This window comes from Mesocricetus auratus, unplaced genomic scaffold (genome assembly GCF_017639785.1).
Source record: "Mesocricetus auratus isolate SY011 unplaced genomic scaffold, BCM_Maur_2.0 Super-Scaffold_100011, whole genome shotgun sequence".
Taxonomy (NCBI): domain Eukaryota; kingdom Metazoa; phylum Chordata; class Mammalia; order Rodentia; family Cricetidae; genus Mesocricetus; species Mesocricetus auratus.
In genome coordinates, this window is record NW_024429195.1 from 40178340 (window position 1) to 40715237 (window position 536898).

Here is a 536898-nt window from a genome sequence, read left to right on the forward strand (position 1 = left end):
AAGCAATGTATAGGACATGGAGAAGGCAACTTGACCAAGAAAATGAAGAACATGTCCAATAGTTCTATTCTGAAAAAGTCTCTGGTAGCTACAAAAGTGTTGAGAGTAACAGAGGCTAGAAGGGTGCCTTGAGGCTTTCCTCGTAGATTATTAGGTTTGTAGTGATATAAGCAATTAGCTAACCATTGCAGTATGCTTGCTTCATGTAGAGGGAGAGGCTCCTGCCCTGGAAGCCTTCAGTCACATACTTGGTGTCTTGTGTCACTGCATGCAAAGCTAACAGTGAATCTGAAGTCTTAGCTCATGTGAGAAATCCTCTAAATAAACTACCAATTGTTCAAAATCACTCAGGAGTCATCATTATCCTTTAGTTGATTACATGCTATTATTTAACAAATATAGAAAATAATCCCTTCATTTTAAAAAATCTTATCCCCTGCAAGAAGTAATAAAATAGCAAAAACTTTAATTTCATCTATGGGCTTCTTTAAAGTATACATCTTGGAAACAATGTTTATGAAAACAGTGATTCCCATGGCAGTAATATTCACTGGAGATAGCAAGAGTGAGGACAGATTGGTTGTAGTAGGGAAGACTCTTGGAGCAAAATCATTTTTCTACACTGAACAGTGGGAGATAAAAGCAATCAAGATGTAAACAGGAAATTGTAAACAAATGCCATCCCTCTCTTCCCATGACTAAACAGTCTGTACAAAACACCTAGGTATCAAAGGTTTTATATATGTACACAGCCAACATAATATCAAAATATACTTTATTCTGGACCTCTTTCAGATCTGATTCAAATTACAGTTGTCAAAGCAATACAATGCAAAGGGGAAACTGCAACAACACACACATAAAAAATGTGCCTGGAAAGGGTCAAAGGGTCATTGGGGACAAATCACCATGATGTGGAACCAAAATACATAGTAAGTGTCATTGACATGGTCCAGGAGAGACAGACATCTGTATCAGTCTTCCTTACACAATCATCATGAAAACTGAACAATAAAGTTCTTTAACATGTACAAAAACTGTCATGGGCTGGTTTACACTTTACAACAGCTTTAAGGTAACTGAGGAACTAAAGAAAGGATGCAGACATCATCACCCAGTGCTAAGGTATGCTCACAGAATTAGACCCAAAGGATTTGCCAAACCCAAATGAAAACATTCTACATAGTGACAATGTCAAAGTTAGGAGAGAAAACCATTTCTGTATTTAAGGATGGCAGAGAAACACAATGAAGTCTACCTGTCTGTAATGAGATGAAAAAGTACACCAGATACAACACGCAGAAACTGTTTCCTCCAACTTATCCAGAAATTTCAAAGAAAACTCGACACAGCTTGCTAGATTAAAAAAAAAAAAAAAAAAGCCTAGTTATTCACCCTGCTTCAACGCTGTCACAGAAGGGCAGAAATAAAGAAAGCTATGGACACCTCAGAACTGCTAGAGAAGACATCAGATTCTAAATGACTGGATTAAAAATGTGAGCACTCCCTTTTCCCCCTCTTCTACACTCAACTAGAGTCATGTATTAAACAACTGGTATTAAACATGACAGACACTTCAGAGCTATTACTGGAAGGAGTAGTTCACACCTTCCCTCCTGACTGACTTCAAACAAATGGAGGGAATCGAAAACAAACAGAAAACCACCCCCAGGGTCTCTGTAGGCTGGCTGCTAGCCCCCAAATGCTGGCTTTTGCTTGTGTGCCACGATGTTGGTCCACGGAGGAAGGATTTCTGCAGCAACTGTGTAAGTACCACTCTTAGCTCGTGGGAATCCAGCTTTTGTGGAAACATGCAATGCACTTACGAAAACATAAATGGTCTTTAAAAGAGCAAGACAGCACTGTCTGAGATGGTTTTCCTATGCATCTGGTCAAACTGGTCATGTCTGCTTACAGAAGCCTGGTCATCTCTGATTCCTTTCACCAGCAGAATGCCCAGTCCTCCATGAGCCTCTGATCCTCATTCATAGTCTACATTACTCTTTTTTAACAAAATCATTCTACATAAACAGATAGCTCCTTAAAAATAGTACTCTCTCATTAAATCTGATTCGACAGAAATAATCTTAAGGAAAAAAGGAGTGCTTTATAAGTGAAAAGTATAAATCTTTGGCCTGTCTCTTGACATTTTTATGTCAAAAAGCAAAAAACCTTCATGTGATTCAATCTATTGATTCCTTTTTGCACCATAATTTGTTTTTTTTTTATACCACAAAAGGAGGCACTTTCAGTATCTGTAAAAGGTGTTTAATCCTAAAACATACTCACCTAGAGGATAACTCATGAAAACAGAATTTGCTATACTCTAAGATCTATTATTCCACTTACCACTCCTAAAGACATTTGAAAGTGAATAATATTACCTGATCATGGAAAACGGGAATGGGGCAAATCTCCATCTCCAGGGGTCTCCCCCATGGAGAGCAGAGACTCCTTCATAAGGGCAGCAGCTGCTCCCTCTATTCTACTTTAATCAAAGAGTATTCATTTAAGTCTCCTTATTCTCTTTCCTTATGATTAAGTTGCTTACAGTAGAGTATAAAACAATGATCTAAATGAACACCATAGAAAGACTACTGAGCTCCATGTATCTTCAGGGTAAGCTCTCAAAAAAAGACAAGAGGGAAAGTAAGAACCCCAAGACAGAACTTCACATGCTGTGAAACATGGTCTCCCGCGATCAACTGACTGCTCGCTCTGGTGGAGACATGTGCAGTGTCTGTGGAGCAGCATTGTGGCACGTCAGCAGGCTGCGGGGACAGTGAGAACAGCAGCAAAGCACACAGTCCTACGCTCATGAAGAACCGGCCTGCACAGGAAGACCTGAGGCTTCAGAACAGCAAAGCTCTGCACTCATGCTCTGTTAGACATTCTATCACAGCTAGGTGCTAAAGTAAAATAGCCAAAGAATTAGGAAAAGAAATCAAACCAACAAACACACCCAACAGGAAGCAAGACAATATCATAAAAAGTCAGCTGTTACTATGGCAGCTGTATTGCAGGTTTGTGACTGTCTTTGAATCAGCTGGGAAGAATGTCAATGACTGTATGCAAATGAATAAAGTCCATATCAAAATACAAAAGCACTATCAGCAATCACCTCTGACTATCAGGGTTAGATTCAGTGCAACTGACAAATGCATTGCTGAAGGAAATGCAGTTTAGGCATACTCAAAACTTTTGTGTCTATTCCTGGGAGCACATTTATAAATTATTGCACAGATTTTTTTTATTTTTATATATATATTTTTTAAACAGCAACAACAGAGGCCAACAGATGTGACCCTCTCGCAGTAAAAGCAGAATGTCAAGTGCCAGACACTCAGCACTGTAGATTTCCTACAGAACCCCAGAGCAGTGAGCTCTAAATATCTCAGTGTGATCCAATCCTAAAAACTCCTGGCACAGGCCATAAATGACTGCCTCTCTGGATTTAAGTTTTAAAACTATTATTACAGTATCATAGTCCCCACTAACAATGGGGAGATATAACAACGTAGAGTGAAATTTAAGTGTATTCATCTTCTTTACCAAAAGCAAATGCCACCCTACCTTAGTGAAGCCAAGACTTGCATCAATCAATGCTGTTTTATAAAGAGCAAAGCAGCAGATACCAAGCATTGCAGCTGCAGGGCTGGGTTAGAGTCAGTTAGACAGAACACAGGGTGGGACTCAGGAGTCAAAGGCCTCAAAATAACTATGGACACAAATAGTGTTATAAATTTGCTACGCACTTTCTTAATAAAAATGTAAAGATATAAATTTGACAACTGTTCTCTTCAGAACCGACATGCCTTGGTTCTGTTAATCTCGACTGTCCTGTTAACCACCTTCACAAACATGGCCTCTGGTGAATATTTGGAGGTTTATTTTACTTTTAGCTGAGCACAAGAAGAGATTGGATTGGATACCTATATCTTTAAAAACAAACTTGATATAAACAGAGTAAAAGACATGATGTAGTAGTGATTACCAGAAAGCAGCAGCTTAGATCTATGTTGCTTGACCAAGTGCAGCCTTGAAGCCACAGACTCGGGCACAGTGGCACAGCAGCCACACTTGTCCCTAAATCCTCAGTCATTGCTACTCAAAAAACACCTCGAAGCAAGCCTTTAAAAGTTCTTTTAAAAACTAAGGTAGCAAGCATTTTGCCATGTGATGGCAGTGTTATATGCTGTAATTTTGCTTTGTAAAAAGAAAAATAACATGAGAGATTTTTAATACTGGAATCTGGTTACATTACATATTTAAGCTTCTATAGAGAATGATGGACACTTTGAGAAGCTAATCCTTATCCAGAAACATTTTAATCTCTTAAGAAACAAGTAAAAACAGACAAATGGTAAAATAAAAATTAAAAAAAAAAGCCCCAAACTACATTGCCCCTTCTCACAATAGTGCACATTTTAACCATAATTTAGCTATGGCTACGAAACATAGGAAAGTTTTTTTTAATGTCTCTTCTTTTTATGTTATTAAGAAAAAAAATTGTGCCCTTCTATTCTTAAATTGGCAGAAATACGTCCCCAAGAAGAAACTATTTTACTTAAGCCATTTCACACACACACACACACACACACACACACACACACAAAGAAAAAACAAACAAACAAAAAAGATAACGTAATACCCTTTGCTGATGTGTCTTAGAGAGTAGCATGACAAATGTCATGTGGTTTCTTTAATTCCAACTCCCTCCACAATGTGCACCAACTGAATATATGCTCTGGGAGCCATAAAATGTACCAAACACCTACTTTTTCCAAAGAATGCAGTAAAATATTTTTTAAGATTTTTTTTGTTTGTTTAAAAGGTGAGGAAAAGTAAAAGAATATGATTCACTCCCTTATTTCATGCATCCGTAATCTAAACCAAAACAAACTTGAAAGCAAGAACGAACTACTGCCGCGAGTTTTTGATAAGTCCACGTTCTCTGTACATACAAACTGCACACTACTGAAGGGGAAAAAGAATATAATCCATGGTGTCTGCTGATTTAAAGGGGAGAAACAAGACTGTCGTTAATATCCAAAACTGGTACATGTGTGGTTTGCTCTTATAACACATTTCCCATCTCTTCTGCTTTTCATATCCAAACATCTAAACGCTACTTAGGGGGCACAGCAGGTTAGATCCCAGCACTTGGTGAGCAGAATTCACAAGCTGGGATGAGACTGTCTGTCATCTTCAAGGTACAGCTGTGTTCATATACACTGCATGTATATATTTCTCTTAGATTTGGCTGTAGTGGACTGGCCATGGTTCAAGTGGGACTATAGCAGTATGTGGGTCAGGGATAGTCTTGTGGCTATGTACACATTCATAGTCGGTCCATGGCTTCCAACTAGTAACGCTATTTCCGAAGGTCTAAGACACAAACCTGTAAGAGATTACAACAGTTAGCCAGAATGCAGAAACCTACCTTACATTTCAAGGTTAACTTGTGTATAGATCACAGTGTAATTTACAATCTGTTTCTAAGCTGAATATTCATAAAATCAAAGCAACAAATCATAGAAAAAGCCTTAACTGAATGGAATCAGATCACTAAGCTATGCAGTGAACTCCCACAAGCTACAGTAACTATAGAAATTGTGCTATAATTTTTTAGGAATTTTTATAGTTTTACTCAATACCCCTGGGACTCTGTAGCTTCTGCTTTACAACAGAGGCAGCCACACTACCATTTTAAACAACACCTACTAAACAGCATCCCAGAAGCCTCAGTGTCAAATATCTCCCTGAAGAAATCAGTCTCAATTCTATGACCTCAACACTCCTTCCACAGAAAGGAGATCTGGGGAAAGAGGCTTCAAAAATGTCAATCCACGAGACATGATAGTTCAAGTACATCAAATTTCACAAATGGAGATTTACACTGAAAGCTACTTATTACTTGGTTATGAAGACTCTGATAAGTCATGCTGTTTTATTTTATTTAAAGGCAATGATATATCCAGCACATGTAGCTAAGGGAGTGGTAGAGGGATGATGTCAATAGCTTCTTTAAATTGTTTTATTTTGCAAAGAATGTGACCGTGTATCCAACATGCACCCTTCTCTCTAAAATTCATGAGTATACTCACTGAACCATCTGATGCACTGGCTCCAACTTTGTCTCCTGCTGCATTCCAACAAACTTCAAAAATCCCACCTGTTCCCCTGTAACTGTGAACTAAAGCACCTGTCTGAAAATATGAAAAACAGAACCCAAAGAATTGTTACAGAAGTCAAAAGAGCAAGATAAGAAAATAATGCAAAAGAGAGGCTCATGATACCACCATCACCCCCCCCCCCCCATCTAAACAGCTAATGGATGCTGAGAGAGGAAAAGCCATTTTCTCCAGTGGTGTAGTCCTTGTCCATGCTCCTATAAGTAACTATTTAGATTTACAGTCTTCTCCAAACCCCAAATGCCATTAAAGGAGGATAAGAACTAAATAGGAAAAGGAAAGGAGTCAGTGGGAGTGTGACAAAAAGGCGCTGGGGAGGAGGGCTGATCAAAATACATTGCATCATGTATAAGTACCTCATAATGAAACCTATGTACAGTTACCATGGGGTAATTTTAAAAGGGAAAAGAGGAAGAGAGAAAAAGAGTGGGGGGGAGAGGAGAGAAACCCATTTAGGAGACTAGTATAGTATAATTATTATAGTAATTAGTATGAATTTAGAATAAAGTAATTTAAAAACAGTGCATGATGGGCTCAAGATAAACTGTCAAAGACAATAGAACTTGTGAATAGATTGGGCCTGAGAATGAGTCAAAATATAAAAACATATTGTGATGCAATATTTCTAGCAATCAGAGGTGGGACTTGGTTTCAAATAAAAATACAGGCAGGTTCTGAGCACCCAGAAGTGTGCTATGGTACCCTTTCACAGAAGTGATCAGACTATTCTCAAGGGATGGTTCCAGTACAAACTGCTTTTCTAGTGTTGGTGACCATTGCCCACTGGGTGAAACATTCAATACAGAATATGAAGTATACTTGCTACTGAGGGATGTATGTATTTTGCCCAAAAAGAAAAAAAAAAGGCATCACAAAGATGAAATATAAAAAGTAAGAAAGACACTGTGTTCATGCTGTCTATAGTATGTCTCCTTGAGTAGTATAAGGGGGCCAGATATAGTCCAAGGAAGGTAAAGGAAGAAAAGATGTACATATTTTTTGTCAATGGATGTTCCAGGAGTTCTTAAAAATGTCCAGGAATGTTAATAACCCATTCTCTTAGCTCAATTCCAAGTATAGCGATTTTATTCCTCACCAAGAACAAAAGTTCGGCTGCCATTGAAGAACCAAAATCAGACTAGAAATGTACTCTTCTGTGGAGCCACAGGGCAGAGGGCAGAGGCTGTGCAGTGGCAGCTGGACACTGCAGAGGGGCTTTGCTCTGACACCCTGTAGCTCAGGGATGACCTGAGGATTTCCTCTGCCACACCCTCACACATCTGGACCACCACGATCCTAACACACATACCCGAACACCTTTGCTTTGACTTCCTCTTCAAATTCAGCCCAACACTGTGTTCAAACCACAGATGCAGTGTGATCAGAGAAAGTTGTTTGAAATTTGACTGTTTTGAGCCCTTTTACCTTTTAAACTTGAATGAAATGACAGGTGGCATCTGTGGATAGGAACAGGCTCTGCTGTCCTCCTGTGGGGTTATTCCTTTGTGTTGTTCATAGTGTGTCTCCTAAGTGTACAGGTGGGGCCTGGGTCTTGTTCCAGCATACAGGTGAGATGATGTGACCTACTAACCCTCACGGTCACAGTTCTGCCTGTGGCCATGTTTGGATTCATTATTGTCCTGCTTCAACTTAGAGATAAATTGGCAGATGTTCTTAATGTATGTAGGTAGGTAGTTTGGGCAGGTGGACGGCTATTTGTTTTAACCCCACATTTATCCATCTGCTGTAGGTTAGCAGGTCAACAGGGTGTGCCTTCTATGCCTCAGTCACTTTCCATCTTTCTGGCTTCTCTATTGTTTTCTCAGTAACCATGTTACTTACGGCTATTGTACTCAGCCTTTCATCAGTCTCAAACCATGGAAATTTAGGAAAGAGGGAAAACAGAATATTTTTATTTTAAACCAGGAACATGCTTCTAATCTCAGCACTAGGAAGGGGAGGCTGGATGAGTTAAAAGCCAGTCCAACAAAGCGAGACCTCTCAAAAAACCAAAACCACCAATAATCCAGTTGAAAAAGGAAAGGACATGATCATAAAGGAGCTTCAACTACATAGGAAGTAACTCCAAGAACTGACAGAGGAGATTACATGAAATGAATGTTTCTGTACAGCAATGGAAATACTCAGCAAAGTAGACACAGAAATGGGAATGGGAGAAAATCGGTGCTAACCATACTTCAGATAGAAAGATATAGAGGATACATTTTAAAAATTAAGCACCACATAAATAACTCATCCAGTCAACTGAATAACTAACTGACAAAAGAGACAAACATGGGCAATAAATGTTTTCCTAAATTCTTCATCATCAGAAAAAGGTGAACTAAAACTAGTTTGAGTTTCCAATTTCCTTAGTCAGAATGGCTATCATGAAGAAAAAAAAGTGTCAACATGCTGGCAGTCCAAACTAGTCCAACAACTACAGAAATCAAAGGGCAAAGAGCAGAACATGCAGGTGTGGCACGAATGCACACCGAAAGAACTTAGTCAACAACCAGAGAGACACATGCACAGCCATGTTTATTGCTGTGCTATTCAAGAACAAGAAATGAAACCAGCCTGGATGTTTATCAACAGATGAATGAGAGAGAAAAGGAAAGCATGTATACAAATAGAATTTTATAGGAAAATGGGTGGAAATGGCAACTATTGTTAAGCAACATATGACAGACTCAGAAAGACAGATGTAACATGTTTACTTTCATTTTTATTTATGTAGGTGGAGTACACGTCATGAACTAGTAATATCACAGATGGGGTTCTGAGAAGGGATTAAAGAGGTCTTAATGGGGGGAAGAGGGCAACGAAACCCACGTGACATGAAGATGGAATGGCGGCTGGGTGGAGGTGAAGGTAGGGCTGGGTGGAAGGATAAGAGAGGGGAGTGGGAAACACCCTCAACAAAAACAAAGTATGCATAAAGCGGCACAACGAAACCCTTTAGCTTCAATGCCAGTTTTTAAAGAAAACTTAAAACGAATCGTTGAAAATACTCAGAAGCCAGCCTACACACCCTTAAGCGTGTACGGAGACACTCAGTTTCATTCCACACTGAGATGTCATCCTCTACCTAGAAGCTGGACCTATGCTGAGTATAACCTACAAGAGACGTGGTGCTCTGTGTGATAAGCAGCTCGGTAAGGATGAAGGAGAAGCCACTAACAATAGTTCCTGTGGGGCAGGAGTGCAGAGATGGCCAGAGTGCCTCAGGGCAGACCTTCCAAAGTCATAGGATGTAGAACTTAATGGAAACACTCAAATGTGATGCTTTGTACCAAGTACCTCATGAAATTAACTACAATGTAAATCTACTACAGAAAGGGTTGCTGATAGTGTATTAGTATGTCAGACACCAACAAAGACCTGAGGGACGCAGAGGGTGGAGTACGGGGCCCAGAAGCTCATACACTGAAAGGTTGTAAATGTGAAAGCAACATGCTGGCTTCTGTTCTGGGGAGGCTCTTGACGTTACCACCCCTGAAAAGGGAGCAGACTTAAATCTGGTTCAGTCATGAACTCTTGTCTTTTTACCTCAACAAATGTCAAGTGCCTCGTAAGCGTCTTCACTTTATATCTACTATTTGGCTCAAGAATAAAAAAGACAAGAGATCTAATTCTAAATTATGATTTGCAATAAAAATGCAACTTTCAATCAGTGTTAATTTAGCTATCAAGTGCCCCAAAAGTACTCTTAGGTTTTAAAAGCTACGTATTAAAGTGATGTCATATGAGAAATAACCAATATATAAGTAAACAGGTAAATGCTTCTAACCAACTAAGTATAGTTGACTATCTGAATTACTGGGACATACCTGTGTGTTCCAGATGTGCACACACTTGTCAAAAGAACCACTTGCCAGATACCTGCCATCAGGACTGAAAGCCACACTGTACACAGGCTCTTGGTGTTTTGTTAAAGTATGGATGCAAATCCCTCGGTCTACATCCCATAACCTAACTGTAGAATCAAAGGATGCACTGAAAATGGAAGGGAAAACAGTTTTATAAGTAATCAATATTCTCTTGGCCTTGCCCCCAGTCTCCCACATTCTGCCAATCCTTAAGAGTTAGCAGATTACACTGTTAAAATCTAAATATAATAGTAACTGGAAGGGAAACAGGAAAAGCTGAAGGCCCCTGGCTCCTGCCCAGTCACTGTGCTCCCAATAGTCCCAGTTACCGATCCATGACTCTGAATATCAAACTGACTGTATTTTGTGATTCATATATCTTATCTCTTTAAAAAACAAAAATATGTGGATACAAAGCATTTATTATTATCCTATGCCCCAATGATCTGTATGTTTTGGTGAAATAGGGTCTCACTTTAAAGCACAAGCTGCTTACTATGTTAGGCACTCAGGCCTAAGTAAGTGCTGGATTACAAACACAAGCCAAGCCCAATTATTGGGTTTTACTCATTAGATTAAAAAAACGGGACACTACATCCTGAAATATTATTGTTAAAAATCCCATGTTTAAAGGTTCCCATTGAAATATATTCCCCTCAATTATGCTCCCTGTTTTCTGCCATATTTTCCCAAAATTTGTATTCTTGAGAGACTCAATAGGAAAAGTGAAACAGACACATCACCTTGCTAGCATAAGGTTGGCATTTGGATTATTTGTCCCTGGTCCTGTTGGACTCCATTTAATAGTATAAATTTCTTTATTATGTGCTTGCAAATCATGGACACAGTTATCTTGCTTCATACTCCAAATCTACCAAAAGAAAAAAAAAAAGGGGTGGTGGTGGTAATTTTTCCATACAACAAATACATTTAAAAAGTACTACCTTTCCAGTACAAAATGAGTCATATAACCAAACATTAAGGGAATGACTACTAAGAAATTTAAAAGCAGATGAATATATTTAACAGTACTCCATAAAAATGCATTAAATTTTTCAAATACTCCTTATTCAAAATTTGAAGGCTGAATTAATTCACTGCAGTTGTTCTAAGGTTGTTTTCAATAACTGTAAACTGCACAAATCTTAACATTAGATAGAAGTCCTTGGACTAGGGTTACAGTAACTCAGTGGTAGAACACTTGTGTGAGCAGCCGACTGCGCGCAGGCGCGCAGGCGCGCAGGCGCGCACGCACGCGCGCGCGCACACACACACAAACACATACACACACACCAAAACCTGGAATTCCAATAAAATGCAGTAAACAACTAAGAGAACACCACCACAGTGCTTTGTAGCCTAAATGCATACAGTTGATACATTTTTACATTTTTCTTTGGTCTTTTCAACAGCACTTGCAAGCGTGACATACCCTGATGCACCCCCCCCTCGCAGTTCTCTTTCCATTTTCTACACACTTTGGTCATCTTCTAGACCTAGGGATTCTGTTGTTGAGGTTTATCTTCCTATAACCTGCTATTCATTACACACCACCCATTCTACTTCTGCTTTGAAATCCTCTATGACCCAAAATTCTTTGTAGTGTTAAAGAAAAGCTCCATCTATAGCTTGAGGTGTCTAATTCCAGGCTGTTCAGCTTGCAATTCAATCCACGATACAATCTTCTCTGGATATTGGCCTTCTTTGCATGAGTAAAAACGCAAAGACAAAACAATTAAGCTAAAGCCAGGTGTGGGTGGCGCACGCCTTTAACCCCAGCACTTGGGAGGCAGAGGCAGGCAGATCTCTGTGAGTTCAAGGCTAATGCAGGGGCATAGGCCTACACCCAGTGCTTGGGAAGATGTAAAGATCTCAAATTCAAGACCAGCATAGTTTATACAGTGAGATTTTGACTCAAGAAAATAAAGAATAACGATGCAGCTCAGCATTGGCATGCTTTCTTAGCATACCCAAGTTCTCCATGTGACCCTTGAGGTGAAGGGAATGAAAGGAATACTTAGCTTGTACATTGTATAAAAAGTGATTTTTCCCTGCATATCTATCCTATGTGTAAGGGTTGTCACTACAGTCTCTGATACTGCAAGACTGAGGATAAAATGTTTTCAGGAAAGCATGTGTAGCATGAGGAGGCACATCCAGTCATTCTAGAGATTAGCATGAGGCTACTCTTTACCTCATATTTATGTTTTTACTAACTGTGGTATGAAAGGTATTAAGTTTTGCTTTTAGTCATATCACATTGTGTTCTCAGATAGCTAATGCCCTGTCTCAACTTGACTGGGTCATGGAGAATTTAGATATTTGGCTAAGTTTTATTTACGCATGTTTGTCAATTAGACAGAACAGAGCACACTACATTCTCATGTAGATAGCAACCATTGTCTCTTTTAGCTTCCCTGCTTATCTGAAATATGGGCCTTACCGGAATGCCCTGGCACTCCAGATTCTCAGTCCTTAGGCTTCAAGTTTAGACCCACGTAGCTGGCTGCTGGGGTTTGAATGAGAATGGCCCCCATAGGTTTAGAAATTTAAATGCTTGGTCCCTAGTTGATAGGACTATTTGGGAAGGATTAGGAAGTGGGGCCTTGATGGACAATGTGTATCACCAGAGGTGATACACATTTAGCATTCTCATTCTCTCTCTCTCTCTCTCTCTCTCTCTCTCTCTCTCTCTCTCTCTCTCTCTCTCTCTCTCTCTCTCTCTCTCTCTCTGCATCATGGTTGTTGACATAAGCCAGTGTCATGCTTGCCTGCCACATGTTCCTTGCCATAACGGTCAAGGACTCACCCTCTGAAACTGCTAAGCCCAATAAACTCCTTCTATAGGTTGTCACCGACATGGTATCTTAGCACAGCAATAGAAAAGTAACTAAGACATTGATTTTCCTGGGTATGCAGTTTAAAGACAGCAGAGAATAAAAGTCTCAGCCTCCATGATTGTGTGAACAGATTTTCATTAAGTCTTTTAATGTATTGCTCCTAATTAATGTATGCTCCTAATTACCTCCTTCCTAGTAAGGACCATGACAAGCACAGCAGCATAATATACATGGTATGCCTTTTAATAGAATTTACTATATTCAAAAATGCGAGTATTTCAGGGGGAAATTAACCATCATAAAACTAGAAAAGTCTTCATTTAGGTTTAACATATCAAAAGGACATTTTTAAAAGCCTTAAGTCAGATGTGGTAGGTAGTACACACTTTTGATTCCAGCATTCAGGAAGCAGACTCTGATGTTTAAGGCCAGCCTAGTTTACACAGTTGAGTTAAAAAACAACCAGGGCTACATACACAGTGAGACCTTGATTTAAAAGAAAGAAAGAACGAAAGAACGAAAGAACGAAAGAAAGAAAGAAAGAAAGAAAGAAAGAAAGAAAGAAAGAAAGAAAGAAAGAAAGAAAGAAGGAAAGAAAGAAAACAACCCACCTTAAACTGCCCAGCCACACATGGATCACCACCCTAAAGCACCCACTACCTGAATTACCTTCAAGGTCATGTCATCTGAACACGAGGCCAGGAGATTGCCAGTTGGGTCCCATTTGATAGCGTTTACTTCATTCTAAAAACGGCAGTAAATATTTATATTTTCATTTTACAGGACAGGATGCTATTTGTATTTAATATGCACACTCAAACCTATTCTGAAACATTACTTGCTCAAAATAACCATTTTACAGGAGGGAAAAGACTTACCGTGTGTCCCTGGAATGTTTTGATAGGTCTGTCTTGTCCTAATTTGCAGACATGAATGCACATGTCTGTACTACAGGACGCAAAGGTGTTGTTGCTCTGCCAGTCAACATCCAGTGCTGGGGCTGGAAAAGAACACAGGTTAGACCTGCATTGTGGACACATGTAAGAAACACAGGATAGACCTGCATTGTGGACACATGTAAGGAACACAGGTTAGGCTCACATTGCGCACACGTGTAAGGAACACAGGTTAGACCTGCATTGTGGACACATGTAAGGAACACAGGTTAGGCTCACATTGTGCACACTTGTGTCACACAGGAGCTTTACCTCTGAATCATGGCTAGACATTAAGAATTCTAGCCTTGACACATTTGATATTCATTTTTTAATTTTTAATGTGCACTTGTGTTTTATCAGCATGTCTGTCTGTCTGTGTGAGGACGTTAGATAGCCCAGAACTGGCGATAAACAATTGTGAGCTGTCATATGGGTGCTGGGAATTGAATCCAGGTTCCCTGGAAGATTGGCCAATGCTCTTAACCGCTGAGCCATCTCAGAGCCTACTTTATACTTAAGATACAAAGAAATTTAAAAAGATAAAGTTATCTAAGTATCAAAAATGCCAATAACTTTCAGCTGTGTGATCACTGTGCTCAATAATTCAGTTTTGTGCACTGAGTCTTGACTTGTCTTTTGTACATCCAATAAAAGTCAAGCTTCGTGATAAATTCTTTCTATTTCTATTTTATTTACTGGTGCATATACGATGGACAGAAACTTTGGCTCTATCTCTGCTTTTGTTTTAGCCAAGAGAGTCACTGGTGACTCTGGGGTAGCACCCATTTCTAAATTTCACTTAGTACTTAAGAGATGGTTCCAGGGCCAAGCAAGGAGCTGCTTGTCGATGAATACTACAGACTATAACTCAGATAAACAATGCGTCAGAGCCATTCCCATTGTTAACTACTCCACCAAAACAAGGACACTTCACATAATTAGCAAATAAATTTTGTTCTAAATAATTTTTGCAAAATTCCTTCTTAAGAAAAGTCAAGTGACTCAAAACTATTAAACTTAATAGTGGAAAAGTTGGCTGGGATTTAGTGTGTAGCTTGATTTTAGCTCAGAGAGGATTACAGATTTCTTTTCTTTCCCCTGTAATAACTAGCAATGACTCTGTAATTAGCTTCAGAGATCAAGGCAAGGGTTGCATAACTGGGTTAAGTGTGAACACATCAAGAACCCCGTCTTCACACTCCAGACAGCTATGGTGAAGGGGTTTCCATGGGAAATAATTGCCTCAATATGATACAATTCCTATGGTCTGCCAAATTACTAAAAGCTACTTTCTGAATCCTGATAGTCTACCAACCCCGCTTAGAGATAAGAAGAAACAGGAAGATGAAGGATGTTTCTCCCATCTGCATTGCATGGAAATTTCTTAGACCCATCTTGTACTTCAGTCTCACACTTGGCTAGGTATGACTTCCAGGGGTTGCCATCTGTGTCAGCCAGTGGCTGTGGCCACCCTGCTCTGCAGCACAGCAGTCCTGTTCTCTTCGGTCTGCCCTCAGGTTCACCCTGAACCACAAGGCTAACTCTCACAAGCTGCTCTCCAGTGCTCTGAACATGCTCGTCACAGAGGAGCAGAGGAGTAAGGAGTCCAAGGTCAGGAGAAAACGCACTGCTGTTTCCACTCAGCCTGGGTTTCTTTATGGCCCCTGCTGTTGCTGGGCAGCCTCCTCTCAGTGGTTCAGATTCCCACTGGACTGGCAGCACCTTCCATCTCCCTGCAGTCTCTTTCTTGCAGTTTCTCTTCTCTGGGTGACTTCACTGGCCCTAATCATCCCTCTTTCCAACATGGCCACAAATCATTTCCTTTTGCTGAAGTCTCTTTCTTGGATTTCCAACTACAGACCGTCTTCCTGCCAAGATCTTGATTTAGTAACCATTGTAGTATTAACATGAAATATTCTTTAAGATGCTACTTAAAATTACTTCTTTAATAAAAAAAAACAATTCTAATATTAAGAACTAGGAAAAAAAGGAGGCTGGAATTTTTTAATTATTTAACCATACCAAAAAAAAAAAAAGGTATGAAGGCAGTCAAATAACTGGCGTGACCTATGAGAGCCTGAGGTGCCGGCAAACAAGAGAGGAGGCTGACAAATAGTAGCTGCACCAAGGAGGTCATACGTTGGGTTTGGGGGAAAAGGCAAACTGTATAACTGAGAAATTCAGCTAGGAATGCTGACATGAGAGTTGTAAGCAAAATGCCTGCCATGTGCCTGGCTCTGAAACCCCACAGATCCAGGGAACCCAGGGAAACAGCAGGGAGCAGGCATTCCTAACATGGGCCAAGGAAGTGTAAGCTTTTTAGGGCTACAAACCTAACTCAATATGTGAAAAGTCTGCTTATTATTATGGTTACATTTAACAAATTACAAGGAAGCTAAGAAAAGCTAAGTAGTTTTCCCAGTATGATACTTTTATCATACAGTTTAAAAAATTTTAGAGCTAAAGTGAAAAACTCTCTTCTGTCATGATTTATTTTCAGTAATCTACATAGACTCCACGGTTTTTTTGTAAAGAATAGGCCTATGACGAAAAAGGTACATTTATTTCTTACTAGTATTTTTCTTTTTTGAAAAAGTTTGTTCTTTGACAACTCACTGGCATTTGTAATGGCCTTATTGAGATGCAATTCACCAATTTTAAACATTTCAGCAAATGGTGCTCACAGTATTTCATTTTTTAAAAAATTTGTGACCAACATATTGTGGTGGTTGGATGGCGCCCATAGGGTCAGATATTCGAATGCTTAGTCACCAGGAAGTGGAGTTCTTTGAAAGGGTTAGAAGGGTGAGGAGGTGCACCCTTGTTGGAGGGAGTGTGTACTGGGGTGGGCTTTGAGGTGTCAGAAGCCAGTGCCAGGCTCAGCTTCTCTCTTGGCTGACAGAATGTGATACAGATCTAAGCTACTTCTCCAGTACCACATCTGCCTGCTACCACTCTCCCTACCATAACAATAACTGACTAAACCTCTGAACCGTAAGCAAGGCCCCAATTCAATGCTTTATTTCTAAAAGCTGCCTTGATCATGGTCTTTGCAGCAATAAAACACTGACTAAGACATACATACAATAAGTTTTAACTAGTCCTAAATATATAATTTTGTATTGCTTATATTCACTGTTATGCAACTATCTCCCTACTTCTAAATACTCCATCACTGAGCACTAACACCTCATCCTGACACCTGACTGCAGTTCCAGGTAACCTCTCAAATGGTTACCTGGAACTCAGTGCTGGCTGACTACCAGTATCTCAAAGAAATAAGGTCGGGTAGTGAGTGGTAAAAGGCAACAGCACCTGGCCTCCTCCTCCTCTGGCCTCCGTACAAGCACACACACCCTCACAGGCACATGTGCAAATGCACACACACACAGACAAGTGAAGAGGAGGTGGGGGTGAGGGTGCGGACTGTTGTGTGTTTTCCAGCAGTTGGGAGATTGCAGTGTGTCTCTCAAAATCGGATAGCAGTGAAGGGTAAAAACACCAAGGTTAACACTAAACACTAACAAACTGGCCTAAATGTTTATAAGAACAATGAAACCAAATTAGTAATCAATAGTTGACAGATCTCTAGGAACGTCCCAAATATGTAGGAACTAAGCAAAATAATTTAAATAGTCCACAGATTCAAAGAAATAAAAATTCAATCAGAAAGTTATTCTGGGGGGAAAGGAAAGCACATTTTGAAAAATACAGGCTGCATGGAGCAAGCCTAGAATTCCAATGCAGAAGGCTAAGGCAGAGTTATCTCAAGCTCCAGACTAGCCTGTGCTACACGGTGACAGTCTGTCTAAAAAGTAACAATCAGGAAATATACTAACTATGGAAGTCATCAACATTAAGAACACTCAACTGGGTGTGGAGTCACATGCCTATAAGCTAGGGTGCTGAGTCAGAGATTAGCAGTCACCTTAACTGCACAGTGAGTCCCCGATTCTAAAACAAAACATGACAAAAAACACAGAGGAACCACAGATAAAGAGAAAGTGTTTGCTACGCACTTAACAGGTGACCAGTGTGAAGAAATAGAAATAACAAAGCACCAGCGGTGGGAGGGCGGGATGGCTCAGCAGATAAAGTCCCTTTTATTTGAGAAATCACGAAGATGAGCTTCTCTATGTCCAGAGCCTACACATAGAGTCAGACATAGCAGTGTGTACCTGCAATCCACACACTGGGGAAGTAAGGACTGGAAGGTTCCTGGAACTTGTTGGCCAGCAATGATGAGACCTTGCCTCAAAAAATATGTGCAAAGTAATAGAGGAAGACTCCTGACTACTCTTGGCCTCCACATACACCTGTACCCCATCCCCCCCCCATTTTAGTTTCTTAGAAAAACAGGCAAACTCAAATCGCAGTAAGATGTCATCACCAACAATCAAACTGGATAAAATTAAAAAGTATGGTTACACACTCACTAAGACCTGGAAAGGATAGAGACACTGGATTACCTACTGCTGGGTGACAATAAATTGCTTTAGAAGTCAATTTCAATTTCTTAGCAATGCAGTCATTTTACTACTAGTTACTCTAAAAAGATTTTGAATGTTTATATTTGTTGTATTTGCAATAAGTCCAAACTGTGAACACTATTTTACTTCAACAGTAGGTAAACACACTATATAGGCCACCCAAAGGAACTTTGACAGCAACAGAAAGTACTATGTGTTTGTTAGAGAACGGGAGAATAATTATGAAGAATGAAAGAGGCCCGAGTCCTCCAAATAAAATGTACCTGTGATTCTATATGTATAACATAAACTAATCTTTGGTGATAAAGACTATCAGTGACTGCCTGGGAAATGACATTGCAGAGGGGCAGGAGGGAAGCATGATGGTAACTGGCATACTTATATCTTTAGTGTGATTATGATTTCACTGGTGTAAACATATCTAATAATTCCAAGGCAAATGTATCCAGTCCATTATATGTCAGCTATTTCTCAGCAGAACTTTGCTCAAGTATAAAATTCTTATATTGAAAAATTTCAGTTCCTATCCTCCCTCTTCATCCCCTGACCCCTCTCCGGTTCCTGTTTCCTTGTGTTTTGGTTCCTATCTGAAAAGGTATTCTATCTCTTAGCCCAGTATCTCATAACACACATGTATCATACATACATGAAGCAGGAACAAATGGACAGAGGCTTATTCTATCCCTCAGAGGGCTCTGGTCAGAAGTCTAAGAGAAAACACTGAGGAATCCCTCAGATGGGTGCCGTTCATTACACTGTAGCTAAGCACGCATACGCTCCCCACCTCTAATTTCCTATTCCTCCCAGGACGTATGAGGAAACATGAGACCAGCCAGAGACCAGAGAATAGTCTACCCAGTCTAGAAGCCAGGGTCAAAGAGAAGCAGAACAGATACACGGGGTGCTATATAAATACATACTAGTGTGCTAAGGTCTGATAAGAGTTAAAATACCTGGTGCTTAACACCATGTCTGCAAACCAGATCATACCAAAAAATCATTTTGTTTCTAGTTGGCTTGTTTGGTCACAGCTACACTTGTAGCTCTTTGTAAGTGGCTGTTCATTACTAAAGACATAAGGATGATAACCACAACCACCTGCTCAGCTTCTAGTATAGAAGCCTCAAAGCAGCAACTATTGTCAGGTAATGCCAAAACTACTGCTCTGATTGTCTTCATGCATCTTGTTGCACTCAATATTACTTAGTTACTGAAATCAAGAAGTGAATTGAGAAGCCAGACTTAATGGTACACACCTATAACCCCAGTACTCTAGAAGCTGAAGAAGGGAGACTGCTTTGAGTCTGAAGCCAGTCTGGGATACATAGCAAGATTTTGCTCCTCCTGAACTTCTCAAATGACAGAGCTAGTCAGTGAGAACAGGTACAGTGGCTCCAGGCAGACACTGACTGCACTGAGCTACATGCCCATACATGAGTAAACATCACACAGGAAGAAACCCACAAGTGAGAAAGCCTGTCTTTCATTGCACAGACATAGGAGACCTGCCCTAGACACATCAATCTAAAATGCACAAGACGATGAAACGTAAACCTGTAACAGTTGAATTTATCCTCACACAAGCCATTTTTCTTATCCTTGCAATAGATAAATAGCTATCAAGAGCCCTCATTTATATATAGTGAAAAGAAGGCTTAAAAGGTTAAGTGACCAGAGAGCTAGTCAAGTGGAGAATAGACAGCCATGGCCAGACCATCCAATTCTACAGCACCACCCCAACCATACCACTCGGGTGCTTCCTTAACAGGACATTTCACAGAAAACCTGCTGATCCTCCAAAAAGAACTATCTGAGGGCTGAAACGCCTCCTGAGAGGACTGGTACCAAGAATGCTGTGACAGTCAAGGTCCTGAATGAATTCCATGAGGCCAACACTCTAATTAGAGAAACAGAAGAGAGTTTCAGCTTCCATGTCTATTGTCAAGATTTACCTGAATGGAAAGGGAACTGCTGCTTGGCTTCGCCAGTGTGTGCATCCCAAATAATGGTAGTCTGAGATTAAAAGGAAAAGAAAAATTAATTTCTCTGACGTTAAAGAGTGTGTGAATGCAAGAATGGATGCCTGACTGCATTAAGGCAGAATGAAACTCAACAGTGACCTTCATCTTCAGGGTTTTTATTCCTTACAGCACAAGGGCATTCACACTCAGGTCAGGGGAAATGATCATGATGCAGTTTAACTTTTTTTGTGGTAAGTTTTCACCAACTTACTTGCAGTAACAACTATGGTTTATCAACAAAGTGCCTGGCATTGTGTTAGACTGTGTAACAGGTTCTATTGCAATCCCGAAATACTGAAACATTTCTCCTTTCCTGAAGCTTACATGAACAAAAAAAAGAAAGAAAATGGATGTTTCCATTTTTGATACCACTTAAGGCAGGTCCTAAAGCTACTTATCAGAAAGACAGTACTGGCTCTTTTCCTCCTCCCTAGAAACCTTCAGCCCTCTGTGAAAACTACTCATCAGAACTGTGAATCTAAGCCAGTTTATGTCCCCTTCCCCAACACCACCCAACTAATTAATAGCCTGTTCTTTGCCTGATCAAAAAGGCCTTAACCCTTTGATTATTTAGGGAGGTATGGTAGAGAAGGCTTGGAGGAGGAGGAGCCAGTTCCAATCAGTTTCTGGTCACTGCCTAGAGCACAGGAGGACATGCATGGCCCACGGAGTTACTCCAGAGCTACAGTCACCATGGAGATAAACTGGCAAAGCACAAAGTGCTGAATGACGACATTCATTAGGTTCAAATCCCAGCAAAATGAAGTGTGGTCATAAACAAAGGAGATGATGCATAGATTAAGGAAAACAAGTGAGACAACAAGAAATTATTTCTATTACCGTCAAAAATTCATACATAAATGCACTGAAGTCTAAGTGATTATCAGGAAAGAAAAAAAAAACACTTTCAAATATAGTGTAATAAGCTTAGCTAAATGTTCATTTACCTTATCTACTCCAGCACTTAGGATGAAATTTCCTTTCTTATTCCATTTTAAAGCAAATATAGGGCCTTTATGCTGCCCCAAGGTACTGGCAAGGTTACCTAAAGTTAAAAAAACAAACAAACCACAAAAACCTTTAAAATCACTTCAAACTTTATAACTTAGAACATCAATAAAGTTAGAAAAATACATACCATCTTTAGTCCATATTCTGGCAAATCCATCATATGACCCAGTTGCTAGAAGTGTACCTTCACTCTGCCAGAGAAATACATTTTGCTCACTACACAATTAAGACTATTTAATCACTGTGAACATGCCCCAGGCACAATGGACTCTTATCTATGTGTGCCACCAAAAGCTCGCAAAACCCCTTTCCCTGATGAAGCCAATGTTCTTGAAAGGCCCACCCCAGATCTGAGCATTAGCCATAACTGCTGTGGAGTAGAACTGACAAGAACCCTCTGCAGAACATTATCACAGACGCCCGTGAATGAGGATGGAGGCAGGTTGTGGACTAGAAGGACATCAAAATGACACTGTGAAAAATGGTTTTATAAGAAGTAAAATTTTCAATCAGGACTTAGGAATTTGGAGCCAGGTTGACTGTATAGTTAAGAGAGCACTCACATTCCAATCTAGAGAAGTGACATCCTTGTTGCTGGGAACATCCTGTCCTCCTTCCCGTATGCAATGCCTAAGCACCAGCTGCGTGGGACCACTTGTGCTGTTTTCACTAAGATTCCATATTCTTGCTGTGGAGTCTCCAGACCTTCAAAGTTCAAAAATAGGTTTAAGTCGTCATGACATTCTCCAGCATTCCACAACTCAGGCCGTACTTTTAGCATGTGAGTAAGAAGCGGACTACCAGGCATAAACATTTCTAATATTTTCTTATTCTACATTTTCGAGTTCCCACCAAGTAATTCTAAAGTTACTTCACAAGAAATACTAATTTACTAAGGTAAAATGACCAGAAGCAGGCAACAAGCTTCTGGAAAGTGAAATATATACAAAATACGCAGCAGTCCATTCAGTAAGGTAGCCTTAAATGACACTGTAGAGCTGGGTATGGTGCAGAAGGCCTATTAATCCCAGGACTCAGGAGGGTCAACAGTTCAAAACTAGCCTCACCTAAACAGTAAATCCTGTCTAAACGCAAACAAAATACCCAACATCTACAAGCTCCTTTGAAAAACCTACCCTGATGCCAGGAGATCACTAACAGGGTTCCAGGCACAGATGAAAACCTCAGATTCATGGCCCCGTAGAACGACAGCTTTGTTGGGAGGGATTTCAACATCCCCATCTACTTCCATCAAGTCGGTGTGATTATCTGCATCATGAGAAGCAACAATCTCTGTAAGAGGTAATCACAATTCTAGTACTAGTCCTAAGCATCTGAGTGTTTATGTACACAGACGTGGATACGGAAGGTGGCAAGGGAGAAAGAGGAGTGAAAGAAGTGAACCTCAGTATGGCTGAAATGATAATGTGGCTGAGTTAAACCATCTATAACAATATTATTCTGAGTTTCTGCCAGTAGGGGTTGCTGATATCGTTCATATAACATGAGAGTCGCCTTTATTCCTCAATGTCATAGCCTTACTTATGTTTAACAGAGAACATTAGAAATTTTACTTAGAAATCAAATGCAGATTCAGAATTCTAAGAGTAGAAAAAGGGTTCAGACACACCTAAAAAGGAACATATAGTGAACTTTGCTTTTTGGAACCTTAGGTATAAAATCTAAGCTGTGTGATCTAAGTTGGGCATAGAGGTAATATTTCAGCTCTAAGGATGGAAGAGACTAGTAAGGCCAAGTGTTTCCTGAGAATCTCTAAACATTCTTAGCTCACTTGTGATGTTATGTGCTCCATTCTCCTCCCCATTTGCTGTGTTCTCTCCATTTTTTGCAGATCCTTGCTGGTTGGTGGCTGCGGCGGCGGCTGCAGCGGCGGCTGCATGCTGTTGTGCAAGCTTGTCTCTGTAGGCTTGTTGTCTTGTTTGGACTACATCGGGCATAACAGCATCTATCAGGGACAGAGACTCAATGGGTCGGCCATCAAATAAGGTGCCATCCTGAGATTGGAAAACCGGGAAAGAAAAATGAGATGTAGCCTTGAGGGTGACATGCATTCCACTAACAGAATTAAGAGATTCACTTTGAGGAAAACCTGGTAATTTTCTGAATTTGAGCAGGAAGGAGGGAAGAGAATAAGAATGACCCTGAATGAGGCAGATGCAAATGGCCCACTACTCTTCACTTAGATTCTGTTAAACTCTGCACAAAGACAAATGCAATACAAGAGGCCACTCATAAAAGCACTTAAACAGATAATAAAATGCAAATGTATCAAATTCAGGTAATGAAGGCTGTCAGTAAAAAACGTCAACCAATAAGAGTAGCTCATACAACAAGGAGGCAGTGTCTCCATCCATACTCTGAATCCTGGTTTTGGAATAAATAAGTGCACCTGTACTGAACTGAGGCAAGTCTTTTTCTTGTAGGTTTTCCTTAAACATTACAGGGTAACAATCACATCATATAGGTGATCTAGATGTGTGTAATTTGGTCTAAGTCTACAGCACTGTAGATGGTGCTATCTGTGACAATGAGGGGACCCATCCTTGAGGAATGGACACTTTAAACAGCTAAAATTCTTCCACTTACTTTTTTGAGAGAAGGGGCAGGGGAGGAATGTGTTCACTTTTCAAGTAAAAAATACAGTGAACCCCTCAACGTTCTGGAAATACATTAAACTTTCTGGCTAGAGCAAGGTTTTGCACACTTTTAGGAAAGACTAGGCAGTGTGTGCTTTGAAGACCCTAAGATCATTGTCACAGCACCTCATGTTCCTAGTATCCACCCATACAGTCCAAATGTGAATGAGTCTTCCTGTGTAATAAAGCTGATCTATAGAATCAGGGAGCAGGTAAGATTGCCTCAGCCCTAGCAGCATGCCAACACCTGAAACAAACCCACTACTTACACATGAACCTCACACATGTAGCTCTGAGCATCAAGAGTGGGCATCCATTATAAATAACTGGCTTCCATAAACAGGGTACATTACACCAACAATGGCTTTCCAACTGCTTGCCATCAATTTGTTCCCAGTACTATACAGCAAAACTCCTTATGTGTTAAAAATTATTTTGTTGTGCTTACTTAAAGCACAACCACACACACACACACACACACACACACACACACATACCAACTCTGCTCCCCCCCCCCACCTTAAGGAATAATCTAGATCCTGGACACTGTGTAGAAGCCCATATGCACAGCCAGTACAACCTGACTGATACATTAGGAATAATAACTTTATTTTGTCTGAAGTCGAGTCAGATATTGAATAAACAAAGACATTTAAGAGTCAGAATCAGTGTCTCAAATGAAACTTGTCTGCCTTACCTCGTTTATGCTAACTTCTGCCTCTACATACTGTAGGCCTTTCTGGATGATGGAGATCAATGCAGCAGGTGGGACAAGGGCGCCATTTATATTGGATTGACTTATATGGCTCTCTATACCAAAGGTAAACGCGGAATGAGAAAATCCTAAAAGCAAAAGAAAAGACCCGAGAGTTTACTTTCCTAGTAACTCCACATTAAATTACAAATGTGAAAAAAACTTTATAATCTTTCATAACACACCATCACTTGAAATTGTAAATGGGCAGCTAAAGTAAAATATGAGTTTAAAACAATGACTCAATGTCACGCAAGTAACTTTCTGGCATCTATTGGGTTACATGGCACCAGTTTTTCTTTTCTACTTTTTCTCTTTTTTTCTTAATTTAAAAAATTATTTTTCATTTTACATTATCAACCTCAGTTCCCCTTCCTTCCCCCCCACTTCCTTCCTTCCTAGCCCCATCCACTTGATAGTGGGGGTAAGGCCTTCCTTCCTTGGGGAGTCAACAAAGTCTGGCACACCAAACTGAGGAGACAAGACCAAGCCCCTCCCCCCCGTATCAGGATTGAGCAAGGCATCCCACCATAGGGAGTGGAAGCAGTTTTTCTAATGGCTAACACAGCTTTCCTGAAGAAAATACATCAAATGTAAACACTGAAAAGCCTTGAGAAACAATGGACCTAAACTGCCTCATGAGACAAACTGAAATCAAGATGTATGTGGCAGGTCTTATTTTTGTGGTACATTTAAAATTTTAGAGACAAACTGTCAAACACCTTCATTGTTTTGTGGCTTTAAAAAAAAACTTAATGAAGTACAAACTATAAGATAATAAAAACAAGGCAAAATGATAACAGACTTGGGTTGGAGATGTGGCTCAGTGCTTGCCTAGCATGCATGAAGTCCTGGACTCAAACCCAGCACTGATAAAATTGTGCACAGTGGTGCACGCCTGTATTGCTAGCACGCAGAAGCTGGAGGCAGGAAGCTCAGAGTTCAAGGTTATCTTTAGCAAACCTGGACTGTGTGAGACTGTTTCCAAAAGAAATAAAAAGCCAAATTATAACATTTGAGTTTTTATGTAAAATTATTTTTATATTTACTGACTGTTTTAAAAAGTTATTTTGCAATTTAGTAATAACTCATCTAAACAAGCACTTAGAAAAGAACTACAAAATGGAAATGCAGTTTCTAGGTAGGTCTCCTTTGACAATTAGTTCCAGCACTCAGGAAGCAGAGATTCATTACACAACAGATTCCAGGACAGCCAGGGGCTGGCTACAAAGGCCATCTCAAAAATTACATAATTTAAAAAAATACTTCAGAGCATGAAACTCACATACCAGTCTCTTTACATTAACTTCATATTATGGTGAAAGTCTAGTCCAGATAACAAAGGGAAGTTCCAGTAACGGACAGGATGGCTATTCTCTGTGAAATCCCATCACAGTCTACTAAGTTTAAAAGGCTGTACACATCCAAACAGCATGTGGCCAGGAAAGGCTCATGGTGGACAGAGTACACCTGGCTGGGTTCTCCTCAAAGATTTTACTTCTGCTAGCCACGCCTACCTTAATGGTGGGTGCGGGAAACAAGCATTTTTCTAAGACCTTGGTTTTAACTTCATGACTTCCCCTGCAGACTAACTTGTGATTAAGCACGTAAAGAGTTTTGTGTTTTATCTGAGATCACAAACATGGCTGAAGCAAACATGACTGTGAGACAGGAGAGGAAGGCACCATTCTGAAATATCCATCAGGAATCCCAAGTTCCAGAATCTGGGTAGGTAGCTTCCAGTTCACCAAAACAGAAAGGCAAGCCTAGCCTTGTTTTATCTGAGATCACAAACATGGCTGAAGCAAACGTGACTGTGAGACAGGAGAGGAAGGCACCATTCTGAAATATCCATCAGGAATCCCAAGTTCCAGAATCTGGGTAGGTAGCTTCCAGTTCACCAAAACAGAAAGGCAAGCCTAGCCTAAGTCCTGGAAGTATTAGGAGAGAGGACTGGAGACGAGGCAATGAAGTTGGGAGGTTGGGGATTTCTATATAAATGACAGTCCCCAAATAAGTTCTTCAACAAGTCAAAAATGGGATGGGGGCAACCACTTAGAAGACTTTGAAATAGAATATGTCATTATGGAAAACACATTAGATCTTTATTGCATTGTATTATGAATTAAGGCTGGGGACAGTCACAGGACACAGTAAGGACTCAAATCCATCCTGCATCCTGCTTCTCTTGAAAAGTCAAAATATGTCAGCAAGATTACACTTGAGAACAGTGACTGAGCAGTCATCATTGCTCAGTTGTTCCTTAGGGACTGAGAAAGAGGAACAGGCACATTATAAAACACTAGGAGTTAATATTCACGATCATAAACTGAGTAAAACCTGTTTTCTCTACATTCTTCTTGAATACAACATTACTCAGAATTACCAGATTCCAGATCATGTCTGTTACTGGCCTGTCCTTGCGGTTTTGACAGGATACGTCACTAAGAGCACCACAAGTGCGTAGTCACTATGTTCCCTTTTAAAAGGGTCCTGCCCACCTCCCATCCTTCTCTCTTTCTCTATTTCTTTCTGTCCCTCTCTCTGTCTGTTACCCTTTCACCCCCCAACACACACCTCTTTCCTCTCTCCTGCTGCTCCTGTCCACAGAGACCAGTCTACCCCTTCCTCTTTCCTCCTTTACAATCCTTTTCCTCGATACAAAACCCCTCCCTTTGAAATCTGTCACATGGCATCTTTCTCTCCCGAGATGCTTTTTTAAAACTACAACACTGCCCAGCTTTCTTCCAGCTTAAGTTTAATGAGATGCTTTTTTAGAACTACAACACTGCCCAGCTTTCTTCCAGCTTAAGTTTAATGATCTGCCCATGAATGCAACTGCATTTAAACAGGAAAGCTGAGCATGGCTAGCACTTGTTTCTCCAGACCATCTCAAGCCACTGCAAATGTGCTGAGTAATCTCAAGCAGTAAGGGGACAACCTTGAGCAGTTGCTGGCTGGCTCTCCTCTCTATCCTGCTACCCACAGGGAAGGAAGACCCATGTGTACACATCTCATCATACAGATACTCAACTGGAATGGCTTCTCTAGCTTTACTCACACATGGTAGCTCAGTGTTGGTCTCATTTCCTAGCACCATGAGGCCAGTACACTAACTCCCACTTCCCCTTCGGCCTCTCATAGTCAACCATCAAGTCAAACCATCCTACCTGCACACTCTTGAGATGCTCTCCCTGCATTTGTCCTTGTCTTCTAGGACCCCACCCTCTGATCAGACAGTTCCTACACTAAGTCCTTCCTCCCTCCTCCTTTCAGCTAGCTGACTAATCAACTTAAAATCATCAACATCACTTCACAACCACTATTGGTAATCCTCTTGGCCTTCATGATAAAGACTTATATAGTACAGACAAAGCTATTTCTGAAACTTAGTCCTACCATTCTCCACAGGTCTCACTGCCCCAACTCCACTGGGCAGCTCCTCTCCCAGTATACACACTAAGTCTGTAAGATGTCAAATAGTATCCAGCATCTCCACCCTTGCCTCTAAGCCTGACAGTCCTGTCTCCCTCACCTATCAGTTTCTCCTGTGATCTTACAACTTACACATGTACATGAATACTAAACTCAACAGTCTATACTGACTATTCCATGTGTAAGTCAAGGAAACAGTTTAAATACAACAATCCTTTAATTATGGGAAACTAGTAAATTACCTGTTTAATTATCTGTTAAATCAGAATGCTATTCCATCATAACACATTTTGTCATGTGTAAAAATCTGTCACTCCAAGAAAGCCAGTCTTTGTTAAAAGACAACTAAAACTCGAACCAGGTTTATGCTCTCCTTAAATTCCCATTCATTTGATGAAAATGCTCTTTCAGGGACAACCTTAGATTCACACAGGGGCAAAGGGAACCACTTAAATCTTATGCAAAGTTGAAATCTGGCTTATTAAAAACAGCAGCCTTTCTTTTCACAAGTAGGCAGCACTCATAATGCATGCTAGGGTAACTAGAGAGGGGGTAGAGGAGCTCCTCAGGAGGGCTGAGGGAGAGACCAGAAAGTCACAGGAACACAGTGGCAGTGTGTGTTTATGTGTATGTGTGTGCCTCAGTCCTGTTTTTCTACACTGCTTGGCTAACAAGTGCTTTCCAGGACAAGCTGGTCTCTAAGAGGAGAATGAACTGCTCTCCAGAGCCTGGCAACTTTACTTTCCAAGCACAAAAAAATGATTTTTTTTAAGAAAGAAAAAATTGGTTCTTAAATATCATGTTATGGTATAGGGCGCTTGGAAAAGCAAACTAACTTCTCCCCCACCACCCCTTAAGGCAAAGCTTAAATGAATACAGCAGTGTCCTAGTAGGGAGATGAAGCTTATTTAGTCAAAGCCCTGTTTAAGTTTCAGACCAGTAATGCCCAGGAAGTGCATTTTGTTCACACTACCCACACTCCTTTAGCTGTGTCTTCTACACTTTTAGAAAAGATTCTGTATAGCTACAGATAGCACTCACACACACAGTTCTGTTCCCTCAATTTTGTTTTTAAAAATTAAGTTCAGAGCCAGGAGGTGGTGGTGCATGCCTTTAATCCCAGCACGCGGGAGGCAGAGGCAGGCGGATCTCTGTGAGTTCAAGGCCAGCCTGGTCTACAAAATGAGTTCCAGGACAGGCTCCAAAGCAATACAGAGAAACTCTGTCTCGAAAAACAAAAAACACACAAAACTACGTTCAGGACTGAAGAGTAAGCTTCATGCTAGGACACATATACACAAGGGTCTGGCTTGTTTGATCCCTAGCATTCTCCACACCCTCAGGCAGACAAAGCACATGCCTACAAACTAGTTTAGAGTTTGTATAACTATTAAACCCTCTGAACTATTTACCCAAGATCACATTGAGCCAGGGAGTCATTTGTGCCTAAGCCTGACACCTGGACTTTCCCAATGTTCACTTTTATAAAAGACTCTTACCTTGTATTTCTGTATATATGACTTTTGCCATATTTTCCTCTTTAGGAAAATTTCCCTCAAATGTGTGTGTGTGTGTGTGTGTGTGTGCGCGTGCTCACGCACATATGCATAATAGAAGGAAGAGAGAAAGAAATTTAAAGGTATTTCTTATGACCATTATACTGTTTTCCAAAAAACTATGTAAATACATAAAGCCACTATGGATGCATATATGCTTCTTCATACTTCTGCCACACTGTCAAAAGTAACAAAACACACAGAAAAAGAAAAATGGTAAGACTAACAATGTGCAAGTACTCTGGCAACTATTCTAGTGGACTTTTATCTTTAAAAGTATCATTATAAACCTTGTCGCACCCCCCCAAAAGTATCATTATAAATGAGAAATAGAAACTTCCTATTCTATACAAAATAGTCCTTCCACTCAGTCATCTTCTCATTTAAAAGCAGACAAACAAAACAACAAAAAGGAAAACTGAGGCTAGACACACTCTAAGCTCTCCTCTGTCCTGTTCTGGATAGAGGTGAATTCCTGATTGCCAGTTTAACCTAAGGAGTGAGGTTTGACTCGGGAAAAGGAAGCTTATCTATCTAATTACCTTTTATATGAGTCACCAGAAAGTGCACTGTCATTTGATGACTGACATGTTATTAACACTATTGAGGTTAACAGTAAATGGTGAAAGGAGATATATGAATGAACTGTAACTGGTGGTACAGAAGCTTAATGTAGAACATCTTCCAACTGTCCTGGACCTATTATAATCACCTTTTCTAAGTTGAAAACTGTAACACTGGGTTTTGATAGATGATCTTGTGACTAAAACACAGGCCCAGTATTTCTGTGCCTGACTTCAGATTCTAGAACATCCGTATGCCTGTAATGAGACTGTCTCATGGGAAGGAGACCCATATTTAAAGAAATTCATTAATGGTACCTGTTACAGAAAATCTAGATGCATTCTTTGTAACATTATAGTTAGTGTGGCCTATATTTTAACTGAGTCCAATCAACATGAACTCAGATGAGAAATTTTCTACTTGCATTAAATTAGTTATTACCTGATAGTTGATTTTGAAGCATTTTGGATATCAGATTTTTTGATTAGGTGTTAACTTTCTACATCATTTGGATAAGCACTGTATCACAAAGTGGTATGCCCTATATCTAGAAGACTTGATACGTTTTGAAGAGGTTACAAGTGTCGGAGATGAGGTACAGGAGTGATGTCAGGGAGATTGTGTGCACCATGAGTCTCAGCTTTAAACCTATGGGGGATTTCTTCCTAAGACTTTCCGATATCATAATCTAGTGTTTCCCCGGCATTAGTAGTACTAAATGCATTTGAATTTTTACAATTTCTACTTAGTTCATGACTTTTAAGAGCTAAGTTCACCATCAACAGAGATGTGTGAGCTCTTGAACATGTGATGGCATTCAAATCTGTGAAGAGTTCCCCAATCAAACACACAAAGGTAGCAAAATGAAATTTTATCTTGTTGTGCCCCCCCCCCCGGTTTCTCTGTGTAGCCTTGGCTATGCTGGAACTCACTCTGTAGACTACTAGGCTGGCCTCAAACCCAGAGATGCACCTGCCTCTCCCTCCTGAGTGCTGGGTTTAAAAGTATGCACCGCCACCACCCAACTGAAATTTTATCTTCTAAAACGAAGCAGCTAGAAGAACAAATACCAGAAAGTTCCTAAGATATTAACTGGGAAAAATCTATTTAACAGCCCCGCCCAACAAACAAAACTGAATGTGAGTGGTAGGAAAGACTCAAACCAGGTCAGCTCTAGTGAATACTGTACCTGGTTTAACTACATGACTCATGGCCCACTGGGTACTACTGTACAGGGTGCCAGGTAAGTCAATAGGGCAATCAAATTCATACCCTGGGGCAAACACTAACTAGAAAAGGCACAGTGGTTCAAATCAATCCTTACTTACATATAACAAATACTTCACATTTTTAAGTTATCTCAAAAGGAAGAAGAAATTATTTCCTAAGAGGTATTTGCTGCATTGGGATGGCTTCCTAAAAATGCTGAATGGTAAGGACCCTAGCAAGTTTCTTATCATGAACTTAATTGAGACAAATTTGAGAAGCACAAAGTTATAACACTTAATAAAAACCCAATGATAAATAATATTTTTGTCTTCATCAGTTTGGAAAGGCAAGCCCAACTGAATATTTAAAAGCTATTACGATTCCATCCCTTTCAACAAACAAACCATCTCCGAAGCTAGTCATCTGGAGGCAAATCATGTTTTCTAGTGTTAATAATAGTGTAAAATATTTTAAGACTAAAAATAGCTTCATTCCTTCTAGATATGGCATCAGAGTCTAGTCAACATTAAACATGGTATTCAGGGAATGGATGTTACAAGACCTTGATGAAAAATATTACTTTTAAGCCAATTATTTATAAAAACAGAACCAAAACTTCTTAAGGTATTTCTAGCATGAGAGCCAGGAACGAGACACTTAATGTAGTCTAGTCACTTCACAGACTAGTTCTCCACACACCTTTGCCATGGCCTCCTTTCTATCTCCTGAACTCACTTATTTCAAAGGGGACACAGTAAGGAGTAAGAAGGCTTTGTGCATGTGTGTGTGTGTGGGGGGGTAGATATTTCATGACAAAAAGTTATGACTCAAGCAACTTATATTGCTTAAATATTTAACTGATTGCGATAAGCACCCCTGAAATTGATGGTGCAGATAAAACTGAATCCCATGGTTTCAGAGATGATCACAATCATGTACCATTAGATGCCAGAACCAAGATTGAGCTCCCTGAACACAAGATAAGTGTCCAGTCTACAGCCAAAGGAGTTTGTTGTGGCTGGGATTCTCAGTTACAGTGGTTTGACCTAAACAGCTGCCTTCAATACACCAAATGAGACTATATCTATCTCCACCCAGCAGCCCTTCACATTGCTTTCTGCCTGTCTGTCCAAAGGCTTCAAAACTCGGCCTGACAGGCGACAGTCAGATTTAAGAGGAGAAAGTCATGGTGTCCCACAACAAACCCTTTTCGGGGTGGACAAGTATTGTATAACAACTTGTAAACACATTCACAGGCTATGTGGAACAGTTGTGAGGGCCACTATTTTGTCACTTTATTAGTCATCTTAAACAATGTCTGGAAATCTCCTAGTGAATCTGCCTTCCCTCTCAGTTTAAACAAATCCCAAGGTGTTATTCTCTAGTCTCTGAGCTCTTTCCTTCCCTGATCTTTCTCATCAGACATCATCTTCTCAGCTACTCAAAGAGGGAGAGTAGTAAATTTTTTTTTTGCCCAATCCAGCAACATCTTCACTTGTAGTGTTACTTCTATCTTATGATTAGATCTCTTTATCTAGAAAACTTGATCAATAACATCTCAATATTAACTGCAAAACACATTCAATGATGTATATTAATAATCATGCTAATATATTAATTAGAATTCTGATCAGAATATATTTAATAAATTGGGATTAATACTTCCAAAAATATTCTGAAAAATAATTGTTAATTTAGATTGTAAGATTCTAAAGGTAAGTAGGAAAATTAACTGTGCACATGTGATATATATTACAAGGTGATGATATCTAAGTTCTTACTGAACATATACAAAGTCACTTCATAACACCTTACTTATTAAAAATGACCTGTGAACATTGAAAGACAAACTGCTAGTTGTATGTATTTGCCTGAAATTATCCCAACATATTTGAAAGAGTCAGAGAGTTAAACCATGCAGCAAACACAGCTTTAAAGTGGCAGTCCAGAAATCAAAAAACAAACAAAGCTCAACAGTTTGGACTGGTACAAATTTCAAATGCATAAAAAATTATTTTAAGAATATTAAAAGAATTTGAGGCCTATTACTTTACAGCAGTACTCACCTGACTCTTGCAAGTACCTATATACCAAGAAGTTGACCTCATCACTGCTTATACTCATCTTTATTCCCACTTAAACCATGAGGTCACAACACAGGATATAACCCTAAAAATAAAACAAAGTTAATTATTTTCTCAGTAAAATTATATTAAAAACAAATGCAAACATTTGATTTTATTAAATAATGTTAAACTAAGGTTCTTCATTGCTTGCAGTATCAACATAGTTACTTCCATCGGTAGTAAAATGATTTACACATTTAACATAGCTAGTATAATTTTTCTATAGGGTAGCATTGTTTCAAAAAGAAAAGATTCACAAAGGCCTTCAACACTGCATATAATATAAAACTTACTCCCTTTAGACTTCTTAACTAGCAAAGGGGGGAGGGGGAGGTGCAAGATTTAAGGTTCCAGAACATGAGTCACTGAAAAAAAGGCACAATTTTAAAGCACTGAGCAGGGAGGTGCGTCAGCTGTCTCCTCTGACTGTGATGTCTATACACCTGGTAGATTGGCTCTCTCAGAATCTCTTAACACAGTGTTCAAAGTCTTACGATCTGGGTATGTGTACAATCATGACACTGCCACACAGTTCTTAGAATGTCACATTTTCTTTGTGGATGGCAGCGGGGGAGATGGGTAGGGCAAGAAGCACACTAGGACATGACCTAAGTAGACATAATCATAAACCTATGCTCACAATTTAAGAAGTGGTCAGAACTTCTCATAAGAGCCAGACAGTAAACATTTGAGGTTCTGCCAGGCATATAGTCTGTCACAACTACTCAGTGTTACCATGTGGTGCAAATAATAGTAAATGCAAACAAAAGGACATGGCTGTGCTCCAATAAAACTTTATTTGTAGATACTGAAGCTTATATTTTACAGTAATTATTATGTGTTAAATATTAGTGCCCCCCCCAGGCCCAAACACACTTTTTAAAACAAAAGGAAAACAAACAAAACCTGTCTTTGAGATTTTGGTCCTTTGAGAGAGGTGCTGGGTTGGATTTGACCCCCTGTTTTAAAAACCTATGCTGGCATTTACTCAGAATAAAGGCGCATCAAACATGTGAGCTTGTGCTAACTGCTACCATGGCTCTTGTACGCATGGCCCTTCCTATCACACCAGGTGGATGTGGAGGTGAAGGGACGCCCTGGCAGACAAGCATGCTCCACAGTAACTGCACCATGTTCGTCGTGCTTCACAGAAAGAAGTGCCAATGGACTTGGTTGAGGAGAAATGCATTTCCACTTACTGGTGGGACTATGTGTGGATTAGATGTGCTAACAGAAACAGTACCGAAAGGGATGCTGTAGCACTTAGAAGTGAACCTGTTGGAGGTGCCACAAACCTCAGCAGGCCTCAGAGACCTGACAAACACAGGTTGTGGCCACATCCCACAACCTTCCTGGTTTGTGGGATAAAGTCACTTAATTCATTGCAACTTGGACATCATTGACTACAGACAAGTAAGTTAGAGCAGTGTGCCTAGAAGGCACAGGATATAAAATATGGTTGACTCACAGGCGCCATCCACAGCACAGTGAAGAGGATCTAGTCCTTAAATTCTTTTCTTTTGAGTATAGCTAAATTGCCTTCGTTATAATGGCATACATACTTCTTTCCATTAATTTGGAATAGTAAAGAAAAGGGGAAGGGGGTAATTTCCATTTACAGAGCACATGCTAGAGAATAGGTAAAGGACCAGGTTAAATACATGCTGATTTTCCTTTTCAGTATTATTTTCCTCGCTTCAATATGGAAAGACCATTCCTGTAGACAGGGATATGTGCTCAAATACTCAAACACTAATTTCTGATGACTATTAGAAGTACAGGACACAATGAGTGACACTTGGCTCTAGGTGGTCTTTCTGCTAATCCCAAGCCCTGACCCATATCATCATTGGTATGAATAGTGGAAGCTATAACAACAGTTTACACACAATGTTATTTTAACAAATGGCAGCACATCCTCAAAGGCACCAAGAACATGTCACACAGGCAACGAAATCCCTACTGACCAAGAGCTCAGAATACACAGCATCCTCTACTAGCACAATCCTGATTGGGATGAGCTCTTAAACCCATAAGCAGTCATCATTCATCCATGTCCATGTTGCCATATGAAGTGCTATGCTAAGCTGACTTTGCGAAGCCAAGATACACCGTGGCAACTAACAGTGCCCTTTAACATGATGGGCTTACTATACCTTTCAACTCCAAAGTCAAAATCGCATAACTAGGAACAACAGTTTGTGTACAAGTGCAAAGAAACTGAGCCACCTGGCATGTGACTGTAATGGAGAAAGGGTCTCTCAAGGTTTGCAAGTTCAAATAAAGCTATATGGATCTTACTTGGTTGGTTCCCTTTTAAGAGACACACCAGGGATACATGGGCACAGAGGAGCTTCAGAAGCATCAACCCTATCAGCCTGTGGGCAGAGGAGAGCCTCAGAAGACACTGACCATAATGGTCTCTTGACTTTGCATAACCAGGGATCCTGAGGGTGGGTTTCTTTTGGTCACTCAGTCAGTGGGATGTGTTATAGTACAATTGTTTGGTTTTGTTGTTTTGGGGTAAGGCTTAGCTATGGGTCTCCTATTATCAATCCCCTGAGCTCCTGACCATGTTTCTACATCCCAAGTGTCAATGACACTTGACGGGTGCAGGACCACATGTGGTTTCATCACTGAAAAGTCTGAAACTCTATGTAATCACCCTTTGATGCCTGTAAATTTAACATCTGAATTCACAGAGCTCTGTGAACATACCATGCCCTTCAGGAATTACTCAAGAGGAACAGATGAACTCAGTACATTAGCACTTACTATCTTCTGCCAGTCAGTGCCCTACTCTTACCCCAATAAAACAGCACTAAACACTGGAACAGCACTGAAAGTACTCTACTCTCAATTTCCCACCTCATTGAAAATGATGAAAACCTCCCCAAGGTTAAGGTAATACCATTTTGTGTACATAAAGTATACATAGAAGGAAGGAAAGCTTTGAGACATTTTTCACATCTTCAAAACCAAGTAATTTCTAGGATTTTAAGGCTTAAATAATATCCTGTTTATGAAAGCACATTTGTAAACTATACAGCAAAGAAAACATGAAGATCTTAATGTGATTAGATAATCTTAGGAAGGAAACCCTCTGAATGAGACACATGTTCTGGGTTGTTTGATAACCAAAAATAAATTTAAATCCCAGTCTAACAAAATCAAGTCAATTCTTTTACTTCCAGGTTTGTTTTGTTTTGTTTTGTTTTTTTGGACACAGTCTATGTAGCCCCAGCTGGCCTCTAACTCACAGAGATCCACCTGCCTCTGCTTTCAAGGTTCCAGGATTAAAGGTGCGATGCATGCCAAATCCATTAAATTCTTAAAGTCATCAATTGACAATAGTTCACTTGCTTTGTTTGTGTGTATCAACACTATGGTTTGTGTACATATAGTGTAAGGATGGCTGGTGGTAACCTATCTAATACATCAAAACAATAACTCCTAAATTGGGGAAACAGCTCAGTGGTCAAAAATACTTGTCCCAGGAGCAGGGTCTAGATCCCCAGCGCCCACATGAAAGCTGGACATTATTACAGCATGAGTTCCTAACTCAGCGTCTTGGGAGCTGGAAACAAACACAGTCAACAACAGCAAGGCTGTAGATGAGGACTGACCTGCACGCACAGTGGCACATGGTCCCTAACATACACAAGTACATTTGACACAACTAGGGAGATTTTAAAAAAAACAAGAAATCTGGCTCCTCAATTAAGAATAAATGCTATTTAAATTGTATTTTCAATCATAAGACTCATCCTATGAAATTCCACTAAAATGGGAAAAAATGCTTTAAAAGAAGTCACTGGACCTACATCTCCTATTTTTGGCAAGGCTTATTTAATACTTTACATATAATGCTCTAGTGCAGACAGCCTACAGTACATCCACATGTAACAGAAACAAATGCAAGAAAGCAAAGAGGAAAAGCAGAAGAGAAGAGAGTTATGAATTGAAGTTGCCACTCTCTTCTGACATACAATTATCTTCAGTTAAGTCTCCAAAGAGTACACTTGGCAAGATGTTCGCTTACACAAAAGGGTATTTTGTTTTTGTGTTTATAGTCCCCATCATTTAATACTAGAGAATACTAGATTGGAATTCCAAATTAGCCATTCCAAAGGGTCTTACTTAGCAATGAATTTAGCAGAACTGACAGCCAGAATTTATACTCATATTGAAAAGACCTGTGGTGAACAACTTCATAGTTCAGATGTTGTCTGTTAACTTCCAAAACATACAAAAAAGAAAAGGGACTGTTTACGAAAGTATCTAAAATCCTTTTAGAGTGGATAGTATACAAGACCTCATTAACTAAGGGTTGAATAACTGAGTCAACTCTAGTTCAAACACATAGATGAGGGCACTGAAGGGTGAGACATGAAATCCAGTAGAAAGAGAGCAGGTCCCATGATACATTTTCTCAGGAAACCAACTACAGGATTCAAGGTAAACAAACCACTTTCTCACTGACAAAGAACACTGAGACAGCCCTGTATGGGAAGTAAAGCCAGGACTAGCGTGTGAAAGCTCATGGCATGGAGTACTAGCACAACAACCTAACCTGAACCCACACTCTCCAAAGACTGGCCAACCAGCAAAACAGGCAAGCACTGTGCTCAGCTCAGGCACTCAGGAAGAAGAGAGAACACCATGCTTGAACAAACCAAGATTATAAAGTTTTTGAAACCATTACCAGAATAAGGAGGTGAGTCAGCAAAGCTAAGACTACACATTGTTGTACTTAAAATTATTCAAACAGCAAGAGTGAAAATTTGTACCAGATGGTCCTGTAGCAAACAGGTAATATAATAGACAGAGACTAGTATCCAGTTCTTAAAAAAAGAAAACTGTAAAGAAGGAATCAGCATTGACCCTAACAGACAATGTGAGCTGATTCAAGTCCAATGATGCGGGCTTAAGGTGCAGTTAGTGTTTAGCAAGAGACAGTACACAGACCTTGAAAAGTGGGGGGAAAAACCCACAGAAGAATCAAGGCAAACACACAAAACAAAAACCCACTCCATAACCACCCCAGGCAAGACAGGGTCCAGGCCTGGTAGTATCCTGCCAGAGAGGTTACACAATCTCTAGTTGAATGAGGACAAGTATCCTGTTGGAAGATGCATCCTCTCCACTTCATAGAAAATGTTTCACCTTTACAGTTGCTAAAGGTACTCACAGCTTCAAGTCAAATACAATAAACACACAGTGTGTGCATGGAAAATGTGATCAACTTTTAACTCAGTGTAGCACTGGGTCTTCAGAGAAGGCCTACAGAATTTATAGTGTCCTGAGGGCAAACTTCCTTTCATACAATGTTACTTTTTCTCACAAGCTGACATTTGGAGGCTTTCTAGCAATGATGAGCTTCCCACTTCACAGGTTGGAACAGGTGTTATGAGTTTCCATCACTTTGCATGACAACAGAACCAAATGAAAAGATTCCCCTGAAGAGTTAAACTATTAACTTCTTAACACCAGTATGATCTTTAGTGTCCCAGGTAACAAAACACCAAGCTCACATGGGCCTTTGCTGCTAGGGTTGACTTGGCTGCATCCGCATTAGTTTACACTTCAAAACCAGAATGGTTTTCAATTGGCAGCATCCCACAGGTATTTCTTACAAATGAATGAGGCAAAGAAAATATCAGTGATTTGTTGGCAAAGATTAAGCTTAAGCTTTTAAATGAAAAGCTTATGGTTTTGGAAACAGCGTTATAACTTTGCTAATGTTCCGGTGCCTAATCTTAGTGCGGATACTGGTGAATTAATTAATGGCTCTGATATTTTGATAATGTATCACAGGCTTATGAAAGGTTTTCCTAACTTAATCTTTTTTCAAATGGCCAGTAAGAAATTTACAAATTTATGCATGAATCTCTATTATATTAAAAAGTTTGAGAAAGGGCCAGGTAGATCTCTGTGTATTTTGAGGCTACCCTGGTTTACACAGCAAGTCCAGGCTGCATAGTGAAACCCAGTCTTGAAAAATATAAAAAAAAAAAACAAGTTTGAGAAAGGTTGGTATATTTCAACATTAAAGAAATACAAAAGGGGTCAAAGAGCTCAGCAGTTCCTAGAACTTTACCAGAGGACCCAGCCCTGGATAGGGGAGGAGTTTCAGAGGCTCAGATGCTCTGGCCTCTTCTGAAATATATCCCCACACACATGTAACTAAAAATAACAACAAATCAAACATATACAAGTTTCACTGATATAATTTCAGAGAGAGTGTCACAGTAAACCCTTAAAAGAACTGTTCATTTGCTGAGATTTAATCTAGTAATACAAGAAGACTATGAAATTTATTCCAAAAATAAATTCTGGTTTTAATTTAGAAACTTTCCAGATCTTTTTGCACAGCCAGGGTTCCCCATATGTTTCAACTGCAGCAACACATCTTTACCCCCAAATTCATAACAGATGTGAGTACCCAGCTGTGGATCAAGCCAGAGATTAAAGGATTCACAAAAACAGTAAACAATGCCGATGTAAATGCTTTTCTTAGAAAACACTTATTTCATAAAACACATGATTTGTATTACTATGCTATTATTAAAATGTGAGTTATAAACTTTTACATTTTTAACATCTGATGCAGTAAATACCAATACTACATATAACCCACACCCGGAAGGAAGGAAGGAAGGAAGGAAGGAAGGAAGGAAGGAAGGAAGGAAGGAAGGAAGGAAGGAAGGAAGGGAGGGAGGGAGGGAGGGAGGGAGGGAGGGAGGGAGGGAGGAAGGAAGGAAGGAAGGAAGAGAGCCCTTTTCCGCTAATAAACTCAGGATGTAACAGGACTGTGGATGCCTGAGAACTGCTTGTGTAAAACTCAATTTCTTCTTAGCAATACCAGTTATCTCTGTCAAAGTCAGTTTTCTGAGAAGGGAAAGTACCTCACTAGGCCACAAGAATTGCTCAGATTATAACCTGACCTAAATCTTTCATTTACCATAATAGATACTAAATTAAAAAACATGTCAGTATGCAAAAGATCTAGTTTTTTTTTTGTAAATATATGGCATGTAACTGGTCCATCAAAAAAAATGATATTTTTTTCCTAAGGCCACACCTCTATATATGGAGTTCTCTATAGACATTCACATAACAACTGAGTTATATTGAAAATTGGTGTTAAGTCATCATGCATTCCACAAATATTTTACTGATTTATGCATGGCATACCTGTCACTGTCCTATATTAATACAGAAAATCATTAGTATTAAAAACAAAGAGGGAGGCGAGAGAAATGGCTCAGCAGTTAAGAGGCCTTCTTGCTCTTACAGGGGACAGCAATTCAATTCCAAGCATCCACATGGCAACTTACAAACATCCATAATGCCAGTGGCAGGGGATCTGGCACCGTCCTCTGGACTCCTCATGCACAGACATACACATGGCACACACACAAACATTCAGGCAAAACATTCATACATGCAAAAAAATAAAGAATAAATCTGAGGTCAGTCTTGGTAGCACATGCCTTTAATCCCAGCAATCAGGTGGCACAGGCAGGTTGATCTCTGAGGTCAAGGTCAGCTTGGTCTACAAAGTGAGTTCAGGTGAGCCAAGGATTTGTAGAGACCCTGGCCCCAAATAAATAAATTTTAAAGTTTTTTTTTCTTTACTAAAGGGAAAACTGAGGAGAAAATATGACAAATCACAATATGTTCATGATCATGACACTGCAAACTACTACTCTACGTGCTAACTAAAAATTAATCAAAGGAAGGGCACACATTAGAAAAAGCAGCAGCAATCACTCTAGACTGCATCCCATCCTAGTGAGCTGGGTGGAGAAGCCAGCTTTTCTGCTGCTGAGGTCCAGTTACCCAGATTCATTAGCAATCTCCCTGCGGCTGCCAACTTCCAGCTGCTCTCTCCCATAGGCTTTACTTCCCAGAGATCATGTACAAGGCTACAAAGGACTATGGTTTTCTTTATGATACATATACTTAGAAATACACACACACACACACACACACACACACACACACACACACACACACACACACACACACACACACACACACACACACACCTGGGCACTGCAGAATCACATTTACCATACACCACACCTGGCAGCAGCACAGAAATAAAGGGAAAGGTACTGGCTGAACAACCTTTGAAATACTTTTTAGCCAGTTCTAATAAGTTACAGGTGGTACAATTTCTACATGTACCATTGTATACTGTAAAAATGTCAGCAAAGAGGTAAAAAAAAAACAGAGGCATAAGTGTCTGACAAGGTCACACATGTGCACTGCTAGTGGTAACTCTGAAAACGGGATGAATTAGGAAATACTAATTAAAAATCCCTATGCAAAAACTATTATCACCCCAAAACCACTGGGAAGCCTCAGCAGAGAAAGGACTGTAAGCTGAGCTCTCTCACCTCCATCCAAGCTACTAACCCCATCTTTCAGTACTGAAGAAACACTCTACCTTTAGAACTGCCTCCTCCCCAACTCCCCAGAACACTAGCAGTATTCTAAGAATATCATGTGCACACACAAACACTAAGTTTGGGTATATACCCCAATAAAAAGTCTGCAAAACACAATGATTCCAGAAGCAGCCTTTCAATAGAGAAGTACTCAATTGGCAGCAGCTTCTGAATGGCCAGGACCAAGTAGACAGAACAGTCACAGTGACTACAACTCAAAACTCAAGCACAAAGGTGGGCTGGGCCTGTCAGGAGTCATCACAGTCCTCCAGATGTTCCGCTCCACTCAGAGCAGAAAGCTTCCGTCTCTGTAATCTCCATGGGACCAGCATCTACTCTTCTCTATGTTTTAACCTCCAATTTTGCTACTAATCAATGAGATAAGTATAATGGGGTTCAGTTCAATTTCCAACTTGGAAAGAACTAAGCACAGTGGTTAGGAAGGTATGATCTCCAACTGAGCAGACAGCCTCTTTCTTAGTGGTTCTTGTTTAGCAACTAAAACTTTCCACTGTCACTCAACAACATAAATTACCCTCAAAACTACTACTAATGAATTAAAAAGATAAAACAAACAAGAAATCGGGTTAAATGTGTAATAAAGGAAATTCTTCGGTAAGACATTATCTTTTTGTGGTACAGCACTGTACTCAGTAAGCTATTTCTGTTTGCAGAGTACACAGCAATAAACTAGAGACTTCAAGATGTAGGAAGAGCTGGCCAGATTATCCTGCATACCACCCATATCCTACTAGCCTCCTCCCTTAAGATCTTCCTTCTTCCTCCCCACCAATGGTTCCTTTCTAGTTTCCTGATTCTAAAAGTACAGGTGATATGAAGGGGAAGGAGATTCATAGGAAGGGAGGCTTAAGTGGCAAGAAGAATGGGGAGGCAGTGTAGAGAAGGGAACAGAGGGAAAATTAACACCAAGGATATTAGAAAAGACCACATGGAAACCTACACATCACCTTCTCAAGAGCTCACACCTCAGTATAACAATAGATTTCAACATGATAACCTAGGGGAACATCTTACAAGTCAGTGTCAGTATCACTGAAAGGAACATAACCAGAAGGGTTACACCATGTTAGTATACTGTAAAGACAACATCTATGTTCAAAGAATCTCTAGTCACCATTTTCCAGAAATGTCAGAAATAGTGCAACACATTAAACAATACTGCAGACAAAGTTACCCAACTGCATCTTGACCTTTTGGATATGATCAAGTAAAGATACTTGAGAACATTAGTGTACAAATGAATCAATTTCTTTTAATGGTAAGTGGGAAGGAGTTTTAAAGTTTTAGCAGCCTTGCAGATGGTCACCCTAGCATGTGCATGGTCTGACTATGATGTTTAACATCTAATGAAAATTATTTTAAAAACAAACAAACAAAAAAACAATAAAATTCAGTCATGAACCGTGAAGTAGCCTTTATTTGAATTCCGGTTAAAAACAGACATCTTGGTCAGAAACATTCCTGATTTAACCATAACTATTAAAAAATGCTACCCCTCTTTGATACTTCTTCAAGTATCATATATACATGGAGCAGGATACATTCCTCTGTGCCCCAAAGTAGCACTGTATTGGTCTTCTAAGAAATAGTTCTGAAAACTAACTAGGAAACTGATGCTTCCTTCTCAGAGCTTTTGATAAGCACAGCCACTTTAACTACTGTCTCATTTGTTTGTAAAGCAGATCAAGAGTGCAGTCTACACACCCACACTCCTGCTTTATGAATCAACACTATTTTTTACTCACCTTCCACCGCATATCCTTTCAGACACACTGAATTAGAAGCATTTGAAAGGCAGTCTGTACTTAACCCAACAGCACACCTAGTTTATCTGGCTCTGGGCTGAGTTGGAAAGGGGGATACACTTGGTCCTTCACAAAGAAGTCTACCCACAGGAGGTGGCTCAATACCCACAGCCACAGCTTTTAAAGCCCTCAGGCTCTAGAGCAGTGGTTCTAACCTCCCCAAAGCTCCAAACCTTTAATACAGTTCCTTAAGTCACGCTGACCCCCAACCATAACATTATTTTGCTGCTACTTTACAACTGTAATTCTGTTACTGTTATGATCGTAATATAAATATTCTTGGAGACAAAAGTTTGTCTAAGGGGTTGTAACCCACAAGTTGTAAACGGGTGCTCTAGAGGAGGACGATACACAACTATTTGTATGTGTGTACCTGTTCTTCCCTTGATCTCTTTTAAGGAAAACTGCAGTGACAGATTTCCAGATATAAGGTTTCACTCACTATCTCAATCTCAACTGTTAATCTGTACACCAACAGGTTAAATTTTACGAAGGCTACTACTGTATGCAGATAGGCAATGAATGCCAAACTTATAATGTATTTATAAATATGTGTTGTAAAGCTCTGTGGGCCCCTGTGATATGAGACACCATTCAAAACAATAACGTAGCCTCCATTGTTAAACATCAATGGCTCAGTATACACTAAAATGTGAAGGTTGACATAATGGCTTTCAGTGACATACAAATGGATGGGGGTGAGGAAGCCCAACTCTGATCCCAGAACTTGAGAAGTAGATTTCAGTATCATTAGCTACACTGTGAACTTAAGAGTGAGTGAGACCCTGCCTTAAAACAGCAGCAGGAAACCAAAGCAACAACAGGTACAGAGCTGCACGTAACAGTACATGCTGTAATCCCGGGCCAAGGCATCTAAGAAAGGAATTAAAGAATAATACAATAGGGATTTAAAAATCTCAATTCATATTATGTAAGAGATTTCATAAAATATTGGTCTGATGGTGATACTTAGGAAGTTTCAAAGGAAACATGGACACACAAGCAAGTATGGCAGTTTTCAGCACAGGGGATCTAAGCATCCATTGAGATACACTTAACCAAGGTGTTACTGGGACACCTTGGCACTGTGGACTAAGTAGGATCCGCCTTCATTTGCTACTCAATCCAGAGCAAGTACATGAAGGGCTTTCTCCCCCACACTCCTTCAGTGATCTCTTCCCTCGGACCTAGGCTTCTGGAGCTCCTGCCCTCTGTCTCAACTACAGTTTGCAGCTCTCCTGCTTCTCCTGCCTTACTTAGGCCTCACCTACATGCATCAGCTGCCGGACTCTGAGGCTCTGGAGTGCTCCTTCATGTTTTGTCACTTGCAGATGGCTTGTTAGACTTCTTGTCCCCCATAACCCAATAAGCCAATCCCTGCTCACCCCACCACACACAGAGATGTTAGTATGTTCACTGATAAAGTCCCCAGAGATGTGTCCCTTTTGTGCACAAGTAGTATTGTTTTCTGATCAAAGAACTCAAACAGATGTGAGCTCACTCAACTTGAAATAGTCCTTCAGCGACCTCGAGAGCCACAAGACACTGTGGTGTCTATCAAATCAGAAAGACCTCGAGAACCTCATGACATTGTAGTGTCTATCAAATCAGAAAGCAATCAAGTAACCCGAAACTTGAGCCAACTCAAGGTCAAGTGAGCATCAACATAGGAGGGGCAAACAGCATCTTGCAACATAAACATTCTCCTCCCCGTGATCACAGACTGTTCTCTTGCCAAGTATGCTATGTTTTTGGCTGATAATTCTTGGCTTTCTGGTATCCCATCCACTCACACAAACTGCTCTCTTATCACTTCTCAGAGCGTAGCCAAAGTCATGTACCTGTTTTTAATTCGATTCATGAAGTTAAGTTCATGACCCTGTCAATATCTCCAGCTATAGCTGCGGTGCCTAGTCAGACCACGGGGGCTGAAGATAAGCAACTGCCACACTGAAAGCTTTCTCTTAAACACAATGATCAAATCTAAAAAGCTTTAGTGCTAAAATCAAACTTTTAAAATAACCAAAACTAAGCCGGGCAGTGGTGGCGCAGGCCTCTAATCCTAGCACTCACAAGACAGAGGCAGGCAAATCTCTGAGTTCAAGGTCAGCCTGGTGTACAAAGCTACACAGAGAAACACTGTCTCAATAAAACAAAACACCCAAAACTAAAGATTTGTGGGTAGTGTATAGCATACAGTGAGGAAGTGCAGGGAGCCAGCTTTGGACCACCACTGTAAAGAGGTTAGCCTTTATGATTAATTAAAATTGGAAAACAAGCTGAAAATGGTGAGAGGCAGTTGATGAAGAAAAAAGCACACTTTGTGTGCTCATTTAATTATTTATTTATCTGTTTATTTATTTTTTGCTCATTTAAGTTTTAAAATGTATTCTGTTTAAAAGCTCATTCTGCGTGTAATGTTAGTTCAATCAAGTAAAACATCCAGCTGTGGCAGGAGTGATGGTGCATGTCTTTAATCCCAGCATTCAGGAGACAGAGGCAGGTGAATTCAAAGCCACCCTAGTCTACATAGTGAGTTCCTAGACAACCAGAGCTACATAGAGAGACCTGTTCTCAAAAACAAGCAAGCATACATCAAGCTGTATGGTGTGAGAGGGTCTCAGATTAGTCAGGTGGTCTCTGCACAGGCCGAAGTTTGCTCATGTAAAAAATGAGGGTAATAAACTAAGACAGAGCACTTCTCCTTTTCAAGTAAACCACATTCAGCAAGGGTTCAAAAATTAGCAGGAAAATTTACAGATACAACCACTGCTAAGTTTGAAATAACCTTCATCTCAGTAGACAGTAATGTCCATTCCATCTCCCTCACTGTTGATCTTGCATTCTTCTTATATACTGATGCTAGCAATGTGTACACAGGAAAAGAAAGCACAGCATGTCCAGGCGGAAGGCACCCTCGGGGTCTTGGGATGAACTAACAGGAAAATTACTGTCATCCCAAAGAGACCCTCTGTATGACCTGAAAGGATTCTTCCCCTGGCCACCCAATGCCAGTCAGACCTGTACCTCCAGCATCACACAATTAGAGCCAGTGCTAACTAGAACTTAAAACTGTCACAAATTCAGTTGTTGCATGAGAAATGCAATGACAAGATGTTCAATTAAGTAACTGATTTTTTGTTAATATTTGATAAATTGACAACTAGCCTCTAATATTTTCTTTATTTATTTATGTATTGTGTATACAGTCTTCTTTCTGCATGCCAGCAGAGAGCACCAGATCTCATTCAAGGTGGTTGTGAGCCACCATGTGGTTGCTGGGAATTGAACTCAGGACCTCTGGAAGAGCAGTCAGTGTTCTTAACCGCTGAGCCATCTCTCCAGCCCGACCTCTGATATTTCTTAATGATGCTACTTTCCTATCATAACTTTTTTGGCTAGATCTCAAAAAAAAACTCTTCCCTTCCGCCTTTCATTCTTTCTTCCCTTTTGGGTGATGTACAGAACCTTTTCTTTCTGCTCAAAGACATTATACTTCTGAGGGCAAAACACCTTAAGGATGCTTGAGGTTTGCTCCAGCTCTAGTGGTTTTCTACCTTCTGTTTCCTCAAAGTAACTGACTGTTTACATCCAACTCACAGTCTAGGATCTAACAAATTTAACTATGGTTTAAACTGAAGATGGGTCAACTGCCCATCTCATTGCTCAGATGCCAGGTTCTTATCTGGTAAACTCAAAACTCTAGAGGTATGAGAACTAACAAGTTTAACGTTATAGCAGGATTCTATCACAATGCACCCAGGACATATTATAGAGGACATCAACAAAAATCAAGCATTTAGTGCAAAGAAAACTTGTTAGCAAGGGACTGCTTACAAGAGGCTGGACTGGGGTTGGGGCAGAGAGAGGGCTACAGAGGTGAACATGGTCATGGTATACCTTCTAGATGCATGGAGAGGAATAAAAGCATTGTGATGGAAATGAAACTGTGACCCTAGGATAGAATTCTCTCCAACAAAACTATCACTTACACTGAGTACATTTTCAACTATACTCTGCGATTATGACTTAGCCTTGCACACTGACTAAATGCCATCACATTTAATAGCATTATTAGGTCTCCAGTTCATCAAGATCTACTTCAGCATCTTTTCCACCTGTCTTCCCTCTCCCATGACCACTTCATAGACTCAACTTTAAGATATGATCTATTTTTATGCTGTGTCCACATAAGTATGCATGTGTGTGCACAAGAGTGCATGTAGCCTCAGGAGTCATTCCTTCCCTTGCACATTCTTTGAGACAAAAGCTCTTTGTTGGCTTCTGAACATGCCAGGGTAAGTGGTTCATGAGCCCTCAGGGAGTCATCTGTCTCCACCTCCATCTCTCACTAAGGAGTGGTGGGATTTTCATTTGGGTTCTACAGATCCAAGCTCAGGCTCTCAGTTAAGTCATTTTCCCAGCCCAAGACCTTTAATAATAAAAATAAGCAGGCTGGATTGTGAGCAATATTGTCTCTATGAAGTGTAAGGCAGCTCCTATACACACTGAGGATAACCAATGGCTCCTTTAGGTCAAATACCACCCTGGAAGAAGTTACCCATACAGAGATCAGCAGACTAATACATTTTTGGCATTTAATAACTAGTTGATGTATGACTAACACACCATTTGATCACTCCTGGCTAAATTCTCACTTTAGGGGAGGTTGTTGAATAAACCCAGGGTCACATCCACGCTAGGCAAGTGCTCTGCCACTGAACTGCAATCCCAACCCCATGCCTCCCACTGCAAGAGTAAAGCACACTTTTTTTGGGGGGGGGTCTACTTCCACAGTCTAAAGACCAAAACACTTGGCAGGGATAAACAGTTTGTCAGACCAAAACAAACAGCTGGAGTACAGCACAATGCAGTCTCTGCTCTAACAGCTATAACAGCTGGAAAGGATGTCCTTTAATTTACTGAAATGTATTTGGGGAGAAAGACAGACAAAAGTAGCACAAATGTGACCAATTGAGTAAAAGTTGTTAGTCAGGCATGGTGATCATACTTTGGAGATGAATGGTGTTCATGCTATGAAGATGAATGTAAGATCAAAAGTCCAGGGCCAGCCTTGCTTATATATAGCAAATTAGAAGATAATCTGGGCACATCAGAATCTCTGCTTTTTTTAAGGTTCTCAGAAGAGATAATTTCATGTCATTTTGTTGTGGTATATTTGACCAAACTGTGAAACTTGAGACTGTGTTAATAAAAATCAACCTTGGGTCAGGAGGTGCAGTCAGCAAGTTGACAGGAATTAGCCATAGAAAGTATGGAGGAGTCAAGAAGATGGATAGAGAGATGCACAGGAAAGACAGGAAGAGACTCAGAGCGTTGACAATCTTTTTGGTTTGGGATAGCTCTCTTGCTAGGTATCCAGCCAAAATAAAAGGTCAGCTAGCTGCTTCTCAGTCTCTCTGAGATCCTGAGTCTTTATCGGTAAATAGAATGATAGTGACTTAGTTAAAAACTACGTTTGGCAGCCGCAGCAGAGCTGGTACTGGCAGGATTGGAAATCCCACCAAGCCATGGCCTCAACAGCAGGTCACTTACTCCAAGGCCATGGGGCCACACATGGTAGTTAAAGCATCAGTAGATTCAGGTGCAGCCACTAAACAACACCTAGAACCCAATGTGGGGCACCAAATATAACAGGTCTTTCTTTGGACCACCAGCTCCTGAATAATGACACAAAGACTTTTAATGTTGACAGCTTGACCTTAGCTTAGACTTGTTCCGCACTAGCTCTGATAACTTAAATTAACCCATTTATATCAATCCCCTTTCTGCTACATAACTTGTTACCGCTCCTCAGTACAGTACATCTGACTTCATCCAAGTCTAGCTGGTGAATCCCCCATGCCTCAGATTCCTCCCAGAGTTCCTACCTCTGCCTACAAGCCCTGCATAACCTCTCCTGCTTATCTCTTTATTAAACAAATCAGAAGACCACTTAGGCAAGTGAGGTAAAACAGCAACAATCTTTACACAGTGTGATTAAATATCCTGCAACATCATTCCCTTAAGAGAATTGTTTCGTCTCTTTTTTACTGGAAATGTGTTTCAGAACCAGGGAAGGAAAAACATAATAGAAACAGGTGATAGAATTAAGTAAATCTCATCTCAATTACAAACTGTATTTGAATAGCAATATTTGATAGTAATAATTTTGAACTTCATCAAAAAATTTTCATCTTTATAGAAAATAGTATTATTTCATCTTTCATTCCCATCCATACTACATATACATACACGTACACACGTACACACATACATACATACATACATACATACATACATACATACATACATACAAAAATCATTCTACCATGATAGCTTTCTTGAGAGAACAAAAAAATCGGGCAACACATTATTGTGTAGCAGTGTGCCTGTCAGTCACAGCTCTACAAAGGAGCCATGCAAATCCAAATGAACTGTAATTATTTGCCTCAATGCACTTGAACTATTATCTGAAATGCAGACTTATGTATAACATGTGTTCATGTCTGTGTGTGTGTGTGTATGTGTGTGTGTATGTATGTATGTATATGGGAATGCAAGCAGCAGCCTGGGGTCAAAGGTCAGAGTCTTTCTTAAGTGTTCTCCAGATTACTTTTTAAGGCAAAGTTTCTCACTAAGCCTAAAAGCTCAACAATTTGGCTGGAATGTTTGGCCAGTGACAACCAGGATCTTACCAGTCTCCATCACCTCATACAGAGTTACAGAAGTGTGTACCTGTGACCACCTTTGTATGACTTCTGGAATCCAAATCCATGCCCTCACACTGGTATAACAAACACTTTAGCCACTGACTCTCTGCTGGCTCCCTAAAATGTAGACTATGTAGAGTCTTGTTATCTCCACCTTAATAATTTCAAAGTAAAAATTCATATAGTACATCCTTCTTGAAAAAACTATTTATAAGCGATAATTTGGTCAAGTGAGACAGTAAGTAGAAAACAAAAAGCACTTTAAAGACCTCACCTGAGTCTAAGCCTTGGGTCCCATCCACTTGCCATGTGTGTTTCAAACAAGATCTTAGTCTTTCTTTTGTCACTCTGAAGTACAGTAAGCAGCACCTCTAGCCTGCCAAGGAGACTACAATTCCTAGTTGGCCTAAAAGAGTAGATGGTAGCACGCCATACATACACTTTATTTCTGTCTTATAAAAAATTTAGTTTGTAAATAAAGTACAGTAAGAGACTAAAAACTGTCAACACATCACTATGGTCCAGCAATAGCCAAGTTGGTGGGCATACAGTTTGAATACAAGGACAAAAATCTTTCACTTTCTTGGTAGATTAGACAACCCAAGATTTCAAATAACCTAAAACTTACAAAATGTTCATTTCTGCAATTTTCCACTTAGTATTTTCAGGTTGTAAGTGACTAGCTTCACTTAATTCTTGAAATTAGAAAGTCGGATAAAAAGGAATAACTAAACAAACTACTTAGGCAAGTGTGTTTTGTCTTCTCACTCTTATTGTTATTTACAGCTCTGCATTTTTTCTATATCCCAAGTAGTTTGGAGCTAGGAGCAAAGACAGAAGAGTGTCACTAATGAATTATTTGCACTATCAGCAAATTGATAGCAATTGGGATAACTGAATAAGACTATTACTAACAAAGGAATCTGACTTAGACACCTCCCCCTCCTAGACTTTATTTTATGTAACATTTAGGAAAAATTTCAGACGTAAAGAAATGAAATGCTTGCAAAGCTACCGATTGAACTACCATTTCATTGTATTTATTACCAAAAGTGTGAGAGTCATGTGCAAGCACATACTCTAAACGAAGCTTTCAGACGCATCCTAGGGGCTGAACTGACAGTCCTGTCCTGCTGTTAGAGCTGCACTGTAGGGACACAGCAGTGTGGTCTGGAATCTCTCCAGCACTCTAGGCTGGAGGGAGTTATCATCACCAGAGCTCAGAGCAGAGTCTGGTAACTTCGCCTCTTTGTGGGTCTACCCACACCTCCTCCTTCCTCGTGTATGACTCCATCAAAGTTTGTAAGTTCTCAGCACCTTTCCAACTCCTCTGCCAATAGGAACCTGCTCCTGGGCTAAGGTCCCACTTGCTCTGGCTCCTGCTGGTTTGGGCTTGTCCCACAGGTACTCAGTGTTCATTTTCTCATGGGTTGTCCAGAAACTGCAGCTTCACTTGTGTGAGCTCTTCTGTGTAGGAATCACTACTCATTTTCCCTAGTTAAAACCTTCTACTATCTATAAAACACATGCTGTGATGCCACAAATGGCATATCTTTATATTATACCCTTAATGTTTTGATTAAGTTATTTTCGATTTAAGAAAAGATACAGGGCCTGCTGGCACACAGCTGCAACTTTAATACCTAGAAGGTTGACGCAGGAGGATTGATACAAATCTAAGCCAAGCCTGAGCCAGAGATGAGTTCCACCCCAGTCTAGCCTGGATTACATTGTAAAACCCCTGACTCGAACCTATTCCTTACTCAGGGGGTTAAAAAAAAAAAAAAAAAAAACAAGAGGCCAAGCTAAATCAGGAAATATTGTCACTAGAAATTGGAAAGTATGAGAAAATACCCAGATCAGAGAGTTGTTGATGTGGCTCCTGTGACTCTGTATAAACCAGTACAAGTTCACCCTAAGATGTACACAGAAACATCAATCAAAACATGATTTCTTTAAACCCTGAGGAACACCTCAGAGGACCAACATAGCCAGGAGGCTCCAAGGACTAGTGGACATGACTCACTGCCAGCAGCTCAGACTGAACCTAGATTCTAAGCCTAAGTATCTTTATTACCTATTGTAATTTCTGAAATTAAAGACAAAATTTAAATTCCCATTGTCCAGAGATAATGGGACTCCAAACAAAAGGGAGTAAGAGACATCAGTAACAGACGGTAAGCCTGAGAAGAAATCATGAGGATTTATCATCAGAGAGGCCCTAGGCAAGAAGGAGTCAGCTTCAGAGGCATGAACACCAAAGAGCCAAATGGAAATTTCCAGACGGAAGGAAAACATCATAGACAATATAATGTGCAAAAAAGAGAGCAAAGAGAATAACAGAATTTCCTAAGAAATTACAACAATGTAAGACAAAAATGTTTTAAAGATCATTAAAAATAAAGTTACACTTAAAAAGGAAACAGGTTTTTTTTTGTTTTTTTTTTGTTTGTTTGTTTTTTGGTTTTTCGAGACAGGGTTTCTCTGTGGCTTTGGAGGCTGTCCTGGAACTCGCTTGGTAGTCCAGGCTGGTCTCGAACTCACAGAGATCCGCCTGCCTCTGCCTCCCGAGTGCTGGGATTAAAGGCGTGCGCCACCACCGCCCGGCTGCAAAAAAACAGTTCTAAAAGAAGCTTTTTCTGAAATAACATTCTTTAACTCTCATTAACAGTAGGGCAGATTCGGAGACCTCTCTAGGGCATATTGTCATCTCTGGCATCCCCATTCCTTGACCCTGAAGCCCCATTCAGTGATCACCAAGAATCTTGTGCAAACTTTGCAGCCCTAAGCTAGATAATATTCATGTAGCTCCCTCCACCTAACAAGACCTGGAACACCACCACTCCAGGAAAAAAACAAAAACAAAACCATAAGCCACACGAAAATTTTAATAGAATTTGTTTCAACAATATGCCCTTGAAGTAATCATCTCTTACACAAAAGATTCCCACCTCAACCATATTTTCCCTGTCTGTACTTCTTTTCCTCACAATCAACAGTGGGTGACTAGAAGACACTTAGTCAAAGTTTTAAATTGTTTCATTATATTACAGCTACAGTTGTTCTTGCTTCATTATTATTGTCATAAATCAAGAGCCTGTTGGGCATAATTCACAAATTAAACATTATTATGGTATATACATGTAGGAAAACAATATACACAGAGCATGTACAATCCGTGCTCAGGAGTCCAATGAAGGAACACGCCCCATTTCCAGATTTTTAAGTTACTTAGCATTTTTAAATTAAATATTTTCCTTAAAAACAAAACAAGTTTGTCTGCCACTTTACAAAACCAGCATAATCCTTAACAACAAATTTGTTTTATACCTGCTGATAAGTGTAGTCTCCACCCCTCATGAAGGAAACTTTCTTTGTAACAAATGGGGATCATTACAGAAAATCACACCCAATCAAAACGCAGAGCTGTGGAAGCCCAGTCCCAAATGACCCAAGGCTCAAGGATTACTGAGGAAGAGGGGGAAGAAAGAGCAAGAGGAACCCAACAGAGTTTGCTGACAGAGTGCTTTCTTAAGAATCTAGAACTGCATCCATAAAGTCTCACCAACATGACTGCCTAACATGAACAAAACAAGGATGACAGCAATGGACATGCCAAAGCAGACAGAGAAAGTTCAGGAGGCCTCAATTCTACACAAAAAAAGCTACTCCTAAGGATGCTGAGTGGGATAAATAGTCTTCTCCGTGGAGAAGCAGAACAACTGGTTATCCATTATCAAATGGCCAGTCCTGAAAACATGCATATAAGTAACAGACTAAGCAGATTGTATTTATGCATTTATAAATGCGAACGAAAACACGAACACACACACACTTACTTGCAACAACAATTAATAAAAAAGCCTTGAATGTGAAAGATAACAAATAAGAGTATATTTTAGGGTTGGGGAAGTAAAAAGAAGGGAAGAAATAATGTGATTATAATCTCAAAAGGTAAAAGAAAATATTAAAAATAAAATAATGTTGTCAACACAGTGTGCATTGTATCTCTCTAGCATATACAGTGACTACTCATTATCAGTGTGCAACTGCTGCTGACGCCACGACCAGCATCAGAGCAGGTCTACAGAGTAAGAGGGCATCAACAAGCCTCAATGAGGTAGCTATCTGCCTAACTCTACGGTGGTGGCAGTAACACTGGTGTGTATCCTTGTCATGTGACATGAAGATAGATTAAAAAGAAAAACCTAGTTCTGAAATAAATCTCCAACCCTAATATGTGGCTAGAGCTCACAGTTTTTTAAATGGTTGATAAATACCAGGTGTGTTGCTTTAAAATCGATGTAATAACAAGTATTTTAATCCCAGCACCCAGGAGGAAGAGGCCAGGTAGGATGACATAGTAAGACTTGATCTCAAACGCCACCATCAACAACAACAAAAACTTTTTAGATGCCTGCTATGGTGACATACTAACACTTGAAAAGGCAGAGGCAAGATGATCAGCAATCCAATACCAATCTCTTCTGCATCATGAGATTGAAACTAAAGCTTGGATAACATGAAACCCTGTCTCCAAAAACTTAAAACAAAAGCATGACTTCAACTAACCAAAAATGAAAATTAACTAGAATCAGCCTTCTTTTCTTCAAGAATCACACTGTATGGCTAAAGATACTCAGACTGAGGGTCAAACGATGGGAACAACCTGTCAAGAGAACAAAACTACAAACAGGCTGCACAGCTGATAAAGTTGTTCTGTCCAAAATTAGTCAGAGAAAGACCACTTACACTTAATAAAGGGAACAATCATCAAAATGTAACAACTGTAAACATCCACCAACCATTACAGCTCCCAATCTCATAAAAAAAAAAAACCTCACCAGAGAACAGAAAAGGTAAGTCCTAATGTAAGAGTGGGGAATTTCATGTCCTAAATTCATCTTAGATGGGGGAAACCAACTAAAAATCAGTAGTTAAACTATAGCACAAATTGGGCACAACTGAAGCCTATAGCACAGTGATCCAACAGAAACAAAACACACATTCTCAACAGCCAAGGAAAACTCCTAAAACTGACCACATTCCAGGCCACAATCCAAGTATTACCAAATGCAAAAGAATCAAAATAACCTCTCTTATCTACCAGATCAACATGCAACAAAAATAGAAATCAAATGCTAGAAAGCTGAAGCAACTACAGGAATACATGGAGACTGAACAATATATCCTTACACGACCAAAATGAAAATCTCAGCACCCATGAAAACCTCAGCTAAGAAAACAGTTCCTAGAGCCTCATAAACCAGGACAAGTGGGGCTCAGCTAAGGCAGTTCTAAGAGAAAAGTTTATAGCTCTGAGTGCTTACATAAAGAAAAAAGAAAAGAAAGAGGGAATGGGGAAGGGGGAAGGGGGAAGGAAAGGAAGACAGAGACAAACCATAAAATAATCTAATAATGCATCCTACTGCCCTAGAAAAACAAGAGTAATAAAAGATCAAGGCAGAAATTACTGAAGCTGAGACTAAAAATAAACAATGCATACAATCAGTAGGTTAGCTCTTTGAAAAAAATAAGTCAGAATAACAAACCCTAGCCTAACTGGCTAGAAGAAAAAAAAAATCAGAAGACTCAAATTAGTAAGATTAGCAGTGAAAGGGGGAGGTTACTACAGACTTCAATTTAGTAAGTCAGTCATTAAGGAATTCTGTAAAAATCTATATACTCTAAAAAAAATCTACACAGAATGTAGATATTCCTAGGCCATGGGTGACCTACTAGAATTAAGATAAAAGCAGCCAGATAGCAGTGTCATTGAAGCACTAATTTAAAAGCTTCTCAACAAAGAAAAGTCCACATCCAGATGGATTCACTGGAAAATTCTACCAACTTTTTGATATTTTTATACTTACTTGCTGTGGAAAGAAGGGATTGTCACATCTTGCATATGAAGTTCAAACACTTCCTACCATATAGGCTTCTCAAACTCACTCTATAACAGTGTTACATTGATACCCACACTAGATAAGGACACAAAGGCAAGCTAGAGACAATTGCACCGATGAACACATGTCAAAACTCTCATAAAATTCTTATGAATCAAATTCAAGAATACATTAAGATCACATGCCATGACCAAGCTGATTTTATCCTAGAAATGCAAGGTTGGTTAAACATAAAACAGAACTTTAAGTGTAACTCAGCACGTAAATAGTTAAGGACAACACCCCTTCCTAATAAAAAGCCCAGAAGCAGAAGAAACATAACAACATATAAAAGGTTATATGCAACAAACCTATGGTCAACTATACTATGGGAGAAAAAGCTGCTTGCTTTTGGAATGAGACAAGGGACCCTATTCTCTCTACTCTTATTCAACATGGTTCTAGAGAGACAGACACAGACGCAAGCTCCTTGAGGTCTTACCTAGGTTGCTCTTTTTTTTTTTTTTTTTTGGTTTTTCAAGACAGGGTTTCTCTGTATTGTTTTGGAGACTATCGGTCCAGCCCAGCCTCGAACTCACAGAGATCCGCCTGCCTCTGCCTCCCGAGTGCTGGGATTAAAGGCGTGCGCCACCACCGCCCGACCCTAGGTTGCTCTTTTAGGATGACCAATAGTGGTGTGCAGTACCTGGACGTGTCATACACCTGTGCTGAGCAGATGGGCAATTCAGCACAAAGCATGGGGTGTGGTGGCTGCAATAGGGGTTTCTCTGCCGCCAGTCAGTTGGGAAATGCTGAGCAGAACTGCCTGCCTTTCTCAATGGTCTCATAACCCCCCCCAAAAAAACACTACTCTTCAAAAGACACCCAGTATTCAAAGACTATGTTTTTCTTTCTAGCTCATCTGTACCTGCCCACCAGAACTTTCTGGATGTATTTGAAAACAAATGGCTTTAATTAAAGGTTCAATTCTACAGGAATCAAACCTAGTAGAGCCACCCTCATGGTTCTGGCTTGCAGGAGTCTTGTTAAATGAAATTAGATTTTGCATGCTGTGGAATGACTGCAGAATGAACACAAACTCAAGAATTGCTCTTGAAACACTTAGAGAAAAAGATGTGCAGTCTTAGTATCTTGACATCTGGCAGAGATGCCAATCAGAAGCACAGTGACAGTCTCATCTGATTAAAAAGTGCACTTCAAAATGCCCATTGTACATATGTATACCTACTTCAAAGTTTATTTAAACATGTGTATGGGTGATTTGTGTGACAAGTGTGTGCCCAGTATCCAAGGAGGCCAGAAGAGGTTGTGAAATCCCCCAGAACTGTTGTGAATCACCTTGTGGATACTGGGAACTGAACCCAAGTCTTCTGGAAGAGCAGCAAGGGCTCTTAATCACCTAACTATCTACCTCTTCAGGCCCTATACCTACATTTTTAAAAACTATACAAACACAGTGTATACTTTATATGGTTTGTTTTCTTTTTAAAGCACTTACAGGGAAAGAAAAAGACAAAAATATAACATACCACGAAGTGGTACCAATGTCTAATCTAAAAACAAAAAATAATCAAAATTTAAATTCATATACTAGAAGTAAAGCAAACATAGCCAACCAAATGCCAAGTCAGGGCATGGGGCTCACACAAGGATTGCCTAAATACTTCAACAAGTGTGAGTATCACATCTGTCATCCCAGCACTAAGAAGCTCCTCATGATGTCAGCTCAGGCTGGTGACACAGTGAGGCCAAGGCCACCAACATGAATTTCAGAGTGAGACACCTCCCCCAACACACACACACACAATTTGAAAACACATTAAACATAATGGTAAAGCACTGGGGTGGGGGGAGAAGAAAAACAAGCACAGCACTCAACTGTTTCCAGATCAGAGGGGCACTAGGCCAGCTGTGCATACATAGCACCATGAACAGTCAGGAGGGCCAGGGAGGTACACTGCAACCTCAGCATTTAAGAGTCTGAGAAGGGAAAACTGAATTGAAGGCCAGCATGACATACATACATGAGACTGTCTCAAAGAACCAAATTCTATGTTAACTATACTTAATTACATGTCATTTTATTATAGAATTGTTTTATTATTCACTATTAAATATTAAAATGCTGGATAAAATTAATATGGTCCTTAACAATAATTACATTATATAGTTACATTATTAATAAGCAACCAGTATAGCGATTAGTATAGTTAACATATGATTAATATGACTACTAATATGTAACATACTGGTGACTTTTTTCCTTATGGTATGTTTATTTTTAAATATTTGTAATTTGTTACATATATGCATAAGCACAAAAATAACCAAGTTTATGTAAACATGATTAACAGGTATTTTTCATAATGAAAATACTGGCAAAGGATTTGTATTTTAAAAATAAAAGGCTAAATTTGTATCAGAAATATCACACAGCTTCCCTAACCAGAATCAACCCATCAAACACTGTGGTCTCAGTTCAATTTTGTCTGTAAAACAACCAGGAGTTCTTAAGAGACAGAGTTGACTTGGGGAACAGGGACAGAAGATGATGTTAGTAAAATATTGTTATCAGATAGCATGGGCTCTACCAAGGTCTACTTCAAAGACTGCAAAGCAACTTGAAAAGGCTCCTTTTGCCAAGAAAATCTCACATCTATAAGAATAAAACCACAAAGCAACAAATATGTCAAATGTTCAAATCCACAAGCTCACAATAACATTTCAACAAACCCTGCCTACCTTCTAGGACCATAGAAAACAAGTCAGTATTTGAAAACCAGTGAGGAAAGAAAGAACCTAACCCTGAGTCCATCTTTCAAACATAGGATAGTGAGTGAGGGCCTGGTAGAGGTTTTCTTTACAGAAACACTACAGGCTAGAACATTAATGTTTGTGCGCACTCATGGAATAATGAACTTGGAATGTAGACCATGATCACCAATGATTATTCTCAACTATTAGATGCTTATTTGGGGATGAACTAGTAAAGTTTACCAATAATTCTGCTTCAGTACCCTTCGAGATAATGAGAAGTGACAGCAAAATTAGATTAAACCTTTTGACCTAGCTGCTGATTTGCAGAAAATACAAGAGAAAAAAATGAATATTTCCTTAAAGAGATACAAGTAACAAAACAGGGAAACTTTACGGATAGAAAGGGACAGTTAAGTAAGCTGCAGACTTACTTAAGTAAATCGGTATCTTCCTGTTTTATGAAAACATACTTAAGAAAAGTTCAAGAAACTTAAATGGCTATTAAAGGTTGTCAACATCTCACATCTATTAGATAACCAACATCTAGAACACAGTGTGGAAATTCTCAAAAAAGTAAAACGAAAATACCAAAAGCCTGTTCTGAATTCCAAAAAGAACTTAAAATCTAAAACCAGGATCTCAGGTAACTCTACCAAGGAAAAACCAAAAGAGAAACAATTCAAATGTCCACAAAGCAAAGCAATAAGCAGAGAGAGGTAATACACTACATGCACAAAATGGTGTGCTAGTCAACCTCTGGAAAGCAGGAAGCAGCCCAGGCATGGTGATGCATGTTTTAATCCCAGCACTCAGGAGGCAGATGCATGCAGTCAGAATGTGTGAGTTCAAGACTAGCCTGGTCTGCATAGTTTGCACCAGGCCTGCCAGAGCTAAATGATACCAAAAACCAAAAACCAAAAACCAAAAAAAAAAGAGGGAGGGAGGGAGAGAATAGTGCCATCAGATACAATATGATGGACTTTAAGACACCATATACAGAAAATGAAAGAGGACAATCAGAAAGAGACAAGTTTTGTTAGAATGTTGCTTCCAGGAGGGCTCTAAAGTACTCAAATTCAGAGAAAATGGAAACGAAAGAGCTACAGATGGACTGCTATGAACAATCAGCCACATTAACAATGGTGAAGTGGTGAAGAAAGAACCTGTTGTGTGGTTTCAAGTATAAATATATACTTATATTCCTTCTCCCACCCAAAGAAATCACTGCCAATTTAAGGCAGAAGAATGGTACTGTGATTAATAGTTGTCTTTAACTTCTAATATTGACATGTTTAGGAATAAAACGCGTGTGTTAGTGAGCACAATAATCAGGGGCAGGGAAAAGCAGGCAATTGGTCAGAGGGAAGATCTGTAACAAAGGCCATAAGTAGGAAAGACAGTTGACTTTACTCTCTAATATATGTTTAAAACATTTCTTAAAAAGTCAAAATAAATCCCAGCACTCGGATCTCTGTGAGAATTCCAGAAAGAATATAAACAACTTGCCCAGGAAAATGCTGTAGGTCCTGGTCATGTGAAGTACATTTTAAGAGGCTAGGCAATTCAAATACAAAAGCAGTAATGGAATCTGCATGGTGGCAGACTCCAAAGGATAGAGGGTCTTGGGAAAGAGACAGCAGCCTATTGAAGACTCCACAAGTAAAGACTCCAACACCCAGATTGAGAAATTCAAACAAAACAAGCAGGCCTCCTCCAAGCAAAAGCTCATACCTCAGGCAGGGAGCTCATACCTCAGGCAGGGAGCAGAAGGAACAGGGGGACAGGAAGGAAATGACCAGGTTCTTTCCCTAGTGAGAATCTAGAAGGATGATGAGGTGGCCCAGAAGGTAAGGGCACACTTCACGAAACCACAGAGATAGAAAAGTGGTTCCTGGGTCACCCTGTGGAGGAAAATGGTTAGAAATTGCCAGTAAATGAGAGAAGGCTGGTAAATGGCTACTGGGGGAGTGTGGAGGGGGGGGTCCTTTCTCTTCAGAAGTGTAGTTACTGATCAGCTGTCGCTACTCCAGCAAAAACACTACAAACCACACCAAGATTTACCATGGTTAAGCCCATGGTTAATATGGTAGCACATGCCTTCAATCCCAGGAATCAGGAGGCAAAGACAGAGGCAGGCTGATCTCTCTGAGTTCTAGGCCAGCCAAAGCCAAGCAGTAAGAACCTGTCTCAAAAAAAGAAAAAGACAAGCCTGCCCTCTCCAAAAGGGGTAGGGGCTAGGAAGAACGGAGATTCCAGAGGGAGTAGGAGGGGTTAAGGAAGGGGAATGAAGAATATGTCAAAATGCATTACACACATAAACTGAATTGTCAAAGAATAATTTTTATAATTAAACAACATTTCTAAGCTAAGACACATGAGGCAAGGGAAGGAACCCTTGCTCTTAACCAGTGTGCAAGCACCTTGTAGAATCTCTGTTGTCACTACTTTTAGTCACCCTACTCAGTCATTCTGGTTCTTGCTAACTTCTAATCCCTTTTACTTCAGGCTAATTCTCGTCAACTCTATAAACCTTAGTTTCTATAGTTCCATGATTTAATGTTGAAACTGGAATTTGATAAAGCAAATATTAATAATAATAATAACAATAATTCTTGGTAATGTGCTATGAAAATGTTTTTATGTAGAAGATTCACACAGAAGAGGTAGTTGCTCAGTTGAATTCAGAGAGTATCCAATGTAAACTGAGTTCAAAGTCCTGGGTTCGGTGTCAAAGACCAGAAAAAACATTCACTCTACTATTTACTTATCCCCCAAACATAAAACTCAGAATAATTATTCTGAGTTCTCATTTGTGAAATCACTTAGCCTAAAGTTTGAATAAGACTTAGGAATCTAATATAACTGTACTACCAAATTTTCACAAGTCACCAAACACTGACAAAAGTCAGAAAGCCCTGGTACATTCAGAAGTGCAGTCATTATTACATGAAAACTGAGATTTATAATCCAAAATGAAAGACTTCTAAACCTTTCTAAAGAGGTTTAGACCCTGCCTAGACCCTGCCCCAAATTATGTGACAGACTTTGATGATCCCCCCCCAACAGGAGGCCTTACCTTCCCTGGCTAGGGGATGGAGGGTGGGATGGGGGGGTTGGTGGGGGACAGGAGGGAGAGTGAACTGGGAATGGTATATAAAATAAGATTGTTTTTAATTTAAATAAAAAGAGGTAAAATTGTCTCTCCCTAAAGTTATTAACTAAATAAAAAAAATGCAAAATCTTGTATATTTAACTGCATGTTAACTAACAACATCAGGATAAGCAAAGTGCCCTAAAACTAACCAAAATGATGGACAAATATAAAAGAATGATTACTAACGATACCATATTTTTAACAAGGTGTGGCCTTGTTGAAGAAGATGCATCACTCTGAGGTTTCAAAAGACTACACCACTCCCCATTAGCTCTCTCTGACTTATGACTGCTGTTTCTTGGCCACTGCTCCAGCCCCACGCCTGCCTGCCTGCCACCATCCTCCCTGCCTCGCTGATTGTAAACTCTGACCCTGTGAAACCGTAAATACATGCTTTCTCCTTGGTAATTTGTCTTGGTCACGGTATCTCATCACAGCAATAAAAAAGTAAGACACTCCATAAAACTAGAGGAAAACGAGAATCTTCAAAGTAGGGTTCCTTTTGCTAAAAATTCTAAGTCATCTCAGATGGTTGAGAAATGTCTATTTCTCAAAAGCCTCTTTAAAACATAAGCACAGCTATCAATCACTGACATGGGACAGAAGGAAGAGGGAGGCATCTTACCATTGGCAGTGCATTGATGTGAGGATATACAACTGGATATCTGACCACCAAACACAAGGTGCTGAGGCTGAGAAAAAGGAAAACAGTTTCAGTGTCCCCAAATTCAATTTACGATTTCCCACAACAAACTCTGTATGTTCAAAATATTCACTTTGGCATCCACCACAGAGACTCGCCCCAGTGTGGCTATGTCAAGAACAACAGCAAATGCTGAATACCTACATTCCTGAAAGGATAATGCAGTCAGCATCCGAGAAAGATCATGCATGACCCCCAATTCAGCTCAATCTCAGAGAGCATAATTACACTAGGGTTCAGCAGACAGTTCATCAGACACAACCATGACCATGAGCCATGGTCATGCATTCTATATATAGTTCGATTCATGAGAAACATATTTAACTGGTTTTGAAATTATTTCAATCACAACATGGCAGGTATTAATCTCAGACAAAAAGGACTCTACCTATGCTTTTCTCAATGAGTGAATCACAGCACATCATATCCATGGAACTTCTGCAACATGAAAGCTAATGTTTCATATGACACATCTAAAGGTAACACTCAGGATCTAAGAGCTGACATTGATCATCAGTGCAAAGTAGATTAGCAGGCACCAAGTTGGTGCCACAAGAACAGGGTAGCCTCAGTGGTATGCTTGGAATATGTCCCACAGCAGAAATTCTAGTTTAAGCACATCAATAATAGAGATCACTAATCAATACCTGAATAACCATAAACCCCTCAGGTCCCTGTAGGTTTGTTCCTCCGGTTTTACTTCTCACTGAGCAAGCACCCAGATATCCTGGCGCATGACCATGCTTCCTAGAGACCCAGGAATTCAAGTTAACGTAAGACACCACACAATGAGTTACAGAAGGGTATGCCAACGTACATCTCTCTACTGGCCTCCAGTTCTTTGAGCTAGCTATGTTATGGAAATACAGCTAGAAGATATTTTAATGTGAAACTGGGTTTAGGTATGATGAGCTAGAACACACTGGAAAACATTCTTTTTCTTTTTCTTTTTTTTTTTTTTTTTTTTTTTGGTTTTGTTTTGTTTTTCGAGGCAGGGTTTCTCTGTATTGTTTTGGAGGCTGTCCTGGAACTCCCTCTGTAGACCAGGCTGGCCTCAAACTCACAGAGATCCGCCTGCCTCTGCCTCTGTGTGTCACCAACGCCCAGCTGGGAAACATTCTTATACACAAACGACTGAGTCCCAACAAAACCTAGCTACCAAACTCTGCTTACCTTAAGGTTACTCACAATTAACACCGTTAACTTTATTATATATAGCAAACTGTGAACTTTTTAAAAGTCTTTTTTTAATTATTTGTGTATGCATGTGTATGTCTGTGAGCCTGTTATGTATGTTGCTGCCTTCAGGAACCAGAAGAGGGCACTGGATTCCCTGGAGTTGACATCACAGAAACCTTCCTTGAGCTGCCAGTGTGGGTGGTGGAAAAAGAAACCCTCTTACCAGCTGAGCTATCTCCCTCAACCAGATTTTATTAAGTCTCAGCTATCTATTAGCAGAGTGTTGCTCCTATCAGGGAAAAAAAAAGTTTTGCTTTGCCATACATGCTTTCTATTTATTTACATACAATTAGCATATTGCTAAGTTATGTGTATTTCAAAATACACATTAGTAAAAGAGTTAAGAGAAACTGCACACAAATTTTTCTAACTGTTGCTTTAACATTGTGACATTTTTATATGTTTTCTTAATCAATGGCTTTTTTTTTCATCATTAAGAAATATTTTAAGTCAGACACTGGTGATGCATGCCTGGAAACCCAGCACTTTCGAGGCATAAGCAAGGAGATCTCTGTAAGTTTGAGACCAGCCTGGTCTACAGACTGAGTTCCAGGACAGCCAGAGTTTTATGTATTAATGATACCCTGCCTCAATTAAAAAAAAAAAAGTTAAGGCACAGCTTTCTCTTAGACTGAGAGTCAGTATCAAAAGGAATGTCTGCATCAGGCCTTTTTTGAAAATCTTTTAATTTCAGATATCTACACTGATTAGATCATACAAAGCAGGTGGGTGTTTTCGTTTTCTAAGTACAGCTCTATCAGCCTGCCCTGTTCTTGTTTCAATATGCAGGGTTATTTTTTGTTGTTGTTAAGAATCTTCTTGTAAAATCAGCTAAAAATAGATACTATAATCCAAAAATCCACCTAAGTAAACAAATGATGCCATGGTCATCACTGAAATCCATGGAGACTCTGGAAAATAAAATGACAAAAAGGGAGAGTAGTGTATTCTCCACGCCACCACCCCACAGCACTGTGATCTATTATTATAAATGGCTCTTCCATCTGGACAGCTGCAGTGCAGACCAGAACCCTTTGTCTTGTCACCTAAGATGAGCATCAACATGCTAATGAGCATTTCCACCTACGGACACCTCGATCTTGTGCACCTAGCCACACATATGAAATACCACACATTACATAGGGAAAGTACTGAACCAGCTCATTCAAGTTGGTTTCCTTCTCTCTAGGGCTCTTTTCCTTTCTTGGAGTCAGTGAGAATTTTCCTCAACACCCCCCATTGATATATTTCATAGAAGTTCTACTAATTATCTGTCCTCAATAGTCCTTTCGTTTTTTATTTAACTTTCCTTTATGCTATAGCTCTTTAAAGTAAATACCACTTAAGTAAATATCTGGTTCTACAACATCAAGCACAAGCTATCTTTACTAAACAGCAGGGTATGAGAGAGAGCTGTGTGCAGACAATTCGACCTAAACGGAAATCTTAGAAATACTGAGAGAGCCACACTACTCTCCAGTTCAGGTGTTTCCTGAGACAAGTCAACACATTTACCTGTGACCAATCAGCTGCTATGTGGCACATTTTAAAAGCAAATCACGGGAAAGGAAAATTCAACCTTGTAAGACACAGATACAAACCTGCAAGGAAATTATGACCATTACAGGTGTACCTTAATCACAGGAAAATGAAATTAAACCAAGACAAGTAATTCAAGTTGTAATGATGCTGCACCTTGTACATCTGCATTTTAATTCTGGAGAAGAGAAATGGTCTTACTCTGCAGCCCAGATGGCTTCTAATGTGCAATCCTCCAGCTCTATGCACTGTGACCTTCTTTACAATTGTGGTTCTAATGCCAACTTCTCTTCTCCCTTTGCCTTCAGATCTCTGCAGTCTGTAACCACCAGGACACTGACATTCTAGTACTGGGGTGCCCTCTGCAAAGGTTCTGCCCTCAAATCTAGCCCAATCTTCCCTTTCCTCCAGGTTTCAACTCCCATCATACTGGGAGAAGGGGGCTCAGCAAACCTCTCTTTGCATGGCTGTCTAGAATGAGTTCCCAGCAGTTTCTGCAGACCAAGGCCCATTTGCTCATCTTGCTATTCTTCTATAAAACTAAGAATAGCACCTAGAAAATATGTAGCTCTTGGGATCAAAGGTTACAATAGCACAGACCACTGAGGAGTGCTCGTGAGTAAGAGAACTGAAGCACAGATCAGCCAGAAGGAGTGAAGAGGAAATGGCTGCCTGCTATTCTGATGAAGACAGACTTTTCACACCACTTCCAGGAGGTGGCAGGGATAGGCTAACATTTCTCTAACAGAAAACTCAAGTGCACCTCATGAATATTATTACAAAGCTAACGTGAACTGCTAAATTTAAGTTCATTTATTCTCCAAACAAAATAGTTTGCCTTTTTAAAAACTATTATCAACATTTTACCTAAAGTGAATGAAGCATTAATGTAATGTTAGAAAAGGTCTTTAGCATAGACATTGGACTAAGTGAACATCATCCAAGCAATTCCACCAACACATAATTAAGCTTTTCTTACATGTTAAAAAAAATCTGTGAAATGACAAACTGTATCTTGACTGGTTTCTAACAATAAATTTATTGAACTCATAGGACATCTTTGAAAAAGCAGTAGAAAATCTGGCTTCTCCCCCATGAAAAGTGCAAAACACAGCAAACACTTACTTTACAGGGAGCAACATAAAGTCCAGTTGCCTGTGACAAGTACAAGAAAAGGCATCTGTGTACTTAACGAACAAGAGAACAATTTTGTGTGCAGAATTTGGAAGTAGCATTTAGAATTGATTGTGTTAATTAAGATTTTTATTACGTGAATGTAGCCTAGCATATACAGCTGAGGTTCAATATCAAGTCATAAATAAAAAAGGGAAGATTTTATTAAATGAATTTCTGGGGGAAAATGTCACAGAACTCCAAGTGAATCCCCTAATGCATGATTTGCAGGATGATAAATGGACTAACTCCAAATAGGGTGACTTTTAAAGGTAGCTATGTATGCAAATCACAGTTTCAATTGGTCTTTCCTCATTCCTTGATTTTACAAAAAAATTATTCATTACCTTCCTCAGCAAGGCAGCCCCTAACAACCATACAGTATGAAGAAGAAAGCCTTTGAAACACTGTACACTTCCTGAGATGATAGTCACGCACACACATACAAAAGTATGTGCTTGGCAGACACCAAAGGATGAGGTGTGGTAGCTCCCCCTGCAGGAAGATCTTGATGAAGCAGCCTGGGCTTGGTATATATTTTTTGCTTTCCATTATTTTTCAAGTTGCTTGGAGAAACTGGAGCCAAAAAGTATGACCTTAATTTTCTAACACTGAGCAATTTTCAAGACCACATATCCACACAAAGATGCCTAACCACTCACTGGTGCATGATGCATTTGGACTTTTCATTAAACATAAAAATAAACCACTGAGCAAGGATAAAGCAAAGAGTTATCAAGTATTTCAAAATTTGACTGCTCAAATTCAACTACAGCAAAGTTCCTAAATTAAAGTGTAGTCTACTGTGAGTCTTCCTTCCAGCTTTTGGGAGGTGGGGAAGCAGAAAGATCAGGAGTTCAAGGCTGACCTACGCTACATGAGACACTGTCAAAAACAAAATTAACAAGGTCAAACTTACTTTAAGTTTAGGTTTTATAAATTTTAGATGTTATCAAAAAATCTGACATGAAAATATCTGAAGACTCGTGTAAAAATGTTCATTACTTTTTTAAATGTGTGAGTACATCACTATTGTTCATATACAACAAATTGCTCATCTCTTCTCCATTAAATTAGTGATACAGCTTACAATGCCTAAGAAATACCACAGATCTGATACAGTTTTCGTGGTGACACAAAGTCAATATGGACTATGCCTTCAAAATAAGTCAATAAATAAACAAACAATAGGTTAGGGAATAAACAGCTGGAAAGGGGAAGCTAAGGAGACTGACTATACATGTATCTAAAAGCTGACAGGAGAAATAACACCTCTGCTGCCTAAAAAACTTCGGGTACACTGGCTTGGGAAGTAGAGGAGTTGACAACTTCCCTACTACATCATACTCTTCCAAAATGTTGGATAGCTGAGCTATAGTATCAAGACTCTAAACAGCTAAAGAGACTACAACAGTGCAACACAGGTAAGCAACTTACTTTGAAAAGAAAAGAAAAAAGCACATCCAAGAATGCTCTATGACTGATAATTGGTATGAAAACACCTCCCCAGACTTACATCTACACCTCCCTGGGTCTTCATTTGTGGCAATATCTTACTTGTACAAATAAAGCTTGTCTGGGGGGGTCAGAGAATGAGCTTACCACTAGCTAACCACAGAGATCTGGATGTCTGTACAGACAAACAGGAAGTGATGTAGCTGGGCAGAAACAGGATATAATCAGGGAGAAACAGGAAATCGCTCTCTTGTCTGCTGAGACACTAAAGCTGGTTTGCTTCTCTCTGATCTCTTAGCATTTCCCTCTATATCTGACTCTGGCTTTTTATTATCTAGACCAATTAAGAACTCCATTTACACTCACTAGGTAATGTCTCTAGGGCAGCAGTACTCAACCTGTGAGTTGCAACTACTTTGGAAGTTGAATATCATAGTAGCAAAATTAGTTATAAAGTAGCAACTAAATAATTTTATGGTTGGAGTCACCTCAACAAGAGGAACTGTCCAAAGGGTTGCAGCATGAGGAAGGTTGAGAACCACTCCTCTAGGGTAAGACCTGGACGTCACTTCAGCTCCAAAGCCTCTCCAACTGACTCTGGAGGAGTGGTGAATCACTGGCTGTAAGGCTGAGACGCAGAACCATGTTATTCTAATTATTATCCTGCTGAAAGTGGTGCAGAGGGATGGCTGCTTTTAGTATTAGACTGCAGAGTAAGTGGTGCTGAGTACTAAAGAGAACTACACCAAGAGTGAACTGCCAGATATACTCATCTCATTTCAAGACTAATGATGAGGAACCAGAAAAACCCAGTGTCTTTCCAAAAATCAAGTACAAAGGAGTATAATAAGGACCTCACAGAGAGGCTACAGAAGAGCACAAAACCAATAAGCTACCATGAAGATATTTTTTAACAAGAGCCATAAAGGGAAACACAACATGAACTGTTTTAACCTGAGCTTCTGTAATGAGTAACTTTTTAGCAGAAGTTAAGGGAAGGTGCCCCTACTCAGTGGGGCAGAAAGTGCTCCCTGTCTGGGAGGCTTGGGAGATGCACAAGGGTGCTCACCTCAGCAGGACACGCAGCAGAGACAAGGTAGGAAGACGTTAAAGTCAATGGGGCTTTTTAAGGACAGACTCTAATGACAGGGAGCAGAAGCCCCTCTGCCTTAACGCTAATAGCCCTGCCCTGGCCTCTGAGGAGCACTATGGTCCTGGGAAATGGCTCCACTGTGCCCTGTGTGCAGGCAATCTGGCCTGAAGTCCATGTAAACACTTTGGGCTAGTGTTAACTCCAACTCCACCCTGAAAAATCATACCAGAAATGTGAATGTTCACAAAATGGTTTTTTTTCTGTTTCAGGCACTCTAATTTCTTTCTCTGAAATATCTGTAGAAACTTTCCATTTCCTACATATTATAAAGCTGCAATTCCTAAGAGAGACAGCATATATTATAGAGTATCATAGATGTTACCAAATGCTAATGAGAAATACAAATCAGAACTGTTTTTGTTAATTGTTCATAATATGTTCAATTTTAAATTGTATTATTAGTGTGTACATGATATGGGTATGTCAAGGGTATATGCCCACTCATGCTATGGTATATGTGTGGAAGTTAAAATAACAACTTTTAGGAGTTGGCTCTCCCTTCCAGTGTGGGCTACCAGAACTCAACTCAGGCTGTCAAGAATCCCATTTACTACCTGAGTCATTTACATAGTTCATAAAGATTTCCAATTTTTTTCCCAAAACGTGCTACTGTGAATCAGGAAAAGGTAACTGAAAGAGAATAAATAGGCAGTCACATCCATAGACTGACACTTATACCTGTCATCATTACTTTAAAAATATTTCATTGGTAAAATTAAGACAGCCAAAGCTCTTCTGAATCTGGAACAACCCCATCCATGGCCTTGATCACCTTCTGTGGGAGGTCCCCCAACTGTGTCCCAATATTCATTAGAAGACGATGAAGAGAAGGAAGGGAGACCTGCTTGAGAATGTGAGACTCTGAGATCCCAGGGAGACTGGCTGAATTTCTTTTGATGGTAAATTCTCTGGAATATGTAAGTACCTCAGTCACTCCTACAACACAACTGAGAGATGGGGGCAGGACTCAAGACAGGTGACCAGAAGGACAAGGACGAGGAGGACGAGGACCAGGAGGAGGAGGAGGAGGAGGAGGAAGAGGAGGAGGAGAGATTCTGGAAATGAGCCAATATTCTCCCAGACAGTGTATGTACACGTGTACACACAAACACACACACACACACACACTCCATAGGGGTGATGAAGGTCTGTGAACCATCAGCTTTAAAGAACTACTCCACTGACATGGAGTCAACTATCAACACACACTCTGCATAAGCCACAGCTAGCATGCACTACAGAGAAGGGCATGGGCAGGACAGGCTGGCAGAGCAGCCCCAGATGTGAGCCCCACGGTTACTGTCCTTACACCCATGCCTACAGCCACTGTGAACTTGCGAACCTAGCCTTTAACGGTTGAGCCATCACTCCAGCCAGCCACTGTGAACTTGTAACCTCACGGGTGTAATAAGAGAGCAGGAACTTACAGGAGTGCAGAAGTTACCATGGTTTAGCAACCATAAGCTTTTGGCTAGAGACTGTACAGTATTAAGAACATTTGTTCTTGCAGAGTACCAGAGTTCAATTGCCAATATCCACACTGGGCATCTGACAATGCTTGTAAATCTAGCTCCACGATGATCTAGTATATATGCATTATATCATTTAAATATCAGGCAAGTATTACAATATCTCTGTACCAGTTTCAAGACCAAGTTCAGTGAGGCTCAGAGAAGATCCCAGACCAAGATCACATAGTGGATAGGCAGAGGAGGTCAGATCATCCACTCTGACCTAAAATGATTGCACTATTGCTTTATCAAGGGAAGGAGAGCTGTGACCTTATTGTCCCAGGTAGAACTGAGTCAGAGAGGATCTTGCACTCTTCAGCAGAAACCACAGGACTGACTCACCTCCTACAATATATTCAGCCCTTTGCCATTCACCCTGCCCAGCCTTCTGGATACTTCTGAGCTTCTATTTTATACAGCATTTCATTTCTGAAATACTGTTGCCTTAACTGTTTAAAAACAAAAACCAAATGACTGACACACATAGAAATCAGGGAATTCGTGCCAAAGTTTGGTTTAATTTATACAATCTGAATTCCTAAAGAAATTGTGGTTTTTAGAATACATAATCCTTTCTTTTCAAGTTTACCAGTAAGACTTGAAAAGCACTATTCATATTCAAATATGTGGCTATGCATTCCTTAACATTTCACTTTGCTATAACCCACCCCCCATTTGATGTTTCTATCAATACATTTGAAAGGTGCCTTGATTTATAACTGTCTTTGTTCTGTTATCATGAACACTTCCTGCAACTGTTACCACAATGGAACATTGTAACTCTTATAGGTCTTCAGAGTAATGTATCTTTTACCTCTGTAGAGTGAGAGCTGTGCAGACAGTTACCCAGCCTTGGAGAAACATCCAACTTTTCCTGTCTGCTAGGCCACCAACCAATCTTTATCAGTGCCCTTCAAAACATCTCAGGGTGCCTCACTTCTGGAGCCCTGACAGAAAGTCTAAAGGCCAAATGATTTTTACGAGGCATTCCTCCAAAAATGTGTAATGGGTTATCACTGGTATATGGAAATCAAGTTTTCTTTTTTAATTTTGAAGCAAAACAGTCAACAGTGGGTTTCTTGTTTATGATAATGCTTACAACAGTTCAGGTGCTATTATTAATGTAATCTCAATTCTGTTCAAAGCAAAAGCAAAGTATGTGCAAATAGTTCCCCTGCTCTTCCTTGCTGATACAGGCCCAAGTAGGAGTCTGCTGGAGGGGATGCTGGACACACTGTCAGCACTGGTCAATTTTCAACCAATATAACCGCACTAAGAATCAAAACTTAGAACTGCCTCTCAACTTGCTTCAAAGTGTCATTACTTGAAGTAAATAAGGTATCTTTTCCCCCCTTAGTTATTTCCCAAAGCATCTCACACTTACCAGTGTATAAATTTAATTCATCTCTCACCCCAGACTTAATATAGCTTTTCCCTCTCCTGCCTCCTACAGCTAAGCAAGCCCCAATCGCCTTGCTACTACTTCCATGTGCTTCTCCATGTGTGTCTCTAGTTGGACATGCTGCATCCCTTGGCTAACTTGTTAGGTGACCCACACTGTACCCAAGCTTGCCACCATTGTAGCTAGTCATTTTATGCTTCTCTCCTCTACTGAAAGATGTCACCGGAGACATGCTACTGCTGAGAACATACGCTCCTATATCCTCCACTGAAGGGTTAGTAGTTTAAATGACATCATCTCCTCAGGTGTTAAAAAAGGGGGGGGGGAGACAATGGTGATAATACTGAGGGATGTCTTAACACCTTCACACAAAAAAATGAAAAGATTAAGATAAACTCTACAAATGCAAACAGTATCTTAATTTTACAAAGCTAGAAGTATATTTCTGTAAGAAATGATAGCTATGCCCATTTAACAAATAACCACCCTTAGCTCTGAAATATTGTATCACCTGAACTTACATTATCATAACAGGCCTCCACATCTTAAACGCACCATATCGTACAAGTTCATGCTACAAAAATAATAACCATTATTCTTCAAAGGCACTTCCGATATTTTGCTCTTGTGGTTCTTTGGCTTAATTCTGACTTCAGGTCAGAGCAGAAGAACTGTTAAGTCAGTGGAAAGCTCAAACAACACCAACCGCCTCAGGTCACTGGGAAGGCAAGGTCCTGCTGGGCCCCTGGAACGCTGCAAACTTATTTTTAGAGTCAGGCTTTCTAATCAACTGTGTTTCATTGCTTTTGGTTTTTTAGGGTGGGAGGAGGGTTTTTAGGGTTAGGGGAGGGTACCATGCATAGACGTCAGAGGACAATGAGCAGCAGTTTTGTCCTTCTTCCATGTGGGTTGTAGGGACTCGTCTGAGCCATTTGCCAGTGCACACAGAGTGCATGCACACCACAGTCTTGCAGGTCCCCAACTAGGTCAGAATGCTCAACTCCCTGGCACTGTAGCAAGTCAATATAAGCTATTCATTCTGAGTAAGAAGGGAACCCAGGAGCAGCAAGTATCCTGAACACCTGAGCCATCTCTCCAACCACCTCTGTTCCCCACAGTTAAGGGAATGGCTTGAAAGGCCACTTCAAGAAACCAGGCAGCTGAGAACAGTTGGGTCTTCCTCCACTGTGAATTTCTGGTCCCAAAAATCCTGGAGAGACAGACATTCTTGCTGGGCAGTGTGATGCACCTCAGGAGCTTACGCCAAAACTCATCTCCATTTCATTGTCAGCCAGATCCCCTGGTGACGACTACCACAGGGAGTTCACATGAAGACAATCACATCCCTGGTCCTCCTCCAGCTCCTCCTCCTCTGCAACTCTGGGTATCTCAACATTTTATATCTTTGTGCCAATGCCAGGTTGTTTCACCTGTGTGCCTTTCTTGAGATAATTTTTTTGTATGCACATGTAGGCATATGGGGGAGGGTGTGAGAAAACAACTTTCAGGAGTCGGTTCTCTCCTTCTGCCCTGGGCACTGGTATGGAGCTCAAGTCATCAAGCTTGCATATGAAGTCGAGTACTTGCTGAAACGTATCACCAGCCCAAGTCCACCATTCTTCACAAACTACTAGGAAGTCAAGAGAAAAATCTGTTGTTCTCTCCCAGTGCAGAATGGAAGCTCTGTCCATGGAGAGTCAAACAAATGGAAAGGTTGGAGTATTGCCTACTTTCAGAGGCTCACAGTGAGATCCAAATATCTGAGCAAGTATGTAGTAGGACCCGGAAACTGGGATGTGCTTAATACATGCCAGTCATGTCTTTATCCTAGATTTTGTGTGTGGTGAAATACTGGTTGGTCCATCCTTTCTACAACCACTAATGTGATGCAGTAAGGCACCAGTCACACACACTAATGTGCATGTACAGGTTACTAAAAACAAAAATGGGACTTTGTTTTTAAACACAGTTATAAGCATTCTGAAAATCTCAATATAAATGGCAAGATGGGTCACTACAATGGCCCCAAAATTAAGGAGGCTCACCTGACCCTGGAGTTCAAAGCCAGCTTGGTAATACACTGAGACATCAAAAACAAAAACAAAACCCTAAGACTTCTTTTAAATGATCATGGGTACTGAATTAACCAAACAACCTTTAAAACAAAACAAAATAAATCCTTCAGTCTAACATTATTCAACAGTATTTTTATTTCCTGGCTTCCAAACACTAATAAGCAAATAAAATTTCTGTATAGGCACTGGAGAGATAACGCAAAGGCTTAGCGCATCTGTTGCTCTTGTGGAAGACCCAGGTTTGATTTGCAGCACCCACATGGTAGTTCACAACCATTCAAAACTCCAGTTATAGGGGATCCGATGCCTTCTTCTAGCCTCTGATGCAGCAGGTATGCATGTGGTAGATCTACAAACACGCAGGCAAAACACTCATAAAGTAAAACAAATAAATCTTTTTTTAAAATTATTTTTAAATTACTACCTGAATCAGCAAGACTGAATTCCTGACAGATTATTTTCATGTTAACAAATAGCAGGTAAACTTAATAAGCTTCTACAGTGCCTTTTTCATAGCCACTCAGAATTTTTCAATGATGCTTTCATTTTAGTCTTGATAGTCACCCAGAGTATTCTGAATACTGCCTATTCCTTCATCAACACATGACATAGAAATAATTTTAAAACAGGAACCAACTTGTGGATTGTCACTTAAGGCTGCGCCTTCTATCTGTAAGCACTCATTAATCTAGATGCTGGCCCCAGGGAAACTAAATATACATCCAAGCTCTGAGTGTGCATCTTCACCAGCAACAAAGGTGTTAACAAACTCATCCGGTCTGACTTCAAATTCCTCCAGTGGAGAGACTACTCAAATTTGAAAGAAAGCTGAAAGTCTCACCGGGAACGCTAACAAACTCCACTTTACACACCACTGGGAAAGAAGCATAGGGCAAAATTGGCTGTTTCTTTCACAAGACAGAGGAGCAGAGTGAAGGGTAGAAGTTCAACACCAGCGGAGTGCCAACCAAAAGCCAATAGGCATTCTGACCCATCAACTTGCTGCATATCTTTGCTATGCAAAGCAAGCAAACTGAAACCAGGAACCTAAGGCCAATGGTCATCTATATACTTCTTAATAGTGTGTCAACTATGACTTGCCCCCACTCTCTTACTAGCTTATACATTATTACAAGCCAGAAACTCAGGGAGTATTTGTAGAAGAGTAAATTAATGACTGCCCTAACTCAGGCAGTAAGAAAGTGGCTACATTCCAGCCAATAAATACGTAAGAGCCCAGCTTCTGAGACTTCAAAATTACTTCATTTCTTCAGTCTGTGTCTACACCCAACAGTCACTCATTCATTTGGCAAAAGTTCACTGAAATGCTGGAGCAGTGGTACATGCTTACAATCCCAGCATTTAGCAGGCTGAGGCAAGAGGATCAGGAACTCAGAACAGCCTTGAACATAGCAAGACTCAGCCTCAAAAACAGGAAAAGAAAAAGGGGAAAGAGAAGGCTCCTCACTGCTTCCTTCCATGGGTTTGTTACTTCTATTTAGTCCTGGGTACTGAATTTTTTCCAGATCACCCTGCACCAACAATTTTGTACTTTTCCCTGAATACAGAATCTAATAACTCAAATTTATCCAATAAGGTATTTACTTTTATTAAAACTACATACCTAAACAAGATTAAACATTTCATTGTTTAAAAAGAAAAGCCTTTAAAAAGGAGGTTGAAAACCAGTTGGGGCTTCGAAAAGGAATCTTTTTGCAATTCTTCTTCTCAGGCTGTCTATCACATTGTGCTGTGGAATACCACGGTGGCCTGTTGACTCACCAGTAGCTAGCTGTTTACTGAGTGAGGACAAGAGGCCATACAAGATGTTATTTGCTAACAAGAGAAGTAAGAAACACTGGAGGTCTCCTTTAGTGAAAGACAACTGAATACACACATAGTCCATGTAGAGTATCTCTGGGTACACTGCCAGCAGAGAGAGCAACTCCACAGGCCAGCTTGAAAAAGTAGGAACAACTCAGTAGCATCCAAATAATCAAGCTGGATTTTTGCTTGTTTAGTTGGTCGGCTGACTGGTTTCTCCAGACAGAATTTTAATTTTTTCAGACTGGTCTTGAATTCACTATGTAGCCCAGTGTGACCTTGAACTCATGGCAATGCTCCTGCCTTGGCCACCCAAGTGCTGGGATAACAGGTATGAGCTGACAATCAAGGAGAGAGAGAGGGAAACTTCAGCAGTTCCACGTGTGAATACTCAACAACAAAACATGGTGCTCTTAATGAAAATTTTCCCATAGTCTCGGGCATTACGCCAACCCCTGCTCCCCAGTTGTCGGTGCTGTCTGAGTTAGGGAGCAGCCTTTCCAGAAGCTCATCGCCGCAGAGCAGGCTTTGGGTTAATGCCTTACCCCGCTTGCAATTCACTGTCTCCAGTGCGTGGTTGAGATGCCAGCTCTCAGCTGTCCTGCTCCTGCCACCTTGAGTGCCACTTCCTACCATTCTCCTCCACCATCTACAACTACAAGAAGACCAAATAAACTCTCTCTTCCTTAGGTCGCCATATTTCAGCAGAGCAACAGAAAGGTAATACACCAAATAATTCTATTCCAGAAACTCAACCACCCATGCTTAGCTATGTTCTCTCCTGTCTCTAACTAGTGTCTTGATTCCTATTTAATTGTGGCCCTATTTGTTGTGATGGCTATTTTTGGTCATCTGGAGTTAACTAAAATCCAAATAAATGGCTGGGCACACCTATGAGGGATTTTCTTTCTTAATTAAATCATTTGAAGTGGGAGAAGCACTTTTAATCCAGATCTTTGAGGTGGGAAGATTCACCCTTAATCTGAGACAAGCTTTCTGCAGGCAACCTATATAAAAAGATACTGGAAGAAGGAGGCTTGCTCTCTCTTTGCCTGCTTGCTCTAACTGACTTGCTTTCACTAGCATTAGAGCTTACTTCTTGGGATTTCAGCACACACTGAAGACTAACTGAACCATCCTGCCTGGTGAACTGAACAACCACTGGATCTTGTACCTTCCACTTGTAAGGATTCAGGCATTATGCTGGCCTGTCCCTGTAACCTGACAGAATGCACTCAGGTAGTACCCTGGTCAGTCCAGGGTTCCATGACTGCTAGTCTTCATGCAGGTGCAAAGGACCCCTTTAAAACAAAGATCTCTGCACACTTATGCTCTCTTTCTCCACCCCACCCCAAGGCAGACAGGACTTTTCTTGTCTTCCTCTTCTCTTCTGTCTTCTCTCTGTCTCTGTGTCTCTTTACCTCTTTTCTTTCCTTCTCCACCCCTTTCCTTTATAATAAAACCTCTCTTAAGTTCTGTCTGCCTGGCATGTTTATCCCTCAGCCTCAATCAACCTCACCTGTCATGGAATCCACCAAGGTTCCCCATGCACTTTATCGTAACACCACTAGTAGACAGTCATTGCTGGACTAGCTGGGCCATAGTCTGTAAAGGCATTCTAATAAACTGATGGATCATACATACATACATACATACATACATACATACATACATACATACATTCTATAAGTTCTGTTCCTCTAGAGCAGTGATTCTCATTCTGTGGGTTGCATGCCCTTTCTGGGTCAAACAACCCTTTCATATGGGTCACCTATCAGATGTGCTGCATATCAGATATTTACATTACAATTCTTAACAATAGCAAAACTACAGTTATGAAGTAGCAACAAAAATAATGGTGGGGGTGGTCACCACAACGTGATAAGCTATATCAAAGGGCCGAAGCATTAGGAAGGTTGAGAACCACTGCTCTAACACATCTATAAATAATTGGTAGGATAAATGGTTAGCAAAAGGGAGCACAGCAGCCCTGCAGTCTAAGTCCTACGAGGAAGAGCTACCGGTGCTCTGTCTTTGTTTCCATAGATTGTGCAAACTGCTCTGAAATGGCAAGGGTACTTACTGTGCTGTGCCACTGGCTTAAATATGGCTAGCCAACAATACCATTGTCTACCACTGTGAAGTTCATTTAATACTTACCTCCAAGACTGCTTGCTTCTCATTGCTCCAGAATCAATATCATACCTAGGTTGTGAGTCTCCAGATACTCCATACCCACTACAGGGCACACAAGCATGTCTGACGAACTCTTTGGCATCTGCATTTCAGCCTGAGCCATTTTCTTCAAAGTTGTTTACTAGTGTTATCACTTATCATTACCTTCCACATACTTTGGGATTTGTTACATCAAATACAACAAATAAGAGAACAGGGATGTAGCCTCTCAAGCAGAAAGCCCTTTGGGGTGGGTGTCCTAAGACAACAGTCTACAAGCTATCTCCCCACAGCACTATATATATGGTGAATATAGAGCAAGAGCCATCTCATCAACCTTTATGAAATACCTAAGAGACAGGTTCCTATTTCACTAACCCTAAGTGTCATGCCTAATAATAAGATCCTGGTGCAAAGCATAGAACAGATAGCCTTAAAGTGTTGTTACCTCTTGTGGAACGGAATATTTGTTTAGTATGATAGATGTGTTGCTGTTTTACCTTGCCTGTCTAATAAAAAGCTCAACAGCCAGGTAGCCAGGTAGCCACCAGTCAGTCAGCCAGCCAGGCTCGCACAGACAGACACAAAGCAAGCAGAGAAGCAGGATGGCTAGTAGGACTGTATGTAGATGAGGTAAATGAGCAGATTAAAAGAAATGGGCTAATTTAAGTTAAAGGGAGAGGGAGCTGGCTAGAAACAAAGCTAAGCAGTTCTAACTAACAGAATATGTGTCATGATTTGGTGGCTGGTGATGCCTGCTACAATTACCAATTTCCAACATGCACCACCAACCTGGTTCCTATGTCCAATGTTGGCTTCTTTGTTTCAATATTCCTAGTCTGATGACATTTCCCTTTCTCTCTACTATCTGTACCCTGAATTCCTCCAAGGTCAATTTTCAAAACTCAGGTAACCCAGTTAAGAGCTACAAACCATGTCCTGCTGGTGGTACTCTGCTCCTTAAACAAATGCTTCATGTTCCACACTCTGCTTTTCTAAACGCTAAGATTATCTCCCATATTAATCTCATCCTGACTCTCCACATCACGTTTATCCAAAGGAACACACTTCAGATCATAGGCCACACACAGGCCTGCTTTCCTATTCACACTCTTCTCTAAACGTTTAAGTGACGCTAGACTCTCTGTATACTTTAACCAACAGCAATATAGCACAGCATCCTTGTATACTGTGTCACCTCAGGAGACAGAAACTTAGCCATATTGTATGAACTCATCTAAGATGCTATATAATCTGACCTACATCAATACAATTATTCATTAACAGCTACCTACCCCAAAGAGCTAAGATACTCAGTCATGTTCTTAACACTAAACTGTCTTCTGAGAACAAGCTTTCAAGACTTCTGGCTCAGAATTCTTTGCATTCTAACTTGTGGCTTCAGCCATGCGTTCCCATATATATGTTAATTAAATCCACTAAAATGAACCTAACTCTAAGTAACAATCAGTCAAAGATTCTTCACAAGGAACAGTCTTCACAATCACCAAAGTCATGATAATCAAGAACACTTGAGAAGCTGATCAACTACAGACCAGGTGCAGGGCTGTTGCTGTGTGGCTCAGTGACGCCCCCAGCACCAGAGAGTGAGAAAGAAGGGGAGACAGGGAGAGGGAGTGGAGGGATAGGAAAGGTGGATACTGGGGAAGAAGGGAGGGGGAGGGGGAGGGGCAGGGAGAGGGGCAGGGAGGGAGGGAAGGGGGATTTAATATATTTGGTGCTAAGTGGTAGACACATGAAAATGTTTTATCTCTTATATACTTTCAAATTTTGTGCAGTAAACATTTTACAATAAAACCATTCCTTGAAGAAAATCGCTAAAAGTCAATCTCTTCCTTCCCTTCCATAGTCATCCTCCAGAAATCAGCCCAATTTAAATTCATGCATCCTTCAAGTACTGGCTCCATTCGAAAGTGCACTTACTACCTTTTCAGCCAGATACACACATTAATGTGGGAAAGGGTCTGTCTTATCTGGTGATTAACATAAACTGCATGGTCCAAAAGATCAACTAGCACCTTTCATCCCTGGCTATGAATCTGGCTCTCTTTGGCGCCTGAAAAATCAAACTCCCACAACAGGTATGTGAAAACCTCATGGAAAGCAAGACTGCCATAGTATCTTAGTGTAGATTTCTATTGCTGTGAAGAGACAACCATTATGATAACAACTCATAAGGAAAAATATTTAATTGGGTCTGGCTTACACTTCAGAGTTTAGTCCATTATTGTCATGGTGGGAAGCAAGGTGGCATGCAGACATGATGCTGGGGAGGAACTGAGAGTTCTACATCCACATTAGGAGGCAGCAGGAAAAGAGAATGAGCCGCTCACTGGTCCTGGCTTGAACCTTTGAAATATGTAAGCCCACCCACAGTGACATACTTCCTCCAACAGGACACACCTACTCCAACAAGGTCACCTCTCCCAAGAGTGCCACTCCCTAGGAGCCTAAAGGGACCATTTTCATTCAAACCACCCTTTACATCTGACATACCTTTTGCTTTCATAAGTGGTTTAGTGTTTGTACTGAAATTGCAAAAATCCATGGAAACAACAACAAAGAGGCATCAATCATCAATCACTAGAAACCTAAAATTACAAGCCCCAGAGACAAGCTTGAAGAAAAGAGAATAAAGAAAAACTCTCACCCCCAATCCTATAATATATAGAAACGGACTATAATCCCAGTGTTTCGACTGCAGGGAAGTTAAAATCATGGAGTGTTTAGAAATCTACAGGGCTATTAAGAAAACATATTTTCTGCTACTGAAGATGTACTTAAAGGTTTGTACTGTACTGAGTTCAGCATACCAAAACACAGCCTGGACACCACAGTCAAAGCTGCTCAGATACAGCCAACAGAGGTACAAGAATTAAAATACTTCCTCTTGATGGTCTAAGTCTGATATAAATTCTAAGCCTGTATCTAGACTTCTAGGAATACAGATAAAATTTTTACCACTGGTTTAAGTAACAGGGACGCTGACACTGCTGAGCTAAGAAGGTTCAAGATCAGCAAAGTAGCATTCAAACCCCCAACATACCATGAGAGTGGTCTAGTGTCAAGTTTGGTCTTGCACTCATCTTAACTCTGATGTACTTGAACAAGATCTCTTATCTAAATACTGTTACCAGTGTGGCCACAATGAAGTCACGGGTGGAAATTCAACTTCCCTGTAGTATTGTTACAGGTGTGGAAAAACAGCTATTTGATCAATGGCTTCTGGCAGAAAGGGCTTATGAGGAAGCTGCAAGAGGCAAGCCATTCTTTTCTTTTGTTTGTTTTGTTTTGCAAGACAAGGTTTCTCTGTATAACAGTTCCAGCTGTCCTGGAACTCACTCTGCAGACCACTGGACTTGAACTCACAGAGATCCACCTGCCTCTGCCTCCCGAGCCTTGGGAAAATACCTAAAACTCAACAAGACAGATTTTAACCAACAAATGAAAGACTACTCCACAAAGCTTTTCCTACTTAAAGGGGATATGGATCAACAGTAGACTGCTTGTTGCAGAAAGCCTTGGGGTCAATCTCCAGCAAAAACAAGGAGGAAAAAGACTACTCAAAAAAACCACCACTTTGAATTAATATTTATGTGTGTGTGTGAGAGAGAGGGAGAGGAGAGAGAGAGAGAACACTTATTTTAAGAAATACAGTACTCACAAGTTCAAGCTTTACAGCTAAATTCAAATTCTCAACTACTACGCCTGAAAGCTGGGCATTTACACTCAGTCCACTCAACCAGTATCATCAAAAGAACAACAGGGTTGAGGAGATATATGGTTCAGGTTGGACCTGTACTCATCTGGATCCCATAGAAACCCTGCAAAAAGTGGGATATAGTGGTGTATGCCTACAGTCCTAGGAATGGCAAGGTACAAGGCAGATGCCAGGGGCTGCTGGCCAGAAGTACCTGGAAAACCAGATTACTTTAATCATGGAAAAGGCATGGGCTCTGACACCAACCTCCAGGATGACACATAACAAAGCTAAGCAAATGATATATTCTACCACAGTCCAGTCACTTGAGACAAAACCTCTCACTTTCCCTGATCTCATTTCACTACATGACACACCTTAGGAAAGGATGAGCCTTGAGGGGAAAAAGCTCAACAAATGTTGGTGTCACCTAGAAGGAAACCAGAAACTCTCAACACACAGCCTAGCAAGCCAGCGTTAGGCATCTGGGCTAATACACAACCCTTTCTGTGCTGACCAAAAGTTACTTGAGTCTGCCTTACTAGACAGCTATAATCAACTATCTATCTCTTCTCTGGGATTAACCGATAGCTTCTTAATTGAGGTTCAGGAACTATACAAAGCAAGATTGCCTCTCCTGAAACTCCTGGGAAGTCTGTCTTTTTCACAGTCTCACTCTTGGGATGAACACTTCAGTTCTGATGTCTGAATGTAACAACTATAAAAACCTACTTTCTGCCAGGCAGTGGTGGCACACCCCTTTAATCCCAGCACTCAAGAGACAGAGGCAGAGGCAAGCGGATCTCTGTAAGTTTGAGACCAGCCTGGTCTATAAGAGCAAATTCCAGGACAACCTCCAAAGTCACAGAGAAATCCTGTCTCCAGCCCCCCCGCCCACCAAAAAGACCTAGTTTCTGGGAGAAAAAAAACGAAACCCAATGTGTTCCAGTCTGTTTCCTTCTCAGTGGCTGACCACACAACAGGTGGTTAGTAAGCTGTCCTCAGTACTTACTGCTGATCCTCTTCATGTGGACAATGAGATGGTAGGAAACCTTAAGATAGATCCACTAAAGTGCTGCTATGTTACTTAAGTTACTAGAAAATTTATGAAAAATTGAACTAGAGGCAGAGGAAGTACTGCCTGGTACCTATACTCCCAGTCCTCAGGATTCTGAGGTACGAAGATGCACTTCAGGACAGCCTAAGCTAGAAAGCAAGATTTGGTCTCAAAGAACAGTGTTCATGAGAGCCTGTGGTAAAGGTGGCTGAGAGACAACACTGTGACAGAAGCAAACAAGTCAACTTCATATGCACAAACAATCATTGCAGCCTGAGCCAGAGGCAAAAAAAAAAAAAAAAAAAAAAAGATCAGAGGGACAAGCCATCTTTATGAACTGGAACAGGCAGTGTTGCTTAAATAGCATTAAACCCAACAACAACAAAAAGACTACTCAGCTTTGCCCTGATAGATCTGAGCACAAGAGATCCAGACTCACCAGGACAACAAAGTTGTTACTGGATTTTGTTCCTTAAGCACAAGCCAAGGGTCTGTCAGCTGTGCACTGAGCATTCATATCAGCTCAACTACACTTCAGAATTCTCTACTTACTTCATTCCTAAGTCAATACCAAACACTCACCAACCAGAGAAGGAAAGGAAGAATGCCTTCGAGTGCCTACTAACTGCTTCATCTATAGTAACAAGAAGCTTCCGTTTTATTTATTGGACAAACAACTTACCTGCTTCAATATATAAAAAGAACCAAATGGAAGATGAAACCTAACATATGAGAAATTGCTGCCTTATTCACTGTAATGTTCTGAACCCCAGGAAGGTACTAGCAGCAAGACTCCATCCTTTCCAATATTTTAGTGTGGGCAGAAGGCTCAAACTTTTGTTTTTTAAGAAGCATCTCTTATAAGAAAGATGTCAGGCTAGAGAGATGGCTTAGCCGCTAAAGGCTAGGCTTACAACCAAAAATATAAGATGTCATTCCTTTGCAATAAGAAACAAATTTGTTTTTAAAAAACCAAAAGCTTATACAATGAGGGTTTTCCCAATGTTGTCTGCTCCAATTGGCATGTTACTACTGACATGCCCAAGAGAGGCCTTGGGTCCATCCTCGATGATTCCCATAGTTGGAAATACCCTCCTACTCCTTTGAGTTTCACTAAACTTCTCACCTTTAAGCATTTTGAGATGTTGAACAGAAATCTATGTACCCCAGTGTCTTAGGGCTCCAAGTTCAACCTTGTCAGCTGCAACACTGAAAAGTGTGCATACCATTACTGTAATGTATCCTTGATTACATCCCAGAGCAACAACAACAACAAAATGACAGGACTTAGCAGAGAAATAAACTAAATAAAACCCTTTCCATATGGCTGTACTTAACATTAAATTATAAGAGCACCAGAATGGGTGGTTCAAAACCTCGATTTAGCAAGTACAACAAATTTTTTCTGTGGTTAAATTAACCTACAGTTCTCTTAAAAAATGAATTTGTGTAAAATAACAGTTCAAGATTAATGTGTCATTCACAAAATATGATACAATAAAAATCTCTGGACAGGGCTTGGAACTTTAATCTGATCACTCAAGAACTAGAGATGGGTAGATTTCACGCACACGCACGCACTATTACCTAATTAAAATAAGTAAGTACCCCTGTGGAAGTAGACAGGACAGTATATGTCTTTAATTTCAGCACATGGGAAGAAGGCACAGACAACCAAGAATTCAAGGCCAGACTGAGTTTAAACAGTTACTTTTCAGGCCAGCCAGGCTACAGCCCTGTCTCAAAACATAGACAAACCCCTCTTGGCTGTGGTCTGTGTCTCAACATACAGCTGCCCGAGTACCACAGAGGTTGTTTGTGTGCCCCAGATCCCACAAATTCCCTTCTGAACGGAATCATTCTTCCATCCATGGAATAGCCAGCATCACAGAAAGCACAAAAGATTTAGGAGCCCTGAATGTTTAAAATCATTTGCGATATCGAGCATTACAATCACTCTGTGACATTGTAAGTAACTTTAAACCTTATCTGCCTGTCTGCCCATTGGAGACTGTGAAAGGACAGTAAGTAAAGGGCCTATCTACTATTTACAGTTCTTAAAATACTTCAAACATTTTTTACATTTTTGTTTTGTGTGTATCTGTGTGATATGACACAGGTGAGCGTGGAGGTCAGAGGGCAACTTATGGGAGTCAGCTCTCCTTTCACTATGTGGTCATCAGGCTTGCCAGCAGGCACCTTTGCCTGCCCGGTCATCTCACCAGCCCTTATTATCTTTCGTGCTCCAGCCCAGCAATGAAGAAATAGATGTGTAAAACTCACCTGAAACTGACTCCTTAAAATCACTTTAAGGAGCTTTGAAAGTATGGTTTAGTGATATTTCAGATGGTAGTATAGTGCTGCAAAAATGACCAAGATTAAAATCAAGCCAATTGTCCTAAATTAGTGGCAATTGTTCATGACATCTATAAAGCTATCAAAACACTGAAAATTGTTACAAATATAAAAACAAAAAATGTGAAATGAATATTCATTTAGTAGTACTTAAAACACACAATTGTAAGTTAGTCTGTAATTCAATCAAGTACTTTGAAAATCCATGTGTCCATGATGCAGATTCACTATCTTCTGTCCAACTTAGGCAGTGGACACCACTTTCTGCAACCAGCTCCACATACTTTATCCTTTATGCATCTAGTGCTTTCTGCACCTTTGAACCATCACTCTGTGACTGTGTGTGTCTGTGTGTGTGGCCAGCCTGGTGGTCTAACATAACAATTTCCAGGCTAGCCAAAGATGCACAGTGAAACCCTATTTTTTTTCCTTTTAAAAGGAGGGGAGGGTGGGTGACTAATGAAAACTATTATTACAACTCTTACCTTATTTACATAAAGAGAGAACCATAAGAGGGCACAGCAAATAAATCATTTTCTGAACATAAGAATGGCAAAAGTTTAAACATAAATGGTATTTAATCTTCCTGATAAGAGAAGGCAAATAACGATTTCACTAAGGGGATGGGTATATAGCTCAGTTGGCAGTACTTACCAGGTGCACATTGAGTTTGATCTGAAGGACCATATAAACAGAGCATGTCTATAACCTCAACCCTCAGGATGTGGGGGGGCAGGAGGACCAAAAATTCACTGATTTCCTTGGCTGTATAAGGAATTCCAGACAAGCCCCCAAGCCAGACCTCATCCTAAGACGGAAGATGGGGGACAGATTTCACTAAGAACTTTTGATGTAATTTACATCATTCTTGGGTGTAGAGCTGAGCAAAATGAGTCACAGGTCAAGTCTTCGTGCTTCAGGGTCATTGCAAGTAAGAAATGGGACAGGATGTAAGCCAGAGGCTGGGAGTAGAACAGCACTCATGTGAAAGTTGTCTTCTTTGTGTATGATCCAAGCTTCACCTTCCAGTTCGGTAAACATCAGGATTACAAGTACACTCTACTCGCATGTGGAGTGCCAATCACAGAACCTCCAAGGAGAAAGCGCCAGACAGTCCAACTCAAAAGCATATATTTATTAAAATTTCACTGAATTTACCCTCCTAAACGTGCCCACACTCACCAAAATAATTTGTTCCCAATGTCATATTATCAAAATGAAGGAAATAACTTGCACAACAATATGGGCCTGGCAATATAACATATTTAGTCAAAAAATAAAAATAAAATAGTTTTCATTTGTACTTATGGGCCTGATGCTAATATACTGTTAAGCTAAAGAGGGAAAGGTTGACAGGAAAAACTGTGTATAATAAGTATTTTTTAAGGCTACAAGTCATGAAAGACAATATTAAGGTAATTATTTTTCTAGCTTGAACCCAGTCACATATTATTTTTGTTTCTGTTGTGGACAAGCACATAAAAATATCTCTGATAGTGAAAATGTAAAATCCAGTGTGGAGTTCTATAGTTTCAATATGACTGTTCTAACTGCATAGAAACTCACTGAGACATGTAGACTTTGTCTGGCTAATCTCTTGAAGTGTTTTTGTTTTGTTTTTCAAGTTCCTTACAATTAAACTTGAATTGAAAACAAACAAGTTGAAGGAGCATTTTCACACTCTTGTATACAACACCATCACCCCTGCAAGGACTCTCAAGAACTAAGAACACTGCTGGCTGCCAGGAAAAAACCCAAGTCCCAGGGAACTGGAAGGTCCCTTTGCTGCAGATACTTTTTTACATTTTTCACGTGAACCATAAAAAATACTCGAATGTTCTAAATAGCTAAGCATAATACTAGTGACCTTCAGGAGAAGCAGACACATAAAGAGATGGTCAAAACCTCAGCTCATCAGAAGGTGTCTAAAAACCATCTGAAGCAAGGCTTCAGAGAACAAGCTGCACAGAACCCTTCAGCCTATGAGGAACAACCCCCCTACCCCCACCCCTGCCCCCATCCCAGCAAGGAATCTTAAGACTACTTGATGTGAGGGACTGTAAAGAGATGGCAGACCTTAAAGCATGAGTATATAAGGAAGCAAAGAACACACAGGCACCATGTTTGTTACTCCAGAATCAGCAAGCATAAAGGGAAGACTATTTCCACAGATGCTCAAAGGTCACAGTAGCTAAGAGAAGTGTAAGAACAACTTGTATCTGAAGCCACATCTGCCCTTGCCAGTAATTACTAGCCATGGCCTTAAGCTTCCCACACACAGAGCTTCACAGGCACAATACCCAATACCGCCCAGCGTCACACTGCATTTATAAAAGAGGGACATGACTACCAACCACTCTGGGTGTCTGGGGGGGTGCAGAGCACACACACACACAGGCAGGCACAGCTCACCTGTATGGAAGGAAAGGAGCACTCAAACAGTAGTTGCTATTTTTAGTAGGTACCCAACCTGATGATAAATATTAAAATAGAATTTCTTTGGTGGTATTTTTGTTTGTTTTGCTTTTCTGATGGGAATTGATGGGCTCTAATTCACCATGTAATATAGGTTGTGTTCAACCTTGCATTCAACCTTCACAACATTCTTTTTACAGCAGCCACTTTGGAGAATATTTTGTATGTATAACTCTTCCTCCAAGACAACCAGCAACACATAAGTGTAACTACATTTGTCTAAACACAAAGACCCTGAAGGGAGAATCAAAGACGATTCCACCATGAGGAGACAGACCCTCCCTCCACCATTACTGAGCCACTCTTCACCACTGCGCCTGACTGCACGCAGAATCAGACATTCTACCATAACTACCACCCCAAGTGATAAGGACACTTTCAGTTCTTCTGAATAGCTGTCACCAAACTTTAAGAAATTTGGATAATTCCTGGCATCTTCCAATACAAGCAAGATTCCTTGTTTGGAGGCCAGTGCTGTTTACTATGATCAGACTACACACACACACACACACACACACACACACACACACACACACACACACACACACACACACACACACACACACACACACACGGCAGGGGTTATTTTCCACTGGGCTTGGTTACATAGCTGCATGGGCAGCACAGCACAGAAGGCACCATTGGACTACACTGTAAGCTCTCTGAGGCTGCAGGTACCTGTGAACACAATGGGTCAAGCCAGAGACAGGTGGCTGCTCAAGAGGGAGGCAGCCAGGGCTAAGGTGTGCCATGCTTCAAGCTAACCACACAGCATCCATTCCCAGCCATCCGCCTCAGTGAAAGGGCTGTCATTCAGACTGTGATGTTTTTAACTAACTGCTGTTAATGGAACAAAACAAAATTGGAAGTACTTAATTGTAACTTAAAGTAATAAATAAAACATAATGTAATACTTTTTAGTAAAACTCCAAAGCCATGGGGAATAAAGAATGTAACCAGAAATAAAGTACAAGCATATGACTGAGGGCCAAATCCAAGCAAGTGACTTCCAGGGTACAAGATGATCAAAACAAAGACAGGCTCCAAGATGAGAAAACCCAGATGTCACAAGAGTAGCATTCAAGGAACAAATGCAGGGAATTAAACCAAGCCAGAAAGGTGAAGTAGGTTATAGACATGTTTAAGGATTTCAATTAATGAAGGCACCAGCCCCCTATTTTAGCAGCCATGACAGGCTAACATGTGCTCACCTGACCTTGTCCTTCCTGTCCTAGTCACTAGGAGGTCAGATATCCTCCTGGCAAGGAACCAATCAGAAGTTAGCTGGTGGGGCTTTGCTTTACACCAGCTCTGGGTGTACTTTAAGGACAAGTGCACAACAGTGATGTGCAGAGCATAGCAACCGCCCTGGGAGGACCTATAGGTCATAACAACCAGTTGACCAATCAACATAGAGAAGGTCATCCAAACTTGGAAGTGCACCAATCCTGAGACTGTTGCATACCCCTAGAAACTCCCCTTACGCTGTCCTATAAGAAGATGCCTGCCTCATGGTTTCTCAGGGTCTTCCTCCAGCCAGCTGCTGTGATGAATGAATGCATGGCCCGAGCTAATGAGGTTAGCTTGTTAAATGACTACAATAAAAACTCTTTGCTTCTGCATCAAAATGGGTCTCTTGGTGATTTGGGGGTTCTGAATTTGGGCATGACACTAAGACCATATCTTTGTTTCAGTTCTTGCTGCCTCTACATTCACATTTGTTCCCTCCTTCCAGAATTTATAGTCCCTCCACAGTCAATGTCCTATGGAATAAATCACATAAACTCACAGTTTAAAATACATGAATCCAAACTTTCTGTGTCTACATTCTTCGGTCTGCCTCCACTCACACATAGGTTCAGGATACATATCTTATAGTTCCACACAGCTCCCAAAGCTCTTTTCGCCTTCCACACCCACATCCCATGTGAGCTCAACAAACATGGGATGAGACAGCTCTCTGGAGTGCAAATTTTAAACAGTAATTCAGTACTCAAGATCTGTGGTTTCCAGACCTCTGATTTTACTTTGAAGGAACTATATATAGCTTCAACTGCAGTCTTGGAATTAGATCATACTGTCCCTTGCTCTGCTGGCAAAAACATCAAACAGACTGTCAAGGTAAATAACTGAAGGACTCAGCCAGCCACTGACCTACAATCTGGTCTCTGTTCCTTAGGTTTTCTTTAATTCAATGAACTAGTGTGTCCTTCCTCTTTTTCTTCCATTAACTACTCTGTTGCGAGAGAGAGAGAGAGAGAGAGAGAGAGAGAGAGAGAGAGAGAGAGAGAGAGAGAGAGACAGAGAGACAGAGAGACAGAGAGACAGAGAGACAGAGAGACAGAGAGACAGAGAGACAGAGAGAGAGACAGAGAGAGAGACAGAGAGAGAGACAGAGAGAGAGACAGAGAGAGAGACAGAGAGAGAGACAGAGAGAGACAGAGAGAGAGAGAGACAGAGACAGAGAGAGAGACACAGAGACAGAGAGAGAGAGAGACAGAGACAGAGAGAGACAGAGACAGAGACACAGAGAGAGAGACACAGAGACAGAGACAGAGAGAGAGACAGAGAGAGACAGAGAGAGACAGAGACAGAGACAGAGACAGAGAGAGACAGAGAGACAGAGACAGAGAGAGACAGAGACAGAGACAGAGACAGAGACAGAGTGTCAGTCTAAAACACTAAGTGTAACAGAGGCCAGTGGAAGCCACAGCCCAGCAGGAAGCCCAGAGCAGGCTGAGAGCAGGATGGCCTCCTGGGAGACAAGGCATTTTGCAATGGCAAAATGGTAGGCATGAAGGCCTAACAATGCTGCTGCTGCTGAGAACACACAGACTTCAGGCCCTAAGAAGACTGTGTTCTAGAGCACATGATAATTAGCCATGAAGCCACAAAGGGAAATGCATCAGCTATGGCTACACCTATCTCCTGGCGGTGACCCACTCCATTTTTCCTTAAGTACCCATGGACTTGTGAGCTGGAGGCAACCAGAAAGAGAGCACATCTTCAATTCTCACCCTGATTTTCCTTATATTTCTAATTCAGGAACATTCTTCTCACACTACACAGTAAATTTATCTGTATAATTCTATAGAAGAAAAAAAAATGACATCCCGAAAGAAAAGATTCATGCTTAAAAGACAGTGTCTACTAGCTGGAATATAACAAAATGAACAATAACAGACAAGTTGTGATTATTAAATACATCATTCCAAATACATCTCAGCACTTTATATGTAGTTCTGTATTCCTGGAAATTTAGCTGTGTTTATGAGTGTGTAAATATATTATTTCCAATTTATGGATGCAAAAAGAGACAAGGAAATTACTTAAGACCACTAATCTAGAACCTCACATTCTCTAGCCTCCAACTTGTTCTACCTTCCTATTACCCCAAGACTCATTCTGTTATTCAAACTGCATAGCTCAACCAATTGGTACACATCATAAAATAAACTTAATGAGCACACATCGGGAGTAGAGGGAGTCTTGCTGCGCAGCTCAGAGTTCTCAAATCCTAGCATTACAAACATGAAGCACTATACCCAGCCAAGTCAGATCCCTTTTTAAACAAAATAGAAAATGAGTGTATCACATAAAAGCAAATACTTTTTCATGAACTCTAATTTCTATTTTATACACATATATGTACAGAGCAGCACATTTGAAATCTCAAAGTCACGGGCATTGGCACTGTCTTTTACTCTTTAAGCCTTGCCTGAGGATTGTGCCTTTGTGTGTGCAAGGCAGGCAGGCATGCTGCCTTTCATTCAGACATAGACAGACAGCCCTGTTTACTAGTGTGCTCTAACGCACTACAGTCTTCCCAATTTTCAACAAAAACTCATTTTGAAACACAGATTTTACAATCCTAACATGCTAACTGCAGGCATTAAATAAGGAAGGAGGCAGGCAAGCACTTTCTAAGGTGTCAAGTAAAAGGCATTGTACTCAGAGCCCTCTGCCCACCAACTCCAAGCTTTTCTGTACCTATAGATGTACAATCCCTAAATTGTGCAGATCACAGCATACAAAGCAGTTCACATGTTTATCACACAGCAAAAACAGAAGGGCAGATCTGAAATTTCAAGTGAGCTATCAGGAATGACTAGAATCAGTCACAAGCAATGCTGCAGATGTGTGTGTGCGTTGTATCACTTTCCTATAGATCAATTAATAAGCTTGTCAAAAGAAATCAAGAGAAATACTCCATCTATGACAGTTTAACGATGGATGTGTGGATGTGTGGATGGATGGATGGATGGATGGATGGATGGATGGATGGATGGATGGATGGATGGATAGATAGATAGATAGATAGATAGATAGATAGATAGATAGATAGATAGATAGATAGATAGATAGAAAGAAAAATATACCTGGGCAAGAAGGTGGAAGTCATCTACAATAAAAACTTTAAGACCTGAAGAAGGAAACCGAAGAGTAAGAGTACTGAAAGACTTTCCATGCTCACAGACTGGCAGAGTTAATATTGTGAAAAGATACCGTCAAAATAGGGTTTCCAGATCCAATGCTTGCCCTATCAAAATTGTAATGCCTTTTCACAAAACTAATAAAAAAGTATATGAAAAAACATAATACTCCAAAGAACCAAAGCAATCTAAACACAAATAATGCTACTGTAAAGCCAGGAAGGATGACAGTACATTGGTAATCCCAACACTTGAATTGATGAGGCAGGAGCATCACGGTTAGTTTGAGAGCAGCCTGGGCTACATAGTAACGTCAAACCAACCTGGTTAAAAGTAAGACCACCCCTGTCACAACAATCAACCTGGGGCTGGAGAGAGTCCACCAGATGAGAGCTGGCTGTTCTTCCAGAGAACCTGGGCTCATTACCCAGCACCCACACGGCAGCTCACAGCTGTAACGCCAGTTCCTGTGAATTCAATGCACTCTTCTGGCCCCTATGGGCACTGCATACACATAGTATGCAGACAACACACACACACACACACACACACACACACACACACACACACACACCAAGAAATCTTAAAAGAAAGAAACCAACCAAAATGGTCAAAAACAATGCTAAATGTATTATAATACCTGATCTCAAATTATTTTATACTGGCATAGACACCATGCATGGTACCATCACAAAACCAGATATGTATAATGTACTAAAACAGAGAACCAAAAATACACCCCACACCTACAGCTATCAAATTTTTGACAAAAGTATAAAAAACATACATGGAAAAAAGCCTCTCCAAAGAAATGGTGCTGAGAAACTGGATATTCACATAAAAAAGACCCCTACCTCTCACATTACACAAAAATCACTTCATAATGGCTCATAGAACTTAATATAAGACCTGAAACAGTGAAACTAGTGTGTCCTTCCTCTTTTTCTTCCATTAACTACTCTGTTGAGAGAGAGAGAGAGAGAGAGAGAGAGAGAGAGAGAGAGAGAGAGAGAGAGAGAGAGAGACAGAGAGACAGAGAGACAGAGAGACAGAGAGACAGAGAGACAGAGACAGAGAGACAGAGAGACAGAGAGACAGAGAGACAGAGAGACAGAGAGACAGAGAGAGAGTCAGTCTAAAACACTAAGTGTAACAGAGGCCACAGAGAGAGAGAATGTGAAGAACTGGGTAGGGTGGGAAATCAATGGCAACTATACACTAGACAAAGCCTAATGTCTCAGTACATCAACGAAACAAAACTAATGCCCAGACTAATACTGAGTAGACATGCTCTCAACAGCAGGACTCAGCAGTTCAGCGTCCTTGCTGTTGTTCCTGAGGACCTGTGTGCAGTACCCAGCACCCATAGGGCAGCTCATAGCTGCCTATGACTATAGTCCCAGGGGACCCATCATCTATCTTCCTCAGGTCTCCAGGGACAGGAGCACTGCCCGCACACAGTTTAGACACACACAGGCAAACCCCATACACATAATATAACAATAACATATACACTTTTTAAAAAATACAATGACTAAATATTTAAAATAATATGTTCAACAACCTTAGCCATTTCAGAAATAATACAATAGTGCTCTGATATTTCAATGTTCCATGGGCAAAATGGCTAACACGAAGAGAACAGTCACAAAGACATGCTGATGTGGGGGACAGTAACCCATCCAGTGCTGGCAGAAAAATAAGCAAATGTAGCCACTATGGAAATCACAGAGCTCAGGTTTGTCATAATAATAAAAAAAAGTCAACTACACCTGACCCAGAGATAACCTTTCTGAGCATATTGTGGAAAAGTAGACTTACAAATACAGAGATTTACACAGTAGACTTACATATCACAGAGCTGTTCCCAAGAGATATGGAGACCAGCCTGGTCTACTGAGCAAGTTCCAGGACAGGCTCCAAAACAATACAGAGAAACCCTGTATCAAAAAACCAAAAAAAAAAAAAGAAAAAAAGAAAAGAAAAAGAAAGAGAGAGATGGAACCAGCCTAGATATCTCATATACTGATAAACACATGAAGAAAATGTGGTTTATTCAGCCTCACAGAAAACCAAAATCATGACATTTACAGAAAAACAGATGGATTCTGCAATAGTGTTCAACACAATCAGACTCAGAAAGTCACCGACCTACCACATTTTTCTCCCATATGCAGACTCTAGATTTTAGTCTTTTTACACACATATGGGGGGAGGGGTGCTAGAAAGCAGTGCATCAAAGACAAGAAATCTTGAGGAGGAAGGCACATGAATGCAAGCCCCAAAAGCAGAAAAAAAGCCAACTGAAAGGATGGGAAAAGACCAAGAACAAAGTATGAATGAGAAACATAATGAACCCTACTACTTTGCACACTAACTTTAAAACCCAAGTGATAAGCCAGAAACACGGCTCAGCAGCAAAAGCTGTCAAGGCGGAAGCCCTAGGAGAACCAACTCCAAAGTTGTTGCCTGACCTTACAAATGGGCCACAATACACACACACACACACACACACACACACACACACACACAATTAAACTAAATAAAAACTAAAGGTGTCTTAGGGTTATCACTGCCGCGATGAAGCACCATGATCAAAAGCAACTCTTGGAGGAAAGGGTTATCTGGTTCACACTTACACATCACTCTTCATGTTTGAGGGAAGTCAAGACAGGAACCCAAACAGAACATGAACCCGGAGGGAAGAACTAATACACAGACCATGGAGGGTGCTGCTTACTGGCCTGTTCCTAACGGCTTGCTCAGCCTGCTTCCTCATAGAACCCAGGACCACCTGCCCAGAGCTGGCACCACCCACAATGGACTGGGCCCTCCCCCCATCAATCACTAAATAAGAAAATGTCCTATAGGCCTCTCTGTAGCCCAATATTAAAGACACGTTTTCTCAGTTGAGGTTCCCACCTCTGACACATGTGTCATGTTGACATAAAACTAACCCTCAGAGAAGGTGAAATGACTTTCTTTCAGATCACAAAAAAGCAAGATAATTAATAACCAGTAGGCCTGCAAAATAAAAGAAATGTTCTTGTAAGACAAAATACACACCAGATGAATCCATTTGCCTATGCAATGTAAAGAGTCATGAAGAAACGGTAGCTGTAAGAAAGTAATACACTGTGGTTAGGTAACCCCCCCCTTTTTTTTTTTTTTTTGGTTTTTTTGAGACAGGGTTTCTCTGTAGGTTTGGAGGCTGTCTTGGAATTCTCTTTGAAGACCAGGCTGGCCTCGAATTCACAGCAATCTGCCTGCCTCTGCCTCCTGAGTGCTGGGACTAAAGGCGTGCGCTACCAATGCCCGGGTGGGTAACCCCTCTTAAGTATCACTTGTACCCAAGACCTGTGCCATAGAGCCTAAAGGAGGTAGAATTTTTCTATTAATCCAAAGCAGAGATTGAAACAAGCTGAATAAGCAAGACTATTCCACGTGCATCATACATAAACCAGATCTCACATATAATCAAAATACTGAAACCGAATCAAGAGGAAAACACAAACACACAGACCATGCCACCTCTACTCAAGAGAAAGCTGAAGAGACAGCAGAAATATCAGATAGGGCAAACTGTCAAAGCACAGAATATTAGCAAGGTAAAAATGTAACAATAACAAAACAGTAAATTTTCATAAACCTACTCATATTACTTCAAAATAAATGAGACAAAAACAAAGTTTCTTTCATAAAGAACGAGAACCTGTGTTCTCAATGGCTGAGGGATTTGAGTATCTGATTCTCAGTAGTTACTAAAGAGGGACAGAAAAAGCAGGCAAGGCTAAATGAATGACTTGAATATTATCAAACAGACATGGGAACAGTGAAATTAAGTCAGCAAACAGCAGCTGAGAGATCTCAGGAAACTAAAATAATCAGAAGCTGAATAATGCACCTTAAAAAGTCAATTATTGCAAGAAAATATTGGGCTGGGTTGTATAGGCTTATAATCCCAGGGACACAAGGCCAGGAGACGTTCAAGTTCCAGGCCAAACTGGGCTATATGGTAAGACCCTATCTGGGGAGGGGGGATGGAGGGTAGAGGTGATCAGTTGGTAGAGTGCTTGCTTGGCATGCACAAAACCCTGAGTTGCATCCCCGGTATTTGATAAACCAGGATTATGGTGCATACCTGTAATCTCAATAATGGAGATTCATAGAGGCAAAAGATCAGAACATTTGTTTCACAGTAAGTTCAAGGCCAGCCTAGGCTACACAAAGCCATGTCCCAAAAAACAAAGCCAAAACAAACAAGGAAAACAAAAAACAGGTGATGTCCTTAATGTATAGCAAGAAACACTCAAACTTAGAAAGGTCTCAAACAATGAAATCAATCCTCCCTTTCAAAACATTAAAGCAAATTAGACTGATAGAAAGAATACATTTCAAACTTCATGGCATTAATTTAAACTAAGAATATCCAGTAGGTCAGGGAACAGTGGGTAAAAGTACTTTTCACAGTAGCCTGAAGACTGGGTTCTTCTTCCAGAACCCAGGAAAAGAGCCAGATGCAGTGGTGAGCGTCTATAAGCCCAGCATTCCTATGGTGACACGAATGACAGAGACAGGACAATAATCAATCAGAAGCTCATAGGCCACATGGAGTAAGTATGCAGTGCAGAAAAATTCTGAGTAATTCTGCCTCAACAATGTGGAAGACAAGGAACATTCCTGAAAGTGGCCCTCTGACCTCCATACCTAACATTGTGGCAAGCATGTACCCACAATCACATGTATGAACAGAGACAAAATAATAAACATTTATGAGAGAGAGAGAGAGAGATCTGCTGATTATAGTGGTGCATGCCAGGAAAGAAGGGAAGAAAACATTTGTGAACAATACAATCTATCAGAGGCAATTAACTCCTCCTCATCTGCAAGCAGAAGCTATCACAAGAGCAAACAGCCAGGTGGGTAAGCAGGATGGTACTTCTCCAACCTTCCCAACTGAAATTCTGTGGCACAAATCTCAGCTACCTGGTCAGGGTGCCCACTATTTGGCATATTATTTTAAATGGAGAACACATTTTAGGTTCTAAATAGTCAACCCATACACAAAGTCAGCAAAATGCATATGAGAGCTTGCTATAACTGTTTAAAGCTAAAGAGTGGATTGTAGATCACTGCCATGGGCAGCCATGGCTCCTGGCATGATCGACTGTCTAAAAACCATCTATTACCATTTCAAACCAGAGCAAACTGCTGCTCTCAATGAGGAACTGGAATGAATATAACTACTCTCCTATCCCACACAAGAGAATGGAGATTTAGGGCTGGCAGTGGTGCTATGTGTCTGTGATCTTAGTAATCATACAGCAAAGGCAGAAAAGCAGTGAGTGTGAGGCAAGTCTAGGCGTCATTGTGAGTGAGTCGCTCCCTCACAAAGGCTTCAGATGGCTAGGTGGATCATGACACCACGTGCAATTACTTTGCAATTCTCTACAATTGCTTAACTAATACAGGGAAAGCTACTCACAGTCTCATCACTGCTTGAAAGCAGGCATTGTCAAACTGTGGTCATGGCCATATCCAAACTGCATTTCTATGTCCTCCAAGCTGAGAATGGCTTTACATTTTTAAGTGACAAGGGAACATATAAATATGAAAATAGTATGAACTTCAATTTTAGTCTCTATCATAAATAAAATTTTGGGGACAGAGCCACATCTATTCTCAAACTGATGGGCTTGGAATAGGGTAAAGGGAGTTTTGGTTACATGGAGAGAATGAATCAAATTTTTTCATTATTTTATCTCCATTTGAAACTCAAGACACAAGCCCAAATAACTTATGAAAAGGCTCTGGACTTGTACTATGGGAGTATGGATCCGCCACACAGCGTTTTAAACACATTCCTTTCCTGGAAACAAGAATTGTTTCTTTAGTAAAATGGAAAAGCAAAACATAACTTTTAAAACTTCCTAGGACCAGGATATCAAAAGTAATTTAAGTATGTCCTAAACTTTACGTTAAAATAAGGCAACCATGTGAAGAACAGCTGGCTCACTGGGGTATGTAAAATCAAAGCTAGAACTAATCACATCTAGTTATGAAAGCTTTTGTTTTGTTGGTTTTTAAAGAAAGAGTCTTGTGTATCCCAGGTTAGACTTTTGACATACCTAAGGCTGGCCTTGAACTCCTGATCTTCCTATTTCCACCTTCCAGGTTCAGGGAACACAGGCATGCACCCCCACTTGCAGCTATGAGGTAATTTTAAGCACTGATGCCTCAATATGGCTTATTTCACCAGCATGCAGAAACAGCAGCATTGGGGAGCATTGCTATCGTGTTCTGCTGCACCAAACAGGTTTCAGCTGCTATGACCTTCAGAACAACTTTTCACTGCTCAAGGATACAAGATTCCCACTATACACTGCATTTGTCCTAAAATCTGTTACAGTTAATTCCAAATTGCTTCAAATAGGTAACAATGTGAGGGAAATTCAGGAATAAATCCAATATAATTACAGTGAATTAATATTTGTTTGAGCTAGCTGTGCTGAAGACCTACAAAGCTGCCACCTGCCGCCACCCTCTGTCCTGTCTTCAGAGCCTTCCCTTCAATACTACCTTCACTCCTTGAACCGTACTCCAGTCTTCTCCAGACCTGCACAATATGAACCATTCTGCCCTCTCTCTGTCTGTCTCTGTGTCTCTGTGTCTCTCTGTCTCTTTCTCTCTCTCTGCCTCTCTGTCTGTCTGTCTGTCTCTCTCTCTGTCTCTCTCTCTCTCTCTCTCTCTCTCTCTCCTCAGACATGCACGCACACACACCACACATAAACTGTGTTCTCCTTTCTCAATGGCCTGGAGACTGAAGCAAGGAACTCACTCATGCTAGGCAAATACTCTTTAAGCTACATACCCAACTTCTTTATTTTCTACCCAACAACAGATTATGTGGGCAACATTCTTATGAGTTTGCCTGTCTGACATGCCGCTCACTATCCTTTGGTCTAGCCCTAAGTGAAGGAGTACCACTTCCGGCTCCCTCTCTGCCTTTCTGTTTTCCATCCAGCTTTCTTAAAAGTTTCTGGAGCTCATGCCCATCTCCACTCACATGCTGGCAACAGGCCAAGGGCTGCTCTGTAACGATGCCATTCACCCCAAAAAAAAAAATCTTTTACAACCTCAGAAGCAGTGCACTGACCAGTCCTGGGCCCCTTGTGTGGTAAATGGCAAGGCCAAGATTTCCTGTAATCTAGAATTACATCAACCTTTTTTCAAAATAATTCAGAGAATCAATTAAGAATAGCAGCATAAGAACTAAGTTAATTAAAGCTACTGCATAAGAACTGGGGTTACAGCCCAGTGGGCAGACTTGCTTCCTGGCAAGTCCAAAGCCCTGGCTCCATCTCCAGCACCCCATAACCCAAGGATGCTGGTACACAGCTATAATGCAAGCACTCTGAGATAGAGGCAGGAGGACCAGAACTTCAAGGTCACTTTTAGGCACAAGTGTAAGACAAGCCTGGACTAAAACACCTTGTCTCATACACACCACCACCATGGGATAGTGCATGACACAATCGGTCAGAGCAGCTATGGAGATGCAGAGCACGCACTGCTTAAGACCAGAGAACAAGATCCCATTCAGGCAGAGGAGCTATCGCCGTCGTGGGACAATTCTAAATCCGAATTATGCCTGTTTCTAAAGGTACTAACTGTAGGAGGCAGCTCAGTAGCAGAAGGCAGTGACAAGCCTGAAGATGGATCATGTGATCAGAGAAAGGCTGCAGAGCTACAGACAACCCTGGCTGCGAACTCTACAGAACAGTACACAGACACTGCCAATCCTAAAAACATACAAACCTGGGAACCAGTCTAATTTCCTGGACTAACTTTCTTGCTGTGTTAACACTCTGACCCAAAGCAGCTTAGGCAAGGAAAGGGTATATTGGGATTACACTTCTAGGTCACATTACATCACTGAGGGAGGTCAGGAAAGGAAATCAAAGCAGAAATCATAAAGGAATGCTGCTTGTTGGCTTACCCACACATGCATGCTTAGCTTTCTTATATAGCCCAAGACAACATGCCTAGGGTCAGTTAGGTTGTATTATTAAGGCTAACTAGAACACCTCCTGAAAGTAGTACTATACAAGCAAGTATTCTTCTATAAACAAGTAAACACAAGTCAAGAATAGGTTCATCCATTCTATGATTATAGCAATCTAAACTACTAATACCTCTTCCCACCTCCAAATTCAAACCATAGAAAAGACAATGTCTCTGACATCACTAGAATTCGAGGGACTTGGGGCTAGGGGGTGTAGTTCCATTAGTGAAGTCACACCCCTAGCAGGTACAAGGCCTGGGAGGTGGAGGCAGGAGAATCAGAACATCATGGTAGCTTTAGCTACACAGAAAAGCAGAGGCAGAGGCTACGAGATCCTGTGTTTAAAAACAAGCAAAAGTATCCTCAGTGGGGCACTGCCTCATACTTGTATCATAAGTCCATGTCACGGCCACTCTGCACCCTGGGAAACAGTGAATTTCCAGATCACACTGAGCCAAAGAATGAGGCAAAACACCAAAGGAGAGTGTTTTAGATATCCTGCTCTCAAATTCAAATTCAAATTGCATTTATCTTTGGTTTTTCAGACAGATTTTTTTTTCATTATGTAGCACAGGCTGGCCTTGAAGCAATCTTCCTGCCTCAGGGGAGAAAAAAAACAGCTCACTTTTCATCCAGAGTGAACAAACAAGCTTCTTGAAACACAGAAATGGTAAGTAATGCTCACTTTAGTAAAATTGCAGTACACATTTTATAAAAAGACATCAATTTAAAATACAAGTACATCTAACACTCCATTACAATGACTGCATAGTTTTAAAAAATGCTAAGAAAATACAAATAGTTTAATGCATGATGGCAAGTCTGGTCACAGTAGCTGCTTGCTAACCCCAGGGCAAAAATTCCCATAACATTTCCAGCAGCACTGTCTCTCGTAAAGCATGGACAGCATCCCTTGTCAATAGTAGGGACACATGAAGGGTGACCCCACAGACACCCTCCACCGTTGCTAAGCATGAGAGGTGCTAGCTCCAGAAGGTCAAGCAACACTCCACCAGTCACACAGCGCGTCTACAGGTGCAGCATGTCAGTCTGCTCAGGTCTGAGAAACAAACCAGTCGGGCCCCCATGTTTCAAGACACTAACCACGTACCTGCTAGTTTCAGAAACATCAGTATACTGACCTGATAAAAGTTGTGAAATCTCTACCAATAGATGGAGTTCATAAATACGTTACTGTCTCACCCTCACAGATTAAATGTAATGTAAAGCATGGCTAAAGAGGAAGCTCTGCATGTACCACTGGATATAATCTTAACGGGAGAAAGGGGAAAGAACAGAAGGGGCAGGTGAAATCCAGAGTGCTGCTTCTCGGAGACCTCCAGGCCAGAGAGCAACTGGAAACTGGCTTTGCTGCGTCAGGCCCCGCGCCATAAGCATTATGCCCAGACTTCAGAAGAGGACTCAGTCCAGAATCACCTCCACTGGGTCCCTCCTCCCTCTTTCCCCTTCTACTTCTAACTTTAGGACACGTCCCAGCACTCAGGGTTTTAGTGATGCATTCCCATAAATTCACCTTTTTCATCAAGCTCACATAAAACATGTCTAAAGACCTAAGACATTTTCTAGAATACAAAAAAGTATATACTGAGCACTAAGCAAGCAAACACAAGATTGAAGATAATATAAACACCAGCAACACCAGTGTTTGCTCTCCCGCAGCTTCTTCATGTACACCAAGTGTCAAGTAAGAGTAACTCCATTTTTCTTTATGGATTTTTTAGGGCAGTGGCTGCCATCACTCTGTATGAAAACTTGACTTCTTCCTCCCTTCACCTACTACATGCTAAGATTACAGACATATGCCACCATGCCATCTGATAATTCCATTTCTCAATTAGTAAAATACAAGTAAAAGATTAACTCAACAGTGCCAAGAAAAACCCCACAAAGGAAAATCTGGTAAAAGAGTAACAGCAGAGTTATCCCCCAGTGCAGCACAGATATTTAATGTGAATATCTAGAAGGCAATAAACAGTTTAGCTACATAAATGAATGGAGTTTATTGGTATTTTTGCCTTCTCTATATGACATGCAAAGTACAGTTATTGACAAGATAATCTGATTTCTTTAAGCTTAGGGGAGTAACACTATAGAGAAGATTAATCTGGGGGAGAATGTATTATTTTGACTTCATAACACATTCATTAACTGTAGGATACCATCTGAAGATATTTATCTTATAATTGCTGTTGGGTGACCAGTGACAGAATGTTCAGACAATAGTGAGAACTTGACCTGAACCAACAGTAGGCCTTTCAAAGTCACAGACACAGATTTGAGTGGCTCAGGGACTACAGAATCTGAAGCATTTGTCAAGATTCCTAAGCCTAGAATGGAAAAAACAGGGAAGGTCTTCAAATCAAAGGAACCTTAAGGGCCTCCAGCCAGTGGGATTTCTCCCCAAATTCATTTAAGAAGCATTCCCAACTAGCATGCTCTACCGCACTGGCAGTTCCAAGTGGGCACTTCAATCATCCATGCTTTCTCTCTCACATATGTACAAGGGTAGCATGCAATAGAAAATGCTAAATTAAGCCTGGCACAGTGACACATACTTGTGACCCCAGTAGTTGGCAGCTAGTTGAGACTTGTCTGAGCTACTTGGAGATACCCAGCCTAAAAAGATACCAAGGAAAAGGAGAAAATGCTAAATTTAAAAGTATAAAGACCCTACACAAATGGTATGAAAAGTGTTTAAGCCCTGTAAGAAACTTCCTTCTTGTTTTATGAAGTTCTGTAAAATAATCAAACTGGCACAGCACTAGATTCGCTATGGTCATCTCAAACTAGAGGACTGCCAAATGGATGCTGCACAGTCAGAAGAGACAAAACAGAATCCTAACAGCGACCAAAGTTTTCTGCAAGCTGCTGTGATTTTTGACAGAGGATTAAAAAGACAATAAGCTATCTTAACTTCTGTAATTCATTAAAAAAAAACAACTGTAAATTGTTGCAAGTCCCATTCTCAATTAAGAATCACACACTATGGTCAATGAGACGACGGCCCAGCAGGTAGGGGCACTTGCTGCCAAGCCTGGTGACTTACGTTCCATCCATGATAAAAAGCTCTCAGACCTCCACAACTACAGTGGCATGCACATCCTGAAATATATAATCTCTTAAAGTATTTTTAAAGAATGAAAAGCAGTCTTTTTAAAACATTCAAAGAAACATGTACCAACTATAAGCAAATGAAATTTCACATCATTTGTCATGAAAGGAATTCAAAGTCAGTACGTACACACACACACACACACACACACACACACACACACACACACAGCTGAAAATACTAAGTGTGAATCAAAGCATGGAGCAGCCAGAGAGCTCCAATACTGACAGCTGCTATGCAGGTTGGTACACCTTGAGGGCCCCTTGGCAGCTATTCACTCAAGTTTAACAGATTATGTCTATAGTCCATCAGTTCCATGCCTAATCTGTAATATCCAGTAGTTTCACTCAGAACAGCCAAAAGCAGAAATCCAAAATATCATTTCTACCAAGGACAACACCAAAGAGTGCATGATAGCATGCAAACACGCAGATACCAAGAATCTTTGCAGGACTATGGTCAGAAGTACTAAGGTCATGCAGCTCCTGAAAGCAATACCAAAAACAGAGCTCAAGTCCCTGGAAAACAATTTTCTCTTTCTCAACCCTATAAAGTCACATGACTGATGCTTTCCTGTACCATCCTTAAGATGAGTAAAGTTGATCTTTGATCAAGTGATACAAAAGCAAGTCTGTGCTGGCTAACCAATGGTGCAGCAATTGTTCAAGGCATTTGTCATTAAGAGGAACACCAATTGCTTAAGTGCACCAAGGGGGTAGTCACCCTACCCAAGATGCCACTATCATAGAAAAATATCAACTGTCCCCATGTTAAGAGACTTCATGGGAATCCTGGCTAGTACCAGTCAGTTCAGTCCATGCAAGTTAGCAGGCTGTTATGGCTCTGTGCTGTGAGCCCCCTTTCCACTCCAGGTCATCTTGCACACTGTGCCCAAGAAGCTCTTGACATTGACAAGCACTGATGGTAAATGGCACCACAGGCTACATGACCATCTTGGGCAATGTCACCACAGCCAGGCTAATGTTATCTCCAAGGTCTCCCTGGAAGACATAGAGGATGCTGCTTACCTAGTCTCCCCCTAAGAACACATGGATCATCTTATAAAACCCACAGGAGCCAGACCCGGTAGTGCATTCTTGTAATGCCAACATACATACAGGAGGTAGAGGCAGACTGACATTAAATTCAAGTCAGCTTGGGCCACATGAGATGTTGTCTGTAAAAAAATTAATAATCAACAACAAATCATCTCTGGGTAGTGGACCCAAGCTCCAACTAGGGCTTTTATCCAAGATAAAGCAAAGCATAGCTTAGGCAGGAAGGCATTCCTGTATGAGGCAGCTACCTCCCTGAAGCTCTTTAACACTCAGACTAATTTGACTACTATGGTCCACAGTAGTGAAGTCAAAGGGAAAATAAAGACAGGCGAAAAGAAAAGAACACAACAGATCTGGAAAGAGAGAAGTGCGGAGAGGGGACATTGCTGATGCAGCACAGTAATACAGCAAAGCCCAGCCACCTAGCAAACTTATGGAGGGCTGCTTTTGAACAGCCTGGGCAACTTTAAAATAATGAGCCGAAGAGTTGCACACATAACCCGTGGGGAGCACAAGTCTAGTGTTGCTAGTGTGGGAGGAAAGGAGCCCTGCTAAGGCGGCAATGCAGTCTTCATCTGTTGGTCACAATACTAGCAAGAAACACATTTTAAAAAAGCACTCATGGGCACCTGATGGGGGCCGGTAGCACTGGTTCACTGATTCTGAGACCAATACTAGATGTGGTTCTCGTGCGTGGGCCTCGAGGAAGGCTGAGATTACAGACATGAGCCCCCATGCTTGGTTGGTCATACTCACATAACAGCAAGTGGAAAGGAACTGCGTTAGGTGCAGAGGGAAAACTGGCTAGGCATGTGGCCTGAGGGAATGAGGGTAAAGAAACCCAAACTAGAGCAGGTCTTGGGTAAGGTCTACTCAGATAAAGCTGTCAGAACCCATCAAAGCTATACAATTACCGTGATCACTTAATAAAGCATGCACATATGTGTGGCCACCAGTCCTTCCTACTGCTCTTGGGCTCCCAGGCTGACAGCCAGGAGACAAGACAAAAAGAAAAAGAAAAAAGCTTTAATATTACCGAATTGCTCAGTGCCCAGTCTTAAGTATTTTGTTATAACAGAAAATAGAGTAAGACAGCTCCAAAACAAATAAAATATGTATACATAAATCCAAACTACACTCAAGATGTAAACAAGCAAAGCACACTAAAGTCAAAGAACCAAGTAAATGGGATGTTCCTATGTCTACATACAGAAACAATCAATACTGTCAAGACACCATCACTTCCCAAATTGAAAAAAAAAAAGTAATTCAATCCCAGTCAAAATCCTGACAAGCTCGTTTGTAGGGATTAGAAAACTGAGTCCAAAAATTTTATGTGAGTTTATATAGAAGAAATCCAGAACAGCCAACTTAATACTGAGTTAGGGAAAGATGATGCTGGACCTCAAGAAAAGCTGTTTGGAGACTTTGAGACTAGTGAAGGAGGAAAACAGAACTCTCACGACAGGCAGGAGTACGACCATCATGCTGCAGAGGCTCTTTCCAACAAACACTGCAGGAGTGACTGCAAAAATAATGAACCCTGGGCGCTGGAGATGTGGCTCAGTGCTTTTCCAGAGGACCTGGGTTCAATTCTCAGCATTCAAATGGCAGCTCACAACCATGTGTAACTCCAGTCTCAAAGGGTGGGACTTCCCTCTCCTGGCCTCTGAGGGTATCAGGCAAACATGTGGTACACTAAAATAGATGCAGACAAACCATCCATACATATTAATTAAATAAATAATATTAGAATCCAAAGACCCCACATTCATCACACCAATGAAGCGGATAAATACCTAAATGTTAAAAAGAAAGATACCCATAAAGAACCCAAGACAGCTCAGAATCACAGAAGTGACAGAACACATAAAGGAGTCAACTGACATCATCTAAATTTACATTTCCTGTTCTGTAAAAGACAGTATCTCCAGAATGAGAAGAGGCTAGAAAACAGAGAAATGTTTGCATTAACATATCAGATAAAAGATTGTTAATCAACAACTACACAAAAAAAGTATTTTATAGTAGCCATGGTTCGAAAAATAGGGCCTTACATATATCAAGAACTATTAAAACTGAGCAGTAAGAAAACAGCTGGCTCAGTCATCAATGTGCTTGTGACACCAAGTGTGAGGGCTTAATTTTGGGCTCCCAATACCCAATGTAAAAGCTAGATACACTGGCACATATTTGTAACCCCAGTGCTGGAAAGACCCTGCTGACCAGTCAGACTAGTTTATCAGTGAGCTCCAGGTTTAGTGAGACACCCTGCCTCAAAAAGTGAGAAATGCACATGACTTCTGGCTACTACACTAGCATGCACGTACATTATGCACACAGACAAATAAATGTAAAAGAAGGAAAAAGAGACATAAATGGAAATTAAGAATATAAAAAATATTTCATATCATATACTAACCAGGAAAATAAAAATTAAAATGTGACACTGTCACACACCTACTGGAACAGCTTTATTCCTAACTACCCAAACTCAGAGCTAACCAAGAGTAGGTCAAGAGATGAAGTCAGGTTCAGGCAGACAACAGTGTGCTCCATAAAGGAGTAAGAGAAGGCATGAGGGAAATCTGAATGCACATTACTCTAAGAAAGATACTGTAAGAATCACCAGGCCTGTATTTATAGCCTGACAAAGGCCAAACAATGAAGACTCAACAAAGATCATGGATGGCCAGGGACAAGGTTGGGGTACTTTGCATAATAGTGTATGCAGAATGAACAGCAGCTTGACATGGGCGTCTGAGTGGCATTGGCCTGTCTAAACTACCAAGATCTGACTCCAGTAAAGAATTCAGACACTGGAGATGAAGCCCAGACATGGACACCTCTGCTTCTTCCTAAACACACCCAAACAAACCAATTATTCCTTAAAATTGTTAGAGCAAAACCTCTTAATTAATGCCCTTGACGTTTTATAAAGAAAGTAACAACTTTCAGTGCTTTTCCAATCAGAGATGAAATAAAAATATGTAAATATGATGGCAGCAAGGCATGTTACAAACTAAATGTCTCTCACAGGTAAATAAGTTAACAAGAACTTGCCAATATGTCTATCTTTGTCTTTTTTCAGGTCTCATACCAGTAGTTGCTCTGCCTGAGCTATGGTATCCCATGGCCCATCCATGAGTTCTCTTTTTTTTATTATTTAAAAATTTTAAATTAGATACATCCAAATTACCAACCAAACAGCTGCAGCATTTTTGTTATGTTTTTTGCAGTTATAGTGGTATTTAGTTAATAGAGCAATTCTTACACAGCAGGTGCAGAGACAATTGAAGACCTAAAACCTAACCCATATATAACTAGTTTGCTCTATGCACCAGCAAAAAATAGCCTTAATTTCCATGACAATCATAGCCCAATTCTGTGTCATGCCAGGTTACTGGCTATGGACAATAACACCAACCAGGACAAGGTTATTTAAAGACACACTTAATAGTGCTGACTACACCAAAATAAATTATACTGGCTTAAAAACAAATTTTGCCACCTTACATTTCAATGTTTTCTTTTAGAGGAATGAATTGTGCAAAGAGGTTTTAAATACTTTATGGGGGCGGGGAACTGTGTTAAAGCCTACTTCATCTCTTTCGATTTTCCTCAAGAAGACATAGAGCACATGAATCCCTTTATATAAAATACTATTTAGCTGCTCACATGGCTCGCAAAACTCTAAGAAATAAGTTTCAAATAAAAATTAAAATGAAAGAAATTGAATAACTTTCTAAATGTTCCAAAATAGAGCTTACTGAATGATCAGTTTCCCTGCCTCTGGCTTCCCTGCACACACCCATCCACTATACCCTTACATCTACAAAAATGTGTGTTTAACACAGTATTAACACACTTTTTGGAAAATAAATACAGCAATTGTTTTTATACAATTGTAACCCAAAGTAATCTACACAGGACCACACAGGCATTACTGAGTGGGTAACATTCTAAAACATACCTAAATAAACAAAAAATCAATCTCATAGAGAAAAAAAATACCACTATTACATGAAGGAATATGGACAAAACACAAACACTGCCCAGAAAAGACCTGCTGATGGGTGCTGAATAGAAATAGGGCATCTGTATCTGCCCAAAACATTTATGTTCTTTTTCCAGCTGGAAGCTGACTGGAGGCTTTACGCAAGTAGAACACTGGTGCACCCACAGGCTGAGTCCCCACAGAAGAACACACACAAATCACTTCCCAGTGGCAACACATGGACATGGGACCAAACTCAAGTGATCGATTTTAGCATCATCTCAAGACATCCACATGGACCTCATACCCTCAATAAGACAAAATGAGATAGGCACATTTAAGACCTCCCCAAGTACCCACAGCCTGAACCCAACAAAGAAAATGAGACAAATGCTTTTCAAAACAGTGAAAACGAAGAAGAAATCCTAAGACAGGAGGAGTTGAAGGAGACAGAAAATATAGCATGGAATCCTGGAGCATCAAGCAAACACCAGTAGGTAAACCAGGAAATGCAAGCAACAATTAAGGAAGGGGGATTAAATGTGCAAGGAAAAGTCATGCTACCTCTACAATTATTCTTACTCCAAACCTAAAACTCTCACAAAATAGAATAAATTCACAATACCAAACTTACACAAGTGTACATAATTATCGCACACACCTTTAATCCCAGCACTCGGGAGGCCAGCCTGGTCTACAGAGTGAGTTCCAGGACAGCCTCCAAAACAACACAGAGAAACACTGTCTCAAAAAAACACAAACAAAAGAAAAAGAAAAAAGAAAGAGAGAGAGAGAGAGAGAGAGAGAGAGAGAGAGAGAGAGAGAGAGAGAGAGAGAGAAGGAAGGAAGGAAGGAAGGAAGGAAGGAAGGAAGGAAGGAAGGAAGGAAGGAAGGAAAAAGCTGGGTGGCAGAATGAAGAGACACATAAAGAGACACATGTCACTTCCTAGTAAATGGCAATCTTAAGTGACACCCAGAGTGGACTAAAGGCACAGTCTTCCTGCTATAAATGGCTACCTACTACTTCAGTTCCCAACTGAATGAACACAACCAATTTTGTTACAACTATAGAGCCCCTTTCCCCCACTACACTGCTCAGTCTCTCAGGGACTTTCCAGGTAAAGAAACAAAGTCATCAAGTTCATATGCTGTCATGCTTCCAGTAGGTGAAGGGCCAGACTATTAGGAAGAAGTAAAGACAGCTAAGCTGCTATGAGCAAGGCTTATTCCTGATGCAGACAGGCCTGGTTTGGCTGTTCAGACAGCCCAGCTGCCCTGATGCTCTTCCCACAGGAGAGTAATTCAGTAAGAGCTCTGTATTCCACACGCCAAGGAGGCTCCTTTTTGAAGCAAACCAAAAGCTTGCTTTGGGTTTTCTCAGCACAACTCATCTGAATTCTGACTCACTACCAATTTTAGTAAGTAGATCAGAATTAACCACCACCACATCGAGGTAAAAGTAGCTAAAAGTAAACTACAAAATTTCCTCAACTTACTTCAATATAACTGGTTAGGTATTTAGCCCACCTCCTATTACTGGGAAAAATGAATATAACTTATTAATAAAGTCTAATATCTTAGCACAAATATGTCAATCTCAGTTTATCAAATATCCCACTAACCAAACACTTACAGGTCCTGTTCCAAGGTACTGTGGAGAGTCACAAGGAAGACAGAACCCATCCCTATTCTCCTCAAGTTTAAATTATGCAGGAAGGGGATGAGCGGATCAGAGATGTCTCAAGGTAAAGTGGTAACAGAAATGAGGGACCTAGAGAGGGGCACACGCTGTGGGTGGTACTTCAATGTCCATGCCAATCTCAGGGCAGAGCCTGAGATGAAGAATAAGGGAGCTAAGCAGCTGCCAGGGCTGGCCCGGCAGAAGCAGAGGGGAACGGACTGTGACATACGGTATGTGCAGGTAGGGGAGGCAGTCCTCACACACTAAGTAACTGCCCTCACTTTGGGTTGTATTTATTAACATTGTTTTTGTTTTGTGCCATAGTTTCCTGTGGCCCAGGCTCTGTAGCCACAGCAAGCCTTGAACTCCTTGATCCCCCTGTTTCCACCTATAAAGTGTCAGGATTACAGGTGTGGACCACCGTTCTCCGCCTCTTTGTTTATTGGTTGGCTTTTGGGGCCTAAGCTTCACTATGTAGCCCTGACTATTGAGGACTCACTCACTATATAGAGCAGGCTAGCTACCAGTTGCAATCCTCCTCCTGACTCTGCCTTGTTAAGATTACAGATGTGGTCCTGAGAGGAAACAGAAAGGGAAGGCACAACTCCATGGTGCCAATCAATGGCACATAAAGGTATTTTCTGCTATTATAAAAACAACACAGATTGGTGGATAACTTCAATTTATGCAAAGTCCAATACTGAAGACAAAAGATTTATAAGGGAAAAACATAACATTCCACTATATAACAAAACATTACCAAAATTAATAATCCAAATTAAAACACAATAAAAATTTTAGTGGCTAATTTCTCATAAAAAAATATTCAGCTTCAGGTAGAAAAGCAAAAACCTAAAAGAGTTAAAGAATATTTGCCGCTAAACAAGACTTGAGCAAAATGCAACATCAGGGACACTGATGCAGTAAGACAAAAAGCCTGCAGCCCTTGGGGTAATCCCAGCACCAGGAGGCAGAGGCTGGGGCAGGTGCATAACTACAAGTATGAGGCCAGGTTGTTCTACATAGCAAGTTCCAGGCCAGCCAGTACTACAGTATGGGATTCGCTCTCAAAAAAGAAAAAGGGGAGGGAACCCTGAAAAGATGGCCAGCCAAACGCCCCCAAAAGGAAAAACTCGGTAACCTCCTGAGTAGTTATGTTTCATGAGCTCTGCCATTGCTACTCAGGCAAAAGAAGAGAAGGGGGGGAGGGGAGGATGCAGAGCGGTTCCACACCCTGAATCACCCTTCTGAGCTTGTCCTTGATTGTCCATTCTACTTACACCCATGAGAAATACAAGGTAGTTTGCAAATAAAGGAAAGGAAACTAGTTTCCTGATGAGGTTGTCCTTCTGAATATGTTTCTCTTATGGGTCAATGAATAAAACATTATTCAGCCAATGAGACAGGAAGATGGGGTAGGGGGGGCTAGGAGACAAGGAGAATTCTGGGAAAGATAGGCAGAGGGAGCCCATGACAGAGTCGTGATGCTGCCAAAGGAGTAACAACATGCTGAGACATTACTGGGTAAGTCACAGCCTCTTGGCAATACATAGATTGATAGAAATGGGTTAATAATTAAGACAGAACTAGCCAATAAGAAGCCCTAGTCACCAGCTAACAGTTTAATAACTAATATAGCATCGTGTGTTTATTTGGGGCTAGGAGCTGCAGGACCAGCTGGGACAGAAAACTTTCAGTAACAGTTTACAAACTTTTCTTTATTCCAAACTCTCTCAGGAGCTTTCTTTGCAGTATCCACGCTAACAACTAAACCTTCATACAGCTTCAAACCACAGTCATCAAGTTATACCATATACACATACATTTTCATTACATTATTTGTATATACACATGATCACAAATGTATTTGGGCACAGGAGTGCCACAGGGCACATGTGCAGATCAGAGAACAAGATTGTGGAGTCATTTCTCCCACGAAACTCAAGCTATACGGGTCTTGGAGGTAAGAACTCTTACCCACTGAGCCACCTCACTGGCCCACATCATGTTTGTCCAAAGACAACAGTAAGCTATTGTCTCAGAATCGGAGGGAGCCACTTTTCAACTTGTAGAAATCATTTCTATGCCTACCAGTGTCTCCATTCACCAGATATTGGAGTCATCTGGCAAGGACACACAAGAAACAGGGCATGCAACAGGGCAGTCAGCTCTGCAGAGGAGCTGACCCAAATGGAGAGAGAGAGACTGACAAGGAATGAACTCAAAAGCACATCCATAAACAAGCACAGTCCAGCTGTGAGGGCTCACGCTACCTACATGTAGGGGCAGGAGACTACAGGAGCAACCCCTTCCTGACTGCCACACCAAGCCACAGTAGAGCAAATGCTTCCCGCTACACAGACTTCTCAGTGCAATACTAATCAATGAAGTGTTATTTATGGCAATCATTTAGTTCATTTGAAAACTGGTAGCCCTGTCTTCTCAAATGCAGATCCAATTAGGATGAAAAATCAAGAAGCTAGCTAGCTCCACTCTGACAATAAATTTGAAGATTCCAGATCCTGAAGACTCGATTAACTACAACTTCTTACCCCACCCCCTACTCCATATATCTCCAGTATCCAAGGTTTTCCATTATCTAGGAAGTGTGCATCAGTAGCTAAGGATGAGGCCGGCTTACCACCATGGGAGCTACTTCTGTTTCTTCCAACTCTGGCCCTCTCTTTTCTCCTCCAACCATCTGGCTACCACTCATAATTATGAAATGAAGACAGTCAACATTCAACAGCAGACACAGGAAGAAATAGCAGCCCCTTCCTTGACACAGTAAGTGACTGGAGAGCCAGCAGGAGATGAATTACTTGTGTAATGCACGGACTCAAGCCCTACATGCACACAGGCCACCAGAGTGTGTATGGCGGAACGAGAGCTCACATAAAGACCAGATACAAACAGCAATGCGATAGCAGCACTAGGTAAGGATTCAAATGGAAGAAGGGACTAAGGGAACCAGATTACAAAGAACAGGGGAGCAGGATCCAGTGAGGAAGACCAGATAATGGCTCAATCAGCTACAACTGGTATTCTTAGGTTTGGGTCTTTGTTTCTTTTGCCCTGGTTTGGGGAATATTCCTTGCTCAAACAGCATATCTTAAATTGCTCCCAAGCCAAAAGGAAAGACAGGTGACCCAACCTGCAAAGCAGGACAAACAAGCAGAGACTGATGATCTTATACTCTGAACACCATGATTCCAAGCAGCAAGGAACTCATTCAGCTAGACCAATCTTTTCTCTAGGCCCATATGACCTTCAAAGAGACAAGGTTCTGTGGGGACCAAGAAACCCTCAAACTACTTAGAAAGCCTCCCCAATTCAGTGTGAGCAGAGTCTGCAGTTTTTCATCAGGGGTGAAAAATGGGTAAAACAAGAGTTCTCTGGAAGACACTCCTAGGTAAGAGTACACAACTACGTCAAGGACATGCCTACAGGTATCTGTTCTAGAAATAAGTGACTCCCAAGACAGAACTTCCAGAGAAAGCCAAGCATGGTGGCTCACCTATGACGCCAGCACTCATGAGACTGAGGTAGGAAGATCACGAGCTCAAGGCTAGCCTGGGCTACATAAGAAAGTCAAGGACATGGCACAATAAATGTGGTCATGATTTGTCCACGTTCTATGATGCAGAATGTCAACTTTTTTCCTATTCTCAATACTGATTCTAAACTCATAAACATAAAGAATTATATTTCTACATTACTTTAAATCCACAGTTCCCAAGTTCAATGAATTAGTAATAAAATAATTATGAAATATTACAATCAATGTATAGTTTTATAACGAATGGTCACAGGTCAGGAAGAAATGTGCTGGTATGACTGGGAAACTTTCTCCCTGCTTGCTCACTTCCATAGTACTGGAAGTCGCTTCAAAGGCTGCTGGAGAAGAAAGGTCACCAACAGTCTTACCCAGGTGTGAACTCTGTGAGCTACAGTAACAACTAGCCTGGTTAAGATGGACCCATGGGGCCAATGATGACACATTATGTTACGAGGGTAGCCAACAGCATTTTCTCTTTTCTTTTTTCTTAGATTTAAGGCCAGTTCCACAGGAAGAAACTTTTGCCTAGCACTCTAAGTTTGGCCAAGAACCTATGACTCCAGAGTTCTAAACCCCAGGGGTGACATTACTAAATGGACATAATAATAAATCACCTCTAGATATACATACCTGTACCCACATGTTAGTACAGCTCTCAGTCCTCATCAGACAAGCTTCTTTGTGCAGTGGATGACGGTTAATGCACAAATGGTCAAAGTACAGACACGATCTGTAGAGTGCTCAGTCACACATGAGTTCCCAAGGACAGGGAACATCAAGGAAGAGTGGGTAGGGAAAGACTTTAAGACCCAGAGGTCCATGAGGACTAAGCCAAACAGTGTCTTCTAAACATGGCAGGACCTCATAAATGCTCAGCAGCTGTAGTTGCTTAACAACTGTGTAATTATCAATGCCAGTCAACATTCCAGTATAGAAGGGCAAGGGGCTCATTACACCCCACCCCTACCTAAGTTGATAATGACAGTTGATGGCTTCTGGGAGGGAGAGAAAAAGAGTAAGTTTTATTTAAGGGTAAGTCAATCATATTCTAACGGATGACCCCACAACAATGTGAATATGGGCAGCAGAAATTGGACTGGGTAGAGTTTTTAAAAATTAATTTAAAAAGAGAGAAAAAATGAAGTTGGGAGGGGGGTAAAATAGTTAGATCCAGAAGATGATGGGTACAGAAATAAGGGGGAGGGAGTGCAATTAAAATACAATGTAAAATACTATGATGAAATAAAGTAAACTTCAAAGGGGAAAAAGAGGGTCTTTTTCCTGGGGGAAGGGTGATAAATGTTCTGTGTGTACAAAGGCCAGCACATGCATGAGGGGAAGAGAGGTCAATACTGGGCATCTCCCCTGGCTGCTCGCTATCATTTTCAAAGACAGAATAGTGTTCTCACTAAACAAGGACAGCAGGGAGAAGGCCAGACTGGCTTGACCAGCAGGCTCCAGGGATCCTCCTGATTCTGACTCAATACTAGGATTCTGGCACAGCTTTTTATGTGAGCTTGAGAGATCCAGACTCAGCTCACTCATGCTTGCATAGCAAACATTGTCTTGACTGCACCACCTCCCCAGTCAGCTTAAACAATATTTTTAAACTAGACATTAAGATAGCACACACCTGTAATCCCAGCAGCTGAGGAGCCTGAAATAATTTCAGGCTACAGAGTTCCAGCCCAGCCATGGCTACAGAGCAAGACCCATAGCAAGACATTTTATTTAAAACAATAAAATAAAAATAAAGAAATATTCTTAAAAGGGAAAAAAAGCAAGACATGGTGACCACACCCATAGTCCCAATACCTGGGAAAACTTCCTTGAATTCAAGACCAACCTGGGATACAGAATAAGATTCCTTCTCAGGCAATGATTTTTAAAAAGACAAACAAAGGCTGCCAAGATAGCTCAGTAGGCAAAGGTGCTTGCCAGGTACCTAGTTCCATGCCTGGAAATCATGAAAATAACGAAGGAGCCAACTCCACAAAGTTGTCCTCTCACCTCAAAATGCACTCAGTGGAGCTCATTCTCTATCTGACAGAGAGAGGAGAAGGTTTTCTAAAGAAACAGGAGAAGGACAGAAAATGACTACAGCACCTGTTACCAGTTACGTGCTAACTCAGCTACTTCTGCACACAGCCCATGTTTCATCCAGTTTTCAATGATTATCAATCACACCGGTTTTCATGAAATTAACATATACCCTGGAAATGAATGGAGAAAGCAGTGCAGCTTACCTCCTAAGATAGCAATCTTCTTAAAACATCTGTGTTACCAAACTCAATTATTTGGGGCATCATACCCCATAATCTCAGCGCTTGGGAAAGAATAGCAAGTGTTCAAGGTCAACCTCTACCACATATCAATGTACAAGCCAGCATGAGCCACATGAGAACCCACCTCAATATATAATTAAATGAATGAATGAATGAATTTTCAGACAATCAACAAAAAAGCCTACATATTTCAAACACAGAACAACTCTACACAGCCTAATCTTATTCTAAAGTGAGCCATAAGCAAGAATGAACAGTCACCAAACACCTTCCTTCTCAGCTCTGCAGCGACAACTTCTGCTGATCCCCAGAGGCCAGAAGGCTGGGAAGATGGCTTGCTGCAGAGCAGGGTCCACTGCCAGTGCCCACATTAGGTGGCTCACGATCACATATGACTACGAATCCAAGGTCCCGACATCATTCCCTGACTTGAGAGGACACTGTGCTCACATGTACAAACCTACACTCAGCACACAAACACAAAATTTTTCAAAAAAGATTTTTAATTTCTAAAGGCCAGAAGACAGCCACTAGCATTAAATGAGGAACTCCTCTTTGTCAGGTCCCATACTAACTACTTTACATACATTCTGATTTCAGTCCTCCCAACCAAAAGATTTATTTCTACATTCAGATGAAGAAACCAACTGTAACAGTCACATGATCTCACAAAACCATCCAAGATAAATAGGAGTGACAGGAATCTTCACACTGTAGCATGCCACAGAAGGCTGCTGCCAGTTCAGGCAGACCCTAGCCAGGCTCCAGTTGCTGCCAGAGAGGGCCCTGCCATGGGGAGACTGACAGCTCATCAGTGTAGCAGACTTCAGCATGAAAGAGAACAGGGCATGCAATGGCTCCAGCTAAAGCTGAAAATGAGGTACACAAATAACTGGAAGGCAAGCCCCTGCAGCAGTAACCTAAATTACCGATGGATAAATACAAGTGACACAATTTTAAGTGGTACCAATTGCAACCAAAATCAGAAAAGGAATCTAATGTTTCCATGTAGTCAATACATGTCATAGTATGATACACCCAGAATCCACACAGTAACTTAATTCCTACCAAACCAGAGATTATCATAATCACTAAAGTTAACTACCAGCCTAGGAAAACCTGCTTTCAACTGTTCCTCAACCCTGACAAGAAAGTACCTTTGAAATAAATTACTTAGGTCTTTCTGAACAACTAGAACTTATTTCTAATTATCAACTTTAAACAGGACTCAAAAATCACAGATTCATCAATGGCCTAATGACCCAGCTACAATAAATACCAACATACAGTATAATGATACTGGTCTTTAATCTCAGCATCTATGAAGCAAAGACAAGTGGATTTCTGTAAGTTCAAGGCCAGTCTGGTCAACAAGTTCCAAGTTAGTCAGAGCTGTATATAAGACTGTCTCAAAAACAAGAAAACTCAACAACAACAAAAAAAAAATTCCAACACATTTCATCATATAACAACTCTGATTCTATCAACGAATCTGAGGAATAAATATGAAGTGCTATCAGAAATAAATGACTCTAGCTCTTTCAGAATAGGGGAAAGAAGGAAGAAAATAGTAGTTCTGTCACCTTAAAAGGTCGCTTGTTTTGAGGTAACGACTCACCATACACACCAGGAATGTCTTGAACTGGCAATCCCTCCTGCCTATGCCTTCTGAATTTTCAAATTGTAGGCATGAGGTATCATGCCTGGGTCTTCCCTCTTCTAATTATCCAAATTAAAAGATTAATTTTTTCATTTTTATTTTTATTTTTGAGACAAAGTCTGAATGGCTTTGTAGACCATGCTAACTTTGAACTTAGAGATCCACATGCCTCTGCCTTCCTCATACCGTTCCACCTAGCCTGAAAGATTAAATACATGCTTAAGAGCTGGTAAAATGGCTCAGCATGTAACTATCAGCCTCAGGACCTGAATTCCATCCCTAAGACCCACATGGTTGTCCTCTGACCTCCACACTGTGTATCAAGACCCACATAAGGTGTACCACCCCCAGTAACTAAATACATATTTAGATAATTTTACAAAAGTCTGAGCTGGACAAGGTGATACATGCCTATAACCCCAGCATTTAGGAGGCTGAAGAATGTAACACTTCAAGGCCGTCCTCAGCTATGTAACAAAACCAGCTGGACTAACATGAAACTGTTTCAAAAAATATAAAATAAGTAGCAACCTTGTAGTTAGTTGGCAAATGGCTCGCAGTGGAAGGACAAAACTGTTGCAAGTTGTCCTAAGACCTCCATAGTATACCACACCCGCCCACCCCCACACACACAAACCTAATAAATGTTTCATTTTCGTTTGCTTTGTTTTTTTTTTTGTTTTTCAAGACAGGATTTCTCTGTAAACCAGGCTGGCCTCTGCCTCCAGAGCCCTGGGATTAAAGGCATGCACCACCACTGCCCAGCAATGTCTAATATGTTTAATTGACAGCCTTCACATTTCAACACAGAAGTAACAAACTGAGCATACTAACTCATAATTATGAGTTGAATGAGTGAGAAAACCTTAGGTAGTATATCACTTCATTACCTGAATATAAATTTACAGAAGCTAAATGTTTTTCCCACTGTAACCACAGGTTTTAGCTTTTGAGGTTTTTGGTTTGGTTTGGTTTTCTTTTTTTGGGGGGGGGGGATATAATCATCTGTTGACTTCAATCCACAGCACTGTGAATAAATAAATAAATAATGTTTAAGAAGGCTGGCAAGCTACCACATGGGCAAATTGGCATTTGTCAATAAGGCTGAGACCTGAATACAACATGCGGAAGTACCAGAGTGGAAGGAGAAAACTGACTTCCCGGAAATCAATCTCCTCAGTCATGCAGTAGCTGTGGGAACACACACACCATAAAAGTAAAAAATAATAACAGTTCTAATTAAAAACCAAAATAAATGTGTTGGCTTAGCACCGGATCCATATTAAAATGCTGCCACAGTTCAAGCAAACACAGAGTAATAACCAAAGCACAGTCTGTAAACCTCTCAAACCTTCTGAGTCAATGATTACCTCTTCACAACACTCTACCTTCTAGAACACCGAGGAAAGAAAAAAACACTTTGACCCCAGAACAAAAACAGATAGAACCCAAATGGTGGCCTAACAAGCATGAGGCCCGGGGGTCCATCCCAGCATTGCACAAATAGAACATTTGGTACCCTCTTGCAATCCTAGCACTCAGAAGGTGGAAGCCAACTTAGAAGTTCAAGATCGTCCTCAGCTAGACATCCAGATGGAGGCTATCCTGGAACTACACAGAATTCTCTCTCTGTTTCTGTCTCTGTCTCTGTCTGTCTCTGTCTCTGTCTCTCTCTCTCTCTCTCTCTCACTCACACACACACACACACACACACACACACACACACATATACAGAGAGAGAGAGAGAGAAGCAAAGAAGGAACAGGAACGAAGGAAGAAACAAAGGAAAAGATAAAATAATACAGATTAACATCTAACTCCTAAAAAGTAAAACCATTATACTAACTAAAAATAATTTACTTAAAATATAGAGAAACCTAGACGTTGGTGGTGCATGCCTTTAATCCCAGCACTTGGGAGGCAGAGGCAGGCAGATCTCTGTGAGTTCAAGACCAGCCTGGTCTACAAAAGCTAGTTCCAGGACAGTCTCCAAAACCACAGAGAAAACCTGTCTTGAAAAACCAAAAGAAAAAGATAATAATAAAATAAATTGTAGAGAAAGAGCCAGGCACGGTGTCACATCCTATAATCCCATTATTTAGGAGACAGGCAGAAGGATCAGAGTTCAAAGTCAGCCTGGGTTATATGTATGAGACCCTGGGCATGGTGGGAGGAGATCAAGTATGAACACTCAGAGTACAATTTCACATAATTACTGGAGCCAGACCTGGTGGACACAATGTGCAACCCAAGTAGTTAGGAGGCCAAGACAGGAAGGTCAGAGGTCAAGGTCAAACAGCACTACACGGTATTACCCTGTCTCTAACCCACAGGAAGAAAATAAAACAACACTCTATTAAGATGCTGAGATGATCATCTCCTTTAGGAAACCCAGGGAGGAGGAGGCTACACACAAGAGAAGGACTCCACAGTTCACCTGGCTGGTGCCCCTTAAGCCCAGACTTTGCAGTTTCTTCCTTACCTGGGCACTCCAGGCTCTAGGGCATGCCTTGTGTTCATTTTGAGCTACAGTTTCAAAGCAGCATTCAACTCATTTTGTTCAACTCAAAATCATGCTGGAAAGCACACATTTTTAAACTCTAAATTAAACATTTTGAAAGGACATAACATCAAATTAGTTGCCTTAAGAGTCAATTACCCTGGTGGGTTAGAATGAATACAGCATCATCTTGCCATAAAAACCTTCGGAGGGGAGATGGCTAAGAAAGCGGTCTTCCGGTAGATTAAACTCACACTAAATACACAGACCTATGCTGAATGTTAATATGTTAAAAGTGGTGGCTCAAATCAAGCTCCAGTGTTCATCAGAATATTATTACCAAAACAAGGACAAGAACGCAATTTTATTTAGGTACACGACTGAGGAAAGCCAGGCTGAGTTAGAAAGCCCCAGAGAAAAGTATCAGTTCCAGTGGAGTGTGGGAGTGACTCTCAGGAAGCAGAGACAGAATGGCTGCAAGTTCCTGGTCACAGGAGGACACGCACAAAAACAAAGCCAGGAGGTGGTGGCTCACTCCTTTAATCCCAGCACTCCAGGTGCAGAAGCAACTCTTCAAGTTCCAGGCCAGCCTGGTCTCCAGAGCAGCCAGGGATACAAAGAGAAACCCCGGCTCGAAAATCAAAACAAACAGGGGAACCAGAAAAGAAATGACCATAAGGGACATCTAGAGAGCAGTCCTTTACATCTTAAGGAACCAACAACTGGAGCACACCTTGAACAGCAACACTGCAGATTAAGGCCAGCCTCAGAGACTCTCAGTTCATAGGAAGCCTGGGCTACATGAGAGCCTGTCTCAACATACACCAATTCCAAAATCTAAACCATCATACCTAGCAAACACACAGGTTAAACATCCCTAATCAGAAAACCCAATCTGAAAAGCTCCGAAAATCCAAAAATTTCTACCCAGGCCCAAACACAAACTCCACTCCAACTTGGGTTATTAAGTTATGTGGAGTAATGGCAAAAGCAGGCAACACTAAGTATGAAACCTTTTTAGACTATGGTACAAGGTGTACTTGAAACAAAAATGACCTTCAGGCTCAGACTCGGATCCCAGCCTCAAGATTCCACGATGCACATGCTAAAATCCTAAGGAAAAAAATTCAAAACACCTCTGGGTCCCAGACATTTCGGACAAGAAACAGTTAGTGTGTACACTTGGATAAAGTGGAGAAGGTTACACAATTCCTAACTGGAGTCACTTCTCCCTTAACCCTGCAGCCAGTATTGCAGTTAAAAGGACAAACTAGCCATTTTCACTAATCACTATGAATGGATTGAGCTTTTCTCCTCATCCACTCCAGCAGCATTAAAAGTGCAGCAACACCCCCGTGTCTGTAACACTCCTAGAAGTCTAAGTCAGAAAGACTGGCCCATCAATGCAACAAGTTTAACATGTCTTACACAAACAACGCATTCTCACATGATTCTCCAAGGAAAACAGGTCTTCCCTTCAGAGGCACAAAATAAGCAACAGAGAGGGAAGGGGACTGTCACATACATTAAATGCAATGGAATCAGAGAAGAACATGTCAGGACTGCAAAAGAGACTCGAAATGTGGGAGTGAAACTAGACAAAAAAAGAAAGACAATACCCACAGGGAAGAAGGGAAGGAAGAACATGGAGAAGCCAAAGCAGTAACAAACAGTAACTGCGGGATCTGAGAGGCCGGTCAGAGTCCAGCTGGAGGAGAAGACATGGAAAGTGGAACAGGTGGAAAGAACCCTAACCACCAGCCCATGAACTCAGTCCAGTTGGCAAGAGCTTATCCAGGGGGACCTAAGTGACCAAAACCAGTAGAAATCACAGAGTCAATGGTTACATTAGATAAGAGAAGAAATCTGTTCAGAAAACAGGAGCATTAGTTAATGCAAAGACCAAGCCTACAACACTCCCACATTCCTCAACTTCCTGTGGCCTCGATGCTAGGAGACACCGTGTTCAAGTCTCTGCTCCTGCCCCTCACTACCCGAGCCTCTGTTCCTCAGTTAAATCCAGGGTGCCAGCTGCTCAAATGGCCACAAGAACTTGTCAAAGCACCAGTCCAGTCATGACAGACAGACAGGTGACAAACAGCACTAGAGCACTGAGAAGAAAGTGGTAAAAGCAGTTCCGGGACTGAGACCTGACCAAGTGTCCTAAGGAAAGCTGCCTCACAGCTGAAGACAAGGACTGCAGACTCAAAACTCGTCAAGACCTGAGGGGAGAAAAACACCACCGGTAAGACAGACAAGTTCTGCCAGACTCAAACACTTCAAAACTTGATCATGCCTCCAATGGAACACAGATTTGAAGCCAAGACCAAGTGCAGAAGGAACCACCACCAAGGTATGGGAAACCCACGCCTATAACCACACCAGTCAAGGAAATGGACAAGCCCAGAAAGCATTGACAATAGTCTAAATCTTCATGAGCAAGCCTCAGTCACAACTTTGAGACTAAATAATGCTAAGTTTATTTCAAGACTGTTGCCCAGAAACTCAGGAAATAGACCTGCTGAGGGCTTTATGTGATATTATGGTCCTCCTCCCCAGGAGTAACAAAATGAAAACGCAATACAAAGAAACCACCTCACAACCAAAGGCATGTCTTGACACTGAGGCAAGGCAAACTCTGTTCTGAGCACCACACATACACCAACTCCATTGTCTTAACTATGATACAAGGGGGAAAACATAAGTGACAGCACTAGTACTACCCTCAAGGTCAGGGGAATTTAAGGGACAAAGAACCAAAAGGATCCTTGTTCATACCACTGCACTTACAACACACACAGGACCTTTCACAAGTTTTCAGAAATGCACACTTCTAAAGACAGCTGGTCACACTCTGCTTTGCTTTCCATTTTTAATTTTCTCTTTCTGCACCAGTATTTGGAGAGGCTGCCTTTACTATTAGGGAAAAAAAGCAACTAACAAGACACTACATCTCAGCAGACAGTTCAGGTCGAGCACTTATGCACAATGGCAGGACTCCTGGACTATTCATCCACCATGCCATGCCCTGACAGAGGTCCTGCGAGCTACAGTCCCAATTAGAAACCCAAGGTCTGTCATCAGGAAATCGGAAATGCCAACAAAGCAGTAGGGAATGTGTCATAAACGGTCATCTAGAAAGTGTGGAGGAGGGGTCAGAAGGACCTGAGTGGAGTCCCTCTTCCAGGCCTAATCAGAATCTCTCCCATCAAAGAAAGCCAACACTACAGACTGACCACGGGACCAGTCTAAATGGCAGGCTTCACCTCACACCTTCTGGAGGTGGCTCAGAGTCCCTTCCTCTAGCCCTCTGGTAAAAGGGCGATAAATTGTGTTATGACACCAAAGGCGGTTGGGCAGTGAAACCTCCTGAGCATCAGCTCTCTACAGTTTCTGTTGGTGGCAGTTCCTCGGGCCTTGTTACACAGCCAGCCACAGGGGAAGGAAGGTCTGAGGACAAAATGTAAATGTCTGCTGTTCAATGCCTTCTTCTTCCCACTTCAGGGAGGTACACCCTAAATGTTATTTCTGAAAATGAGTCAAATCTCCATGTACCAGAAAAAATCCTAACCAGTGCCAAGGTTTCTTCTTCCACCTCTCCAGAGTTCCAATGCATTTCTCTCTGTTGGCTTTTATATAGGCAACAAACCTAACAAATTGTTGCAACTTACTTCATCTAAATGTGCTCAATCTCCACAGTCACATTCCATGGAGAAAGTGTGTGAGGAAACTCATTTGTACACAGCCTCTGACCACACTGTAGTTAAGACTTCATCACCACAAGTGAACTAGCACATTTACTCAACAGGCTGAAGCTCCAAAGGTCTACCTGGCACACACCCTTTCTATCAGAAACTCCATGTTTATACAGCAGGAGTTACCCTTTCTGCTCAAGGGGTTCAAAGCTTCCCAATTCATGGGAAGCATTTCTTCCTTGTTGTCTTGGCATACAGGTATCTTGATAATCAATCTTGCAAAACTCTTAACTAGATAGACTCCAAGTATCAAAGGGGTGCTTACTTGGGCATATGTAAAAAGTTCAACAAAAGTCAACACAAAATATAATCTCATGGCTGGGCTGTAGCTCAGTGGCAGAGCACTTGCTGTAGGCTCAATTCCCAATATTTGCCCCCAAAACACATCCAAATTAACAAACTACTCCATCTCGTATGTCAATAACATGCACAGGTTAGAAGTGTGCTTCAAACCGAGGGTAAGGAGTTAATTAAGTTAATGTTGTGGGGAAAGAAAACAGTGAGATCTGACTCTATTCATTAAACTACAGGGAAGAGGGAAGGTGACTGGAGTGTTTAATGTTTGTGATTACAGACTTCGTGCCTTGCAGGACAGCAAAACTAAGACAGAAATCTACTAAAGCAGCAGAGAAGCCTCGACTTAGCTGCACTCCGGGCCTGCCCGCCTAACTCCTTCCAGGCACGTTTTCCTCCTGCCACCCCTCCCCCATAGGTAAATGCCAACTGTTTCTAGAACTCTCAATGATAATTTGGGAAGCTTGCCATTAACTCCCACGGTTCAATCCAATTGATACACAATGTTTCTGTGCAGACAAAGATGCCCTACTTCATCAGACTATAAACTTATTAAAGTGCTGAGAACATACAGTCCCAGGAAGTCGGGATTACTGAAGTACTCCAATAAGCATGGCTCTTATTAAACAAAAATGAACACGAATCCCACAGGGAAACCCCAAACTCACTCACTACCTTCAACAGGCCATCGAGACACTTAGTGCAAGTCATTTTAGCTAAATCAGATGCTAAGGCCAAGTGATTCGGGGAGAAGAGGAAAAAGATGTTAGCTTACATTGGTGGGGGTGCATTCAGTTTTAAGAGTCAAGCTAAAACTAACGCACCATTTCACCCACCATATTTTACTAACATGTTTAGACCAGCCTAAGGTTCTTATATGGGAAACAAGAAAGTCAACAGTAAACTTCCCTAATTAACTGTAAATGGCATAGGTAGGAAAACCCTTCACCCTGGGTCTTGTGAAGTTCAAGGAGAAATCTCCAGTCTGAGGAAAAGTCATGTTGAGCTACGTTCCAACACTTCTGTGTGATCACCAAATTATTTCCAGTGTTTGGTAACCCAACAAAGAGAGAGTGTCTTAAAAGCCACCCAATCCAAATGTTACACGGAACAGACCATTTTCATAACCTAAATTTAATCCAAACTGAGAACTTCCAAAATTACCGAACACTCTGAAACATGCAATGGCTCGCCTCGAGCTGCCGTTCAACATGGAATATTACACTTAAATGAAAGTCTGCCCTGTTCCAAAAAAAAAAAAAAAGACATCGGTTGCAAAGAGGAAGTCACCCAGCAAACACTTACAACCTGGCCTCTACACTGTCAGAAGATAATGTGACTTGTGTGCCACCCCGAAACTTACCAGGAAGCTGGCAATAAGTTTGCCAACTGTATACACTTCTGACCCAACTTTACCGAGACTGTGGCCGGGGCCTCCTTTTGGAGAGACCACAGACACAAGGTGCCCACACGCGCGTCCCGAGTGAGCGAGACCTGGCCGCGCCCCTCCCCCGCCCGCGCCCCAACAGCCGCCCGCAGCCCCCGCCGCTGCCCCGGGGTCTCCGCGCGGCGCGGCCCAGAGGAGAGCGCGACCGGGTGACTGCAGCCCGCGCGCCCCAGCGCGGACCGGCGCCCATCCCAAGCCCAGCCCGCTCCCCCGCTAAGCGAGCTTCGAGCGACTGCGGCCCCGCATCCAGCCTGCGCCCCCCCCCACGCCCGCTCGCCCAGGCGAGCGCCTCCCGCAGCCCGGCCACCCGGACCCGGGAGGGGGGGGGCAGCACGTGAGCGCCGCCGCCCCTCCCCCGCACCCAGGCCAAGTTCGCAGCGCCCGCCGCCCCGGGCCCGCGCTCACCTGCTTGGCGACGCTGTCCCCTCCCGGACGCGCGGCGCTCCCCTCCTGGCCGCCGTGGGCACCCTGAGGCGCCCTGGGGTGCAGGCGCTGACAGCCGGGCGGCGGGTCCGGCGGGGGAGGGGCGCGGGGGCAGGGCGCAGCACCGAGGCAGGAGGGGAGCTGTTACTAAGGGAGAGAGCCAAGCGCGCGAGCGGCCAACGGCTCCGGCTCGGCACCGGGGAGCGCGGGGACCAGCCAGGCACAAATGAGCTCCGGGACCGCGGCGGCGGCGGCGGCGGCGGCGGCCGCGCAGCAAAACAAACCCGAGCGGCCTGCGCCCGGCGCGCGGGGAGGGAGGAGGGAGCGAGGAGGGGGAGGGGACGGAGGGGGGAGGGGAAGAGGACCCGCGGAGGGGGAGGGGAGGGGCGCCGGGAGGGGGAGGGGAGGAAGTCAGGAGGACCCAGGAGGGGGAGGGGAGCCTGGGAGGAGGAAGGGAGGGGGAGGGGAGCCTGGAGGAGGAAGGGAGGGGGAGGGGAGCCTGGAGGAGGAAGGGAGGGGGAGGGGAGCCTGGAGGAGGAAGGGAGGGGGAGGGGAGCCTGGAGGAGGAAGGGAGGGGGAGGGGAGCCTGGAAGAGGGGTGGGGAAAGAGAACGTGGAGGGGGGAAGGGAGCCTGGAGGAAGAGAGGCGAGGGGGAAGGGAGCCTGAGCCTGGGAGGGGGAGGGGAGCCTCGAGAGGGAGGGAGGATAAGGGGAGGGGCTCTGGGGGGGAAGGGGACGAGCCGGAGGGGCGGGGCCCCAACGGAGGCAGCGAGGCGGTGGGGGTGGCGGGGCGGTGGGGGTGGCGGGGCGGTGGGGGTGGCGGGGCGGTGGGGGTGGCGGGGCGGTGGGGGTGGCGGGGCGGTGGGGGTGGCGGCCGGCTGGCGGCTGCACTCTCCGCTTCCTCACTTGTTCTGCTTTCCCTCCACCCACCCTCCCTCGCTCGCTCGCTGGCGGCGCTGGGGGGTTGGGCTCCCGGAGCACATTGGCTCCAAAGCCCGCAGCCCGGGCTGTCCCGCGCGGACTGGGTGGCGCTCGGGTCCCCTCGCCCTGGGCAGCTCTGCGAGCCACGGGCCTCCTGATTCCCGGAGGCAGGGGGCCGGTGAAGGAACGCGGCGGGCGCGGGCTCCGGATGGACATCGCGTGCAAAGCGTCGCACACTCCGTGGCGTGTAAACACGCCCGCTCGGAAGTGTACCTGGAAAGGTGCTTCGTCTGCAGGGACAGAGTTGCAGGATGGGACCCGAGCACCGCGCGTGGGGGAGGCGCGCGCGCGGAGAGAGGGGTTTGGTGCTAATGCAAAGCTGTAATTGAAGTTGGTGTGCGCAAATGTGCGACTTGTCTTCTGGGTCACTTGGGAAGGTTTGGTCGATCAGTTCACATTGCGCAAAAATAAAGCCATAAACTGAATGAATGTTCACGAAGTATGCACCGGGGTGTGGCATCTACCGGAGTTTATCTCTTACTTTCTGGATGCATGGGGCACGTGAAGACGGTTTCTGAAATACACTTCGGCTACCCCAGTGTCACAATGTGATTGGGGGAGTGCGGAGGACTTGTGTTTTATTTAAGAAAAACATTTTTAAACACTGTGTTGACTTTCCTGAGCTTTGCAGAAACCTGGAGCGTGAGAAACAGCCTTCCTCCTAATTTTAATATATAAGTTGAAGACCTGCTTTTCAGTTACTATATCTTTAAAATTATTTTCCAACCTTCTTAGGTGAGAGGTTTTGGTTTCAAATTATCGAAATGTCTGTGTGTGTGTGTGTGTGTGTGTGTGTGTGTGTGTGTGTGTGTGTGTGTGTGTGTAAATATTCTTGTCCAGCACTGGTCTTCCTTTAGTTTTTCAAAGTATCGTTTGAAGTAGCTTTTACAGCTATAGACGCATTCCTGCCTAATAAATTCAGTGATTAAATTAGTTTTTTTTTTAGTCAAAGTCAGTTTCCTTCCCCTCATGGGCACCCCTCCTTGCAGGCAGAAATCTGTTTTGAGGGAGATCGCTGGAAGAGTGGAAAGGCCACCGAAAGAAGTCTGGGGTTGGAAATGCCCTAGCTACCGGAAAGTTGAAAGCCTCAGCCTAGGTGTCCTTGGAGCTACAGTCACACGTGAAAGAGGGAATGTTAGATTAAACAATGTCACCTGATGGGAATTTAGATAACGATTTCCAAAACAACTGCTGGGAGTTTAGAAGGAGCTGGTTTTACCTTCCAGTGGCCTAAGGTGAGGCCTGGTTCAGTCCTTTGGCTTCCCGGAGGATGTAGTATCTTCCCAGTTTAAGAACTGGCCAGTGGTATGCGTGTCCGTTCAACATAAACCTCTCTTTAGGAAGTAAACTATATCTCACTGCAACCAACGTTCATCTTCTGAACCACGCAGTGAGCCTCTAAAACTACAAGATGGTGGGTGGGTAGGCGAGCAGGGATTCCTGCCCTTGACCTCCACAACAGCTACAAGAAAAGGAAACTCGCTGAGTGGATAAGAACGTCCAGTCAGCTCCAAGCCGGCGATTCCCAACCCTCCTGTGAGACATCTTCCTTCCTGCCAGTTCTTAGGCCCTGTGCCACCGTCGCTACCTGCTGGGGTTCTGTGAGCACTGAACGTTGAGACTGGGGAGAACCTGTGAATTTGTTAGGCACAGTGTCTTAGGGCAGAAACTGCTTTATTTAAATGCCTTGACAGAAATCAAAAGTTGGGGGCCTGTAACTTAAACTTGCTCCGGTAAAGTGCCCCTCAACCTTTGTTTTTGTTTTTTTCTTTTTCTGTTTTGCTTGTTGGTTTGGCTTTGGGGGTTTTGTTTTTATGGTTTGTTTGGTTTTTGTTGTTTCTGAGGAGGATTTTCCTGTGTGCCTCAGCCTGGTCTCAAACGCTTTGCAATCCTCCTGCCTACCCTCCTGTGAGCCAAGAGGATATCTTACCATTATTAAATATTACCTGGCCCTTTGAGATTGCTAGTCAGGTTGACATGTCACCTGATGACCTAAGTTCAGGTTAGTTCCTATCCTCCAATGACAGAATGGGAGGCAGGAAGCTTCTCTGCTGGCTGACCTAGAGTTCACAGCTCAGCAGACATGAGACCCTGGAGGCACATGCTCCTTGATCCCAGCATTTGGGAAGCAGAGGTGGGCAGATGTCTGGGTTTGAGGCCAGCCTGGTCTACATGGTGAGCTCCAAGGCTACATGGTGAGACCCTGACCCCAAACTAAGGAAGAAGGAAAGAACTGAATCCAGAATGTCCTTGTCTGACCTCACCCTCTCGCTGGCCTGTGCACCTGCGCTGGTCCACTGCTCTGCTCCACAGTCCAGAGTCCTAGTGTTCCTGTAGATGCTCCACTTCAGCCTGCCTGCTAACGGGAGTGTTAGCTGAGCTGGCACCTTGGCTGCTATGGGTGTTTTGTGTTGCTGTTGTTGTTTGGGGTTTTGGGGTTTTTTGTTTGTGGGGTTTTTTTGGTTTTTTGTCTGTTTGTTTTTCAGACAGAGTTTCTCTTTGTAGCTTTGGGACATCTCCCTGTGCTCATTCAGTAGACCAGGCTGGCCTCGAACTCCAACTCTCAGACATTCACCCACCTCTGCCTCCCAAGTTCTGGGGATTAAAGGTATGCACCACTGTGGTTTGTAAAGGGAGTTAGCTGAGCCTGGACCCTGGCTGCTCTGGTTTCTAGATGCAGGAACCCAGCTTCAGCATTTTTTTTTAATCTCTCTGTGTGTGGTGTGTGTCAAAACTTTTCCTTGGGAGATGAATCACACTCATCTACTTACCCCAGGTAGGGAACCCACAACAGCCAACTTGATGAACCAATGAATTTTATTGGGGTTACTTACAGGAGCAGAAATGATTCAAAGACATCTGCATAACCAAAGTCCACCCTAGCATGGGTGACAGCTCATAATAGCTGGGAACCTGGAGCACACTGCACAACCTGAAGGCAACTTACAGGGTGGAGAATGTCCGTTCCAGGTACCTCAGTTGATCTAAACCTCTTCCAGGTAACCCCACTGGTCTCTTTCTTTGAGACAGCTGGTCTGGGAGTCTGCTTTGCGGCCTTTCTCCTCTCAAAATCTTCTTAGCAGCTCAGCTTCACTTTGCTGAGAGAGACTCAGCTTTTCTTGTTTGCTCTAGCAGGGAAGAGCCCGATGAATCTAATCAGTTTCAGGGAATTCTTGAACTACATCTTTGTTGTTGACCTCCCTGTTTAAGGAGCTTGCATCCAGGAGGATGGAATGTTTTCATCTCAAGAAGACTGTTACACAGTTCTGTGTGTGTATGCGTGTGTCCGTGTCCTGGGGCTGGAATTACAGTCCAATAGAAGCAAACTTGGGTCCTCTGTAAGAGCAGCAAGAACTCTTACCCTGAGCTATTTCTCCAGCATCAGCATCTTAAAGACTCAGGTGAATGGGTGGCTGTAGGAAGGTAGAGTGAACCTCACACATTAGCCATTCCAACATTGCAAAAACACACAAAGTCAAAGACTACACTGACATTCAAGCAATAAGTAGATCTGGGTAAATGGTAAGAATTGTTACTAATTTCCAGTGTTCTAAGAATAAATGTTAATTGTTTCTAGAAAGGACAAATATTGCTACTAAAAAGTTCTACAGGAGCCCAGCAGATGGTGGTGGTGCACGCCTTTAATCCCAGCACTGGGGAGGCAGAAGGAGTCGGATCTCTGTGAGTTCAAGGCCGGGCTGGACCGACAGCCTGCAAAACAGAGAAACCCTGTCTCATAAAACCAAAAAAAAAAAAAAAAAAAAAAAGTTCTACAGGAAAGGGACACATTAAGATCTCTTGTCAGTTGGTGGTGCCTCTGAGTTCAATGTCAGCCAAGGGCTACACAGAGAAACCCTGTTTTGAAGGAGAAAATAAAAAAAAAAGGAAAGAAAGATCTCGTAATAATCCAGTTGGTAAAGGAACCATACTACCTAACCCGAACCTGGTCCTGCACACTTGGAATCCAAGAACTGGGGAGGTGGATACAGGGGGACCAGAAGTAATCATCTTCTACTATGTAAGGATTTCTAGAACAGTGTGGACTCTCCTCAAAAAATGAATGAGTAAATTAAAAAATAAGTTTCAGCTGGGCATGGTAGCATATGTCTTCAACCCCACACTTGGGAGGCAGACCCAGGTGGATATGAGTTCAAGCCAACCTAGTCTACATAGAGAGTTCCAGGACAGCCAGAGCTCTGTAGAGAGACCCTGTTTCAAAATATAAGTTTTAGGTCCTGGGACATTTTTCATCGGGTAAAGGTAATTATTACCAAGTGTGAAGAGGAATCACTATTCTCACACACACACACACCTCTGACTAAACAAATCCAGACTTGTCTTACTTCAAATAATACTTCACCCAAGGAGCAAGATTTTAAACCACTATGATGGCTTAAAATGTTTACATTATGTAGCCCACATGATGAAGTATTGAAAACAAATGTAACAGTATGTACTAGATGTCTGGTACCACAAGTATTAGCCAGTGCTCTAAGTCATGTCTTTGATCTCAGCACTCACTAGCTCACGTTTCCGGAGCTTCCATAGACTTCCTTCCAGTGCACTGCGATGCCTTACGGTTTCCTGCTGACCTGGGTAGTTAGTTCTGTGGTCTTGGGCTCCCAGGCTATGCTGCCAGGACGGATGAGCAGCTTGGCCACAGAATCTAGATCTCAGCACATCTGTGCAGAATGTTCTCTGTGTGACCTTCCTTCATCAGCATGATCTTGTCACAGTGCTCCTTGACCAGTGATCAGATTCTATAAACGTCTCACAAACCCACCAGGCTACATGACAAAAAGCCTGCTACTTCATCTCTTTTGTTCTCCTGTCCAATCGGAGACAGCCACCCCAACCCTTCAAGGGGAAGGACTTCCCCCTTTCTTCCTTTTCCATGTTAGAGCCTTTAAAATGGCTACATGTCAGTCAGCCATTCTTGTCTTTGCCTGACCCAGAGGCAGCCCACTTATCCTTTGGAGGTAAGTAAATCTCCTTGGTGTTGAGAATATAGTGTTATGTGCTGACTCCAAGGCCCATTCAATGGGATCAGTGGGCTCTACTTGGGAGCTTTCATTTCAATAAAAATAAGATTATATTGAAAGAGATATTTTTTAAATCTAGCACCCAGGGAGACAGAGACAGGAGAATAGGCACAATTTCAAAGCCAGCTTGGGTTACATAGGGAGTTCCAGACCAGCCAGAGCTACTTCTTAGCCAAGATCCTGTATCAAGAAAGAAAGGTCCTCTTTAATCCTAGCACTTGGGAGGCTGAGGCAGGCAGATTTCTGAGGCCAGCCTGGTCTACAGCTGGAGTTCCAGGCCCAACAGGGATATACAGAGAAACCCTGTCCCGAAAAAAAAAAAAGAAAAAGAAAAAAAAAAAAGAAAAGGAGACAGGAAAGATGGCTGAGCAGTTAAGAACACCCATGTCAAGTGGCTCACAACCACCTAATAACTTCAGCTCCACAGGCCAACACACACATATAGTTTTTAAAATAATAAAATCCCTTGAAAAGAAAAAAATCACACCTACTTATAAACTACTCCTATCTATCTTTCGGAATATGGAGCTAGCAGTTTTGTGATTCAGTCGGAACAGAAAGGCAGCTACACACAGCACATTGTCTCACCAACCACCTACTTACTTAGACAGCCTTGTGCCGCTCTGTCTCTTATTACGTTGACAGTTTTGCTGTCACTCAACAAGCATTGATTTATGCTTCGTGTAAGAAGGCTTTCAGAAGCTGCTTACAGGGAAGTGAACAGTACCTATTCTTTATGGAGTTCACATGTTTCAGTCTTGTACTGTGGGGGTTAAAAATATGAATAAACTTTCAAAAAACATAGCCAAGTTGCATAACTGGAGCCTTGTAGGCTCAGTTGGGAGAGTGCTTACCTAGCATGCATGAAGCCAGGGTTTGATCTTCTGCACAACATAAAGAAGGTAAAGGAGGATCAGATGTCCAAGGCCATCCTAACTGCACATAAAACTTATGGTCATCCTAGGCTATGTGAGAATGTCTAAAAATAAATAAGAATAAACTAAGCTGCACTGTGGTTTAACTTTTGTCACAAAGATAATATAAACTGGCGTGGGGAGGTTTGTCCTCTTTTTTACTGCTGATATTCAAGCAGAGCATTTGAATAAGCTTCAAGAGACCCAGATTACAAGTATGAAGTCCTTCGTTTGATCATCACCCCCCACATAAATGCTGGGCGTGGGCCAAAAAGATGACTCATCAGGTAGAGGTGCTTTCTATGCGAGTCTGATGAATTCAGTCTCCAGAATCCATTTAAAGGCAGCTACATGAAGATGTCATCCGACTCCCCCAATCATGTGCACATGTACTCCCACGGTTACCACACACTGCGTACCCATACACTCAGTGCACTCACACAAACATATACAAACTTGCACACACACACACAAGAGCCAGATTGTTCCGCTCTAGTACAACACCTCCAGCAAAGCTCTCACATGGCTTTTCCAGCTCTTGCTGCCCTGGCCAAGTCCAGCCACTGGTGGCTACACTCCTCACTGCCATCCTGTAGGTCAGGAACTGGTCAGATAACCACACTCAAAAGTGAAGTCAAAACGAAGCTTAAGCAAAATAAGGTGGGGAGTGAGCGTGGTGCAGTGTTCTAGACAGAGAAGGCTGCTGAGCCATATTGACACATGAACAGAATATTAATGACACAGAGAAGGGAGTATCCACCACCAGGAAAGGAGCATTCCCAGGAGAGGGGACGTTGAGTACATCGAAACAGAGGTAAGAGCACAACTGTCTGTATCCTGGGAATGACAGCAAATGTCAGCTCGCAGGTATGAAGCAAAAGGTGAAAGGGCCTTTCCCTACTCAGACATGAAAAGCCACAGGAAGGCCTTGAGCAAAGATGTTGCTTGTCCTACCTCTAAAAGAAAAGGGCTCTGGTCCTACACAGAGGACCAACCCAGAGAGGGTGCTGATGACCGAGGACCCTCATTGAGATCCCAGAGAAGATGCTGTCAGGAAATTAGATGGTGTACAGACCAGGACTTACTCCGTTGCCAGGGTGGCCTTCAGATTCCATGCTCTTCCTCTCTCAGCCCCCACGTGCTAGAAGTACAGATGTCATTCCCTATGCCTGGCTCAACTATGCACTTGTCAAGATAAAAAATGCAATAGGTTTTCAATAGTTTTTGGTGTGTCGTTGAAAAGCAGAATCCAAAGACAATTACTGGGTTTTGACCAAGGATGCAGAAGAATGAAGTTGGCTGTTTGCAAAGGTGGGAAAGATGCGGGAGCAATTAGGGAAAAAAGTGCTTGTTTTTGAGTACAAGATGTCCCCAGGAAAAGGTTTGACAGGCAGACAAGACAGATTAGCACATCTGGTACTCAAAGGAGTTGGGAAGTGGAGCCACGACTTTAGGGCTCATTAAGGAGTTTGACAGTCTGGATTCAACCTCAAGAAGCACACAGTGGAAGAAGAGAACTGATCCCCAAAAGTTGTTCTCCGCCTTCTACGCATTCATGAGTGTGTGATTATGTAATTTTAAAAAATGATGGGTACAAACATAGTGAACTAAGCAGCCAGTGTAAACAAAGTACTGTGTTATCTGATTGCTCCGAGTGTCCTGTGCTCCAGGTGCTTTTGTGATTTCTTTTGCTGTGTTCTGTATTTTCTTGAGACAGGGTCTCAGGCAGCCCAGGTTGGCCTTACACTCAGTATATAGCTGAGGAAGACCTTGAACTGATCCTTCTGACTCCACCTCCAGAGTGCTGGGATTATGGGCATATACTACCAACCTCGGCTTAAATGTTCTGTGCATTTACTTGTTTATTTTAAGACAGAGTCAGGCAAGCCTTGAACTCACAGAAACAGATAAACATGCCTCTGCCCGCAAAGTCCTGTAATTAATAGTGTATGCCACCATGCCCAGATAAATGATTTTTATTAGGAATATCCTGCTAGGGCTTTAAGTTGGCCCATCCCAACGTCTTCCCCATCTAGGAACTGCTGGAGCACATGAAGGGGCCTGTGCATAGCTGCAGGATCCCCCATGACTCAGAGCAACAGCAGGCTAGCTGAGAGTCTCTGTGAGGGTCTAGTATTGACAATGTAGCAGAAGCCAGAGAGCTGGTCCTAGCCTAATGACTCATTGCAATGAACTTTCACAAATAAAGCTGTTTGAGCTGGGCTGATTAGGCATGATAGTGCATGACACACTGCAACTTCCAATGCCGCTACAATGAATGAATGAATGAATGAATGAATGAATGAATTGTGTGATGCAGACGCAGGTGAGATGGAGTGAAAAGGCACATGTTCAGAAACGCTGTGGTTGATAGAGGTAATTGCCCAGGGGAATCGACAAGACTCTGTTGTTGTTTTTCTTTCTTTTCTAATTTTTTTTTCATTAAGTTTTTTGTGGGGGAGACTACACGAGTGGAGGATGAATATAGAAGGACTGGGAGTGAGATTGGGGTACCTGATGTGAAATACCCAAAGAGTCAATAAAATAGTACGGTATTTTAAAAAGAGAGAGAGAGAGCCTGCTAATTATATGTAACCACAGGTCAGCCCACAGTGACTTTGTACACGTGAGCATACTGGCCCTTAGAGCTAGGGGCTGTCATTCATAAGGCATGGTGCAAGCACTTTTCAAGACATTTTGTTCATTGTTTCTAATTTTCTCAACAGCCAGGAAAGGCAATGTCTTCCTTAGACAGGATGGTATAAAGACGAATCACATTCCTCACAGCTCTGGCTGGGCCTAGGAGGCCTGAGATCACGCTATCAACACGGCCGGGTTCTGGCAACCTTTCTCCCTGTTCCCTCAGCAGCAGAGAAAGGAAGCAAGGTCTGTGTGTCTCCACTTCGGGCACGGGGCCCACAGTGGGTAAACGGTGTTTTCTCAGGCTAATGCATGGTATAAGGAAGTCAAACAGTGGTTCTCAGGTCATGCTGCAGGCAAGCCAAGAACGTGAATTTGAGACTTCTGAAGGCACAGTTTTCATTTCCACGGAGGCAGGCTATGCAGGTCCAGACTGGAAAGGGCAAAGGATTGCCCAAGGTTACTTTGATGCGTGGTCTGTGGATGGGGCTCAGTTGGTGGAGCGACTGACTGCCTAGCGTTCAGGAAGCCCGGGTGCAGAAGCACACATCGAAGCTTCCAGAGTAAGGAGCTGGAGGTGAAGCGGGAGGATCAGAAGTTCAAGGGAAATTTGGGGCCGACGTGAGCCTCAAAAAAAAAATAGTTTGGTGAAAAGAGGAGAGAAAAAAACAGAGTGAGCAGAGCTGCTTAATGGAAAGGACCACACCATGACAGAAGTTGTGTCACCTGTTTCCGGCATGAGCATCTAAAAACTATCCATTGGCTACAGATAGGGCATAATCAGCCAGGTGTGTGTCCTGTGTTTGGGGTCTGCACAGTGTTCGAGTGTGTACTGGTTAGGGAAAGAGAGTGCTTGAGGGAGTGGTCCAGCCTTTCCCTGTCTCCTCCACCTCTCCTGCCACCACAAGAGAAGTCTCTAAAGGATATGCTATTCCATAGCAATCGTATTAGTTATGCATTTGGAAGCCCGATTATTCTTCTAACCTTTGAAATTCGTGTTATAGAGCCTAGCGTGGTGACACTCACCTGTGACCCCATCATTCTGGAGGCTGAGACAAGAAGATTGCCACAAACTCAAGGCGTGCTTAGGCCAATAGTGAGACCTTGTGTCAAAACGACAAGAAAAAGAAAAGTTTGCACTTAATAAATTTAGCTGAGCTGGGCGGTGGTGGTGCACGCCTTTAATCCCAGCACTTGGGAGGCAGAGGCAGGCAGATCTCTGTGAGTTTGAGGCCGGCCTGGACCGACAGCCTCCAAAACAATACAGAGAAACCCTGTCTCGTAAAACAAAACAAAACAAAAAAAAAATTAGCTGCTCCTTTTAAAAGTGTGTTTCTAGTTTGGTTAATTAAATTACCACGTATTAAACTGCATGTATACATTTAATGAGTCCAATTACCTTTTTAAAAATGCTTACATTGCAGCCAAGCAGTGGTGTTGCACACCTTTAATCCTAGCACTTGGGAAACAGAGACAGGTGGATCTGCAAGTTCAAGGCCAGCCTGGGCTACAAAGTGAGGCCAGGACAGCTAGGGCTATACAGAGAAACTCTGTGTTCAAACAAACAAAAAAAGCCTAAGCTGCTGGGCAGGTAGATTCAAAAGCAGTTATCTAACAGTCATAAATATGACTGACTGGTTATAAAATTTGTCTCAAGTTCTCTTGAATGTTAGAAAAATGTTTGTAGACTTAATAAAACTCATATCTTCTTTACCTAAAACCACAAATCTAAATCAATTATAATTCTAATTTATATGTCTTACATTGGCTTTAAAAGATACTTTGCTCTTCTTTTACTTAAGAAAAAAGCACTACATTCATTTATTGTATGGGATGTGTGCACATGCCATAGTGCACATTTGGTAATAGCCTCCCACTGTGTGGGTCCAAGGGGTCCACCTAAAGTTGACAGATTTGCCAGCAATCACCCTTAGCTTATGAGCCATGTTAGTTATTTTAAAATGTTAAATTATCTTAAAATTTAAAAGGGTTAGCCAAACACTGTCTTGTAATCCTAACTCACAAGGACCAAGAGTTCAAGACATCCTTGGCTACCCAGTGAATGGCAGCTCAGCCTACCCTACTTGAGAGACTATCCCTAAAACAAAGCCAAACAGAAAAAGAAACAAAGAAAAAAAAATCCAACATGGTTAAAATACCAAATACAAATACGAACAAATACTTTAAAATTAATAAAAATAACAGTACCACGGTGGTCTGAATAGGAATGACCCCCATGGAATCGTGTGTTTGAATGCTTGACCCATAGGGAATGGCACTATTTAGGAGGGGCGGCCTTGTTAAAGCAAGTGTGTCACTGTGGGGGTGGGCTTTGAGGTCTCCTATGCTCAAACTACACCCAGTGTGGCAGAGTCTCCCGCTACCTGCAGATCAACATGCAGAACTCTCTGTTAAGAGAAGCTTTTTCCTTGTGAGACGCCTTCCCGCCAGCCTGGTTCTAGAGCCGCATCAGTCCCAAATAAACACACAGGAGGCTATATTAATTATGAAGCTGTTGGCCTTGCTTGTTTCTAACTGGCTAGCTCTGACTTAAGTAATTACCCCATAATTGTTAATCTAAGTATGTCTCTTACCGGAGAATAGTTCCGGGCTCCTACTCCATGGCGTTACATCTCGAACTCCCTGTGTTTCTCCTTCCCAGAGTTCTCCTGGACTCCTAGTCCCTCCTATCTTGGTTCCCTATAGGCTCAACAGTACTTTATTGACAAATGCACAGGACTTCCCCCAACAACTCTCAGCTGCCTCTCCAACACCATGTCTGCCTGCATGCCACCATGTTTTCTACCATGAACTGTAAGTTAGGCCCAGCTAAGTGTTTTCCTTTATAAGAGTTACTGTGGTCATGATGTCTTCAGAGCAACAGAAATCCAAGTGAGGACAATTGTGTACTGTGATTTTAATTTGTATATTGCTTTCTTCGGCTTTGGGTTGTCCTGAGTCTAAAATAAAGTTATCCTTTAAATAAATAATTATTTTAGCTCAAGAGATAGCTCAGTGGTTGGGAGCACTTGCCTGTCTTCCAAAGGACTACAGTTCAGTTCCCAGCACAAACACTGAACAGTTCACAGTAGTCTATAAATTCAGGTCCAGGGGGTTGGATGCCCTCTGTGGCCTCCCTAGGTACCTCACACATGTGGTACACACTCACACATTTAAATAACCCAGGTATTCTTGTAAATGAAAATAACAAAGAGTTCTTCTATCTCAAGCTGAGACACAATCTTGGTTTACATTGTTACGTTGAATTATATAAGCTGGGTAGCTTCTAGCCAAACAGAAATTTCTTCTCAAATTCTGGAAACTTGAAATTCCAAGATGCTAATTCTGGCAGACTTGGTATCAGGTGAGAGGCCATGTCTGAGCTAAGCTAACACCTTCTTGCTGTCTTCTTCACAGAGTGCTCATGACTCTTTAGGAAGGCTGGCACACCCCTTAGTGAGAGCTGACAGAGAAACTCCATGTCTATGTCACCTTTGGCGTTGGGTGCCAATATATGAATGTGAGATGGGGGGCACAAATATTCAGATGACAGGAGATGCCTTTCCAGTTCGTGGAGTGGCTGACTGTGCTGGCAGGTGCTAGCTGGAGGCAGACACAGGGCAGTATTTCTGAATATGGTCAAAAGATGCCTGACCCCAGCCAGTGGGAGCTCTTGCCCTTGCAAAGGATGATCTGGAAGTAATCCCTGTCAACAGCTCTGTTTGCACTGCTCCTTCTCAATGGTTGGGCTTCAGACCCTACCTGTGAGATGCCTGGTACAGTCCTGGGCATGCCGTGGGTTCATGCAAGTAGCTAGCCTGGCCATTGATACACAGTCCCAGACACACCAGTCTTACGGGCACTAGAATAGATTCCCACTGCACTTTTTGAGAAGAATGTCCATCTTATGGTGATATAACAGTTATTATAAGTACAATCCTTTCTTATGTCAGCATCTCTCAAACTGTATTGCACTCAAGATGACAATTCATGCTTCTGAAAATAAAGGATTAAATCCGTTAAAAAATAAATTAATAAATGGAAGTTAGAGACTAGCTGGTAGAGTGCTGGTCAAGGGTGCAAGAAGCCACAGCAATGCACGAACCAGGTGTGGTGGTGCATGAGGATAACCCCAGCTCTCTACCCAGGGAGGTGAAGAGAAGAGAACCGGAAGTTCTTGTGTTTACTGCATAGTGAGTGTGAAACTAATCTGGGCTACACAAGACCCTGTCTCAGAAAAATGAGAAAGTGAGGAAATACCATATTAACCATGCCTCCTAAAGATGTTTGGTGCTCATTACATGGTAAAAATGGAGAAAACCTTATAGAAACTCAAGAGATACAAATATGTGAAATGAGTCAGGGAAGTGGTAAAGGCACTTGGCACACAGCCTGAGTCAATTACCCTAAGCCCACATAAGTGTGGAAAGAGGTCCTCTCATGTCCACACACATGAACGCGCACACACACACATATCATACACACACACAAAATGATAAATAAACTAAAAACATAAATATTTTTGAACTTTTTTTTTATATTTGTGCATGGATGTTTTTGCTTTTGACAAGGTCGCTCATGGAATCTTGACAGGAGGCCCTGTCTAAAAAAACTGTCTGGAGGTTGACATCTGGCACGTATGTACAAGCATACACGTGCAGCATGAATGATAAAAACACAGAGACAGATGTTGGGGTTCAAGCTGAAGATCAGAAAAGCAAAACAGCAAAGCCACCAGAGAGCTCTCACCTCTACCAAGGCTGGAGCAATGCTGTCCTTAATGTGGCTGGAGACTAAATTCCTGGTCTGAGGTCCTGCTGCTGTCTCATAAACCTCTCTAGTGCTGGGACTAAAGGCATGTACCACCACCACCCAGCTTCTTTGGCTAACTAGTAGAGCTGTTGGGATTAATTGTGTGCACCACCACTGCCTGGCCTCTATGGCTGCGGCTAGCTTTGCATTCTGATCTTCAGGCAAGTTTTATTAAACCATAAACAATATATCACCACAATTCCCTTTTTTTTTTTGTCTAATACACCTAACACCTAACATAAGAAAAACACCTGTAATCCCAGCATGTGAGAGCTAGAGGCAAGAGGATCAGAAGTTCCAGGTCATTCTTAACTATGTAGTGAGTTCAAGGCCAACCAGAAAACAAACCCTGTTTCTACCTGTTTCTTAGTCTTGTCAGTCCTGTGGAACTGGCCTGGCCAAAATTTGAAATGGACTTTCCTTTAAGCTATACTAGAGTTTAAAAATGTCTAAAACTAGCTACGACACTGCTTAAGCCTCAGAACACTAAGTAACAGAGAGAGCTGGCACTTTATTGGCTACTTACCGAAAGCACAAAACAATGTCCTGCAGATGAAATAATTTAAGCCTTATATAGTTCAATGAGATAGGAAATACTGTTAATTCCCACCATCCATGATGAAAAACCAAGCCACTGGCCCATTAAGAGACTAAGGTCCCCAGAACTAGGTTTTCATCCAGGAGACTAATTTCAAGACTTTGGTGTTTTGAGCCAGGGTCTCAAGCAACTCAGGCTGGTTTCCAACTCACTATGTAGACAGAATATCCGGGCCTTCACCTCCTGAGTGCAGAGATTACCAATGTGCATCATTGCACTGGGTTTGTGTAGCACTGGTGTTGAACGCAGGGCTTTTGTGCATGCTAGGCAAGCACTCCACCAACAGAGCTACATGCCAAGTCTGAGTTCAAGACTTTAACTACCACCACATATACTGGGCAGATTTAAGCTTGGCAATGGAGACAACTAGTGAAGGGCTAGGAACCCAAAAGCACTCTGGGTCACCTTACCAAGTCCAGGGACCTCCCGACCTCTTTATGGGACCCACAGGTGATTCATGTCTAGAGCATGCTTCTCCACCGCCCTGGGCAATGAAAACCAGGATTCTCACTGCTTGGAGGTGGGGCATCCCTACTTCTGGCCCCATGGGGGAAGAGCAGTGTGGAGGAGAGAAAGCATCCTGTCAACTGGAAAACGCAGCTTTTAGTGGCTTTGCCTTTGAGCAGAAAGGCTAGCTGTATTTGCTGAGTTAATGATCAGTAGCTGAGGATGAGGCCAGTCCCTTTCTGTAGGGGATGAAGAGGGGTCGGCGAGTGCAGGCAAAAGCTTTGAGCTGGGCTCAGCAAACTTTTACTGCTAGACAGTAAAGTTTTAGCCTGTGCTGCTCTTTGTTGTTTTCTTCCTCTCTCTCTATCATTTAACAGAATAGAAACTGCTCATAGCGGGAAGGCTTCATCTCTAGGTTACACTTAGCTGCTGTAAAGATATCTGTAAACACACACACACACCACACATACACGCAGAATACTACACACACATATACATACACACCACACACATACACACCACACACACACATACACACCACACACACACACACCACACTACCACACATACACACCACACACACACACACACCACACTACCACACATACACACCACACACATACACACACACCACACTACCACACATACACACCACACACACACACACATACACACCACACACACACATACACACCACACTTCCACACATACACACCACACACACACACACACACCACACTACCACACATACACACCACACGTATACACAGACATACACACACTCTTTTGTCTGATCCTGGCCTCCTCAGCAGTCTTAGCTGCTTCTCCTGAAAAGGGGCCTTCCTGGGACAGAGAAAGGGGCTCAGATAAGGAAAGGGCATAGAAATCTGACTGGTGATGCGTCTTGTAACCAGCGTTCTTTCCCACCGAGCTCTGCTCTACTGACACGCGGCACTGTATTTATTCTTCGTGTTTTTCCCATCATGCTTCCCATTCAGCCATCCATCGCTAACTCTTGTTTGGCAAGCAGAAGGTTTGGCACTTTTATGCCATGCACACATGAGTAATTGGGCAAAAATTCTGTTTCATGCCACATTTTATTTGGGACCTGGTCTGGCAACAACCCTGCAGAGCCTTGAAGCTCAGCAGGGTTGAGCTCTAGGGGAAGTGACTGAATTCTTCCATTCTCAGGAACCACAGATGGAATATGCCCACATCTTTGAGAATCTTGCCCTAGCAAGGAAGGAAGTCGTCACCCTGTGTTGCATATCATTTGAAGAGTTCAGCTTTACAGTAAGGAGTCACAGTGGTAAAGACTAAACAGAGGTTTTTTTTTTTTTTTTTAAGTAGGACAGTTGTTTGTCCAATCACCTGCAGTTCTCATCCAAACCAAACCCCAGTCCCTTATGCCAATTTGAGCCCTTGTACCTATCCTTAGACCCTTTTGGAAGTGCTTCTTGGCCCTCTGAAGGTCGATCTCCCCCAGGCGCCCCTGCTAATCCTTTTCAGACCCCCACTATACCTCTGCCCTACTATGGGGTGGCATCATTGGGGGAGGGATGGCCAACCCCTTCCCTGTCGGTGTCAACTCCAGTGGTAAGACCCACTGCCTGGTACCTCTGGGAGTCACACGACCTAAAGGAACTTAAGAAAGCTGTCTCAGAGGATGGACCTGATACCCCTCCAGGGTACCACTCAGGATTGGAAGAACCTTGCTAAAGCTGTTCTTTCCGCCTCCCTGTGTATAAAGTTTTGTGCCTTCTTTCAAGATGAGTGCTGCACTCAGGCTGAGAGTAATCAGGTTGCAAAACCCCCCAGTCCCTATTACTTACGGGATGCTTTCGGGCACCACTGACCAGTTTTCCACAGGGCTTCAACAGGCTGCCATCCCTGCTCCATACCAGGACCAAGTGTGGGCTTTGGGGATGGCCACGTGGAAAAAGCTAGAGGAGGGCACATCTGAACCCACCATTACAGGACTAACCCATAAAGCCAATGAAGAATTGCCCACCTTTATAGAGAAAATTGAAAAAAGCCTACAAAGAAAGTTTCCTCCTGCTGCCCTATGTTTGTTAAGATGCTGTTCTGGGAAGGCATTACAAGTGATCATAAGGTAGCTTGCTTTGGACTAAGGGATCACTCTATGAGTAGATAGATTATAACCACTAAAGACATGAGATCCAATTCTCATCAAGCTAGGGCGATGGCATCAGCCTTACAGGCTGCTCACCGTGAGGACGCAGCTGCTCAAGTCTGTGCTCTTCAACAGGTCACAAGGGGAAAGGACGATCTCGCTTTGGGTGCTGTAAGGAAGGCCATTTTAAAAGAGAGTGTTCCATCCAATCAGGTCAAAGGCACCCTGACAAACCCTGCTGCTCCGAACGCCTTGCTCTCAATGCAAGAAGGGTTTCATTGGGCTAAGGATTGTAAGTCTAAATTCAGCCTTCAGGCTGAGCCCCATTAAATAAGGGGAAGAGAGTGGTCAAAACACACTGGACCATGCCTTTAATTCTCTGCTTGAGGCCAAAGATGACCCTCATAGACTCTGGGGGTCGAACACACTGTGGTAAGAAAGGCAGAGGTCTCTCCCACATGGCTGTTGGTCCCAGGTCTGCCCATACTTGGTGTAGGAGGACAATCCTTATCTTAGGAAACAGCTAATTGGCATCCCTAGACTGACCCCGATGGTAATCACCGGGAGGTGTGCCCCCTGGTGATCTCAGGCCTAACTGCTTACCTCCTGGGCCAAGGCATTCTCCGTGAAGTTGACCACAAGGCCTTTTATGATGATTTGCTAAATCAAGAGGAATATGAACAACAGTTTGAACAAGGACTAATTAGCCACCCTCACTACAGAGACGATCCTTCTTTTAAAGAAATTAGACAAAAACATTCTCAGGTCCACCCCCAATCCTAAGGGCCGCTACTCAGCTCCAGTGTCAAAAATCCAGTGGAAACCTGGGGACCCTGTATGGGTTGAGCAATGACCCCTATCTTCCTTTAAATTACAACAACTTCACTTACTAGTTGAACAACAGCTAGTCTTGGGACACGTGAGACCCTCAACAAGTCCTTGGAACTCCCCTGTCTTTGCCATAAAAAAGGCTAAAGGCTCTTGGAGATTTTTATATGATGTAAGAAAAATAAATAAAAAAAATTATACCCTTTGGGACCCCCAAGAGGGGACTCCCCTGGATTCCAGCCATCCCTAACACCTATCATTTAACTATTATTGATATTAAGGATTGCTTTTTTTCTATTCCATTACACCCTGATGATATGGAAAAGTTTGCTTTTTCCATACCTTCTATTAATTTCTGGGGGCTGTATCTAGGATTTGAATGGACCGTTCTTCCATAGGGCACGTGCCAGTATTACATGTCATACATTTTTTTCTCCTTAATTGGCCATCCCAATGTCCTATTTTTCATCTATATGGATGATATAATGTTGAGTTGTCCCGATTCATCTGATTCCAGGGCCTTACTGCCGAATGTCTCTCTGTCCTTGGGGCTAATAATTTTCAGGTGGCTCCTGAAAACCATTCCTCCCTTTAAGATCTTGGTCTCCATATTATCCCATGATGCTATTTCTCCTGTTAAATTACATATCCAAGATTCCTATGCTTTTCCCCAGCTCCAAAAATTGTTGGGAGAGATAAACCGGATGAGGCCGTGGATATCCATGACCTTTGAGGAACTATCTCCTTTGTTTGAACTTTTAAAGGGTCTCGACCTTTTCTCTCAAGTAGCCTTGCCTTCTCGTCATCAACAAATATTACACAAGGTACAACGGGCCATAGACACCACAACCCTAAAGAGGTTCGATTCTAATCTGCCCATCTCCCTCTACATTTTCCCTGGGGAAATATTGTGTATGGTCCTACTGGCTCAAGAAGGTGAGCCCATTCAATGGGTTCACCTCTCAATAGGTGGGGTCCCCAGGGTCTATTCAATGACCAACCAGATTGCAAACTGCATTATCAAGGGCAGAGATACTTCTGTTTGATTGTTTGGTATGGAACCTCATCTCCTTGTTGTACCCTTTAAAATGACAGACTTCTCTTGGCTTCAGAGAAACAATAACAGGGTTGCTATGGCTCTTGAGGGGTTTCTAGGTAAAACTGGGTGTCACTATGGCCCTCACAAATGGATCAGCTCTTTTTCCAGGTTAGAGTGGACACTCCCCAGGCTTTTTCTATATCAACCCAACCCTGCGTTCCTAACTGTATTCACTGATGGAGGACAGCTGGGGACTTCCTTGATCATTTACCCCCCCCAAGACAGGGTAAACAGCCAGTGCCCATAAAATTGATCTCCCAAAAGGTTGAGGGATCAGCTCAATTTAAGGAACTATTTGCTGTTGTTACGGCATTAGATGCCATTCAAAAATCATTTAACTTGTTCAAACTACTGGAAGCAATCCCCAAGGACTCAGTCCCAATCATCTTTGGCAAATTGATGTTACACACTATTCTCCATTTGGAAAACTTTGTATTTTTCTTTCCGTTGATACCTTTTCCCATGCCTGCATAGAAGATACACATTTGTCCCCCTTTCAGAAACACTGGTCCTCATCTGTCACCTACAGCTCCATCTGGGTCAGGTGGCGAGACCCATTAACTGGAGCCTAGAGGGGACCAGACCCACTTCTCACAGCAGGGAAAGGATTTGGATGGGTGTTCCCTCAAGAGGAAAAAAGACCCATCTGTGTACCAGAAAGAGATCTAAAATATTTACCCCAACAAGGGGACAATGACTTCTCCAGGGAGTGTTCCACCCCTGAGGACTGTGTCTTGGTTTTTCCCCCAGGAATGATTGGAGATGTGGGTGCTACTGCCTTTTCTGGTACCAATGATGCTCATCTTGCCTATTGACAGAGAGTTTGGAAACCCATAGGATGCCAGAGATGTCCTGGCCAATCATATGGGGAAACACTGTGACTGCCAGGGTGGAACAAACTCAAAAGGCTTCAAGGAGGACTTGGAGAGGAGACGGCAGGACCTCCAGGAAAACCCACTGTGGGCTGGCTTACATGGCTTCCTACCTTACTTCCTCCTCCTGCTTGGACCCCTCCTCCTTCTCTTCCTTCTCCTCACTGTTGAGCCCTGTCTTTTCAATAAGATCATACAATTCATCCACCAATGGTTAGAGGCAGTGAAATTCCATCAGGTTGAAGTTCACTATCACAGGCTTGCCACCCAGGAGTCTAGCTCCTCCTATGATTGGCTGTCTTCCTATGAGCGTCCCTCCATCTGATCAGTGACGGGTAAGATCTCAGACAGGCTGAGACAACCTAAGATAGGTCATGGAGTGGATTCTCGAAGTGCTGGATACATGGTACCCACTGATGGGTAAGATCCCCCTAAGACAGGGGCCATGGTTGCCGTGCTTACAAAAACAAAAGGGGGAGATGTTGGGCCTAAAGAGGCTCGACGCTAGGCCCAGGGTAACTTCCTGAGCCTGACTTGAGTTTGTCGACCTGTCTTTGGCCTGTAACTTCACCGTTTGAGTGACTCAGCATGATCTGACCCCAAACCGCCTCTGCCTCGCTACTGTTTCATGGCAACATATCAGTGGCCTCTACACCTCACACCATCTCATCCCATCCTTAGTCTCCCACCCCCTCCCTATATAAGTACCTGCCTGATGCAATAAAATGAGATCCTACTTTGACAGTCCCCCGACTCAGTGACTAGGAGGGGTGTCTGGGACTTTGACACTCTCCATCTCAGCTCCAAGGAAGGACTGGTGGGACCGGCTCTTCCACTTCCTTACCTGCTGGAGAATCCGGCAATGTATAATATTAAAATATTCTGGTTAGTTATTGCCAGCTTGGCACAAGTCAGGGTCATCTGGGAAGAGGGAATTTCAGTTGAGAAACTGCCTCCATCACATTGTCCTGTAGTGAAGTCTATGGAGCTTTTCCTTGAGTAGTGATTGGTGTGGGAAGGCCCAGCAGGGGGTTGATGAACTAGCCTTCCACTATCATAGGCTTACGTAAAGACAACCTAGGTTAATTCCTGTTTATTATTAAATCTCTTGTTTCTCAAGAATTGGGCTATGTCCACCAGTAAACTTAACTACAAATTGCTCTGAAGTGCTTTTTCCAGGAAACCATTTTGTAATTGTACCTTGCAGTCATGCCTTTGTTTCAGGAGGTTGTTAGGATTAACGTGTTATGATATTCTACTCCTGTAAACCCACCTGTTTTGTCCTCCTACCCCTGAGCTATAAAAACCTTGTCTTCCTCATAACCAATGCTGACCTCTAAAATCCCGCCTTAGATGGAAGCAACCTGTGTGCAATAAAAAGTTTCCTTTAATTAATTGCTTGGTTTAACTAATTTGGCCTTGATGATTTGGGTTGGTCATCTTTCTCCTCGAATATTTGGGATTGACAGGATGAAGTCATTCCTGGGTAGGTAGGTCTGTGTTACATAAAAAAGCAAACAGAACAAACAAAGTGGAGCAGGCCAGAGACAACATTCCTCTATGACTTCTGCATCAGCTCCTGCCTCCAGGTTCCTGCCTTGAGTTCCTGCCCTGATTTCCCCGAATGATGTGTAAACTGAACTAAAGCTTTTCTTCCTCAAGTTGCTTTCATGGTATTTTATAACAGCAAACGAGCCCTTAAAATACATGACCATCCAGTCTCAGAGAGAAAATAATTACATGTTTTCCCTCACATTCTGATCCTTGCCCATAATGTGTACATGTATATCAGTAAACAAATGTATGTGGGTATAGTACAGCATTTAGAAAGAACAAGAAAGAATAATAAAAGAGATACTATCCATACAGAGAAGTTCACATGAATAGAGTACTTTGTGTAGGGTTTGTGCTCTCAAGGTATAACACATACTGAGAGCTGAATTTTGCATTATCTTTCATTGAATATTCCTGTGGGTTACAATGCATTGTAAGAATTGCTGTACTTGCCGGGCGTTGGTGGCGCATGCCTTTAATTCCAGCACTTGGGAGGTAGAGGCAGGTGGATCTCTGTGAGTTCGAGGCCAGCCTGGTCTACAGAGAGAGTTCCAGGACAGCCTCCAAAACAATACAAAGAAACCCTGTCTCGAAAAAACAAACAAAAAAAAGAATTGCTGTTCTTGGGACTGGAGTGATGGCTCAAAGGTTAAGAGCACTGACTGCTCTTCCAGAGGTCTTGAGTTCAATTCCCAGCAACCATATGGTGGCTCACAACCATCTATAATGAGATTTGATGCCCTTTTCTGGCATTCAGGAATACATAGAGGCAGAATGTTGTACACATAATAAATAAATCTTTAAAAAAAAACTTTTAAAAACCAAAATAATTGCTGTACTTAATGAATTTTATTCCCTAAAGAAGAACCCTTGCGATTCAGATGATAGAGAATGGAGACTGTTAAAAATGTGTTTAAAGCCAGGTGTTGGTGGCGCACGCCTTTAATTCCAGCACTTGGGAGGCAGAGGCAGGTGGATCTCTGTGAGTTCGAGGCCAGCCTGGTCTACAAGAGCTAGTTCCAGGACAGCCTCCAAAGTCACAGAGAAACCCTGTCTCGAAAAACCAAAAAAAAAAAAAAAAGTGTTTAAAACATCATAGTTTTGAAAACTTAAAATATCAGGAAATAGGGATTTATTGCCCTTGAATCTCAAAGAAGAGTTTTGTCAGGAAGCCATAATTTCCAAATAGTCAGGTTTCCAATGTATTTAACCTAATAGAGCATGTTAGAGTCCTTATCAGGTTGCTGGTACATGGCTAAGGATAGAAGAGAATGTTTTTGTTTAATTCATTAACTTTTTTATTAAAATGTTTTTCATACAATGTATTTTCATCATATTTTCCCCTTCCCCAATTCTAAGTAAACAGTGTCTTCCAGAACCAATAGGACTGATGCACATATGAATTCACAGAGTCTATGACAGCATGCATAACACCCCAACAGGCCCAATCCAGGCAAAATCCCAGCACAAGTTCTACCTCTCAACAAGGTGGTATTTGCAGCTGATACCTACTAGCAAAGGGGAAACCAGCTTTCTCCAAATGGAGTGTCTCTGCGTGCATCAACCACACTGCAGAACAGGCCCCATGCCCTGGAATAGTGGCCAACATAGAATAGCTCCAAGATAACTTATTTATATGCAAGGGGGTGGGGGTTGGGGAGTTGGGGGGAGGTGGGAAGGTGGGGGGCAGGTTGCTTTATTTGTTTTCTGTTGATTTAATTTTCCTTTTTGTGTTTTTGTGAATTCTTTCTCTTTTATTCCTTTTGAAACTGAGAAAAAGAACATAAGGTTGGGTAAGAATGGAAGTATGGAGGATCTGGAAGAAGTTGGGAGGAGAGCATGTTCAATATATATTGTATGAAAACATTTTCATGTAAAAAGTAAAATAAAATAAAAGAAACAAAAGGGAAAACAAAACTAATTAGGGTTCCTTACAAGAATCTGGGTGAGGGGTTGTTTACCCAGGGGTGGGAACCTTACTATCAACCACACCTAAGGGAATGCCTCTGTCCCTGCCCAGCTTGTACAACCATTGTCTGCCCTTACATCCTCAGGGAGAATGGATCTTTATGAGATCCCGTCCCCTTGGTGATGGACCCCGGGCCTGCACTGTCTTATACAGGCCTCACGAAGGTAATCACAGGTGTGTGAGTTCGTAAGTGCAATGGCCCATGCCAGCCTGGAGACAGCATTTCACAATACTCCATCCCTTCCTGATGAAGCTTTTTCTCTAATCTTTTTAAAAATATGAGATTAGAATATTAGTAATAGAAAATATCCATCTCTTACCACAAGATCCAGCAACTCCACTCTTAGGCATATATCCAAAAGAAGCCCATTCATACAACAAAGATGTCTGTTCCACTATGTTCATAGCAGCATTATTTGTAATAGCTAGAACTTGGAAGCAACCTAGATGCCCCTCAACCGAAGAGTGGATAGAGAAAATGTGGTACATTTACACAATGGAGTACTATTCAGCAGAAAAAGACAATGCAATCCTGAGATTCGCAGGCAAATGGATGACACTAGAAGAAACCATCCTGAGTGAGGTAACCCAGTCACAAAAAGAGAAACATGGCATGTACTCTCTCATATATGGATTTTAGACATAGATCTGGGGAGTGCCAGCCTACAATCCTATGGCCAGAGAGTCTGGGAAACAGAAACTTCATTCAGTGGCTGATGGAAGAAGAGGCAGACTCCCTAGATTAAGTACTGAGCTGAACTCAAGAAAGCCAGTAACAGAGAGGGAGGACTGATGACCAAAGGGATTAAGACTGGGCTGGTTTAACCCCCAGAAACAGCTGACCTGACAAAGGTTAACTCTTGAATCCCAGGCATCAGCCTGGGAATCCAGTATGGGACTGATCAATACCCCCTGAATTTGGGTGTCAGTGAGGAGGCCTAGGTCATCTATTGAGCCTTGGGCAGCAGATCAGTACCCATCCCGAGTATACTCACGGACTTTGGACTCCCATCCAACAATGTGAGGTGCACTCTCACCCTGAACTCTTGGGAAGGGTCTAGGCCCTGCCCTATATGAAATGACAGACTATGGACACCCCCATGGAGGGCCTCACCCTCCCTGGGGAAATGAGGGGATAATGGGAGGGTCTGGGGGAGGGCACGGGAGGAGGGGAGGGAAAGGGAGAGAGGCCTGGAACTGACTTGTGAAGCAACCTTGTTTCTTATCTAAATTTAAACTGAAAAATAAATTTAAAAAAAAGAAAGAAAATATCCATCTCATATCTTTTTTTGGGTGGGGGGTTTGAGACCGGTTTTCTCTGTGTAGCTTTGGAGCCTGTCCTGGAACTCACTTTGTAGCCCAGGCTGGCCTCAAACTCACAGAGATTCCCCTACCTCTGTCTCCTGAGTCCTGGAATTAAAGGTGTGTGCCACCGCTGCCCAGCCCATCTCATATCTTATCAATCAGCACAGGTTCAAATATTATTTGTGCAGAGTATTGTGCTTACAGAGAGACAGAGACAGAGAGACAGAGAAAGCGCTACAGGCAGATCAGTGCAACACTGGTAAATACCTTTTTTTCCTTAGAACCATTTTATTGGTAGTGTCTGAGATTATAAATTTTATTGGACAATTAACACAATTCAATATCACCTCTAATAATACAAAATATGTCTTTTATTTTATTCAATTTTTTATATCCCGAGAGCAGAAAAGTATTCACTTTCTAATTCAGTACTCACTAGTATTTATCAGATTCCCTTGTATTACAATCATAGTGGGACCATCTGGTTAGTTTGGACTGGTCAGCTATGGGATAAAGGCTATTTGTAACTTCCATTTGAGAGAATCGAGAAATGATCAAGAAACATTTTTTAAATTAAACATCTTTTTATGACTCACTCTGAATGTTGGTTTCACTGTATATAAAATGGGATCAATAATATCTGTTTCACATAGCTATTGGCTAGAAAGATCAGTAATACTAATAGTGACTGAACTGTTCTCTGGTACAATAGAAATGAGTATTATGTTGGATATAGCAAGTTTTACACGTCTCTTTTCCAATTATGCAACTATTGTGTCTCCATTAAGAGCTGAACTAGTTGAAGAAGAGAAGGGCAGTTAAGTATCTCAGTAAGTTACAGAGCTCATAAATGCAGAAGCTTAGATTTAAGTCTAGGCAGAGTTCAGAGCTCATGGTCTTCAGTGGGCATGTATCCTGTTTGCTGTAGTGAGTATTCCACATGCCAGAAAATGTGAAGGACTATGTGACTGTACCCAACTATTTCTATTCCTGCTGTGGTTCTAACTCCCAGGGCTCTAGCCAGTGTTTCAGAGTGAAATCAAGCTGTTGGTAACTATCTGAAATGAGCTATCTGAACTTGATTCACTTAAAACTGGAACATAATAATACACAAGCAAAGCTTATTATAACCACCAAGGATGGTAACATATATTACCCATTTTTCCCCCAACAGAGATATGCCAGAAATTTTGATGATATGGGAGAGGGCAGGAATACAATGGTGTATAGAGACTTCCAGTCATTTGTGGAGAGGGGATGAAGTCACAAGTTAATATGCAGTGTCTCACATGGACATGGTAATGTCACGGACTCCAATGCCTCGGACCCGTGGAATTGGCAGAGCCTTGCTGTGGTCCAAATGTGAGTGTGTACCAGTGACTGACCAGTGTGGACAGAAACTGTCAACTACTTCCTTCTCCAGGATGTTCACAGCCCGAGACTGTCACTCTACAGAGACCTCCTATTGAGATGAGCTAACCCTGTCTCCTCGTCCTGCTGTACCCCAGAAACCTGCCTCCTGATTCTGATACATACAATAAACCCAGTTAGGTTTAGGCGGCTGCTGCAGTTGGCACCGGCTGCTGCAATTGGCACCCTCCATTAGAACAAGCACAGCCCGCAAGCTCTGAGCATTGCTGTATGTGTGTCTATCAATCTGTCTTTTCTTTATGACCTCACTGCACCAGCCAGGTTTCCAGGACCAACCCATGCAGAGCAGAACAGTCTCTCACGGCTGCCTGTATCTCCCGCTTCAGGAAATACAACACCCTCTTCAGGCCTCCACAGGCAGTCAATTATATGTGCACTTACACAATCACACACATATACATAATAAATAATAAAATAGATCTCTTTTTGAAGCCATGAAAGTAGACGGGGAGTGGCTGGGCAGAGGACAGGCGTCAGCAGGGATGGTAGAGTTAAAGTGGTATTTACCTTTAGATGTTCAAATCAAAGTCAGTTCCTGTGACGTTAAACCTCAAAACTGTAGCTTCAAAAGTACTGGGCTGGGGGTGTGATGCAGCTGGAAGAGTTCTTGTCCAGCACTCAGGAAGCCCTGAATTCAATCTCCGCATAAACCTGGTGTGCTAGTGCGCGCCTGTAACTCCAATGCTCACAAAGTAGAAACAGAAGGGTAAAATTCAGGGTCGCCCCTTGCTACACAGAAACTCTGTCTCAAAAGAGAAAAGGGGGATGAAAGGAGAAAAAGAAGGAAGAAAGGAAGGAAGGAAGGAAGGAAGGAAGGAAGGAAGGAAGGAAGGAAGGAGGCAGAGAAAGCAAATAATGGTAACTGGAATGTAATCCCAATCTATATAGGCATATACATATCCTTGTGAGAGAAAATATAGTTTAGGGGTTTCTTTTATTAAAAAATATTGTGTGTGTGTGTGTGTGTTTGCTCACAGAAGCTGAAGAGTGTACCAACTCTCTTGGAACTGGAGTTCTAGACAGTTGTGGACCCCCTGATGTGGGAACACAGTCCAGGAATAGAGTCATGAGAATTCTGAGAGCTTGTGAGAATACTCCAAGGAAACCAGACAAGAGTCTTGTGACTTAGTTTCTTGAAAACACGGAATTATTCTTGGAATGTGTTTTTGTGCGCTCCTTCCAGGTGTAGCAGATAGGAGTGGGCTTGCCTCAGCTTACTCATTATTGGTTGTTGCTGTTAATTAAATCTTTAAACTGTCCTTAAGTGACTCATTACGTGTTACCACTGAAGTGTCAATCCTCTCTCCGCTAGCCTTGCACAGCCCATTCTCTCCTGCTCTTGACATTCTGAGAGCCAGTTTCCAGCCAGGTGGAGGCCATGTTCTCTCCTGCAAACAACTGGAGCTCAGCAGAATTTGAGACATTTTTGTTTGTTCTCTGAACACATCCTCATCTCTCCCGGCACTGAGCCTGTCTATTAGCACTTGGTGCTAGCCCCCTGCTGAGAGGCCAGGCAGATGTGTCTTCTCATTACAACATCTGTCTGCCTTCCTTGCAGCCACACCATGCTCCCAGGTGCTTGGAAGTCCTAACCAGAGACCTGAAATTGCCTTCAGAGGGGGCTCCTTCTGCAAACCTATTTTCTGGAGGCCTAGGTTTATTTCTGTCCTAATGTCGGTGTCTCAGCTTCTCTGTGTCCTCAGCACTGCATAAATCGGGTAACCACATCTGTATCCCTCACACTCTGGAGTGGAAAGGAAGCAGGATGATCAGAGAAGTTTAAGGTCATCCTCTAGAAATCAGGGCCACCAGGTGTATAAGAGTCCTTGTTTAAAAAAAAAAAAGAAAGAAAAAACACGAAGGAAGGAAGAGAGGAAGGCAGGATACTCGAACACCTCTCTCTCAACTCTGTCTTTCTAAAGTATATTGTCATATCATTCTTGTTTGCCTCTCCCCATGAAAGGCACTCATCCTAGTTCCTACTGCTGTTACTGACTTCTAGTCTCCAGGAAGCCCCTATAGAGAGCTGCATGATGAATATGCATGTCCTGATGGGCCTGTGGAATACATACACATGCAGAGTGTAGGAGACTGACACCTGACAGAAGCAGGACTTCCCTGGAGGTGGAGTAGAAGACAGAATTCATTATAAAAATGGCTTTTACTGGTTTTGCTTTGTTTTGATGACATTATGGGTATGCACCACCACACTGGATTTATATAGTTCTGGGAAATAAGGTCAGGGATTTTTGCATACAGAGCAGCACTGTACCCAATTGAACTGTTTGATTTTGTTTGATTGGCTTTGTTTTTGTTTTCTGAGACAAGGTTTCTCTGTGTAGCCCTGGCTGTCCTGGAACTTGCTCTGTAGACGAGGCTGGCTTGGACTCAGAGATCCTCCTGCCTCTGTCTCCTGAGAGCTAGTATAAAAGGTGTACCAACACTGCCTGACAATACTATAATGTCCTTGAGAGCAGACTACTTCTGGACCAGAGGTCACATCTCCCAGAAAGGCCTTTAGTCAGGTTTTCTGTTGACTTGTCCTATGATCAAAAGGCACATAATGTCACTGGGGGATTCTTCAAGTTGTCTCCTAACAGGCTTCCCTATTTGCAATTTCTACCTTATTCTTTTGTCTCCACTGAAACACCACACAGTCAGGAAAGTCCATCCTTTCCCTGTCCTAGAGGACTTTAAATGATATAGCCTTCCTGTTTAACAACCATAATGGACTTCTAGTAAAGACCTATTTAATCTATTCTGTCTTTAGACCTCACTTTGTCTCCCTTTGCTTTCTCCAGTCTTCAACTCTCTCCAGCCAGTAATCTGCCTTCTCTAAGCATATTCAATGCTTGTATTCTAGTCTAACAGGGCTACTTGCATTGATTGGGCGATACACATGGGAAAGAAATATTGCCTGTAGATCTCTGCATTCTTCTTCACCCGGTGTCTCCTCTGTCTCACATCTGGAAACCTTGGAGTATCACTGCTCATCCTCTTTTGCAAGCAGGGTTTTAGATTCACCTGAGCTCTTCCAAGAAAATGAATTGATGAGAGACATGGAAGGTGAGGTGTAGTGGTCTGAAGGAGAATGATCCCATAGGCCAATACGTTTGAATGCTTGGTCCTCAGTTAGCAGAGTTGTTTGGGTGTGTCACATGGGGCAGCCTTTGAGGCCTCAAAAGTTGGCACTGTTATTCCCAGAAAGCTCCCTTTTCTCTGCCTGTGAATCAGTTGTGAGCTTTCAGCTACGGCATCAGCACCATGCCTAACCCTGCCACCATACTCCCCATCATGATGGTCATGGACTCACCCTTGGGAACTGTAAGCCCCCAAAAAACTTCCTTCTATAAGTTGCCCTGCTCATAGTGTCTCTTTAAGCACAATAAAAGTAATGAAGAGAGAAGTAACTAAGTAACAAGAGTAACGAAGCTGCCATCTTGGCTTTTCCCTGTCAGTGGTTATAGGCAGCCCTGAAGTAGACAGGATTTCCATTGGCTTCTACAATCTGAGAGGGTTTCTCTATGAATGTGCTAGGTATCTTCCTGCTCACCCTGAAGAGACAGAACAAACAGGCCATATAAGAAATAATCTGCTCGGTATACATTTGGTTTAACTTTCTCTGTCACCACCACCACCAACAACAACAATAACACTATTGCCATGTAGGTGATGGAGTCAAGGATCTCACGCATGCCAAGAAGGCATGCTATCACTGAGCTATATCCCCAGGCCTCACCCTACATTACTTAATGGAAATGGAAAGAACACATCACAAGAATTTAGAAGAAACCAAGGCGTTTTAAAACAGCAAAGAGGTAATAGTCTGGCATGATAGAGCACTATTGTCAACCTCATATTTAGGAGGCAGAGGCTAGAAGGTATCTGCAGCTTTATGGCCAACTTGGGCTACATAGTAAGTCTCAGATCAAACAGAGCTCTTAAAGGAAGAGGATGAGGAGGATTAAACAAACAAACAAACAAACTAATTGAACTGGTATCAATGAAGAGAAAACGCATGAAGTCCCTCCTGTCTCTGAAAGCTGAGGATCTCAGCACACAGACCCTCCCTTGGGAATTCCTTGCCCCAGAGTCACTTTACTACAGTGCTCTATTTACATGTTCTGTACCTCAATTCTTCAGTATTTGCAGTTGGTTCTAAAAGAGGAAGAGTAAAAAACAGCATTGCTTGACTTCATTTGTGAATAGTCCTGGCTGCAGAGACAAACAGCAAGATGTCTCCCCTTCTCTACATTACCAATATCACAATACAGAAAATATTTTATCAAATAAATTCTCCCTATTCCAATCTCCAAGTTGTTCAAAATTATGCTACATTTTTAAATGTTACAATTATACACACACACACACACACACACACACACACACACGACTTTTAAGGGAGGGTCTTCTGTATCCCAACACACACACGACTTTTGAGAGAGGGTCTTCTGTATCCCAAGCTGACCTCAAAACTCCTAGACAGTTAAAGATGACTTTGAACTTCAATTATTCTAGCATCCATTTCCTATGTTCTCAGATTATAAGCTTAACAACTTTAAGGTTTAATTTGTAGTGATAAACAGAATCTGACTTAAAACATTTTTACATGGCCTGCAAAATATAATGTCTAGTGCATGAAATGACATTCTTAGTCATAAAACACATGAACCTCATATATTTACTTTCTGCACAAATAACACATGTGTGCATATACTCAGACCCTCAAATCATGTGAATATACACACATTAAAATTGAGCAGTATGGGCTGGAGAGATGGCTCAGTGGTTAAGAGCACTGGAGGCTCTTCCAGAGGACCCAGGTCAAATCCCAGCACCCACATGGCGGCTCACAACCGTCTATAATGAGATCTGATACCCTCATCTGGCCAGCAGGCATGTGTGCAGACAGAACACTGTATACAGCATAAATAAATAAATCTTTAAAAATAAATAAATAAATGGAGCAGTATTTGTAGAATGTGCTAGAGTTGTAAATCCTGAACTTTATATTTACCTATTATGCAACATCCCAGAACAAGTCAGCAACAGAATACATAACATGCTCTTTCCTTCCCAGCCCTTACTCATAGAAGAAATAAGCACCTTTGACTTACTAGAACTCTAGACATCATAGGAAAGGTAGTAATCTACTCCTTTATTGCTGGACCAGAGTATTTTTTTTCTGTAAATGTAAATTGCTTCCTCTGTGCACCACAGTAGCTAAATTATTGATAAACTCAACAGGGAGAAGAGGTCTTTGGTGGAACTATAGATCTAATATTGGGTCAGCTATAAAGGCTCACTAATTCTCCTAGAAAAAACTGTCCATGCTTTTATTATTATAACCTCTTCCACCACACTCCCCTAAATGACTGATCAAAGCTCAAAATCCATGGTTCTCATTCTTCCCAACACTGTGATCCTTTGATATAGTTCCTCATGTTGTGGTGACCCCCCAACCATAAAATGATTTTTATTGACACCTCATAACTGTAATTTTTCTACTGTTAAGAATTGTAATGTAAATATTTTTTTGGGAGACAGAGGTTTGTCAAAGGGGTCACAACCCACAGGTTGAGAACTGCTGCCCTAGAGGAACTGTTATTTTTAGGAAGGGTCTTCACATCAGCATAAACCATCAATAGATACAAAATTAATTAAATGTATATACATTATCATAATTTCAGATTTACAGATCACATACACAAAAGAGGTCACCAAAGTGTATACTAAGAACATGTGCCATAGTTTGAATATAATTGGTCCCCATGATCTCATAGGGAGGGACACTATTAGGAGGTGTGGCTTTGAAGTGGGTGTGGTCTTGCTGGAGGAAGTGTGTCACTGTGGAGGTGGGCTTTCAGGTTTCCTGTGCTTAGAATACCACCCAGTGTCTCAGTGAACTTCAATGTTGCCTGCATGATATAGGACTCTTAACTCTTCCTCCAGCACCATCCCTACCTGCATGCCACCATGCTCCCTGCCATGATGACAATGGACTGAACCTCTGAAACTGTAAGCAAGCCCCCTCACTGAAATATATTCCTTTTAAGATTCACCGTGGTCACTGTGTCTCTTCACAGCAATAGAAACCCTAAGTGAGATGTAGGAGGAAGCCTGTATGCCGCCATTAACCATGTGACTTACTAGAGGCGCATACAGATGAGGTAATAAAAGAGTGGTTTACCACACCGCTAAGCACACCCACTTTAGGCATGACTAAAGACATATACGTACATAGGTGGTGAACTACGTCACTAGCCAGGCCTACTTTTGGGCATGGCTAGGGGGCGTTACGGGGGAAGGCATAAAAGACACCACAAAGGAAGTCTTGGTCTCTTTTCCCGGATTTCGACTTCCGGTTCGGCAGCGGGAAAACTGCTTGGCTCATCTGGGTTACTTGTTTGGTATCTTGTGAGTAATTTCTACAATAAATACTTAGTTTTACTTTCAGTAAGTGTGCCGTTTATCGTTACAGCGTCATTTGAAGCCTCAGTGAGATAACATAGTTGACAATTTTTTTACCATCTTTAATTTTGTTTGGGCTCAACTTTAGTCGACTGGAAAAGGTTGCCCCTTAAAGTAATGAAAGTCTGGATCTGTGAATATGTTGTATTTTTGTGTTGGTTACAAAAAAAAGTAAGTGTCCAACTATGGAAATCATAGTACAAACTTGAAAACATCTATAATTTCATCATCAAGAGAAACATTGTGTGTGTGTGTGTGTGCGCGTGCGTGCGTGCGTGCGTGCGTGCGTGCGTGCGTGTGTGTGTGTGTGTGTGTGTGTGTGTGTGTGTGTAATTCTAGTGCACATTTGCTATTGCTCACATGTAGAAGTCAGAACCTTCAAGAGATGAATTTCTCCTCCCACAGTAAGATCTGGGAATTGAACTCAGGTCATTAGACCTGAGTCACAGACAATTCTACTTGCTAAGCTATCTCACAGACCAACAACCACTATTATTTTTTTTCTGATTATGGTTTCCCTTCTCCCAACTCCTCCCAGATCCTCCATACCTTCCCACACACCTAAATCCATACTCTTCCTTTCTTTCTCTCATTAGAAAACAAACAAGCACCTAAAGTAAACAAATAAGACAAAATAAAAACACAATAAAAAAACAGAATAGGAGAAAGCAAACAAAGAGAGAAAAAGAGAGCTAAAAGCTAGGGCTAAAGTTACATTTAAGTTTAAATTACTGTGCCTTGGACATCTATAAGACAGAAATGCTTCTAACTTGTAATTCCCACTTTTCCACCCAAGGACAGATAACTTCCTGGAATGCTGGGGGCTATTCATGTAAGATAACAGCCATTTGTTTTCATGGTTGTTTATAAGGTTGGTTGTCTAAACTTCCCAGAATGTGCTTGTTCACACGTAGGCAAAAGGTATGTAGACAGGAAGTATGTCAGGATATATGCTTGCCACTGATTGGAAATATGTAGCCTTATGTATTTTGCCTTTATAAGCATCAGACTAATGTACTTTGGGGCCATTCTCTTGAAATCTTGGGTTTGGACCTGGCTGGAGTTCATTGCCCTTGATACTATGTAATAAAGTTTGCTTCAAATTTGGCTCAAAATTTGTGGTAGCGGTCTTATTCTTATTCTTCTTCTGGTGGAAGTAACATTTTTCTGGAGGCCCGAGCGAGATCAGACTAAAGCTGGGCTTTCTTTCAGGGACTCTGGGGCTGAAGGCCCATCTCAGGAGTTGTATACCTTGAGATGCTCCAAGACTCCAAAGGGGAGTTTTCAGTTTCACAAACTACCAAGTTGAGAAAATCAGCAGGCACCTACAGAGGCCTTTCCTACTAAGTCACAGGACATGGAAGGGTTCAACAAAATTTAAATACTCTACCATCCAGGACAAAAATTGAGACAGTGTTTGCCCACTGAGTTCTGGTTGTTTGTTTTGTTTGTTTTTTGTGTGGGGGTGGTCTGTGTTTTCTGGAGTGTCTGGGAGTTTTGCTGAAAACATGGGAGTCAAGACAGGTATGAGTCAAACTCCATTGAATGTATGAGTGATGATGGATGGCCACTGTATATTTGTTTCTGACTGGTCTCCTTTGAACGTGTGAGGTTTCTGTTTTCTGTGTTTATTGGTTTTGTTTTTGTTATCTCTGCTGATGCCAGACACCACATAATGCTGTTTGCTATGGCTGTTTTGATGGCCAAGGCTCAGAATTTATTTCTGGGATTTCTGGTCACTGAATTCAGTTTAGCAGAGATTCCAATGTCTTTGGATAATATTAAAGTTGTCTTATAGTGTTTTACTTTATTGAAAAGCTGACTCTGAAGTTGGACTATGGCTTATCCATTTCTAGACCCAAACATGTTTATTTAAAGTTTCCTTTATGTCCTGTGTCAAGTAAGTCAGTTGACTTTGTGACAAGGAGAAGAAAATAAAAGGAATAGACACACACAAAAAATAGATTATTGGGCCGGGCGTTGGTGGCGTACGCCTTTAATCCCAGCACTTGGGAGGCAGAGACAGGCAGATCTCTGTGAGTTCGAGGCCAGCCTGGTCTACAGAGCTAGTTCCAGGACAGTCTCCAAAACAATATAGAGAAACCCTGTCTCGAAAAACCAAAAAAAAAAAAAATAGATTATTGGTTTCATTTAACTGCCTAAAAATTTTGCTAATACATAAACCTTATCTCAAGATTTGTAACAGTATTATGTGGACTTTCTATACCCCAAGATTTGTAAGTTTATTCTGTTTTGTTAAAATCTGTAAAACCTGCAACAAAAAAACTTAACTTAAAACTCATAACACAGGGAGTTGATGTTAAAAATCCATACATAGATAATATTAAAGGAACCATGTAGTGTGACACTATCTTGGAATATAAACAACATGTGGCTTGCCACCAGTTTAGCTACATTCCCCCATTGGGATGGAGGCAGCCACATGGCTGGCAGTCTCTTTGATAGGGTTTGAGAGGATGTATGTCATGTGACTTCACTGCCATTTTTTTTAAAGATATATTTATATATTGTGTACAAAGTGTTCTACTTGCATGTATGTATACTTCCATGGTAGAAGAGGGCACCAGATCACACTAGAGATGGTTGTGAGCCACCATGTGGTTGCTGGTAATTGAACTCAGGAAATCTGAAAGATCAGCCAATTCTCTTAACCTCTGAGCCATCTCTCCAGCCCCTCACTGCCAACTTGATTAAAGAAAACCATATGGTATAAACAAACCAAGGAGGCAACAATAGATCTCCACAATATTTTGGATTAGGATGGATTTTTGTATGATAATTTTTATGTGCTGGGTGATGGTGGCACATGTGTTTAATTCCAGCACTTGAAAGTCACAGGCAGGTGGATCTTTATGAATTTGAGGCTAGCCTGGTCTACAAAATGAGTTCCAGGACATTCAGGACTGTTAAGCAGAGAAACCCTGTCATGAAAAACCAAAACCAAACCAAACCAACCAACCAACTAAACAAACAAACAAAAAGCCAAAAAACAAGATTTATGAAAGATAACATTTAAAAACATTGCTTGTTTAATAAGGTATTAAAGCTGCACTTCTATTTGTTCATATACAAGAATGTACCTCATATGGGTAGCCAAATTTTGTAAAGTAACAGTCACTCAGGTGGTACTGGTTTTCAAAACATAAAGGGCTCATGGAGAGCAGTTGAGACTTGGTAATATGTGACAGGGCTGGAGCTCCTAAAGAGAGCACAGGAGAGGGAGTCCAGCAGTTTTGGAGTTGCTGGTACCATACAATGGCCACCAGAAAAAAAATCTGCAATGAAATGGAGCAGGCTGAGGCCTAGGAATATTTTAAGTTTACAAAATGTTTCATATTTTGAAATTTATTTTATGCTAAGTTTATAAAACGTTTTATTTTAAGAGTACTAAACACTTTGCCTTTGCTAACTTTTTAAAGCTTTAGCTATTTTGATAAACTGAGTCATACAAGAAACTGTGATATTCTGTAATGGTGCACTATAAAAGGACAAGGAAAGTAAAATTGTCACTCCCCCCATGGATTGTATTTACGATTTAGGTTTTGTTTTGATACTAAAAGAGTTTCAGTTCAGAAACTATTGTTTTGTTTGTTTGTTTGTTTTTTAATGCTAAAAATTAATAGATATAAAGCTGCAAACCCTAAACTTATAAAAGCTAGTAACTTGTTGTAAATTGTTCAAGGTAATTAAAACATGTAAGTTAATGGTCAATCACTTCATAAAGGATCAAATTCTTTAATGTTCTCAGAACTATGATTATAGTCATGCTAAGCTCAAATGTAATTTATTTACAGTGAAAGGCTTTTTAGCCTATTGTAGTTGTTTTCAAGCTAGTAACTTAAGCTAGTAACTAAAAACAAAGTTTGTTTAAAAATCAGGTATACTTAATAGATTATGATCCTCAAACTGCTCAGAGATCTGCCGAATATGGCATTTAAAATGTTTAATGGAAATAGCTTCCTGTGATAGACACAATAAGAAAGATATGACACAGACCTGGTTTGTGGTAAAGCTAACCACTGGATGAAATGCCTCATGCTCCACCTGTCACCAGGTCCCTGCTTTCACAGACGACAAGCAGGACACTGTAGAGATAATTGCTCCACTTTGTCTACACAAGGTAGGCCAGCACCCCAAGTTCCTCCACAAGAGGAAATGATCTCAAATCTTCTGGGCCTGACAGTCATAGACAGATATTGGCCTGAGACCTCTGCCCCCCAAAATGCAGTCATAGATACCACAGGAACCTGGGAAACCACCTAGGTAATGGGTAATTCTCTGTCACTTTAATCATATATAGGCAATTCAGACTATACTTCCCGTTATAATTCATCCTCAGATCTCTGATGGTCTTTCTGTTTCTTCTAATTACTATTGGCCCTAGCATCACTAATTCCTTAACTGTATACATTCATTTCCATCTGATACCATTAAGTTGATGGTTTTTGGATCCTGGTATAAACAAGTACCCACCACAAAGTCAAGGATTTGATTTAGAATACAACTCAAGGTGGGGGGATGTGATGATTAAAGAAATGTTTTAAGTTTAAACTAATGTGCTTAACAGATTTATAAAACAGCCAGGCTTGGTGCCTCATACCTTTAATTATAACACTTGAGAGGCAGAGGTAGGCAGATCTCTGTGAGTTTCAGGACAGCCAGGGCTATTACACAGAGAAACCCTGTCTAGAAAAGCTGGGAGGGGGGGGAATCTTTGTTTTAAAAACAAACAAACAAGCAAAGACATACAGATATGATAGGATAAAAGGGTAATTATTGAATCTTCTCTGAAAAGAAAAAAGGGAAGATAAAGATATTATAAGATAAAAAGGTAGATTATTGAATCCATTCTTAAAAAGCATCCACTAGTTTTAAATATTTTACATTGGATAGGATTTTTTTATATTGCATACAATTATTGTACATTGAAACAAATTTGAGATTAATTTTGTTAAAGCATATTGTTCATATGTTTCTAATACTGTTCAAGGTATTGTACCTATACAGCTCACTTAACAATGTAATGCAAATTTCCAGTCCTTGAAAGTTATTATTATTGACTATATATGATAATAAGGAAATGTTGTTTAGTAATTACTCAACTATTACAATCAAAATAGTAGTCACATTAGGTATGTTTACAAGGTCAAAAAGATATATTTTAGAAAGATAGGTCATCTACAAACACTTGAGAGATCTACAGAATATGTTATTTAATGTGTTTTAATAACATAGGTTCTTTTTTATGACAATGAGTCATGTCTGCTCCTGGAAGCACCGATCTACATCGAAGAAGATGATAGGTATTGCAGAAAATCCACATAGAGTTTACTTTCTTTGTGGCAAAGGTTAATCACTGGGCAAGAAAGTGCCCTTGACTCAACTGCTGACAGTATGTTGTCCAAATTGAACTAACAGGACACCTAAAAGAGTGACTGCAAACCTTGCCAAGAGAAGGCAGCCCAGCCCTTTGCAAAATCCTGTTTCACAGAAAAATCTGTCAGATACACTATGCCTATAGGTCAAAGATGGATGCAACCTTGGTTGATTATCCAGGCAGCCAGCTGTTTCTGTCATTTCTCACTTTTTGGAAGTCATTTGCTTGAACTTCCTGCTTACTCAGTTAATATTATTTCCTTCTTGGGTCTCTGAAGGAGTTGAAGACTAGATAGTATAGTTATAATTTTCCTTGTTTACCAGACTCAGAAAAGAAACTCCTGAAAGATGTCTTATGGTGTAAAAGGTTTGAAATACATTAAAAGATAATTTGATAATGTAAATTAGAATATAAAGTAAATTTATGTGCTAGACTTTAGACTCTTCAAGGTAGAATAGATAATGGCATATTTTCTTTGAATTTGTCAAATGCAAATGGGCTAGGCACTGTTGATATACTTATTGCCTGTAAATATTGTATATAGTTATTATACATATTGTATATAGTTTTTCTTATATTAATTAAAACCTTTTTTTTTTAGACAAAAAGGTCGTATGTGGCGAAATATTGCTTGTACAAATAAAGCTTGTTTGAAGATCAGAGGATATTGCTTGCCCCTAGCTAACCATAGAGGTCAGGAGGTCCGTATACACAGACAGGAAGTGAGATGGCTAAGCAGAAACAGGAAGTGAGATGGCTGAGCAGAGAGGATATAAACAAGAAGAAACAGGAACTCGGTCTCTTTTCCACTGAGAAGCTAATGAGGTAAAGGTGTCTTTGGTTTGCTCCTTCTTCACTTTGATCTCTCAGCATTTTCCTCTATATCTGATTCTGGGTTTTTATTATTTAGACCAATTAAGAATTCCATTTGCAGATCTATAAAACCAAAATGCTTCTAACCTGTAAGCCCCACTTGCCCAAGGACAAATGACTTCCCAAAATGCTGGGGACTGTTCATGTAAGATAACAAGCCGTGTGTTTTCTCTTCTATAAACAAAATCTGTTGCCCTAACTGCACAAGATGTGGTTGATCACACGGAGGCAGATAGTATGTCAGGATGTATGCTTGCCCTGGATTGGATGAAGGTAGGAAATATGTAGCCATATGGGTTTTGCCTTTATGAGCACTGGACTGTAATTTGCTGCCATTCTCTGGGAATCTTGGGTACGGACTTGGTCAGTGTCCATTGCCCTTGCCGGTGTTTAATAAGGCTTGCTTCAAATTTGGCTCAAAAACTGTGGTAGTGGTCTTATTCTTGCACAGTGGGATTAACACACGCACACACACACACACACACACACACACACACACACACACACACACACATACACAAAGCCCAAAAACACAGACTTAGAATTAGGTACATTCACCACCCACAGAAATCCTATAGAAACACAAAATTGGAAAACAATATAGAAGCAAAAGACCTGTAAGGTAAAAACGAAGTGTTGAAATAAAGTATTTTGAAATGAAAAATCTCCAAGTATACTATTGGTTTTATGTTACTATTGATCTTTTTTTTTTTTTTTTTTTTTTTTTTGAGGACAGGGTCTCTCTCCAGACTGGCCAGGAAACCTCAGTGATCCACCTGTCTCCACCTCATCACACTAGTATTGCAAGAGCAAGTAACCAAACCTGGCTTTATTTATTTATTTATTTATTTATTTATTTATTCATTCATTCATTCATTCATTCATTCATTCATCCATCCATCCATCCATTCACTTATTTATTTTATGTGGATTCTGGATTCTGGGGACTGAACTGAGTCAGGTCCTTGTGTTTACAGGACAACCTTTTACTAACAGAGCTCTCTCTGGGCCCACTGTCCATATTTTGATGTGAATAATTCATACACACACTCACACACACAGAGGGGCATGCGGGCAGTAAAAGATATGGAGGGGGACACAACTATGCTCTTTGTACAAAACATCCATGCAAAACTTTCAAGAATTCAAAAATATATATTTTTTACTTCTTATTTGTATTGCCTACTGCCCACCTTATTAAACTGATGATTTGATTTTCTTTTTGTGTTTTAATTTTAAGAGAGGGTCTCTCTGTGTAACCCTAGCTGGAATGGAACCCACTCTGTGTCCTGGAACTTGATGCCTCATCACCTATGTGCTAAGATTACAGGTCTATACCACAGTGCCCAGCAAACACATTGCATCTTTTAAAATTGCATTTTATTCTTCTCAAGTTTAGTTGAGATTTTTCTGTTGCTCAAGCAGGTACCATGTGAGGGATGGCAAGCAGACAGTCCAGACTACAACCAGCATCCAGTCTCTTGCAGTTTCTGAAGTCTATGATTTTTTTGTCAGATAGTCTCCTACGTGCTAGAAAAATACACAACCAGCTGACAGGTCCAACTCTCTATCTCTATGGGAAACACAATATTATAAAATATTTATGGAAATTAGGCTCTTCCTGTGAGAATGAAACAGGAGAGACTGATCCACAGGTACATAGCCAACCAAAGAAAAATAATTGAGCACACAGAGCTAGTGCACACCTTCTATTTCCAGAGTATCTGATCAATGGTGCACTAGAGGAGGCTCAGGAAGCCTGTGTAGTGTTTTCATTTTTTAAAAAAGGGAAAGAAAATATTTCTTTGGTTCTCAATACTTATATCTTCTTTTTCTTGAAATGCATATTGATTCAGAATCAAGATTTAGAGTCTGTTTTATTTTAAAAGTAAATAGTAGGGGACTTTGGACACATGGATGCTTAAAGGACAAAAGAGAACATGAAACATCAAAACCTAAAATCATTTTGTTAAGCCAGTGGTTCTTTAATACAGTTTTTCATGTTGTCATGACCCCCAAACATAAAATTATTTTGTTGCTACTTCATAACTATAATTTTGTTACTGTTATTAATCATAATGTAAATATCTGTGTTTCCTCATGGTCTCGGGTGATCTCTGTGAAAGGACTGTTCAGTTCCCAAAGGGGTCATGACCTATAGGTTGAGAACTGCTGTGTTAAAGAAGGTCTCCTTATCAGTTTATTAAGACATGTAAGAGTAAGGCAGGATGCCACATGCCTGGGTTAGAGAGAGTCCTTTCCAGGTGCCTCTGTTGGTCTGAACCTCTTCCAGGTAGCCAGACTGATTTCTGCTTCTTCCAGACAGTTGGCATGGTCTCAGTCTTCTTTGCAGTGAATCTGGTCAGTTTCAGGGACTTTCTGAAGCTATGCGAGTTGTTTTCCTTTCTGTTTAAAGAGTTCCCCTGCCATCCTGACACCCAGTCTGCCCTCTCAGACTCACCTGGAGGTGCGGCTCCTCCTTGACTCCAGATCATGTCAAGTTGACAATCAATAGTCGCCATCATACCTGGAACTGGAGAATGGGGGGAGATCTGAAGACTCAGGCAAAACATCTTCCCCTAGAAATCTGGTATTTCAGGAGGCATTTAGCATATTGAGGGAGGCATGGAGAGGAAAGATGATACCAAGGAAAGGAAAGAATCTTTGTACAGCTTTTCTTGGGGGAAGAGGTGGCACTTTGGAAGGAGATATGAAGGAAGACAGATGGAGCTGGCATGCAGAGAGCCAGAGATAGGGACATGTGACCAGGGCAGTGGGACAGTCAGAGCCCCCACTCTCCTTGCAAGGTTTCACAAGTCACAGACATAATTTGCGTACTTGTCCTAAGAGCAACATAATATAATAGAGGATTCAAAGGAGAGGAGTAGACATAGTCACATGTTCATTTTAGTAAGATCTTTGTGGGGGACCAATGTAAAAATACAGGCAAGACACTTCTGCAAAGGTTCCTGTGTTTATTTATTTGTTCAGTTAGTTTTCCAACACTGACTCGAATTTTGCCATTTCAGCATGGCCTTCCGATCTCTCCTACAGGCAGGAACTTGTTTAGATTCCAAATATAACCCATAAGAAGAATTTGCACTGAAATCTCCTTCACCTGTTATAATGTAAGATTGAAGACATGAGGGAGTGGGTCTTATAGAGGGCATCCAGATAACTAGATAATAAAACATTGAAAGGTTATATAAAAAGACCATTGAATATAATAAATATTTATAGGACCCATGAGAGAAAGGGAAAGAATATGAGGAACCATAAGTGAAAACAAATACTTCTCTGAAGTACTTCCTGTGGGGGAGGGAAGTTGTTTTCAGGAAGGAGTCTGGACTTCAGCAATCAAATCTCTTTTTTTCTTTATTTGTTTTGGTTTTCTGTTTACCCCTGGCTGTATTAGAATTCTGTAGACCATGCTGGGTCTTGAACTCAGAGATCTGCCTCCCAAGTGCTGAGATTGAAGGCAGGCATCACTACCTGGCCACTCTTTCAATCCATCTCTCTGTCTCTGTCTTTCGCATATTTAAGCAATAGTTCAAGAACTGGAAATGAGCCGGGCAGTGGTGGCACACGCCTTTAATCCCAGCACTCGGGAGGCAGAGGCAGGTGGATCTCTTGAGTTCAAGGCCGGGCTGGACCGACAGCCTCCAAAACAATACAGAGAAACCCTGTCTTGTAAAACCAAAAAAAAAAAAAAAAAAAAAAAAAAAGAACTGGAAATGTAGCTCAACAGTAAACACTTACCTAGTATATTCAAGACCTGGGGCTCAAATCTCAGCACCACAAAATTTTCAACTTTGGCTTTGCTCTTAAAGAGAATCCTTTTGGCTTTCACTTCCATGTTGCCCCTACTACTGGCTGGTAACCTTCATAAACCTGACTAAGGCCAGCACCTCAGATAAGGACAGCAACAGTACAAAGGCACTAAGGGCAACCCCACAGCTGTCTTGCATTGTTCTTGGGCTGGCTATTTAATAGATAGTAAGGATACACAAGTGGTCTCATTTTACCCACAATCAGTGGGTGTCTTAGGGTTTTTATTGCTACAAAAAGACATCACAACAATCGCAACTCTTATAAGGAAAACATTTAATTGAGGGGGCTTGCTTACAGTTTCAGAGGTTTGGTCCATTATTGTCATGTCAGGGAACATGGAAGCATGCAGATAGATATAGTACTACATCGAGCAGGCAACAGGAAGTTGACTGATAGTTACACTGAGGGAAACTTGAGCAAGAGACCTCAAAGTCCACCCCCACAGTGTCATACTTCCTCCAATAAGGTCATACCTCCTGGTAGTGCCATTCCCTTTGGGCGTCATTTACTTTCAAACCACCATGGGGGGGGGTGTAGAGAATGCCAACTGTCTGTCTCTGGTTTGTTCTCCATACTTCTAGTAATGTTTTTGTTTCCTTTCTTGGGATTGCAAGCTCATGCAATCAGGCCTGACTTTTTCACTTGGGTTCTGACGTCTGAACTCTGTTCCTCCTGCTTGCAAAGAAGGTACTACTGACTGTGCTGTCTCTACAGCACCTCCTGTCTTTTTTTAAGATGATGAATTTCACAAACATAAACATTCACTTGTGAGTTTTACTTTTTTAAATTAGTTGATTAAAAGAATTAAGCTTGTTCTCTGATAACTTCAAACATGGATATAATATATTCTGATTACTCTCAGCCCATTCTTTCTTATCATTCTCCTGTCAGGTATAATGTGCATGCAATAAAAGTGTCACATTTTCAGGATCGAACTCCACATGATCCTCTGGCTTCCCCTTCTGCCAGAGCTTCTTCTTTGCTTTCCTTTTGTTAACTTAAAATATGTGGGCCACGCTGACTTAAAACTTACTACATACTCAGAGACGACCTTGACCTTCTGCTCCTCCTGCCTCCACCTTGACTGGTTTAATGGTGCTGAAAAGCTAACCCAGCACTTTGGGTATGCCAAGCAAGCAGTCTATAGGCATATTCCTCGAGCTTGTACAATACTATTTGGACTTTCAGTATCAAAACTGTGAGATAAATAAACTAAACCTCATTTTTATATGAAGGTATCCTGTCTGGAACATTTTTCTTTGTTTTCTTCTTTTTTGAGACATGGTCTCTTATAGTTAGATTCAATATGTAACTGAGTTCTGATCCTCCTGCCTATGCCTTCCAGGTACTGAGATTCCAAGTATGGGGGCCACCAACCTGGTCCCCCAACCTACTTTTAATCCATCTGCTTGATGTATTGAACATATTCATAATGTGATTATTGATAAATTAGTTTTTATGGAAAGAATGCCAAACTTCTTGTTTTCTATTTAATACCATTAATTTATATTTTATTATATATCTCATTCCCTTGAGACAGATTCTCATGTGCCCCAGGAAGGTGACCCTAGTTTTAGTGCTCCCACATCCTGACTATGCCGGCCTCATTCAATGCTGCTGATCAAGCCTGGGCTCTGTGCATGCTAGGCAAACTCTGCTAACTGACATTCCCAGCTCTAGGTCACTGACTTCTAGTTCCTTCTTTCCTGTCTCCTTGTGAATTGATGAGCTGGTTTTTTGAGTTTTTCACTTACCCAGTTTTGGCTTTTGTCTTTCATTGTTTCAGTTTTACAAAGTTTGATATAAAGCTCCCCCACACTTTTGTTTTTGTTCTTGTTTTGTTTTGTTTTGAGACAGGGTTTCTCTGAGTAACCACTCTAGGTGTCCTGGAACTTTGCTCTCCAGGAAGTCCAGGATGGCCTTGAACTCAAAGACATCTGCCTGCCTTTGACTCTCAAGGGCTGGGATTAAAGGTGTGCACCGACACTGTCTGGTCATGTGTCCCCTGCCGCCACCCTCACCCCTCCTCCCCTCCTTCTTTAATGTCTAGCTCTAAACATTGTCATCCTCCGTGATCTGTAATGATTTCGAAATTTGTGAATATGGCTGGATTGTTTGCTTGCAGAGTTCTTGTCTCCTTTTCTGGCTGTGGTCGACCATAAGAAATACTCGTAGTAAGATTTTGAAGTCAGAAACAAACCCCTGGTAGTGGCGCATGCCTGCTGTCCTGGAGCTAAGGCGGTAGAGGCAATAAGAGCTGGAGTTCAAGGTCATCCTTGTATACCTGCAAGTTCCAGCACAGCAAGCCTGCATGAAATTCTGTGTCCCTCACCCCCCAAAGTGAGGAAGTTAAGCAGCAGGAGTCCCGTAGCTTTCCTGGTGCTGTCCTTATCCTTTGGCTGCCTTTGTGATCTGGGCGCAGCCAAGCACGCTCAGATCAACCCCCACTCCCCATCTGTTCAGCTCCCGGACTTGCTTCCCTTGTGTTTAGCTCTTTCACAGCTTTTCTTATGGAATACCCTTCCTTAATTTTGGAGGCACGAGGAGATGAAGCAATGTCTAGTTCATCCAGTTTAAACTACCCACTTGTTATTACATCATGGTCCCTTCTGGTATTTTTTTTTTCTCCAGCTGCTTTCCAGATAAATTATGCATTCCATGGTGAGACCTGAAAACAGAAACCTTTCAGGGATTATTATCTGCCCATATTATCAAATTATTTTCTTATAATAAATCCTAGAGCTAGAAATCTATGTCTGTTATTTACTGCTGCTTATCAAATTATGCCAAAATTTAGTGCCTACAGACAATTACAGATATTTAAATCGGGAGTGGTGGCTGAAGCCTGTAATCCCAGCCCTGAGGAGGTAGGGGTCAGAAGACAGGACATTCCATGTCAGCTTGCCCTACATAGAAAGTTTGAGGCTAGCTTGCTGTACGTGAGACCACGGTATCTACATTACCACTGCCACCACCAAGAACAAAAAAAGAAAGAAAGAAAAATGGATACTGAAAAAAAAAATAGTGGGTCATAAATAACCAGATGCCTCACTGAGCATTTGGCCTGGGGCTTACCGAGAGGTTGCTGCCTAGATGTTATCTGTAGTCACTGGAGCAAAGGCTGTGGAGGCTCCTCGTTCACATACCTGGGGGGAGGGGAGGAAGCTGTCTCTGGGAGAGGCTGAACTCTCCCCCACAGGGCTCCCTTTGCATAGTTGGCTGAATCTCTTCACAATGTAGGGAAGAGCACTTTCCCTGAGAGCACCCACATGTATCACACATACATGCTCATAGGCAAAACACTCATACACATACAATTTAAAATAAATAAAAGTCAAAACTCAAGTTAGTTCTCTCCTTCTACTGTGTGGGAGCTGTGTATGGAACTTGGAACTTATGTCACTGGGCTTGACTGCAAGTGCGTTTTCCTAATGAAATATTTTGCTAGCCCCTTTATTTTTTAATAATTAATCATATATGTCAGAATCATTTGTCAATTTGAGGGGCCCAAGAATCCGCTGGTATTTGATGGGAATTTCATGGAATCCATAGACCAATTTGGAAGGGATTTAATTATCCTGATATTGGATATTGGTATAATGAGATAAACAAACACGTTGTGTCTCATTGTATCTTCATTTATTCAGGATTTCTTTACTTTCAAAAGTGTCTCCTAGTTTTTGCTGTGCAGCTCCTAATCTTTTGAAAAGTTTTAGTGTGAATTTTTAACCTTGAATATTTCCTACTTTGGCTCTGGGAGTGTGTGGTTCTTTGCAGTTTCTCCTTCTGTCTTCCTTCAGGTCCTTGGCAGTTCTTAAAATGGCTGCCAGGTAGCCGGCACTTTCTCATTCATTGTATTTTATAATGACCTCTCTTTTTATGCAATGTAATTTCTTGCTTCTTGCATGTTTGGACATGCACATATGGTGGCACTTGGGAGGAAGATATTGGAGGAGTGCAGCAAGTTCGAGGCCAGCCTGGTCTGTGGCGGGAGTTCAGGCCAGTCAGGGCTACATAGTAAGACTGTCACAGATAAACATATAGTTTTATATCGGATATTGTGATTACGTTTCCAAATAAGTTTCTGAAATCTCTTTTCCTTTAATTTTGTTTCCTTTAAACAATGCTGTGGTTCTTTTTTGTGGCTATACACTTAACTGTATATTAGCATGCTCTTTTTTGAGGTTTGCTCCTGTATTTTGCTTTTACAATTTTTGAGACATGTAGTTCAGGTTGACCTCAAACTTACTATGTAGCCAAGGATGACCTTCAACTCCTGATCCTCCTTCCTATTATGGGCATGGACCCATGCCAAGCCATTTTGCTTTTATATTTTTTTTAATGTGACGTCTAAATTAGCCTTATTTGCTGGATGTACTGCTCAAGACTATAATTGCAGTGCATGGAAAGCTGAGGCAGAAGGACTGCCTTCAGTAAAAGGCTAGTCTAGTCTGCATAGCAAGTTGAATTACAGGACAGCCTGGGCTACGAAGTGAAACTTTGTCTCACACACAATGAAATAATATTAATACATTTAAAATAAATAGGCTTATTTTAATGACTTGTTTTTATTTTCACTTTGTTAATTTGCTATATTTCAACTTTTTATCAGGTTTCTTAAGGACTACTAGCATTTGGGATCTATTTCTTTAAACTTATTTTTAATAGTGTGTGTGTGTGTGTGTATGTAAGTACAAATGCCCACGAAGACCAGAGGCATTGGATTCCCTAGAGTTACAGTTATAGATGCTGTGAGACCTGATGTGGATTTTGAGAATTGAACACAGGTCCTGTGCAAGAGCAGCAAGCATTTGTTAACAGCTGAGCCATCTTTCTAGCCCCATGGAAAGGACTTTTTTGCATTCGGTGTATGTGTGTGCTTGTGCGTTCACGTGTAGGTGTGTGTAGAGGTCACAGGCTGCCACTGGGTGCCTTCCTTCATGACTTGCCACTTCATGTATGAAGGCAAGGTCTCTGGTTGGGCCAGCGCTCACCTGCTCAGCTGATCCTAGCCAGTTTGTCTAGGGATTTCCTGTCTGGACTGCCAAATGCCGGGATTACAGGCAGGTGCTGACTTTCATGTGGGCTGTGGTCATTTGAACTCAGCTGAGGTGTCTTCCCAGTCTCCACTGTGAGGCTTTTTAGCATAGCTGACCCCTATCCACTTGATGCAGCCCTCTGTAACCATGTGTGACAGTAAAAGGTCGTTCTGCATCCGTAAATGTCTAGTGGCCTTCATCAGTCACCTTCCTTTCTTCTCTGTTCTTGCTTCCCTTGCTCCTTGTTTGTCCTCTGGTCCCCACTTTCCTGCAGTCTCCTTTTGCTCCAGAGGAGTTCCTCCTCCTCTGCAGGACTTCCTAGTAAGCTGCTGTTCCCAGGGGACTGAGGCAGATTCCTGAACCCCCTTCTCTGTGGTGTTTGCTCCCTTCCTTTCAGTCATCTAGGCCTTCCCATAGTTCACTATCTGCCATTGACCGTGTTCTGGAAAGTTCCTGTGGTAGCAGGCCACTTGACGCTGGGTAGCTTTACTTGTTTCTCTTTTCTGGGAGACTGCAATCTTCCTGCATGTTTCTGAAGCAGGTCTTTCATTATCTGGCCCTTATGGGGTTGTTTTTGATACTAAATTTCTCCCATGACCAGAAGTGGAAGCTGTCCTTGTCCCTCTCGGCTCCCAGGTGCTGAAGGGAAACAGATTCATCTGAACCCCTTGACTTCCAAATGTAAGGCAGGCAATGCAGCAGGTGTTTAACCAACAGCCGCCTTTCAGCTCCAACACTGAAGAAAATCAACTGCATTGAATACTTAAAAGACGTCCTTGTCAAGTGCAACGTGGCCTTTCCCTGACAACATCAAGCATAGTTCTCATGTCTTCATTTAGTATTATTGTTTTACACAGGTGGCTTGAGGCTTCATAAAGAGGGTTGTGTTGGTTGGGAGAAACAGTTTCCAGGGGATAACAAAACACGTTGAATGGAAGTACAACTGCTGCATACAGGGAGCTGATGGGACCAGAGAGAGGGAGACTTGGCAGCCGGCAAGCACACAGAGGTGGAAAGGGAAGCCTTCCCACCAGCCTGGTTCCAGAGCCGCATCAGTCCCAAATAAACACACAGGAGGCTATGTTAATTAGGAAGCTGTTGGCCTTGCTTGTTTCTTACTGGCTAGCTCTGACTTAAGTATTTATCCCATAATTGTTAACTAAGTATTTCTCTTACCGGAGAAGTTTCCGGGCTTCTTATCCCTATCACAGCTACATCTTGACCCCCTGTTTCTCCTTCCCAGAGTCCTCCTGGACTCCTAGTCCCACCTATTTTGCTTCCCTATTGGCCAACAGTGCTTTATTGACATATACACAGGACTTTCCCAACACAGAAGCATCTTCAGCTGAGGGTCTTTCAAGAGCTCCCTGTACCCTCACACTCCTTAACCGCCTTTTAATTCTTCCAGAGACTTGGATGATGTTTTTAACTTTCTGCAGATGTTTGCTCACTCATAACCCTCTCTCCCTGCACCCCCCCCTCCCCAGAGCATTCCTGAATGCTTGCATTCCTGGATGCTTACTGTGCAAGAGGTAAATGCAAGAGCGATTGCGCAGAGCTGTTTTTCCAGATGATCTGGCTCTCTACCAGTGCTAGGTTTCCGGGAGCTCACCCCAGAGCATTAGTGCACAACGCATTACACTTTTAGATACAAAAGGCTTGTAGCCACAACGACTTCCCCTTTAGTGGGGAATTTCCTACTTTAAACTGAGTTTGCTTACATAGCACATCTAAATCTACATGCTCACCTGTGTTCTAGGGTAAGTGGGCATTGGCTATTTCCCTTCAATTTTCTACGATTCTGCTTCTTAAATTTATAGTCAGGTGATATTGGTGAAATACATATATACATATATATATGTATATGTATATATATCACATTTCATCACAATTTCCTTTAAATAGTGAGAAAATGGATTAGCAAGCAGAAGCATTAGCAGTGTTAAGTCTAATCTGACAGTAGAATTCAAGTCCCAGAGCCCAAGTTAAATGCCAAAAACAGAACTCTGGGTTTGTGACCTGCATCTGAAATTCCAGCGTTCCACTGAGGGGTAAGAGGAGGGTAAGAGCCCCATGCTCTCTCTGGTGGCACTGTCTGCCTTCGTGGCAGTGAGCTGACATTCAGCCAGCACTGCTTCCGGTTCTTCTGCATGCCTATCTACCCCCAGGGAAGACACCCCACACTTAGCTACTGTGGAGCCATGTTTGGGTCTCAGCTCCAGCATCACGTCTGCACAGCTATCTCTCCAGAGCCCTGAAGTCCCAGAGCACACAGCTCTTTCTTCAAGGTACTTGACACCAATTGTGGCTCTGTTTCCTGCTATTATAATCAATTGATTTATTTTTTTTTTCTGAGAGTGCTAAGTTCATGTCTGCACTCAAATATGTTTTGCTCATTTTTTCTTAGCTAAACAGAGTACCTGATGAAAGTAGTGTTGCTCAAAAACAGACATTAGAGTGACAGAAAGAAATTTGAGTTGGATTATTGTTGTGCTATATGACAAATGCTTATATTTGTAGCCTAGGACACAGATGTTTGTACACACACAGCTATATCTCTCTCTCTTGATTATTTATACTAGTGAGTGACACCATTTTAATAGATGTCAAGTTATTAATTTCTCTACATATATATTTTCCTGGCAATATTTTATTTCACACACTTCAACTTACCTGTATTTCAATAAATCACTGTTTATGAAAATGTTGTAATGAGATACTGTGTTTTCATTTCTCAGCCTCATTAACAACTTAGAACATCAGGGTGTGTAATATTCTTTAGGTAAGAAACATATGGCTACATTGAGAGCACCAATATTGATATAACAGATTCTATGAATCTAAGTTAATATATATTTGCTCATACATATGCAGAATAGAATGTGTTATCCTAGGTTATAGATGGAATTGTAGTGCACAGGGTCTATTAGGTTGTTAAATGCATGCATACACAGACACACAGACATATATACATATACACACACATGGATAGCTTTTTAAAAAGCTTACACAAAGAAATTGATTAACAGAAAATATTTTGAGAAGTCCTGTTCATAGATGGTGACCACAACAACTCAACTTTTCCTTCAAGTGCTGTCAGAGGTTAGGGTGACATCCTCAATTTGCCTAATCCTTATCCCTGACAGAACAAGAACTCCGAGGACTGACTGGGCTCCTCCTGTTGCCCAGAGTTGATATACAGGGTAGTGATTGATGCCCAGCTCCTTGCATCTCTGGGCTACATCCTAGCAGCTAACATGGCTGCATATGGAGAGGACTCATCTCTGTCAACCATTACCTCCATTCCACCATTCACTTTTCAGGTGATTTCCTTGCCAGAAAGATTGGTAGCATTGACAAAGGTATCATTAAAGAAACAAAGGTGTGGCAGACACCAAATACATTATCTCCTTCAGCTACTTGTGGTCCAGGACTTTTTTCTTTTCCTTCCCCTTTGAGGTTCCATTTCTGAACATCATCTCTAAACTCCTCCACCAGAAAGAGTATATATAACTTTTTTTGAGACAGGGTTTTCTATATCTGAAGCTGACTGAACTCCTGATCCCCCTGCCTCCACCTTCCAAGCATTGGGAATTACAAACCAGGCTTAGATTATTATATAATTAAAAACAGTTGGGTCCACTCTGACTTAAGCAGCGAAGGTGCTAAGCACTTGAAGCAGCACCGAATGACCACTCCTCCAGCTGAGTAGAGCCCTGGCTTGCTCTTAAAGTTTTCAACTTGCAAGAGTATTTGTTGTGAAATATTTGTTTATGCAAATATGTGTTGTCTTCATTGAACTATGTAAAGATGTAGTATGTTTGTTTATGTTGCAGAATATTTGTTTAACTATGTAAAGATGTTTTCTTTTATCTTGCCTGCCTAAGGCACCTGATTGGTCTAATAAGAAGCTGAATGGCCAATAGTGAGGGAAGAGGTATAGGCAGGACTTTTGGGCAGAGAGTAAGAAGGAGGAGGACTTTAGGCTCAGGGAAGAAAGGAAAGAGACACCAGGAGCCAGCCAGCCAGACACAGAGGAAGCAGGAAAGATGGACACACAGAATGAGAGACAAAAAGCACTGAGGCAAGATGAGGATAACTAGAAACGGTTAAGTTAAAAAGCTAGTGGGACAAGCATAAGCTAAGACCAAGTGTTCATAATAATAATCTCTGTGTCTTTCTCTGGGAGCTGGTTGGTGACCCCCCTGAAAATCCAACTACAGGTATTTTAGTTCAAATGATAAACAGAGCTATCCTTACACAGAATCAGAATTGGAGCTATATATTAGGCTACTAGGCATAGTAATTTGAGGCAAACCCCTGACCTGGAATAATGACAAAGCTGTCATCTCTCACCACCACTGGCTCTGGAACCACCCTCACAGGTCAATTCAGAGAAGGAAGCTGACAGAACATTGCTGCTCACCCTAGAACAGCAGTATCTCAGTGCTTGATGAGTAAGGAGTCTCCACATGATTCATACAATTCAAGAATCAATTCTCTGTGTCTACGCCATTGTCCCCTATTGCAGAAGGCAGGCAGCTAGCTGCTCACATACCCTACCCCACCTTCTCCAGGGTCTCATGTAGTACAGGCTGGCCTCTAATTTGCTATATAATCAAAGATGACCTTGAACTCCTGATCCTCCTGTCTCCACCTCCTGAATGCTAGAATTATAGGTATGCATTACCACTTTTAGTTTATGTGGTGCTGGGACTCGAACCCAAGCTTTGTGCAAACACTACCAATTGAGTCTAATATATTCCCAGCCTAACTTGTATTATATTTAAGAGTTATAAAGTTACTGTTTTAAGAGTCTATCTAAAGAAATTAAGACAAAATAAGAAACAATCAAAAGCAAGAAGTCTTTAAAATATTTTGACTAGTCACAAAAGGCTCATTGTTAGCCTGGACATGCATTCCTTTCCTAAACTTAATAGGGAATAGGAACATGGGCTAAAATGATGGCTCAGTTGGTCCCTTCCCAAGAACCAATATAAAAAAATCAGGAGAAGGAGTATGAACTTGTGCTCTTAGTGCTGGAGAAGAGAAACAGGAAGCACCCCGGGCTCCCAGGCTGGCAGGTCAGCTGATTCTAAGCAGTGAGCTCCAGGTCTCAGTGAGAGATCCTGTCTTAGAAAGGACGAGGCTGTAAAAGGGCTCAGTGGGTAAAGGTGCTTGCCACCAGGCCTGAAGACCTGAGTTTGATTCCGGGGACCCACACCATACTTGTTGGTTTTGTGTCAAATTGACACATGCTAGAGTGATTTCTTGGGAAGAGGGAATCTCAATGGAGAAATCATCCCGACTAGATTGGCATGTGGGCAAACTTGTGCTACATTCTCTGGACTGATGATTGATGGAGAGGGCCCAGCTCACTGTGGGTAGTTCCACCCTGGGCTGGTGGTTCAGAGTTCTATAAGAAAGCAGATTGAGCAACCCCCAGGAAGCAAGCCAGAAAGTAGCTTCCTTCCATGGTCCCTGTGCTTCAACCCCACCTCTGGCTTCCTGCTCTGCTTGAGTTTCTGCCCTGACTCCCGGCAGTAAGGGAGTGTGTCCTAACAGTTGTAAGCTGAAACACGCCCTTTCCCTTCCAAGCCGTTGGGTCACCATGTCTTATCATAGCAATAGGAACTCCAACTAAGACACACATGGGAGAAAGAGAAGACCAGATCCCACAAAGTGTCTTCCAGTAGCCACCCGCATTCTGTGGCTGTATGCCTCCACCCATGCCCCAAATAAATAATAAAGGATACAGGTCAAGTTAAAAAAATATGATGACACATGAGGAGTGACTCCAAAGATTATCTTCTGCCTTCCACATGGGTCTGCACACACAGGTACTCGTACCTTCACGCGTGTGCACCCACTTTCCTGATGGGGTGACTTACCCTCTCACCAAGCAAGGAGATTCCAAACTGTCTCCAGGACTAATATATATAGCCCTGAGTGTGTTCCCTTGTTTCTGCCTTGATATTTTGTAAGATATAGATTAAACAATAAGTACAAGTGACACAATAAAGCAAGAGTAAACAATCAGCTGTATTTTCGAAAACCGTTTTGAGTTGTTCACAGTTTTCTCCATTGATTAACCATTAAGCGTTGCTTTTGTTTTTAGGTCGGTGCTGATTCAGTTCACTGGGGGTCTTCAGGGGGGAGTAACGCTCACTTCCATTTCTCAGTCGCTGGTTCTGTACTAGACACGCTTGTGTGTGGGAGCTGTAGTTTCTTACCCACATTCGGGAGGGAACATGGCAGTCAGGCTGGAGAGGGAGGCTCAGGGGCATCAAGGAAAGTACACACAGAAGGAACCAATAGCAGAGGAAGACTACAAAGTCTTCCAATCGATGGCTTCATTACCAAAATGGGCCTATGAGAAAAGAAACAAACAACCCCCCCAAGCTCACACTCTCTAGTGCTGGAGAAGACAGCTCTATGGATGAGCTACAAAGTGCCAGGATTTAGTGGCTTTTGAGGCTCAGACCTGTCCCTGCTCTCTGCCTACTTCCATTCTCTGAGTGCTTTGTGTTTCTTATAGAAATGTACATTTCTATCACTGCCCATGTGTTCCTGGTTCAGTTCTGGGACATAAGAACCTGGAAATCTCAGTAGGTGCCCTCTGGACCCTGCTCCATATTTATGACAGCAGTACCTGGAAGTACTCCATAGAAACATGAGTCTTAAAGCAACATCTCTTAGTTCTACCTTGTGCTCAGAGGTTATGAAACAGCTTTTTCTTGAGATGCTGGGGGCCGCATCAGTATCTGGTGCATGAGTAGGCAAACGCTGTACCAAGAAGCTATTAGCCAGTCTAGGTAAAATTCTCATTAATGATCTATATAGGAGACATTGAGAAGCATGGGATCTGGCTGTATTATCCGGCTTTCAACTTTGAATTCATGGTGATCTTCCTGCCTCAGCCTCCTCATGCCTGGCTTCCTTTTGTATTGTGGCTTGGAAGAAAAATAAAAACACAAGACACATGCATTAGTCATTGCTTTGTGGTATGCACTATATCTTCCAGGAAAGCAGCCTAGCTTTGGAAATAGCTGCCAACAGGAACCAAATCAAAGGGAGTCATTTCACAGTTACAAGCTCAGCTGCTTATGCTTAGATGCGTTGATGTTTATAGATTTAGTTACCTTTCCTGCCACAGTCAACAAATGCCCGACAAGAAGGGAACTAAGTGGGGAAGGACTTTTGGTCCACAGTCTGAGGGGATATGGCCCATTGTGCCGGCTCCACACTGTGCAGCTGCTTGTTCGTGTTCCTGCATACCAGAAAACAGAATGATGCAGTGTGCAACCAAGGCTAGGCCACAATCTACGAGTCCTCCTCCACAGTCCTACACCTGTCAACGAGGCCCCCAAACATTCCACCACCTCTCAGAAGAGGGTCACCAACTGTGGACCAGCTGTTCAAATGTGTAAGCCCATCGGAGACTTTTCACATTTTCAACCCATACCATCATCCTAAAGACATCTATCTGCGCGGTGTCCTAATCATTTTGGTATAAAATAAGACGTTGGGGGCAGAAATACTGATTTGTGAGTTATAATACCATTGGTTAAGGTCGGAGATGGGACAGAGAGAAGCTTGCTAGACCAAGTGGACAAAAACAAGGTGAAAATGCATCGTTTCAGACGGAACAGGCTCTAACTCTTCCTAGGCGCAGGAGCCTGGTGTAATTAACCTGCTGCCAGGAGACTGGCTAGTCCTTTAGGAAGATGATGCTTCATGACAGGGCTAACGCTTGTCTCTGGCTGCCTCAGATAGAGGTCTCAGAGTAGAGAGGGAAGGCCTGTCAGATAGGGCCATACATAAGCCCTTTCAGAAGTGACGTACTAGACTTTCTCTTGAGAACAGGCAGCAGTTCCTGGGGGTGACTGTGATGAAAAAAAGGGGGGGAGGGGGCAGCAACTCCAGTTCTACAGGGCTGATCTTTTTTTTTCCTTTGTGAGTGCATGCATATGTGTTTTTATGTGTATGAGCTCCCACGTGTGCGTGCATGTGGTGTGATCACCTGGTAGATATCAGAGAACAATTTGTGGAGTTGATTTCTGTTGCGGGATTCTCGCCTGGGTCCCGTTGCTGCTTTAGCCCCCAAATAACAATGAGACGCTATATTAATTATAAAGCTGTTGGCCATTTGCTATGGTTTCTCATTGGCTAGCTCTGACTTAATTATTATTAGCCCATAATTACTAATCTATATATTTTTAAAAGGACTTCTCTTACCAAGGACGCAGCCTCATGCGTCCTCTATTCCTGAAATCACATGGTGACTTTTACTCTTGACTACATTTCCCAGAATCCTCCTTGACTCCTAGTCCCACCTATCTTGCTTCCCTATTAGCCAACAGTGCTTTCTTTATCAACACATACACAGAAGGACTTCTCCCATCAGGTTTCTACTTCTTCCTTTACATGGTATATTAGCTAGTTTTATACCAATTTGACACAAGCTGGAGTCACTGGAGAAGAGGGAGCCTCCCTTGAGAAAGTACCTCAATAAGATTGGGCAGGCCTGTAAGGTATATTCTTAATTACTGATTGACGTGGGAGGGTCCAGCCCATTGTGGGTGGGCCCACCTAGGGCAGGTGGTCCTGGCTTTATAAGAAACCATGCTAATCAAGCCAGCAAGCAGCTCTTGTCCATGGCCTCTGCATCAGCTTTTGTTTCCAGGTTCCTGGCTTGTTTGATTTCCTGTCCAGACTTCTTCCAATTATGAATGGTGACAAGGAAATGTAAGTTAAATAGACCCTTTCCTCTCCAGTTTACTTTGGACATGGTTTTATCACAACAATACTTCTATCTGAGACACATGGGTTTTAACACCAGAACTCAGGTCCTTAGACTTGCAAAGCGTGAACATTATCTCCTGAACCATCATGTAGGCCTCCATTTGTTTTCTTGAAACAGAGTCTCATGTAGCCCTGTCAGAGATGACCTTGAACTTCTGATCTTCTTGCCTCTTCCTTCCATATTCAGGGTTTACAGTCATGCCTTGCTACGACAGGTTTATATTTATTGATTTTGATTAAAACCTTGGCAGAGAGATAGATCCTAGGGTTTATATTTGACTATTTCTATCATAACAGCCTTTAGTCTCAAGGTCTAATGCACGGGTTTTGACAGTTGAGTTTGTCTAGACAAGTCTGAGAAGTGGAGCAGCATTAACATTAGGTCTACTATTTTACCAACTCATTTGGCTGCCTGACCCCCTTGGCTCCCATTCTAGCCAGTGAACCATAGCGAGACTTTGGGTTCCCAGGGACAAACTGTTGCTCAGAGCTGAAACCCACAATAACATTTTCTTTTCTCATGATGCAGTACATTATTTTCAAGGTGGTTTCTGATGTCATTGACAAGCCAGAGGATGCTTTACCCACCACTTGCCTAGGGTTCTTTCTCAAGGGTCCCGCATTCATGCTAACAGACTCAGGTCTTGGAGTTTGATGAATTTTTTGTTCTTTAGAACTAGAAACATTTTTTTTTTTGCTGTTTCATTGTTGTTGCTTCTGGTAATTACATATTTGGTCATGATGTTTTATGTGTATATACAATTCTTTTTTTTTTTTTGTAATTTTTGGTGTGGGTCTCATTTTGTAGTCCAGACTGACCTAGAACTTACTACACTGCCTAGCCTGTTCTAAAAGGTGTGGCAATTTTCTGTCTCCAACCTCCAGAATTCTATTAAAAGTATGAGTCAGCATGCCTGCCTCACTCTTCCTTCCTTCATTTTAGTAACCATTTTTTAAAAAGCATTTTCATTACATTTAGTTATTTATTTATCAGGCCTGAGCATGGCAAACATGGTGCCAACAAATTTTCTTTTTGCCCTTTTCTCCATTGCCTCTGCCTTTCTAAAACCTTTAGATTACATTGCCAAAGCTAACCAACAAGGTCTATTCCCTATGTGGCCACTTCCTCCTCCTGAGGCTGACTGCCAAGGTCCAGCTATGAAAGTATATGGAAGTTCACAAACAAAAGCCCCCTTTCCTCTTCTTCCTCCTCTATCTCCCATCTTGGTCTCTTACTCCCTGCCCTTTGTCTGTCTGGACAAATAAATTGCCTTTGTGTTGAGAACTTGGTCTTCGGATGTCTTGTGCCAAGTGAGATTCTTTCAGTGTATTGGAGCCTGCACATGTGAGCGTGTGTGTGTGTGTGTGTGTGTGTGTGTGTGTGTGTGTGTGTGTGTGTGTGTGAGTGCAAATACATGAGGGCCTGTTGATCACACATCAAGAGAGTGAGGGACAGAAGACAGCCTGAGGGAGTCAGCTCTTTTTCTCCACCGAGCAAGTCCTGGGACTTGAACTCAGGTCATCAGTTTCATTAGCAAGCACTTTTATCTCCTGGTTCATGTCACTAGACAGGTTTGTTTTTATTATTATTTTTTTTATTGAGGTGTGTGTTTGTCATCTTTCCATACTGTGCCTAAACACCTGAGAAAATCAGCAAGAAAGAAATATTTTATTTCACGGTTTCAGCGCTTCAGTCTGTGGTCAGTTCTCTCCATTATTCCAGAGGCTGAGAAGAGAGAAACCAGAACACCTCACTGGGATCCTGCTTCCTCAAACTAGACCTCGTTGCTATCACCCCCTGATAGCTGCTACCTTACAGTAGATTGATGGAGTAAGACACAGAAGAGGTCAAAGTATTCATGAGCCAGTGAATGTCAAAGCCCCACCTCTGAATTCCATTGATTGTGAACCATCCTGTAACACGTGAAAGAGCCTTTGGAGAAAGTTCAGATCCAAACCACAGCAGTATGAGTTACATATGACAGACTCTAGTCAGGACGGCAAGACATAGTATTACAGGCTTAAGAACTTAGCTCTCCTGTAAAGAACATTGGAAGAGGCCATTGTCAGTCTGGGCTATTGCCTGGAACTCAAGACAGATCGGAATGGCCTCATCAGACAAATCAAGAAGGGCTGCTTGGGTCTGGAAAAGCCGGAGGGATTTGGGAGTTTGAACATACGAGTCTTAGTGTCCCATCTATTGTCACCAACTGGAAGATACTTAGAGAAATTAGATGGTGCTGAAACTCAGGGATGTAACTCAACAACCCATAAGATAAGAAGGTGTCATAATGTCAGTCTGTGTAGCCCTGTGGCCACAGAATGCAAAGCACTCTTTTTAGAGGACATGTGGTTCTCTGAGCCAACCCTGTCTGGATTAGTCAGAGTTCTGTTTTTCTGAGGCCATGAGAGAAAAGATTTCAAAAGAATTGGCATAGGGGCTGCTAATCGGAATCTGTCTACAGGGAAGACAAGAGAGTCCTACTTAAACTACGAAGACAGACCTCCATCTTCCATTGCAGCTGCTCTTTTTCTCTTAGGGTTTTCAACTGATTGTGTGAAGCCCACTTTTGTTAGGGACTCAAAGCCGATCAGTATAATATCCCTTTAAAAACTGCCAAGGGCAAAGTTTAATTGCTAGAGTGCTTGCCTGGTGTGCATGAAGCCCTGGATTCCACCCATAAATCCATAAATCTGGCCTGGTGATGCATACCTTTAATCACAGCACTCTAGAGGTGGAGGCAAGGGGGATCAGCAGTTCAAAAGTCATTTTATTCTACATAGGGAGATTGAAGCCAACCTGGGACACGGGAGACTCTGTCTCAGAGAACAAACAATTCCCTGGCAGGGGAGATACCTCAGTTGGTAAATAGCTTGCCCTGAAAACCTGAGGACCTCAATTTTATGTCTAGAACTCAGGCAACAAAATTTGTTTGTGGGGACTGGAGAGATGGCTCAGCGGTTAAGAGCACTTGTTCTTTCGAGGACTGGAGTTCAACTCCCACACCCACAGGGTGGCTCACAATTATTCATAGCCTCTTCAGACACTAGGCATACATGTAATGCACATATATACATACAAGAAAGACATACATATTAAATAAAGCAAACTTTTTAAAAATCTGATTGTGCTGGTGCACATTTATAATCTTAGTGGTGGAAAGATGGAGAGAGTAGATCCCTGGGCTCATGGGAGACTCCCCTATTCTGCTAAACAAATACCAGGGTGGTGAGAGATTCTCTCTTAGCACCCTCTAAAACAAACAAACAAAAAAAAAAAGGAAAAAATAAGAAAAGTTTTACAGAACCAAAGGATGGATGCTCAAGGTTGTCTTCTGGCTTCCTTGTGTGTATATGTGTACCCCATACACATACATACATACAAATATGTAAATAAATAGATAAATAAATAAGTGACTAATAAATAACTTCATAGCTACACCCTGGCCTCCATTGAAACCAAATAATTGAATACAGTTGATCTAGGTAAATTGCCATATGAAATTAACTATCACACTGCCTTTGCTTCTATAATAGAAGCATCCAGGCTAATCTGGATTTTTTGTTTTTTTTACCTACATGGTCTCCTCCTCTTAATTATTAGGAACTTGGTCTTCCCAGGCTTGCCAAGCTCTTCACTTCCATGTGACCGCAGTTCTCTACAGCAACTCTTCCTACTGTTGCAGGGGTCTGACTCTCACAGTAGCTTCTAACCTGGCCCCATCGGCTAAGCATTTCTTGAGGGCAATGCTACTGAGCCTGAAGTCGGCTATAATTATCATCTTGGTCAAGGTTCTTACTGCAAATAACAGAGTTCACCTGGGCTAGTCTTAGTTGGAATGGGCTTGATAAAGGCTATCACGTGGATCATGAGACCATAAAGGAAACCAAGAGAAGTGTCGTTGCCATTAAGTCACACTGAAGAATGAGCCATATGAGGAAGTCTCCTCATGGCTGCCATCTACAGACTGTGTTCAGAGCTAAGCAGGAAGGAGCCTCAGCCCCAAACCCTCGCATGGGGGAAGAATGGGCAGAGTTGTTCATCTCTTTTCACTCTAGTTTGAAGGAAATGTGATGTGTACTCTTCACTCTCAACTCAATGCCAGGTTCCAAAGAACCCTTGGACAGGATCACTCAGTACCCATGGCTCCTCTCAGCATTTCTCTGTCACGTACACCAAAGCTCTCCAGTTCAGGGGCTGGGCTTCTGCTTCCCTTCCCCAAGCTTCTCTTTTCTGCTATTTCAGCCTCGGAGGAGCCTTACACAAATTTGGTATTAACAGCTTTCGCAACCCTGCTAAGTGTCCGGGGCCTTGGCCTTGTGTTTATAGTGTTTCTCCTTACGGATATTAAAATGAAATGGTTCAAAATCAAGCACATTTCAGTGTAAACCTTTGTGTGACTATTGGTTCTCTCTCTTCTCTTCCTCCACCATCCATCCCTACACACACACACACTCACACACACACACACACACACACACACACACACACACACACACACACACACACACCTGCCCCCCCTGTTCTGCTTACTCTTGAGGCATAGTTCAGTCTGGCCTCCTGCAGATGCCTCTGGAATCTCTCCCTCATATCTACAGTAAGCTGTTTATTTCAGGCATTCTGCTACAGCAACAATGAAAGTAACTAACAGAGGTGTTGTGTTGTCATAGGGATATGTAAAATACTTAGTTTCAAGATGGAGGTGACCATGTGCTAACAATCACATTTCTGGATAATTTATGAGAATATGGGCATTTCTTCCCTCTGCAGAACTATGAGCTAAATGTAGCCATTACAATTGCCTTTTCACACCAGTAGGAGAATTGAGCCCATGGCCTTGAGTTGGCTGAATTATATCCCTAAACCCTTTACCTGATTTTCAGATAGGTCAGTTGTGTTCAGGTCACAGACTTTTTGCTTGATTGTTTGCTTTTGAGACAGGGTCTCACTATACAGCCCTGGCCGTCCTAGAAATCATTATGTAGACCAAGCTAGTCTTAACTCACAGAGATCCACCTACATCTTTCTCCCAAGTGCTGGGATTAAAGGTGTGTGCCAGTATGCCTGGACAGGCCATAGACTCTTTACTCTGTTTCCAAATGACAGGATGTTCTAGAATGTTGTAGGAAGCATTCTGAAATGCTTCCTAAGATTCTGTCCAGTGATGTGAAGTTCACCAGTTGAGACTATTGATAATGGTGTACTCAGAGGCCTGGGATTTTGACACTCCATGATGAGGATATTATGTGGCTATCCTTGAGTGAATCACAAAGGCCTTCCCAGGTGGGCCATACTGAATTAAACCAGCTACTTGCTTAGTTAGTTAGCTGTCTTTGGTAGTTTGCTTTGTTTTGAGTCAGAATCTCTGTAAGCCCAAGTTTGTTAGGAACCTTGTGTAGCCAAGGATGACCTTGAACTTCTGATCTATGCGCCCAAGCCTTCTGAGTACTAAAATGCAGGTATGCTTTGTTCTTATTCTTTATCTTCTTGAGATGAAATCTTTCTATGTAGCGCAGACTGGCTTCATGCAGGTCTTGCTGTCTCAGCCTCTCAAATACCGGGGTTTCTGGTGTGTTCTCCACTTCCAGCCATTTTTTCCTCTCTCTGAGTGTGCATGTGTATGTGCATTGCCTATGTTATAGTGCATGCTTAGGTGTGTATGAGTGCGTACCTGTGGGAATGCATGCTGAGGTCAGAGTAAGAAGTTGGATGTCTTCCTAGAGTTTTCTACAGGAAACATTTTCTGGCAGGTTCTAGAAATCTACCTGTCAGGGCCCTCCAATGCCAGGGTAGCAGAGCAAGCACTCTTAGCCACTGAGCGATCCCCCAGCTCCTAGATGAGCTCTCTAGAAGGTAAAGCATCCATGAAATGCTCTTGGGCCAGAAGATAAGCACATAGCTGAAAGAAAGGCAGTGCCTCAGTCCTGCTGCTAGGAACTGGATTTGACTGACATTCAGAGAAAGCTGAGAAGAAAGCCTGAGCCTGAGAGAATTTGGCTCATCTGATGCCCTGACTTCAGCCTTGGGAGGTCTTGATCATACGACCCAGTGTGCTCCCCAGCATACTTTTCCATGAACTGATACTTGGGCATTTATTATTTCAGCCACTGAAGTTGTTGGTAATTTCTTACACACAATAGAAAATGATTCAGAGCTGATTGGAATTCATCAATGAGATACTCGTTAGTAGCATAAAGATACCTCTTCAAATCTCTTTATTAGAAATAGAGACATTAAACTTTTAAATAATGTATTTATTTTTATTTTATGAATATGAATGTTTATAATCATGTATGTATGGATGCTTATACATATGTATGTATAACATGTGCATCCCTGGTGGCCACAAAGGTTAGAAGGAGGCATTGGATCCCCAAGGATTGGAGTTACAGATAGTTGTGTGCCTTCATGTGGGTACTGGGAATTGAATTCAGGTCCTTTGAAAGAGTAGCAAGTGCTCTTAACCACTTAGCCATCTTAACAATTTTCCATTATTTAAAATTATTGTAAGGTATGTTATATTTGTTTATACTGTAGAACATTTGTTTTAATGATGCAAAGATGTGTTGCATTCTTTTATGTTGCATTTGTTTAACTCTGTGAAACTGTGTTACTTTGCCTGTCTAAAATACCTGATTGGTCTAATAAAGAGCTGAATGGCCAATAGCAAGGCAGAAGAACAGACAGGTGGGACTAGCAGGCAAAGAGAATAAATAGGAGGAGATATCTGGGCAAAGGGAGGAGGAGCACAAAGAGAGGCCATTCACCCAGCCATCTACAGAGTAAGAGTGAAAGTAGGATATACAGAAGTAAGAAAAGGAAAAAGTCTGGAGGCGAAAGGTAGTTGGGATAATTTAACTTTAGAAAAACTGGCAAGAAACAAGCCAAACTAAGGCCAGGCATTCATAATTAAGAATACGTGTCTATGTGTGATTCATTTGGAAATTGGGTGGCAGGCCCCCAAAGAACAAAGAGTAAAAGAGTAAAAACAGCAACTGCTTTCCTGTCTGGGAACATTTTTTTTTAAATATGGGGACAAGAGAAGAATTAATTCAGTAATGTGTCCACAAGTCTACTGAATGCTTTTCTTCTTTAAGGGATTCTTATGCTCTAACCAGTAATCAAAAGAAACAATCAAAACTTAGAGTTTAGAATCAGTAGAAGGCCTGCCTCTAGTTCCTAATAACTGCTACAGAGCTTGAACACAGTTGATACGCTTTCAATAGTAGCTGTTATCCAATATATGTAACCTTTTTGTGTTAATGGAAATTAAACTCAGGGCCTTGTGATACCAGTCAAATGCTTTACCATTGAACTATATCCTCACTCCTCCTCTTACTTTGTAACATTTGAGACAGTGTCTCGCTTGTCCAGACTGGTCTTGCAGGCCTTGAATTTGTAATCCTCTTACCTCAGCTTCCTGAGTAGTTGAGATTACAGGCTTGTGCCACTAGACCTGGCAAAAAGTCTCATTCTTATTGATATTTCTCATATTTCTTCTTTTGTTTTGGCTTTTCCTCTTTTTCATGCTTTTAAAAGCTTGTATTAATTGTGTACAGTTGTGTATTTCTTAATGCCATTTTCTATTGTATTCATCCCCATTACCTTCTGTTTTCCCATCCCACTCATGATTAACTAAAGCCTGTCCACTTCCCAACTAGACTTCTTCTACTTTCATATCCTCTTTCCTTTGTGTGCTTGTCAATAAATTCAATTAGGGTTGCTTACAGGGGCATGAACATCATATCAGTGCCTTTTCACTGAAGAGAATGTCTTTCTCTCTCCCCTAGCAGCCATTGACTGCCTCAAGATCCCCAGGAAGGAGTAGGCTTTCCTGAGTCTCTCCCACAAGATATTAGTAGGCCTACCCTTGTGAAGATCTTATGCAGGTAATCCCAACCACTGTGAGTTCACGAGGGCCATGACCAAGTTATCATCAGAGGACAGTGTCCCACAATGTTTCGTTCCTTTCTCAGGCTCTTGCCTTCTTCTTTTTTAAAAAATGACTTTATTTATTTTCATGTGCATTGGTATCTTTCACACATGCATGTCTGCATGTCTGCATGTCTGTGTAAGGGTGTTGGGTCCCCTAGAGGTAGAGGTATAAACAATTGTGAGCTGCAACGTGCTTACTGGGAATTGAACCCATGTCTTCTGGAAGAACAGGCAGTGCTCTTAATTGCTGAGCCATCTCTCCAGCTCCCATTGTTATGTTCTTTCTGCTCTCTTCTGCAAATTTCTGAGCTGTGAAAGGACTGATATAAATGTTCTCTGCACGCTTGAATATTCAACAGTTACTTGTTCTCATCACTTTGACTAATTTTGAATGTCTGCATTAACTGCAGACTATTGCAAAAAGATGCTTCTTGAACCAAGGCTGACAGCAACAGTAATCTATAGGCATAAACGTAATTATTTAGAAGATAACATGATGGACACATTGCATCCATTTAACAAAACAACAGCTATAGTTTCTCTACAAGGGACTGCCCTCTGCCCCAACCCATTGGCCAGGTTTACAGCACTAGACATGAATTCCCTTCTGGTCAGAGGCCTCTGTTCTAATCAAAAAGTAGCTAGATCCCCCAACAGAAATGGCACCAGAGCTCGATCTACCACTGAACAGGTAGGTGATCCTCTTGCCTCAGTCACCCTAGTGTGCTAGGATTGCAGGAAAACACTGATAGCTGGCTTTATACCTTTTTCAAAATCTTCTGTTCAGAGGCTCCTCTAGCTTCCATTATAAAATCCCATGTTTTGGGGGTACACAGTCCCGAGTGCACATTTTCATGTAAGAACTAAACAACAGAACAGAGTACTTTATGGACTCGATAAGATCGAAAGGGAAAATCATAGATGCATATTTTTTATGTGAGAATTAATCTAACTGACGTGGAGAATGGTCGTTTTGTCTTTTAAGATAACTGAATCATGTTTTCGAATGATTGATCTGATTCACCAACAGATCATTCGATTTCAGATGCTGTTTGAAAACACCTAGGGGTTGCATGACAGAATGTTTAACCATGCCTTGTAGACCTGTCCCAATTTTGAAGCTTCAGTATGTTGAAGCTTTCTATCTTCTGCTGCTGTTTATCTGATCATGTAGAAATTAGAAATTTTATTTTGGCATAAGAGGAATCAGAAAAAGAGACATTTAAGGGAGGGAAATCATGCTATTCTCTTTACATGGAGCTGGGTTAGGAGCGCCATTCTCTGTGTTCATTCAGTGGAGCTTGGTTTTTTGCTCATAGTTTGGAGCCCACCCTAACTGAACACTTCTGAAGTCACTACTCCTATGAAGGAAAGGAGAGAAAGGGAGTAGTATCTGTTAGCTAAGTTGCTCCCCTCTTTTTAAACTGGTTTACCAGAAGGCTCATGCAGTGACATCATCTACATCTGATAGGTCAGAGCTTATGACTGTTTCTATCTGCCTGGGAGCTTTCTCAGAAATCTAGCAATGACTTTGTTTTCATTATTTATTTAATGTATTATTCATGTGTGGGCCTGGGGTGAATGCTTCAGTGTATGTGTGGGCATCAGAGGGCAGCCCTGTAGAGTTATTCTCTACTCCTACCTCTAGGTGGGTTACCATGATGGAACGAACCCTTGTCAGGCTCATGTGGCAAGTGCCCTCACCCATCAGGCCATCTCACTGGTCTTGTTACCACTTTGCCAAATGGAAAGAAAACGAGAATAGAAGAAATTATGAATCTTTACCTCACATAGCATAGGAAAAACTACTGTTTAAAGAAGAGCTATGTGAACTCTCCAAATTTGCATTTGAGAGGAGGAGTGTTTCAAAATATCAGTACTGGAGAGCATTGTGACAACAGAATGCAGTAGATTGCCTCAACACTGAGAAGTTACATAAATAAAAAATAAAATAGGGCATTTGTAAACAAAAATGGGATTCTATATCTAAATTCTGATAGAAGCTCTCTCTCTCTTTCCTCCCCTTCTCCCAATGCTTCCAAGTCTGGTGAGTCTTTTGTGGAATCATTATCAGTTCACAAAAGCGTGGAGTTTGAAAGGTAGGGATTTAAATTTTGGTTTTTCTTAAAATGACGATCACTATAGAATTATAGTTCTCATCCACAATTCTGCAATAATAAAAAACCCAGTGATGGGGGTCCTGAGAAGTGAATGTGAACAGGTGAACAACATGGCGAAGACCCTCAACTCTTTTCCTAGCCAGTAAACCAGCATCAGCTAGCTGAGCACAGTCCAATTTCAGTACAAACTCAGCTTAGTGGGATAACTTACCTACTGACTAACTGAGTTAAAATAGCTTCAGGAGAAAAAGTGAGTTCTCACACTTTCTCAACAGCTGTCACTCAGAATGCTAACAACAACAACAAAAACAGGTGTCACTTTTCATCATATTGAAATAAACTTATTTACTTACAAACATGTAGAATGTATTTGTGCTGCTTTTTTTCCTCTTGTCTGTAAGATGGAAAAAATAGTTATATCTGCCTCATGGAGTTATAATAATAGCAAGGGTTAATATAAGCAAAATTCCTTTGTAGAAATGCTGGCATCCCGTCTTCCGGCTTCTAAGCAGATGAGAAAATAAGGTTAACACCCTTGTTCTTTGGATGGAATCCGTACGAGGTTGTCTAATGGTGATTTCCCCTCCCTGGCCATGATGAGAAAACCAGGATTTGAAATAGAGTTCTGCCTCCTGCTGTCTTTGTTGGGTTGGCAATAAACACATTATTTCCCCTGCCCTTTCCTGTGGACCTCATCAGGAAAGGGAAAAGCTACATTAGAGATAGCAATTAGACTAGCGCTGGGACCCTCTGTTTCCTCTTCTCACTTCCAAAGTCTCTTTGCTCTTCGTGGTCCACAAGTTTCTGCTTTAAACTTCAAGACTGAAAATGACCTGACAAATTTAATAAGAAGAAAGTTACCCTTATTTCCCAAAGTGCTCCTAGACCAAGGTGATGCAGTCATGAATTTGGCAGGTCTGGGTGCTATACTCTTCTCAGTAGAGGGATAATGACTAATTGTTTTAAACTGGAGTCTACCACAGGATTGGAGAGAAAAATGCAAGATCTCAAGGTGGAGTCACTGTTGAAGAATAACATAAGAACAAAAACATCTGAACCTCAGCTCTGCTTCTCAGGGTTGCGTCTCCTGCATGGAGCTGGGTGTCCATGAGGATGACGGCAGAGCTGGGTATCCATGAGGGTGATGGCAGAGCTGGGTATTCATGCGATGACGACGGAGCTTGGTATCCATGAGGATGATGGTGGATCTGGGTATCCATGAGGATGATGGCAGAGCTATTACTGTATTTGACAGTGACACAAAAAAGCTTCTGTAACAAACAGTAAGACACGTACATTGTCTTAACAAAAATCCATGCTGCTTTCTTTCTTTGCAGAAGTCTGCCAGCTATTATTTTATACATTTCACTATCAGCAGAAAGGAAATGTCCAATATGCATGCTCCATGTTTTTGAACAAAAGACTGGGAAAAACGATCATTTCTCTCCCTCATGATCCATGGGCTGGAGCTTAGTTGACTGTATAGTCTCTTCCTGCTGTCACAGGGCCACAACTGGGATTTTCAGCTTGATAGCTGTGTGGCCAGCTGAAGTTCTATTTCTATGCAGGAGAACGTTGAAAGGGAACTTGCAAGGTGCCTTACGTACTCTGCTCACTTCATGCTGTTTGGAAAAGGACGAAGACTCGTAACTCAGTAGAAAACGCACAAGGCCCCTTGGAAACTTAGTCTTATGGTGTTGCCAACATGCTAAGTGAGCAAACCACAGAACTGGTTGCTGTGGGTGAGAAGGCACATAGCAAATAGGGTAGGTTAAAGGGATTGTCACCGTTTTACATCGCTGCAGACTCTCATGCTCTTCTCTTGAGGTTGGGAATGTTCTCAACTCAGATTTCTTGAGGAAAAGCATCTCTCTAAGGATTGTGTATACATTTGCATGTATATGTCATATAAAAGTCACAAGGGGAGTTGGGGTGTGGCTTGGTAAGGTGGGTAGAGTGTTTGTCTAGCATGTGTGAAGCCCTGGGCTTGATCCCAGGGACAGTATAAAGTAAGCAAGGTGTCACATGTCTCTAATCCTAGCACTCCAGGAGGTGGAGGCAGGAGGATCAGAAATTCATCTTTGGCTACATAGTCAGTTTGAAGTCAGCCTGGATTGATGAAATTCTGTCTCAAAAATAAGTAAGCAAATACTGAAGAACGTAACTAAATAACTAAATAAATATTTGAAAAGAACACAGAAACCAAAGCATGGCAAAAGCAAGCCAGTATCTCTATCAGCTTTTTTCTTAGTCGTCATTCTATATTCTGGCCCCCACATGAAATTCTGTCTCTGTTGGGTTATCTCTGAGAACATAGAGCTTGCCAGGGCCTTCTCCCACTCATTCTGGCCTTGTCTTTTGAGCACAGCACATCTGCTCGAATTAGCTTTGCCCACTGCGCGTCTTCCATGTTCAATAAACTACTCATCTCCTCTCATAATTTGAAAAGCATGACGTCAAATGATCCCAAAGTCTACAACTCTAGGACTCTAGGTGTGTCTAAGCAGCCTTAGTCCAGAATGGAACCCACAGGCCACACTCACATCCTCAAGTTTCTATCACTGACTGACCACTGTTAGGATAGCCCTCCAGTTTCCTTGTCATGGGCTGACATTTAGGCCGAGAAGAAATGATTGTGGAATCTGTGTGAATACAGCAAAGAGCATTCTGAGTTAAGTGATGTCACTTGTCCTGTGTTTGGACATTGCACACAGCAACATTTTCAGAAACAAGAATCTGTATACAAATGAGCAGAACCTTTCCCTTCTTCCTCACTGCTCAGCCTGTGCAAGTGGCAAGCCTTGGGTTTAAGTCCAGCTCTGTGCTGTGTGTGCACTTTGGACACAGCAGTTATCTTATCTTACACAGGGATAATGATATCTCTTTTGCAGCACTGTGGGAGGGTTAGATCAGACAACTGTGGTGAAAGCATTCTCTATCTAGCACAAAGTCCTCAAAATGTAGAAGTGCATTTATCATAATGAATAATGACATCATGTTCAAGCAAACAGCACCAAAATGAATGCATTATTGCATTCCCAAGCTATACAAATGCATTTGTAAATAATCAGATGATACACGTTTATTAGTGCATCCATTTATTTACTCATTGACTTCATACTTCCTGTCTGTAGATCATTAGTCCCTGGGGGATGGAGATAGTACATGAAGAGAAGCAGGCTAGATTAAAATAGAACAAGGGGTGCTGGCAGGATGTAAAGATGCTTGCTACCCAGCCTGGTGACCCAAGTTTGATCCCTGGGCCCCTCAACAGGCTTCCATAAATCTGACCTACACACACACACACACACACACACACACACACACACACACACACACACAGAGTAATAAGTAGAGTGGGAGCTTGTGGATCAAATCTGATCCTAGGACTCAGTTTCTTGGAGGACAAATACAGAATAGGAAAACTCCCCCTTCTTCAGTGGAGAGACTCATGGTTATAAGGGGGCAGATGGGCTTAAGTCTGATGCTCCTTTCCTACTTGGGTAATGGGAACTGATTAGATGCAGATTTGTTTTCCCAGGCTCACCTTCTAGAATTTTCATGGGTTTGTTTTCTGTTTGACAGCTCTAAAGCATCTTTTGTTAAGGCTCCAGGTGTCCTAAATGCTCTGAATAAATTCTATAGCACCTTGGACTGAGCCCATTTAGTCATTCAAAATCGGATGAGTAGACTTAGATTATAGACACCCAGGCTTGTACAGTGGTTGTTTCCAGAGCCTGTCCAACACAGCACTGGAGGGAGAATGGCCTTCCTTCCTACATTCCTTCCTTCCTTCTTTCTTTCTTTCCTTTCCCTTCTTTCCCTCCTTTCTTCCTCCTCCTTCCCTCATTCCCTTCCCTTTCCTTTCCTTCCTTTCCTTTGCTTCTTTCTTGACAGAGTCTTATATGGCCCAGACTGTTCTTCAACTTCTGATCCTCCTTCCTCCCTCTCCCTAGAGTTAAGATTATAGTCATATTCCGCCATGTCCAGTTTGCTCACTGCTGGGCCTTGAACCCAGAATGTTGCGTAAACTAGGAAGGCATTTTACTAACTGAGCTATATCCCAAGTCCCTTTCCCAGATGACAAGATAAAATTGTACTGCTGGGTCACCCTTGAACATTTTCTTTTGAAATCATAGTAGAAACAGAAGCTGACTTAGCATGGCTATGTGCGAGTCTGTTGAGATGACACACAAAATGCTTTCTTAGCAGCTAATTGAGGGCATGAGTCTATTTGCCAGTCTATTCCAAACTTGCTTTTAATGAACACAAAGTAAAATCTAGTGGAAGCTTGCTCCTGCATTGAATGACTGGGTAGATACTAGAATTTTTCCTCATAATTTAAGTCTTATTCTTTGAGCTCTCTCACTTGTCTCAGAAAAACAGTGACAATGAACAGAAGTTTCCTCTCTTATTGAGTGTCCCTACCCCAACTGTTTCCTCTTCTGGGAGGCTTTTGGGTCAGAGGAGACAAGGTTGCATGGATTTGGCAATCCAAAGAGACAGAGCAGGGATAAAGGTCAGGGTTCCTGCTTGTAGGAACTTGTGCCAGGGGCTTCCCTCTGAGCCTCAGTAAGTCACTGCTTGACCTGCTTTGGGTTTCTCTGTGTCTGTGACATTGATTTGTTTCAAGAACTCTTGCTGGACAAGCCACCTGGTGTGTATTTTTCCTCTTTATGGTGGAAAGACTTTCATACTTACGTGGCATTCAAGTGTATATTTCACAATCTAGTACAGATAGATCTCTCTGAGGACAGTTCTCTCCCTCTCCCTGGTTTTGTAGGAGGTAACTATGGTCCCCTTTTGACAAGATTCGGCCAAGGCCTAGGGCCTGTGCCCTTGTCACTCCTGGCTTTGTAAACAGTGCTTGTTTATTTACATTGCTGATAACTCTTTTTCTCATAGGTAGTTCTTTTCCCTTTTTTTTTTTTTTTTAGTTTTTTTTTTTAAAGTTTTTTTGCGACAGGATCTCTTGTAGTTCAGATTGACCTGGACCTTGCTGCTATTTAACCAAGAATGACCTTGAACTTCTGATCCTTTTGTCTTCACCTCCCAGAGTGATGGAGTTATAAGTGTGCAGGACCACAGTCAGGACTGTGCCTCCATGTGTGCTAGGCAGGCACTCCATTACCTGAGCTACAAATTACTTTCTTTAAAAAGCTATATTTTTAAAAGCTAACTAGAGTCACAGATGTACAGTCACTTAAAGGTTTCCCAAAAACTTCCGAGTCTTTTTAGGGCATGCATTTCTCTCAAATGAACACTATCATAAATTAGCAATTTCATACTAAATCTCATAATCCCAAGATTGAGGTTCTCCTGAAACCAACATAACAATGATAACCAGCAGCTGGTTAAGTCTCAAAATTTAAAAGTAGTTTTCTAGGCAGAGGAGGGAATCAGGAATTAAGGGCTATCCTTAGCTACATAGTAAATTCTAGGTCAGCCTAGGCTGTGTAAGATACTGTCTCAAAAACTCCACCAAAAAAAAGTTTTTTCTTTGAGACAGGTTTCTCTGTGTAGCCCTGGCTGTGTTGGAATTCATTCGTAGACCAGGATGACCTCAAACCCAGAGAACCTCCTATGCTACCACTGCCAGGCTAAAAGGTATTTGCAGACTCCAAGGGGCAATTGAAGTCACAGGGCTTGCTCAACTTGCTTTTCTCTGAGAGTCACAGGATCTGGCCAAGACTTGGAGGCCATGACTACACAGGAGTGGGCATCGAGGATAGGTAGCAAGGCCATTTGGCTGACCATCTAGGATTTCCATAGGGTCTTCCCTTCTGAGAAGTCCTTGAACAAGACTAGAGACTCAGGCAAAGTCTCTGCTCAGGTATGCCAAAGGCCTGCCTGACTCTGCTTTCCCCAGGTGAAAGCTGACAACTGTCCCAGGAACCATTCTGAACTGTTGTTTTTGACATTGGAAGTTGGTCTGTAAATAGCACCTTAGTTCAGATGTTGCAAAAATGAACTAAAAAATATTTTTAGGGAAAGAATCCACGGAGCCGAACCAACCAGATGTTGAAAGCACGCTAGTTTTTCAACCTTTCACCCTTCATCATTTGGGCCAGAAAGGGATTAAAGCTGCAGAGGCTGAGGCTACATGGAAAGTGGAGCCTGAGATCTCAGACAGCTGTCACTGTGCTGTTAAGGCTGCTTATGGTGGAGGGGACAGGGACAGTCTCTTGCAGATCTTGACATAGGTCCCTGAATTTGGAGGACAGTTAATTAAGAAGGACAGAACTCAACCTTGAGCACTCAGACATGAGCTGCCCACATGCAGTGCAGAACCGTGCTCCAGGAAGTGGCTGCAAGGGTTACCTCAGGGCAGAGTGGCAGGCTTCCAGCCCAGTATATCCTAGTAGAGGAAGGAGCTCCCTCTGTTAGCTAGAACAATAGAAAGGCTTCTGGAGAGAAAGGCTGGAGGTGAACATTCGCAGAGGTCTTCTTCATGACCAATTTGAACACATTAATTTGCAAACTTGCATCCCCAGAATGGCAGATGGAAATCTACAGAAGTGAGTGGTCTCAAAGGAACCCATGATAGACCTCATGAAAGAAAGGAGGGACTTTGTAAATGAATCAGTCAAAACAGTGCCATTGACACCTGCCAGTAAGAATTTCCGGGTCTCTTGTCTCCTTCTTTCCAGAGATGTCTTTACTAATTGAACAGGGCAAAGAGGCAGAATTGGGAAGGAAAGAACTAAACTAGCCTTGAGAAGGCCCAGCAGGTGAGGTACTCACAAGGACCCAAGTCTGTAATCCCAGGATAAGGGAGGGGATGGGGCAGACATGAATGGATCCTTGGAGCTCACTTGCCAGTCAGTCTAGCCGAAATGTCAGGCTCCAAGTTCAGTGAGAGACTGTCTCTGGAAAAACAAAACTCAACAATGTGGAGAATCAATGGAGGAAGACATAATTGATGTCAAACTGTGGCCTCTGCTTGCGTTCTCAGTGCTTCTACACACACACACACACAGCCGCACACGCACGTGACGGGGGTGGGTGTGCTCTAGAAGCTAGATAGGGTTGCTCGTGGCTGAGTACCAATATTCCAGAAGCCAAGGCAGGAGGATTTCCATGAATTGCAGGCCATCCTGGGCTACACAGTGAGTACCAGCCCAGTCAGGCCTACTAGCAAGATCCAGTCAGCCCAAAGCCTTTTCTCTTTGGGGTGCCCCTGGAAGCTCTCCTGTCTGATGCTTTGGAAGGAGTTCTGAGTTTACTTGATCCCAGATTTATCAGATTAACACTGAGGCAGAGCTGCCTGGAGGGACACAGCCAGCATGGAGTTTTGGAGCTTTCCTTTCCCTTTGGACCTAACAGGGACCAGACAAGGAGGTCTCTAAACCCAAAGGGGAATCACAGTCTCAGAGAACAGGCACGGAATGAAGGAAGTGGTTTTAGGGTGTGCTTCATGGGTCCTATGTCTATACATAGTTTTTCTTTGTCCCAAATGAGTTGGTTTGAAGAAGTGTTCCTTAACTGCAAAAGCACAGAGTCATCCCAGTTCTGTGGTGTTAACAGTCTCTTCAGACACCAGCTTCAGTGCCAGTAATTAGAATGAGAAGACAAAACAATGAATGCTTTTTTTCCCCTTCTCACTGCTGTGTCTGTAGTTACTTAGATCTTAAGGTGTGAGATTTGAAGAAACAAAACTCTTTCCTCTTTCACAAAGCTATGGCAGACTTTGACCCAGCCACCCCCATCTGATAAAGCTCACATTGAGATTATGAGAAGAGAAGAGGAAATAAGGACAGAAGGTGGAGGAGGTGGCGAAAGAGAGGTTGAGGAACAGAAAATGAAAGAGGAAGCGGAGGAGAGGTTACCGTGGGCACAGAGCAGCCTTCATGATCGTCAGGTAAGAATTCAAAGGGGTGGCCTCTGCACCCATATCTCTTGAATAAGACAGGAGGACCAAGCCCCTAGCTCTGTGACTTAAGGCACCAGGCTCACCTGTAGCTCAAGTGTGACTTGGGTGGGGAATCTTTTTATAGTATGATTCATTTTCTACCAAGGCATTTCTCTCTCTCTCTCTCTCTCTCTCTCTCTCTCTCTCTCTCTCTCTCTCTCTCTCTCTCTCTCTGTGTGTTTGTAAGCCAAAAATTGATGGTGAGCATCTTCCTCTGTTTTCACCTTATTTATGAGACAGTGTCTTTCACTAAATCTGGGTTCATCAAGTAGCCTAGACTAGCTGGTCAGCAAGCCCCCGGGATCCTTCAGTCCCCAACCCAGCAATGGGGTTACAGTTGCATGCCACTGAGCACTGTAGGTCCTGGCATTCAAACTCAGGTTCCCATGCTTGTGCAACAAGCGTTACCCACCAAGCTACCTTTCTATTCCTAAAACAGGCTTTTTGATTTTTGTGTGTGTGTGTGTGTGTGTGTGTGTGTGTGTGTGTGTGTGTGTGTGTGTGTGTGTTCTGAGATAGCCTCTCAATGCATTGCCTTGACTGGCCTAAAGTTCACTTTTTTTTTTACAACAACCCCCCCCAACAAAACAAAACAAAACAAAAAAATTAAAACCAAAAAATTTAAAAAAACAACAAAAACAAAACAAGGGACCACGTAGTTTGAGGGTAGTTTCTGATCCTCCTGCCTTTTCTTCCTGAGTGCTGAGGTTACAGGGCTATGCTATCTGATCTGTTTTGTGAGGAGTTAGGGATGGAACCCAGGGCTTCATGATAACTCTGAAAGTATCTAGCATTTACTTGGTTTACATTCCTAACCCCATGACACTTAGATCATAGAAATATGGGAAATTTAAATACACACACTATCAGGAGGTATGACTGTGTTGGAGGAGGTGGGGTCTTATTGGAGGAAGTGTGTCTTATTCTCTTCCTGCTAACTGCCAATTGCCTGCATGCTGCCATACTTCCCTCCATGATGATAATGGACTAAACGTCTGAACTATAAGCCAGCCCCAATTAAATGTTTCCCTTTATAAGAGTTGCCATAGTCATGATCTCTTCACAGCAATAGAATACTAACTAAGACACATACCAAGTCTTTCGAGTGTGCATATGAAGTGACTCTAAGTCCTCATATCCTACCAGCAGACATGATCAACTCCAGTTACAAATCTACTAGTGGGCCAGTTAATCAAATCAAGAAACTGTCTTAAATTGAGGACGATGGCTCATACCTGCCTGTAATTCCAGCATTAGAAACTGAGGGAGGAGGGTTGTGATATCTAAGCTAGGAGCAAGACTCTGTTTTAAAAAACAAAAACTCAAACAAACCAACAAACCAAGATAAATAGGATGCTCCAAGTAGAGACTTTATCAGGTCCAACATTTCTCAAAGTATATTTCCTAGGCTGGTGGGCTCATCAAATGCTTGACACACTGAGGACATGTAGAGTATCACAAAGTAAGATGTTCAAGGCTCTGAGAATTCCCCCCATGAAACAAGGACTATTTGTTTCAGTGTTAACCAGGCAAACCTGGCCCTTTAAAAAAATTACATGTGTTCTTTCATTTTGTGTATACATGTGCTCCAGGATTGAACTCAGGTTGCTAGATTTTTGTGATAAGCAGCTTTACTCTCTGAACTATGTCTTCTTCAATGGGCTCTTTTTACATGCAACTTTTCTTTAGCACTCTGCCTCAGAGTGTGTGGAGTATACCAAGGCATCCTTTTAGTGGATGATGTTATTGATCCAATGTTACCAGTTTTTCATTCACTAGAGCCCCATTTTCCCCTAGTAAACAAACCATAGTTTCTGTACAGTGAAATCAAACCAAGTTATATAAGCATATCAAAGTATAGGAGAAATTACTGCTAAAGATTCCTTAATTTTGACTATCAAGCAGTTCTCATATGCATATCCATCTGCCAAGTGAGTTTTCTCAAATGCCTATAGCTGTTGCACCCTTCCCCCATAGGGTTCTGTTGACCTGCTTGTGACTAGGAGCTTCTAGCAAAACACTTCTCCTAGTAAGTGCCTTCCTCCTAGTAAGGCCAGCATGCAAGTTCCTGTTTTCTGTCCATCCTTATTGTCTAAATGCTAATTCGTGTTTTTGGCCCACCCTTTGCCGGAGGGCCCTGGGATAGTAGGCTTCAGACCTTGGTGTTTTTCCACCATGCCTGCCACTGGTACATAAGGCTCCACTCTTGTTAAAATAAACGCCATTCTCTTTGTCTTCATTTATATCCTTAGCCCTTCACTTGGATCCTTGTGAAGTGTAACGCTGTAACCACCAACACCTGGCTCCCTACATGTAGCAACACTAGCAGCCAATCAGAACTTAGTAATGTGACTTAGTTGCCAGACTGAGTTCATCTGATTCAAGTCTCAAAGAAATATGATGGCACAATTAATTTGTGTTAATGGACACATGAGGTATGTCCAATTGCCTCTAATGTTTGGTGACTCTAAACTCCTGTGAGTACAGGCATTATATTTGGATGAAACATATAAGCTGTTCATTAAAAGCTATTATTCTGTTTCTGCAGCATTCTGTTTTTTCTTTATTAACATGCAGTAATGATTTTTGTTGTGACATTTCCATACATGTACATAATTTGCATGTTGTTTTGTACTTAAGGGTCCATGAATCTAAGTATTAATTTCATAATATATAAAGCCCTTGGGATCACAGAGAGAATGTATTGTGAAAAGTTTGAAAAAAATCAGGCTGGAGATGTAATTTAGTTGGCTTAGTGCTTGTCTAGCATGCATGCTACCATGGCTTCAGTCCCAATCTTGTAGAAAGTGGTATCTTATTCCTGTAATCCCAATACTTGTAAGGCAGAGGCAGGAAGGTCATGAGTTCAAGGTTATCCTTAGCTGCAAAGTAAGCTTGAGGCCAGACTGAGCTTTATGAGACTCAGTCTTAGAATATTTTTTTATAAGAAAATGATAAAGTATGACAAATCTGGTAGTCTTTAAGGAGATGTTTTTATTCCCAGTTAAAGATGTCAGAAGAATCATACCTATGAATTCCACTTTTAAAATGACGGAGAGGTTCTATGTTAACGGTATCATTTAATTCTCTGCACACAATCTGAGCATTGAAGAATGTCGCATTATATAATCCCCAGGATTTATCTCCCTCCTCCTCCCTTCTTTTCTCAGATGTTAGAGACCTACTGTTAACCAACCTATGTGAAAATGGCAATTATTGGTAAGAGACTCCAAACATGAGTACTTTGTTTTGTTTCATGGACTTGCGTGAAACACTGACTAGTGAGATCCAGGAAGAGCAGAGACATCACTGGGTCTTGAGTGCTGACAGCAGAGAATGGGAGGGAGCATCACTAGCATTCTTCTCCAACTCCTCTTCCTCCTATGTTGGCTGAGTCCCTCACTGGTTTGGTATAAGTAGTGGAAGACACAGTTAGCAGAAATACTTGAGTGTATATGGGAGTGTAGAGCCATTTGAAATATTTCAGCTCAGTCTTTCTGGCTGTGAGCCATCAAGAAGAGTATGGCCTAATTTAATCCAGTCCAGAGATGGTCTGTGGCTGTCTCTACAGGAGTCATGGGGCACAGCCCTAACAGTGGATGAGCAGGCTGCTCCTATAGTGAAGGAGGGGCCTGGGAGAGTAAGGATGGATGACTTTGTACCCATCCGTATTGTGACAAGGATCACTATTAGTGGAAACCCTATGAGTCTTTGTCTTCCAAGTGGCCACATCTTCCCCAGCTTGACCTAGCAAAACATAAACCCTGGTATGTTCAGGCCTGAAGTACAGACACATGGCAGACATGTCCTCTTCACCTCCCATGTTAAATGAGACTAGTGAGGGAGCAACTAAGAGGAAAGAACTCATGACCAGAGAAAGGCATCAGTCAAGACTGCTCCCTTACATAACAATGGATAGTGAGATAGATAAAGGCTTAGGGTTTGGGTTAGAATGTCCAACTGCCTACTATGTTAACCTCCCTGTCTGCACATGTCACAATCTGGAGGAAAGGGGAGTGGAGAAAATGTGGGAAAGAAAAGACGCAGATCTAGGAATTAAAATGAGTCTTTGCTTTTTAGGCAAGTATATAGGGTGGAGCAGGCCTCCTGGATATCGTACTATGTTTGTTAGGGGCCTGGTGACTAATGTGGTTTGAATTTTCTCATTTATTGTTACTTCCCATACTACTATTCAAGGGCATATTTCAATCCACGTAAGGGAACTTTCCCTGCACCCATCTCTTGAAACTCTGCTTTCATAGTAAGAGCCCAACATTCGTGTCTAGTTTTGATAGTGTAGACTAACAAGATGGGTAAGGGAAAGAGAAAAGCCCCCCTTTGTGGTTAATGGTGTTAGAGACTGCAGGAGGCTGTGGCAGGTGTTTAGAAACCATCATGAGTCATTCTGTATGACTTGGCTAGGCTGTGGTGCTAAATATTCAATCAAACATTATTTTAGATGTTTGTGTAACAGCATCTTTGGGTGAGCTTAACATATAAATCATGGATCTGGAATACAATGAAATTATTTTCTATGGCATGAGGGGTCCCATCTAATCAGTTGAAGGTAATACTGAAAACTGGTGTTGATCCAACAGGTTTGGACATACCAAGCCTTCATAATTGAATGTCATAGTTCCTTAATTCTAATATATTTCTCCAACCCCTATGTGTAGGAAGCTCTGTTGCCTAATCTGGAAGCCCTTTCTACACTCAACCATAATAAATAGATTGCTTCAAGAGTTATGAAATAATGGAAACCATTGCTGTGCAGGGTTGTATGCACACACACGAAAAAAACCACAACAAAACCAAAAATCAAATGCCCAGATACCAGTGGCTATTTATTATTTAGCCCCCTACCCCCTTTAAAACAGGGTCTCAAGTCAACTAGGTTGCCTTTGAAGTTTCTGTGTAGCTTAGGATGACCTTAAACTACATATCTTCTTGCTCCTACCCCCCCCCAAGTCCTGGAATGGCAGGTATGTGTCACCACACCACTTTCATGTAATGTTGGGGATTGATCCTGGGCCTTTGTGTAATTAGACAAGCATTTTACCAACTGAGATACCCCTTTGACCTCACCATCAGCTTTTGACACACAATTTTTCGCAGGGAACTTTAGAGCTTGGTACAGAGTGTGTCAGTCCCCTGCACCAGCATCAAATGACAGAAGATAATAAACCTAGCTGAGGAGAGACAGTCATCCTGGCACCGACAGATCTACTTTTTGCCTGGAACATCAATTTCTAGGCAAAGACTATTTGCCTCTGTGCTAACTCAGGACCAGCCCCAATACCCAGAGAATACCCTGTGCCCCTGTTGACTCTGAGAATGGGCTCTGTCAGAGTAAGAGACTGAACTTGGCTCTATTGAAGAACCCAGTGTTTTCTCAATTGCCTATGTTCACAAAGCTGGTGTTCACTCTTCTACAGCAGGCATCTGTTTTAAGGAAATATTCCTCTTTGAATAAATGGGGGGAGTATGAGGAATGTGCTCTGAGACCTGGCCAGACAGCATTGTGTAGTCTGGCAAGGACAGTCACTCTACCTTCATGGACCCAAGCTCAGCAGAGGTTGAGTGGGCTTTCATTCTGGTCATTTATTTGCCAGGGAATGCTGGATGCTATCTCATTAACCTGGTCCTGGGAAATCAAACAACCTCATTGTACTTTACAGGTTGATAAATGATATACTCCAAGTGTGAAGGCTAAAGTTATCTTTTAAGTTTTAATTACTGTTCTTAAGAGATCTATAAAACAAAAATGCCTCTAACCTGTAAGTCCCATTTGTCCAAGGACAGATAACTTCCTGGAATGCTGGAGGCTGTTGTTCATGTAAGACAACAAGCCATATGTTTTCATTTTTATGAACAATGTTGGTTGCCTCAACTTTACAGGATGTACTTGATCATACATAGGCAGGAGATATATAGGCAGGCAGTAGTACATCAGAATCTATGCTTGCCTGGAATTGGATAAAGGTGGGAAGTATGAAGCCTTGTGGGTTTTGCCTTTACAAGCACTGAACTAACATAATTGTGGCTAGTCCCTGTGAATCTTTGGTATGGACCTGGCCAGTGTCCATTATCCTGGACAGTATTTACTAAAGATTCCTTCAAATTTGACTCAAAAATTGTGGTAGTGGTCTTATTCTTGCTCAGTAGGATCAACAGTAGGGCTCATAAAAGTTATTTTAGACCCCAGCCTCAAAACTGAAACCCTGAGGTAATGAGTAGAGACCTCCTTCCTGTATGAGCCTGGAAGGTGTCTGTCTGTGCATAGGACAAAAGGGGGCTGAGACTTCTTCACATGCATGGACTCTCTGGAGAGGCCTGCATATGCCTGCCTCAGACTCAGCAACTTAGATGGTAGGTGTTATAGCTCAGTGGGCAGAGTGCTCACTTAGCATTCATGAAGCTCTGGTGGCCGGGGATTCTGCACCATGCAAGCAAGGAGTGCTAATACATTCTTGTGATCCTAGGTAGAGGCAGGCAAATCAAGTGTTCATGGTTCTCAGTGATCTAGTTGGAGGTCAGGTTGGGCTAGGTGAGACCTCATCTCTACAAACTAAAAACCATCCCAACTTAGATGCAACAAAGGTGGGAAAAACATACTTTGGAGAGATTTCTAGAATGTTCCTCAATTTGATTTCATTCCTTTCCAAGTAATGAAACTATTTTATGTTGGCAGCATAAGGTGGTTGAATTTAGTGATCTCCTTCCTGGGGAAGTGACTCACGGTGAGCATTGGTAACCATGCTCAACTCACAGTCAGTCAATCACAAAGGTGAACAATCAATGTTCTCCAGCATGGTTTTTTTAGCTGGTTTGTTCAGTGGGTGATGAGTATTAAGTGATATTTTCATCTTGTGGTGGACTTACCAGGATATGACCATATTGTTATTGAGTAGCACCTGTAATTGTTTTGAAAATACTATTAGCTATAGATTCCTGAAGACTTAATCTGTACTAATATATATATATGTGTGTGTGTGTGTGTGTTGTGTATATTGCCTGTTTAAATCTTAATATGTGTCACATTCAGCGATCTTATCCTTAAGAATCAACAAAAAGCACTGAACTCTCTCTCTCTTCTCTCTCTCTCTCTCTCTCTCTCTCTCTCTCTCTCTCTCGTGTGTATTACATTCATGTGAATGGGTGAATATATGCATTGGTACACTTGTAGAGGTCAGAGCAGGGTGTACCGTGTCTTCTTCTGTTGGTTTGGGTTACTTTGAGAAATGTGGGCCACTGAACCAGAAGTTTACCATTTAGGTGACGTAGGCTGGCCAGTGAACACTCAGAATCTGTCTGCCTCTGCCTCCAAAGTCTTGGTATCTGAACTCAGGTTTTCATGTTTGGGTGGTAAGAGCTCTTACCTACTGATCTACCTCCCCAGCTCCTGAGAGATGTTTAAACTCAGGAGTATGTGCTGACATTGTACACATTTGGGAATTCTGCCTTCTGGAAGGCAGTGTCTGGGTCATTTCCCCTGGTTTACTATGGAGGTGAAATGCAGCCACCACAGTTCCACTTATGGAAAGTGGGAATGAGTGAGGGTCCACTTTTCTTCCTTAGAAAGGTTCTGCAGCTCTGTGTGGAAACTGAGAGTTCGGGAGAATGAGAATGACTGAATTTTGAGTCTTCTTTGATAAGTACTGTGTCAGAACTTAAATGACATGAATCTAGCTGGGGAAGAATTTGCTATTTTTAGAAACTGAAGTGTATTTTAACCAAACAAGAAAAGAACATGTGTTACATCCACTGCTGCTGGGATCTTTCAGATGCATTTCTAGTGTGTTCTAAGACAGAAACTGCTTGATGAAACTCACTATTTTGTGCTTTTGCATCGGATCTGGTCTTTTGGTGGTCTTTGGTGGGTCTGGACTTAGGGCACAACAGGATAACTAAAATAGTTAATAAAGGAAAAATAAAACTGTTAGTTCCAATAAGAAAACCATGTAGCTGTTTTATGTTATTTCATATTTATCTATTTAGTGTATGTGTATGGGTTCCTGTTGCCTGCAAAGTCTAATTAGAGGTCAGAGGCCATCTTACAGAAGTAGTCTTCTCCTTCCATCATTTATACCTGGGTTGGTATAGATGGGTTCTAGGTACCAGGAAGCACTGGTATCCAGTGAATCATCTTGCCAGCCCTGCTCTGATGTTTTTAAAAGTAACTCAAATTCTTCAGTCAAGCAAAGATGAGAAAATAAGTTTGATTTATTATTTACTTAGAATGGCATCACAAGAAGTTGCTGAATTTAAGGCTGAACAGACTTGTGCCTTTCCAGGTAGACATTTAAGTACGTGTATACAAAAATGGTGTCATGATACAACTGTCCTGATACACTGATAGGGTACTTGCCTAGCATGCACAAAAGCCCTAGGTTTCTTCTACAGCACCACGTATACTGCACAAGGTGGTGCACACCTGTCATCCTAGTACTCTGAAGGCAGAGGCAGGAAGACCAAAAGTTCAAGGTCATCTTTAGCTACATAGAGCTTCATGAGGGCTTACCTCTAAAGAGTGAAAAAAATAGCAGCATAACAGCAACAATAACAAAAGCATTGGGTTTAAAGACGAAAATCAAATGAAATGCAACTAAAGCAACAGGACTTCAAAAGCTCTTCTTGTCTCTTGATTCAGGGATATGCTAATTACAATGACTTGATCATTAGCAACTCTCTGATGTGTCAAAATACCTCACCACCCCCATAAATATACACAAATACACACAAAGAGCTAAAGCAATTTTCCCATCGGAAGTTCTTTCTACAGTAGCCCTCCAATGCTCATAAGAGGCTGTGACAAACATTTCCTTTCATTTTAGAAGACATCTTCCCCTCCCCTCTCTCATTTGCCCTGAGTTTCGTTCGTGCATTAACTTCATCTTGCTGTGACAAATGTCTAGGATCAGGTTTATTTTGGATTGTACTTTTGGAGGCTGCATCCTGTGGTCAGGCTGCTGCTTTAGGCTTTGTGGTTGTCCCTCAGAAGCCAGAAGCGAAAGTGGAAAGAGGAAGGGGCTGGAGTTCCATAGTCCTTTGTCGGGAATGCCTGCATGAGTAGTAGATGTCTGAGGCCCCGCCTTTGAAGGTTCTATCCCTTCCCAGTAGAAGCAATAACAGGACTCAACCTTCACAAATAGAACTTTGGGGGTCATTTTAGATACAAACTATAGCATTTGCTCCCCCACTTCTTTCTTTTCATTTGAATCAGGGCTCACACTTCCAGGCTTGTTCAAACTCTCTATGCAATTGAGGATGACCTTGAACTTCTTATTTTCCTGCCTTTGCTTCCCAATGCTGGGATTCCAGGTGAGTACTACCATTCCTGGTTCAGGAAATGCTGGAGATAGAGTTAACTTATGACTTTGCACATTCCATGAACTAGGCGAGCATTCTACCAGCTGAGCTATGGAGTTATTCTTTTCGATTGTATTTATAGTGCTTATCTCCTGTAATTGCAATTTTCACCTTATTAGTGTCACTTCCTTGCATTCACATGCTTCCTGCCCGCCTTTGCACACAGCCTCTTTCATCCTAACTCTGTTTTCTCTCTTGCTTGCTTAGGTTCCACTGTCCTATTTTTCCCAGAAGATCACATTGCCACTATCCTCCGGTTCCTTTATTTTGAAAACATCTGTGGTTTTTGTCATACTAGAATGATGTCCTGACTAAACACTCCCGAAACACAGTTTCTTTTCATTAAAATGTTGTGGATGTTTCTTCAGGGTTCAACCATTGTATGTTAGTTGTTGTGGAGACCTATGAGGTCAGTTTGATTGTTTTTCTTTACATTTTTAAAAAACATTTTAGATGTGTGAATCAGAATTCTCCAGAGAAGTGGAACCAATAATGTGTGTGTGTGTGTAATTTTCATAAAGAATATGTGTGTATAGTGGCAAGAATTGGCTCCTACACTCTGTCATCTGACCTCCACATAGATGCAGCATAAATAAAAAGTTTTTCTAAGGTTTAAAAACCATACTATTTTTTTAAAAAAATATGTGGATGGACACATGCATGCTTCAATATTGGAGTTTCTTTCTTTGTACTACAATTGATCTCAGATCGTCAGAATCCCAAGTGTTGTTACCATCTGAGCCATCTTGTTGGTCCTGTTTTGCCAGGTGGCTTGTATGACTCTGGAGTTGTGAGTTTCCAATATGCACATGGGAAGGGGCAGACCCTGAGGAGCCAAGATGTTCTGGAACCACCTGGGTCTGAAACACCGAGAGACAGAACCTGACAGTGATGGTTAGCTGCAAGGCCGCCAGGCTTGAGAACTGTTTGGCGGTGCTGGACACTGAACCCAGAACCTTGTGTAGTTAGGCAAATATTCTACCAAATGAACTACACCCCCATCTGTTCAATCACTTTTGCTTGGTTGTAACAAAAATACCTGAAGCAAACTAAGGGAAGAAAGTTTATTCTTGCTCACAATTTTGAAGGGGTCAGTTCAGCATGGCAAGAAAGTGTTGGCGGCAGGGGGAGAATGGCAGAGCTTCTCCCACTGTGGTGGATCAGGAAGCAGAGATCAAGGCTGGAACAGCAGAGGAGCTCTAACCTTCAAAGGTAACCTACTTCTGCCAGTCAGGCCTTGTCTCCTTAAGTTCCACAGCCTCCCAGGCATCATCATCAGCTGAAGAGGAAGCAAACATGAGCCTGTGGAGACATTACAGAGTCAAACCGTGGTAAGATTCCCTGAGAAGAGGAGCTCAGTCTATCTCTGAGGGATGGAAAAGACCAACGCTCAAGGGCCCAAGAAGACCCTTGGACTCAGAGCTCTTTTCTTTCCTTCCTCTGTCCCTGCCCCTTCCTTCACACAGAGTCTCATGTAACCTCTGTTATATAAGCAGAGAGACTTCCCCTGGCTATTGTGCAGTTGGCCATAGACAGCACCATGCTGGGTTTATGGAGACTCAATTCAGGGCTTTATAAATGCACTAGGCAAGCACTCTATCACCCGAGCCACATCTCCAGTCCAGTGCTAAATTAATACTTTGTCTTCTCAATTTTCACCCTTACGGCTGGTGAGATGATCTGAAGAGCTGATTCAAACTCAAGAATCTACAAGGTAGAAGGAGAGAATTGACTCCCCAAAGTTGTCCTCTGGACTCCGTACACTATGTGCATGTGCCCCTGTAATGTGTATTCTTCCTGCCAGCTGCTCGGTCCCGTTGCTGTCTCAGCCCCCAAATAACATACGAGATACTATATTAATTATGAAGCTGTTGGCTGTCTTCTATGGTTTCTCACTGGCTAGCTCTGACTTAATTATTAACCCATAATTACTAATAAATATTTTTATAAGGTCTTATCTTACAGAGAATGCCAGACTTGCGCCCTCTCCTCCAGGGATCACATGGCAGCCCTCAAGAAGGCAATCAAGGGGCTGGATTATCTGCCTGACATTTTATTCTTTATCTGGATTGGCTTAGCCTGAGAGCACAACGAGAGATTCTTTGTCCCAGCTAGTTCCCGCCTCCACTTCAGCCCCAAAGAAACACACAGATGCTATATTATAAAACTGTTGCCTCGTGTCTTGGGCTTCTTATTGGCTATCCCACATTGGGCACCATACCTCCCCCCATATAAACACCTACTTGTTTAAAAAATGCAATTTCAACCCCTGTAGTGTCTGTTTTTCCTTATCTCCTCAGCTCAGTGACTGGTTCTGTGCTGGTGGAGACTGACTGAAACCCACCTTCCTCTCTCACACCATCCCTACTTCACACTCTCGCTGATTTATGTTCTGTACCAAACAAGCTCAAATAATTTCCTTCTGGGCTTCAGGCTGATTTCTCTCCTAGGTCTCTTCCTTCCTCCCTCCTTTCATCTTTCCATCCCTTACTTCTTCCTTCTTTCTCTCTTCCCTCCCTCCCGCTTCATCATTATTTCCCATCTAAAACCTCTACCCTGTCCTCTCTCTCCCTACTCCCTTCCTCTTACCTTTTCCTCCTCTCTCCTTTTCAGTCTATCTTCCTCCTTCTCTCCTTCCCTCTACTCCGAGTACACATCAAGTCCTCTTAACTCCATGCAATTTCTAAGCAAGCTGAACTCTCAGAATCTTTTTCCACTCGTTATTTCCAGAAGCATCTATGGCTTTGAGGTCCTGAACTTCCTGTTAAAGCTGAATGAAGCCAGCCTCCTTTTGTGGGAATCCCCTTTCTTTCCTGATGGTCAGCTTTTGAAATGGGGCATTAGCATCCATTCTCTTCTTCTACCACGTGTTTGGTGAATCAATGCCGAAGGGCATTCTTAAACCTATATTCTGTTCAACTGTTATGGGCTTGAGGAAATTCTTTATTTCATCTTCTTTCATGTTTTCAGAAGTTGTGAGCCAGAAACTGGAGTGACAAGAGAGGAAACTAAAGAAATGTACTCACGTAAATCCAGTGACTTTTCTCTTTTTCAGCTAAGAAATGCCGCCTCCTTACATTACAGGCAGAGTGTTTTATAAGAGAAAGAAGCCTGGGCTCCAGGGGGTTCCATAACCTCTAGGCCTAAGGTTGATATCCACCACTGCATCTGGGAAAGCCATGAGCTCCCAAAGCTGTGAGATGGAATAAAAGTGTCTGCTAAGAGTAACTCCTCCAGCTGCCCAAGGTGCAAGTGAGATAACAGAAAAGGTTTGAGTTGGGTATAATGGTGCTAGCCTGTAATGTCAGCCCTAGGAGGCTGAGGCAGAAAGACGGCAAGGGCACAGGCCAGCCTGGGCTACAAAGTGTTACCCCTTGTTTTCATGATGCAGAATACCATGAACTAATTGGGGGATTGTACATAGCACGGTGACAAGGAGAACTAATGAATACCATGAACTAATACTATGAACTAATTGGGGGATTGTACATAGCACAGTAACAAGGAGAACTAATGAATACCATGAGCTAATTGGGGGACTCTCCACAGAGCACAGTGACAAGGAGAGGGAGCACCCACTCTGGCAGATGTTCTTAGGTCACTTCTGCTGGGATTGTCAGGCTTAAACATTTAGACAGCCAAGGAGAGGTAAGTAAACATCTGTGACTCTGTACCACCCAATTGGTGTACTACCTCAGCAACTTTCACACTAAGGGGTGTGTAATGAGAAGCTTTTTCTCTGAGAGGAGCGTTCCCGCCAGCCTGATTCTAGAGCAGCATCAGTCCCAAATAAACACACAGGAGGCTATATTAGTTATGAAGCTGTTGGCCTTGCTTGTTTCTTACTGGCTAGCTCTGACTTAAGTAATTACCCCATAATTGTTAATCTAAGTATTTCCCTTACCGGAGAATAGTTCCGGGCTTCCTACCCCATGGCGGTTACATCTCGAACTTGTGTGTTTCTCCTTCCCAGAGTCCTCCTGGACTCCTAGTCCCACCTATCTTGATTCCCTATAGGCCAGACAGTGCTTTATTGACAAATGCACAGGACTTCCTCAACAGGGGTGGCTAACACAGTTGTGGTTTAATGTTTTTATCATTCTTTCCTAGTTTCAAGAGACAGGAACTACTGATTTTACCTAGATAAAGGTTCTCTTCAAAGTATAAGCATAAAAACCATGTTCTTGAGAGAGAGGTGTGAAAATCTGACCAGGGAGTGAGAGACAGCCTTGTTTATTGTACAGTTCAGCCTGGAGCATCCAGATAAGATGGTTTGATTATAGTTTTATTCTGAAAAGTAAAATTTTACTTCTTCACCCCACAGCCAACTAAATTTTTACATTTCCCTTTCAAATATGCATATTTTAAAGAGCAGTCATTGCACGAGGCTGCATTTTGTAGTTTCATAGATGCTGGAAGGTAAAGTTCATTGGCATCCATTTTTATAAGTCTCATCACTCGCTTCCAAGGTATCCTTGGTCTGAGTAGAGCCAATGTTTAGCTAAAGAGTTTTAAGAGAACCATTATATATTGTTATCTTCTTCCCCTCCATCCTTTACCTCTCTCCCTCTTTTTCTCCCTGCCTTAGTTCCTCCCTCCCTCTCCATCCCTCCCTCCTCCTCCCTCTTCCTTTGTCCTCTCCCTCCCTTTCCTCTTCCCTTCTTTCCATCCTTGCTTCCTCCTCATATTTTTCTTCACCCCATGTAGCCCAGGGTGGGCTTGTACTCCTTATATAGCTGAGCTGATTGATTCTCCTCTCTCTACCTCCCAAGTACTATGATTATATGTGTGTGCCACCATGCCTGGTTTATATAATTCTGGGGATCAAATTCAGGGCTTTATGCCTGCTAAGCAAGCATGCATCAACTCTACAACATGCCTAGTCCCAGTGTTTATAATCCATGTGTGTGTGTGTGTGTGTGTGTGTGTGTGTGTATGTGTGTGTGATGTATGTCAAGTACCTGTGCATGTGGGCAAGTACTTGGTTCTTGCTTTGTCTGTCTCTGCTTTATTTCCCTGAAATGGTCTCCTATTGACGTTGGTACTCACAGGTGGTCAGCAAGCTCCAGTCATCCTCTGTTGCTGTCTTCCATATCACTGGGCTTGCAAGTACTTAGGACTATTTCCAGCTGTCTATTGAAGTGGGTTCTGGGATACAGATGCAGATCCTCAGACTTATATAGCAAGGATTCTTACCCACTGAATCATCTCTCCAGCCTTGTGTTTATATTTGAACTTTAGCTCAATGAGTTGTTAATTCTTTTATATTCACTTAACTGACTTCAATCACAAATCTAGGACATGATGCTTGCTAGGGATCTATGGATCTCCACCATTGCACTTGTGAATATCAGCTTGAGGTGGAGTATTGTCACAAAGTCTGAGACTGTACATACTCAGAGGATAGAAGATCAAATGTGGGAAGGGTCGGCTGTGTCCCAAGTTTCACCCGTGTTAATACATGATTCTTTCAGCTCACTGTGAAACAGCACGTACATTTCTAAGCTACTCCTGGGAAACCATCCTCTGAAATTCGCAGCCAAGTGCTGCAATAAATATTGACTGTGTTTTTAGAATTCGTGTTATTTAGAAACAAATTCATCCTACTCTTCAGAAATGTGTCTGGTACAGGTCTGCTTTCTTTAATCCTTATCCACATAATCATTTTAAATGGAGGCAGAGATTGAAAATGGAGCCTTAGACTGCAGCACATTAGAAATTAGGCACCCACATAAAATTTACTACATTTCCTGCACAGATAGGATGAAAAGGAGACTAGGGGAAGGAAACCTCTTTAGAAGAGTTACAATGAGCCTTCAATTGGCTTGGCTGGGTGTGTGGGTACAGTGCTTTTATTCCTGCTCACTGAGAAAGGGTATTTATTTTGGACTGAACATCATTCTCTGGATTGCCTTCTGTGGTGATACATTATTTGTGATTTATTAAAACTTGCCTGAGGATTCAGAAAACAAAGTCAGCCTCAAGCTACAGAGACCAGGCAGTGGTGATACACACCTTTAACCCCAGCAGCCAGAAGCTAGGAGATGATGGTACACACCTTTAATCCTAGGACTCAGGATTAAGAGGTAGGTGGATTGCTAAAGAGAGGTTACAGTCTGAGGTTTGGTGGAGCCATGGTCACTTCTCAGTCTGAGGTAGAGTGAGAACTAATGACCAGTGGCTTTACTTTTCTGATCTTCAGCTTGAAGCTTAAACCCCACTATCAGTCTCTGGGTCTTTTATTTATTCATGCTATAACTGGTGCCAGACATTAAAGTACCAACTCACAAAAAAAACCTTTTGAGGCCACTTTAAGCCCAAACCTGAGCTGCAGGCAGGACTTCCGCCTTAGTCCCTGCCCAACCAACTGGGTTTTCTATTGTTTTCTCCTCAAATCTTTGAGCAAGAGTGGGACTTTTCAGTTGAAACTTTTCTAAACAGTCTTTAGCTACCACCAAAACTCAGGAGGCTTTTAGTCTTTTCCTAGAGCCCCTCTCCTCGGGCTGAAACTCTCAGTTCACAGCCACTAGTTGTCCTATTAAGACCTCGAAGTTCAGCCGGGCGTTGGTGGCGCACGCCTTTATTCCCAACACTTGGGAGGCAGAGGCAGGCGGATCTCTGTGAGTTCGAGGCCAGCCTGGTCTACAAGAGCTAGTTCCAGGACAGTCTCCAAAACAATACAGAGAAACCCTGTCTCGAAAAACAAAACAAAACAAAAAAAAAAAAAAAAAAAAAAAAAAGACCTCGAAGTTCACTGACATTGTTGACAGATTTGATAAGTAGATTGAAATTCTTAAAGGGATTAGTTAAAAAAGAGAATCCCCCCTACTCTGAACTAAAAAATGGAAAACACTATTAAAATGGAGAAAATTAGGTCTGTGTATGATTACATAATGGATGGTTTAAAAATGGAAAAATTAACTGAAGGCATAATCAACTTAAATGGAATTGAGATACAGTTAATTATTATTTTGATAATATTTGTTGTTGGTTTGATAATTCTTGGTTTGTGTCTTTAAAAAGTTGGTTGATAAATGCTAGATGCAGGCCTTGCAAAAACTTATTATAGAAGAGTATAGAGGTATTCAAACCCAGACTGAGGAATTACATAGACAACCACATTCAGCATTGTATTTTAAGGTTAAAAGTGAACACTCCAAGGTCTTGTGAGAACCCCCACTAATCTAGTAACCTTACAGGAAGTGTCAAATGAAGGAGATTCTGTAAGAGCTAATTGGAAGCCTGTGACAATGTTAGATATAGAGAAATTCAAGGAATGTATAGTCTCATATGGCATTCATTCACCATTTGTGAAGCAGACAATAAAGATATGGTCATTTCGTAATAGTGTTACCTCTATAGATTGGGTAGATTTGATTAACTCTGTCCTAGAGCCTGGACCACAATTACAATGGACTTCCTGGTTCAGAGAAGAGGCTAAGAATACTGAACAAAAGGCTAAAGCTAGAGGTATGGATATCTCTCAAGATTAAACTGTTGGAGAAGGAGATTATGCTGCTGTAGAAAGGCAATGTCAATAAGATGATTATCTCGTGGGTTTAATCTGTGCAGCAGTTTTTGAATGCTTGGGACAGAATTGGAGAAGCAGGAAAGAAAATTAAATAATTTACAAAAGTTATACAGGGTCCAAAGGAAGCATTCTTGGACTTCTTACAAAGATTGTCATCCATATCAAATGATACCAGACACAGAAGCTAGATAAATAATAATTGAAACAATGCTTTTGAAAATGCTAATGGCCAATGCAAAAGGATAATCAATTAAGCCTTTAAAAGCAAAATCAGAAACTTTGGAGGATTGGATTCAATAGATAATTAATATGAAACTTATGACTATGATAATGATACAGGAATAGAAGATGTGATTTCAAGAGGTTTAAAGAAAAATAAAAATGTCAAATGTTTTAACTCTGGCAGACAACATCATCTGAAAAGGGATTGTAAACAGGGTGTTTCTAGAAACAATTCTTTTTTACAAATACAATTCAAAGATTATGCAAAAGGTGTGGGAAAGGCAGGAATTGAACAAAGGAATGTAGGTTGACAAGAGATTATCAAGGTAATATTTTGCCTTTAGGAAATGCCTTGAGGGACATCTCCAAAGCCCCTATGTGTTCATTCCCTGCCAATGTGGATGAATCTCCTTACCAGAACAATTAAATAAGCTAATGCCTTTTGAAAGAAAACATGTTACTGGATGATAGAAGAACTTTAGAAGCTAAAACAAAAAATTCAGGAGAAGCTATAGATCAAATTTGATAACGATTAGATTAGGAACCTCTCCATAGTTAGGGTTGGGGAAGGGTTTTGTTTTGTTTTTTTTTTTTTTTCTTTCCAGGAAAATAAAAACAACCATCTTGAAGAATTTAAAGACCTTTGGACAAGTTAGTATCAAAGGAGAGAAAACTACACCGAAAAAAAATTACAAGAAAAGAAATAATCTGACCTAATGAGATATGTAAAGTCTCCAAAAAGAAGATTGAATCCAAGCTGGGTGGAGGTCACACACAGCTTTAATACCACCACTTGGCAGGCAGAAGTCAGGAACACAAAAGGAGCCCATGCATATTAAGGAAGACCAACTAAACATTCCTTTTGTGCCTTTATCTATCGAGGGAAAAAAACAAAAAAGAAAACAGATTCATGGTAAGGTTTGCTGAGATACACACACTGTTCTCCAATGCCCCTCCCAATTTCTTCTCCACAGTGCCTCCTTTTATAGCCCATAGACAACCAACATTTACATGGGGGTATGTGGACTTAAACTCTGGTCTTCTTGCTTGTCAAGAAAAAGCTTTAAAAACTGAGACATAGTCTCAGCCAGTCACCACTTTTTTAACTCTGTTTTCTTACTACTGAGTTCTGCAGGTTTCTCTGACCTATGAACATGAACATTTCTTCTTCATCCAGCATTCTCTCCTTTCTCCCAGCATGTCCTGTAGTTCCCATGTGGAGGTGTCAAACATCTTTGTCTAGATTTGTGCTTCTTTCTCTGTCAAGTAATACTTCCATGATTATTTCAGTTTCTGATTTTGTTGCTAGAGACACTATTGGATTTTTCACATTGATTTCTATAGCCTGAAATCTTCTCAAACTCATTTATTATTGCTTGCACCTTTTGTGTAGCTTCTGTTCTATTTCCTACATAGACCTCTTAATAAACACAGATACTGATCGACTGACCTTATGTGTAAGATGCCTTTGTTTTCTGCCTGGCTTCAGGTAACTTTCTGACATGCTTGGGGGAGTAAGTACTCAGTTGAGTGGTAGGGATGCCCTCTGAAAAACCTTTAGAGTCACAGCTCTTTGCTTTCTGATCATTTGCCCCCCAGATGCCCCAATTCTTATTTAGAAAAATATTTTAAAGCTATTCTCTGTGTGGACTGCGTGGAGAGAGAGTGAGTATATGCATAGCACATAGAGCATGTGGAAGTCAGAAGACAGCTCATGGGAGTCTGCTCTCTTTTCACCAAGTGGGTTACAAGAACAAACTCCGGTCATCAGCCTCAGTTTCTCCAGCCCATTAATTGAATTGTTTTTAAAAACAAGAAGAAGGGAAGGTTCAGTTATTATTACTTTATCTTATCTGGAGTTAGAAGTCTGTTTAGAGTATTTAAAATGTTATTCTTGAAAGTAACTGGTAATATGATACACCACATAAATCTGAAGGATTTCTCACAGGCTTCTGGGGACTTGATGCTTAATTAAGTATGGACCATGAGAAATGTCACCCTTGTGACCCTTGGTTACAGAAAGGCAGAGTCATATAGGTGTCCTCAGAGCAGAGGGAGGCTGGGAAGTTAGCCTACCTTTTGTACTTGGCTTCCTGGTCCTGCAGGTCTAACTAAGAGGCTTTACTGTCCTTGTTGCTGTTACAAAGTAAGTACCTGACAGGAAGCAACTTGAGGGAGAAAGGTTGCTCTTGGCTCCTAGTTTGAGGATACAGCCCATCATGGTGGAGAGATATAGAGGCAGAAGCATGTGTAGCTGGCCACGTTGCGCCCAGTCGGGACACAGAGCAGTGAATGTTGGTGTTCAGCTCCTTCCTCTTGTTCCCCTTTTATTAAGTGCCTAAGGGCCCTAGCCTATTAAATGGAGTTGCCTGTATTCAGGATGGGTTACCCTTCCTCAGGAAATAACCTCACAAGCGTATCCTGAAGTATGCCTCCTAGGCTATTCTAGATTCAGTCAAGTTGACATTGGAAATTGTCCTGGTTATCTTTTATTGCTTTCTTAACACAGCCTACAGACATAACAGGAAACCCTCAAACAGGGAACTACCTCGGTCCCGTGGTCTGTGGATATAATCTGTCTGGACTGTCTTCATTGATGTAGGAGGGGACAGCTTGCTGTGGGCAGCACCATTTTCTGGTCCTGGGCTGTATGAGAAAGATAATGCAGTGTGAGCCTGAAGGAGAGTGAGTCAGAGAGCACAGAGAACAGGTAACAAGCAGCATTCCCTCATGGTTCCTGCTTTCTAGTCCTTGCTTGACGTCCTGTCCCAGCTCCCCTCAAGGATGGATGGTAACTCGTAAGAGTAAGTTAACACTTTTCGCCCCAGAGTTACTTTTGTCTAGTGTATTTTATCACAGCAACAGAAGGAAATTGGAACAAAGATTAGCCATGGTACTGAGAAGTAGGTAGAGAGATCTGTGTGGGAAAGGGGGGTGTCTACTGGAAAATCCTCATAGAAAGGACTGTGCAAGACAGAAATGACTATTTACCTCAATTTTAAAGAACATCACACACGAGTAACTCCATAATGAAGACAATCAGTCCATAAAAGAGGGACCTTTAGGCACATTTGTGTGTGTGCATTCATGTAATTTGAAGGCCAGAGAACAGGCTCAAATGTTTGTCTTCAGGAACGTCATTCACCACCATCTTTGAAATAAGCCTCTCACCAATTCAGCTGGACTGGACTGAGACACGAGACTCCTCGTGTCTCTACCTCCTCAGTTTGGGGATCACAAACAATCGCCACTAAGCCTGGCATTTTTACAGGTCTTCTGTGGATTCGACTCAGTTCCTTGTGTTGTAAGGGCAGCACATTCCTGATGAGACCACCTTTCCAAGCACTCAGAGATGTCACTACTGGGACTCCTTACTACAGAGTCACTCTGTGTGGCCATTTATTTCCTCTAATAAAACTCAGATTGACATAAAACAAAAATCCAAAGGCTTATTCCTAAAGACTACTGCCTTATAATATCCACAATATCTCCACTGTTGTATTGTACCACTAAATCTGTCTTAGAATTCATTTGCAGTAAACAAAACTTGTTCCTCTCCAAGTTTCCAAAATTACATTTTCAGCCCAATTATAATTTATATTAACCATTTTATAAGAACACTGAAAAAGTGGCAGTTTGTGAAATTCTTTGATACCTCATACAGCTCTTGAACTCAGTGGAATTAAATGAATAAATGATACTTTTATTAAAATGAGTCTTCTGGTATTAGTCAAAGCTTGGCTCAAGTTGAAACTCTTAGTACAATAAATTCATACTTTCAGTATTATGTATTTCTCTAGTCAGTGGTTTGGAACTTGTGTCAAGATGATGAGAAAACATAGGAAATAAGTTACTCATCTAAATAACGTTCAACAATTTATGCAGAGATTAGATCTGTTTCATTTAGACTTCATGAGAGCTCAGATGAGTACGCTTGTATTATTAAAAGACAAAGGCAGGGGCTAGGATATGGCTCAGTTGGAAGAGCACTTGCCTAGCATTCAGGAGGCCCCAGGGTTCTACCCCCAGTAATGTCTAAACTGGGCATGGTGGTGCATAACTTCAATCCCAGCACTAGAGAGGTGGATGAAGGAGGGTCAGAAGTTCAAGGTCATCCTTGGCTATGTAGTGAGTTTTAGACCAGCCTGAACTACAAGAAGAGCCTATCTCACATCAAAAACAAACAAAACAAGGAGTCAAACACAGAGGAACACGATATCTTATGATTGTTGGGCTACACCAACACAGCTCGCTCACATAGTCTACGCTGATCACGTGACATCTTTAAGACTGTTCTATTTTTTTCAGAGAGTTTGTAGAAAACTGAAATCAGAAGGAAGGCATGGTGTTAAGGTTAGGTAGTATCCCTTATTGTGAAGTACAATGGACATTTTTCAGACCAACCTTCCCCTGAAGTCACTGAGAGTGTCTGCTAAGGGGGGTTTAATTGTTGAATGAAGATGGGAGCTTGCAGCTTTAGTTCTGCAGTATCTTAGTTTTAAAGGTTAAGTGTGAAAGCTTAACTTTTCTTAGAGAATGTCCTTGGTCAATAAGCTGATTACCTACCTTGTAGTTTAGTAATTAGACTGAAATAAGCCAGATCCCCCTGAATGGAGAGGCTGCGTATCTTTTGTCTGTTCTTTGTTTTGTTTTCTTTTCATTTTTGACTCATTCCATAGATCCCAGAGTGGACCCTTGAAGTTTCATGCAGATGCTAACTCTGGGATGTCATGGATTAAAACATTCTAGCCAGGCATAGGATGCACACATTACCCACAGTGTATCAAATGGGAGATCACAATGTCCTTCATGCTGCCATCTCTTCAGACTGGACAGTGAGAGAGTAGTGACACAGTCCTTAGCAACGATGGGAAGGAAGGTATCTTCAGTAGTTCTTTTACACAGGGCTAGAAAAAAGAGCTTAGGTTAGTAACTTCCAAAGTATAGGATTATCATTTAGAAGTTTGGGCTTGGGCCTAAGGAACAATAGGAAAATATGAAATAATTAATAAAACATGAGTCTATATGGTGGGTAATATAATGGCTAAATAGGAATAGAAGAAAATTAAAAAACTATGTAGATATAAGTGTTGGATCTTTATTAAAAAGCACAACATGGATTGGCGAGATGGTTCAATCGGTGTGTGGTGTGCTTGCCTTGGGGAGATGGTTCAGTCAGTGTGTGGTGTGCTTTCCTTGGGGACATGGTTCAACTGGTGTGTGGTGTGCTTGCCTTGGCTTGATGCTTTCGCATGTGGTGTGGTTGTCTTATAAGCATGAAGAGCTAAACCGATTCCTCACACCCATGTGGAACCTGGGTATGATGGTATGCTCATGTAATCCTAGCTCTGGAGAGGTGGGGGCAGGAGGGCTCTTCAGTTCCATCTCAGCCTGTCTAAATTGGTGAATTCTAGTTTTGGTGAGATTGCCTCAACCAAAAGATGGCAATTGCTAGAGGAAGACACTGGACTGTGACCACTGGCTCCACATGTGGGCGTGCTTGTGTAAGAGTGTACATGCGGCTTTGTGTGTGTGTGTGTGTGTGTGTGTGTGTGTGTGTGTGTGCTGGCACACGCATGCATGCGGGTGCGTGCATATGCCAAGGGCACACTAAACGAATAAGAGGATATTATGTAAGTTATTTTTTGCTCATGATAAAATACTGCTATACATTTTTAGGATTACAGGAAAAGTAGATGAATTAACAAACTGAAAAGGTACAAGGTTACTGCTAGTCTCTTTAGTTCTCAAAATAGAATGGCGGAGCACTTGTGCTGAGACCTGTTCTCATTTTATAGACAAGGAAAGCAGAGCTTTAGGAAGTGAATAAAGGAACTCGCCTGAACTCTCATTGTTGGTCAGTGATAGCTTCAGCGCCAAACCTTGTTGACAGATTTGGTATTGTCAGGGGAATGCGTATGTGTGTGGAATTGAGATATTCATTTATTTTCTTGCTTTTTCTTGTATGTGTTAATTTTTCCCTTCAAAACTTCAGCCCCCAGGCTGTGCTTAGGAAGGTAGACAAGGCACAGAGGCTGGGAAGGAACGATGTTTGTCTTTCAAGTCATGGAGACCTATCCTGCTTTGCTTACAGCTCCAGGGAACGGGGGAATGAGTGGCTGCATTGTGCTTGGAGAGGCTGGACCTCAGACTCTGGGGCTTGCTGCTCTAGCAAAGATCTGTGCCAAGGTTGACAGGAGTAAGCAGATCTATCTGACCTCCTAGCTCAAATGGCAGCCTGTGTGGAGGGACTGTACTGACAACAAGAGGATACAGTCAGAAGCACATGTTCTGGGTAGGTCCCCAGAGGGTGATTGTCCCCAGAGGGTGAGGTCCAAAAACTGAGGACTTATACTCAAGTATATTTTGTTTTTGGAATGAAATGAAATACTGTGACTTTTTTAAAAATATAAATCCTTGTTTATAGATTAAAAGACACATCTCCAACTTTTGTGTTTGTTTGAGCCAGAGAAGGGAAGCACAGGGAAGCTGTGATGTTGGGAGTGTGAATCCAAGGCCTTCCTTCATGTCCCCAGATGTGCACTGAGAAGAATGGCCTTATGTGCTGTTCATATTACTATCAACTCAACTTGGTTTTAGGTTATCACAGGGACACGCCAGCTGCTGAATAGCTTAGCTGTTCAGGAGAGTGTTAATGAGCCCAAGGTCAGGGTTCTCATTTCCATACAGTCAAATACACTTAGTGAGAGAGACCTTCAGCTCCAGGCCCACATAGAGAGTCTCTAACCCACATAAGCTCAGTCAGTGAGAGGCTGGGAATGAGTCAGCACACAGCCTGACTGCTGGGCGAAATCTCAAGAGAGGTCACGCTTGATATTCTGGGTATGGAGTGCTTACAGACAAAGCACATGCCAGGAACAGCAGCCAGCTCACAGGCCGCAAGTACTTCAAACCGTAACTGCCAGACAGTCTGCTAGGTAAAGGCCTCTGTCACTCATTGGCCAAGTGCCACATCTATAGTGAAGACTTCACCTATGCTACTCATACTATGGTATCGTTTATTAAACTAATGCAGAGGTTTATTTGGCTTGTTTTGAAGTGCCCAGAAGCAGAACGCGGGTTGAACTTGCTGAGCAAGTGCTCTGCCACTGAGCCAATCGTTTGGTCCCCTAATGGTATACATTTTTAAGAAGCATGTTCAAAAACCTGAAAAACTAGGGCAGGAGAGATGCCTATGGGTCAAAAGCTACTGCTGTCTTGCTGAGAATCTGCATTCAACGTCTAGCACCTGAGTGCATAGCAACCCCAGTGTTGGGCAGGGGTGGGGTGGGGTGGAGAGGCTGCCTGGAGTTCACTGGGTGAGAGACCCTGTCTTGAAATATGAGGTTGAGAGCAGTAAATGAGGACACCCAATGCTGATCTCTAGCTTACACACAAACATACATACGTATACACCACATCACACACACATACACACACACACACACCTCATACCTACACACACCATACATACACACACACACATCATACACATACACATATAGACACACCACACACATACATACACACATACACGCCACACACACACCATACACATTTAGACACACCACACACACATACACACACCACACACATACACACACACATAGACACACACACCACACACACATGCACTATACACACATTCATATACACATACTCACACACATACATACACATAACACACACACACACACACAAAATCACAAAGTGAGGGTTGTACAGGGTGATCTGAATCATGGTGAATCAAATAAACAGGTCTGGGAGAAGGATGGAGGCTGTATTGTAGAACCATGAAAACAGCATGTATCTTCTCACCAGGTCATATTGCTCTAAGGACAGTTTCCCAGCTAGACTGATTACTGAGGTTTCCTCCTGCACTTCCTGGGCTGGGCAGAGACCATGTCCTGGAATATTGTATCTCCAGCACAGTGTGTATGTAGCTATCACAGGGAGTAACTCGCTCTGCCTAGATTTGTCAAAGAAAATTTCATGGGAACAGGTTCATTCAGGACGAGTCTTGGACAAAGGCCTGGCTGATGGTAATTACCCTAAGCTGGAAGCACTTTGGTCTGTGGAGTATTTGGAGCACTAATAATTTTTTTCTTGAAAATCCTCATTCCATACTACTGAATACTGTCACAATTTTGAATTCCTTGCAGCAATTTCTTTTTTTAATTAACTTTTAAAAGCCCTTGCTTCATGCATATCTACACAGCAAAATGGTCCAGAGGCAAGACTTTTTCCTCAAAAGATTATGTTCTTGACATTTCTTCCAACAATTATTTCATCAAATGCTTGAAATACAAAAGAGACTATGACAAAAACAAAACAGTCACTTAACATTTCAACCAAGGCTTTTATCTTGAATAGAAAAAATAAAGGAGACTATTATTGTTATGATTTTTAGTCATTCCAGGTAGAATAACCCATTTTTCAAATAATGAAGAAGTTAAGTGATTTCCTCTCATGACTGATAATCAGACCCAACCAATTTCGTATCTTGTGGAAGAATATGTACTCTTCCTCTTTGAGAGAATACAATAACAGAAGTAGACCCTCCCTATTAAACATTTATTGTGAAAGTAGAAATTTTAGATGAGGCTTTGGGATGAGGCTTTGGGAAGAGTGTCTTGGGGTTGCTGTTCTACACAGACACAGCAGATTGTACAAGTAACTGCTTTGATTGGCTGCTGGAGGTCATATTTTGCAAGGTGTGACACAGCAATTCCAGTCATCAGGAATTGTCTGGTGTAAATCACAGCAACTTTGAAGAACAGGCTAGTTCCCCTCAGCAAAGCACTGCACAAAGGAGCCGAGGGGAAGACCATGGCTCCTGTTCGATTTTGGAGGGGATGGCCTCTCTGGTCAGTCTCCTTTTCTCTTCTTCACTTTAGCAGAGTCCAACAAAAAGGAAATCTTGTCCTCTTTGTAGCTGTGATTCAGAAGGCTAATATTTGCGAACCAGAATAAAACTTCCCATCCATGCCGTTAACGAGATCGAAAAGATCTTAAAAAGTGCCAATTAAGTTTTCCAAAGCAATACTAAGATGATTTGCTCACTCAAAGCCCGTAGTCATGAAATCTACACTCAACTTTCAATTGATGTATGTCCCAATGGAGAGAAGTCACAGATCATCTAGCTCACATGTGACTCCCAGAGCATTTCACTCAGTGAACCGTGTACTCTTGCTTTGTAAATGTACCTGTTGAAAAATAATTTATGTCTGATCGTAGGATACATTGCATAGGTTTCTTGTGTGTGTGTGTGTGTGTGTAAAGTATATGTGACATATGAGAGCAGGGTGTGCACACATGTATGTATACAAGTCCACGTGCCTGTGAGCACAGGGAAGACAGAGGAGGACAAAAGGATTCTGCTCTCACTTTCCACTTTATTGCTTTGAGACAGGTTCTCTCATTGAGCTCAGCTGGTTACCAGAAAGCCCCAGGAAACCCAGCCTCTGCTTCCCACAGTATTGGTGTTACAGGGTTACAGGTGTTGTGGCCAAGCTGGGCTTCTCTCATGGGGACTGGAGATTGGACTTAGGTCCTCATCCTTGCACAGCGTGTACTCTTATCTGCTGAGCAATCTTCCCAGAATATGAGCTTTAAATGAAAGCATGTGAATATTTGCTTTTGTAACCATGTCTTTTAAAAATGAAAACTGTATTTAACTAAACTTCTTTTTATGGACACTGATTATAAGAAGGGGAAAATATATAAAACCATGTCAATGAGAAGTGGTTCAAGCATGTTTTCTTCCTTGTCTACAATCTGCAAAGTGAGGTCAATATGAGACTACATTTATTACAGTGCTTTAGAGATAAGACAGTTCATCTAAATCAACCATATGTCCAGTTCATTGGGTAGATAGTAAGCAGGACAGCTTTGTAACAAATAGCCTCTTAAGGCAGGCTAATGATAATTTTTTGCAGGGAGTGGGGTGTTGAGGCAGCGTTTTGCTGTGTAACCCTAGCCATCCTGGAATTGGAGATCCACCTACCTCTGCCTCCTGAGTTCTGTGATTAAAGGCATGTACCATCACTGCCAAGCAACAACAACAACAACAACAACAACAACAACACACACACACACACACACACACACACACACACACACACACACACACAGCCACAAAGAGAGAGAACTCAGTAGCCTCATCTTTTATGTCTTGTCTTCTCAGCTAGACCTTGGCTTCTGTTCCCGTATCTGGCCAAGATGTTCCTTTGTCTGGGCAGGATCCCCTCTCAGTTTCTACATGTGAGATTGGTTTGTTATATGCTAATTGCATTTTCTCTGAGAGGTTATAAGTTCCCTACGGGTTGAGAGTGTGGTCATCTTATTTCTCACCTCATTCTCAGATTCTGGCAGGCACCTGGTTTGTGATTATCCTCCACTAGATGATAGAACATTATTACCACCAAACAGAATGGAGGAGACCATGTTCCCAGCCTGGGACAGAGTCCTGCTTCCCTGCATTGCTCTGTCACCCTCCCATCTTTAGCATTCCTGGCTAACGGGTTTCCCTGTTTGTTAACCAAGAACAAGAGTAGATTAACCAAGAACAAGAACCAAGAACAAGGCCTGGTTTCCTGGGGCTTTCTGGTAACCAGCTGAGCCCAGGATTGTGGGCTGTCACAGACCACACACATGTGGCATTTAGGAAAAATCACTTTGAAGAAGTGACATTTTGATTTGGCCTAAAATAACAAACCCTTAAGCTCTCAGTCTCAACACAAACCAATGAGTGTATTTACCAGACACACTCAGAGGCAGCTGAGCACATTGGAGCCGTTCCTCGACCTCCAGACACTGACACAGGTGCATGTTGGAGGACAGACCAGACCAGTTTTCTCCACCTTCAGAACAGTGTTATCATACTACCCCACGCCTATCCCAAAAGGCGAGGCCAAAAAGATGAACCTGCCCACAGTTGGCCCTGAGCTAACTCAGAATGCTCTCCCACCCTCAGACAGATCCATCTCACTTAAGTCAGTTTTGTTTTTGAAGTTTTTCTTTGAAAAGCCATCGACATGTTCCTTGTATTGGGGCCCGTTGTTAAAAGCTTGTGTCAGAATATGGTAGCTACATTCTGTTGAAGTCACTGGGGTTTGATGACACTGGGCTGAGATGTGTCAAAGATAGGTGAGAATTTGGGCATCACAGCTCAGTGAATATTCTAGATGGAAGTCTTGAAAGAATTCCTCAGGCAAGGAAGGAACTCGGGCAGAGAGATTCTGGAGGTATCCCGGAGAACAGGAGGCTGCTGTCTGGAACATTCACCTTCAGATATTAGCCCCTCCTCCCTCTGGGGCTTCTTGTCTTTTCCTGTCAGAACTTACCAAAGGCTGTAATTAGACACCTATTTGTGGGTTGCTTACCCAACTCTCATTAGACAAAAACCATGTATTTTCTTACCTCAATTGATTCTACACAAAGTTCGAGAAGTAATGAACATGTGTTTCTTGTTTTTAATAAGCAAGTAAGCCTTAATTTTTTTGAGTGGCTTGCATATTTCTTAAGTGGATAAACAACTGAAGAAATGACTTACTCTGAGCTCACTGAGGCATTCCTGCAGGTTGAGCTAGCAGGGTTTTGGTGTTAGAAAAGAAGGCAAAACCAGAATTCTGAAGCAAAGATGGGTTTGGGTAGGGTAGTGAGCCTCAACTCTAGAAACACGAAAGTCTTGGGTCAAAGACCTTCTGGTTTCTGGAGTAGTAGGTCCTAGAGCTATGGATTAGGAAGAGTAGAGCTGTTCAAGGAGCTGAATGGCATGGAAGGATCTGTGTTTTCTGGGGGCAATGCAGGGTTGACCCAGTGTTTTAAAACATTTTTTTTTTAAGTTAGCATCTAAACTTTTTTTTTTTAACTAAAATTTTGCCTTTTGTTCTTTCCTTTCTCACAAATCCATTTAGAGCCATGGCACTTACAGTTAGGTTGAAGGCAGTTCCTCTTTAACATTCTTTTTCTATTTGGTCCAGCACTATTGTGATGTCTGAGCTGGGAACGCCAGCAATCAGGTAAAGGTGCTTGCTGTATGACAACTTGAGCTTGATTCCCAGGACTCACACGGTAGGAGAGAACTGACTCCTACAGTTGTCCTGGGCCTTCTCTTCTCGTGTACAGAGTGAAGACTTCTAGTTGATGCACTGACCCGGAAGCTTACCCGGAAAACGAAGCTATAACCTCTTCTTCCTGCTTTGCTCAGACCTCTTTTTGTTTTTAATTTTTGACTGTTAAAATATTTAATGCATTTTAAAATGAAATATAGTTACACTAAAATAGCTTAAAGAACTTCTGTCTCCACTGTAGGAAGCTATAGAGAGTGGCCCAGTACCATTCCCCAGCAGATGAGAGAATCAGACCTCGTTAGCCAAGCCAGCATGATGTTCAAGGATGCCCTGGCTCTCCAGCAATGACCTGGCCCTTGAGCATGGCTGATGTATGGTCCTGGTAAGCACCATCTCTCATTCACCAACAGGTCAGTGCCAGTCACATCCTCTCTCCAATAAACCATGCTGCTTCAGGCCGACCCTGTGTGATAAAACTGTGACACTTCTAATAATAGCCATCACAAATCCTGCCTGCCAGACCTTCATTCTAAACTCTAAGCTACTTGTAGCAAGGACAAATGCTTTCAGGAAAATAAGAAGACACTGCGTTGGTCACCTTGACACAGCTATTTCTCTTGTCAGAATTTCCCATCAAAGAGCAGGGAGTTAGTTAGGGGGTTGAATTTTACCCTCTGGTCACTACACACCTAGTTTCAACTCTGCTCTAATTTTTAAAACAACCTGAGCCACAAACGTGAAGGCAAGCAAAAAGGAGAGAGAAACAATGTAATCACAGCTACACCTTTCTTAATGGGGGCCCTTTGTCCTTGGTGTTTCAGAGTAAGCATCAGGAGTTGTCTCGTGGACAGCTGGCTGAGTAAGTCATGTCTGTAATTACATGACAGAATTTGAGGACCAAGCCATACTCTTCTGAGAAACCTGGCTACTCAGGTGGGCTCACAGGGGCTGACCCTTTCCCTGAAGCCTGTGAAATGGGTTAGCAAATTGGCAGTCGTTTTACACCCTGTTGTTTTGAGGCTGAGGGAGAGAATCCTGGGGAATTCTGTGTAAACAGTATGCATAGCCACATCTGAGGAATTGTTATTCCTGGACACGGATCCATTTATTGTTCTTGAGTGCATGTACACATAATTCAAATTCTCTAGTAACTCAGTTCATTTCCATTTCCAGCTGTGTCCCACGTAGCATCAAAACATTTTCACTGAAATCTTTCCTCTTACTCTTTGGCTTCAGATTCTATCTAGTGCTCAGGCAATCAAATTAACTGTTACCTCCCCGGGCAGCTGTGACCCTGAACTTTGTGATTTGTTTTGTGTTTTAAGCATTCCAACACTTGTCTTGTTATGGACACAAATCTAACAGGCACTGTTAGAGAGATGGGCTTTGCTTTAACAAATGAGATTTGTAAACAGGACTCAGGAAACTGTGGTTTTTAACTTTCTCTATTTTCAAATGCTATTTGCTGTGCTTGTGAATGGTGTGTGAGTTAACTATGTACATGGAGATTTCTTAGTACTGTGATACAATTTAGCAATCTTGTTTAGTATGGCTTTGGAATTTTCATCAGCAAATAAAAGTAAGGAGACATAACCTTGTGCTGTTGGGGGTGGGGTGACACTTCAGCTGTAACTTTGGAGTGTTTGGTCTTCCCTAATTAAATGTATGACATCGAATTCACTAATAAAAAATGAAGGGATAGGTCAGGCAAGACAGCAGTTTGTCATGGAAAGACTCGGCCATGCTCTTCTTCATGTCAGAGATAGGATAGCTCTGCTTAAGCAATATCGAAATGCAGATCCACGGCTGAGGGGGATGGCTCTGTTAGCAGAGGGCTTGCGATGCAAGGGGCGGGGACACCTGTTTTGTCCCCAGATCCCATCTAAAAGCAAGCACTGGAGAGATAGATGGGATGATGTCAACAAAGGAACACACGCAAAGCAAGGTGGCAAGGCAGCTTCTTTTTGTACATAGGGTGTGTCAGAACCCAGACAAGGCTAGCAAGCACAGGCGGACCAGATGACCTCTGATTTTTACTTCTAATGCAGTAATGACTGTCTCATTCCATTGGTGCAAGCTTGATTTTTCAATGTGACTCAAATGGCTCATTGCCACAAAAGGGAATGGGGAAGCTCAAAAAATCAGGCCTTTGCCTGCAAAAAAAAATAGTGTCTCACATTAAGACTCATAAGCTGCCTCAGAGAGTTTGAGATCCACTGAAAGACCCTGTTTCCAAACATAACATGGAGAGTGACTGAGGAAATGCTGCAAACACATGCAGCATACAACAACAAAAACAAAAAGTAAAAGACACAGCCATGTTTTAGACCCAGCCTTTCCCTAGCCAGTTACATGAGAATTTAAGTCACCATTCCAGACCCTTGCTTTACTGGAGTAGTTACTAGTCAAATTTTCCTCAGTCCTGACCCAGGGGCTACCAAGTAATGGGTATGTGCCTTTCCCATGGTCTGCATCGAAAATAAGAGAGAAGAGAAAGAAGACAGTATGAGGTGTGAAGTGGAACATGGCAGTTGGGAAATTCCCACACCTTTACCCTAAAAAGAAAAACCAAACCAAACAAAAAAACCAAAATGATCTTGTAAAGGAAGTCCAAAAAAGAATTTAACGGCATTCACTATGACTTAAGAAAAACCGGGCTAGCATTTCTTCATCCCCATAGAGCTTCTGTGGTAATGTGTGAAGCCTAGGGAGAAGCCTGCTTTCTGTCAGTCAGCACCTTAGCGTCCAGTCACAGACACCTGTGTCCTTACTGCCTCAGTGCCCAGTTCCCACAGAACTGAGCAGGGTTTTGTTATTGCTGTTGTTTTGTCTCTGGTATCTGTGCATTTTTTCACACAAAATATGACCTGCCCATTCAATGTAAAAACACAAAACAAAACAAATGAAACAAAAAGGTCTTTCCTTCCAGGAATAACAAAATTGCACAACAAAACTGAAATAGTTTCTATTTTTCCTTTTTCCAAGCAGATTTAACTTGATAGCAGGAACTAAGAAACATTAGACCATGGTGGTCTGGCTGTATCTTGCCTCAGATAACGGCTTGTGTAGCCAATGAAAGTCAGGATGGGGGAAGCAGAGGGACACTGGAGGTCAAGGGGAACGTTTCTGTTGCCCCAGGGTTTCACAATGTACACAGGAAACATTTGAGGATGACTCTCTGTTAACCTGGCAGATTAGCCAATCTCCTGTTTCACCATAAAATGCATTTTTAGCCGTGGTTTATGAACTATAAGCAAAGCCTCCATGTTGCAGGCTCACTGTGTCCTGGAAGCCTTTGGAAGGTCATGTTGACTTAGAAAATCGGACCCCAACAGGGCTGACAAAGGCTTCTCAGCACCTCACTGGCACTGCTCACAGTTGGACTCCCAACTCCAGCCTGCAGGGAGAATCCAGTGTATCAGATTCCTGAAGGCAAGACAGGGACTAACTATCCACATGCCCCAGTCAAATTCCAGCTAATATAACTCATCCTAGCTATACAAATTTCTACCTTTATATACTGAAGATGACCCACAGAGGCTTCTGAGCACCTTCAGTGTTAGTCTGGCTCTAGTGAGTCACCTTCTAGCTCTTTTCTCTAGACACAATTCTTTATTCCCAAAAAACCGTTGGAGAAGACCTAGGGCTATAGCTCAGATGGTAGAGTGCTTGCTTGTCTAGTATGCAGGATGCCCCAGGTTTGATCTCCAGCACTGCATGAATCTAGTGTGGCACTCATTCCTATAATCTTAGGCCTTAGAAGGTACAGGCTGGAGGCTCAGAACCTCATGTTTATTGGCTACATTCAGATTTCAAGCTAGCCTAGGCTACAGGATAGCCTGTAGCAAACAAATAATCCACCAACCAAGAGTCTTGGGGAAATTTCCAGTTGTTTTCAAGATGTTCGGAACCTTTATTGCAGGTTTATCATATGGGAAAAGGTAATCTAGTCCCGTGGTTCAGTGCCTTTATGTCATATATAAAGACTTAAGGGGCCCAGACAGGTGTGTGTGTGGCTTCAGTAGATTTCCAATGTGAGTATATGGCTCATTTCTGAACTATTTCCACAAGTTATGTGTGTTCATGGCTCCTCTGTAAGAAAAGAACCTAAAAGGACATTTTAATTATATCTGTGACATTCAGCATTCTCACCTCTAAGATGTTGTGACAAAGTCACCGGAAATTTCATGGACCTGAGAGGGGCAGCTGTTCACACAGCTCCTGGGCAGTGGGCACTGAGACAGCTGGGAAGCATCCATCACCCTGTAACTGAAGTGGAACTCAGTTTCTATCTCCAAATCCCACATATTATCAAATTTCCAGCTGGCCCTCCAAGGCACAAGGGGTTAGTATGTCTTCTCATCTTAGATCACAATGGTCTTATAGTTCCCTCCGTAATATGCAAAAACTTAAAAAAAATAGTAGAAACAGTAAAAGGAACATTGCTTCTGATAGGAAAATAATAAAAACAAGTAAAATTTGTACATGGACATAATTATTAATCCACATGTTAATAAGTACTGTAAAGGCCCTGTCTTAAGTCTGGAACACTGTGGCTCTGAGACTCCTAGTGGCATAAGCCATCTGGGAAATAGGAAACATTTTAATAGGACACCATTCTACATCCAGAATATAGAATAGTTTAAAAAAAGAAAATTCATCGGAAGAGAAGCTTGGTTCTTAAACTAAGACCCAATACAAAGTTCTCCTCTGGTGCTGCTAGCATTGAATGTTAACGTGACAGGATCCAGAGACCTAGAAGACAAACCTCTGGGCACACTTGTGAAGGAAGGGTTTCTAGTTTAGGTTGTCTGAGATGGCAAGACCCAACCCATTGAATGTGGGCTCATGCCAGATGTGATAGTCCCCGACTGAATGAACACTGTCATCTATATGTCCTACTTGCAGCACCATGCTTTCCCTGCCACGATGGACTGAGTCCTTAGGCTGTGCAGAATAAGTCTCCCTGTCTGTAAGCTGCTTTTGCTGGTATTCGATCACAGTAGACATCAAGATGGAGTGATGGATTCATGGAGCTTTGCCTCATTAAGTGTCTGAGCACAGTCCAAACCCACATCAATAGATACCAGAGCAGGTGTTACCAAGGCAGGTGAAGGAGAAGAGAGACACATTCTGGAGCAGACTGCACTGTCTAAAAATAACCAGAGAATGATAGCTTGAGGAGATCTTTAGACCTTAAACCATTCTAAAAAAAATAATTGTTGGTCATCAGAGAAATGAGGAAGGCAGTTAAAAGTCCAATGAAGATATTGTTCCCTGAAGCTAAGGCTGCTATCAATTCCCAGGTTTTTGGTACTCTGCTCCATTTGAGGTCACAGATAGATGAAGTTATATGCTTGGCCTGTCAAACACCACACACCCTATTGTGAGCTCAGGATCCCAGGTATCTGTGACATGTGTGTCCTTAGAACCTGGGGCTCCATGCGGTTTTCAGGGTAGTGTGCCAGTGATCTATAGTCACCCATGACACAAACGATGAACAAATCTTGACTTCCTTGAGGTCTGGAACTAGTTGGAGCAGCTTGCATTGTGTTAAGCAACATCATCTGACTGTTCAAACTGTCAGGTTCATCACTAGAGCAAAAGTCCCCAATGGCCGCATAAGCAGATTCATCCTACACTGAAAAAGACTCCCACTGCTTCCAGAAGACAGAGAATGTAGCAATCACTCTGCTTGGGTTGCCGCCTTAACTTTGTCATTATCATACTCTGGGCAGGCATTCTTGCCTCCCAGAGCCTCCATCTGTAAAATGGGAATAAAAGTAATATCTGTTCCTAAGTTGGAAGAAGCTAGTTTACACGGAGAGGCCAGCCTAGGACTTGTCATGTCACTCAACACATGCTGTTATCTCACAATTAGAAAGCCTTTAAACAAACACTATGCTAAGGACTAGACTTCTATTCCTATGCATGCTATTTAAATGATGGGAGATGTCATTTTATAAATATGTTTCTCTTATTGGTTAATAAACAAAGCACTTTTAGCCAATAGGGAAGCAAGAGAGGTGGTACAAGGAGAGGTGGAGGATTCTGGGAAACATAGGCAGAGTCAGTCACCATGTAGGACACAAGAGGAGTAATAGGTCCGGATCCTTTTTCTGGTAAGAGAAGACGACAAGGAAATACATAAATTAGTAGTTATGGGTTAAGAATAAGAAGCCCAAGTCCTGAGTCAACAGCTTTATACTAATTTAGTGTCAATGTGTTTCTTTGGGGCAGAGAAGGGTGGCGGGGCTTCCGGGGCCAAGAATCTTACCTTACAAAATGGCGCCCAATGTGGGGCATGAATTTCTACTTAAAATTTGACAAAAGCTTAAAAAGGGATTTTAAAAACAAAAGAACAGAGCCAAGCATGGCCTCTTGGTAGCAGCATTTTCTCAGGTGGGCTCTGTTTTGCTAGAGACAAGCAGAGACTCCCATGGCTCCTCTAAGGGAAAACCAAATGGCTCTTTTAAGAGGCCCTGATTACAATTGAATGGTGTATACAAGCAGCTGTCCAAGCTGACAGCATGCTGCTTGAAGGCAGCATACCAAGGCTGTGAGCACAGCTCTCAGTGCTGGCAGTAAATATATCCCCACCATCATGGAAAGACAGTGGCTAAAACAGCCTCAGCTTTCATTTTAGCAATGGTGTTTAGCAGATAAAAGACATGTATCCAGAAAAAGATAAAGATACATAGTAAGGACAGATTCAAGGGGAAAAAGAAAAACCTCTAGAGGGTTTACAGTATCTTTAAAAATATATGTAGGCAGGGCTGGAGAGATGGCTCAGAGGTTAAGAGCACTGACTGCTCTTCCAGAGGTCCTGAGTTCAATTCCCAGCAACCACATGGTGGGTCCCAGCCATCTTAATGAGATCTGGTGTTCTCTTCTGGCTTGCAGGCAGACATGGAGGCAGGTGTTGTGTTCATAATAAATAAATAAATAAATAAATAAATAAATAAATAAATAAATCTTTAGCCTGTCTCAGGAATGAATAAATAAAATATAACTAAAATAAATTACAAATAAAATAATTATAAAAATATATATAGGCTTGGGAGAAAAAAGAAAAGAAGCAGGACAATGAGGTTAAAAAAAAAGTAGAGTAGCTGGGCTTTGGTAGCACATGCCTTTAATCCCACAGCATTTGGGAGGCAGATACAAGCAGATCAAGGCCAGTCTGGTGTACAGAGTGAGTTCAAGCACAGCCACAGTTACACAGAGAAACCTTGTCTCAAAAAAAGTAAAAGAAATAGAGTAATAATAAATAAATAAGTCACATAAAGATGGGAAATACACAGAGAGTCTAGATACTATATGCTATTGAGATGTCTTTGAATTGTTTGACTAAAGAAGAAACAGCAACTGCTGAAAGAAATGCTGCTGGATTAATCCAATTTATATATTTGAAAAATACTTTGACTTCAAAATTTAAGTCTAAGGACAGGTTATTTTGGAAAAGAATTTCTGCTTTTTTTTTACATAGAAAATAAAAAGCTGTGGATTCCTTCCAGACTAATATAGTTTTATCAAGTAAGACCCCCGGAAGCAGTGGCCCAGTTAATCCAGCTTTCAAAATAGCTGAGATGATAAAGCCTTACAGACTACAACAACCAATATTTGGCCAGGTTTCTGTTTTCTCATGATCTCATGGTTTTCAGTGTCCCCCAAACAGCAGGAAGTAGTTTGGAGTGAATGACGCCCAAAACCCCAAATATTGTTTGTAAATATTTGTTTTCATTTAAATCGTGTTGATTATAAATGGCTAAGGATCACAACCAATCTCTTTTTAAAGGAAAAAATGGGATTATGATATAGAAATGAATACTTAGTATTGGAATGGATTTTCATTTGTTGATACAAATTTAAGGTCAATTTTGTCATATGTGTATTTCTTCTCTTGTTTAGGTATTGTGCTTATACAGCTCATTTAAAATGTAATGTATAATTAAGTACAGATTATATATAGTTACCTATAATAGTCAAAACTTATAGTTACACAGATCTTTTAAAATGTAATACATAATTAAATACAAATTGTATATAGTCACCTATAATAGTCAAAACTTATAGTTAGGTTAGTTGGGTTTTCTAGATATACAGAGATGTCTTTGAGATGGATATTCTTCAAATGTTTCAAACATCTACAGAATATGCATTTAAAATGGTTTAGGGTTTTTCATGACAGTGAGACACAACTGCTCCTGGCAACACCAATTACGTCTGAAAGGAAGATGGGCATCAAAAAAGCTAGTTTGTTTGCTTTCAACATGGCAAGACTAGTCATTTGGGTAAGAAACTGTTCTTGCTTGGAGGGTTTGACTATATACTCTATAGACTGGACATTCAGGACCCACAAGAATGTGACTGCTGAATTTGCAAAACAAGACAGTCCTGAGGGGTTCCTGCTTCATGGAAGAGTCTGCTAGACATTCTGCAGGACATGGGAAAATGACTGGCAAACTGCCAGTACAGGTGGGACAGTTTCAAATTTCCTGCTTTGCTGAGAAGTCTGCCAGACACATTGTGGCCTGTGACCTGAAGATTGATGCTCCAACATTACAGAGGAACTTCAGATGACTGTCCAGGTAGCAAGATGTTCCTGTCAATTCTAGAGTTTACATAGTATCCTTCTGTGGTCTTTGATGGAGTTGAAGATAGTTTCATTGTATGAGAAAAGATAAGTTATATATAAGACTTTAGACTCACAAAGATAGGATAGATTATAGAATATTTTCTTTAAATCTTGCTAAATGTTAATGGATTAGATATTGTAACTATAGTTCTTACTTGATAACTCTTTCGTTATATATATATATATATAATTTTACTATATTAAAGTTAAAAATATTTTTATTTAGACAGAAAAGAGGAGATGATGAGGAATGTTCTTCTGTGTATATGCGCGTCTTATTGGCTGATGAATAAAACACTGATTGGCTAGGCAGGATGATAGGTAGGACTAGGGAACAGGAGGATTCTGGGAAGTGTAGGCAGAGAGGAGTCATCATGTGATCCCAGGAAGCGACATAGCTGGGCAGAAACTGCCACTAGGTAATCATAGAGGTCTGGAGGTCTGTACAGACAAGCAGGAAGTGATATAGCTGTATAGAATTAGAATATAAACAGGAACAAATAGGAAATTGTCCTCTTCTCTTCAGAGAGGTAGCAGGCAAAGGAGTAGCAGGTCTGGCATTTCAGGTAAGCCAAGACCACGTGGAAATACTTAGATTGATAGAAATGAGTTAATAATTAAGTCAGAGCTAGCCAATAAGAAACCATAGTCACCGGCCAACAGTTTCATAATTAGTATATCATCTGTATGTTTATTTGGGAGCTCAAGGGCCACAGGTCCTGCCAGACCAGAAAGTTCATGTTATATTCAATCATGTGTATTCTCCTGTTTTCTGGTTCTCTGTGGGAAAAGCCAAAGGCAGGATGACTGTGTGTGAAGCTCAGAGAAATAGGTCCTGCTTCTTCACTCCCCACACCCATCCTTTCCTCTTTTTTCCTTAACTCAGGCAACAGCCAAGACCCTGAGACCTGTTCATTCCTTGGGAGATTTCGAATGCCTTGCATTTGATCTTTCTGAAAAAAAAGATGAAATAACACCATCAACCAGAATGATCCTCAGTAGCATATTCAGTGCTCCCAAGTCTGAAGGTTTTTGCTTTGTTTGAACAGTTTCATTTTTAATGTTGGAAGAATCTCACAACATTCCCCGATAAGATATATTTATGGAAAGGTCATTTTATGGCACTTTTTAAAAAAAATGGAAACAGGAAATAACTTGTTTCCTGAGTGACAGACTATGCTCTTGGTAAATATTTTATGAAGAGCGGGTGTCTTTTTTCTTTCCAACTGGCTGCAGTTAGAAAAACAGTGAAAGTGTTGGCTAACAATAGTGCTGCAATGTGAACACATCAGTGTTTCTCAACAATTTGCTGTGTTATTTGTGTCAGAAAGGATTTTATCCCAAGTCCATTTCTTCTCTTGCTATCACATGATACAATGAAGAATTTTTCTTCACACAGTCTCTCTGTTCGCATCCACAGCCACAGAGACTGAAAATAGATAATCAACACACACAAATACCTCAGAGCTCCTACACAGACCAGCTTCCCTGGCAGTCCTGAGGAACTCTCTGGGACTCTGGCCAGGGCTATCCTGGCTGTTAAAGAGCTCTGCAATGTTCTTGATCTTTCTGTAGCTCAGTTTCTGCATGTGTAAATTGAGTGTCTTGCTTTCCAAATTTCCCTTCAAACTTCACTTTCTTCCTTCCACCACGAATTCAGCCTATTTTTTGACAGTATATTTATTCAGGAGTCAAGATAGAGAAGGGCCACAGAGAAAACTGCTGTGGTCTTTCACAATCTGAATCAAAGAAATCTATATGGCAAGACCTGGCAGTTTCTTTGGATTTATCATTTTCAATTCTATCAAGTGGTCTCATAATGGTGAATAGCATAGGACTTGATCTTATCTGTTTTTTTCCCATTCTGTTGTTTATCTGCCCATCCATCCACCCATCCATCCACCCATGACCCACCCATAATCCACCCTTCCATCCATCTATAACCTATCCACCATCTGTCTTTCTCTCTATTTCTTTCTTTCTTTCTTTCTTTCTTTCTTTCTTTCTTTCTTTCTTTCTTTCTCTCTCTCTCTCTTTCTATCTATTTGTCTATCCATCTATCATCTATCTCCCTTCCATCCATTTATTCATTTATCCATCCACCTATCCATTTATCCATGTATCATTCATGCATCTATACATTCATTCATCATTTACCTACCCATCCATCCATTGATCCACCTGTTTTCACACTGAAATTCCAAGCAGTAACAGAAACTTTCCTGAGAATGTCTATAAGGAACTGACCCAGTACCTATAACTCTAGGACCTGATTTTCAACTTCTTACTAGTTCATTGAATCTCTTGAGAATATTACACTTTTGATGTGGGGCTAATGAGCCAGCTCTATGGGTAAAAGCATTTGTCTCAAAATCCTGATGACCGGAGTATCATCTCCATGATCCACGGTGGAAGGAGAAACTCTTGAAAGTTGTCTTCTTATTTCCACACATGCACTGTGTCATGGGTACAGCCTCTCTCATATATACATCATACTTACACATATGCATGCATCACACATACACATACATGCAATCACTTTTTAAAAAAAGAATCTGTTGTCTAAGAGGTTGAACTGACTGATGACAGAATAATTACCCTTTGTTGCAGGCTGCCTTTCATCCATCTATTCTGTGAGTGTGATGAGGCAATAGAGAGTGGGTTCAGTGAACTGCTAGCATCTTTAAAATTGCAAGATGTTGATACATGAAAGAATGTAAATTTTAGAAGCATGGGGAATTCTATAAAGTTTCATAAAATATGTTTATTAATTCTTTGAGAACTTTATAGAGTATATTTTATCATATTCCCATTTCTTCCCCCAACTTCCCCCACATCCTCCACCTTCATCTCTGTACAAACCCAACTTCATGCTCTCTCTCTCTCTGTGTCTCCCTCCCCCCTCTCTCTCCTGGTCTCTCTCTCTCCCTCCTTCCCTCCCTCCCTTACTCCCTCTCCCTCTCTCACACTCTAATCAATCAAGTAAGTCATGTTTTTTCTTAAAGAAAACGAGACTTTACCCAGGAAAGAGGGAGGGTGGAGTCGTTTCCTGTTTGAGGTTGGTTGAACAGTGAAATGTGTGTGCTGTTTGGGAGCCTGTTTCATAATGGCAGGAGGCCTAGAACATCCTGGCCTTAGGGTGTAGGAAACCCCAAGATTCATACGAGCTCTGTCAGAAGCCCAGCGGAGTGTTCCCAGTCAGTGTCAATCCAGAAGCATTATTCACTGAGAGTTTTCAGTAAATGATTTTATTCTTTTTAGAGACTAGAAGGTTAACCATTGATCTAAAGCACTGGTATTCCCCCAGCTAGTGTGGTGTGAACAGGACATGCTTGGTGCCGTGAGTGTGGTGTGAGGAGAAGAAGGGGCATACTTGGTGTGCTGGGGCAGCAAGGGAATTACAAGGGTGCAGTTCAAAACCTGTTCTTGTGCTCTAGGTTTTTGAGCAGCTGCTGTCCTGCTGTCCTGCCTTGCTATCTGTGGTGACTGTTTCTGTCAAGATCTTGGTCAGGTTTTCAGTCTGGTGCTCTGCCTGGTGACTGAGTCTTTCCTGTTCACATGCTGATCATACTTGGAAATTATGAGTCATTGAAATGCAGCCATGAACACTGGGGGTGGGGAGATTAATAGAGAAAGTGTAGCCAGGACTTCCTGTTCCAACTCAGGGTCATTATCTCGGGGCAAGCCGGGGACTTCTATGGTGATAGGACACCCACATTCAGCTGTCATTTACAACTCACAAAACTGACTTAGGAAGGGTATAGGGAGCCCTAATACAAAAACAAACAACAATTCAACCTTTCGTAGACCTCAGGCTGCTTTCCACTTCCTGTTAGCTGGTGAGATTCCCAACTGTTCACATTTGCCTGCCTCTCCCAATGCCCAGCAGCTTCAGTCCTAGTTAAAATAACGCAGGGTTTGTAACATTACGATTTAACAGGAGTTAGAAGACCTCCGTCTAGAGGGTGAAGGCAATTGACACCAGCAGCACTTTTCCTGTAATTCATGCACTATGGTTGATTCATCATTCCTCAGCTAGTCTTCCAAGAGCGACCACAGCACAGTCAGCTATCAGATTGCCTTGCAAAGGGTTTAAATGAGCACTACCCTGATAGCAATGCTAGTGCTGGCTGAAAGTTGCTCAGTGTTTGGTGCTCAGAAATCAGTCTAATTACATGCTAATGTAAAAGAGTTCAGCCTTAGAACATTTCTTCGTAAAGGATAATTTTGAAGTCAAGAAGGGTTTGTTACTCACAGCACAGACTTCACAGGTGCAACATTCATTGATGATTTGTACTTAAAGTGTGGCATGGGGGTATATACCTTTAATTCTAGCACTGAGGAGGCAGAGGCAGAGGCAGGCAGATCTCTGAATTTGAGACCAACCTGGTTTACACAGTGAGCTCCAGGACAGTTGGGGGTACACAGAAGACACTGGTTGGCTTCTATAATCACTCTCCACTGCCAACCCTTTTGTGCGGCTTGAGTGGTGAAGGGATGAAGAAAAGACAGACAGACAAACACAAAACAGCTGCTAGGATAGACTTGGCTCTCTGATGAGAAACCTCAGCATGTTGTTATAAAGTTGAACAGACAGTGGGGTTATTTCACATAGCTGACCAAGGAGGCAGGTTTAGCTAATCTTGGCAGGAACCGTCTCTGCCGGAGAGTAATCTTAGGGTCATAAATATCTGGGGTAAGAAGGCCATGGTGACACACGCTGTCAACATCCACATGCTGACAAGAACAATACTTCTAGGTTGACATGCCTGACTGAAGATACCAAGTCTGGCCTTCACACACATAGGTGTATACACAGACACACAGTCCACACCTTCTGTCCTGCCATGTGCCCCTGGGCTTCTTTGCTGGTTTTCTTGGCTTCAGAATGCCTGTGCTGTTGTTCTTCCCTTGGAAGCAAGAGCACTAACTCTTCAATTCAGATTAAAGGCTAACCCTGCAGTCACTTGAAGATTCCAGTTTCCTCCAAAGCCTCCACCTCCCATTTTGTTTAGAAGCTTGTGCAATCACCAGCTTAATAGCCCTTATAGCCTTCTCCATGCAGCATTGTGAAGGTGAATTACTTGTTTGTTCTTCCATCAGGCTTTAGGTTTTTGAGACCAGGAATCTCAAGACAACTGACTAATTATAGGATCTGTAACAATCCCTGACACAGATGACCGTTGATAAAAATTTTCCAAATAGTTGGTGAACTCTGATAAGCCAAATTTCTGTGATGCTACCAACCACATCATTCTTCAACTCAATCATAAACATTTTCCTATAATCATATGCATGTGCACGCATGCGTGCACATACATGTACACACATACAAATAACCCTTAATGGTGAGCAAACAGTTTTACAAGTAACTTTATTTACACCCAATTTGGCTAAGATTGTCTGAAAATTTACCTCCACTGTGAAGTTACAGATCCTTAAGATTTGTCATGGTAAAGACCAGAGAACAAGGTGGCCTTGAGGGACAAGGTTGTCTGGAATACAAATGGGTACTTTTGGTCTGGAAGAAGGAGCCTAGCTTTTGCTTGCACCTGACACAAACAATTTAAAAAGAGAAAGGATTTATTTACAGTTGATTTACAGGGTTTGACAAAGGAAGAATGCTGTGGAAGAATGCTGTGTACCTTGTGGTAGGCAGGAGAGAGAGAGAGAGAGAGAGAGAGAGAGAGAGAGAGAGAGAGAGAGAGAGAGAGAGAGAGAGAGAGAGAGAGAGAGAGAGAGAGAGAGGACCGAGTAGACATATTAGCTGGATAAGACACGATCCTTTAGCACACGTAACCAGTGACCTCTAAGTCCACCAGGCCTACTTCCTAACAGGACATCAATGTCGTCATCCATTCTCTGTCTAAACCCTGGCAGCTCGTAGGGCTAGAGAGCTTTTTCCTAGATTGTCTCGAAGATAGGATGGTATTGTTTAGCTAGCCTTTCACTAGACGTTAATGTGGAAGTAAGATATGCAGGCTTAGGAGGACATGACACAGTTCTGGAGCACAAGGTGAGCTGTGTCTTCTGGAATGGGGTGGCATCTCTGATCCAGCGATTCCACACTTGGGTGGGCAGGCAGGAGGGCAGGAAGACTCACCTTGGAGCAGGCAGTGCGATATTAGGGTCAAGCCACCACTGTGGTCTAGAGCAGTGTTCCCCAAACTCCATGCAATGAAATGCAGCATTACAAACATTACAACAGAACTAGAATAGCATAAAACCAAACCAGAAAAATAGCTGAGGGTACTGTACCTATGAAGGTTTAACATTGTTTAGGCAACTACTTTGTGATGTGGGTATGGGCATTGATGTGTGCATTCCAAGTCACAATGTGACATGCATTCCTAGCTGTTGGTTTTAGTCACAGAGTGAAAATGTCTGGCCTCCAACCTTAATTCCAACACTCTGAATAACTTCAGTCTTTCCTGTTTTGACTCCCAAGAGGTGGTATTTTGTTGTTTCTAACATATTTTGGTGCCCAGTAGGCTCCATAAAGTTCTATACGTTTCCATTTTCTAAGTTGTGAGTTGAGGATTGTTAGGATGGGGATATGGCTCACTTGGCAAAGTGCTTGCCTGACCCACAGAAAGCCCTGAGTTCAATCCTTAGCAATGCCACAATATATCTGTTGTCCTATTTAGGAAACGGAGTCAGGAGGATCAGGAGGCCATACTAAGTTCAAGGCCAGCCTCGTGTGTGTGTCACTGTGCGTATGTGGAAATGGAGACAAGAGAATCACCTGGAAGCTATGGGTCAGTTAACCAGCTTGACAGAAACAGCAAGAGATGTCCTGTCCAAGAAGGTGGAAGGTGATGACCTGTGGGGTCTGGCCTGTATCAGTCCTAAGCTTCAGGGGCCATCTATTCCAGACTGATGTCTTTCGGGCTGTGTTCGGAACCAGCCGCACAACCCCAGGTCCCACCCTGAGTGGGGAAGTATGGATCAGGGAAGTCCTAGCTACCCAGCAGCATTAAGGATGAGACAGAGACATCTTGTCATTTCAGGAGGGCCCTCAGTTAATATTGAGACCACGGTTTATTCAAGCATCCTCTTAAAATAGCTTTCTAAAAGTGGGGGTATGGACAGAAGACGTCTATTGTCATGTATATATGACTGGCTAGGAAATACTTCCTTTAATCCTAAAGATGATCCTAGAATGCACATACACAAGCCCTCAGACTTTCCGTAATGGCACGTCTCACCTGTCTTCAGACACATTCCACTAGTCCCCAGGCATGGTCCCACTAGCCCTCATTATGGGTTTGGGGCCTAGGTCTATTGTTACACAAACTAGAACCCATTTTCCACTGTCACCAGGCCATCTGGAGGTAACCAACCAACATCTAAAAGACAATAGGAGATTTGAGCTCCTGGAATTGAGCTGAGGCCTATATCTGAAATATCATATTCGGGGCCTCTGACAATGACCAACTTTTGAAAGTTGTCTTCTGACATCCACTTGCACTTTCTGGCATATGCACACACACACACATGTGCACACTCCCCTCCACCCCACTGAATAAAAAAATAATTCTTTTATATACATGAAGAATAGACCCGGGATTACTATGCAGTTGGGAGAGAGAAAAAAGTCGGGGGGGGGTGGGCAATATAGATTAAAACAGAGCTACAGAGGGGTGAGATGTGCAAGTTGAGATGTGAGGTGTGGTGAAGGATTTCTGTCACAAATGCACTGGAAACCCACCAAGAAAGTGTGTTTTGATGTTTTTTGTTCACAAAAAATGGATAACTACTGAAGATGATGGTTAAGCTAATTTGCTTGACTCTAATCATTATTTCACTATGCAAGTGTCAAGACATCATGTCACACACCTTAAATATAGAGATCCCCATGGTGGTCCAAACAGCACTTGGAATTAGTCACAGGCCCAAGGGATGGTGAATGACAGGCAAGCCTTTCCCTGCAGTCTCCCAGAATCCCTCCTTAGCCAGGTGTGGGAGACTCCCTCACCCACCACTCTGTTTGATGCTGCTATATATATTGCTGTTGTCTTGCTGTTCATAATGAAACCCCCACCCCCCAATCATCTCCTCAAGCTCCTCAGTCTGACCCTCTTCACTTAGAGATCTCACTTAGGGTCTGCAGTGACCCCCATAAAATGAGTAGCTGTTGACTCTCTGTTTCATGCTAGTTTGAAGCTCCTCCACATCCACACAGGACACTATGCACAGCAGATGCTCAGTAAGAGCCGCTGGCTGGCTGGGGACAGATTCATAAACGCATGTAAAATTCAGCCACTGGGAATGCTGTGAGAGCAGCAGGCCTGCGTTCTCTTCTTCTAATCTCCCCCTTCAGAAATTGGAATTTCTTAAATGAAATTTAAGGAGGCCTCAGGCTGACTCTGCTTATTTCTGTCAAGAGTTAATTATGTGTGTAGTCTACAGGGACTTCCCTGTGTGGCTTGTAAGGGGAGGCACGAGAGGACATTAGAGACACAGATGGGTGATGGGAAGGCCTTCTTCGTTAACTTTAAAGATCCGTGGCTCTTTCATCTGCTGGGGGGCAGATATTTTCTCCCACATATTTCAGTGATGCTTTTTGAAAAGGAGAAATCATTTAAGTTTCCAGAAAAGTCTTTTGACTAATTATCTCGCTGCATTATTAGACTGGGGGGAAAAGGAAATTTGTGATAGTATCAGGACTGCAGTTCTTAGGCAGAATAGGTCTTGACATTGTGTCAATCTTCATGTGGCTGACGTGAATCAAAGACTAAGTGAGAGTGTTTCATCCCAGCAGCTTTGCAAATATTGACGAATTTCTAGAATGTCTCTTATTAGCATACATTAATCATGTATAATAATGGGTTTTGCTACGTGATGGTGGCATATGCCTTTGATCCCAGCATTTGGGAGGCAGAAGCAGGCGGATGTATTCTGAGTTTGAGGCCAGCCTCGCCTACAGAGAGAATGCCAGGACAGGCTCCAAAGTACACAGAGAAACCCTGTCTCAAAAAAAAAAGAGGGGGTTACTATGACATTTTCACACACATATATATAATGTATTTTGGTTATATCCACACTTCATTCCTTTTACCTTCTCTTTTTAAAAGATTGTTTTTGATAAATGTACTTACTTGTGTGTGTGTGTGTGCACACGCACTTGTGTGCACGTGTGTATAGAGGGAGGGCACGTGCCACAGCATACGTGCTGAATTCAAAGAACAACTCAAAGGAGGAATCAGTTCTCCCTCTACCGTGTGGGTCCTGATATTGAACTCAGGTTGTCATGGCTGATGGCAAATGCCTTCCCTGCTATCTCCAGCCTCCTGCTACCCTCTCTTGCTGCTCTCTCCCACTGCAGCTTAGTCTCTTCCTCAGCAGCTCCCCTTCTGTTTTCATGTCCCTTTTTCTTTCTTTATGACCATATGAGTCTCATTGTGGTTGTTTACAGGTGCCTGAACTCCTTATGAGTGGCCATCACCCAAGTAAAGTTCTCTCCTTGCTCCACGAGGAGCTACATAGCCCATCTGCTTCCAGCTATGGATAGGTCCAATTCTGTACAGGTGATCACAACTGCTGTGAGTCCCCAACCTAAGAGCCTATGATGCCCAGCCGTCAGCATTCCACCCCGCCCCACATCTCCCCCTCTAGCTCCTCTGTTCTCTCTGCTCCATCTTCTCTGGTGTTCTCTGAGGCTTGGATGGGGTGATATAGGTGTTCCATTCAGGTTGAACACTTACTATTCTCAGTATTATGAGTTTCTGTAGTTACTGCTAACCATTGCAAAAAGAAGCTTCTCCGACCATAGCTGACAACAGCATTAGTTTATGAGCATAAACCTAGTTATTTAGAAGGTGATTTGACAGTCACATTGTGTCAGTTTAGCAGAACAACACTGGTAGCTTCCCCACTAGGACCTATGACTTCCCTAGCCGTGGGCTTTTGACCAGGTTTGTGCATATCAGATGTGAATTCTCAAATAGAATCAGAAAGAAGTTGGTTACTCCAATAGACTAGCTACTACTGCACGGGTGAGCTCATCATGCCTGGCTGTATTGTTGCATATGGACTCCACAGCTGCGTACTATGATTGATGACAAGTTTCCTCCAGTAGCCTACATACCATCTTCTGGCACAATGAAAACTATCCAGCAGGGATGAAGTTTCTAGCTTAGTTCCCCGTTTATTTCTCTATGTCCTATGACCACAGGGTGTATTGTTTTCAGCAATAGATTCCTACCACCTAGTTCTAGTAGTCATAAAAATGTTGAACTTCTTTTTAAAGACATTTCACATGTGGAAGGCTATAAACAGAAGAATGGATAGTAAAAAGGACATTGTCTACATTGTAGAGTTGCATAAGAGACAACTTTCTCCAACTTCAGCATTCATTCAGGCTTTCCTGCCATTGTTCACAACGAGTTTGGCATGTCTCTGAAGCTTCTTTTCTATCTAGATTAAGAAAGACACTGGGCTCAGGAGATGGCAGTGCAAAGAGCTAAATTTGATCCTCATAATGAACATAACATCCCTGGTGAAGAGGTACATCCTTGTAGTCCCAGCACTGAGGAGGTGGGAAGGAGAATCCCTGAGACTTGGTGGTCACCCAGGGTAGACAATCTGATGAGTTCAAGACTAATGAGAACCTCTATCTCAAAGCAAGTGGGTAGCGCTCCTAGCAAGGGGATATCCTCTTGAGGTTATCCCCCAGCCTCCGTGTGCATAGGTGCACCCTCTCACATACTGAAGTGTACACATACATGCACACAGAGACATTTAGCGGAAAAATCAAAAATTTAGATGTGGTGGTACTTGGCTGCAATGACAGCATTCAGTAGGGGAGGCGAGAAGATCAGGAATTTAAAGCCATCCTCAGCTACAGAGTGAGCCCAAGGCAAGCCTGGGTTACGCCATACGCCCTCTGAAAACAAAAACCAAAAATACACTCAAACAACCCAAGACCTAAACCAAACAATAGCAGCAAAAGCCTACCCTTGTTTTTTCATTCACACCTCCTTGTTAAATTCTTTGTATTTGGGTGTGTGAGCATGTGTGTGTGCAGGGATGCAGGATCGATCTGCTTTTTATTTTGAGACAGGGAATCTTATGGGCCCAGAGCTCACCTGAGTAGGGTAGGCTAGCTGACTGGAGAGCCCCAGGGATCTGTCGGTCTCTACTTTGCCAGTGCCTGTCTTAAGAGCACATACAACCATGCCTTGCTTTCGCTCTGCATTCTGGGGGTTAGAATCAGGTCTTCAGGCTCACATAGCAAGCTCTTACTGACTGCAGCTCCATGCCTCGTTCCTTAATTTCCATTGCCTTAGTTCCATCACATGCCTCCTTCAGCACTGGCACCAGATAATTTTGGAATGTTTCCCAAAAATCAAATCAAACAATGAGATTTGCCAACTTTAAAACTCCTCCAGAGAAGCAAGAGATACAGGCTCTGAAGGCAATCTAAAGAGTGGAGCCACAGTAGAGTTTTGAGTGATGCATGAGAGTATTGTTGCCTGGGGTAACTATTTTATTTGGTACAATACTCATTTTTATTCAGAAGTGTTTGTATATTTTTAAAATCTAGTTTCTTAGTATGACATCCCTATGTCATATTAAGTCACTTTGAATTGAGTTTTGAAATGGTCTTTGTGGATGAAGTCTTCGAGTGACTTTTTTTTTTTAATTTTGGGGAACTTACATCCTGTCAAACTGAAAAAGATGTAGGAGGCGGGACACTCTTTAGAAATTCTGGGTGCGGGGAATGTTAGAACTAACAAACTCCCATCCTGGCATGTGACTCAGGGATGCTAGAGTTTCATTTCTGGAGCTGGGAGTAGTTCAGTGGGGAAATGCTTGCTCCTGAAACACACTTGGCTCCACCCGTAGAGCTCATGTAAAAAAGCTGGGCACAGTTGTTTGTGTCCCAGTGCTGGTAAGACAGAGCTGGAAGCTCTGGGTCCATCACAGCCTGCATGTATGCACAGACACACAGAAATAGACACACACATACACACACACACACACACACACAGAGAGAATCTGCTCCTTGTCTGTGATGGTGATCTGTTAGCAGAACACTGGTGAACTTACTCAGCTCAGTCTGGCAAATATTAGACTATCAGACACTCAAAAGTGTCCTTTTCCTTGGGGAACAAAACGTACATTAGTAGAAAAAATCTCTGGGATGGAAACATTCCAAGTTCCAGTCCTGTTAATCAGCATGTAACTAAGACCTTCAGGCTCTCTGTGGCCCCGTTTTCATGTCATAGTTGCAAAACCATGGTTTTATGCCTCAACTTGGCCCACCAACACTCAGATATTTGGCCAGACATGATTAGGGCTGTTTTGGAGAAGACGTTTTTTTGACAAAATTGACATTAAATGGATGGGTTGTTTTCTTTCAGTGCTGTTATAGAGCATGAGGCCTCAAATATACTAGAGAAGCAAAGGGATCTAAACACCAGTCCTAAATATGTGGGTTCTGATTCCAACGACATTATTCCCCATGAATGGGGTGGTCTCGCCCTATCAGCAGAAGACCTTGACCTCTCCCAGAACAGGAATTCACTAGCAGACAGTTTCTGCACTTGGGTTGCAGTCTTGCTTTTTGGTACTACCCATCTGCATAGTGTGGGCCCATCATCCTTATAACTACATTGGCAGTTTTCTTTTACACTTCTGTGTATTTATTTGCTTATTTATCTATTTACTTACTGTGTTTATGTAAGTAGGCATACAGGTTACACTGGTGTGGCGATAAGATGACAACTTATTTGCTGGAGTTGGTCTTCTCTTCCTACCATGTGGGTTCTGGGCATTGAGCTCAGGTCATCAGACTTGGCAGCATCACGTTTACACATTGATCTATCGTCACAGTGCTGGCAATTTCTTAACATAATTGTCTCCATCTGTCTTAGGGTTCCTACTGCTTTGAAGAGACTCCATGATCACAGAAACTCTTGTAAAGGAAAACATTTAATTGGGGTGGTTCGATTACAGTTCAGAGGTTCAGTTCATTATCATCATAGCGGGGACCACGGTAGCATGCAGGCAAACATGGTGCTGGCTACATCTTGTTCAGAAGGCAAGAGGAAGGGGACCGAGACGCTGGGCAGTATCTCGGTCATAGGAAACCTCAAAGGTCACCCCCACAGTGACACACTTCCTCCAACAAAGTCATATCTCCTAATAATGCTACTCCCTATGAGTGTATGGGGGCCAATTACATTCAGACTATCACACATTCTGTTCCTATGAGGAACATTTACCCTAGAGGCTTCTGACCCCAAAAAAGGTAAAGGGTGAACACTGCTTGCCACAGCCTTGGGTCATGACTGAGAGCTCCTCCTGGGCACACTTTCTTGCCCTTCCTTCTCTTTCTTTGATAAATTTCATTTTCCCATACAGAAAATGAAGAGGTTGGAGGCAGAAGGGAACTTCCAAAGCCACATCTAGCTTGAAGGTCTCTGTGTGGAAGAGCCTCAAACGCTTACCAGATTGGGTTACTGCCAAGGGAGACAGACTTGTGAGATATATATAGGTGCTCGTGTAGAAATGAACCTTTGCAGGGGTATGCAAAGGTTTAGGGGCATCAACGGGGAACTCCTGGCCACTCTATAAACATCCTTTCAAGCCTGAGTGGTTTGGGAAAGCAGGGTATGGTCTCCGACTCTGTCAAAAGTTACTGGGGAAAGTCCCTGCTGTCCCTGTGCTTTCGTGTGTGTCTGTGGATCTGTGAGTGACATAAAGAACCCAGCGGACTGAGGTGAACATTGCTATTCACCTTCCATCTCTGGAAGATTAAGGTCCAGTGTGGCTTTTATTAGGGAGACCGGCAGGGCCCCTGCTGAGTGTGGAAGCACAGGCCTAGAAGGACAGTTCTCAGGCAGGGGCAGGAAGATTGACTACCTAGTGCTCAGAAGAACCAGGGTTCCAGGTTGTGTTTTAACACAGTTCACTAGAAAAGTTGCCTGGTGTTATTTCAGGATCTGTATTGTTTCCATTTTTAACCAGTGAAGAGGCCAGATGCTTCAGCTGACCTCTAAGAGCACTTTGTGTCTTTGAGTCCCTGAGTGAAATAATTGGGCAAGCCTTTATATGCTTTATGGGGCTGTGCAAGGGAAGTGATTGTCAATGTTATATAGCACACACTCAAGTGACTCAGCTCAAGAAAGTCTTCCTGAGAGTTTTCTATTTTCTATCTGGAATACACTGCATGCCCATGTCATAATAGACAACAGCCCAAACCAATGGGCACAACTGAAATTAAGGGGCTGGAATTGAGTTTCCCAATCAATAGAGCACTGCCTGTGGTCCATCAGCTGGGTTCTGGCCCACTGGCCCATACTTTCCTCTCTCCCCCGTATGTGTCAGAGCCATTTTAGGTGCATTCACTTTCCTGGGAGTCCATTGCTTGAAGGTACAAGTCAGGCTTTGGAGATGGATCAGTCGGTAAGAGCACTTATTATGCAAGAGGACCTTGGTTTAGATCCACAGCATCCACATAAAAGCCTGGATGGCCCCCCATGCCTACAATCCCAGCACTGTAAGGGGTAGGGACAGACACAGGAGGGTGGATGGGGCTTGCCAGCTGCCAGACTAACTCCAGGATTAGTGAGAAACCTGTCTCAAGGGAAAACGAGAGAGAGAGAACGGAGTATCTGTCATCTTCCTGTGGCCTCTACTAATGCCACATATACCACATACATACATCAGAGGGAGAGAGAGAGAGAGCAGGAGAGAGAGGGGGGAGAGGGAGAGGGAGAGAGGAAGAAGAGGAGAAGGAGGAGGAGGAAGAGGAAGAGGAGGAGGAGGAGAGAAAGTAGATGGCTTTGCTTCCATTTCCTGTAGAAAAAAAAATCCATAGTGTACAAGGCTTTAGAAAAAGCCTGCTTCTCTTTTTCACAAGTACCATCTCAACAGTGATGAATGCACAGGCTTTCAGGACAAAAATCTGAGTTTCTACTTACAAACTTCCACAGTGAAAATAGTTGTGAACTCTGGCCTCCACATGCACACCTCTGCATGCACCCCTCCCCCTCATCAGCACATAGTTAATGCATGATGATTAATGAATTTCAAGCATGGTTCTTGGGGCAGGGAAGACATTGGTGAAAGGATAGGGGAAAAAATGGACATTGTTAGCACATTAGAAATTAATGTCAACTATGGAAAAAAATCAGAAAGAAGTAGAGAGCCTCAGAGGGTCTGGGAATAGGAACCTGGGCTGCATTTCCTGTAGCTAGGCCTCTTTGAGAAGGTAAAGGAATATGTCCCCTTGGCAACACCATTGTGACAACAGCTATTAGGTACAGGGGCAAGCCAGGTTGATGTCATTGAGAACAGCTTTCCAAGCAGAGGCAGTGACTGCTTCGAAGACAAGAAGACCATAAACACACCGAGGAAGGCTAAAAGTAGAAGAGACTGGGAGAGAGTCCACAGTGGGACCAGACCTGGTAGGGTCCTAAAGGCCACCATCAGGGCTCCAGTCCATGGATTAATTAAGTTGGGACGTAGCCAGAAGGCTTTGTATAAGAAAGAGACATGTCTTGGGCTTATATTTTCCAAGGACCACTGTGATTGCTATGTTGTGAACAGACTGAGGTATGAAAGTGGGGAGTATGAAACTTGGGAAGCCACTGCTTGTCCTCAGGCAAGAAGAGCAGGTGGCAGCAATGCAGGTGTCTGAGACAGCAAGGTAAAGCTTCAGGACTTGAGTGTGGTGTTTCAATATGCAACAGATAGAAGATGGGGCCAGCAAAGAAGCCACAAGGAAAAATTAGGCATTGTCATGCATGTTTGTCCAGCACTTGGCAGATGGAGGCAGGAGACTCAGGAGTCATTCAGGACTATGTACAAGTTTGAGATCAGCCTGGCTTACATAAGACAGAGTTCCAACCGACCAAGCGACCAACCAACCTACCTACCAACTAACCAAAATAGTGGCAAAACAGTGACAGGGATAGTATAGGCAGTGGGGAGGGCTGGGGATGCAGCTCGGTTGGTAGAGTGTTTGGATAACATGAACAAAGGCTTGGGTTCCATTCCTAGAGCTTTTAAAAACTGGACATGGTGGCATATGTCTGTGCTTCCAGAACTTGGGAGATGGAGGCAGAAAGACTAGGAATTCGAGGTTATCCTCAACTACCTAGTGAATACATGACAACCTGTCTCAAAAGCAAACAAACAAACACAACTTGGTAAAGTGCCCCAGGTCCCTGCTTATCTTTGATGTTGATGATAAATCATTTAGGATAAGTATAAACTGACCCTTCCGTTTCCCTGGGTGGAAGTTTTTGATAACCTTTAGAAGGTCCAATGGAGTGTTTGAACTCAAATACCTGATGGGTTATAATGAGGAAAGCAGGGAGACAGGAATGAAGACAGTGTGTCTAGATGACTTGAGAGGAAGAGCTCTGAACACCTGAGGAGTCTCTGATGTACCTGCCTTTCTTAGTAAACATGTTCCAACGACTTGAGGAGCTAACTTATGGATGCTTGTTCCTCTGGCTGTACGAGTGTTTCCAAATAACTTATTATGCTCTTGTTATGAAACAGAAAGTAGTCAATGAACTCATCAGCCAGGCATGAACAAGCCTGATAAGAACATTGCCTTCCTGGAGGTCACACCCCCAATGGAGAAAAAAAGGCAGACTAAGATAGAGAAACTATGTAACTGACCACTGTTTACAATGAGAAGTGTGGTTAGGCACAGTCTTGTAGGGTGTGGATTTAACACTTCTTTATGACAGTGAAGAAAGTAAGCAGAGACATGGAGCAATGGATCCCCTGTACCACCATAGAGTAGGAGATGGGATCAGCCACCAGAAGTGTATTTTGTAGGTGACCACTCCACTGCCCTCTGAAACTCTAGTGCAATGACACTTGTCAGTGGAGACTTTGAGGGGTGATTAGGACATGAAGAGTAGGGTTGATACCTTTATAAGAAAAGACACCAGGAAGATGATTTCTGTCTCTTCTATTCAAGAATACTACAAGACTACACCTATCCACACACAGGAAGATGGCCTTAGCAGAAACCAAATTAGTTGGTCCTTTCCAGCCTCTAGAATGGAGAGACATGCACTTCTCTTTAAACCTTCTAGGCCATGACATTTTTGTTGGACTTAGAAAGCCAAAAGAATCTTCCAGCAGAGGGTCTCTAACAGCAGAGCCCTTAAGATGGAAGGGGCAAGAGGAGGGAAGAAGAGAGAGGGTCTCATCGGTTGGGATGGATGAGTTGTGCTCTGTAAGGCAGTTTCTGCTGAGGTCACACTCTGTGCACTGTGGGGAGGGGATGGTGGCAATGGACTTGGTGACAAATGTGTGACTTGATATTTTCTTGAGTAACCCTGCTGATGAAATGAATGAATGAAAAGAACAATTTGACAATTGCTTTTACCTGGGGGCTAGGGTGGTAGCTCAGAAGGCAGAGTGTGTGAGGCACTGGGTTTGATTCCCAGCACAGTACAGGCTGTTGTGCCCAAATTCTGAACCCCCCAAATCACCAAGAGACCTGTTCCAATGCAAAAAGAGTCTTTTATTATTTTTTCTTATCCTATTTTTTTAATTTTAATTTTTTTTATTTTAAATAGCTTGTTTTACATGTCAATCCCAGTTCCCTCTCCCTCCCCTCCTCCTGCACCCCCGACCATCCCCCCATCCTCCCACCCTATTGCCAATTCCTTCCACATAGGGGATATCTAGAGTCTATCATTTCACTCAGGGTAGGGTCCAGGCACTTCCCTAAGAGTCCAGGCAGAGAGAGCAACCCTCTTTGTGTTGTGGACACATGATGTCTGTTTGTATTCCAGGGATAAACACTGCTCAGGACCCCATAGGTACCCCAGGCCTCCACATTGACTCTCACATTCAGGGGGTCTGGATCGGTCCCATGCTGGCCTCCCAGCTGTCGGTCTGGGGTCCAAGAGCTCTCCCCTGTTCGGATCAGCTGTCTCTGCTGGTTTTGCCAGCCCATTCTTTGCCGATTTGCTCTTCGCTCCTCTCCCTCTGTCGCTGGGTTGAGTCTTTTATTATTTAACAGGTTAATTGTATTAACTCTGGTCTTCCATCCCTCTGACATGGAGGGTGTGATCGAGAAAGGAGCCTTGGGGCAGGGGATTTATTGAGTAGAGAAGGGGAGTGAGTGTCTAGGGGTATGCAACTGTGTCAGGATTGGTGCACTTTTGGGCTTGGGTGACTGGTCTTGTGTTGATTGGTCAACTGATTGCTATGACCTATAGGCCCTCCCAGGGTGGTTGCCATGCTCTGCTCGTCACTGTTAACTGTTACCTTAAAGCACATCCAGAACCTGCCAGCTAACTTCTGATTTTTTCCTTGACATGCGGAGGGTATCTCACCTCCCAATGACTAAGGCAGGTCCGGCAAGATCAGAAGGCTGGAAACGCAGTAACATGTGCTGAGGCCTATGTCTTGCTGGGTCTTTTCTGCAGCCTGTCATGGCTGCCAAAGCAGGGGGCTGGGTGAGGGTCTGGTCCTTTCAAGGCTAGGCATGATTGTTCATGCCTGTTGTTCCAGCACTCAGGAGGTAGAGGCAGGAGGATCAGAAATTCAAAGTCATACTCAGGAACATAGTGAGTTTTGAGGTCAGCCTGGACTATAAGAAGCTTCTTTGTCATGGGCAGTCAGCTATGTGGGGGCACCATTATCTAGAAAGTAAATATCTGATAATTGACAGCGTAAGGAGACGGAGAGGAAGTGGAGGTTGGAAACCCAGAATTGGTTTGAAAATAAGAGACTTCAGCAAATTTTGTGGTAAAATGTTCTGAGAAACTGGAAGCCCAAAGAGGTGATGCAGACCTATGATCATAGCACTTGAGAGGATACAAAACTAGCCTGAGCTACATAGTAAGCCCTTGTTTCCCAAACCAACTAATCAACCAACCAAATGAATCAATTAAAAAGTTAGCCCACTAGGTCAAATACTTCTAGTAGATGTTAGCTGTTGGAGGCTGTGGTATCCCTAACCCTAAAGCCTTCAGAACCCTTGGGGCTTGACCAACAATGATTCTCTTCTTTGTTTGGAGGGTGTGATGCTTTGGATGAGAATGTCCCCCAGAGGCTCATACATTTGAATGCTTAGCCATCAGGAAATGGAACCTTTTGAAAGGATTAGAAGAATTAGGAGATGTGGCCTTGTGGAAATAGGTGTGGCCTTATTAGAGGAAGTGTGTCACTGGCGGTGGCCTTTGTGTGTGTGTATATGTGTGTGTGCACACGCGTGCACGTTTGAGAGAGAGAGAGAATCTGAGATTAAATAACCGGAGGAACTCAGTTCTCTCCTATCACTTATGTCCCAGGGAAGGAACTAAGAGCATCATCAGCCTTAACAGCAGGCACCTCTACATGACGATCCAGCCCTATTATTCTGTTTTGTTTCTTGAGTCAGGACTCCACATTGTAGTCTTGGCTGGCTTCACAGCCATCTGAGTCCTGGGATTACTGGTCTGCACAGCTATGTTGGGCTTTTTATCTGGTAAGTTGCTGGAGGCTTGACTTTCTTTTGAATTCACCTTTATTTCCTTGGCTCGGTGGGCACTTTATGAAATTGGAGTATGGTAGGTAGTGCTGACTGTTCCTGATTGAGGATAGCTCTGGAGCGGGAAAACTGCTTTTGATGGATTGAGATGTAATCCTGGAGAGGGGAGTTTGGGAGCCTGTTCCAGCAAGCAGAAGTGCGTAACAGCTTCCACGCTGCCTGGTGCCTGCAGACTGCCCCATCTTCTTAGGGCTACAAGGGAGTCCATGAGAAGGCTGGGTGGAAATCTGACTCACGGGAACAGTTACAGGCGTTTGTCTCTGATTCTGACTTGGAAGTGACTCATGTGCTAGGAAAAGAAAACCTTTTGGGAGCGAATGTGAGGGAATGAAAGGTGGTTCCGCCTCGACTGAGTTTTCTCCTAAGATAAGTGGACCTGTTCTCCACAGACTCTGGCACCCTGTGCCGCTTTAGTCTTCCTCTTTACTGCAGCATGGGGGTTATGAAGCCTGACCAGTCACTCATTTTCTTGGAGACTTATGAAATGCAATTTAGAGAGAGATATAATCTCTCTTTTTCAACTCACTCCAATAAACCCTAATTACTACGAGGGCAGGGCAGATGGGCTTCTAGAAGCCTGAAGCAATAGTCATATCCTTCTTTTACATTAACTAAGTTCTGGTTCCAACAGCGATCAGGCTGCTTCCCTGCCATTCAAGCTGGGCCAGAGCATTTGGTGGTGGGGACAGAGGCCATGACACGCACAGCTCAGAAGAGTGGGGCTAAAATGAGGTCGTTCTGAATTGCTCTGACATCTTGGGCAACTTGGATTAAGAAATGCAGTTTGGCTTTGGGGGCTGGAGGTAGAAGTAACAAAGATATAAACTAATAAACTATAAAGAGAATTTCGTAAAAAAAAACAAGCATATTAGGTTGTCACAGGAATATGGGACAGGCAGGGCTATACCAGGGACACAATGTGACCTACAACCTCAGAGCACCTACTGACTCCTCTTTGTTCTTGTTTCATTCTCGGTCCATCTCTGTCTTCATACTCTGTGGTCCCTCCTGCGTTAGGCCAGGAAATGGGGTCACACAAAACTTTGTAATTTCTTTCAGTTTAATCCCTGGAAAAAAATGTCTTTTACACTTTCAGTTTCAAGTTCCCCAAGAAGGCTTCTGATTGGGTTAAAACGTGTCACCACTAGGCTCCTGCACCAAGCCTCTGGGGCAAGGTAGGAGAGTTGGGTAAGTTGGTCCCAGCCTGGTCCCCACCTCCTGAACTGAAAGGTTCTTCCGGGAACCTTGTGGGTGTGGCGAGATCAGAAGGGGCTGCAGCTTCACGTGGGGCTTAGGAAACCGAGAGCCTGCAGGCTCTTTTCAGAACCAGCCACCTGATAAGTGCAATGTTACCAAGAAAAAAAAAAGCCTTTTGGAAAATGTAGATGCCGTGTAACCCCCCAACTGCTGAGAGGACAGTGAGTGCCCCCATTACTGCTGATGTGGCTACAAACGGGTCCAGTCTCAGAAGACTGAGTAGTCCCTGTGTCGTCTTTCATCTCTGCACAGGCCCGGCCCTCCCCTCCTTGAGCTAAGCCTCGGCTTCTGGTAGCATTTGCACTGGCCTGGGGCAGGGGAAGAGACTACCGGCTTCTCTCTTGGTGCCACTAGCCAGGCTGGGTAGCCTGGATGCGGGAAGGGAGCTAAAAGAAAGCCAGGGCTCCACAAGGAGGTGCCAGCTGGGTGGCACAGGCCCCGCCCTAGTTTGTAACACAGGTCTGGGCTCCAGGTCTTTTAATGCAAATCGTGTTAAGGGTAAAAAAGATGCCCTCGCACCTAGCCTTGAAGGTGGCCTAGAGCCCTGTGGTCAATTTGCAGGGAGAGAATAGGAGCCTACACTGTGCACCTTTAAGGAAACAAGCAAACCATGGCCCACAAAATGTCACCAGTTTCCTCGAGGCTCTCTGGAGAGGGAAATCCACTGAGGAAAGGGGCCCTGGGCTTTGCAGGCAGCCTAGGAGGACCGAACTCTGTGTGTACAGGGTGGGAGGGTGGGTCAGGGTGTGTGGGCAAGTTTTTCCCAACCCCCCCACCTCCCTTGGTGACTGCTGCTGGCTTTGTAACCTGCTCTGCCACGTCGTAGGGGCTTGGAGGTGGGTGGTGGCACCAGTTATATAGGCCAGAGGAATTTTTGGCTAAACATCAGCCCCCCAGCCCAGCCCCCGCTCTTGACTCAGTGGCGGCGACCCTGAGGCGGCTGAGATCCAGCCTGGCCAGGCAGCCGCCGCGGCTCCCCTCCCCCGCCGGCCTGCGAGCCCATTTTCGCTCGGCTGGTCCCCGCGCCGCCGGATGGATGGCGCCCCACCCCCCCAGCTCCTCTGCTCAGTCATTCAGACTTGGAAAGTCAATAACACGCTGACATCATCAGGGGTTTGTGTATTATTACACGGCTACTTTCCAGAATACCTGGCATTATCTAAGAGAGGAGCACTCGATTGCTCCAGCAAGGCCCGGAGCAGAGCCTGCCGCCCGGGGGAGGCGCGGCTGCTGCGGCCAGGCCCTTCTCTCCACTGGGAGTACCTCCAGGGCACCAATTAGGAACAGATGGTGGCTTCTGCTCTAAAAGCAGATGCACTTTAGATATCGATACAGATTCATTTTGGCTTGGGGGTGTACTCATAAGTCACCCTCAAGTGACCTCCATTTCTTTCGAATATACATATGCCCTGACTTTTGCTCCTTAAAGAGCATTTTCACAAAGGCAAAAAAAAGAAAGGCATTTGTTCTAAGCAGAAGCCAAAGCGTGCCTCTTTTGAGGCTTGGGGTGTTACGTAATCACCATCCCCGGTGATTAGGGCTTTGCTTTACCTCCAAGGCTGAAGTGGCGGTTTTGGTGCCCGAGTTTCTCTTTAAAGCTTCCTGCCGGGCAAATACACAGAAAAACATGGCCCAGATTTATGGAGCAAAACTGCTTTCCAAGCAAATTGCCTTAGTATTCTGTTTCGGTTCCAGAGGAGGGGAAGTAGGTGAATTTGGTGTTGAGATCCCTTTATCTTGCTGCTGTGGAGTTTCCTTTACCTAGAATGTGTTTAAAAAAATAATTTTATGCATTTTAACACTTCTCTTCCCTCCCCCTTGCTGTAAACGGCAGCGAAGTAGCTTTGATATTAATCAATCGTATGGGTTGTTGTCATTTTGCTCTAAGGACACATTCACATGTAAAAGACAGTACACCCAGTGACTCTCACACCACGGTACCTTTTCTGTTTGACCAAACGGGTCATTTATTTACAGATACGGGGCAGGTCTCCTTTAAATTCTGTTCAGTCTTTTTAATTGGAGAAAAATGGCAGCCAGCACTAATTTGGAGAATGACGGGGGAAGGGCTGCTCCTCCTTGGCCTCATCTTACCCCTCCTGCTCCAGCAGGAAGCGGTCTGATTGAAAAGTTCTGAAGAGCTCCCCTGAGGAAGCAGAGCAGACAGCCTCTCAAGGCAAAATGCTTTCGCTCCCCGCAGGCAGTCATTTCAGTAGGTTAGGGAAACTTCCCTTTAGATGGTGTGACAGAGACAGTCTCTGAAGTTGTCACTTCTTGAATCCAGCCACAGCCAGGGTGCACGCGGCTCAGAGCTTGAGCTAGAACCTCCAAGATGGCGCCCTGGCTGCCCAAACCGTGTCTAAAGTGGTGAGAAGTTCAAAAAGAAGGAAATTGTGGGGTCAGAAAGGAAAAAAGAACCTTTGGAGTCTGGTTGAAGCCTCTAGCCAGCTGAAAAGCAAGATTTTTTTTTTCAGTTACAATTTGCTGTGCAGGTTGCTGTCTTACAAACATTCCTGTGACCATTAGAGGATGACCTCAAATGTTGTTCCTCTGGTGACATCCACTTTTTGTTTGAGGTAGGGTTTTTACCATCCCCCCCTACTTTTTATGTATGTGTAGGAGCATTTCTCTGTGTGGATGTGTACAAGGGCCTATTGTGGCGAGAAGAGGGCTTTGATCCCTTGGACCTGAAGTTTGCCCTCCTTGGGAGTGCCCAGACAAAAAATACTCAGAGCTGATCTCTGGTCCTCTGCAAAAGCAGCAAGGACTATTATTATGTTAAGTCCTAGCTGCAGCCCCATGGCCTACTTTTTGAAGTAGTCTAGGTTAACTGGCCTGAGTGCCAGCCATCTGCTTGCCCCTACTTCCCGTTTTGCCATCTTGCAGATTATTTGGTCCTTCCTGGCTTTCTGTGTAGGTTTCTGGGCAATCAAATGCAGGCCCCCACACCCATGAGGCAAGCGATATACTGACAGAGCTATCTACCCAACCCCAGAAAGCCTTTTACATAGAAACTTTATACTAATTAGCAATGAACCATGCTTAAGGCCCGAGCCTCTTGATCTTGAGTATGACTTTATTTCTCTCCAGTAGATTGTTTGGGAAGCTTACAAACAAGACTGCTAAAGCTGGTGAGTCTGCTCAATGGGTGCAGGTGCTGGTCGTGCAAGCCTGGAGATCTGAGCCCCACCCCCAGAACCCATGTGGAAGGAGAGAACCAGCTCCACGAGTTTCTCTCTTACCCACACGTGTGCATTCTAGCATGAGAACCCATATGCACACATGGTGGAAATACACGACAGCAATACGTTTAAAGATTGTTGCTTTTTATTTCTATGTGCATTGGTGTTTTGCCTGTGCATATGCCTGTGTAAGGACGTCGGCCCCTCTGGAACTGTAGTTGCTGCCATGTGGGTGCTGGAAATTGAACTCAGGTCCCCCGGAAGAGTAGTCAGTGCTCTTAACTACAGAGCAATCGCTCTAGCCCCCACTAACACATTTTTTAAAGTTAAAATATATTAATTTTGTTTGCAGTGGAGATATCCTACCTTCTTGAATCCCTTTCCCAGGGACTTACCTTATCAATTATAATCTTGTCATAAGTTGCCCAGGGACCATCCTGGGATCTCATCTAGATTCCTTAGCAATCCTTTAAAATTAAGTTTCTCAAAACTGTTCTTTGGAATACTCATATGTATTTATATGTGTGTACATGTACATGTCTATATGTATGCATACACAAACATACATGCACAAACATACATATTCCCAAGACAATGAAGTGGGCTTTTTGAGGAGCCCATACACACGTCTATATGTACACACACACACACAATTCCAAAGATGATGAAGTAGCTGTTTTGAGGCACCCATACCAGTAAGCAAGCTCTGATGCCTTATTCCCCTGTCCATCTTTTCTGTTGTTAAAGAATTTCCAACTCCACTTCATACTGGCTCCTCTTGAAAATTTTTTTCTGCATCCAAGCTGAGGATCTAGTTTTACCTGGGCCTTGGTCCCTAAGAGAGTGGGTTACCAGACTAGACTGTAGCTGCTGCCAGTGAGCAGGGTGCTTGCACTCATCTTCACGAAGCCTTAGACCAGTTCTTTAGCGGTTTCCTGCAGCTTGAAAAGAGCAATGAGAACCTTTGTGCCAAGCCTTTCTGGCTTTCATGGTGGAGAGCGTCTTAAAAGTCTCCCAGGTGTGTCCAAACTTGTATCATTGCAATGGGCTGTTATTTACATTGTCTCTGCTCAAGAACACACAACCAAATTAATAACAAGTAAATCAATCAATCCATCAAAGTAAGTTTATGGTTTGGTGTTGGGTACGCTCTCTGCTGGCCTTGGCTACACGTGGCCCTTGAAGTGGGTTGGACACCTCTGATAGCATGGCTACTTGCTAGCTCAGCAGATCCCCTGTTTTTGTTCCAGCTACTCCTAGCCAATATGGCTAATAAAAGCCTTATTGCTGGACAAGGATATCCTTCATCTATCTGGTTCCAGGTGCTGATCTTATGGACCTTGCAGTCACCTCCTCACCTTGGATTTCTGTCTATGCAGAGGCTTGGGCGGAACCTAATGGAGGAGGCCACTCCTTACCCTGTTCTGCTTGCAGCATCCCGGTCAGAAGTGACCGTGGTGTTTCTCTATTTCTTTTGGAAAACAGAGGCTGCCCTCTGAGCCTTTGCTGCCAAATATTTGCCAGCTGGTTAGAACTGGGTGTACTTTGAGTCACAGGATTCTTCTCTTTTAGATGGGCCAGGTGCAGAGTCCTCTAATCTTGACTTTGAAAGAGAAAGTATTGAAATGCAGCCTTGTCTTTAAGGAAGACCAGGAAATGTTGATTCTTCACCAAACTTGAGGTAGGGTCTCACTGTGCTGCTTGGGCTGGTGTCAAACGTCTTGGTTCAAACTCTCCCCATGTTAGATGGGACTCCAGATGTGCAGTGCCATACCCAGCTGTCCTAGAGTCAGAGACACCACAACATCCCTGTTTATTGCCGCTCTATTCACAACAGTCAGGAAACGGAACCAGCTTAGGTGTTGGTCAACTAATTTAAATGAAAGGGTGAGCTAAACCAGGCTTGAAAAGACAAACACTGCACGTTGTCTCTCATGCAGATCCTAGCTTTTAATTTTTGTTTTGTTTTGTTTTTCAAGACAGAGTTTCACTATGGCTTTGGAGATTGTCCCAGAACTCTCTTTGAAGACCAGACTGGTCTTGAACTCACAGGGATCCTCCTGTCTCTGCCTCCTTAGTGCTGGGATTAAAGGCATGTGCCACCACCGCCCCGCATAGTTTTTAATTTTCATATATGTGTATTTATGTGAGAGTAAGTGTGAAGAGAGTTCAGGAAACAAGAAAGGGGCCCATAAGTTGGAGGAAAAAAGCAGTTTTAAGGGAGAGGGGTAGGGAGGACACAGGACACATGTGAGGTGAAAGCGGAAGGGGCTACAGGGATACATGACTGGGTGGGGGAGGGAGAAAGGGGAGGAGGGGAGCCAATTCAAACAAAGTCTGCACGTGCCAGAAGGAAAGTTGTTATTTTGTATGCTAATTAATACATTAATTAACAGAATGCATAAACTGTCTGTGGGCAAGATTTTCAATCCAGAGCTCACTGATATTTTTGGATAAAAATTAGAGAAATAAATTAGAAAAGCAGAAGTAGGATGTGTTGGTGCTTAACAGTAAACCCAGCAGGCAGGAGGCTGAAGCAAGAGGACATTGAGTTGTAGGTCTTAAGTAGCAAGCCCTCGTCTACAGATAAGGAAACAAATATTGGAAAACAGGTGGAGTGGGGCTTTTAGTAGATTTCAAAAATTAGATTCAGAAATTTTCTGCGTTGAAGCTTTTACTATTTCAAAATCTTCTTGGTTGCTAAGCACATCTAGCCACAGAATGTAGCAAATGATTTTTGAACCCGGGATCTTAACTTTGAATAGAAGTGGTGCAGACAAAGCAAACTGGAGGGCCAAGGGGTGTTTAGGAGTCCTGTCTGATCAATTTTGTTTTGCTTTACTAAACAGATAACAATAGCAATGACAGAAATCCAAACTGGGATAAAAATCTGGAGCTATCACTTCCTAGTAAAGAAAAAGAAAAACAAAAACAAAAAACCCTCCATCTTTTTCTGCAATGGAAAAAGCTTCAGGCATCACAAACAAACCACAATGACCACTGCACTGAACTGAAGAGACATGCTCTTTTCGCAGCCAGTGCCGGCCTCTGAGGCCTCTGGTGCAGCCTTTCCCTCCCCAACAGACTCATTCTCTGGAGTCTCTGCTGATGCAAGTCGTTGAATCTGTGCAGCCCTTCTCCGAGAACTCCTGGAGATGAGTTTCCTTGGCATTTTTCTAATCTTTCCACAGGGAAAGACCATTTTGTAAAGGGCCAAAGAGCTTTTTCCATGTCAGCGTAATTCCAGGACAACAGGCTGCCTGTGACTTTCAGGGTGGCCTGAGTACTCCTTTGATAACTCCGCAAGAGTTAATACCTCTAGCTGCATGTAGTAGGGATGAGTTTTGAAATGTATTTCTTGGGATGGATGTAACTTAGTTGGTAGAGTGCTTCCCTGATTGTGTACAAAGCCCTGGATTTGATCTCCAGCACCTCATAAAACTGGATGGGGAGGGAAGTATTATGCCTGTGATCCTAGTGACAGGGAGATGGAGACAAAAGGAACAGAATTTAAGTTGGCCCTCAACTATGTCACATAGTGATGTGACTCTCCAAAAAGAAAAAAGCACTAGCATTCATCACCACTCCCACCCCCAAGACAGGCTCTTATGTGGGTGCTGGAGGTATCCCTTGACAACACATATCTTAATGAGGTGGTTGTGTCTTTTAACTTTTGTAGCCGTAGATGACTATACTGTCTGTCACTTGGATGAGCAGGCATGGCCTCAATCCTAGTTATATTTTTTTTGTCCACACATGCACATAAATGTGTACATGCATATATACATATAAGAAATAGTTATGGAAGTAGTATTTTTTTAATAGCTATGCTGTCTCACGATTCTCCAGACACCTGAATTGTTTGCTTATAAAAAGTCAGTTGTGGTTAGCTTCTACTTCCATAACTTTCGTGGCGAGTGAGTGGAGAGTAAGAAATACCTGATCAGAAGACATATTTATCTCAAATCTTCTGTGTTCTTTGTTTTCTTGACACCTATGATTTAACTTGGTCGTCACTGGTGCTTTGTCAATGCTTAGAATTGGGCTAATAGAATGGGTGTTAGGGTTTGATTTCTTCCGTATAGCCAGGGACAGGAGATAAAGAGATAACCTTGACACATAACACTCTTGGGGGTTGAGAAATCTGACTTCCTTAAATGACCTGTGTGCGCCTTAGAAAGTCTTCATGGATATACAGGGTGTATGTGCTCCCCAAGCTGAAGATGGCTGCCCTTGAAAGAAGACCATTTCCTTGCAGCAGAAGGAAAATAACTGCATATTGTGGAACACTATCCTCTGGGTAGAATAGCTATGATGGTATTAATCAGAGCAGCTGACATTACACAAAACCTCTCTCAAGATTGAACTGTTGGCCTTTCCTCATTGAGAAGGAGAGGATGGGCCACTAAGGGTCATTAGAAATTCCAGCCTCCCTCTGACATGTCCCTTCCAGATGGACATCATCCTGCTCACTTGTTTGCACAAAGTCTTGGAGGTGCTAGAGTACACAAAGTATAGAAAGTTAACGGGGGTGAGTGGGACTTTGCTTTTGGTGAGACTTTTTGATAATATGATTGCTTGGACGGCCCTCACCTCCTGTAGGTAACCCCTCACCATGCTTTGGTAAATAATCCTTCATTGTATGTAACACATATGTGTTAGATGTTTGCATATGTGTGCAAGATGTCATGTATCATCATCTGTCACTCCCTGCCTTATTCCTTTGAGTCAGAGCTTCTCTTCAAGCCTCTGTTCTTTCCCACAGCTCTAGAGTTGTAAGCACATGTAAGTCCCACCATTGCACGGTTGTTGGGATACAATTCAGGTCTTTGCAGTTGCACGCACTAAGCCATCCAGATGGGGGATGTCCTTCTGTATATAGGTTTCTCTTATTTGTTGGTGAATAAAACAGTAATTGGCCAGTAGCCAAGCAGGAAGTATAGGTGGGGCTACCCAACGAGGAGAATTCTGGGGAGAGGAAGAAGAGAGTGACTACCAGGAAGATACCATGTAGCTATGGGAAAGATAGGACTCTGGTTTTCTGGTAAGATAAGGCCATGTAGAAATACATAGATTAATAGTTATGGGTTAACAATAAGAGAGAGCTAGCCAGTAAGAAGCCAATGGCCTGAGCCATTGGCCAAACAGTTTATAAATAATATAAGTCTCAGTGTGTTTTTTATTTGGGGCTGAAGGGCAGCGGAACCAGGTACAACAGAAATTTCTGTCTACACCATCTTTCTATCCAGCTCCCCACATTTTAAAACCAGTTTTTGAACATTATTTTGTGTATCAATTTATTTATCGTGTGTGTGAGCGTGGGTATGCCGAGTTGCTTTGTGGAGGTCAGGGGAAAGCTTAGACCGCTGGTTCTCAACCTTCCTAATGCTGCAACATAATACAAGGTCCTCATGTTGTGGTGACCCCCAACCAAAGATAATGATTTCATTGCTACTTCATCACTGTAATTTTGCTACTGTTATGAATTGTAATGTAAATTATAATGTAAATATCTGACATGCAGGGTATCTGTTGAGAACCATTGCTTTTGGGAATCAGTTCTCTGTTTTCATCATGTTTGTCTTGGAGACAGAATTCAGGTTGTCAGGTTTGGTGGTAAATGTCTGTTTTACCAATTTGAGCCATCTTGCTAGCACCCAAATAATACTGACCGATTTTGATAATTCAGCATGTGTGACGCATTTTATATGAATTATTTCTGTAAATCTCACGTACAGTAGATATTTATTGTGCTTGCATACTTGTGTCTCCTCTCCCCTAATTCATATGATAAATCCTGATGAACCTCATACTTAATACTATTGAAAGGTAGGGCCTTCAGGAGATGACTAAAGGTCATGAGGTCATGAGTTCACTCTAACTGTGGGGTTAGTGCTTATGTAAAAGAAACCCAAAGAGGCTTGACATTTTAAATGATCTTACTTTTTGGAGGTGGGGCATGCATCATGGTGTATTTTTGGTGGACAGAGGACAACTCTGTGCAGTCAGTTCCCTCCTTCTGGCTCTACATGGGTTCCTTCAGGTCCTCAGGCTTGCAAGGCAAGCTCCATCACCTGCTCAACTATCTCACACCATGGGAACTTTTTAACCTTTTCTGTCTTGTGAGAAACTTGTAGAAAGTTACCACCCATGAAAAGTGGACTCTTTGATCTTGAACTTTCCAGAACTCTGAACAAGACATTTCTATTATTTGCAAATCACCTAATTCAAGGTTTATTTGGTTTGGTTTTTGTTTTTCTAAGGTAGGATTACCATCCCACTTTTCAAGCAAAGACAGCCTTAGAAGGTAAGAGAGCTGAATGCTGATAGCATCTTCTACCTGTGCAGGCCAACTGACCATTGCGACACTCATGACTTTGTCTTGGTTTCTTTGGGTACAAGGGCGACTGTAAGCTGGGCACAGGTCTGCTTTGTAAAACACTTCAAATGCAATTATATGCAAAAGCTCTTTTCCCTATGTAACCTTAAGGACTCAGACAGGGACCATGACCTTTTGGTTAACAAGATAAACCCATCTGAATTTACTAGTTGCACTTTAGCAAAGGGTTGAAGACTAATAGTTGTTCAAGTTATTTATTTAAATATTTTATAATCCATTTAGATTTGTTGTATGTCTTCCAAAGCATTTTATTTTAAGGAGAGATTTTATTTTAACATGATTGACTTTCAACATTACAGGACCAAAGGATGATGGAGTAGGTCATTGAAATGGTAGAAAATAAAATATACGAAACTCTTAAAATATTGGGAGGGGCTGACTGACAGCACACACCTATACACATCTCAGCACCTTCTGTGTCAGGAGAATCACAGTTCAAAGTCAGCCTTTGCTACATAAAATAAACAAAAAACGCTTAAAGACTTTGCCTACTTCTGCAGTAGAGGTAGAAGGTAATGTTATTCAATAAGATGGTAAGCTCAGGTCAGGGAATGTGGAAGAAAAGATAAGCTTTGGTGGATGTCCCACGTGGCTTCTGGGACAGCCACTAGTGGTGGACCTTGATCCAGAAGTAGACCCAAGTTCTGAAACCTGAAGGAAAATTGGAGCCAAGCCCTGCAACTTGAGTTTATCCTGGGACCCACATAAAAAAGCCAGACTTGACTGCACGGGTCTCTATCTCCAGCTCTGGGACCAGAGATAGGTAGCTTTAGAGAGCTCACTGGTGAGTCAGCCTTGTCAGTATGAAGACTATAGGCCCTGTCTCAAAGGTGGTAAGGCACACATTGACAGATGAAAACACGTGATGTTTGGCTCTGGGTTCTGTAGCATCCACATGGGTTTATACATCACACTGTAATTTTGCTACAGAATGAGAACTGATTTCCGGAAAGCACGGGTAGTACTGAACCTGACTGGGATGGTGTGTTCTGCTCTACCTGCCTCACAGCACCAGAGACAATCTTTCCTCCATGCTTTATGCTCCTCCCACCTTGTGACATTGTATTTATATGTTTGGGACCATTATTTGTCAAAATAAGAACTACTGGAAACAAGTATTGTTGATCTACCAACTACAAAGTGAGCCTCGGTGGGTAACATATACTGGGTAGACATGCTGGACAAAGGGTTGATTTACATCCCAGGTGGGGGTGGGGGAGATGGGAGGGTGTTCGGTGTCACCATATTATTTAGAATGAGTGTCAATTTAAAACACATGAACTAGTTATTTCTGAAATTTTCTGTTTAATGATTTTAGATCACGAATAGTGGGAAGAAAGCAAAACCTTGGTTAAGAAAGGATTATTATCTGGGTCTGAAGGAGATTAGTGAAGGGTGGGGGATAGAAGCCTAAGACAGATGGGAAGTTAATCCTACTCAGGGTCAGACAAACAGAAACAGAGTGCAGGAGCTTGCTTGAGATAAAAAGCACCCTTTAGGGGAACACTCCTACACTGCTGGTGAGAGTGCCGACTTGTACAGCCACTTTGGAAAGCAGTATGGAGATTCCTCAGGAAAATGGGAATCAGTCTACCACAAGACCCAGCAATTCCACTCTTAGGCATATACCCAAAACATGCACATTCATACAACAAGGACATCTGTTCCACTATGTTTATAGCAGCATTATTTGTAATAACTAGAATCTGGAAGCAACCTAGATGCCCCTCAACTGAAGAGTAGATAGAGAAAATGTGGTACATTTACACAATGGAGTACTATTCAGTGGGGGGAAAAAAACAATGGAATCTTGAAAATTTTTTTTGTTTTGTTTTTCAAGACAGGGTTTCTCTGTGGCTTTGGAGGCTGCCCTGGAACTCACTTGGTAGTCCAGGCTGGTCTCGAACTCACAGAGATCCGCCTGCCTCTGCCTCCCCAGTGCTGGGATTAAAGGTGTGCGCCACCAACGCCCGGCTGGAATCTTGAAATTTGCAGGCAAATGGATGGCACTAGAAGAAACCATCTGAGTGAGGTAACCCAGTCACAAAAAGAGAAACATGGTATGTACTCACTCATTTATGGATTTTAGACATGAATCAGGGGAGTGCCAGCATACAATCCCACTGCCAGAGAGTCTAGGAAACAGAACCTTCATCCAGAGACTGATGAAAGCAGAGGCAGATACCCACAGACAAACACTAAACTGAACTCCTGGAATCCATTGTCAGAAAGAGAGAACTGATGGGCAAAGGAGTTAAGACTGGGCTGGTTTAACCCATAGAGACAGTTGACCTGAACAAGGGGGAGCTCTTGGACCCCAGATTGCTGGCTATGTGGAAAGCATGGGACTGACCCAGACACCCTGAATATGGGTGTCAGTGAGGAGGCCTAGGTAATCTATGGGGCCATGGGTAGTACTTATCCCTGGCATACAAATAGACTGAGTGCCCATGCCACAATATGGGAGGCTCTCTCAACCGGGACACTTGGGGCAGGGTCTAGGCCTAGCCCTGGATGAAATGACAGTCACTGGAGATCCACCGTGGAGGGCCTCACTCTCCCTGGGGATTGGAGTGGAGATTGGGTAGGGGACTGGGGGACCTGGTGGGGAGGGTGGGGGAGGAGGGAAGGGAGGGGGAGCTGGGATTGACATGTGAAACAAGATTGTTTCTAACCTAAATAAAAAAATAATTATTTTAAAAAACCCTACAAAATTAGACAACATAATATATAAGGAAAATACCAGAAAGAAAGAAAGAAAGAAAGAAAGAAAGAAAGAAAGAAAGAAAGAAAGAAAAAAGAAAGAAAAAGCACCCTTTAGGCCTGGAGCTCAGTTGGTAGAATTCTTGCCCAGCATGACCCAGGCCCCAAGTTTGATCTCCATCACTATATAAAAACTGGTCATAGTGGTGCACCCCTGTAATCCCAGCTCTTCGAACACTGGGAAGGTAAAGGCAGGAGAATTAAGAGGTTAAGGTCGTCCTAACTACATAGCTGGTCTGAGGTCAGCCTGAGCTACAGGAGACTGTCAAAAGCAAGAACCAACAAAAAGGCATTATTTGCTCACCCTTCCTAGCCCTAGATTTTCTGAGATAACTTTTTAACTACATCTGTTTTCTGGCATTTACCTTAAATTTGCTAGTAATACTATCCCTTTAAATATGATGAATCAATTAATCCAAGCACTCAGGAGGCAGAGGCAGGTGCATCTCTGAGTTACAGGCCAGCCTGGCTACACAGAGAAACCTTGTCTTGAAAAAGAAAACAAAATAGAATCCAAACAAACAAACAAAAACAACAATTAATCAAATCAAAGTAGAAGCTATTATTGCTTTGCAATGGCAGATGAGGGTATCATTTTCTGCTGCCTTCTCTCAAGGTTTGGTTGTGATGCCTGGTGCTTTTAGTTCTAGTGCTAAGTAACTCAGACCAGTGAAAATTGGAAATCCTGCCCTAACTGAGTCCTGCCCTCACATACTCCATGAAGAACATCTCTAGTGGGCTGGTTTTGACCTTTGCTGGCACACACATGATTCACATAGTCCTGCCTTCTCCAGGCCCCCACTTCCACCCCACCCTCACCCCCACCCCTCACCTATTGAAGTACTCTCCATTCTTTAAAGCCCATATCAGTTCTTTCTTTATCCTCAATGCCCCTTAGAATCTTCCAAGCTCCTTGATTCTGCAACATACAATTTAGCACTTAATTGGGAAGCCTATTGTTTGTTCTCAAGCCTACTCGCTCTACCTTTCCCTGGAGCTGATCATGGTACCTCTTGCAAGGCTAGTTTTCAGCAAATGTTTATTGAGCTGAATCAGTCTTCTCTGTAATTGTCTGGGATTTGCTTTCCTGCCTCACTAGATTATAAATGTCACATGGCCTTGTATTTTCTCAGAATGTAGAACACAGTAGGAAATCAATACTAAATAACTACTGGTTAATTCTACTTTGACTCTGTATACATTACCTGGTAAAATTTCTCCTGAACTTACAAGCAGATAGAAGAGGGTGAGTGGAAATGTTCTATTTAAATCAACTCTCGGTTATATAACATATGTGTTCCCAATCCTGTTTTTGTGAGCAGGACCCTTTCTCCCCACTCATTCCCTATGCTCCCAAGGATACTGGCAAACATGGCTTCCGTTACTCTCTTACTAGGAAGTTTTGTGAGCAAAAAAGATTACTCAGCTTTCAAAATAAATAATCAATTAATAAATCTACAAATGGAGTTTTTTTTTTTTTGAGACAGGGTTTCTCTGTGTAGCTTTGTTGACCAGGCTGACCTCAAATTCACAGAGATCCTCCTGCCTCTGCCTCCCGAGTACTGGGATTAAAGATGTGCATCACTACCGCCTGGCTCCAAATGTAGTTTTTTTAAAAAGCAAATTCTGTTTACAAATCCTGCTTTCATTTATAAAACCAGCAAATTTAACATTTTTTAAAAGGAGATCTATTTGGTCATGTTTTATTACACTAGAACCTTAAGAATTCCTATTCCTTCCTTCCTTCTTTCTTTCTTTCTTTTTTTTTACATAGACTTTGAACCCTAGTCTTGGCTCACCTGGAACTCACTATGTAAGCCCAGACTGACCTAGAATTTGCATCAATCTTCTTGCTTCAGTCTCCCAAGTGCTAGAATTACAGATGTGTAAAATCACACCTAGTTTAAAATTTCATTTATGATCTTTTAAGAAAAGATACATGTGGGTGCCCTCAGGAGCCAGAAGAAGGTACCTAATCTCTTGGACCTGTTGTAAATCCAACCAGCCATATTTATAGACAAGAAAAATCTGAAATTTCTTAAAATTTTCAAGAGATTTCTTAAATCTTCCAATATTATATATCAAAAATCACACCTCTGAGTCACTCAATTATATATTTTCAATTGGAATTAATAAGCTGCACTGTTACAAGAGGAAGCCAGCTTTAGGTATGAATACTCTAAGTGCCATGCTTGCACATATCTCTTAAGGAAAAATATCACAGGTTTCATGTTTTCTTTTTTATTAATATGTATTAGTTTTAATAATGGATTGTATTATTTAATTTTCATTCATATGTAAAATGTTTTTTGATCATATTTACCTTATTATACTCATTTGCCCCCATCTACTGATCCCCTTCCTTTCTCAACTAATCTCCTTCTAGCCCTTTGATTTTTTTTTGTAGTGAAGACCTTCTGTGTACATGTTTGTCTTATACATATAAATAAAGCACTGTTGGGCAATAGGGAAGCCAGATAGGTGGGACTAGGTGTCGAGGAGGATTCTGAAAAATGTAGTTGAGAGGAGGGACCTCCATGTGATCTCAGGAAGAGAGGATACATGAGACTGCATACTTGGTAAGATAAGTCCTTGTAAAAATACATAGATTAGTAATTATGGGTTAATAATTGGGTCAGAGCTAGCCAATGAAAAACCATAACAAACAGCCAACAGCTACATAATTAATATAGGGTCTTCTGTGTTATTTGAGGCCTGAGACAGCGGCGGGACCCAAGGAGCTGGTGGGAAGAGTTACACATGCATTTACAGGTACCACTGATAAAAGTCTCCCCTTTCTCCAGCAACTATGAACTATGAATAAATTGTCAGGGATGAATGTGAGCCCATATTCCATCATGGATGGAGTGGTTTCAGGACCAGTCTAGTTCAGGTGTCATGACTGTTGAGAGTTCAGGAGACAGCACTTCACAACACCCCTCTCCTTTCTCCCGCTCTTACATTCTTTCTGCTCTCTCTTCTGTGATGTTTTTGGAGCCTTGGATGAGATGTTTCAGACATCCCACTTATGGCTGATGATTTGACAATCACATATTCCCAGAACCCCGACTACTTAAAGAGTCTCTGCAGTTACCACTTCCCACTTTAAAATGAAGTTGATCTGACGAAAGCTGACAGCAGCCTTAATCTATAAACATGAATATTTAGAAGGCAAAAACATACCCATTTGTCCAAAGCAAAAGAAAGCAAAACAAACCCCACACAATCAGAGTAGTAGGTCCTCCCACCAGGGACTGAACTACTCAGTCATGTGCTTTAGCACATGGTGTTAATAGCACCAGCTAAACTTGAACTTCTTATCCTGAAAAGTACCTTCACAGTGTTGGAATTACTGACTTGTGTCATTGTGTTGACAGGGTGTTGGGGATCAATGCTAGTCTTGTAGCTAAAATCCAATCAGGAAATAGTTTCCCACATAACAGTTATGCAGCATCACCCGTGGGCACATCTTGCCTGGCAGTTTGATATTGTAGTTCTAAGGTTCTAAGGTATGACTGTTGTTAACTTTTCTACCCTTGTAGCCTTCATAGTGCCTTCTGTTGCCTAAATGCTAGACATCAGGATAGGATTTCCAGGTTAGTTCTAGTTTAATTCTCTACTCCCTACATTCTATAACTAAAATCTATGGTTTCTTCAGCAATAGGGCCTTACCATCCAGTTCTGGTGGGCCATCAAGAACAATGGCACAGCCTGTATTGTTTTGGGAGCCTTTAGAGCTTTCCTCCCTATGGTCCCAAAGGGAAATAACCCTCCCATAGCACTAAAATTTTCATTTAATAACTGGTAGTTTCTGGGAGCAGTTTTATCCACCCATGGTGCCTCTGTTAAAACTTTTTCTTTCTTTTTAAAAGTTATTGAAAAGGAGAGCTTTGCTGTGGCTTTTCCAAGCATACATCCTTACTCTTGGCTGCCCTCTTCCCTACTTTCATCTCCTCCCATGTGCTGCCCACCATGTTCATGTAAACTCTCTTCATCCCAGTTTGGTATTTTAATTTTAAAAATATTCCAGGAATTAAATAAAAGATGATGTAGTGGTGTGAATGAGATTACTCCTATAGTCCTGGACTTCTAAATAGTTGGTTTCCGGTTGGTGTCACTGGGAGGCTTAGGATGTGTAGTCTAGTTGAAAAAAGATATGCAACTGAAGATAAATTTGAGAATTTAGAGGCTCCTGCCATTTCAACTTTGCTCTCTCTGTTTTATGCTTATGGGTCAAGATGTGAGCCTTCAGCTTCTGGCTCCTACTTCGATGCTTTCAGTACCCCCTTCATGAACTTTAATCCTCTGGAACCATAAGCCAGAATAAACTCCTTTTTCTATAAGTTGCCTTGGTCATGATAGTTTATCATAGGAAAATAACTTATTAATATTAATGTTTATATATTGTGGGGGAAAGTTACTCTGACAGATTTGGGGGCTGACTTCTGTGTTGGTCAATTTGTGCTTCTGTCACAGATCACTGTAAATTGGAGGTTTTAAGAAAAAAACTAGTTTTCTGGGTGTTTGTAGCATGTGTTTAATCCAAGCACTTGGGCGGCAGAGGCAGGTGGATCTCAGTGAATTCTATGCCAGTCTGGTCTTCAAAGCAAGTTCTATGACCTCCAGGACAGAGACAGAGAAACCCTGTTTTGGAAACAACAACAACAAAAATCTAGTTTCGTAGCTCTGGAGTCAGACAACATGAGGCCAGAGGATCAGCATGGTGTGATTCTGGGAAGGCTCCATACATCTATGATCTCATGGTGTGGGACTGCTTCTCTTCAAGAAGGTACACATCCCATCCATCCCATCCAGGAGAGCATTACCTAAATGACTTCATTACTTCCCATGTTGCCACCCTCCAGATACTATTGTGTGGGACATTCAGGTTATCCATGGGATTCTGAGGAACACAGATCCAGTCTTTATCACTCCCCACCTTTGACTTTGGGAACAATGTAGATGGTTGCAAGAACTGAAGCCTGGAGACAGGGGCTTGGGCCATGATATAGTTGGAGATTTCTTTGGGCCACCAGTCAGCTCCCAAATAAAAACATGGAGACTTAGTATTAATTGTGAATTCTCAGCTTTAGCTTTGGTTGGTCCCAGTAGCTCTTATAACATAATTTAACCTGTTTCTATTCATCTACATTTTGCCTCATGGCTTTTTACCTTTCATTCTGTATGTCTTATTTTGTGTCTGTCTGTCTGGTGTCTCTTCTTTATTCTCCTGAGCCTCCTACTTACTCTCCCTGCCTGGATGTCCTGTCTATACCTCCTCCCTTGCTATTGGCCATTCAGCTTTTTATTAAACCAATCAGGTGCCTTAGGAAGGCAAGGTAAAACAGCGACACATCTTTACATAATTAGACAAATGCAGCACATCTTTACATAGTTAAACAAATATTCTGCAACATCAGGAGAGTCCTCAATAGTTCATACCTTCCACAATTGCTGGACAACTAGACTCCACTATAGTTGCTCATCACACTCAATTATTATTTGTCTTAGTTTGCTCATCAGATGCCTTTCTGATCTGGTTCTTGTTATATATCATGCCAACCTCAGGAAAGGGCTTACACAGCAACATTTATTTATTGTTTATGTGTGGTGCATGCTAGGGCTCATGGGTGGTAGCTACAGAACATCTTCTAGGAGTTAGTTCTCTCCTTCTATTATATAGGTCTTAAGTACCAAATTCTGGCCAACAGGTTTGGCAGCAAGCACCTTTACCCACTGAGCAATCTTGCATTTCTTATCTAGAGAGCCTCCCACACAATTTTAGACATATCAAAATAACCAATCAAGTTATTGGTGCATCTCTTAGCTGCAACTGTTACTGGGGCCCCAACATAGCTTACGCTGTACAAACCCCTGTTTCTTACCCTGCCTGATTCTGCAGTGCTATATAAGAGAACAGAGCACTGACCACCATTATCAACAAATAGCTCCAGCTACCTTTGGTGACTATTAGCATGGATACAGCTGTGCAAATTTGAAAGCTTGGCTACAGGTCAGGAATTAGCTGTTGTTCACAGTATGGAATTCACACCTGCCTTGTTTTTTGGAGTTGCTTCAGTGCCTAATGCAATGCACTGTATTCATTCATAAATATAGATAGCATAAATATAAATGGATTGACCGTAGACAACCAGCTTCTCTAGGTATGCTCTACCCTGTGCATTTGAGGAATATGTATAGGATCTGATCCCATAGCTGCTGTTACATGTGGAGCTAGATGTTCATGAACCCTACAATTCATCAAGACAGCAATAAAAGCTGACTCACTTAGCAAAGAATTGAGATGGCTTTAATAAACACTCTATGGTGATAACAGCAAAGCTCTGGGACCTTGCTTCCATGAGCAGAGAGACGTCTGCTGATGTCCTTTATGTGACGCTGATAATGTGGGAATTTTGATCATTGTCTGTGTTTGGTGTTTTGTTACAGTGTAGATAGCCAACAATAGTGAAGATAGCTTCCAGTCAGTGAAGACAGACAGACACACTGTACCACCCTTCCTTGAAGCCACTGAAATAGCAAGTATTCAGTTTAATATTTTCTTAAATGTCACACCAAGTGTTGCTCATACCAGACTAGCTGAGGGGATAAATGGTCTCTAACGCTTGGGCAGATTTCTCTGTCTTAAATTATGGTGTCTCTTACTGTTTGTAATGGTAAGGGCCAACTGACTAACTAGAAGCAAATAGGTAAAATGGAGCCCTTTTTAACCCAATGGTGAAGATGCACATTTGCTCTGTGAGAACTCAGGGACTTCATGGTGTTACCCAAATAAGAAAGACAGATTAGGAGCATCTCTTAGGAGGACAAGATTTTAGGAGCTATTAAATGATGGCATCTGATGTCTTAATCAGGAAGATGATACTGCAACTGTAGGCTTGGGCCCGAGAAGGTTGTGGGAAGACTGAATGAAAGGAAAGTTGTCTAAGAAGCAATAGACATTAATGTTGAGGACATTTGTAAAACTTGGGTTGTAAATTATAAAAGATCAAGTCAATAAGGATTTTTTTTTCTTTTTTCACCTAGGGTCTTAGTTCTTAGGCAGCCTAGGCTAACCTGGAATGAGTCACCACATCTCGTTAATGTGGTGCCAGGATGAAGCCCAGAACTTTGAGAAAGCTAGCTGTGTACTCAACAAACTAAGCCATGTCCTCAACACAATTACTCCTAAACTTATTTGTCTGGCTTTTTATTTCTTACATACCCATTGTTTGTAGGACACTGGAATACCTCTTGTATTGCTTTTTTATGTTGTTTTTCTTGTTTTGAAGTCCAGTCAGCCAGGTGTTCACCACTAGAGCAAATCGCCAGCCTTCAGAGTTTTCTGTTCACTCTTGCCTCTTCTAGAAGGGCATAATGAGAAAAGAGCTAGACATGGTGTCTGCAAGGCTGTCTTTCCCAAGGGCACAGACTGTTAAAATGCAGGACCAGCCTTCGGTGTGCAATGAATTTGTGTACTCATTATCAAGACTGCTTTTAGTCTAATACTGACAATGATGTCCTAGACTGCAGGAACACTCCCTGCAGCTTTCCACCGCACAGAGATTTCTTGAAGTGGGTCCGTTCCCATTATGCACCCCAAAAGCGATGAGATCATGAAGTGGGCAAAAGAGAAAACAGTACTTAATTGGCTCTAGAAGGATGCAGTGGGAATAAAAACATCCCTCCCCCAACCCTGAGCTTTAAAGGCATGGACACAATTAAAACATGAAGGGGTGATCCTGCATCCTAAACAAGCCCGCACTGCACTGGTTAATTAAATCATTTTAATCTAATGAATATGAGCGGTGAAATAAATGAGCTTAGCAATGAGTCAGGAGCCATTGGATCCCAGCGGCTACAGAGCCAGCTTCACCATGCCAGGACATGCAGAACCTTTCTGCTGATCTTCAAGCGACGCCCTGTGTGCACTTTGGCCTCTGTTGAGGTTTGAGTAGGCAGCTTTCCCTGGCAGTCTCCCAAGGGATTTGGACCTCCTATACACCTTCACCTTTTGCCTGATGAAAGCCTGGTCCCAGGAACCTGAGAGGCCAGGGAACACAGCTCATATTTGTTATCTTTTCCAGGGCATTCCCCTGATGACCCAGGTTTTGGTGGTAGCAGATTATTGAAGACGGTGTGTCCTAGGTCCTTTGATCTTGGTAACCTTAGAAGAGAAAGGTTCACAGTGCTATTCTGTGTTGTTCTGACATGAGATCAAAGGTGGCTTGTGGGTTGGGAGTTGGTTCAGTCATTAAAGTGCTTGTGGCCCAAGCTTAAGGACCCGAGGGCATCTCCCAGCACTCACCTGAGCTCTACTTCTAATTCCAACATTCCAGAAATGGAGACAGAAGGATTCCTAGAGTCTGATCTCCAGCCAGCTTAGCTGGATTGTCAAGCCCCAGGTGACAATGAGAGACACTGTCTTACAGAATCCAAGTGGGACATGATGGAGCTCAGGGGCATTAAAAATACTTGCTGCAAGCCTGAGCACCTGACTTTAAACCTTCAGACCTACATAAAGATAGAAGGAGAGCATCTACTCTGCCTTTTGTCTTCTGACTTCCACAAGCGCTATGACACACGTGTGCCCTGCCCCCCATACACAAGCAACATATTAATAATAAGTTAAAAACACACAAGGTAGATAGCTCCCAAGGATGACCTCTGAGCGACCCACAATCAGCTCCCATACATCTCCCTGAAAGAATGAATATCTCCTATGAGAGGTTACAAGTGGGAGGCAAGATCAGTTTCCGCAATATGGAAGGACACGCTTGATTTTCTAGAAGCCTCTGTGGCAGGGGATTCCCGTCTGTCACAGCAGGAAAGTCCCTTCTCACTTTGTGAGTTTCAGAGTGTGAGAAGATTTCTCTCTTCACTATCGTGGTGGTGGTGGTGGTGGTGGAGGGGTGTGGCTATGACCCCAGATGGAATAGCCGGGGAGATCGCTTTGGAGCAATGTGGTGGATTCTGTCCTTGCTGGATGCCAGGCCTCTGCAGGTGGAAGCTTTGGCTAACTTCAAGGCATGTCGACTCCAACACTCCTGTGCCATTCCAGCCATACCCTTTCTCTTCCTTTTTTGCTGTGCTGGCGTACATGTGTATTCAGGTGTGTGTGTGTGTGTGTGTGTGTGTGTGTGTGTGTGTGCGCGCGTGAACTTGTGCATGACTGTACATCTCTGTGGGAATGTGTGCGCACACCTGTGGAGGCCAGAGATTGTTGAAAGCGTCTTCCGCAATCATTCGCTACAGTTACTTTTGACTTAGTATTTCTTACTTGGCCTGGAGCTCGCAAATTGGCTAGACGAACTGGCCAGCAAGCCCCTGTCTCTGCCTCCCTACCACTGTGATTATAGGCATGTGCCACTGAGCCCAGTTCTTCCCATGGGTGCTACAGATCCAAACTCAGGTCCTTATGCTTACAGATCAGGCACTTCACCGACTAAGCCATCCCTGCCTCTCTTCCCTTCCTCCATCTTTTGAGATAGGAGCTCTCACAGACAAGTAACTCTGCAAGTAGGATATACTGGCTGACCTGTGCGCTCTAAGGTTTTGCCTGTCTCTGCCTCCCCAGAGCTGGAACTACCCCTTCAAGTCAACAGTATCAGCATGATGCTGACTTCTTGCTCCCGTACCTCTGCTGAACTTATGTAGATCCCACTCTTGATCTTTCCTGCAGGATACAGTCACTCGTGTGAAGAGAATTATGTGGCTAGCTAAGGCAGAGTAGAGAAACTGCTTCAACTTTCATGTGCAACCCACAGGACAGTCAGAGCCCCAACTTGTATAGAGTTCACTGCTGGGAGACAAGAAATGGGGGTGTGGGCACAGGCATGAGGCCATAAGGAGGTGCCTTGGGCCTTTGGTTAAGCACAGGGCTGCCAAGAGACACTGAAGCCTCAACCGGTGGGTAGAAAACATTTGCAATTAGATGGTAACTTGTGGCAAGGCATACAGATGTTGAAGCCATTGGTATGTTAGGTAATTGGATCCAAGGGCATTCATGATATCCTTTCAGGAAGGTAGAGAGCGCTGGCTCTCAACTCTGGGGGAAACTATGGAAACTTAGCAAGCCCAGGACCACTGTCTCCATAGATTTTGATTTAATAATGTACCAGTGAAAGTCAGCAATGGTTTTACTCAGCTGTGACTCCTGAGAAGTACAGGTCAAAGCTGACAGGCAAGGTGTGCAGTCGGAGCATGGTGCTCAGGGCCCACTGCACCAGAGGAACTCACCTGGCACTGCAGACCTGGTCAAAGCCCATGGCTCAGGAGGTCATAGGCCCAGATGCAACCTTACTACTGTTTGCTCAGTGGATGTGACGTCAACCTGCCCTCTAAATATTTGTGTTGACACCCATGGATCACTGCTGTCCCTTTGACTGGGGAAATTTCTCTTTGCAGTGGGTGGCAGTTAATACAGAGATTAGTAACCAACCAATGTACTATGAACAAATTGCCCCACTCACAAAAATACCCCTAATGTTATGTAGACAACCCTAATTAAATTCTCTCCCTCCCTCCCTCCCTCCCTCCCTCTCTCTCTCTCTCTCTCTCTCTCTCTCTCTCTCTCTCTCTCTCTCTCTCTCTCTCTCTCTCACACACACACACACACACACACACACACACACACACGAACACACGCATACACACATACTCATGTGAACACCTCATGTAAGTAGGAAGAGGACATAGAAAGAAGGAATTGGGAGGGAAGGGGAAGCAAAGGGGATACCTAAGGGGAACTTTGATCAAAAAACCCTGAGCATACATATGCAAGTGCAAATAGTAAGCTAGGACTCTTCCTTTCCTTCCCCATTTGCTTCACTTTGTTCCATCTCCCCCATTTCCTTTTTTCTTTTCTGATATGAAATCTCATATAGCCCAGCCTGGCCTTAAATTGGCTATGTAGCTTGAATTCCTGATCCCCCTGTCTCTGCCTCTCAGAGGTTGGAACTATAGGCATGTGCCACCGCACCTGGAATAGCCCTCTTTTGCTAGCACTTTGTATATTGTGTTGAATTTTATTGTATCTTTTTGGTTGCATTTATCAAACTGGTCATAGGATTTTCTTTTTAGATCTGTTATTGTGGTGATTTATGTTACATTTTTCCACTATTACACTATCTCTGCATTCCTATGGCAACTACAGCTTGGTCACAGAGTATTTGATCTTGCCAGAATTTATTTATTTATTTATTATTAACTTATTTATTTTGAAGCAGAGTTTAGTACAACCCAGCTGGCATGGAATTCACAACCCTCCTACCTTAGTCTTCTGTGTACTGGGATTAGGTGTGCACCACCATATGGCTTTGTTTCTGATTTTAACTTCTTTCTTCACCAACAAATGTGGCCTCCAAATTCTCCTTCGGATGTCTTCACTGTGCTGTTCGTGTAAAATGATGTATGGAATCTTGTTCCTCTCCTCTTCCTCACCCCCTTTATCCTCATCTTTTCTCTTTTTTGGATTTTTCTTAGAAAACTGGAAGATTTAAAAAAAAATTGAAAATAGATTCTTCTCTCATACAATACATCCCAACCAGTTTCCCTTTGCTTTATTCCTCCCAAATCCCTACCCCCACCTTCCCCAGATCCACTCCCCCTCCATTTTCTGTCAGAAAGGGGGCAATAACTTCTTGGTAACAACAATCACATGTGACAAAACAAGATACATAAGACAAAGGAAAAACACTTATACATAGGCTGAACAAGGTAACCCAATAGATGGAAAAGAATCCCAAGGGCAGGCAAAGGAGTCAGAGTCCTACAAAAACACCAAGCTACCAGCCATAACATATATACAGAGCACCTGAAGACCCATGCAGGTACCATGTTTCCTGCTTCAGTTCTGTGAGCCCATTTGAGCCCTGCTTAGTTGATTCTGTGGGTTATATTCTGCTGGTATCCTCCGTCCCCTCTGACTCGTTCAATGTTTCCTCCCACCTTCCATGGGGTGCCCCAAGCTCCAAGGAGAGGGACCTGACAAAGACTTCCAATTTGGACTCTATCTGTGCATTGTTTGGCAAGGATCTCTGCACCTACTCCCTTCTGCTGCTGGAGGAAGTCTCTCAGATGACAACTGAATAAAGAGCTGATCTTTTTGATGGTAAATGTTTGTTTTACCAGTTTGAGCCATCTTGCCAGCACCTAAATAATACAAATTTTGATAACCCAGTGTGTGTGAAGCATTTTATATGGAGAATATCATTAAGAATCATTTCATTGATTACTATTTTTTTTTTCAGTTACATTTGGTTATATCCTAAGTATCTGGGCTATCCAGTCTCTGGTTCCTGGTCATTCCAGGCAGTGCTGAGCATGGTCTTCCTTTTGTGGTATGGGCTTTAAGTTAAACCAGATATTGGTTATCCATACCTATAAGTTCTGTGCCACCGATGCTCTGGCACATCTTGTAGGCAGGACAGATTGTAGGTGGAGGATTTTGTGACTGGGTTGGTGTTCACGTTTCTCTTTTCATAGTCTGTAGAGTATCTTCTTGACAGAAAGAGACTGGAAATATAATTGAAGACTCCACACAGGTACCAGCTCACCCTCTCAACATTCAATGAGCTGTGTGATGTTATCCTTGGCAATGGGACCCTGTTGTCAGTTTTTGGAGAGCAACCCTCTGTCCTAGCATCAGCCTGAGTTGCTTAAGGATCTCTATAAGAACCCATTGGCCAACAACACAACTAAATGCAACCCAGTCCCAGCAATGAAAGCCTTTCCCGGCTACAAAAGATGGTCAGTTCATACTCTACACTCTATTACTAGGAGTTTTCACTGGGGTCCCTTCAAAGATTCTAATAAGCTTCCACTGTACTAGATTCCCATCTATCTCACCTGGCACTCTCTCCTTCCCTCTCACTCCCATCCCCACTACCCTTAGCCCCATAAAATCTAGTGTGTTTCCCCTTCCTGGAGAGATTCATGTTCCACCCCCCAACCCCCCCACCCCGCCCCAGGGACCTCCTTTTTAATCTAACCTCTCTGGGTCTGTGGATTGTAGGTTGGTTACCATTTACTTAACATCTAATATCCACTTGTAAGTGAGTACATACCATACTTGTCTTTCGGCATGTGGGTTACTTCACTCAGGATGATTTTTTCCCCACTTTCATGGTTTTGCCAGCAAATTTCATGATGTTATTTAAAAAACAAAAACAGCTGAGCAATACACTATTATGTAAATATATTACATTTTCTTTACCCATTTTTTTAGTTGAGGACATCTAGATTGTTTCCAGTTTCTGATTATTATAAACAAAGCCACAATGAACATGGTTGATCAAGTGTCCTTTTAGTAGGATGTACCGTCCTTTGGGTATGTGTCCAAGAATGGTATAACTGAGTCTTGAGATAGGTTGATTCCCAATTTTTTAAAGAACTGTTATATTGCTATCTATAGTGGCTGTACAAGTTTGTACTCCCACCAGCAATGGAGGACTGTTCCTCCTGCTCTACGTCCTCACCAGCATGAGCTACTTGTGTTTTTGATCTTAGCTATTCTGACAGGTATAAGAGGAATCCCAAAGTACTTTGATTTGCATTTCTCTGATGACTAAGGATGTTGAACATTTCTTTGTTTCTCAGCCATTTGAGTTCCCTCTTGAGAATCTTGTTTAGACCTGCACCCCATTTTTAAATTGCATTTTTTGATATCTAGTTTCTTGAGTTCTTTATGTATTTTGGATTTTAGTCCCCTATCAGATGTGGAGTTGGCAAAAATATTGTCCCATTCTGTAGGTTACTGCTTTGTTCTGTTGAGGGGATCCTTTGCCTTACAGAGGTTTTTCAATTTCATGAGGTTCCATTTACTAATTGTTGCTCTTAAGGCCTGTGCTATCAAGGTTTTGTTCAGAAAACTTGCCTCCTGTGCTGATACATTCGAAGTTATTCTCTACTGTTGGAATTTTGATGGGGACTGCAAAGAATCTGTAGGTTGCTTTTGGTAAGATGATCATTTTTACTGGGTTAACCCTACTGAACCATGAGGTTGGGAGATCTTTCCATCTTTTGATATTGTCTTTAATGTCTTTCTTCAAAGAGTTGAAGTTTTAGTCAATAGATCTTTCACTTGCTTGGTTAGAGTTGCTCAAAGATATTTTACATTATTTGAGGTTATCATGAAGGTTTTGTTTACCTGGTTTCTTTCTCAGTTCCTTTGTCATTTGTATATAAGAGGGCTACTAATTTTTTTTTTAGTTAATCTTGTATGAAGTCACTTCACTGAAAGTGCTCATCAGCTGTCTTTAGAGGCCACTTAACATATATTATCATATCGTCTGCAAATAACAGTTGTTTTACTTCTTCCTTTCCAATTTGTATTCCCTTAATCTCTTTCAGTTGTCTTATTGTTCTAGCTAGAACTTCGAGTACTATACTGAATAGATATGGAAAGAGTGGACAGCCTTGTCTTGTTCTTGATTTTAGTAAAATTGGTTTGAGTTCTTCCCTTTTAATTTGATACTGGCTCTAGGATTGCTGTAAATTGCCTTTGTTATGTTTTAGGCATGTCCCTTGTGTCACTAATCTCTCTAGGACTGTCAGACTGGGATTCATGAGCTCCCACTTGCTCAGGTCAGCTTCTTCTGTGGGTTTCCCCAGCCTGGTCTTGATTCATTTGATCAGCACTCCTCCCTCTCTGCAACTGGATTCTAGGAGTTCAATTCAGTGTTTAGCTGTGAATCTCTGCTTCTGCTTCCATCAGCCGCTGGATGAAGGCTCTATGATGGCATTTGAGGTAGTCATCAATCTCATTATAAGGGAAGGGAAATTTAGGTAACCTCTTCCTTGTTGGTTAGATTCTTAGTTGGGGTCATCCTTGTGGATCCCTGGAGATTTCCCTAGTGCCAGATTTCTTGTTAAGCCCATAAAGGCTCCCTCTATTAAGGTATCTCTTTCCTTGCTCTCCTTCTCTGTTCTTCTCCCAACTCGACCTTTTTGATCCCTCATGTTCTCCTCTCCCCTTTCCTTCTCCCCCCCCCTCTTTCTCTACCTCCTTCCCCTCCTCCTATGCTCCCAATTTACTCAGGAGATCTTGTCCCTTTCCTCTTCTTCGGGGTCCATGTATGTCTCTCTTAGGGTCTTCCTTATTTCCTAGCTTCTCTGGGGTTGTGGATTGTAGGTTGGTAATCCTTTGCTCTATGTCTAATGTCCATATATGAGTCAGTACATACCATGTTTGTCCTTCTGTGACTGGGTTACCTCACTTGGGTTGGGTTCTTCTAGTTCTATCCATTTGCCACTGTTTGTTTTCCCACTGGGTAGTACTCCATTGTGTAAATGTACCACATTTTCTTTATTCATTCTTCGGTTGAGGGTCATCTAGGATGCTTCCAGATTCTGGCTATTACAAATAATGCTGCTATGAAGAGAGCTAAATAGATGTCCTTGGGGTACCAACGTGTATCCTTTGGGTATATGCCTAAGAGTAGAATTGCTGGATCTTGAGGTAGACTGAGTCCTATTTTCCTCAGAAACCACCATACTGATTTCCAAAGTGGCTGTACAAGTTTACTCCTGTTTCTCCACATCCTCTCCAGCATAAACTGTCTATGGTGTTTTTGCGTTTAGACATGCTGACAGGTGTTAAGATGGTTTCTCAGAGTTGTTTTGATCTGTATTTCCCTGAGGAAATTGACCAATTTCTTAAGTGACTTTTGGCCAATTGAGATTCCACTATTGAGGATTCTTTATTTAGATCTGTACCCCACTTTTTAATTGGGTTATTTTGTGTTTTGATGACTAGCTTCTTGAGTTTTTTTTTTTTTTAATTTTGGAGATCATCCCTCTGTCAGTTCTGGGGCTGGTGAAGATCTTTTCCCATTCAGTTTCAGGAGGTTCCATTTATTAATTGTTGATCTCAGTCTCTGTGCTACTGATGTCATGTTCAGAAGTGGTCTCCTGTGAAGAATTTTGCTGGGAATGCATAGTATCTGTAGATAACTTTGGTAAGATTGCAATTTTTATATTGTTGATCCTACCTATCCAAGAGCATAGGAGATCTTTCCATTTTCTGATATTTCTTTCTTTCTTTAAAGACTTAAAGTTCTTGTCATGCAAGTCTTTCCCTTCTTTGGTTAGAGTTACCCCAAGATATTTTATGTTGCTTGTGGTTATAGTAAAGGGTCATGTTTCTCTGATTTCCTCCTCAGCCCATTTATGAACGAGGGCTACTAATTTTTTTAGTTAATCTTGTATCCTGCCACTTTACTGAATGTGTTAATCAGCTGTAGGAGTTCCCTGATGGACTTTTAATGACTGTTTCTGTTTTCTATCTTGTTGATTTTCTCAAAATACTAATTTTTTATTTCATCGATTCTTTGTTCTCTTTGTTTCTATTTTGTTTCTTTCAGTTGGATTATTTCCTGCCATCTACTTCTGTTAGGTGTGTCTGCTTCTTTTTGTTCTAGAGCTTTCAGATGTGCTCTAAAGTTAGTAACATTTGAGCTTTCCGATTTTTTTTTAATGTAAGAACTTAATGCTATGAACTTTCTTCTTAGCACTGCTTTCATCGTGCCTCATAAGTTTGAGTATGTTGTGTATTCATTTTCATTGAATTCTATAAAGTTTAGTTTCTTTCTTTATTTCTGTCTTGACCCATTTTTTATTCAGTAGAGAGCTGTTCAGTTTCCATGAGTTTATAGTTTTCTGTTGTTGATATCCATTTTTAATCCATGGTGGTGTGATAAATTGCAGGGAGTTATTTCAATTTTCTTGTAACTGTTGAGATTTGCTTTGTGTCTGAGTATGTGGTCAATTTTGGAGAAATTCTGTAAGGTGCTGAGAAGAAGGTATGTTCTTTTGTGTTTGGATGAAATGTTCTGTAAATGTCTGTTAGGTCCATTTGATTTATAATTTCTGTTTGTTCCAGTTTTTCTCTGTTTAGTTTCTGTCTGGATGGCCTGTCCATTGGTGAGAATGGAGTATTGAAGTATCCCACTATCAGTGTGTGAAGATCAATATATGATTTATGCAGTAGTATTGTTTCTTTTTAAAAACTGGGTACACGTGTGTTCAGAAAATAGAAATTTAGAACTGAAATATCATCTCGGAGGGTTTTTTCCTTTAATGAGTATATTTAGTGTCCTTTCTGTATCCTTTGATTAGTTTTGATTTCAAGTATATTTTATTAGATATTAAAATAGTTATACTAGTTTGCTTCTTAGTTATATTTGTATGGAATATCTTTTGTCAAATCTATACTCTGCAGAAATGTCTATCCTTCATTTTGAGGTATATGCAGTGGAAGGATGGATCCTGTTTTTATATCCATTCTCTTATTCTGTTTCTTTTCACTGGGGAATTGAAACCATTGATATTGAAAGATATCAATGACCAATGATTGTTAATCCTGTTATTTTGTTATTGTTGTCATTGATGGTGGTGGTGTTGTTGTTGTTGTTGGTGGTGTGTGTGTGTGTTTCTGTACTTCCCTTTTTTGGTTTTGCTGCTGTTGGATTATTTACTTCCTGTGTTTTCATGGGTATAGTTAACCTCCTTGGGTTGGAGTGTTTCTTGTAGCACCTTCTGTAGGGCTGAATTCATAGATATTGTTTGAATTTGATTTATATTGGAGTATCTTATTTTCTCCATCTATGGTGATTGAAAGTTTTTCTGGGTATCATAGTCTGGGCTGGCATCTGTGGTCTCAGAGTCTGAAGCACTTCTGGCCAAGCCCTTCCAGCTTTTAGAGTTTCCACTGAGAAGTCGGGTGTAAATCTAATAGTTTTTTTTTTTATGTTACTTGGTCTTTTTCCCTTGCAGCTTTTAATATTCTCATATATATATATTACTGTTTTCATTATTATGAGGCAAGGGAAATTGACTTTCTGGTCCAATCTATTTGGTGTTCTGTATTCTCCTTGAACACACATCCTTCTTTAGATTAGGAAATTTTTCTTCTACAGGGTCTCTCACTAAACCCAGAGAACTGGTAGCCAGCAATCTCCAGAATGATGGAGAAGGATACCTAAAGTCATCCTCTGAGTTACAAACACACACACACACACACACACACACACACACACACAGACACACACACATGTATATATGCATGTCTATTGCACAACACACATTCTTTCTGTGTCTCTGTCACTCTCTCTCACATATAGATTTAAAGTTTCCTCAGAGGAAGGATTTTATGGGCTCTAAAATGTGTATCATTTTGTAGTCTCTCTCTCTTTAAAGGAAAGAGTTCAAAATTCTACATAGGGCTTTGATAGGTCTGGGATATAAAGCTCACTAAAATTATATTAAATGGGCCTTTGTTGGTTTATCAATTAGAGAAAGCTCTTTTTTAGACTTAAGATTGGTAAGTTAACTTTACAAATTGAATTTAACTGGCTCACAGTGCGAGTTACCATGTCTTGTAATATGGAAGCTTTAAAACTTCGCACATTCGCATTCTGATACTTTTAAGAGTAGACATAGGAATATAGAAATTTCCAGGTTAGCCTGTGCCACATAGAAAGCTTTAGGCCATCCTGGACTATATAATAACATAATTTTATCTAAAACTAAACCAGTCCAAACCAAATAACAATGGACCACCACAACATGACCAAAATTATCTGACATTCTTCCCGCTGGGAGGAATGACACTGTTTCTGAGTCTGAGTTTTATGACTATTTGACCAATGGAATTTCCTGGAAGTACTATGGTGCCATGCTCAAGCTGCAGGAAGTAGTTTGTACTCCTGTTGTAAGAGCCTATACATTTGGCTCCCAGATACCCTGCTGGGGAAAAGGCGACCAACTGCATGGTAAGTTCACATAAGCTGTTCCAGCTAACAGCCCACCAGAGGTTGGCACCAGCTTATGTTCATGTGAGTTAGCTGTCCCACAGGGAGGCCTCATCCTTCCAGTCCCATGGGCTTTGTTGACAGCACAGTGAACAGATGTAGGAGTCACTCACAATACTGTGTTTAGTTCAGATTAGGATAGTTATGGTTGCCAGTTTCAAACCTTGAGTTTGAGGGTTATTTGTTATGCAGCACTCAATAGGCAGAACACACAGACTCCTGGTCTTATCTTTTCTCCTGATGCTAAGCTAATTCACAATGGTATTAGTAACATTGTTACCCACACATAGGTTAGAAATTCTAATTCTCTCTCACTCGTTTTTCTTCTTTATTTTTCAAGACAGGGTATCAAGTAGCCCATGCTCACCTCAAACCTATTATATAGAGTCAAGGATGACTTTTAAATTCTGGCCTTCTTGTCTCTGCCTCCCAAGAGCTGGGGTTACAGGTGTGAACCACCATTCTTGAGTTTTCTATTCTCATCCATTCAGGTTTTATCTCTGTGGTACTTATATGGTCTACTTCTCTTCTCCATTCCCCTCAGACCTCCATATCTCAGTATTTTTCTGGAAGCTCCTAATGTACTTTCCATATTTATCCTTCTCTCACTCACGAAGGCTCCATGTGCTGGCACACAATGCTCACAAATCCCAGACTTGTTCCTTCTCTGTGTTAACCTCTTTGATCAAGTCTTAAATAGTTTCTTAGTTAAACCATTAAGGATATTGCACAGTTAGTGCATTTCTCAACAGAAGAAACCTGAGTTTGCAGATTCCAAATGGAAACAGGGCTAAGGTTGCAGCTCAGTTAGTAGAATCCTTGCTTAGCTTTCAGGAAGCCTCGGGTCCCCTCCCCAACACCAGACATGATATGCACATCAGTAATCCTGAGAGGTAGAGGCAGGAGGACCAGAAGTTCAGGGTCATCTTTGGTGATACAGGAAATTTGAGCCCAGCTTTGGTTACGTGAGATCCTGCCAAATAACAAACTACTAAAATTTTCAAAGGAAGAATGAGCAAGAGGTTCACTAAGTGTTTTCCTGCAGGTATCCTAATTCCAATGCTGCCCTATTTCACCTTTTTAAGCAATCACACTAGGAATATTTTCCCTAGCAATGGCTAAATAGCAAGTTATTTGGCTTTTAATAAGCCAGTGATTAAGCAATGAAAAATTCAACAAAACAAACAAACAAAAAACAGAGGGGATAGCGTTAGCTAAAATGTTAGTACCTAGCTAAGTTGTGGTTGTGAGTGAAAGAGAAACATAAGGCCCACAGGAAGAAGATAAGTTACACACACGTGCTCTGAGAAGTAAAAAGATTCTGGGTGTGGCGTATGTTTTATCTTGCTCTACTGGTAATGAAACTTTCTAGCCCATTTGTTTATTATTTTTAATTTAGCTGTATGTGTGTGTCTTTGTGAATATATGCCACCTAGATATTTGTTACTGCAGAGGCATGAAGTCATTAGATCCCATAGAGTTGAAGTTGTGAGCTGCTTGGTGTGGCTGCAGGCAACTGAGTTCAGATGCTCTGGTAGAGTAGTAAGGGCTCATCAGGGCTGAGTCATCTCTCCAGCACATCTACGCTCCTCTCTGCCATGAGATTGGATAAGGTTGTAACAACTACTGTACTATTGCAAGTTCAAAATGCTAACAGCTCAGCAATAAGATAAACTAACTTCTGAAGGCCAGTTGAAAGGAACTGCCACTTCAAGATCTGATTTCATGGACAGAATTCATTTTCAACTTTCATGCAAACAATTTTATAGCATAATGTGAACATTTCTACAGTAATTTGTCTTTCTGTCATACAGTGGAGCTTGAATGTGACTATTTCACATTCAAGAATCAGATTCTTGGTATTTGAAAAGCACACATACCTGACAAGACTACACAGGATTTTTCTAAAAAAAAAAAAACAAAAAAACAGCCACTATCCCTTACTGCTTCTTCAGGTCTGCATAAATATAATACATAAGTAAGTGTAATTAAAACTAGAAAATCACATGATTAATGTCAGTATTTTAATAACAAATTTTGTTTGAGTGGAGAATAATGGACAGCAGTAACTTTTCTGCAATCCCAATTTAATTGCAGAAATGTCTGGGCATTGCATAGTTTATGCTCTCAGGTAATGTCACCTTGGAACAACGATTGAAGCAAAGCATGTTGCTCTCTCACTTTTCACATGAATTCTTTCCACAGCAGTGGTCACCTTGAAGTGCACACATGTTCTTATGGTGACAGGATTTTAACCCAAATTCCATACCCATAGGCGTCATTTTAATTCACAAAAGCTTTACAGTTAACATGGCAACAGTTGAAGAGGCAAGAGCAGAAGCAGGCAGATGGCTCTCCCCACAGAAAGCAGTGTCCTTTTACCTTTATGTTTTAAAATTCTCTTCTTCATGATCCTGAGAGGAAGAGGGGGAAGGGAGGCTTGGGTGTTTTTGATTTCCTTGAATGAAACATGAGGTCATGAGAGAGGTTACATGTTTGTCAAAAGACTTAAGCTATGGGATTTGGGAACTTAGTATCTGCTGTCCAGAAGGAAAGCAGTGTTGGGAGAACTCCTGCCAGTGTAGAAGGACCCTATTGTGGTCTAGGGATATAGTTTATTTGGTAGAATACTTGTTTAACATATATGAAATGCTGGGTCCAATCCCATGCCCTTCATAAAACTGGACGGGGTGGTCCACATCTGTAATCCTAGCACTCCAGAGCTTGAGGCAGGAGAATCAGGAGTTCAAGTTTATGCCTGACTACATGGGGAGTTTAAGGTTAGCTTAACTTGAGACCTTGACTCAAAAGAGCAAGCCAAACAACCCAAAGGCTCTTACTTAATAAAGGCTCTTACTGTTAGGGGTTGAGAGTGGGAAGAATCTTAGATGCAGCCCTGAGTTCAGCACTGGTCATATTTCTCTCCCACTCCAAGATGCAAAGGAGAATCTCGGGCAGGGAGGTGGGAGGCAGAGCAGGTCAGGTGACCACTTAGTCTGCTTTTAGCATTACCTCTGTGAGATCATGCGAGATGGATGCATCCGAGATTTCTCATGCTAGTAGCTCATTGATGTCCAGTTCTAAAAGATATGGGGGGGGGCCCAGAGTTTTAGGGTTAATTTGGTCATTCCTCTCATCTTTCTTTCATGATATGACTAAGTGAAATTCAAATACAGAGGAAATCTTCCCTGGGCTTGTCAGCTCTGGTCTACTGGCCAGTATTACTTGTCTCTGTTTAGATTCTATCATCTAATTATACGGAATGACTTACTTTGGGTTACACGAACAGGGTGAGGCTCCCTCAATTTTATCTGGTGATTTCAACAGTCTAGCTCACTGTTTGTTAATTTAGTCTAGGGTTGCTAACTGCTTTGCCAAAGGTTAAGGTTAATCTAGCAACATCTTGGGCTTTTGGCCAAAATTACAGCTTTGTAAGGATTTATTTTTGCAGACAATGGGTTCCTTGCATCCAAAAAGTGTGAGTAACTTATTAGGTGGTCCCAGAAGCCTTTGTGACCATGATGTGTTTTTCCAAAAACACCCAGTGAAGGTGGTTCCCTTGGTAAAAGTGCTTACCTGAAGAACACAGAGAACTCAGTTTGATTCTCAGGGCCCACATGAAAAAACAAACAATCAAACAAACAACAACAACAAAAAACTGGGCATGCTGGCTCCAAGTCTGCAAACCTGTGTGGGCAGACGGAGACAAGCAGATCCCAAGCCAGGCAATTTGGTGATTCCAGGCTGATGAGAGAACTTGTCTCAAAAACAGGTGGCCAGTGCCTTAGGAACACCATTTGAAGTTGTCTTCTATCCTCCAGATACATGTGAATACATGTACCTTAGTATATATGTTTGCCCCATACATGGACACATGCGCACATTCATATATGTATACACAACTGATTACATAAAACTTCTACTGCAGACATTTTGGTGGTGGAGCGGTTATAGTTTCCCAAGGCACACAGAGAAAGGACTCTGGCATAAGTATATATAGTGCAGCTGTAAGTGGCTCTGTAGGGTTTTGCTGTCCAGTTCTCAATGCCAGGGGGAAATTTGTGCTTTTTAATAACGTTTAATATAATGCCTCACAACATATTTTCCTTGAATGAAAAGTGGACATTTTTGTTTGTTTGTTTGTTTGGACCAAAGGATGCCAGGAATGACCTTAACCCAGAAAATTCTGATGGAGGATAAAATCTGCTATGGCTGGTATAAGCCACCCTGGTCTGGCATTGCAAGATCTATAAGAGGACTTCTCCAAAACATCCACTCAAGTGGCTAACATTAGCCCCACTTCCTAAATCAGGAAACGGCTTTCTGTGAAGGGATGGGGAAGAGCCTGAATCCTGATTGTGAAAAGTCATTGTCTAAAATGACTGAGAAAAAAGCTATGGAATTAACTGGGAATTAAGGTAGACATGAGTAGATTAAATCTCTTGCCTCAGCAAATATGGAGCTAGACACAAACAAACAGGCTTTGGGGGGGGCAAAATGCTTTAATTTTTGCCTATCCTTATTATTTTCTAATAAGAGAGAGAAAGAAGGATGTGGATTTGGGTGGTTGGGGAGGTGGGGAAGATCTGGGAAGACTTGGGAGAGGGAAAACTATAATTAGAATATATTCTATGAATAAATCTATCTTCAATAAAAAATTGTGAGACAAGTATCTAGCACATGTTTTCTTTTCAGTTGTTACCTAGTACAGGTGAGGGTTTATTAAACACTCATCCAAGGTTATCTGTCTTATGCATGGCCTTTTGCTAAAACAGAGGCACTGTACCCCATTCATAATCAAGCAATGTAAAGTTCTCTTGCTGTCTGTTTGGGGAGTCTCCTTACACAGGATTGAAGAAACAGTTTGAGAATTGGTGCCTCTTGGAAGCCCTTTCTGAAGCACCATTAATCATCTCCTTTTGGAAATTTCTGTCTGCAAAGCCTCCATTGCAGACATATCATTGACCATGTTGACTTGTTAATATGCCAGTTGTCTTCTGTGATACCAAGACTGTGAACCTCAGGCCATAGGACCTGGCTCCCCTCCCATCTAATCCCCCAGTGGTCATGCCAGCCTGGTTTTAATAGCAGTTCAATACCATCTGCTTGGTGTGTGAATTACTCTATATACCAGTGTTTCTGGTAAGGCAGAGTTTTTCTTTTAAGACACAATTAGCTGAGTATCTGCTTCACGACTTAATCTTTCTGTAAACCCGTGAGAGTAATTTCATGACTCATTCATTGATAAAACTGCCCAGGGATGTTATACTGACTGGAAAGGGAAGATCCCTGAGCCAGTGACTAACACACAGCAGGAAGTGGGATCTAGTCTGCCTCACCTGTATCTTGCACAGTCATTATCAACCAGCTTCTTTATATTTTTCCCACAGTAGTATATATTAGGGCCTTGTGGCAGGTCCAGTTGCCACATTGATTATACAAAGAAAAGCTCTTACGTATCTGAGTGCACAAAACCTTGCAGTGTTTAGTTGGAGAAAAAAATTGCATGTATCGTGGTTTGTATGTGTAATGTCCCACACAGGCTTCTGTGTTTGAACATTTGATTTTTGGCTATGGTTTGGGAAGTTGTAGAACATTCAAAAGGTAGAGATTTGCTGGAGGAAATGGGGGAGGGTTGGGAAAGGGGGCTTTGAAATTGTATACATTGTACTCATTTCCTGACCTCCTCCTCGCTGCTTCCTGACTGGCAATTCCATGTGTCCTGCCCCTTGATGGTCCATGACCTTCCCTGTCATAATGAACAATATTCCTTCTCAAACTGTAAGCGTAAATAAACTCTTGCTTCCTTAAGCTGCTTCTGCCTGTTATTGTGCCATAGCAATGAGACAAATGACTAAATGTTTCCAGGACACTTAGCACCCTACAGAGGAAAGCACACACACAACCTCTGAAATGATGTTAGACTTTGAAACTTTAAGCTTGGGACAACCACAAGCCTGGAGTATGTGACAGACAGGTAGATGTGGGTGTGTTTATTCTGATACAACAAATGCTGAATATCTGTACACAAACTATTTGTAATAGGCCTCCCTTTCTCATCCCAGGGTGCATAGGATGGTCTACACAGAAAAAGCCACCTGTGTGCAAGCTTTCCCATGGGGAGGGACAGGCTCCCAGGGATGCCACCAGCACTGTGTTCCTCAGGCAAGAAAGGCCAAGGTTATTTGCTATTTGGCTACTCTATGTAGAGATCATAACAACAGCCTGGGAAGTTTTTGTTGAAGAAGCAGCATCTATTGTTATACAAACCAGCAAGAACTCTATCCCAAGAAGACAGATATTCCCATAGAAACATAGATCACTCTAGGTAGAAAATTAAGATAGATTATGCCCAGCAAGCTCAATGGACAGGCCAGCGTTGGGAATGTAAACTCTGCATAAGAGCCTTGGACACCCTAGGCTAGAGAAGTATCTCAGTCAGTGAAGTGCTTGCTGTGTAAGTGCAAGAAACTGAATTTGGTCCCTAGAACCCATGTAACAGTGCCAGACCAGATGAGGTGGCTCACATTTGTGATCCTAGTCCTGGGGAAGTGGACCCAGATAAATCTGCATGGATTGCTGCCTAGCCTAGCCTACTTGGCAAGGTCCAGGCCCATGACAGATCCTGACTCAAAACAATAGCAGTGATGAATACTCTCCATGGGTGGTGAATGAGGGATGGCACTAGAGGCTGACGTGCACACACACACACACACACACACACACACACACACACACACACACACACACACACACATATGCACGCACGCTCACTTGCACGTGTACGCACATGCACACCAAGTCTAATCTTCTTTTACAGAGACTAGCAGTGCGGCTTTATTAATAGTCAGTGAGGTGGCAGAGAACACACCCTGCAGAACAGTGCTGTCTTATATTACCACACCTCCTCCAACAGCTAAGCTGATAACCTCACAGGGAAAAACTGCCGCACCCTGCAAAATAACAGAAGTTTCCAGCACACACAACTGCTTGATTGCATTTTTCTCTTCCTAGAATAGGGAAATCCCACCTGTGTAAACACACACACACACACACACACACACACACACACACACACACACTGTTCTACTGTTAGAAATAGGTCTGGTGTCTCAAGAACATGACGGTACAATCCTAAACTTTCAGCAAGGAAGTAAGTTTGTCTGAAGGGTGCTTATCCATGTCAAACTATGCAGGAAAGCATACCCAGTGGATTCCCACAGAGTTTTATTCTTAATGCAAAGGGGTCCCTTGCCTCATTTTGAATGGCCAGAGCTTGCCATCACATTCTTACATGATTGGCTGATTTAAAGCAATGCAATTAATAAACAGAATTCAACTTGGAGCACCAAGTACAAGTCTGAGCACATATTGTGATTTCAAGGACTGAATTGCTGAACCTAGAGGAATTTGAATTTCTGCCAAGTGGCTTCTTTAGTTTTTTTTTTTTAAATCAAGTTTTGTCTTACTTAACCCTTTGGTAGCGAAGACAATATGTTTGTTTTACATTTCTCATACTGTGTGTGAGATTCAGCTTGTATGACGGAATTCCACAATGGACTAAGGGGAACCAGACATGTCTAAAGACAGGAAAAGGAAATAGGAGAGCATTGATTTCTCTTAAACCAGACATAAAAGGTAATTTTCTTTATCAAACCTATTAATCCATTTATCTCAAGCAATGCCAGACATCTTGATAGTTGGAGGAAAGGCCAGTGTGTTTTCCTAGGAATGCTGAGGTCATGGTTGCCTATGACGTTCCTAGTGAGATGCTATTTGGGTTTCAAATGGGTAATTATAGAAATAACATGGAAATAAAGACAAGAGGTTTTTAAGAACTACTGATGGTTTCATGGCCTAAAGGAGAATTAACCAAGTGAGGTGGTACATGCAGATAATCACAGCACTCACAAGGTTAAGCAGAAAAGTCAGGAGTTCAAGGTCACCCTCAGCTACATTGTGAGTTTGAGGTAGGCATGGGCTACATGATGCCATCTTGAAGGAAAGAAAGGAAGATCTCAAGAACAAAAGAAAGAGAAAAATGATAAAAAAGATAAAGAATTGTTTGAAACATTTTATTTTTATTTTTATTAATGCCTGTGTGTCTGCATGTGGGTGTGTGTCTGTGTGTGCTGGTACCCAAGCACATCACCGGAGCACATCATCTGAGCAGATCAAAGGCATGTTCCCCAGAGCAGAACTACAGGAGGTGGTGAGTCACCGCATTTGAAATGGGTGTTGGGAACTAAACCACAGTCCTCCAGAAGAGCAGTACACCCTCTTAACCACAGAGTAATCTCTCCTGGACCCCCCAAAAATCCTTAATGTTTTGGTGACTACATTTATGAATCCATAAAAATAGGCTCATGCTATCAATATTGTTTGAAAACATTTGTCCATTTATAAATATATTGGACACAATTTTTCCTATTATATAAGATTGCATGTATGTTGGTATGTATGTATGGTATATGTGTCTGTGCTCATGAGTATGCCAATTTGCATGTGGAGAACAGTGGGTAACTTCTGGGAGTCAGTTCTCACCTTCTATCCTTGTGAATCCTGGGGACAGAACTCAGCATCAAGCTTGGTGACAATGCCTTTACCTGCTGAGCTATCCTGCCAGCTTTAATGTGTTATGTCTACTTCATCAGCATACTGTCATAATCAGGAAGGCACAGATACTATCAAACACAATTCAAGATCATTTAAAATGTCTATGGTATTTCATTCTTTGGAGGGAATTTAAGTTATTTAATCAGTGCTCTGCCTTAGAAATATAAGAGTTCTCTCCTTAAAATATCAATGGGCACACATTGCTTCAAATGTCCCTAACTTACATCCTTAGGATTAATAACTAAAATTGCAATTGCTTGTCAAGTAAGATGAATTTTAAAAACATTCTCTGAAGACTGAATTGACAGTTTAGCTCACTTGTTTCTATTTCAATGGCTGCATTTTTAATTTACAAAATTTTCTTGTGGGGTAGAATAATTAATACATCTTTCACCTATCTCGTGTAGAATACTTTTTTATTTTTGTTATTTGCCTTTGAAATATGTGTCATGCATATATATACACATAGTTATTCTCATTCACAAATTCTAAATTTACACATTTGCCTACTCATTAAAATTTATTTGTAACTGCAAAATTAGGTTTTTGTTTTGTTTTACACAGAATCTTTTATAGATTAGGTTATCCTTGAATTTAATATGTAGCCAAGGGTAATATCAAACCTCATCCTCCTGCCTCCATTTCCTGAGTGCTAGGATTTTAAGTATTGTGTTACCATGTCTGGCTTATATAGTGTTGCAGTTGACTCTCAGAGTTTCATTCATCCCTCTATCAACTGAACTACATCCCCAGATTTTCCACCCAACACTTTTTGATTAGTTGTGGGCATAGGCAGAGTTGCGAAAAATGTAAGTCATTTGACTTGCAAGTTTCCAGGTGAGGTAGCCCACAAAGACTTTACCTCCTCCCTTTATCCCTTAGACTAAACAGCATTTCTGTACAGGATATTTTGTGCCACATTATGATGTGGGAGGTCCTTCTGTGTGCTGCAAATATATGTTGCTTTTATTTGTTGATGAATAAAACTGTTTCAGCCAATGGACAGGCAGAATTTAGCTAGGTGGGAATTCTGAACAAAGAAGCAGGGAGAAGAAAGACAAAGAACAAATACAATGTAGCCACCAGGGATGTAGGATGTCCAGGAATTCTCCAGCAAGACAAGGCCCCATGGAGATTCACAGATTAATAGAAATGGGTTAATAATCAAGAGAGAGCTAGCCAATAAGAAGCCTAAGCTAAGCCAGGCAGTGGTGGCGCACACCTTTAATTCCAGCACTTGGGAGGCAGAGGCAGGTGGATCTCTGTGAGTTTGAGACCAGACTGGTCTACAAAAGAGCTAGTTCTAGGACAGCCTCACAGAGAAACCTTGTCTCAAAAAACAAAAAAGAAAAACAAAATGAAGAAGAAGGAGGAAGAGGAGGAGGAGAGGAAGAAGAAGAAGAAGAAGAAGAAGAAGAAGAAGAAGAAGAAGAAGAAGAAGAAGAAGAAGAAGAAGAAGAAGAAGAAGGAGGAGGAGGAGGAGGAGGAGGAGGAGGAGAAGAAGCCGCCTAAGCTTTTGGCTAAACAACTGTGACTGGTATTAAATCTCAGAATAATTATTTCTTAAGTGGCTGTGAGACCCGGTGGGCAGAGGAAAACTGGTCCAGTGGAACTGAGATAGACAGAAATTCTTACATTTTCTTTCCTTTTTAAAGCATAATTATTTATTGCTTCTTTGGGAATCTCACATCATGTACCCCAACCCTATTCCCTCCTTAGTGACCCTTCACCCCTGCAGCATGCCCCCCAAATTAATTAAAAACAAAATGAAACCCTACCTCACTCCTGTATCTTTTCAACACCTCTTCATTCATCTTAGTGACATTGGGAGTAACAGTGTGTCACACATTATACCCTTTTGTTCAGTTTGCTCCACCTGCAAAATGTTCACTGCAATGAGTCATTGGTCTGGTTCAAGGCCTCTGGCATACCATCATCATCATCGCTGGACCCTCACTGAAACTCCTTTCAGATATCCTGCAGTTGCCCTGAGTCATAGAGATCCTGTTTTCACTCCGCAGGACCAGTCCCTTCACCCACTCCAGCAGGTCATAAATAAGGCAGACGTTAGGGCAGGTCAATCCAAGGCCCAGGGTGTGGGTCTGATTGGTAGCTGAGCTGGTGGGTCCTGGACACTGGAAATGTCCCCTCAGGTAAGGGACAGAGTCAGCTCTCCTAGTCCCTTTCCACGGGGCCAGCTCTCCCACCTGGAATTGGGTGGGGTCAGCTCTCCTGCTGTAATGTCCAGCAAGAGTCAGGGCCAGCTATCCCAGGGCCAGTGAAGGGTGGAGCTGGCTCAGTATGGCCCTCAGATTTCAGCTCGCATGGTTCCTATTACCCCCTGTGGTAACATGAGCCCTGCAGCAAGAACAGGGACCCAGTCATGCCCTCAGCAGCAGCTTGGGCCAAGATGTCACTATTGCCACAGGTGACAGCACAGGTTATCCAGATCATTATGGCCCGGGTGACAGCAAGGCTCTTGGACACCAACATGGTCTTAGGTGGCCGCCCAGACCCTGGGCATTCCATCTGCCCCCAGTGGCAACAGGAGCATGGACATCAACCCAGACCCTGATGTCTGCCGGGCCATGGAACCAGACACATCCCGTGGCAGCTGCCTGGTCCCAGACAGCAGCGTAGCACCTTGTGACAGTGCAGGCCATCCAGATTATCATGGCCCCAGTGGCAATGTGGCCCTTGGACACCAACATGGACTCAGGTGTCTGACAAGACCCTGTCATCCTCACAGCCTTCAGTGCTGATTGAAGCTTTGGACATCAGCACAGACCCTGGCTGTAGCAAGACTATGTGCATTCTTTCATTTTTGAGGTTCTGTTGCTGACTTTGTTGAGGAAGAGAGCCCCTAAATGAATCATGGTGCTGTCTGGTGACATCTTATGATAGAAAAGTTTTTTAGGTCTTGAGTAGCAGTTGTTGGTCGTGTATACCATATTAATGAGTTCATGAAACACATTAAGTAAGTTATCTTTAAACAGAGACACGGATAAAAAGAACATATATTGATTAGTTGACAAAATGTTGGGATTAGAGGCTTGTGAGAACTTAGCCCTTTATTCTCTTAGGAGTTCCAGTTCAGTATTGGCTAATTCCCTGGCTGGGATCCTGAACTGTAGAAGCAGTGGGAAGGGGCAGAGGAGCAGCATGTAATCTGTCTCCTGTGAGCAGCTGCCTCCCGTTCTTATGCTGTGACTTCCCCACCATGATGGACTGTGTCCCCTGCGACTCTGAGCCAAGACAAACCCTTCCTTCCTTAAACTGCCCCTTGTCAGGTACAAAAGTAACCAATACAAACTTTTACTTAAAAAAGTGCCTTTTGGGATTGTGAGATGGCTCAGCTGGCAATGGCTCTTGTCACCAATGCTGACAAACTGGGTTTGAGCCCCCAGGACCAACACGAAAGTTAAAAACTGACTCCCGCAAATTGTTCTTTGACATTGACAAGCACAGAGTGGCATTCTTCCCCAAATCCTATCAAATAAATCAATAAACATAAACAATAAAAAACAAAAAGTTCCTTTCTATATTAACAAACTATGTAAAATTTCACATACGCCTTCTCTTGGTTCTTCATTTACTCTTCCCTGCTTATCATTACAGGGCAGCAATGCTACTCTGAATAAATATAAACCCCTCTGTTTCTAAACAGGATGTTGCATGCAGGTCCCTGTCTGTTTCCTGGTATCCAGCAGAATAATAGTTTCCAGTGTTCCTAGTGACTTTGTGCTCTGGCCAAGCAGGAACCTAGCTCTCCATTCTCCTAGGAGCAGCAGGTAGATACAGGCTAATCTAGTATTCACATTTCTACTAGGAGAAGCAGGGAGACTCGGGCTAATCCAGTATTCATGTCTGAGCTGAAGAACAAGAAGCAGCGATAACTCACCCTTACTTGTTAGTTTTGTGCCCAAATTCTAAACACCAAAATCACCAAGAGGCCCATTTCGATGCAAAAGCAAAGAGTCTTTTTTGTAGATGTTTAACGGGCTAAACCCATTAGCTCGGGCCCTTCACCCCGCCACCATGGCGAATGGCTGAAGAAAGACCCCAAGCAATCTCGAGGCAGGGATCTTAAAGGGCAGCGTAAGGGGAGTGTCTAGGGATGGGTGACCTGCCCTGTGTGATTGGTCAACTGGTTGTTATGGCCCACCTCCCAGGGCGGTTGCTATGTTCTGCATGTCACTGTTGTGCACTGTCTGTAAAGCACACCCAGAGCTGTAAAGCACAGCCCCACCAGCTAACTTCTGATTGGTTCCTTGCCACGGGGAGGGCATCTGACCTTAGTGACCAGGACAGGAGCAGCAAGGTCATGCAAGCACATGGTAGCCTGTAATGGCTGCTAAAATGGGGGACTGGTCACTACATTAGTAGATGGGATTTCTAATCTGGACTCTAGAACTGGCTTGATGCTTAACTTGATTTCACGTGACCACAGTCCCCAAAGTTACCTGTTGCTTCCTCTTTTTTGTATCCAAGTCCCTGAGATAGCAATGCTTGATTCAGACTGGAGTTAACATTAACTAAGTATGCACAGTTAGGCTTGGCACTGCAGATTTGCTGCCTCAGGTCCTATGAGATTCACAATGACTTTCTACCTCCAGTTGCTGTCACCCATTCCCTTCTATGTGCTGGGGGACAGATTTAACTCTGTGTTGCTCAGATTCCTCTGCCTTCTAGATCCCATGATCTCTTAGCCTCTGATACCAGTCAGGTCTAATAAGGACAGTAGTTTAAGGACAGTGAAGGGCTGGGGAGATGACTCACTTGGGAAAGTGCTTGTCACACAAGCACCTGAGGATCTGACTTTGGATCCTCAGTAACCACATAAAACGTCAGGTGTGGCAGTGCTAGATTATAATCTCAGGACGAGGGAGGTAGAGACAGGCTGGTCCCTGGAGTTCACTGGCCATCCAGTCTGCTCAAGTTGGCAAGCTCCAGGTTTAGTCTGAGACCCTGTCCCAAAGTGTATGGGGGAGATTAGTTGAGTGAGACACCCCCTTTGGGTTCTGTAAGCCTGTGTGTGAGCACACACACATACATGTACATTCCCCACAGAGAACATAATTTGATTACTATTTTCATTGCTTTAATTTTGTGAGTGTATGCATGCATTCATGTATGTTGATATGGTCACTTGTGTGACGCCACAGGACAATCTCAGGTGTCAATCCTCAGTTTCTATTGAGACAGTAGCTAGATGAACTTTGAACTTCTGGGGTTTCCCTGTCTCTGTTTCTCTTCTCATAGAATCTCTGGAACTACAGATGTCCCTGCTAATGCATTGGGATTTCCATGGGTTTTAGAGTTCAAACTTAGATTCTTTTTCTTGTGTGGTAAGAGCTTCATGCACTGAGCCATCTTCATGGCTCTCATTATTATTGTAAGTCCATCTTCTATAGGAAGAGTCTTGGACGTAGAAATGGATTGAACATATTCTTTCCCTCTCTGGACAACCTTTCAGTTTAGTTCCCTCCTGTATAAAATAGCCACAATAATCAGCGTTCTCTGAAAAGGTGAGATAATATTTATAACCTTAGAGACGAGAGAGGGATGATGGCTGTTGTGCTAAAAGCGCTCTGTATTTTCCTTCCTACTCTTCTGCACCTGGCAAGATTTCATCCGTAAGCTTTCACGTGTTTACATTTAGCATGTTCAAAGCATTCTCCACATATCATTTAGTAAACACTTCTGTTGTGTTCTGTTCTATACACTCCTAGGAAGGGTCAGTGCATCAGGGCCACATCCAGGAGACCAAACTTTTCCTGGGGTCCTGTTAAATACTGGGTTTCTAACCTTCTGGTCACAGAAAGTGTGTGAACTCATGTCACTGGATCTCTGTAACGTTCTTTTAGGCTCTCATTTGACCCAGATCATCCTTTCTGCTTATTCTCAGTCCTTCTTGACCCAAGCACCACACTTGGGAAGCAGGGTCTGCTTGAGTAGTGTCTCTGGGGAGCTGCCTTTCCTTCCTCCTCTCCGGTTCCTCCTCCCACTGTTCTGGGAGGTCTGCACTTGCTACCATCTTTCCCTTCTACGCTCTAAAACCAGAGGAGCACTTGACATTCAGCAGGTGTTTAATAAATGATCACTGCAGACACGAGTGATAGGTTAATAAATGGTGAAAGACGGAGTGGTCACGAGAGAGGCCATTGCCATAGGAACCAGTCTCCATAGTGCCCTTGGCATGGCACTGGGCTCTCACATGGAATGTGTCCTCGGGGTGTGAACACTGCCTCCTAGAATTTCAGTAATCACTTGGCTGATTAACTTTGAAGAATGCCTGGAATGCTTTTCAGAGAGCCAGCAGTGTTTCAGCCAGAATGTCAAGGAGTTGCTTGTTTTCATAAACATGGCAGAGGTAGGTGGGTAGGTGCGACCTCATGTGCACCCCTTTCACGAGGCAAATTTTCTACAGCTAGTAAACATTAGTTATTGTAATTGCAAACAATAATATTGCTCTGAAAATTAAAAGTGTGTGTGTGTGTGTGTGTGTGTGTGTGTGTGTGTGTGTGTGTGAAGGTCATGAAAAAGATAACCGTCTCAGAGTTGAAAGCCAAAGCCTTCACGTTCATAGGTTCATGGTTTGGAATCTGGAACAGAGAGAGGACAGGATGGTAAGTGAAAACTGAGAAGAGCTCAGATGAATTCTGGAGTTCAATTACTAGCAGCTCAATGAGGTCAGTTTCTTAGTTTTGACAATGCACCATGCGAATACTAAGTTGCAAAAAGGGGAGGAAGATGAGGAATGGATGAGCACTTTCTGCTTTACCACTTTGACTTTTCTATAAGTCTACAATTATTCCAAAATTCTTTATTTCTATTTAAATAATGTTTTTATTATTTGAAAACTCCATACATTTATACAATGTATTTTGATCAAATCAATTTACCACTGCCTCCCTCCAACTAAGTCCTCCCTTTTTTCTCTCCCAACTTCATATCCTCTTTCTTTATTACTATTAATAACTCCCTGAGTCCAATTAATGCTGCCTATGTGTGCATAGGTGTGGGTGTATCCACAGGGACATAAGAAAACTATCATTGCTCATGCTCCATTTCATTTCTTCTAAACCATGGTTAAGTGATGGAAAAAGCTTCAGAGGTAGGCAGGGAATAGGAGCCTGTGTGGCTTACTCTGTACTGGGAACTCTGGTGTCTTACAAATTGAATCAACCATAATAAAAGCTATCTTAAGAAAAAAGTGCTCAATTAGGAACAAACAAACAAAACAAGAACAGAAAGAAAAGATGAAGCTGGGTCACTTGTAACCCTAGCACTTAGGAAGTGGAAGCAGGAGGATCAGAGCTTAAGGTCATCCTTGTTGACATGTGAGTTCTAGGCCAATCTGGGCTACATAATAACCTGCTATTAAAAAAAAAAAGTAGCTGGGTTATGGAGGCACCACCTTTAGTCCCAGCACTTGGGGAGGCAGAGGCAGGCAGATATTTGAGTTCAAGGCCAGTCTGGTTTATAGAGCTAGTTCTATATTTACTATTCAGATTACATAATTTATATTGGCAGTTGTTAAAGATAAAGGCAAATTTCTTTTTCTTTTTAATACTAAAATTCCATAACACAAAGATTGGTAGAGATCCTGTCTCAAAAGAAGAGAGGAGAAGGAGGAGGAGGAGGAGGAGGAGGAGAAGCAGAAGCAGCAGAAGCAGAAGCAGAAGAAGAAGGAGGAGGAGGAAGAGGAGGAGAAGGAGGAGGAGGAGAAGGAGGAGGAGGAGGAGGAGGAGGAGGAGGAGGAGGAGAAGGAGGAGGAGGAGGAAAGAAAGAACAGTATTGCTCTCCCACCTTTGAAACTCTTCCAGAGCTGTCTGGCTTTGTTCATTTCTATGCTGAATTCAACAGTTAAGGCTGAAATGCACATGTTTGTGTGCATGCATGAGAAGGCCTGAGGCCAGTCTCAGGTTTCATTCTTCTGGGGATAAACACCATGTTTTAGTTAAAGACAGGATCTCTCACTGGGACCTGGGACTTGCCAATTAGGCTAGGCTAGCTGGCCAGTGAACCCCAGGGATCCACCTGTCTCCCAGTTTTGAGATATGCACCCCATCCCACCAGGCTTTTACATGGGTAGCGGGATTGAACTCCAGTTCAGATGTTTGCACAGGATGCATTTCATGGACTCGGCAGTCTCTAGAGCCCTGCCCCAGGACTATTTCTTATTTAATCCCCTTAGTTAACAGAAGATGTAATAGATTTCTCTGAAAACATTAACTTCTTATAGTCAACGTGTGCTGCTGGGGAAGGCATAGTAGAGAATTCTGCAGCAATCTATCAAGACTTGAGGAGACTTGCGCATTTTCTTGTGTACAGATTGAGTCCTTTGAGCCCACGTCACCATTCCTGAAGTGTGATTAGTCAGAGATGGGAACTTTACACTGTTTACCTCTTCTGACTTTTCCATTTGCAGTCCAACCTTAGCTCATCGGGTACAGATCGGTTTTCATCCTCGAATGTGCATGAAACCAACCCAGGGTGCTTCTGAGCTCTTAATTGCTATGTGATTTGATATCACAGTGCAGTGAAGCTAGGAGAGCTAATTCTTTTCCTGACTGAATTTCCATCCCTCCCCCATTCTGCCTGGAGAGGGCTATAAAGCAAAAAACAAAGCAGGGAATGTCTCAGGGATGCACATCTTTCCTTTTCAGAAGCATCGTTTGTGATGGGTAGAGCCTCGTCATCACACAGCCAGCCGGTCATGATGAGGGATAATTATAACCCTTAAGTGGTTTCAGCTTTGGGTTGTTAGTAGCAGGAGCAAAATGAGGATGGGTGGGTGTGTGAAAGAAAATATGGTTTACTCAGCTCTAATGTTCTCTTGCAGCATTTCAGAAATAGAAGAAGAAAGACATTTCTCCGTGTCTCTTGCTCAGGATCTGAATTATAGCCCACACTACATTGTGTGATATGAAACACAGTTATTGTGCTAAAATTTATGGAAGCAAATTAAATATTTGATTAATCACTTTAAATATTGATCCATTTGTATGGCTTCCTGTACATTGCCTTTTTCATAGCAATCAATAGCTTGGGAGATGTATAAACAGCAGTCTTCTGCAATAAATAATTGCATTATGTAATGCTGGTTAAATTTAGAAGTTGCTGTTTTATTTCATTTCTTCCTCATAAAAATGTAGTGCCAAGTAGTAATTGAGATTGAGTTAGAGTTTTATAATGCTTTACTTCAAGTCTAACCCAGGAATTGTTTCTCTCAGACGACCTACAGAAAGAGATGGTGGCTGACTGGGAAGATCCCAGTGGAGAGGCAGAAACTGGGGTGGGGTGGGGTGGGAGAAAAATCGAGATGTGATTGGTGTGGGGAAAAAGGTGGGGCAGAGAAATTGAGAAACCTGGTGAGGCAGATTGTCTCTTTTAGAAGCCAGTGAGCCATTGTGATGGAAATGGTGCCGGCAAGGCGTCGTTCCTTTGGAAAAGGTTGAGGTGCAAGCCCAGGGCTCCAGGAGGGCAAACTGTCTCTGACTGTAAGATAGGAGACATATTATAAAGAAACAAAATGCTGTTTCCCTCTCCTTGGGGTTCTAAAGCTCTTAGCCTGACAGGATAACTGTGGCTCCAGTTAGCACTAATCACTTCCGGAGTGTCCCCAGTTGCTTTGAGACGAAATGTCTGCTGGCCAGGAATCAATTATCTCCCCACCCCTACCCCAAGGGTAAGCTGTATTCATCTTTACTTAGAGAACTCAATCATCTCCAAGACAAATGGAGGCTTCCTAAGCAGCTAGAAGCGGGATGGTGAGCTGGATCCCTAGGGCACTGTTGCTTGCCCAGGGGGACACCTGCATCCTGGCAGCACCGTTATCTGAAGGGGCTTCCCATTGAAAATATGTAGTAACTGCATTTAGGACATTGTTTATAAAATCTGATACGCTCTCAAAATTATAGCCCAAATTTGGGAGGAAGGCACCGATAAAAAAGAGAAACGAAGGAGGATAATGGAGGGTGGTATGACCTCAGTGCACAATATACACCGGGAAAAGGCAATAACTAAAGCAAGCATTGTGTTGATTAATAAACTGATGAACAAAGACTCTACATGGGCTGCTGGAATGAGTCTGCAGTTAAAGGAGCAAGCCTGGCAGGCAGTGTGTGTCCAATCCCTGCAGCCCGGGTAAAGGTGGAAGAGAGACCTGACTCCAGTTTTCCTCTGGTCCCTGCAAATGTGCCCCGGCACAGGTACAGAACCCCATAATGCGCACGGGCACGCGCCCGTGCGTGCGTGGGTGCGTGTGTGTGTGTGTGTGTGCGCGCGCGCGCTTTTGTGTGTATGTGCTTGCACAATCCTAATACAAATAAATAAAATAATTTTAAAAGTCATATTTGGCTACATTGAGTTCCAGGCCATCCTGGGATACCCTAGTTTAAAAAAAATTAATTGAAAAAATTTCTCATTATTTTAACACAAAATGTAACTCGAGAATTAAGACCAAATTGGAAAGCCACAAGAGCCAAATGAAGACAGTTGCTAAGCATGAATTGCTTCTGCAAAACTGTTTGTAGCATGTGGATCAGGGAGAGCCATTATTTCTATTATTTCTGATAGTGCCTGATGACAGGTCTCTTCAACTAGCTGGAGTGACACGAGAGCTCCGGCATCAGCTCCAAGCCCAGTTAGTTGTGTCTATAATTTACCTTCTCTTGTCTGCATGCTGTAATAAGTTTTCTCATTTTTTGCCTCATCATTCAATTTGGCATCTTCTGCCAGCTCAGCTCAGACTCTTTCCACCTTAACGAAAGTGCTTTCTCCCTTCTTTGATATTTCATTGCAAATGCCAAGTGCTCTGTACGATCACATTATAAAGAGGTCTTGTTTTATTTTATGTCTCTTATGTGGCTTGTCTTTTCTTTTTTATGTTTTAAAAGGCAATTTTATTTATCTTTTTGGTGAAACAATGAGTTTGATTAGAGTCCCTTACAGAAGCATGGGTAGGAAGTCACTTATAGGAGCATGGGCAACTTATCAGTGGCTACACCAGTAAGGAAAATGTCAGCTCCCTGCCCCAGGAACCATTAACTGCCTATAAATCCCCAAAGAGGGATGGGGCTAGGTGAACCCCTCTCCACCCAACAAGGAAATTTGATGGGCCCAATTTGAGTAGGTCTCCTGAAGGTAGTTCCAGAAACTAAGAGTTCAAGAATATAATGGCCATGCTATTCCCAGAAGACATGACATTCCACCCCTTATTCCACAGTAGTGTTTGAGCCTCCACAGGGCTGATGGAGCAGCCAACAATTTCTTCCTTGAAGCATGCAGACTTCACGCTGCAAATAGAATATTGTCTTTTTAAGTGACTGAGTTTTGTGAGTGAGATAGTTACATCCAGTGGTCTCACTCACAAGCTGAGCTCTGGTAAATATACAGACAATGGCTATTAAATACATGGGTGGGTAAGTGATTCAGAGACATGATGATCTGTCTCTCCAGAATGTCATAAGACATTCCTGATGGCAGTTGTGACTACTGAATAGGAGAAACATTATAATGATCATGTGTCATTAAGACAGAGACCTCTGTCTGGGCTTGTGGTAAAATGCTCCTTAGTCTGTTGGTAAGGATCCAACCAGGGAACTTGCTTGCTAGTCATCCAGAATTCCTCTCATTTAATTTCTCTTCAGCCAGTTTTCTCGTCTTCAGTATCCCTTTCCTCTGTTAATCACTTAGAATGGACATTAGTCAACAAATCTAAGTCTTGCTGGTTTTAAGTTACTGACTCAACAGCTAAAGAGGTGAGTGACTTGAACAGCGTAGCTTTGAGAGCCCCTGTAAAGGAAAATCATTTAATATGTGTAGGCATGGAGTAGATTGGGTACCCAAACACTTAATGGATTATTTGGAACTAGTCATAAATCAGTGAGGAAAGCTGATGCAGAAACTGAGCTCGGTCATGTATGCAAATGACAGTGACTAATAGGATACAGGGCAGATTCATTGAGTTTGGATTTATGACTCACAGAACAAAAGGTAGTTTCATGCATGTATGGGCCCATGACTGATAGGATACAGTATAAGTTCAGACATATTTGGGTCCATGATTGACAGAACACAGGTTCATGTACGTTTGAGTCTATGATGACAGGACATAGGGTAGATTCAGTTTTGCTTCTGTCTTGTGACAACATGGTGGTTACTGCCTTCAACAGCATCTCTGTGTTAGGCGCCATTTGTCTTTCAGTGTTAAGAGTTCGGTGTTCTGCAGTTCAACATTTCCTCCTACTTGATCTAAGGCTGGAGTTTAAGTTGTCTGTGAGAATTGACAAACTGTATATCCTGCAGACACCTTTCCAGCAATATTATTTAGACATGTTCTTTTACCTATCCAAACTCTTGAGAGGCAGTGTGGCCAATGGTTAAATACACAGCTTTGAACTCCACTGCTTGGGTTCAAGTCTCAGATTTACTACTATGATGATCAATTTCTTTTTCTTTTTTCTTTCATTATTTTTTAAAAATCATATCTATTTAACATTTATTTATTTGGTGTGTAAGTACATACTATGGCACATGTGTTGTGGCTGTAAGAACAACTTTCAAGAGGTGGTTCTTCCCTTCTATCTGAGTGCCATCCTTGCAACCCCCATTATGGAAAGTGAGACCAGACTCCCAGTAGTTGTACTATGACCTCCACACACCCACTCCCTCATGCTTGCTCATGTACACCTATACACACATGCGTGCGCGCGCGCGCGCGCGCACGCACACACACACACACACACACACACACACAGAATAAATCAACAAAATGTAAAAACATTATTACTAAGTGAATTTGACAAAGTAATTTGCCACCCCAGGTAACCCTGCACACATAGCGGTTTGAATGTGAAAAGGTCTCCTGTAGTCTCTCCCATGTGTTTCCTTGCTTTGTCCCCAGGTGGTAGCTCTTTTTTTTGAAAGTTGCAGAACCTTTAGAAGGTAGGGTTTCGTCAGAGGAAGTGAGTCACTGGGGGTGGGCCTTGAGGTTTTATAGCTCCGCCCCACTCTTGTCCATTCTGAGTTTCCTCAAACTTTCTGCCATGCTACCTGCCATGAATGACAGACTGGACCCCTCAAACAGTGAGCAGAAATAAACTATTCCTTAAGTAGTTTCTTGTCCGTGGAATTTAGTCACAGCAGTGAGAAATGAAACTACGTGGAGGGAGAAGTCATCCTTCCCCTTTGCAGGACAGAAAGGCAGCAGCAAAGGCAAGTCTTTGGTTGTGTGTGTGTGTGTGTGTGTGTGTGTGTGTGTGTGTGTGTGTGTGCGCGCACGCGGCAGGGAGCGAGTGATGAGTTAAGAAGCTGGCTGCGTGTGCTAATGAGAAGAGATGAGGAAAACATGACAGCTTGCAGGTGTCCAGCCACAGGCAGGCTCCTAAGGATGCCAAGGCTGAGCCAAGCAGTGTACACAGTTCAAACCAAGGGCATGTAATGAGCTATAGCTGATGGGTGCACACAGTTCAAACCAAGGACATGTACTGAGCTATAGCTGATGATAGGCAAGGGTGCCTGTGTGCTGCTGCTGGGAACATCCTGCTAGAGGCTGCTTGTTTCTGTACTGTCTGCTCTGGTTCCCCCCCCCCCCCCCACACACACACACATACACGGTATTTGGGAGTAAACCTCAGGCTTTGCACATGCTTGACAAATATTTTACTACTGGGCTATGGTCCCAGCATAGTTTTTTCTTTTGAGATAGAGTCTTGATTAGTTACTCAAGACTCTATATCTTACTTATAATTTTATTGCTGTGAGAAGACACCGTGAACAAGACAACTCATTCAAGAGAGAGGTTGTCAGGGGCTTTACAGTTTCAAAGGGTTGAAATCTACGATCTTCATGGTGATGAATATGGTAACAGGTTTTCTGTAATGTGATCATTGGTTTCTCTGCCAGCACAGTAAGCCAGATCAAGCCTAACTGAGAAAGCAAAAACAAAAAAAAAAAAAACAAAAAAAAACCAAAAACAACAACAACAACAACAACAAAAAACCCAGGTAAACAGGTATATGTGAGCAAAGCAACTCCTGGGTGGGTTCTCCAGTCCCAGAGATTGGGGCTGGAGAATTCGCATGCCCAAACTAAAACCGGTAGGTTCTATAGCCCGCAGGTGAGGGGTGATGATGCGTCCTTCACAAAGTGGGTTGTGCCCAAGTATGACCAAAAGCTGACCACTTCAGGTGGAGTCTTGGGATACTGGGCACTTCAGGGGAGGAGCTGCCTCAGCCACAAAGAATTTGGAACTGGGCTATTTGACACCTTTGCTTTTTGGAGGTTCTCTGAGAAGGTGAGGTTTGGCGAGAGAGGAATGGGGCTTTCTGGATCAAGCAGGAGTAAGCCTGAGGTTCCAGCCAACAGAAGGCAGGCAGGCATGGTGCTATAGCAGTAGCTGAGAGCTCACATCTTAATCCACAAGAACGACACAGAGAAACTAACTGAGAATGGCTTGTGCTTTTGAAACCTCAAAGACCCCAGCTTCTCCCAGGAACATACCTCCTTCAACAATGAGGTCACTATTGTGCCCAGACTTGGAAACCCCAAATCACCAAGAGACCAGATCCAATGCAAAAGCAAAGAGTCTTTAATTTTACCAGTTAACTCGGTTCCCTGTCCATCCAACACAGGTGGTGAAGCAGGCCGGGACCAGGAAGGGACCTCAGAGCAGCAGTGGGGTAGAGCATGGGGAGTGTCTGGGGTCCACAACAGTTTCAGGACTAGTGTACTAATGGGCTTGGGCAACCTGTACTGTGTTGATTGGTCAGCTGCAGCTACAGCAAGGTTGCTGTGCCTAGTGGCCCTCCCAGGGTGGTTGTTATGCTCTGCATCCTAGAGTCCACCAGCTAACTTCTGATTGGTTCCTTGCCACATGGAGGGTATCTAGCTTTCTAGTGACTAGAAGGTCAGGCAAGGTCAGGAGCTTAGCACTTATTGCTGAGTCAGGGAGCCTTTGCCTTACTGGGTCTTTTTTTGCAGCCTGCCATGGCTGCTAAACCAAGGGACTAGGTGAGGGTCTGGTCCCTTCCTTCCCTCCTTCTAGAGGTACGGATAACAGGACCCAATCATGGGTTCTGCCTGCTAGGGGCTCAAAGGGGTGGTAACAGCCCTTAAGTGCCATTAGCTGACAGATTTTTCTAGGGAAGTGACATTTGTATCTATTTTCATTTTGTCACCTACGTAAGGGAGTTTCCTTTTGATTTAGCATCTCAACTAGGGAACAAGGGATGATGTCTTCTTTTCTATGACTACTTGCAGCTGACTTTGGGACATTGTTGTCAGAGTCCAAGCAGGCTGATATGCTAGTCAAAAGCAAAGAGGGAATTCAGGCAATGAGGTATTTATCAGAAGCACTTGGTTGGTAGAGTCTGTTAAGAGGCAGGGAATGTTCACATAAACTGAACTGGTTCACATTAGTAGCAAGTCCAGAGCTCAGTCTTTCAGAGCAGCCTGCAGACAGCAACTGATGCTTGGATATGTCTGCCAGAAGTGGAAACCTATTGAGACACGTTTAAACTAGGAACAGAAGTTAAAATTTATGTACTTAATCAGAACTTTTGAGCCCATAGTTTCAGTAACAGGGAAGGGCAGGAGCACCATGACCAGGAGAGAGAAAATCCCACCCTGAGGTGTAGACTGGTGGAAAACATAGGCTGTACTTATCTGGAGTCCTTTTGACCTGTGAGGAAGTAGATCCAAACTTTATGACTTTTCGATCCTCTGAAGCCTATATGAACTTAATTTTACAATAGGACATAAAAGTTTTCGACATATTAGTATTACCAATCTGTACTGAAATCCATATTGTAGAAAAAGCAGGTATTGGGTATCTGTAAAACAGCAGAATAGACTCATACTTTTGAGTCTTAGAAAAATCTATAGATTTGGGTTAGAAGCATGTACATTTTTATTTTGTCCAGAGAGAGTCAGATATAGATTGGACACAGATGCCTTTGGCCTGATGAAAAGCCCTTTAAGTTTATACTTAGATGACAACCAAAATAAATCCTAATTATTGAGCTTGTGACTGAATAGCAAGTAGTCACTGCTTTATCAGCTTATCAGAACTTTATTAAAGGTTAAACTCTGAATTTTCATATCATAGGAGGGAAAACAATCTAAAAACCATTTTTATATTTAAATTATTTATACATCTTAAATCATTTTTAGACCCTTAAAACTTATATGCACTTACATCCTCAGACCCCTATTTAGGAGACATATCACTTGATTTTTACAAATAAAATTAGCTACCAAGCTGGCCATAGCCTTGCAGAAGGATCTGGCTGTCTGATGCTGCCAAGCTGACAATGTTATAGCTAGCCTAACCATCACTACCATCAGATCCGAGAAGGATAAATTCTATGCAACTTCTGAATCTAATAAAAATGACAGGGACCAGTCCATATACAATTAGCTGTATCCAAGTCTCCATAGTGTTGGAGGCAGAAGTATCAGAAGAGCATCATTGATCTTCTCCAGGCTCTTAAGGTGAGAGTTTTTGTTTTCCTCTCTGGAAGAGCGGCACAGAAAAGACTGACCTTATTTTGTCTAGGCCAAAGTGGTGCAATCAATTCTCTAGTGTCCTGTTGCTTGTCCACAGTTTGGGCTGGGTTCTGGCAGCAGGCGTTGCATTGGAGCATCTCATCCACTGGCCAGAGTCACCATAATCCAGGTACAGATATTGTGGTGCTCCATAATCTTCTTTGGAGACCTTGGGTCACTGTCAGGATCTGGGAGTCTCTGATATTATAAGCTTTTAAAGCAGCATTTTAAATGCTATATTCTGCAGTTCTCTGAAGTATTAGTGTGTTGCCTAGGTAAATCTGAATAGACAACTTTGTTTTCAGTTACTTGTTTTGAGATCAACTTTTGAAAACATATACAGGGGACTAAGTAAGATTTATCCCTGTAATTAATCATATCAGTACTTAGCATGACTACAATTAACACAAGAGTGGCAGGTCTTTGCGAAGTGACATTCCTTCAGTGGGCTATTGCAGAGGTACTCAATCTCCATCCATCCATCATGTGCAGGTCTCTTCTCTGCTTAATGGGATTCCAGTCTTCATTCATTTGCTTCAGGGATTTCCCATCACCTTGGGCTGTCCTATTCACCAAAGTGTGTTGGGACAAGCTGAAGCTGTAGGTCAAGCTTTCATCATTAATAATAAGTCTTGTGTCATTTCTTTGTAAACTGGCAGCCCAAAGAAAAATCCTACTACAGAAGTACCTGAATATCCCACCCCCCACCTTGGTTAGCCATGGTGGTTTTTCTCAAGCCCCAAACATGTGCCTGTGGCCCCCTCTCCTTTATCTGACCAATAGTGTTTTTATTGAATAGGAGGCATCAAGCAGGTCTGACAGCACCAGCTCTCAGACTGCATAAATTCTCTATTGAAGACTCTAAAAAGTTCCAAGAGTTGTGAAAATTAAAACAACACCATCAACAAAAACATTTCAAGAAAGGCTATTAATGGAACAGCCAGTTCTTTAATTCTACCAAAAAACAAGACTAAGCTTTGACCAGGGAAAGCTCTGCAGCCTTGTGAAAGACACCAAAGCTCATTGAGTTGACACCTTAGAAAGAATTCTCAGCACTGACTATATGTTAAAATAGTTCAGGTTTTGGTTTGCAAAGAAGCTATTTTAAGAATGAATTTCTTCCAGTCAGTCTTTTTTCTCAGTGATAAGATGGGGGTGGAACAGTGTTATTTCTGAGAGACAGCTGGTGGCCAATTAAACAGAAATACTATATAATCACACATGGGTATTTTCCCATAAACAACAGAGAACCAAGGAGGTGGGAAAAGGCTCCAGGAAAGAAATGATTAGGGTCACTGTGATGACTAATTTTGGTTGTCAACTTGTCAGACCTGGGGAGAAGGAACCTCAGCTGAGGAATTTCCTCCATTACACTGGCCTGTGGGCAAGTCTGTGGGGGCATTTTCTAGATTGTTAATTGATATAGAAGAGCCCAGCGTACTGGTGGTGGTGCCCCCCACGGCTAGGTGGTCTACCTTCTAAGAGAAATGTAGGTGAACAAGCCCGGGAAGCAAGCCAGTAAGCAGAATTCCTCCATGGTCACTGCTTTAGTTCCTGCCTCCAGGTTCCTGCCTTGACTTCCTTCTATGACTGCCCTCAGTGATGGAAGCACACCCTTTCCCCCATAACTTGCTTTTTGTTGCTATGTTTATCACAGTAACAGGAAGCATACTAGAGCCATCAAGAAAGTGGTTGGCAGCATAGGTTGTATTCCTGCAGTGACTTTGTCTCCTATGGGACTGGCCTGTTTTTTTTTTTTTAGGTCCTCATATGCATAAAGTGGAGCTGTCACATCTCTGCTCATGCTTGTATGCACTTGGCATGCTTGGCTGTTGCTTCTGAGTTGAGAGATCCCCCATTGATGGGGGAAGTCCTGTGTATATGTCAACAAAGCACTGTTGGCCAATAGGGAAGCAAGATAGGTGGGACTAGGAGTCCAGGAGGACTCTGGGTAGGAGAAACACAGGAAGTCAAGATGTAGCTACCATAGGGGTCAGAAGTCTGGACCCCTTTCTCCGGTAAGAGAAATACTTAGATGTGGTTAAATACTTAAGTCAGAGCTAGCCAGTAAGAAACAAGCAAGGCCAACAGCTTCATAATTAATATAGCCTCCTGTGTGTTTATTTGGGACTAATGCGGCTCTGGAACCAGGCTGGCGGGAAGGCTTCTCTTTACACCCACATTTACAGGAATTTTTCTGCCTGTCCAGGTGAATTTCCCCTTCTGTTGTGTACTCCCATCCTGGATTTAGGTCAGTAGCTGCATTGATCTTAGTCTATGGTGCTTCTCTGCAATAAACACTTGCTAGTTGAATGACAGCACAGGAATGACCAAATGAATAAATGGTGGCAGTAGTTGTTTTTCTGAGCTACTTGTCCATCAGCATGGGGTTTGGGATTTAATGCTACTGTTTCAGAGTTTCTGTTCTGCCAACTCCTGCAGCTGTTTAGTCTCAAATAAATATACAGAGGCTTATATTAGTTACAAAGTGTTTGTCTGATGGCTCATGCTACTTACTGGTTAGTTTCTCTTAGTTATTAACCATTAACTACTAATTTATGTATTTCTACATGTCTGTATATTACTGCAGAATGCCTGTAGTCCTATCTTCCCAGTAGTTACATGGCGTCTCCCTGGTGGCTCCTCTCTGTGTCCTCCCCCCAGAATTTTCTTCATCTGGTAGCCCCAACTATACTCCCTGCCTGGTTACTGGACAATCAGTGTTTTATTCATCAACCAATAAGAGAAACATATATTAACAGCATACAGAAGGACATATCCCGCCAGTCCCAGCCTAGGATAGTCAGAAGACTCTCCTTCCATGGTGAGGCTTCAGTTTGAAGTCAGAAATAAAATAGTTTCATTATTCCATTTTTGCTGTAGATTATTTCTTTAGAACATTGAGTTTGAAAAAAGTTCAGGAATTTCCCGTATCCCAACCTTTGGTTATCACAATTGATGAACCTATATTTAAGTATAATGATTACTCCAAGAACATGACTCAAATTAGGGTTCACTCTTGTACAACCTATGGCTTTAGACAAGAGTATAACAATAAAGATCCACCTCCACAGAACCACATAAGCTCATCTTGTCACCTTAAAACTCCTGTGCTCATGAATTCATTTCTTTTACCAACCTTAACCCTGGCATCTGCTGACCTTTTAACCCTCCAGAAGGTCACATAGGTTGAGTTGGACAGTGTGGGCCTTTTCAGTTCAGACTAGTTTACTTAGTATCATACTCCAAAGTTCCTTGTGTGCTTTGTGTGTGTGTGTGTGTGTGTGTGTGTGTGTGTGTGTGTGTGTGTGTTGATAACTTCCTTTCCTCCTAATGCTGGATATTTTCCATCCTGTACCACAGTTTGTTCATTCATCTACCAAGGACAATTGGTTGCTTTCGAGTTGGGACAATTACGGATAAAGGTCTATAAACATTGGTGTGCAGACTTTTGCATAAATGTAAGCATCGTACTCTTTTGGATAAATACTAAGTATTATAATTACTGGATTATGTTATTAAGACTACATAAAACCTGGTGTGTTGGTACATATGTGTAATCTCAGTACTCAGGAGGCTGTGTCAGCAAGTTTTCAAATTCTAGCATATTTTGGGCTACATAGTAATTTTCAAGCCAACCTGGAGTATCCAGCAAGACTGTGTCAAAAACAAAATAATGGGAATGGGGCTGGGAGACGGTTCAGTAAATGCACTGCTTATTGAACAAGCATGAAGACTTGAGTTGCATCTCTAGAATCCACGTGCAAAAGTCAAGTGTGAGGGCACATACTTGTAACCCCAGTGCACAGGAAGCAGAGATAGGAGGACCCTTGAAACTCCCTGGCCAGCCTGCCTAGCCCAGTCAGGGAGCCCGGGTCCCAGTGAGAGATCCCATCTCAGGAAAGACAGGAGGATGTTCCTAAGCAAGGACACCTGAGTTGTCTTCTGATCTCCACACATATGCACACATGCACATGCATAGACTCCCTCCCCCACCCCACCCCAACAAAAGAATAACAGTGAGTCTGCAAAGTCTTTTGAGAAACTGCCCAGGTATCTTTCAGAGTCCGTACCGCCTCACATCCTTGCCATCATTTGATGATATTAGTGTTTGGATATTGGATATTCTAAGAGGTGTGCAGCAGCATTTTTTTTAAATCTGTGATTTCCTAATGATGTGTGGTGTTTATGTCTTCATTATGTATTTTCTGTCTACATGTCTCTTGTGAGATCTCTCTTTAGATCTTTTGCTGATTTTATTACTTTGTTTTAAATGTTCTTTGTTTAGGGACAAGATACCTTAGTGAGTAAAGGCCCTTGATGTCAATAAATTGAGTTCAATCCCTGGGACCCCCATGGTGGAAGGAGAGAATTGGTTCCCTTAAGTCATTTTGTGGCTTCAGTATGGTGTGTCTGTGCATAAAGAAATGTAATAAAAAGAGTTCTAAATATATTTTGACTGGCAGCCTTCTATCAGCTAGTGTTTAGAAAATATGCTTTCCCTACTTTATGGCTTGTCTGTTCATTCTCTTGACACTGCCTATTTCTGAACATAAATAATGTAGTGAACTCTAATTTATCTCTTGCCTTTGGCTTAGCATCTGAACCACTATCATTTGGATCCTGTAGACTTTCTTCTTTCTCATCTTCTAGGCATGCTGTAGCTTTGAGAGTTATATTTAGGTCTAGATGTACTTTGATCTCCTTCTGTGAAGCTGACTCTAGATTTATTTTGATGTACAGATGTCCAGCTGTCCATCTTCCATGGCAAGGCTACATTTTCACATTTCCATGACATTTCATTACAACAACTACAGGCACTCTACACACTGGACTTGAAATCCTATGTTTTTGCAACCTTGTGTGCTACAAGTAACAGAGAATGACCTTGAGTTTCTCATTCTTTTGCTTCCATCTCCCAAGTGCTTGGATTATATGCTTATAATCAATCACACAGGGTTTATTTATTTATGCTGTGGATGGAACCCAGAACTTTGGCCTCTGGATGGGCATAGCCAGTAATCTGTGCTGGGAGATGGTTGTTCTTGGGTTTGCTGTATCTTATCAATAAGCCTAATGTTTAAGACAGCACAGACTGAAGTCATAAGTTGAAGCCACTCATCTTCAAGTTATATTTTTGCTGTGATTTTTATCCAATTTTCAGGAGTTTCTGTGACACTTGATTTTTTTAAATAAAAGATCTTCTTTATAATTTGAAGATAGTGGCACACATCATTAAATGGAAAGGCCTGTCTTGTTTGTGTTGGGTCCTGAAGACTTCAAGGGAAGAAGATGATGGTACTGCAGAGTAAGTCACTATCACTTTCTCATGAGGTTGGGGGGTTTGCTGAGAGATAGATAGATAGATAGATTCATTCATTCATTCATTTTCTAAAAGTCTCTGAACAGAACACTCATCAGGAATAGGGGGTGCAGGAAGGATCTGGGCTTGGCCTATAAATGAACTCAATGTAGATTACCATTAAGTACCGAGGCAGAGAGGAAAAACTCTCTGTTCAGATTCCAAAGTGCACCATGCGAGAGGTGGGCATAGAAGGATGGATAGGAATGGTTGAAAGTGCAATCCTTGGTCAAAATGAAAATGGCAAGGAACTGTGCATTTTACTGAGATATATAATATGTAAGAGAGTCAGAGGGAGAGAGAGAGAGAAGGGGATGTAGGGACTGAGGAGAGGGAAAGAGTCAGAGACAGAAATAGAGTTGAAAAGGAGAAGGACAGACAGGGGAAAGGGAGAGAGACAACTAGGGACATGGATCCCAATTAGTTAAGTCACCTTGAAGCCCATCTCCTGTGGTTGGTTTGTATCTTAAATGTCCCCCAAAGGCCTAGGTTGGAGTCCTGAGAGCAGCCAGTGGCGCTGACAGGAGGTGGTGGGACCTTCACACAGCCTACTAGAAAGACGTTAGGTTATTGAGAAGGGTATTGAGACCCTGGCTGCTTCTTGCCCGTGTCTTGCCTCCTTTCACTGTGCAGTGGGCATTATTTTTTGCCATGTGTTCTTGCCACAGACAGATTTGTGGCAAGAGGCCAACCTATCATGGCTGATAGACTCTGAGGCTGAGCCAAAACAGGCATTGCTCCTCTTAAGTTCATTGTCTCAGGTATTTGTCACAGTGACAGGAAGCCGACTCCATCTGTGTTTTTGTCATTGTTTGCTTTGATTTTAGAGATAAGGCCTCCTATAACCCAGGCTAGCCTCAAACTCTGTATATAGCTAAGGATGACCTTGAACTTCGGGTCTTCTTGCCTCTACTCCCCAAGTTCTGAGATGACAGGTGTGCGTCACCATGCTGAGGATTTGAATTAGGGCTTCTGCATATGCTATAGGCAAGCTCCCTACCAGCTGAATTGGACCCCCAGCCAATACCACCCCATTTATGTCTTCTTGGTTATGTAATAAAGTAAATGTCTGTCTTATTTAGGGTTTTTATTGCTGTGATGAGACACCATGACCTCAGCAGCTCGGGGCCCAGATTCACTTTACTTTGAATATGTCCTTACTCAATGGGCAATTCAACTACAGACTTACCTTGATTGGTATAGTCTGCTCAAAGCTGTGCTGGAGCCGGCCACCTTTCTTAGCTGGAAATCGGCTAAAATCAAGCAGATCTAGCAGAAACTCAAGCAGGAACAAACCTCTTAATTAATGTTCTAGTGACCCTTGACATATTCACGGGATGAGGTAACTTTGTTCAAACCTTCCATCAGGCACAGACTGGCCATCAAGCCTACTGTCAACAGGTTTCTGACCTGACCTTTAAAGCTCTTAATGTATGCACCCCATGGGACCCTTCAGCTTGCTTTCACAATCTTATTCAACAGTCAGGGGAACTTTTTGCTGATTTTTCCACATGTCAATGAGGCAGTGGAGAGGAGAGTAGACCTGGACTCCACTAAGGAAATGTTAATGAAACAATTGGTTTGGGAAGGGCTTGATGCTCCAACATGCGACGTGGTAGCAGTGATCCACAGTGAGGACATCACAAGTGATGTGATCACAGTAATGGTCCGATCACTGCCCTCACCTCTTCCCTGGATGCCCTCCTTTCAGACAGATAGTATGCCAACAACACACCTAAGGGCCCTCAAGTAGATAGATATTGATAGGGATGTGACAAACCAGGGCATCTACAGTGTGACTGTCCCTGGGCAAAACCTAGGACCCAATGCCCCAGATGCTATAAGGGTTATCACTGGGCAAAAGATTGCAGATCACAGTCTGCCAGAGCACCTGCCCCTTTAAACTCCAGGTGAGGTAACCCTTAGCCCCTCCATTTATAGGACTAGGAGCTCAGCCTAGCCTACAAGCACTGGGCATCACTGCCAAGGAGCACACCCCTGCCCCTGGTGAGATGGAGAGATCCTATCTTCCCCCAGTGGCAGCCACCAGCCCCTCTGCTAACCCGTGGGCAAGGGTTATACTTGGGTTTTTCCTCAGACTGCTGTGATGCCTGTAAGAGATGTGTGCCTGGCCATGGATCAGCCTGCTTCCATCAAGGAGGGAATAACCCAGGATGGCATAATCAACAGCAGCAGGCAGCAACTAAGGCAATTCTTCAGGTGTTAATGGCTCTTAGGCATCCTTTATCCAGTCCTCCACAGGAGGTTATGCATGTCTTGTTATCAGAAATTCAAAAGGCTACTGCCTAGTCCCCCTACCCTGGCAGCTGCCTAGGAATAAATGCTCTTAGAGGGCTTGTAATCAAGATACGTTATAGCTTATTTGGCAGGCTAACCTAAGACAGGCACATGCCAGTTGCTGAGCCCTCCTGAGGCGGGGTCAACAAGGCCGGAGCACAGAACTCTGACTCCCACTGAGCACCCACATAATAAATAAATAAAAAGGGTGGATATGTAGGAAGTTAAGGCCTACAAGGCTGAGAGATGAGCCAACCTGGAGTCTGCCTGGTGTTGTCAGAGTCCTGATCATGCCTGGCCAATGAGGGGTGACTACATGATGCTGTCTGAAGGCCTAGCAACAGGCACTGTGAGATGTTCTGATTGTGCCTAGTCAGTGAGGGGTGACCACACGATGTGGATCAGAATGCCTGGGTGCTGAGATGGTATATGAGGTTTCCCCCATTGCTAAATAAGTGAGTCTGGCATGCTGGGGTGGAGTGGGGAGGAGGTAGGGAGATGGGCGGCTGGGATGGGACGGGGTTGGCACTGGATTCTGCCTTCCCATCCTATTCCTCCCAGAAACATACAGGAGTGGCCGTTCCCAGCTCCAGCCACTCCTCCAGCATTCCTGCAAGCATTCCTACAAGTGTAAGGACATCCTCATTTCTATGGAGTGACAGAGTGGAGCATGAGGTTTTGAATTCAGGCCCTCTACCCAATGGGCACATGAAATTACTTGTCAAAAGCATTTTTGTGTGAGCTCCCCATGGCATACAATAGAATTTCTCCTGTTAAGTGCAGCAAAATGAACCAGACTGCTGTAACCTGATACCCCCACTGAAAACTTCCAAAGAAGACCAAGAACCATTCTTTCCACAGCTTCAGACTCAGATCTTGGTTCTGGATCTTGCTCTGCTTAGCCAAGATGAATCACTAGTGTTTTTCTCATCTTCAAATCTCCCAACTCTGTACTCTGCGACACCCTGTAGATTTTCCTCTTCGTGGGTGAATACTGATTAACTTCTTTTGTGATCTAGCTATTTTAAAATGCTTTATTGATTATTATCACTATTATTGTTGTTGTTGGTGGTGGCGCATATGTGCGTGCGTGCGAGTGTGTGTGTGTGTGTGTGTGTGTGTGTGTGTGTGTGTGTTTGTCTGTCCATGGAGCATGTGTGGAAATCAGAGGACAATTTGCTGGAGTCAGTTCTCTCTTTATGCTCTTGGTTCTGGGCATAGGGCTCAGGTTGCCAGGCTTTATGTGGCAAATGCTTTTATCCCTTGAGCCATCTTGCTGGCTCATGTTTCTTTGGCTATTGAGACTGGACCTCAAGTAGCCTGGTTGCCTTGAGTTTACCATGAAGCTGAGAATGATCTTGAAGGTCTTGTGCTCTTGCCTACACCTTCCGAGTGCTGGGATTACCGGTGTGTACCACCAGGCCCTGCTTCCTAATAGCACACTTGACTGTGTCCCCTAGAGTGGTCCTTGTAAGGAAGCTTTCTAGGTGCCTTTTGGTTGCCATGACTTAACAGGCATTTCCAATCTTTTGGTATTGCAACATTTGACTGCCACCACCTCTAAAGTGCTCAGGTTACAGGCTCCTGTCATGTTGCCCTGTCTGCCTCTGCATCCCCCACCCCCATAAACCACGACAGTACAATATTAAAACCATACCCAAAAGTTGCAAATATTACAAACCACATTTCTACATGGCATGGCACTGGCACTGCCTTTTGCAGCATTCTGTCATAGTTACAAGCAGCATGCATTAAATTTCATATGCCCTTTAATTTTTTTATCTCTTCATTTGCATGCATCTATTTTATAATCATTCATTCTGTAGTAAAACCTGCAGGGTTTTAAATTGAGCTGAAGTCCCAGATGCTTTGGAAGAATTTATGTTGCATAATTGTATTGGTTTCCCTGAAAACAAACAGTAATGCAGGACTTAAATAGTCTACCCATGGGAAGAGTCAAAATCTTTCTTATACTCCTACCTGTTGGGCTTAGAAATGGCTCATTGGGTGAAGTATTTACCACACAACTGTGAGGACTGGAGTTCAGAGCCCCCCACACATAATAATATAAAAGCAGGGCAGACATGGTAACCTGTCTATAATCTGCAGCTCTCATGAGGAGGACTGGTTATTCCCCAGGGCCAGCTGTATTGACACTTACTGAATCAGTGAGACATCTGCCTCGGTAAATAAAGTGGAGAGCAATTGAAGAAAATACTACCTGCATACATATGTGCCTATACACATGAGAACACACGCACATATAAAAAATATTTCTGGGGGGGGTGGGCTGGTGAGCTGTCTCAGCAAATAAGGGCTCTCTCCTGCAAGCCTGATGATAGAAATTTGGCATTGGAAGGAAAGAAACCGGTCTTGCAAAGTACCTTCTCTTCTCCACAGGCAGCCCTTCCACCCATATGAATAATAAAAAGAAGTTATCTACTGTTTCTTATTGACTTATTGTGAGGGGACAATTCAGAAAACAAAGGGAATGGAAAAACAAAGGAACAAATTAAGGAGATAGTGGCCACTTTCTGAAGAAGTCACCAAAATATTTGTGAAGTAACTTCATGGCATACACCTGCAGGAACAGCTGACTAATGAGTTGAAAGTAACAGAACTGTGGGTTCATCAGAGAAAGGAAAAATTGTCTTCGTTTCACAGGAACATTATGATTGGCTCTAAGTGTTGAGTTTTGAGTTTCTTATTCATTATTGGATAAGAAATGATATGCAAATTTAGCAGCTTTAGACAATACCTGTAGTTAGGTACTTTCCCATTGCTGTGATAAAACACTCTGACCAGAAGCAGCTTCTAGAAGAAAGAGTTTATTTTGGCTTATGGTTCCAGAGGGATGAGAGTCCGTCATGGTGGGGAGGCGTGTCTGCCAGCGGCGGGAAGCCGAGAGCTCTTTAATTGAAAGCATGAAGCAGAAAGCAAACTGGATGTGGGGTGAAGTTATGTCTATTCAAAGCCCACCAGTGATGCATTTCCTCTAGCAAGGACGCACCTTCTAAACCTCTCCAAACAGTGCTATCAGCTGGAAACCAATTGCTCAACTATCTGAGCCTATAGGGTGCACTGTTATTCAAGCCACCACCATGAACATTTCTGAACACAGGAGTCACTCAGATAGATGACTCTGGTTTCAAATATTTTTTTGAGGTTGTGTGGAGAGATCTGCCTCATCTATAGTCTCTGTTGAATCACCTACTGGGTAATGAAGTTTTTCTAAGCTTAATGTGAGATGGACAGGCTTGAGGTTCTTTCTGGTTATTGGCTGGACACTAGTTCCCTACAGTGTGAACCTCTGTGTATATGACCCAGCTTCTCCCAGAACAAAATAGTCTAAGACACACACCCAGACACCCAGACACCCAGACACCCAGACACTCAGACACACACACACACACACACACACACACACACACACACACACACACAGAATTAGGACAGAAAACATATTAAGAACTGTGGTGATATTTTGTTTGTGATCTAACAAATAAAGCTTACCTGGAGATCAGAGTTCTGAGTTAGCCACTAGTTAGCCACAGAGGCCAGGCAGTGGTGGCACACACCTTTGATCCCAGCCCTTTGGCTCTGAAGCCTTTGATCCCAGTACTTGGGATCACATTCCTTTAATCCCAGCAGTAGGGAGGAGGAAACAGGAAGTGATATGACTGAGCGGAGAGAGGAATATAAGATGGGTGTAGACAGAAGATTGGCCCTTTTTGGTTTGACGAGCCGTGGAGGTAAGGTGACTTTGACTGCTCCTTACTTCTCTGATATTTTAACATTTACCCTGATATCTGGCTCTGGATTTTTATTATTAAGACTAATTAAAATTTGTTGTACAAAGAATCAACTCTCTTTGTGACATTACGTCAGATCTCTACACAGTGTCCCAGTGGAAATGTACGAATGAATGAAGGATCTTTATCCGACACACTCACTGATGTGCATACCTCAGGATCCAGACACTCAGGGCTGAGCTGTGGACTACCCAGTTTAGCCTCAGATTCACCCTGTAGCAGAGGATGACCTTCAGGTTCTGACACTCCTGCCTTCATTTTCCTGGTGCTGGGCATATAGGCAAACATACCTGTATCTATCTGGTCTATGTAGAACTGGAGCTTAAACCAAGGATTCCACCAGCTGATTTTGGGGATCTGAGGCATGGCCAGGCTGGGCATTAGCTCAGAGCTCAATAATGCAGGGTATGAGGATGGGTGGGTTTTGGGTAAGGAAGATCACCTGAGTGATTTCTTCCACCTGGAGTACACACACACACACACACACACACACACACACACACACACACACACACACACACACACACACACACACTGGCATGGTGCTTAGTGAGAGAAAAAGAAGGTAAGTTGCTGATTAGCTGCATGTTTTAGTGCTGTAAAATTATGAAGAATAGTTCAAAAAAAAAAGAAAGGAAAATGTGATTCTTTGAGCACAAACAGACTTTGGTCCATGTTTTCAGTGATCTCAATGTTTTCTCAGACAAGGTGCAGTTACCACTAGTTCAGACACAGTAAGGACTTCCAGAGAATTGGGTTGATCAATGGTCCCAGGGTCTGTCTGTGGCTGCAGTGGGAAATCAAAGCTGCTTCAGGCCTTTCTGAGGAATTAGTCTTTTTCTTTAAACACTTCCTCATGTTTTCTTGACCAGCATCTCTGTGTGCTCATCTTTCATGTGACTCAACAAGATTCTGCAAGCCCGGCTTCCCATCACAACCTCTGAGGCCCAGTGTTCATGGCACGTAATGTCGTTCACAGAGATTTGAAGAGAGATCTCACTGGCTGCTAATTAGGAACCGAACGGGCTGACCTATGGAGTAAGAGTGGAAACCAGTTTGCTGGTTGCTTGGAAGCTTTGTGGCAGGGTCTCTGAGGAAGTTACATTATATAAAAATGCATGGTTTCTTTTTTTAAAAATATTTTTATTATTTATAACAATTTTTACTTTAAATGTTTTATTATATTTTTATTTTATTTGCTTTGGTGTTTTGCCTACATGTGTGTCTCTGAGAGGGTGTCAGATTTTGGAGTTAGAGACAGTTGTTAGCTGCCATGTCGGTGCTGGGAATTGAACCCAGATTCTCCCTTTGGAAGAGCAGTCAGTGCTCCTAACTGCTGAGCCAGCTCTCCAGTTTGTCTTGATCATATTCTTCTTCTCACTCAAGTCCTTCCAAATTCTGTCACCCACCCCATCCACCCCCCAAAAAAACCAATAGAACAAAAACAGCAAGAACAAAAACCGATTAAATCAAGAAAACAAAATAAAATACAACCTAAAAACAAACCAAACAAATAAAAACACCCCACCAAACTGTTACCAAATAAAATTACACACAAAAAGTGTAGAATCCATTATAATTTGATCAGGTACTCCTGAATATGATGAGGCCTGTCATGGAGTACACCCAGTGTTACTCCTTTGAAAAAAACTTGTTTTCCCTTTCCTCGAAGGAGTAAATGATAGCTCTGTTGTTAACCTTTGCCTTAGTGACCAGGTTTTCATTCACTCATTCATTCATTCATTCATCCATCCATCCATCCATCCATTCATTCATTAAATATATAACTAAATATAATAAGATAAAACAAAAACTGAAGCTGAACAAGACAAACTAACAGAAGGAAAGGAACCAAAGAGAAGGCACAAGAGTCAGAGAGTCACTGGTTCACAAGCTCAGGAATCCCATAAAACACTCAACTAGAAGCCATAATACATACTCAGAGAAGTTGGTGCAGACCCATGTAGGCCCTGTGTATGCTGCTTCAGTCTCAGTGAGTTCATATAAACTTTGCTTATGTGGATTTAGACGCTATTTTCTTGTTGTCCTCATCCCCCCTGGATCTTCCACTCTTTCTGCTTCCCCTTCTGTGGCATTGCCAGAGCTCCAGTGTACGGGATTTGATGGAGACTTCCCATTGACCTAATAGTGTTTCAAGGTCTCTCACTCTCTGCATGGTGTTTGGCTGTGGGTCTCTGTTGTTCCCATCTGCTGCAGGAGGGAGCTCCTCTGATGATGGCTTAACAAGGCATTTGTAGAAAGGACTCTAATGGAGACAGGCAATTAAGTTATACATGGTTTCTTACAATAAGTAGTGAGTGAGTGTATGGACAGTCATTATCTGCTTACCTCCTTGCATGTAGGAAGAAAATGATGAGAGACTGTTATAATTTCCTATCTTGTTGCTGGGATAAATGCCCTGCCTAAATCAACCTTAGAAATAAAGGTTTTCTTTTGGCTCACAGTTCAAAGTGTGAGCCCAGTGTTGAGGAGGTAGAGACAGGAGGATCCCTGGGGCTGGTGGGCCAATATACTCAACCGATGAATCCTTGACTCAAAAAATAAAGTGGACTGAGGACACCTGTATACACACACACACACATACACACACACACACACACACACACACACATCTCAGAATTATTTTGGATAAACACTGACTTTGCATTTTCTCTTCCCGTTGGCCAACATCATTTTCATAAGCACATATAGGGGGGAGAATTACTTACACAGTGCCAACTTGGCTAAGACAAGCTCCTCCCACTTTCAAAGCCTTTGTCTCATTGATATGTGAATGTCAGGAAATTTCCAGTTCTTTTCTGATCAGGACTATGCTTCATTCAGATGCTGCTACATCCAGAGAAAACAAGTTTGAATAAAGCCATTATCTGTCCTCTAGAGAGAAGAGTGAGGGTGGAGATGTTCAGTTCTCTTTGTTTCCATTTACTTTCAGGGGAAGGAGGCCTTAGAGAAACCATTCTCATGCTGGAAGACTGGATGATTAAGTGAAGGATGCCATTTGCAAATGACCTGACTTCTGGATCTACAGGCACCCACTCCGTGATACTTCCCTGCATTGCCATTAAGGTACAGGGCAAACAATTTGCACTTTATTGGAGTTGTATTTTGACCTTCATCCCCACGTGATTCCTGTGGTGCCTCAATGTCCTCCTTAATGTGTTTCTGGGTTATTTTCCCTTCCAAAATTCATTTATAGGACTGAAGACTTTATATGAAACTATTTTCTTTAAATTATTAAAATTTAGTAAATGTAGGAAATTAAAAATTACAAGTAATCCAATTTCCCAATGAAGCTAACATTTTAAATTTTGGTTTATAATCTCAAGTGTCTCTTCCCCCATCTCCCAGGGCCCGTTAGAATAGCAATGACTACAGAGGAGGATGCCTATTCTAGAGCAGCTATAGCATTCATCATGCCCCAGGACTCTCATTCCAGCCAGCAGAATCTAGACAAGCCCTGTACTAGTCATTTTTCTATGACTGTGATAAAACACCATGGCCCAGGCAACTTACAGAAGGAAGGTTTTATTTGGAATAACATTCTGGAGGGATAGGAGTCCATCATGGTGGGAGAACATTGGAGAGATACATCTTCAACTACAAGCACAAAACAGAGAGAGTGAACTGGAAATGACAGGAAGCTTTTGAAGTCACAAAGCCTACCCCCAGCAACACACTTCCCCCAGCAAGGCCACACCTCCTAATCTACCCAAGTAGCACCACAGACAGGCGGACCAACCATGCAAATGCCCTAGACCACCAAAAACCCCATCTCTGACAAATCAGGGTTGAGACCAATTATACCTCCATGTCTTAGCCCACAAACAACTTACAAGAAGTAAAAATTGGGGTCAAGGATGTGGCTGGATTGGTAGAGGGTTTGTCTAGCATTCTCAAAACCCTGGGTTGGATTCCTTCCTCCTCATGAACCATGCATGACTGCACACTCCCATAACTTGAGATCTTGGAAGGTGGGAACGGGAGGATCAGAACTTGAAGGTCATCTTCTGCTGAATAATAAGTTCCAGGGCAGCACAGGGCTACATGTGACCCAGTCTTTTTTTTTTTTTTTTTTTTTGGATGTACAACTCTTTTTTTTATTTTTATTTTTTATTTTATTTTCCAGTTTAAATTTAGATAAGAAACGAGGTTGCTTCACAAGTCAGTTCCAGGTCCCTCTCCCATTCCCTCCCCTCCTCCCGTGCCCTCCCCCAACTCCCTCCCCCCCCCGTTATCCCCTCATTCCACCAGGGAGGGTGAGGCCCTCCATGGGGGTGTCCATAGTCTGTCATTTCATATAGGGCAGGGCCTAGACCCTTCCCCAAGAGTTCAGGGTGAGAGTGCACCTCACATTGTTCTATGGGAGTCCAAAGTCCATGTGTATACTTGGGATGGGTATTGATCTGCTGCCCAAGGCTCAATAGATTCCCTAGGCCTCCTCACGGACACCCAGATTCAGGGGGTCTTGATCAGTCCCATGCTGGATTCCCAGGCTGATGCCTGGGATTCAAGAGTTAACCTTTGTCTGGTCAGCTGTTTCTGGGGGTTAAACCAGCCCAGTCTTAATCCCTTTGCTTTACATGTTACAGAATCCTTTGAGTATACACCCATGAATGGTATAGCTGGGTCATCTTACAAAAGAAAAAAAAAGTCTTGAGGAGATAGCACAGTTTGTAAAGTGTTCCCTTTGCAACTCTGACATCCTGAGATAGAGCTCCCAGAAGCCATGTTAAAAAGCTTAGTCATAGTGGTCTGGGCTTGTAACCCTGGCACTCGGGAGATAGTGGCAAGCACATCCACAGACCTTCTTGGCCCACTTCTTGGTGAGTTTCAAGCCAGTGAGGGAGCCCTTTTCCAAAAATAGGGTGGTGAGCAGTTGAGGAAAGACATCTGAGATTGAACTCTTGTCATCACATGCATGTGGGAGCAAATATTTGCATACATTCAAACACAAGTACACAGTGGGAGGGGGAGGGGGAAGTGAGGGAAGGGAGAACACTAGCCCTCCTTCTTAGAACAAAGAAAGACACAATACTGCACTCAAATGGTGGTAGATGTAAGAAGACACAACATCTGTGGCAACTGCCTTTGTTGATTTTGTGCTTATTGTTAGACCTCTCCAGGCTGCAATGTGTTACTGCTTTAGGGCTTTACATATTGAAATCATGTGTTTTCACTTGTGATCAGGAACCCAGGGGAAACAAGGGAGGGCATTTACTGAGCTAGGGCACAATTAAGATTTTATATTGTCATGTCTCTTTGGTTTGTTGTATTTTGTCAAAAATGTGTCTGGTCTTTATTGTTTTTTATTATTTTCAGCTGTCCTAATTATTTCTCTCCTTTGATTTTAATTCAGCTTTCAAAGAAAAGCTGTCTTAGCAGGTGATTATAATGCTTTTTTTCTTCCTTAAACCCTTTCAACAATAATTTCAAAAGATGTCTAAAGAAATCATTATTTTGACATTAACTTGTAGCATATTTATGACCTCACTGTGGAAAGTCACCTGTGTTACTAATGCTGATTTCTGCTGTTTATCTTGTCGCTTGTGCCCAAAAGACAGGAAGTAGTTTTTCAAAATCTTTCATTGCCCCCATAAGTTAAATGCTAAAGAAAGATCCATAGTAAGATGGATACACTTCAGAGAAAGCAATCTAAACTAATATATAATGTGTGTTGGATAGTTTTCTGTCAACTTATTACAATCCAGAGTTATCTGAGAGGTGGCAACCTCAATTAAGAAAATACCTCCATAGAATTAGATTGTGCAAAAGCCTGCAGGGCATTTTCTTAAATAGTGATTGATGGAGAAGGGCCCAGCCCATTGTGGGTCCAGTCATCCCTGGGACCGTGATTCTGGGTTATGCAAGAAAGCATGTTGAGCAAACCATGTGGAGCAAGCCAGTAAGCAGCATCCCTCCATGCCATTTGCTCCTGCTTCCATGTTCTGCCCTGCCTGAGTTCCTGTTTTGACACCCTTTGATAATAAACAGTGCTGTGGAAGCATATTCCAAATAAACTCTTTCCTCTCCAAGTTATGGTGTTTTATTACAATAGAAACTCAGATACAATGCTTGCTTAAACTTTTAATTTTCATGAGTTGGACTTTATTAATGTTATATTTTAATATCTGAGATATTAAAACTGATGGGGAAGAAGAAGAGTGACTCGAGAGGTCAAGTGCAGAATAAGGTCATCACCAGCTCCCGGGGCCTAATGGCCAGTTTCCTGCTCATCTTTGGGAAGTGAAACAAGTACCATCTCTTTACTAAATAATAGCCTGGTTAAATCCATTCTGTTCTGTCACACAGACCTGTTTTGACAATGCCTTCTGAATATTTGTGTTTATGCCCATATGCCAGTGCTGTCCTCAACACTGGCTGGAGAAACATCTCTCTGCAGTGGGCAGCCATCAAAGCAGAGACTTCTAAGTGGTCAAAGTGCTGAGAATGACCACTTGTGGGCACCCCTGGAACCGGAGGATCATGTTAGATGTCCCACATGTGGGCGCCCCTGGAATCTGGAGAATCACATCAGATGTCCTGCTTTACTGCTCTGACTTATTCACTTCACATACAATCTCTTACTGGATCCCAGTCTATACCAGCTTCCTGTAAGGCCTGCAACCCTTCTGTCTGTGCCGCTCAGAATGCTGTGGCCACTCCTGGCTTCTTACACTGGCGCTGAGAAGTAAGACTTAGGGTGTTGTGCTTGTACAGCAAGCACTCTTCCTGATAGAGCTATTGTCCATCTCAGCTTACATTCTTAATGTGACTGATCAAGACCACTTTGTAAGCGGGGGAGGGGGGGGGGGGGGGAGGGGGTCCTGGTAGAGGCCCACTGAGCTTGGGTGTGCTTCAGAAAACGGGGCTGCCATCTCTCAGGAGAGTGTGAGAGTTTAGGAGTATTATATGTGAAAGTGCCGTCATGACGGTCCCAGGATATGTACATTTTCATTCTTTCCTTTGGACACATTTTAACTCCAAGTCATTTCCACAGCCTAAGTCAATGAAAGGAGTATGTGGAGTCCTCACAAGAGATACTGTAGAGATGAGGTACAGACCCCTCATATGTGAAAGTTGTTGCTAGAGGAACAGCACAGTATATGAAAGTAATCTGCGACCCAGAGTTTCAAAATGAAAAAAAAAAATGAACTGGCTTAGCTCCAGCTTTAAACACAGGCCTGCACCAAACTTTTTCTCTTCGGCCTCCAACCAGCTCCCGAATCATGACACAGAGCACTCAAGAGGCAGAAGCAGGTGTATCTGAGTTCAAGACCAGCCTGGCCTACACAGCTAGTTCCAGGGCTACACAGAGAAACCCTGTCTCCAAAAAAGAAATCATATGTATTATTAGTTATGAATGCTCAGCTTTATCTTATGTTTTCCCCACTAACTCTTATACCTTAACCTGTTTCTCTTCATCTAATTTTGCCTCGGAGATTTTTACCTTCTGAGGTTGCCTCGTTTCTGGCTGGGGGCATGACCCTCTCTTTCTCCCCAATCACCCCCTCCCCCCATTTTTCTCGCCTCCTATTTATACTCTCTGCTCACCAGCCTCACCTATCCCTCTCCTGCCTAGCTATTGGCTGTTCAGCTTTTCAATAGACCAATCAGGTGTCTTAGGCATGCAAGGTGAAACAAAGGCAACTCACCTTTATATAGTTAAGCAAGGCAGAATAAACAAACATAACAAATCTTTACATCGCTAAATATCCCACGACACAGGCCTTCAAATGGAAGGTAGCCTTCAAACCTTTGCCAACCAAGGGCATGTAGACAGACAGAGGCTGTGTGCAACCCATGTTAGCATTTATATCCGCACAGGGTTACCTCCCATGCCATTGCCAGCTGGAGGCTGCCGGGCACAGGAAGGGGCCCTCACTAGTACATGCATCTGTACCTCCCACGCCACAGCCTACTGGGGACTGTTTAGACGCGAGTGATGGTTCAAGTCAACTACCTCATCTGTTCTTTGTGCTCTCCTATGCCAAGAAGGGCTCTACTGTGACTCATGGAGCTGTCCCATGACCAACATCTTCATGCCAGTTTGCCTACTTAGGAAATGCCCTGCTAAAAGCCAGAGGAAGACTCATTTGTGGGAGACTTCAGGCCTTTCCAACATCACCCAACCAAGCAATTCAAAACTAATTTACTTGGCTCTGCTTTCTTATCCCTGGGAAAGAACGGTTACATCACCAGCGTCATCCCTGAGAATTGGCAGGAGTGTTTCTGTGCTGAGCCTGGATAAAAACAAGGTCTAATCTTGAACTTCTCTAGAATTGCTAAAATAATTTTTGCTGTGCCTGTAAGGCTATTTAGAAAATACTTGTGATAATGGTCCCACGGCCTTTTCCTTAAGGCTATGGAAGCCTCTCCATGCTAATGTCATCACAGCTTTGCAAACAGAAGAAAGAAAAGTGGGGGGATTTGATTGTGACCTGGGATGGTTTTCTTCTGCTGGCTTTCACTCCTTTGTGCCAACTTGCTTCCAGCTCCTCTCCCTGTTCCTTCCTTGGAGTGTTTCCCTCACCTGCCACGGCATGTGTTTGGGACACTAGCAGTAATTTATAATGCACTTTTGTGGTAAAGAAGCCAGAGAGAGGCTCTAGAATCATGTGGCTCCCATCTGAATCTTGGTTCTGCATATGACTTATTTTGTGACATTGGACGATTACTTTTAACTTACAAAATGAGATAATGGAGTTGTTACAAGGGTAAAATGCAAAAAACTCCCAGACAAACAAACAAACTGACAAACAAAAATCTTATGCTTTTTAAAGAGTCACATAGAGCCAGGCACATTGAATAATTCAATAAATATGAGCATAAAAGGTTCTTCTGTACCAAAGGGGATTGTGAGCTTCTTAGGAGTAGGTTTTGAAGTTGTTTTACCCATATTTCTGTGGGCCCTTAAGTCCATTAATTGCTTAATGATTGATCAAATGCTTGCCAAGGGAAATGTCTGACTCCCTGATGTTCCAGAAGTTGGAGAATCAAATTTGCTGTGCGCCTCTCAATAGAAGCTGTGTAAAGTTATATGTAGAGAGGTACGATGCAAGAGTCCACCATGGAAGGCTCCGTCTTGTGAAACTGCAAATACTTTCGGAAAGAGAGAGCCTAAACTAAGAATGTTGAAAAAGGAGTTCCCTGATCACTAGCAGTCACATAGGGACGTGTTTCCCAGCGTCTGCAGATAAAGGTCAATGATGTAACTGTGGTCTAAGGGCAACAGGCTCCATCCCAAGTTGGCAGGAGAACTTGGCAACCTTGTCTCCTTAGTGCTGGTTTTGCAGGTTTGAAGGAAACAAAATTGAGAGGGCCTATGGGGTCTTGCACCACACTTCTGGAGAGCTGCTGAGACCAGGCAATGTGTGGCATGGTTGGAATATCTGCAAGGAGGCCATGAGACATCAGTATCTGAAACTAAAGCCTAAGTTACAAACCTCAGGATGCTGGGGATGTCAGAACCATGCGACATGGTATGTCCACCGAGGAAAGCTACAGGTACAGAGAGAAGTTAGGCAAAGAGAGAGGCTGTGTGTTGCAGGTAGCAGCAATGGGAAGTTGAGCTACACAAGTCTATTGGAGCCCGTATGATTCTATCACAAGCCCCAGATACCACACTTGGAGCTCCAGGATTTGGTGTTTGCTCTGCTGGTTTTCTTTTCTTTTTTTCTTTTTTATCTTCCTTTGTTCTGATATTTCCTTGCTCTTCTCTATTTCCTACCCTTTTGAATGGGTATGTTGATTCTGTCCCAACATATGCTGAAACAATGTAACTCACTTTATATTCTTTATAGTCTTATAGTTAAAAGTTTACGCTGAGTCTCGGAAGAGACTTCTAACCAGTGATGGAACTGTTAAACACTGTGCAGGGACTTTTGAAGTTGAGTTGAGTGCATTTTGCATTATGAGATGGTCATGAGCTTGTGGTGACAAGAGGTAGAAGGTTAGGGTGTTTTGGTGTGTTGAGTTGGTCAAAGGTGGATTTAAGAAATTTAATACTGGTTGTCAACTTGACAGAATTGAGTGTCACCTAGGAGACAAACTCCTGGGCATGTCTGAAGGAATTTTCTAGACTGGATTAGTTGAGGTGGGAAGACTCATCTTATACGTGGGCAGCATCATCCCATGGACTGGGTGCTCCTATTTGTGAACAGGAGAACACAAGCTGAGCACCAGCATTCACTACTCTGAGTTCCCTGACCACAAACACAGTGTGACCACTGCTTTGTGCTCTGGCTGACATCACCTTTTGACTATACCTCCAGCTGTGAGCCAAAATAAATGTTTTGCTCAATGAGTTGCTTTTGTCAGTATTCTGCTGCAGCAAGAGAAGCCACGAATACAGGTTGGAAACAAGTTTAGTACTAACACTCACTTTACACTGTCTTGTCAAGGTTGGGGGTACATCTCAGTAGAACACTTGCACAACAGACCCAAATGAAGCCTCGAGTTTAATCTCTAGTATGGGATGAGGAGCAACTGAAAGGGGACACTTTGCTCTTTTGTTTTTCTCATGAATGCCTCTTTTGTCTTTACAGGTAGCTCTTGCTTTGTTCCCCTGCATATCTTTCTTGTCACCTCCTAGAGATTAACTGATACATGTAAAGAGAACAGCTTCCAAGTCCACACCATACATCAGAGCATGTGTTAAAAATGTTTTCAAGATGACTCTGATGCAATACTAACATTGATATGGCTGGCCTTGTTAACCAAAGTCCTTAGTTTGCATTAGGGCTTTACCCTTGCTTTGTGGATTTTGACAGACATATAATGATATGTACTTACCACAATAGTATTATATAGAATAGCTTAACATTTTCGGTTTCATGCGTTTTTCTTCTCAGTCTTTCTTTTCCTATGAGACAAGGAATCAGAATATATCTCAGTCCTATCTTGAGCTTGAAATCCTCCTGCCTCAGAATTCTGAGTGTTAGTGTTACAGGAATGTGTCACTATACTTTGAATGCATTATAGTACTATCTAATGGAACCTTTGATGAAACCAACAAATACTGTTTGTTTGTTTGTTTGATACTCACATCCTATAAATGCTTGGTCAAGAGAACTTAAAGTTAGAAAAAAAAAAGCTTCAAACAGTGTCTTTTCCCTGCCCAAATCACCCTTACCCATTTTCCTGTAACTATGAGTGCCATTATGAGTCCTTGGGCTGTAGGTTCAAGCCTTGGAGTTGTCTGTTCATGTCACAGAGGTCAGCAGTACTTTATTGAATTTTGGATGTTGGTGTTTCTTTTTGTGTGAATGTGTTTATGTATATGTTGTATATGTATACATTTATGTATGTGTGCCATTGTATGTTTGGTCATGTTGAGGTTGACGTTGGGTGTCTTCTTCTATTGTTCTCCACCTTATTTATTTTCTATTTTTAAAATTATTTACTTAATGTGTGTGTGTTTAGCATGTGCTTGTCAGGGTGCTCCAATAGAAATCAGAGGACCTCTTTCTAAGCTGTGGGTATTGGGGTCCAAATACTGATGTTAAGACTTGGTGGCAAGCACTTTTACGTGTTGAGTTGTTCATTGTTTCTACACTGTCTCTAGACAATTCAGGCTAGGGCCACTGAGAACACAGTGTTCTCCTGCCCTGCCTTTCTCTCTCTTCTTCCTCACACTTCTACAGAGAGTCTTTCTTCCCTACCACACACCCATAATGCCAGAGTTTTGTAATGTGCTCAGATCACAGCATTGACAAATAATTTTGGTTTTTAAAGATTTACTTATTTATTTATTATGTATACAATGTCCTGTCTGTATGTATCCCTGCAAGCCAGATGGTTGTAAGCCATTATGTGGTTGCTGGGAATTGAACTCAGAACCTCTGGAAGAGCAGCCATTGCTCTTAACCTGTGAGCCATCTCACTAGGCTAATTCCATTTTTCTAAAAAAATGCCTTCACCACAAGCCATACAGTTTGCCTTTTAAACAATGGGCTGTTGGCTATGTGATGGCACAAGTTTGTACTGGATTTCTCTCTTTTTTTCTATTTACACTAATATTTTCATGGATGTTTAACACATTGCCCTGTTCTTCTTGTACATTCTGTCTCGTTGAGTATTTACTTTCTGACTTTGGAATTGCATCCTGTTATTCTCCGACCTGCTCTAGTTCCTTTTCTGGCCTTCTCACATTTGTTTGTTGTTAATAGACTTGCGTTTTCCTAAACAAAGTCGCTTTTCTTTTTTCCACTTCTTGACTCATTACTCTCAGGAAGCAGTCAGAGCTCATCCCAGGCAGAACTCTTGAGTCCAGTATACCATCTGCCTCCTTCTCATATTTTAGTCATCTCTGTGTTTTATAGAGTCACAGCCTCAACCCGTTAGAGTTGAATGGGACCTTTGGGAGCAGGCCAATTCCATCATTTCACAGATGAGAAAATTGAGCCTTAGGAAGAGATGGATTGTAATTTGCCTACCCTCCTGTAGTTAGTGAGTTAGGGGCTTGGATTAGACTGCTGGACTCTTAATTGAGCTCTCTTGCCAATATGCCCCAACCCATCCACCCTGACGCTAATCAACTTTTTAATTTTCCTTAACATATTCTACGTATGCTTTCACCTGAAAAGCATTAACATTTCTGCAAAACGTTTGAATGGACTGACTTTCTGGCTCTTTTCTCTTACTTAGGGAGTCATTTGGATTGCTTTTTGGGTCTGAATTGGATTCTTAGATCCAGATAGTTTGGGAAGGTAAGCTAATATTCAGCCAGCAAACCATGGAAACGAATTGTACGGTGTTCTGCTTCGATAGTCAGCATCAATAACTCACACTTTAGACAGGCAGAGAAGACAGAGATCCAACATGGAGCCTTTCTGAAATGAACTTCAGATTGTCCTTATGTGGGCTATTCTCTCAAATATCACTTGCTCTGTGGAGAAAAAGGTAGCCCCACTGTGACTGCTTTTAAACAGCGCTGGGTTAGAAGTGTCATCATATTTTTATTAGCTGGCCAAGTTCCAGATGAAGCACACCTACAAATAGAATTAACTGGAAGAAATTGATACCAATATTGACAATCCATCCTCCAGCAGTCTAGTCATACAGAGTGTTATAGTAAAAAGGACACACTGTGATTTTAGGAAATGATGCATCTTAGCCTTGATCCTGGTGTCTTATCCTCTCCTGAGGTCAATGTCAGCTGATTCAGAAAGGGAGGGCAGTTCTCGGTGAATTCATTTGCCATGTATTCTGTTTTTCAGTTAAAGTAGTCACTAAGAATGTGTTGCTTACCTGAGCTGTGGTAGTGGTTCAGTGGATAAGGTACTGTGGATCTGTCCAGAACCCATGCAAATATGGACACAGTAGTATGTGTGGTAATCTCAGTGCTTCAACAATGAACTGGGAGGTGGAGACAGGAGACTCCTTGGGAGTTGGTGACAGCTAGTCACACAATGGTGGGAAAGAGGCCGTGTCTCAAACATTGTGGAATGTGAGGACTGACACCTGAGGTTGTCCTCTGATCTCCACACTTGTTGCGGCATGTGTGTGTCCCAACCCCACATACTGCAGCATATATGGATACACAGAGATTAAAAATAAACAGCAAAATAAAGCAGAACAACAAAACTAACCCTCTGAATATGAAAGGAGAATTTTGCATTCAAAGCACAAAATAAAGTAAAAGCCTCAGATTGTTAATTCTATGTAATTAGCTAGGTTTAGACGAGATCGGGCACGTTCCGGGTGGTATGGCTGTAGACAATTAGATAGTTTTAGAAATAATCCAAATTTCACTAACCTTTTGCTATGCAACGTGTGACATCATTTTTAAAGGTCCCTGCTCCTAGAGACACTTGCCAATATTGCGGGTGTGTTCTTAGAGGCAAATTAAAGACATTTGGCCCTTGGATTACAACACACCATCTTAGCTACAGCCAAAACAATAGAGAATCTTCTGTCTGATATACTGTGTCTGGTGCCACAGGGAGAAATTCCAACCTCTCTTTTAATCCAATTGACACATGCAATATTTATTATGGAGCAGCAAGAGTTCATTACTTCATCAATAGGCTGAGAGATTAGATGATTTCTTTTTCAATTGGATAACTGGTTTATAATAATGGAATTCTAGATCAGGTGTGAAGCAACTAGCCATCTTTTCTATCCCTGCAGTTGGTACAGCAAACAAGATTCCTGATTAGTTGAGGAGCAGGCTGGAAAGAGCTTGACTTCTGAATTATTTCCAGCAATGGGCTAGCTACTCACTGGGAATTATACAGCATTTAAAAAGCTGCCTTTGTCAGATTTTCTGTGTTTTGCTGGCTGGGCTTGAAGGCCAAACAAAGTTAAGCCAGCTCTGTCGAGGTGGCTGTTGCTTTTTTCATGCAATTTTAACATTTTCTCTATATTCTGGAAGTACTGTCCTCAACAAGCTGCAGATGTTGCCCTGAGAAAGGACAGTTGAGGCTGACTGTGTACACTTTCAGTGATGCTCTGATACCTTTGGTATTGAAAACCCTTGACAACTGCAAGTTCCCAATGATCAGAGAGCTTGGCTCCAGGTTTGATGCTTTCTCTGCAGGCTGAATGTGAGCCCTCCCAGAAGATTTGTTGAAGAGTTGTGGAACTCACAGGTGAGGGGGTGACACCCAGGGTCTTCATTTCTTTATTCTCTCAGTTTGTGAGGATACTTGACTGAGTGAGCATCTAAAGATTTCCTTTTGGATGGCAATGGGGGTTGAACCTAGGACCTTATGCATGCTTGTCAAGTACTCTACTACTAAGCTCCATCCACTCCCCAACTCATTTATTTTTATGTTACAGAATAGAGGTTAGTTTTTGTCAGCTTGATACAAACTAGGGTTACCTGGGAAGAGGAAATGTCAATTGAGGAATTGCCTCCATCAAATATGCCTATAGATATGTCTGTGGGACATTTTTTACCAGTCCACTGTGGTTGGTATCTCTCCTATGCAGGGGGGGCTTTGGCTATCCAAAAAAAAAATTAGCTAGGAAAACTAGGGGAAGCAAGAAGCATGCTTCTGTGGTCTCTGTTGTATTTCCTGACTTGGTTTCCCTGATATGGACTGTAACCTATAAGCCAAATAAGTCCTTTCTTTCTCAAGATGCTTTTGATCATGGTGATTATCACATCAACAGAAAGCAAATTGGTTTACAAAAGAATATATAACATGCTGTACATGTGCCACACACTTGTAGTGCCAGAACACAGGAAATGAAGCCAAGACATAGAGAATTCTAGGCTAGCTTGGGTGATATAGCAAGATACAGTCACATGTATGCACACAATGCACAGGCACATGCATGCGAGTGCGCACACGCCTGCACACACACACACACACACACACACACACACACACACACACAGACACACGAAATTTTTAAATCTTTTCAAGGTGACAATCAAGTTTAACCATTGTAGTGACCCCCTCCCAACCAAACAGAAAAAAAAAGAAGTCTATAGTCTCATCTCAATTCTGCTACTTAATGCTGTGGAGTAATCCTCTTGTATGCTGTAAAGATTTGTCACTCAAACTGGTTTAATAAAACACTGATTGGCCAGTAGCCAGGTAAGAAATATAAGTGGGTAACCAAACTAAGGATGATGGGGAGGAGAAAGGCAAACTCAGAGCTGCCGGCAAACACAGAGAAGCAAGAGGAGAATGCCATACTGAGAAAAGGTACCAAGACACCTGGCTAAGTATAGACAAAAATAGGTTAATTTAAGTGTAAAAGTTAGCTAGTAACAAACCTGACCTATTAGTTGAGCATTTATAAATAAAATTAGGTCTCTGTATGATAATTTGGAAGCAGCTTCCAGAACAGGGAGCAGGAGATCAGGACAGGAAAACTTGGATCTACAACTTAACAACTATATGGCTGTGGAAAAGGGCCTTGTAACTGCCAAAGAAAGTTCCTTCTGCTCTGCAGCACACCTGCTTCTTGGTGACCTATGATACCTCTTTCCATCATTCTGCACAGAAATCATACAGCCCCCTTTCAGTTGAAATCTGTGATGTCATCCCAAGGAGGTGACTTGCTCCAGATTTCACAACAGTCATGTTTAGATGATCAAATGCTGTCAGCAAAAACATTTGCCCCGTATTTAGTTTTCTGTGTCATAGTCTTCAATATGTCATATGAAATTGACCTTTTCATCGATGGGAAATGCTGCATGAGTGATGTCTTAATTTTTTTCCTGTTACTGTGGTAAAATACTTTGACAAAAGCAGCTTAAATGAAAAAGACTTTATTTTAGCTCGTAGTTCAAGGTACAGTCCATTCTGGTAGGGGAGTGAAGGCAGTAGGAGCTTGAAGCAGGCGGTCATATCACATCTACACTCGGGAAACAGGAAAGAAGGATGAGTGCAGGAGTTCAGAGTCCTCTCTTTACACAGCCTGGGATTTCCTGCTCAAGGAATGTTTCCACCCACAATTAAGATGGGTCTTCACAGCCGGGCGTTGGTGGCGCACACCTTTAATCCCAGCACTCAGGAGAGGCAGAGGCAGGCGGATCTCTGTGAGTTCGAGGCCAGCCTGGGCTACAAGAGCGAGTTCCAGGACAGCTTCCAAAGCCACAGAGAAACCCTGTCTGGAAAAAAAAAAAAGATGGGTCTTCACATGAGTAACACAGTCAGGATAATTCCTCACAGGCATGCGCAGAGGCTCATCTTCCAGGTGATTCTACATTCTGTAGTGTTGACAGTTAACACTAAGCTGTCATAAATGGTTTAGAAAACATCTTGAAGGAGAAATGTCACATGGCAGAAGATTTTGAAGGAATTATTCAGGAATGCATTGCTTATCTTCCTGTGCTGAAGAATTTGAAAGAGGGAGTAGAGTAATTATGTCACTCTTCTTGTGTCACTTAAAAATCAATAAGCACAAGAGAGTAGGTCAGGATCTGTCGATTACCATAGGTAACAGCAGAGAGAGATGTCTGATAATGTCTCTGGTCTCACTGCCCAGATGGTCACCTGTACTCACCAACCTCACTACTTCTTGCTCCTGCACTCCTGATTAAGGGCTAAAAATGCCTGCGTCATGGGCTTAGGAGAAAGCTTTGTGGGTAAGCACTTGTCATGCAAATGTAAGCATCTGAGGTTAATCCCTCAGAATTTATATAATGGCTGATGCAGTAACTCAGCATCTGAAATCATGATGCTCCTGTGGTAAAATGGCAAATGGAAACATAATTCCTGAAATTTCCTTGGCCAATTGACTTGCTGTTTACAGAGATAAACAACAAAGAAACCCTATCTCAAACAAGGTGGACAGTAAAGACTGACACCCGAGGTTGTCCTCTGACTTACACACACACACACACACACACACACACACACACACACACACACACACACACACACACATTCACGGGAGTGGGAAGATTACTGCCTAACAGTTGCTGCGACGGAGTAACATAATTCTGTGCCTGCCTTCCTCACATGTGGGTAGATGGACAGGGTCTTGCTTGCCAAGTCTCAGTCTTGGTGAGAGGTAAATTATTCCTTCTGTTGATCACAGAATAAGCATCCAACATTTCACACAAATGCCCATTTCTTAATAGAGAATTAACCTGCCCAGAACATTGTGCTTAGAATCTAAATATTTAGATCAAACATCAAAAGGATAGGGGTGGGGGTGCCAGTCTTCCTCCATATTTTATACAGTTAAATAAATGTTAATGAGGATAAAATTAAATAGCTGAAAAGGAACACATTGAGGAGGGAGTGTAGAGAGTCAGTAATAGTGCATTACGACAGTTATCATCCAGAGGAAAAATATGGAGCTGCTCCATAGGCTTTGCCCACTCTATTGTGGACATTTTCTAGTGTTAGAAGCCAGAGCCATGATTCATTCTGAAGAGAACAACAGTGGGAATTACTGGGCTACAAGATGGTTTCCTAGGTAAGGGGCTTGTTGCCAAGTCCAACAACCCAAGTTCAATCCCCAGCACACACAAGGGAGAAGGAGAGAACCAGTTCCACCAAGTTGGCCTCTGGCTTCCACATGTTGATGCAGGATGCACCCTCCCTAAGTAACTAACTAAAGAGATGTAATATTACACTTTAAAAATAAAGAAGAGTATGGTAACAACCAGTGCAGCATGTAGATAGGAAGCCACCCAGAAGGCACGAAAGTATGTGTTCTGCCTCTCCTCTGTCTACCTTGCAGTCTTCCTTTCTTGAACTCAAGCCCGGAGCCTCACACATGTTAAGCAAAGGTTTCTACCACTGAACTATACCTCTACCCAACTTCAATTTTTGTTTTGCATCAGGGTCTCTTTGACTCACATAGGATGTTCCTACTGCCTCAGAGTCTCAGTGGTATCACAGGTATGCAGCAGCATCCTCATCCAAGCGTCTGGTGGGATTGTGTTTGGTCCAGAAACAGGTTCTAATCTCAGAGCAATGTCTCTGAAGTCAAACAGACTCAGGCTTGAGTCCAGACTTGTAGTTTCTGATGGCCACTTTGAAATCATGGAGGCTTCCAGGTCTAAGGACTGCAATTCGTACTTGAAGAGACAGTGCATAGGAACTATTAGGCAGATGTGTGCATACAATAGATTACCTACTTGTTACTAGGATGGTGACAAGCGCTAGAGTCTCTGTCTCCTTCAGTGACAGATATGTTGGGTATCCCTGGATGCTCAGGACACAGGACCCTGGGTTTTCTGCTATCTCTTTGCTCCTACACAGGGATACCTGCATCTTTTCAAGACCACACAACCCTTTTTCTGAGACAGTCTCTGTTTCAAATATTCTGACATGTCCGAGGAACCCCCATATTTGAGGAATAGCTCCTGAATAGCCTACTTCAGCAGTACAATATAAACAAAGGCTTCAAAAATGAAACCCTAAGCTTGAGAACACCATGGTGAATGAAGACACAGGTTCCTAATGGCCACATTCGCACAGCAGTAAACTGGGACAGTTGGACAGTGTGAAGGAGACAGGTTGCTGTGCTGTATGAGAAACTGTACCTCTAGTCATATAAAACGTAGTTGAAGTTGTTTCAGAAGGTCAGAATCATTTCCCTGTTTTTCCCATTTTAACGTCATAATAAATATAAACAGATGTCTTTTATTAGAAAAATATCTTATAGGAAATCACAAAACTCAGATAAATTTAACTTGAAAATGTCTGAAGTTTTATTTGGTGACTATGGTTAACATTTTGTTGTTGGGACCAAATACCCAATAAAGCAATTTAAAGAAGAAAGGGTTTATTTGAGCTCATAGTTTGATGATGTCCATCATGGCTGGGAAGACAATGGCAGCAGACAATGAATGCCTAGTCATGTTGCATTCATACCCATGAAGCAGAGAGAAATAAAGGTCAGTGCTCAGCTCACTGTCTCTTTTTTATTCACTTCAGGACTTTAGCCCATGGAATTGGCACTGTCCACTAAGGCAAGGCAGGTGGCTTCACAGGTGTGAAGCACCATCCTCATCCTATGGCCTGGTGGGACAGGTCCAGAAACAGGTTCTGATCCCAGAACACTCTTTAGGAGTCAAACAGACAAAGGCTTGAGTCCAGATTCTACAGCTATCATGAAGGCATCTTTGTCTAAGGACTTCCCACCTTAGTTAACCTCATCAGAAAGAAACTGTCTTGTAGGCATGCCTGGAGAATTGTCTCCTAGATGGTTCTAGATTTTTTGTCAGGTTGACAATAAGTAGTAGTATTGTGGAACATTAACTAGCTAAAGATGTGTTACATTGTTTATGCTTCAGAATATTACTTTAACTGTGTGTAAAAGGAGGGCTACATTTGTTTCTGCTGCCTTTGTTACAATGCAAAGATGCTACATTTGTTTATGCTGTGCTTGTTTAACTAGGGAAATGTGTTGCATTTGTTTCACCTTGCCTACCTAAGGCACCTGGTTGTTGGAATAAAAATCTGGATGGCATAGGCAGGGCTGGTGGTCAGAGAGAATAAGTAGGAAGGGGCGGGGGAGGACAAAGGAGAAAGAGAGGGGCATGCCTGAAACCAGGCAACCTCCAACCAAACCTCACAGGACAGCAGGAATGTAAGATATACAGAAAGAAAGGTAAAAAGCCCTGAGGCAAAATATAGTGAAGAGAAACAGGTTAAAATAAGACCTAAGCTAAGGCTGAGCATTCAAAACTAATAGTAAATCTCTGTGTCATGATTTGGGAGCTGGTTGGAGGCCCCAAAGAAAAAGCCTGGTACATAATAGCTGTAACACACGTTGTTAATCAAAATCCCTAAAGACAAGGACAATGTCAACTTCAGATATAGACGAGTCATGTCAGTGTGTCCCCAGGATGACTCACCCAAAGCATCTGTGACCTGTATCTAAAGACAGTCCAGCAGTTTCCTGAAGCCTGGGACTGACTTCAACGTAACTCAAAACCCCTTCGAAAAAGTGCTCAGTGTACAGCATGGGTTTCTAGAACTTGAAATTGTGCAAACTATGGCCGGGGACAACTCTGTTCATAAGGTACCTGACATGCAAGCATGAGGACCTCAAGCTTGACCCCTGGCATTCGTATAATGCAGCCACAGTGCCTGTAGGGAGACTGCAAAGAGGCAGGAATTGGGGTATCCCAGAATTTGTTGGCTAATTAGTCCAGCAAAATGGATAAACTTCAGGTTCTGTGAGACAACTTGTCTCAGATTGCAGGGTGGAGAGAGATAAAGAAAGACACAGGCTGTCAATCTCTGTCAGCCTCCTTCAAAAACATAAGTGCACCCTGTCCATATGCCACAATAACACAAAATATAAGACAGACACACACAGTGACTGAGTAGCAGAGACATCGAGAGACAGAGACTGACAGAGAAAAACCAACAAAGCAAAACAGGTAATACTGTAATGATTGCAGAACTCTCCAACTAGAATCACAAAGGGATCTGGAACAAGAGTGCTTACATGGCAAGAGAAGTAGCCCGAGAACTTTGAATGGTGGCACTTCTCAGGGGTAGGCTGGAAAGTTTACAAAAGATAATGGCTTTCATGATTGGGATGTGAAAACCCAGTCAATTCCAGACTCATGAATTTGATTATTTGGTCCACAAATAGTGGAGCTGCATTGGGAATTTGTGGGTGAGTCTTTAGGAGTTGGGTTCTGGTTGGCTCAGGTGGGCAATTGAGGTGTAGCTTCCTTCTGGACCTGGTTTCACCTTCCTAGTCCTGGGCCACAGTGTGAGTAAGCCTCTGGCATGCTCTGCTGCCAACCCAGAGCTATTCTGCCATGGCTACCCCACCACCATGAACTGATGTTCCTTTGAAACCATGAGCCAAATAAATCTCTCTCCCTGAAGTTGTTTCTGTCAAATTTCTTGTCTTAATAATGAGAAAAGTAACCAGGGGATGAATCATCTATAGTACTAATCAAGGTACTTCAAGGTACTTGATTCTCTCTCTCTCTCTCTCTCTCTCTCTCTCTTTCTCTCTTTCTCTTTATGTGTATAACTCATGTTGCTTGGGCTGGCTTAAAATGTGCTAGAAATATAGACATGTGTCATGACACCTGGTTTATGCAGATCAAACCCAAGACTTCACGAATGCTAGGCAAACACTCTACCAAATGAGCTTAACTTTTAGGCCTGGATCAGGTTTACTAATTCTGTTTCTCCAATTGTAGGAGCCAGATCCTGATGGCAGTTGCCCAACTTACTTGTCACTACAGTGGGCCACAGTGTTGAGTGATGAGGGAGACACAAAAGTGATACTGGAACACTTGTGTGGGGACAGGACTTAGAGAAAGTGCCTGGGGACAAAAGGAGCCTGGCAGGTGGGCATACAACATCAGAGCTGGCAAAAACATGCAGTCACAGTAGGCCTCAGGGTCATGGAAATGACTGGCCATCTTTACACTGAGGGAACACTTTTTCAAGTCCTTCTCACTGTAGAAAGCCTGTTTCTTGGAGTAACTGCCACTGAACCTGATTTCTATACACGGGTACTACAGACAAATACAGATACACCAGACTCAAGCCAATAACCTGTCCTCCTCCAAGAATATTTTCTGGAGGTGTTGAGAAAGGCTACATCTAGCTGGAGTCTGAAAGCATTGCTCTTTCAATGTGCATGCTATCAGCAAACAGTAATATTTACTGAAGACCAAAATCCACGAAGTATCTGCATGTTTGCACTTCTGTTTTCAGAAGATACAGTACTGCCCCTCCCCCCACCCCACCCAAAAAACCCTTCATAAACCAAAGCAAAATATAAACAAAGCCTAGCTGCCGTGCGGGAAAGTGGGAGATGAAATTAAGCTGTAATTGTGAAAGACAGATACACTTCTATTTACTTAGTACCATGCTATAATTACTGTGATTTAGGCCACAGGCTTTACTTAAATGGAAATAAAACCTCAGAAAATATAAGTGTAAATGTGAGGCCAAGTCTTTAATCTGCTAATTATGCTTCTAAGTGATAGAGTGAGACTTATCGTCTGTGTGGGTGGCATTTTATTTTGTTATTTTATTAACTTCAGAAAAGGCTATACAATGGGGCCATATTCCCACTTAATGTACATTTTTTAAGCCCAAAGATAGTAATTATGAATAAAATTGAAACCCATTGCATACTGGTTGTAGAAAAAAATATAAACTTAATTATATGCTCTGGATAACTGCAGCTAATTGCATTCTGTACTATTTATCATTAGAGAAATGAAATACATGTCAAAAAGGGACATTTGCAAAGCAGAGATGTTAGCAGAGTTACATACCTGAAGAGCTGGTACATGATGTCTTAGCAATAACACAGTTTGGCTGTCATCATTTGTTCTCTGTGTAGCGGCACAAGGGTCACATGACAAGCAGTGACAGAGCCTAAGCACAGGCTACATTGGCTCATACCCAGAATAGCTGTTATCCAGGGGAAGACAGAATGTAGATTATATTGTAAAGCAGAAAGAAACCTTCCAGGGTTGGGACTGAAACTCAGGTGGTAGAACACTTGCAGAGCATGCTCGAAACCCTTGGGTTAGATCCCCCTCCACTACATAAATCTGACCTGGTATAGCACACCTGTAACTCCACTATTCAGGAGGCAGGGACAGGAGAATAAGGGGTTCAAGGTCAAGGTCTAGGCTCCCTGAGACTCTGTCTCAAAAGAAGAGGTCTTTCCCATGGCGATCAGGAATCAAAATGCACAATCAGTCCTCACTGAAGGTGTAATGGACCAACCGTTGATTTGATAGGGTTAGACTCAACATGAAAGAAATTTTTGGACATGTCTGTAAGGGGTTATCTAGATTATGTTAATTGTGGAGGGTAAATCCTTGCTAAATGTGAGTGATAACATTACACAGGCTAGGGTCCTGGACTGGTTAAAAAGGAGAAACAGAGCTAATCACAACTTTCATCCCTTGCTTCCCAACTATAGCTACAATGTGATCAGTCAGCTCCTACCCCTGTTGCCATGACTTCTCCACAGACGAGCTGTCTTTCCTGGAACAAAAATAAACCCTCTTTCCTTACATTGCTTTTTGAAATGTATTTTGGTTTTCAGTATTTCAGTGTGTGTGGGAGACTATGAAAGTGTGGCTTATTTAGGGACTGGTGAAACTTTGCCTATCAACCAGATGCCAGCAGTGCCTACCAACCTCAGGGATGAGCAGTGACAGGATGGCTGACTTTAGAAGTGTTGAGCTGCAAGCAGCAGCAGGCTCCCAGATGCTGGAGTCGCAGCACACAGCTTTGGGGAGGAAGAAGGGATCTGGATAAAAGCAATTCCTCATGGTGATCTTTGACTTGCAGGTTTTGAGACGTGGAAGTCACTTTTGAAATTCAGTGTCTTGCTGGAAGTCTCGCAAGGAGCTAGCATGGATAATACTGAAACACACTGATTCTCACTGAGAAGTCCATCCTACTCACAGAGCAGAGCAGGGACTGTATGTGTGGCTGGCATGCAGGGTGGGCATGACTGTCACGACTGAAACACCTTGGGCCAGTGTTCTAAGAAGAGGGAGGACTAACACACCACATGTCATCAGGAAACCCAAACCTAAAACCTCCTCCCCCCTCATTTTCTCTTATTTCCTGTTAAGGTGAATGTTGATTATCAAGTTCACAGGATCAAGAATCTCCAAGGGTACACAGTTATCAGGAATTTTTCTAGATTAGGTTAGTTAGTGAGTGAAAACCCACCCTAAATGAGGGCAGCTCTTCCCATAAACCAGGGTCTGGGCTAACTGAGAGCCAGCATTGGTCTCTCTCTGCTTCCTGACTGCAGATGCAATGTGACCAGCCACCTCACACCTCTGCTGCCATGATGGACTGTATCCTAAAACTGTGAGCCCGAACTAACCCTTACTTCCTTCTTAAGTGGCTTTTGTCAAGCAATTTGTCACACAAGTGACAGAGGGAATGGACTCAAGCAGCCAGCAACAGCTCCCTGGTATCCAATAGACTCCTTGAAGGCAGATACAGTATCAAGAGCAGTGTGGTAAGTGATTTTTTTTAAAGACCCATCAAAGACCACCCACTACTGCCGGTGAATAGGTGAGGTGCAGAGAAGTTAAATCAGATATACCTGACCTATTAGTATAGATTCGCAAAAGAACAAAATTACCTTTCTATTTCCGTAATAGTTCAGTTTTTAAAAGATTCATACATGTACACAACACATTTTAATCCTATCTACTCCGCCCTACCTCCCTCCAATACCCCTGGGGCCCATCAACTTATCTCCCTCTGAGTTCATGCCCTTTAAAAAGAATATTATTAATAGCTCCCTGCGTCTAATTAGTGCTACATGGAAATGATGTGGGAACATCCACAGGGCTATGGGCACCCTCCTACAGCCTCGTCCCCAAGAAGCATGACTCTGCCTCAGCAGCTATGAACTGCCAGTGGTTCTCCCACCAACGTTGGCCCTGGAAAGCACTTCCCAAACCATGTTGGGATTTTTACTTAGTTTTAGGCAGGCCAGCACCGCTGCTTGCTGTGAGCTAGTGTCAGCCATGCATTGTTCAGAAGGTAGCATTTCAGAGCTCTTCTCCTCGTCCTCCAGCTCTTAACATCCTTTCAACCCACTTTTCCCTAGTGTCTACGAGCCTTGAATGGGGGTGTGGAGCGGGGCTTGATGTAGATGACTCATCTGTGGCTGAGCACTCACCACAGGGGCTGATTCTCTGTGCTTTTCTGTATTATTTTCCTACACAAATATTGGATGCTATTTGAAATGAGTTCTCACAGTGTTGCCTGGCTTGGTGGGAATCATCAGTCTTGAAATGGGGTGAGCAAGGGTCTCCCTGGACATTTCATCACCTGCTCAGCTGGTGGGGGAGGAATTAATTGGCCCTGAAAACTCACTGTAAGTCCAGACCTCATGCTGCGTTTGAAAGAATCAGGCCACAACATTTAGGTATTTGGATGAATGTACTGTTACTTTGTGATGAAATATTTGTGTACCTTTTAATATCAGAAATGTGCTTAACTATTTGATGGCTTTTAGACTATTTGTCTTAGGTTGGTTAAGACTAATCATCTCCAGTTTACAGTGCTAGAGTTTAATTAATTTGTATACTCCACACGGAATTTGGAGAAGAAAATCTTTCAAGTTAATGGGCTAGTTTTAGGTTTATTCAGTTCTAGGAAACATTTTACAGATACATCTTCCTGCAACAGATCATTGCAAGAGAGGTTCTGATGGCTGTAACTAAGATTTTCATCCTGGAGTAAAGTACTGAACCAGTTCTGTCTAGCTGGAGCTGTGGTGAGGGCCTACAGGGTGGCAGTGGAGGTAAGGGGATTTTCTCTCTGGGAAAGTGACTGCAGCTGTCAGGGCAGCCAGGAAGCTTTTCTAGAGACACACCCAAGTCTCTCTCTTTGTCTGTTAGACCACTGAAACAATGACTCCCCACAGACTGGAATTTCCCCAGAAATCTCATGCTTAGGAAAAGAAAAGGCATGACATCTTGTGCCAGCCAGAGGAGGAACTTGTGTTCCAGAAAGGGATTGCTTGAAGTTCTGACAACTTATCAGAGCACCTCACAGGAGAGACGGGAGCTGAGACAACAGTGAGTTAGTGAAGGAAATCACATACACACCCCTTGCCTTCTAGTTAACCTCAGTGCATGACATATGCTGAAGATGGACTTAGGGTAGAGTGCATAGGGAGACGGGAGGGAGTGGTCACTGGATATCTCTGTTCATTCCAGTATGACCACATTGAAAGGCCAATCTCTCCCCTGCCTCCCTGCCTCCCTGCCTCCCTGCCTCCCTGCCTCCCTGCCTCCTTCCCTCTTCCCCTCTCCTCCTCCCCCTTCCTCCCTTTCCTCTCCCCTTTCCCCCTCTCTCCATCCCTCCTTCTCTCTCTCTCTTTTCCTCCCTCCCTCCCCATCAGTTCCCCTTCCCCCACCTTCCCTCCCTTTCTCTATCCCGCTTTTCAGCTTTTCATTATTATCTGTTTGTTTAATGACCCTTAAAAGAGGGTTTGTTTTTTTGTTCACATAACTTAGGGTCTGTCTGTCAAAACTAGACAGATCCTAAAGTGTGAGTAAAAATGAACCCATAGGATGAAGATGACCAGGTGAGCTGAGGTCAATCCACTTTCCAAACTTCCGAAAACATTATTTTGGATGACAAATTTGGTCAGAAATCTAATTCCTCTCTCATTGACAGTACTGACAGGTTTGTAGCTAAGCTGTCAGCAGGGCTTCTTCAGACTTTCCTCCGCCCTGTAGTTTGCTGTGGTAGTCTTCTTGAGAATAACTTCTGTACCCAGATACTGGTTACTTCCTGTTTTGAATTAAATTGTAAGTACCCTGAAAAAGATCTGTTCCAGTTTCACTTCTGAGATTGTGATAAACACTCTGACATCCCCTCCCCAAAATAAAAAGCAACTTAGGGGAGAAAGGGTTTATTTTCGCTTACAGTTCCAGGTTCCAGTCTATTATTTGGGGGAGTCGAGGTGGTAGGAACTTAAGACAAGAGCAAAGATATTTGAAAGCATGCATGCTTAGGCTCTGCTCTTTGTTCTCTCATTTAGTCCAGGGCCTCAAACCAGGAATGGTGCTGCCCATTTTCAGCCTGAGTCTTCCCATATTAGATAAAGTAATCAAGACAATCCCACACAGACATTCCCACAAACCAAGCTAATGCAGATCATTCCCCACAGAGACCTCTAGAGGCAGAGGAGAGGAATGAATGCTTACACAAGGAAAGAGACAACAGAGAAGGAAGAGTGCTTTTAGTTCAGTTCTTGTACTTCTAATATAGTAGCGACTTTGAGCTCAGTCAGGTTCTGCCGATTTCCAACGGACACATCACCATTCATTTCAGCTCAGCTGACTTCATTGCTTCAAGCATGAGGGCTTGCTAAAAGACAGCACAGAGAGTTCCAGAAAAGGTGACATCATTCTAAAGCAAGAAGATTGAGAAAGGCTTCAGGGCTGGGAAGCGAAGTTTCCAGGATGAATTCCTGTAGAGATTCAGTATTCTGTAAACAAGATCAGACTTACAGGACAGAGGCAATGAGCAACCACTGCCCCGCACCCCCCCCCAAAAAAAGTTGGTGAGGCTAAGCCCTGCCCATGCCCTGTTCATACTCTGCCCATGCCCTGCCCATGCCCTGCTCAGACCCTGCTCACTGCGCTTTCCTTCTTATGCCTCAGGTCCCTTTGACTTAGAGTGTAGGCTGGCCGTAGCTGACTTAGAGTGGAGGCTGGCCTTAGCCGAGGTCTCTGTTTTGTCTCTCCATGCTACGGTTGTGGGTAACTGGACCCATAGATGACTCCCACAGTGTTTATGCAAAAAGAGTGAGCTCAGAATCCTGCACCATTGTCTGCTGTAGGAGGCTCTCTGGCTATGAACTCTGTGTCCACAAAGAGAAAAGATGGCTGGAGATGTTGCCATTTGGCTCTAATATACCTTTAAATGCATGGAAGTATTTTCTTATACTTTTTTTTTTACTTCTTATACTTTCAAATATAATGTCATCCACCAAAAATAAATGTCTTTATTGTAAGCAATAAAAAGCAGTCAGCATCTATTAAATGGTTGTTTTTGAGCCAGGGCTATTACTGACAGCGTTTTATGTGCACTCTCATTTAAGTTTCCCAACAACCCTTGGAATGAAATGATATCAAGGCTCCCATTTTTACACATAGATAAAACTGGAGGCTTAGAGACAACATGAGGTTCCCAGAGCAGTGATGGTGGCGCCCAGACACATCTACAATGCAGAGCTTGAGCATGGTGCCCAACTCTGGTTCCACAACATGCACACTAAATAAATGAATGTGAACAGCTGGAGAGATGGCTCCACATACTCCACACCTGAGGACCGGAGTCTGCATCCTCAGAGCCCACGTTAAGAACACTAGTTCGGTGTAGCAGGTGCCTGAAATTCCTCTCTCTGAAGGCATACACAAGGGATCCCTAAGGCAAGCTGAGGAGTTGGAGTAGCCAGAATTGGACAGTCCTGGGTTCAGTGAGATTCCCTGCCTCAGAACAAAAAAACAGAAAGCAGTGGAAGAAGACATTTTACATTCACAGGCACACACAAAGCACATGTGCACCCACATGCATGAACATGCGTGCACACAGACACGTGCAAACATATTAATACATATTGATACACTTGTGGCGAACAATTTTACCCTTTGAATATGGCAAACTTGAGGACTGTGCGAGGAACGAGAAGCATTCTTTCCTGAAGTGAAAATGGAGACAATGGGGAATCCTAACTCTTCTCTGTTGGGTTTTTTGAAAAAGGATATATGTATGCTCAAATGGAAATAGTCTCTGTATAGCAGGATCACAAGTGACAACTTTATTCTGGTCTGCTTAGTATTCCATTAATGCTGTCTGTAAAGAAAACCTTTATTAACTTACAAAACCCCAAGGGAAGGCTCTTCTTTAATGTGCTGATAAGAATTTGGTTTTGCCGGGTGGTGGTGGCTCACACCTTTAATCCCAGCACTCGGGAGGCAGAGGCAGGCGGATCTCTGTGAGTTCGAGGCCAGGCTGGACTGACAGCCTCCAAACCAATACAGAGAAACCCTGTCTCGTAAAACCAAGGGGGAAAAAAAAAAGAATTTGGTTTCTAATAGGTCATGTTCTGAGGAGAGAAGAGCACAGGGCATTACCTGGGACAGACTCAGTGTTGCAGGCACTGTGTCGCACATGAGCTGATGCCTGTGTCCCCATAGAAGCTGCGTGCTTCACCTGTGTGTCTGAGACAAGGCATGATGTGTACCAAGGTCTCTTTGTCTCAGTTCCTCCTCGGGAACGCAGTGTGGATATTTCTGACTATCTGTTTGATTTCGACTGGAGATGCTTGCCACAGGCATCTCTTAGCAGATTGCTTTGTGATTTATGCAGGACTCAAGGAGACCAAGGGTCGTTTGTCTTCAAACCAGGAAAGAGATGAAAGTGGCCCGGTGGTAAATTTCCTGTGGAGTCAGGCGAGAGCATCAAAGGGGAAAAAATATCATTGTTTCATGAAAAACTAGGAAACGTGAGTCAGTTTCCAATGTCACAAAGATTTCCCTGAGAAGAGTTCAAATTGTTTGAAAAGCTCCACTAAAGATAAAAGCGACTGCCGCCGTGAGCCACAGTATTGCCTTTTGCAGAAGGTTAAACTGAAGATAAAGAAGGCAGTCGCAGACTTGAGTTCACTTCCGCCAGCTGTGATTATTTTTCCCACAAGGAAATCTAATTTTATGCCCTTGCTTAAATATTGGAGCAACATGCTTTAAGAGTAAAATAGAAAATGCTCTCCAAATGGGCACTTCCTTAGTGAGGCTATGCTTTGTTCTTCCTCCAAATCTCCCCACTCCCGGCACTGTGTTCATTGACAGCTTCGACAAATGATGCTACCCCACTGCTTGCTGGGCTGTGCTAATTTTTACCATGGTTACTGTGTTTAGTATGTTGTAAGAGTCTGGCTCATTTTAAATGTGGTCCACAGATTCAGAGATGCCTCAAACACTCTGATGCCTCGGGAAAAAGATTGCTGCCATCAGGCCGTTTGTCATGGTGCGGCGGGATGGGAGAAGCCAGCAGACAGAAAAGACATTATGGGTTTCTCTCTGGCTACTGTACGTGCCATAAGTAAAACAATGGTGCATGAAGTTGAACTGACTGCCAAAAATAGATCAGGAAGAAAAATGTCTCCCCAGACAATTGGCAGTGATCTGAGGTTTTTCCATTTTGCTAGGAAACCTTGAGCAGGAATAGATCTTTCTCTTTCCCTTCCTTGCTTCCCCTCCTACTCTCTCTCTCTCTCTCTCTCTCTCTCTCTCTCTCTCTCTCTCTCTCTCTCTCTCTCTCTCTCTCTCTCTCTCTCTCTCTCACTCTCTCTCTCTCTCTCTCTCTCTCTCAGGTTCTTCCTGTGATGGCAGACAGCCTCACAGGACTGGGACCCTAGCTAATCCATCAGAAGGTGCAGGCAACAGCTGCTAGCAGAGAGGCTCTCACTCAGGGTTCCTGGTTTTAAACGCTATGAACTGTGTTCTGTGAGAAGCCACAATTCAGTGTTTTTGGAAAAAAAAATGCAGGGCAGTGTGCAGGTGTGTTGTGGGTGTCACTTGTATGTGATGTATACATGTTTTATGTGTACATGGTATGTGATGTGTATGGTGTTTATGATGTGTGTGCTGTATGTATGGGATATGTGGTCTATGTCTATGCTTGCATATGGGGTGTGTGTATGTGTATGGCATTTGTGTATGTGTTGTGTGTATGATATATTTATGTACATATGTGGCGTGTGTGTTTGTCTAACTGTCAGCCTCTTTCATGTATGCCTCGGTCTCAGAAGTACACATCCATGTTGCTGTCTACCTTGTAGGAGGGTCAGCACCTGATGACTGAGGGAGGTGATGGAAAGGTCTGGCAGTGTGACCTACTGCAACATAATCTGATGGATGCAATCAGGTTCACTGTCTCCCAGACCCCGTGAGACCCTTTCCTGGCCTGTGCTACAGCAAGCAACCAACTTCCTTTCCTTCATGAGTGCCAATCTTTACTGAACACTTTGAGTCCTCTGCCTTCAAGGAACACAGCTTATGATGGTCAGTGTGATGGCCCTGTGTGTTAGCATTTCCAATAGATGGAGCTTTCCTTAACACAATAAGCATGAAGGAAGCAGTCTTCATATCACTATCTGCAAAAGGTTTAGAAAAGATGATCATAAAAATAAATGAACAGGAAACATTCAGCTCCAGGTGTGTTCTGTTTTTATCTAACACCCCGAGCCATTTTCTTCCTGGTTAAAAAAGACCAGCAGATGTATGAGAGATCAGGTTATGTCAGTGCTGTTACTTTGTGTAATCAGAGGGCGAGGAGAAATTCCAAGTGGACACTTCCTCACAGTGTCCTTTAGTGCTACTGACTGCTGCCTGAGAATTTCCCTAATTCACACATCTGTGCCACGTTGTCCTGGAGCCAGGCTGAGACAGACACCCGAAAGAATGACTGATCATTGGGGGGTTGCCACCAGAGATAGTTCTTATAAAATTCAAAGTGAAGTACGTATGATGATGCCCTTTTCTTAGAGCAGATTTCCTTGTGTGTCCTCCACCCCATTCTCATACAAAGACAGCCTAGACTTCCTCTTTATTCCTTGTCTGAGGGGGATTCCAACATTGTTTTTTCCATGGAGACCATGTCCTCATTTCAGGGAAAGTGCTAACAGAGAGGGTGGCCTGCCTATCCTTCCTTCCTCCCTCCCTCCCTCCCTCCCTCTCTCCCTCCCTCTCTCTCTCTCTCTCCTTCCCTCCCCTTTTCTCTTTCTCCCCCTTCCTTTCTGGTGCATTTTATTCACTCACTGAGGACACACCTTCCTCTTTCTACAGCTGAAGATGTACAGCTGAGGAAGTGTATCCGGAACATTACTCTCTAGGGAATAACCCTAGTGTGATCTGAGAAAGAAATGGTTGGCTCAATTTTGGCCTACTTTGAAGCTTGACACCCCACAAAACAAACAAACAAACAAAAAAAAACCCCAAAAGATTTTGAAGTTTCAGGTAGGAAAGGAATCCTAAATTAAAAGAAAAAGAGAGGAAAGTGAGTGAAATAGGAACAAAATGAGGGGAACCTGTGCTGCACACCCCAATTTCTGTTCTTTTAGAACAATGATGCCACATAGATGTTATAGCCTCACATAAACATTGGAAAGAGACACTGAGAAAGAAATGAATTGTTGGGTAATGCTGACTGTAAATAATACCCTGCCTTTTCCCATTGTCAACACACAGGAAGGGATCTCCCAGATACAGGGGCACCAGACTCTGAGGAAGAAACAGATGTGTTTCCAAAGTTCATGGCTTTCAGTTATGAATTATGTTATGAATTATTTTCTTTCAAGAAAAATATAACTGCAGATTACCAGATCAATGCATTATTCGCTGCTTTTCTTGTAGCTCTGAAAAAACAAAACAAAACAGTCAAGGAAATAAGGAGTTATTTCTGCTCAGAGTTCAAGAAGCATAGTCCCATCCACTATGGAAGGAAGTCAGAGAGTGAGGTGACTGTTACATGGTGTCCCTTAGTTAGGAAGAGAGAGATGAATGTCGGTCACTTTCTCCTGGTTATTCAGCACTCCTTAGGGGAGTTTAGGAGTGGTTTTCCTTGGAAACTCTTTCACAGCCATTTGTTTCCTAGGTGATTTTAGAGCAACTTGACAACCACTGGGAACTATGTGGGGAATTGGTATGTTTTGACTCTGTCTTCCCCTTGTGCTACTGGTTTTTACCCAACACTAGAATCCTCTTTGTAGCCATCACTTGGGTTCAACTATGAGGAATTTCTAAGATGGGCAGCTCAAAGGGATCTTTACGTATAGACTCCCAGAACGCTGTGGTTGCTGGATGAGCAAAGGGCCCAGAAAGAGAGACCACATACATGACAAGGCAGTTTGCAATACTTTAAACACCATGTACTGAAAAGCAGGGGCCACCACGTGCTAGGAAGCAGAGGTGGGTGAGCCTGTGCTCCTCCGGCTCCCTGCTTGCAGTTTCCAAGAAAGGCTCACTAAGGGGAGATGGGCTTTCAGCAGAGCCTGGAGGTGCTTTGAGCAATGAGATGGAAATGGAGAGCTATGAGATAAAACTTGAGGGTTGGTGAGCTGGAGAGGGGATGTACCAGGAACCAGCCAAGGACTCCCTGGAGCCTGCAGCTTAGTGCTACCCATGGTACACCTGAAAACAGATCTTCAGGCTGGGAAAAGATCCACCTGGAGGGGAGAAATGATGAGCCCTGGACGGTCTGTATTATTCCCATTTCTACTACTGGACTCAAAAGCTTAGGACTCATGGGGGGAAATGTTTGGTACACAGAGGGATTTGCCTTGGGGATGAGGCAAAATTAGCTCAGAAATGCATCAGAAATTTTAATATGTGGACAAATGGGAGATTCTACCTTATCTTAGAGTCTGGAAAGAAAAACCAGTTGTGAACTAGGAATACAACTCCGTGGTAGAACATTTGCCTAGCATATACAAGGCCCCAGCCCCTGCACAGCACCTCCACAAAAGACGATTGGGTGCTTACAGTAACCCCAATAACAGATAGTGTTGTGGAATCCAGAACAAATATCTGGCCTTGCAATAGGGTAAAACCTGGGAACAAAAGATCGGACATATACGGCCACGTCCTTGTACTACATGTGAAGTAGAATACTGTTACTTGAGCTCAGAACTGGTTTGTCGCCAATGAGTGTGCACAGGCATGGGGTGATATTAAAAGAGGCACAACTGTGTAAGGTGGATTTATGAAAGCCAGTAAGAAGGAAGGGGCTTCAGGGTGAGGGTATGCTATTTACTAAAAGAAGGAGAATAAAAGGATTGTGTTGCTGGCCACAAATAGTCTTTCTAGTTGCAATTAAGGAAAGGTCAGAGGCTAAGAAGGGAAGACTCACTGAAACATGAAGGCCTTCTCTGTGTCTGACTTTCTAGAAGGACCAAAACCATCAGAAACTGTCCTCAGCAATGAACACAGAACGTTAAGTAGACAGATGCCGGAGGGGAAGTCTCCCAGGAGGCTGTGTTAAAATCGGAGCTGGTATTAGACAAGCAGTGGAGAAAAGCACAGAGGCAGAGGGAAGGAAGATGGAAAGATGCCTGTGTGCTCTACTGGACAACTGATGGTGTCTGCTACAGAAACAGGGGACAGAGAAGGACACACAGGATTTGGTTTTGAAGTTAGTTCTCTGCTTGTCACTGGTCTGCCAAGGGGTAGAGCTGGCTAGCAGACAACTGGAAGTTAAGAGATAAGAAGGGGCTGAAGGGAAGGTGAGTGCTGAAGAGGAGAAGTAAATAGCTCACCAAGGAGGCTGCAGTGTAGGGAGAGAGGGGGAGTATGTCAGGGCAAGCCGTCAATCATGGACAACAAGAGAAAAAGCTAGAGGAAGGGCGATGGCTAATACTGATGGATCGTCTACTTGATAGGATCAAGAATCGCCCAAGAGACAAATTTCTGGGCATGTCTGTGAGGGAGTTCCTAGGTTTGGTCAGTTGAGGTGAGAAGACCCATCACTGCATGGGGTGAGACCCTGGGCTGAAGGAACAAGAGAACTGGAGTGGAACGCCAGCACTCATCCCATTCTGCTATCTGGTGTGAACACTGCGTGAACTCTCCGAGTGTGACTACCATATGAACGGCTGCCTCCCGAGTCTGCCCCTGTGGCTTCTCCCCTTGCCGGACTGGACCATTTTGCTATGTGCTCAACCATTCTACCTCAGCTGCTTCTATTAGGTGTTTTGTCATAGCAAGGAGCTGAGTGACTATAGTAAAGGGGGCATGAACGATGGAGGGGTTTTATTTCCTTTGTTTTTGTATAACACTTGAAGAGATTTTAACAAATACTTGGGGGATTATTTCTTTGGGTGCCTGTGTGCCTCATTTGCATATATGCACGTTCACACTTGCCAAAGAGGGGAATGCTACAGGGTATAGATATCAGAAGGCCCAGTATTTAAGGCGGGGAGGAAAAGACCACATTACATGCAAACATTAGAAACAGTAAAGGATAGAAGGGATAGCCACAGCAATCCAAGAAGCCAACTGCTGTTAGGTTACGAAGAAAAGAGCTAACTGGAAGGTTTACTGATGCCTTAAAGGGCAGGGGCCACTTTCCTAGTGATGTACTTTCTGGAACGGTCTCCTTCACTGTGGTGGTTTGGATGAGAAATGTCCCCCATAAACTCATATACCTGAACAGTTGGTCCCCAGTTGTTGGCTGAACTGTTTGGGCAGGTTATGGAACCTTGCTGGAAGAAGTTTGTCCCTGGAGGTGGGCTTTGAAAGTTTGCAGCCTGGTTTCACTTCCTATTTGCCCTTCCTGCTTCCTGAGTGCCACTGAAACTCCTGCTCCTGCCACCATCCTGTGCCTTCCCCACGAGGATGAACTTTCTATCCCTCTGGGACTCTCTCTTCCTTGCGTTGCCTTTGGTCACAGTTTTTCTATCACAGCGACAGAAAAGTAACTAACACAAACACTGAGCATGGAAGGCGCTCTGTAAGTGCCAAAGTTCTGCCTGTATAATTAGTTGCTACAATGTCCTGTTGTACTTGCAGTGTGACAAAAGGAGAAGGTAACTTTGCTGAGGTTCTTGCAGAGACCCCAGAGGAGACGAAAATGCGCTGCTGTATACTGGCTGCTCATTTTGCTGTTACAGATGCTGGTGGGAAACAATAAGATCCATTTGCATTAGACAATATCTGGAACACTGACAGGTCAGTTCAAGTTCGGTAGAACACATTAGCTACAGAGCATGTTAGTGCACTACTGACATTCACTTGGGTCAAGTGCTTTAACTTTGCAAATTGAGTTTATAAGACATGGTCTATGGTGATTTCCAGAAGGTCATAAAACTTTTGAAAGTTTAGGCAAAGTGTACAGCTAATTACCAATGAGCACACACCTTTTCATGTCTTACATCATAAAGTTGGGAACTGGAATGCTGGAAATGCAGATGACCAGAGAGCCACAGCAGCCACACAAACATAGTTTTAAACAGTGACATGCTGCTAATTGTTCAAACGGAAAAGCTGAGCCCCATCCCATAGGAAATCCTACCTGTGACACAGTGTCAAGAGGCAGTGTTAGTACTATTTTGTGTGGGGTATGTTCATGTGTGTGTGTGTGTGTGTGTGTGTGTGTCTGTGTGTGTGTGTCTGTGTGTGTCTGTGTGTCTGTAGGACAGAGATCGATGCCAGGGGTCTTCTAGTACTTTCTACTTTATTGATTGATTGAATCAATCGATTGTATGTGTGTACTTGCACATGTGTGTGTTATCATATCTGTGGAAGTCAAAAGGAGCCTTTGGGGGTTTGTTCTTACCTTCTACCATGTTGACTCTGGAAACATATGAGGGTGTCAGACTTGGTGGCCTGCACCGCTACTTGCTGAATCACTGTGCTGACCTTATTGTTTGAGACACATTTTCTTACTGAACCGAATTGAGACTGACTGACCAGCAAGCTCCAAAAATCTTGCTTGTTTAGTCCCACTCAGTACTGGAGTTACGGACCCATGTTTTGTGGGGATCTGAACTCAGATCCACACAGGTATGCACCAAGTACTTCATCAATGAGTCATGCATTCAGCCCCCTACCTTCTTTGAAAACCACTGAAACCAAATGCACGAGATGAAATCTGACAGTGTTGCTTTTGTTTCCTACAGATTTCATTTTGGGGGTAGGTATTTCCAGAATATAGAGTTACATGAAGTTAGTCAGTACTTTGAAAAGCAACATCTATGGTGGCGGCTGGCTAGTCAAGTAGGAAAAACAATGCTCCCCTGCCCTGCACATAGGGTCATTCCTAGCTGTGTGGCCTTGAGCAGTCATGTCACTTCTCTGGGTTCACGGTCCTGTTTTGCAACAGGAGGGGTTTGTGTGTGCGTGCCTATGTGAATGTGGACATGTGCATGCCAGCGTATGGAAGAAATGAAAGTAGTCCTTGGGTGCTCTTCACCTGCTACCTGGCTTGAGACAGGGTTAATTGTCTGTTGTCTTTACCAGGCAAGCTGGTCTGTGTGTTTCCAGGGATTTTCCTGTCTCTGGATGCATCTCCTCCATCACAGTGCTGGGATTAAAAGTTCCTGAGCTGCCATGTCTAGCTCTCCATAGATTCTTGAGGAGTCTAACTCAGGGCCTCATGCTAATACATTTTTATTTTGAGTTGGTCCCATGAGTTTTATTTATTCAGTAGTTTGGGTGGGTCAACCACGTGAGTAGTTGAGATTCTGGACTCGTGCTATGAAGTGTGCAAATGGCCAACGTTTTGAGGTATTCTCTTCGAACCCAGATTGGTGACTCTAAACTGTGTTCAGCTGTCAGTTAAAGCTGAATAGTTGGCAAAAGATTTTCTTCCATTTTTTGGGGGGGGTTATTTCTTCAGTGTGATGATGACTGGGGAGAAGTTTCAAAATTTCATGTAATCTTTTTTGTCAGTTCTTGGGATTGTTTACTGTGTACCTGGTATCCTCCTCAGAAAATCCTTGCCTCACAGTATATTAGCTTATGGTCTGCTTATCTGTCAACTCCAAGAAATGCTGGTCTTCTCTCGAGTAGAAGCCTTGGCATATTTACCTGTACTTCCGTTGAGTGACCCTTGTTGTTTCTCTGACCCATCCTGAACTATGCCCAGCACTATCTGATGGACTGACCTCAGCAGGATAGATGTGTGACCAGTTGAGCAGGGATGACCACAGACAATTCATGCTTCAAGGGACTGGATATGGAAAAAAGATGTATTAGTCGAAATCTTCAGGTAACAGAATAATTGTGAGTGTTTTAATGTATCTGTGTAGCTTTGGGGAAAAAATGGAACTAACAAGAAAGGAACTTTTCTTGGAAATTTTCAGAGGTTACTAAATCTGATTCCAACAAAAATGGCTTCCAAAAGGGTCCTTAACATGCTGCCTTGCTAGATAAAGCAGGGAGTGTGATGTCTTTGAGCGTAAGAAGACACAAAGATCCCATCTTTATTATATTCACTATAACATTTTATAGTAGTAAATTCATTCCTTTTGACTGACATACATTTTCAAACATCCTGAAGGACAGTAGGAATGAATTATCCTTATCTTACCAGAATCATGTTTGGAACCTCCAGAGCTGGGTTACTATTGCCTGGCTGTCCCAGCATGCATCCTGTCAACTGCTGCCTTGGCACGCTCTTGAATTCTGTTCATTCTCACATGAAGCCACAAAGACAGGGCTTACAGATGTTCCAAAAGGGAAAGCTGAGGGTCAGGTTGCTAAATGATTCATAAGGTCACATTGTTCTAGCAGAAAGCCCCAGTGTTTAAAAACACATTTCAGAAGAATCTTGTGTAAGGGAGGCCATTAGGAAATGGTGATGTTAGAATTATTTAGAGTCGCTTAAAAGGAAAGAGAACATCTGTTGATCACTATGTGCTGAAGGATGCCAAACCTCGGAAATCACTTGAGAAATTTCTAGAACTTAGTAAATTTGTGTGACAGAAAGGAGACTTTATTTGAGGACATGAGAAATTAACTTTCACTCAGGCAGGAATGGGACATGTACTTGGTTTAACAGAAATATATATAATTTGGGGTTAGAGATTTTTAATGTTTTGTAGCTAGCTGAGTATTGCTACCAAATGCAGATAGATAAAAACAAATTTAAAGATGGCGATCTCAATTTGAAGTTTCATTAATCTGAGTATTATTTACAATGAGAAAATTTTAACCTGGTTCATCCAACTTTAACCAGATGCTTTTACCTCTCAAGTTTCTGCAGGTGCTCAAGACTTCTTCTTTTTCTCTCTCCCTCCCTCCCTCCCTCCCTCCCTCCCTCCCTCCCTCCCTCCCTCCCTCCCTCTCTCTCTCCCACTATTTTTTTCTTCTTCCTTTGTTTTTTTTTTCAAGATAGGGTTTCTCTGGGTAGCTGTCATGGAACTCACTGTAGGGCATGCTGGCCTCAAACTCAGAAGTCAGCCTGTCTCTACTTTCCAAGTTCTGGGGTTAAAGGTGTGTACCACTATACCTGGCATGACTGTGACTATTTTAATTCCAGGGGCTACAATTTTATTTTGTTTTTTAGTGTGTATGTGCGTGTGTGTGTGTGTGTGTGTGTGTGTGTGTGTGTGTGTGTGTGTGTGTGTGTGTGTGTGTGTGTGTGAAGGCTGAAGTAAGATCTCATGAGTTATTACCTACTGTCCATCTTCTGGTGTTTCTCAGTTAGTATAGGCTGGATGACCAGTGAGCTCCAAAAACCCCCCATCTCTTCTTTTTCAGTGTTGAGATTACAAGTATGTACCATCATGCCCAACAGTTAAACAGGATTCTATTTCACTTTGTCTAGTCTGTTTTAAACCATCACTTGTTGAACTTGGAGTTGATAACTTTTTAGTTTCTCCATTCAAGGGACATATATACCAAAGTGCTGAATTGGAGTCAAATAAAACTCAGCCATGCCCAAGAGCATATCGAATGCTGAACTCATCCTTGTTTCACATATTGTTTTGCTACATGTAGTTCTTCAGTAGTATCCTGCTACTTGGTTGTCAAACACCTCATCCTAGACTGTCTCAACTGACAGGACCAGGTGACTGTCAATCACCAGTGAGTGACTTAACAGTGCAGAAACTCACCACCCTCTCTCTGCTATCATGAGTAGAAATCTGAGGATCATGACAGACAAGTATCATTCTGTCCCTTCCCCATCATGGGCTAACTATGTTCTGAGCCAACAAGCTACTTAGGTGAGGAAGCTCAGCTCTGGCTGGGTGTCCTGTTTATGGTGAAAGCCAGTCTGAGTTAACTAAGTATGAATTGGAGACCACAAACAAAACTCCCAACTCCAAGGTTGCAGAGGCGGCTTGTGCCGCACTGTCCACACACCAGGGATGGTAACTTGCTGGGGGATGGAAGGCTACCCATTCCTCACTGTTCCCGACATATTTCTCACAGAAGAAAGGGGAGGACCAAAGAATCACACCCACTTTTCTTCCCCATCTGCAAACAATAAGTTGTTAGGACACCTGTCAGCATTTGAGGACACACGGATGAACAGTATGTCCCTGGGTGCTGTACCAAGTGTTTTCCCCAAGTCCTATATCCACAGCGTTCTAAGGCAGCCCACAGTTCCAGGAGGGAAACAGGTTATGGGGCTGTGAGGTTTTATGCTGCCTACATAGAAAATATCTCCTCGCACAAAGACAAGTTGGCACTCCATAGCAAAATGACCTCATAGGACCTGACACTGTCCTTATCCTGCCAAATGTCTGTGACTGAGGAAGCATTAGTATTTTCCTGAAAGGACTGGGTCCACCTTGGGGACTGTGGTTCCTGATGTGGAGCTGGTCACGTGACTTCTCAGTGTAGTGTCCATAGCTGGGGAAGCATTGCCCTTCTTCTGTTGCAGCTGGTGTGGCTGTGGCTGGGGTCCAAGCGTCACAACTGATTGGGACAGAGTGTTCTGAGTACTTGCAATTGGTCAATTTCTGTGACTGTGTGCAAGAGCCTTCCTTGATCCTCCTTGGAAGCCAGCCTGCAGCAAATGAGCACAGATGAAGTAACTCCTGCTCTGCACACAACTCTCAAAATATTGAACAGCTAGCTATTCATGTTAAAACCTCACACAGGAACTTAAATTGTTTGGGTTAGCTTTTAGATATGAAATTCACTTGTATTTTCATCTGTGATGGATAGTTTATGTCAATTTGACACTAGCTAAAGTAACCTGGGGAAGGAACCCCAAGAAAATTCCTTCATCAGATAAGGCTGTAGACAAGCCTGTTGGTGATTTCTCATTTAGTGATCAATGGGGGGGGGGGCAGCCCATTGTGGGTAGTGCCATCCCTGGGTAGGTGATCCTAAGTTGTATAAGAAAGCAGGCTGAGCAAGCCATGAAGCGCAAGCCAGTAAGAAATCCTCCATGACCTCTAATTCAGCTCCTGCCTCCAGGTTCCTGTCCTGTTTGAGTTCCTATCCTGACTTCGTTTGATGATGAACTGTGATATGAAAGTTTAAGCCAAATAAATCCTTTCTTCTTTAAGTTGCTTCGGTCATGGTGTTTTGTCACAGCAATAGAAATTCTAACTAAGTCACCACCCTTTAAACAAAAATCTGTCTGTAGTCTGTGGGAATTTACCTGGCATCCTGGTTTTGTTCACAGGCCCTGGATCTTGGTGGCTGCAGTGGTACACGGTCTGACCTAAATCCATAATAGCTTAGATAAAGTTGTGTTAGTTTCTTTTATCATTTCTGTGACCAAACACCTGGCAAGAAGTGACTGAAGGGAGGAGGGGCTTATCTCGACTATGGTTCATCATGACAGGAAGAATGGAGGCAGGAGCATGAGGCAGATGGTCATACTGTGGTTGTAGTAAGCAAATGTCGAGAAGACAGGGAACAGAGCTGTCTTCAGAACCTGAAAGTCTACACCCGGTGACAACTTCCTTCAGTGAGACTCTATCTTCAAAATATGCCACAACATTTCTAAATGGTATCACCATCTGTGGGTAAGTGTTCAAGCATTGGAGCCCATGGAAAGTACATTTTACATTCAAATTATGGACTGTATTTGGTGGCAGGAAATAGATACCCTACTTGTAGTAGCTTTAAAAAGTATGGGTAATTCTCATGCATCAAAAGTTCATTCTCACTCATCAAAAGGGAGACATTTATGAAATCTATTCTCAGTGGTATCATGGAAGATTCCAGACTCTGTATTTGTAGTCCTTTCCTTTTAGTCTCCTGCTAAGGTTTTGCATATTTGGCCCCGTGGTTGCAAAATTGTTGATGTTTTTTGTACATCATGTACATGCTTCATGTACGAATCTCATTTGATGGTATTTAGTATGTGAATCACTTTATCCAAGCAGAACAACTCTTCCAGAAGCTCACTGATCTCTGTTTTGTCTCATTGGCCAGAACACATGATGTTTTCAACTGGAGAGAAGTAGGAATTGAAGACTTGGGTTTCCAGTGTTCAAAACTGAGAGAGGCATGTATAGGTGACATGAATTGAACCTTAGAGGACCTGCCAGGGAAGGTACTGTGATCCTCATATAAAGTGACAAAGCAGCTCCTAAGAGTAAATACTGTCAACCACCAGAGGCAGATTCCTGTTGACTCACTCTGACCAAAAAGCCAACATAGGTGTCACTATGTCAAATTTTCGCAGTTCAATTTAACGATTGTTCAGTCATCATCTGCTATAATGAAGTCACTATACTGTGGTCACAAACTAATTTGCAGAGGAATGAAACATCATTCCTGCTCTAGAACAGTCACCCTGGTGGAGACTCCCATGCACAGAAGTCTCCAATGTGAGGTAAGCTAATGAGTACCATCACGGCAGAACCAAGATGAAGTGAGGGATATCTGGTATTGGATGGAGCTGGTGGAGTAGTGAGGAAGCTAAGAAAGGAATTTCCTGGAGAAGGACAAGTTTATCTGGGTGACTTTTGTATGCATGTTTCCTTTATATTAATAAATAGTGTGTTTTTTGTTTTTATTAAACCCCAGTTAAGTTTTCCTATGGTGTTCTGGGTCATCTCAGGTGCAGTTTATGTCTGAGTCAATGTAAAAGTGTAAACCATTCAAACTAAATTGACTGACAATATTTTCTTAATTTAATATTTCCATAAAAGCCACAATCTTGTCTTTTAAGACAACACCATTCTATCAAATTAGAATTTACCATTTAAGGGTGTTTGCTGCTCTTGCAGAGGATCCCAATTGCAGTTCCCAGGATCCATTTGGTAGCTCACAATTATCTGTAACTCCAGTTCTAGGGGATCCAGTGTCCTCTGACCTCTGAGAGTACCAGGCACATATGTGGTTACATACATACAGGGAGCACTAATATACACAAAAATACTTTAAAAAAGAGATTAAGAGTCTGGCATGGTTGTGCATAGCAGTAATATTAGCACCCGTGAGGTAAAGACAAGAATGCCAGAATTTGAAAGCCACACTCTAATGCTTACTAAGTTTGAGGCCAACTTGAGATACACAACAGGATGCTACAGAAATCCCCAAACAAATAACCCTGTAGATTGCCTATACTCTGGTAGATAGCACTAATGGGATTCAGTGGATACAGAAGGAGGAAGAGGAGAAAAGGAGGAGGAGGAGGAGGATATGAAGATGGCAGGGGGAAGTATCAGTAAGGTTCAAGGAATAGGATATTATCAAGAGCCATTGTCATAGAATAAATTTAAAAATTCTAACAATAAAAATGTATATACTTTAATCTAGTAATTATATACTCAAAAACATTCCTAAGGAAATACTTTAAAATGTGGGCAAACACACATGTCGAGATATTTATTACACCTGAAATAACAAAAATATGAAAATTTAAACACAGTAAAAAGATTTAAGGCATTAAGACTGGGCTGGTTTAACCCCCAGAAACAGCTGACCTGACATGGGACTAATCAAGATCCCCTGAATGTGGGTGTCAGTGAGGAGGCCTAGGTAATCTCACCCTCCTTGGGGAAATGAGGAGATATTGGGGGGGTTGGGGGGAGGGCACAGGAGGAGGGGAGGGAAGCAGAGAGGGACCTGGAATTGACTTGTGAACCAACCTGGTTTCTAATTTAAATTTAAATGTAAAACTAACTAACTAACTAACTAACTAACTAAATAAGTAAAAGATTTGACACATTCTGGTGCATCTGTGATGCCACGGTGTTGTTTAACAGTCAAAACCTCTGATTGTATGGTAAAGCACTCACGCAGTGGGCATGGAGATAGCAAACTACATTTTTCCAAAAGATTTCAAAGAGAAAGTTTAGAGCAAAATGTCAAAATGCTAATAGTCATGTTGGGTTTTAGTATTTGGGAATTTCAAGTAACTATTTTTATATATCCAAATTTTCTGTCAGGTGCATATGATATTTGTGATAAGAAAGGCAGAATGATCACAAACATGATACTAAATCTGCTAGGTAAGAGTGTTACTCATTTTATCAGCCTTGACACTGACCTCGTGGATGGAAGACAATCCCCCACTTCATGGTTCTTACTAAAACAAATGTTTCTTTAGGAGATGAAGCAGTGGCTCTTTGGGAGGCTAAGGCAGGAAAAACTCTTAAGATCAGGCACTTGGGCTACACAGTGACAGTCCATCTTTAAGTATGCGCGTGCGCTCGCGCGCGCACACACACACACACACACACACACACACACACACACACATGCACACACAGTCTCATCATAGAAGTGAAAGGCTGCTTCAGTTCACCTTGTTTCTCTGGCATCACAGCACCATGGAAGACAATCTCATGATACCGAAATATTTCAGAAGCAAGGCAGGACAGCTGTGACAGCTATTGTTGCGACTTCTGTTTACTTTGATGTCAAGATACAGGTTGTTCCCATGGTGGCCGATGATGGAGAAGAGCTGTCAGCTGTGTGCTGGCAATGCAAATGATTTGCTTACAATTTGCTGACTGCTGACACCTACCTTGGAGGGCACGTTCACTGATATATGATAGTCCCCGTGTCATCAGCACCAAACACCTTGACTACCTCCAGAGCAGCCATGGGCAGCTTTTCTTGAGAGTGTTTGAGCTGGGTTGGGTCACTAAGTCCACAATGAGCAAAACTGGCCACCTCTGTCTAGCATATGATCAGATGCTTCTCCAAGGGGCAGGGCATTTACTCAGTTTACCAGGTAGGTTTGTTTTATTCTCATTTGTTTTTTCTAACCAGGGAATTGGAACCATGGCCACTTAACACCTGGCTAGGTCCTTTATGTCATTCAGTAGAAGTTTTCCATTTGAAGTCACTATGATTATCCTCATTCATAGATAACAGACTGTAGTAAAATCTTACCCCGTTGCATCAGAGGAAGTCCAGGACCCAAACTGAAGCCCTCATGTCTGGAACCAGCCTGCCAAGGTTCCCCCAAGTTCAATTGCTTTAGATTCAGCCTTGCACTAAAATCACAGACCACCTGTACTCTACATGGTCAATATTTTTCTGAATGTCAGTTGTTTTTCTTTTTCTACTTAAATAAATCAGCCTGCATCCTAATCTGCAATGGTCAGGAAATCACAAGATTAATGTACTGGTTGGGTTTTAGTGTCTCCATTTAAAACATCTACACATTAAAAAGAGAAGCAAGTTTGGTCCCTGTATCTTCTGAAACATTGCCATATAGGAGAACATGAATCACAGCTTGGGAAAAACTGCATGAGGCTTACTCCTTCAGGCTGGCCCAAAGGAGTTTCTGACCCAGCTGTCTCTTGGTGAATATTTCCACATAGTCTTTAAAGATAAGAAAAGCACCAATCATCAATTGTTCCTGTGTCCTGCCCACTAGCCAGGCTACACTCTGGTTCCATGGCCTCCATAGACAGCAGAGACTAGGGGCTTAAGACTCCCGCACATTCTTTTTATTTGTGTTTAATTACTTCCATGAAAAAAAAATCCATGTATTTTCACTTTGCTTCAAGTCTCCTGTGTCCTGAGGATAGCAGACGGCCTCCAAGCTGCTGGTCACATGCTGTCTTGTGTTGCCACCTCTGCTAGACACCGACTGCCTTTCTTACTTGTTGATACATCTTCCCCTAGGCAATGCACCAGCTTCTCCTCCAGCCTTCAATTCTAAGTTAGACTGTCACATGCTTCCTGGCACAGGCAGGGCTGTATGAACTCCCAGCTTGTTGATGAAGTCCTACTGGGCTTGTAGTGACAATGGTGGTACGGTTGGCTCTCATAAGCAGTGCTCAGAATTTCTATGGTGTGGTTGGCATGGTGAGTTTTGTAAAGGATGCCCAGGAAGCTTTTAGGACCTCCTCATTTTGCTTTTCTAGTGCGAGAATTGGCTGCAGTACTGAATGCTATCAGTCATGCCTTTGACCCTGAAATATTTACCAGTACAGAACCTCTCAGTGGGGAGTTACTATTCTTTCTCCTGAGCTGGAAATGATGACGTGGTGTAATTTTGTGCAGACAGTTGGAGAGAACTCTGGAAAGCAGCATTTCCCTCATGAATAAACATTGAGCTAGGAATGAAGAAGTTTTCCCTTTCCTCCTGGCTGGGTGACTGCAGGGAAGGCGCATGCTTTCTGGGTCTCTGTATACTGTCTGACAAGGCTTCCTTATAGGGCTGTCAATCTATACTTCTGGTGTGCAAAAAGGCTAAGGGGATGGTTGTCAGCAAGGTGCTTACCATGCTAACATGAGCATCTGAATTCAGATCCACAGGGCCGTGTGAAAGAGCAAGGTTATTAACCGCACATATCTGTGATTCCAGATATGTGCGGGAAGACAGAAAGAAATGCTATGGAATTTGCTGGTCAGCCAGCAGAGCCTATTCCGTAAATTCTAGAAATCCAGTCTCAAAAGAATAAGATGAAGGTCGATAGAGAAAGATACCTAATCTCTGGTCTCCACAAGCAAACACACACACACACACACACACACACACACACACACACACACACACTTACTTTCTGCTGTGGTAGTTATTATAATGCATTTGTATCAAAAATAAGCAGACCTGGGCAAAGTATTTGGGCATTTAAAATAATTATTATATTTGTCTTTTATTTTGTCTGTGTGCATGTGTGTATGGCATTGTGGGTGGGAACATCTCTCAAGTACCACAGAGGACAACTTGTGGTGTCCCTTTTTCTTCTTTGCTTGTGTGGGTCTCAGGATCAAACTCAGTTCCCTCAGGCTTAGTGCCAGGAACCTAGCTGAGGCATCTCGCTGGCATGGATTTGGGGCTCTCCCCACCTCCAGTGCAACATGTCTCTGGCAAGGACAGGAGGATCTGAGCGATTATGTGAGGTAGTTTGCTTGGCTGAGCCAATCACATTGACACAGAAGCCCTCTGTTTTTATTAAGCCATTGGATTTATTTACTCTTTGGATCTGGTATATAGACTGAAGCAGAAATGAAAAAGATAAGAAGGAAAAAATGTCTAGAATTGTTTCCACCATCTCAGAACAACTGAGAGAGATCATTGTGTCACAGAAGGGCAAGACACCAGAATACACTAAATATTTTGCTCATTATCCTTCCAAAAAACTTCAAAATGAGTTGGAAAATAGGGTGGTTTGGACCAGCTGCCATGCTACAAAGAGGTGGCAAAAAGGAATTATTTGATCTTTGTGTTTGTCATCCTTTACCAAGTGCATGGACTCTGATATCACATTAATCCTGATCAGCTCCCATATTTAGGCAAGGATTTTACTCATAGCTACTATGTTTTATTTAGTAGTAACTATGTGGAACACAGTTTAATATGCAAGTTTTTCATCTCAAATATTTGTCCCTAGGCTGTGGGGCAAATGGCATCATTTCTATCTTTTTTGGTGGTACATAGAACCTAGGGCCTTGTTCACTTCAGGTTAGGTAAGTGTTCTGTCACAAGCTGTCCCGACGCCTCGTCACTTCCACTGTTCTGCAAGGAAAGAAGGGCAGGCTAGTTGTGCAGTGAACAGAAGGAGAGAGGGTGGATTGTGGTCTGACTCTAAAAGCTTAGTTTTTTAAGAATGCTGTTTTCATTGAGACTAAGGAATTCTTTTTTGATGGGGTAAATCAATGCTGTTGAAGTTTAAAAACCTGACTTTTATTGACTTAATTGGCAAACTATAATAGACTATTAAGAGAAGCATGGAAAAATATGTCACTGAATTGGAAGCCTGAAGTTTATGATATTAGTTATCATTCAAATACTTTTTGGGAATCACTTACCTAATTAGCCATTATGATTATTAGTCAGTTGTTTCTATGGATACAACTCCATCTTATTACTCATAATAGAGACTCACTTATGTGGTTATTTGTGGAATCTTGCACATCAGTATCTGATTGTTCTCATACAGGGTGGGGTTCCTGTTTCTTTAGGAGGCCATTTATTGGTTAACTCAGTTATAAGTAGAGTTGCTCCTTGTTACATCCTATGAGGAACTGGTTCTAGGAGCTCCTACTGTGCAAAACCCTGTGGGAGCTCAATGGATAGGGAGAGTCAATTGTGTTCATGACGAATTTCCTCAGGCATTGAGCTTCAGTGTCCTAAGTCACAGAGCAGTGGTTCTAAACTGTTTGACATATTACACCACCTGGAGGTAGTTGTCCACACAGGAGAAATCAGGTGTCTTCTCCTCCAGCTTACTGCACCTCAGGCGTCTTCAATGGATGGTCAAGGTTATGTATGCATCATGGATCCTAGTGTGAACAGGTACAAGAGTATAGTGTTCAGACTTCTCTCTCAATGTAGGAGCATCAAAATGTGAAATAGTGATTTTCAAAATAGAGCTGTTTTATTAGACTCATGGGGGAGAGATGAGAGCTTTAAAACTGAGACTCAATTTCAGTAGCTCCAGGTTCTTCATCAAGCAGTTCTTGGATTGGAATTTCGACGTATTCTTTCAAAACCCTCTGGCTCACTCTAACATGCAGCCATGGTTTGAAGCACCGATTGACCCTGGGGTCCAGGAAGGTACCTCCAGCTTGTTTATTATGCTAACTCTTCTGCTGTCTCTGTGAGAAAGGGATACTTTTCACCAGGCATCTTAGCTATGAAATTAAGAATTATGTAATGAAAAGTCCAGTTTACCTAAGATTTCCTGGTGGCATGAGGTTTGGGAGACTTCTGAAAAACATTTCACCAGCCAGAGCTATTGAACACTGACACTATCAATTATTGACAGAGCAGCATGGGGTTTCTGTGAGGGGTGGGGAGGCTTAGTTTAGTTCATCTATTCGTCTTTGTTTCCTAGTATTTGAAGTTCACTTCCCTCACAGAAATAAAGGGTTTAAAACAGCAACAGAGCTGGGAGGTGGCCCCTTCCGAAAAAAACTTACCTTGGAAATCTGAGAACTTGTTTGATTCCCAGAACATTAAAAAACAAAACAAAGTCAGGTGGTGGTGGCATATGCCTTTAATCCCAGCACCTGGGATGCAGAAGCAGGCAGATCTCTGTGAGTTTGAGACCAGCCTGGTCTACAAGAGCTAGTTCCAGGACAGTCTCCAAAGACACAGAGAAACCCTGTATTGAAAAACTAAACCAAACCAAACCACGAAACAAAAAACCCACCATTAAACAAAAGCCTAGGTACAGCAGTGCATGTTTGTGACTTCTCAGAGGTGGAGATATGGATTCCCGGGGTTCATTGCTAGCCAGCCTAGCTTACTTGGCAAATTGCAGGTCAGCAGAGACCTTGTTTTGATATAAATAGATACAATTAAAATGAGTAAAATGAAATATGAAACAGCGGATAGCACCTGAGGAATAGTGTCTGGTGGTGTCCTCTGGTCTCCATGTACCCTGGCAAACATGTATTTCCACATGAATACAAACACTGAAATGAATAAATCAAAGATTGTATGACATTACATCAGAATACTGAAAATACTCAGGATGCTTTATTGTAGGAAAGAGCCCTGTTTGAATTAATCATTTAACTGTGAGAAGCTAGCTGTATTTTGAATTTCTTCCTAAGATTTTGGCCAGAGGTTGTGCTTTCTGCTGTTCCTGTGGATAGCCTGCCCGCTCTTTTCCTTTTCAGACATCAGTCCTGCTGAGTTCACAGAGCTTCCTATCGTCATGGAAAAAAAACACCTTTTCAAATAATCCAGAAACTAAACCTAAAATGCTTATAGTAAAGATGCTGGACATACTATAGGTACCATGGTCACAAAACAGGTGCATAACTCAGGCCCAGACTGTCCTTGCAAGTGGCAATCAATTTTTTGTTGCTACTTTCTGCTTTTTGGGCAACCTGGCTAGTGAGACATGGAAAACGTTTTGACTTGATCCCTTACTTACATTGTTGGTAATCATTGTGGGTCATTGCAGAGCTACAAAGATATTACATGGACCTGAGTAGCGACAGGGGATGGGTCTACCTTTAAAATTCTGCCAACATTCCTGTGGTTTTAGCTGACACCAAGGAATGCACAGACTCAAGCATAATTCTTATGAAAGACTTTCTTTTGTTGTAGTTTGCCACTGGAAGAGTCCCCGCATATGAACAGGGAAAGCAAGTGTGGCCTGTGTATATTGTTGTGGAAGTTTTGGGGAGCAATCTGTGTGCCCCCTCACGCTCAGGAAGCATATCTTCCACATAACTTTGAGTTTGAAAGCAAGGAACTATTCTATGCATATACATATACATATACAATACATATACATATACATATATACATATACATATACATATATATTCTTAAGCATATACTAATAAACACATAAGTATACCCTTCCAAAGCCTAGAATGGCACCAGCTGGATGTGGCCCTCATCCTGGAATACCTTCAGAATTTCCAAACAGAGAAGTCTGTTTGTTGAGCTTGAATGTTTTTTCCCCCCGCTCAGTACCAGATTCTATTAAAGAACGAAGACAAAGCGAGACCTACTGTGACATAGCAGGTCACCTTTGGAGACAACCTTGAAAGAGTAAAGGATGTATTGAAGCAGGGAAGCTGTTTAATGGCAGATTTAGCATGCCTTCTCAACGTGCATCCTTGCCTTCTAAAACTCTCAGGAGCAGGGGTAGAAGAGAATGACTCGTATATCCCAGGCTGTCCTCAAATTTGCTATGTAGTCAAGGATGACCTTGAACCTTTGATGTTCCTACCTCTACATCCTGAGTGCTGGGATTGCAAGTATGTGCCACTATGTTCAGTTTCTGTGCCACTGGGGATTGAACCTAGGGCTTCATGTATGCTAGGCAAACACTCAAGCCCTAAATTTTTTTATTATTGTAAACAGATCTGGTGTACCATTGCTGAATGCTCCTAGGAAAATGGTTCTGATTAGTCAAAAAACAGCAGACAACCTAAGGACTATCACTGGTTTAGCTTTTCATAAAAGTCTCCCCTCTACCAAGGATGGTATCTTGTATAAAGAGGAACACCTGTTTTACTAGAACCAACTGAAGACTTCTAATTCCTCTGATATAAGTTACAGGACAGCTGTTAGATAAGATATGGTAACAAGTTTAGACACTTGAGAACTGTATATTGAACCAGTGACCTGGAGCTCCTCTGCCACCTGTCATGGCAGACTCCATAGACATTAAGGGAAAGAGCATTGCCCTGTTGTTTGAGAAGAGACGAGCATGTGTTTGGCATTAGGAATATTCTTCCAGCTTAAGTAGCACTTATTTCTGATTGCTTATAGACTTAGCCCTCTCCTATTTAGTGATGTCATTATTCCCATGTCTAAATTCAGAGGGTATCCTTTGTCTTTTATTTACAAGGCCTGGTTGATCTACTTTTGTCGTCTGTTGTGACTCCTTCTTTTCCTCACATCTAATGCCATCACTTCAATCCAGGTTTCCATGACCACTCCTGCATCCTCTTGAGGTAGCCTTTGGACCACCTCTCATGCATGCTTCTTTCTATAGTCCGGCTCTTCCATGGATCCTCAGCTGTGCTCCAGTGCCTCATCATGCTACTCATTACCCACTGTTTCCTAATACAACTCTGGCTGGATCTGTCTCTCAACTCATCAGAATGTCGCCAGCATTTTCTCCACTGCAGCTTTGTGGACTCCTTTTTTTCCCACTAGCAGGGTTTTGTAGGTATTCCTGATGTTTCTTCTGTTGCAACCACATCCTTCTTTTCCTCCGGTCACCATCATTTGTTCTTCTTGCTTAATTGTGTTTCAACAATTACAGATCATTGTTGGCAGTTTTTTTTCTGCCTCAAGAAAGACACAACACCCCTTGCTTTTACCTTCTAAAACTTAGTCTTTCTTGTCTTGTTTATTCCTGGGCACACTCATTTTACAAATGGGGTGCACTTATTTGATTTACCCTGACTTCCCTGGGGGACCAGAACTGCATCTTTTTCAGTTATCCCCTGAATAGTCCACACTTTATCTAATGGTGTGTGCTCAGACTGTGTTATAATGATCTAGGATTTAGAGAGAATTGGATGCTCACTGCAGATCCTGGAAATCTTCCATTTTAATCCCAGATCTCATGTACCACTGTGCAGCATAGGGGTTGATCTATGTGCTTGAATCTTTTGTGAGTTTAAAAAAATTGAGGAGTAAACATGAACACGGGCAGCTATCTTCCTTCTGAAGTATCTTTGAAGGCTGGTTCCCACACTGACTTCGTATTCCGAATCTCTCTCACCTGCTGTTCTATCTCCCAGGGTTGTCTCCATCTCTCAGAGACCACCTCATTGCACTTTTTCTAGAAGAATCTTGTGTTTTTTTTATATAGCATTTTGTTAGAACAGTTCTGACCTGTCTGGTAATTATTTAAACTTAGCAAATTCTTCACATTTGATTCAACTGAGGACTGAGTCAGGAGTAGTGTTTTCCATAAAGACATTCCTGTCTCCTCTTACACCTGGCTCGGTCATACCATATATCTCTGAGAAGTCTTTAATAGTTACCTAGACCTAAAGTGGGGGGAATAGTAGTGTCTATTTTACACAAGATAAAAAATACACTGGAATCTCATGGTGCTTGACATATGTAAGTCTTGGCATGCCATGTGATAATATGAGCAGTTGTTTTGATCACAGCTGGGAAGCAAATGCTAGCAATGCCTGAAGCTCTGAAACCTTTGTCACAGTGAAGGGTAATTGCAGTGATCAGTTTGGCACACAGTTGTGCCTGGCTTGCTTTCTGGATCCATTCTCCTTTGAACAAGAGAGACAAAGCCAATGCAAGCACGGCAACCGTAGTTCACTCAGAGATGTTTTATTGCTTGAGTTAACCACAAGAACTTCTAAATTATCCTAAAACACACAAATAAAATGTGATTCATTAACTAATAACTTCAGTGTGTTCCAGTGCTATCATACCCAGACTAGAAGATCACTGAAATAAGCCCAATGTATTTCCCATGAATACGTTAAAGGCTACTTAATTCTTTGCCAGAAGAAAAAGAAACCCATCTTACCACAGTAACTAGGAAATGCTTGTTTCTAAGCCTTTGAAGTTTGCTTTGTTAATCTCTCATATCTCATTGCAGAACATCCAAGTTATCATGGCAACAGGCCACTGTGTGAATTCAGAAACAATGTAGTTCTAACTTTTCTACAGACTTGGCTTTTTGGGCCAGAAGCCCAGTGAATTTGGATACAGCTGTCCTCTGAACTTAGGTTGTCAGTTAACATTTTTATGACTAGGCTTTTATTTGGCTTATTTGTTCCAGAAAGTTCTCTGTTTTCTGATTAAATGTTCCATAGTGCTGCACCCACAGATCCATAACCTATTTCAGCAGCTGAGTTGCCAAGGCTGAGATTTAAAAAACACTTGCATCTTTTCACACTGGATCTAGGTCTACCCTATATAAAATTTCAGTGCAGTTTGAGTTTTGTGCTTGGTCCTTCTCAGTCTGTTTCCACCTTACAAGGGTTTCCCCAGCTCAGTCTCTACAAAGTTGGTCTGGTGCCCCTTTCTAAATTTGGATAGCTGGGGCCTTATTAAGGCATTGGCAGCTCTCGGAGCTATTTGTATTTGAAATTAATATGGCAAGAATTTGGAAATGCTTGCGATCCCAAGTAATGAAATACTAGTGGCAGAGGACTTGCATGGATCCAGAATTACTGCTACAGCAATTTTTACTGGTTATAATAATAATTAAAGATGGAACGATGAACCTTGCTCCCAATTACTTAACGTGCATTGTCTTGTGGGGATTTAGAGGTAGTGCAGGCTTCTGCTACATGCAGCTCCTGGAGTATGCCTCAGAGCCTCAGAGCCCACACTCAGAACTGCCACTCAAGACAGGGATGTGCAGGAGAGAGGAGCCTGGGTGGGATAGTGCTGAGTGCTGTGTTCACACAGGCTCACGGTGGGGTGTTTCCGGACCCCGGAACCCTCAGGGCCATAAAGTTGCTGAGTGTCAAGGTGGGTCCAGATGTCTCAGTGTAGAAACAATTATCACCTTTATTTCTCGCCCTGGTAATAGTATATGTCTTACATCCCTCTTCTTTTTGTACCTAGCTTTTGTTAGCTATAATATTTGGGGTGCAGGACAGTCATATCTCACTTCTTCCTTCATGATTTTTCATTGAACATGGGGACAGTGACAATCAAAATGGGATTCTATAGAGCAGGGAGAAGGCCTGCAGAGTTTATATCACACAACATCTATCCAAGGCCAAGGGAGCCTGACCATGGCCAGGCCCCAGGGGTAGGAAGGGTGGTCCGAGAGGCTTGCTGTGACATATGACTAGCCTTAGCCAGATCCTTCATTCTTAGATCCTGTCACCACCACTGCTGTTCCTTCTTCCCAACCACAGCCGGCCAATAGCAGAACTCTGTGTATTTGGGGCAGACCTCTTTCTGGGATCATAGAGATGTCCATTCTTTGGCATCTGCAGTGACTTGAACATGTTCTAGGACAGAGAAACACAAGAAACATACTTGCGTGGTATGCACACTCCAGTCTTTGATGTAAAATGGTGTGGCTATCCCTGGGAAATACTGCAAAGACAAGGAACACAGAAGGCATGGCATTTAACATGTCACATCACAATGCACTAAGGAGATGAAGGAGTCACTCACCTAACTAGCTTGTACCACTCTGCAAGATGGCCTTGAACATGGTGCTTCACTATTTTTATATCTGGTGAGAACGCCGAGCAGCATTCTGCCCTGTGTCTCTAGTGTACTCATACAGTGAGTATAGGCTCCAGATGAATGTGAGCCCTTTCGGTGGCAGTGGGCCATTTCTTCTCAGTAGTCTAGTGTCAAGGCATTGTTCACTGAAACTTTCTGTGACAAGGAAACTGTTGTAGTTCTACCCACTCCTCCCGTGGCTACGGAGTATCATTAAGTATGCCTCATCATTTGGCACTCCTTGCAGATAAGAGGTGCATACCCATTTCTTCGTTTTCTCTGAAATCCATGCTTCCTGAGTCCAACCATCTGGAAGTGTGGCACATGAACAGTGAGACTACTGATTTAAGTGACACTGCACGCATAGGCCCAGAGAGACACGGCTTCTTTGCTATCTGTCTGAGCTATGCTTCCCCTGGCCTTTGCTCTGCTAGGAACAAGAAATGCATTAGGCAGCTAACAAATTCTTGTATTTATCAGCCTAAAGCATTTGTCAGCTCATTTTTTGTGTAGGTCAGAAATCCAACTTCCCTGGGTTCTTTGGTTCACTTGGGGTTCTTACGAGGCCACATTCAGGTACGTTTGGAATGGACGATAAGAGATTGCTCAAGACCGAGGCATTTCCTGTGATGTGGGGCTCCTGGTGAAAATAAAAGTGATGAGAATGCTGGCAGGGATTTGCTACCTTGCCTGGGCTGTACGTGAGTCCTACACTGACTCAAGGTCATCCACACCTGGATGCAGGATTCAGGTATCCATTAGTTGCTGGGCTGCCGGTGTCATCCGTCCTTGGGCCATCTCAGTATCTTTTCTGTATTTTGTCTGTGTTTATGTCACTAGGTTCAGCCTACACTGAAGTGGAGTAGATTGTAAGAGGGCAAGAACCTCAGGATAGAAGAACACTGAGAGCAATCTTCAGAGTTTCCAGTCACTGAGAAATAAAACCAGTTGTATTCTAGTTTTGGTAAATGCGGACTGCAGAGTCTGGAAATTCATCATGACTTTACTTGTACAGGTAGTCTAAAGCAACTGAACTCATAGAAGCAGAGATGAAAACGGTGGTATTCAGGAAGGGCAGGAGGGAAAGAGAGTGGGGAGGTGCCAGGTAAAAGGCACAGTATTTTGGTTCTGGAATGTCAATCAGCCTTGCAGACCTATTAGAAGGGTGCACCATGCCTATAGCTGACAATCAGCGCTGCATAACCTTGTGAAGAAGGCATAGCTTCTTCTTACCACATGCACCAGTAGAAGGAGTGGGAGGAAACATTGGGAGACAACAGGTATGATTATGGCCTTGAGGTTGATAATGGCTTCATGAATGTATACTCATATTGGAGTTCCTTGAATGTACACATCAAATATGGACAGACTGTATATTTCTCTTCTTTCAACAACAACAGCAAAGAATTTCAGAATTCCTTTCCTTTTCTGAGATGGCTCCTCCTTATATGGCAGAAGAAAGATCCACTGGCCTCATGACAGTGTGACAGGGACCTTTGTTGACTGGGATCCTCTATTCTTTGCCATGCAGCCATTGGGCCGGCTATCTGCTTGGCAACTGGGGCTAGCAGCTGTACCAAACTCTGTAATCTCTTCACTCTATGGCCTTGGCTGGCTTCTCAGCTGAATGGATATGCTGTGGGGATACATAAACAAACATCAATACTCTAGTTAGGCCACAGATGACAGACCAAAGAATCCATTTCATCCAAGTCCAGATGGGTGAACCCAGGAGTTCATCTGGGGTTACTTACAAGAGCAGGAGTGACTCAGAGATAGCTGTATCACCCCCAAACCCTCCCCAGTGTGGGTGCTACAACTCATAAAAGCTGTTGCCCTGGTATTCCCTGCCTGTCTTTCAGGCAATTTCAGTGAAGGGTCTCCTCCCCCAGCAATTGTTTGTTATTTAAGTAGCTTTGGGGAGGGGCCTTGGGATGCTCCTAGGGTTCTGAGTTTCTAGAACTGACGTTCTAGAATGAAAAGATTCCAGAGCCTTCCAGTGATTTTAAGCTTCCTGAGTCTTAGGATTCATTCTTCTCTATCCAGCAGGGAGTTCTGCTGTCCACGTGAAATAGCCACATAACAAGCATGTCTTCTGTCACTTGGAAAAGACCATTTCTTCCTCACAGGGTTTTATTCTAGCAAGGTCTATAGAGAAGCACTGTAAAGCCCTCCACTTGAATCATCAGATAAAGCTCATCTCTTTCCTAAAAGCACGTGGGAAATTCCAGATGTTTCTGATCCTTGAGGGTCACAGTCGTTCTAGGGGCCTGAGTTTGGGTCTTCTGCCTGATAGATATATGGAGACTTCAGAGTCAGTGTCCCATAGGGGTTTGCCAAGTCTCTACAAATGAGGTAAATGCTGCTCTGTGCTTGTCTTTCCTTAACCCACAACTACTCTACAACTATGAGCCTCTGTGGAGGAGGGTATGAAGGAGGCCATGGTACTTTGTGTCCTATTGCCATTGCTTCCCACAATGCAGCACAGTGAGCCAGCTTATTCTATCTTCTCTTCTGACTTCTTCTTGCCCAAGATAAGTGGTTGGGTGACCTCTAGGTCATGTGGTCCCTAGGTCTGCTCATAGGTATTTTATTAATTAGAGTGAGTGTAACCTGGATTGTTCTCTTCTTTCTACCAAGCCTTGATCTTCAAAATTTTTTTTCTTAATTTGGACTTGTAAAAATCACATTTATGACTCAAAGTTGATCAACGGCCTTTCATTCCTTGTGTAATATGTCTTTTGGCCAAGCTGGGATGCTGAAATTATGAATAGACATGATTTAGGGCTGATGTGAAAAGATATTTATTCAAAGTGCCAGCAATGGCATCTTTATTAATCTTGGTTTTTATAGTAGCAATACTATGCCTTAGTTTGAGAGTTCGCAGAATTAATTTTTCTGGAATGAAGATGTGCTAGAAATAGTAAAATTTGAATTTATTTTATTTTATATTTGATGTACCATTTAGTTTATTGGGTTTATGGAGCAATAAAATAATGGTTACTTATAGCAACATGGGTGACCACAAACAACTACATCCCTGCAAAGTCCCAGCCCATGATGGTTGATGACCCCATCGAAGCTTCATCATAGAGTCCCTTGGAATGGGGAGAATTTTAAAAATGGTTTTCTGGTTTAATCATCAAGAAGCTATTTTCCTGCTAAACGGACAGCCTTTTTCAGGACTTAAGTAGATTTCCCTCCATGTAAAGAATAGTGAGAAGATGCCTGGATTGTGGATTCAGAAGAGGGATGTTTAAGGGGAATCAGGAGCTGGTATGTAGGGAGAGAATGCTGGCAAAAGAACATGCCAAGTGGAAACCAAGGTGACTCTTAAGGCTCTTTCCAGCAGCTGCACAGAGCGGGTGGGGCGTGGAGAAATGTGCCATGGCAACACAGGAAGCCCCAGGTTAAGGCAATAAGGAAGCTACAGTGGAAATAGCTGTCTCCCCACCAAAAAGCCTGGGGCTGTACAACACTTCTTTTTGCCATGGCATGGGAAACAGAGACTGGAGTCTATTTATGGCAGCAAGTTGGCAGAGGCAACAGCTTACAGTGCTGATTTGAAGGAAGCAGGCTCCTAAGAAATGGAACTGATGGGGAGTCGGAATTAAAAGGGAATGTGGTAATTCCAGAGGAAAAGACAACGTCAAATATCTGACCTTAAAAGACTTGACACAGGAGAGTGACTATTTCAGTGAGAGGGACTGAGCAGTGGGTGAGGGTAGACCCGGATCTGAGAAACACAGGAAGGAGCTGCACCAGCTTGCTGGGCCTCCATTATCAGCATGCAAACTGCCTATGGCTGTTTTTCCACCTGGGGTTTGACTCATTTGTATTTCTTTTTCTCTTATGAAGTGTGCTGTGAAAGACTTCTGATATTTTGGCAATTACTTGTTTCCACAGAAAAGGTGTAAATAGCGAGGCCAGGATGTCAAGAGGGAGAGAGAATCAGGGCAGCAAGAGAGATTTGAAACAGAGCCCTAAGTCAAGTAGAAGCCATCCTCCCTGAATGGTGACTTACAAAAGCTAAAGGCAGGGAAAGGACCAGGGGGAGGTGGTTTAGCAGGTAATGAATGGGCTTTTTTTTTTTTTCCTGTGAGCTTGATGACTAAGTTCAATTCTCAGAGCCTATGTAAAAACCCAGATGGAGTGGTTCGCATCACCTGTAATCCCAGCACTTGTACAGCGAGATGGGAGACAGACAGGAGGGAGAGCATCCTGGAACCTCTGAGGTCAGATAGCTTGAAGTAGGCAGCTTGGCAGAAGCAGCAGGAGAGAATCCTTGCTGACACAGAGAAACCTTAACAAGGTGGAAGGCAAAAACTGGCCTCTAAAAGTCATCCTCTGATACAGGCACCACGGAGTTGTGCTCACATTCATACACATCAAGCATATACGTAATGATGATGATCATGGTCATGATGACGATTAGGGGAAGGCGGGAATGCAGGCTAATGAGCTTGGGAAATGCAGGATGACTGTTAGTAGGTTGGGGGTATACACAGTGCTGTAGACATGTATGAGAAGAATGGACTTGGCATTAGATGTGCGTTGACTCTTTATCAGGGGTGAAAAAGGTAAAGTAAATCTCAACGAGGAGAAGTGATGGCTGAGATTTGATAAATAGGTATATGCCCAGGTACTGTGTAAGTGCCTGACAATTGCCACCATTCTTCTAGAAGAAATGAACACTAAGGGAAGGTTGGGCAGGCGTACAATGACATTATGTGACTACTGAGGATTGTGAAAGTCTAAGACTTTATCCTACTTGCAATTTGACATGTGGTCCTTCTATAGAGTCAGGGGTGGAAGACGGGGAACTCGTGATCAGAGGTGAATGCTATCCCAGCAACAGCAGTGCCCACAAAACTGGTGTTTGTACATCATAACCTAAGACCCAGTTCCTACCTCATGTAAATAAAAGGAACCGGATGACACCTGTTCCTTAAGCAAATTTGCTTCAGGAGAGTCCTGCACTGAGGGAACCTGAATCATGTAGAATATTCAATAAGCCTTTTTGACCTTGGCTTCAGACACATGCATAAAGAAAGCGAGATATTTCTTTTCTTTCTTTTTTATTATGCTGGATCAGAAGCTTGCCTGCCCTTTGCTCAGAAAGAGACACAATATCTATATTTCAAGGCTGTTTGCCATATAAATATCCTTGCAAAGATAGTTTGGAGCAGAGGGCAGGCTGTAGCTCTGCTCACACAATGTGCAGAACTATTGAGAGATGAATGGAAAATTGTCTGCTAACAATAAGGCCCAGTATCACAGGATTCAAAGAAATTACAAAACAATGATCATAGTTTGGCCAGTGATCATGAGCCAGTAACATTGGTACCCATCAAGAAAGTAATGAATGTGTACCATAGCTTAGACTGACACATTGCCCAATCACTATGTGTCAGTGTGGCCCCCATCCCAGCATAGGAAAGACAGCTTTTAAAACGTTCAATATCTCTTCAGTTCAAATGTATCTTCTTTTATTCACCACCTGGTTGGGAACCTGGTGGCTACTTATCATCCATGATAACCCTGAGATAAGGTCAATATTTCTTCATTATAGTTGGTAAAAAAGAAAATTTGACATGTGGCATAGGTTAACTGGTAGTGGCAAATGCAGAAGATAATAGGAAAATCTGATTTTCAGAGACATCCTTAGAAGAAAAAAGGTGATTCATTTTGTAGTGTTGGATTAAAGAAGGCAATGGCTGTATGCCCATTTTTTTTCTCTAACTTCTTTCTAGGTTTTCACTCTTAATACTTGAGCACCTGTTGTAAAAGAGAAAATAGATGAAATGGTTCCTGGTCTGGATGTGGAAAGATAACTTATTTTTACATAAAGTTTTGTTAGAAAACAAGCCCAAAATGTCATTGTGATAATTTAATATCTAGCTACCTATCATGTATGGTGCTGAATTTCAATTATATCATCTCCACAACCAAGGAATTATATTACTAAAACATTTACATATATTGACCTCTGGCTAGTGAGTTACTAGTGACCTCTGGGGAAGCAAATTCAAGTCACTCTGGAGGGCCATATTTACAAGTCAGGTTTCAAAGGGCTCTAGGAGATTTTCACTGAACACAATTGAAAATTATAGAACACACAAGTAGGAATCTACTATGAGCAAGGACAAGAATGTGTTGTGATAGAGACAATAAAACTTTTACCAACTTAACAGTAATTAGTAAAGTAAAGGACACAATGAAACTGTCTGGAAGGTATATTTGAGAAATACAGACAAGTATTTTGATTATGCCACTGGCCAGTTTATCCCTCTTTGTCGTTATAATTAATAATTTGGAGAAAATATAGACAGCAGTTCTTTCATTCATTGAAAAGAAGGCCAAAGTAGACAGATTGGGGGTAGAAGTACAAATCAAATCAAATTTCACTTAGAAGTAAAATGCCAACCTTCCTTTTGGGAACCCTTGGCCTGCTCTTGAGTGCTACGTCAGTTACAGACTGTAGCTGACATCATGGTACAGACAACTTGGTTCAAAGATACAATGCTTTTTGCTTATGGGCTACACAGAAAGTGGGACCAGGAAGTGCACAGAGCCTTCCAGAGGGGAGATAGTCAGAGCCTTAGAAGTCTCCAGACACATCTGTTATGTGCCAGCCAAAGTCAGATCTAAAGCAATGTACCAAAGTCATTGAAAACCAAGCTGATGTCCTTGGAACCTCTGTTTAGGTAAGCCCCTGATGATGAGTTCTGGTAATAGCTGGCCATGAGAATTCCTCAGGAGACATGCAACAGCAAAATGCAAGCCACTGGGTGGAGGTAAACATGTTTCACAGGAGAAATACTCCTGACTACCCAGAATTGGGAGTTTTCAAAGAATTTCAATTCAGCATGCCCATTGCTTTTCATATGAAGATAAAAACATTTGAAAAGAATGCAAGAATATGAATTCTATGCAGAAAGAGAGGAAATAAAAAAGAACTAGTAGAAATTTCACAAAGGAAAAATTAAATTATTAGTAACAAAATTTCTCCCTAGCAGGGTTCAGTAGCAGAATGCCTATTTGTAAGAAAGAGAAAACTTGACAATAGATCAATAATAATTATGCAATTTAAACAATACAAAAATGTAAATAAGTAAATAAACCAAGCCTTTGGGTGCTGGGGACAATTGCAACATGTACAATACTTTTGCTGTTTAAAGTCTAGAAGGAGAGAAAAAAAGAGAATGTCTTTGTGATGTTAATAATAGGACTCCCCAAACTTAATGAAAGAAAAGTGTACCGTTTCAAGAAACTTAAGTCTGGAGAGATGGCTTAGTGGTTAAAAGCTTCCAGCTGTTTCTCCAGAAGACCCAGGTTGGGTTCCCAGCACCCACATGGTGGTTCACAACCATCTGTAATTCTAGTTCTGGAAGATCCAATACCCTCTTTAGGTACTACATTAATGTGCTGTGCATAAACTCATGTAGACACATGTACTAATAAACAAAGCAAACAAATCTTACCCACTCCAAAACAAAGTTCATTAAAATACACCAGTGAAGTAAAAACAGAGCTAGGATATGCCATAGTCAGAATGAAGACCGCACTTAAAAGTGGCCAGGAAAATAAAAATGAAAGCATTGCATATTGAGACCCAATTTGAGTCACAAAAGATTTCTCTAGTGAGACTACTGCATTCAGATGGCAAAAATATATGTTTAAAGTACAATCAAAAACAGCATGTCAGTATTTAGGAAGGAGGATAACGCAGCAAGGTTTATCCCCGCAGACCTCTCCAAGGAGGTTATGTGGGTTAAAGGGAAATTATTTTATTGAAAACCAGCTTTCCAGGACTTAAGGAGAACAAAAATGGTAAACATTTAGGTAAGAATAAAAAGCTTTTTCCTTATAAGGTCTTTAGAATATATGATATAGTAGAGTGAAAATGAGAGATTTGATAGAGTTTCAGTGTGTGTAGAATAAAACATGGCAAGTATAACTTAGAGGAAAAAGGCATCCGTGTGGTTGAAAGAGCTCTCTATTTTTCTTGTACTGGTAAAATATTGGGTTTTTATAGACCATGAAAGTAGATGTGTCTTATTGTCTTCAGAGCAACCATGAAAAATGCATATAAGTATAAGCCAAACATTGACATATAAACTTAGAGTACTTCAAAATCACTTAAAATAGCAAACTACTATGGTGCTGCAAAATACAACTATTGACATGGAAGCTGGGGGTATAATTTTATCAGGATAAACTGAGAACTATAGACAAATATCCAACTTTGAGTGCAGAGACAAAGCAATCAGCTGTGTTGATAAGCAAAGTGAAGTGTCTTTTAAAGATTTCAGCTTTATCTGAAGTAACTGATATCCATCAGCTCCATTCAGTTTCATATAGGTTAATTCACCATTTACACTTTTAACAAGCTATAAAGTAGCAAGGTGGTGCACATCTTTAATCCCAGCACTGGGGAGACAGAGACTAGTGGATATCTGTGAGTTCAAGGCCAGCCTGGTCTACAGAGCAAATTCTAGAACAGCAAAGGCTACAAAGAGAAACTCTGTCTCAAAAAACAAAACAAAACAAAAAAATCAACCAACCAAAAAACAAAACAAGACGTTGTTAAGTATTTGTTGAGTTAAACCCTCGCCAAGGGAGAGGTGGTGGTTGTTATCTTTTTCTACTTTGGTGTGATAGTTTCAATTACTAACTTGCTAGACTCCCCTGAGAAGAGAGTCTCCAAAGGAGTTGTCCAGATCAGGTTGGCCTGTGAGTATATATGTGGAAGATTGTCTTGGTTACATTAACTGACGTGTGAAGACCCAGCCCACTGTGGAGGGCACCATTCCTTAGGCTGAGGTTCTTGGATGATATAAGAGTAGAGAGGAAGCTGAACATTAAGCATGTGTACATTTCTCTTTGATCTTAACTGTGGATGCGACTAGCGGCTTCAAGTTTCTGCCTTGAGTTTCAAGATGGACTGTAACCTGGCATTGTAAGCTGAGTAAGCCTCCTTTCCCTTAAAACTTCATTTTGTCAGGGTACTTTATAACAGCAACAGTAATGGCAATAGGACAATTTTGTATTTTCATAAACCTTTGAAATTTATAAGCAACTTTTCTTTGAGAATCTTATACCCCCATTCTGAGGCGTGTCTTCTCTCTGAACCTCTTTCTCTTATCCCTCTTGTTTAAATATATGCAAAAATCTAAATCCAACTCTACTTCGTTAAAAAAGAAAAAAAATGATAAATGACATTGGTATTTTGGAATCTGTTGAGAAATATGAAGAGCATCTGGTCAGAACACTCTTCCAAAGTGCCTTCATTCATGTGGACACAAACAGCCATTGTTCTCAGTTCCCAGAATGCAGTTGTGTAAGTCATGCAGCCACCTGCTGAGGACTACAAAATTCCTTGGCAACCCTTTGGATTCCTCAGCAACTGAAAGGACAGGACTCACCAGGCTAAAGTAGGGGCTAGCTAAATCCTGTGGTGCTGTGGGGGAGCAGTGAACCTGCTTGTCCTTTACTTTCTCAAGACAGTGACCTACTGAGAGACAGCAGAAGAGCCTCTGGTGTGACAGTTTTCTGTGGATTCGGGGAGGACAGCTGCTCTGTGAATGCCACTAAAAATAGAACCTGGCAATATGGAACCTTGATGGCTGGTTCTTTAGAGAGGGATGGAGATTGTACAACATTAGCAGTCATAGACTTGAAACAAATACATCCCAGGGCTGGGGTGATGGCTCAGATGGTACAGTGTTTGCCATGCACCTGTAAAATGGTAGTGAGTGCCTGTAATTCAAACACTGAGATAGTGGGGTAGGAGGCTCCCTGGGGCTTCACCCTGGCCAGAATAGCAGAACCGGTGAGTTCCAGATTCAGTAAAATGAGAGCAATTGAAGAAAAACCATTGGCTTCCATACACATGTGCATACATGCCCACACACCCAAATATGTACTCCTCCCCCACCCTCCCAAGACGTGGTCACCAGGGTTACAAGAGTACAGGGCACTCCAGTTAGGGAGAAGTGGGGGTGGGACAGGGCGACTTACTAAGGAGACATCCTGGGTGGCTCAAACTTGGTATGGTAATTCCCTGCAGAAGTAGGGAGGAAAGCTATTTTTAAACAGCTGGAACAGCATCCAGGAGGAGCTGTAGAAGGCGAGGCAGGAAAGGCACCGAGGGGCACACAAATGCAACTTTTTCAGTTGAATATAGTTAGGATGACCACAAATTTCTGTCCTAATTGGAATACGTAGAAAAAAAGAAAAACTATGTTATCATTTCACCCTTCCCTTTGCTCCCTCCAAACTCTCCATGTATGGTCCTTTGTTCTTTTGCAAATTCATGGCCTCGTTTTTCATTAATTTTTGTTACAGGTGTGTGTGTGTGTGTGTGTGTGTGTGTGTATTGATGTACTTAGGAATATATAATATATTATTTAGGACTATATATTACTAAGTATATAATTACAAGCTACACCTAACTGGAAGACTTTTGAGAGTAAAAGGAAGGCCTAGAAGTAATTGAAATTTTTTTGAATAGTTAGTAGCCATCCAGTCAATTCTTTTTTTATGATAATATTTTTTCTTTTTTTAATTTAAATTAGAAACAAGCTTGCTCAACATGTCAATGCCAGCTCCCTCTCCCTTCCCTCCTCCCTGTCCTCTGCCAGCCCCCCCAGCCAGTCAATTCTTTTAAGCTTTTTTTTTTTTTTTGGTTTTTCGAGACAGGGTTTCTCTGTAGCTTTGGAGGCTGTCCTGGAGCTCACTTTGTAGACCAGGCTGGCCTCGAACTCACAGAGATCCGCCTGCCTCTGCCTCCCGAGTGCTGGGATTAAAGGTGCGTGCCACCACCGCCCGGCCCAGCCTCTTTTAAACATTTTTGAAAAGATTTTTTTTCTTAAAATATACAGACACTTTATCATGTACATGGAAACAAAACATTTAAACCCTCCTAATAATGTGAACAATATTAATAAAAAGAAAAATTGTTCTTGATGCATAGCCACATTTTCATTTATGCTTGCACCCACCTATATCTTCCTGAGAAGTATGTATTCTTCAACCTTATCTTGATTTCTATTTATTAAAACAGAACAATAGCCAAAGGTGTATTTCACAGTAAATGAGGAAGACAATCTGATAACGCCAACAACTTCTTTTTTTAACTGAGAAAACACACTCCCCAAGGCTCGGAGGTAAGTTCAGAATGGCTTCTGTTAACTGCAGGGCATCTCAATGCGATGTTTTCATCTGGGCATGTGCAAACATCCCAGGTTATTTCCCCACTTCATTCAGTTTGCATTACTTTAATAAATATTTTTACAACACAAAACTCATCAAATAAGTTGTTTGTTTATGATGAGTGTGAATTCTTCCTGAATATAGCTGTCAGGGGCTTGCTTTATTTCACTGTAGAATAGGCGATCTTTCCAATTAAGAGCTATAGCTTTATCAAACGGTTCTCTTCATTAGAGACCCGATTCATAGGATGGACACTTGTGTTTCCTTAAGGTCTTGTCCTCCACTGCAGTGTTTCCTGCTCTTCTCCAGCTTACAGAGGGGGTGAATTTCAGCGTCTTTTTCATTGTGAACCTCTCTTTTAGTAAGCAACATCTATTCCTTAGTAAACAGTTTTATTACTCCACTTAAAAAAACGTATTTGTTTCTATTCCTTTTACAGGTTATCACACAAATCAATGAGTTTTCTATCATGGAATCTTTACACACATCTGCCATTATCCTTTGTTCTCATCTGTTTCCTTCCTCAACTGCCCCCCCATCCCCATAACTGGCTGTTTCTCTTTCCTATAATATTTATTTTTAGTAAACAAAATTGAAAAATCTTGAACAATTCCTTCATAAATCTTTCATTAAAGATTTCTAACTAATTTGAACACTCATCCTAAATTTAGGATTTGCTTGTTTTATAAAAATGTGACTTTATTTATGGTAAGGCAAGGCACTAAGTTTATACTAGAAAATTCTTGAACAGTTCAAACATTTCTTATATCAAAGAGACTATAAGAAACAAGGTAAAAATATATCATGCATGGTAAATAATTTCTTGTTTTCAACTGAAACATGACAGATATTGTGCAGTGAAGTCAATTCATGGGTTGTTATACACGTATATGGAAAACCACAACATTTTATAGTGGAATATCACAGCTTGGGTTTTGTTGCTGTTCATTTTTTTTTTTTTGCTATTGTTATTGTTTACTTTTGAGATAGATTTCTTCTATGTAGCCAAGGCTGCCCCTGAACTCTGGATTCCCCTGCTCTGTCTCCTAAGTACTGGGAGTGAAGGTTTATGCCACAATGCCGAGTTTATATGGTTCTGGGGATGAAACCCAAGACTGTGCGCATGCCTGGCAAGCTACAGTCCCTGGAAAGCCCCCTCCTACTTTATTTCCTATGAGAAACAAATGAAGGTTTGGCTTCAGCTACTATTGTTGGGGATTGTCTTTTAGTCAACTACTCTCAATTTAAACAGGCTCATGTACTATCACATTCACCTATAAAACATTTGGCCAAAGTTGTACCATACAATCTCTAGAAACTTTTCCTAGGCTCACAGGGCAGGTGAAGAAATTGAAGGTCACCTGTTATGGTTAATTTATTTAAAATTCCACAGTCAAGAGACAGGGCAATGTGTTCTTGGAGGCCTTTGGTCTGAATTCAGCAGCCTTGCTAAATGTGGAGTTCACAGGCACAGTGCTAGCAAGTGAGTGTTGGGGTGAAGGAAAGCATGAGGAATGAGTCTTACTAATGATTGGCATCCAGGGAAGACAGCGGTCAGACAACTGAAAATGCAGGAGTTTCTTCAAGGGGGGTATGGCTCATTGACTAATCTGTTCAACATACTACTGAATACAAATTGCTTTGTTGGTATGATCAAAGCTTATTTCAGTGTTCTGAGTCCCTAATCTTATCATTCATACTCTGCTATAACATGTCATATGTAATATCTGACATATGACAGGTAATATCCTGAGCTTACTAGGCACCCACGAGTAGTCTTTAAAATTCTTGAGGATGATAATCTTTGAGTATCATGGAAATGTTTATTTCAGGTGACCTCCTACACACAAAATAAATACATATTGAAAGGTAAAAGGCAGGGCTGGCAAGATGGCTCAGCTGGTTAAGGTGTGTTCTGTGAAAACTGTTGACCTGAATTTGATTCCTGGAACCCACATGGTGAAAGGAGAGAACCAGTTCTCAAAAGTTCTCTCCCAACCTCCATACACATGCTGTGTTAATCACCTCTCTTTGTTACACACACACACACACACACACACACACACACACACACACACCAAGTAAATAAATATATAAATAAATGAATGTTTCAAAATAGAAGTTAAATTCAGTTTTTACCTTGAGATTAAGAGTGGGTGAAGAGATAAGAATCAACCGTGTGGGCAGGGGAGATAGCTCAATGGGTATGTGTGAGGTGACAATGAGGACCAGAGTCTCCTTCCCTGCACTGCATAAAGTCAGGCACTACCTACAGGGGTGGAAGCTGGCCAGCTTTTCCAAAAGGTTGAGCTAGTATTTGTACCAATGTCCAACCTCAGTGATTATAGGATGTCTGAATCTGGTGATTGGCTGGAGGATCTGAAATATGCTATTCTTTGAAGGAATTTTTAGCTACGTATTTTTGCAGGCTCCAGTACCTGAAAATATATTCTGCTGTATGTTTGTTGATCAAGAATAAAACACAATTTGACTGAGTTATGGAGTTAATTGTCTCTGACAATAATCACATACACAGAATTTATTTTCACTATCAGAAAATTTTGTTTTGAAGAATTTGCAAGTCCAAACTCAAGAGTTTGTTTGAAGGCAGAGGTTTTGTGAACCCAAAAATAATTACATGTTTTTCACATTCTGGAAGTCAAAGGCTGGGAAGGAGCAAGATACAATATGAATGGCCTTAGTGTTTCATGGACTATTACAGGGTTTCTTTGAGGCCTCAACATGCATTTTCCAAACAGTCAGCTGTGTATTCAGCATTCAGTGGCCCAGAGAACACTCACTTTGCCCTGACTTTTTGTATGCCATCTTGTAAGTAGAGTTTCTAATTCTGTCAGTGCCTGATCATGCCCGAACATTCTGTAAAGGAAAGAAAAGGAGAGGTAAAAGTAGATGAAAATTTTCTATTACATATACATTATTATGTATGTTTATTGCAATTAAAATATTTTTATTATTTTTTGTGAATTGCATATATGTATGCAATGTATTTTGATCATATTCATTCCTTCCTCCCCCACTCTTCCCAGACTGATCCATATACCGGGGAGTAAAGTCCTGAGTGAATGTATGTTGTTGACATGGGCATGGCCAAGTCAAGGACCCCAGTGCCTCAGCTCCTTGGAGGCAGGGGAGTGACAAAGTCTTCCCTGGGTGAGGCTCAGAGATATGGCACAGTTCTCCTCAGGTCACTGTGTAGATGTTGATAATGTTCAAACTATTTCCCCATGAACGTTTATGGCCTGAAGATTGCTTCCCCATAGTGACTCCTCCTACTGAGATTAATTAAACTGTCTCCTTGTTCAGAAGTGTACAATAACTCTATATCCTTGTTTGTCTGTATGTAATAAACCACCTTCTTGGTCATCTATATGCAGTGACCCAGCCTTCCTGTTCAACTGTATGTAATAAACAAGCTGAGCTTCTGGGTACTCAGCTTTTCCATCCAAGAGCTCATTCCACCCGGCTCCAGTTTTTCTTCCACGTGTCTGCCATTTCTTATCACTTCTATTATTTTTGAGATTATAATTAATTATATTATTTTCCCCTTCACACACACACTCTCTCTCTCTCTCTCTTTCTCTCTCTCACACACACACACTCATACTCACAGAGAGAGAGAGAGAGAGAGAGAGAGAGAGAGAGAGAGAGAGAGAGAGAGAGTGCTCTGCCTCTACCTTGCTTCAATTAAAAGTCCAAAGCATCACATTGGCTGATTTTAGGTGAGTTCTGAGGGATCTGAGTCAGGTCTTTATACTTCAAACGCAAATACTTTACCAACTGAATGGTCACAGCATCTCAGTTCAGTAGTTTGGAAATGTTAAAATCTCCTTCAGAGCAGTTTCTAGTTAATTATTAGCAAGCTCTCCTTTTACCAGGTGGCTTTTAACAGATAAGGAAAACCACTTCTTATGTATTTTTCTGTGATCAAAAGGCATAAAGTGGCTGCTGGTGTCATGGATCCTGCAATTCTGGAACTTCCAGTTTCATCATGTGATTTTTTTAAATGCACTGTAAACCTCAATGTCCGTTCCTCTCTGTAACACAAGACAGTGCACACTCACCAACACTGCCTCCCTCTAGGTTTCCTTCTGTTGCAAACAGCCCTGTGCACATATTTCACTGTTATCAGGAGCCAAGTCCACTTACCCAGCTCTTTGCCAAGATGTAGCAGTAATGGTAAGACATGGCAGTTATTGGAAATAGGCTGTTTATAAGTCCTAGAAGAAAAGCATAAGTGATCCCAGTAGCTTAGAATATTTACAAAACATGTTTGAGGAAACTAAGACCCAGAAGAGAGGTACTTTGAACTGATTACAGTGTTGGAGGTTGATTACTTCTTACACTGTTTTTTCTTTTTACATTTTAGTTAATTTATTCTGTGTGTGGCTTGGGTGTGAGTGTGAAGGTCAGAGGACACCTTCCTGGAGTCAGGTATCTTCTTCCATTATGTGGGTCCCAGGGTTTGAACTCAGCCATCTGGCTTAGAGGCAAGCATCTTTACTTGCTGAACTGTCTTGTTGGACCAGACTAGACACTGTCTGCATGACATGGTTAGTAGCTTTACTGCAATGTCACAGCATTCAGCCGAAGCTCAATTTCACTGGCATTTCCTGAGCATGTGTTTCCCTCCAAAAGAAGGTGTGTGAGCAGGAATTGTGACTATCATCTTGCCCAGGCTTGGTGAGGGCCTTCTATGGTGGATGTGTCAGCATGGCCCTTCAGAGTGACTCAAGTGGGATTATTCTCAGAACTCACTCTAAAATTTACATGGTGGCCCCTGGGACTCTCTGGAGGGAGGATGGTACTCGTGAGGAGTGCTGGTATGGGAGAGAAGTCCAGAGTTTACAGTTGACAAAACGAATGGATGCTTGTTCCAATGTACAGTTGTACTATAACTTTGACGCCTTCCAATTAAGGGTGTTTTCCCCTGTAAACTGCTGTGACTCCATTCCTTCCCAAATAAGGAAAACCGACGGATAACTGCAGGCTGTTGCAGATGCAGGGTGGCTCTCTATCAGAGTGTTGGGTCTTCTCTGAGGCAGAGCTGAAAAGGGCAGAGAGTTAGCGGTGACCTGAGCTATTAGGGGGTCCCCTGACACTGCATGGGTTACCTTGGCAAGCTGATTATCCCCACTGAATCCTGGGAGCTAAGACAGAAACAGGAGAAGCCACGGCTGAGATGTGGGGAAGTAGGGCTGGCTGAAGGAAGTATATCATTGGGATTGGGCTTTGCGATTAGATTGCCTCATCCTAGTTCAAGTTGGCTCTTTCTACTTCATACCTACACTTGAAGATTCCAGTTCTTAGCTGCCTGCTGCTGATGTCATGCCTGTCACTAGTTGCCATGCCTCCCTGCCATGATGGACCCTTCTCCTTCTGGAGCTGTAAGCCCAAATAAACTCTTTCCCATAAGTTCCTTTCGGTCATGGTGTTTTATCAGAGCAAGAGAATAGTAACTAATACATCCTTTAGAATAGTGTTTAACTTTATTTATAATATAACAGGTTCATCATTGAATTGTTAGACAATTTGAAGTGAGAAAATAAAAAGAGAGAGAGAGAGAGAATAAAACTCTTATTATCTCATTGCTGGAGTGATCCCGGAAAACAGGGTGATATGTACTCTACCAGATTTTCCCCAGGAATGTTACCAGAGATTTTTTAGAAAGAGAGGAAGATGACACATGTTATCTTATAAGCTACCTTACAAAATGTCATTATATTCTGAAGATCTTTCCGTGTCACACACACTCTCCATGATGGTGTTTTCCATGATTATGGACTGTGTCATGATTTGCTCTTTTATTTTGGATATTTATATGGTTTCTAATATTTTGTGTCAGTAAATCCATATCCTACATGCATCACCGATGACGTCCTTAAAATAGATCCCTGCTATACAACTGTAGGCCAAAGACTTCATGCCTTTGGGATCTTTGAACAGCAGTATAGAGCTGCAATTATGTATATTCTCATCAGAGCACATGACAATTCCCATTTCTCTGAATGGTTGCTATGAATAGGTATTCAATACTGCCAAAATTTAGCAATTTGTAAGTGTAAAAAGTCACATAAAAATAAAAATAAAATGTTATGCCATAAAAGTTACCAAGAAAGGCTGAAAGTCTAGCTATTAATGAAGGAAGTTTGGAAATTTAGGAAGGTTTGGGGGAGGGCAGGAGACCATCCTAAAGAATCTAGAGCACCAGTGATGATGGTGGTGGCACATAAGTGTGTATAGTTAGTGCATTGAGCAATATTGAAGAACTACAGCAAAGAAAGGCCAGGCCGGCTGCCAGGATGTAGTCTTCAGGGAGTGGGTATTTAAGTCAATTCCAGCTCAAGAATCTAGGACTGCTATTTCTTGGAAGGTGAGAGTGCAGATGGACTATTTATCACAAAGCCATAGATTCAGACAATATTTAGATTTATGTACTAGCAGTGTTACTCCTGATGCCAAGCTATTGCTCTGAAGTCCACTAGCAAGCAGGACTAATGCCTGTGCTTTGAAACGCTGAGCAGTGACTGGCCTTGACTTGCTTGAATGAACACTGGTTATACAATCAGTAAGCGTTTCTCCTCCATTGCAGATGTCTGTCAAGTATGGCCTCTAATGTGAATTCCGTGAGTGTGAAGGGTACTTCCTCAAACATTCTCATTTCTCTGCAGGGCTTGTCACTAATGAAAACTTTGGTTTAATTGGAGAGGACTAGGAGCCTAAAGAAAGCAGGAGACAGAAATCCCTACAAATGCAAGGCCATAATTGCTTAATTGGGACCGACACATCTCTGTTTGGCTTTCCCAGCACTGCAAGTCTGGATATTTAGCACCAGGCAGTCAAAATGCCTGCAAAAAAATAAATATCCAATCTTCAAATATCTATCTGGTCTGCATCACTTGTTTTTAATACTAAATGTGACATTGTGCAATGTTTTATTGATTAAATTAAACTGCTCGCACGAGAGAGATAGACTTCCAATTGAGTTCTTCTGTGAAAAATGAGCTGCATGGCCGTCTTCCTGGCAGCTGGCTCACATCCTGACAGATATTGGTGGGCTTCATTTAAACAGCTGGATCCTTGCAGCCTTCAGGCTGTGTTTGAACAAGGGTGCTCCCACTCAAGAGAAAAAAACCTGTGGGCCTTGAAGAAGAAGGGAAAACTCTGCAAATGGATTCCTTGCCCCCACAATTGACATCTGGCTCTTGGAGAATTATGCTGTGATTTGCTGTGTAGCAGTGACATAGGTGTTCAAGAGGCACTTTGTATTCAATTCAACCGTTTCCCCCCAAAATGAGAAACCTTATGCATGTTGTTTTCTGTGTTCAAAGGCATTCATGTATTGGGGCCTGGTGTCTTCCAAATGCCATGAGGGAGGGAAGTCCTAGAAAATGTCAGGATCCTAAGCCAGGCTCACCTGTATTGCAGAGAATCCCAATTCATTTCCCAGCACCCACACTGGTCACAACCACTTGTAATACCTCCTTCAGGGCTATCTGACACCTCTGACCTCTCAAGAACCTGCGTCCACAAGCTCATGCTCCACACAGAAACACACATACACATAATTTTTAAAAAATCTTAAAAAATAACCCTAAGCTATCTGTTGTGGACATACAACCCCAGCATTGAGAAAGCTGAAACAAAAGGATCATGAGTTCACAGTGACATGACCAGACCTTGTCAAAAACAAACAAACAAATTCAGAAACCAGTGGGACTTTTCTAGCTGGACAGCAGCAATTGGAGGAGGAGCTACACCCTCTTTATTACTATAATTACCTCTGTCCCTTGCCCCTAGAGAGAAAATGCTCATATTATATGAGATCTATATTTCTGTGCAAATAGGAACAGCTCATGGTGAGGATCCCTCCAGTGACTTTCCTCTAGAAATTCTTCTTTCATATTTAGAAAGTCTGGATGACATGAATTACTTTTATTTGGAATGTGATGATTCCCAGAAAGTAAAGATATTGATAGAAGTGTTGCAGTATGACTGACAGGGGCAGGAGGATGCATGGAGACAGATTTCTATAGATCAGGAGGTCACCTACAGCATAGCCGTCCAGCAAGGCCACCATTCCCTATTGGAAGACCAAGGCTGGAGAGCCACCCTTGAGGGACATGTGGTCACAGAAGGTGTGTAGCTTAGAAAATTGAAACTAAGAGCTCACTGGAATGGAAGCATCGTAAGCTGTGGACAGTGCCCTTCTCTGGAAACACCCGCACCAGTGAATGTGGAGCAGGACCAGTAGACCCTGTCAGGTCAGCAGGGAAGGATGCTCCCCAACATAAAGCTATATGGAAAGGGAGGCAACAGCAACCACATGGGAACAAGGGGAGAGAGCACCAGCCATCATGGAAACTGATCTTAAAGAAATTCAGAAGGAAAGCCAGGTGTGCAGTTGTGAGAACTTTCTATTAAGGGTTACAGGAGGCAAAAGGGTTTCCATCTTTAAAGAAATTTGTACAGGTGCCTTCTCACAAAGCTCTATTCTACAGTCAACATTTTTCGAAGGCCCAAGTATGCTCAAGGCTGGGCTCTGTGCTCAGGGGAACCTCCTGTTGTCAATGCTGGCACTTCACTTGTCAACAGCATTGCTTTCAGCTAGCCACTCCGATAAAAATTGGAGGTCAAGCTCCGACCACTGAAAGCGAGCATGGATACCTTTGTGTTAGGAATAACAAACCCACCTGGACCCTGCTGGGTGTGCTTGCTTGCTCAGTTAATCACTGCTGGGCACCCTTCTGCAGATGCAAAACATTTGCTTGCCGTAAAACATTGGATTGTGTGATCTTCTAATAGTGGGATATGCCCTTAGTTCCCAGCACTCAGGAGCCTGGGACAGGAGGATTACCACAAGTTCAAGCAAGCCTGAGCTGCAGAAAGAAACCTCATCTCCAATCAGTCATCAATCAATCAATCAATCAATCAGTCAATCGAAAAAAAAAGCCAGACGTAAATAACTATAAGCACAGACTCCAGAGTAAAGACAGAAAAAAAATGTGGAACAGATCATAGTATAGCTGAGTAATGAAATATTATGAAGGCACTTAAAAGAAAATGGGAGGGTGGGTGTGCTAGCCTTTAACTCAGCTGTCAGGAAGAGGAGGGAGGAGAATGTGGAGCTCAAGGTCATCCTGTCATATATCATGAGTTTAATGAAAACATGTTCTTGAGAGTCAATCAGTGGGTTAACCAGTGTGTATACATGCCCACCACATTGCTGGTGCGAGCACAGGTCCCATGTTTGGTGAGGCCTTCCCTGGGAGCTCAGCAGATGAACAGTCAATGCTGTGTCTCCTCCATTTGTGGGAACACCAGACCTTGAGCAGAGACCCACTTCCCCTTCTGCCTGGGAGTAGGCAGCTGTAAGACAATGTTTACTAAAACATGTTTACTAAAAACAATACAATGCCTGGGGGCATTAAGTTCCTGGAAAAGGCCTGCCCACAGAAACCACCCTGACCTCGACCTTGTCCAAAGACTAACCGCCCCTTCTGCCACGCCCAGATCAGTTTCTGGGGTGAGAGCAGAACCAGCCAGGGGAGAAGAGAGAGCAGAAGCTTCTCTGGTGGGAGCCTTTCTTAGGAAGTTTTCTTGAACCTTTTTGGGGCCTGCTTAAAGTTTTCTTTACATCGTTGAACGAGTCTCTGTGTTGTCAATCCCCGACACCCTCCGCACGTTCTCAGACACAGGCCGCGCAGCAGACGCGACATCCATTTTCCTTCTACTTTTAGAATATTTTATCCAGAGGGTCTCTGGGTTGCAGTGTCCCTGTGAAGCCCGGAGAGCCGAAACTAGTGGGAAGGAGGGAGATATTTCCCAAAATTCACTACTGAATGCCTTCCTTTAGTGACTGTGCAAAGAGTGTGTGTGTGTGTGTGTGTGTGTGTGTGTGTGTGTGTGTGTGTGTGATGTGGGAGTTGGAGGGGACATTCTTCAGCTCCTGGCTGGGCTGGCAGCCCAAAAATTCTGCCCCCGCCCTCGCTCCATATGGATACAGGAAAAAAACCTAGAGGAAGTGCTCCCTGCCCTTGAGGCGCTAATCCTGGGGTGGGAATAGGGAGAAAGAGGGAGGCAAATTATTGCCAGCAGCCTTCGATTAGCTGTAGCAGAGCTGGGGAGATGCCCCAGGAACCATTTCAAAAGGCCCAGCTGGTCCTTGTGCCGGTGCCAGGCCTGATGTCAGCCTGGGGCAGGTGTGCAGGAGGACCCGTCTCATTTCCTTCCTTTCACAACGTTGCTCTGGCCCTTTTGGAGAAACGTCTCAAACAAAAAGCTGCTGGAGAGTAGCCCTGGTTCAAGTTCGTGAGTCACACCATTAGTCACTAGGCATGTTGGGAGCCACCCTTCTCTTGCCAGAGAAAACGCAGTTGCAGGCATACAAATAAACACCCCTAGAGCCTATGAAATACCCATCTCATTTTAGTCCCCCAATTTCAGTCTTGTAGAAGAATAAAATCACCAAATGAAGCGCCTTTCTCCTTTTCTTCCCTCCTCTTCTATTCCACCCTTTCCCTCCCTCCTTTCCTTCCTCTCTCCTTCCCTTCTTTCTTTTTTCCTTTTTTTTTCCCTGTGATGCTGGGGGTCAAACCTAGGTAGCTCCTGAACACTCTTGGTTGCATTCCCAGCCTATGACTCCATCACTGTGATTTAGGATCTGGAGGAGGCAAATGGACAGCTCTACTGATGGCTGCCATTGCTAATGACTCCCCGTCAATTTTTTCCCATCTTAGAACTTAACAAAGCCCATTTCTGTAGACTGAGTCTTAGTTAGGGTTTCTATTGCTTTGGTAAAACAATGTGACCAAAAAGAAAGTTGGAGAGGACAGGGTGTATTTTGCTTACACTTCCACAGTGCTGTTCGTCTTCAAAGGACATCAGGACAGGAACTCAAACAGGGCAGGAACCTGGAGGCAGGAGTTGCTACAGAAGCAATGGAGGAGACCTGCTTACTGGATTGCTTCCCATGGCTTGTTCAGCCTGTTCTTTTATAGAACCTAGCATCATCAGTCCAGGGATGATACCACCCACCATGGGCTGGGCCCTTCCCCATTGGTCACCAAATGAGAAAATGCCTTACAACTGGATCTCATGGACGCATTTCCTCAGCTGAGGATTCTTTCCCTCTGATGACTCTAGCTTGTTTCAAGTTGACACACAAAACTGGCCAGTACAGGTATATTTCTAAGAAGAGATGAATTTCTAAGTGATATCTTGATTTTTAACTTTTTCTTGTGACTATGTAGTGTTATCACGGACAGTTGGAAAAGTAAAAATTGTGATTTTGAATTTTTCTTTATTAAGTATAAAACTTAGAAAACATGGATGAAAAGAACTAAATCTTAGCTAAATTTTGACACTGCGGGACAGAGCACATTTTCAACATTTTTCAGAGTTAGTCAATATTTGGATCATGTAATCATTAGTGTTGAGAACATCACTTCGTATAAATACACAATACAAAATGGTACAAGTGTGTTTATGGCCATTTTAAAGTTCTTTCCAGATCTAAGACAAAATTGATCTAACAGTTTTTTACAATGAAACTCAAGTCAACAACTCAAATAGCGATTTTTAAGGTATGTGAATTATATACTTACATATTGAGGTAAGATTCGGCTAAATAGTAAAGGTCCTTCATCTCTGTAATTAAGCATTATATTTCTGTAAGAGCAGAAAGCTTTTTGTTTGTACAGTAAAAGTGCTAAGATTCATAGCACCTAGTAATTTTGAATCTGAGCCAAGGTGTTTCTACTGGCACCGAGAGGTGTGACAACAGGTGCAGTTCAATGAACACAGTTGTGTTCAGAAACGAGACTGTAGTGAGGTCTTGTCATGAAGCCCGGCTGTGTGCCACCAGGAACCCCTTAGATTGATTATGCATTTGATTTTGAGTTAAGTTTTCGTCATTGAATGTTTTGAAACCTTGTACTGCTGTCATTTTTCTTTTTTAATTGAGGGGGGTCTGACCCTCAGTTTCAGAAGGTGGGAATTAGAAGACCCAGCAGAGCTGAGGTGGGCTTATAGGAGACAGAGAGAGAGAGAGAGAGAGAGAGAGAGAGGTGAGGGAGAGCAAGAGCTGGTGTCTGAGAGGTCTGCAGTGACTTGCCATGAAGATAGTTCGCAGGACTGGAGAGAGAAAGCAGCAGGGCATAGAAGCAAATGCACAGATCGGAGGCAGGCTGCTGAGGGCAGGACTAAGTTACGACAGTGGCTCAAGAGTCAGACTTCCTGATTTGGACCCTGCATCCTCCCTGCATCAGCAGCAAAGCTGAATGGTGTCTAGTCTAGAATCTGTCAAGCCAGATTTCTCTAAGTTCCTCCAAATACTAATCTTGTGTAAGACTGAAGACAGCAGGGACACTGGTTTTGGCCTGGTTCATCACTGTGTTAGTTGGAAACAGTGCCTAGAATTTAGAAAGGGGAGGGTTGAGAAAATCCTGGTTATTCAGCCCAGACTGGATCCTTGGTGTACAAAGGAAAACAGGTCTGAGGTTAGCTTGGAAAGATTTCACATTAAAGTTTCTGAAGAAAATCGACTAGTGACAATGACTGACAAACAGAAAGGCAGAGGCTAGAGGCAAATGTCAGTGGTATTCCTCCAGAGTGTAGGCATTTCAGATGGATGGGGTGGGACATGTATTCTGGCACTCAGGAGTCACAGAATACTGAGTGTTACACAGCTCAGATGGAAAGGTATCCTGGCACTAGGGAGCCAAGGACTAATACGTGCTGCAGTAAACATAGCAGCTTACAGCCCTGACTCTGGGAAAGGCTTCCCCAGTGTATTGGCTCTGCTCCAGCAAGAGAGGGTCTTCCAGTTGGGGATATTTGCCCAGTGTAGTAGTTATACATGGTAGGAGAAAGTTTCCCGGGAAAAGTTGCTACAGTTCGGCTCTGCTCCTGGGAGAGTGGAGAGTGGAGTGTAATAACTCAGCTCTGCCAGGGCAAGGTTTCCCGGGCAAAAGTGTTAAAAGCCCTGCTCCATCTGCTCTGCCCGGGGTTGTCTCTGCTCCGGCGCAAAAGAAGATCTTCACCCAAGAATCCAGGAGAGCGGCTGCCTCTGCCACAATGGCAGAGGACAGCCGGGTAGCACAAACAGCCACAAGGTGAACAGACACAGAGTTTATATAAGACTTTCAGGGTGGGGATTGGTCAGATTTCAATGCTGAGCTTAGATTGGCTAGAGCTCCTGCTCAAGGATTGGTTAATTTTCTACACAGGGTTAGGTCAGATTTGGCTCTGCTTTCAGGGCCAAAGTGTGTTTCTTTCTCTGGTCCTTTTTATCCTTCTACCTCTAATTTTAGGACCAGGGTTTATTTCTTTCACTGGCTCTGATTCCAGGGACAAAGTATGTTTCTTTGGCACTGGTTTCAGGGTGAGGGTACATTTCTTTGGTTCTGGTTGCAGGGCCAAAGTGTGTTTCTTTGGCTCTGCTCAGGGTGTGTTTCTTTGGCTGGCCCCTCTTCCCTACACAGAGTCCTGCCAAGTAAGAGAGAAGCACTGTTATGGAGCATGGGGTATATGCAGCTAAGACTTCTGTGGAGATGAAGGCAGACTTAACAGAAATGTTTGAGTTATAGACCTTCTTCCTCTTGCCTACTTTGGTTTCCTGCCCCTAGGTAGTTTTCTGACTGAAATATGAGTTGCATAGATGGAGCTCACTCATGTGCATATTCTTTGCAAAAGGCAGTTTCAGGCTTATCAGGCATTAATAATTGGCTTTCTGATGTACAGATTGATCTCTATATGCTTGGTTAATACCAAATGATCATTAGAATATGAATCTGGGCTTGTATGGTGGCTCATACCTGTAATCCCAGCCTTTGGGAGGCAGAGGTGAGAAGATCATAACTTTGAGGGCAGTCTGGGCTGCACAGCAAGATGTAAAACATCCACATCTTTGTTACTATTTTAACAATTATAGAAACGAATAGAGTTCCCTGTGACAGACAGTTCCATACATATGTATACAGTATGATCGCCATCCCTCTATGATGCCACCCATATTGGTGTGCCAACTGGGGTTGTGCAGGTCTTCATCAGGCAGCCATAGTGTTAAGATTTCATGGGTGCAGCTTCCCTGTCACTTATACAAGATGTTATCTCACAGCAGATGTCCTGTTCCTCTGGTTTTCACATTTAAAAGAACCTCTCCTTCCTTTGATTGAAGTGTGTGATGGGTGTGAATGGTTTGTTGATGCTTTCTGCTTTTTTACTGACTCATGACTTATGAAGGAGTCCATAAATGGAGACAGGCAGGACAGCACCTGGAAGATGTTACTTCAGGTCAGAGCATGTAAATGTCTTCCTAGCCTCCTCTCAGGTATTAGCATTTACCCACAGACTGTGCTGGATGCTACATTGGGTATTCTAGAAAGATCCAATGGCCCAGGAAGATCGTATTAAATCGTTTTTGTCATGAACTTACAGGAAATGTCCCTGCATCCTTCTTTCCAATTCATGTTGACTAATGGCCCTTGACAAATTTCCATCAATACTGACTCATCTGATGGGAGCAGTCAGTGCACAATGTGTGTGCAGGCAGGACCTGTCTGCCTGCCAAAAGCATGAAGTGTATTTTTACCTCATCTTCTAACTAAAGATGGAAGGAAGAAGCTTCTTGCCTTGTCCCATTTCTCATCACCTGACCTATGTTCTTCTGATGTTGAGAATAGGGTGGAGAGTCTGGAAAAGTAAAGGAGTGTGTGTATGGCTTTGTATTTCTGTCTAATGTGGTGTGTGTTTCTGTGCATGAATGTGCTCATATGTAGGACAGAAGTAGAAATCATCTATCTTAATCTTCTGGGATTATTGTTTAGTCGGTGTTTTATTGATGTGAAAAGACACCATGACCATTGTAACTCTTATAAAAGAAAACATTTAATTTGGGCTTGCTTACAGGTTCAGAGGTTTAGTCCATTATCCTTGTGGCAGAGAGCATGATGGAGTATGGGAAGACATGGTGCTGGAGAAGGAGCCCAGAGTTGTATATCTGGATTCACAGGAAGCAAATATCCTTGTTTGGGTATTTGAAACCTCAAATCCCACTCCCAGTGAGACACTTCCACCAACAAGGCTACATCTACTTCAACAGGGCCATATCATAGCATTACTTCCTAATGACTAAGTATTCAAATATCTGAGCCTATGGGGCCCATTCCTAGTCAAACCTCCACAATTTTCCTCTATCTTCTCACTGAACCTATTGACTTGGCTAGGCTGACTGTCCTGTAAGTCTTGGCGATTACTTCATTTCCATGTCCCCAACGGTAGGATTACAGTTTCATGTCACTGCGTCTTTGTTTTGTTTGTTTTCATGGGTTCTGGTGTACTGATGTACTAAACTCAGACCCTCAAGCTTGTGATGAGCCATTTCCAGAGGCCTCCATCCAACATATTTTAATCGTTGGTGACATAGTAAGCCAAGGCAGAACACTTCCCTCACTAGACCTCTGAGCTATAGGAGCAACTGGAGAGACAATTAGGTTTTTGAACCCACTTGAACAGGACCAAGCTCTGAAGCAGGGGGTAGTTTAGTCCCACAAACCTGTCTTTCCTTATTGCAAAGGATATTTGGGGACATATTAGAGATTACTTCTGTGTCATAAGCAATCACCAGGTGACTGGGGGCAAGCCTGGACTAAGTTGTACATTACTGGGAGTGATAGTGATGTATGTATACATGACATTTAGTTGATGGATACATAAATCTGCTGATAAGCAGGTTTCTCTCCCTAAGTTGCCAATGAAAGAACCCATCAAGTCAATCAGTTTTAGCTCTATGAGGATGGTTGACCGACAATCTCTTCCTTTCTCACGACTTTTAAGACAGATATAGTTTAACATGAGGGTTATCTATAACAATTCTGAAGTTCCTATGATTCTGGTTTTGTTTCTGGAAAAGGTTTTTCTAGGATTATCTGATTCATAATACAATTTAGGCACCATTTCAGAACAGAACTCCTTGATGTGATCTACAATATACAGACTGAAAATGGAAACATCAGTGACAGAATACATTTAGTTTCAGCTAAAAGTATTTGATTTAATTTTCTTTTATCAGTTTTTTCATGTGTAAACCTAAATTACCAATGACAATTATTTCAAAGTTATATGGTATAATAAATCCTAAGGCATATGAGATAGTTTCTCAAGGTTTTGCAGGTTCAGATACAGTTGGGGATTGGTTTGTCATGTTACACAATTTCTTTCATAATTTCTCATAATTTTTAGCCAAAGTTTATCCTCTAGGAAGTATCCCAGTTAAGGTTTCAAAACTAAACAGGTTCTTTGGCATAGTCACCAAATGATCACAATCCATGGACAGTGTGTGTATGTCAGTCCAATAACATGAAATGTACTGGTTTCAAAAATCTCCTGATTCTAACTGGGCATGTGGCACACTCATTTAATATCAGCACTTTGGTGGGATCTCCCTTGAGTCTGAAATCTGCTTGGCCTACACAGTGACTTCTAGGCCAACCAGGGCTGCATAGTGAGACCCTGACTCAAATAAATAAGTATTTGCTGACTCTACCCAATTGTCATTTCCATGTCTATAAACTTAATGTTAATTTCTGATGGGTTTGTAGTCAATTCTATTAACATCTCAAGACTTCCATCCTCGATGTGATTTGACAAATATTACCAAAAACCCTTTGTAGTTTTTAAACACTTCAGTAGTTTTATGCATTAGGCTTTTTATTAAATATTGGTGTGCCACTTTATGAGATCTTGTTTTTTAAAAAATGTTAGTAGCTAGAGAATGAGATGAGAAATGTTTTTAATTTGACCTCAACTAAACTCAAGGCAAGGTAAGACTTACTAAGAAATAATTTACAGCTTTCTCAGGTGTTACTCAGAAAAATAAAGTCAAAACAAGCAAACTAAAAAGGAAATCAAACTAAATACTAACAGCAAAAATGAATATGGTACACCTTTGTAACCTGATACTGGGTTCTATACATGGAGAATGGCAGAGAGAGTATTATATTCCTAGCATTCACTATTACAAAGTTTTGCTCAAATGGCTTTTTCTCTGTCTCCCAGGTAGAGTTGCCGACACCCACACCAGGATTATCATACTGTTTTGTTATACACAAACTTCCTCTCATATCATTAAATGCTTAGTTTATTTCCTTAACTGGGATTCACAAAGAACAAGGACTTATTTTTCCAGTGTCCAGTGTCTGCCTAGTACACGCAAGGACCTTAGTCAACACTGGTGAGGCTATAGCTCACACAAGTTCATGTCTTAGAATATTAACTGTGTGTTGTGTAAGAAGAAAAGGGATGGTGTTTTCCTTAAAAACAGTTGGAGTCATTGAGCAGCAGAATGGGTAAATCCAGTACATGGCAGAAAACAAGTAGAGAGTCATCATTGACTGACTGCATCACCGATAGTGAAAACCAAGGAAGTACAGACATCTGAGGCCTGTCATGGTCAGAGCCTTTCCAGAATCAATGGAACATGAAAGCTCTCATTGCTGTAGCAGAAACCCTTGCTTCTCCAGCTGTTTTTCATGTATCCATTTTGGAGCAGTTGAAACTGGTACTCTCCATACTAGACACAGAGTGAACCCATTGGGGCATGCTAGGACAGTTGGTTCATAGTTAACCCCATGGGATCCAATCTGCGAATGTTCAAATGTGTCCTGAGATATTTTCAGAAACTTCTCTTTCAGTCATACACTCAGATGTGAGGAGACATAAGAAGTTTGGAGAGAGCATACTGGTCTTTGGTTCCTCTAATGTTTTCTAGGAACTCGGCTCTGGTTTCAGCATATGGCCCTTTTTGTTATAAAATGCCCTGGGTGACCCAAGAGCCTGACTATTAACTTAATGTGCACCTTTAAGTTCGAAAGTTGACGGCTCTAAACTCAGGAAAAAATTCGAAAATGGGATAGCACTGAGCTGTTTCCGCACAGCCTCTGTCACCCTTAGTCTTGAAGAAGCAGTTCCTCCTCTCTCTCAACCTCCTTGCAGTCCAGTGGTCCATGTTCCCATCTTTGACTTGCCTGTTGCACTGCTGTAGGCAGAGGAGGTAGAAGTCTATGCATTCAATCTCTGGCTACAAATCTCCTTCCCAATTTATCGCTTGTGTCCCATGTGTGCACACTGAAAATGAGAAGCATGATTGACCGTTGTGCTTCTCAGCAAGTATGATAGGAAGTGCATACTCTGTTACTGCTTTTCTTCCACCTAAGGAGTGCTGAAGATAAAGATGAACCTGCAGTTGACAGTGGTGTGGGAGGAGGAGGAATTTCCTCACCGTTGAAGGCTGCGATCAGACGGAATTGGCTCAGTGCTCTGAGAGGGTGGTGTCAATGTGTGGACTGAAGTTCTCAGGAAAAAAAGAAGAGAGAGAGAGAGATAGCCCATCACCACCTCCCATACTAATGATTGTACAAGGCCAAATGACCCACCTTTGTGATTTTGGAGTGTTAAAATATAAGGATCTAATTATCTTGAGCTGTTTTGGGTCCCATTGAAAGCCATTCATTACTCACTCCCTGTCTGACTATCAAAATCCTGAAGATGTTGCCCTTACAAACCTCTAGCTTCCATAAAGCTAGAGGCTAGAGGCTAAGGATGTCACCAGATAATTTTGAAATGTATAGACAAGTTTTTCTGAAATTTGCCTACCTATTTCCACTTTTGGTAAATGCCTTCATAAATGACTTTGTTCTGTAACTAGCAAATGCTACAAGCCACAAGATCACAGAGTAATTATATAGTCTTCGCATCACAAGACAACTCAGAAGAATTAAGGATTCTTCTGATGGATGAAACCAGTAAAAAAGCTGCACCTGGCATTATAATCTCATGAATGAATTAGGAGTGTCTTGCTATAGATTCTTCCTGTAGTTTATTCCTTTCTGTAACAAACTTGGAATTTATTTCTCACAGTTTCGTTTACTGAAAACAAATTTCTCCCATGCATTTGGAGTTTTACTGATTACACTCCCTAGTTATGTGTAAGCACCTGTTCTAGTAGCTTTAGTTTATTGTTCTGTGAGAAAATCTTATCTGCCTTGCTGACCCTCAGAAACTCAAACCTTACATTGTATTGTAATTTACTGCTGCAAACGTATATATACTTGTACCTCAAGAACTGAGGGAAGTCAGGAATTGGAGAGACAAAGAAACGGAGAGATAGAAACAGAGAAACAGAACAGCAGGAGAGAAAGAGAACAGAAGAAGAATAAAGAACATGCAGAGGAGCAACTGTGTGTGAGTCAACTCCTTTTTCCCTCAGACTTTAGCTCCCTCGCTTATCTGTGGTTCCTTTTTTGTACCCTGAGGGAAAATTTTAGAAGCTGGACTTTTAAAGTTTTTGATAAGCAAAATCCCACATACCACTTCCATGGGGGAGCATGCCTTTTTAGGGCAAACTGAATCCATATTCGCAGGCCATAATCATTCACTTATAGCTCCACAATACACTCTTGTTTCCTTTGGGATGTGAGCTGTGGCGTGTGTGTGTGTGTGTGTGTGTGTGTGTGTGTGTGTGTTGGCTTTAACTCTCCTAGTCCTGTTTCTAAGATAAGGTCTCTCTCGTTTTCTTCCTCCCAAATAAAGAAGATAAAATGAAGAATTATTGGACATATATAAGCTGGCCTCCCTGTTTAGTTTATACATTGAGTTAAAGACTTGTTTTCATTATTTGTTTTACAATATATATGTATATTTGTATGGAGTGGCTGTGTGTGTGCCCATGCATGTAAGTGCTTATGGACGGTGTCAGATCCTCTGTAGCAAGAGCTATAAGAGGTTGTAAGCTGCCTGGAGTTGGTACGCGGAACTGAATGCAGGTCCTCTGCAAGAATGGTTGTTGATCCATCTCACCAGTCCCTTTTACTTTTTTTTTTTTTTTTTTTTGGTTTTTCGAGACAGGGTTTCTTTGTGACTTTGGAGTCTGTTCTGGAACTATCTCTTGTAGACTAGGTTGGTTTCGAACTCACAGAGATCCGCCTGCCTCTGCCTCCTGAGTGCTGGGACTAAAAGTGTGTGCCACCACAGCCCGGCTCATCAGTCACTTTTACTTTTAAGGCACCTCTTCCTTGATATACAAATCACTCTGAAATCTTTTAGAAATGGTTTACTATGAAAAAAGTCATAGATCAATATTCTTCTTTTATTTACATTATCATTATCCACGATGTTTAAGGAGAACAGTTTAAAAATATTCTTGAAAAGTCAAGTGCATTAAAAGAAAGGTAATGAAAATGATTGAAGTGATTCAACGACTTTTGAAAAATCCCTTTCTGAAGTCTTCTAACATGGGTCACCAGTCAATTAAATTTGAAGTACATACCATTTGTGACTGATTTATTTCAAAAGATACCAGAGTCTTGACAGAGATTCACAATGTCTTAATGAAGGGACCCAACCTTCATCTAGCCCCCTGCTTTTGCAGCCATGACAGGCTGCAAAAAAGACCCAGCGAGGGTTAGGTCTCTGACTCAGCAACATGTGCTGAGTTTCCTGATCTTGCCCAACCTTCCAGTCAGTAGGAGGTCAGATACCCTCCATGTGGCAAGGAACCAATTAGAAATTAGTTGGTGGGCTCTTGATGTGCTTTGCAGTAACAGTGGAGTGCAGAGCAGAACAACCACCATGGGAGGGCCTATAGGCCATAGCAACCATTTGACCAATCAACTCAGGACAGGTCGCCCAAGCTTGGAAGTGCACCAATCCTGAGACTGTTGTGGACCCCAGACATTGCCCTTGCTCTACCCCAATAAATTCCCTGCCTCGTAGTCCCTCGGTCCCTCTGGGTCCTTCTCTCTCCATCTGCTGTGTGGAACAGACAGAGAGAGGTCTTGAGTTAATACAGTTAACTTGTTAATAAAAGACTCTTTGCTTTTGCATGAGATCAGGTTTCTTGATTTTGGGGTTCAGAATTTTGGCACAACATTAGTTTACTCTGAGGCTGAGTTGGCATAGTGAAGTCCAGGAAGGAGAGAGGTAGCTCAGGCAAGGGACAGTCCATGATCTTTTCCTCACCTGAATCTCATAGAGAGCACCTAGCAGCCAACCACCAAGGAAGGAAAACATTCCAAGCGATCCTGGGAAGACAGATCAATAGGCATGCTGTTAGACAGGTTTGTTTCTAAAGAACAGGGTAGCTCAGCTAAAACAAAGATGGCTGAACTTCAGGTGTCTGTGCTGAGGAAGTTGCCTCTGTGGTTAGCAAGCCTGGACACAGTTCTGCTAAGTTAATGGTGAGCCTTGCCAGATTTTTCAGAAAATCTGGGCAAAAGAGAACATAGGTCCCGAGAGAGAAGAGGATGGAGGCAGCTGTTTCCTGAAGGGAAAATGGTGCTTTTGTTGAGGATTCTGCATGTCCTATTTGTGGGCTGACAGTGGTGAGGAATGGTGGAATTGAGAATGGGGAGTCACAGGTGAGAGGAAATCTGCCTCAGCTGTGATACAACGTCACCTTTTGAGCAGCAATGGCACCACCCTAAAAATCATTGTGCTTAAAACCAGGGGCATATTCAGACATTCCAATAGGAATGTATTTTGCGTCATAACTAAAGCACTGTGGCCATAATGCCTATCCAGAGATGTTCATCTCCTGGGTGTATAGACGGATAGCCTTTGCTTTTAGGCACAGAGAACTTTGAAGATCTTATGCAGTGTCTCCCCCAGTAGGGAGGAATATTACTAATGGTGGAGCCCACAGAGAAAGGGACCTGGATATGTGCAAACCAAATTCTCTCAGACTCCATATTCTAGCTGAAACAGAACAGACGGGAGGCTCCTAGTACTTGGTCCCTTCTAGCCCCAGTACTCGGTCATAGTCCTATTACTACTCACATTCTTGGTGTGAAATATTTTGTTGAGATTTTTTTTTCTCTAAGGCGAGTACAGTGAGGGCCTTCCATGGAACTCTGGAAGTACAATACCAGCCCCACAGGTCAGAATGAGAAAAGTATTATCAATATCCAGACTTGAACTCCATATGGGTGGAGTTCTGGCCAGGGCTGAAAGTCGAAACAGACACTAATGGTTTGCGAAAATTTACTTGGGTGATAATTTAAAGATAGAGATCTTGGCTGTGTGTGTCAGAACCCAATGCCTTTAGCCAAAGAACAAAAGATCAATCCAAAATCAGAATGTTTGGTCTTCCTTGCCAAGCAAATGCATATTTGAAAACTTGTAGGCAGATGTCTGGGATTACCTACTGCTCAGTCATATAGATGAAGTGTTAGTATGATTGAGTAACCGGGTCCTCTTCTGTCAAGGTGCTATTTATATGCAGGGAGATCTGAGTCCCTATAAGGATTTTCTGTTGTCTGCAGGTGAGGCAGGAAAGGTGGGCTGAGAAGGGATGGTATAGCTTCTCCTCTGGGCAACTCATGTTCTCCCCTCATCTCAATGTATAACTTCATTCCTTCATGGTTCGGTGATTTATAATCTTCTGACTTCATCTGTCCTCCTATGACCCTTGTCTTCATCTGACCCCTGCCCTCATGTCTCCATGAGCCAGCTTGTCCTTTGAGTAACTTCCTAGTTATGTAAACCACAGATCATGCCCCTTTCTCAATAGCATGACATTTCATAATCTTGTACTGCAAACAGAAGACTAGCTAATCTCAGACATTCAAGGACATCCAAACCTTGTTTTCTACTTGTGTTTCCAAGTGAAATGTTTTTGGGTTTTCCCTGTGTATTTTTGAGACTTGCTGTAAATACTGGAAACAGTGAGGAATAAAACAGAGTCTTATTTCTGTCAGGATCATGTAACTTAAACTCACAGACATTCCCTCTGGGCTTCAACTCCCTGGAGCCTTGGTCTTCCTATTCTACTTGATTGGGAGACTTTTCCTTCTAGCACATTTGTTTAACATACTTTAGGGATTAGTTTAACCACTCACCCTCCATGAAGGTGGCTGTGGTCCCTCTTCTATATTCCTGTTGAGGCCAAGGCTTGGTTTTGGTGGATAGGTGGTTATTTTCCACCCTCTTGGCAGTCACTTTTGAACACACATACTTCAAGCTCTTCTTTCTTCCTCCTCTTGGGGAATGGCAATAAACAATAAACATGGGCTCAAAACCTGCCCTTGTTTCATTTCTACTGTTTTGATAAAGGGATTTATTTCAACTTAAAATTTCAGGCTACAGCTTATCATTGTAAGGAAGTCAAGGGAGGAGCAGAGGCCTAGGTAATCTATTGAGCCTTGGGTAGTAGATCAATATTCATCCCGGATATACAAATGGACTTTGGACTCCCATCCAACAATGAGAGATGCACTCTCACCCTGGACTCTTGGGGGAGGGTCTATGCCCTGCCGTGGATGGAAGGACAGACTATGGACATCCCCATGGAGGGCCTCACCCTACCTGGGGAAATGAGGGGATATTGGAGGGGTTGGTGAGGGGGTGTGGGAGGAGGGGAGTGAAAGGGAGAGGAACCTGGAATTGACATGTGAAGCAACCTTGTTTCTAATTTAAATTTAAATAAAAAAACATCGATTCACAGCACACCTACATTCAGGAGTAGAGAGAAAAGACTGCACTCGTGTTTATCTGCTCACGTGTTTGTACTCACCTTAATTCCTCCACTCTTATGCAGTTCAGAGTCCTCTGCCTATGGAATAGTGCCACCTACAAGGTCTTCCCACATCAACTGACTTAAGATGGCCCAGAAGTTAAGAACACATGCTGTTCTTCCATAGGATGTGGATTGCATTCCTAGAACCCATCTTGGGGAGTTCACAACCTCCTGTAACCCCAGCTCCAAGAGATCCAACACCTTCAGCCTTCACAGGCACTTGCACCCAAGTATACATTTCCACACACAGACACATGCACGTATACACATAAATATACATAAAATTAAAATAAATCTTAAAGAAAGAAAACTTATTTAAGATAATCCCTTACAGACACCATCACAAGGCTCTATGGTCAGATAAATGCTTTACCAAAGTAGGAGCTGCAGGACCTATGGCCAATTTGTAATATGCTTCAATTCTGAATCTGTAGAATAGCTGTCACAGCTGGGTTCATCTCAGATACTCACCTGTGAGAATAATGAAGACACTATGAATAGTACTTATCACTGTGCATAGCAGGAAGTTTAAGTGCTCAGGACATTGTATCAAGGATACCTTTCTACAAGCCCGACTCTCAATGCGTGTACTTGTTAAGTAATGGAATTATGAACCAGTCTCTCAAGTCACTCAGAAGTCACTTTGCAGTGCTTGCTGTCAAGGCTGAAATGAGTGTTTCTGTTTACAAACTGGGAGGTTGCATCATCTGGAAAACCACCCTGTTCTTTGCTTTCCCTGTTCAAGACAAGGCTTCTAGCAGTGTCTTCCTCACATATTCTTCTTGTGTTGAGATATTAACCGTAAATCAAGCTCCAAAGAGTGAGTAGGAGATGAACTCAACCTGCCAACATCTCCACGGATGTTCCAAAAGACACCTGGGAGCTTGCTTCTGTCAGATCACTCAGCCTCAGGAAGGCCAGAGCTCATCTTCCGTCACAGAGAAACCACCGATGATGCAGAAATACAGAGATCTCTCCATACAGCCCAGTTCTCGAATGACTATGAGCCCTGAAACACCCCCTTCCAATTTGACTTCTAAAAATTAGACTCTGACAAATACTCAGTGATTGCTACTTAATGGATCCTGTTCTTGGCCCTGTGCACACAAGACAAGTCTGTTGATGACAGAGTTTCTGACATTAGGAGACAGTAACAGAAGCAAACTAAGTCAGGAACTCAGTCAGAGATAGTCTACTCCTTTAGTATAAAAGTGAAAAGGGAGCGGAGAAGACAACAGTACTGTGGGGAATTGCTGTTTTCCTGTTACATGGAGGTAAGGGTCAAGGTAAAGGGGAGATGAGAGTTGAAGTCAATGTTTCTGCTGGATTGTGCTTGCGGTGGTTTTTCAACAATGGCAGAGACATCCTTTCATTAAAACCTGTCTGATGGGACAGTCCTTTCAAACCCATGCTTAGGCAAATTCTTCTTTAGGTCAACTACGGCCCTCTTGGGGGAAAGCCTGTCGTTTAACTAGAGATGTTAACATATATACAAGTGTGTCTGTCACTGCATCTTGAGTTCAAGGAAACAATGTTAGCATGTTAGTACTACTTGACCCAAGGTCTGGATAATAGAGGTTGCAAGGTAGGCACTGGGAGTTAAAGTAACACAGAAAAGAGAAGGTACAAGTTGCTTTGTACATCTGCACTTCTGTCTCAATCTGTCTTTTGTTTACCTACACTTGCAGGTAGGTAAACCTGAGAATGGCCAGCTAGGGCACCTCAGGCTTCTTGTGCCTTAGCTTTGACCTTCCTGATGACTGGTTGCTATGGAAGTACCAGCAGCCTCCAACCCTGGCCAGCATCGCACCAGGCAGCTTCTTAGAGGCAGAGGAACCCTTGGTTTGGGGGTGAATGCTTCTCTTTGAACAGCTTGCTTGATACAGTTGTGTTATCTAGCAATAAAGTCTAATAGCTGCTTTATGGTGCACAAAATGGCATTTTAGCCACCAAAGAGAAGTAGAAATTGAACATCTTTTTATTTGTTTGTCCTCCAGTACATTTTAAAATGCCAAGCCAATGAGTATTCTAAATTAAGGAGAGGAAGAAAGGGCTCTGTATATCTGGCTCTACCATGTGTTGGAACTTCCCAGTGAGATTTAGACACTTCTAGGTGTATGCTATTAGTAAGCTCCCGGCAGTGAATTAACAGTGTCATTTGAGAAGCCTGATTTGCACAAAACACTCAATAAAAAATAATGCAGAGTAACAGCACGTAGTTGTTGTGCAATCTGAACATCTTAAAGTTCACTAACTAACCAAGAAAGCCACACATTGTTGAAGATCTGATTAAATTTACTAATGAAGGCTGTCTTATTTGTAACATTATGATTATAGTCGTTTTCTGGTGAATTACTGTTAGCTGCAGCACAAAGTAGATTGCAGTGCACAAGTCTTGGAAGTAAAGTAGTTGTCCTTCCCCTGACAAAACCAGCATGGAATGGAGTTAAATCTCCATGTAGACTTCTAGTCAAGCTTGCACACTGGAACTTTCCTGCTGAGTTTGGGGGCTTGTTTTGTTGTTCTTAGCTTTTATTCACATGCTTTAGTTACACATACACAACTGTGTCTGTGAGTGAGTTCATACATGAGTTTGGTGTCCCAGGAGTCCTGTGAATGGTATTGGATCCCCTGAACCTGGAGTTACAGGTGGTTGTGAACTTCCTGAAGTGGATGGTCAGAAATAAACTCTCACTCTTTGCAAGAGCAGTATGGTGTACATATTCTTCACTGCTGAGGCATGTTCTCTGTCTCTGAGTTTGAGTTCTTTAGGTGAAGCACTTTTTGCATTATAGAGTGGAGCTGAGAGCTAGGGGCAGAAGGAGAGTAGACTAGGTAGCAGTCCAGGGGGTTGCTCAGAGTTGGTGACTTATTTCCCACCATTCTCACTCCATTAGGACTGAGTGGGTCCAGAGAGACCGCTGAGTCCAACTCTTCTCATCATGCCATCTGGGATCACCACATCAGTAGCTTGTGCTGAACTACTGCAGCCATATATATACCACAGAACATAGCACAACCTAGACCTTGTTTTTCTTTCCCGGAGAGCTGGTCATTAAGTATTTATCTTCAATTTGATCAGTTTCTTTATCTCTAAAATGCAAGAGGGTCACAATATTTCAACTCTGTATAGCTTTGATGAAATTGAAATGAGGTAACTGATGTAATTTCTTCAACAGTCCATGGAGCTTCATTGTTCAGGATCTTCTTGTGGAGGAGTTTGGTAAATCTCTTCGAGGTGCACCCTAGAGGGCAAATGACAATGACTAACAAGTATTGATTACTTCTTTTGGTGTAGGCACAAATTTCAGCACAGGCTAAATAGCATGTCCTTTGGTTTACACCCAAACCAAGTGAGACAGTCAGCAATCCATGAGGAACTAAGACTCAGCAGGGAATTTATCTTAAGACATAAATGGCAAGTTGTATATCTGTAGCTTTATCAAGGCAGATCACCAAAGACCCTGTCTACACACACAAATACACCCACATGACTCCACTAGTCTTCTTAAAGCTATATATGCCCCTATGCTTCCAGGGAAACTTCAATAGGGCATCAGAAAAGATGGGACCTCAGGTCAACTCACTCCAGTGTCTTGCTTTCACAGGAAAGGTGGGGGCTTGTCCAAGACAACATGCAAGATTTCATGTCCCAATTCCACTTCTGCCCCTTTGGACAAAGAGAGAGCAAATCAGCACCTATCTTACAGACAAGTGGGAAATATGTACACATTGGAAGTAATTACCAAAAGCAAGGAGGAAAGCAGAACTCCACTATTTAAGGGTTTGTCTCTTATGAGAGCTGACTGGGTTTCTCCTGGCTAGACCAGAAGGCTTTAAGTGGTAACAGGAGGGAGCTCCCATTCAGCAAGAGTTAGAAGCTGATCACTGAGCTTCACATGAGCTCTCAACCTCCAAGCTAGTGTAATATTCAAACCTTTTTCAAATGCACAGATGGAACACAGCTCCCAAGTGTTCTCACCAGCTGATTCTTGCAGAATTTATCCCTTTCCAGGCTAGAGTTCTTTGTTTACATTGGCCCAGATGTGTGTGAATACATGTAGGGGTGTGTGTGTGTGTGTGTGTGTGTGTGTGTGTGCATCTTCAGCTGACCTCTAAATGAATGTCAAATGTCTGTTTCCACAATAGGTACCTTCCCTAGCCCCAGAGGCAAGAACTCTACTCAGATGAGAGAACTCTTTCTCATCGATCCCGTGATGATTTTTTTTCTCATTGTCAACTCTGCTTCACTGGCTTTGGAATTGTGACCTAGGAAACATAGCTCTGGGCATGCCTGTGAGGACATTTCAGCTCGGCTGTTCCTGGACTGGATATAAAGGAAGAAAACCAGCTGAAGACCAGCTTATACCCCAACACTTGCTGACTATGGACACATTGTGACCAGCTGCCCCACAATATTGCCACCATGCCTTCCCCGGCATGATGGACAGCATTAGAAAACCCCGTGTCTCCAAAGCTGCTTTTGTTGGGTACTCTGTCAAAACAGTGAGACCAGGAGTTAATATAAATCCTCGCCGGTGCCAATTTTTTTTGGCCCAGTCTTAAACTGAGGGATGGCCTGCTCTTGTATTCATTCAGTGGGTAAGGTGCTGCAGGAGGCTTTCAGACCAATGAAGATTCATCCTTCCTAGAGTACACTCTGCGGCTACATCTGAGAAAGAAAACCTCATAAATTTTGTTCAGGAAATGTGTTTTCCATTAGGAATGTCTTTTATTTCTAAAAGTAGGAAAACCGTGCAGAAATTGAAAACTCCCTGTGGCATCTGTATGAACGTTTTCAGGAGAGTCAGGAGGGCTTTCTAGCTAGGAGAGAGCTGCAGGAGGTTCCTGAGTGCAGTGAGAATTGTGTGAGAAAGGCAAGGAGGGCAGAGGACACAATCAGGAAGCTTATGTCTGAGACAGAGCTGCAATGCCAACTTCTGAGGGGCTCTGGGTGCTGGTTATACCATTGACACAGCTGCCCTTCTCTCAGCAGACAAGCTTCTGTGTCTGGGGTTATTACTGACCAGCCTTTAGCCTCACTTCCAACAGGACAGAAGATAATTCTCTGTGTATGCATACCGCTATGGCTATGTGCCTTTTATAGTCAGTAGCTACAGGATCTGGGTAAGGGGAACATTACCCCAGAGAGAGGCCTATAGACACACCCAGAGCATCCCACAAGGTTAACAGAAGAATCCAGGTGCATAGTTCCATCAAAATTATTCTGTTGTGAGTTAGGGGCATAGGTCAGTCAATAAAATGCTCATCTTACAAGCATGGGAACCTGAGTTCAAGCCCTAGAACTCATACAAACAAAGCTAGGCACAGTAGCTTGTACTAGCAATCTCAGTGCTGGAAGAGCAGAGGCAAAGGGTCCCTTCGGCTTGCTGGACAGCCTGCCTAGTGTACAGCCTAGCTAGCCCAGCCTGGTGAGCTTCAAGCCAATTAGGAACCTTGTGTCAAACACAAAGGTAGATAGCACCTGAGAAACAGTAATTGAAGTTGTCATTTTGTCCCCACATACATGCATACATGCATGTACTCTGGTGCACATGTACACATGCACATGCATACACATGGACACACAGGTCCATGATATGGATAAGGGTTGGAGGAGGAAGGCAGTTGTGATGCTAAGCAGATAGACTTCAGAGGGACAGCTGACATCACCTGTCCCTGCCTGCATAGGCTGTGAGGGACCTGCCACTTTCTCTTCTCGTGTGCTCTTCTGCTCACAAGGTCAGCGTTCTCTTGGGATTTGGGTATTCACTAAAATCTTTGGAGAGGGGAATCTGGAGGTAGAGAGTCTGCCCAGAGCTCAGGTTTCCCACAGACTGGCCCTTTGGTCGATTGAGTGGAGGTAGATGAACTTTCCATGCCTTTCTCCCTCAATAAGACAAGAAGAGACTGATCAAAGTTAATTCATAGTCACAAGTACTCCATTTATGGTATTTTTGTGTGTGGTCAGTTCCCATACATTATACTGTTAAATGGGAGGCTGTAGGCAGAGAAAGCCCTGAGGAAAGCCCAGAGTAATTGTATATTGGTGGCATGGCAGAGTCATACCAAATTCTCTAAGGCCTCAGACCCACAGGAAATTGACCAAGTTGTTACTCATGTGGGCCAGGATCAGAGGAATGGCCAAGATTTCCTTGGAGTGTATTGTGATAGATTTTCGTGGGGAGGTGCAACACACACACACACACACACACACACACACACACACACACACACACACAGCACATAGGGATCCCACAAATACCAAGGTATATCCAACTTCGGGAACCAATGAGTTTTATTGGGTCTACTTACAAAAGTGGGTGAGGGGTTACTTATAGGAACACAAATGACACAAAGACAGCTGTGTCACCAAAATTCACCTAGCATGAGTGACAGCTCACAAAAGCTGGGAACTGGAACACACTGCATAGCCTACAGGCAGCTCAACAGTTTGAGAGTAACTTTTCCTACCTGGTCTCTGCTGCTTCTAATAGCCTATTCTGTGCTACTTTGGGGTGCTTGGCTAGTCTCATAGTCTTCTTTGCTGCTTGCTTATTTGAATCTTCTTTATAACTTGGCTTATCTGGGAGTGACTTCCAGCAGTCTTTACTGTTTACTCTGGGGGCAGGGAGGAACCTAATGAATCTGGTCAGTTTCAGGGACTTCCTGAAGGTGTTTGAGTTGTTTACTTCCTGTTTCAAGATGCTTCTTTGTAGCATAAAATGGTTCAGTCTCAGAGGGAATTACTGTGGTGGGGGTAGGGGTGGGGAGGTGGTGGTGGGATGGGTAGTGATGTGTGGATACGCACAGCATTTGACCCCAGCTGTTGTGTACATGTGTCTTTCCTTTCTTCATTACCTCAGCTCACCCCCCCTTCCTCCACTCCAGCCAGGGTTCCAGGACCCAAGTGGGAGGGTTGAACTAGGGTGGTGTCAATAGGTGCTCATGGCTTTTGTTACCCGTGAGAAACTGAACATCTCTCACTTTTCCCACCTTCCTCCTTTCTAAGAATCCATATAGTTTGGATGTGTTCAGATTATAATTTAATATGTAAATGTAAAAGCCAAGGAGAATTCTGAATTTCACAAAGACATTCAACATATATTTTCTCACATATGTTATTACCATTCTGTGTAGTGATTTCCTTTTACACTGCAAGTCGCTTTTGTGTGGGCAATTTGGGAGTTGCTAGGGCCCAGGAGACAAACAGAGTTGAAGTAAAGCCTCATTAGTTACGATGTAAGGGGCTGGTGAAATTTGACTTTGAATTAGCTAGGTTAAAATGAGCTTGTATTTTAATGAAATAACAATAGGACCATCTAGACAGTCAAGGAATGGGAATTGTTTTTGAATTACATACTATTTGGGGAAAAGAAGCTCTGTGATCAGCATAATGAGGATTTACTGTACATTGTGTACTGTGAGAATGTCTCTGCCTCTTAGAAATACTCTTTGTATTCATGAGTCTTTTATGACTGCCCTGTCATTCTGGGAGACTTTCAGTCTCCTTTGTCTTTTTGTTGTCAGCCATAATGAAATAATTGTGATGACAATTATTTGCTTGTTTGGCTTCAAAAGTTTTCTGTGTTCAATTTTTTCATTTGTCTGCCTCATGGTACCACTGTGTGATATGTCATGACTGAGCACATTCAAAGGACAAAAACATAGTGTGCATCTCTTTTCTTCATCTTGGAGACATGTCCCCTTAAATGGAATTTAATAGAAATGTTCACAGCACTGCAGTGAACATTTGAAATAGTTGTAGCCAGAATTTAATAGCTTAAACAGACGAAGATGGTGGGTAACACCAGTCTATCTTGGTGTTCCAGAGCCTAATTTTATAAATCCCACATTAAATACTACGTTCAAGACTGCTCAAATGTAAGGAACCATGTTATAAATCATGCCTAGCCCATGTGAGTAGATCAAATGTCCTGCATTTTGATTTTAATACTGATAACTTTGTCTCTCTCCTCCCCTGACTTTGCCCAGAGATTAAAAGACATTGACTGAGAATTCAGTAATGAAAGGTTGGATCCAGACAGGGCTGACTGCCATCATGACTCTGACCTATGAGGTTGCCAGGAGGGTGTCCCATCAGTACACCTCCCCAGTCTGGGATGATCTGAATTGCAAGTGACTTTGAGGAGGCTGGCAGCTGCAACCCAGACAAGCTGCTCTAGACTTACTATAACAGATGGGCTTTGAATGCTTGTCTTCAAAGACAAACATCAACCCTTACTGCTTTGTGTTTCTCAAGGTTTCTACATGCCTAAATAAACTAAGGTGGCTATGACAGCTTTTATATCATAGCATTGTATGAATCCAATGAGACATTGGGCCTTTATCATGATGCATCATGTACATTCCATCAGTGGATACTTTGCCGTGTCCTATCATTCTTTCAGTCCTTGCTACGTTCCTGCCTGAGCATCATGTCCCAGCAATTTGTGTTTATCGTCATGGTCAGCAGTTCTTGGCCCTGGATTGCAGGAGGCGATTTGAAACTTTGGCCCTTGTTCCAGCTTTCTCTGGCATGACACTGAAGATTTTTGGAACAGACCAAAAAGAGTCAGTCATTGTTAGAAATGTCTAGCCAGAGATGAAGGAAGTAGCTGACCCCAAAATTCCTATTTGAAACAATTGCTCAAGGCTGTTGTTTCAGCAACTCTGTCTATCTGTAAGCATATCCACACAACATGCATATCAGATACCATGTGTAAAGGGACAAAGGAAAATGTCCTGGTGAGAATGAACACTTCAGCTCATCATCCAGTTATTTAGCTAAATGGTGCCCGCAGCTGGGGCAGCTGAGTCACCTAGCTGTTAGGTGACTCACAAGTACAATATGTAAATGACAGAACTTCCTTGTTTTTGCATCACATTTTCAGCATCCCCTAGACAAAATCTGAAAGATATGGTGGCATATGGCACAGCCTTTTGCATTCAAAGCGTACAAGCAGATAGCGAACACTCTCTGTGAACAGAAATGCTTCCAGGTATTTTGATGAATCTAAAATTCTCACAAAGTGGATCATTTAAAAAAAAACGTGACAGGAAAACAAACCACATTTGAAGTGGAGGAACTGAGAATGTAGGACAAACACCCATAACCTCATCTTGTGAACAGCCTGGGCAAAGCAGAATAGGTTTTAAATTATGGAAAGAACTTGAAAGGGGCTAAAAGACAAAGCTTCAACATTTGCAGGAAAACCTACAGTTTCACTTAAAATGCCTCAGAAATTCCATCTGTGGTTTCCAGTTTTTATTCTCGTCAAGTGAGGCTTTCTTTGTTTTCTTTTTCTCATGTTCAGTTGAAAGGAAGCTAGTTTAATGCTGTATTTTGAAATGAATGGCTATGCAAAGTAAAGAGCTTACAGGACAGAAAACAATCTGTGCCAACTACAAAGGGATTAATATCCAAGGCATATAAAGCACTTCAGAAATTCAACACCATCAAATCATCCAGTCAATAAGAAGACTGATGAACTGAATAACCAGTTCTCAAAAGAAGTTTGAACAGCCAACAGATATTTGACAACAATTTTTCAACATACTTAGCCACCAAGAAAATGTAAGTTAAAACTCCTTTGAGATTCCTTCTCACCTCAGCAGAATGGCTATCATCAGGAAATCAAGTGTCAAATGCCAGTGAGGATATGGGAGAAAGGAACCATTATTCACCACTGGTAGGAGAGCAAACTAGTCAACCCCTATGGAAATGAAACAAAACAAAACAAAACCTGAAAATAGAGCTACTACATGACCAAGCTCTACTACTCTGAAGGACTCCAAGTCAACACATCACAGTCATATGTGCACAGCTGTGTTTATTGCTGCACTATTCACAATAGACATGAAATGGGACCCGATCACATAAGAAAAAGTATGTGGTACATATATAAAATGGGATTTTAAGAAGTCATAAAGAGAAATGATACTGTGGTATCTGTAGAAAAAAGGGAGGTAACTAGAGTCACTGTGTTAGCAAAATGAGCCAGACTTAGAATAATGCATGTTTTCTCTTGTATGCAGAATCAAGATTTAAAATACCCATAAATATGTGTATATATGTACATAATTATGGTGTGTGTTTATATATGTTTGTAGGTATTGAAACTAGGAAGGATCATGAGAGTGAGGATGAGGTCTTAAGGGACGTGGGGAGGTAGAAATAGGGAGGTAATGGAATAAGTTTGCTATGAAAGTGGAGAGAGACCAACAGGAAGAAGACAGGGAATCTGGTGGAAGGGACTGATGCGGGAAGGTAGGTGGGGAGGGGAAGGGATGAGAGCAAAATAGAATAAATAGCATGTGTGTATGGAGACACCATGATGAGACCCAATATTTTGTATGCTAACCCACAAGGAGAGCATGCCCCTGGAGGTGGGCTTTGAGGTTTCAAAAGCCCACACCAGACCCCAGTCTCTCTCTCTCTGCCCGTGGCTCAGAATGTAAAGGTCAGCTACTACTCAGCTCACGCCACCACGCTCCCTGGCACATGATGATGAAGTAAACCTCTGAAACTGTAAGCAAGTCCCCAGTTAAATGCTTTCTTTTATAAGATTGCTTTGGTTATGGTCTCTTCACAGTAATAAAACAGTGACTAGCACACCAATAACAATGATAATAGTAATAACAACCAAGGTGGTACTTTAGAGTTAAATGTTGGGGAAAGTCTAACGACTTAATTGTTAAATAGAAATCAAATTCATCAAGAAATTAAGCAAATGAGCAGAAGGCTGAGTGAGCACCATGGTGCCTATGAGTGGCAGAAGGGATAATTTTTAAATGTTCTTGTTTTCAGACCACCCAATCAGCAGTTCTTAAATCCAAACAATTATGTGCTTTTACCTCCTCTGATGAAAACCACAGAGGCAGAGGAGAACGTACATGCTGGCTTTTCCTTTGCATGTGAGAGCATTAAGGAATGACATAGTTGGTAAGCTGACTGGGCTAGAGAGAGCATCTATCCGTCGCTGCAGATGCCAACCTTTTGTCCACACAGTTACCTGTCAAGCTGAGCAGCATGTGGATGCACCACGCCCATTTGGAGACCGAAATACCAGTAGGGAGTGGTCTCTCGCCAGGTACAGGTCTTCACTTTACACCTATTGCTGCTATTCAGGACCATCGACCCAACCTTCAGGCTACTACAGCGCTTCAGTTTTCTCGAGTCTTTGTTTTGTTTGTCTCCACAATGTTTAAGCCTGGTTGGTTGCCTTCACCAGTTGGTTGAATGATCTCATTTGCTACATTTAATCTAGTAACACACACACCTTGGTTGGGGGAAACGAGGACTAGAGAAGTCAGGTGCTTTGAGAAACCGCTGCAGTGAAATGATTTGTCAGGGACTTGAACCCAGGTTTTCTGCCTCTCTACTCTAGCAGTTAACATGGCACTTTGCACACACCAAGCTCCAACAAGCTATTGTTGATGCAGGTCTGTTGATAATACACTTGCCTAGTGTGGGCAAGATCTTAAGTTCAACTCCCAGAACTACAAAAATGAAACAAAACACCACCCTCTCCCCACGCCCCAAAAACACACACCACCCAAAAACCACACCCTGTACTCTGAAAGTTTGAAAAGACATGTTGGGACACTTCTGTGGTTTCTTAAAGGAATTATTAAACTCAGCACTCTCTTGATGCTTCTACAATTATTTACATCACCAATATTTGTCATTGACACCTTTTTTTCAGTGTTGTTTTTTGTTGATCTTTTTCATTTAGCTTATTTTCTTAACATGTAGATTTAGTTTTCCCCTTCTTTTTGTTTTTTAGTGTTTCTAAATTTTCTTAGAAAATTTATGTCATTTGTCTTATGTTAACATTTTGCATTCACTCTTTGAATTCTGTCTTATGTCTGAATGTATCTTTAATTGACTATGTCCCTACTACATATGCTATGCATTTATTAGTAGGAATAAAATATTAAATATGAATTGATTACCCACAGGAACAAAGGAAGAAATCCCTTCTGCTATTCAGAGTACAATCACTATATGCTTCAAACACAAGGGAAGGGTCTCCCTGCCATTAAGTCCTGGGTTTTGAAGATCATATTCACAAGACAGCCTTATTCTAAGAAGCAAGATATACACTCTGTCTCTGAAACGTTTCTGCAGTTACAGACAAGTGGCAGTTAGGAACTTCTCTTGGAAGCATGGGATAAGTAAGACATGATGCAGGTCTGCTTACACCCCATCCCCATGACAACAGATAGGTGTCACCACTAGAAACACAGCTTTCACTTCAAAGGGAATGAGAGAGAATCTATTTTGAGATTAAATATGAGTGGCCATTGCCCATGGACACAGATTCAAGTTCCCCATAAGTACCCCATCCCAGAATGATAGAGTTTCATAAAGCTTTTGTAGCAACAGCACCAAGAAAACAACCCATTATCGTTTTCAGACATATTGATGGAAACAGGTAAGTGGGTCACAATAAAATGAAGAAACATCTGCTTTAGGCCTCAGAGGGGCTCAGTCGCTCAAGCCTTCTAGGAGTGTGGTCAAGTTCAGGGCCCTTTCTCCTGAGTGCTGTTCTCACTGAATGGATATTCTGTATGACCCTATGTTATGGTGATGTTTGTATTAGTCAGCCTATGGGATAATTCTGCATCTCTTCAAGCAGGTGACAACTCCACATGGCCATAGTTACAGGCATTAATGAGAAGGCTGAACCTCTCAGGTGCTCTATTATTTGAACATGAAGGGGCTCTTATAGTAGGAAAGGAGGAATGCTTTCCTGATGGGGATTTTTCACGCTGGCAAATTGACTATTCTGACTCAAATTTATATCATTACTAATTGGAGCCAGGATTTTTGTTCTATGCATATGCTAAGTAGCTATTTTCTCTCCTTGTTTGATTATAGATTAGTACTCACATTTTACTTCCTGAAAGACAGAAATGGCTGTGTTGCCTCAAGAGGAAATATTTCACCTTGCAAATATTGTTGGAGGCATTGGAACCACGCAGCTGACCCATGGGCAAGCTGTGAACAGAAGCAGGAAGAAAGTAACTTTGTATAGGATTTTTTTCTTGACTGTTTAGTGGGGGAAACTGTCTTCAAAGTAGGGCCTGGGAGAGTATAGGCAGCAAGAAGGCAGACTTTTTAAAGCATTTGTTAAGAAGTTCCAAGGGGGCCCAGAAAAGTGCCAGCCCTGGGGCAGGGCTGCCTTGATGAATATTTGCAGCAGATTCTAAGGGATTCCTTAAAGAAATAATACCTCATCAGGGAAAAGGGCACATCCAAAAGCATCAGTCTCTGACATGTGGCCTAGGAAGCATATGGAGAAAGGGGCAGTGGCAGGAGGGAGGTTGAGCTTGGGAATCAGGAGGAGGCCCGGGTTCAGGTTCAGGTTCAGTTCCCAGTTAGGCTCTTTACAGTCTCTTCCTTCATAGGAAGGAGGCACCCAAGTACATGCTGCTCAGATCGCCCTGGAGATCCCCTCACCACCCGGCCTGTGTGAGTGCTTCTTTGCCTGCAATTGCCCTCACCCCCAGGGCTGTGGAATGTGTGTCTTCATCTGCGATTCGGTTCTGATCCTTTCAATTCGCTCCATAGAGAAACATAATACATTTTTGATTAGTTCTAACTGATCCATAACACAAGCAGTAGCAGGAACAAGACAGACTCCTGGAAGAAGTGGTGTAAATACAGGTACATTCTTGTGCTCACCCTCAAAACTATTATGCCAGCACTTGGAGGCTGAGGAAGTGTAGATAGAGCTTCTGTTCCTCCTGGTCCTACAGCCAGTTAGCCCCAAATAAACTCACAGAGACTTAATTATAAATTGTTTGGCCGATGGCTCAGGCTTCTTACTGGCTAGCTCTCTCTTATTTATTAACCGGTTACCATTAATCTAAGTATTTCCACATGGTCTTATTTTACCAGAGAATGCTCCAGTATGTTACTCTTTCAGCAACTATATGGTGTCTCCCTTGCTACTTCTCTCTGCCTCTTTTCCCAGAATTCTCCTCATCTGGCAGCCCTGCCTACATTTTCTACCTGGCTAGTGCTCAGTGATTTATACATCAACCACTAAGAGAAACATATATACAGAAGGACACCCCCCATCATGGAAGAAATGCCAAGAATTTAAGGTTATCTTCAGTCATCTGGTGAACTTGAAGTCAGTTATGCAACAGGAAGACCCTGCCTCAAAAAAAATTAAAAAGAAATATAAAATTAAAAAGAAATTATCTATCTACTTAAAATGCAAATGTATCTTGTTTATTTCTAGAGTAAAACATGGTACTTATTGACAATTACAAATGTTATTATGTTTATGAACAAAGCCATAAGAACCTTCAAATACACAAGACTGTAGATGGGCAGTTCATAGATAACACACTAGCCACCAAGCTTTCAGAGTGATGTCTCCTATGAGCCAGCACACTCATTCAGAAGTGAATTACGCAAGTCAACTCTGTATCAACAGAGAATGCATTATGTCACCAGTGCTACACTTGTAGACTGTTGATCTGCATGTTAAAAACCTGAGAGCTTTTAAAGTCTTGCTTTAAAAGTATATCAATATTATTTACTATCATGCCAAACTTCAAAATTTTGGCTACAAACATATGCTTTATATATGGTAAAAGTCACCTGATGGAGCTGTAGCTCAGTTGGTAGAGTGCTCTCTTGACATTCACAAGTCCCTGTGATTCTGTCCCTAGTACTACATGAACTGGATGTAGTAGCACATGTTTTAAATACCAGAACTTGGGAGGAGGAGACAGGAGGATGAGCATTCAGTATGATCCTTGACTACAAGGCAAGTTTCAGGAGGCCATTGTGGGCCATATGAAATTGTATCTCAAAAACCAAAAAAAGAAAAAAGAAAGGAAGAAATAAAGAAAGGGAAAAAAGGAAAAAGATCACACATTTGGAGTTGTGGCAGTCTATACATTTTGAAAAATGTGAATATCTATAGCCACCATTCCCAAGAAAACACAGACTTTTCCTGTATTGGTTCATAAGGCTGCCTAACAAAACATGACAGACCATTTGGCTCATATAGCAAAATGTCATTTTTCCCATAATGCTAGAGCTTGAGAGTCCTTAGTCAAGGTGTTGGCAGGTATGGTTTTTGTTTTCCATCTGTGTAAGTACATGCTTTGGTGTCCCCCTGAATGTCCAGATTCCTGGCAAAAGGATTGGAGTCACCTGAGGAGAATGTTTTGAACTCAATTACTTTAACTCAATTACTTCTTTAAAGACCTTGTCTCCAAATACTGTCACATCCCAAGGTCCTAGAAGTGAGGGCTGCAATGTATAATGTTGAGGGGAGGGTATGCACAACTGGGCTCCAGAAATCTAAACCCCCTTCTTTCCCAGACAGTCAGTCCTCTTCCATGACCCTGGCCTCTGGCAGCAATATTTTCCCTGTCCTGACACTTTTGCCTTTTCAGGCTCCCACATGAATGAAATCTTATGTATCTGGCCTGAGGGATGCCTTCTGCCAGTGGCGGTGTCAGGGTGATCTGAGTTCAGGTCCACACACAGAAGTTGCACATCTAAACTCCAAGACTGCCTGTGCCCTTAGAGATGGTTTGATTGTGATGTTGGATGAATACACAATTTCAAACGAGTGGCCACATCAGCCATAGGCCTCAGTTTACCCTCTATAGAGCAACTTCAGCCTCTGTTTACCCTCTATATGGCAACTCTCCAAGTGCAGAAGAGGAGAGCAACCATCAAGAGGGTAGGTAAAGTGCATTACCTGGTAATGACACAGGTAGGAAAAATTATTGGCCCGTCCATCATCCAGAGGACCCCATCGTACTGCCAGAGTGATGGATCAACCTCTTTGGATGCGGTAGACATCATCTTCCTATGTACTTCACAGGATTAATACCTGTCCAGGGAGACAGCTCAGTTGGAAAATACCTATGGTATGAGTGTGGTGACCTGAGTTTGGATCTCAGGATTCACTTAAAGTTTGTGTGTGGTAGCATGTGGTGGTAGTCCCAGTGCTGGACAGGGAGAAGTTGGAGGACTTCTGAGGCTCTCTGGCCACACAGTTGAACTGTGAACTCCAGGTTCAGGGAGAGACCCTACTTCTGGAAATAAAGTAGGTAGCAATAGAGGAAAACAGGCAGTATCAACCTCTGGACTCCACATTAATGTACACACACCCACACACTTTCCTTCACACAAATAAGTGTATATGCACACACACACACACCACAATAGCCAGGTTCAGTGGATGAAGGCGCCCAGTGCCAACCCTGACAGCATGGGTTTAACCTCTGTGATCTACATGGTAGAAAGAGAGAACTACTCATAACTTGTACACACACGCACACACACACACACACACACGCACACACACACGCTCGTACACACAAATAAATGTAAAAAAGAGATATGACTTTGAATGTCAGAAGGAATGAGGAGTGAGAGGCCTATCATTCTACACAGTCGGCAATGAGTGCAAGGATTCAACCACACTTGCCTGTATTTCTCTATACTTTTTAAAATAAATTTATTAATAGTGTTTTCTATAATAGAGTGGTTTTTAATTTTTCCACTGTGTGTGTGTGTCTGTGTGTATTCATGTGTGCAAAATGTGTACATGTGTGTCATGGCACATGTGTGGTCAAAGGAAAACTTGGCCTGTGGGTTCTTAGCTTCTACCTTGTCTAAGTCAGGGCCTCTATGTCATTTTACTGCTGCATAGACTTCTGGGGATTCCTTTGTTTCTGCCTCTCATCTCTGTAGGAGTGACAGGATTACACATCGTCAGCTATGATTTCGGCTTCTATGGGGGTTCTGTAGATTCAGATTCAGTTTGGGGTTCCTTCCATGTCACATGGCTTTATGCACTCTAATTCATCTCCCCAGACTGCATGTTCCCATTTTATAAAGTATACATACGAGGAGTTTCTGAAGGGCTGCTGAAGGTCACATGTCCTAGAGAGGTGTAAGGAATTCTTTCACCTAGATGACCTGTCCTATTTTCTAGTAGGGAATTGTGTTTATTTTCAATGTTCCTTTTGCTGTTGTCCCTCTTGTCCTTCAGCTGTGCCTCATGCTCCTGGAAAGCTGGTGCCCTTGGTGGCAGACACAGCAGGAAGGTACTGTGCCTAGCATATTCCAAAGGCTAACTGCCTCTGAGTTCTTTTCTCTACTCTACCTTTTTTCTTTGGTGTCTCCCAGGAGCTGATCCACGGTCTTGATGCCATAAAAATGTTTCTTTACTTGAAAATAAGTATATGATCTTTAAATATTCGATGTTTCAGAATTAAATACAGACATCATCATTATATCTGCCCTTCCCCCAGTCTGTCACCATGTGTCAGTGTGTGTGTGTGTGTGTGTGTGTGTGTGTGTGTGTGTGAGAGAGAGAGAGAGAGAGAGAGAGAGAGAGAGAGAGAGAGAGAGAGAGAGAGAGAGAGAATAGGCATGTTGGAATAATTCTATGTATTTTCTATGATTAAGTATTAATGCCCGATTTTGGAGACTTTTGAAGTATTTTTGTCCCTAAGCAATGAAAAGGACAAGCAAATAGATGGGAGGAGATGGATAGAAAAGCTAGCCTAATTTTAGAAGTGCTCACATAGAAGTTAATCCCTCTGGGCACACAGAGGAATTCAGAAGCCTCTATTTCCATTATTAGGTATCTAGTGTTCTTTTATATGCTGGGTCTAAAGGACACAGCCAAGAGTCAAGTCTCAGAGCTCTTCAGGTCAAACTTGACTTTAGGCTCTGAAGACTTGCACAAAAAGAAGTCTGGGGGGTGGGACGGGGAGGGGACTGATGTAATGCTGGCACCTCGGGTAATTGTAAATACCTATGTTGTAAACTTGCTTAAGTGCTCTGTGTATTTCTTTTCCTCATGGAGCTCAATGATTTGAGTAGTTTCTGCTTCTTTATGCTCTTTCATTTAAAACGTGTTTTAAAGCAAATTCTCTTTGCTCTGTAATATGTTGAGTCCTCCCCAATCTATTGTTTGTCTTAACAAAATTGTTGATGGAAGTGTTGACACTCTGAAGATGTGTTATGCATCTTGAGGTCAGCAGCACTGAACCTGGCACCTTTTAGTCAGCTAGTTGACAAGGAGGATGGATTGTCTTCCTGTGTCTGCAGGTTGTCCTGGAGCCCCAGTATCCTGCCTCAGGGTGGCCTGTTGTGCTTCTAGCTAGTGAGCCTACAGAGAAGCCATCGCTCTAGAGTGGCAGATGTTGAGTGGACCAGCCAGGCTTCATGGAAGCTATCTCAGCTGTTCATGTCTGTTGTAAGATCAGTTTCTTGGAGAGTCATCTGAGTTAAGTCTAGATAAATATGCCAAATTTCCTTGTGTGAATTGCTTGCTGGGAAGCAATTGTAAAGGGAGTGAAAGGTTTGAGGACATTTTTTAGTTTGTATCTGGAGTCTTGGTGTGAAGTAGAGACACCTTGAGTCTGGTGAGGAGCTGCTGGCTGACCCTCCTGGGAGGGAGGGAGAGAAAAGCTGCTGTACACACCCCTTGTCTCCATGTTCGGTGTTGGTGTCACAGCTAGGGTGATTTCCTCATCGCACAGGCAGCTTGGGATTGATGGTGACAGCCACCAGCTCGCTCACTCAGCATTTTAAACTTGAGTTCCTTTGATGCCTTAGTTTATTCAACAGTTCATGGGTTTAGGGAACCCAAAATCTTTTATTTATTTTTTTTTAAATTTAAGTTAGAAACAAGTTTATTTCACATGTCAATCCCAGTTCTCTCTCCCACCCCTCCTCCCCATCCCTCCCCACCAGGCCCCTCAGTCCCCCACCCAATCTCCACCCTCCATGGTGGATCTCCAGAGTCTGTCATTTCATCCAGGACAGGGTCTAGGCCCTCCTTCAAGAGTCCAGGCTGAGAGAACATCCCTCATTGTGGGATGGGCATTCAAAGTCTATTTGTACGCCAGGGATAAATACTACCCAAGGCCCCATAGATTACCTAGGCCTCCTCACTGACACCCACATTCAGGGGATCTGGGTCAGTCCCATGATTTCCACACAGCCATCAATCTGGAGTTCAAGAGCTCCCCCTTATTCAGGTCAACTGTTTCTGTGGGTTAAGCCAGCCACATCTTAACTCCTTTGCTCATCAGTTCTCCCTTTCTGACAATGTATTCCAGGAGTTCAGTTCAGTGTTTGTCTGTGGGTATCTGTCTCTGCTTTCATCAGTCACTGGATGAAGGTTCTGTTTCCCAGACTCTCTGGCAATGGGATTGAATGCTGGCACTCCCCTGATTCATGTCTAAAATCCATAAATGAGTGAGTATATACTATGTTTCTCAGTAGAGGAGTCTAAAATGGCTGAGACACACTTAAGAAAGTGCTCAATGTCCCTAGCCATCCGGGAAATGCAAATCAAAACATCTTATTCCTGTCAGAATGGCTAAAATCAAAAACTCTAATGTCAGTTTATGCTGGAGAAGATGTGGAGAAAGGGGAACACTCCTTCACTGCTGGTAGGAGTGCTGACTCATACAGCTACTTTGGAAGTCAATATGGAGATTCCTCAGGAAAATGGGAATCAGTCTACCATAAGATCCAGCAATTCCACTCTTAGGCATATACCCAAAAGATGCACATTCATACAACAAGGATGTCTGTTCCACTATGTTCATAGCAGCATTATTTGTAATAGCCAGAACCTAGATGCCCCTCAACTGAAGAGTGGATAGAGAAAAAGTTGTACAATTACACAATGGAGTACTATTTAGCAGAAAAAAAAAACAATGGAATCTTGAAATTTGCAGGCAAATGGATGGCACTAAAAGAAGCCATTTTGAGTGAGGTAACCGAGTTCCAAAATCTTTTATTAAGAAACTGTTTCAAAAGTTTGCACTGCTTGTTTTTCTTGCCCCGACCCTCTTGGTAGGATAAAAGGGTGAAGAGCTCAAAGAACCCTGACTGCTCCCCACTTTGATTGTGTGACATGGGGGTCCTTGGGAGACCTGTGTGAGGTCCCTAAGGAGACTGTACCTCCTGTGTTGAAGGGAGAACTGAGTTGAAATGTGTCTGCTTTTGCAGACAGTGCATTTGTATCAGGAACCGTGAACACTAGGGCCTGTTCCCGTCCACAAGCGGAGCCATATGTACATAATCTAGACTGTTTTCTTAGCCTCTACACTTTTATAGCATATTTTTGAAGATTAACACATTTGCAAGATGGTTGACTCAATCTTTACCTAAATCCAGCGAGTGCACAGGAAGCTGGCAGAGATGATAAATGTAAATCTTGAGGGGGGAGGTTATATACAATATGGGGCAAAATGAAACCTGTATTAAAAAAATCACCAAATCTATTAGAAAACAAGTCAACGGTGTAATGCTGAAATTTGGGGGCTTTTGGGTTTCTCTAGTTACTTTTTCTGAATGCATAAAAATTACAGGTTTTTTTGGTTTACTTTTAAACAGCCCTTTGTACTTCACAGTGTGTTCTTGTTATCAATATTAACTCTTGGGATACTACTGACTTTATGTGCCTTCCCTTTGAGGCAACAGTACATGTGGTAGAGGTACAAATCGTTGGATGTTTGTTAATGTATTTATTTCATTCCAGTTTGATTTATTTTAATTGTTGATATTAAGTTGTCAGACTGTAGACGGGCTTTATTTATGACATATTTCAGCTTAAAGTTTTGTTATTATATGTGGGTATAAATATAGATTTGGTGTTTTACAAAAATAACAAAGGAAGTCTGAGCCTGCAACAGAACAGAAATCACAATTTACTTTTAAGCTAGAAATAAAACTTTATTCAGAGGGTAAAAAAAAATGCACTGGGCCAGGTTGACTGTCCCCTTCATATTGACACCATGTTCTACCAACAATGCCTCCTTCATAATGACATTAAGTTCCACTGGGCACTCCCCTTCCTACCAAGTTGAAGGTACACAGTTGAACATCCATGTCTCTGCCTATTCAAGACAGACCAACTCTAAGGAAGTGGCTGCATAGTACATTTCATTCCACAGAATTATACTTTTTCAGCTATTTCAAATAAATTTCAAAATCCCTTCCAATAAAAAGATACCTCTCTCTTAATCACTTTTCTAATGCTGAAATGACACCACAACCAAGATATTGTAAAAAAGAAAGCATTTAATTGAAGGCTTGCATAACATTTCAATGGGTGACTCCATGACCATCATGGTGGGAAGCTTAGCAGCAGGTAGGAAGGAGCAGTAGCTGAAAGCGTGCATCTTAATCCACAATCAGCAGACAGAGGAAGCCTAGTTTTGTTTTTTGTAACCTCAAAGCCCGCCCCACCCAGTAATATGACTCTTCCAGCAAAGCCACACCTACTAATCCTTCCCAAATAGTTCTACCAACTATTCAAATATGAACATATCGAGGACATTCTCATTCTAGCCTCCTCATACAAAGAGGAACTTGAACTGTAAGATGTATCCTTCTCTGCTGCTGGTTTGTTGAAAGTCTGATAACTGGATGTTCGCTGAGACTGTCAGTAAGTAGAACTCCTCAGTAGATCACAGTTGAGGCTTTCCTAGAGTCTCAGAACACTGTAACATGTCTATCTCCCCAAAGAGTTGGGCATCACATGTCTGTAGCAATTGTTTATCATGGAGTTCTATACATTGATGTCTTGGGTGTGCACTGCCAGTTTCAGTATAGTGAGAATACACAACTGCTTTTTAATTTGCTTATTTCGCTTTCACAACTGGGGAGAGTAGAGTCAGGTAAAATGGGGAGTCCCCAAAGAAACAATAGCTGATAATCTTGGGATTCTAGTGGAAATGTATGTAAACTTGTCCAGAAAAAGCAAAACACAGCAGCTCAGATAATTGCTCACAGTTACCACTGAGCAAAGGCGGAATTGTTCCAGGTCCTGCTTCTTCTATTTGCTGCTCTGTGGGTGTCTCTGCTTGGGAAGTCTCTGGGAACTAGAGACTAGGTCAGCTGAACTGAGAGGGGGCATGAAAAGCAGCTGGAGAGAGGGCAGAGTAAGACAAGTGTTCACATCCTAAGCATTTCTTTCGCTAAGTAAGAGAGTAGCTTTATGGAAAAATCCACTTTAACTATAACAATGTGACACCATTGTAGTGTTGGGTTATTGAAAGCTTAATAACTGGATTTTCTGTAGTTCTCAGACTTTTGCAGCACTTTAGCATTGGACTGGGGTTTTCAAAGCCAGGAGGCATCATAAATAATGTCCCCGGTGGACCCAGATGAAACTGTTCTTAATTCCTTTTCAGTACTACTTCCCTTTCAGTATTTTAGACACCAAATGAAGAACACAAAGGTTGGCCTACACAATTTAGGAGTAAATGGAAATATGGTCTCTTTTGCATTGTTCTTAATACTGTTACTTCAGAATTCCATGATAATATAATCATTGGGTCAAGGATGTTACAGAACCATGTGAATTCATGAAACTGATTCGTCTTACCATGTGATACCCTTAAGTTGGAACTCTCTGCCTCTGTCTCCCACAGGGCCTCAGCTTGGCTCAAGCTTGTCTTTTTTTTTTTTTAAGCTGTGGCCCAGCTTTGTTGTATTCTGGTCCAGAACCTAGTGTGGTTCTTGCACTGAGTCAGATGGACAGGGAAGAGGGTGGCCCTAAGCCTTCTCATTTGTCTGCACAGCATCCAGTTTAGGTAGGGAAGGGCAGGAATTATAAGTGACAGCAGTCACTATGGAGTCCAGTGCCCAGATGGTGGCTAAAGATGAGATCCCAAGACTTCTACCTCTGAGACTGGGACATGCAACTAAGTTCAGCTCTTAGTTTACACACAGCACATGAACAGAAAAAAGCCATTGTGGCAAAAGTTTCTTTAATTAGTAGACCACACCACAGGAAAACAAAGAATATGCCCATTTCTATAGTATTTGTCAAGTCTGATTTTGTTTTAGGCATGCTGTGCTTGGAGTAAAGTTATTCAGAAAAGCACTCATGTGGCTAAGACAGAGCCCACTGTTTCCCTTTGGTTCTAATAATATAAATTGCAAACTGGGATTGTGACTCTAACATCTAGGCAGGGCTTCAGGACATCCCTGGAGCTGTCTTAAAGCTAACCCCAGAGGCTCCAAGCTGCTACTTAGCAGGGCTCCTGCAGGATCAGGCTGGGGATGAAGGGTTCCAAAGGGACCTCAGGGAACTGGACCATCAATTCGGGGTCTGTCACTAGACGCTCAGCAGTTCATACATTGTATAGAGACTCCTGGGATATGGAGGCGGGATTCTCTCTTAGAAACGCAGCTGTGAAAAAGGGAGCCAGTGCCAAGCTTTTAGGATCTCTGTGTCACGTGTCTATTACAATGTTTTTAGATGTTCATAAGTCTATTCTTCCCAAATGTTATTGCCTCTGGCCAAAAACCTTTCAGATGGAAACCCCATGGCAAAGAATTATAATGGAAAGAAACAGGCTGTGGGCAGGGAGCTTTGAGACCTCTCTTATTTTGATGTGTCTTATATTTCTGCTGTTGTTGAACCATTCGTTCAGTAAGCTGACAACTGTGACTTTTTTCCTTTCTTTTTAAAATTTTATGTGAATGTGCACATTGTATATGCGCATATGTGTGCACATGTATATGCCCAGGAGCACCTGGAGCCAGAGGAGGATATCCAGGGGCTTGCTTTATTTCCTTCTGCCATATTGTGTTGAGACAGGGTCTCTCACTGAACCCGGAGTTAGACTGGCAGTCTGCAAGCTCCAATACTTTCCTTGTGTCCGTTCTCTGCCAATGCCTAGGTAACAGAACGTGGTGTTCCACACAGGTCCTCATGCTTGGGCAACAACCCACTTGAGCCCTTGCCCTGGTTTTATTTGGAAAGTTTCATTCTGAATTAAAAAGCATTAGTCCTAGTTTCAAGGAAGCTGAAGTCTAATTCAAAAAGAAAAGGCATACACACATATTTGTTGTTTAGCCACTTTAAGAAATTGATATTTGCAAAATGGCTCTTTGGGGTGGTCTAAGGGTTGCTTTGGTTTGTCAACTTGATTCACATTCAGTGAGGGTTTGTTTTATCTTTGCTTGTTTGTTTTTCACATTATGGAATATTCCTGTTATACCTCTGGCCCATAGCTTTTGTTAATTACAGACTTTCAGAGCTGGTTACCTGGAACATCTAGAGACATCACTCACTTTGTCTGTCAGTCAGTCAGATACATCCTCCTCTAAGGGAACCATAATGTCAGTCATACATCACAAGTCATGATGACTGGAAAAGGAAGCTGTGAAACACTGGATTACGTCATAGCACTTGTGTCTTCAAAAGGAAAAATAATTTTACTTTATTCCCATTAACAGATAGTAGTGAATTTTCAGTAGAACATCAGAGGTTATAATAATTGAAACAATGTATTTTGACATTTGCTGTGTGTGCCCATATGTATATGTGTGGATGTGTGTGTGTGTATGCATGTATATGTGTGTCTGTGTGTGTATGTGTGTGTACGCATGTGTATGTGTATATGTGTGTAGTATGTATATGTGTGTATCCATGTGTTTGTGTGTATGTATGTGTATGTGTGCATGTGTGTGTATGTGTATGTATGTATGTATGTATGTGCATGTGTGTGGTATGTGTATGTGTGTGTGTAGGTGAACATGCCCATGTCCAAGATGTCCAATGTGCTCCTATGTCACTCTCCACTTTATTCCCTAAGAGGAAGTCTCTCACTAAGCTTACTGTGTATCAGCTGGACTGCTGCCAGCAAGCTCTAGAGATCCCTTTGTCTCCCCAGAGGTAACATCCCACCAGGGCTAGGGATGACAGGTGATTTATACATGGGCATCAGGAACCCCAACTCAGGTCCTAATGTTTGAATAGCAAGTACTTTGCCCCCTGAATCATTGTCCCCAGATTTACATTTTAAAGAAATACTGTCGTGGCTAGGCATGCAGCAATTATCAGTGGACATTAAATGGAATCACACAAGACATACTAACATCCTGCAGTTACTGGTCTCATAGATTAGTCCCGTACAGCAGCAGAAAGATACATTTAATAAACTTTAGGTGTCAAGGAACCGAGTGTCTTTTACAAACACTCCTTGTACCCTCAGAAATAATCCTTTAGAAGCAGTGCACAGAACTGCTAAATGGATTTCAAAGTCTTTCTCTCCCCCTTCTGCTTTCCATCACCAAATAGAACCTTTGGAAAGAGAAGCTGGTGGGGTGGGGTGGGGTGGAAGGCGGAGGGGAGTATAGAAATGCTGTTGCTGCCAGAACCCCATCCGTGCCCAATGATTGCCCGATGACTCAGCGTGGAGGGAACAGAGAGGGACTCAGCTGGTGGTTTAGGAAAAAAAAGTACAAATTTTATCTCAGCAAGTGACAGACTCCATTTTGACCTAGGAGGAGCCGCCCCTCCTCTGCCGCCCACAGAGGTCTCAGCTGCACTTGACTTTCATCTTGTTCTGCAATTTACTAATGAGGAATGAAGCCGGGTCTGGGAAGACAGTGGGGCAGTCTCCAGCCTGCACAGCCAAGGCCTGGCCCAAATGATAAGTATGTTAGTCTCTAACATTGTCTAACATTGCTTTCTGAGTATTCCTGGTGGGCTTATAAAATCTCTCTCTCTCTCTCTCTCCCTCTCTCTCCCTCTCTCTCTCTCTCTCTCTCTCTCTCTCTGCCCATTTTTCTCTCTCTCCTTTCTTTTTATAATTTGGGCTTGAAGTCTCCAATGGACCCATCTGCTCAGCTTCACCTAAATTGGCTTTTGGTTCAAACTTTAGGTGGTTTTTCTTTTGACACTTCCCAGCCTTCCAGAAGACCACCTAGTCCCTGCTTAGCACTTGGCTGACAGACAACCAGCAATCTGGTCATCCAAATCTCCATTGAAATGTACTATTTGGTCAAAAGATAAAATAGCATTTCCCTTGAAATTTACTACATCCGCTTGCTTTATTTTTTTCCCAAATGCTTCTTTGTTACTGTTTTATGTTTTTCTGGTATTAATTTTCACTATTTAAATATTTTTATTCTTCAACATTTCCAAACATATCAAAGTACTTTGATCTTATTGCCCCCCGCCCCTAGTCTCAGCTTCTCCATACTGTCTCCCTTCTATTTCCATGTCTTCAGGTGTGGTTCAGTGCAATTAATTGGGGCTTCTTGCATGAGAATGAGTTGGGGTTTATTTACTGGGGTCAGGGTAACTTACCAGTAGCTAAACCACTGAGGACTATGACTTCCTCCTTTCCTCTACAACCATTACCTAACTGCCCATGTCTCTCTAGAGAGCAGTGGGGCCTCATGAGCCCCTCCAGCAGCCACGATGGAAAGTTAATGGCCCAGTCTAGTGCAGGTTCCAGGGAGGCAAGCCATTGCTGCTGGGACAGCACTTCATGGCTGTTTCACCCTTTCTGCTCTGCTCCCAGGTTCCTTCCATCCCCTCCTCTCTGTTGTTCCTCCAGCCTTTGGTGGTTCTAGAGGTCTGTCTGCCCTGGTAGCTCTTCAGCACAAATAAGGAGAGTGCTCATACACTGAGGGCCAGAGCCGGGGATACTGGCCTTCTATCTGGCATCCTCAGCACAGATTCCCACCTCCATGGAAGACTGCATTTTGAAACCAAAGCTGTTGCTTAGTCTCTCAAGTCCATCATCGAACGCCCCTCCTCCCACATTTCCATATGCCATTAACAAAGTTAGAGTTCATCATTATGGTGACCTACAGGAGTGCAGAGTAAAATGAGCAGGTCCTAACTTTAAGCAGAGCATTAGGGAGGAGATCCACTACCCTTCCTTCCCACTCCCATAAGGCAATTTTAAGCAGCATCGTCTGCAGCTTCATGTGGGGCATTCACATTTGCTTTTATGGAGATAAAAAAAATTTGGAAGAGTAGGAGGTGGTTAAGCAAATGTCCTCTACAGAATTGATGGAGGCAATTATAGTTATGCATTACTCCAGTTTAGAAGTTATAAGCAGGTCCAAGTCCAGAGGGACTCCACGTGAAGGATGAGCCCTCTGAAGGAGAATGCACAGACTGACAATTAAGTGGTCCAAAAAATTAGCACTGACTTGTTTGCTTGATTTATTTATTTGAGTTTTTTTTTGGTTTGTTTTGGTAGGTGAATTAAGTTAGCTTGGCCTAGCCCAAACAAGGCAATAGCCAGGCATCTTGCAATGGAAGTCTGGTTGTCCAGACACAGTCTGCTTGTCTAGACATAGCTTGCTTGTTTATTTGGACTACTCCAACAGGGAATACATGGTTCATAGTTCATGGTAGAATAGGAGTTAGTGGGTGAATATCCCCTACCTTGCAACTCCCCAACCCCTGAACACACACACACACACACACACACACACACACACACACACACACACACAGACTGAGAGAAAGCAGAAGAGTAAGGAGAGACTGGGTTTAAAAAAAATCCATGAATGTTCTTGTTGAAGGCAGGCCGGGGTCATCAGGAAGGAGAGCTGACAGAATTACCAGAATCCTTGCTAAAGGGAGATGCAGACCAGGCAGTAGCCACCAAGTTCACAAGCTGACTTCTATTGTCTGGCTATTGCTTTATTCTGGCTAGGCCAGGCTAATTTAATTCACCCACCCCCTAAAAGAAAAGAAAAAGAAAAAACTTCAAATAAATAAATCAACCAAACAAACAAAATGCCTAAACACTGGAAATTTCTTGCTTAGCTTGCTCATTCCATGTGTGGCTTACATATCTGTTCCCTCTCTATTTTGCTTTGACCTTTAAGCATCGTGATGACAGCTGAGAGGGGGATCCTTAAGAGGCTTTGCCTTCATAAACAGAACAAGGTCCTTGTTGCTCCCTTTTGCTGGTTCTTTCCTCTTTGTCCTCCCACCAAGTGGTACCTCTGGCTTAGGACAGCACAGGCCACAGAGGAAAGCCATTATCAGTGCTTGCATCCTCATAGAGACTTTCCAGTCTCCTGAACTATGAGACAATAAACTTCTGTTGGATAACAATCACATAATGCCAGGTGCGGCATAACAGCAGCACACAATGTACAAAAGAGTAGAGGAAGCAATCAGCTCATTCACACCCACTTGATGTGGATTGTACCACCTTACATCTGCACCTTGCTGGGTAATGTGGCCTATTTATTGCTATGGTAAAGAGAAATACTACAAGAATATAACTAGCCTTCTCACCTCTACAGCTTAGTGACGATTGGTCAGAAGCAGTCATATGGTCCAGCTTGGAAGGGTATATGTATTGGGCTATTTGATGAAGATTACTGTGGCCTTTTTATTCATGATTAAATGTATATTAATAGGCAATAGATATCATCTATTTGTTTTGAGAGAAAGAAAACACTGCAATTATCTTACACAAATAGAGACAAATTCTTAGATTACTCAATATGCTGCTTGCCGTTTCAAGTCAACCAGTGTAGATAGTTCCATGAAATTTCCTTATTCTAGACATAAAAGCTCTCAAAGAATAAATAAACAAACAAACAACAAATATGTCCTCTTTAAACTTTAGTGTCCTTCAGATTTTAGTTTAGAAAATATCATTTATTTTGTTTGTGTGTATGAAGTGTACGGGTTTGTGTCTATATGTGTTTGTATGTGTGTAGGGATGTGTGTATATACATGTGGAGGCCAGAGGTCCATGTTAGGTATCTTTCTCAGCCACCTTCCACCTTATGTTTTGAGACAAGGTCACCTACTGAACCCAGAGCTTACCAATTTTTCTAGATTGTGCAGTAAACCTCAAGGGAACCATCCATCTCTAATTCCCCCAAACTGGGATTTCAGTTTGTGGTTTTGTACCTCACGCAGGTCCTCCTTACTGAATGAACCATTTCCCCAGCTTGTAGTTCAGGAAGTATTTCTAAAAGCAGTGGACTGTATTTCAGAATGTCCCCATTTAGGAAAATGCTATAAGAAGGGGCTATGTCAGCCCAGCAGCGTGACTCTGTGGGCCAGATCACAAGTACTAAAAAATAGCAAGAGCTGCAGCAAAGAGAGCTGTGCCTAGGTGGTACTGAGCCCAAGGTTCAAGTGTTTGAGCACTTGTTCTGCTCGTCTCACTGTTTGGTAGGCTGATCCTTTAAGAGCCGAAACTTGTTCACTGGTGGCTGACCCTGAGGATGACAGCCTGGGCCTGCTTCCTGTCCCGTCTTTGCTTCCTGGAAAGCTATAGAGATTTGCTTCCTTTGCTTCAGGAGTCGTCTGTCCCTCACCCCAGGATGGACTGTACAGTCTAAGTTCTGAGCAAAAATAAACTCTTTCCCTTAAGAAGCTTCGCCCAAAGCAAGGAGAAAAGGGATACACCTGGGCAGTGATCTCAGTGTGGCACAGGTCCCCCACTCTGTATGTCTGACTGTGGTTCATTTGCTGGTTCTGTGACCTGCTCTAGCTACTGAATTTGATAGGTCTGTGCAACTGAGAATGAGGAGTTGGGGATGAGGGGGTAGGATTGGATTGAGCTCTCTTCTGTAATACCATCTGAAGAATATGAAACTGCCTGATGGGACTAGTTTCCTGAATGTTACAGAGAAATCACTGGATGAAGTACACATACAGTACCTACCATGCTAACCTTGGAAGCCAAGGGCGTTTCAGAGACCAAAAAAACTTCTCCTGTGGCAAATGGAAAGTGATAATCAAGTAAGCAGGGGATTTCAGTCTCCTGATGCTAGTCTTTTCTTTAGTGTTCAGCATGCAACACGCAGTCACCAGTGCCAAAGAGCATCATTCAATTGAGAAGCAAAAAAGCCAAATTTAATTGGGAATTGATCTGTCACGGGGTACACCTGGTTTTCAATGATGGGCTTCTGAGCCACAAAAGTGGCTGAGATTCCCTCACTGCGTGTGAAGCTACGAGACTGCTTCAAGACCAGCCTTGGAAAATTGAGAGGGGTATTGGCTATTGAACCAGACTGTTTTCTCTTTAATCCAGACACACAACTGAGAACAACAACAACAACAAAAATAAAAACCAAAAAGTGATACCCACACTAAAGACGGTCCACACTGAACTGAGTGGGACCTTGTGTAGAGTTCTAGAGTCCTTCCTGCAGAATGTCTTGAGCTGCCATTCACCTATTTTAAAACACTAGGAAGCAGTGAGGGCTGAGCATGATCTGCAGTGGTGCTATAATCCTTAATAAAGTCTGATCTTATATGGAGGACAGGTTTGAAAAATCACCAGCAGTAATTTTTCATAATCACTATGGGATGGTAAAATCGCTGAACTATGCTAATTGGGAAGGCTGTTTTAAAGCTCATTTGGGCTAAATAAAATTAACTCCAATTTTGCTGGACTTTAATAAAATTTAGCCACTATAGAAATGAATGGAGATGTCAAGGGCTTGTGCTTAGCTGCTGCTTTACGGTCTCAATGACCAATCACAGGCACACTTACTTCATTGTATGTGCTATTTGAAGAACTGCTGAGGAACCAGTCCTCTGGCTGACATGTGGGAAGGACCCTCTCGGATATAATCCTTGCTGATGTGGAATGTTGGTAGTTAGGGGAAGGGGGTTAGTAAGAACTAGTTAGCGACTGTGTCAAATGAAACACTCAGGTACCAATGGAGTAATAGTGAAATTGCTTTTGTCACCAAAAGGATTTTGGGTTGGGACAGAATGTAAGGACTGAGATCCACTCAAAGCTGAATAAATGTGGGGTATGTCTGTTGTCAGGGAAAAGCTAACCTTCTATAAATCAGTTACATTTGTTGATCTATGGCTATGTAAATGTTTGGTACTGAATTAATTATGAAGTAATGGATAAAGTCAGACTCTTCTCCTTTTCCTCTGAACACTCACAGCCCATATTTATCTCCTTGGAGAAAGAGATTAAAACAAATGAGAACAAAACACAAAAGTCACTTTGTGATTATCTACAAACCTGGAAAAAGTGTATTGTGAAACAAAGGAATGTACTAGTTAGAACAGGACTCAAGGAATGGATGACTTGCTTGTCTCCTTATTGATAGATAAGTGATGTATATGCAGCTGCCATTCATTATGTACAAAAAATCCATATATACAAATAAATAGATGCCTTGAATATTTATATAGAACACTATACCACGCATTGGAGTATGTATCACGGGTAAGTTATGTTTTGGTGTAGCTTGCTACAGGTTGGATCTCAAATGTTCCCCCAAAAGTCATGTTTTTGAGTCTTTTTAGATACTTAGTGTGTTTTGGGGAGGAGGAAGAACTTACACGGTGTGGGACTTGGTGTGGGAAATTGGAGCGATGGGAGCAAAACTTCAAAGGAGGTACTGAAACACTGGTGTTATCCTCTCCCCCTCTCCCCCCTCTCTCCCCCTCTCTCCCTCTCCCCCCTCTCTCCCCCTCTCTCCCCCTCTCTCCCCCTCTCCTCCCCTACTCCACCATGGTCTCCACTGCTGCCACAGGCCAGGACCGGCACTTCTGAAACTGCTAAAACAAGCCTTTCCTCTAAGAGATATGTCACAGCAATAGCGAGTTGACAGCACACAACCAAAGCAAGAGAAGAAGCAAACCCCGTCTCCAGACTCGAGTCTGCCCTTCCAGAGCAGACTTGTGTCAGGGTCCACATGGACATGGGGTCATCATCACAGTCCTTCTGTAAAGCATGTGGTAGTTTGCACAATAAAATACACCTATCAAAGGCAGATTTCTGTTTATTAATGAGTTTTAGTGCATTAATATTTAAAAATAATAAATAGGCCTCTTCATCATGAGACAAAATCAGGAGGTAAATACACTTACTTGCTGCTTTGTCTGTCTCTGCTGTGTGTCACTGGTGAGAATCTGTTACCAAGAGATCCAGAGATATCACTGGCATCATTTACTCTGGGTTCTCTTTGAACTTGAGAAGGAACACTCTACTTGTTGTGGGCGATGGAATGCTGTTCCATTTCCAGTCTTCTCCTTATCTCCCACTTTTTTTTTTTTAGATGAATCCAACTGTATCAGTCAGAGGGCCCATTGCCCTTCCCTTCAAAAATCACTCCTCTCCTCTAGAGCAGTGATTCTCAACCTTCCTAATGCTGCAGCCCTTTAACACAGATCCTCATGCTGTGGTGACCCCCATCCATATAAGTATTTCATTTCTACTTCATAACTATAATTTTGCTACTGTTATGAATCATAATATAAATATCTGATACATGAGCCTTGTGGGCTTGTGACCCACAGATTGGGAACCACTTATCGAGAAGTTTTCAATCCTTTGAGATAAGAATGATGGTACTTTCAACCTCCAGTTATTATGGTTTCCGCTTGGCAACTGGTTCCAGGTTTTCATTATCCTTTGAGGGTCTGATTACAGAGAAAGCCCCACATCACACCAAACACTCACACTCAGAAAGTCACAGGAAGAGTCCTGACAGCTCGGGCCACACAGTCATCATTTCCTGAGATAAGCATGGCTTCCATCGCTCTGGGCACAGGTAAGTCCGTCTGAACTACATGGAACAAGGGTGTGAGCAGTTCCGCAGTCAAAATGAGGAGATGGGGTAATGAGCTGGCAGAAAGAGGAAATGTTTCCATAATTACAAAATCATTTTGGAAAACAAAGAAGCGGATGGACGGACAGACGTGTGCAACAATGTGTGAATGTATAGCATTGCTGGCTTTCTCTCGTGTGGGAGACTTTAAATAAAAGTGGAGCCATTGTGCTAACTCCAGCTGGTAGTGAGTCCCTTTTAATACATGGAGTCAAACGTCTTATGTTCTTTAACAGCTCAACCACCCTCTTGCTGGCTTAATAGAAATTCTACTATGTATTCCTTCCAGTTAACTTTGATTTACCCAAATGTTCCAAAACTGACCTGCTCAAAAAAAAAAACAAAAACAAAAAACCAAAACCCGATAAACAAACAAAAACCAATAATCCCAGATATCCATAGTTTTTTTTAAAACCAAAACCAAAACAAACTCCCAAACTTCTGTGTGTGTGTGTGGAAAAGAGGGTGTATTTACTGTCTGCTTGTGTATGTGGAGGCTGGAAGTCACGCTTAGGTATTTGTTCCTCAGGAGCCAGTCACCCTTTAATTAATTACTTTTATTCTTCTGTGTGTGTGTGTGTGTGTGTGTGTGTGTGTGTGAACACCTATAAATGTGTATGAGTGAGGTAACACTTTTGCTCCAAGAGTCTTGCAGAGTCAGAGAGTAAAACTGGGTTCTAGTCCTTGCTGTCCACTTTGTTTGAGACAGGGTTTCTTGTTCAATGCTGTGTATGCCAGGGTAGTTGGCCTGAAAGTTGCTGTGGAATAATCTTTTTGTATACTGTGAATACATGTTACTCTCATTGGTTTAATAAAGAGCCAATTGCTAGGCAGAGAGTATTTAGTGGGAAAGTCAGACAAAGAGGAAGCAAGAGATGAACATGTTGTGCTGAAGCAAGGTACCACCACATGGCAGAGTGTAGATAAGAAATAAGGGTTAATTTAAGTTGTAAAACTAGATAGTGAGAAGCCTATGCTATTGCCTGAGCATTTATAATAAGTCTCTGTGTGGTTATTTGGGGAGCTGGACTGCCAAAAACTCTACCTACGGAAAGTTTCCAGGGACTCTCTTGTCTCCACATCCCATGTCACAACTGTGTCCAGCTTTCCATGGGCACTGATCTTGAATAGTAAGCATTAACTGCTGAGCTATCTTCCCTGCCTGCACCTGATTTTCTGAAACACCTACAGGCTTGGAGCTCACTTAACTGGCTAGGTTAGCTGACCAGGCATGCCCAGGGGCTAAAGTGCCTCTTTCTTTCCAGGGCTAGAGTCACAAGTGCAAATCATCATCCCTGGAGTTTTTACACGGTTTCTGGGGACTCAAACTTGGTTCTCCATGCTTGCATAGGAAATATTTCAGAATGTCCCCTATCTTCACAGTCCCATAGAAGTTTCCTTGCTGCCTCCTTCACTACCATGTGATGTCATCAAACACTGGTCTTGTCCTGTCTCAAAGTGATCCATGCTGCTTCTGGCTCTACAATTGACTTCATCTTGGTCTCCAGGACTCCATCTTATACGTGTATATCATTCATCAATACATAAGATGTGAGAGAGTTCATCTGGCTTATGGTGGGGATGGCTATTTCCAGGGACTACAGTGCCATCTGACAGCTGTGCCACAGTCCCCTGTGCCTGGAGAACTTCCCTCTTGAACCTTTGGAGTTATACCTGGCTCATGGCATTCAGTGCTCAGTGTTTCCTATGCTTTCGAATGTGCTTACAGTCTAGACAATCTCCTCTGAGGAGCCCCTGCTCCTGGGTTTAACAAGTAAGCCAGCTTCTCTTCTCACATGCTTTACCCAGACTCTGAGGAGCAGGTCTTAAATACCTGTTTAAGGGCAAGAGGTTCTTTTTGCATTTGATTTTCACAGACTAGCCAAGGTACTCTTCCGGGAACAAGAATGGAATCTTTCTCAAGGAGGTCTTATGCTTCCAAACGGAAGAAGGTTGATATGATTGATCTAAGAGTCTGCCTGCTAAGTTATTACATTAACATAATTGTAAACCTAAAGTTCCACCTTAAGTTCACTCCTCTCAGGGTGTCCTCTCTGTTGAGATAACTGAGGCTGAGATCTGTGAAGCAAGTCCACTTATTTCTCTTTTTATGTCTGCATCCAATTTGAGCAAGTGTTGCATACCTCTTTCCAAAAACCAGTTGATTCTGTTCACTTTCTTCCATTCTGTGATGTTAATATAGGCTGTCAACTTGACAGGATCTAGAATTACCTAGGGGACAAGTCTCTGGGCATATCTGAGAGGGGTATCTAAATTAGATTATGTTAGTGGAGTGATATATTATTTATGATCTATTAAAGTTTGCATGAAGATTGAGAAAGCAAAGGCAGCCACAAACCATGGAAGCCAGGCACACACCTTTAATCCCAGGCCTCAGGATTAAGAGGTAGATGGATCTCTGTGAGTCCAAGGCCACCCAGATCTACATAAGAGTGAATCAGTCTAAAAGACTAAGAGATCATACACCTTCAATCTCAGCACTAGAGGGGTATAAAAGGAAGAAGCAGGGTCTTCAGGATTCAGGATGAGGCATTTATTATCCAGCCACACTGAGGAGAGGCAAAAGTTTGAGGCATGGTGAAGAAGAGCTTGTGCATGGAACAGCCCTTTCAGCCTGAGTTATAGGTGAGAGTTAGTGGCCAGCTGCTTTGCTTTTCTGATATTCAGCTTGAAAGTTGAACTCCAAAATCAGTCTTTCGGTCATTTTATTTTTCATGTTACATATTGGCACCCAATGTTAAAATACAAATTCACCAAAAAGTCACCTTGAGGCCATGGGCCCAGGCCCAACCCTGAGCTATAGGAAGTATTCCTTCCGGAGTGAGTCCCTCCTGCTTGAGTCTTTTGCCTGACCAGCTAGATTTTCTTTTGCTTATTCTTCAAATATTTGAGCAAGTTTGGGGTTTTCCAGTTGTAACATTTCTAAACAGTCTTTAGCTGCCATCCAAACTCAGGAGACTTTCAGGCTTTCCCTAGAGCCCCTCTACCATTGGGCTGACACTCTCAGCTCATGGTCGAAAGCTAGCTCTCAGAATTAGGTGGGCTATGCCTCTTAGTTCACTGACATTGTCAGCTGATATGATAAGTTAATTGGAAATTCTTAAAAGAAAGAGATTAGTTAAAAAAGAGAGGTTTTTTTGCCCACAGTAAAAAAATGGAAAGCACTATTAAAATGGAGGAAATTAGATCTGCATTATGATTACATAATAGATGGCTTAAAATGGAAAAAGTAAATGAAGGGATAATCAACTTAAATGCAATTGAGATACTGTCAATTGTCATTTTGATAATCTTTGTTGTTGTTTTGATAATTCTTGGTTTATGTCTCAAAAAGTTGGTTAATGTGAGTGCTAAGATGCAGGTCTTAGAAAAATTTATTACAACAGATTATAGAGATATTCAAAACCAAAACTGAGGAATTACTTGGAAAATCAAATTAGGCATTACAATTTAAGGTTAAACATGAACACTCTAAGGTCTTAAGAGAACAACCTTTAATATATCCAGTAACTTTCCAGGAAATGGCAAATGAAGGTGAGTCTATAAGAGCTACTTGGAAGACTGTAAGGATGTTAGATTTAGGTAAATTCAAGTAAGTTGTAGTCTCGTATGGCATTCATTCACCACTTCGAAGCAGATGATAAACACATGGTTTGTTTGTAAAAGGGTTATCCCTGTAGATTGGATGTATTTGATTAAAGCTGTCCTAGAGCCTGGACCACAATTATAATGGGCTTCCTGTTCAGAGAAGAGGCTAAGATTATTGAACAAAAGGCTAAAATTAGAGGTATATATATCTCCCAAGATCAAATTCTGGGAGGAGATTATGCTACTTTAGAAAGGCAATGTCAATATGATCATCTCATATTTTTAATCTGTGCAGCAGCTTTGAATGCTTGGGACAGAACTGGAGAGGCAAGAAAAAATTAAATTATTTACTAAGTTATACAAGGCCTAAAGGAAGCATTTACAGATTTCTTACAAAGACTGTCATTAGCAGTTAATAGAACAATATCAGACTCAGAGACTGGAAAAATAATAATTGAAACAATGGCTTTTGAAAATGCTAATGCCCAATGCAAAAGGATAATTAGGACTTTAAAAGCAAAATCATCACCTTTGGAGGACTGGATCAGTGATACAATTAATATTAAAGTTCATAGCTATGACAATGATATGTGGATAAGAGAGGTGATTTCAAATGATTTAAAGCACAACTAAAATGTCAACTGTTTTAATTGTCACAGACAAGGTCAGCTGGAAAGTAATTATAAACAGGATGGTTTTAGAAACAATTCTTTTTATAAATATAATCCAAACAGAATCTATCTCCCTTCTCGATTATGCAAAAGGTGTGGCAAAGGCAGACATTAGACAAAGGAATTTAGGTTGACCAGAGATTATCAAGATAATCCTTTGCTGACATTGGGAAACACCCTGAAGGGCCTCTCAAAGACTCCTATGCATAACCCTGGGCCAAATTCAGTTCAGCTCTTCCCTGTCACCTTGGAAATCACTACCCAGAGCAATTGAAGAACCTAATACCTATTTGTAAGAAAACATACTACTCTGGAAGACAGAAGAACTATAAAACAGAGAACAAAAAAAGTCAGAAAGAAAATCACAAAGCAAGTATATTGGCAAACTTCAATAAATGAGCAGAGACCAAGATTAAATGTACAAATAGATAATGTTATCATTGAAGGTCTGGTAAACACAGGTAAAGATGTAACCATTATGTCACAAGAATTTTTGGCATCCGAATTGGCCTCACTCTTAGGGATTGGAATTTTATCTCAGGTAAAACAGAGTGTGAGATGGCTCAAATATATAGAGCCAGAAGGACAGAGAGGAATATTAAAGCCATATGTGGCTAGCAGTGCAATGGATTTGTGGGGATGTGATTTATTACAGCAATGGAATAAGATAAATATTCTCCCCAAATTAGAAACCTAAGATAGAATAATATATGCCGTGCCCACTGCGCAGCCTGTATCTGAGAATGTGGCGCGGGATTGATGATATAGAGACCCATCAGTGGCTTCCAGAAGGCTCCTCAAGAAGGCTCTCCTTTATTCCTACCCTGGCTGGTTATTATATACCCTGACACCAGAGGTGGAGGTGGGTGGGTCTGAAGAGATGGTTAGTCTTTGGAAAAGGTTGAGGTCAGGGCATTCCTGTGGGTGAGCCCTTTTCAGGAACTTATTGCCCCGGGCACTGTATTGTTAGTAAACATGTTTTTAGTAAACATTGTCTTACAGCTGCCTGGTCCCAGGCTGATGGGGAAGTGGGTCTCTGGCCAAGGTCTGTTGCCCCCACAAATATATGGTTCTGGAAAATTTATAGGAAGGTATTGCAAAGAACAATCACTGATCATTCAGGTAGTACAAGAACAGGACACAACAGCTGCTAATCTTCCAAAGACACCAACAGGCCTACCTTTAAAATAACTGACAGATGAACCTTTATGTGTTGCACAATGGCCTTTAACAACAGAAAAACTTTGGACTTTAGAAGAACTGGTACAAGAGTAACTAAATATTTAGCATAAGAGGAATCAACAAGCCCTTGGAATTCTCCTGTGTTTGTTATTAAAAAGAAATCAGGAAAATGAAGAATGGTAACAGACTTAAGGGCTGCTAATAAGGTGATACAGCCAATGGGCTCTTTGCAGTTTGGAATTCCTTTGCTTTCTCTATTGCCTAAAGGACAGCTTCTAATAGTTAATGATTTAAAAGATTGTTTCTTTAGTATACCATTACAAGAAAAAGACACAGAAAAAATTACCTTCACAGTGCCTACTTACAATAATTCTCAGCTTTCTAAGAGATATCAGTGGATGGTTCTCCCACAAGGAATGCTAAATAGTTCCACTTTGTGCCAACATTTTGTAAGGCAGACATTAGAAATAATATGTAAGGGGGCTGGAGAGATGGCTCAGAGGTTAAGAGCACTGCCTGCTCTTCCGGAGGACCTGAGTTCAATTCCCAGCAACCACATGGTGGCTCACAACCATTCGTAATGAGATCTGGTGCCCTCTTCTGGTGTCCAAGCATAGAACACTATATGCATACATAATAAAAATAAATAAAAAAAACTTAAAAAAAAGAAGGAAAGTAATTTAAAAAAAAGAAAAGAAATAATATGTAAGCAATTTCCTCAATCTATAGTTTATCATTACATGGATGACATTTTATTGTTTGATTCAAATGTAGATAATTTAGCAAGAATGCTTGAAGAAGTAAAGGAAATGTTGCCTTATTGGGGATTAAGAATTGCTCCTGAAAAAATACAAAGAGGAGAATCTATTAATTATTTAGGTTATAAAATAGGTTCACAAAAAATTAGACCCCAAAAGGTACAAATTAGGACAGATAGATTAAAGACTTAATGCTTTTCAAAGATTTCTACAAGACATTTCCCATATATGGCACATTATTAGAATAAAATATGATCAACTGATTCACTTAAGGAAAACATTAGATGGTGACAAGGACCTTAAATAGTCCCAGGGAATTAACAGCTGAAGCTGAGAAAGAGTTGGCATTAGTGGAAGATGCAGATGTAGATCACATGAAACCCAAGCTTAACTGCATTCTAGTCATATTACCCTCTAAGAATTCTCCTATAGAAATTTTAATGCAGAGGGAAGATATTGCCATAGAATGGATCTTTTAACCACATAAACTGAGTAAAAAATTAAAAACTCATGTGGAAAAGATCTCTGAGTTGATTCTAAAAGGAAAATTGAGACTTCATCAATTAGCAGGAATAGACCCAGCAGAAATTACAGTACCTTTTACTAATGATGAAATTGATAAATTATGGGTAGACAGTGAACATTGTCAAAGAGCTTGTAGTAATTTTTAAAGGAGAGGTTAACAGTAATCATCCCCAAAACAAGATAATTAAACTTATAAAGGGAACTAACTGGATCCTTCTTTGCATTGTAAAGGGTACACCAATAGCTGGAGCCCCTATATTCTATACTGATACAAATGAATCAGGAAATGCAGGTTACAAATCAGAAAATTTAAGTAAAGTGGAACTAAGTCCTTATAATTCTGTTCAAAAGTCAGACTTATATGTTATTTCATGATGTTAATGGATCATAAAGAACCTCTCAACATAGTTACTGATTCATAATATGCAGAAAGAGTTGCTTTTCATATTGAAACTGCTGAATTTATACCAGATGATACAGAATTGACTTCATTATTTATTTAGTTAGAAGACATGGTCAGAGGCAGGAATCATATTATATATATATATATATATATATATATATATATATATATATATATATAATACATGTGATCCCATAGAAGTCTACCAGGCCTTATAGCACAAGGTAGTGATGAACTTGGTCAACTATTGATAGGAAATGTGCTGAAGGCCTCTAAATTTCATGTAAAACACCATGTTAATAACAAAGGTTTGAAAAAAGACTTTTCTATCACATGGCAACAAGTCAAGGAAATTATAAGGAAATGTCCTACTTATTCTTTATAACCAAGATTCACTACCTGTAGTAATCCAAAGGGCACTCAAAGGAATCAGAAAATTGGATTTGGAAAATTAAAATGTGTACACCACACCATTAATATCCATTCAGGGTTTCAATGGGCAACTGCTCTGAGTTTGGAAAGACTGATTCTGTAATTACACATTTTCTAGTAGTCATGACTCTCATGGGTATACTTACACAAATAAAGACAGACAATACTCTAGCATATGTCTCTAAGAAATGAAAGATTTTTTGCAATGCATATTACAGGTATACCACACAATCCTACAGGACAGGCATTTATTGAATGATCAAACATAACTGTAAGGTATACGATAAATAAGCAGAAAGGGCTGATAAAGAACTCCAAATATCAATTACATAGTGTTTTATTAACTTTGAATTTTCTGAATGCTAATGAGAAAGGAACAACAGCTCTGGAGAGATAACATTGGATAACAGAGAAAAATAAAGAATTAAATCAGCCAATATACTTTGAAGATGTCTTGATCTTGGAATGGAAACTAGGACATGTGCTATGTTGGGGAAAATGTTTTGCTTTGTTTCCACAGATGAAGAAAAGTTATGGGTACTATCAAAATTGATAAAGATTCAATTTGAACAAGTCACCTCTTAATTTGAAGAGATGATAGTTCATCAAGCAACATGGCTGTTTAGCCTAAATTAACTTATAAAACTAATAAATGCTTTTCATTTGATCAGATATAATTTGCTAAAGGAGAACCTCCTCATAAATTTAAGGTTGGGGAAGGGTTTTATTTTAGTCTTTTCAGAAGAATAAAGGAAAACAGCTAAGGAATCTAGCGACCACTGGACAATTGAGACATCCAAAGAAAAGGGACAAATAATCCAGAAAATTTGTCCCAAGAAAAGGAGTAAATTGGTCTATTAGTATATTATATTTCCAACAGTGTAAAATTTCATAAATCTTTCCAAACATTTATTTCTGCTTTTCTCTATAGACATAAAGAAAATGGTTCTTTTGTAGTTCCAGTCCAATTAAAGGTTAAAGCTGGTTTTGGAGTCGTAGTTGGATCTCTCCTTCTCTAAACCAGAGCATGCTTGTTAAAGAATCAAAAATCTCTGTCTCATGTCAGAAGAGTCACATGATATGGAACACAAGTAAAGCAAATATTTAAGGACAATTGTATTGCCCCTGAAATGTCTTGAGGGACCACTTGAAAGTCGCTATGCCAAAACTCGTCCATTTGTTTCCTGCCACTGTGGATGAAACTCCTTCCCAGAACAATTAAATAACCTAATACCCATTCAAAGAAAAGATATTGTTCTGGATGAAATAAGAGCTTTAGTAGCTCAAATAAAATATGTAGAAATCGTAGATCAAAATTGATAAAAATTAGATTAGTTATCTCCCCAAAGTTAGGATTGGGGAAGGGTTTTGTTTTTGTCTTTCCAGGAAAATAAAAACAAGAATTTAAGTCCTTTGGACAAATAAGCATCCAAAGAAGAGGGGAGAACTACCTGGGAAAAATTATCAAGAAAAGAAATAATCTGACCTAATGCAATCTGAAGTTTCCAAAAAAGAGAATTGAATACACACTTAGTAGAAGTTACAAGCACCTTTGATACCACCATTTTGGAGGCCAATTCAGGCAGATCTCAGTGATTTCAGGCCAGCCTGATCTACATAGTGAGTTTCAGAAGAGTGAGACTGTTAAACCTATTAAACCTGTTAAACCAGAGAAACCCTGTCTCAAAAGAAAGAATGAATGAATGAATGAAAAAAGAAAATGGAACCCCACAACAATTTCATCAGGACTAAGATAATACCTTTAAAAGGCGAAAGATTTATACGATCTGAAGAGAAACCAGATTGTATACCTTTAAGCTGAACAATAACGAACTAAAGATCAGCTTTGGACAACAAACTCCTCAGAACAATTTTGAGGAGGTCAGCTGAGATGATCCAGCCTCATAGCCTCCTCTAGCTGGGACTTAAGATAAGCCCTGCATTTTCCCATTATAGTCAAGAAGAAAGTTAAACAAAGGGGATCAGATTCAGAGTATTTTTTTAAAGATACACATATCATAGGATAAAAGGGTAGATTATTAAATCTACTCTTGAAAAGACAAAAGGGAGGATATGGATGTAATAAGATAAAAAGATAGATTTTATGCCATCCTAGAGCCTTCATCCAGTAGCTGATATAAGCTGAAGCAATCACCCACAGCTAAACACTGAGCTGAACTCTGGAATCCAGTTGCAGACAGGGAGGAGTGATGAGCAAAAGAGTCATGACCAAGCTGGAGAAACCCACAGAAACAGCTGAACTGAACAGGGGATTGCTTATGGACCCCAGACTGGTATCTGGGAAATCAGCAGAGGACTGTTCTAGACCCCCTGAAAGAGGATGTTAGTTTGGAGGTCTGGTTAATCAATGGGACCTCTGGTTGTGGTCAGTATTTATCCTTAGTATATGAATGGACTTTGAGATCCCACTCCACATAGAGGGATACTCTCTCAGCCTAGACACATGGGTGAGGGCCTAGGCCCTGCTCCAAATGATGTGACAGACTTTGAAGATCCCCCATGGAAGGCCTCACCCTCTCTGGGGAGCAGAAAGGTGATGGGATAAAGGGCTGGTGGGGGGCAGAGGAGGAGGGGAGGGAGAGAGAACTGGAATTGACATGTAAAAGAAGCTTGGTTCTAATTTGAATATAAAGGGAAAATAAATAAAAAAGATCAATTATTGAATAGACTTCTGAAAAGTATAGATATAATGAGATAAAATGGTAGATTATTGAATCTACTTTTAAAAACAACTACTAGTTTTAAATATCTTACATTTGTTTGGACTTTTTATATTGTATACAATATTGTATATTAATAATTTGAAATTAATTGGTTTAAATTTACTATACATAGGTTTCTAAGGTATTATTCAAGGCATTGTAACTATACAGCTGATTTATCAATGTAATGCAAATTTCTAGCTCTTGAAAGTTATTATTACTAACTATATAAGATAATGAGGAAATGTAGGTAAGTAATTACAATTGAACTCTTAATCACATTAGGTATGTCAGCCAGAGATATATTTTAGAAAGACAGGCTGTCTTTAAACACTTCAGAGATCTACAGAATGTAGATCTTAAAATGTTTTAATAACATAGGTATTTTTTATGACAATGAGACATGGCACAGTCTGGTGCCTCATACTGAAAGCAACTGTACTTCAAATTGTCTTTCCTGTGAAGACATCAATATTTATGGCAGCCATCTGTCTTTACTACAAAATTTTTATGTTCCAGAGCAATACCTAGTACAGCAGATTCATATTGACTTAAATAGAAAATATATTAATTTGTCTTAGAAGGCAGGGGGTCTATGGGAGAGACAACATTCAGAGATGTGGATTTTTTTTTTACTTTGCAATTTATGTGTTTGTTTTATGCTGGAGGATGTCCTTCTGTATTCTGTCAATGATGAATAAAGGAGTTTCAGCCAATGGGCAGGCAGGATTTAGCCAGGCAGGAAATCCAAACAGGGATAGAGAAGGGTAGTAGGCAGGGTCAGGGAGACTACATGTAGCTACTCAGGAAGCAAGAGACCAGGACATCACCAGCAAGCCAAAACAATGTGGAGATGCACAGATTAACAGAAATGGATTAATAATTAAGAGAGAACTATCCAATAAGAAGCCTGAGCCATGGGCCAAACAGTTTATAATTAATATAAGTCTCAGTATAGCCAAAATAACCCTGTACAAAAGAGGAACTTCAGGAGGCATTACCATCCCTAACTTCAAGAGCTATCATCCTGAAAACAGCTTGGTATTGGCACAAAAATAGAGATGTAGACCACGGGGAATTGAAAACCCTGATACTAACCCTCACATCAATGAACACCAGATTTTTGACAAAGAAGCTAAAATTATACAATGGACAAAAATAGCATCTTCAACAAATAGTGCTGGCATAGCTGGATTCAGGCATGTAGAAGACTGCAGACAGATCCAGACCTATCACCATGCACAAAACCTAAGTCCAAATGGATCAAAGGCCTTAATATAAATCCAAACACACTGAACCTCTTAGAAGAGAAAGTAGGAGGTACCCTTGAACAAATTGGTACAGGAGACAACTTCCTGAACATAAAAACCAGTAGCACAGACACTGAGATCAATAATTAATAAATAGGACCTCCTGAAACTGAGAAGCTTCGGTAATGTAAAGGACACAGTCCACAAGACAAAATAGCATCCCACAGAATGGGAAAAGATATTTATCAACCCCACATCTGACAGAGGGCTGATCTCCAAAATTTACAAAGAACTCAAGAAGCTAGTCTCCCAAACACCAAATAATACAATTAAAAAGTGAGATACAAAACTAAATAGAGAATTTTCAATGGAGGAGTCTAAAATGGCCGATAGATCCTTAAGAAAGTGCTCAATATTCCTAGCCATCAGGGAAATACAAATCAAAACAACTCTGAGATACCATCTCACTCCTGTCAGAATGGCTAAAATCAAAAACTCCAATGACAGTTTATGCTGGAGATGATGTGGAGAAAGGGGAACACTTCTCCATTGCTGGTGGGAGTTCCAACTCTTACTTACAGTCACTTTGGAAATCAGTATGGAGATTCCTTAGGAAAATGGGAATCAGTCTACCACAAGATCTAGGAATTCCACTCTTAGGCATATACCCAAAACATGCACATTCATACAACAAGGATGTCTGTTCTACTATGTTAATGGCAGCACTATTTGTAATAGCCAGAACCTGAAAGTAACCTAGGTTTCCCTCAACTGAAGGATGGATAGAGAAAATATGGTACATTTACACTATGGAGTACTATTCAGTGGAAAAAAACCAATGGAATCTTGAAATTCACAGGCAAATGAAAGGAACTAGAAGAAAGTATCCTGAGTCAGGCAACCCAGTCACAAAAAGACATACTTGATATGTACTCACTCATATATGGATTTTAGAAATAGAACAAAGGATTACGAGCCTACAATCCACACCACCAGAGAAACTAAGAAACAAGGAGGACCCTAAGAGAGACATACATGGTCCCCCGGAGAAGGGGAAAGGGGCAAGATCTCCTGAGCTAATTGGGAGCATGGGAGGGGGAGCTGGAAGAAAGAAAAGGGGAGAAGGACATGAGGGAGCAGGAAGAGTTAGTCGGGGGAAGAATAGAGGAGAGCAAGATAAGAGATACCATAATAGAGGGAGCCATTATAGGTCTACAAAGAAATGTGGCACTAGGGAAATGTCCAGTGATCTATAAGGATGACACCAGCTAACTATCTAAACAATAGTAAAGAGGCTATCTTAAATGCCCTTCCCTGAAAATGAGATTGATGACTACCTTATATGCCATCCTAGAGCCTTCATTCAGTAGCTGATGGAAACAGAAGCAGATACCCACAGCTAAACACTTAACTGAACACGGGGAATGCAGGCAGGGAGGAGTAATGAGCAAAGCGGTCAAGACCAGGCTGGTGAAACCCACAGACACAGTTGGCCTGAACAAGGGGGAACATATGTGACCCAGACTGATAGCTGGGAAATCAGCATAGGACTGATCAAGAACCACTGAACGTGGGTGTCAGTGAGGAGGTCTTGGAAAAGTATGGTGCCTCTGGAAGAGGATCAGTATTTATCCCTAGCACACAAATGGACTTTGGGAACCCATTAAACATAGAGGGATACTCTCTCAGCCTAGACATATTGGGGAGAGGTGTTAGGCCCTGCTCCAAATGATATGACAGACTTTGAAGATTCCCCCATGAAAGGCCTCATTCTCCCTGGGGAGCATAAAGGAGGTGGGATAGGTGGTTAATGGGACCAGGGGAGGGAGAGGGAATTAGGATTGACATGTAAAACAAGCTTGTTTCTAATTTAAATAAAAAATAAAAGAGATACTATTAACAAAAAAAGAAGTCCTGATTCTCCTGTTTCTACTTCTTGAGTGCTGGGATGACAAAGTATGTCGTGCTGGGGATGGGACCCAGGCAAACACCCTTCTTACTGATGTTTAGCCTCAGCCCAATCTAGCATTATTTATTTTTGTTGTTTTTAAATTACACATATATGGATGCTTTGTTTGTATGTGTATCTGTGCATGATATGCATACCCACTGATGGCGGAGGTCAGAAGAGGGTGTTGAATTTCCTGAAACTGGAGTTATAGACAGTTGTGAACTGACATGTGGGTTCTGGGAGCTAAACCTGGGTCTTCTGAAAGAGCAGAAAGTGCTCTTAGCCACTGAACCATCTCTTCAGCTGCTGGCATTATTTGTATATAAGGTTGTACATTACTTTTTCACCTTAAATGAATGGATATACTTCTCTCAGGGAGAATATGATGCTTAGGTAGAGCTTGGGGGCTGAGAGCTTGATTTCAGGAGGCAGTTCTCAGCTATTTTGGTTAGCTCTCATATTTTCTACCTGTGACTTTAAGTACCACAAAAAAGTGTAAATGCTACATAGATACTTCCAAATAGGGAAAGTAAAATTTGTTTGAAGTCTCTTGGGTGAGATGGCTGAGAAGGCTAACTGAATTTCCAGTCATCTTAACATGACTAATGGTCCCAGAGGTGAAATTATACAACTGGAATAATGCTGCAAGCTGACAGCAAAGACTGTCCGATTGACGGACAGTCCCCACCCCTCTGCATTCCCCCAGCCATTCGGGAAGCTGCTTATCTAGACTGGAGCTAGTGAGATCATGCGACACCTGGGCTTCATGGACCCCGGCTTTTGTGTTGAGTTTCTCCTCTTAAAAATGCATCTAGAAAACTCCTCACTTCCTGTAAAGCAAATGTGCATCCATTTGTTACAGTGCATTTTAAAAATGGCAGATCATAAACTACTGACCTCAAGAGATACTCAATAAATCATTAAAACACAGCTACCTGCAAGCCCCGCTCAGCCTGATTCCTCAGAGTCTGCGTTATTAGATGCATTGTGACTCTAACCCACCATCTGAATCCCACACACTGTAGCAGTCCCTGCCCAATGTGGGCTTCTGGAGTGGGGTGATACAATCTTATTTTTGGTGCCAAATACATTATTTATGTGTTGATTTGCTGAGATGGATGAAGTGGAACCCAACTTTCTGATTTCCCACAGTCTATGTTTACACCTGTTCCTTGGCAGACAAACATACCGTGCTCCAGAGAAACCAGGCAGGGCTGGATTGATTCTGCCGGAGAAACTCAGGGAATAGGCTAACTGAGCCAAGGGTGTCACCCTTAGGCTGGTCTTTTATTTTCCTTTTTTCAGGTTTGAAAGCCTTCTTGAGTTTTCTCCCACATGCCATACATATGCTGCGTATGTCTCTGTAATACATATACATACGCTCACACACACACAAACACACACATATATATTATAAATAGGTACACAAACACATACATACACACACACTCACAGATATGAGTCCAGCCTTATCCTCAAGCTTGATGTGCAGTAGAGAATGACTTTGAACTCCTGATTGTCTCAAGAAGTCACCTTTCTATCCGTGCTTAGCCCTTAGAACTGTCCATTCAGCACTGTTTCTACCTATGGGAATGGCTGAGGGTCAGTTCACACGTGACCCCTTTCACAGGCTCAGGCTCATGCAAATTTGTTTTGCTTGGCAGCTGCTCCATTACCACACTCTCATGTAGAGCCAAATATTTGGGCAGCTGAAGTGATAGAGACAATTGTGCAATTCATCACTTAGCTTTGGGCATAAAGGAGGTATTGCCCAGATGTCTCAGGTGACATTCTGAGAAAACACACAGAGAAGGAAGCATTTTTTTAATTAAAATGTTTAAAGGATTTGTGCCTGGATTCCCTCAGCAGCAGGTAGAGATCATGACTGGTCAAGAATACCTGTTCATCCAGACCCTGTGCTAATAGCTTTCCTTATCTGAGGATTACTCTTAGGTAGCCAGTTGAGCTGGGAGCTGGGAGCTGGGAGCTGGGAGCTGGGAGCTGGGAGCTGGGAGCTGGGTGCTGAACAGATATGCATGTTTCGAAAGTCCACCCTCACTGACTGTCTGCACTAGTTTTCCTGCTCTAACAAAATTCCAATGAACTATGTGGCCAAACCTCATAGCTGCTTATCCTCCCAGTCTTCTGGAGGCCAGAGAAAGTCTGAAATCAGTGTGTATGTACAGTGTCACACCCTCCTTGGAGATTCATTTATTGGTCCCCCCCCCCCGCAAGTTCAATTCCAGAACATCTTCAACAGCATCTAAATTTTAATGTTTTCTAGACAACTTGAAAACAGATTAGAATATGAAAAGTCCTGAGTTCTTGGGAATTGAATTTGACAACATTGTGTGATTATCCCAGAATGAAGGAACCCGGTGCGTCTGACTTTGAAGTCTATGCCGGGCATGGGTACTTTGGAAAAACATGTTTGGTATAGTGAAGACAAACACTGGGACACTAGACCCACTCATTCACTTAAACAACCAAATGTAGTACAGATGCACAGAACCCTTTGAAACATTATGTATAGCCTTTATATCATGGAATTAGACTTGTACATATATCATGTTTCAAAACTGGCTACAATAAACTTCTGTGTAGGACACAGGACCATTTTGCAGGATGGGATGGGATGTAGGTCTTACAACCACCAACCTACAGACTCTGGTCATGGTGGAACCTTCCATAATTGGAGATCTACTCCAGTCAGAAACAATGATGAAAGTCACTTCTCTGAACACTCTGGAGGGGGAGTTTTCTCAGAATATTCTTTGGCTTGTGGCAGTGAGACTCCAATCCCTCCCCTCATGTGGCATTTTCCCTTTGGTTCAGTGTCATTCTCTCTCTCTGCAAGCATAGTGCTCTTGTAAGTACTTGGGCCACACTGGAGTGAAGCTGACTAAATGACCTCATTCCTACTTACTTAAATATTCAAAGTCCTTCATACCAAGTGAGTTAACATTCACAAGCATTGGGGATTAGGATTTCATTATAACTCTTGGAGAGAGGATTTAGTTCAACCCAGTTTCCCTAGTGAGGCAGTCAGGCATTTCTTCACATCATTAGGAAACAGATTGAAATTAACAAATTGGAAGATGCCGCAGTGGACAGACAGGTTCCCATGGTGGGGAGTAGGCCTGGGCAGGTTGTTGCTTCAGCATGTGTTAGGTAGATTTAGAGGAGCGTGAAGTGTGGGCTGAGGTAGACAGAGCAAACAGCACCAACAAAGCCTCCAAGGAATAGGAAGGCTGTAGGAACCGAAGTGCAGAGGACTAAAGGGTGTGACGAGGGTGACCAAATACATCTTCTCAACACTAAGGACATGTAGAGCCGTACTGGGCAGCATATTTCCTAAGAGAAGCAGGGGACAACCGGGCATGTATGCAGAGGACTGCTCATTTGGAGCCATATATATCCCAGCAGCACATGGGGCAAGGCACACTATATGAATGCAGGTCAGCTGGTGAGGCAGGTGAGTAGGGCAAAGAGTTAGGATTTGAAGGTCTCACTCACAGGCTACTTTGGCTGGGTCAGGTTGCAGTGTAGACTGGAGAAGTCAAGCCATGCATGCATAGAAGAAGGCCAGTGAAGCCTGTATATGTTAGAGGACAAGGTAGATAAAATGAGGGCAGTTGATAGAATAGGGCAAGGAATTGACATGGGTGCTCTGGGCCTGGGAATTGTCTCTGTGCTATTGAGAACAGCCCCCCCCCCCCGAACACTACCTGATTTAGGAGGGGGAGATCATAGCAACAGTTGTGTTGGAACTGCCATTTTGATTTACCTGATACAAGGGCCCTGCTGAAGGCACCTAGCGCTTCACTGAGTAACTGAAATCTAACATTAACGTGATAGTTGGAAGGGAGCCTGGCCTCCCCTCCTCTTGCCTCGGGTAAGCTCCTGGGACCTTGGGGATTTTAAAAAGAGGTTCCCACTTGCCATATTAACTTGAATTTTTATAGACACTATGGACCAATGACCAGAGGTCCTGCTAATTAAGGTTTAGGAATGAGTTTGTATCTTAGGAATGAGTATGTATGTATGTTTGTATATATATGATTCTGTGTGTGTGTGTGTATCCCAGTGTGTGTGTGTGGAGATCAGAGTTGTAGTCTTCCACCTTATTTGAGACTTGGTCTCTTATTGTTTTCCACTTGTATGCCAGCTATTAGCCAGTGAAATGTCAGAGATTCTCTTGTCTTCATCTTACATTCACATTGTAGGAATGCAAGGATTGTAGACACATATTCACTAAGTTCAGTTTACATGGGTTCTAAAGTGCTTGTGGGGTAAGCACTGGGCTCATTAAGCCAGGTCCCCAGTCCTGTTTACTTTTGAAGAGCTGAGTTTCGGTCCCAGGGTGTCAAACTTGCTGGCCAAGTACTGTCCGACTGAGTTACACTGCCATTCCTTCATTTTAAAAATTATTGTTTTATTGCTTTTATTGTTGTCATAGTGTTGGGGATGACAAGGTTAACTGAAGGCAAAGAAATGTCCTCTTATTTAGAAAGTTTTAATTATTCTAGACAATGTTTCATTGAAATGGCCAGATAATTCATGATTTCCAGGGTCTGCTTTCTTCTAGTTCAAAGACAGAAGTTATGTACAGACATTAAAAGGCTATGGAGTACCATATTCTCTAACCTTGCAAGCATCTTCTCAATGCAGTGAAGCTTTGTTTCTGCCAGAGAATCAGACGACAACCTTGGTCATTATCCACTTTTTTTTTCTTTTGCGATAAGTCCTCTGACTTGAGGTGTGTCATACAGCTAGGCTGGCTGTTCAGGAAACCCCAACAAATCACTTGTCTCATCCCTAGGCCTTGAATCATAAATGAAGGCACTGTACTGGTTTCTTCTTCATGTGGCTTCTAAGGATTGAATTTTGGTCTTTGTGACTGTACTGCCAGCACTTTACCAACTGAGCTGTGTCCTCAGCCATGCCTGAGTGTTTGAAATGTTTAGCCATTCACTTACTGTTGGCTCACCTGAGATATGGCTAGATAGCATCCTTCCTCAGCTTTCAGCCCACTTCTGAGGAGGTAGCTTGCTTTCCCTGAAGGAGAAGGCCCTCTGACCCCAGTCTGCTCCATGAATCCCCTCTTCAGGGTCTCTCAAATCTGGTTTCTGCTTTGATAAAAAAAAAAAAACCTTCCTTCCTTTCTTCGTTCCTTCGTTCCTTCCTTCCTTCTCTTTCTGTTTCTCCCTCCCTCCTTTTCTCACTCCCTCCTTCTCTCCTTTTTTTCTTTCTTTGGTTTCAAAAGGAAAGGCAAGCATATAGCTATCTCTCCAAGGTAGCTCTAATCTGAAGATAATTTCTTTACTGAGGTGGGGGGATTCTGTTACCTTAGCAACTAAGCCACTAATTAACTTTTTTCATCTTCCTTTATAAATATTCAATTAACATTCAACGATGTCTTTGCTGTGCTCTGTGGTTTTATCACCTGCCAAACTGAAGAGCAACAGGGATCACAGAGCAGCAAAGATGTCTCAGAGAAGTCAAAGGTGCAGACATAGGACCCAGAGTGTTCCCAAGAGACCTGTAGCCTCTCTTCCATTCCCCTCTACTCCCACCTCTAGGGCATATGTTAAGGCCCTGAATATAACTTAGATGTGGTCCCTTGGGGATGCAGAGGGCATGGGGATGGTCTCTGGGGGTGACATTCAGTTTCTTGTCCTTCCTAGAATCGAGACTCAGATGCAGAAACTGACTTAAGGAAAAAAATCATCAGCTTTTTCATTTTGAGTGTAAAGGTTCATATTATAGTTATCAAAATGATGGGAGGCATCAAAGCCATATAACTCAGCTCAGAAATCATGTTTATGGTGAAGTCCAGAAGTAGAGCAGTTTCTGTGAAAGAATGAAGAAGTGGGCCATGCTCACCCCCCATTCCCAAAGCCGAGAAATGTTTGAATCTTCATATTGCTTTAGAAACCTAAATATTTTTCTCAGCTTTTCCAAATGCAGAAGCAAGTTTTGCAGTTGGAAATTCTCAGTGCTACCTCTCAATTTTTGTCCTCTTCAGCCTCATTATTGCCTGTGTGGGACACTTTCCATCTCACACCTGGCCTAACCTTTCTTATTTGTGTGGCTCTCATGGGCATGCATGGAGGTAATAACAAATACATTTATTCTAGTTTCCAATATCAGTCACTTAGGTTAAATGAGTGTACTAATCCACAAACCCACAAAATAACCTTAGTGATCCTTGATTGATACTTTCTCCTTGTCTCAGATTGGGAATTTGGTTTATCTACATAAGGATGTCCCATGAGCTAAATGTGACTGTCCCCATTTTACAAAGCATATGAAGCTTATAAAGCAAATATATCTTGGCTAAGGACACACATTGAGTCACCAAAGATTTGAGATTTAGATCTAGGTCAGGTTAATGCCAAAGACATTTACTCATTAGTATTCTGCCTGCATAAGCAGCAGAGAGAAATATTTTTGTCCATATCTTTTTTATCCAGGAACACTCTGACCTTGATATGTTATCAAATAAAGTTGATGCTTTCAGAAGTATGAATCAAGTTTGCATACATGGGACTGATCCTGCATAAAATTTTGAGAAACGAGAGTCATCTTTTACCTGATGTACCTGTTGTGTTTATGAGTAGCTAGCTCTACAGTAGGGCTGCTGCATTTACCAAATAAAGTTATAAAATGCTAACTTAGATTTTAACTTCAAATAAACAATGAATAATTTTTAATGCAAGTATGTCCTGTGCAGTATTTTGTTGGATATACTGATGGTGGAAACAATTTCAGTTTATTGGAAATTCAGATTTCAAAATGCACCTGGGCTTTCATCTGACAGACCTATGAAAATATGTTCTGATATGCTTTTGTATAAGCTTGCCATCTTCACAACCTTGTCTGATGCTGTGCCCTGCTTTGCCAAGACCAAAATCATACACACACAGCTGCCAGACAGTATGTGCTCTTGCACTGCCCCAGAGGACAGTCATAAGGATGTTTTGCCCCTGATTGGTCTTTTCTGGTAATCTGCCTCCCACTCCGTCTTGCCTGCCCATCATCTGCCTTTACTTCCTTGACAGCTAGCATAGCAGGCATCCTTTCACACTAAGTGCTTGGTTACAGATGGTTCTGAGGTCATAAAGAACCTGTTGCGAGAATGGTTGAGACATTTCGTGCTGGAGAAATCTTAGGATCTCACAAATTTGTCTTTGTTTGCTGTGCCCAAAGTCTGGATCCCTAAAATACCACCAACAGACCAAATTCCATGCAAAAGCAGAGTCTCTATTTCCAGTTAACTTGGACTTAAGTCATTCTGAAGCAGCAGCAGCAGAACAGGAGAGACCTCAGGCAGTGTGGGGAGGGGGTTTTTATAGTGTACAAGCAGGAGGGTTGAGGGGGAGCTTGGGGAATTCCAAACCTGCATAGCTACAGACTTGTGATTGGCTCAAGCCCTAACTAGGGGTATGAGGACTGAACTGGGAATTGCAACATTGTTTTCTCAGCATGAGGGTACCCCAGGTTGTTTACTCATCTCTGATTGGTCTCTCCCTATGGGTATTGCATTTCTGATTGGTCTATCTCAGTGGGGTGAGGTGTTGTTCATTCCTGATTGGCCCTTCCCTGTGGGCTAAGGTCAGGGGCAGTCATGCCTCACTGACTGGATGAGGCTCAGGTCTTTGTGTTTTGGCTGCAGTTATGTTGAGGCCTGGGTCTCTCACTGTTAGAGTAACCCAGCTGCGTAATGGGGTGGATGGGGCCGGCCAGGAGCTAGCACATAGCTATGGTTTACTCTTCTAAGCACAGTTCAGGCTCAGAGTTCTCATGTGGGCCCCTTCTCTTCCCTGACTGTGATAGTGATGATGGCCTTGTCTGGATTCTCTGTTTATAGAATTTGCATATTGATTACATTTAGTCATTACAATGGATATTAAGGTAATTTCATCATTACTAAGGTCGATCCCACAGCTTTACATGCTGCTGACTCTGATTTTACTCTCTGTACCCAAATATCCCAAGAACAACTGGATCCATTTAAAACATGTTATAGTGGTTTGCAAAGATAATCTGGGAGGTCCATATTCTTTCTTAAAAATTTTTATCATTTTTCTCTTTTTGCTCTTTCATTCCCACAAGAAGTATATCCTGCAGTCCAGGAGGCTCCTATCTGATCATTCCTGATGACACAGTCATCCAAGGGCCTTCTGTGTTTTCCCTTTATTCCTGGCATGCTTTGTAACAGAGGTTTATTTTATTACTTTGTGAATGCTTCCTTGAATGGAGGAAGGAGCAAGAATGTAATATACTCAAAATTGTTTGTTTGTTTGTTTGCTTTGAGACAGGTTGGTCTTTAACTTGATTTGTAGCTGAGGATGACCTTGAACTCCTGATCTTCCTTCTTTAACCTCTAGAATGCTGAGATTATAGGTTCCTACCAATATGCCTGCACTTAGACAATGCTGAGATAGAACCCAGGACTCTACCTTGAGCTATATCTCTACCTGATGGTTCTATTTGATACGAAATTGGGACATTGTATTCATTTGTGAGTATAGAAGTGTAACAGTTATGGCTCTCTTGTCATGTTGCCTATTATTACACACCTCACTCTTTTCCCAACAGCAGTATGAAGCAGGCAGCACTACTCTGGTGTCAGCAGAGGAACTGTAAGTCTCCAGGAGATTAAGTCATGTCACCCAAAGCCACACAGAAAGTGGAAGGTTAAATATGGGACTCAGGGCAGTCCAACTTAGAAGTTAATGATCCTTTTGAGAATTAGTGCTTACAGAGCCTTTGGGGGTTCAGTGAGCTGCAGTCCATAGCCAAATCCTGCCAGCTCTCTACTTTTGTCAATAAAATTTTATTGGAACACACACACACATGCACACACACACACACACACACACACACACACACACACAGGGAATTAATCTTTATGGCAAGGTATGTAACTGAATGTTTGGGCAACTGTTACTTCCTTTCCTTATAATTTCACAAAGCATATCCATCCACGTATTAAATGTGGAAAATGCAAAACTGCTGCAAAAGAAGTCTATTTGGCTTGGTTTAGCCTAGAGTTTGCACAGAGAATTTATTTGGCTGTGGAACTGTGCACTTTACTTTTCAGGCCCCATTCATTAATATTGTATGGAGTAAAATAGTTTTACTCATTATATATGAATGGAAAAGTCTATTGTTAGCATGGGCATGTAGCTTAGTGGTAGAATACTTGCCTAGCTTGTGCAATGCACTGGGTCCAATTTTCATCTGGATGTAGTGGTTTATACCTTCCATCCTAGCATTCAGGTAGAGGTAGAAGAAATGATAGTCTAATGCCATTATGAACTATATTGAGAATCTTTTTTTTTCTTTCAATACAGGTTTTTTTTCCTGTGTGGACATGGTTCCTGGAAGTTACCAGACTGGCCTTAAACTGGTAGAGATCCACCTGCTTCTGCCTCCTGAGTGCTTGGATTAAGGGCGTGTGAGCCTGTATCTTAGAAAAGAGAGGACAGAAAAAGAGAAATAAAAGGTATGGCGATAGAGTTACAAAGGAATCTATATGTGCTATATAAGAGTCAGGTAATGACTTAGGAAGACATTTCTATAGTGTATAAAAAACAAAGGGGAAAACACAGCGCTTGAAATATGGAGAAGACTCTCATATGAAAGACATGGGGAATAGACAGATTTGTGCAATACTTACGTAGAACTTCCTAACAGGCAGAAAGGACATGGCACCTGGAAGCCACTGTGCCTAGATGTCTGTAGTGTTTGAATGGTATAATCTCAGAGAGCTGTGATCTTGAATTGGAAGACCTCTAATGGTTTCACAAGGTGAAATTTTATTTTTATTTAAACTGGTTAATCTAAACTAAAATATAATAATTTAATGCTGACTGATTATAGCACCAGTTTGTAATTATACAGAAAATAGCCAATTGTATAACAAACAGTAAATTACATATATTTTTCTTCATAACTTTATGATGTTGTGGCAGTACCTGCTTTAGGTTATTCACATTTCCATAATATGTGTAGCTTGATTAGTGTTTACTTTTTTGGTGTTGCTTTTGTTTATTTGGTTTTTTTGCTTGTTTGTTGTTTAATCATGGATGACTTGCTTACAGTTTCAGAGGTTTAATCAATTATCATCATGGCACAACAGGGTGGCATGCAGGCAGATGTGGTTCTGGAAAAGTAGCCAAGTGTCCTACATCTTGATAGGCAAGCAACAGGAAGTGGTCTGAGTGTCATATTGAGTGAAGCTTGAACAAAGGAACCTCAAAGCCCACCCCCACAGTAACGTACTTCTTCCAGCAAGGCCATACCTACTCCAATAAAGTTATACCTCTAATAATGTCACTTCCTATGAGCTTATGGGGAGCAAATATATTCAAACTAGCACAACATATAACTCCATTTTCCAGAAGGTGATTCATAGCTTGATGATCTACATTAGCTGTAGGGCCAGGCCATATCAAGCTTTCACAACCAGGACAGGAAGTGGCTAATGCTTAGTGACCCTTAATAAACTCTTAATCATTAAGAGTCTAAATGATCCTCACATTATCTGTATATCCAGGTACTTCCCCAAGCTCCTCCAACCAGGACTAGATATGGTTAATAGTCCAATTTAACTCTATGACGAAGGCCAAGTCAATTTTTTTCCTAGGCCCTTAAACTAATAGTTTATCTGTAGAAGTCACCTTCTAGGAAGATGTGACATGTTCCATGAGTTGAGTTTTAATGTAATTATGATTCCTTATGTACTGGGGATTTTATTACACTAGGGAACCCTTTTTTCCAAATTATACTGTGTTTACCTATGCTGACAATAAACCACCTGGCATCAGACTCCTGAAATTTCATTCATCCTAAGTCAAGATAAACTGAGTTTTCATTCTTATCTCTTTTTAGACCATTTCTCTGCCTGCCATGACACCTGCCATGACCCCCTCAATAAGAGGCTGGTAGAATAATAGGGAATAATCCCTCCCTCAAGGACAGACCAATGAGGTGCTACTTCAATGTCTTAGGGAAAATCAGCAAGACAGCATGGGAAAGTCACTATGGTAAAGAGTTTTGATTGTTTTTTAATTTTATATTTTTGAGGAAAGTTCTCACTAAGCTGTTCACTCTGCCAGAAATACTATTGCCTTACTTAGCCCCTGAATTCTGGGTTTGTAGGACTAAACCATTATCAACTGCTTAAAAAACATGAATTGTCAGTGAAATCTTGTAATTAATGAAATGAATGGGCCCAAAGAGTTGTATTTTCAGTAGCTTTGTGGAGTAACAGAAGGGCATGGGGTGGGGCTCACAGGGATGACCTGTGTTAGAGTTGAGAGCTACAGAGGAGGAAGGGAGAATTTCTGGTATAATTACCAAAGGAATTCCCCAAATTCCTCATGAGACTTTGGGAGAAACAAGAGGTAAAGCAAGTCCTGGCAAAGGATGACATCACTGGGCATTCCCCAGGTTCATTTCCTCTTCTCTTACACACATAGCAAGACGAGAGCTCTCAGCTTCTGTAGTTACATGTGTTGACACAATGTGCTCTAAACAAAGCTGCCTAAGAGTATTATATCCTTTGGGGAATTGCCCAGATGTTCCTCCCATATAAAATCTTCTGTACCCTTCCTACTATGATGACAGTCATGTATCTTGGAAGAAGTGTGAGATTAGAGCATCTGAATTGAGGAAGAAGCTAAGTCCTTGAATCACCATTGCAAGATGAAGACAGATGTCTATGAAGAACATTTTGATTGTGGTGAAAAATCTGTGTTAGCAAGCACTGGGTTCTTTTTTAAGACATTACCTTATTCTAACACAAGTTCCAACACACTACAAAACCGTGGACTAAACACATCCCACGATATGCTTCTGTATAGCTCAGAAAAATAATTTTAAAATTTTATCTTAAAGATAGTTGTTAAAGTGGAGAATACATGGAAGAGAATAAAATGGCCCCACAATATGCCATGCTTACTGCAGGACCTGGTACAGAAAATTTTTATCTATTTTAAGCAACATGAAATTTTCTGAGTTACTAAATTCTAGGCATCTTTCTAATTATATTACAAATAACAAATATTGCAAATGCTATATGTAGTAAACAGATATCAACACATATATGATATGTACATATATGCATGTTTATAGAAAAAAAGATTATAGACTTGTACTTTCAGAAAAATAGAATAATAGAGACCAGCTTTATCTCCTGACCCAAATCAACTAAAAAAAATTATCCTTCCAACATGAAGGTGAGGATGTAATTATATCACTAGGTACATCCAAGATAAATGATAAATGGGTGTTTATTGGGCACAATTACACTGAAAAATACAAAGAATTGTGGAGTGTTTCCCTATTCTTTTTTTTGTAATATTTTTATTTAAATCAGAAACATGAATGCTTCATATGCCAATCCCAGCTCCTTCTCCTACCCCTCCTCCCTTGTCCCTCCACCAGCTCCCCCAGCCCCCCACCCAATCCCCATTCCCTAGGGAGGGTGAGGCCCTTCTTGGGGGGATCTCTAAAGTCTGTCATTTCATCAAGGGCAGGACCTAGGCCCTTCACCACATGTCCAGGATGAGAGGGCATCCCTCAATTTGTAATGGGCTCCCAAAGATCATTCATAAACCATGGTAAACACTGATCTACTACCTAAGGCCCCAGTGATTTCTGTGGCCTCCTCACTGAGACTACATTCATAGAGTCTCAGACATCAGTCTGGGATTCAAGACCTCCCCCTTATCTGGTCAGATGTCTTTGTGGGTTTCACCATCATGGTCTTGCTCATCACTCCTCCATCTCTGACACTAGGTTCCAGGAGTTCAGTTCAGTGTTTAGCTGTGGGTATGTGTCTCTGCTTCCATCAGTCACTGGATGAAGGTTCTAGGATAGCATATAAGGTAGTCATCAACCTTACCATCAAGGAGAGGCATTTAATGTAGTCTCTCCACTATTGATTAGTTTGCCAGTTGGTGTTATCCTTGTAGGTCTCTGGAGATCTCACGAGTGTCAGCTCTCTCCTCAAACCTATAATGACCCAATCTATATAGTATCTCTCATCCTGCTCTCCTCTATTCTTATCTCAACTCAACCTTCCTGCTCCCCCATACCTTCTTCTCACCTCCTCTTCTTCCCCTCTCTTTTTCCTGGCTCCCTCTCCCCTCCCCCAATGTTCCCAATGTGCTCAGGCGATCTTGCCTCATTACACTTCTCTGGGGTATCATGCATCTCTCTTGGGAACCTCCTCACTGGCACTGGGATTGTAGGCTGAGACTCCCCTGATCCATATCTAAAATCCATATATGAGTGAGTACATGCCGTGTTTGTCTTTTTGTGTCTGGGTTACCTCACTTAAGATGGTTTCCTCTAGTGCCATCCATTTGCCTGCAAATTCCCTATTCTTCCTAACTGATTGGTGACCCAACAGAAAGAGTGGGCAAAGAAAAGCCATGCTTCAAACTCCTCTCTTCCCACTTCTGTCCACCTGAAGCCACACCCAAAGGGGTGTGGCCACCATTTCAGGTTCACAGACTAGATGCCTACACCAACAAGTATATCAAGACAAAGCTGTACTATTCAGTGAAGAACAGTGATTCCTCTGAGATGGGAGACAAATGGGGTAAGCTATATGATAGCTGTAGCCCATCACACAAAGAGAATTTCTAGGCTGTCTTTGTGTGTGTGTGGGGGGGGTGGGCACAAGTGTGATATCTTGTCTTGCAGTCATGCTAACTTAAGGAGCCAGAGCCATAAACAAAGAGGCTAGTGTGGAGCTAATGCCACAGAAAGAACTCTGGAGAGATGCAGAGACCCCACTCGCCAGGGCTGAGCATTGATTATAACACATTTGTGAAGAAATGATCTGAAGAAAGATTCATTCAGGAGAACTAGATGATATAATCCTTTGGGGTACTTATAGGCAGGTCTGGGAATAGTTTTCCTTTCCATCAGAGTCAGAAACAGCATAACACACAAACATCTGATGGAGTATTTAAAGGGATTTGCTTGAGCCATAGCACACAATGGCTCCAGATGAAATGCTGCTCACATTGTATCTGAAAACATTTAAAGCAATCTCCAAAAGGGTTATATATTTATATATAATGACCTGATTTTTTGGAACAGAATTCAAATAAAATACAAGTAAATAAAACAAAAGTATGTAGCTATAAGTACAGTTTCCAGGGAATTAAGGCAGGATTCCTGAGTTCAATGCCAACAGTGTAGATGGACATTTCTGCTCCACCTAGTCTCACAGCTCTGTAGTCCAAATAAACACACAGAGGCTTATAATAATGTATACACTGTTTGGCCAATGTCCCAGGCTTCTATTGGATAGCTTTCTCTTAATTATTAACCCATTTCTTTTAATCTATGTATCTCCATGTAATCTTGACTTACTGGAGAATGCCTGGGCATCCTACCTTCCTGGTAGCTACATAGCATCTCAGTCTCCACTCACTCTCTGAATTTCTATTCCCAGAATTCTCCTAGTCGGATAGCCCTACCTATGCTTCCTGTCTGGCTAATGGCAATCAGCTTTTATTCACCAATCAATAAGAGAAACATATATTCACAGCATACAGAAAGATATCATCCATCATATCCTCTTTTCTGTCTAAATAAAAAAAGGTTTTAAGGTTTCAGCATTAACATAGCAAAATTATATATAACAAAACAGTTATCAAACGAGAACTATAGTTAATAGTATTTAGTTCATTAACAGTTGGCAAAATTTAAAGAAAATATTCTATCATCTACCCTATCTCTGTGAGTGTAAACTTTTATATGTAACTTACCTTTTATCATAACTAAAGAAAACCATAACTGAGTGTCTTCAACTCCATCAAAGACCCCACAAGGATATAATATTACCTAAGTAAACAGGATGTGCTTTGTAAACAACTTCCCAAACTGTAGAAATGACAGATATATCTGGCTGCCTGGACAGTCACCCAAAGTTACTCTGTAACCTTGGGGCATCCATCTTTAGCCTAAGGGCCTAGAGTGTCTGGTAGAATTCTCAACAAAGCAGGAAACTTGAAACTGCCCCACCTGTATTGGCAGTTTGTCAGTCATTTTTCTCTGTGTCCTGCAGAATGTCTGGTAGACTCATGAATCAGGAACCCTGAAGGACTGTCCAATCTTGTTTTGGAAAGTTCAGCAGTCACTTTCCTGTGGGTCCTGCATGTTCAGTTTGTACAGAATGCAGTCAAACAGTCTAGGCAAGAGCAGTTTCTTGCCCAAATGGCTAGTCTTACCATATTGAAAGTGAACACCATAAAGAGCTTTTTTGATGCCCACCTTCCTCTCTGACTTAATTGGTGTTGCCAGAAGCAGTGTGTCTTGTCTCATTGTTATGAAAACCCCTAACAAACCATATTCTGTAGGTCTTTGAAAGGTTTTGAAGAATACCTATCCATTTGAAACATATTTCTATACATCTAGCAAATCTAACTAACATAACTGTGTTTTGACTATTATAGGTGGCTATCTATAATCTGTTTAATTATACATTATATTTTTTAAAAAGTTGTATAAACACAATACCTAAACAAGAATGGGAATAAACATATAGTAAAAGTGACCTTAAATTTATATCAATAAACCAAAATCCTTACAAATGCAAAGTATTCATTTCTATAACATATTTTCTCTTTTTCTTTTAGAAAGAGATTGGCTGTGGCCATTAACCATTTATAATTAACCCTGTTTAAATGAAAACAAAAATTTATAAACAATATTTTGGAATGTGGGTATGTTTCCCTCCACACTGCTCCCTGCTATTTGGGGGCACTGTCAATCCCAAGGGGATCCTGAGAAAACCCAGAAACCTAGCCAAATCCTGGCTGTAGAAGTCTGAGGTTGCATCATCTCAGCTGTTTTGGAAGTTGGATCACCTGGGCCACTGCTTCAGGGGGTCTTGTTTGATCAAACCATATTAGTCTGGAAGGAATCCACAACTTTTCATCTTCTGTAGAAACAAAAGCAGAACCTCTTTTCCAAAGAAACATGTCCTCAGACTTTAATTTAGATTTCAAAGCATTTTCAAAATATATAGGTTGGAATAATCAACCAACATTTATAATCAATAATCTTCAGCAGCTGTTGCTCCTTCCTCACCAGTCAAGCAATTTGAAGACAACACAGTAACATACAGTATCCAGCATCTCTGTGTATTTTTCTATTTTATGTGGCTTTTCTTAATCATTCTATTTCTCTTATTTTTATTTTTATTTTATTTATTTATTTATTTATTTTTGAGATAGGGTTTCTCTGTATCTTTGCCTGCCCTGGAACTTACTCTGCAGACCAGGCTGGTCTTAAAATCACAGAGATCCTTTTGCCTCTGTCTCTAAAGTGCTGGGATTAAAGGTGTGTTCCACCACTCCTAGCTGCTCAATTTCTTTTAAGGGCTTTCTCTATCCTTTTTCTTTATGTTAAGGCTACATATATCTTTTAAACACTGTATACCATTTAGAGGTTTCTTTTCTCTGAATCAGTCTTTACTGTATATCTCTATCTTTTTCTGACCACTAGTCTTTAATCTGCTAACCAGCACGTCTATGATTAAAGTGGAGGTTTTGGCTAATTGGATTTACCCAGTTAGGCTCCAACATGGCGGTGGTGTATTTACTGCCAGCTCTGGGAGCTGTGCTCATTAGTCTGGTCTATGACATCATCAAGCAGCTTGCAGCACACAAATCCCCTTTTTGTCTGTATGAGTAAAAGCTAAATCTACCATGCAGCATGTTGTATGGCTTGGAGACAGCCTCTGTGTACTACAGTGGCAATCTGCCATGCTGTGCTCAAAACCAATTGCCACGTCTCTGCACTATGGCCTGCATGAGACTGTGAGACCAGGAAACCCAATCCAGCTCCATTTCTGTGAGTTCAGAAGCTTTTTAAGCTTTTGTCAGGTTTACATGGAAATTCTTGCTAAACATTTGGACACTATTTGTAGATGGATGTTTCTGTCCCACCTGGTCCTGCAGCTGCTTAGTCCCAATTAAAGCCACTGTTTGGCCAATGACTCAGGCTTCTTATTGGATAGCTCTCTCTTAATTATTAACCTATTTTTTTTTAATAAACTGTGTATCTCCATGTAGTGTTGTCTTACTGGAGAATGTCCAGGCATCCTACCTTCTCAGTAACTACATGGTATCTCACTCTTGACTCACTCTCTGTATTCCTCTTTCCCGCTATCTCCTAGTCTGGTAGCCCTGAATATACTTCCTGCCTGGCTATATCCTGCCTGTCTATTGACCAAAATAATTTTTTTCATCACCAATAAGAGAAAGTCTATTAACAGCATAATAAGACATAAGCAGTTGCCATCACAACAGGCACTAAATAATTAGTTCAAGGACTATCTCAGTTCTCCTCAGGTACCCACAACAAAATCCCTTCAGAAACAACAAAAACCCAGAAACAAACAATAAAAACAAAACAAACCACGACTACTTGATGCTGCAACGATAAACGGCACACTTACTGAAAGTAAAAGTAAGCATTTATTGTAGAAATTACTCACAAGAGACAAACAAGTAATCCAAATGAGCCGAGTAGTTTTCGGCCACTGAACTAGAAGCTGGAAAAGGAGCGAGACTTCTGCTGCTCAGTCTTTTATACCTTCCTCCGTAATGCCCCTAGCCATGCCCAAAAGTGGGTCTGGCTAGTGACGTAGTTCACTGCCTACGTCCGTATACGTCTTTAGTCATGCCCAAAGTGGGTGTGGTTAGCGGTGTGGTAAACTGCCATTTTATTACCTCATCTGTATGCGCCTCTAATAATTCACATGGTTAATGGCGGAGCACTGTTTCCTCCTACAACTACTAATGTAAAGTACAATGTTAGATAGTTTTCAATAAAAAAAATCATGCAAATGAAAAATATGTTTAGAGGGAATGAACATGTGAAAGCCCATTTAAGGTTATCACATGCGTCTGTCAGGACATCTAGTCTGAATTCACTGTAACACACCTGTTTTCTCCAGCTGTAAATTCGTCATCATGGTTTTCTTGAAGCAGAGAAGTGGTGGTATCCTGCAAAACACCATGGCTCATAATCATGTCGGTAAAATAGGCAGACCTATACGGCAATGTGTAATTACTTTTCTCATTGCTTTAACGAAATACCAACTTAAGGAAAGAAATATTTATTCTGGCTCATAGTTTTAGAAAATGCAGTTCATCAGAGAGGGGACAGAAAGGCTATTCACACTGCTATATATTCAAGCTGGGATTCACAACATGGCATGTGCTCCAACATTCACAGGTTTGTACACTGATTTTAATTAATCTATCCTAGGAATTCTAAGGACCACAATTCACTCTGTAATGAAATTCTACTCATCAGTAAAAGATAGTGAACTACTGATATATACTACAATGTGAATGAACCTCAAAATAACTAACCTGACTAAATAAGACAAGAAAAGATACATACATTATGCTTCCACTTATAGAAACTGAGAACTATCTTATAGGAATAGAAAGTCAGTCATTCAGTCATTGGTTATGTGAGACTCAAAGGGAGATGGGGTAGAAGTATGTGGGAAAATTGCACAGATTCAGGAGGAAGTTTAAAGGTGATGGACAGGCTTTAATATTGTTGTTTTGCGAGTATAATTGTCAAAATGTTTCAGGTAATACATTAAATATGTATGGCTTATTGAATTTTAGTTAAAACTTAAAAATACTTTTGTAGAACTATAAGCATGTTATTGTTGTTGTAAACATTAGCTGGCCCATAGCCAGCTGGGACCATGTTCAAACCTGGGCAGGGAGGGCATGCTGCAGTCAGGGTCATGTTAATATGATGGGCCTTTGGACCTGGACTGTAGTGGCCCCTGGGCCAAAGTTGCTGACAAGGGCCATATCTAGGTCTGTGGTGATGTCCATGGCCCATGTTAGCACAGAGGTCATTGAAACCTTGCTGCGCTGAGCCAGCCTGGCTCTTCACTGGCCTTGGAAAGGCTGGTCCTACCCATCCCTGGATAATGCAGCAGGCAAGCTGGCATTTTCTCTCAGGGGAGAGCTCGAACCCCCTAAACTTCCCCCCTTCCACACAGGGAAAGATGGCCCCATTCCTCACCATGAGCATGCACCTCATCTGGGAAGCACACTGCAGCTGACCCTGAGGTCAGGAAAACAGGGGAGCCTTTCAAGGACGTAAGAGCAAGAGAGCTGACCCTGCCTCCTGACCCCCCCCATCTGTCATATGGTAGCATGGGTGAAAGAAAGATGTCCTTCCCCTCTTCCCCTTGCTACCTGTGGCTCCAGCAGACAGGGTTCACTGACTGACAGGAAGAGTCAGCCACTGGACCTCAGTGAGCCAGGTTATTTCCCTTGGGGGTCTCCTTCTTGAAAGGGGAAGAAGTTAACCTCTGTTGAGGGTAGAAACCATGGTATGAAGCATTTTATACTTAATTAAGACTGTGACTCTTGGTCTAGTGGAAGAATTAGTGTGTGGTCAGACAAAATAAAACTAAGGCAGTGAGAGGTAGAAGATTGTCGTTGGGGAGCAGGTTGGGAAAGAGAGAGCTAATGTTATTTCAGGTTCTGATTCTGGCCCATTATTCCCCCAAACCTGTGATGTCTGCACGCTTGCCATGTTTTTCCTCTCCAAAGTCCCTTATGTTTCTTGTGCTAATAATTTCCCAATTTATTAAGCAAATTTATGATATGGTCCCACCTTGTTGAACATCACCAAAGTTCACTGTATATGTAAGGAATCTGTTTTTATTTCTTTTTTTAGTGACTGAGATCCTGATGTTGCTCTAAGTAATAACTGAATGTTAGGCTGACCATATCAAAGATTCTGCCTGATTCATCACATACTCATCAAATCTTTCCTAAACCCATGGTATTTGACCACATGTTGAGAGACATTCTCATCAGGAGTACATAGAAACAGCCACTTACATATTATACGGTTATGTAGATTGGAGACATCCTACCATAAATAATTTTATGACAAACTCCCAGGTGTTCATTGCTGAGGAAAAAAATTAGATGGAGCCCCAAGTTGAACTCATTAAAAATATACGACCCTGGGGAAACATAAGCCATTCTATGATCTTTTATTTTCTTAGAATCAATTGTGGACTAGGAACTGACTCCCCCTCCTTATATTTCACAGTGAACTTACAACATTATCAAGAGGAATGTTGTGTTCTAACAAATTTTAATCTAGTGAGATAATCTGGAACCATGGGAAGTACAGCTATGCAGCAAGTCTATGGTTCTCTGTGACCATTTGTTTGTTTGTTTGTTTGCTTGCTTGCTTTGTTGTTACTTCACCTGTTTATCTTTGCTTTTAATTTTTTTGCTTCACACATTACAGCCATAAATTATTTTCTCAGTAGTTTTAAAGGGACAGAAATATGTCTTGCTTGTTACTAGATGGATCTTTATTCATGGTAGCAGTGTTTACTAAGATAACAGAGATGAATACATTTGTGCAACTGCCTTTCTGTGGCCAGAAAATACTGTTCTTGTAGTCATTCACTGACCCTGGCTCTTATTATTTGTCGGCAGCTCTTCCACAATAGTCTGCAAGCCTTAGGAGGTAGGAGTATGATATTGACACCTCTTTTGTGTTGAGCATCTGCATTCTTATTCTCTGTGCCTGACCAGTTTCGGGTTTCTACGCTAATTGCAAAAGGAAGCTTCTCGGATAAGGGTTGGCAATAAAAGTAAGCCACTAGGAATTGATTTAGTACTGTGCCCGTTTAGCAGAGTAATAACAGTAAGTTTTCCTGATGGCCTATAACCTCTCTAGTCACAGATTCTTGGTCCCAACATCCAGGTTCAACTTGTAATATTAATTCATAGCAAATGAGACAGTTGTGCATAAGATCTGTGTAAATTCAAGGCAGATAAAATTCCATTATGGAGAGGGAAGATGGAAATGAGTTTCCACCCCTGACTAAGGTGTTATTGGCAATTGATGCTGGGAGATGGAGACTCAGTGTTTTTAAGTGGGGCAGCCCCTGGAAGACTGACCACTTTCAGTGAAGGCCACGTCCAAACACGTATGGAAGCACAAATTGAAATTAATGAGGTTAAAAAAAGACACAATGGGTGGGTTGGGAAGAGAGGATGGGTCTGGAAGAAATAGAGGGAGGGGAGGAGGTGAATATGATCAAATTATATTGTACAAAGTTCTCAACTGAAATGAGAAAAGAAAGGAGAGACAGGTGTTAATCCCCTTCTTCTGTCACATAGAAAGCTGAAAAGTCCTGAGGACCATCCTAGGAGGAATAAGATCAGGGCAGAACTAGGAGCTAAGCAAATAACAGATATTAATAAGTGCCTTAATTGACTGATTGATTATACAGTAAGATTTAGTAAATATATCCACATATGAAGCCACTTCTCTAGGATCATTCTTTTTTTTCCCTCTCTTTTCTTCTTCCCCCTTTCCTGTCCCTCCCTTCTAGGACTGAGAACTAAATCTAGGTCCTCACATGAACAAGGTGTGCTCTCTGTTACTGACCTGTATCTTCAGCTCATATTTTACTTAAGATTTTTAGACAAGATCTTACTAAATTTCCCAGGTTGGTGTTGAATTTATTCTGTAGCCTGGAAGACTAAGCTGTCAATCCTTCTGCCCTAGTTTCCTAAGTATCCCCAAGTAGAGGCCTATACCAGCATGCCTGAATAAGATTATTCTTTAAAATAAGAGAATAGGGGGTTAGAGAGATGACTCATGGTTAAGAGCATGGTCTCTCAGAAGACCCAGGTTGGGTTTCCAGCACCCACAGGATGGCTCACTGTGTCCTGAAATTCCAGTTGCCCTTGAACTGTTTTATTTTCATCCCTTTCTCCCTCAATTAGTCACAGAACTTAAAACATGTGTGTGTGTGTGCCTGTGCATCTACACACACACACAATCATTGCAATGACATCTCAGTATGTTATTGTACAGATAGGTATCTTTCAGAAAAGCTAATATATTAATAAGGTGATATAGGGCTTTGGGATGCCTGATACAATTACTTACTTAAGTCTGGCAGAGTCGCACTTTCACCTGAATCAAGACATTAAATTTCCTCACTGTGCTCCAAAGCAGTGGATTTATGTAGGATTGACGCTTTTTGTCTTTATGACAAGGTCTCATTGTGTAGATTTGGCTGCACTTGAACTCCCTATGTAGACCATATTGGCCTTGAATTTGCAGAGAGACCGTCTTTCTATGTCTTCTGAGTTGTGGGATTAAAGGTGTGTGCCTCCATAACTGACTTACTTAATACTTTCAGAATAATATATTTGGGCCAAAGATGATGACTCAAGTGGTAGAGGCACCTGACACACAAAACTGCTAATCTGTGTTTAATCCCCAGAACTGATGTAAAGACAGAAGGAGAGAATTGGCTCCACAGAGTTGTCCTCTGTCCTCCATAAGTGTGCCATGACATGTGCCTCACCCATAGTCATAATACACAAAATAAATTAAAAAAATGTAAGGACAATATTGTTTAGGAAGTGAAAATTGAAGGACTGATGTGGCTGAAGTATCAAATAGGGGACTGTCTATGAGATTCATTTTAATTCTTTATAACGCACAAACAGTATTACCTTCATGGTATTGTAATGAAGATATAGAGCAGCCAAAAGCTATTCACGAGTGCTGGTGTCCTCTTGGAAGCCCTGCTTTCTAGGCTTTACTGTCTCCTTGCTTCATCCATTCTTCCCCCATTACACTTCTGCTCCCCTGGATCCTCAGGTTTCCTGTTGTCCTATCCTGTCTGTATAGCTGACTGCATGACTGCTCCATGATATGGTTAAGGGGAAGGCTTTTCTTGGAGATCTGAGAGGGAAACCATCCAGAGGCATTTGGAAGAAGTAGATTGAACATGGCCATTGGTTGAATGAAAATGCCTTCCACAGGCCCATAGGGAGTAACACTATTAGGGAGTATGGCTTTGTAAGAGTAGATGTGGCTTTGTTGGAGGAAGTGTGTCACTGTGGAGGTGAGCTTTGAAGTCTCTTATGTGCTCAATTCATGCCCAGTGTGGTACTCCCCTTCTTCTGTCTGAAGATCAAGGTTAGAACTCTGAGCTCCTTCTACAGCACCATGCCTGCCTATATATCATCATATTTCCCACCATGACAATAGTTAGCTAAACCTCTGAATGGTAAGCCAGGCCCAGTTAATGCTTTCCTTAATGAGAATTGCCAGGCCTTGGTGTCTCTTCACAGCAATAAAAACCCTAACTGGTAGACCTGCCTAGGAGAAAAGCAGAAGTAGAGTGAGACAGAGACAGAGATGCATATCAAAACAATAGGGTTATAAGAAGAATGAGTAGCTGACTAAAGGGAAGCCCATGAACTAGAGAGAGTTTAGGGTACAGAAGGAGGTGAGAAGTGCTAGGATGCTAGCATAGATTTTGAGATATGTGACAAGTACTTGTGATAATGAGGAACTCTGGTGATTAGTATGCGCTTTAGTATGCCAGTAGGCACCACAATAGCCATATGCCCTTTTGCCAGTGATAAGGGAAGAGACTTCTTTAGTAGAGGAAACATGCTTCCCAAGTCCCTTGCTTTTATCTATCTGCCAAAAATCCTTCTACAGTCCAAGCTGAACCCATTTCTGGATATTTGGATTAGGTATTTTAGAATTCGGGGAAACAGAGTTTCCTTTGAACCTGACACTGTCAAATGCCCAGTTTCATAATACATAACTGGCAGCCAGTAATACTTCATACAGAACATTCTAGCAGATGTCTGGGATTTTAGCTGTCTGAAGCTGGGTGGGGTGAGATGAAACTCACTGGGTGGGCACTCATTTACCTAGCCCTCTGCTGTGAGGCCTGCTGATAACAGGATTCATAGCATATGCAGAAGCTGTTTCTTCCCCATAGAAGTAGACACTGACAGATTCGGGTAGATACTGTATATTAGCTGTATGTTGACCACAGTAAGTCATTTCATGTACTCCTTGTCCTTTGATCTAGTAGGCAATTCAGTTTTGCAGTAAGAGCCATGGGGTAGGAACAAGAATCAGTGAGTTGAACTTCTATTCAACTCCTGGGTCTGTAATTTCCTAACTGTCCATCATTGCCTCTGTCTCCTCGTGCCCTAAGGAAAATAAAAGCAGCTACTTCACTGAATTGATTGGTGGATTTGGGGTCAAGCTCAAGAGATTTTTACAAGGGGGAGGGTATTTTATGATAAGAACAATATGATAGAAGTATTAGTTGCAATTCAGGAATTCCAAGTTTTCTATATTTATGAAGGGATGCACAAAGGATTCATCAAGGTGACAGATTGGAGGTTATAAAGTTATGCGATGACAGCTCACATTTCAAAGCTTAGTGAGGTGGCATGTTTATGTCTGGGAGGTCTAGGCCCTCTGTAAAGTACATATCCTGCATCAGTGCCAAGGCCCCTTCTAACTCTTCCAATCTAAGCTTTCAGGATTGGCTTTTCATTAGGTGCATTCTTTTTTTAATTTAAATTAGAAACAAGGTTGCTTTACGTGTCAATCCCAGCTCCCTCTTCCTCCTTTCCTCCCACACCCTCCCACCAACTCCCTCAGCACCCTGGCCGCCATCCCCACTCCATTCCCCAGGGAGGGTGATGCCCGCCATGGGTGATATCCAGAGTCTGTCATTTCCTTCAGGGCAGGCCTAGGCCCTCCCCCTTGTGTCCAGGCTGAGAGAACATCCGTCATTGTGGGATGGGCACCTAAAGTCCATTTATATGCCAGGGATAAATACTGATTTACTATCCAAGGCCCCATAGATTGCCGAGGCTTCCTCACTGGCATCCACATTCAGGGGGTCTGGATCAGTCTTATGGTGGCCGTCAGCCATCAGTCTGGGGTCCAAGAGCTCACCCTTGTTCAGGTCAGCTGTTTCTGTGGGTTAAACAAGCCCAGTCTTGACCCCTTTGCTCATCAGTCCTCTCTCTCTGCCACTGGGTTCCAGGAGTTCAGTTCAGTGTTTAGCTGTGGGTGTCTGCCTCTGCTTCCATCAGACATTGGTTGAAGGTTCTAGGATGGCATATAAGGAAGTAGTTGAACTCCTCATCAGGGAGGGGTATTTAAGGTAGTCTCTCCACTATTGTTTAGTTTGCCAGTTGGTGTTGTCCTTGTAGATCTCTGGAAATCTCACTTGTGCCAGATCTCTCTTCAAAACTATAATGACTCCTATTATGGTATTTCTCGTCCTGCTCTCCTCTATTCTTCCCCCAACTCAACCTTCCTGCTCCCCCATGTCCTCCTCTCCCCTCCTCTTCTCCCTGTCTCTTTTGCCCTGGCTCCCTCTCCCCTTCCCCCATGCTCCCAATCTGCTCAGGAGATCTTGCCTCATTCCCCTTCTCTGGGGTACCATGCATATCTCTCTTAGTGTCTTACCTGTTTCCCAGACTCTCTGGCAGTGGGATTGTAGACTGGCACTCCCATGATCCATGACTAAAATCCATATATGAGTGAATACATACCGTGTTTGTCTTTTTGTCCGTGAATAGTACTCCATTTTGTATATGTACCACCTTTTCTCTATCCACTCTTCACTTGAGGGGCATCTAGGTTGCTTCCAGGTTCTGGCTATTACAAATAATGCTGCTATGAATGCAGTGGAACAGACGTCCTAGTTGTATGAATGTGCATCTTTTGGATATATGCCTCAGAGTGCAATTGCTGGATCTTGTGGTAAATTGATTTCCATTTTCCTGAGGAATCTCATTACTGATTTCCAAAGTGGCTATACGAGTTGACACTCCCACCAGCATGGGAGGAGTGTTTCCCTTTCTCCACATTCTCTCTAGCATAAACCATCATTGGTGTTTTTGATTTTAGCCATTCTGACAGGAGTAAGATAGTATCTCAGAGTTGTTTTGGTTTGCATTTCCCTGATAGCTAGGAATATTGAGCACTGTCTTAAGTGTCTCTCAGCCATTTTAGACTCCTCTAATGAAAATTCTCTATTTAGTTCTGTACCCCCACTTTTTAATTGGATTCTTTGGTGTTTTGGAGACTTGCTTCTTGAGTTCTTTGCAAATTTTGGATATCAGCCCTCTGTCAGATGTGGGGTTAGTGACTATCTTTTCCCATTCTGTGGTCTGTTTGTCTTTTTTACTGTGTCCTTTGCCTTACAGAAGCTTCTCAGTTTCAGGAGGTTCCATTTATTAATTGTTGATCTTAATGTCTGTGCTACTGGAGTTATATTCAGGAAGTGTTCTCCTGTACCAATTCGTTCAAGTGTACCTCCCACTTTCTCTTCAAAGAAGTTCAGTGTGGCTAGATTTATGTTGAGGTCTTTGATCCATTTGGACTTAAGTTTTGTGCATGGCGATAGACATGGATCCAGTTCTACCAGCATATGAGGTGCATTTCTATAGGGTGCAGTTGTCATACCCATGCCAGCCAGAATCACTCATGGAGGCACAGCCACCAAGATATAAGTGTATCTATATCTATCTACTTCAGGATCAGGTTTGACCAAGTGTGCTCTGAGTCTGTGAGAGGAGGAAACAAATAGAATAAACAAACCAAACCAAAAGGCTTTCTGCTTCTTCACCTGTATTCAAACCAGTGACCTACCCACAGTAGCTATTGCCCTTTATTCCCCAACCCTCACTTAACTCTGCCCTGTCACACAGTGTTTGATCTTTAGATTTCTGGAAATGTTTAGCTACACTGATATGCAATAAGGTCTCCCTTGTAATCCAGGTCAGATATTGTCCTGGAAATGGGTAGGGCTAGCTAGAGCTTACTGTGCCAGAGGGCATATGAGATCATATCTGCTGCCTGCAACAGTCCTGAAGGACTGGCTGAGCTCTTAAAATCTGTGTCTTGTCACATTTAGATTGATTCTCACTCCAAGTATGTAATTATTATTAATCATTCTATGTAATGAATTTTATCTTCAAAAATAAAATATCAGCCCAGGAAGAGAAGCAAGAGAGTAAATAATCCAACCCAGTCTTGAGAAATGAGGGTATACTTATGTAGCACATTGGCCTTCCCAGAGCCATAGAGGCTCCCATTTCTGCTTGAATGAAAAAAAAAAAAGAATAAAAAAGGGAGGACATGACTGCCCCTAGGTATTGTGGAAGAGAAAGTTTATTGTAGATAAAAGGGAGAGGATAGCCAGAGGCAGGGCCATCTAGAAGAGTCCAGAGTGAACACGACCTGGAGTTGGGCCTTGTGGAGAGAGGTGCGAGAGGAGAGGAGAGACAGGAGAGTAAAGGGTAGAGGAAAGAGTAACCAAAATGGGTGGATTACATAGGAAACTGAGGGAAGAGTAGCCCAGCCCAGCTTTGGGGCTAGAGAAATTTAGGGTAGAGGGAAGGGTGTGCCAGGCATGCCCTGTAACAGGTAGGAACTGAGGGATGCTGGGAAAGCCTGGTGACCAGGTCCCCTTTGATCTTTTAAAGGTGGCACCTCAGACATTTGTCCTGGGTTTGAGACCTAACATTGCTGCTGGGTCAACTAATTTTCCACAATCTATTTGCCTGCTGATTCCTGCAGATATAGTTGCCTTTAACTCTTCTGATATTTTCCTTTGGAGTCCACCATCAAACTATTCTTTAAAAAGTGCTGTTATTTCCAATATAGACATGTGTGACATGAACCACATAAAAAGATCCCAAAGTGCTCAGCAAAAAACAATGGGAAGGAGAAGAAATATGGACACAGAAGCAGTATTTACACCAATACAACCAGAGGTGGCAATGGACTTCAACACCGTGAAGTCCACTTTAGAATGGTACAGAGTTGGGGCCAACTGGCTCTTTGCTCTATCCATGTAGGCACCTGGATCCAGAAGTTTTGCCATTGTGAAATCCCTACCTTTGTCCTTTTAGAGCCTGGCGGGGACTGACTAGAAACTGCTGGAACTGGCTGGCTTGTTACAAGTCCCTCATATCAAGCTATGGTAAGGAACAAGATAGGAGACCAACTGGCGAACAGGTCAGTCACCCAGCAGCAGGTGATAAAGTCCTGATACTGGACATCATAATTTGATAGGCTCCCACCAAGATCTCCAGGTCTCTGAACAAGAAATTGGACAGAGAAGTGAATAGAAGCTGAAACAGAGTTTATTAAGAAAGAATATACTTCCAAGGAAGGCAGCAGACCTGAGCAGGGTGGAGGATTAGAAGCTCAAAGGCCTTGCACACAAGTGATTGGAACTTTTATAGGGCATTTGCATAGCATAGACTTTCTCATGAAATTGTATAAGTATGGATTTGGTAAGAGTTTGGGCAGGCTCTGTTACACACTGGTCTTGGCATGTTTGGTGGTTCCAAATGTCCTCTCTGCCAACTGGTTTCTTTCATATGCTAATTTACTGCTGTTGCTTAAGGCCTTTCGGACCTCACTTTCCACCCTCCACCCTCCACCCTATTCTCCTGCCTCAACAGGACAGGAGTGGCTGGGCAGGAAATGGAAAGACTTGACTCCCAACGGCTTGTCCAGACACATTCACATTCACATACACTGGGAGGGGTGAGAGACCTCGAAGATGGTACAGTTCCCAAGACTTCAAGCTAGGAAGCTCTGCAGTGCAGCCACTGTAAGCTCAGAGGTCACCGTCCTGAGAAAGACCCTGAGTCTAAGGGAAAGAAGGAGGTAATGAATGATCTTCAGGGTCACCTAACCATGGGGATTGTCCGTGCCTCAGTTCTTTGGCAGAGGACCTGGCCTGTTTTGGGCTCTCTAGTATTAAGCTATGCAAGGGATTCTTGGGACAAGGAACATTAAGGGTAAATTCTGTGGGGAAGAAGATGCTGGAGTTGTGGGAACCAAGATTCTGGACGAGATCATCCTGACTTAGCTTTGTTGTTTTGACCCAGTGTTTTCCTGCTGTGAGCAGAGGGAGGTTGCTGAAGAGTCAGGGTTATACACTCTGGAGCCAGAACGCCCCTGGCTCTGAATCCTTGGCAATGCTGTGTGTTTGTCTGATGATATTAGGCTTTTGCCAGGATTTCTCAGATGATACAGAGCAGTTACTGGAACGAAGTTGATGCTCAGTAAACAACGCCTGATTTATCTTTGCTGTGTGCTGAATACGTAGGTAGGAGTGCTTGCAGCCTTTGTTAACATGGTGCCCCTTTCCACAGAGAAAGGAGCACAGGAGCAGGGAAGGAAGAAACACTAAGATCCCAGATTTGCCCAAGGTCAATCATTGTATAACTCAGGGCCCTAGTGAGGCCTACAGGGTGAGGCAGAGGATAGAAAGGCTACGGACCACTTTAGACTCAAACAATTCACAATTCGGATTAATCTCATCAGTTACAGTCAACTCTGAATCCTATTCCTTTTTTATTTTTTTAAAGGAATAAAAGCCTAATTTATTAGTAAACTGCTGAAGTGCAGGAGAAGGGTTCCAGAAATTCCATCTGTTTTATATTTATAGAACTCCACGTTCTTTTGGTCCAGGCACAGCTGACTCACTTTTCATTGTATGCCTGTGGCAGAGGGCCTTGTCATTTCCAAAGAAACCAGACAGCAGGAGTGTGCATGCAAAGTGCACATGTTGTCTTTAGACTTGGAAGTCTAAGGACTGGTTGCTTGTGACTCACATTACGTACTTCAGTAAATTTGCAAGGGATCATTTTCAAAATATAAAGCAATGGTGTTTGACCTTTAGGATCTCCCTCTTCTGCCCGCACTGTTCTGTGCTGTGTGGTCTAATGACAGTTTTAGAAACATGGGTGAGCTCTCAATACAGCAGGCTGGACCTGTGCTTGCCCACCACCTACAAGGCTATGCAGCCTTGGGCAAATTGGTTATTCTTTCTGTGTAAGAAACAAGACCCTCAGTCCTTAATAATGAATTCAAGAGACCATTTTCTACTCTTGAGATTTCTGATATGGCCACTAAGCTCAATTGTCTTTTAAATTAAATTAAAATAATATTAAAATTCACAGCCACAAATCATCGATCAAGTGTTTGTGTGATTACTGTGTGAAACAGGTTGAACAGAAACTGTGTCTGTACTGGCTGGTTTTGTATGTCAACTTGACACAAATTAGAGTCATCAATGAGGAAGGAGCCTCAGCTAAGAAAATACCTCCATGAGATCCAGCTGTAAGGCATTTTCTCAGTGATCAATGGAGGCAGGCCCAGTCCCTGGTGGGTGGTGCCATCCCTGGGCTTGTGGTCCTGGGTTCCATAGGAAATTATAGGGAGGTTTCCAGACTGAACAAGTCATGGGAAGCAAGCCAGTAAGCAGCACCCCTTCATGGCCTCTGCATCAGCTCCTGCCTCCAGGATCCTGCTTCATTCCAGTCCTAACTTCCTTTGGTGATTAACAGCAATGTGTAAGTGTGAGTCAAATAAAGTCTTTCCTCTTCAACTTGCCTTTTGTCTTGGTATTTTTGTCGCAGCAATAGAAATCCTAACTAAGACTGTCCGTCTGTTTAAAAACATTGTTCAAAGACACCTGTTGAGGAATGATAAGGACAGCCTAGTTTAGGACAATTGAGAAAAGTTCAAGGACCACCACAATGGTTTGTTTGCAGAGAAGGGGGAGACACAATGCTTTAATTTGAAGAGAGCATTATAATTAAGGGCCAGGCAGGGTAGAGGCAAGTGGATGGAAAATTATTAAGAGATAAAATCAAGGTTAAGGGTGAATTTGTGATGAGGTATGACTAATTCATGGCCAATGGGCTCCAGGCAGCCCCAGGGTAGCTATGAATGCAGACCCACATAAAATCATGAACTTACTAAAATCATGAGTTTTCTATGACTTTTCTCCTTGTTTCTCAATTTCATGGCACTTGGGTATGAATTTTAAAAGACATGCTGTGTCACAATGTCATAAGGTTGGACAACCATGCACCTGATGGGATTCATGCCGACACAAGCCAGGGTGATAAGATATCACCTGGCAGAGAGTGGAAGATAAGGAACCTAGTTAGGTGTCAAAGGTGACTGGATATTGGGAGTAAGGAGTTCTTATTAAACTAACTGGGTATTACACGTATTTGCATGGACTGATTTGCTGGGTAAATCCTGTTTTGAATATGAGAAGCAGGACAACATTTTGGTTTTTTGATTTCATTTTTTACCCTGTGTGGTGTGCATGTGTGTACACATGATGTGTATGCATTGTCTGTGATATGAGCACGTGAGCAAACAGGTGCACATTCTCCTATGCCTGAAAGGAGTGAGTGAGGAAACAGCTGGTGATCAAGATCAGGTGCCACCCAATATTGATCTCCATTATTGCCTTGACACAGGGCCTCTCACTGAATGGGAAGCTCATACTTTCAGCTAGACTGGCTGGCCAGAGACCTTGGCATCCTCTTCTCTCCATCCATAATGCCAGGTTACTGGCATGCATAGCCAGATTTGGCTGGTGAGTCATTCTCTCTCTTCTGTATTTGATTTTTGTTGTTTTCATTAATTAAATGCAAACTTCATGTAATGTATTTTTATTCCATTCCCAACTCCTCCTAAATCTTCCTAGATTCATCCCTGTCTCCCCACTCTCCAACTTTATATCCTCTTTCATTGCTTTTGTTAGTAATCTATCAAACACATTTAAGTTGCCTATCTACCCCTGGCTCCATCCTTGACTTTAGAGATAAAGATAGAGATAAAGATTTATTTTGACCATGATTACCCCACCCCCAATGCGCAGTTCAATGCTCTCACCTTTGTCTTTTTGTGAACCCTGTAATTAGCACTGTAGGGTTTTCTCCCCTACTGTACCTTGTCTTGGCTGTCCCAGTAATATTTGTATTTGGGTGGGCACAGGTCAGACTGTTGTCTTCGTCAATAACTTACTTGAGATGGGACCAATTCCATTGCTAATGGGACTGCAGAAAAGTCATGCAGGTGTCCCAGGGGCCTGGTCATCTATACGGGCCGTAAGCTTTCATTTAGATCTTGGTCTCCTCCCTGATGATAAAGAGTATAAACTGCCTGAAGCTTTCCAGGGATTGAACATTCTTCTTTGTCTTAAACCATGCTATTCTTGTCTTGATTGCCCTGACCTTGTTAACTAGGAGACTGAAATAGAATTAGAGCATGCACTTGTTAACCACTGATGCTTGGATAGCTGAATAGCACATAGAACAAGGTACCCTGCCAGGAGAAGGAGCCAGGTCTCAGTGCCAAGAAAGAGCTCTAGCTTTCCACAGCAAAGGTGCCATAAAGACCCTCCTGCAATGGAATGGGCTTTGCTAGAGGCTCCCTGTATAACCATGAGGATAGTGCTGGATTCTGACTTCTGATGCTCAGGGCCAAGCTCTGTTGTGCAGAATCTCCTTCCAAGATCTTGACAGAAGCATCCAAAGCCATATTTTCTGTTTATTCTTTGGATTCCTTTTCCTTTTGGAAGGAAGGTGAGGTATAAACATTCCATGTGTCAAAAGCTACACCTACTTCACCTACACAGGAATCTCTCCCATGTTCCTCCATTAGGCTCAATCACATCCACTCTTCACACTAAGAATGCCAGCACGACTATTTTTTAGGCTGGCAATTGCTTCAGGGTACAGTTCAGATGGGAATGGGAGGAACTTAACCAGTGGATAAAATCAGGCATTTGTGGCTGTGTTTTGGAGTCTATTATCTGCTATCTAGGTTCACTAGGTTCTTCCCACAGAGTAGCAGACATTATCCATTTCTGTTGTGACAAGGGAAATGAAGAATAAGATTGATTTATGTAGTTCTTCAGAAATTTGGCAACAAAGATTTGCAGTGTAGTAGGCTTTGGTGTTGCCTAGGCACATTTCCCAGTTTTACTCAGGTTCACTAGCATCTTTTCAGGCCTGTAACCTGGGAGAATACACCCCTGTAAAAATCCATGCTATGTCTTCCATTGTGTTGCATGTGAATGACTTTCAGACATACATCAGACACTTCGACTCACTGCTTAGTCTGACACCAGTCTAAACAGGCCTTTTCTTTTCTTTTCTTTCTTCTCTTTTCTTCCCTCCACTCCCCTCCCTTTCCTTTCCTTTCCTTTCCTTTCCTTTCCTTTCCTTTCCTTTCCTTTCCTTTCCTTTCCTTTCCTTTTCTTCCTGTATTAATTCCTGTTTAAAGCTGCATGGTTGGACTGACAATCCTGAAATGTGCTTTTGTTTTGCATATTTATCTCTCTGACTTCACAGGAAATGTATATTTCTTGGCAGAAAACGGAAGAGTTCTTCACCAGTCCCTGAGTCACACGGATGGAAGGTTGGGGATGAAGCTTATGAATAGCCTGTTCAAAAATGGAGAGGCAGGGTGTAGTAGTTAGCCTTCTTAGGCTGGAGTTTTCCTTCTAGCACCTTCTGTAGTCCTCCCTGGACTTAGAAAGTGTAGTGGCGGTATTCTGCAGGTAGCCAGTTTCCTGTGGCCAGAAGAGGGCATGGGATCCACTGGAAGTGGAGTTACAGATGTTTTTGAGCCACCATGTGGGTGCTTGGAGTTAACCCAGGTCCTCAGTAAGAACAACAAGTGTCCTTAACCCCTGAGCCATCTCTCCAGGCCCATTACTGTGCACTTATTTATGCATGGAGGCCAGAGGTTAACTTCAGCAACTCCAATGCTCCCCGTGTTTTTGTTTTTGTTTTTTTGACACTGTCTCTCACTGAGCATGGAATCTATCAAGCTTCAACCTCTGGCTCTCAATTCTAGGATTACAGACACGCACTGCTAAGCACTGCTTTTAGGTGGGTGCTGGTACACTAGTTTAGATCATTTCACTTTCCCAACATCCTCTTCCCAACCTGTGTCTAACTAGACAGCTCAAAATTACAGCTTGACCTTGCTCTGAAGAAGATTTGAACCTAGCACTGAGATGTGTATGTCAGTTTTTCACTACTATCTCATGACCATGTGTCCATGCCTGAGTTGGGCTGTTTTCCATTTTATATCTTGCTTCATTTTGGAGTTGGACTTGTGAAAGACAGATTTATCGTGACTTGACTTTGACTTTGAGATGTTTTAGAGCATGTCCCTCCAGAAAGCCTGGAAGACAGAGTGACTTCTTCCTTTGTAGATTGGGTTAACTGCGGAGTCACACCAGCTTTCATGTCCTATTGTGACAGGGCCAGGCCTGGGTGCTTTTCTTTTTCTTCCCTATTTACAGTCTGGTCACTTCCAGTGTGTTGACAGCAGCCAGCAGACATGGTTATCTGTACCTCTTGTCTGTTTGGGATCTGGTTTTTAACAAAGCTGCCAACTTAAGCTGGTTTATGTCATTGTATTCCAGGTCAATCACATTGCAGTTCAAATGCAACCAAAGTCTTCCCTGTCTCAGACCTGTGTTCAGGAAGCCCTGGGATTCATGTGTGGAAATTATTTTTACCTTCAGGCCTTAGAAAGTAGCTTAATCTTGACTAGGTGGAATACTGCCAGGTCATGCTGAGGGCTACATAGCCCACCCAAATTGTAGAATACTTAAAACATTGTATAAAATCAAAAGGTTCCCATATGACATACCTATAACAACTGTAAATGCTGACACCAGCGCATTTGGATTTATTTCATTATCAAATAACTTTCTGAGATATTGTTTAAATAAATAACACAACAAACAATATTTTAAAAATATCTTAAGGTTTGATTGCATTTTGCCCTGGGTTGAGAAATATATCAGATTTATAAGGTGTTTATTGTTTATAATTGTCACCTTTAACCGCGATCTAGATTGTGGAATTCCCTGAAGATTTGTATTAGACCTTGGGAGGAGTAACTCAGAATTATTTCTTCTTTGCCTTGCATGGTGATTTCTTCCTCTGAATTGCAATTTCATGTTTAGCTTATCATCTAACATCATATATATTTTCCCTAATTTCAGATTTGTGTAATTTCAGCTTGTTTGTTGTAGAGCATATGAAAAATCTATCCAAATCCAAACAAGAAGCAAGATTACTCAGCCTACCTTCTAGAGATAATCTTTAATACTGGTGGTATTTATCTGTCCAATCTAAGGCCATGTTTTCTTCATCTCATTCAATTCATTGTGATGATATTTTCATATGTTCCTTAGTGTAACTAGAGTTTTGTTCAAATCAATGAGAGTCAAGGAGGGAAAATGGGGTGGGAGAACTATTACTAAAGGCCTTTTGAAAAGCCATAGAGAAACCTACTATTGTAGAAGCCTCCATATATATATGTGTGTGTGTGTGTGTGTGTGTGTGTGTATGAGATTTAAATGGAGTTAATATATAATAGAGATACAATGCTTCAACTGACATCTTTTGCCTCTGAAGAAAACCTCAAATGCCAGGAATGAACTATATCTTGTTGAGTAATTGACAAAAGGGGTCTCATAGACCCCCATCCCCAAACATCACAAAGTTGTTTGTATCAAGACTATTGGTTGCTCTCCATAACCTGAGGGTAAGGCTATTTTGCCAAAGACACAACTTTCCTATGTTACTGAACCTGGAAAAATAAAGGTGATAACCAACTAGAAGTTTCACTTCTGCTAAACAGAATCAATGGTACCAGAAGTTACTTTACATGCTGTCAGAGGAGAAAAGTAATTATCAAGATTAGCTAGCTATAAACCCTGCAATCTATAACAGAGACTTACCTGCAGGATATACTGGGGTAATAGTGGCACACATATTATGGCAATAAGCCACCATATTGTGTTTGAATTTACGACCCACTCCATGAGACTGAAGCTATGTATGACATTGCTGAAATGGCCAGGAATCTGAGACTAGATAGGTCATGGACTTAAGGGAAAAGCTAATACTATTATTCTGCTAAAGGAAGATGGCAATAAAATGACTCCTAATGACATGATACAACCATAGATCAGAGAATAACTCAATCCTAATCAGAGAAGGAATAGATGTGAACTAATGCAGAGATCCACAACTGAACAATGTGCAGAGAGTGAGAGACCTTGGAGTACTCAGCCCTAAATGGAAAGTTTTTAACCAAATCCATTCCCTTAAAGCTCTGGTATCTATGCAGAAGAGGAGGCAACAAGATTGTTAGAGTCAGAGGTAGTAGATGGCTCCAAGGAAACTGTCTTTCACTTTCATATGAACTCACAAAGACAATGACAGACACATAAGACCTGAACATACAAATTATACAAAATCCCAGCACTGTGAAGAGTAAGTGGACACAAAGTCTTACCCCTAACCAAGAAGCTATTTACAGTTGATACCTGTTGGTAAAAGGAAAATCAGTTTTTTCTAAAGGAGTGTCATTAGGATTATCAACCAGACTGGAGGACAGGCCTCATCCAGGAGAAGTTGACCAACACAAAATAGACTGTGTGTGTGTGTGTGTGTGTGTGTGTGTGTGTGTATGTGTATGTATGTGTGTGTGTGTGTGTGTGTGTGTATGTGTGTGTATACATTCATTTTTTGGTTTGTTTTCTTTTGGTATTTTTTTGTCTTACTGATTTTCTGCTTTTGCTTGTTGTTTTTGTTTTTCCTTTTTTGAGGAGAAAAAGAACATGAAGTTTGGAGGTGGGGAAGTGGGGACAATAGAGGATATGATAAGAGTTGTGGAACTGGAGTAATTGTGGTCACAATATATAGGAAAAATTTTATATAAAAATTGAAAAATGCATTAGTAAAGTTTGAAGGAAAATTTCCCAAATTATACTTTTCTCTATTAAAGGGTAACCATCTCATTGTGAAGCATTGCTGACGCCTTTCTATGGCAATTAGGATTTTTTTTTTAGGTCTGGCAAAGAAAAGAAGGAAAGAGTCCTTTCCAAGTAGTCACTCAGGCAAGATTGGACTCCAAGCAATGATTTCTTGTATTAGATCCTCAAATTAATTAGTAGTCATTGCTCCTGTGTGACAGCCCACATACCTACTTCCATTATGTTGCTTTTCAGAGTGACCCTGCCCACATGACAGGAAGTTCAGGGAAATTCTCCTAGAGTTTCCAAGCTTAATCACTTTTCGTCAGTAGGAATTTTCCATCACTGGATTAGGAGATGCACCCTATGTGACTTAATACCCACCTCAAAATATTTTGGGAAGTATTCTTTACAACTATCTGAAGAAGCAACAACTAACTCCTTTTAATTCCAATTAGTCTTCCTATGTCTGTCTCCTATAGAAACCAAATCCTTCTGAACTTGTCTTTTGTTGTTGTTTTTTTTTTTGTTTGCTTGTTTTTTCAATACCAGTCACAACAGATAAAGAAATAGCAGTATACCCCTGGGTAGTTTAAAATTAGACACTCCTTGGATTACATATTCACCAAGGTTTAAATTCTCAACTAGTTTTTTAGATGCTGAAAATGATATTTAATGAGGGTGGTTGTTTGAGTAAGAATGTCCACCATAGGTTCATAGATTCGAATTCTTTGATCAACAGGTAGTGACCCTACTTGAAAGGATTAGGAGGTGTGGCCTTTTGGAGGAAATATGTCACTGGGGGTGGGCTCTGACATACCAAAAGCCCAAGCCAGACCCAGAGGCTTTCTTTCTGCTGCCTGACAGTTTGGGTGTAGAACTTTCAGATATTCTAACATGTCTGCCTGCATACCTCTATGCATCCCACCATGATAATGGACCAAACCTCTGAAACTGCAAGCAAGCCCCAATTAAATGCTTTCCTTTATACGAGTTGTTGTGGCCATGGTGTGTCTTCACAGCAATAGAAACCCTAACTAAGACAATGAGAGATGAAATGACTTGACTGTAGGTTCAATTAGTTGGTAGATAGCTAACTCAGGAAGAACTCTTAACACTAACTGAAGAGTAGAAGTCCCGGTTTGGCAGCCCAGGCAAACTATGCCACCCATCCCAAAAGGACAACTAAAGAGGTAACACGGAAAGGCAGAGAAGTGAGATTTGATCATGTGGTACTGATAATGAGCTTTAGGCTAAAACAGAGGAAGAGCTAGAATGGAGAAAGAAGTATTGCCCAAATAAACAATCTTGGAGGTGCCACCCAGCCCATCATTATCTTAATGCCAGGACTGCAATGTGCTCCTATAAATTGCTAATCTCTGCCGTCCCGGAGGGGATCAGTCTGGTTGCTACAGGAGGACCTGCTCAGGGTGCAGGCATCATAGATAATTGTTTTCACTTGGAAAGTGTCAGTACTCCAGGATTTGTTGTTCCTGGAATCCAACATGACTGACTGCTACTTTTGAACAATGACTTATCTTTGTGCTTTCACCTCTGAAAGGCAGCGAGACTGGTTAGGTAGACAGACACTCCCTAGAGATTAACATGCTTATGCAAAGTCCTATAGGAAACAAAGCCAAAGTAAAGGAGATACACAAATAAAGGCAGTGATACCAGGTCTCTAGCCCTGCTGGTAGTTAAGCTTTTGGGATTAGAGAGGAGACAGGACTACTTAGGGAAAGCCATTCCTAGCTGCCTATCATAATACCTTCTTTTGGGGAGGAGGGGGGTCTCACATTTACTGTGTCACTACTATTCTCATCATGAGACTAAATATTTGAATAGAGGCATCTGAAAGAAGGAAGAGTGTAGTAGGCTTTCTTTTGGGCCATCAACCAGCTCCCTAATCATGACACAGAGACTTATTATTAATTATGAATGCTTAACCCTATCTTATGCTTGTCCCCTAGCTATTATAACTTAATTTAACATGTTTCTTTTTATCAGCATTTTGCATTGGGCTTTTTACCTTTCATTTTGTATGCACAGTTTTCCTGCTTCCTCCAAGTCTGACTGGCTAGTGGCTGCCTGACTTGCTGTCCCAGATCATCTCCCTTGAGTCTAGATTCTGCTTCCTACTTATTCCCTCTGCCTGCCTGCCCTGCCTATGCCTCTACCCCTAGCTTTTAGTTGTTCAGCTTTTTATTAGACCAATCAGGTGCCTTAGGTAGGCAAGATGAAACAGCAGCACATCTTTACATAGTTAGACAAATGCAACAGAAACAAATGCAACATACTGTTACATAGTTAAAGTAATAGTCCACAACAGTGGAAGACTTTGTGGCTAGGACTCCATTGGTGGTATAAGGGCTTGTCTCATAGCTAGATCAGGAATCTGCCGCAAACCAGGACTTGGAATGAGTTATTACACATAAGTCCTGCATTTTGGGCCTATATTTGTAAGTTAGGCACTTGTCCCACACTTTCTGTGGTTTCCCAAAACAGCATCATCACCAGGGAGCCAAGTGTTCAGTCAGATGAGCCCCAGAACATTTTACATCATAGCCATAGTGTAACCTCTGTAAAATCATTAGCTGTATCTGGAAATGCATCACCACTGGCCTTCTTTTAAGACTTCCCTCTTCTCTTTGTTACATCATTCATTTTTTTTCTCTTTTGTTCAGTCTCTATTCTGCTTTGATTTTCTTCATTGTTAAATTGTTTCCTTACTTGCACTTTGAAATTAAAATGCATTTCAGGCTTCCTATTTCTGCTGCTGTAAGTAATGCCTGTATAGAGACTATGTATAGCTGGGCTTGATGGAGTACATCAAATTCTCACCTCTTTGGAAAATTTAGTCAGGGGATCACAGCTTTGAGGTCAGCCTAGGCAATTTAGCAACACCCAGTTTCAAAACAGAAATTAATAAAGCAAAGCCAAGAATGATAGGGGCACCTGAGCCGGTTGAGGCAAGACCAACACAGCAAGTTTAAGGCAAATCTGGGTTACAGAGTTCCAGGTCAGCCTGTACCACAAAATGAGAACTCATTTCTGAAGAAAGGGAAGGTAAGAAAATGCATGTTTAGTGGTAGAGAACTGTGTATTGTGATTAAAGTTAATGAGAAACTACAACGACCTAATCTAGGCATGATGACAAAGGGCACTGACCCTTCAGGAATGAAGACATGGGTTACTCCTCCAGGAAAAGAGCCAAGATTTGATAAGGTGCTTGCTGAGATGGAAGAAATATAGAATGGGTAGTAGAGAAGGGTAGTTCTAAGTATCAGCTAAGGACACATGACCAGTTAAAACAAGGATTATAAATGATGTGTTCTTTCATATTTTGTTGATAATGCATTTGTACAGTTCTTTGTGTTTTCTTTCTTCAATTTCTTTATCATGTAATGTAACATCAACTAAGAGAATATCAATGATCATCATATTTAAGTTTGAGATACTAAAAGAATGTCCCTCAAGGGGACACTTATTCTAAAATTTATAATGCATTTGTATTGTACAAGGGATAGCTATATCATGTTGTATATAATTATGACCTGGCTGCTGTTTTCATTTGGAAATTAAGTATGACTTAAGGAGATATGTTTGTTTGTCAAGTTGATATGGGTGAACTTATGATGGTTATTCTTATGTATTAACTTTTTTACATCTGGAATTAACTAAAACCAAAGCATCTGGGTACATTGATGAAGGATTCTTAATTAAATCATTTGAAGGAGGAAGATGTGAGTTGAATCAGAATTTTCTAAGGTAGAATGATATACCTTGCTGTGGGATATTTGCTACATTGTATCAAGATGTATCTTTGTGATTAGTTTAATAAAAAGCTGAACAGCCAACAGTTAGGTGAGAGAGAATAGGTGGGATTTCTGGAGAGAGAGAGAGAGAAACACTGGGAAGAAGAAAGACAGACACTAGTGAGAGCTATATATTTTAAAAATGTCTTAATTTCAAAATGAAAGTAAAAAATGTTATGTTGGGGGAGAGGTTATGCTTTTGTTTCTACAGGAAACAAAAAGCTATGGGTTTCTTCAAAATTAATAAAAGATCAGATTTGATTGGGGGAGACCTTCTGAAAATCTTAGCTATAGAATGAAGAAAAATTACAATATAGGAGATATACATGCTGATCCCTCGACATGGAACAGCTCTGAAACTGGAAGAGACATGATAAACTTTGTTGTACTCCTGAGAATGTCCTCCTGACTTAATATTACATACCTTTCATATGGCATGGATAAACTTTTGGTTATACAGTCCAAATAGATTTATAAAGTTACCTGCTCAAACATAGAACAAAAAAATCATCTTTAGCTGACTTGTGCATAACGCATGTTCCATACTTCTGTTAATGCATATATATATATATATATATATATATATATATATCCTTTAAAAGTTTGTGAGTTTTCAGAAATAAAGGACCAAACACCAGTGAAGACAAGTAGCCCAGGTGATCCAACCTCTCAGAATGCTTCTACTACAGTTTTCTAAAAACTCTTCATATAGAACAATATCAAAGCTTCTAGTTGAGATGGTCCAGCCTCATAGATTATTCTTGCCAGGACTTCAGATAAACCCTACACTTTCCTATCACACTGAGACTGGACAACAGCTATCTCTCTCAGGACTTAGCCATTATATCAATTTTTCTCAGGGTCTCCTAAAGATGCCATCACCCCCAGGCAACAGGAAGTATTTAAGAACACCATACCCATATTCCCAAGAGGTGGGGTGGGTGGTTTTTGGTCATTTGGTAGATTATAGATGTTTATCATCATTTAGGGGAGTTGGTTGCAATTTGTTATGGATCATAGTCAGGGAGGAAACTAAGCAATGAAGATGAGACTCATAGATCTTGCTCTGAAAAGAAAAAGGGGAATATTAGAATGATAAAATAAGGGGTAGATTACTGAATGTAATTTTAAACTATAAAAAGAAACTACCAGTCTTAAAGATTTTACATTGGTATGAATTTTTGTATATTGAAACAAATTTAAGGTTATTTTTGTTATTCTGTATATATGTTTCTACTCTTTAGATATTATTTCTATTCTTGTATTGTACCTATACAACTCATTTAAAAATTCAACAACAGTTCTAGTCCTTCAAAAATATTATTAGAAACTAGGATAATTGATAAATACAATTTAGTAACTAGTCATCTATAACAATCAAATTTGTGGCCATTAAGATGTTTTAGTAACATAAGATGTTTCATGACAGTGAGACACTTTTGCTTCTGGAAACACCAATTTGTTTCACAAAAAAGGTGACAGGCATCAAAGAACCTCCACACGAAGTTTGCTTTCATGTGGAAAAGCTAGCTACTAGGCAAGAAACTGCCCTTTCATCAACTGCTGACAGCATGATGTCCAAATGGAGGAAGCAGGGCACACAAAAATGATGACCAGCTAACGTTTCCAAGACAAATAAGGAAAGCCCTTCAAAATTTCCTGCTTCACAGTAAAGTCTGTCACTTGTTTTAGGCATGTAGGTTGAAGATGGATGCCCAACATTGCAGAGGAAGCTTAAATGACTGTCCAGACAGCTAGACGTCTCTGTTGTCTCTATAGTTTTTAAAGTTGTTTGCTCTCCACCTCCTGCTTATCAAGGTAATAATTATATCCTCAGGTTTCTGATGGGGTTGAAGATAAGATAGTTACAGGTACAGTTTTCCTTAGTTATAATAAATGGTGAATTAGATACAAAATTTTGGAGTCATTAAAATAGGATACATAATATTTTCTCTGGACTTTCTAAATACAAATGGACTGGACATTGGGAATGTAAATCTTACTTGAGAATTGTTCTTATTGTATATAGTTTTATTGTGTTAGAATTAAAATCTTTTTATTTAGACAAAAGGGGAAATATTATGTGATATTTGTTTATACTGTGTGAAGATGGTTGTGATTGGTTTAATAGTAAGCCCAACAGCTAATAGCTAGGCAGAAGAAAATAGGTAGGATTTCTGGGAAGAGAGATGAATGCTAGGAAGAAGAAAGATAGAGATACCAGCAAGACATGAAACAAGTTGATATAAAGAGGAGAGATAATGAGTCACGTGACAGAATTTAGATTAATAGAATCAGGTTGATTTGAGTTGTAAGAGCTTGTTGGAAAAAAGCCTAAGATAAGGTCAAGCTTGAACAACTAATAATAAGTCTCCATGTCATTATTTTCAGGCTGTTAGTCTGGCAAGGAAGCTTGCTGCATTAGCTTTATTCCAGATCCTTTTGGGGTGGAAAGATCCACCTTTAATTTGGGCGGTACCTTCTGCTGGCAGCCTATGTAGAAGGAAGCTTTCTCTCTTTTGACTGCTTGCTCTTTATGTCACTGTCAAACCCATCCTTTCCCTGGCATTAGAGCCTTCTTCTTTGGGATTCTGGCGTATAGTAAAGACCAATGGATACATCAAACCTTGTAAGCTACACAACTACTGGATTCTTGAACCTTCTGTTGATAGGTCATTGATTTCATAAATCTCATTCAGCCAAAGTTGAACTATCTGGACCGCAGACTCTTGGCAATCTAATAGATCACCACTTCATATGGGGATTTAACATATGTCAAATATGCATAAACAGATAATGTATAATATATATTTTATATATAAAATCCTCATACACATACATGCACATTCATACATACATGCATACATGTGTACAAAACATGTATGTATGTATGAGTATTTAATATATAAATATATATTATATTAGTATAATATATTGTACATATATTATTTATTGATCAATCATTATTACCACAGCGTTTAATGTATAGTACATATAATTTATTCAATATATACTACATATTAATAATCTGAAGAATTCTGACTAATCCCTGTATACATATATATATATCTATACATACACATATATGCATAAATGCATATATACATATGTATATATACATGTGAGGCTTTTTTTCTCTCAATATATGTTTTTATTTAAATTTGAAATGTGAATGTTTCACATGTCATTCCCAGCTCCCTCTCCCATCCCTCCTCCCTTGTCCCTCCACCAGCCCTCCAGCCCCCAACTCAATCCCCATTTATTCCCCAGGGAGGGTGAGACCCTCCTTGGGGGATCTCTAAAGTCTGTCATTTCATCCTGGGCAGGACCTAGGCCCTTCCCCATGTGTCTAGGCTGAGAAAGCGTCTCTCTATTTGGAATGGGCTCCTAAAGCTCATTCATAAACCATGGTGAACACTGATCTACTACCCAAGGCCCCAGTGATTTCTGTGGCTTCCTCCCTGGCACTACATTCATGGAGTCTGATCAGTCTCCTGTTGGCTGCTCAGCCATCAGTCTGGGATTCAAGAGCTCCCCCTTATCTGGTCAGCTGTCTTTGTGGGTTTCATCATCATGGTCTTGACCCCTTTGCTCATCACTCCTCCATCTCTGTCACTAGGTTCCAGGAGTTCAGTTCAGTGTTTAGCTGTGGGTATCTGTCTCTGCTTCCATAAATCCCTGGATGAAGGTTCTAGGATGGCATATAGGATAGTCATCAACCCTATCATCAAGGAAGGGCTATTAGAGTAGTCTCTCCACTATTGTTTAGTTTGCCAGTTGGTGTTATCCTTGTAGATCTCTGGAGATCTCATTAGAGTCAGCTCACTCCTAAAGCCTATAATGACTCAATCTATTATGGTAACTCTCATCCTGCTCTCCTCTATTCTTTCCTCGACTCAACCTTCCTGCTCCCCCATGCCTTCTTCTCCCCTCCTTTTATCCCCCTCTCTTTTACTTGGTTCCGTCTCCCCTCCCCCGATGTTCCCAATGTGCTCAGGAGATCTTGCTTCGTTCCACTTCTCTGGGGTATCATACATCTCTCTTGGGAACCTCCTCACTGGCACTGGGATTGTAGGTTGACACTCCCCTGACCCATATCTAAAATCCATATATGAGTGAGTACATACAATGTTTGTCTTTTTGTGTCTGGGTTACCTCACTCAGGATGGTTTCCTCTAGTGCCATCCATTTACCTGTGTAGGGATTAGTCAGTGTTTTCTAGAGGAACAGAACTAACAGAGTGAATAGATTATATACATACATATACATGTGTATATCTGTCTATATATCCAGTTCATATGCTAGTTGAAAGGCTGTTTCTCAATGACAAATATTTGCCACAGTGGTGATCAGGAATTATTTTTTGTATGACAAAACCTTTAAGAAATCTCAAAATTGCCAACTCCAATATACCCTGTATGTTGTCCCACCCTATCTGTTATGAATATTGAGTCATGTGCTCAGAACCCACAGCTGCTCTTGCTCAGAATAATTCCAGATAGTTGGATCCCCATTCACCCTCCAGAGTGTTACATGTATTCACTCACATTTTAAAATGGAAATCAGGAAGTGACTGAATTGACATAGCTATTTCCTTGGTGGACAGCAGCTTTCCTCTTCTATAATTTGAACTCATTTCAATTTACATGAGCTTTCACATGGCTGCATTTCATGTTCTCATTCTTCCTGCCACTGTCTTTGGCATTTCCTTGTTCAGAAAAAGAAGTTTTCCACAATGGTCTGATAAACGCTCTTGAAATCTGTGTGCAGAGCAGGATAAGATAATTTTAATATGCCAGTGACACCTAAACATGGATAGAGACAAGACTATTACACTCACGTGTCAGGTATTCTCTTTAAAGGAGACTTAACTAAAGGAAACACTGAACCACAAGATCACAAGCCTGTATTTTCTAATTCTTAATTGGATCAGTGAAACAAGAGTATCTGAATGAATACCCCTCCTTCCCCCACAGAGTACCTGAATGAATACCCCTCCTTTTCCCACATGGTTTCCTTGTGAAATACAGGTCTCAAGGATTAAGAGGGAGATATACAGTTGTCTAAGGCTCTTTGCTATAGATATGTTGCAAAGTCTTAATTCTGAGTTATCAGAGATGATGCTGTAGACATGTTCCAGAAAACAGAGAAATTCTGTTGGCTCGTTTTGAAATTTTTAGGAAAATGACAAGTCATATGTGAGGAAGAGATTTTTCTCTGTAAAACAGTTGACTTGAAATGGCCACATACCAACTGAATTAGTTACTTCTCAGTTGTTGTGACTAAATACCAAACAAGAAGGGTATATTTTGGCTTTCAGGTCAAAGGGATACAGTCACAGCAGGGGTGGAAGCAGGCTGGTCCTGTTACATTCTGGGTCAGGAAGCAGCAAGCAGACAGAAAGTGGGACCAGGCTATAAACCTTAACCCCCAGTGATCTACTTACTTCCCAAATATCCTATAATCACCTCAAACAGTGCCACCGGCTAGGGACATGTGAATCTATGCAGGACCTATTACATTTAACGCCCAACACCAATTAATTTATCTGAGAACCTAAAAAAGAAAATGACACCTTGACAGAAGTTGAAGAGATATCTACCAGTGTCTAGTCAGTGCGTTTACTTCCCGTGCCCTTTCTTCCCTCCATAATTTTGTCACAGCCATGGTCTCTCTCTCCCAGTCTCCCTCTTTTGCTGAGACAGGGGTTCACCTATCTTGGACTGTCCATGTACTATCTGTGTTGTCAAGAACGAACTTCACTTTCTGACTCTCCACCTTCCAATTCCAAGTGCTGGGAATACATGCTGGATTTATCCACCACTGAGGATGGAATCTAGGGCATGTTAGGCAAGCACTCTACCAACTGAGCTATCTTCCCAGCCTGTAACTCACCTTTTAATGCTAGTGCAAATCTTCCTTTTCCTGCAATCTCTCCTATCTAGTTTCCACATATGACTGTCTTCATCTTCCAAACATCATCCTTAGTACTCCTGCTATTCCTCTAATGCTTAACTTTATATGGAGTTCTGTTACTTATCTGACTGTCTATTTGTACAGTAATGTGCACAAGTCCTAAAAGCCTGTAGGCAGTGAGAACATTATCGTCTCTGTTGAGTACCAGCCTCCTTTGCACATCCTTTTTGCAGCCGTGAAAATTTGAACACTCCAGGACAGAAGGCAGATGCTGTAGTCAAAAGCATTAGACTGAAATAGCTTAACAGGAGGACTTGTCACCACAAATTGGGTTGGGTCAATGGAACCGACAAAGGACCCAAAGACTAGCAATTGTTGGAAGTTATTGTTAACCATAGATCCAAAGGAGATCCATGTTGTAAAGGCACCTTGCAGAAGAGAAATCAGCCCCTGAAAGGAAGTGAAGATGGACAGAAAGGGACTGGGAAATAGAGACCCAGACTTCTGCTCACTCAGCCCTTTCAACTCTCGCTGTCACCTTTCTCTGGTCAGACCCAGTCGTGAGCTGGTGGTGAGCAATGGCATTCAGGTATGCTGCTTATGATAGTCACCCTTTCCAGGAACCAACTGAGGTGGAACAAGATGGAGAATGAATGGGGGACAAAAAGAATAGACAGTAACCACCAAGGAACACCTCATACTGCTGCGTCCCCCAAGTACTTGATGCTGTTTCATTCAAAGGGAGGGGTAGATCTGTTGATGATTACTTGGGCTATTTATTGATCTGAAGATCAGGATCAGCAATGTTGGGTATGGTCTGAATCTTTATGTCCCCACACTTGTGATTTATGTATTGAGACTTAATTCCATGCAATAGTGTTGGGAAGTGGAGCATTTGGGACATAATGTGGTCACAAAGACACTTAGTGGGACATCAGCCCTTGCAAAGGAGGCCTGAGCGAGCTTGTCTGTACTTTCTACTGAGTAAGGATAGTGATTGTCACCTATGATGAACAGGTTGTCAATAGACACCAAATTTTTAGTCAGCTTGAACTTGAACTTGCCAGCCTCTAGCACTATAAGGTAAACATATGTTGTTTATGAAGGATATTTTGGGGGTATTTTGTAATAGCTGCCTGAAGGCACTAACATGAGTAATAACTGTGTGGTGCTTAAAGGAAATGGGAGCTGAGTAGGAATTCAAAGTTCTGTTTGTGATCACTGGCTTTGCAAAAGAGAAAGGCTGAGAGGAGATTTCTTCCAGGGCTGCCCTGATGATTCAGTGTTACAGGATACGTGAAAAACAGAAAGAAAACAAAAAACCACTTAGTGCTTCAACACAGTTTTTGTGTTGAGGTGTTAACCAGGGTTAAGGTCACTTGAGTTTTACAAATACCATTAAATATGTGTTAATATAACCGTTTCAGCTCTCTTTGTAATTCCATTAAAGGGAAAGGAAGGGAATGTTTCCTCTATCATCTTTGGTGGGAAAGTCACATGACTCAGGCCAGGTATTGCTTAGCTAGTGGCATCTCTTGTTGTATTTGTAGTAAATACTGCCTTCATCCATTGTGGAGTTCTGATACAAAAGCATCTAATAGTCACAGAATTAGGACCATAACAATGTGGTGGGAAAGATCTTGTAGCATTTGCATTTGCCCTCAGAAGGCAGTTTCCTTTGGTATCATAGAAATGAGAATTTTCTCTTGAGCACTGCTTTAATTAGTATTTACTTAAAAAATCAATTTTGTTGATATCTTTTTGTTCAAAATATAAATTAAACTCTTGGCAAACTACAACATGTTTTAGAACTACTGAATGCAGTCTGTTGGAAACTTTCTTTTAATTTTAAAGGAAAGCAGAACCCTGGGAGATTCTGCTACCCAGGAGCCCTGCCAAGCCTAGGTAAAGCTTTTGCAAATCCCAGGCTCTCATACATCTTATTTCCTGCTCACCACTTCCAGGGAAATAGAATTCTTCAAGAGGTTTGAGGATAATGAGTCCCCCTGGAGTCTCTCACTCTGAATTTTGAGATGTCTCTACAGAGGCAACTGGTTAAGAAAGGAATATTCTGAAGGCTGTGTACTTAGTCCTGAAGTGGCAGTCTCTGTCCTCTGGGGCACTCTGGCATGATTGGCCCTCACATGGCTTCTCGCTGCTGTCCCAATCCTAGTTTAACTTTCTTCACATCTCAGCTCTGCTTGAAAAGAGAAATGAAAATGGTTAGCTGTACTGACTGCCCATCTACCCCCACATGCCTGTGGGATGTCTGGCATCCCTTGGCCTGCTCTGTCTTTAGACTGTTTCTCATTCCATGCATCTCTGTTACTCAACTGTGGTGCTGACAGCCTGCTCAGCCTTTTTTCCTTGGTTTGTTCTAACCTGTGTCTCAAACCCCGTCCTCACATTCACCACCTTGTATTGAACCTTTAGAAAACTTTCATGTCTTGCTACACTTAGTCCTTGAAAAGAAAAGCACAGGACAAAACTGCCTCCTTCCTCCCCCTCTGTTCCTGCCTTGCTTCCACCCTCTTTCATTCTTCTCATATCCCTTACTGCCAAAATCCTTGGAAAGCTTCCAGGGGTAGGAAAGTTGCCAACAGAGGTTGGGATTTCTGCTGGGTTCCTTATGTCAAACACACACTCTGGAGAAGTCAAGATTTTCAGCTTTGAATGGGATTCACAGAGAGAAGATGTAAGTCACAAAGAAGAGAGAGAGAGAGAGGTAGAGAAGTTTTGTGTGTATCATGTGACCAAACATTTGACTAGGGAAACTTAAGGGAGAAAGGGTTTATTTGTTTATTTGGCTTACAGTTTGATGACATACAGTCCAGCAAGGTGGCAAAGGTAAGGTAGCCATACCAGAAGGTGGCTGGTACATTGTATTTATAGTCAGAGGGCTGAGAGTGGACAGAAAGTAGGGCCAAAAAAAAAAAAAAAAAAAAAAAAAGAAATCTCAAGGCTCACTTCCTCCAACAAGGTTCCATCAATAAATAAACACTAAAGGATCATCACTTCCTCCAACAAGGTTCCACCCCCTAAAGATTCTGTTACCAAACAGCACCACCAGCTGGAGACCAAGTGGTCAAACATGAGTTTATGAGGGATATTTCACATTTAGAACACAAATACATACTACTATACCCTTCCTAGCTGAAGGTATTTTTGGGCTCTGATGTCTTGCTCTAAGAAGGTAAACACATTGAAATAATCTAAGAAACCCCAAGCAAATGAACTTTGTTGACACTACCATAATGCATTTAATCAGCTGCTCTGTGTGGCATGTGGCATAAACAGTCTGTCAAATGTAAATGAAGCCTGGAGAGAGTGCCATGACTGATATGAGATCTCTGGAAATTTCCAATCCGGATGAGCTCACAGGGTTTTGAGACAAGGAAAATATCTCTCTTTGAAATTATGCCAGAAGCGTTCAAATTACATCGTAGTCAACTTCAGAAGCAAATTTGCATAATCATTGCTAAAAAAAAAAGCTATTCCCTAATCTTCCAAAAGTATGAGGATACTAAGAGAGATGCATGCTGGGAATGAGAGAGACCTGTAGTGCTTTCTAAGTGTTAACTAATATATGGGTGGCAGATTCCTATTTCTGAACCTACTTCCTTTGCATGCTGTGAACATACTAAACCATGCCTAAAATTGGAGGGTAGACACAATTATTCTTAGACTGGAGAAGGGAAGTTGATCATGTTGTTAAGACTGATGACATTCCCCCCCTTTGTTCTATTTCTGAAATCCCCAGGAAGCCGTCTCATCCAGAATTTGATTTCCTGTGTAGCTCTACCTCCCAGAAGGGATGTGTAGACAGTTGGCCTAGCTCCTGGACTAAGCACACCTCCAGCTGTACATGAATAAATTGGCTTTTTGACAGAGTGAATCAGAATCCAAGGTTGCTTTACATGAATCTAGCTCTAGAAACACATGAGCCAAAAAAAACTACGCAGTGGAAGTTCGAGAAAGGGCATTGGGAATGAGATATGGACATCTGTGTAGTTGTATAGAGGGAAACCCTGCGTGTTTTCATTTTTTTATTTAAGTATTTAATTAATCATTTTTCTTAAAGGGAAGTTGGCATTGAACTTTAAGATCTACTGACTTGATGTGTATTCCAAAGATGAGATCATACTTGAACACTGGGGTAACCCTTCCTAGTGCCCACATAGGAATTAAAGACATCAATGAACTTTTCTTGTCTCCACTGGGATATGCAGTATCCTTTTGTGAGCTTCTGAACAGTCACACACTGAATTTCCCATGTATATTAAGACAGACTCTTTGTATTAATTTAAAAGGTGATTTCTTTTTCTAAAGGAAACTTTAAGATGAGAAAGAAGAAACAAAAAGTGGTTGGAAAAATAATTAAATTGGAGGTACCCTGAAACAAGGCAACAATGCCCGTTCTCAACAGCACAGGTTATAAATAACAGATAAAAAGCCCAGGACCATGGGTGAGCAAGAATCGTATTAAATGCTTCTGGACCCATAAGGGCAACAGAAACTAATTAGAGGTTTTCATTTGTTAATTTGAAACTGACACACAGAAATGATCAAATGTTAAGAGGCAATGGTACAAGAGTACATACTTCTTGGCCAAGTAGAGATGTGTTCAGCCTACAGGAGAAGTGGAGGATGGGACATTCTAGAATGGAAAGGGAGTATTTTGATGTCAAGAGCACAGCTCACCCTAATCATCAACACACACACACACAGTAAATTGTGACTAAAGGGTTTTTAGCTGAAAAGATAAAGATATTTCCCTGGAAATGTTGGAAGTATATTAAAATGACCAATTTCAGAACAAAACAAAATATCTTAGCCAGCAATCCAAAATGTCCCCTCTTTGGAAGCTATTCCCACTCTGAGAGGTTGCATGGATTTCTGAATGGATACATTTATAGTATTGACTGGGTGGAAATAATATCTATCTAAGCTAAATAATTCAGAGCTTTGGGGATTTGCATAATTGAATGGTAATCCTTTGTTATGGAGATTATGATGTGACTGTCCTCAGACTTTTAACCTTATTGAGTGTAATGGGGTTCTTGGAAGGTTGCTGTGGGCTGCAAACCCCTTTCCTTTCTGAGCATTAGGGGCCACTATCTGAATATTGTTTCTTCATGTTTAAGTTGCTGTTTCCCTTCTGGGGAACTGTGCAAAAGGAAACTGTGAAATACTTAACCTTTTAAAGTCAAATGCAAACAATTCCACCTTAAAATAGCAGAGCTCACTTTAAGCTGATCTGGCAGTCAACCAGAAAGGGCATGCATGCTGCACTGTGATCAAAATGATGAAGAGTCTTCAGGCAGGCTGTGGGAGATCAGCTGGGAGAGAATTTGTTTTTCTCTCTCTCCCTTCTTCCTCCTCCATCCTTTAAAAAAAAAAACACCCTTGACACTGATGGGTAGATGTTTCTTTTCTTCCTTTTTGGAAACCTGTTGGAGTTAAACTTTGCCTTTTCCATTTGACCCTTCCACAATTTGGATGCACCCCTGATACTTCTTTGCCCTTGATTGAAATCAAGCCCAGGCACTGTACATTGCAAAAAGATCTCCAGAGCGAAGGCAGAGCAACTGACAGTTTGAAAGTAGATGCAACCCTCCAGGTTCGCCTCTGGATTATAAAAGGCTTTGGTGTTTAGAAGATACTGAGAATCACACTGTCCTGTCCTTTAATGGTGGCAGGAATGACAGGAACTGTACAGGTGGCATTATCACACATAATTTTTACCTCTGATCTAAAGGGAGAAATAACTTTATGCATCATGCTTGGGTGTGTCGGCACTCATCCTTGACAAACAGAAGATGATTGCACACTTACATGCCACAGCACAAGTACTAAAAATATATCTTGTGGGTGGGGGAGATTCTCAGTGGGTATAACTTGATATCCTGAGTGAGAATTGGCAGAACCAATGCAAAAAATCAGGCACAGCACAGCACTAAATGCCAATATAAAGAAACTGGAAAAATTGCATATTAGTGAATTAACAGAACAACTGAAAGCGCTAGGACAAAAAGAAGAAGAATGAATAGACAACAAGAAATAGTCAATTTGAGGGCAGAAATCAATAAAACAGAAACAAAGAAAGCAATGCAAAGAATCAATGAGACAAAGAGTTAGAAATTCAACAAAATAGACGAACCTTTATCTCAACTAACAAAAACACACAAAGAAAATATCCAAATTAGCAAAATCATTTAGTGCTATGAATTTTCCTCTCAGCGCTGGTATCATTGTGACCCATAAGTTTGTGTATGTTGTAAGGTCATTTTCATTAAATTTTAGGAAATCTTTTATTTCTTTCTTAATTTCTTCCTTGACCCAGTGGTGGTTCAGTTGATCATTGTTCAATTTCCATGTGTTTGTGGGTTTTCTAAAATTAATGTGGCTGTTGAATTGTAACCTTAAGCTGTGGTGATCTGATAGGGTGCAGGGGCTTATTCCAATTTTTTTTATCTGCTGAGGTTTACTTTGTTACTGAGTATGTGGTCTGTTTTTGAGAAAGTTCCATGAGGTGTTGAAAAGAAGTATATTCTTTTGTGTTCGGATGGAATGTTCTATAGTAGTCTGTTAAATCCATTTGAGTCATCACCTCTATTAGTTCCCTTATTTCTCTGTTAAGCTTCTGTCTGCTAGCTCTATCCACTGATGAGAGTAGGGTGTTGAAGTCTCCCACTATTAGTGTGTGGGGCTTGATTAGTGATTTAAGCTTTAGTAATGTTTATTTACAAATACAGGAGCCCTTATGTTTGGGGCATAGATGTTCAGAATTGAGATTTCCTCTTGATGGATTTTTCCTGATGATTATGAAATGCCCTTCTTTATCTTTTTTGATGGATTTTAGTTTGAAGTCTTGTTTACGATAGGTACACTAGCTTGTTTCTTAGGTTCATGATTGGAAACTTTTTCCCAACCCTTTACTCTGAGGTACCATCTGTCTGTGAGTTTGAGGTGTGTTTCTTGTATGCAGCAGAAGGACAGACTCTGTTTTCATATCCAGTCTGTTAGCCTGTGTCGTTTTATAGGTGAATTGAGACCATTTATATTAGTGGACATTAATGACCAGTGACTGCTAGCTCCTGTTATTTTCATTTTTGTTGTTGGTAATGGCATTGTGTATTCAATTCCCTTCTTTGGGGTTTGCTGCTATAAGCTCATCTATTTCCTGTGTTTTTGTGAATGTAGGTGATTTACTTGGGTTGGTGTTTTCCTTCTAGTACTTTCTGTAGAGCTGGGTTTGTGGATAGGTATTGTTTAAATTTGTTTTTTATCATGGACTATTTTGTTTTCTCCATCTATGGGTATTGAAAATGTTGCTGGGTATAGCAGTATGGTCTGGCATCCTTGGTCCCTTAGTGTCTGCATAACCTCTGACCAGGACGGGACCTTCTCTGGCTTTCATTGTTTACTCTGAAAAGTCAGGTGTAATTCTGATAGGTCTGCCTTATATGTTACTTGGTCTTTCACCTTTGCAGCTCTTAATATTCTTACTTTATTTTGTATGTTTATTGTTTTGATTATTATGTGACAAGGAGACTTTTTTTTGGTTTAGTTTACTTATTGTTCTGTAAGCCTCTTGTATTTTCACAGGGATGTCTTTCTTTAGGTTGGGCAATATTTCTTCTATGATTTGTTGAATATATTTTCTGTGCCTTTGAGTTGGACTTCTTTTTAAAAATTTAAATGAGAAACAAGATTTTTTTACATGTCTATCACGGTTCCCCCTCCCTCCTATCCTCCCCAGCCCCCACACAAAGCCCTTATCCTATTCCCTTTCTGCTCCCTAGGGCTTATTTGGAGAAGGGCTGTGTGTCTAAGCTGAGAGAGTATCCCTCTATGTTGAATGGGCTCCCAAAGTCCATTCGTATACTGGGGATAAATACTGATCCACTACCAGAGGCCCCATAGATTGCCCAGGCCTCCTAACTGACACCCACATTCAGGGGTCTGGATCGATCCTATGCTTGTTTTATAGCTATCAGTCTGGGGTACATGAATTCCCCTTTGTTCAGTTCAGCTGTTTCTGTGAGTTTCTCCAATCTGGTCTTGACCCCTTTGCTCATCACTTTCTGCAACTGGATTCCAGGAGTTCAGTTCAGAGATGGTGATGCCTCTGGAAGTTCTTTGATTGTACAGGGTTGTGTTGGCTGTTCTAGGTCTTTTGTTTTTCTGTATGAAATTGAGTATTATTCTTTCAAGATCTGTGAAGAATTATGCTGGTACTTTTATGGGGATTGCACTGAATCTGTACACTGCTTTTGTCAAGGTGTCATTTTTACTATGTTGAATCTACCTATCCAAGAGCATGGGAGATCTTTCCATTTTCTAGTATCTTCTTTAGTTTATTTCTTTAAAGACTCTAAATTCTTGTTATACAGTTCTTTCACTTTTTTTAGTGCTATCCCAAGATATTTTATGTTGTTTTTGGCTGAGTTGAACAACTTCTCCTTCTTTTGTCCCTATTATTCTTAGTTTAGGTCTTTACATGGTGTCCCAGATTTTCTGCTTGTTTTGTGTTAAGGATTTGTTGGACTTAAAATTTTCTTTGTCTGTTAAATCTATTTCCTCCAAGTTATCTTCAATGCCTGAAATTGTCTCTTCTGTTTCTTGTATTCTGTTGTTTATGCTTGCATTTGTGGTTCCTGATCGTTTACCCAGATTTCCCATTTCCAGAATCCCCTCAGTTTGTGTTTTCTTTATTGCCTCTATTTCAGATTTCATATCTTGAATCATATCGTTCACTTGTTTGATTACTTTTTCTTGGTTTTCTTTAAGGAATTTGTTGATATCATCCAATCTTTTGTTTGTCTTTTCCTCCATTTCTTTAAGAGAGTTTTTCATTTCCTCTTTAAGAGCCTCAATCATCCTCATAAAGTTATTTTTAAAATCGTTTTCTTCTGCTTCATTTGTTTTGGGATGTTCAGGTCTTGTTGTAGCACGGCTAGTTTTTAGTGGTGCATTATTGCTCTTTCTGTGGTTGAGTGTGTTGTTACCTTATTGTCTACACATCTCTTCCTCTGTTTGGTATAGGTGGAACTTGTGCTTCAGGGGTTCTCTCTTTCTCCAATTGCTATAGTTGGGCACTGTGGCTCCCTTGACCTCTCCTTCAGGCACAAGTAGAGCAGAGTTTCCTGTGAAGGCTCCTCCTGGTGGAAGTGGTCCCATTGCTCAAGTGGTCACTCCTTGAGGTGCAGGTGTGGCTACAGTTCCTGTGGACGCTTCTTTTGCTGGAGATGTAGATGGGGCTGAGTCAACGCAGTAGTAGGGTATCTCCCACGGAGAAATAGCAGTGGATGCTGGCTGGGACACAGGTGATCTTCCCCAGAAGAACTTTTTGCAATAGTTTCTGGAAGTTACTGCTGGAAAGTGCTCCTGTTGCTCCACCTGGTGATCACTGTTCGATCCTGGGGCTGAAGCTAGGGCCTCTCTCTAATCCTTGACACTGCCCTGTGCTGAAACTCAGGTCTTTCTCTGATGCTATTTCCAGGTTAGGATTTGGGCCTCTCACTGATGCTACTCAGGGCCTGTAGCTCAAACCTACCTCCAACGCTGCTCCTGGGTTTGAAGCTGGGACCTCCCTCTGAAACTGCTTCTGATTCTGAGATTTGTGGCTCCTTTATGGCTGCTCTGACCTGAAGCTCAGACTTTCCTCTGACGCTGCTTCCAGGCTGGGATTCAGGCCTCTCACTGACCTATGCATGAATATGTATGTATATATGCATCTATGTATATTTCTAAATACAATCAGTTCAGTCTGTATAATGTTATTTGCATATATGTTTTCAGGACTGATCACTTGGAATTGGATAACTAATTGGCTCACTTTTCCCAGGGGAAGACTCCTCCTCCTGCCTGACATTTCTTAGTTGCCTGTAGTCTTTGTGTAGTTAAGACCTCTTGGTCTGTCCTCTATCCACATTAGCATGTCTGTTGGGAGGCCTTGCTGGTCAGAGAGTGCCATCTGCCATGGCCTGGCAGCTTTCAGCTCAGCAGCATGGGGAACTTTCTACAGCTCCAGAGCAGGGGTTTCCTGCTGGAAGACATCCGGAGGATGTCTCTTGGCCTGGATGCCTGATTTTTCTCAGGGATGACCCTTGACATAGTTCCCTGCAAAAGCTCTTTCCCCCTGCTGCCCACATGACAATTAGTTTACTGCTATCGCCATTTTGGTAGGGCTGTGCTTCTACTCATCGGGCTGTATGACAGAGGTGTGCCACTTAATGCAAACTAGGGTTTGTCCCCAAGTTTCCCAACCCTATATATTTCCTACATTTTGGAATAAAGTTGAGTTGTCTCACTGAAATCACATCTGGAGGGTTATCTTCATCATATCCATAGCCATCTGAAGCCTGTTCTCCAGTTCAGCTCCCTCTGCTCTTGTCTACCAGTGGCCAATGATCCCCGAGGAAGGAGAACCCCACACGTCCATTGCTATTGTGCTTGCACAGCTCATATTTTGTAGTCATGTTGGTTAGATATTGTGGACATAGCTTTCCACATTCTAGAAGACACAATCTCACAGCAAAATCTCTGATTCTCTGGCTCTTACAGTCTTTCATCCCCCTCTGCTACAATGATTCCTGTGATCCCTGAGCCTTCAGCCCAGAAGCCTTTCTTTTTTCCTTTTCTTTCATTTGTTTGGGGGGACAGGTTTTAAGACTCATTCAATATCATACTAGATTTTAGGAGCCTCTATGGACTTCTGCAGAATTTGCACACATGGATTTAGCATGTTTTTAAAATGAGTGACACTGTGTTTCCTTGTTCCTCATATCCATCATAGATTCTTGAGCAATATACAAGTTACCATCTGTACATTAGAGAGTCTTTTTTTGTGTAGCTATAGATACAAATAATATATTTTCCATAAAAGTTCAGCATGATGTTATGACTTAGGTGTCACAGTTTAGATCTGGACAGCCTATATTTGTGCACACAAGCTTATCCTTGCCTCCTTTCTACTCTTCCCACCCATTCATGATATGCTGGTTTTGTAGGTAAGTGAAAAAAACCTTTTTTATTACTCAAAGTTATAAATAAGCAGACAAATGCAGTGAGCCCAGCAGTTTACAAATGCCTTTCAGTTCTACCAAGTAAAATATCTTTGGTTATTTTAATAATTGATCCCCCCTAAGATCATTAAAACTCTCCACTGAAGCCTTTCAGAACTCATTTTCTGTTTGCTTGTTGCCTTTTATTGAAAATAGATTTTTTTTCTCACATAATATATCCTGATTATGGTTTCTATCTCTTTGAATCCTCCCAGTTCCTCCTCATCTACCCTACCAATTCCCCCATCCCCTTTTGTTGCTCATCGGAAAACAAACAGTCATCTAAGGGATGATGATAAAATATAATAAGATAAAACAAAAACTTCCACATTGGAATTGAACAAAAGAAACAAACAGAAGAAAAAGAGCCCAACAGATGCACAAAACATAGAACAAAACAAACAAATACTGGAGACCACTCCTTCAAACACTCAGAAATCCCTCAAAAACACTAAACTGGAAGTTATAATATATATTCAAAGAACCTATTGGGTAAAAAAAGAAGAAAAATATATAAATAAAATAAAGTTAATGTAAAAAAATAAGATAAAATTAAAGAAAGAGAGAGCCTTGCTTGACAAAACATTGTGAGATAAGGAACCCCAAAGCTGCCTATGAGTTCATTTCCTATTGACTATCCTGGGGCGCAGCCTATACTTAAGAGTAGTTTTTTCTCAGTGAGATTCCCTTGGAGAAAACTAAATTTTTATTTGCAAGTGGTTATGAATTGGAGCTTGCTTCTGGGTTAGGGATGGGGGCATGTGTTCAGGTCTTTCAGTTTTAGGACCCCAGTCTAGTGAAAATCTGTGTAAACCCGTGCATGTTGCCCCAATGTCTATGAGTTCATATGTGCATCGATCCCATTGTTGTAGAGTGCCTTGCTTCCCCTATGGCTCTTACACTCTTTCCACCTCTTCTTCTGGAGGGCCCTGATGGAACATAGTTGATGTAAACATCCCATTTAGTGTTTCAGTCAACTTGCCTGCTCCATGGTGGTCTCGAGGTTAAGAGCTTTGGTGAGTTTCTCCATCATGTTGGCCCCGGTATTCCTGTTTATAAATGAGAAGAGCTCACTTAAGACTAAGTTTTAGCTCATTGACTGTCAGGTGGTATTGGAAGTAAGCCTCCTAATTGCTTTGTCACAGTTTCAGACACCAGGAAGTTTCCAATCATATGGGAAAGAGAGTAGTTTCAAAGACAAGCTTTGGAACATTAAATCTGAGAGGTTATTTGAATATATAGCACTTCTTGTGTAAGGTGGCTCCAAGCTGTGAGTGGTTCAGGGCTCCAAGGGTTGAAAAGAAAGACTTTAGGATGTGACAGAGCAGGACAGACAAGATTTGATTGGGTGAAATGTGAGCAACTTCCTTATTTGGATCACCCTGTTAGAATGTTTCAGAGTATCCGAACAATGCCAAGTTACTTGGCTATGATCGACTGCCTCAGTTTCTTTTATTTTTAAAATAACCACTGAAAGGAAATGGCGCTGAGTTAACTTGCTCAGTAAAAGTTATGACAAGCTCTGAACATCAGACATCATTCCATTGAAGACCACAGCCTCAACTGAGTGGTGCTTCAGCTGGAGAAGGCATACCAGTCAGTTTATCCCTTTTCTTCCCTCCAACTCCCCTCCCTCTCCTCTCCCATCCTGCCCTAAATATATATATGTTGCTATGTAGCCTAGGAACTCTGGATTCTACTATCTCTGCCTCCTGAATGCTGGGGTTATAAGTGTGTCTAAACCAGTTAAAGAGTTCAGTTAGGGGCTCTGCTTTAGTTTCTTCTTTAAAAAAAATATATGTATATATATATATATTTAATTTCTATGGTTCTACAATTTTAGAGCAGAAATGTCAACACTGGAACAAGCTATTGTATATGTAGTTCATAGAAAATAGTTAGGACTCACATAGTTTTTGATATCTTTCCCTATCTGGAATTAGGTAAACCTTCAACCTGTCATAGTTTAACACGAATGACAATCCAGATCCAATTTCTCACCCTTCCATGCTAACTACGTCGACTCTACTCAGTTATAGTAAAAGTGTTAAGGGAATAAACAAATGCCTAGGAGTCTGTGGTACTGAGCTGTGACTGGTGCTTTGTTTGGGTTTTTCTGTGATATTTATTTTGCCTTTTAATGCCAAAGAGAGAGGAGCTTGTAGTACAGTGGGCCTCAAGCCCATTCTCAGGATCTGTGTAGAGTCAATCAGCTGAGAGTCTTTTCTTTGACTCCTTGTAGATAAGGTTGCCCTTCCTGGCAGGGAGAAGCCTGCAGCTGTAGGGGGAAGGAACCTCTTTTCCCTGCTGTGGCTTAAGCCCAGCCGCTTCTCTTTCACAGTCTCACAAACCTCTTCATTGTAATTTTGAGGATGTTGGCCAGGGAAAAGAGATCAGTCAGTAGGCAGGAAAGGCAGAGATGTGTTTTTATTTTCTCTCCTCTCCACGGAGCTTTTGGACCTGTTGTGGATAGTGAATTGTGAGACACAGCTGCCCTTTCCTGAGTGTGGCAGCCTTGGGAGTGGGGGTGGGGGGATCAGATGAAGCAGTGTTTGCATTTGTTAGTCATAATAAAAAAGGCTATTAGGAGCTCATTGATTAACTAGTCACTGCGGATATCAATTACAATTTAGACACTTAGATGTTTATGCCGGGGTGGTGAGGTGGGCAAATAAATTAAGCACTGGTTGTGACTGGCACTGCCACTGACTTCCATAGTGTGTAAGAAAATCAAATTAATTCTTTCTCTCTAGATGTGCTTTGTGAAATTATAATGTGCTATGTAAATAAGTTGTTGTTTCCAATGCACAAATCTATGTCTTACACTTGATGAATATTTATTATTAACTCATGAAGTGCAATTATAATTAATTTTGTGAAAGAGATTAACATACACTGGGGATGTATCAATTCTAGCTTCTCTGTTAAGCCAGGTATGTGTCTTGTGAAATGTTTTGATGTTGTTGATACTCCTAATTGCATTTTTTAGGTAGATCGGTTGAAATTGGCATGCTTGAGAGTCACTGATGGTAGATGCCTCCCTCATAGTCAGCTTTAGACCCCTCTCCTCTGTCCATGCTAGTACACTAACTTTAAGGAGGAAGACAATGTTGTATTGCTCTCTTTAAAATACCAATAAAAGAGGGATAGTAAAACACATGTGACATGGAAAAATGAGGAACAGGATTAAAGGTTTGAGCAATGGGCCATTTCAGGGAGAGGAATATATTGTTGATATTTTTCTAGCTGGTCACATTATTAAACTGCCTTCTACATATTTCTCTTCACACCTGTAAATTTGTGTTGTAGTGTTGTTCTTTTGTTCCTAACCTTGGCCAGAGAATATTTGTTTTTCAATGGGTAATAGTTAACAGTTAGTGCAAACAGACAGATACCTGGTTAAAATGCTGGGAATAAGCGACTGTGAGTGCTTCACCACAGGTGAGCTGTATGTATCATTCTCCCTTCATCCAAGGCTGGGAAGACACAACAGAAGAGTGGGTGGGAAATTATGTGAGGGCTGTGGGATAGCGTGGAAAGCTATGAACCTTTGTCTTGTGCATGTGGGTGCCTGAACAAGACCTACATAAGATCAAGTTGGCCAACTATCAAACTTGGGTCGGGGAGGAGCCCAGGGGAGTTCACACCTATCTGAGGAGCTACTGAGAACTGATTGCTGCTGGGGGAGGGAGAGTCATTTTCTTTGGTGGGTTGTCACTAGTAAGTTGTCTATGCTCCAGTAGATGGCCCTGAACCTATTCAAACATAGGCACCACCTGCCTGCTGTTAGCCGCTTCAGACTAGACAGCCAATGCATAGTTTAATGGTATCTTAGTCCTGGTTGTAGCAATCTAAGTGTCAACAGAATAGTGGGACATACAGAGAAAGTCAGGTTTTTCACACAGGGCAGTTGTCTGAGTTGTGGACAGCAAAGAGGCACCTTCTGTGCATAGTGCAGAGAATGATGTTGTAATGAGGAAACTGGGGTTCCTCTTTTTAGGTTCTTGGCTTCATTAACAAAAGGACTTAAAAACAGACTTGAAAGGAAGACCAAGGACAATTTTTTTAGGGTTTAGGGGAAAACACTATGTGAGGCAACCTTGGGAGCTGCTGGACAAAAAGAAAAGAGAAAGTCCTGGCCCTTTGAGTTAGAAAAGATCTAAGAAAGCATGTGTTTTCAGTAATGTAGGTCAGGAAGCAGTTGTATAGTGGAAGAGAGAGGGCCTTCAAATAGTGAGAGAGACAGCCCAGAGGATCATGGAAGTCATAACCAGGTTCTGGAAAGTTTCTAAAATAAAAAAAAGGGGGAGAAAGAAGAAAAGGGAAAGGTTACAATTTTCTCAAATATAACTCATAGTATTGATTTAACAGCACTGTCATGAAGGAAGGATGTAAGTGACTGTTTTGAGAGAATGGCTCTGAGAGGGAGAAGTACATTATTTTGTTAAGGAGAAAATTATTTGTCCCATATCCTGAGCATGTTTTCAGGTGAATCAGATTTCTATGAGGTTGACTTTTGGTAAAATGATTGACATGCCTAGCTGAATGAAATAGAAAAAATTTTTAGATGTATTCATTTTATATGTATGTTTTTCCTGCATGTATATAATACAACACATGTGTTCCTGGTACCTATGGAGATCAGAAAAAGGCATATGGAACTAGAGTTATAAATGGTTGTAAGCTACCATGTGGGTACTAGGAACCAAACTTGGGTCTTTTGAAAGAACAACAGTGCTTTTAGTCACCTAATTATTTCTCCAGTTCTTGAATTAACTCTTAAGTGGGGGAGACAGTAATATGTAATGTTCTAATCTTAGGGGTAGATCAGAGTGTCATATTTTCCCCTGGGGTCAGAGGTATTCAATTCTTTTGCCTAAGAAAACTAAGGAAGAATAGTTATAATCTTTTCTTTCTAGCATTACCAGGGAAAAAGGAGGTGAAATCCAAAACTGACCATAAAGGAAGGTCTGTCCTCAAAGGCTGACTCCTAGTCCTTGTCTAGGTAGCTAACATTTTGCTGTTACCAAAAATGTAATTGGATTTCTCTCCACTGGATATAGTCAATATTAATTTCAAAACAATATAATGCATTGAAAACAATGTCTTCAAGTGTGACAAACCATTGGTTTGAAAAGTATGTTGGGATGTTGGAAAACCTGAAATATCAGTCAGATAGAAATTTGGCAAAACCAGTATTTTGGTCAATATTAGTAAAGTAGTTAATACTGTTTATATGTGTGTATGTGATTTATATGTAAATGTAAATATAAACCTGATCTAAAATTAGCTTTAAAAAGTTGAAAAAAACGTTTTAAGCCTATTTTACAAACAGAATCCTAAATAACTGGATACGCTATGACATACATGAGTGGAAAATGAACTTATTATAAACAGTATGACACGAGTATAAGGCATAAGAGTTTCCTCTGATCCCAAGAGACTGTGCACAAAGATGTATTGTCTGACTGTGCATAGGGTGTCTGTGGGCTCCTCTCCAGGCTCTGAGATCCCTGCAGATGGTCATCCTGTTTCTAAGGAACTTGCACAGTGACTTTGAGTAGTAACTTCCTGTTGTTATACATTGTTTATAATTTAATAAAGTCATTAGAGATCAAAATGCAAAGCCAGCCACACCCACATAGATAGGCAATGGTGATATCTACATTTAATTCCACTAGCCACACTAGTTAGCCATAGAAACTGGGCAGTGATGGCACACACCTTTAATCCCAGGACTCAGGAGACAAAGGCAGATGGATGTCTGTGAGCTCAAGGCCACCCATCGTTACATTAGAGTGAATCAGTCTAAAAGAGAAAAGAGAAAGAGCTCACACAAAGAAGATCTCAGTACTTGGGATCCCATGGTTTTAATTCCAGTTCTAGAGAGAGATATAAGATAGGAAAAGGGCATTCAGTATTCAGTCTCAGAAACTTATTACCAGCCACGCTGAGGACAGGACAGCCCTTTCAGCCTGAGGTAAGAGCTAGTGGCCAGCTGTATTGCGTTTCTGGTCTTCAGCTTGAACTCCGGTATCTATCTCTGGGTTTTATTATTCATACTACAACTTCCTAATACATGCTTAGTTAAATAAGTACATTTTCATCTCATAATTCAACACAGTGAAAGGATTTCACATTAAAGAGCAGTCCTCACAGGGCTGGAGACATAGCTGTCTGTAAACTGCTTGCCATGCTTGGTGGTCTGAATGAGAGTAGCCTCCATATGCTCATATGTTTGTGGAACTATTTGTGAAGGATTAGAAGGTGTTGCCTTGTTGAAGGAGGTATTTCACTGGAGGTGGGCAGTGAGGTTTCAAAATCCAGGCCCAGGTTTTCTCTCATTCTCTGCCTGCTGTCTGAAGATCAGGGTGTAAAGCTCTCAGTTGCTTACTCTTCTTAAGGTGGTGGGACCTGGGAAAATGGAGCTGTTAAATGAGATGGAGTAAAGTCTCATGCAAGAGCCAACTTTATTCAGAGCATCAGACAATTATACCCTGAGGGTTAAGAAGAGTCATGTGAGTAAAATGTACAATTACAAGGAATCATCCATGGCAGACAAGCCGAATGGAGCAAAAACATGTTTTTCCATAGAAGCATAAAAACAATTAACAATATCCTGTTGTAATACATAATCTGAAGTAAACTCACTCCTATCCATTATACCTTGGACGAGCATGACAACACAGTATCAGAATACCTCTATGTTTTGAAGACATTTGAGGTCACAAGACTCTTTTCTTATTTTCTTGGAATTTTCTCACAGTCATTTAGAATTCTTGCATGAATTCAGTTTTGGGAACATGTTCCAATACTTAGCTACTTCTTCAGGGCCATGCCTGTTGGCTTCCCACCATGATGATCATAAACTAACCTAAAACTGTAAGCAAGTCCCTAATTAAATACTTCCTTTTATAGGAGTTGCCTTTGTCATAGTCTCTTCACAGCAATAGAACAGTAACTAAGACAGTGTAAGCACGACAGCTTGAGTTTAATCTTTAGAGCCTGCATTTAAGAAAAAGAGTGATGGCTCATGCTATGCTTTAATCTTGGTACTGGGGAGGTGAAGGTAGATGGATCTCTAGGGTTCAGCGCTGGTCAGTCTAGCTTTGTTGGTGAGCTTCATGTCAGGGGATAACATCTGAGAATGACAGATAAGGTTGACTTCTGACTTATGCCTTCATAGCTCATACGCCTCACGTGTGTGTTCTCACATACAAGTGAACATATATAAACACACACACACACACACACACACACAGAGAGAGAGAGAGAGAGAGAGAGAGAGAGCAAAGAACCATTCATAGATAAAGTGAATGTTCTGCCTTCCTTTATAGTTCTATGATAAATTTATGTGACCAAAACAACTTAGGGAGGAAAGGAGGAAATGGCTTACTTCACTTTATATATCTTATCCTTCCAGCTCACAGTTCATCACTGAGAAAAACTTGGGATAGGAACTTGAAGCAGAAACTATAGAGAAAAACTGCTTAATGGGTAGCTCACTCAGGCTCATGCCTGGGTAAGTTGTCTTATACAGCTCAAGACCACCTGCCTAGGGATGGCACTGTCCACAGTGGCCTAGGTCCTTCTTTATCAATTAATATTTAAGACAATCCCCACAGACCTGTCTAACGGCTAGTCTGTTTTAGGCAATTCCTCAGTTGACCCACTCTCTCAGATGACTCCAAGTTGTGACATTAAAACTTACTAGGACAGTGGAAATGCACTTATGTTGGTGCCTATAATGCACTCTTATTCCTGTGTGGATCTGCTACCCCACTAGCTTTCCTCTGTTTCTGGCAGAGTTAATTTAAGAGAAAGGTGCCTGATATAATTCAGATGGAGTGAACCAATTCCAGCCTGTCACACAAACCAATTATACAGGATGGAGAACTCGTATACAAAGTGATTTTAATGCGTGGGTAAGAAATACATACTCTCATGTAATCAGTTGTGGTTTCAGGATATAAACACCATTAGGTGTGGCAAGAGTTGAAAATGAGCAGGTAAAGAGAGAGACACTTACCAGAAAGAGAGAGAGAGAGAGAGAGAGAGAGAGAGAGAGAGAGAGAGAGAGAGAGAGAGAGATGCACACACACCAGAGGGAGAGAGACACATAGAGAGACAGAGAGAAAGATACACAAAGAAAAATAAAGTGAGAAAGATTCGCACACAGAGGGAAGAGACAGAGAGACACAGAGGGAGAGAGACATATGTACACAAAGACACACAGGAGGGAGAGAGACAAAAGCAGAGAGAGAGATTGATTTCAGCAACAAGGCAGACATGAAATACTACAATGCTCCAAGGCCTTTCCAGTTCACTCTATCCCACACACCTTCCAGGCTAAACAGTTTGTGTTAACTGTTTGGTTGCCATGAACATTTCCTTCCCTGCTCCAGATGCCTGGAGTACCTTGTCTCATGTACTCTTTTCTCAGACATAGCACTGTCAGTCTTGCTTAACTCTTGTCTCTCTGGTCTTTTCTTGTTGCTATTATAAAATACCTAGACAAAACCAACTTAATGGCACACGATTTGTTTCAGCTCACAGCCCTAGGTTATAGTCTATCTGGACAAGGAAATCAAGGTGACTTGAAACAGCTGGTAACCTTAAGTCCATGGTAAAAGAGAGCAATGCATGTATGCTAGTGTTCAGCTTGCTTTATCCATTCATATATACAACCCATAATTAAGATAGGCCCTCCCACATGCCAAGATAATCCAATGCAGCAGTCTACTCTAGAAAGCCTTTCACTAACTCCTTTCCCAGACTGGCTCAACTTGACAATTGAAGTTAGCTATCTCCTCTTTGCTGGTATCTTCTTGCCCATGAAGACAGGGCTCTGGGAGCAACTCTATTCTCACAGTGGGCTCTCATTCCATGACTATTACAAAATGAAAGACAGCACTGTGACAAGACAGAAAGGTCACAACTCCTCCCTAAGAGACCAGTGACAGGCAGATTCCCCATTTAAGAACACACTATCATGGAGGTCTAGAGAGAAATGAAATGTGGGTTTATTTTTATTTTATTTTATTTTTCCTGGGTGAGGTGGATAATCTGCTGTGCTGTTTTCTGATGCACAAATGGAAACTTATCATGCAGATGAGTCTCCAAAGAAAATAAATTTTGTTTAAACTCTGCCTTAGGAACTTCAAGGGAATTCAGAACAGGATTCCTTTAATGATCTGGCCATATTCTATCGCTGATTGCCAAGCTGAAAAAACGTTTGGCAGAGAGTTTGGCTTGTGAGGTTTGGATGACTTCCAACTAATCTGCCGTGGAATTCTGAAATATAAATAAATGAGTTCCAGCACAAACTTTTTGGATTTTGAACTGCCAGGCCTTTATTTCCCTCTAACGAGCATTTTCATACAGAAACACCAGTCAAGTAGAAAGAAGAAAATTAATGGATATTTTCAGAGGTTATTAATGGCCATAATTTATAACATAATGAGAGGAGTGTTTTAAAACTTCATGTGTCTTCATAGAACTGACCTCTGGCATAGATTTCCTAGGATGTTTTTCCTGAATTTGATTTAGGAGAGGAGGAGCAAAGTGTCCTTTGCTGCTTTGATCCTTCCAGAAAGAAGATTCTGAATGGCCTTTTGTTATACCTAACACACTTAGCTTTGTTTTACTTTCTTGTCTGATAGCCCAAATACTTTCCAAGCTGAATTCAGCATCCTGCCAAGGTGTGCTAGTCCAGAGAATATGATTAAAGGCAAAGTCTAGCATACACAAGGAGGCTGAGTGGGTGAACACTTCGCTTTTGAGGACTGTACTCTCTTCACTGCTCTTCCATTACCTCTATACATTTCACCTGGTTTCTGAAGTGTTCTGAGGGAATGCAGTCTATTTTAATTAAAGAAAAGATAAGGAAAACTCCTACAGTCATTTCATGAACACATATATGGATGCATACACATACACACACAGACAAACATACATACAGACATGCATGTATGTATGCATGCACAATGCAACACATATATAATGGTTAATATTGATTGGCAGGAGCTAGCTACACCTAAGAGCTACATCTCTGGATCCATCCAGAGGAAGTTTCTCAATTGTGCTAATTGAAGTGGGACTATGTACCAGAAATGTGGGATCCAGTTCTCTATAGGTTAGAATTCCAGAATGAATATGAAAAAGAATTTGAGTTCAGCACCAACTTTGACCTTGGCTTCATGATTGCAGATGCAATGTAAGTAGCTGCCTCTCACTCCAGATGCCCTGACTCTCATCACCAACCATGATGGTCTGTGACCTCAAACTATAAGTCAAAATAAACTCGTTTCCTTTAGTTGTCTTTTTGTTATAGTGCAGAGCAAAGTAACTTATACCACAGGGATACATACTTGCAGGTATGTTCAGAAGAGCATGTGGCTATAGAAGGCATCTGTATTGCTCATGTCTTTGGAAACTGGGGTTAACTCTAAAATATTCCAAGGAGTAGGGATATGAAGGCACTACTAGAAACTTCTTTCTTGGATGATTAAACACTTACAATATGAATATACTCCTGTATATAATGTCTACTTCAACAACATTATGTCAATTTCAAGTTTCCTTCAATGTTTCAGAAATAATAAAATTTTTTTACCTTTAATGTTGGTTTGAACCCAGAAGGCCAATGACTCTTAGGGTGTATTGCAATATAATAAGATTTCTTCATATGAATAAAGCTTTAAATTTTATTTTTTACTTTCAAAATTCACTTTAGGACATGCCCCACCCACAGCTGGAGGAAGAGGTGAGTGTTTGATCTCCAGGCTGCACAGCCCTTCTCTCAAGACCCGAGTCCATGAAGGAATATCCTGTCCCCCAGCCCATTTTCCACAGCCCCAGTGACCAGGCACCAGTATCCTCCCCACCCCCCACCCAACCACCTATCCACTGCATCAGTGACCAAAGGACCCACATGCTCCATCTACACCTAGAGGAAGAGCAACCACCAGAGTAACAGGCCCATCTTTATCTTGAGGAAGAATAACCACCAGAGCCATTGACCTCACTTGCATCAATTGGAGGAAAAAAAGATCCACGCAGGCACAGGATCCACCTGCACCAATCAGAGGAAGAGATGGGTAGATGGCAATGTAAGAATACATCCAACAACATAAAGAGACATATGGCAGCACCAGAAACTAGTGGTTCTACATCAGTGAGACCTGAGTATCCCATAGAAGATGATGCAGAAGAAAACAACCTTAAAAATAACCTTATGAAGATGATAGAGGCCCTTAAAGAGGAAATGAACATTCCCTTAAAGAAATGAAGGAAAAGACAAGAAATCAATAAATCCCTTAAAGAAAGACAAAACAAAATAAAACAAAACCAAAACCAAAAGAGCAATCAAACAAGTAAGGAAACAGTCCAAGACTTGAAAATTAAAATAGAGGCAATAAAGAAAACACAAACTGAAGGAACTCTTGAAATGGAAAATCTGAGTAAACAAACAGAAACTATAGAAGAAAGCATAACCAACAGAATGCAAGAGATGGAAGGGAGAAACTCAGGCACTGAAGATATAATAGAGGAGAGAGATTCATCAGTCAAAGAAAATGTTAAGTCCAACATGTTCTTAACATAAAAATTTCCAGGAAATTTGGAATACCATGAAAAGACCAAACCTAAGAATAATAAGGATAAAAGAATTCCAGCTCAAAGGCACAAAAATATATATATTCAACCAAATCATAGAAGAAAACTTTCCCAACCTAAAAGGAGGTTATTCCTATGAAAGTACAAGAAGCTTACAGAACACCAAATAAATTGGACAAAAAAGTCCCCTTACCACATAATAACTAACTGAAGTTATGACTCAAATGAACTTAACAGACATCTACAGAACCCCCTAACCAAACACAAAAGGATACACCTTCTTTTAAGCACCCAATGGAAACTTCTCTAAAATTGACTCCATATTTGGTAACAAAACAAACCTCAACAGATACAAAAAAATTGGAATAACTCCCTGTATTTTATTAGATCACCATGGCCTAAAGTTAGAATTCATAATAACGCTAGTTGCAGAAAGACTACAAACTCATGGAAATTGAACAATGCTCAACTGAATCATCACAGCGTCAAGGAAGAAATAAAGAAAGAAATTAAAGGTTTCCTATAAATCAGCAAAAATGAAAGCATAGCATACCCAAACTTATGGGATACTATGAGAGCAATGTTAAGAGGAAAGTCCACAGCACTAAGTGTCTACATAAAGAACACATGGAATTGAAGACCCTGATACTAATCCTCACACCCATGAACACTTGATTTTTGACAATGAAGCCAAAATTTTACAAAGAAATAAAAGTAAGCATCTTCAACAAATGGTGCTGGCATAACTGGATGTCAGCATGTAGAAGAATGCAAATAGATCCACATCTATACCCATACACAAAGCTCAAGTCCAAGTTGATCAAAGACCACCACATAAATCCTGTTACACTGAAGCTGATAGAAGAGAAAGTGGGAAGTTGCCTTGAATGCATTGGCAGATGAAGCTATTTCCTAAATATAGTACTAGCACAGACTCTGAGAGCAACAATCAATAAATGGGACCTCCTGAAACTGAGGAGCTTCTGTAAGGCAAATGATATGGTCAATAAGACAAAATGGCAACTAACAGAACTGCGAAAGATCTTCACCAACTCCACATCTGACACGGGGATGCTTTCCAAAATATATAAAGAATTCAAGAAACTAAACATCAAAATACCAAATAACCCAATTTAAAAATGAGGTAGAGATCTAAACAGACAATTCTCAACAAAAGAAACTCAAATGGCTGAAAGACATTTAAGGAATTACTCAGTATCCTTCGCCATCAGGGAAATGCAAATTGAAACAACCCTGAGATGCCATCTTTTATCTGTCAGATTGGCTAAGATCAAAAACACTGATGACATGTTACATTGTAGAGGATACAGAGTAAGGGGAACACTCTTCCACCTGATAGGAGTACATACTTGTACAGTCACTTTGGAAATCAGTATGGTGGTTTCTCAGAAAATTTGCAATCAATCTACCCCAAGACCTAGCAATACCACTGCTGGACATATACCCAAAGGATGCACAATTATACCACAAGGATACTTGACCAACTATGTTCATAGCAGCATTATTGATAATAGCTAAAGCCTGGAAACAACTTAGATGTCCCTCAACCAAAAAATGGATAAAGAATATGTGGCATGTTTACATAATGGAGTATTATTCAATGGTAAAAAAACAATGACACCTTGAAATTTTCAGGTAAATGGATGGAACTAGATAAAACCATCCTGAGGTAACCCAGACCCAGAAGATAAACACAGTATGGATTCACTCACAAGTGGATATTAGATGTTTTTTTTAATCTAAGGACAAAATATGTGGATACTAGATGTAAAGCAAAGGATAACCAGGCTACAATCCACAATTCCTAAGAAGCTATGTAAAAAGGGGGACCCTAAGAGGGACCCACATGGAGGGCCCCAGGAAGAGAAATTAGTTAAGATCTCCTGGGTAAACTATGAGAGGGGTAGAAGAAAGGGGATGGGGATCAAGGACATGAGGGATCAAGAAGGCAGAGTTGGGGGAAGAAGAGGGGAGAGCACTGAAAGTGATATCTTGATAGAGGGATGCTAGAGAAATTCTCAGGAGTCTAGAAGGATGACCCCAGCTAATATTCCTAGCAATAGTGGAGAGGATGTCTCCTTCCTCTGTAGTCAGATAAATGATTAGCCTAATTATCATCGTAGAACCTGTATCAAGTAACTGAAGAAAGCAGATTCAGTGACCACAGCCAAACACTGGAGTTCAGCTGAAGAGAGGGAACCAGGATCATATAAACAAGGGGGCCTTCGTATAGGTGGGAAGGTCTTGATCCTCACTCAACTGTGTATTCCTGACTATGTTGATTCCCAAGGAAGGTCTTCCCATCTCTGAGGAGTCGATAGGGATGGGGAGGGTGGAGGTGGAAGGATGGCAGAAGGGGAGGGAGGGGGAAATGGGGTTGGTTTGTAAAACAAAAAATAAAATTTTTTAATTAAAAAATTTTCACTTCAGGGTTCCAGAAATAGCTTGGAGATGAAGGGTGCTATAAAAACACGAAGATCTGAGTTAGTTATGTTCCTAAAATCCACATAAAATATCTGAGTATGGTTAGCTTTAGATGTTGACTTGGCATAAGCGAGAATCACCTGGAAAGAGACTTTCAATGAGGTATTCTCTACCCTGGATTGGTACGGGGTGTTCTGCGGGGAATTGTCTTAATTAAGTTAGCTGATGTGAACAACATCATTTTTCTAGACAGGAAATCCCGAACTGTGTAGGAATAGAAAAGACGAGCTGAGCACAAGTAGAGAATCAAGTTAGTGCATGTGCAATTCATCTCTCTGCTTCTGACTGTGGCTATGATGTGAATTGCTGTCTCCAATTCCCACCTCTGGGATTTTTGGGCATCTATTCTACAATAATCCCTTCTCCCCTAACTTGCTTCTCAGGAAATTAAATCACAGCAACAGAAAATGAAGCTAGTACATGGGTGTGGTGGTGCAAGCTTATGATTCTGTGGCTAGGGAGGCCAAAACCGGAGGGAGGCAGATCTCTAAGACCCAGTGGTGAGTCAACCTAGCTACTTGGTTAACTGCAGGACAGTGAGAGACCAGATTTCAGAAATGGGGTGGAACATGTCTAAGGACCAACAGCTGAGGTTTACCTCTGAATAACACACACATATGAACACATTCGAACACACACTGAAACACAGCCACACATGCAGACATACAAACGTAGACATGCAGATGTACACACACATGTCTGTGTGGGATGTTTTAGCAGGGAAAGGCATAGTTTTAGTGTTTGTCCTTTTGCAGTGTCATTGAGCTGGTCGGTCCCTCATTGTGCTTCAGCTCCTCTGAATATCTTAGAACAGAGTAGGACCTATGAAATCTGAAAGACAAGCCAACAACGGTTTTGTTTTGCTATTTTCTCCTAGAGGACTGATGTGTTCTCACACCTTCCTTCTTGAACCCACCAGTGGTGTCTAGATCTGACAAGTTCTCCAGGGTTCCACAACATCTGTTACATTTTCTCTGCCTTTACCCCTTACCTCTTGCTCCCCAGTGTTCATTTAGCTTTAGAGTTCTCATCTTTGACATGAAAGCAGATATAAACTCCTTCCTGTTAAGCCTGAATAAGGGGACATTTCCCATCTTGGTAAACCTGCAATGGGAAGCTGAGAGTTTTGCTAGGCTCCAATGAGGAAACTGCCATAGACTTGATTCACCTGAAGATACCCTGCCTGTGGATGGTAGCATTTGGTGAGTGTGTGGAGTCAGGTTAAGACATCTGCACCGTGCTTGACTGTAGACACAAGAAAGGTCAAGAAGAAGACCAGACACAAGGCAGGGAGAATACCAGACACAAGGAAGGTACAGGAGAAGACCATACATTAGAAAGGCCCAGAAGACCAGCCACAAGGAAGGTCTGGAAGATCAGACACAGCATGAAGAAGGCCTGCAAGAAATGACAGGATGTGGTAAGCAAGGGAGGCTATTTATATTTTTCTTTTTGTGTGTTTGTGTTGCTTCTGAAACAGAATCTCACTGCATTATCTAGGGTGCTTTTAAACTCCCAAGCTGAAGTCACCTTCCTGCTTCAGTCTCCAGAGGAGCTAGGATAACAGGCACAAGTTGCTACTTTTGACTTTTTTGTCTCTGGCAGATTTGACCGTGTCACCAGAAGGGATAGGTCCCTCTCCTCATGACCACCCCAGCAGCTGTGGGTATTTGCAGCTATTTCTCCTCAACATCCCATCAGATCTGACTGGCACTGTTGTTTCTCAGTACAGGACTTAAAAGGCTTAGAAAATAGAGCTGGAGAGATGCTGTAGCTGGTCTTTCTTGGGGACGACCAGCTCCCAAATAATAACACAGAAACTTATTATTAATTATGAAAGCTTTGCCTTGCTTAGGCTTGTTTCCAACTAGCTGTTATAACTTAAATTAACCTGTTTCTATTAATCTACATTTTTTCATGTGACCCTTTTTAAACCTCTCCTCCATTATGTATATCCCACTTGTGCTGTATCTTACTGGTGTCTTGTGCACACCTAGATTCATTTCCAGTTCTTCCCTCTCCCTGGAAGTCTCACCTCTTCTTTCCTGGCCAGTTTTTGGCCATTCATTTCTAATAAACCAATCACAACGACACATCTTCACACAGTGTAAACAAATATGCAACAAGGTGACTAACTAGTTAAGAATCCTACTGCTCTTGTGGAGGACCTGGGTTTAGTTTCCAGTACCTGCATGATAGCTTGTAAATGTCTATAACTCCA

General features: G+C 41.9%; 1 protein-coding gene and 2 long non-coding RNA genes across 8 annotated transcripts; 2 read left to right on the forward strand and 1 right to left on the reverse strand.

Moving 5' to 3' along the window:
- Positions 1-758: 758 nt before the first annotated feature.
- Positions 759-126886, reverse strand: Tbl1xr1 (TBL1X receptor 1). 4 transcript variants are annotated; one of them, XM_005085958.4, is made up of 16 exons: positions 126612-126885; positions 63108-63174; positions 33608-33710; positions 24721-24866; positions 23159-23381; positions 22503-22635; positions 21930-22071; positions 21494-21557; positions 21303-21400; positions 20287-20347; positions 13785-13906; positions 13576-13650; positions 10810-10937; positions 10028-10193; positions 6108-6209; positions 759-5401 (listed from the first exon to the last, which is right to left on the reverse strand). In XM_005085958.4, exons 3-16 carry the CDS (start codon positions 33663-33665, stop codon positions 5375-5377), a joined length of 1545 nt encoding a protein of 514 aa, XP_005086015.1. In that variant the 5' UTR covers positions 33666-33710; positions 63108-63174; positions 126612-126885; the 3' UTR covers positions 759-5374. The 4 variants fall into 4 exon arrangements, with proteins under 4 accessions (XP_005086015.1, XP_040610559.1, XP_040610560.1 ...); XM_040754625.1 differs by lacking the exon at positions 126612-126885 and adding an exon at positions 126123-126255; XM_040754626.1 differs by lacking the exon at positions 126612-126885 and adding an exon at positions 63833-64132.
- A 61971-nt stretch (positions 126887-188857) lies between these two features.
- Positions 188858-421902, forward strand: LOC110339281. Of its 3 annotated transcripts, XR_005880431.1 has the most exons (5): positions 188858-188955; positions 201406-201588; positions 231077-231245; positions 331008-331141; positions 421481-421902. It is a non-coding gene; the product is annotated as an uncharacterized LOC110339281 (long non-coding RNA). The 3 variants fall into 3 exon arrangements; XR_005880430.1 differs by lacking the exon at positions 231077-231245; XR_002381400.2 differs by lacking the exons at positions 188858-188955; positions 201406-201588; positions 231077-231245 and adding an exon at positions 254788-254892.
- Positions 421903-442601: 20699 nt separating this feature from the next.
- Positions 442602-448892, forward strand: LOC121143070. The gene is made up of 2 exons (XR_005880202.1): positions 442602-442805; positions 448653-448892. It is a non-coding gene; the product is annotated as an uncharacterized LOC121143070 (long non-coding RNA).
- Positions 448893-536898: the final 88006 nt, after the last annotated feature.

What these genes read in the sequence shown, in the direction of transcription:
- Tbl1xr1 (XM_021222940.2), bottom strand. Translation starts at nt 33,665, where the DNA reads ATGAGTATAAGCAGTGATGAGGTCAACTTCTTGGTATATAGGTACTTG. An exon ending in TGGAGCACATAACATCACAA is followed by an intron (nt 22,636 to 23,158) that starts GTGAGCTAAGAA and finishes CTCATGATGCAG; the next exon opens with ATAATCACACCGACTTGATG. An exon ending in GCAGTTCCCTTTCCATTCAG is followed by an intron (nt 13,907 to 20,286) that starts GTAAATCTTGAC and finishes GTTCTTTTCCAG; the next exon opens with CCCCAGCACTGGATGTTGAC.